General features: G+C 41.2%; 17 protein-coding genes, 4 long non-coding RNA genes and 1 pseudogene across 47 annotated transcripts; 11 read left to right on the top strand and 11 right to left on the bottom strand.

Moving 5' to 3' along the window:
• The first annotated feature begins 11964 nt into the window (after positions 1 to 11964).
• On the top strand, positions 11965 to 16387 carry LOC121889255. Its single transcript, XR_006093483.1, has 3 exons — positions 11965 to 12877; positions 13267 to 13393; positions 15523 to 16387. It is a non-coding gene; the product is annotated as an uncharacterized LOC121889255 (long non-coding RNA).
• A 2357-nt stretch (positions 16388 to 18744) lies between these two features.
• Positions 18745 to 27555, bottom strand: LOC121889253. Of its 10 annotated transcripts, XR_006093479.1 has the most exons (6): positions 23229 to 27555; positions 22949 to 23005; positions 22174 to 22715; positions 21514 to 21941; positions 21199 to 21348; positions 18745 to 21032 (listed from the first exon to the last, which is right to left on the bottom strand). It is a non-coding gene; the product is annotated as an uncharacterized LOC121889253 (long non-coding RNA). The 10 variants fall into 10 exon arrangements; XR_006093477.1 differs by having other exon boundaries at positions 22174 to 23328; positions 23462 to 27555; XR_006093474.1 differs by having other exon boundaries at positions 22174 to 23363; positions 23462 to 27555.
• A 211-nt stretch (positions 27556 to 27766) lies between these two features.
• On the top strand, positions 27767 to 32911 carry LOC121889254. Of its 2 annotated transcripts, none has more exons than XR_006093481.1 (4): positions 27767 to 28288; positions 28714 to 28775; positions 31876 to 31992; positions 32667 to 32911. It is a non-coding gene; the product is annotated as an uncharacterized LOC121889254 (long non-coding RNA). The 2 variants fall into 2 exon arrangements; XR_006093482.1 differs by having other exon boundaries at positions 31888 to 31992.
• Positions 32912 to 50055: 17144 nt separating this feature from the next.
• On the bottom strand, positions 50056 to 73321 carry tmem102 (transmembrane protein 102). Of its 4 annotated transcripts, none has more exons than XM_042401099.1 (6): positions 72951 to 73321; positions 70492 to 70703; positions 54897 to 55235; positions 52910 to 53103; positions 52421 to 52633; positions 50056 to 52198 (listed from the first exon to the last, which is right to left on the bottom strand). In XM_042401099.1, exons 2-6 carry the CDS (start codon positions 70691 to 70693, stop codon positions 51599 to 51601), a joined length of 1548 nt encoding a protein of 515 aa, XP_042257033.1. In that variant the 5' UTR covers positions 70694 to 70703; positions 72951 to 73321; the 3' UTR covers positions 50056 to 51598. The 4 variants fall into 4 exon arrangements, with proteins under 4 accessions (XP_042257033.1, XP_042257031.1, XP_042257032.1 ...); XM_042401097.1 differs by having other exon boundaries at positions 72911 to 73320; XM_042401098.1 differs by lacking the exon at positions 72951 to 73321 and adding an exon at positions 72556 to 72754.
• A 9644-nt stretch (positions 73322 to 82965) lies between these two features.
• Positions 82966 to 86653, bottom strand: tmem256 (transmembrane protein 256). The gene is made up of 4 exons (XM_042400731.1): positions 86505 to 86653; positions 85783 to 85820; positions 85197 to 85277; positions 82966 to 83652 (listed from the first exon to the last, which is right to left on the bottom strand). The coding sequence occupies exons 1-4, from the start codon at positions 86584 to 86586 to the stop codon at positions 83509 to 83511; spliced, it is 345 nt and encodes a 114-aa protein (XP_042256665.1). The 5' UTR covers positions 86587 to 86653; the 3' UTR covers positions 82966 to 83508.
• A 7159-nt stretch (positions 86654 to 93812) lies between these two features.
• On the top strand, positions 93813 to 283796 carry nlgn2a (neuroligin 2a). 4 transcript variants are annotated; one of them, XM_042400727.1, is made up of 13 exons: positions 93813 to 93995; positions 94081 to 94151; positions 94754 to 94888; positions 105521 to 107259; positions 107396 to 107507; positions 171541 to 172474; positions 199524 to 199577; positions 221660 to 221809; positions 272698 to 272883; positions 276287 to 276552; positions 278078 to 278231; positions 279252 to 279618; positions 279992 to 283796. In XM_042400727.1, exons 6-13 carry the CDS (start codon positions 171967 to 171969, stop codon positions 280827 to 280829), a joined length of 2523 nt encoding a protein of 840 aa, XP_042256661.1. In that variant the 5' UTR covers positions 93813 to 93995; positions 94081 to 94151; positions 94754 to 94888; positions 105521 to 107259; positions 107396 to 107507; positions 171541 to 171966; the 3' UTR covers positions 280830 to 283796. The 4 variants fall into 4 exon arrangements, with proteins under 4 accessions (XP_042256661.1, XP_042256662.1, XP_042256664.1 ...); XM_042400728.1 differs by having other exon boundaries at positions 107400 to 107507; XM_042400730.1 differs by lacking the exon at positions 199524 to 199577 and having other exon boundaries at positions 105521 to 107507.
• Positions 283797 to 283825: 29 nt separating this feature from the next.
• Positions 283826 to 299412, bottom strand: LOC121889039 (interferon-induced very large GTPase 1-like). The gene is made up of 6 exons (XM_042400732.1): positions 299266 to 299412; positions 297871 to 297931; positions 297667 to 297739; positions 297245 to 297496; positions 293791 to 294054; positions 283826 to 290959 (listed from the first exon to the last, which is right to left on the bottom strand). Exons 1-6 carry the CDS (start codon positions 299286 to 299288, stop codon positions 286266 to 286268), a joined length of 5367 nt encoding a protein of 1788 aa, XP_042256666.1. The 5' UTR covers positions 299289 to 299412; the 3' UTR covers positions 283826 to 286265.
• Positions 299413 to 302031: 2619 nt separating this feature from the next.
• LOC121889041 (up-regulator of cell proliferation-like) lies at positions 302032 to 311563 on the bottom strand. Its single transcript, XM_042400735.1, has 4 exons — positions 311187 to 311563; positions 308587 to 308648; positions 308356 to 308434; positions 302032 to 307992 (listed from the first exon to the last, which is right to left on the bottom strand). Exons 2-4 carry the CDS (start codon positions 308590 to 308592, stop codon positions 303308 to 303310), a joined length of 4770 nt encoding a protein of 1589 aa, XP_042256669.1. The 5' UTR covers positions 308593 to 308648; positions 311187 to 311563; the 3' UTR covers positions 302032 to 303307.
• Positions 311564 to 312472: 909 nt separating this feature from the next.
• On the top strand, positions 312473 to 314359 carry LOC121889042 (ribonuclease P protein subunit p20-like). The gene is given in 2 exon segments (XM_042400736.1): positions 312473 to 312579; positions 313408 to 314359. A coding segment is annotated over 1 exon segment (456 nt). The 5' UTR covers positions 312473 to 312579; positions 313408 to 313483; the 3' UTR covers positions 313940 to 314359.
• A 4153-nt stretch (positions 314360 to 318512) lies between these two features.
• On the bottom strand, positions 318513 to 329264 carry LOC121889040 (interferon-induced very large GTPase 1-like). Of its 2 annotated transcripts, none has more exons than XM_042400733.1 (6): positions 329095 to 329264; positions 325591 to 325651; positions 325386 to 325464; positions 324953 to 325213; positions 324354 to 324617; positions 318513 to 323255 (listed from the first exon to the last, which is right to left on the bottom strand). In XM_042400733.1, the coding sequence occupies exons 2-6, from the start codon at positions 325633 to 325635 to the stop codon at positions 318592 to 318594; spliced, it is 5313 nt and encodes a 1770-aa protein (XP_042256667.1). In that variant the 5' UTR covers positions 325636 to 325651; positions 329095 to 329264; the 3' UTR covers positions 318513 to 318591. The 2 variants fall into 2 exon arrangements, with proteins under 2 accessions (XP_042256667.1, XP_042256668.1); XM_042400734.1 differs by lacking the exon at positions 329095 to 329264 and adding an exon at positions 326394 to 326418.
• Positions 329265 to 332353: 3089 nt separating this feature from the next.
• On the top strand, positions 332354 to 335608 carry LOC121889226 (ribonuclease P protein subunit p20-like). The gene is made up of 2 exons (XM_042401031.1): positions 332354 to 332485; positions 334329 to 335608. The coding sequence occupies exon 2, from the start codon at positions 334378 to 334380 to the stop codon at positions 334831 to 334833; it is 456 nt and encodes a 151-aa protein (XP_042256965.1). The 5' UTR covers positions 332354 to 332485; positions 334329 to 334377; the 3' UTR covers positions 334834 to 335608.
• A 102-nt stretch (positions 335609 to 335710) lies between these two features.
• Positions 335711 to 346422, bottom strand: epoa (erythropoietin a). Of its 2 annotated transcripts, none has more exons than XM_042401030.1 (5): positions 345820 to 346422; positions 340854 to 340984; positions 340610 to 340693; positions 340116 to 340280; positions 335711 to 337332 (listed from the first exon to the last, which is right to left on the bottom strand). In XM_042401030.1, exons 1-5 carry the CDS (start codon positions 345896 to 345898, stop codon positions 337180 to 337182), a joined length of 612 nt encoding a protein of 203 aa, XP_042256964.1. In that variant the 5' UTR covers positions 345899 to 346422; the 3' UTR covers positions 335711 to 337179. The 2 variants fall into 2 exon arrangements, with proteins under 2 accessions (XP_042256964.1, XP_042256963.1); XM_042401029.1 differs by having other exon boundaries at positions 340610 to 340696.
• Positions 346423 to 350023: 3601 nt separating this feature from the next.
• LOC121889224 (zona pellucida sperm-binding protein 3-like) lies at positions 350024 to 360008 on the bottom strand. Of its 2 annotated transcripts, none has more exons than XM_042401027.1 (9): positions 359639 to 360007; positions 358960 to 359087; positions 358679 to 358782; positions 358382 to 358559; positions 358039 to 358156; positions 357725 to 357816; positions 357442 to 357572; positions 357165 to 357274; positions 350024 to 350252 (listed from the first exon to the last, which is right to left on the bottom strand). In XM_042401027.1, exons 1-8 carry the CDS (start codon positions 359951 to 359953, stop codon positions 357165 to 357167), a joined length of 1176 nt encoding a protein of 391 aa, XP_042256961.1. In that variant the 5' UTR covers positions 359954 to 360007; the 3' UTR covers positions 350024 to 350252. The 2 variants fall into 2 exon arrangements, with proteins under 2 accessions (XP_042256961.1, XP_042256962.1); XM_042401028.1 differs by lacking the exon at positions 350024 to 350252 and adding an exon at positions 353049 to 353434 and having other exon boundaries at positions 359639 to 360008.
• Positions 360009 to 360426: 418 nt separating this feature from the next.
• On the top strand, positions 360427 to 361671 carry ufsp1 (UFM1-specific peptidase 1 (non-functional)). The gene has a single exon (XM_042401175.1). The coding sequence runs from the start codon at positions 360598 to 360600 to the stop codon at positions 361342 to 361344; it is 747 nt and encodes a 248-aa protein (XP_042257109.1). The 5' UTR covers positions 360427 to 360597; the 3' UTR covers positions 361345 to 361671.
• A 575-nt stretch (positions 361672 to 362246) lies between these two features.
• Positions 362247 to 363722, bottom strand: si:dkey-85k7.10 (endonuclease domain-containing 1 protein). The gene is made up of 2 exons (XM_042402120.1): positions 363399 to 363722; positions 362247 to 362926 (listed from the first exon to the last, which is right to left on the bottom strand). The coding sequence occupies exons 1-2, from the start codon at positions 363720 to 363722 to the stop codon at positions 362345 to 362347; spliced, it is 906 nt and encodes a 301-aa protein (XP_042258054.1). The 3' UTR covers positions 362247 to 362344.
• A 970-nt stretch (positions 363723 to 364692) lies between these two features.
• Positions 364693 to 368489, bottom strand: LOC121889374 (endonuclease domain-containing 1 protein-like). Its single transcript, XM_042401278.1, has 2 exons — positions 365731 to 368489; positions 364693 to 365504 (listed from the first exon to the last, which is right to left on the bottom strand). The coding sequence occupies exons 1-2, from the start codon at positions 366022 to 366024 to the stop codon at positions 364917 to 364919; spliced, it is 882 nt and encodes a 293-aa protein (XP_042257212.1). The 5' UTR covers positions 366025 to 368489; the 3' UTR covers positions 364693 to 364916.
• Positions 368490 to 371965: 3476 nt separating this feature from the next.
• Positions 371966 to 373368, bottom strand: si:dkey-85k7.11 (endonuclease domain-containing 1 protein). The gene is made up of 2 exons (XM_042402121.1): positions 373075 to 373368; positions 371966 to 372625 (listed from the first exon to the last, which is right to left on the bottom strand). The coding sequence occupies exons 1-2, from the start codon at positions 373366 to 373368 to the stop codon at positions 371966 to 371968; spliced, it is 954 nt and encodes a 317-aa protein (XP_042258055.1).
• A 1975-nt stretch (positions 373369 to 375343) lies between these two features.
• On the top strand, positions 375344 to 377438 carry LOC121889897 (annotated as a pseudogene).
• A 3059-nt stretch (positions 377439 to 380497) lies between these two features.
• gigyf1a (GRB10 interacting GYF protein 1a) lies at positions 380498 to 402425 on the top strand. 6 transcript variants are annotated; one of them, XM_042401106.1, is made up of 25 exons: positions 380500 to 381055; positions 386063 to 386707; positions 386828 to 386891; positions 389525 to 389654; positions 389930 to 390025; positions 390219 to 390336; positions 391109 to 391217; positions 391641 to 391840; positions 393553 to 393782; positions 393937 to 394057; positions 394197 to 394382; positions 395350 to 395504; positions 395963 to 396131; positions 396257 to 396558; positions 397250 to 397350; positions 397466 to 397566; positions 397667 to 397740; positions 398039 to 398176; positions 398450 to 398668; positions 398804 to 399024; positions 399316 to 399473; positions 399634 to 399797; positions 400736 to 400780; positions 401191 to 401335; positions 402269 to 402425. In XM_042401106.1, the coding sequence occupies exons 3-25, from the start codon at positions 386857 to 386859 to the stop codon at positions 402334 to 402336; spliced, it is 3285 nt and encodes a 1094-aa protein (XP_042257040.1). In that variant the 5' UTR covers positions 380500 to 381055; positions 386063 to 386707; positions 386828 to 386856; the 3' UTR covers positions 402337 to 402425. The 6 variants fall into 6 exon arrangements, with proteins under 6 accessions (XP_042257042.1, XP_042257045.1, XP_042257040.1 ...); XM_042401107.1 differs by having other exon boundaries at positions 396257 to 396552; XM_042401109.1 differs by having other exon boundaries at positions 380501 to 381055; positions 396257 to 396480.
• Positions 402426 to 408232: 5807 nt separating this feature from the next.
• wrap53 (WD repeat containing, antisense to TP53) lies at positions 408233 to 424423 on the top strand. Of its 2 annotated transcripts, none has more exons than XM_042400853.1 (11): positions 408233 to 408450; positions 408818 to 409238; positions 409425 to 409611; positions 412385 to 412480; positions 412980 to 413088; positions 416269 to 416357; positions 418608 to 418831; positions 420137 to 420348; positions 421614 to 421717; positions 421936 to 422079; positions 422799 to 424423. In XM_042400853.1, exons 2-11 carry the CDS (start codon positions 408995 to 408997, stop codon positions 423022 to 423024), a joined length of 1635 nt encoding a protein of 544 aa, XP_042256787.1. In that variant the 5' UTR covers positions 408233 to 408450; positions 408818 to 408994; the 3' UTR covers positions 423025 to 424423. The 2 variants fall into 2 exon arrangements, with proteins under 2 accessions (XP_042256787.1, XP_042256788.1); XM_042400854.1 differs by having other exon boundaries at positions 408233 to 408403.
• An 11205-nt stretch (positions 424424 to 435628) lies between these two features.
• On the top strand, positions 435629 to 515065 carry efnb3b (ephrin-B3b). 2 transcript variants are annotated; one of them, XM_042401458.1, is made up of 5 exons: positions 435629 to 437205; positions 474921 to 475210; positions 504855 to 504947; positions 507677 to 507736; positions 510990 to 515065. In XM_042401458.1, exons 1-5 carry the CDS (start codon positions 437057 to 437059, stop codon positions 511424 to 511426), a joined length of 1029 nt encoding a protein of 342 aa, XP_042257392.1. In that variant the 5' UTR covers positions 435629 to 437056; the 3' UTR covers positions 511427 to 515065. The 2 variants fall into 2 exon arrangements, with proteins under 2 accessions (XP_042257392.1, XP_042257393.1); XM_042401459.1 differs by lacking the exon at positions 435629 to 437205 and adding an exon at positions 471089 to 471139.
• A 41298-nt stretch (positions 515066 to 556363) lies between these two features.
• On the top strand, positions 556364 to 558356 carry LOC121889087. Its single transcript, XR_006093425.1, has 3 exons — positions 556364 to 556758; positions 557461 to 557561; positions 557654 to 558356. It is a non-coding gene; the product is annotated as an uncharacterized LOC121889087 (long non-coding RNA).
• The last annotated feature ends 18360 nt before the right edge of the window (positions 558357 to 576716 follow it).

Genomic DNA, 576716 nt, shown 5'->3' on the forward strand with positions numbered 1-576716 from the left:
ACCCATTAATGCCCTACAAGCCAAAATTCAGTAACTACAGTATATATTGGTCAAAACTGAGTTAAGTTCAGAATCTGTCTTTTTGATATTTCAACCATATAAAAGAATTATACTATATACACAAAAATAACACAATTTGAATGAGAAAAATGTGCAAAATTGTAAAACTATGAAAGCAAGCTACAGCCAAACAGTGAGTCAACTCTAGCTGTGAAATGACTGTTTCATCCCACTTACTGCACTGTCTACCAGAGTCAGTCAAGCTAGGCAGCTACACCAAGAGAGACATATCAAGTTTAAGCTAGCTGTTAAGATATTCTATGTTCACGTAATGTGGGATTAGAACGATGGGAAAACTGCAATTGGACACTTAAGATGTTTGAAGTGAATGTAGCAATAGTTAAGGCTAGCCTTAGCTAAAGCTAAATGTACCTAGATTTGAAAATACTGTTCATGGTCGACATAGCACTAAAGCCATTAAATCTGTATTTAATTACCTTGAACACAGAATTTGGATGATGTGGGGCATCCATGTTTTGTTTGGTTATTCAGGCACTTGAAAACTATTTAGCGTAAAGACAGATATGCTGGAATGTTCTGAAATATTGCATGTTTTTCGGGGATATTGTCATATGACTTTGATTTTGATATGAACAGTATTTACAAATGCAACATCAGTTATTATGGCAAGTCCGACATAGCATGCAGAAATAGCTACGGCTAACCTTAGCAAATACCAAGTGTACCTACTTTACCTGTTTCCTGTCCTTGAAAACTCCATTGTAATCATTCAATGTCCTAATAAATCAGTTTTAAGATTATCCATAATGCCATTTTCTCAACATAGCTGGTCCCAGCTTTGTAGAAATACTCCAAACCGATTTCAAAGTGCAGCACTTTTTATCTTCACCTCCTCTATGGCTCTGCTCTCTTGTAAAAACACACACTTACAGTAAGAAGAAAGGGGGTTGAGATACCTAAAGAATCAAGCCAATTAAGGCGGTATCCTACCAGCTGCTGCTCCTTCAAACCTTTACAGAAAAATGAAAATGACTCAGTTCAGAAGGCTCTCTGGCAATCTCTGAAACAATACATGGATCAAGAAACAGCCCTTTCCTCTCATCTACAGTGCTGTCTGTGCACGTGTGTGTGCACTCCTGCTGCTGAGTATACTGTATGTCCAATAGTGTTGAGCTGAACAGCAGTTGCTCCATCCATGAAACTCTCTTGTACACACACACACAGTCATATGTACAATCTCTCACCGTCTTTATATGTCTCTTTTGCAGACATAACCATGAATATTGATGTGTGTACATCAACATACAGGCTAGAAGTCTACGCTTGTCAGCAGAGGTTAAAAACAGGAAGGGTTCATTTGAGTTTTAGTGATGAGACATGACAAGACAGGACATGACAGGACAACAAGAAAACAACATAGATTTGAAATAAATTTTAAAAAAGGGGGACAGAAAAGCAAGAAAACAAGAGCAGACGCTGACATTATGTCCAGAAATAGAAATATGCTGATGAAGAGAAGAAGACATGAGAGAAAAAGAAAGGAGGAGACAAAAAAAACCAGAAAGACGAGGAGGGGAAGCTGAAGAGGGACGCAGCATTAGACCCACCAAACCGGTAGAGCAGAGGAGACGAAAAAAAGGCGAGCAGCTCTAAATACTTAAAGAGCCACAGCGGAGGAGAGAACTCGCCCATTGTCTTGTGAAGATACAACACTCAGCCAAGCAAAGCGAACAATCTCTCTGCAGCACAGGACTCAGCTCTGTGGCCTCCACAAGCTCCACATCCTGTTCATTAGAAGTTTCTTTACTCCCTCTGAGAGTTGTGGAGGAAGCAGGACACACACTACACTACATACAGCTACTTTACAACTTTACTTTTTTTTTTCTCCACACCATTTTTAAGTGCACCGTTGCACGCCTCCGTCCTTGTAAATGAGCTTTATTTCTTCTTTTTTAATTAAAGCGTTTGATGACTTGTTACATAATGGCATTACCAGCAGTGTGTATCAATGCGTGGTTGGGTGAGGCTTTTTCTCCTGGGTGATTAGGAGGGTGATGCACAGTGCAGCGACGCCATCTATATCCAGAGTGTGTGGGGTGTTTTTAGAAACAGACAGCTGGGGAGATGGAAGCAGTACAGATTAAACACAGGGGGCAATGAGGACAACTTTTTGGGTCAAAGGCGAACTAAGTGTGTTAACTGGAGTTATTGGTAAAACTTCGATGAAAGGATCGTTCCGGTTATTCTGGTCTTATTCTAATAATTTTGGCCAACGCTTGTAACATTTGTAACAAACTAGCAAGAAATACACCTGAGAAGCTAGCTTACCGAGGTATGTCAAGTTCTAACCAAAGATGAAAACAGCACTTCTGGTGTCTCATAACCTCTTTACAGAAACTTGTTCACTGTCATATGTTAATTTCTTGAGTGTTTTGACTTAGTTCTTACTGTTTCTTAATTTTTCTGAAGCTCAACGCTGTTACATAGAGCAACTACCTTTAGCTCAATGTGGTCACTTGGAACAACTCTTTCCTGTATCTCCTACACTTTTCTTGCTCAGTAACTGCACTGCAAAACGTCCTGTCAATGTTGGTGAGGTGTAGGACACCAGAGTTTGACTGGTTTATCACAATCCTAGTATTTAATAAGAAAAATAAATGCATTAACTTAAAGCTAAGTCAGTATTTTATTTATTTATGACTTTATTTCTATTTTAACCTTGTCTTTTCATCTAGGTTACAATTATTAGGATAAGAAAGCAGAAAAAGACATTTTCCGCAACACAAAATTATGTGTACTTTCACTGGCATTTAAATCTTTACTTTTTCCTTGTGAATTGATTATTTTACATCCTCAGGCCCCTGAAAAGTATTGAGTATGTTGATTGAACTGACCACCACTCATAGACATGTGCAACCTGTGACGAGGGGTAGCGAGTAGAAAAAGCTTTCTTTTAAGAAGTTTTAGTTTATATACACCAAGAGTTTTAAGTAGAGAATACAGAGTAATATTGCGACTTAAATTCAAAGTTTTATAAATATTGAGCTTTAATCTCTTCCTTTCCAATGGTTCAGTGTAATTAACAGCCTGCTATGGTCAACAGTATTAAAAAGGTGCAATAAAGTAGAAAGAAATTAAGGTACACTCACCTGGGAAATCCATTGCCACAGTTTTACAGACTGTGCTCTCACTTCCAGAGCAACCACACACATACAGTAACATCTAATTAAAAAGGTTTAAGCAATTGTTCACAGAGGAGTTCCCATCAAGACCTGGTTCAGTGGTGATACATTAACTGGAGCGACTCAGAGTGAAAGTGCCGCTACAAACGGATGTGATTTTGAAAACGTAGTGATTTTAAATGCAACCTATCAAACCAAATCAAATTCTGACTGCGTCTTCATTAAAAACGCTTGATCACGTTCAGCATTTGAACATTTACATCCGTGCTAGAGACCTGTTTGAAAGCCTAAATGTCTGCTTGTTCGCTTAATTGCTCTCAATGTCATTAGGAAGTGGAGCGTGACACCGCAGTGTAAGATGCACTTGAAAGAAGACAAAATGTGTAGAAAATGACAAAAGACTCTGGAGGAGGACAGGGACATAACAAGCAGCACAATGGCTGGGACACACTGCAGAGCGTTTGGATGCGGCCGATGGAAAACCCCACTAAACCGTGGAGCGCGTTAGGAGCCAGAGCTGCGAGCCGATGCCGGTTGGCAGACAGCAAGAACTGGCGCTGGGGCAGGCGAGCCCAAGTCTGGCACCATTGCAGCTATAGAGCTGTTGTGTGATATCACAGTGAAACAGATTGAGATTAGCCTGCCATGATCCACTGAGGAGAAAGGACGGATGGAAGAGGAAGCGAGGGATGGAGAGGGAAAGTGAGATAGAGCTGTAGAGGTAGCTGTCATAAAATGAGAGGAGGATCCTCTAAAGTAGGGAGAGAAAGATATTTTCCTTTATTTCTTTTATTTACATTCTCTACTCACACAATTATACTTTGGTTGCACCCCAGTATTGCCATCATTACACTGATTGGACAATATCCACTATATCAGTGCAACACACACATATTCATAATTCTATCTTTTTCCAACATATCCTGCCCTTTGTCTTCTTCTCTGGTTTTGCCTCCGGGTCCGCATCTATGTAATCTCACCCCTGCACAACCTTGGCAAGGCAGATGCACGTCCCAGTTGACCCTTTGGATAAATTAGCCTCTTATTAGAAAAATGGAAGTATCTCTCTGCTGTTTAGTCTGTCTTCATTTTATAATCCCAACAAATATGACATCTCCTGGTGTGAAACATCCTCTTCTTCTCCCTTTCCCTTCGCTTCCTGCTCCCAGTTCCTATAGGAGGTGGTTCAGTATGTTCCAGCCTGCCTGGCACATGAAGAGAGACAGCCAAGTGGCTTTTGATGGTATTAGTGCGTGCATGTCAGTTGGTTTTCATGGGTGATGAAACACCACGCGGCATGATATCCTATGTGTATTCTATATTTATGCTCTATACTGTATAATGCACTGTATAGTTGAGTTTCTGACAGCAGGGATTTTCTAAATTGGATTAGCCATTATCACCGAGGATTACAAATCTGATGGCAGTAGCCAGGGGACAATCCTCTATATAGCATGATTGACAGCTGATCAGCTCTGTCATAGGCGGCCCACGCACTGGGTGTGCGATGCCCTGAAGCAAACAGTGGCTCTGAAAAGTAGGAAGTATAGTTGCTGATTGGCTGGCTGGTGAGAGCAAAAGTGCGGCAATCAGATCAGTTAGTGAGCATGTTGTGAACCTAGATTCAAAGCTTTATTTTCCCCTGCATGTTGGATTTATTTGTTTACTTCTTTGATGTTAGAATGGATTTTAATAAGAAGTTTATTTAAATCAGAAAAGTTCAAGAATATTTTTAAGATTAATTACCCAGGAGTAGATGCACTGAACGATGATGATGATGAACACCGGGGGTATATTAGACAAGTAGGTTATAATTGGTTGGGGAGTTCCGCAGGGAAAAGGAAACAGATTTGGCTAAACAATTTGGGAAAAGAGATGTAAATGTGTTGATGGGTTAGGAAGTAAACCAACTGAATAAAAGGCTAAGGAGCAATATTAGTCATGTGTGAGTGGTGCTGGGGTGATGTGGGTTTCTTACAGATTCCTAAAATGTGTCAAAAGTCCCTGTCATCACTGGTTATGGAAGTCCACGGCTGCCGATATTAAAATTAAACCATTTAACCAAATTGATACTGCATTTTCCATTTGTGTGCACATTACATATGACAAAACAAAAAATTTAATTTTCATGTTGGAAATGTCATAATTGCTGCCAAAGTGAAAATTAAAATAATACATTTTTTTATGTACTCCAAAGACACCACCACAATAATAACTTGAATGTGAAAGGGGGTTTTCATTTAATTTTGAGACAATATGCAACTAAAACCCAAAAGTAAAACTGCTAACTGGACTTGGATTTAATTTTAATTATATGCTACATCTTATATAATAAACATCATACAGAAGGGATTCTCCTTTTTTCAAGAAATCTGTCAAAGCTCAAAACTACTGAGAAGGAATAACACCCACCAATCAGAGAACACTAGTCTGGTTATAATTTATTCATTTTGGCAGTAATGCCATTTTTTAAAACATGAAAATAAACTTTTTTTTCTTAATCTTAATTTTGTCATCCATTATGTGCACACAAATTGAAAACTGAAATTTGTATGCCCTGGACTTCATAACTGCTGACCCCTTTGTAAGCCTGTGAAGGGTGGACTTTCTGCCCCAAAGTAACAAACTGCTTCATGGAGTAGTTTCCTGAAGAGACCATAATATTGCAAATGTTCATGCTATGGTTATCAGATCCCCCACCAGACCAGAATGACTCCTCATATGATGAGAAAACAAGTGTGTTTTCATCAAGGAAAAAAACAAATGAACTTATGTCCCAGGATGAAGTGAGCCCTTCAGGTCTAATGTAATATAATGAAAATAAAAGGAATAAGCAGGTGTTGTTAAATAAAGCTGTTACATCATGCAGCTGTGGTGAATCACAGCGTGTCACCCGGGCTGGTGGGACGGTAAAGAGAGTGGGGGGAGGGGCTGGGAGCTGCACGGTGGTTAGAGGGGTAATAAAGAGTAGTAGATGCAGTGCGGCTGTGACCCCTGTCAATCTGCTGCTTGTTAGAGACAGACGATGACTGGCAGGGTCACGCCGTCGCCCTCAGTTGACTTTAGAGAGCCCTGAGTTATTTATTCTTGTGCGAGTGTGTGTGATTGGATCTATAAAAAATTCATGTGTTTTTATCATGCTGTAAGGGTCTGTATATAATTCTATGTGTGTGTGAGCGCATGAGCAATTGTGGGGATGTAAGAGAAGAGATGACCAGAGTCTTAAATCATACAGCCCTCGGTTGTCATGGTACAGTGTGTGTGTGTGTGTGTATTTGAGTGTGAGTATGCGCTTGCTCTCTTGGCCAGTAGAATAAATAGCACTGATCTTTTCGAGTGCATGTCACCTTCATCTGCGCAGTCAGCACTCTCAACTTTGTGGCTCAGACACACACACACACAAATATAAAAACACATGTACACAAAGTCTAACCTTTATTGAGAACTTTAACAGCAGGTAGATGAAAAGACTGAGTCATTCTAATAAATCATACTCATCAAAGTCTGTTAAAAGTCAACAGAGATAAAAAAAAATAAAAATAAAAAAAATCACAAGAAACTCTGCAGAAATACATGTCCAACTCTGCTGTCTCTGCTGGTTAATGAAAATAGAAATACTCATTTTTGTGACAATGTGCATGTCAAGGTAAAGAGTAAAAACTTTACTAAGTTACATTTCTGTCGAATGTGCACTGCTGGACAAAGTTTCTTAGTGGATATTTAAAATTACTTAAATTAAAATGCATCTTCAGCTTCGGACATTTAAAGAATCCTCTAATATTTGTCATAAACAACGCAACATATTTCCAGCTATGCTATGCAAAATCCTATCAAGTGCCAAAATGATTTATTCAATTTAGTCTCATTGAATGAGTTTTTGTTGGTGAATGGCAGTAATGATCATTTGCTTAAAAGGACTAAAACTTTGCTGATGACTGAGTTTCTGATGAGCAGCCCCTTGCACAGGTTATAATGAGAACACAAGAGTAAAATACAGTGACTGAGTTTGATATAGTGGAAAAAAAGTGATGCTTATTAGTAGAAGCTTTTTTAACGGCAAAAACCAGATCAAAAAGCTCAAGTGCTCTTAAAAAAAACCTCTGAACTGGTTCTACCAGGCTCTGGCTCTCGAGACAGCTTTTCTTCTGTTCCCATTACTTACTTTGATTAAAAAGTACATAGATATAATTCAAAGATGTCTAAAAACACAATGATCATTACCAACCTTAAACTGGCTTAAGTGGTTATAGACATGACAGAGTACAGCTTTTGGACAGAAAAGGCTGTGAAAAGCTATTGAAGGTAAGAAACAAAGGTGGGATTAGTGAGCACCAGAGCTGTGTGTGATAGCTGCTGACATCTCTCAATAGAGTTGCAAAGTGGGAGGAGATATTTTCAGGTACCCCAAGTTCCAGATGTAAAAATCCCATTAGGCAACATAATGTGACTCACAGTTTGAGCTCTTCTACGGCTCAGATCCGTATGAAACTCTCCCAGTTAAATCATTACTGTGTTAGAAAATATATGGTTCTTTGATTAAAGTTCGAAGGTACAAGACTGTGTACATAAAAATATCAGGGTAGTAGATTAAAGATTACCATGTTGAGAAAACTGATTTTACAATCTGCAGCGTAAATCAGTTTAGTTTTAATTTCTGGGTCACTTTTGAGTGAATTCAGCAACTATAGCGACGCAATTTGTTTACAACCTCAACGACAAAGCATTATGAATTCACTACTGCTCTGATTCATGCCTCTGACTGGCTTCTTCTCCACTGCAATGGCAACCACATACATCCACAATACTTGTAAATAGGATCAATTCATTGTTGGTTTGACTGTGCACATGACATTTGTTGACAATAGGAAAAATATAGAAAATTGGCAGCCTTACTCTTTAACAAAGATGTTTTGTTTTTTTTAAATCCCAAACCGCAAACTGTGATCTTTCCCTATATAAATACAAGTTTGGAGACACCTTCCCATTCACTTGAATGAGAAAGTGGGTAAAAAATTTGACTGGTACTGAATAGATAACTCTAACCATGTTTCCCGTCTCTAAACCCAAACACACCTTAATCATAGCGGTGTCAGATCAAAAAACAGTTTCATTTTTGTAACAGTGATTTGCAACAGTTATGGGAAAGGCAGCGACAAATGCTTTCCCTCTAATAGGGGCATCATATCAGAAAATGTATCTTTCCGGAGAGCAAATTTGGAGGACTTGGTGGTAGGAGATGCAAAATGTAGTCTCTGTTTTGTGACAGTGTAAAACTATCTCACTATTTCCACAGTTCCTTCAGAAAAAGGAACTTGTTTGGGTACCTCTCAAGCATGTCTGAATGAAATTAGATACAAAAATTACCTTTAAAACACAGTGATATGATTACAGCATGAAGGCTTTTGAGGAGGCTCTGATGACATAATACTATGTCAATAGACACTCTCATCTATCAACCAGACATACTTATGGCTTCAAACATACTATATTTCACTCCTTGAACATCCTTCAGCTCTCCAAAAATAATCAATTTATAAACAGTGTTCAGGGAAAGAAAAGGTCAAATGTGTGTTCCTTGAGGTTTTAGCCCTCATAAATTATTGATTGGCTTTTTTCATCTGGTATTTCCCCGTACTCACCCCCAGCTGTCTTCAGAGAGAGGAGGAAAGAAACCTCACCTAAGACGCGGAGAGATGTGTGGTACAGTGCCACCCCAAAACACGCACACATCACACACACACTCTGACCAGCTGTTATATCTTCTGTACTCTTGACGAAAATAAAATAGATGCAAAAACGTGTGGCTGATGAGCACACAGAATCCAACGGTGAATACACATACAATTCAATGAAATATTATGGATATTATGCTCACAGGCATGCACACACACCAAAATAAACAGGCTGTATAGGCAGATGCCCCACAGCGAGAGACCAGCGACATAAATATTCATACATTCCCATGACTGCAGAAATGTAAATAAGTCAACAGTCGTGAAATTGCCAGCATCTGGTCACTCTGGGGGAAGAGGATGAGAGAGAAGTGAAGAAGAGAGGAGAGACGGGTGAAGAAGGCAGGCAAAAGGTGGAGGATGGAGTGGAGGAGGATGAAAGAGGAAGGTGAAAAAGGGGTTGGTGATGAGAGAGAAGAAAGACGAAGGCTGAAGAGGGGGGAGTCAAATCACCCAGATTATTTTCCACTTTCAGCATAATGACTCTCGCTTGGATTCACGTGCAATTACTTAATGATAAATATCCTGGAGAGCCTATCCATTTTGTATACCTCGGATGGAGAGCAGCAGCTGTAGTGAGCGCTGAGGAATGAGGAACATCTGTTTTACATGGAGAGAGCTAATGTCTCTCTGAGCGTCCACGTATCACAGGTTAGGACTTGGTATCAAACAGCAGTTTGAAGTCAGTGACAGTGTGCAGTTTTACCTCACATGGAATACAGTATTCTCCCGAAAACTCAAATCTAGGTCTTCATTATGAAATAAGCTAACATTTAAAGCCGCACTTACCCATATTTTTATATCAACAATGGACCAGATGACTATGTGAAAGGGGTAGCTAGTAGTGACAAACCATAGAATTAACAATTCTGTGTTTTTTGTCGTTCAGCTTTTTGTTTTGTTTTTCAGGCTGGCAAACTACTCTCATGAACCTCTTTTCTAGCAACAGTAGATAACAATTTTAAGTGAAAAACTTCTGATGAACTCTGTGTTAACTACTTGGCTAACACCAACAGGCAGACAAAGTTAGAAACTAGCTAAAAACCAAAGTAAAGCTAAAACGAGAGTGAATATTAGACTTACACTCACATAGTACCAAGAAACATGACTCAAAATAAATGCAAATGTTACTCCATGTCTGTTGGATGTGTAAATACTGTTTGCTAACACATTAGCCACAACAAATGGTGATAATATGTAAGACGTTGTGTTTTCAGCAGTGGTTCAAAAAGTGCTCAGATCATTTACTGAAGTCAAAGCATAGACTGTAAAAAAAAATATGGACATAGTCACCGTAACGTCACCCATTGGTTTGTGGACTGCAGTTTTGAAGCCTCGAGTTTAGCAATTTGACTATCCCCATCTTGGATTTGACTGTCGCCATGTTTGATTTTTGGAGCCAGTAGTGACCACATTCAGACGAGAGGGCGGAGCTGACCATAGTGCTAGCTGCTAGCTTGGTTGACACAGTGCATTTACGATCTATGGTTCACAGTGATAATGCTAATGCTAATTTCCGCTGGTGAAAAACAGCCATTAAAACAAAATGTACTCACCGGAGAAACTGAACATCCAACTCCTCCTTAGAGAGTCTTTTATCACAACATCGGTGCAATTTTCCAAATAGCCTACATGTTATTTGGATAAACTGACCACATATATTGTGAGTCTACATAGTTACTTTCTCACCTGAAAAAATATTAAAACTTGATGTGACATATTAACAGTCTTGCAGTGTAAATTTCAACAGCATTCAGCCTGGCTCCGCCATTGCTGCTGGTGCTACTGCGACTGGACACTACAGTGATTCACTATCGCCCCTGCATACTGGCTGCAGCTAGCTGGTAAGCATGCTAACTTCAGTTGATATCTCTGCAACACAATACATAGGTCTTTCACATAATGTAAATACTGTTATTTCTTCACGTTCTGTTGATAATTGTTGTTAATTTGGGAATGTTTTACTTAAAATTCTGGCCAATTCTTACACATTATACCTTTAAATTGAACAATATGATAACAGAGTCTGAAAAGTAGTAAGGCCGGCAGTAACTGAACTCCAACTCCAGAGTGTGTATTTTCGGAGCAATGGGCCTTCGAAGCAGTGGGCTTTTGTTTTTCCAGATAACGGATCATCGGACTATGGGCTTTCAGTCCAATGGGACATCTTTTGGACTGTTGGGGTTTTGGAATAATGGCCTTCGGACCAATGGGCAGTCTCCTGTTAACATCCGCTCCCATGATAGCTGTGTGTAAGAACGGAAACTGAAAAATTGTGATACAAGAAATAGGGCTGCAGTCAACCAAAGAAAATCTTGGTCGACCAAAATCGTACATAATCTTCAACTAATCGATTAGTCGCGCGGGGGGGGGGGGGGGGGGGGGGGGGGGGGGCTCTAGCAGAAAGAAATCCCTGGTTCAGGACTTATATGTTGGGAAGAAGAAGTGTTTTGTTTCTTCTGTGGTGTTTGGAGGACAATGTCATACTGCCTTTGTGGTTCCACTGAAGACTGAATAACAGAAATGTCTCAATAAAAACATTCCTAAAAGCATTAAATAAGTGAAATTCCTTTTAAAATCATTAAAGGTCACCTACTAAGCAAAATTGACTTTTTTATTACTATGACATATAAATATGTGTCCCCAGTGGGTGTACAAACCCACAAAGTATGAGACCCAACTCTCCCTTTTTCTCTTTTCTGTGCCAGGAAGTAGGTTTTTCAAAGAGCTATTCAGATTTGCAGCTCCATGTGACAGTCCACGGGACTCTGATTAGACCTTACCTAGTGAATCTACCTCGCTGGCAGCCATCACTACTGCCGTCTCCGGTAACACACAAGGTGTCGAAGATTAGAGCAGAGCACACTTGAAAGAGGTTCCTCAGAAAACTGGTCCTGCAGCTTGGTCTTCCACTGCTGGATATCCTGGAGGTTTATTTAGTAGATGAACAGTTGTTCTGTTGTTGGCTGCAAGGACCAACATAAAAATCCTCACATGCTCCCAGCATCTGAATATAGAAGGTAGAGGGATTAAAATGCAATTTTTTGCACAACACTTCCCACAACACTTTGGCAAAAACTTTTTCTTCATGTTGGACTGCTTCACCCAGAAGGGTGAAGTAAAAGGCAGGATTCCCTTAAAAAGTCAAGCTCAAGGAAAGATGGATTTCTACTGAGCAAAGTCTAGACTTTAGACCAGTAAATTTTTCCATTTACTATGCAATCTGCTGTTAATTTTGCAGGTTCTTGTGTTAAAGTTAGCATGTTGCTCTGCTAACTTGGCTAGCTTAACGTTAGTTAGCATGATCACACACCAGAACAGTTTGCATTATTGTGGGGCAGTCAGTAACTTAGACAAGAGAAACTGTGTAATCACAAAGCCTCATGTGAAGACGACAAACTGCCGGGATTAGCTAGGTGAATGTGAATAACTATTTTATGCTTACCTTTGTGCTAGGGAATTTTAGCTAACGTTATTTTCACAATGCAACAGAAATTTGGTGGCTGGATGTCCTTCTAGACTCGCTTCCCCTAAAATGTATATTATCTCCACATTTAGCTACGCTGATAGTCACTGCAGTTGTGTGTGTGCCACAGTGACATGTTAAGTTACTTAGATATAGATATGATAGATAGATATGCTTTGACAGTGAATGTGTAAAAGATGAATTGATTGCTGAAGCACTGTGCATGTTAACAACAGCTCCAGGATCACAGTTGCTACTTCGGGTTGCGGTTACACACGTATAATGCGCGTGACACGTAAGCCAGTACATGCGCTGTGTCAACAGCATTGATTAGCATAGAAGCATACTGTTCAGACGCACGTGACACATACGACTGAAAAACATTACTGAGATGCTTTCAGTGTAGAGACAGTGTTAGTCTGTCTGTGTGAGTTGGGAAAGTGGCTAACTTACTGCTGTTTCACTGAAATAAGCTGGTGTGTTCTGGTGTGCTGCTGCTGATATGTTTTGTTAAAATACTTCCAACTGTTATTTTACTTGTTCACCTTAACTGCATGTACTGACTCTCACTGCCATAACATTATATATCTGAAACAAGATTGGTGTGAGCCAGTTTTTCTCGGTGCACCTGAATACTTATATTAACTAGATAGTAAACAATTAAACTTGAGCTTTGATAAAAATCACGTGCAAGTGAAAAGCTGTATTTGACTCACTCATGCTCACAGTGCAGCCCGCTGCTCTGGTGCACTGTGATTGACTGCATATGTGTTTGTGTGTACTTAGAAAAATGCTTTTTGTAACATTTAGACACTTTTGTTGTGGTCATAAGTTGTTTTGTTTTCCCTCTTACAATACATCACAGACAGGACCCCAGTGTCAGCAGTACAGCATGTTACCAGCATGTACAATATGGTGTCAGACAGACCCTTCATCAACAGCATCTGTGGGTACACTGCTGACCACAGAAACACGGAAAGAACATGACAGAGGTTTGTCAATAATACAGCTATTGTCTGTCAGTGGTTTTAATGTCACTTTACTGGTTAATTTATGGAATTACATTTTTAGTCACTCTGGTGTCTTTTTGTCAATGTGACATTAGTGAAATATTATAGTATTGTGATCCCTGTTATCTGCAGTTCTACTTGGTTAGCCCTAATAAAACATGAGACTTTTTAAAATGCACAAGTTACACCAAATGTGCCATATTTTCCAATTCTCTGAGTGACCCAATGAAGCTCGTATTTGACGGACTTCGGACTTTTATTTCACTAGCACAATTACGGTAAGTATCAACACAACTGCTGTACGTTAGCTCGAGTATCACGTTACAACAAATGCTGTCCTCTTCAGAGACCTCTAGCACATCCTCCACAAATTTACCTTAATTTTTTTTTCTTTTTTTGGCATTCCTCGCGATACATTTTGCATTCTCTCGCAATACTTTTCTTCTTCCATTCCTTCTGAGCCGTATGTCTATTTCAGCTCAGCTGCTCCCAGCGCAATGCCTCAGTATGGATCAGCTCATTGAATTTTACTTTGAACTGTAAGTTCAAAGTAAGTTAAGTGTGCTGATATAGTATTACTGCTCAATAGGCATGGTTATGCAATTAGTGAAAGTAAACTTGAACTCTTATATCAAGAGGTCTCTTCAGAAGAAAACGTACCAGGAGGCACTGGAAATGTTTTTCAAGAAACCCAGGAAAATCCATTGTAGCAACAAAAGTTTTACACTCTGTATGGGTAAATGAGAACTTGCAGTGGTGCACTATTTTGTAGTATTCATGGTTGGAAAGGTACTGGGAAAAGAACTCAAAACAGTCTGTTCTAAGCCAAAGAGGTGAAATTTTGAATGTACATGACTTTGTAAGAAAAAAAAAAGTAATATTGTTTAAAGGAAAATATGGGAAGACTTGTAAAATATGACTCCTTTAATTGTTTGTTTATTCAGGTCCAAATGCAAATGTTATTCAAATAGGCAACAGCGTCTTAAAATGTATAATATACAACAATTCCTAAAGCCTCAATATACACAATGCATAAGTTGGGTTGGGCATGAGGAGAACGCTTGAGGTAGCATTGTAATGAAATACAAAAAATACACAACTTTCAAAAAAATATTCTACTACTCAGTGAACATTTAAGTTCCTTGCTTATACTGTATAAGCAACTGAATTTCAGCTGACTGTACTGGACAGTAGATGTATTCATGTTTAATATTTTCATCATTTCAATACATTTTGGCTCAGTATTTTAGTCAGCACTTCTTTAGTTCAAACAGCCTGCATTGCCATGAGGTTTGGAATCATAAGACTGTACACTGTGTGTGTGTGTGTGTGTGTGTGTGTGTGTGTGTGTGTGTGTGTGTTAGAGTGGGGGATTTTAATATTTGGAGAAAAAAATTAAAATATAAATTACTGTAAGAGTGTTTGCTGTTATCACTCGAAGATGGCTTTTGCTTCTGCTAAGATGAGCCAAACTCATCTGTGCAGCCCTGACCAGGCTATGCATGCATAAGTAACCATATTGCTGATACTGTGCTGCAAGGCACAAAGAGAACTCATACAATCTAGGCCAGAGCACTTACCATCTGTTTGGTTTGCTCTTCTAGTTACTATGTGAAGTTTTGAACCAGTGCCTACAGAAAGGTTTTGCCCCATACAGTACTGCACATCATTTCTTTACCTTATGATTTATTCCGTTCAAAATTTTGTTTAAATTTTTGTGAAAGTCATTTGGTCATGTTGGTTATACTGAATAAAAACACTTTCATTTTACAGTGGACTGCCAGTTGTGTTCAGTGCCTATAGTAACCTTTCTTACAAATCAGAACAATTATCGATGCAAAATATGAGTTAAAATGTGAGATTGAAAGAAGTGTGATGAGAGTGGCATCAATCTTCTCATCTATCTCTTGGAAAGACACCAAATAAGCACAATCTGGAGCTGTTCCTATAAAAACAGCTGATATGATTTGTGCAGCCCCCTTAATAACAGTCCTCAATGGCTACGGTATTTTCCAGTAAATGTGTCCACTAAATGATCTCAATTGTAGATACAGCACACTGTACACTTAAAGGAAAATGATCCCACTTGTGCTTGTTACTATGTTCCATAGGGTGCAAAGGGGTTGAAGAGGTTGGTGTGACTGATGAGGACATCAAAAACAACCTTGATCTCTGTAGAAGATATATTCTTTCTACCAACAACAAGCCAAAACTAACACATGAATTACCTGTCTTACCTTGCATAGTTATAACACCTTCAGTGATATTGAATACCTATTGTACATGCCCATTTGAAAAAGTAGGAGTTTATGGATATGCCGCATGATAAAAGAACACTATTTACCCATGAAAGGGGTGGTCACATCATAGACCTATAGTATTAAAGCGCAGATGTGTGTTGGTGTGTCCAAGGTCTGTAGTGATTGATGTTCCTTCAGAGGCCTCAGGGCTTTGGGGACCACAAATATGACCTCTGCAGAGGTGAGTGGATCAGCAACTCCGCTATGACTGACTGCCTACCTGGAGGAACACTCTAGATGCCTCCTGTGACCTTCTCCTGCATGGAAAACACATGGGACACTTTGTACGTGGAGGTGAACTGTGTGTGTGATTGTGCGCACAATCACACACGTGTCCTAATGTACTGGCAGTTACACACCGGTACACACACATCCCTAAACATCCAGTGGATGTTCCTTATCTTCCTAGAAGGGTAATGGACTGATAACCAAAATGCGCTGCACCCCCTCCTCTGAATATAAGCCTCTGAAACTGACCAATCACAGCAGAGTGGTTCCCTTGTGATGTAATTCTAACCCAATCATTCTGATACATCTCGGGCTCTACCCTTGAGACACACAGAGAGACACTCACAAATGAATAAAGCATTTGGAGATTGTCAATATTACACACAGACATGCGCAAAGGAGTAGTCAAACACACGAACACACACACACACACACACACACACACACACACACACACTCACACACATACATGCAAGCAAATAAACCATTTAATCACTAATTTAAACAGTCTCCCGGTTTCATTCATATGCATGTTGACACACACACACACACCACAATCATGTGTGTGTAGTGTAAGAGGTTGAGAGATAGCCTGCACACATGACAGCATCCCCAAGGTCAGTCAGTGTGTAAGACAGTGTGTGTGTGTGTGTGTGTGTGTGTGTGTGTGTGTGTGTGTGATGTTAGATAACTATAAGTAGTAAGTGTGACATCTGCCTTTCCCCCTGTGAGCATCTATTACACTGGTGATAGGGAGATAGAAGAAGACAGACTCAGTAAAGTAAGTGTTAAAAACTAGCAAAAGGACACACACGGTGAAAAAGAAACACACAATCACACACACCTGGGGGTTGTGGTCCTAAATCTTCATCAGCAGTGCCAGCTCGCCTGAGGCCTCAGAGCAGAAAAACCCACTGATGAATGGCTCTATATTAGAGTGTGGAGAAGAGGCAGAGGAGTGTGTGTGCATGTGTATCCATCTGTATAAGGATGTATGTTAGTGCTAAAGTTCCCGCAGGGATTAGCCTCAAACCAATCAGGACAGCACAGTGTGATTAACCCCAGTGTGATTAAACAAACCAGGGACATGCACATATACAAAGTATGCATCCTCCTCAGATGATGCTCACACACCTTGGGTCAGTCAGTTACACAATACATTATTCCTCAAGGTATTGTATGGCTGCTCACAGTTTAAAGTATTTACCTTTGAAGCACCATAGCCAATTCTCAAAATACACCATACCTGCAAGATTTGTCCAACCTGAAACAGCAATGACTGAATTTCAGCTGAATCTTTTAAAAATTGAACACCTCCAACTTTAAAGCTGCACCAATCAATATTCTCACATTGACAATGGGTCAATTGACTATGTGTAATGTCAAAGTGGTCACTGGTCATGCATAGTGATAAACCCGTAGATAATTATCACCAGACTCTGCAGCTCTCCTCAGCTCTACAGAGCTTCTGTCTTTCAGCTCACTGTTTTCGTTTAACCGCCCGCAACTTTGTGTTGTTTGGTAGGCAGAACAGGTGGCAGAAAACAAGTGATCAAAGAGATCAGAACAGAGATAAAAGGAGACTGAATGTGAGATTTTACCAGGTGACCATAAACAAGACTCCAACTGAATATTAATGTTGTTCAGAGTCTGTTGGATGTGTGAAAAGGCTCACACTTTTCACAGTTCATAATATCACGTTTTTGTGTTCACTGATTTAAAACTAAATTCAAGTTGTGGTAACTTAATGAAATGGGCTTGACAACTTAATTTCTCTCCACCTTGAGTGCAGGATTTCAAGTCCCCTCCCCTTCCCCACCCACTTAACATGCTTGGAGAAATTCAGACAGTTTAGATTGAGATATAGAGTATAATAGTTGTGATATAACCAATGATGGACTCGTGTACAGAGGTTAGGCTACACCTGCTAACACACAACATCAAAAAAGCATTATTTTTTTCCTATTGGCTAGAACTCGTTGCCTGGCAGACATCTTGCGATTGGATGCTATGTGTGCAGGGCAAATGCACAATCCTGAGGTTAACTGCTACGCTCGCCTGCCGTGCGTTAACACACGTTACATGAGAGCTGCACAGTAGATAACCTCATCAGTGATAAGACTAGCCTACGAAAATAATTTTTTATTAATGTCTTCATTAAAGTGGCTTTAAACCACACACACAGGTCGCTGATGGTGTCTTCCTAACATACTTGCTTACTGTAAGTTAGGGCACGAAAAATTGACCAGATATACCATGAGCCACGTCGCAGAGCTGAGTCTGAGTGTGTGAGATGTTTATAAAAACGTGAAAACGCAACTTGTTAGTACCCAGTCATCATAAATACTTATAGCAGAACTGCAGGTCAGGACAGATAGAGCGGTCTGCTGAGGTGCAGGTGTAGTCAAGGTCAATGTTGGGGTGAAGCAAGGCTGTGTCCTGTCACTGGTTTGCCTGGAACCCTGGGAGACAGAGATGGAGTTCACCTGGTACCAGGTGAACTCCAGCATCTCCAAAGATGGAGTTCACCTGGTACCAGGTGAACTCCATCTTTGGAGATGCTGGAGATTGATGGAAGTTTATCAACATCTGATGACTCCATGCCCATACAAAGACCTGCCATATTTGTAAGCTGCAATACGCAGATGACTGCACTGTCTTGGCACACAGCCCAAAGTCCATGCAGCATGTCCTAAACCTAATTTCTGTCCTGTCCTCCTGGGAACCAAGGGAAAAAAGTGTCTTCCCATTTCTATTCTTTTGTGATTTCCTAACTATTTAGGGTTTAAAAAAAAAATCTTACAATTTAGACTTTAATATTTATTTTTATTTCTAATTTTATTGCATGTCCACTGTAGTGGACCACAGGACCATTTTAGTGTGAAAAGACAAACTTAAAAGATAAAAAATTGAACAGATTATGGCTGTGGAGTGATATTAAACCAAGAATACATTCAACTTTATTAAAAAACAAAATTATTTATCATTCTTTAGTCCTTTAAGTGTGTTTAATTGAACAGTGAACAATAGAACTAAAGTAGAACAGATATATTTATTTTTATTGTGATTTAGTTATTTGTCAAACCTATTCAATCTTGTGTTGTTCTTCATTCTTCATTTCTTCTTTTGCATGTTTTATTTTTAGCAGTGATAATCCTGGAAGCATTTTCTCTTTTTGGTAATGCAGAGAAACATCTTGCATTTGGTAAACCTCATGTATGTCTTACTTTTGCAGCCCTTATTTCTACATCTTTCTGCATGCTTGATATCCACCATCTCTGGCATATGCATGGCTCCTAGTCTGCGCACAGATGGCTCTGGTTGTGGGATCCACATTTTGGTTGGTGGCTCATACTCTTCTTCACTGTCTTCACTGCTGTCATCATGTTCTGGACTATCCGACAGCTCTTCAGCCAGGTGCAATTTGAAGTCCAGGTACTGTTCGGTGTTCTTTGCTGGTCTGTTAAGTGCTTTGCTGTCAGACTTGTATTGGATCCAGGAGTTTGTGATGGCAACATCAAAGAAGTGAGTAATCACACGCGATTTCCATTTCTTGGTCCTGTTTGACAAGCGATAAAAGCTCAGCATGCGGTCACATAGGTCCACGCCACCCATGTTGTCATTGTACTGTCTGATCACTGTTGGTCTCCTTACTTGGACATGGCTTTTTCTTTGTTGGACCATCTGATGCAGATATCTTCAGGATCTTTCCCATGCACAGTGGAAGCCATCAGCACTGGTTTGTTGTTAGACCATTTTGTGATTGCCAGCTCAGGACTCTTTCTGACTGCCAACACTGATGCTCCTCTCCCCTCTTTTTGCAACTGCTTGTCTCCTGGCAGCTGACACTGCTTTGGGACTCGGTTCTTCATTATGGTTCCAGTTGCTGGAAGGCCCTTTGCGAGCAAAGTATCCATGAGATCGATTGTTGTGAAGAATCAGTCAAAGAATAGGTGACTTCCTGTGGGAACAGATTCAACCATGCGTAGGACTGCTGCTGCTCCAACGCCCAATCTTTGGCCCCTGAATGTATTCTTCTTCTGTATTCTTCTACTTGGTACACTTCGAAATCCACCATCAGACCATTTGGAGATGCAAGGACAAAGGCCTTTAGGCCAGTAGGGTTTGGCTTGCCTGGAGCATATTGCCTGGCTGGACAGCGGCCTGTGAAAGGGATGATTTGCTCATCAGTGCAGACCTTCTTAGACTTTGGAAGGCTGAGACAACCTTGTCTGATGCGGTCAAGTAATGGCCTGACTCTCCAAAGAATGTCTGCCTTCTTTGTTTCCTCTGTTACATCCAGATCATCAGCAATCTTGAGGGAGCTTCTCAGCTTGAAGAACCTATCCCTTGACATTTTTCTCTCTTTGATTTGTGAATGCTGCCAAATTTTCAAATACTTTGTTGTCAATGTACTGGGAAAAGTACTGAATTGGACTCTAGTCTGCACGGGTTGTAGAGTTATCTTGACACTCAGGAAGCCCAGATAGCACAAGTGTAAGTAGGAATAATAATTAAATCTTACACAACTCTTTTTGGATTAAATACAGTCATGTAATAGTGCATCACTGGGATAATTCCAGTGTTATGGATGTGATATGGTCCCCTATTGACCATACTCATAAGCACAAACATTGCATTCTTGAGGAAATGCGTATAAATTTCATGACACCACTTTGGAAATCTTCAAACATCAAGGATCACTGATAAATATAACCGACACATAGCAATATGTCTGCATCATGGGGATTACATTACATTTAATCAACCATTTACTGTAAAACTGTAATTTATAGTATTTTGTTACCATGATTATCGATAGTGGCTAATTACTGGAACTGAATATATTACCCTGGAACTAAATAAAACCTACATGCTACTCCTGCTCCACAGTTGACGACGTCTTTCCTGCTCGTCCCTGTCTGTCTCTGTGTCTGTATCTGTCTGCTCACCTGAGCCTCCTGAATCTTCTTCCTCTTCTTCTTCACCATCTTCTTCAAACTCATCCTCATCTATCTCATCATCTGACAGCACCAAATCTGAATTTACCTCAGCTATCCAGTAAAGAATCCTCTCTGCTTCAGTTCTGTCTCCTACAACAATGTTAAGTCATTAAGTACATTACGATGGTCTTAGTGTTAAGTACAAATAATTTAACCGCTTTCAGAACTAAATATATCATTCCTGACATGTTAACAAACAAGAACATATATGATTAACATAGTAAAAAAAACAATAGATAAACAATATTTGACTTACCACTCCTATTTCCATAAAATGCGCTTGCTGCTATGCTGTCCATTTTGAATGAAAAGAAAGTGGAATTTCCCAGCATACCACTCACACATGACATATCACTAGAAAGCCCAGGATGTCCTCTTTGCAGTACAGCAGGGATTGACAGAGTAGCTCAAAAGAGTAAAAGCAGATGCATGTTAATGAAATGTCCACTACAGAGGACACAAGTCAATGGGCTGGGTCTCAGGAGGTTCTTTGGTCTCCCAGTCAACAACTACATTCTACTTGAATGTAGTTGTTGACTGGGGACCAGTTCTTGTGGACCAGTTTACCTACCTTGGTTCCACACTTTTCCCAGACTGTTCCCTTGACATTGAAATAAACAGCTGCATCAGCAAAGCCTCATCAGCCTTTGGGCGCCTCTGCAGAAGGGTTTTCGAAAACAAAAGCCTGAAGGTCAGCACCAAGGTTTCTGTGGTACAATGCAGTATGTGCCTCCACTCTGCTCTATGGGGCAGAAACATGGACCCTATACAGACGGCATATCACAAACTTGGAGGTCTTCCACTTCCGATGCCTTCAAAAGATCCTTGGTCTGTCTTGGGAAGATTGAATTCCCCATACTAAGATTCTTTCCATGACCAACTCCATCTGTGTGGAAGCAGCAGTGCCAAAAAACATCTTCGTTGGATGGGGCATACTATCATGCCTGACAACCACCACGTGAACCCAAATGATCGTCATCCACGGCTTCATCCATCAGTCTGAAAACAAACAAATTGTGCAATAGCTTATTATATTTTGTTGGAAATATGAAATTAAAAGAGTCAAATATGATCTCTGGGTCTGGAGTCATGAGTAGCCATCATACTTCTGGAAACTATGGATACAGAGTTATAAAGAGTCATAAATAACCTTTCATCTGAACATATTGAAAGTCGCTGGAAATTAAGTCAATACCCAGGAATGATGCCAACTATATAAAAGACAACCTACTTTGAAGATGATCTTCTGTCCTTTAGTGGGCCTGGTGTAGGCCACTCTCCATGTAACTGCCATGGACTTCAGCCACACCGGGTCCTCCTCCTTTGGTTGAAGGGACATCCACACTATGGCCTCAAAACTGATATGGTCACTGCAGGATTGGCTCACAGCTTTGTACCTACATACATGGTACTGATAATCCTTTGGTAAGAAGTACTTCAACACAAAGGCAACAAGATGTTATTTTAAAAGACCAAATGAAATATGTCCTCTTGGTTGAATACTAACATTGAAGAGTTTGTATAGGCATATCACAGTACCCACTATGGATAATGGGACAATATGTTGTTGTGTTGTCAGATGAGCCTCAGTTTAAAGCTAGGAAAAAAGCTTGGAAGCTTAAAAGAATTTGAAGGAAGACATTGATGTATATGGGGTTTATCAGAAGACAACCCATAGCTCTTACCATCAATTCATGGTTGGTCCTATTTATGGATGGGGCAGTGCAGGGAAACCACTCAGCATTGCTGAGGCACGTTTTCAGATTTCTTGATCTGTTTGAAATTAAGGTTAACGTTAGCTAGTTCGCTTGTATTCAGCTCTACATTTGGGCATTAGGTCAGGCTAAACGTTTAATTTGAGGCCACTTTAATGAAAAGACTAATAAAAAGATGTAAGGTTAGCAATTACCTTTCTGTCTCCTTATCAGCAATAACATTAAGTTATCTATTAGGCTAATCACTAATGTTAAGGTCATTAGGGCGGGCTAAACGTGGAATTTGCCTACAGTTTTTCCTGGTCAGAACTGTAAACTTTCCGATTCCTTTTTTTACACACTTCCTTCCTGTGAGAAAATTAGAATACACAATGCATTATTTCAGACAACCTTCTTCCAGTGTTTTGCCATAATTGTTATATTTGTAATTTCCCAATTAATAATAGAATTGCTGCAATTTAAAAACAATTAAAACCTTTTGTTTTGCAGCTGTGTCTCAGCAACATGTTTGACATTCACAACTTAACAGTCCAATTGGAAAATACCACATGTGAACCACAAATCTTCTTACAACTCAAGAAAAGCTCCTTGCAGTCAGCTTCCAGCAGTGGATCTTCTTACCAAATCAAGAGATTGGTGTTGTGGATCATCTGTCACCAGAGCGGCTGCATCTACAGAAGTGAAGGCTGTGATGAGCAGGAAAAGCCTGCAGACACAACAGAACCAGCAGCACACTACTGTCCATGGCTGATGAACTGAAGAGTATGATACAGCTGTGAAACACACAGGTTGTTATATACTCACTGCCAACCAACCACTTCCATGTGGGCAGCTTCCTCTTTGTCCATATGTGCTCACATCAGAAAGACGCCAGAAACATTCACAAAGATTTCACATTATTTGAGGTTTGTCTCTATTACAAATTCAGTGTATACAACATATATATATACTCAATGTAAATATGGGGAAGATTAGAGCTGAAAGCTGTGAAGGCGAAGAACAGCCACAGTACATTTATCAAGAAAATTAAATTACAAACTACTATCCAGGCTTTAATGTCAAGCTCTGAAACTAAGAACACCTTCAATCATAAACATTGAGAGCATATTAGAATATTATGCACATTTTGATTTTGAAAACTATTTATATATTCAAATGCAAGTAAAAATAGTAATATATATTCATGTAGAACAAATGAGGGTGCAAATCACAAATTACAGTAGAACACATGAATGATAATGAATAAAACAAAATGAAACATTATAAATTTAAATATTAAAAACTGTACAGCAATGAGGAAAAATGGCCGAAAAGACATCCGAAATGGGCTGTTTACTTAGGCACTATGGAACTGAATTAATAAATGTCAAAATGATTATGCTGTTTTCGAAAATAACTGTGCATTTAGTAAAGTTATGCAGTTGTTGGATGGCTGTTGAAGGGATAATAGCTGTTGTAACAGTGGACTTGCATGATGATGATTCGGGTAACTGATTCGTCTGCACTTGTTCAGTGATCTGACCACATTTTAGGGTGATGGAATCAAAGTAATTGCATCTCCAAGAATTTCCAAAGAATAATAATGAGGAAGCCTCACAAAACAGACAAAAATCACGAAGTAGTAAATAAGACACACCAAAACATTCTTCTCCTTTGTCTGTTATCTACAGTCCCTCCCACCATCCATAATGTAACATTTCACACAGAAAACTTCTTCTTTTGTTTAAACATACATTTAACATTTTTTGTAACATGTAGTGCTAAAAAATTTCCTGGTATTTTTTCTTTCAGGTTACTTTTTAACCATAAAATGTCTTGCTCAGTACTTATCTTGTTTACTACTCTTTAATAGCCAACGTAAGGGATTCTTCATCTGGGAAAATGAGCAGTTTAAAAAGGTTTGTTAAACTTTGTTGTCATTGAACAAACATAAATTAATTAATTTCATCAGTGTCAGAAAAACAGGAGCTTCCTCTCAGTGAATCTTCCCTGATTAAATAAAGGTTAAAAAACAAAGACAACATCTTTTAGAACAAACAATGCAATTAGTGTGTGGTGTGGCAATCACAGGAAGAAGAGTGTGCTTTTATAAATATAGCTATAAAGATATATAGCCATAAAGAAGAATATAAAGAAAACTCTAGAAGAAAAGGACCTAGTTCTGCATAAAGTTTGGCTCTTTTTTATAATGTATTAAAGGACAAAGGCTATACTTGTGTGGCCCCTGTCTGAACCCTATAATTATTTCATATGTAAAAACAGTGTATAGGTCTCTCCTAAACACAATGTGTTATCTCTCTATTCCATTTAAGTCATCCTTTCACCTACTGGTAGGTAGTAAGTATTTCATGGTATACTTGGAATACAACTAGTTTCATGATATGATGTTGGAATCAGATGTGGTGCTACTGTTACGAGGCCCACTATTGTGCTGTTAGCCTTGCATACTGGTACGATATAACCAGACTCAATAAGGAAAATGTTTTGTCAATGAAAATAAGCCTGGAAACGAATTCCCCTCCTGCGTTCCATAAACAAACCAACAGTAGCTTTGGACGGGACCACACACAATGCATTCTGGTTGTTGTAGGATGTCCCCCTTTAAAGCGATAGAGGAATCTATTGCCTTTTTCTCAGTTTTCTAAAGTCATATGGCACCAATTTTGAAGATAATTGCACATTTCTACTACATAGATGACCTAAGTTTAAGAAATCATATTAACAGAAGTTAAATTCCTCCCTAAGTTCTTAGGGATAGCTCAGATCCAGAACATACATTATGCTCATCAGCAAAGCATAGCACTGTAGGATATCCCTTCCCCCAGTATTATTATTCCCTCGACCAAAATGGTTTCTGTCTTGTGGCTTCCTGTTTCAACTTTGACCAACCATATTTATTGTTGTTATACAGTCAAATATCGAAGACATTTTGAGTTCAGTCACTTTTAGAGTATCTTAAAATAAAGGGCTAATCTGACTAAACTCTTGGTTTGTTTACAAGCTTCCTGAGCGTCTGATGTGTTTTTTGCCAGTGGCCACATGACCTGAAGGGTCCAGAAGGGTACATTAGGTCAGGGGGCCCATATTAAGTCAGAGCCTCACACAAAAACAGAAGAATAGTTAACAGAAAACACTGAGTGAACAGATTGTGAAGAAACCGCAATCTCCACCTCTGCAGCCCTGTGTGCCAACTTCAAAGGAGTCAGATCCATAGATCTCAGTCCAAATTGTTGACCCAACCACTGGCTCAGCAATAGATTTCAATTCCATTTATTGATCTTTTCTACATTGCCCTATAAGACTGCATGTCTTTTTGTCTTTGTCCACCTCAAAAGGTGCTACCATTGGCATTTTTATATTGACAACTTTGCTTTGATTTATTTGTATGCACAATAGCACCAGCATATTCTTCTGACTTTCCTTTGCTCTTTTACCCTAACTTATGTTGTTGTTTGGCAGCGTCCCTCTTGGCACTGGATGAAGGTGGTGAGCTGTAACAAATGACTTTACAAATGATTGGTTAAAATAATTGATTGATGGGTTGATTGATCCAATCATTGAGCTCTAATTAAAACTGGTGAACACCCAGAGGCTAAAAGCCTTGAGATCAGTAAAATACACCAGCAGATCATTTCATTGGAATCCATTGAAGACCTGAACACACTAGTCACTGCAACCTCATGCATACTGCAGGAGTATCTTATGCAACTCCTGTATGTCTTTAAAAAGCCTTTCTTCCTCACACCTCTTTCTTATCTGCTTGATTTGTTCTTTGAATTCCCTGCTAAAACTCAATGCAAAGTCATCGAAATAGCAGAAACAATGGAACTAAGGGACTGAAGGAGGTAATGCAAGGCCATTTTGTGCACAACACATGAGGGAATCTGTTTCTGTATTAGTGTTACACACAAATGCCTGGGGATTGGGTTGGGATAACAATTAACTGTGGAAGGTGACACCAAAGGTAAAACTTAAGTATAAGTAAATGTGGAGTTTAGGTAGAATTTCATTTACCTTCATTATATAGGCTACATAGTCTTTGAGCTTGATAGGCTGTTTTTTTCCCCCTCAGCCACAAATTGTGGTCTTTTCCTCATGGATTTTGGGTCCAGCATTCATAGTTTACCCTTTGGATATCCACCATCAGTTAGCCAATGAGGGCTAGAAGCAAATTTAAGAGAACTTTTGGGATGTTTTAGGAAAAACGGATGTGTCTGGTTTTATCACAAGTAGTTTGATATGGTTTTTCTGTAGTTAAATGATCACCACTTTCGCTACTTGTGAGAACAAACCTTTTCATCTGTGCTGCAGACTTGTGGGTCAAGAATTTTCTCTCAGAAAACCTCTTGGACCAGCAGCAATATTTCAGTACATTTAACATGATGAAACACATGGCTGAGCCTGACATTAAAGACAACATCATAGGTTTGTTATTGGACTAAACAGTAGTTTCAGTAACAGTAGAAACAGGCTCTAAACACAGCATTGACATATCATCACCTGATTAAGTTGATATGGTGAGCATTTTAGCTAGTAGTAGCTTACTTAGCATTCAGCAGATACAGTGCAACATTACAATTCATTTAGAGTCGTGTTTCTAGCCACCTGGTGAATAAAAGTCTAAATTCACTCTTCTTTTAGCTTTGGATTAGTCTCTACCAACTCCTGAGAAAAATATGTTCAGCAGCTAAATGCTCCACTAGCTTTACCAGCTAGTCGCCAACTGTGTCTGTGTGTTCAGTGCTAGGTAGGTAGTGTACAGTGGGTTGATTAGAGCTTTTTTCCTGAATACAGCTTCCCGAAAACGATGAGCTAAAAGACGATAAAGCGCTATATAGAAATGAGGGCAACTGCAGAGTTGGAGATAATTCTTAGTGGGTTTTCCACTTCAAGTGACACTTTTCACATTATACATTTTCATTTTATCCATTATTAATTCATTTTAAAATAATTATTAAAACAGCTTTAAGTGTTAATGAAATGTGTTAAGTAAAGTCTGTTTACATTGTTGGAGGTATTTTCATTTTTGCTTATTTTTACCGTTTTTCACAAATATTTCAGCATAACTATGATATTTTGTAATCGCCACCCACCCTCACCCACCCCAACATCAATTCTGCTACTGTGCATTACTGCATCATCACATAAATCACTCCAATAACCAATCCATGCAGTTTCTTATCATACACTCTGTTCCCTCCTTCCCGTCTGTGACTGGCACTCTTCCCCCCCTCCCACTTTCATTGACAGAATCTGAGGTAGACATCATGTGGTTCGTTTATTGTGTGTGTGTGTGTGTGTTTTCCTCTCAGTGAGTGTGTAATGCTTTCTCGCACTCTCTTACACACTCTACAGCCCCTCTCTGCAGGTGTCCCTCCCCGTTCTGTTTCATTCACAGCGCAGTGCCGAGCAAGATGACTCATCCTACGGTGTGAAAGACGCGAATTGCTCTCTGTGTTCATCCCAGCCCTTGGTTCTCTTCCAGTCTCCCTCGCTCTCACTGTCCTTCCCCGGCTATCCTTCACTCCTTCACACCCTCCCTCCTCTCTCCACTCCTCCCTCTCTCTACATCTATGAGGCACCGATCCATAGCTCTGCTCCGTCACATGCAGACATTGATGGACAGGAGGAGTAAGTAGCTGCGACAAAGGAGCACATGTTATATATGCAGATAAAGCTGTCTGACAGTCACCTCATGTCACCTCACAGCAACTGACTACTACTGTACACATCACTAGATGCCTCAGTAGCAGAGCCTGGACACAGAGTCACAGTCCTGTTACTTTCACAGTTCACTTGGGTTCATTGCTGGTATGATAGAAAACTTAGAAAAATGTAATGTTAAGGAGGACAGAATTATGATCTAACATTTCATTTCAACTTTGTGTCAAGTTGAACCATTAATACATATTACTATTTTGTGAAATTGTTTCTAAACATAATTAATAGATGTATGTGACTCAGTGTTTTCAGTTTTTATTGATTTTTACTAACAAATATCCACATTTTTATTCCCCTAACCCCAAATCAAATTTCAATGCTGCTAATCACTGTAGATTATAGCAAACAAGGTCCTCTTGTGACAAGGACAAGTGAGAAGAAACGAGGAGAATCACAAGTGAGTCCCATATTAGTAACAGAAACTACAGCAATGCTAGCAGCTGTAAAGTCCACACTGCATTTTTTTTGTCTACTACAGCATACATATCTGCTCTGTAAATCACTTGTCGTGTGTTCTTTGAGAAAAAATCTTGCTGAGGCTGATGTCATTAATTTTGCAAGTATTGGACAGTAATTTTGACCTGATTATGGCACTATAGAGGAAGTCAGGGAATCACCAAATTCTGTTGGCATCATCCTCTGGGAAACCATAAATTCCTTTTCAAAATTTCATGAGTTCAGTCTGGACCATCATCACCATACCTAGAAACATAAAAACTATGTGATTCAAGTGATCTTTTAAGAATATAATTTTCTCCCAGATTTTAGATGTTTTGAAATGCTATTCTCACCATTTTTCATATTCTAAAACCAAGCTCAATATTGAAACATGCAATAATGTTGATACGTCCACATTTGGTTAACTGAGCTGCATAATGCATCATGCTTCACTACGTGAGCACTGGCTCCTGTAGAAAGACCTATTCCTGAATTTAAAGTCACACAATAGATTGATTAAAGGAGGAAGACTGCCTTCATTTTAAAAATCTAAACTGCAAAAATAAAAACGTCATCAATTCCTCATGCGTTTCAAAAGTGGTGAATTATTATTGGGGAAAGGGTAAAAACTGAATATTGGGAGCAACAAGGAGGAAACGATCTGCAGTGTTTTCATCTGTACACTTACATACTGTTCATGTAGCCGCAAACGTGTCTGTCACATTATTGTCAGTGTCTAATCCCAAGAACATACAATACAAAGCAGAGAATGTGAACAGCAGTTATGGAATCAAATAATGGTCATTAATATATTGGGCTTGTGAAATGATTTGTGAATGTGTAATTATTTTGTAGCTGTAGAAATATTTGTGTATGTGTAATTAAAATTGTGCAAGAATATTTTCAACAGTGAGGTCTCACAAAGTTTCTGAGAAAATTTCCTACTTTTGTGTGCGACAGTGAAGTTACAAACTACAAGCTACAAGCTAACCCAAACTACAAGATACGAGTATGAATTTTGACCCTGGTTTTACAGCAAAATCTGATTGGTCAATTTGTCCAATCACGGTGCAGGTGTAAGGACCAGATCGGTTCGGGGTCCTAGCTGTGTGTTTTGCAGAGTAATGATGACACGTTGACTGTATATAAATATGGACGTCATGACAGCTCCCCAAAAGTGAAGCCAAAATGTCTCGATCGTCCCCTGGTGGCTGGCTGCAGTATAGGTCATTAATCCTGCCCCCTCCATGTTAGCAGATGAGACATGAGCCAAAATAAAAAATCAAAGAACACATCAAACATATTTTTCCCAAAGATGGTTTCTGTCATTTTACATAGTTCTTGTCATGCTGATGTTTGTCCAAGTGCTCATTTTTCTTATAAGTTTGTTTTTTGTTTGTTATTTGATGATATAAAAAGCTATGTTAGCTAACGTTAACTGGCTAACTAATCTCACTTAAGAATATTGGCCTTTACAAAATGCTATGAGTTAGGTTTGTTTTTTTGGAGTTAGTGTCTTGCTGTGGAGCAAGATTATATTATTATATTATTATATTTCTACAGCTGCAAAACTTTATTACACATTCACAAACCATTTTACAAGCTCAAAATATTAATAACTCTTATTTGAAACCATAAGCATTCTGCACTTAAGATTCCTGAGCTCCACTGTACTTTAATTGTGTGTGTGTGTGTGTGTGTGTGTGTGTGTGTGTGTGTGTGAGACAAAGAGAATTTTTAATATTGTGTCGTGGATCTTAGTGGACTGTAATTCCTGTGTACGTTTGTTCTGTGGAAATGCATTGTATTGTAAGAACTAAAATGATGGATTGCCCACAAACAAAAACACACATGGAGATATGTACGCACACACACGCACATGCACTATCTCTCCTCCGCCTCCTGTTTTAATAACATAAGTTCACACCAGTGCCCTTACATAAAAAGTAATATTAGATTCAGAGTATTAAACCATTCCATACCACCATATTCTTTTCTTCTTCTCCGCTCCCTTCATCTGTTTCCATTATCTCTTCCTGGATTATTCTACTACTCCTCCAATCAGACTGTTTTCACCTCCTTTCCTCCTTCACTCCGCCCTCCGCACCCATCCTCTCCCCCCAACACAGCCCAAAAAAAACCTGCATGCAAAAATGAATTACCTAGCTTTTTAAATTATTTCTGAAACATATTTCTTTGAGCCCAAATAGAAGCTCTGCAGGAGAAGCTTATATTCGAAAAGTGTGTGTGTGTGTGTGTGTGTGTGTGTGTGTGTGTGTGTGAGCGAGTGCGTGTTTAGTGTCTGCAAATATATGTACATGGACGCTCACATGTACATTTTTTTGAACACACGCAAAAACAAACACTAATGAATGCACACACATGCACACACACACACACACACACACGTGAGCTTCCTGCTCCATTCACTCCTCTCTCCTTTTGTCCCTCTCTTAGCTCAATGTCAATAAAAGATGGGACAGCACACACACTAACACACACTCACGCACACACACGCACGCACACACACATTGCCTTAAAGTGGAAGGACTGGGCATCCCATTAGAAATCAATTTTACCTCACCACGTGTCTTATTTCATTCACATTCTGCAGTGTGTGTGTGTGGATCTTTAACACAGTGGGTGCAAAGTGTGTGTGTTTACTTGAGGTACACGTGTTTGAGTGCAAATATATAATTGATTTGTGTGTGTGTGTGTGTGTGTGTGTGTGTGTATCTAACTCTATCTACATCCATTTTACATGTGCAAGTATGCCTTCTTTGTTTCGTAGTGTGTGTGATGGTTATAAAGGTTGTGTGGTACATTTCTATTCATGTCAGTGAGCTCCTGTGTATGTAGAGAGGTGGATTGATAAATGAGAGAGGGATAGATGGAGGAGATTTCACAATCTTCTCCTAAATGTACAACACACGCATGCGCACAGACACACACGCACACACACACAGGTATTATTCAGCGGGTCCTATTAAACTAAGTGCAATAATAAATACAGTTCTGTTGTAGAATTATTCATGTCTTCTGTCTTCTCCTGGCCTGAGTGGTCCATGTAGGAGGAGAAAAGGGCAAAGAGAGGAAGGGAGGCTAATCACTGAATGAAGAAAGGATGATGGCAGCAGGTTAGCCTGCGGGCAAAGAGGATGACTGACAGCTGAAAGGTTATTAGTTCAGTCTGGTGATGTGGTACCGCTATGAGGGGGAGAATGGCGTGTGTCCATGAAACTGGGGACCTTGTGACAGACGTACAGTATTTTAAAAAGAACAGTTAAAATTGAAGCGTCAGAAGCTGAGATATCCTGACTTTAGCTCCCTGGTATGGGTCAAGCTCACAAAATCATGGGTGTCTACATTTCCCATAATGCAACCAATAGCATCTTTTCATCATACACTATGCCTGGTAAACACCCATGTCTTTCAAACTACAGTTTATCAGCTTACAGTGCAGGCTTTAAATTTGTAGTCGCCAAGGCTAAATTGAGATATCCATGATGACATCTTTAGGTCTTATCTTCTTTGACTTGACAAAGCCCCTTCAGAGCCACAGAAGACATTATATAGTACAACTGTTCTCAAAAGAGACCCCCTCTAAGATGTGAGAGAAAAATACACAATGCTATTGATTACATGCATGTGTTTTCTATAACTTTGTTTAATCAATTTCACATGTTTAAGCAAGCAACGTACATGAGACTTGTATATGATTTATATGTAGTCATTTTAGTTAGTTCATGTAGAAGATGTGATAATATCTGTGGAAGGTCAAATATGAAATATGTGTGTCTGTGAGGCCCCACATGTGGGCAGCTGTAATAACAAACCTGCTCATGTTTAGGACAATGAATCTTTTGAGATTCAACGGCTGGAACATCTTATCTCTGCGGAACAAGTAGGAAGGAGCCGGTGACATCCAGGCACCTCTAGATAAAGGACAGACATTGATGCAACTCCCAGCCAAAAGCTGGGGGAACTGAGAGCATATCCTGTTGTGTAGAGTTGTGCTTTTCAGTTTCAATAAACGACTTCTTTTTCTGTGGCACAGAAATCCTGGTTGAAGTGTCTTTATTCTTCCACGACAGAGAGACCTAATATTTATATTGGAGACAAGGAAAATTAAATTGACTTAATGGGATTTTTAAGCTTTAAATAGATGACACAGGAGCCTCTAACCATCTGATGTATTGTTTTTCTATTATTTCAGTTCTAATAGGAAACCTTGCTAAAAACTTTTACTCAAACATTTTAAACAAGTGATGCGGTTTGTAACACATTACAATATATATATATATATATATATATATATATATATATTTTCAGTAATAGTAATGTAAGGGATTACAATTTGAAATTTTGTAATTATGTTACACATCACATTATCACATGTGTGTTCTTAGCTGGCTTGCTAATGTTAGCCACAGCTATCCCTACCTGATGCTAGTTGAGTTCAGAATTGGAGGATGTGTGAATCTGTGTGCTGTGTGCAGTCACTGTACTGACCAAACATTTTAAATCCTTCCAAACTATATCCTGCCTGCTTGTTAAACCACAAATGTCTCCTTTACTATTCCTATATGTGTTGAATACGAAAGATGCAACGTGTGGCTGTGGAGGACTTTGAGATGTTTAAAGGCAACTTCGACGGAGCTCACAGCAGAGTAATGAAAGTAAAGTAATGAGTTATGTAACGCATTACTTTTGATGCTGAGTAATGAATAATGTAATGTTATTACTTTCACAATGAGTAATGTGTAATCAGTAATTAATTGCAATTTTCAAGTAACTTGCCCAACACTGTATGGGAGTACCTGCTAAAATAAATTAGCGTATTTTAACAATAGGGTTGTGATAATCTTAAGAAAGCCAGACCAGCTGCATCATAGAGCACAACAAGTGAGTTCATTTTAAAAATATATATATTTCTTTACATACTTTACACAAGTAAGTAATTTTGAGTTAATAAATTACCAAGAAGCCTTTTTTTCCCCATCTACAAATCCCTATTTAAATTTGCACTAATTTACTTTCTTGGCCAATTGAGGGCAGCACAACAAGCTGTAAACACAATACTGACATTTTAATGACCCTATGAAGTAGGGTAAGTTAAGGTGAAGGTTTTCACAAACAGTTGCTTATTTACATATCCAGCAGACACAATATTAGCATTAATTTGGAGTCATCAGAAGCAAGTCTAATCACTCTTGTTTTCACTCTGTTTTGGTCTCTACCAACTCCTGAGGGAAATATCTGGCTCGTTAGCAGCTAACCATGAAATTCCTTACATGGTCTGCAGTCATTGTCCAAACAAAAACAACCAAAGCAATGAGCTGAAAGAAGCTAAAACGCTCCATAGAGAGTGGGTTTGTTACTATGAGCGACCCCTTTCACATTACACAGTAATTTCATCTATTGTTGAGATAAAAACATGTGACTATTCCCAAATGTCCCATAGTTTAACTCACCATAAACCACTGACAGTCAAACTCAGTCGTGGCTTCACATAAATGCCTTCCAGTCCCTGTAGCAGCTGATGAATAATTACAAGCTGTTTTCATAAATAAACTATAAAAGCTTCTAAGGGGAAACATTTGCTGTAAGGTCATGAAATGAGGACAAGCAGCCTTGATAATGCTGCTACAAAACCAGATCATCACACAGTCTTTATTGATCCCTGTGGGGGAAGAAATCGGCTCTTCTTTCGCCCCTCCCAGCCTCAGTTTTATCCCCTCGAGTGTCTTCACAGTGAGGTCAGGTTCAACAGGTGTTAGCCCAGGTAGCTCAGCTGAAAATCTGGCATTTTTTGACTTTAAGATTTTAAGCCCCCACCTTCACAGCACGCTGTTAAAGTGCAGCGGCTTTTTATTCCCGTAGTAAACTTTGCTCAAGTAATTTCACTTCAAAGATACTGAGGCCATGACCAATTTTCCTTGCTCGCCTCAGATTCACTTCTCGACGATAGTAATTACACACAGATTTAATTAATGTGGGAACAAGAAGGGAGGAGCAGGGGGGTCTTTGAACTGTATGTTTGGAGTAGACACAGAAAAAGATGGAGGAAAAAAAAAAGAGAGTCAGAGATTAGTGAGCGAAGGCAGAATGAGTTATTTTAGATCGCAAATGTGTGCCAGAGCTGAGGCCAATAATCTCTGGTGGATCCGTAATGTGTCAGTCTTTCTTCTGTCGGCTTCTTTATCCATCTGTCCCTTCTGTCTAATCTTTTTTTTCTTGTTGGAAGTTTAATGTATCCCTCTTTGCTGCTCTGTCTGTCCCCGCTCGCTTCTCCATCACGTTGCCTTTGTTAGTCCCTCTGGGATGACTGTTTCCCTCCTTCTCCTCCTGCTCCTTCCTCCCTCGTTTCCTTTTCTCCTGGGCTGCGGAAGCTATGGGGAGGGGAGAAGGAGGGGAAGAAAAAAAAAGCAGACGGCACAAGTCGACTCCTCAGCACTGCGTCAGCACCGACCGCCCCTGGAGAATAATAAAACGGCGGGATAATTCAGCACTGACGAAGGGCTAATGAGGGATGGAGGGGAATGAGAGAGAGAGAGGGAGGTTGGAAGGAGAGGTGGGTGGGGGGGGGTTGCAGGTGGTCTGCTGTTCAGGTAAGACCACACCATAGACTGTTGAAGCAGCCTTGAGTCCATAATTTGCATTAGTTCTTCAAGGGAAAGTTTCTTATTTCTGTCTTTACTTCGTATTCTTGTTTATTGAGACTCAATAGTCATCATTTTTAAAAGTTTACTTTGCCACATTGTCTTGTTCGCTCTGTATTTGTTGCAAAATGTGTTTGATTCCAGCCTACAGCATTGATAAGTTGTTTATTTTAACCTGCATGATTACACCTTTAATTTTAATTAAAATCCTCTACCACTGCAATAATGGAAACACAGTCTAATTAATATGTATGAATACTGGAGGTGCTTTCACTATAGCCTACAACTCTGTGATTATTATTGCTGTAAATCTATAGTGTGTTTAAGTTATTATTCCAACAGGATGTGTATTATTGTACAGTGGTATGATAGCATGGATATGATGCACGCTGTTGTCCTGTTGTTTACGGTACTCAACTATATACAGCTTAACAACATGACTGATATTGTAACAGTGACTATACAAATATTTTGATCTTTACATTTGCAACAAATATAAAACACATTTATGCAACTTTTGGAACATTTGTTTCCTTGACTGACAATATTTGCAAATTCATGCAAATGATAAAAATTTAATTAAACTGACTGAACTTACTGAGAACTTGTGTACCTAACAAATGCTGACAAAGCATTGCAAAGCATTTATCCATTCACACACACACATACCCTCACATTCTGATGACATTGACAGCAATTCTGCAGTCAACATGAAGTATTGTGAGGTGAGTATATTGTGTTTTTGTTGAAAGGGAAAGCCCTCAGCAAATCTTCCATCTTGGCTGTGTCAAAGGTACAAAAGTCACTCTAATGTTACACAATTATGTTTGGCTGAAGTGTAAAATAAGCGATGAGCTCTATCCAGTTCTCCACTAAACAAATCCCCTCTTATGGGACATGGATAAAACTTCCAATGCTTTTGTTTGTGGCAAATTAGTACTTGCCATCTGTTAGCAGCATATTTGTTAGTAATGCGAGTGCAAGTACAAGAGGAGAGCAATCATATCTCTAATGCGTAAGCCCTTTCAAACACACAGTAGGTTACATCAAAGCTGGCGTGTGGCTAAAGATGCTGGTGCCAATTTGTTCATGTGTTACCAGGCATGAATTACCAGCTGTTTATTAAATAAATTAAAGTATCATACTCATATAATAAAATGAAATGTAAATAAAATAAAACATTTCCTGTAGCCTCATGCAACATTTTTAAACAAGTGATGTCAAATTTAAGGATTTTCTTTTCATTGAAAGATGTTTTCTCTCAGCAGGAAAACTATATGTACACAGTGTTGACATTTTGTCAAGTTTTGTATCCAAAAGATGATGACATTAAGTGAAATGTATTTGAATTACTTTTTAATACTGTTTTTTTCCAAAATGTCCTCTTGAAAGTGCAGTGTGTAGAATTAGGCATCTAGCAGAACAGACTTGACAGAAATGGAATATAATATTCATAAATGTATTTTAATTAGTGTATAATCACCTGAAAATAAGAATCATAGTGTTTTTGTTACCTTACAATGAGCCCTTTATATCTACAGAGGGAGAGGGTCCTGTTCCATGGAGGCCACCATGTTGCACTGCCATATTTCTACAGTAGCCCAGAATGGATAAACCAAACACTGGCTCTAGAGATGGAATTTCATATTTTTGGTGAGTTTTGCAGCCACCATTGGTTCTCCTACATGCTTGGAAGTGGAGGGGAGGGGCATTCAGTTTGTTTCAATCTGCAGCCTCACCATTAGATGCCACTAAGTCCTACACACTGGTCCTTTAAAGGCATCTCAAACTATCTCAACTTTTACATTAAAAGGTATATCTGTAGGGATATATTCAGGAACACAACAAAAGCAGGAAAAAGTAGATTTTGAATTAGAAATCAATACCAGTATTGGCAGTGTAACAACGCGTTATGCTCTATTAGACAACCATGATTTCATGTTGTATTCATATCCTCTCTCTCTCTCTCTATCTCTCTGCTCTCCTTACATACAAACAACTTGCAGATATTTACAGGGAGCATGCTCGGGACGTGCCACATGGTGAAGGCTTTACTCAAAGAGGGCGGCTTTGGTTTCATCACCAAATGCTGCAACATTGACACTGACGGAACAGTGGCCATTTAAGTGCATAAAAACCAGCCTGAAATTGTGCACCAGGCAAGAGAGAGAAAGTGCCATGGATCCAGACACATGCAACATCATCAGGTGGAATGGCCTTAAAACCGTATTTGCCTAAATTTTTTGAACCTCTGGAGAAGCCTCTAGGCTCACATGGAAGACAGACATCACCAGGGTCTTTCCATCAGAGAGCTGAGTCCAGTTGTGCATCATTTGGCCATATCCCCGTCTCACCTGAGATTGATGGGAATTGTGCATGTGGACGGTAAATCAGACAATGTAATGGCTGTAGACCACCAATTGCCTTGCCCGTCATGTGTCTGCTGCTGAGTCTGGTGTCTGTGCACCAGAGATAATGCTGCACATTCCTTTCAAGTCTCTGGATGATCTTGAGCAGATCATGGCTATGAACAAGGGACACCAGCATCTGTTCATAGACCTGGTCAAGAGGATACTGCAGCTGGATGCAGACCTGCATATTAAACCCCTGGAGGTTCTGTTATCTTCATGCTTGTTCATTTTGTGACTGCCCCACTGCTTGCTGGTCTTGTTTCTGCTCTGTGTTTTCCTGTCTGCAGGTGCTGCACCTGACAGCAGCACAGTCAGTGGCATGGGTCACAACTGGACCCAGTGTGCACAGCCAGTCCAGATGAAACCTCCTCTCCCATAGACAACCGTGCTGTGGCTTCTGCTCTCCCTGCAAACTACTGATATTACAGACTCCGTATTTGTTTTGTTTTTTTGCTCATTTGTTGTAAATTGCTTAATTCTACTAATTTGCTATGAGTACAGTCATTTTTTACCAATTTGTTTTAATACATTTACTTTAGTATTCAATATCCTTGCGTGTCTCCTATTTTTGTTACAGTCTAAGAGCTAGAACATGACAATTGGGAGGGATCCAATGTAGTTTCAAAAAATATTTAATGACATATCATTTTTACAGATTTATATTTAATAAAAAATATTATAAAAATATACGTTTTCTTGTAAAAACCAGAGTTGATTGCCTGAACTAATTCGCAGGCTTTGACCCATAAATGGAACTGGTCAGTCAATCAATTTCTGATATTACTTACTGTACTTTAACTGAAGTACAGTGAGGGTTTGAGAGTGTACTGTTATATTGTTGCTTAAGTACAGGATCTGAATACTTCCTCCACTATTGCAGTTGACTGAATAATAATTTGCTGTGTTAACAGAATTTTCTGTTAAACCTATTCATGTTGAAATTCAATAAGAACTTTGTCTGTTAATAATTGTACAAACAAGTCGGCAAACAATAGAGAGTCACTCTCCACAAAATGTCACAACCACTAGAAGCATAATCAAATCAATCCACATATTCCAGTTTTAGTCATATAATTGGAAGTTATTATTTGCAGCCTTGCAAAATGTGCACAAATTACATTTTATGGCAGAAACATGACAGAAAGATGGGGTTTGAGATTGATCTCTGATGTTTATCCAACTCCAATATTTTTGTACAAACAATGGAAAAAAAGTTAGTGTAAAGTGAAAAGTGTTGCTTGTAGTGACAAACCCACAGAGAATCATCACTTGAATGCAGTTTCCCTCTACGGAGCGTCTTTCATCTCATTCTTTCGGTTCAGCCCGTCCTCTCAAGAAAAACAACAGTGAAGGTCGAAAATTCAGGCCAGCAAGAGCACCCTGGTTATGTTTACACCAGCTAGCGGATGTAGTAATTATGACCTGGAGAAATGACGCAGTTCATATGACGTCAATATAAGATGATTTGATAAGATGATTTTGCCTTATTAGGAGGAGGCGGGTTGGGTGGATGGCTGGATAGTTAGATGGTAAAATGTGGACTTTGCTGCAGGAGACCACTGTTCACTTCCTGTTTCCAACTGCAAGTCAGGACATTGTGGTGTTTACTGTTGCCATGACAGCGTTGCCATAACCCTAACCCTTACCCTAACCCTTTCCCTAACCAAGTGGTTTTTGTGCCTAACCCTAACCAGACCTTAACCACAGCGTTGTCACACCATAAAACATTATTATCTTATAACAGTCATTTGTAATGGTTTTGGAAAATGGCATATCTCAGTCCTGTGGGTCGTTCTAGAGTGCATTACTACAGCTACTAGATGGCATAATATTTAACTATAGGTTGTTTTTTGACGGCTGAATTTTAGACCGATACACTGTTGTTTAATTATGAGGATGTATTGTTTGGTTTTCTAGCCTACAACGTTACTGCTTTTGGTTCAGTCACTCTGATAGCAACGTTTTCAGCCACAGCAAGCGTCTGTTTTCAGCAAAAAGCTATCATAAACCTACTGTGTACCCACACATTTGCTATATCAACTTTAAAGGTGATAATATGTCAGTATTGTGTTTTTAGCTTGTTGCGCTGCCCCCACATGGCTAAAAATCAATTTATGCATCTTTAAAGACAAACTCAATGCAAGTCTCCTAAAAAGAATGTAGGCTGTAAACAAATTAATGGGTGAACACACTAAATGCACTCAATGACTGTTTTAACTGGACAGTAGGTGATTTTGTATACACACACACGAACGCTGCATCTGACGCCAACGGCGACATCTGCAAAGTTGAAAGGAGAGCGAAGGAGAAGAGAGGGATAGGGATGTTGATCAATAAAAGTAATTGTGTCCAATGACAGACATGACTGCCAGCATTACAATCGACAGTGACGTCATCAAGCAGCCATCTGCAAACACATATATGCAAGCATACAGAAAGAGAGGCAGAGACAAAGAGAGGAAGACACTTGTACAATATAATGAAGGAACAGAGACAAAGATTAATTATACAAACACTCATTCCCACCAAACAGACTCTCTCTCACACACACACACACACACACACACACACACAGATGCAGCAGATCCTCCGATCGCAGCAAACTTGATGACAGGCTCAAACTAATGACAACCCCAACAGAAAAAGTGCTTATGTCTCAAGTACAGCAAGGGAAACACTCAGCGTGAGGAGGACATACTTAGCCAAAGACTGTTTTTTTCTTTTCTCCTGAGTCTGGAGATGAAAAAACTTGAGGCTGGAGGGTTTACACTTTCTGGCCAAGCCACAAAGTCAACGGTATTGACTACAGTGTCAACAATCAATGACAAAAAAAAATCATTTTGGCATCTCTGCTTCAGGTTAGAGCCAAACATATGGGTCCTCATTTGTATAAGGTATTCATACCATACACAACGAAGGAGATTAGTTTTAGCTTAACACACATGATTGGTGAAAATATGACTTGCTGATATTTCACACCACTAAATCAGAGCTGCGGCTCAGATGTGTCACAACATTGGCTGAGGCCCCAGGTGTCCGAAGAATTTAAAGCAGAGCTGACCTTTGCTACAGCCCGGGGCTGTGTAGCTTTCTGGCCATGATTACAGTCCAAATGTTGATGATCATCTGTATCAGCTGCTGCCTACATCCAGAGCGCTGTATGAAGGTGACAGAAAGTCTTTTTTTTCACAGTAGCCTAACTGTACATTCACATGATGAATCAGGTCTCAAAATCACACTTTAAGCACATGGATAAATCCAAGGACGCCATTATTCCACACTCACAGTCAGATATTGAACCGTTACAGTGTGGCTCTGTCTATTTCTTGAAAATACTAACTTAAGCTATAGAGTCTAAGCTAAGCCAAGCTAACCAACTGCTGGCTTCAGCTTCATATTAACATTCGGCTCTCAGTATCGACCTTCTCATCTAACTCTGCAAGAAAGTGAATAAGAGTATTTCCTGTAATGTTACTGTTCCTTTAGGAGCAGCCTAGTTACACAATTTAACCTAATGTCTGCTAAATGTCTGCTTAAGAAAGCATAGGTTAGCACTTGTTAGAGTAAGTAGTGGTGTGAGTGGTGATTTTGATTTGCTGATTAATATTTAAACTGTACAGGTAGGTGTTCTTCCTGCTAGGCTCACCTCCACCGCTGCCCACTTTGTTAGCTGCAGGGTCATCAGCTGGGGACCACAGCTCTCCCCTTATCCTGGAACATCTCCTGGTGGCGGGGCAGTAAACAGGGATGTCTCCCTGACACCCCCAGCTAACCTTCCTCAGGAGTTGTTTGCTCCCCATGCCTAGTCCCATCTTCTCAGCCAGAGCCAAAAGCTTGCCTTCTCTGCCTCCTCCGATAACCCCCTGGTCGCCTTGTGTAGTCTGGCTCCCTCCTAGCCCCAGGTCATCGTTAGACTTTGGCCACTTGATCATGTTCCTTCATCCTGGGCTCCTCAGGCCTCTGGCCCTTTGACTTGACTCCACTCTTGGGTCACTGGGGGGTGCTACTGGGTTCACACCTTGGGGGTCATCGGCACCCCTTTCTACCTCCTCCCTCCTTTCTTCCCGCCCTGCCTCCGCAACATTGGATCAACCCAGCCTTGGATCCCATCTGTCTGACCTGCCCTTTCCTGAGCAGTGCAAGGTTGCTTACAGCTACCACCACTGCACTTCATCTTACCCATACGGATGCAAAGTCCCCTGAGTGTCGCTGTTTTTTTCCTTCCACACCCGTACTTCTGAAGAATCCTCATCTCGTTTGTTGTCCTTGCGTTTGTTACCTTTTGATCCATCCTCGTAGGCCCTTCTTCCATCTCGCCTCTCGGAGGGCCTTTGGGCTGTTTCCTTTGTCTCATTTTCGTAGTGTGGTTTGGGTGTCTACCCAGCAAGCCCCCTTCTCCTAGTGCAGTCTATCCTGCTGCCTCCAGTCTTTCCTGGTTGTCCCCTAGACTCCCTGGACTCCCTAGACTTCACATTAGTCACTGTCTCCAGAGATGCACTTAAACTGCACAGGTAGGTGTTCTTCCTGCTAGGCCCTAGGCCTGCCTGGTTAGCGGTCAAATGATTGTCTTAATCAGAAATTTTACAACAGCTCAATGTTGCTCATCCAATCAGAACTGAGAGCTATCGCCTTCATGATGTGAGATTTACAATTAGCTGCGATGGGTGTGTTTTTGCAGCTCAGCCAGAATGGACCAGCTGAAAGTGTACAAGGGTAAAGGTGGGGAGACACCCTCCATGTGTGATCTGCATGAAAACAATGCAGCAATAGATGCAGGGCTCTCTTCTGGTTGTCCTCCTGTTCTCTCTCCCCGCAAACTCTTAATACACGTGATCCGGTAATGGAGATTAATGCACACTGGCACGGGAACAAGTTCAACACACACACACACGCAGACAGGATGTGATGGAGAGGAAAGCAGAGTGTGAATATAAAGCAATAGAGTGTGTGTTGAGGAGTGTCCTGGGCAGAAAGAAACGAGGGCAGAGATGAAAGATAGATTGGATTCAGAAACAGGAAAGTGCCGCCGCACAAACCCAATGAGCAACAAATAGGGGTTACACAACTGTGAGAGTCTCTCACACACACATGCACACACACCTAAAGATTGTGTGAACTCCATCAGGTAAGTGAGGCAGTAAAGAGGTTGCAACATCCAGTTTGACTACCTAAACGCTTCTAGGTCAAGGTTATGGATTTATGATAGCTCCACTGAGCGTTGTCGGATTTTTTTTCCTGACTCTGGGACACTGACACACACATACGCACAACAGCAGATGGACACCAACAAACACAAAACCTCTTCATTTATGCAGGATGTAACTAGGATGACAGGATGAGTTTACAATGACCCACAAGCACTGACTACGGTTACTTGTGTGTGTGTGTGTGTGTGTGTGTGTCAGGTGAACACATGTCACCGTTCAGCCCCAGTTTCTCAGTGAAAGACAGCCGAGTGCTATGGAGTTACAGCTTGGCCTTGTTCACACCAACACACACAATTTCATACCCATAAACACACACACACAAACAACCTGCCTGAGGGGTGAGGTTACAGTGGCCTATTTACAAAGCAGATTAGGTCACAATTGGGTGGTTAGGACACACTAAACATGCAGGACAGGGACACATGAATACAATGAGTACTATATTGATTTATATATAATACATTTGTTTGGGTATTTTAGGTCAGGTTTTCGACCACACCACAGCACTGAGACTGCTCTTGTTAAGGTCTTCAACGACATCCACTTAAACACAGACAGTGGCAAAATTTCAGCCTCAGTATTACTGGATCTCAGTGCTGCATTTGATACAGGTGACCACGACATATTACTAGACTGACTGGAAACTGGGTGGGACTTTCTGGCACAGTAAACTGTGTTTACAAACTGGTTTGAATCATACTTAAAGGACAGGGACTACTTTGTGTTTATAGGTAATGACACATCTGAGTGGAGAAAAATGACATGCGGAGTACCCCAAGGCTCCGTTCTGGAGCCTCATCTGTTCAACATCTACATGCTCCCACCAGCTCAGATTATGGAAAACAACAAAATATGTTACCATAATTATGCAAACGATACATTTACATAACCATATCACCAGGGAACTATGATCCAATACAAGCACTGGGTAAGTGCATTGAACAAATCGATGATTGGATGTGCCAGAATTTTCTTCAATTAGACAAAGATAAAAGTAAAGTAATTGTTTTTGGAGCCAAGGAAGAACGATTAAAAGTCAGCGCTAAGCTTCGATCGTTAATGTAAAAAACCACAAACTGAGCCAGAAATCTTGGTGTAGTCATGGACTCAGACCAGAATTTCACATTAAGACAATTATATATCAAGTATTGGAGGACTTATGTCTAAGCAGGATTTGGATAAACTTGTCCATACATTTACGTATATTACTCTAAAAAATCAATCTGCAGCTGATTCAGAACGCTGCTGCTTGAGCCCTCACTAAGACTGAAAAAGTGGATCACATCACTTCAGTTCTGAGGTCTTTACACTGGCTTTCTGTCTGTCAAAGAATCGATTTTAAAATACTGCTGTTGGTTTATAAAGCAATTGAATGGTTTAGGGCCAAAATACATTTCTGATCTGCTGCTACGTTATGAACCATCCAGACCTCTCAGATCATCTGGGACAGGTCTGCTTTCTGTCCCCAGAGTAAAAACTAAACATGGAGAAGCAGCGTTCAGTTTTTATGCTCCACATATCTGGAACAAACTCCCAGAAAACTGCAGGTCTGCTGCAACTCTCAGTTCTTTTAAATCAAGGCTGAAGACTTTTCTGTTTGCCGCTGCCTTTGATTAAGTCAAATTTGAGGCTTTTGATCAATATTTTACACTGCACTTTTACTCTTCTGTTTTATCTCTTATTCTATTTTAGCTTATCTTTATTTTCTATTTTTATATTGTCTTATGTTGCTTTTACATTTTGTCTTGATGCCTTTTATGTTTTATGTAAAGCACTTTGAATTGCCTTGTTGTTGAAATGTGCTATACAAATAAACTTGTCTTGCCTCACTACATATATGTGAAAAAGTTTTATAAAGCCTTTTGTGGCTTCAGAGGGGGAAAAATCTGATGAATTGCCTCAAGTAATGTCACTTGACTCTGCGACAAATTTGAAAATGTAAAAATTAGCCGCTACAGTATAACCCAGCTGGCTGTACTGTTGGAGGTCGAATAGCATTCTGGGTGATGTAGGCACCAGGTTTTGACAAGGAAGAAGAATGTGTGGAATAAAAAAAACAATATCTCTGGTTCTGCTGCAACAATTTTGACATTTTGGTTACTACGCTCATTTGCTCTCTCACTGAAACTGTTGGAAACAGCTAGACTGGCTCTGTCTGAAGGTCACAAAATACACTTACTAGTGCCTCTAAAACTCACCATATGTTATGTCTGGTTTGTTTAATCTGTACAAAGCTTAAGTGTAAACTAGTTGTGGTTTAATGGGAGTTATGTGCCACTTTATTCTTGGTCATGTGCTTCAAGTTTTTATGCTAGGCTAAGCTAACCGGGTTCCTCCTGTAAACTCATTTCTTGGAGAGATTTTGGGGTGGCATTGTATTTCCCAGAATGGTACTTAGTCATTCATGAGGTCAGAGCGTCACATCTGTAAATCACACAATCCAGAAAATTCCTCGCTTCATAATCTGCTTAATAGGTCAACAGATTGCTGCTGTCAGTGTGGGCATGTGGTTCTGGGTATTAATGGAAAAATGATAGGATGTGTGTTTGTACCAAAAACATCTGTGCCATCATCACATAACTAATGAAAGATAATAGCCAAATATTTCTAAAGTCAGAGATCGCCTGGGGACACAAACACATTATTCATAGTTACTCCTTCTTACCAGTCTCATTTAGAGTACGTATCCTCTGCACAGGGAGCACTTAATTACTTAATGACAGCTTGTTCAAGGGCTTCTCAATGGTAGCAATGTGCAGATTCCTTCAAGGTGCTTCAAAGTACTTTTAGAATGTTAAATTATGGGTTTTATATATGACTCCATTTATTTGTCTCTCATTCTAAACTTTCTGAAATTGTGCATGAAGTTGTGTCAACGAATGTGTCCACTGTCGTCTTTTGAGTTTAGAGTAATTAATTTATGGATCATCAGAGATGAAACTCTTCAAATAATGAGCACAGTGTTTCATCTCTCATCATTATGCAAAAAGCATAACTATTCTAAAAAAAACATTAAAAAAGCAGCGTAAATCAGAGGAAAAGTTCAACTGTCTATGTAGTTCCCAAATCCATAAATACCAAACAACGCTCCAAAATATCACCATGTGACAGGTCATGAAAGGTCAGGTAAGAAAAATAATTGTAGTTTACTTTAGGAATGTTAACATTGTTATTTAAAGAGACATTCCAGAAAAAATACAGCAGCATATTGTGGACAATTTATAGCAGAAAGTCTCAACAATCCCCAATGCCACAATGTCCAAATAAAGCATTTTCAATTGATAAAGTAAACCTCTGCATCTTTAAAGTGAAAGTGTTAGCTACCAAAAATAACACTATAATAATGTATAGTGTCCTGCAAGGTGCTGTTTTTGTATTTGGGAGTGACTGTTGCAGCAGCATTGATGTTTAGAGACACCCGAGAGGAGAGACAGACAACATGCGCAATATATCAGTGAAGTGTTCATCTGGCCTGTCAGCAAGAATCTGTACTGCCTGTTTCAATTCTGACTTTGATGTCTGACCTTTTAGAAAAGAGAAGTCCCTGACAAAGTAGACCAATAAAGAATCACATTATGACTCTATATAACTGGTGTTTTCATCATGCTGTAGAGTGACCCTGTGACATGGAGAAATAACATCTAAGTGTAGAGACATGCTACATGCATGAATAAACCATTTCTTGCATAATCTTGAATTCTAGTTGCCTTTCTTTTAGTCTTACTTTAGCAAAAGCAGGTCTTGCCCTGACACTCACAAAGTCAGTATGTCCGTATTGACTGCATGTGTGCAACCTGGAGAGCCCTCTTACTCTCCAGTGTGACAGTGCAGATCACAGGTGAAGCATTCTCAGCACAGTCTTGGGGCGCCCTCTGTTGGACAAAACATGTGTTACAATTCATTTTAAATCCTACCCATCTTCTGCTGAGTCTGTAAACTAGATTTACAGAGAAAGGAAAGGGAGCTTTCCTTCGTTGTAATCATCCTTACATTTCCTAACATCCTACCACAATAATGATCTAATGACGATGAAAAAAGACAGCATGCATAATGAAAGGATTTCCACACAATGTGATTTGAAATGTAGTGATTTATTTCATGCTAAAGCTTAAAGACTGATCAATATATAAACCCCGCAAAAAAAGAGTAATAAATACAGCAAATCAGTTATGATACAGAGAAAATAATTTGCACTTTAAAAAAAGGAAGAAGTCAAGTAATAAAAGAGATATGAAAATCAATTTTTCAAACTGTGGAGTTCTTCAGTACAGATTTTTACCTCAGCACTTTTTACGGCGGGAAGTTAGATTAGACTTTTTTTTTTTTTTTAGATAAGGATACATTCATTGTATTTAGTTAGTTATTTATCCGCAGCAGTTGAACCAATCTTACATAAAAATCATCAGAAGTTCAAGCACAAAAAAAAGTAGTGATTATAGATTAAGTAGCGCAGAGCGACGACTGATGTTTGGGAGTGTCATCTGTGTTTCATGCAATCCCTGGACAGCAGATAAATTATTCCCCCGTTAACCACTAAATCTACACTGAAGTACAATTAGAGTCGGCGTTGTAAACGACAGGCCTTTCCATAGGGGGCTCGATTGCATATCTAGAAACTGACAATATCGTAAAATACAGGATTTGATATTCTCCACAAAGATTTCATGTGTACAATTCAGGGAAAACATTGATTGTTTCCAGTGTTTAGTAATCTCTAACTAGGCCCATTAAGGTACAAAGTGAGACACACGCCTGACACATTTTACACTTCAAACACTCTGTCAGACATGAAGGGGGCAATGAGAAAGTACCTTCACATGAACTATATTTTCCAATAAATAAATGCTGTGATTTTTCTTTATGACTTCTCAAAAAACTTGGGTAACAACCATCTTGAAAAAAAGTGCTGAAAACACACAAGATCCTCTGACACCTGGCAGCTGAATCCACACCCTGCTTCCTCTGTGCGGGAGGAGGAGTCCACATTCTGTACCACCTCCTAAAACAAAACACTTTGGTTTTTCCTCAGGTTCAGTTCATACGCACAGTCACTCACACACACACACACACCTGCAGTACAGACAGACACTATAAAAAACTCATTCAGTAGTGTGCACATGAAATCTGCAGATTTTGAGAGTCGATATAACACGAGACTTTGCAGTGTTCAGAAGAAAAATACCCTATAAAGACATTCCACCAGCAGCTTTAAAATCACCAGTATTAACAACCTCCACTTTAGTTTTTTGTTCGTCAGCTTGTAAACTTTAATCAATCATGTGCTTGTAGCATTCTGTACCCTGCCTACACACAACCAGTGGAAGCAGCATTATAGTGCCTGGTAAACCCCATCTAACTCAAGTTTTCCAATTCATTAAGGTAAAACAAGTGGGTCACTAAACTAGTGGAAGTGAAAAGGAGAAAATGAAAGCTTCTCTGGTTAGACTTGTTGTTGCCGCTACACCATTTACTGGCGGAACAGCTCCTAATCAAATCAGCTGGGTGGCTTTGCAGCAGTGTGGTTGCTAACAGTGTAAACATAGGATTGGAGGAATACCAAGATTCAGGAGACTTGTTTGGCTCTGGACAGAAGACAGAGAGATGCACACCCTCTGAGGAGAAAGCCCCCTCCCTGCCTAGTTGGTAAGAAGGAGGAAAAAGAAATCAAGTGAATGTTAGAACCATGAGAGTAAAAAAAAAAAAAAGAGAGAGAGAGAGAGTGAGAGAAAGCAGCAGAGACAAAAAGAAATAGTCAGAGAGAGAGAGACAGAACAAGCCCCGGAGAGAGGAAGCTGTCCAGGCCCCGCGAGGCCCATCTTCCTACTTCAAATCTCTTCAAAGGAGCAGAGGAGGGCCTGTCTACCCTCCACCCATCCCTCCATCCCCCTGTGGATAACTCACATCTGGTGAGAAACGATAGGGCCCAGCGACTAACACACACCCACTGAGGGGATAATTCAATGGGCAGCATCTGGGTGTCTGTCTGCATCCTGCTGCGTGGTTCATCTCTCTCTCACATACACACACACACACACATACACACACAAAGCTCATTAAAAAAGACCAACCAAGCAGAGGAGACAGGGGACAATTATCAGAATCAGTCAAGTCAGAACCACTCTCCAAAAAAAAAAAAAAAAAAAAAAAAAATCGAATGAGAGACACACTGAACTGTAAGTTTCTCCAACTGAAAGTTAACGGACACACTCACACAATGTGCAACAAGATGTTTGACATACTGGGCCCTTTGAGGACATTTTGACAGTGAAGTACCTTGGCATAGTCCTGACTACTGTAGATAAATAACCCAAATTCTGACTCTACAGCTATTCTGTGCCTATCTTTCTGTTTAAATCGTATACTTGACAATACAACGCTGCTAATTCTCTAAATCCCTTATAAAGGGCCTACGATAATACTCCAAAATGCTTGCTCAAGTTGGACAACAAAACTCAAAACACATGGAAAAACTTTCCAAGGATTTCATAAATCTTACCTCATTGTGCAGTACCAGTAAACCATTGTATTATTGTATAATTTACCAGTTTAATTTATGTAACATTCTCATCCTTTTTTTAATCTTAACCTTTTCCCAGCTGTAAGGCCTGGTCACAGCGCTACGTGGCTCAGAGAAACTTATCTTCATGTCTACGTGAAATACGTGGTTCTAGAAGCTTAGTTGATTAATCTGCCAATTATCATTTTATTAATCATCTTCTCTGTAAAATGTCAGAAAATGATGACAAATGCCCCTTATTATAATGTCCTAGAGCCCAAGGTGACATCTTCAAATTGCTTGTTTTATCCACTTGACAGCCTAAACCCAAAAGATATTAAATTTACTATCCTGTACGACAAAGAAAACCATCAACTTGTCACAATTTGAGAAGGTGGAATCAGAATATTTTAGATATTTTTCCTTAAAAAAAAGGTTTGAAACGATTAACTGATTATCAACATAGATGCTGGTTCATTTTTTATTGATCAAATAATCAATTTGTTGCCTCATTGTTGCCTAACTGTTGCAGTTGTGGTAGTGATAACTGGCAGGGCTCGTCGGTTAGCTAACCTGCAACATGCGAGCCAGCCAGGATATGCTAGTGCTAATCAGTCACATTAACTCACAGAGCTTCTTTCTGTGTTCTCTGAATTGTGCTGTTTACTCCCTCTGGCATTTTGTTCTTAGGACTGTACATCATTTCATTCAATAAAAAGTTATGTTGAAGAGGGGAGGAAAAACAAGCTTGCTAACAATAAATTAGCAAACTCATTAAATCGGCACTAAGAGGACAATATGTTCACAGTTTTTTCAAGAACCACAAACTTCTTTGGGTCAGGCTCACCAAACTTTACCTCGACATGAAAAATTTACACAGATTTCTTCACCAACACAAGCAGCAAACTTATTTTGTAGATTCCATTGGAATTAAATTGATTTCACCGCACAATTTTGCCATTTTACATGCTGTGTGACCTTCAGAGGATAAAAGGCAAAGTATCATACTGAACATGACTTCAGGTAAATCTCATCAAGTCGGATCAAGATTAGATGTTTCGGGATATGTAAGATATATGTTTCTCTTTTCAACACCGCTCAAACAGCTCTTTGGTACATTCCATTACCCAATGAAATGTAAGCGGCTTTGAAATGTGGTAAAAGACCTTCAAAGGGAATTGTTCACATAAAAAAAAAAAAAAAAAAAGGATAAGTATCGTGAATACCTGAGAAAGATTAAAAAAAGTGAAAAAGATGCCATCATGTGAGGCGTGGGGGTCAAAAAAAAAAAAAAAAGGAAAAAAAGAGCTAAAATGCAGTTGAAAGAGAAAAGAGACTCATCGTTCAAGGACTCTACAGTTCTCACAACATTACATTCAGTTACATCAGCCACACCTTGTTTTTCCTTTTTACAGTAGTTCAGCCATCGCCCACTCTGATCAGGGCCAAAAAGTAAAAAGGGGAGAAATGCAGCAATCAAGGAGCTTTTCTCCCTCTTTCTTTACAAGTGTAAGTAATATGTGAAAAGCCTTAGGCGTACATATACACACATACACACACGCTCTTTGTGTTTATCTTCAACGCGACTTGTTTTACATGACTAAAGCCGGCCCTCGTCTTTGTAGCGCCAGTTGATAAGTCTCGTTAAGGCCAGCTCGTTAGGAATGGGCCATCTCCGTGGCAAACAGCTTGATGACATCTTTGTCTGTTGTGCTGTCAACTTGGACGTCATGTCGTGTGTCAGTAGTAGGACATGAGTGTTTTTGGTTTAGAGAGTCGGTTAAGCAGCAAGGCTTCGTTGCATTTATCGTTCAGCTTCAGGATGGTGAGCGGGAGTGTGTTTGGTTTCAGGCCTGCAGTGTTTTGAAGAAAAAACACCTGCCTGGTTTTCAGTCTCCGTCCCCTCTGATGTGACGTCTTCGGTCACATCAGACGGCGTTTTCAGAGTGTGTGTTTGTATGCTAAAACACACCGTTCCCACACTTCTTCTCCGCAGCGTGTCTGCATCAGTAGAACTTGTCGTCGATGCGGAAGTGCGGCCTGGTGACATCATCGGGGTTGAGGAAGACGGATATGGATTTCCCGGGGTTCTCGGTGACCAGCTGCTGTAGTCGCTGCGCCAGCTTGTCCTCTGAAGGCGAGATGATGCCGTTGGCTGGGTGATGCCCGGGGGATCCGTGGCCATTGGTGCTTGTTGCTAGCTCCTTCTTCAGCTGGCCCGCCTGCTGGGCTTGGTCCAGAGCCGCCCGCAGGTGCTCGCTGGGATCCGAGCGCACGTGGGCGAGTTTCCTGGCAACGAGCAGCGCCTGGCTGTCGGTTAGGTGCTCCAACATGTTGCATTGGGGCAGGAAGTAGTTTGGGCAGTTTTTACCCAAGATGCAGTGGGCCAGGTCATCCAGGAGACCCAGAAGGAGGCGGCCGGGGGTGTCGGCGTCTGTGCAGGACAGGTAGGCGGCAGGAAGTCGGTCACAGGCCCAGAAGAGCAGAGTACGCAGGTGGTAGAGGCTGAGCCCCGCACGAGGACGGGCCAGGATACGAGCCAGCACGGCCTTGGCTGCTTGGAAAGCCTGGGCCATGGGGAAGGGGATGCACTTTTTCAACTGAACCTGGTAATAAGAGAGGACCAATTAATTAAATAGGAACAGGACTAGAGACATAGTAGTAAACTTAAAGGAATAATAGAGAGAGAGAAAGGGAATGGGGGGAAAAAAAGGGACAAAAATGACAAAGAAACAAAAAAAGAAAACCAGATGGTAACATAATGATGCTTGGTAGTGGCACCAAACATGACATTAAGAAAGAATGAGTAACATTAAGAATCTCCTCACCTCGCTGCGTGAGAAGGCCAGCCTCCACTCCCTGTCGGGCCGACCACCCAGCGGGGAGCAGCAGGGCAGCAGATAGAAGCCAGATATTGCCTCCTCCTCTGTGATTTTACCATCCCAGAAGTGGTTGGCAGTCAGCCAGCCTTGGGCCACAGCAGGCCAGCCCCGAAACGACACCACAGGTAGCAGGTCGTACAGCACCCGGCTAGAGCCTGCCTGCAGGGAGGAGGGTGGTGGAATATTACAAGATCGCTAAGTCCTGAATTTTTATTCCTCTATAAAACATTGTTGGAAGGTGATTTCTTGAAAATCGTTTTAACATTTGACTACAATCTGCTCCGATATCGATTTCACTCCACAAAAATGTCTGTTTAAACCAGCAAGTTAAGTAGCCTGACCTTACTAATCAAATCAGACATAATGAGTCAAACTATCTTGGTTTTATCATCATTTCAGCATAGGAGCAACTTGTGGCTACTGCATAATCTGTACCTGGAGGATGATGGTAGTAAGGGGCCCGTTCCTCTCTAGGCGGTCAGGGGTAGGAATGCCTCTCTGGGGGCTTCGCCTCAGCTCCTCCACGGCCTCGCTCACCACCCCCCAGAACCAGTCTGTCACCAGGCTGGGAGAGAAGTAGCATCCATCCAGAGACTGAGGAGAGCCCAACGAGGGGATGGAGCCTTTACCTGAGCAGGGAGAGGAGAGAGGAGGAGGGCTGAGCGCTGGGTCTCTCCACACAGACTCATTTGTTGTCCCAGAAATCTTACATTCAGGCCAACATCCAGCCGGTGTTTAGGGAGCAAAGTTCTTCCATTCTGTACTTTTTACACATACATTTGCTAGAGCTGTGTGTTGCCTGGTACAGTCGTAAGTATTAGTAGTAAATCTATCACACCAAAGTTTCAGCACCCCCAAATGAAACAAATTCACCACAAAGTACCACAGGTCTTTAAAGTCCTATGATAAAAAATATTACTTTGATTATTTACTCTGTTTTTAGGGTACATCTCTCTGTTCAGGTTGTTCAGTGGATACAGCAGATAATGAGCAATTACAATTAAACTGTGGTGTTGCTGTTTTAAAACTTTCTATAATAGTGAAATAGTAGGGAGCTGATTATTCATCATATGATAACTGCAGGTATGTTAGTAATGCATTATTCAGCTGCTCTTGGCGTGTATGTGTTAAGCAAATGCATTTATTTTCGCCAATCCTACTGTCAGAACTCTGAGTCACGGGCACCGGGTGCATCCAAATACTTTTTCACACCGGCACGCTAATTTTCACACATACTGCACAAGAGTGTAGACGGTAAAGAAAGAATCAACATTTGACTGGGTTTATTTTGCCAAAAAACTTTGCCCACATTGGCTCAGGACATATCTGTTAATTTCAAAGTTGAATGCCTGAAAATTAAAAACTATTTCATTAATGATCACTTAAATCATTTATCAAGCAAAAATGGGGTTACTGGTTCCAGCTTTTCTTTGTTTTATATCATTGTAAAATTAATATCTTTGAATTTTGGAATGTTAACTTTGGACAAAACAAGCAATCTGATGATGATTTTTCACTGTTTTCTGATATTTTGTAGACCAAACAATTAATCAATTAATTGAAAAATAATCCACAGATTAATCAGTAATGAAAATAATGGTTGTTGCAGCCCTAGAGTTGACCTTTGAGTAGCTGTAGTATGGAGTCAAAGGCAAAAAGATGTGACGATGCAACACATTAAAAAGAAAGAATAAAAACCTGATTTGAACTTATGACACTTACGCCCTTTTTTTAACCTTTCAGCAGCATTTTGGCGTGATGCGTGTGAAAGCTGTCGACTAGACCCGACTAAATCACCCCTTCCTGCCACCGCAAACACATTAACGTAAGATCCTTGTGGGAAAATGTTATGATATGACAACAAAATATGTGGAATGTATTTTCCAAATTGCAAAAAATTAAAGAGATTCATATGAATGAATGTCATTACTTTTTCTCATCTAGGAAGTTTCACAGCCGCGAGAGTGTGGCAGAATGATGTCGCGGTGTAATCTGGAAAGCCGCCGTGTAATCTTGAACTTTCAATTGTTAAGTTATACTCATAAATGTTTCAGTGCTTATTTACTCGGGGAAGCGTTTCTCGGTTCACCTATCTGAGGAGGTTATAGGAAACGGGCCTCTGCTGCAGCTCGCTGGGCAAAATTGCATCATAACATCATGCATCAAATTATCTCAGTGAAACATGGACAAAATTTTATCAGCTTCCATTACTTCCACTCTGCACTGCAGCTGAACCTTCATCCTTGTCTATTCCACTCTCTCTTCATCTTTCTATTTCACATTCTTCCCCACCCTTCGCCTTTCTTACTCTTTCACCTGTTTTCTTACTTTCTATAGTTCCTCCGCTGTCCTTGCAATGATCATCCTACTTTCTCCTTGTCACTCGCTTTCTCCTCATCATCCCCCGTCTCTTGCTACTTACCCATTTCTCCCGCCTCCTCCTCGTCTTCCTCGGGGGGAAGTCCGTTCTCCTCCTGGCAGCAGATGTTCCAGCGGGACAGGATGTTGGAGTCGCAGAGGCGGAGGCTGAGCCATGAGTGGCAGGGCGGGGAGTGCCTCATGTCTAGGGTGACAGGCTGGTTGCGGTCATGGAGCTTCAGGGCGGGCACCAGCAGGGTGAAATCCAGGTCAAAGTCAGCCCCTTTGGCGTAGTCGCCCAGGTCTTCGGGGTTGAGGTCCAAGACGCCTTCACGGGCGCCGCCTGACAGCAGCAGGTACTCGTTGGCCACCGGGAGGCGCTGGTCCACCTTCTGGACTAAGCCTGGAAGAGTTGGGGGGTGGAGGAAATCGATCACACTCAGCAATATCATATTCAGAGTCATTTGTATGTACAGAGATGCGTTTCCAGCAGCAGAACTGATGCAAGGGGCATTGACCGGAAAGGTTCAACAACAACAACAACAACAACGGCTCCCTCTTTCTCTCACACACACACACACACACACACACACTAAAATGTATTTCATATTCAGATGCACGGGCACACCGGCTCTCTGAGACATAAAACAGCAGGGCTGCAAGTGAGTGAGCCGGGGAAATTTCAGGAAGCATAGCTTAGTTTGTTTTGAAAGGTGTTGCATATATTTATGAGACTGAGCTGCAGTAATATTGACACATGAACTTGTGTGAAATTAACAACCCCCTCAGTGACCGCTGGGCTAGACAAATCATTTCAGTGGCTCTCCTATACGTGTGATCCGTGAAGCCCTCGATTCAGCCTCCATACACTCTGTGCTCTCTACAAACACAATGCAACTATACTGTGACTGGCAGAGGGATTGTTCCATTAACAGTATATATCAACAGGGCACGAGAGAGAGAGAGAAGTGGTGGGCGAGAGAGCTAGAGAGTGAATGAAGAGAAGGAGAACAAAGGAGTGAATCTGAGAAATAAAACATTATTTTCTCTTTGTTTCATGGTGGTTATGTTCTAAAGCACAAATAAACAAGCCCACACCTCTGCACAACCCTGCAGGAAGGTGCACTGCCAGATTTGGTGTGAATGCAGCCTCACATGTCTGAACACTACTAAAACAAAGTCTACTTTGTTTCACTATTGTCATATTACAATTATTAATCTTACATAGCCACAAATAGATACATTACTTCATTGCTGCGTCCTGCAAACAGCTGTGTTTAAAAAGGAAAAACAGAATTAAAAATAAGTAGCGTCTTTCTTTCACTCGCCTCCAAAACAAATGCATACGCTAGTCGAGATTTTACGACACGAGACAGTGGTGCTCATGGGAAATGCAGTCTTCATTCCAGGAAAACGCTACTGCTTTTTTTCCACAGGGGCTGCTAAAATCAATACAAAATGAAAGTTCCTTGTAGTAATTTCCTGATCTGGGAATACAGTGATATTGTTAAAGTAGGTCTAATAGGACAAGAAATACGAGCTGTTAGTCAATCATATTATTATATTCTTATTATATTTCAGACCAGGCTGCACCGTAATTTTCCAGAGTGCTAAAAAGCATTCCTCACTCTCGTCTCAACAGTTCATATGAGAGAACCCTGAGACTCCAAATCCCTTTATGGATACTTAGCTGTGTTGTAAACTACCCAGGCTCTGGACCCGTGGGATCCACAGTACTGGAGTCAAGTAAATTATGTTTTGCCAGCTTAAAAGAGCAACTGAGAAAAGGCTCGATCCTTCAGCCAAACCTGTGCTGGTCTGGAGGTAACTGCTAGCTACCGCAGGTCAAAGGTAAAGCATGGAGCACTTTAAAACCTTTGACGCTCTCGCAGGTGGAAGATTGTATGAGCTTGAGCTTGAGTGTTTATCCCTCCAGGGCAGTTAAGTGGCTGCGGAAAGCTGAAACGGGGGCATCAGACCAAGCTGGCAGGCCAAGGCTGGGGGCACAAAGCTCCTAACATGATTCCTCTCATCCAATTACATGGGCACACAACCTTGGTGGCAAGATGCCATGTGACAGTTTCATGTAGGGGTTTGTGTGTGTACTTCAGTGTGTGTTTGGATGTGAAAAATGAGTCAAAAGAAAAACGCTGTCAGTGCTTCAACTTTTGGAGGTTTAAATTAATAATTATAGAATTTAAGGTGGTTGACTCTGATCCTTATGATAACTCACCAGTGCTTTAAGTACAGTATTTATGTCAAGTAAATAATAGGAGAATCCCAACACACATCACTGAGAAAACCACACAATCTTTACACAAGCTACTTTACATCAGAATGATAGATTAGTTTGATGGAATATAGAAAAAAAAAAGCTGGAAAATAGGAGGGAAAACATCCTGAGACCCAAAACGTCAAGCGAGACTGACTAAAGTGGAAGTCAAAGTCAAATGTGCTGAAGCGGATCTCTCTGGTGCTTTGCTTTGAAGGGGAGCGAAATGAAAAGTGCCTCATTTGATGCCTCCGCTGGGGGAGCAGTCGAGAAAGAAGAAGAGAAAGAGGAAGTATGTGACAGTGAGTCTTTGTATCTTTTTTATTCCTGGGCAGAATCAGCTCATCTCTCCTTTACAAGCTCCATTCATCCGCTGACTAGACTCCTGGAGCTCAGTCTTCAGCTAGGAGCTCCCGTTGCACTTTATCCAGAGCTCCGCGGTTTCTCGAGATCCTCAGCTTCTCCGAACCCTCCCATGGTTCAGGTAGTTCAAGATAGGATCGACATCAAGTCTGCAAGAGATGTTTAACTTTCTGAAACTTTCTTTAAGTTCATACGTCTGATATGAACTGAGATTTATTGGAAGAAATGCTTAGTCCTGACTGACCTCTGTAAAAGTCAAATAAGTAACAAGACATTGTAGTACAGAAATACCAAAGATATCATTTAGAAACAAGTAGAGACACTGTTGAGTTGGGTGATAGGACAAATATGTCATGCCATCAGAAAAATACAGAATCCATGGCTTTTTTGGTCAATTTAAATCTCTATATTTCTGCTTCACCAGCATTCATTCACTCATGTCTCCTCTATCAGAGGTGAGTGTTTGTGCATGCAACTTGCGAAACAAATTGTGACCAATCGATTAGCAGAACTTGAAATTTCAACCCGGGGGAGAAGGAGAAATAGGGGAGAAATGGCAGATGGGCAGATCGAAGAGAAGAAGAGAATGGAAAAGACAGGAGGAACGGATCAGACGTCAGCCAAAGGGCAGCGAATACGAAGCTGTGACTCCTCTGATTCATTTGGTTTTATCTGCCACTGATAAATTGGGTCAAATAGGCGAGGAGGAGGAAAACAGTGATGAAAAAAAATGAATAAAAGAGCATCTTATCTCTCCAGCAGGGGCTTCAGTTGGAGAGAGGAGAGCGGAGGCAAAACTGTATCAATTAGCGAGGCTTCTCCGATCTCCACGCTGGCTGCAGGAAGTTTGAGGTTGTTCCAAGGAACACAATCTACTTTTTAATCCAAACTCTCAAATCGACAGTCACACGCTGTTTTACTGGGCATCTGCCAGTGAGCACTCACATGCACGCACACATGAACACACCCTGACACATACGCCTGTAGACACACACAGTCTGAGAATAGAGCTGGAATGGAGACAGTCTAGGCTGGTTTCACAGCCACAGATTAAACCTAATCCTATCAGAAATGTCTTTGAATGTAGATTTCCATTAGAGGGAAGTTTTTCCGTTGAGAACTATTTTCAGACTGGACCCAATTCCATGTCTGTGAGAGGACTATTTGATGGTTATTGGTTACTCCATCAGTCACAGTGTGTGGTAACAGAAAAAGCCAACCCACCTACCTGCATGATACACGGAGGCAGATCCAGTGTTTCCAAAAAAAACAGATACATGTTGCAGATGTGGGGTTGTTTTCTTTCTTCATTCACCATTTGGTAGGGCTGTCACTTTTTATTCAAAATTCAAATATTCGTTCGAATGTGGGAAAAAATGTAATATTTGAACTGTTATAACCTGTTTGAATTCAAAATTTACCTTCTATAAGCGCAACAGACTGTTTGAAGTAGTTTGCCTTGTGATCCAGCAGAGGGTGCTGTATAAATTCACTGTCAGCTTGACCTACTGACCTAACAGTAGTTAAGCTAGCAACGTCATGTTGTTTGCTATGATGACAAGGTAAGATGGCGGATACTAGCGAGCAAAGCCGTCCTGAGTGGACAATCACAAAACCAAAACATCTGAGAAGCAGTGTTTGGAAGCATTTTGGGTTCTACACCCTAATTTGTCGACTTCGTGAAAAGCAGATGTCTTACTCTACAATGACAACAAATCTGCGGATTCACCTGCTAGCTTGCCGCTCAAGTGAGGCAGTGGAGGCACCACAAACGAGTGGAGCAATGTCAAGTGTACAACCTCGCCTGACTGCCTACTATTCGGCGCACTCAGCTTCAGGAGGCCCGTTGCCAGAAGCTCGTAGAAATGCCATCACTGATAGGATAGCAAGATTTACATGCAAGGATATCCAGCCCATTGGTATTGTTTTGGGAGAGGGGTTTCAGGATCTCACAATGGAACTGGAGTCACGATATAAAATCTGAAGTCACACCGCAATCTCGACACACATAGTACAACTGTGTGACACCACATGGGAAAACATAAAGACTATGTTACAGGGTAAGACTCTCTCTTACTATAGACGGATGGACATCGTTGGCCTTGCATGCTAATGTGACGGTCATAGCTCACTGTATTTGAGACTCATGGGAACTTGACAGTTATGTTCTCTGTACTGAGGAGCTGAGAGGAAGCCACACAGCGGTCGCAGAAAGCATCAGCAGCTGGAACGCTGGATGAATTTGACATCTCCTGTGAAGCTGTCGCCAACAGACAACGCTCTGAACTATGTGAACGCCATATGCAATTTAGAGGCTTATTAATGTACTCTGTTTGGCCCACATGCTAAACCTAGTAGTGTGTGAGGGGCTTGAGGTTAACGCCGCTGATATGGCCCTTTCCAGACTAAAGCAAACTGCAGCTCATGTTGGAGGGTCTCCTTTAGACAGCTGCCTGCCTAAAAAAAAACAAAAACAAAAGACTCATAAATGACTACTTCACCAGATGCAGTAGCACCTATGACATATGTTGTGCATCTAAGCAACAAGCAGCAGTGGCAGTTGTCATTTTTGAAAAGATGTCCCATTTGGAACTCAGCACTTCTGAGTGGTCTATGGTTGAACAACTAAAAGACACATTGAAACCTTTCAAAGCGGCAACTCAGGCCCTCTCCACTGATGTCTACCCCACAGCAGCAGCTGTCCTTCCTCTGCAGCATGTCATCATATCTCAGCCCAGCACTCCTGGTGCACTGTATAAATCAGCCATCAAAGAAGTGAGAGGAATTTGACTCTTCTTTTACTTTTTCTTTTTTTATTAAATATTAACAAGATTGGAAAGATCAATATTAGCAATTTTAAAAAGCCAAATGCTAAGCCAAACAGCATGTGATGATACACTTCAGTAAAGAGAGCAGCAAATGTACGCTTCTCAATAAAGTGGCCTTCCTGGACCCCCGGTTATCTTGCTTAGTCCATGACTGTACATAAGCTCTAGAGGAAGAAAAGACAGCTGCCCTGGGCGCGATGGGAAGCCTGTTTGGGGACTTGTACAAATCAAGTGACTTTTGCAAATGCAACAGGGACGCCATTCAGGAGATGCTTACATGAAGGAGACTCTTCTCTCTGCAGACAGTAACCCACTGCTTTAGTAGAGAGATACAGGGTGCAATAGATACCCACAACTCTGAAACCTGGCTCGTTAATACCTGTGTGTACCGGGAACCTCTGTACGCTCTGTACATGTGTTCTTGTTGGCAGCTAATACTGTAAGTAAAAAGAGAGCCACACTGACACATGACATGACATGGCTTAATTTGTATTGTAGTTTACACTATAATATTTTCTGGCAGGTGGGTTTAGCACAAATACCCCACATTTATGCATCATGATAATTAAGAAAAGGTTTTATACCTGCATATCTACTTATACTGAAATCATGAACCAAGCCTTAGAGGTTTAAAATCAAATGTGCTCAAGGAGCAATCATGATGCTGCTAGAGTCTTTGAACTGAGATGCTCCAGGAGATGAGGCTGAGGAAAGAAAAAAAAAAATCAATATTTGATTTTAACATCAATAAATCATCACAACATTAATCAAAACATACACAGCCATCACCAGGAAGATCTGCAGCTACTGCTGACCTCTACACTGCACTTGACTTGAAGAAATTATCAAGGTTACTTTAAAAAAAAAAAGGAGGTATTTCTTTTGCTACATAAATAATATAGAATTTTATTTCAGCCTTAATATTTTAGCTTCTCGGTTTGAACTCATGCTCTCCTCATCCACATACAAAATTTGTATATTCACAGAAATGCTACTGTACAAGTTCTTTTTGAGATTTTAAGCAAAAAAGGAGCATCAACGCTCTTTTTTTTAACAAAGATGAATGAGGTTTGTGGGAAATGTGGTCCAAGATTTGAGAAACAATAAATTTACTGTATATATAGCAGTGCTTCCCCTTCAATATATTTATATTATATAATGAAAATGTCATTATTTAAAAACGAATTTACTATGATTCTAAAATCAATAGAAAATAAATTTGCGAGAGAGCCTCATTTTGTCATCTGTCTTGGGAGTTTGTTAACAGTTCAATGCATCAGTGATATTACACACTGATGAATTGAACTGCCTCAATGCAGCATGGTCTCACATATTAAACAAAGCTTCTGACTACAAGGTCCCTGGGGCCCTTTTTTAAAGGACATTCTGGAGTCCAGTGATAAACTCTGCATTGTTCATTCAATTTTATCATTACCCTAAATCACAGGTTTTAAAACTGTGAGGTACAGAGTTAAAAGGGGGCACAGAGGGAGAGACGTGAGGTATGAGCTGCAATTAGTGCCAAAACCCTTCTTTAAGTCTGTCAAATGTGAACACACAGACACGATACACATATTTTCAGATTCAGTGCAACTTACGCTTCAGGAGGATATCATCATTTTCCAAAAATGTAAACAAATATAGGCTAAAAAACAAGGCTCAAGTTGTAATCCACTGCTAACTCACTGAATTAGCTAATGGGAACGTTACGCTTCCTGTTTACGTCCCCCATGCCATTATGGGAACTGTAGTTCTAAAACCGAGCATGCTTATCACCCAAATTGAAGTAAGACAAGGAACAAAAGAATAATAGTGACATTTTTATGACATTACTAACACTCAGAATCACAATCTCCTCCACCCCTGCCCTACATTAAGGTTTTACATGGTTTACAATATGTATAGTTACACTTTTCTGAAAATGAAGCAATTCCACTTATATTAATACACACACCTACACTGAATACACATAATCTATACTAAATATTCATGGGTGCATTCAGACACGCATGCTTAAAAATGAGGCTACAAAGTGACACTGCTGTGAAATCCCCTAAAGCAGAGCAGCAGCATCATGGGAAAGACGTCCTTTCTCATCACAGCCAGAGCAAAGTGAGAATATTCTGCCACACACCTCTAGACTGATAGACTCTAAAAATAGCTCTGTAAATCCCTCTGGAAAATGGGATTCCTCTAAATAAGCTGATGACTTCTATGTGTTGTTGCTGGAAAGGCCTGCTGAGAGAGAAAGTCTGAATCTGAGACTGTGCCAAAAACTAGGCTGCCCTAACAACTGAGATGTAGGAAAAAGCTGGTCATCACACACGTCTTACATGTGTTTTTAACATGAGTACAGTCTACACTTGACTTAATGTGCATGAGCCCACACATGAGCTGACCATCCTCTGTGCATTATTGCATCTTGTGGCTTTATCCACTTCCACAAGTCTTAAAACACCAGCCCTGTTGAAAAATTCAGCCATCTACAACAGAGGAAAGGTAAAAGTCCTTGATAACGGCTGACATTTAATCTTTTCCCACCCACTGTTCCACCAACACATTTCCACCGCTAGCACTTTCACAAGTTACATGAATATGAACATTCCAAAAACTTACAATCCATTGATTCACTTCTCATGTGAAATAGTAAAATTTGTTCAAAAATGTTTGTGCTTTGGTGGATTGTCCTTACCATCATGTCCATTATTTGACAACTTCTTGTTTACTGCAGGGGACAAGATGGTAACAACAGCTGGGGCAGGTGGTAAAGAATGAGAACATGGTGCCCTTTCATGAGTTCAAAAGGTACAATATGGGCTGAAAGATTCAGTGGCAACTACCACAGCTTGAGGTTGAATCCAATGCGGAAGTATCTTAAAGCGCAATGCCACCAACTGCCATTAGATCTGGCTCCAACTGACTCCCATTCAAGCATCAACTTCTCTCTAAAAATACTACGTAAAGTCATTATGGTCTCAATCGCTAAATTCAGGCCTTCTAATAAGTGTGCCGGTGGTCATTTTGGAATGTATTGCTCCATTAATAAGATCTTAAAACTTATAGTAACTTTGAGGTCTGCTGTCTGGGCGCTGATTGACAGCTGTGATTGACAGTTGGCTCACCTGCTGCTCTCCCAAGCTCCAGGACTCGCACTGAGTAGGACTACTGTCACAATACTTCAGTAAGTTTAATGTTACTTGATTATGATACCTGCCCTGTTAGCACCATTTAGCTAACGTTAACCCAGGTTTGCACCACTCAGTGTTCAAAGTAAGCTAGCGTTAGCTTAGGTCTGAGGTAAGTGAGGCGTGAGGGGCCAACACCCCGCAACCCATATTTGGAAGGTCCTGGCTTCAAATGGGAAATATTGCGCCAACTATAAACGGCAACTCTGGGCTTCACACCACCTCCAATGCAAACTAATGACTGATGTCACACTTCGCTACGTCCACCTTTATTACTGATTTTGTCCACTGCTTAGGGATCACTGTATTGGTCACCATATCCTTACTGTATTCTGAATCAGGGCACCTTGGTACAGTAATTATTGAGGAAAGGGCTGTTGTCTGTGTCACAAAATCTAATTCCCAGCAAATTGTTGCTGCAATATCCCATATCTCTGTGTGCCCTTTTTGTTATTCTAGACAAGAAAACTCAAATACAGCAGCAAAGCGTGCCGTAACAATAATATTAAAAACAGCCTCATTCCAAAAAGGAGCAATTCAATCTGTTACAAATGACTCTTGACTAATATAGACTCAACCGGATGTTATCAGTACTATTCAACCAGCTCTTCTGGCAGCCTCACCTCGCTCTCTAATAGCAGGATTAATCCCAGACAACCCCGCTGCCGAAAGGTGAGCCATTCCGCCTCCTCGCCGTTTATGAATTCATATCGAGGCGGGAGATTAGCTCAGAAATAGAATAAACAAGAGGAATGGAGAAGTTCCAATTTAATCTGATTGGCGGAGAGAGGATGCAGGAAGCCGTGAGTGTCTTCGAGCTCCTCACTGCTGCTTTGATGCCAGCCGCACTGTGATACCATGTCCCGCTAAATGACGGGCAATTATCATTGAAAGAGAAAAATGACATGGCAGTTTAACATTTTTGGGCAACAGGGTGGCCTAGTCTTTCAAGAAACCATGTACCACTGATCCTGACCTTTGATATACCTATTAAGCAGAGGAAAGATAAGTGAAAAATCCTCTATAGAGATCAATTAGGTGTCATATTAACTAATTATGAAGTAATTAACTTATGACCTTATATTTCCCCTGGTTGCCAATATGGAGTGTTATAGGCAAGCAGGAAGAAGAGCAGCTAGAAAGCTTGAAGATCACAATGTGAGCATAAAAGACTGGGTCAAACCCTAGTATATGGCTGGATCGTTTATGGTCAATATGCAAAATTATGGCCAATATGTTACAGGGATAGTCAGTGATAGTGTCTTTAATGTGAATTCCTGGATATTAAATGTTCATCTGCAATCTTTTGTAGCAGTCCTTGTAATATTTGTTGTTAAAGTAGCATCACATGGCATGGTTATATGATATGTCGCAATAGGTATAGTAAGTTTAAAAGGCAGATGGTGATTATGAAAAATAATTAAAAGGACTACTAAAATGTGTTAATCTGTGAGTGACAAGGTGTCTGGCAAACAAACAAAAAAAAAAAAAACAAAGATTTTTTTTTTCCCCAGCAGCTCAGACAGCCACAGCCCGCACATGTGATACTGTTATCAGTTGACAGCTTCTACCCAAATGATTCTTCCATCTTCGCCTCAGGAATGTTTAAAGTGTGATTATGAAGGAGCAAAAATCAAAACGTCAGCCTGGGTTATTAAAATGAGCAGGATGACAGATAACATGTCATGCAATGTCAAAACACTTCTTACTGAACACCCCAAATTCTGAAAGTCATGTTAAATTAGATACTATGAAAGTAGTCATCAAGTAAATGAATGATGTGATGTGAAGTCTGTCTGTGGCCGTGTGTGTATGTGTGTGTGTGTGTGAAGCCGTTCAGTCACAGGACACTGTACTGTCACACACCCACATCTGTTGGTTAATTTGTTGTACAGCCTCCTCTAACAGAGGTTCTAAACTCAGGTAAATTAACATCAAGCAAATTATGTTTCACAGTCATTTTGGCTGATGTGCCGGCTTTCAAACAATTAAGATTTAATGCTGCTAAGTGCCAAAAAAAGTTGACAGCGAACAACAATGACCATCAATTTATGGCAAGCAAGACGCTGCTCATCTGTGCTGCTTGGCACTGCTGTGTCTATGCTGATGAAAACTGAACACAAACAAAGCCTGAATGATCAAATACAAAAATTTCACTCATGTTGCAATGCCATGGACCTCCCCTGGCTGCCAGATGAAGACAGGCTCTCAAATCCAAAATGGCATTAACAGAATTACTCAGCCAGAGCAGCCGTGTGAGCCCCCAAAAGCTAGGCCTGCGTCGGAAACTGCAACTCAACTGTAGAAAACAGCATCCAGCTGCGAGTCATTCACACATCAGACCACCAGCGTTAATGAGCTGCAGAAAGAGAGAGAGAGAGAGAGACTGGCCAGCCGCTGAATCAATCCAGCAGGCCAGCCGCTAGCCTGGCGAGTGAGCTGCTTTCCCAGAGGGGATAAAGTTGCCATTCTGATGGTTAAAATTTAACCGAGAGGGATTTTTTTTTTCCCTGCCCAAATAAAATATGCATCGCATCACATTAAAGTTTGTGCAGCCTTAGAAACATTATAAAGTCTGGGAGGAGAAATTTAGTAGCAGATAAATGCACACAATATTCAAGTCTGATGTAGTGCAGAGAGAAAACTCTGGATGTTCAACTCTGTCTGACTCGTGGATCCTTTGATGCAGTCGCATGACTTTAAAAAAAAAAAAAAAGGACAATGCAACACAAAAAAGAAATCAGTCTCTGCAGCAATGTTGTCTAATCCTGGGGATATTACAGTGAAAAATGGTTAAATCATAAGAATGTTTAATTTTGGGAATCACTGCATGAGCTTTACCTACTATGGTTGGACAATACGACCACATACTGTATAAACAAGACAAAAGAAATTTGTCAACCATCTGACATTTTTTTTCATATTTTTTATACCAATGTGGCTTTAACGTAACCCTCCTGCTGTCTTCCCATCGACCGTGCAACTTTTGTCCTCTCGGGTCAATTTTGACTGGGGAGGACAAAAGTCCACAGATGCTATTAATTTTAATAAAACACCCAATGAAGTAGTGATCATTACTTTTACATGCAAAGTGTGTGGTATGGAACCATCCATGTGATTTTCAGGCAATTAGATGAAAGAAATCCATATTTCTGATGTAAAAACATTTGAAAACGGGTCAAATTTGACCCGAGGACAACAGGAGGGTTAATATCTCTGGTTTAGCCTTACTAGAACTATAATGATGAATTATTCCAATGTTTCCCCACTGACTTGTCATTTCAAATATGACTGTAACATGTTGTGAAATAACAAACAAAAAAGTTTGCAGACTGTATCTCCTTTTTTTTTGTGTTGCAGAAAAACAACTGAATTCAGAGCTGCGATGATCACAGAAGCTTTGAGACTCAGGAGGGACTAGTAAATATTCAAGCCTACATGCAACAACACTCATACACAAACACAAACACAGACAGGATTTCCTTGTGAACTTTTGACTCATGCCTCCTCTGACTTGGAAGAACTCGGGTGCTGATCCATCTCTGTCTAACCCCTTCCACTTGTCGCTGTTCACGACCAAATGTGAGTACAGTAAAGTGGCTTTAGTGTGAAGAATAGCAGGAAAACAAAAGGAGCTGATGTAATAATCTCCGTAGAAAGGAAATAAGTGGAGGTCACTGTGGGACAAAGTGAATGCCTGGTGTACTGCATGAGGTAAACATGCTAAGCAGTGGAACATAAATGAGTATTTCTCCATTTTAATTGATGCATGAGTGAAATACTTCACTCTGCAGAATTTGAACATGCAACAGGTTATTTTTTCTTGTTTTACTGATAAAAATCTGAGCAAGACAGACCAGCACTCATGACTTTTTCTTTTTATTGGATCAAAAGTGTCCATTTCTACTAACATCAGGGAGACAATGAACTCTGAACTAGACTCTCAAGCTGGCAAACAAACTTTAAGATGTGAAAAATTGGGTTGGGGCTATATCTTAGACTGCCACCTGATCTTTTGCTTCACCGGCATCTATTTCTGCCTTCATCAGACTTTTGTTTTTCAAATATATATATATATATATATATATATATATACAGTAGCCCCCACCAGGCTTGCCTTAAGGCAAACCAGTGTTTACTCAAACGCAGGGTAAATAAGAGCCTCTTCTTGGATCTGTCGGGCTGTGAAGAAATTCACCGTGTGCACTTGTGTGTTTGTGTGCGTGAGTTTAATCTCTTTTCTCTTTCCTTTTCTCTGACAGTGTGCAAAGCCCAGTGGGGATCCCAGTGCAGCTCAAACTTTATAAAAGCCACAACCACCCAGCATCCAGTGTTCAGCATCCACGCACACATGCACACACAGACACACACACACACACCTATGTAGTGATGATGCGCCTCCTCCAGCAGGCCCGGCATGCTATAACAAGGCCCCTCCATCAAGGGGATGATATTTGCTTTTCAGAGCTGCCTTTCATCCTCAGCAAGGCCTAGAGAGGCGTAGAGTTGTTAATGCAGCTACCACAATGTACTTTACTTTATATTCTTAGAATCCAACACAAACTGTCTTTCTCAGTTAAAAGTGCCAAACTTTTTTTTTTTTTTTTTTTTTCTGTTCCTTCTTTTCACACAGTCAGAGCCGTCACAGCAGGCGGTGAGGCACAGGGTATGAAAATACCAGCAAAACCATTGGTGATTATGCCGAGGAAAGCAGCCTCAAAAACTGAAAAAGTTACCGGGAGATTCTCAACCAAGCACACTAAGAGGGAAGCAGGAGGCTTTGCACGGGAATCATAAAAAAATGAAACCGAAACAAAAGAAAAGCTGAACTTAAAAGTATATAAAGGAAGTGTCTGAATGTGGCGATACAATAAAAATGAGAAAATCAGGTCGGGATACCATTTAGATTTTTGTGTAATTCCTCCCTGGGTGAGGCAGCCTGAAAAAAAAGCATTGAAATCTGCAGGAGCTGTCTGTCAGCTAATCCAATAGAAGGAATTTGACAGGAATAGTAAAAACAGTGTCTTATGATATTCTGAGGCACACGAGGTGCTGAGCCAAAAAAAAAACAAAAAAAAACGCAAGCCTCTCTCTGTGACTGTTCTTACTGGCGTGACACGGGAAGACAGAGGAGAGAGGACTCGCACAAATATAGAACTGGGAAATAAAGACACAGCGGGGGGCTGAAACAAAAGCTGAAAAAGAAATGGACAGAGCTTTCCGGACGCTGGCCAAACACGCTTTGTTTTCCAGTGCAGACAGTGACAAGAGAGAACCAGGATGACAGCAGGGAGGGGGGAGAGTGCCACCTATTGGACAAACAAACACACTTCACTTTTCTACTCACAACTGTCAAGAAAAAAAGTACATTTGAGACAGCTGTATGTATCACTTCCCCGTCCCTCACTAGCTGAGGGTTATGCAAGACAGTGACAGACAGAAAGAATACTGAATGTGCTTGAATTCCGATGCGTCTTTAGACTCTAATTTCCATTTAAAAGACTCCAAATGTGCAAGTTTCCAATCGTTACATTCACATCGCCACAAATTATAAACCTCTAATTTTGCATATAAGACTTGAAAAAAATAACAAGCGTGTGATAATGTGTCTATCAGAGGATTAAATTGGAGATATTGTAACTGATCCAACATTTCAGCGCAGACTGAGTCTAGTGTTAATCGTGTTTGTCACACATGCCGTGTCATGACCTGAGTCATAAAATGCGTCTGCGAAAGAAAACCATGTCCCATCCCGTTTAAATGATATCTTGCAGCTTTTTTTTGCGTGAATGAAATTCAGTCCAGGAGTGAGTAAGAGAGTGAGAGAGAGGGGGGAGAGAGAGAAAGAGGAAGAGAGAAATCCAAAACATCCTCTCAGATGCCGCAGAATGAAGTCTAAGAGTGGAATAAAGCCTCAGAAATGAACAAACGCATCTTCTGTAGTTGATTTTGATTTTCAATGTTTATAGCTGAAAGAAACTCTAACATCACTTCAAGAGTGAAATACAAAGCAGCATGTGAGGGCGCTTTTTATAAAAAGCAAAACTCATCAACGTTTGACCTTCCGCCTCTATTTTCTTCTCTTTGGCACCAATTTGCATAAAGCATCATTATTTAATTATTCTTAGTATACCGTATTGTACAAGAGTAGTATACCCAGTATAAATGGCACATCAGTAGAGATATGCATGTTAACAATGGATAACAATTGTCACGAAAAATGCACTGTGAGTGCCAGAACAGCATGTTAGGGCAGGCTCAGTAGCCGACAGATCAGACTGTACTGGGAAGCTTCCAGGTGAGACTGGTTGTGAGTGTGCAGGGCGTTCCTTGAAAAGACTGCTTATTGTTCTCAGTGACTCTACCCTGGGTAAATAAAGGTGAGCTTACGCGTTCCCCCCCAATACAAAAAAATACTGGTGAGAAACACTACTTTATCAATAGTCAGAACATGGTTTATTTCATCTATGTTAAGACACAATGGGGAAGTAAAAATAAAAGAAAACTTCTAAGTTATACAGCAGCTGTACTAAGAAAGAGGATCACTCACACACACACACACACGCAGTTACACAGAGGGCATCAAAGGTGCACTGTGATAGGCTTGTAACTTCAACCATGAAACTCTGCCTTCACAACCACTGTAAAGTATATTAATAGTTAATTGACAGTAACTTTAACTCGAGGCAATAAATAATTCCTAGGATGAGCCTTGTAGTGCATTAAAATCACATTCCATTAAAATTATGATGATGACTGAACAACTGGTTCAGTGTGAGAGTAAAGAGGACAATTCTTTTTATTTTCCACTGTCTTTCCAGCGTTAACACCCAATTTTCATTATCATAGGCACTTCTCGTTTAAAGCTTTTAACGACAGCTGTAACAGCTGGGGTTCTGAATAACAAACTCTCCAATCCAAATAGAAGTTCATGGTCTCATTTATACCAGTGTAGGGGACTGAAGACATGAAAATGTTCAGTAAAAACAATGTTTTTGTTTGCAGACATACCCAGCATGTTGAAGATAAAGTCCTTGGCGGTGTGGACCTCTAAGGCGGTCTGGTCTCCAAACTCCCCCTGCTCCAGTAGTACCAGCTCTGACACCTGGGCTGACAGCTGCTCCAGGGTGGCTCCGGACCGGAAGTCCACCTCGGACAGCTTCTTGGCAGGGGCCGGGGAGCGCGGCGCCACCGCACTCATCAGCGAGTCCATCTCTACAACCCTGTGGGGTGAGGACGAGGAATGAGAAATCGTTTTAGCTTTGTTCGCCAACACGTTCAGGGTTTTAACATCACAACAGCCCTGTTTCCAAGACTAACACAATCGAAATGGTCCCCCTGAGGGATGAATTATGCTGTCGCAGTGCCAATAATCTCTCTACTGGTTTTGAGGGTTTTATTGTTGCGCCCTGGAACAAAACACAGGGCTATATTTGAACCTGTTTTCAGGATGCATCTTACAGCCTGTGTTTAGTGTGATTTAGTGTTGTTGAGGTTTGTGAGTTGTCTTTGTTGTATAATGCTTGCCTTGTTTTCAAAATCCTCGTGTGAATCATGAGACTTTGAGGGGCACTTCTAGAGGAACATTTGACATCAGGGAGCAACTAACATTACATTTCAGTAGCAGGAAATGTGACATGATAACCTGATCCCAAGTATTTCAGATAAGACTAACACAAGCACAAAAAATGCAACATGATTAACTACTAACAGCATGTACTATAACTCTATACTTTGTTACTAAGTTTAATTTCATGTTAAACATAGAACAATATGAAGAAAAGGGTAAACTGAAATATTAATAACCTAATCTAATATAAATTACCAAAAGTGTGCTGTACATCGCTTAAAGGAAGACAGTCCCAGGTTGTGTCTCTCATTTAATCTGTGTTTTTACATGAGACTTTTGCATTGATGCTTATATTTGAACTCCTGCTGTCATTCTCCAAAATATATCTGACACCATGCAGATTGTTTAAACCTCATCCTACCAACACATTTAACATACAAGGACTACCAACTGGGGTCCCTGGGTACCCTAAGAATAAACTACTGTAAGAAACAACCATCAGAGCAAAATGTTAACTTATTTCTTCTCAAGACATTATTAATGTTATTAATGTCATCTGATAAAGATGATTATTATTGTTTTTTTCAGAAAGTTGCAGTTAATTTGCATATTGTGTAAAACAAAAATATATACTTTTCTTTAAAACAAATAGCAGCTTTTATCCCAAGTACAATCTTTCCACAAAGCATCCAAAATGACTGACGGAGTGCCCCTACCCCCCTGATAGTGTGTGACACTTTAAATTAGGACCCACTGCAAACATGAACTCAATAATTAGTTCCACCTATTAAAACTGCACAGGTGGAATTGGGTGCTTTTGACTGGGTACTGACCCAGTACATTGGTATTTTTAAATTAAACGAATTAAAATAGAAACAGAACACAATGACACGAAGTCATTAGGAACAAATTGATTGTCAAAGTCGTGAAAAATTGGAATGATAGAATAGACCACCTGTACGTTATGACAAAACTGGGGTCTGCAGGTACCCCAGTCAGTAGGATTAAGATGAACAAAACTTAGATTACTGCTGTTATAAGAGTATTTCTGAAACTCTTATACATATTATATTCTGTCCTTTCCGTTGGTTGGTTGAGTTGAGCCTTATGAAACGGGTTAAAACAGACTTTACTCGCCAGAGAGGAATATTTTGCATAACATACATAACGTTACCAGCAAGAGTTTAGAGGATTTACAGGGAAGAGCAGTGACAGGGTTACTAACACAGCGTAAATGGAGTAGCCATCTGTTTACACGTTTAAATAATTGTATAAAATGTTGTAACATGCAAAAAAAGTTGCAATGTAAACAAAGCTCAGTCGAGTGTTATGACAACACGGCCTCTGCCCCACCAATCTAGGTCAATTAGCTGCTAAGCTAATAGCCGACCAAATTAGCCAGCCTGCTGTCTGACAGTTACCATGGGCTAATAAGATAATTAGTTAAAAAAGACAACAAATGAGCCTGGGCTGTGTTACATTGGTTTGTTTGACCGCTCTACTACCGTATTTGCAGACCACTTGACTTGTAGTGATAAGCTCGGTGTGCGGTGCCTCGCCCACAGCCAGCTAATTTCTTTTATTAGCCAATATTAGCCAGCTAGCTTCATCAAATTAGCATTCTCGCTAACGTGACAGGTTGGGGGACAGTGCAGACAAGTGCAGCGGCACACGCAAGCACACTAAAAGCGACAAATACACGCACACGCACACACACATACACATACATATACATTCATATATACACACACACACACCTCATGCACTCAGCTCGGGTCTATTTAGCTTTGCGAGTCAAATCTTTAGCTATAAGGCTAAACCGGTCAAATACCGCAAACAAACACACAGACACACACACACCCTTTACACGGTGAGTTTCTTCGCTATCTTCTATGTTTACTGTTATTTTGATTCCTGTGCTTCAATCCGCCTTCTTCAGCTGTCATTTCCAACAGGTCCCCGGCGCCACCTTCCCCCTGGCAACACCGTCCCAGAAATCACGGTCCTACTCACTGAGGATGCAGGGATTAGTAGTCACGCCTCCACATGACAAAACTACAAACGGATTTGTGAGGTCAGGTTTATGATTGAAATTATGCCTGCGTGTCCTGCTGAGGTTTAGCAGTGGCGGGGCAGGGCGGCTTCACGGCTGCACGGCCAATGTTTTGATGCATGGAAGCAGCCCTCCTGTAAGTGCAGCACTGTAGCGGTGTCCCTGCAGCAGAGGGGCAGGCTGCTGCATGTGGGAGTGGGTAGTAGCTCTCCCCTGGTCCTCCTTATGTTAATAATGTCTGCTGAAAGAGGTGGGTACTTATGATGCAATTTACCATATGAAAAAAGAATGATAATTAGACACATTGGACCACAGTTAGAACCTCATGAGATTGAATGATGATTTGTAAGAAATACATGTGTAGGCTATTTGTTATAGTGTGTGTTTTTGTTGAGAATATACATTTTTAGGTAGATGCAGACCAGTGTGAGCTTCAATACAATTCTTTACTTAATAATGAAGTATGTTTTCCTCTCTAACTGTCTTTGCTTTCCTTCATCAGGGGGGTATACATCCATCAATTAGCCTGTAGTCATGTCATGTGACAAATAAGTAAGGGATAATGCCCCAGGAGGTGTCTATTATCAGGAATTAATGGACCACCTGCAGCCAATCAGAATCGAGTATTCACCCAGACCATGATATAAATTACAATAAATACAAAAGCTGCAAGACACCATCTCTTTCTCATCAAGACACCACCATCTTTTTTCAGAAAACATTTTTAAACAAAATACAGTATTTAATCTTAACCCATCGCTGTGTATTTTATAGTATATTTTTTCAGTACAAAAGCAAATTCCATATTCTTTCAAACTAATTTTCCAAAATGTAAATCTCCTACTTAAATCTCTTTCATCTCTTAACACTTACAGAAAGCCCTAACTTATTTCTATGTAAATCTGAAGCAGATCTTTATCTGAAAGTCACACACTCAAAAAAATCATTAGAAATGTAATCCACTAAACTCACACTGTTTTAATCCAGTTCCTCATTTAACCCTCTCACACTAGTTCCCAATTTAGAAACACAAAATGTCTCACTTTTAAAGGAGAAGTGCAGCATTGTAGATTTATACCCCCAGAAAGCAATCCTGGCTTCAATTCCCTAGTATGACTCAAACAATACTGGATCCTACACTTCTCATGATGCAACCCAATAGGATCTTTCAACCGACCCTCCTTGACTGGTAAATGCCTGCATCTTTAAAACTCTCTCTCTCTAGTTTGTAATGCTTTTTGTTGAAAAAATCTGATGTCTCAAGCTCAATATGAGATGACCCAGATGACATGAAGTAGGAACTTTTTTTTTGCAACTGTTTTTACAGGCTGAGAAATAGCCATCATGACAAGTAATCTGATTTTAATGTGTAAACTTGTCTTAAATTGGTCTCCCCCCTTTTCGATAGATATACTTTCTCTATTCCTATATATTTAAAGGAAGAGACTGACTTTTTATTTTCACTGAGGTGTGACATGACTTAGTCTTTTTTTATCAAATAGTATTTGATGGGGAAAAAAAGTCCAAAAAGTAACACTGTAGGTGGAGTTTAACCTTTAAAAAATATTGTTCTTGTACATTTTCTCATCATGCTAACACTGAATGGAGTATAGGTGAAATATTCTCTGATGTAGTGAATCCGTTTGTTATTCTCCTGGTATCCCTTGCAGTGATATGGGAACCACTTCCAGTTTAATATACATGTGTAAACTTCATTGATTACACTTCAAGTTATTAATTTTCTGCATCACTGCTAAACTCCTCCGCATTGATAGTGTCTGGAATAACCTGTCAAAACTCTCTCTTAGCCTGTCGATGGATCATTGCCACCTAACAGACTGCAATCACACTGGCTGTGAGAAGAACTGTCTGTATAGTGCCATACAGTGTCTGATTCATCAGCCTATTCTGTGGCATAAGTGGTACATTTATCAGGATAATGGTGCACCAAACAGCACTTAATGAGCAAGTTGAGGGAGTGAGAGACAATCTTGGTCTTCAGCAGACAAAGTGAGACACTTGAGTATAATGTCTCTGAAACTCTCTGCTTTTAGCTCTTCTTCACTTTCTTTGCCCTCTTTTTACCCATGAATTGATGAAATGGAAATCATTACCATGTCTCTTGACAATCCTCCATATATCAGCCCTGTCTACAATGGTGCAACCATAAAAATGTTCCCTTTTGCAAGTCAGATCAGGCTGAAATTGCAGGCATGTGGTGGCAATGTTTCAGGTAAAGTGATGGTGTGATATCCAAGATTCAATCTTTGGTACCAAGTCACTGGTTGCTCAGCAAAATTAGTGAAGAAAAAGCGATAAAATAATGAAAGAGATAGAACGATGGTGACTTAATGCGGGTAAAATGAAAAAAAGAAAGGGAGGATGGAAGAGCTGAAGGACAGAAATACATTTGAAATATATATATTTTTTGCAATATGCATACAACTGAAGCAAGATATGAATCTCATGATGTAAATCTTGTTAATCAAAATTAAATATGGTTTTACAAAATACAATATTCCCTCATTATTAGAAGATTTACAAGAAAATACAAGATGCAACATTACAATCCAACCTTTCATATTTTATACAAAATACAATATTACATATCAACCCAACAGGTTGGACCTTCATATTTCTTTAAACACATACAAAATAGCAAATACTCCTTGTACCTAATTTCAAAACACCATATACTCAAATCTCTTCCATATTTTAACACATCCAACAAATCCTTTTTTGAAAAAATGAAATTCATATTACTCTCAAAAAGAAAAAATAAATCAATCCTGTTTTTGTGAACAACTTTAATCTTAACTCTACAGAATCAAATTTAAACCCTCATTTAAAGTCCCAACTTCTTTCAAAAACACCCTCAGATACCACTCTGACTTCAGCCAGTTGGACAACATCAAAAGCTGTAACAATTAGTCAGTGAACTGAATAGTTAATCAATAGAAAATCTGGCAACTATTTTGACAATCGATTCATCAAATGTAATAAGATCTTTTATTTATTTATTTATTTATTTTTACCAAAAATGCTAAACATTACCAACAGAAACTCCATCTTCTCAGCTGTGATAAGCATTTGCTGCTTTTGTGATAGTAATTTGAATATCTTTGGCTTATAGACAAAGAAGTAATATGAGTTCTGGTAGCCTGTATCACTTCCATCTCAAAGAAATAGTTTGACATTTTGAGAAATGTGCTCATTCTCTTTCTTGCCAGGACTTAGATGAGAAGGCTGATACCACTCTCATGCCTGTTCACCTAATATGAAGCTAAAATCAAGAGCTAGCTTAGCATAAAGCTTAGCATAAAGACTGGAAACAGGAGGAAACAGCTAGCCAGACTTCATCCAAAAGTTCCAGATAATAGCACCTCCAAAGCTCTCTGATTAACAAGTTACATCTTGTTTGTTTAATCAGTGGAAAAGCTGAAGTTTGAAAATGGCAGTAAGTGGTTTTACAGGTATGCTGGACTGTTTCTTGACCAGGTGCAGTGACATCCTGGAGTCTTGTCAGTTTTTGTACAGATTAAACAGACGAGACGTAACATTCTAATTAGTTAGTTTTAGAAGTGCTGGTGGATTTTTTTAAAACTTTTGACAGAACCAGGCTTGCTGTTTTCCCCTGCTTTCAGTCCTTATGCTAGGCTAAGCTAACAATCCCATGGCTCCAGCTTTTAAGGGGCGGGCCTACGAGCATGATATGTGACATCACAACTAGTTTAGAAGCTGATCTTGGTCCAATATTCAACTAACACAGGTGTGATGTGGAAACTTTGTGCACATGGAAAGCCTCCAGTGCCTCCAGAGTATTTTCATATGTCTTAATACATGTCTGGAGCGGTTATGAATTACTTTTCACTTTTGTCCTTAGTTGTAAACCTTCACAGTTCCGTTAAAGACAGTTTGTGTAATATTATTTAGATCATGCAGCATAACCCCAGCCATTACCACCAACTACCATCTCCCAGCTGGCTAATAACAACTCCCAGACATTAAATTTCTCCCTTAGAAAGATGCTGCTGATAGTGGTTATGGTGATATGGCAACAATGGCAGCTCCCCCTGGTGTCATCCCCTCAGCTCCTCTGATGCATGGCCGTCATCACTGTGCTGCAGATTGAAGTGAAATGATTGGGTATAAAGCCTTGAAAAGGGGGCTGCATTGATGGGTCCTCAGTGTCCATTGAAGTGAAGGAATAATCTATCTCAGGACGTGATAGTGCTGACCATTATTTAAGTGGCTTGAAAAGGTCAGCGGGGCGACCGGGATGTGGGAGTGATCTGGGCGGCCATTACAATCATTCCGCTTCAATGTGCGAGTCGCCGCAGCCTGATTGATGCTTCTGAGAGAGGATTTGGCACTGCTGTGGTGTGTATTATACAGCATGCACTTTAATATATTGCCTGTGTGTATCTGTGGGTTGGTATTTGTGTGTCCCCTGGTCCATGGGAATGAAAGGGAGGAAGCTCTGGGTAATCATGTACGATGGCCTGGGCAAAGAGTTTCATCCCAGGTCTTCAGGAGAGGATCTGGAGAAGATACAGTCAACCCATCAGCTCCTATAAGCTCTCCATCACCTTACTCACTCATGACTGATGACTCTCAAACAGTCACTCTCTTCATCTTTGACCAAAACAGACTCAGACCAAAGAAATCAATGGAACACGGAGCCATTCCCTAAGAAGCTGATGTAATTAAATCTGTCTGCAGGGTAAGAAAAGAAAAGGGCAGGAGAGGGAAAAGGGGGGGAAACTTTTGACTAAATAATATGTTCTCGAGTGGAGAAAGAAAGAAGAGGAAAGCTTGTGAAGTGCAGGGGAAGTCCCGGGAGGTATAATTAACAATATCCAACATTAGTATCTGTGCTTCTTCTTTCTCTGACGCTCACAACAGTACAGACTGAGGCAAAACCCAGACAGACGTGATGCCAAGGGGTTTGTTTCTGTGTAGACCCTCCTGCTTTATAGTCTGTGGATTAAACAGCAGCATTCAGTGCATTCAAAGTATTCAGTTTGTCTTAAAAAATGGAATGAAATAGGATTAATGTAGTTTAAAGTATTTGCCTATACACCTAAATCATCGCTGGTGCTTTTTTCACCGAAGATATTTTGCATGTCACAGTAGGAAAAACACAGGTGTGAATAATAAAATGAATGATTGCTTGAGTTTCATTTAGCTGCTTCAGTTTCAGGGTCCTGGGCCCTTATTTATAGGTCTAACTGTTGTGTACACACAAAACAGGGCTTGAAAGATACTTACGTCACTTCCCACAAAAAAGTTAGGATCTATAAAAACTAACTTGACGGGTGAATGCGCACACCTGTACAGAAACTCTGATCCATGTGTATGAACATTTTGGAGACAGGGGAAATCGGTGGCACAGATGGTGAGGTAGTGATTTGAAGCCAGATTGTATAATGAGTCCTCTCACACATTTAATTTCACTTCATATCAAATGTTAATTATAGATCCACTTTATCATAAACATTCAAGCCAGCAGTGTTACTTCTGCTTGTGCTTGTAGTGAGTCATAACTTTTCAATAAGCACCTTTCAATTTTATAAGATACTGTATAAGCCAATTCAAATCTTAACCAATTACATCTGTAATTTATTATTGAACTATTATTGAAATATTGAGCTCAATGCGCTGTCTCACCATCACATTACCGACCCCCAGAGCGCAGAGGAGAGGGCCGGGCCGTATGGTACTCACACTTGTGGTCAGTTGTGCAGCAGCTCAGTGCTGCTGAAATGCCAGGATGTGGCAGGTGGCAGGACTCTGTAAAGTTTGGCTTGCCTTTCCTCAATATTAAGCATGAATATACTGATTCCTTTTCACCTCAATCACGTTAACTAACTTATGAAACTATCATCATCGCTTGTAGAAATCCTAGATTAAATCAAATAACTTTAAAGAATTGCAGAAGAGTGCTGACATATTTTTAACAATATTTTCTAAGACTGTGCATAAATCAGCAAGTACAATTTTAGCTTTCACATAGTTTTTGTGTGTAAAGTTGTTCTGATTATTTTTTAGCGCATTTTTGGTTTTTGTTCGCACATACACTTTTGGTATGGATCCCTATGCACTATTTTATATATGAGGACCCTGGTATTGTGCATGCTGTCACACTGTCACATTATCATGGCTTACTGGGACACCTGAATCAAACGCAGCCATTGTCAATGTTATTAGAAACACCTGTGATTTTCCTACTGTGACAAGTTCAAATATCTGCTGTGAAAAAGACATTCTGGTTTTACAAGTCACATCATTTGTTAAATGGAGATCACCTGTGTGTAATCAAGGGGTTTGATTGTAGTAGACCTGTATCTGTAAGGTCCAATCTTTGGCCAGTAAAACCTTCACCATGAAGACAAAGGAACACTGCAAGAAACTCTGTGAAAAGGTTACTGAAAAGCACAAGTTGGAATGGATAAAAGAAAATGTCCGAACATCACTTCGAGAACAGTTAAATCAATCATACCTGGTCAAGAAATAGTGTGGCACATAATCCACTTTAAAACAGCAAATTGTTGTTTTGACTGCTGTTTTTGTGTGAATTAAACAACCCAGATACAACATGTTGATTACTGAGCTTTAGAGGTGTTGGTAGGCAAATGTTGTTACCTTCAGACAGAATCAGGCTAGCTGCCTCAGCACTAGCTAACAGGCTGCAAGCTGTAGCCTTATATTTAAGTGATAAATATGACAGTGTTATTGATCTTCTCATTTAATTCTCCGCCAGAAAGCGATTAAGTATATTCCCCAAAATGTCAAACTATTACTTTAGGAAATGTGAAAAAGTAAAAAGCTCCAGGCTAGTTTTTTCCAGAGGTTTCAACCATATCACACTGTCTTCAACGAAGTCTGTTCCGTTGACATGAATTGAAATTCTATTGAAATGCAAACACAGTAGTTATTATGATTTCTCAACATGTTATTTCATAGATTGTGCTGATTAAAAAAAAAGATATGGCTGAAAGCACAGGAAAGGCTAGTAAGAGGACTATGAGTTGGGATTGTTTTGTGAAACTATATCAAGGTCAAGAATGACCTTTCATGCAAATCTAAAATATTTTAGTTTATATTGTATATTATATATTGTAACATACATAACATATATGCTACATATTGCTAAATTAGTTTGGGGTGTGGGGTAGTGGCGCCCCATAATAGGCTAATGTGGCTGTGTTTGGGAGGGTAGAGGGTAAAATGAATGCAGCAAAATACAGAGAAATCCTGGAGGCAAACCTGATGCAGTCTGCAAAAAACCTGCAACTTGGGAGATTAGTTTTCCAGGAAGACACTGATCCTGAGCATGAAGCCAAAGCAACACATGAATGGCTTAAAACCAACACTGTTAATGTCCTGGAGTGCTCGAGTCAGAATCCAGATCAAAATCCAACTGAGAATTTGTGTCTGGACTTTAAAAAGGCTTTTCACTCACAATCCCCATGAAATGTCCAGATGTGCAAAGCTGAAAAAGAGCTATCCACACAGATTGATGGCTGTAATTGCTTCCAAAGGTGCATCTACTAAATACTGACTTAAGGGGCTTGAATATGCAAATGCAAATATGTATTTTGTATTTAGATAAATTCAGATCACTTTGCAGAGATACGTTTTCATCTTCTGTTGATCAGTGTTAAAAAAGCCAGTTGCTGTAGAAAACTGATGTAAAGTAAAGACAAACACAGTGAATAGCTTTGTTTGAATTACCTGGGAGGTTATGGTAAAAGATATTAGGGCCCAGACACAATTGTCGCTTTCCATTTCTCCCTCTCTCATGTGCTCACACATTAAATGTATCCTGCCAGAGCAGAACACATTGATCCAGTTAATGGATTTTAACACAGAGGTGCTGTGCTGGCAGCAACAGGATCCACACATTTGAATGTCAGCTACAGAGGAGAGAAATAAATGGCCCTAAAATAAGACTGCTGTGTGAAACTGGACGAAATTTATAGCTTGCATCTTGTCAGAGAATCAGATGATTCAAGTATTTAACACATAGCTGAAAATTTGACGATGGCACTTCAGATATGTACCCAACGGTGCGGAACACCCTGTAACTTTCAGTCAGGTGTCTCCCATCAACTATAAAGTTATAAGTCAGAGATGTGTGACAGGGTGTCGGAGCCTTCTGTGCTGTGTGATTGCTTGGTCCTGGAATAGCAGAATGCTTCCCCTTAGCTACTTAATTCTAATGAGGGTTTTATGAGTCGTGATCAAGAGCTCATTGGCAACGTGTTCAGTCAATAGCGCCTTCTCTTCTGAGCAGAGCCTCGGCTTATGTGCCGACCCCAGCAAATTGACCCAAAGATTTATACAGCTATTTTCTAAAGGTCCCCATTCGTGGGCCTACAGTCAGGAAGGCGAATTAGTGTGTCAATGGATTTCACTTTCAATTTGAATGCCGAGCAGTTGGAACACCGCCCCGGCTAAGGGGAGGCCATGGGTAATGAACTCCTTTGTGTTCTGCCATTTAAAGGATCAAATGTTGGAGGCTGCGAAGACATCCTGCGCTGCAAGAGAGGCGATTTGTTACGGTTGCCATAGGTGGTGAATCGTATGGGTTTATCCACCTGTTACTGAAAACACACACATGCAGCACCCCTGTTCACCCGGCATTGGCATTGATCTGTGGTAAAGAGTTTGCATTTTGGGATTGACAGCTGTAAATTCACCCAGGATGCATTGATCCAGATACCACACAAACCAACGCTGGATGATCTGCAAAGTACTACATGGGTAAGACGGTCTTCTGTTCAAATATAGTCACTACATGAATAAAAAACAGTAATATAGCGGTGGAGGAGATACTTTTCATTTAAGAAAAGGTGGTAATACCACAATGTAGACGTACTTTAACAAGTCCAAGTCCTACATTCAGAATTTTACTACACCAGCAAAGTGTACTTTAAGTATCATAAGTACTCATTATGCAGAATGGCCCCTTTCACAGTGATATTATTATATGTATTATATTAGTGGATTACTATTATTGATGTATTAAAATGTAATTAGATTTTTAATGTAGTAGCTGGTTAAGGTGAAGCTAATTTTAGCTGCTTTATACAGTGTTGGGCAGTTTAATCTACAAGAATGAATCATATTTTATGAGCTGATCATGTTTGATTTGAAAATATTCAAATCTAAATTAACTAGTAACTGTCATACATTCAGTGACGTAAAAGGTATAACATTTTTCTTTGAAAGTAGGGGGTAAAGTACAAGTACAGTATTTTTATAAATGTATTTTTCACCACAGCCAATATCTATACATAGAATTATCAGTATGCAGATAACTAAATATGAATGAAAACAGATTATTAACACATGATACCAAATTTTAAACGATCAACTGTCACCATAAGACTGAATGGATCATTGGCTTAGCATGTGCTTTTCCTTCGATGATATTCATTGTTGAGATCTGCTCCTGCTGACAAACAGACTGATGTACTGAAGGAGTTGATCACACCCTTGGCGACCACTTCACTTGCAATAATTAGGCAACGCATCAAAGTGTAAGAAAAAAAGTATTTATTTCCCTGAAATCCTTCATATTCCTTTCTTTATTTTTACTCTATTAGCCACAGAGCTGCAACGATTAGTCATTTCTTAAGCAAAAACACCAACATTTGCTCGTTCTAGTTCTTCCAGTGTGAGGATCTTCTTCTGTTTTCTGTTTTACATGATTATAAACAGACTGTCTTTGGGTTTTGTACTGTTGGTCTGACAAAAGGAGGCACCTGAAGGCATCATCTTCGGCTCCGGGAAATTTCAGCCAGCTTTCATTATTTTATCCAAACAATAGATCGATTAATCAAGAAAATAATCGGCAAATTCATCAATAATGAATATAATTGTTAGTTGCAGCCTGATTAGCTGTGCCCATGATGTATAATATACAGAGATGTATTACTGCACTACGGGAAGATATAGTAAAAATAAAGAAGTACAACATATAGTACTGTATTGTTTACTATCAAAAACTGCATTGGGAAGTTCTGTTAGCCATTTCCGTTCCCAGCACAAAATTGACATGCCATTGAATATGTTAGCTCACCAAATCTACAATATATATTTTTTTTAAATGTGACAAAATGCATGACATAATCACATGCTTCTCCAACCAAACTCAAACAAAATACTCAAAGGGTACCAGTCAGAAAACACACAGCAATGGCAAAAGAGTGATAACCCTGTTGCGACTTTATCTCCTGCTGACACCCACAACCCAGGGCAGGGAGCGGTTAGATGGGTGACATAACTCAGCACTTTTAACCTCTCAAATCTTACAAGCTCTCCAGTTCGTCCATTAGCAGTTTGACAGTTTAGTGTCACACAGTGGCCCTGTGGAGGAGACCTGAGCTGTTACAGTTCAGAGTATCATGGCGAGCCAGCCAACGATCATAGCTAAGCCTCCCATGGGAGCCACCTTGCGAAGACCAGGGTCCCCCGTCATGGCCTGGTGGTACAGAGAGCCACAGAACATCCCCATGCCCGCTACCAGGAGGGTACCAGCCTGTATACAAGGGGAGAGAGGAGAAACATGAGCATCATTTCAAACTCAGTATTTTTATCTGTCAGGTTACCAACAAATTGCAGATGTAAGGTTTTCATTATATTAAAAACTAAATCAAGGTTAGTGTGTTAAAGGGTGGTGTCAATTACCAACAGTTTAAAGCAGTATAAGGTGTGTTTTTTTGATGGCACCAACACTGCATGGAAATTCTTTTCAGATACAAGTTAAAGTGTGAGAACACAACTTGCAACTTCCTCAAAACAAGATGTAAACATAATTCTATGGATGTAAACTGAAAACATGCAGTCTGCAACCAGTCACTTAACATTGTTGATGAGTTGCATATGACAACGGCCAAATATACTGTTTATTTTTAGTTCCTAACCCCATTTTACCTGTGAAAACACACATTTGATTTTTTTTGCTCAAGTACCTCTTCATCAATACCAAGTGTTGTCTTTTCCTGGTTTTAAAGGCTGCATTATAGTAAAGTGATGTCATTTTCTGAACTTACCAGACTGTCCTACTTGATCTATTATTTGTCTTTACCCATTAAGTCATTATAGCCACATTACTGATGGTTATATATCAAAAATCTCATTGTGTAAATATTTTGTGAAAGCACCAATAGTCATCCCTACAATACTGTTGCAATATCAATATCCAGGTATTTGCTCAAAAATATTGTGATATTTGATTATGTCCATATCGCTCAGCCCTAGTTCCAAATGGGTTTTAATTGAATTTGTTTCAAACTGTATGTTATTTAACAATGTTAATTATATAAAATTGATATTATTACAATAATTGGTCACTTGCTTTCTTTTTTCAGTGAGTTTGATCAATTTTGCATTCATACTGCCACCACTCTGATGGCTGAAACTGGATTTTACAATCATTTATCAGCATTTTTGCCTTCTCCATTTCTGTCTTTTTAACTATCAATTTCAACTTCTCTGCTCACTTGCCACCTAGTTTTCACTCCGTCCCAAAAATCAATATATAATATATGTGTAATCCTACCTGTGCGTCACTTTTCTTCCTAAACAAACAAATGTGAATATACTTTATATTTAATTGATTTACCAAATCAATTTTTATTTCATCAAAGTAGTTATCAGGTCTCCCCTGGCAACTGCAATTTGTTGACTTATAAGATTGTTTTAGTTAATGCATCTTTGCATAACCTTTACACTCCAAATACTTTGCACTGCAAGGTTTAGATATAATCCATCTGAAAATCAACATTGAGGCAAGTAATTGAATAAATCTACTGACTTTTGAAGTTTTATTATACATAACTGGATAAAACCAACATGGAGGTTTTGCATGCACTCACAAAATATTAAACTATAATTCCCCTGTAGTGCTAAGTGCTAAGGCACAGATTTGTTCAAAACTGCATCTTATGTAATAACGGTCTAAAGGAATACTGATGTTCTCGGTGAGGGCGGACAGGAAATGGCAGAATGAGAGTCAGTTCGATTTTAAGTACGCTGAAGTGCATCCAGCCCTGAGAACTGATATTAGGCTCCCATACTCACCACAGCAGGTTTGCCAGAGTGGGCAGCACCCAGCAGGGCCAGGCTGTGGTAGAAATGGTACTTGTTGGCAGTTTCAAATAACTGGAGAGGCAGAGACACAGAAGAAGAGCTTTCAGAAAAATTTCTGGCCTCTCCAATCAAGTCTTCATTATAGTGAATCAAAGATTTCCTGGATAAAAAGGGCTATTACTGTAGAGTGTAAATGGATCACAAGAGGATATTTAATGAGTCACTCGTTGGTTACTTTGCTGCATCTATTACATACATCATTTTCATCAATCAGAATCAGGCTAAGCTCTCCAATCACACAGACTGAAAAATGTATCCACTCTTAATGGAGTATCTCAGAGCTTTTACATGCCTGTGTTTTAACATTACAGTGCAGGTCAACATGTTTGAAAAAAAAAAAAAAAACAGGCAACAGGCAATTGTTTTTTTTTTTTTTTTTTACCATACTGTGTGTAATAAATTTGTGCAAGGTAATTCAAAATTGAGCACTTGACTAAAACCAACCTCAAAACTACACCTTTTCAAATATCTTTACAACAAAATCATGTATTTCCTATTAACAGTACTATTTACATACCACTCTCTGGTAATCATCAGGGTCGCTGTTTTTGAAACCTAAAGAGACATGAAATAGAAAAAATACATAATGCAGTATATGACATGACATGTTACACTCTTTTATAATCTGGGTTTGACACACATGTCATGAAGTTGTGTCTTGGTTCACACTTGTGTCAATGCTAATGAACGCTGGCACAGTTTTTGCATTCTCTCTTATTGTCTGACATGATGCTGTATAAATATTAATATCTCAGGATACAAAGCGTGTTCAGTGCAGCCCTTATATGAGCCAGCCTACTGTCTCATATACCCATATTTAAATGTTATACCGCCAAACAGCAATGGTGCCATAACAGTCCGTGCAAACAGCTTTAATATTTAACTAACTTACATCCACTAAACACCAACATTAACGACCCTCTATGTCTTCTACCATGACACACTGTAGAGGCGGGTCACCTTGATTATGAAACTGTCTATTTAAACAGCCCGGGCTGCTTGCCCGTTATGACTGTTTTAGATGCCAAATTAACACTAGTCTATTACACATTAGCAGAAGCTGTTATTTCTTCTTTTAGAGTTATGCTGTTGTTACCATACACAAGCAAACCCTAAATTAGCATGTTTTTGGACGGAGGCTGGCGTAGACATGCCAGTCCTTCCTGACATTGTTTACTATCCAGCCCAATGGAAACTCTCGTGCATGAGTATGGAGTATCAGCTGATGTAAATCCGTACCGTGAGCCCCGTATGCCCCAGCGGCCACCGCTGAAGCCCCGGACAGAGCTGCTAACCTCCGGACTACGGCAGAAGCGGTCATTTTAGCTGCGTGTGGTTGTGGTTTAGTTCAGTCAAGAGCCGGAAGACTACCGGGGATGCTGCCTTCACTGTCTTTTTATAAGCTCCGCTTTCTGAAACGCGCGCTTGAGGACTATTAAAACTACAAAATGCTGTAGCATACATTGTAACGCACTGTAACAAAATATATAACAATGTAATTTAAAAATAACAAAAAATAGACAGGAGAAGAACGAAAAAGCACCTCAGATGTGGGAAAATATTATCATCCCATAAACGTGTACATGTATAGTCAATGTGTTTATTAAAATAACTGTGTTAAAATAACTATAACTTCAATTTAACAAATAGGAGAAACGTGGGGTAGAATAATTTGGTTACTGAGTACATATAGGTCAAAAGGGACATGAAATAATTAGCCTACTATGATTTACACCCGCGGTCAGCAATTAGGTTTTGCCCTGGGCTAATTTGTTTTTTAAGGATGTTCATTGGACCGGTAACTGATGCAGTGTTTATTTCTTTTAATTCATTTAAGAATATAATTGATTTATTAACACTGTGAAGAACTGTATCTGAACTGGAAAAATGTTATCAACACACTATTTCTGTTCGAATGCCAACCGTGTTTGTGAAGAACAAATCTGTTATGGTCACTTAGGCTAAAGTCATGGAATTAAAAAGTGTTAGAATTAAAACATTTAAGTTTAATTTCTGGTATGTTTATGCATGTGTGTAGGCTTAACTAGTAAAAAAAATAGTATGGCGCAACCATGTTTTTAGTGCCTCTCCTTGTGTGAGGGCAGCATTAGATAAAACAAGGTTATATTACAGGTTATTATGAGTTATAGGAGCCTTGTGCTTTTTTTTTTTTTTATCTAACACAGATTTGTAAAAAAAAATCCGCTATTTGCCTTGAACTGATAGACACACTGATATCATGCTTTCCACTTCGGTTTTCGCATGTCAACTGTCCTAATTATTTACGACATTCCGCTGAGTCCTTGAAAGCAGCAACACCAAAGGGCCCCGGGCCGTGTAGGCTTGAACCAAAATGGCGACTGCCGTGCTACTATTTCAACCCACAGGGCAGATTTCAAACTCTACCCAAAGAGATCTGACACTGACGTGACACTTCAGCAGTCACTGTAATATCTCTAGGCTACGTGTTTAAGCTACGTATATATGGGTATAAGCATTATCCTGTGGCTGGTCAGTTCTAGTTGTGCTTCAAAGCTCCCATGCAGTGCATAGACACAGTGCACCCAGAGTAAAAGTAAGAAAGCACTTGAATTCACTCTATTATTTTCATCTATTTTTGTGAGAAACCTGGAGCCAGCACTACTAAGCTGGGCAGACAGAAAAAGGCCCCAATTCACTTTTACTAACTGACCTCCATTTCACAAATGGAAAAGAAAATCAAACACATTTTTATTTTTTACCTCTGCTTTGTTTAAGACCTCACATGTGAAATGCATTATTCATGACAGCGCTGAATTATAGACCCACTATTGTGCTGCTTTTGTATGAATAATTAATTTTCTCCACAGAGGGGTTGCTTTAGAAAGGGGTTTATGCTGCCCTTTTTTCCCAGCATCACTGTAAGCTATGCACCAAATTGCCGCAAAACACTGAATGATGGGCTCAGTGGTGCAGAGGGTGCATTAGTGCGTAGCAATTTGCAATTTGTCCATCACTGCAATTTGGGAAGAACTGGTGAATTTCTCTGCTTTAGTGAATTACTCTTAATATTTGATGTGTTTTCCTGCCAGGAGAGGTGTTGAGGACTAGTGTTGGTGTTACCCTCTGATAAAAATACACTAATCCCTGCTGAGAGCCCACCAAAAGGGGGTGCTGTATTGCTTTCTCATCTGCCAAAGTTTGTCCAGAGAGGGAGTGTGTTTGTGTGTGTGTGTGTGTGTGTCTGTCTGTGTGGAGGGGGCAGGGGGACTTCTTCCAATTATCATATTGAAATTACACAGGGTCACGCTGCATTACTGGAGAGTCGCTAAACCACAGTTTCCGCCGAGCCTCGTCCTTAGCTGACTTTGACACAGCATTAACACAATGCATACAATTAACACATTTTAATGACCATGTAACTAATTAAAAATAAGCCTTATGAGTCACAAGCCTTCACCGTCAACTGTGAGCTGAACCTGTAGCAAGTGCGGGTCTGTTTGTGTCGGGGTTTGTGTGAGACTGTCTTCGTTGGGCGTGTGTGTACTTGCAGATGTGCGGACATGTCTTTGGCATGATTTGCAGGGTGAATGTGTTGTATGCAGAGGGATGCTTGCTTACTCTCTACAGAATCCACTCACAAACAGACACACACACATACACACACAGGTCATTTTCATTCTGGCCCGTGGCAGATGGGACAGCAAGGACAACAATAAAGTATGGCTTTACATCTTGTTTTCACAGACAAGCAGCAAATTATCTCTAAGTCCCAGCAGCCGTGTGCTATGAGGTTCCTCCAAGAGCCAACATCCATCTCACTTCAGCCAGCTCGTCTGCCTGTCCTCTCCTCAAACCTCAACATGTTTGTGCGGACGTGAGGGCATGTATGCGTCTGATCGCCTCAGATTGTTTGCCAGCTGCTCGCTGTCTTGTTGCAATCGAGCTCCCGTCCGAAGAATCATTTGGCTCTCGTGAAAACAGTCAAGCAAAACGCCAGTAGCTTTAAACGAAGAAACCGTGTAAGCACTTCCTACAAATGGAAACTGGTAGCTTGTCTTGCAACTTATACATTTACATGACACTTGCTGTTGCCTAACACTTCCCTTCAGCTTGGTGCAACCTCTTTGCTAGGAGGATGACAGTGACAAAGGTAGATGCTTTCATCCAGAAAAAAACAAGGGTTGCTGCTGCTTTGGTATCCATTTTCACATTAAAAACAAGTGTACGCACCTCTGGAATATCTCCCTTTTCTTTCAGCTTAATGTACTGCTGTGGGTTGTTTTGAAAATCCAATTTCCCATCCTTCTTAGCTTTATTATAAAGGTATATCTGGTGGCGTTGCATCTTTGTTCTCCAAAGAATTTTAATTCAAGGCACATAAAGTGGAAACAGCTTGTCTTGTCAACATAAAAATAAAGATTCTGCTTTGTTTTTCTTTTGCAGGTAACAAGACAGAAACACCAGCAAGACCTCAAAGTCATCTGGAAGTGTCATCCATCTCTTCCGCTGTCACACTCTGTGTTTCTCGCGTCTGAGAGTGAAAATACAGCGGGAAAACAGCAAAATCGAAGACAGGACGGCTTCACCCTGCATGCAATGAAATATCTTTTGTGTGCCGAAAGCTTCGCCTGCTGTGCTCCCTCCCCGATAACAAAATTTAAAAAGAACCCCACATTTCTGAAATTCTCCATTAACCTTGATGTGTTTTGACGGTTGCAGCCCTTCAATGTCTTTGGCTCGCTTTGAGATGCCGCAACCACAGCCAATTATCTATCTGTTAAGGCGCTTTCATGTCTCTGAGATGTTTAGTCACAAATGTACGTATTGTGCCCCGGTGTCACAGCTCTTCATGCTCCAGCTCTGTCACTCGTCCATGTCATTACATCCCTTTCAGCAAAGAGGAAAGAACTGGGGGAAGAAAGGAAAGGAGGCTGAGAGAGATAGAAGAGACAGGCCTGTCGAGTGACATTTTGTCTGGGTGTCCAGGCTATTTTGTGCTAGGGGAGACAACACCAGTCATCGCCATTACACTGGCTGGCAGAGCGGCGAACACACACATACACTGGACCAAAACAGCCTCAGGTATACACACACAAACACACAATAGCATTTGTCTCCATACTCATGTCAACACCGAAAAAATATTGTTCTGTGGTTGTTTTCAGCAAAATAGTTCAATTTTCTTTCTATTGTTGATTGCATGGCAGGGTTGTTTGTGATACTCATAACTGAACTGATTATATATCCTGCTCCAAACAACCAAACAATGCAATCAAGAGACATTCACACTTATTATTAATCCACTGAATGACATTAAAATAGAGTCACACTCTTGTTAATGTCAGGTTGTTTGTACCCGACATTGATGCACATAAAAAAAAAAAAAAAAACACTCTCAGGCATGCACAAGCATAAAATCCCAAATATGCATACACGCACACACTCAAACACACAAAGTTGCGGTTACAGCAGGCTCCCCACGCCGAACGAGCATAATTAGCACACTCGTTAAGCTCATCTGCATCTCTCTTCAAAGGAGATCGATGCAAATGGATAGGATTTAGCCACTGGCAGCAATTAGGCCAAAAAAATATCCTAGCAGGAGAAACTTGGTTACAGCGAGGCAAAGTCGGTTTCATCGCGGGGAAGGAATGTATTTTCTGCCCCTGCACTGAACGCATAATACAATCCTAAATGAATGCTTTCATTTACTCTCATGTCAAATCAAGTTATGTTTAATCACATTCTATACCGACCCTCGTGGTTATCACATAATCCTGAGCTTTAAGGGAGAATGAAGTTTCATTAAGAAAATATGACACCATTACCAATTTATCCTAAGTACTGCCTGCATACCCAAAGCCTGATAGCGCTTCTTCGACTGTGCCATAGAACGCTGTTGTTGTCCAAAAACTGTTAAAAACACATCACTGAGCCAAAACGCTTCACTGGGTGACATGTTACTTCATTTACATGAACATGGGCAGTGTAGTTTATTTTGAGATAATCCCACATACACTGTCCTGCTGCTGTAAATACTCACTATCACAAACATGTATCAATCCACAGCTGAAAATAGTCCCCAATTGATGCACCATTTACTCCTGTTTGAGTACCATTTGTTAAAAACTACAGTGCTCAGGTGTTTAAGGAAATGACTGAGCCTTTGAAAGAATGAATAGTCTTCACATAGATGTCATCAAAGTGGTTGTGAAGAACTGAAGAACATAGTTATTGATTATTACAAGAACAGCCAGGTGTGCAGGTAGGAACTTAACCAAACAAATGATCCAACAAGACTCAACTGAAAACTGGACCTTAAATACAAACAAATCTAATCAGACAACGAAGAACAGGTGACAAGACACAGGAGCAGGCTGGGAGCTGATAGACTGGGAAGACACCGAGAGCAGGGCAGGGATGATGAGACTGATAAAGGGCAGGTGTAAAGGTGACAGCAGACTGGGGAAGAACACTGAGACAAGGGCAGGGCTAACGAGGAAGAATGCAGGGCAGGTGTAAGGAGGAGTACATGAACACAGGGGGAAAAACACAGGGCAAACAGAAAACCAAAAACACAGTGAGCACAGTCCAACCAATAAAGGCATCCCAAATGACATAAAGCCAGAAGTCTTAAAGTCCCTCAAAAAGTCCAACTCAAAACAAGCCCTCTCCCACGCAGTCCAATCTTCACAAAACAGAAAAGTCAGAGGGCATCCAGTGGACAATGGCAACCAAGGAATACAGAGTCATACTGACAGAAAACTTAACAGGCTCAATAACCATAAAGAAGAACTGGAATTAAAACACACAGAGTGAACACAGGAACCCAAAAGAACAAAAACACAAGGAGTCCAAACACAACAGAAAGTCTTGGCAGGATGTGACACATCCAGCGAGACCTCAGGAGAAGCCTCCCTCTCCTCCAGAAGTCCCTCAGTAAGTTATTACAGAGACATTGATGTGATTCAGTGTTCAGAGGAATAACGAAAGCAGCATGACATTGTCTTCCAGATGCCACGGAAGAAGGCACACACTCTCTTCTTCTTCTTCCTTTTAACATTAAAGTCCTCAGCCTCCACATCCTCCTGCAGTACTTCCAGCTCCGGCTCCATGTACACGACCACATTGATCTCCAGTTTTAACATGGATGTTGTCACAGTGGTTGTCCCCTCATCCAGCGAGACCTCTGGAGAAGCCTCCCTCTCCTCTAGAAGTCTCTCTTGTAGTCCCTCTGAGGTGATGAGCTGTAGGTGGGCCTGACTGGATGTGGCAGTCTGCACTTCATGGTCCATGTCCTGGATTGCGGAGATGACGCCCTCTCTGGCAGACAAAGAGCTTTCATCATAATCCATCAGGTTAAAGGTCTTGGAGCGATGGTCAAACTTCTTGAAGATGGCTCTGACCATGTCGACCAACTACAGTGCAGACCCCAAGCAGAAGAGGTGTAGAGACAGGTCCATACTGAGAGAGACAGGGAGCTGCTGAGTCAGTCAGCAGTCTTCCAACCTCAGTGCTGGCAGCTTCAGTTTGTCTTCAGTCTCTGGTTCCTCCAGGAGGAACTTCAGAGTCGTGTTCACCGCCTCTGGGACCACTGGCACAGTGCTCTGCTCAAGCTCCAAGAGCTCTGCTGGCTTTGCATCCCCTGCAGAGACTGGACGAAGCCGAGCGCCACCAAAATTCCACAGCAGTTTGCTGTGCAGTGATGGAATGAATATTTGTGCAGACTCCTCTGCTTTTATGTGGATGTTTGACACAAACATCTGAAGACGCTCCAGTGTGACCTTCCTGCCCAGCAGCTGTGAGAGCCGCTTTTCATTGTCCAGCTCTTCTCAGACCTCTTACTCCATTTGGACGAGACAGAGTCTCCTGGCTCTGGTCCAGGCCCATCAACAACTCTCAGTAAGTCTCAACAGTAAGATGATAAAGGTGATAGTAGACTAGTGTTACATGCAGTTTTACATATCTCACTAGAGTCTGAAGATTCACTTTACTTTACTCACCAGTTCAGCCATGAGGAGATGCCTCTAGTCTCCCAATCATTTCCTGAAACTTGTAAAAAATAAAAAAAGATTGTGTTATCTTCTACAACTTTTAAATGTTTGTAAAAAAAAAAAAAAGCTGTAATATAATATGTCACTTTTCAGTGAGTCAAATAAATGATCAGTTTGACTCACTCCTCCATAAAGTTTCTTCCTGTCAGCAGCCAGGTCTCCATGTGTCTGACAGATAAATAAGCAGAGACTTGATCCTGCTGCTTCATGAGCATAAACTGCCTCAGCATCATTTTCTGCAAGACAGATTCAGTGCACAATCAGCTCACAGAAACATCATATTATAGTCAAATGTAACATTAAATTGAACAGTTCACCTTTGCATTTACAGTGACTTACGTCTGCTTGGTAGCAGTGTTGCTCTTTTTCATACAAAGAGGATGGTCTCATTTGTTGGACTCGTTTAAAGACAAAGTCAGAGTCCATTTTTAAGAGACATCAGTTTTCCACAGAGAGAAAAACAATAATCAATCAATAACAGTAACAATCAGTAAACAGGTTTATTGAACGCAGTGAATGAATACGTTGGTTCAGAAAGTGTGGATTGTTGATATAACCCGGGTCACAAAGAGTTAACAGCACAGAAGTGCCTCAGCCAATCAGAGCGCAGGCCCGCAGCACCGTAGGTAGGCTACACAGCATACGCTAGTCAGACGCTTGGTGACACTATTGAGAGAGGACCTGCCGCTGAACGGTAAAAACATAACTCAGATAAAACAGTAAAAACACCATATAATGTTGTCAAAACAGAACGGTAACCGCCTGTACTTTGTTTTAAGCTCGTAGAGGTGTGTTTGTGAGAGGCTGCTCACTGAAACCTGCCGAGTGACACAGAGGAACTCCCGAATTGGTGAGTAGTAGTAAAAGTAAATAATTAGGCTAAATGCTGCGCCACAGGATGCTAGGCTAAGCTGGCTAGCTCAAGTGAATGAGCCTAGAGCTAACAAAAATTAGCATTTCGTGCTGAACAGTGCAATTAGCTGACTGTTGTAGAGCTCAAATAAACTAAAACTAAAACAACTCAACTGGAAAAAATATAAAGATGTGACATGTGGAGTATTTAATTGCTCAATGTTTTATTTGGTAAAGCTACTGAACTGTTTAATACAGAAGCAACATACTAAGTTATGTTTTGTCGGGTATTATATTTCATTGGTACAGTGAATCTGATTTAAAAAGAACAGAGAACATAAGAATATAGAGTGTTAAGTTCACACTGTTGGTCTGTAATTCATGTAATATTGTTTTAATTTAAAAATACCAGGTTAAGATAAACAATAGTAATTTAGTTCATTTTACTCAGAAATTCATTTACTGTAAAGGTTATTTAAAATGTGTTGATTGTTTACATTATATGTATATGTTTTGTTGAGATTTAAGGAATTAATCATTCCTGACAAATCAGAATGGCAATTGATTAATGATCATTTCTGGCTATGTCAATGACTGCAGGTCAGGTTTTTTGAGTTGATTTGAAGTTGATGGCGAGCCAAACCAGACGAGACCATTAGATCCCTAGATTGAAGATCCCTGAACCAAGAGCCCAGAGCCGAGAACTGTCAACCTTACCTCTCTCCTGCCACAGCGGTAGGGTAAACATCTTAACTGCACAAGGCCAGCACTGCCTCCTGTCCAAATCTGGTATCCTCTGATTCTGGTCCAAAATGATTAAACTCCTTACTAAATAGTAGTGTTAGGAGCCGAGTGCTACGCTGAGCAATCAGATACCAAATGAATGAGGATCTGCTAGTGTACCTCAAGTTAAGAGCATATGGAATGTAGAAATGTTTGACATCATAATGGTGAAGGTTCTGTCAGAGAACAAAACACATCAATGCATGGAACTGATATTCAAATGAGGGAACCAAACCCTCAAATTAATGCATGTATTACTAACACGTAGGTAAGTACTAGGTAAGGTAAGTACTAACTAGGTAAGCATCAACAAGTAGGCTATTGTGTGTGTATCCAATGCCTGTATATCCTCTATGCCACATACCTTCACTGTTGTCCAAAAACTGTTAAAATCACATTAATAAGGCACTAAATTGTAGTTTATTTTGAGTCAGTCTCCCATACACCATCCTGCTGCTGTAAATACTCACTAGCACAATATACTTTAATCTTGCAGCTGAAAATAGCAGCTGATATGCATGTGGACGTCTTTGTGGTTGAATAACATTGTTGAAAACTTAAGCTTTATCTTTTAAATATTTGCCTGGGAAAACACTATAATTCATATCTAGCCCCATATTTTTATGGTCTACAGAACCACAGCAGTGGTTTTGCATATTTTAGTCCTTTTACTGCAAATCAAGTTTACTTTGAATGTAGCTTTTCTATTGTTCCATTTGGTTTTCATTCATTTTCTGCATCATATGAAAATCAATTAGCAGACTTGAAACTTGCTTATTGTGTAATCCCTCATAGTGAACATCAAGTCCGCATTATTTTTTCTGAAAGTCACATTATTGTTAAGAGATAATGTAGAGTTTCAAAACTGCATTACCACACAAGGACAAAAATTAACACTGACCTGATGTTTTTTTCATTATTGTCCATCACTTTGATCCAGACTAGAATATCACTTCAGATTTTGTACAAAACTCATGACTTTATGTTCAGTTCTTATTAGCGAATGTCATTATGCTAACACACTAATGTCAGCATGTTAGTGTTGTTGCTGTGAGCATGATAGCATGCCGACATTAGCATGTAGCACAAAGCACGGCTACACTAGTGTGCCTGTCAATACATTCTAAAAAAATTTTTTTTTTTTTTTTTTTTTACCTTTTGCATTATAGAATTAGATGGGTATTGCATGTGAGCTGTGGAGCTGCTGGAATTGTGTTGGTGGCTGCCCGTCCGTGAGCAGGCTCATGAACAAACATCATATTCTGTTGTTGAATGTTTCCTCTCCCTCTGTCCTCTTGTGTTTTCCACCATCTCTCCATCTACCTGGTTTATATTTGTATGTCAGAGTCAGAAAGTGAAAGACAGAGAGACAGAGAGGCAGTAGATTAGCCTGCGAGCATCTTAATCAAAGCTGTCATGCAACATGTATACCAGTCACATCGTGGCATCATCCTCGGGGCTTCTGCAGCTCAGGTCATCCATCTCATTCACTTTACCTTGCTTATTCCTTCTGTCTTCCAGCTCCATCGGCCTGTTTTCACACCCCTAATGAGTCCCCTTCTGAATGCTTGTTTTTCAACAACAGCACTTGAATATCCACAGCACTGCACTGATGGATGTGTGGACGTCGGAAGCTAAATTCAAAGCTGGGACTAAGGGAGGAAGGGATGGATGTTTATGTCCATAAGTTCAACATAATGAGACTTTTAATATTCTAATCAGGCAATTGTTGGTTAAAGAAGTGATCAGAAGATCCCTCTCAGCCCTGAGTCCATCAGGAGGAGTGTCGCCTGGCTAGGATATTTGGAGATATCTGATATGGAAGGAGGAGTGCAATTTATTGGAGATCAAGCCTTGCTGTCTAGCATCCTTGTGGACAAGCAGAAATTGCGAAGAGGAATGTAGATGGCAGTGTCAAGGCTTCTACAATCAGCTATTCTTTGGAGGAAAAAAGAGCAAAGAGGAACAGAAAAAAACCACTGCAACAACTGTACAGCTTTATTTATATATATATATATATATATATATATATATATATATATATATATATATATATATATATATATATATATATATATATATATATATATATATATACATACATACACACATATATATATTTCTGGGCTCATTACTCATGTTTCTGGTGAGAAGTTGAAGATGGCAGGAAGCAGGAAGTCGAACCGAAGAGGAGATATTTGATATTTTATTTTTACTTTCTTAAAAGGTAATACTGGGACTTTTATGAGAAATGTCTTCACACATCAGTGAATTAGCTCCATCGGTGACTGGCAGGTCCCTCATTTAATGCTGCTCTGCTCAACCACTGTAATAGAGACTAAGATTAAGCACTTTTTTTTACATTTCTACACCTCCATCCATCCATCTAGTTCATTTTAATGTATGATCATATTTCTCTCTGGCACAATATTTTGTATTTTTGTCTTTGTTTTCATTTTCTAAACACTCACCATAAAATGAGTACACCCACAGTCTGCCTTAACTATAAACTTAATCTCTATGCAGCTTTCATAGTAAGGATATTCTTTACTGCTATTATCTAGAACTGCAAAAAAAGGACTTAATTGCCTTTTGCTAAGTTTGGCACAGGAAACAAAGATTTTGCAAGTAATATTTTCAGAGATGCACTTATTTTTGAGGAAACTGAATTTTGAGAATGATTTATTAAAAGAGAAGAAAAGAGGTAATTATATGTTACTACAAATACCTGGGGAGGCATGCATTAACAATTTCAAGTTGTTGAGCAATCAAAGAAATTCTTAGATTTGTATCCAGTTTCACTGATATGCACTTTATGAAGTAGCTTGATGTTGAACCACTATGTTTGGTAAAACAATTGAAAACTGCCTACATGCATTTAGATCTGGACCAATAGTTCTCAAGTGTCTCCTGTCACATCCCTTTCAGAAGTAGAAGACATGCAACCCCATTCTCCATGTAAACCATTTGAAAGGGTTAGTTAAACCAATTTACAAAAGGCATATTTTGCTACTTAGCTCCAGTGGTATCTAACCATGCAGATAGTTTTGGTTTCATTTCTCCAAAACTTTAGGTTAATGTATGTAGAAATTATCCCTGAATGTCCAAAGCCCAGGCTTTAAACTGCTCAGCAATTCGTTTGTGATGTTTTTTCTACCTTGACATCGTGTATGCCAATAAATGGCCATCCGTTCCGTGGTCTTGGTTGCTAAGGTTACTTGCTAAGGTTTTTCCATTTGCTGTTTACATCGTCTACTCTCATATTTCGGATAACATTTTGGCTCGAACATGCACGGTTGTATCTGAGAAGGTGACATTTCAAGTAAAGAACAAGAAAAAGTAGTTAAACCTTACTGCTACTGTTTGTTTCATGGCTTGTCAACGTAGCTTCTTGAGCCAGTGGAAGACTCCTGAGGGGCAGCTTCCAAGAGTGAAGTAAAGTGAAGTTTTTTCACTAAAATCAGCTTCCTGCTGCTGGTGGTAATAGGGTTAATGAGATCAGAGTTCTGGGCTTGAAAACCAAAACAATGAGCTAAAAAATGTGAAATCCCTGTATAGCTAATGCGGAACTGCAGAGTTGGGTAATAACTCTCGGTGGATCTGTAACTCTGAGCGAAACCTTTAACATTACACAGTCATTTAGCTATTGTTCAGATAAAAATAGTGATAAGTGCAGCTTTAAACTTCACTTCCACTCTGCATCTTTTATTTTCATACCTGCTCCCCCTGCAATACCTCTAGCACCCACAGGGGGAGCCTGCCTCACAGTTTGAGAACCACAGGTCTAGATAAGTTCTGTACATATTTCCTTACACCTACACACCTTTTAATGTGAAGAAGCTACTGCTTGATCCATGCTTGTCCCTTGAATCCACTAAGTAATCTGTCAGAAAAGATACTTCATCTCTAATCTGCTTTAGTATCCGCATTTTGCTCTCTTGTACAAACCACATGTAGTATTATGTTTAGTAGTCTCCATTTGTTTAATCCTTATCTAGATCCCATTTTCTGCTGCTGCAAGAAGCCCAGTTTCCCCATGGGGACCATTAAGGTTTCATCTAATCATCTAGTCTAATAATGCTGAAAAATTAAAGTGTTCTGCACATCGCGAGCAAACTATTGCTTTAAAGTGAATGTCATCCATCTGGAACAATGATGTTGCTTGTGATAGAGTTGTTGAGATGTCTGTCATTTGGATACTCTTCCCAGAGGAGCTGCTTTCATTATGTTGATTTAGCTCTACTCCTTATGCTGTCTCTCCTTTTACAAACGCTTTGCTCACAAGGCAGCAAGCTGCAATGACAGCAAAAGAAATGTGAACAGTGGATGAATTAAATATATCAGAAACAATTACTGTCAGCAAAATGTCAGACTAGGATAAGCCTGCCTAATAAACTGTAAAATTATGTCTCATCCTGTTTATTGTTCCTGATGGAGTGTGCACGTGGACATAGAAACACACACAGACCCTTAAGCATGTTGGACAGCCGAACTCACACACACTTCAGTGTTTGTGCTGATGCTTGTGTGTGTGTGAGACAATGATAGAGCATAATGCAATTTGTTGGCTTTACAAATGGTTCAGGTCTATTACAACTTGGGTTTAATTGTTACAGTCATTGTATCAGCAGTGGCTTAATCCATCATTACCTATTACTCATTGAGAATTACTTATTCATTATTCAACAGCAAAAGTATTTTTTTGTATTTAGTAATTTTACTCATTACATTACTTGAGTTAGTCAGCCCAGCTCCATCAAAGGTACCTTTTAAATAACATGGAAGAGAAAACAAAGGTCAAAATTAAAATTATAGCACAAACTTTCCATTGTGAATATCCATTACAGGATACAGACAGACTTCCTGGTTCAGCTTTGACCTGTACTTGCCGTGGATGTCCATACATAGTTTTCCTGCGAAACTCTGGCTCAACCATCGGCTTGTTTACAACCTGTGTGGATGTCCTTCAACTTGTATTTCTTGTCCCATTGCACTTCAGCGTAGCAATGTTACTGTTTTGTCAGATTTTATTACCGAGTACAATGTTATCATAGCCAATAAAAAGTTGTTACAACCCTAAGTTGTAATAAACTGGAACGATCAACTGTAATTTTGGAAGCTTATCCTTTTAATAGTCAGTGCGTGATATTTTTGCAAAAATCAAATGTCTTCATTAGAATAGAAGCTAACAAGGAAGCAAATGAGTTTGATTTCCTCAAGAGGAAAATTGCTGTTGTTAAATTTAAAGCTTTAGAGTGAGAGTCAGGTCAGAGTCCAGTTAAGGCAATAAAATGGAAAGATCAGCTTTATCTATACATGAATTGCTAGATGGGATGTGTGTGCGTGCGTGTGTGTGTATGTGTGAGCCTGATATTTGACATCACCCATCACCACTAAAACAAGTAGAGGGCTCCATACTTATATCAAATAGGTAAATTTTCCCTTTATGTGAGTTTACTATCTCCTTACCATAAATAATACATCAGTCTTTCGCTCCTCTCTCAGCAGGCTTCCACATACACACACACAAAAACTCGCACGCACACGCCACACAGGCAAAGGCGCAAGTACAGACACGGCATACGAACCTATTAATGTTAATCACGACTACATGTGCATATATGATCACAAGGCCATAAACTCAAAGTTTCCAGGGCATAGGAAGTCATAAAAAATGCAAAGTCACACTGTGCAGGTCTCTTTCTCTCTTTCATACCTCAGTGTGGCAGCCTGCATCAATGGGACATGTGGTGCCGCAATTAGCACTGGCTGATTCTTGGATGTGGAGACTACGCCAGTGCTCAGATGGGTACAATTAAAAGCAGATGCCACTCCAGCTAATGGGGTGTGTATGTGTATGTGTGTGTGTGGCGGCGTGATCCTGAGTTATATAGACAGAGAGAGGGGGTGGCATATGATGGGAACCAATGCGAGTGGAGCTACTTTAGCACTAATCTAGAAGGCACCCTGCTGCTACAGATCAGAGAAAAGGGATACAATCCCCGACCCCAAGGGACCAGAGGCTTGCTGAGGAGCAGAGGTATAGGAAAACGGGGGGGGGGGGGGGGGGGGGGGGGGGGGGGGGCAGAGGAGTGTAGACTAACATAGTTAACCATGCGAAGCAGAGAAGCTGTGAGCCTGGGAAATGGAAGGCAGGTGAGGGCAGGTAAAGAAACCTCCACCAGGTCATCGACTTGCTGAGGTGAGAGTGAAGAAGAAGGGGGAGAGGAATGGGGTGGAAGAACAGGCTTATTGCAACAAGGGAGCAGATGTAAAATAGGAAGCGAACATGGAGAAGTCGATGGGAACTACTGTGAGTCCACTGGGAGAGATTTGTTGAGAGATGAGCTGGAGGGGGGGGGGGGGGATGGGGGGGAGCAGTTGTGGTCTATAAGCCCTGATGTCTATGAGGAGATGTTATTGGTCTGAACAATCAATCACTGCTTCTTTTTTGGCCGTGTAATTTTGTACATTGGTTTGATGCATACTGCAGATTAGTTTTCCTTTAGCTCTCACTTAACCTTGAATTGATAAATTAGCATCGTCAGTCCACAAAACATTAAGGCTTACATCCCTCCCACTGTGTCCACACCACAGCAAAAATGAGAAAAAGCACCTTTTTAATTAATCACTTTTAAATCACCTAAAACATTGCATTGTATTTTTAACCATTAAGTATCCTCTGTGCCTGTTGTCCCTTGTAATGTGGATGAGGAAAACACACATACATTTTTTGCAACTTGTAGGCAGTGTGATATAATATGGCAATAATAATATATAATAATATGGCAAATGTGCTTTCAGACAAGTGACAGTGTGACATCCAGCAGATACAGAGCAGCATTAGCATTCGTTTCGAGTCGTGTTGTGTCCACCTGATGAATGTTGAGTCCAATATTCACTCCCTGTTAAGCTCTGATTTGCTGTCCAATAACTCCCAAAGGGACAAATTGGTCTCTTTAGCTGCCAAATATGCTCCACTATGTTACCAGGTCATTGCTAACTTTATCTATGTGATGCTGGGCAAGAAGTGTACTTTGGGTTCATCTAGCTTTTTTGCCAAAGTGGGGTTGATTATAGCTGTGACACTGAACCAAAACAGAACAGTTGTGACCAAAACATGAGCAGAAAGACTCTTAAAGACCACATAGAGCTGAGGGGAACTACAGAGTAGCATGATATTTCTATGTGGGATCATTCCTACTAGCGACACCTTTCACATTACACATAGTCATTTGACCTATTGTTTATATAAAAATATTGATTAGTGCAGTTTTGAAGTGGATGAATTTGAAAATGCCAGTCTTGCCCCTTAGAGTGAATAGAGTGAAGGGATCCTCCAACTTCCTTTTTGGTGTACTATAACAACTGAGGAAATAATGCTAGCCTTGGTTAGCAAGTAGCATTAAAGACCCTTAATCTCAGTCGTCAGACACAGAAGGATATCAATGACACTGTATGTATATTATATATTGTATATAGTGCATGATCAGTTAAATGGTACAAAGTGGCAACTACCATAGCTAAAGGCAGAAGCCAACAGTGAAGTACCTTAAAGTGCAATGCCACCAACAGCTGCTAGATTGCCTTTAATCGACTCCCATTCAAAAAGCATCAACTTCTCTCTAGAAATACTAAGTCAATTCATTTTTTTTCAACAAGTCATCATAGTCGCAATGGCTAAATTCAGGCCCTCTATTGAGTGTGTTGGTCGTCATTCTGGAAATTATTGCTCCGCTAATAATATTTGAAGACTTATAGTAGCTTTGATGTCTATCAGGTGGGTGCTGACTGACCCTGAGTGATGTCACACCTTGCTACATCCATCTTTATGTACAATCTATGAACTGAGCACATAACAAGAAACTGCAGATTGAGCCAGAAGTATGCTTTCCCCTGCTGATAGCAAGAGGACCATTCTGTTGTTTGCCATTCAATCAAAAGATTTGATTCTGACTGTTGTTTTATCTTTTCTCTTCATCAGTGTGAAACAAATTCCAAGGTCACAGTATGGCTAGGGTCACACCTTGCAGTGTCAAACTGAAAAACATGTTTACCACTGCGTGCCATTAGCGCTCCATTGAACAACATAATGTGTAAGCTATCATTCTGTCTGTCTGACTCATACAGCACGCTGTTTGTAGCTGCTTGTGAATTCACCCCACAAAAACAAACAATGTTCCAATAAATAACACTGTGCCTGAACATAAATCCAACCTTACAGTGATAAGTGTGTGTGTGAGAAACGATGCCAGGAGGTAAAGAGTCAGATGGGAGGAGGGCATAAGGTTGGAGAAGCACTAGCTACTGACCTGGAGGGCAGATCCCTTGTGGCGGGCAGAGAGGTAGAAAGAGAGATGAGAGAAAGAGAAGGGAGAACAAATCTGAAGCTACATGGAAGTCAAGAAAGATTACTAGTGATAGAGTTAGAAGTGAAGCAGGGGAAATCAGTGTAAGGAAATCAGACAGGGTGTGATGTGTAAGAGGTTTAAAGGTGCAAGGATGAGAACTTAGAGGACAAGGTAAGGGCACGGAGGAGGGTAAGACAGACTGAGAGAGGTGAGATTTTCAGGTTCCAGTGTCATACGAGAGGGAGCAGCTCAAGGATAATCATTGCTGCAGGAACAGGAGGCCAATGAGCACATTTCACTGAAAGTGTGTTTGTGCTATGTGGTTCTTCTTCCTCTCCTGGCACGCTAACGTCCAACTGTGCTAAAGCCCAGTCTCTTTTCCCCTGAAACAGCTTTGTGAATTAAAAGCTCCTGGCATTCGCTAGCTGGAGTTTGTTTTCGGCTATTTGGAATGACATTTGTGCAGGCCTTTTCTCCCACTTAGGAATAATAGTCTGTAATTATGCGTATTATGCGTGCACAGGTGAGTGTGTGTAAGATCAATGCAAGCCGTTTTTTTCCCCTTAAACTGCACCAAAGACCCGCATTCCAATACTACAGTCTTTTGAATGAGTCATAAATGAACAAATAATTGTCTCTCTTTGATAGGCTATTTTAATCTCCGTGACAGTCCAGGCTCTCACATTCTGCAAACACAGAGGGGATTTGTGGGCATGCTCAATAGGTCAGGTTGCAGGAAGGTAAATTAGGCAGAGAGAAAATGGGCTTTCTGCATGCTCTGGGTGCCTTAGACAGAAAGGTTAATGGCTTTATGAGATTGCAATGACATATAATTGCAAACACCTCAGAGCAAACAAATTATTTGATTGTAATATGGCTGAATGTAGCAGTTGTTGCAGCCGGTTGTTAATGGAATATTAAATCCACACGCATGTATATGTGATAGTGGCTTACAGCTGTGTGGACGTGAGTTTTGTAAGTGCTTGTATGTTTGCATTTATGTGACAGTGTACTCATTTGTGTCTGTACATATGTCTCAACACATTACTTTCCCTTGCGGCTGTTCTGTTGCAACTCTTTTACAGCTGTTTTTCTTAGGAAGAGAGAGACAGAAAAAGAGCCTGAGGCAGGTATCTGTAGGGGCCTTGGACCCCGGGGCCACATCAAAGGGCCTGTTGAGTGGTCACTTGTGCGTATATGACTGCGCTAATCTAGCACAACCCCCTATGGGCTGGAGGAATAAGAGCATATACATTGCGGAGGAATTCTCCACAGACCAGTGGCTCTCCCTGAGGCTCCATAGTGGCAAACTGACCTCTAACATAACATACATCACGGCTGGGAGCGTGTGTGTGTGTGTGTGTGTGTGTGTGTGTGTGTGTGTGTGTGTGTGTAGGGAGGGATAGTGTGTTTTTGTCTGTGTTAAAGGAGAGCAAAGGGGACTGTGTGTGTCTTGTCTTGATACATGTGTTTGCTACCGTGTATTGATGTAGTCCATCAGTGGCACACCACAAGGAGTTGTGTGAAACAACAGCATTGTGGTGTGTGTGTGTGTGTGTGTGTGCACGTGTGAATGTGTGTATCTCAGAGTGGGCTCAGCTGTCAAGTCTCCCTGTTGGGCCATTACCTCTGATGCTTGGCTAGGGTCTATCAAGTGTAGGACATCTACGTCACCCCTGCACGTACAGACACACACACATACACACACACAGGCCGTCTACTTCCTCACCTTGGTCTGATGGGATATCACTGAGGGAATGTACATCCACCACCAAAGACAATTTGTCTTGATAGCCAAGATCGTAGCCCCATAGCAGTCTCTCCCTTGCTCTTTCTCTGCCTCCTCTTTGTCCCTGGGGTAGCTGGAGTTATCTGACGGTAAAAAGCAGGACGGGCTGACATGATGTTTGGGCTGATCGACGACAGCCTGGCTCTCCACATGAGTGGAGAAGCGGCCTGTTTCCCTGCCTGGGGTTTATATGAGGAAGTGAATGAACACTGGCACATAGATGTTAAAGCAGTAAATCTTCTCTAAAATGAGATCTGGATGCTGCCTGGGAGCACATGGACATCATTTGGATATTGCTGGGGGTGGCACTCATTATACTTCAGCTTAAGTGACTGCAGATAGTGGCACAAAAGCAAGAAAAGATGGAGCAAAATTCTAAGTCTTTTTTTTTTTTTTTTCTTTTTCCGAGGGGCTTTTATCCTGTGATCTGGGTATTCCTGGCAGGTGTCAGCCCACCAACTGTGGATACATGGCTCTGCAGTCAGGACAGTGACTGAGGCAGATGTTTCGCTGTGTTATGACCCCGGTAATAAAACAGACATGCGGCTGTGCTGCATCCAGAGGAGCAGGTGCTGCCACCACACAGCCATTACCATCTGCATTGATGAGATCAGGGACTGAGCCATGCTGGATGTTAGATGGTTATTATCCCTTAAAGTAAAACATAAAATAAATAAATGTGCAAGCTTGTAATGTCAGCAACTCACCCCCCAAAAAGCAGTATTATATTCCAAAAGGGACTTGTAGTGCTGATTAGTTAGCTCATATCCTAAACTTATTGTATATTATATCATTTTTATCATCTGTGGTATCACTATGAAATTCCTTTAATGCCCCATTTGGCACTCAAAATACTGCTGTTATATTTACCCCTCAATGATTAACATGGTTAGCCTACTATGGGGATTAATTGGGCAGAGATAGTACATATACCCTGTGCTGCACTTGGATAAACCATGATGGAGGGAAGAGAGTGAGGTTAGGATGGATGGAGGGATTCTTAAGTTGGTTGGGTGAACGGGAGGTGGAGGGAAAGCTGCAAGGTGGAGGGATGGATGAGGGGAGTTTGGACTTATGATCTTACTGCACTTTATACTAGATCACTGAACTCCATGCACTTTATCAATGTTTGCACTTTATCACTGTTTGCACTTTATTGCTTATTTCTGTTTATACCAAATATATTTCCTGATGTTGTAAATTTTTGATTGTGAAATCCAATAAAAAGAAAAAAAAGAAAAGAAAAAAATGGGCTAGTATCCCTTTAACGTCCTCTGACGTCATGCTGATGCAGATCTGCCCGGCTGGATGCGAGCGGAGGAGAGGAGAGGGATGCCGAAAAAAAAAATGAAACTCCTCAGCACTAATTTTTCACATCCCTCTGAGAGCATAGAGGGCAACTTTATAATAATTAACGCATATTTTCACCGCTGAATGAACGTGAGAATGCTGTCAACGCGACATATTTTGTAAAAGAAAAACGAGCATATTGAGGTCAGAGGAAAGCGTTGCCGGGGCGACCAGCTTGCTGGGGAGGACACTGCGGCGCGCGTCACACGACGAGGACGAGCGTGCGTGCGTGCCTGCGCGGACGCGCACGCTGAGGCGGTCACGGCATCCACACAGCAGCAGCAGCAGCAGCGGCAGCAGCATCCTCTCACAAGGCTACCGGAGGACCGCGCAGTGCATGTCCGTCGTTACCGAGACGAGCCGAGGCTTGCACCGTGACTTGAACCGGTGCTCGGCGGTGTCGGAGCTCTCCTTCCGGGGATTTATTGAGGATTTATCGACGACCACACAGAAAAACGCTTAAAAACTGAGTAGCCGCGACCATTGGTCAACACAGGTGACACTTGTCGGCTGTCAAATCCGCCGAGTCCCCGCAGACACGTCCGGGTTATTTGGGGGTTATTTAGTCGTTTCGAGGCCTCGATAAAAACAGACACGCTTCCTGAGGCAAAGCGAACTGTCAGCCGAGAAATTAATTAATTTATTGCCGTGCTGGAGAAGACTGAGCCGAGCCGAGTCGAGCCGAGCCTGGCTGCTCGGATGGGGAATCATACTATATCCTGCTGTATGCGGTGTGTAATGCAGTAGAGCAGCTTTATTTGTGGTGTTCAGCCTCCACTGTGATTGTCTCCAGTCATGAAGTCCTACCTGCCGGCCCGGTTGGATTGAACGAGGTAGTGCTGTCGGGGGGGATTTTTGAAGGTGTAATTTTTTTTAAATTATTGTTTTTTTTTTTTATTCAGCTCATGTTTTCTTTTTAGAAAAAAAAACAAACACTTTTTGCTTGCTTGACATTTACCACTGCTCCAGGAAGGTTTTGGGAAGAGGACGAGGAGGAGGAGGAGGAGGACAAAACCTCGGGAAAAAAAACATCAGTGGGAATCTGGCAGCCCACCAGCACCCGTGGATCACAAATTAACAGGTAGGCTGAGGTTTACATGGTCAGTGCTAATTTCTACTGAGATGATTCTCACTAACAAAATCCTAGTTAGACATGCCAAATTAGAGTAAAATTATATATATTTATATATATAAAAATTATATATATTTATATATATAATTTCATCCTAATTTTCATTAAATTTCCATTTTCAATTGTATGTGTGGGTTCAAGGGGTTTTGATACCTACATTAGAAAAAAAGAGGATCAAAATCAGCAAATTGGGACTAAATGTGTTTTTTCTGTATAAATATTTCATAATTTCAATTATCTGTTGCCTACATGTAGTCTCTAAAATACACATTTAAAAAATCATACAGATGAATGTTGTCAACAGCACAGTGATGAAAGCATTCCCAGTTTTCCAAAACATGTCTTGAATGAATATTCATCTTGCACAATTTCTGTCCGTTCAGTAGTGATTTTGCAGCATATTTCTGTATGTTGTACGTGTGTGTATTTGCTGTGTGGTTGTGTCAAACCTGTTGTGGATGATTCGTGCCTCATGCAGGTGAAGTGCTCTTTCTTAACAGTGGGGATGCATCCTCCTCTGTACCATTAATGAGGACCTGGACTCAGAGCTCCTCTGCTGGAATGAGAGAAACAGAGGCAGCTATTCAGGCAGGCTGAGCTCATTTCTCTGTCTTGTCCTCGTACATGCAGGATTTGTATCTTGTTAATCAAAGTGCTTTGCTGAGATCGAATCAATGCTAGTTCAGTCGCTGCACATATGGCCGTCGTCGTGCATATGTCTTTCATTGTGTATTGTGAGGAACACGAGAGAAATGAGAGGAAGGGGAAATTTTGCTCGTAAACTAGTTTGTCTTGCAGACCGATGATTGAAATGATGCACACACACATATACACAAATGTCCTCCTTCAAGAGTGAAACCATCCCTCAACTTAATATGAGCTTCTTGTCAGTGGGTCTTTATACTCAAAAGACCCAGGAAACGCCATGGCCATGAGAACATATTCCCCTAAATGCTCTTCTCCACACACACACACACACAAATAGATGCACATACACAGCACGAAGAATGGGGCGCATTTATATGCTGTGGCTGGTGTTGTGGGGCATTCGGATCAGCAGGGCCCTGCTAGATGATAGAATTCAGCAGGGACAAGAAGACCTCTGTTCTTATCTGCACGACGACGAGAAGGGGAAGGCAGCTCCGCTCAGCTCAGCTCTCTCCTTGGTTTAGGCAGCTAGCCTGCCCTATATAGCAGAGAGGGACGTCTACTCTGTGGGGAGAAAGCATTTTAATGGAGGCGAGGGGAAAAAATGTGCGACTATCCTCGCGCTAAATAGATGTTGTCACAGAGGAGTTGTTATTTATCCGGATGGCGGCTGGCTGGAAACTTTGAAGACCTGTGGAGATGTTAAAGGGGGATAAAGTGCCACCTTTATCCCCCTGCTAATGCAGTGTGAAGAGTGATTGCAGGCATTTGTGTGTGTGAGAGAGAAATATGTGCACAGTGAAAGGGAGAAAAAAAAAATGAAAGAGAGAGGGGGAGAGAGACTGTATAGTATTTCTGCAGCAGTGCTACACAGCGCTGCTATTCTGTCTGTTCATCCGCTGTCAGTTACTGATTACAAAAACGCTAAAGACAGGCGGCCTTGACGAAGATGCCCGCGCACGTCTCCTCATGTGTGCGAGCATCTTGAACGTGTCCTAACCAAATGCACGCAGGGCCCCAGAAAACATCGCTCAATGCCATCCATCCCGGGCAAGGTGCAGCAAAGCTGGAGGCAGATGGGGCTGAAACGTTCAAAGCGTGCCGCCTGATAGATTGATGGTTCCTAGCGCGGGTCGCTAAGCAGTCAACAGATGCAGGCTTGTGTTTTGACAGGGTAGGTTGGAATGGTCATCACACACACAAATTATTCTCCTTTGCAAAATCCTTTAGAAGGCTGTTAACTGCTGCTAATTTTATACCTCCCTATCTTTTACTGTTGATAAATCAGTGACAGTGGGCCCCCTGAGTGGGTTAGGATGTTTGCTTAGTGTGGAAATGACAGCAGTTGCTACTAATTTTAGGTGAGAGATGTCATCTGTCTAGTTTAAAAAAAAAAACTTCAGGATTATGGCAACTGACAGGTTGACTGGAGAACAGGAGAATCTCCTGATGAACGCTGGTGAAATGAAATGTTTGTTAAGCAAAGACGAAATGAATTAGTAAAGCCAAGGCTGGCTGAACACACAAGTCCTCAGGGAGGCGCTGTTGTTTATGTCTCCCTTCTGTTAAAGAAAGGAACTATTTGTTTCAGCCAACTTTGAAGATGCACAAATGTTTTTTTTTTTTTTCTTCTCACGGCTGCTGGCAGATTTTGATGTCCCCAACGGCAGGAATTTGTCACTTACATTTCAGCTAACTTCCTGCTAGGGTTTCCAATGTGACAGATTCTACAGTTCTACACCTGACTTCATAACTGACAAATTGTGGAAACGATTTGTTAAGGTGCGAGCGTGGTAGACGGATACATAATTCAGTGAAAGTAACAGAGACATGTGTCTCACTGGAAATACTGGACAATGTGAGTTGAAGTGTGTCTTGTTGTTGTGACTTTATCTTGGTCCACTGCTACACTACTGGACTGGAGAGACTGTTGAAGGTTGTTGACACTACTACTGATGAAAAAATAAATCTGATTCAGTGGAAAAGCTCTACAATTAATGCTTTTTTTCCCCTTAAGCTCCAGTCTCTCCATGTAAGTGTCCTCTTCATGTGTTTGGTGTCATGTGTAGGCTATCACCCTCTACCCAAATGAAACTAAATCAACTTTTAGACTACTTCCCTCCTCTACTAAGACAGTATGCTTTTGTAAGACTGTATACACTCAGCATGGCTTCTTTATCGCCTTTATTCCTCATTCATGTATTCATTTGTTTCTCCTCTCCATCCGTTCGTGGCCGACCCATTCATTTGATTCAAAGGGAGCCTGGCTGTTTTTTTTTTTGCGAGGAGTGTGTGTCGTTGCTATGGCAGCATCTTTTTGGAAGGATAAGCCCTGCGAAGATCAGCGTTTTAAACCTGAAGCTTGTGTTTTGTTTCGGGCCTGTTCGTATGTGTGCTCCAGCATTTTCTCTGTGTATATTAAGGATGCAAAATTAATCAAAAAAAACCACTGGCATCACCATATTGACTGCTGCGATGTCCAAATTGCTGGGGGGTGCATTTTTTTTCTTTGTGATAAAGCCCAATAAACAATGTTCTCTGGTGCTTTGCAGAATCCAGACATGAAATCGTTATGACCAAATATTTTATTATATTTAAAATGAGCAAAGCTAAGCATTAGCATGTCTTAATTACTTCAGTTTTTGCAGCTGGGAATGACGATGCCTTGCATATGTTGCAGGTTTATTGTTTCATTTAGTGATATGGAGTCCAAGAGTGTGCAGATGCATGCTATTGATCAGACAGTTATCTTTCAGTTATTGAAAAAGTAAAGATTATAGTATTTCTTGATATTCTTCCAAGACAAGTTGCTCCGTCTTCTTCTCCACTCAGCATGTCAGTGTGTCTGTTTTGTTGCAGTGCTCTTGTGCTGGTCTTCCACAGACCCCCCTCTCCCCCACCCACAGTGGCCCATCTCTCTCCTTTCTCTGAGCCTGTTGAATCAGATCTCTAGGGTGCAGGATGGAGTCGAGGGGTTACAGCCATCGCTTGTCTCAGCTCCATCCTTCCCCTCTCTTTTCTCTCTGCTTCCGCTTTTTCTGTATCTTGCGATATTTTTGCTATTTTGTTTGTCCCTTCTCATTATTTCTTGCTCCCTGTCTTTCCCTCACACATTCTCTCCAAACATCTCTCCTTCCTTCCCCACCCTTAGTCTTCAAACCCTGATGTCGTCCGTCTACCTGCGGCGAACAGCTCCCGTCGTGTCCCCGGTGGGCTCATTAAGGTTAGATCAAGGTTGAACACTCTCTGACACATTTTGATCGACAAAACCTGATGTTGGCTTCCCGAGCGTCCAGCCAACAGCAGCAGCAGCAACCTTCACATCACCACCCCTCCCACCCTCCGCCAGAACCAGCCTGACCACCAGCCAAGATCAATGAACATTTACTCCTCTTTTCTTAAAAGAGATAAAAGCCAAAGGAAGACAAAGAGATAGAGAGAAACCACCCAGAACATCCATCAGCCAGCTCTGAACTGCTAGCTCCCCTCTAAAGTTTGACAGAGCAGGAGGTTGGATATAGGCACACATCCCCTCTTACAATAGAAAACCTGCAAAGAGTAAAACCACTATTGAGTGTTTTTTCAACAAGTAATTTCTTTCATAATAGAGGTGCAAGGCTACAATGGGATTTCATGCCTCTGTGTTGCAGAGTCGAGCCCTGAATAGAAAGCGTGATACAGATTTGATGGAATCAACAGAACTGGAGTCAGCAACAGCTGGGATTAAATACATCCTGCTTTCCGGCCAATCAGATTGACTGACAGTTGGAATCCATGTCGCTCTAAGCAGTGCAGCTCATCCCTCTGGTGAACTGGGTGACTCCCTGTATTTCTCTGGTGCATCCATGGGAATTCTACCTGTGTGCTTCTTTTTTTTTTTTGCCCTTAATACCCCTTTGCAATCCTTTTCATAGTCCAGGGATTTCATACACAAATCTCACAACAACATAACTTTGGAGATTAATGTGTTTATGAAAAAAATTTTTTTTTTTGGTCCCCCCCTGTATTATTCATTTCAGTCTCGTACGTCTCTCACACACACCGTACACCCCATCGATGAGGACATGGAGATATCGAGTGAGTTATGGTATCGACAGCGTCTCAAGGTCAAGAGTAGCCACATCCTTGCAGACATCCCGTAGCAAACCCTCAGCATTGCAAACAAGCTCTGGGTCAACGAGACTGGAAACAGGCAGGTATGCGCGCTGATATAGCTGCCCTCTTACCCCCAGACACATACAGAGAGAGAGGAGGAGAGAATGCTCTCTGCAAGTCAAGTGACCACGGATGTCACAAGGAATCGGAAAAAGAGAGGAGGAAGCGAGCCGAAGAGCAAACTGGAGGGTGTTTTTGGAAAAGGAGTATACAGTACAACAGGGAGAGAGAGAGAGGAGAGGAGAGGAATGCCACATTACAACACCACCGTCTCTATTTTGCACTCCTAACATCTGCTATATGCTACCTCTTCCCTGCTGTTAGTATGGGCTGACACACCACCACACATATTAGTATGAGCTGTCAGCTGAAGCCCTAACAACTAGCTAGAGAAAGACCAGTTGAATGGTAATGCTGGAAAAAAAAAAAGAAAGCAGCAGCAGTAGCGGCTGTGTTGGCCAACATGCTGAAGTGTTATCACTGTGGCAGCACTGTATAATGATGAGGGTTGTTATGAAACACACATTTTTTCTCTCTCTCTTGCTTTGGCACACACACACACACACACACTGAGCACCAGTCTCTAGTCAGTCGACCGTAATGAGTCTCCGTGGCGGCATAGCCAGCGACTGTCCCGTGAAAAAAGGCTAGGCCATTATCCGTTTGATGTTCATCTGTTGACTTAAGTGACGACGGGTCACAGTGGTTGGGTTTTAGGCACGGCCAGAGCTGCCGGCTAATGGCAACACTCGAGGATGCAGAGATACCGCCGGCTACTGTCGATCTCCCAGAGGTTGCTGCCGCTGTTCAGAGTTCTGCCTCGAGGAGCACTGGATGAGCTGTTTTCAGCAATATACTCACTCGCCTTCTCTACTGTCAAGACATCTTATATATAAGGTGTGGATGCATGCCGCGCGCAGTTTCACGTCACCTCCTCAACCTTACCTTAAAAGCGGGCCTCAACCTCCTTTCCCCCCCCGAACAAACGAAGCATTTCAAGTACTTCCGTATGCCGTCTAGCTCCGGTTGATGCATTGTTAGGCTGCTGGGCTGTAGCTGTCGTGATGGCGGCCGCTAATGAAAAGAATAAGCCTGTTCTTACATAGTAAATTAGGATGTCTCTTTCTTGCGTGTGTGTGTGTGTGTGTGTGTGTGTGCGTATGCTGGTTAGGGACGAAAGCAGAGGCCCGACAGTGATGAATGAGCACCAGAATGGTAGTGTTACACTTTCACGCTCGATGATGCCAAGCAGGCAATGATCGTTGTTGTTATTGTCACAATCAGCAAAGAAAACACTAATCCTCAGGATGAACAGGAACACACACACACACACACACACACACATATGAACAGACACACAACGGTGGAAAGGTTCTGCCTCTGTGCACACACTAAAGAGCAAACGCCTCTAAACCTTTGGCACGCCTTTCTCCTTTGATTTGTTTTAACTAAAGGCGCTCTCTTGTTGTTTTCTTTCAATATTTAAGGATGTGGCCCGTGTATCCTCTATTCCTCATAGAAAACAATTTGTGTTGGTTGAATCATTCATCTGCGGCTCTTCACACTGTCTCTCAAGGCTGAAGCAATTCCTCCGCTGACAAATGGCAGCAGAGGAAGAGGCGCTAAATTCCAATCTGTGTGGATCACTCCTGGGCCAAACACCGCAGCATGAGCAGATTTCCGTGGACTATAGCCGCACAGGTAGCAGCTCACAGCACCAGGAACATAAATGTCAGTGTTCTGACTCGTACTGAACTTTATTGAGTGTGCACTTATCTGCTACCCTTAGGCTACAGTATCTTGGTGAAAATGACTCATCTTCCCTGTGCAGTGCCCTTCATAAGTCCCCTCTGACTCGCTCGAATGTACCTGGTGTTAGAAAAGGTGTAAGAAAGACGGGAAAAAAAAGTGTAAAGAACAGGGGTGCAGATTTTATGGTTTCGGATTCAAGGATTTAAGGAGCAAGAAGGTTCAAATTATGGATGTAAAAGATTAGAAATGCAAGTATAGGGAGCATGGACTATAAGGGTAAAAGGGACAGGAATGTAGGTGGTATGCAAAGAGGGGAACAGTTCACCATTAGCGGAAGAAAGATAGGGTCTTGTCAACTTAATTAGCCAGGGTAAGGGAGTGTAACCTTGATCACACGCTAGTGGCTAACGGCTAATGAGTGGTGAGATTGCTTCGCTGGGATATCTGTTGGCGTGTATCGTTTTTAGACGGCGGGAATGAGGTGGGATCAGGTACGGGGGTGTTGCTGCAAAGACGAAGACACGGGAAGAAAGCAAGCGGAGCTCCCCTGGTGCCCACATGAAACGAGCTCTTTCCATTTGGGTTTAAACTCCAGGGGCTTGGAAATAAGAAGGGGGAATAGGAGAAGGGGGCGGCGATAGAGAAGGCTGCAAGTCAGCAGGATTTCACTGGCCCTGTTTCTTTCTGCCTGTTTCTCTCTCTCCTTTTGTGTGGAATAAACACATTTCAAAGGATGAGCTCTATCCCTCTCACTGGAGAACGTGCTTCACATTCTGGAATACAGAACAGCCGCAAGGGTTGTGTGTGTGTGTGTGTGTTGTGTAAGTACAGTTGATGGGTATGTGTGTGCATGACGCTCGTATTCCTCCTATCGAGATTTTGTTGACAAGTAAATATCTGAAGTGATTTTCCAAAGGTCTCTGAAAGGCTGCTCCATAGATTGCGCTCTTGACATCTTATTTTGCTCGACTTTGACAAATCTGAAGAGGTGGAGTTGTATTGATTCTGTAGGTGAGCCAATAGTTCAAAATCATCAGCGGCGTGAAGAAATTCCCATCAGAGAAGTATTGGATGGATCCAGTCAATTAAGTAAAGCAAACAAGAGGATTTAACTCCCTGAGTAGACTCCATGTCCTCCAGATCTTAAGTAGTCAAAATCTGTCTACTTCTTCTGTTGTCACCCTCCTAACCTCCATCCATCTGCCCTTCCATCCCGCCCCCCTATCTCCATTGCCACTGGCGACTCATTCCAGCCCCTGCCCTCTCCATTTTCTCCTCTCTCCACTTAATTAACCCATTGATCAGGACGCACATAAATTAGCCCTCTGGAGAGGCCCTCATAGAGCACTCTCCCCCCTTGTCTCACACCCCTCACCCAAAGCCGTTCTTTCATTCGCCACAATGTTACAAACAAGGTCCCCGGGCCACCTTAAGCTGCAGTTGTGTCATCGTCTGAAGCCAAATGGATTTTTCAAAATTTAAGTCGATTCAGCTGCTCATAGATTTACAACAGGGTCGCGAAAGCTGGAGAGAGTTGAAAGTGGAATTAAGGAGAAGGGAGTTGGTCAGGGAGGGGGGGTCCAATGAGCACTTGCACAACCCCTCAATTCATTAGACTCACATAGCTCAACCTTTTCATGGTACCCCTCTTGTGTCTGCAAATGTTTCCCCCTTCCTTCCTCTCTCTCTCTCTCTCTGTTGCTCTCCGCCTGACCTGAGCAGGGTGCCGGGTGCCTGCTCAGAGATTTGCCCAATTAGGAGGATCTCAGAGATCATTATTGAGGAAGGCCTCTGTAACACCCCCTCCCTCAACATCCTCTCGCCTATTTATTCCATTTCCGTCCTGCCTCTTCACTCTTTCTCCTGTTTACATCGCTTGTACCCTCTTAACAAGTTCCGCCCTCTCATCATTCTCCGCCACAACATCTTTCATTGTTTGTCTTTTCCATTTAGCCCACTCACTTCTATCATTATAACATACCTTCCTTCTTACACGTTTCTCCCTTTACAGTATGTACTCCTACTTTATCTTGACTGTCATCCTCACGCTAACCCTTGCTACTCTCCCTCCGCATCCTCACCCTTCCTTAGGTTGGTAATGTTTCATCTGTGCCTTGCCCCATGGTGCGTCACACCCTTTGCCCTCTTGTCTAGTTTTCACTCCGGCCTAACAGAGTGTTTAGTGCTAAATGGATCTGAACCAGGAACATGTGTTAGTTATAGTCCTGCTCAGGGTGGGTGGATGGTTTGATTTAAAGACCTTTTCTCACCGGTACATGATTCATTAATATATCTAGAGGTCTCCTGCCAGGGCCACAGCCAGGGATGGAAATTTTCACTGAGCCAGAAGCTATGTGTGCAGAATGCTTTGGCAAACTGCAGAGGGGGATATATACAGCATATATAGTACTATGAAGCTCACACAGGGTAGAGCCTGTGTGGCATAGAGGAAATATATGGCTCTGCTGGGTGCTTCATCAACACTCAGCAGTGGTGCCAATTGCTGGGGGGAAGCCAGTGAGGGATCATGTCTTTGTTGCTGCACTGGTGGGTCCTACACATTGATCACAGTGCCCGTGTGGAATGGAATGGGACCTTATAGTGTAAACCTTTGGCTAACATCAAACCCTACCAGTGGATCGTGTCACTTGCTTGTAAAAAAAAAAAAGACTAAAAGATGTATGGGAAGAGGTCGTACCTGCTCACGACCCACAGAGCTCAACAGCGACAAGGCCTACAGTATGTCGACCATTACAATGTGTAGAGAAAGTCCAAAAAAAAAAAAGAAACTCTCATGACATTTTTTGATTCACTCTTACTGCACAACCATTTTGGATGTTTGTTATGTCGATATTCCTTGCACCAAGTGCTACCACTGCTCTTATTAAAAGAATAGCTCTTACAATAGTGCCTACAGGGTTGAGAAGAGCTGAGCATGCCCAAGAGTGGTGGATGGATACTTTCCTGCTCATGTGGTGGCCTACTGTTGCCAAGGCTTGAGGGAAAAGATACTGCCATGTGTGACTTCAGAAATCCAACTCATGGGGTCTTCAGTGGGGTTTTATATATATATATATATATATATATATATATATATATATATTTCTGTGTAATGGGAAAACGGGAGCAAAATGTCAAAATGTGTGTGCACATGTGTTTTTTTGAGCATATTATGAAAATTAAGCACAGCAGTGGCTTCTATTACCTGCTGTTAATATCTGGGGGAGTGTGAGACTTAAGTTCTGTTGAAGAAAGTTGTCCTCTTTGTTGTCTGACCACATCTTGTTGTACTTTGCAGAACTGCTTACTCCTGCATGCCTAAGTGGCTCTCATAGCTCAGCCTGTCACGCACATGCACACACACAAGGACACACACATGAAGGTTTACTTGCCTCTAGCATATTTCACTATAGCTGTCACTACAGCATAAGAGTAAATATGTTTTAGGGAATAATCTGATCTGCCAAGTGCCCTCAGTACCTCACGAGTCTTTTCTGTACAACAGTTATAATGCTATTACATTTACTCTTGTCAAAGCCAGACTTCAAGGTCAGTCACGACAGACAGGGATTTAGAGCCACTGAGCAGAGAACAAGTTAAACATTGTGGTTTTACGCATTAGAGTAAAATGGTTCCCAAGGGTTCTACGAGTCAAGGTCAGTGATAACGCTATCATACAGAGACGTGGGGGTCGGTGTAATATTAAACATCACTACAACTTTATCCCTGGAGTAACAGAGTCTATAGAGATTAGCTTACCTGTCACCCCTTCAGTCAGCATGTTTATGCATAATGTTATACTGTATAAAGAATCTTATTTACAATTGTTATTTACTCGGATATTGTCAATAAGCTTAAGCCTGTTTACATCCGGTGTTTTCATCACTTGTGTAATGTCAGTTTCCATGGAAATGCAGTATTCTACACATTCACCAATGCACAGCTGTGTAGACGCCAGGGCTGTGATGATACATGTACTGTACTCCTCCTAAACCGTTCAGTACAGTACCTTTAGTTTGATATGTGACTTATTTCAAGTTGATCGCCCATATGAAGCGAATAAGTATAGTGTTATTGGCCTAATGCAGCTTAATCGCATTTTATATTGTGGCACAAACATAAATAGCAGTAATAGTGTGAGACCCATCCGGAAAGCATAACTGTGTGTTTTCTTTTAATTGACCGCTTTTAGTCAGCATGTACAGCTCACAGTAGAGTGATCACCAATGAATTTGAAGATGCTCACACATTATTTACATCCCATGTTTTGGAGTATTATGGTTTCGGGAGTAAATTACAACAAAACTGGATAAATAGTAGTGGATCAGATGGAAATTGTGTTGAATAGGGATGCCACTGGTTAATCACCAAAAATCAATATGAGTGAGAAGAAATGTAATGTGTAATGAAAACATACTGAACCATAAGCTGTAAACCACCATACGTATTCAAGTTCGAAGCTATTGAATAGTTACACTATAAGGAGATACATCTTTTTAGAGCTTATCTCTAAAAAGACCTTATTTCAGATGTTAGCCATGAATTACCCCGTGTGAACAGGCTTCATGACACATGATTCTTTAGAAACCCTCCCCTTCCACCTACTGTACCTTAATCCCCACCATTATCCTCAACCTGGAAGCAGTGAAGTGGTGGTAAATTATGACTTGTAGTCAGTCATCATCATAAAGCTCTGTTCAGCTGACACCAGCCTTCCAACCCCAGCTGCAAGTACTCAGCACAAGACCAGGGGGAAGGGCTCTTTTCATTCCGGTTTCATCCCTCTGGAGTTCCCTGAGAATATCCATCCTCAAAATGTTTTAATCCACCCGGTTACAGTAGAATTTGGTACTTATTTTGCCCTTTTTCTTTAGTTCCAAATCACCTCATACAAGTTTAGAGTTTAATTTACTGTATGTCAGCCTAAATGGTAGTTAGGAGTTAGGGTTATTCGGCCTCTACCACATCCCTGCTGCCAGTGCTCCTTGTTGAACAGTGACACACCAAATCGGAACCAACATCCAGTCTACCATGTTATCTCGAACTGATGCATGATGGGTACAGACTCTGGCGTAAAGCAGGGATCATCATTCACTTGGCCGTCTGTGTGTCTGTGATGGAATAGCTGCCATGGCGTGGGATTATTGTCAGCTCTTTGTGCCATTATGGACGACAAACGAAGCCCTCATCCGCATATAAAAAGGTGTTCTGCATTGACTGAGAAATAACTGAAAGCAAGAAAAAAAAAGATACTTATATAGAGAGAAAGTCAGGGTGGTAAAGTTTGAGCTCTGAGCGTTGAAATTGCACAGGTAGAAACATTTGTGTGCATGTTTGCGTTCTCACCCTCTCTAAATTCCGTACCACACGCACACAGAGCAAACACTCTAACTACAAATGTCATGGGCTAAAACTGCAACAGACACTGCTTGGTGCATAAATGCGCACACACATTTGAATACCAATAGCCTACTTCCATTGCTTGTGCTTGAATGCCCGGCGTTCCTCACTAAGCCTCGTTTTATTTTGAATACACACACATGTGCACATAACATATACACACAAAATTACACTCACTGTAATACATACACTCGCAGTAACGAAGCCAACCACATTCTGTACACACACACACACCTGCACAGAAACAATGTGCATACCACACAGATATCACATACCACATAACCTCCTCTCAAGGGTGAAGGAATGATACAGTTATGTGTTGCATCTGTTCGTCGCATTTGTGGCATAAATGTCACATCAATGGCTGGCTTTGCCAAAAATTCACCAGCCGGCCTAATGCAGGTCTTCATCAAACATCTCACTGTGGCTGTTTCTGCTTGTGCTGTTCCCCTCTGCAGCATCTCTAACCGATCCACTGAACAAAGAGCTCCAAATATCTCCAGATCTTGTTGTGTCGACTTGTTTTTATAGAAGAATAGCACCACTAATAAAGCTCCACTAACTCAGCGATTAACACATCTAAATTCCTATAAGTTCTTTACAATAAAAGCCTTCCGTTAGTTTGTCAGCAGAAAGCTTTTAATATGAAGCAGCAACAGAAGGAAATGTTCTCATCAGCGGTAACTTAACACTGCTCCGATATGGCTGAAAGCTTATAAGGAATCTTATCAGTGTTTATTTGAATTCACAACACAACCCACTCTCAGGTTACCAAAATTTGGCACTGATTGATCTAATGAATAGGTACTCGTTAATACCAACGTAATTTCGAGTTCGGTACCCAACCCTACATATAAGCTTTTGACATCACTGGATGCAGTCCTAGCCTCCCTTTCCACCCAGTTCTTGCACACAGACTCATACACACACACAGGCACAGGCTCCTCATGACTTTCCCATCCATTTCTCCTCTTCTTCCTCCATGCTAGCTGCTCATTTCTGTGTGGTCTTCACTTATGTAAGGCCCAAAGCAGGTGTTGCCAAAAGATTGTGTTTTTCAAGCAATTTCTGGGCACAGGTGGACATAGACAGTCAAAGCAACACATCAACGCTCCCCAGACGATCCTGCCGTTTGGGGGCCCAGATGTTTCTGCTCTGGCAGGAACGGACCTGAGTGTGTGTGTGTGTGTGTGTGTGTGTATATGCGCATACTAGGGTGTATTTGTGTTATAAGCACTTCACACTGACATTGCAGGAAAATCACAGATGCAAGGCAGCAAAATAATACGATTGTATCTGCACACAAGCTGTCATAAATACATTTATCATGCACTTAAAGACTATTGTGACACTACTTTAATAGCCTCAGGCAGGATATCTGCCTCTTGCAGTATACATTTTTCTCCATCATGCCACACAACATACATGCCGCATTTCATAAATGCTGTGCGGATGAAGATAAACATCTTATAGGCTACATGTTTATCTGCAGGTCAATGCAGTGCTGGAACATTGTCTGTGATAGCGGCACTCAGCCGATAAGAAACAAAATGGGATCTGGAGCGTGGCTGGGCCTTGGCGATGAGACATTTGGTCAGTATACACATACGTGCGTGTGTGTTTTGGCGCATGAATGGTGTATGATGTGGAGATTAGAACCCTATTTCAATGATAACGATGGCTTTTAGAGAGTGACGTGTAGCCTGATGGATGCTGCCGCTCTGATGTAAAGGATTATCCCATTACTGAGACCTGGGCATTAGCACTCAGCCACTCACCTCAGGGAATGACAGACGGAGAGAAAGGGAGGGAAGGGGAGAAAATGGAGGGACATAGTGCGATAGGGAAGGGGGTTGGAAGAATGAGGAAGAAAGTGAAAGTGATGGAAAAGGGAATGAGAGGGAGATAGAGGCAGGGAGATGATGAAGGAGCATAAAGGGAAGGGTTGAAAGAGCAGGGATGAAGTGAGAGACTGAGCTTTGCTGCATGGATAGAAATAGAAAGGGGCAAGAAGCAGCAGCAGAAAGAGAAACCAAGACAAGACATTAAAAGGGGGGAGAAGGGGAAAGCTGGAACACTAGATAAAAGCCGATGATGAAGATTTGATAGTGTGGCTGTGAAAGAGATAGAGAGTGCATTAGGGAACAAAACCATGAATGATGCATCAAAGAAAGGACTGTTTGAGTTATTGGGGCTGGAGCGGGGTGGGGGGGGTGGGGATGGGGTGGTGGGTCGCTTGAAAAGAGAATTTTATAAAAAGGGGGAAAAGAAAAGGCGATTGGCAACAAAAGAGAAATGGAGGATTACTGAGGACGGCAGCAAGATGAAGAAAAGATGGAATGAAGGGGAAATATGTGAGATTAGAGGCAACAGAGAGGAGTTATTCCTGGACCAGTGTGACAGGAAGAGAGGACAAGATGAATAAGGCAGAGATGAGCGAAGAAGGTGATGTGTGCACGAGCAGAAAAAAGGAGAGCTAGAGGGAGAAACGCAAGAAAGCAGAGCATATGGCCGCAGCGAGAGAAAGAGAGAAAGGCTGATGAAAACAGACGACAGGTCATTATTCTGTCAACCTCTTTCTCTTGTGGATTGATCCAATGATCCGGCTCGCCTACACACTCATGCACACACACACACACACTCACACCGGGGCAATAGACTTTGAACCTGCATTGATTTGATTGGGGTCCTGTCTGGTCCTATGTTTACTTGTTGTTTACGAGTTCTGTGTACAGCACGTCAGCACACACACACCCACACATGTACATACAACACTGTGGTTTACAGCCTGACTCCAGCATTGCCCTTGAATGTGTCCACATTGCAAACACAAGCTTCTATCATCCATACCGGATCCATAAATTCAGGGCTCTTAGTTTGTTAAAACTGACAAATAGGGGACTATAAACCGACTGTCAACAACAAACCAACAAACATAAGATTATCAATATGTTTCATGGGGGTCACTTGTAGTAGGGTCATTCCTATAAAAGACTATGTTTACTGTACGCAGGAGCTGTTTCATTAAAATCAGGCATAAAATTATTTTTACAGGTGGTGCAGGTGGTGCTCAATGGTTATGTGCTGTCACTACAATAATAATCAGCCAGAACAACCATTAAGAATATCCAGTAGCCCAGTGATATTAAATATGACACAATGGTTGGCTTCGTTTTTGGCTTTCTTTGCAGATTTGTAGGGTATCTGTCCTTGTACACGCTGTTTGGCAGTTGGCTTTAAATGTTAGAAACGCACACTGTAGCACAGTTTGTTGTTTTGACTTTGGATTCGAGTGGGTTGTATCTCTGTTAGATATAGCCAGCAGGTAAGCTGTACAGCATGCTGTTGCTTTTTTAGCATAGCTGAGTGCAGTAGCTCAAGCTGAGAAGGGATGAAATAATATCTGTTTCTTTGATGATATCTTTAGAAGTTACGCTAGTGGAAGTTGCCGCCCAAACCTGAGTGGGAGTTAGGTGAGTCGGGGAGCACACTGACAGTTCGAGTCAAATACGAAATGGCTGCGAGTGATTATATTGTATGTAAGGAGAAGGCAATAAACATCAAAGATGCAGTGATTAAATATAATTGCAGTCAGATTGATTTTATAACTTTTATCACTGTGACTTTGATCATTATGCGTTCTCTGAAGTGTTTAATGTCTAAAGAGGAGCTAAAGCTATGCACTTTAAAATATAGCTTTGCAGCACCTTAAGCCTTAAAGTAGAATATTGCATTCAGGTTTGGCTAAGAGTGACTTTGTTAAGGACATCTTAGTCAAAACTTTGCAAAAACAAGGTCAAACAACCAGATGTGTCAACAGATACATTAGTATAACTGGACAAGAATTAGAATGTAAATACATACAAGGTAATATTATATAAGTCTGTACAGAACATCACAGTACTCCCAGTTTTCCATTTAGTAATCTAATGTTCAATGTACAGAACAGTCAGCTGTAGCATGCAGATGTGCTGTGCCAGTACATGATATATGCCGTCTGGTCAAAGGGCGCTCATGACAGAGAGACACAGAGAACATGTGCCAGATGTCAGGCTTGTGATAATACTGCATGTTGAACCCTGCTGCACACACATGTACATGTGTAAGAGTGATATCATCTCCAACATGGAAACATTCACCTGTCATCTGTGGGATGCTGTTTTCTGCCTCCATCCACCTCTCTTGATTTTTCTGGAAGAGTGACAGGGCTTAATTTGTCTCTAAATGATCGCAGCCAGAGCCCGTCAGCCAGCTGAAAATTTGTCATTTTTTTGTCCACAAAGACAGCGAGAGGGAAGGACTGAGCCAGCCGATAGGGAGCGGACGATGCTGGGAAGCCATCGGCCAATGGAGTCCATGCAATTAGTCTCTTTACTTGTGCCAATCAGAGGATCAATTAGGCCATTGTTTCTCAGCTGGGGGTCCGTTGACCCCTAGTGGTCTGTGGTGTAATTGCAAGGGGTCTAAGAAAGAATGAAATATGAATTTCAAAAAGATCCTATGGCCTTTACAGACATACCGTATTACCTCAAATAGTGAGCAGGGCCTTTATTTACCTTAACTGCAGAAGGTAACAGGCTTTTATTTGAAGCAGGCTTGTTTTAGAGGCAGGCCTTTACTCCTAATTCTCTCTGTTTAATAGTATAATTGGTTATATTTCAGTAGGAACCCTCATTTGGGGAGGTGGGGGGGTGATCACTCAAAATATGCACGGGGTCCAGTACCCAAAAAAAGTTGAGAACCACTGAATTAGGCCATATGTGGTAAAGGCCCACATAGTAGTCTGTCTCCAGGGGCCTGCTGGGTATAAAACAATCAGATTGTGAGAGATTGACTGGAGAGTGATAAGAGGGAGGAAGTGAAAGGGAGGTGTGTGAAGGAGAGATGAGTGTCACACACAGTCTTAACACGAAGCACCGTCCCTGCTGGCAGCGATTGTTTTATGAAACGGCAATTTCAGCACCCTGTACTCAACACAAATCTGCCCAGTTTTGTAACAGAGTAGTTTTGTGTCACTTCTACTATCTCACCTGTGACAAAATATTAGTTTTTTTTTTAGCCTACTAATTTCCAAGAAGACAATTTAACCTCCAAACATTTAAAGAGAGGAGAAAGGAGGAAAATGGAAGAGAAATTGCTATATAGGGTATTGAAATTGCTTTTGGAATAGCTTCTGTTTTAACATAAAGTGCATCATTATATTTAATGGAGAGACAAACTATAGTGAGATTGTGGTGCAACAGCAAATGTTACAAAGTGAGTAGGTAATGTAAATCTTATCAAAAACTAAATAGAGACATCAAGTGAAGTGCATGTACAGAATGTGAATGGACACATTGAATGCATTAAGGGAGAGCTTCCCTTTATGCTTAAGTGGAAAACCTTGAACGCGGAACACATTTCTAACATGGAGCGTGTCAATGTAGTGAAACATACTGTAGCTTTTGAACATCAGAAACACTAAAATCAAGAGTATAGCTGTTATTTCAACGGTCTGATACATCTTTGCATCACAGGTTGATTGTCATGCACTGCGAGCTTGAAAATTACACGCTGTATGGTGCTGTCATGTAAATAAGAAAAAGGAATAAGCAATCATGACTTTGTGCATCCCTCATCTTAAAAACTGCCTGAACTATACTCAGAATTGGCACACACACATACACAAAAGAAATAGGTACATTATGTTCCATCTCATCAGGTGGGCCTGCTTCTTCATTACACTTTTATTATCACCGATATTAATTGTCCCGTCTTTACGAGTTGCAAAGCTCTTTGTGGCTCGGCTCTATTAAAGTAATTGGACAGCATTCTTTGTTTATGAGTTGTGGACGAGCCGACTCGGTCGGGTCATTGCCACTGTGGCGCCTGTGAGACCGAAAGCTGGTCGCTCCAGGAATAACCTCACGATCGATCACAGAGCTCGGAGATAGAGACAACTCTGAAGAATGTAAGGAGTCACGCACTCCCAATATGAACCGAGGATACAAAGAAGAGCAATATTTTCTTGGCGTCTTCTGGCGAGCGTACATTTGTCCATGTTTGACTTTGAAACATTTTTGGTGTCTGATTAAAAATGGGCTGATAAAACAGATGTCTCCAAATTGCAGTGTGGTTACTAGAGTACTCCCACAGCACTAGTACTGTTGGAACTAGTGCTGCCAGTCTCTTCATTAACTGAAGCAGAGCTCAGCCCTGGCAACAGACACACACACACTTAGGAAGACACTGGGGGGGCCCTGGAGGGTGAGGGATCACACACACACACACACACACATACACAGCAGCACACACATATGCAGGCATGTGTACAACTGGACACATGAGAGCGTACAAATCCTAATGTGCACGGTGGAAGGGACACTCATATTAACACAGAGATCACTCATTGTAAGCCTCACCTGCACAAATACAACACCTCCAAAAACACACACACACACACACACACACACACACACTCTTACCTCTTACCCTGCTCTTCACACCAAACCTGTCAAGTGGTTGAGAAAAGAGTTAGAGAGGCTTGGAGTCAAGATGGCCCCGGTTGATTAGGAAGTAGCAGTCGTTTACCTCCTTGTGTAAAGACGATAATGACAACTCTAACAGCCCCTCGGCCACAGTGGACCGGTGCTGAGGACCTGTGGAGAGGAGCTGGAGTGGCTGGTGGGTGGAGGTTTGGCTCTTCAGGTTGAAGGGCGCTCAGCGATACCAGTGGTGAACTTATTGTTAAACAAGCTCTGGGTCGTCCAGTGCCGTCCTGGGAATAGTGAAGGATTCAGAGGGAGTGGAGGAGACGACAATGGAAGGATGATGAAAATCTGATGAGGACGATTAAAATGTAGTGGGTTTTTTTTACAACGAGTGCATGGTGGCCTACTGTACTCAACATGTTATATCATGTCAGTGAAAGCTTGTACACAACCATAACAAGTAGTTTAAAGACGGCACTCCTGGGGAAAAGCTGTGTTACATGTTGAAAGATGAGCACATATAATAGGCAGGATGTAATGAAAGAGTTGCATTATGGACATTTAAGGGTATTTAGTTTGGCGGGAGCTTTATTTTTTTAACCAATCAGTAGCGATTGTCCCGTCGTGTCATTTTCAGTCGACACAAGTTGTGGTAGCAGTTGCTCGGAGAAGATAACTTAACATTTGTCATTTCGATCAAGCTGTTTTTTGCCATCCCACTCCTCCATGTCTCTCCTCTCTCATGACAGGCAGCGTTTTCCTCCTCCTTTCTGGGACGACTCTCTTTATATTGCCAGCCCTCTTTCTCCCGCATGGCTCCCATTTCTCCTGACTAGGCATCTCCTGGCCAGATATTACCAATAGTCCCCCGTGTCAGAGTGCAGTGTGGGAGGGAGATAAGCAGATATTAGCCAGCCTTGCCATCAGCAGAACGGACCCAGGGGGGATGGGCCGGTGCGAGGCTTGGCTGAGCATCAGTAGGCACTGAAGGGCAGACACTGGCGAGGACAGTCGAGACCTGCTTCTGCCAACAAAGGTTGGGGAGGAAATTGATTACATGTCATAGTGGGGCTACAGTAATCTGATTTCAGGAAAACCAATATCTGTAATCACACGTATGCAACAGTAATTAGACTAGAAATATGAATCTTAACTCAAGCAAGTGCAGCTTTTGTGCTGCACAGCCTTTTCTTAAGACTCATAGTTGATTTACCATTATAATTGGGTTACAGTAAGTTTCCAAACACAGTGTACAATTGCAAAATATGCCATATTCAAGTCAAAGTACAGCCACATGGTACACATTAACCACAACATTAAAATACATTTTATACAAAATTTCAGTCTCGGTTATGATACAATTCTGAAAACTGTCAAGCTGAAACGATTTGTTGCTTAACTGATTAGTCAATCAATCATCATCATTGTCAGAATAATTGAATAGCTGTATGTTTGGCTTGTTTTAGCTGGACAAAACTAGCTCAGACTGTAGGAAACTGATTTGACACAATTTTTAGACTTTTGTAGACTAAATGATTGATCAATTCATCAAAAAAGTAATTATTACATGAATCAGTTGTCAAAATAGTCATTAGTTGCAGCACTAACACTGTTTAAAATGTTTGTTCTGCAATTTCTCATTATTTAATGTCTGACATATACACTGACAATATGTGATAAGCTAATATTAGATGGTAATATTGGCTTTGCCTTTTCAATGTATTAGACAGGCTCTAACAGACCCTTTTCACTGAATACATTTTGACATGTTATAGAAGAAAAAGCACATGTAAACAGTAAAATTAATGATGGTTAAATTCCATTTAGCTGCTCCAGTCTGATGGTCTTGTACTGGTATTGTACATGCTGGCGTACTGGGACACAACAGAACGGAGAATGAAGCCATCATTAATGTTATTAGTAACACCTGGGCCTTTCCTGCCATGATAGGTGAAAATGCCCACTTTAAACAAGACCCATCTAAAATCCTGTTTATTTACTGTCATGGAATATTGATTGATGGGACGTTTGATAGTTAGATTTGCTGCCCAAACAAACAGTTTATCCAAAATACAAACTTAATCAGAATAAGAACTGCTTGCCGGACTACGGTGTCCATGTAAACACACTCATTACTCTTTTTGAAGTCGCTGCTGGTGGATGAAATAGACTGAGAGCTGTGGTCAGCTGGCAGAGAGCCACTCTGAGTGGCACCGTGTTGCTCTGCGGTTCCTTTATCACTCTATCCCTCCATCTCTGCCTGTCCTCAGTCACCTCTCTCCCTCACCCACAGCGCACTCCCTCCCTCCCCCTCCTCCTCCTCCCCACTCCGTGTTTTGAAAATTGTACGTTCAAACCAAAAATTCTCAAACGGAGAAGCTGATTATTCCAATAAGAGTATTGACTCATCAGCGGACACACACACTCACAAACACACAGCAAAGATAAATAGACAGACTGACTCACTGATGTGCACACATCAAATAGACATGAACACACACACACACACACACGCTGAATTACAAACAGACAGAAATACACCGTCGTAACAGACACACACTACGGTGACACAAACACATAGAGAACGATGCATAGAGACGGCTGTCACACACATACAAACAGAGCCAGACACACACACGTTTAATTTAAATCACCACTGCACCCGTGTACGTCCCAACACTCCACTTTTAATAGACCTCTGCCTCTTTATGGCTTTCCGCCTCCTAAACCCATCAATCCTCTCCTCTCTCTCTCTCTCTCTGTCTCTCTGTCTCTCTGTCATATCTGATTGGAGCTGTGACGCAACCTCCCTCTCCCATTGAGCCTCTGTCTTAGCTTGTTTTATCTCACTCTTTTTTCTGACCAACTGCAATCATTTTGTCTTTTTTCCCCCTTCCTTTTACCCCCAGTTCTGCTTTTTTTTTTTTTTTTTTTTTTTTTCCCTTTCCACTCTCCCCACCACTTACTATCCACTTGCTCTCCCTCTGTTTTCCCTTTAGCTGCTAAGAAGGCTGGAGCCAATGCAGCAGTGCATGTGGAGAGGGATTAGATAAAAAAAAAAGAGAGAGAGAAGAGGAGAGAGATGAGTGGAAAGTGAGTCAGAGAAAGGACAAGGACAGTAAACAGAAGGAGACAGATTGACTCAGAGGCTGTAAATGAGTGCTGGGGACGGACGGATGGATGGATGGATGGACAGATGTTGCACAGTCTCATGGTGCAATCATGTATCACTTTATTTGACTGTGATCTCAGCTGACGTGGGTAAAATTACTACCAAGATATGAAAATTTGTTTAAAACGAGATAATTAACTTTTCCATATTAATTACGTAATAAGAAAATAATGAGCATATTTACAAATGTTCAAATGACCTGATTTAACCAGAACCCTTCGCTACTGGGCTGAAATGTCTCACCTCGGTGGAAAGAGATGTACGGAGCCCTCGCTGGGATCAGCTGAGGAAAAAAAAAAGGTCCATGTGTAAATCTGTACTCTCGGTTTAGAAATTTCTGGACCCATTTCTAAACCGAGAGTACAGAATTACACGTTTTTTGTTTTTTTCTTTCCCAGCTGACCCCAGAGGGGCTCCGTTGAGACAAAATTAGCTGTGAGCAAATAAAACCGGGTAAAATGGAGAGAGGGAGAGAGGGAAATGGGATGATGTGGTTATGCTGCAGAGAGCCAGTGTCGGCTGGCTCAGGTGGCATGGATGGCAGGGGTCCGGGGTTAGGAATCAGCAGGGCCTGACCAATACATCAGCACCCTGCCTCCCACGTCCCACATCCTCACTACTCCGAACAGCTCCCAAACCAGTAATCACACTCCCTTGCCCGGCTCCTCCATAACAATTACTCTTCACTTCAGCCCTCCCTTTCCTTGTAAAGACTTTTTATGTTATTCTGTGCTGCTCTGAGACGTTTGCCCTAACACGTATTGAACTTGCTCTCTTCATAGGTTACATTTTGGATCATTCCAAGCGAGCAAATAAATCAGTTTCATGAATATTTAACTTGAATTAATCCACCACTCCCACCGGTGATGTCATACACTTGTGTCCCCAGCAGGGCTGAGTGAAGTTTAATATGTTTGATGATTAAATCATTAATCGACCATGTGTCACAGACATTTTTGATGTATGAGGCGAGGTTGAATATGAGAGCAGATTTTTCTTTCTTTTTTTTTTTTTAACCAAATTAATCATAACCGCCATCCTGCTCTGCCCCCGGTATAATCCTACTCACTGAATACTGTCCTGTTTAGAGCGTAGTATACTGAGCTGGAAAAGAAAGTGGGTCTCGCGGGATTCCACTCGTACTATAAACACTGTGTTAGGCAGCTTGGTACGAGACATTGGGCTCAGTTTCAGAAAAACAAGCTTTGGGAGTGGACAGGAGTCAGGAGGAATCATGTGACCGTCATTTCATATGCCACAGATGTTCGCTTGTTTTCAAAAGCAGAGTCACATCAGTAGAAGCATCCCTTCTTATGTTTAAACCTCCTCAAATTTTAATTCTAATTGTTGTGAGAAATAATTTCTTGAGATGACATACAATGAACAAAAACAAAAGTCACAGGACCAAGTCAAATGTTGAGGAAATAAAATGGGCCAAGGAGAAGATGGGAAGTTTGTTTTTAGCCATGCTGATCACGTAACTCAAGGGATGGCCAACTCTGTCTGTCTGTTGGTTGGTTGGTCCACCACTTTGGTCCAGACTGAAATATCTCAACAACTGTTGGATGGATTGCCATGAAATTTGGTACAAACACCCATGGTCCCCAGGAGATGAATCCTACTGACTTTGGTGATCAACGTTATTTAGTGCCATCATCAGGTTAAGGTTTCAGTTTGTGCAAAACTTTGATTCATGACCAAATACTTAATGGCATAAAACTAATGACATTCCCATCAGCCTCTGCTGTACTTTGTGTTTAGTATCCTACTATGTAGCAAGCGTTAGTTTGCCACCAGAATACTAAAGAAGATGGTGAACATGGTAAACTTAATACCTGCTAAACATCAACATGTTCCGATTGTCATTGCGAGCATGTTAGCAAAAAGCTGAAAGCACCGCTATAAGCACACTGTCACTGAGCTGTTAACATGGCTGCAGACTGTTTGCTAATGCTTTAATGCTATGCAGCAGTATTACTCAAAGGCATTTCTAAAGGATACGTTTTTGCTGGTGGACTTGTTGACCGTTTTAGTGAATGAACTCGTGCACTCAGCTATTGCCTCCATTAGACCAAGAGCAGCAGTGAATAAGTGGCTCGGGCATGTTAGTGTGAAGGGAATATAATTTGAAGTACTGTATTACAAAACCTGTCTGTCAAACTAAATCACTCCATCTCTCTCTTGCTCTCTGTCGCAGAGACACACACAGACCCACATTCACACACAAGAGGGGTTGAGGTGAACTGTGGCACCTCAGTAATACCTGTGTGCACAGGGGTGTTTCAGCGGTGAGAGGAGCCCTCCTCGGAATAATAAAGGGATGGACAGAGGTGAAGAGGAGAGGAAGAGGAGGCCAGGAGATGGAGGAGGAGGAGGAGGAGGAGGGAGTAGGGGGAGGTAGAATATAAAAATAGCTCAGAATTGCCAGCCTTTCTCAAAACAGGCTTTTGCAAAGTCACATTTGCCCCAAGCAAAAGATTTGAAGTCTCCTGGAATAATAGATTCACCATGCGCTCCTTTCTTTCTCAACATGGCTTTCTCCCTCACTACAAAGAACTGCAGTAAAGGGAAGGGAAAAGAAAAACACATTGGTTTGTCCATGTTGACATAAATGTTTCTCCTCCGAGTTTAACTGAAACCTTGAGATCTTAGAATATTTTTTGTCACATTGACAACACAATTTTGACAGTAATGAATATAAAAGCCCTGTGAGCATTTTCAGGGAAGATTTGGAGTATCTGTTTCTCAGTTGTCATGAATTATCTAAAAACCTTAAATTACAATATACAGCCACAGACTATTTTTAGCTGACTATTATTCTGCTCAATATGGTTCCACTATTGGATTTAACCAGGCTAGCGCAGTACAGCTCAAGAAACCAGGAGTTGCATGACCTACACAACACACCTAACTTTGTAACATTTGAGCCATTTTATAATGTAAAGATATTTAATGCTCAGATATTTATTGCCCAAACATAAAAAACAACTAATTGAGTTCATAGAGGTGAGCTTTGAAAGGTGACACTCCCTCTGGAGGGCAATTGAAACTTTTAAAGGGTAAAAATGACTTCCTGACATGTTCAGATATGAGGTCATTCTTATAGCGAAATGAAATATCCACCATTTAATAAATAGAAAAGTCTTCAAAAAATAACATGTTGGTTCTGTATTGATCCCTGTAGGGAAATTGTCTTGGGGCCTCACTCTGTCCACAGTGAGGACAGAGGTCAGGGATCAACTGCAGAAAAGCACCCTGGAGCTAGAAGGGATATAGTGTATTGCTCAAGGACAATCCAGCAGATGCTTACTGATATGGGTCTTGAAAGGTTAAGGAACATCCTGCTGGCTAAATAATTGATAGCAGAAATTTAAAATGAGGATTTGAAAGCAAAGGAGGTTATTTTAGCCCTTGGACGACAACAGTCCTTACAGTGTGGTATTTCACCATTAGCCTACTGAATGAAAAATATCGTGTTGTGTTCTTCCGAAGAGGGGAACAGCAAAGAAACAATTATAATGGGATATTTTGTCTTGAGAGTGTCTGTGCCTATCATGGGTTAATACTGCGGCTTATATAACAGATATAGATACACAAAATGAGTCTGGATACATATCTAACTGGATAAATTTGCCACCAGTCTTGTAAAGCCTGCTAACACGTCACCATTAGGCTTAAGATCTCATACTAACTTGCTGTTCAGTAGCTGCATGAAGAGTAGTTATATTAGTGTACTTATGTGGTCTTAATTTGTCATTCCTGTGAAATGTGGTTGCCATGTGAAACGGTCTCACTGGATCTGGATCCTGTCCTTGGATCTCTACTGGGAGAATCCAGGAATGCCTGTTAGCAATGCAAAGTTATCTGCTTTTTACCATTTTACAATTTGTTGACAGCAGAGACAGAATAATTTATTAGAGTAAGTGTTGCCACCCTCATAGCAGACCAGTAGGAGTGGGCAATATTAATAAAATCAGTCATTTTATATTGCAGGATTGATATCATGATATAGTACATTTTCTGGGAAATCAATTTAAAAAACATAATACATACTTCATCACACTGAAGTAAAAACCATATACAAATCCAAAATGACCATAAAACAATCCTATTCGCTGATTTGCAACACTGCCCATAATGATCTAAAAGAAGCAGAGATGTTAAAGGGGTAGATACAGCAATATACACAGTATGACAAAAGCTCTGATGGCTGTCAAATTAATATCATCTCATATTATATATATCATAATGTTGCCCAACCCTACAAACCAATAAAAATACCAAATAAATATCAATCAAAAGGTACACATCAAGTGGCACACAAAGACATACATGTGTATTAAGTGTCCATCCATTCATGTAGGATATATTGTTACATCAACATTTTTTTATCTAGGCCATTAGTATTAAAATCTCTCCTCACAGGGAGACCTTTTGGAACCACAGAGGCACAGATATAGAATGAAATGCTCTGGCTGGTCCAAAGGTCACCACTGCTGATACCAAATAGACAAAACCAACGTGGCAGATGTGGGCGAGTGTGCAATCCAGACGTTCACAGGCAAAAAATACGAGGGCATTTTGTGTATTCATTAATTTCCTATGTGTACTGCAAAGTTGGGCAATAGCGTTACTCATATTATAACTTTCCCTAATAACAAGTAGTTTAAATGATTACAATTTCCAAAGTATTAATTATATTACAGTTACTAATCCAAGTAACACTGTGTTACTGCGCTGCCAGAACATGAAACTGGATTTCACAACAGGACACAGTGGTGAAGAGAGGTTAAGTGGACAAGATCTGAATAAGCTCATCGCTGGGTATATCATAGAGGAGATGTAACCTATTTCCACAGTTGACTCACCCTCATTTCGACGCATTATAGCGAAAATACCCACAAAGAGCAATGGCAAGCTGCCACAGAGAAAGACGTTTGCTGGCTACCTCGAGAGAGACGATGTGGTGATTGAATCTAATTTGAAGACCACACTCGGAGAGGTAGACTTTGTTTCCACCACAGCTGGCATTTGGACAGCTAACAACAAAAGCTTTCTGGATGTAACAGTCCACTTGATCAGCAGTTCAACTTTGGAGTACAACAAGGGCCGCCATAGCATGTTAAAGAATCAGAGGCAGGCAAACATTTGATGCTATTGGCGCAGAGATAGAACAAATTCATTCATCATGTGGACTGCTTGGCAAGGTTGTGGCCACTGTGACAGACAATGCATCAAATTTTGCCAAGGCATTTAAAATCTATCAGTCTGTGAATTCAAAGTCTGATTTTGAGACAGTGATGAGGATGTCACTTTTACAGATCTCACAAAAGCCTTCTCCACTGAGACAAATGGTCAGTTTACTCTTCCCCCACATTACAGGTGTGCATCATGTACAATTAACCTAATTTCCACCGGTGATGGTGAGAAATACTTAACTTCCAGAGCAGACACCAAGGCTGTGTATAGGAGTAGTATTGTGAAATGCACAGCTCTTTGGATCAAGGCGAGTTGATATACAGTTGTGTCAGAACATGTGGAGGAAGTAAGCCGCAGAAATTTACTGGTGCTGTCATCCACAATGTGGAATTCCTTCTACGAGGCCGTTTTCAGAATCACCAAAATTCCTATGAACGAGCTGAATAGCCTGTGCTTCAAACTGGGAATTAACGTTCAGTGCCTCAACAACAGGGAGTACCAATTCCTGTGAGAGTACTGCACCCTCATGAAGCCGCTTACAGCAACATTGGGCATCTTACAAGGGGATAACTGTTGTTATGGGACTTTATTACCAACCCTCAAAGTCTTGATGTCAAGGACACCTGCCTTGAAAGACACTCTCTCAAGAATGACAACTGACTTTCCAGATGTCATGATAAAGGTATGCCTGTATTCCCAAACATCTTATCTTTTTGCAAATTTATTTGGGCAGAATTGTTGCATTGCAATGGAGGAAACAGATCTTACTGCAATATTTGTTTTTAAAGCAGTCAGTACAATTATCAGAACAATAGTAGTCAAAATAATGATATTCATCATCACAGCAACAGAGGATTAAAACATATAAAGGGGTCAATAAATAGTCTAATACAAAATGAAATCTATGATATTGATCCCACACAGGAGGACACAACTATACAACTATAATAGATAGATCAAATTGTGTTTTTCAGGCCATCCAGACTCATTTTTCTGGTGTACTGGACAACAAAGATGCACTTTTTGCAGCTGCCAGTCATCGAAGTTCAAAGCCCGATGGCTGAGAGATGAGGGTAGGAGAGAGTTTGTGATGGAGCTCCTGCAGAGGACCCTGCCTCTGTGTCTACGACGTCAGCCAGCCATGATGAAATCAATCTTTTTGCATTTGAGACAGAGCCCGAGGACAGCTACATGTCAGAAAAAGAAGTAACGGACTGTTTGAGGTCAGGGGGGTATGAGGTTGAGACTCTGAACCAGTTCTCTCACGTCAAAAACATTTACATCAAGTACAACGCTCCGACCCCATCTAGCGCACCTGTGGAGCGGCTTTTTAGTTTAGGGAGGTTTGGTGCTTACCCCCTGGAAGGAACAGACTGTCTGATAAGAGGTTTGAGAAGCTTTAGCTAATGAGATACAATCATTGTTTCACTTCCGAAGATAAAGACCTTGCTTAATATGTCAGGGCAGAGATAACAAAATAATAAGCTGGACATCAGCCTAAATGTGGTGTTATACAACGTTTTATGTTTTTTAAAACCATTAAATACTCCTTGCTGCTCTTAGGACGTAATATGCAGAAAGACAGTTAAAAGGTCGGGAGAGGCTGTTGCTTTATTTTATTTATTTGTTATATATGTTATACTGTATCCCATCAGGTTTAAGAGGCTGCAATGTAAAGTGGATTCAGTTCTGAAAGGAGCTGGTTGAACAGGTTGTACATCACTTTTTCGGAGGGGGGAGGGGTAGCGAAAGTCACTTTTGATACCAAGTAATAAGTGAAGTAACATTATCACTTTTTAAAGGAGTAATAAGTAAAAAGTAACTTATTACACTTCCTGAGTAACTTGCTCAACACTGTCGTTACTGTAACCTTAATTAAACCCTAATAGAGAAGCATTTGAACTATTTACTTGTTTACTGAATGCACCTCAAGTCACATTGGGTTCACTATGTCTAAAATGAGCCCAAAGTTTCCCACAGAACGGGACCTACGAGAAACACCTAAACATGCACATACACACACCTGCACACCTGCATACATCAGCATAATTACCTGCTTAACTCGTGTCCACTAAACAAACACACACGCACACACAAGCACAAACTCTTTCTGTCCCTTGACTCCAATCCCCCTCTATTCCCAAGGCAGCCAGCGAGTTCGTGCTTGGGTAACAAAAGCAAAATCAAAGTGCTGTGTGAAATATGGCTGGGATTCGTTATTAGGTGAAAGCTTTGTTTTCTCTGGCACGCAGGCAGACTGGGGGATTTAGGCCTCCCTATTGGAAAGCATACAGATTAGCCAGGAGGGAAGCAACCGCAGCCGCACGCTGCTTTTCAAGTTTGTAGCACGGTTGACTCTGAGCTGGCCATGTGTGAGAGGAATGGATAAATATTTGATAGTGCTCTCCTGGTGAGTGGAGAAACAGTGAGAGAGGAAAAAAAACGTAGAAAAGCAGAAGGCAGTGTTTGACCACTGCCTGTGCTCTGCTGCAAAAACTTTCTTTTTGGGAGTCCAGGTGAATCAGAATAAGGACAATTTCAGAAAGAAACATTGTAATTCTATTCAATTCGCTGTCATGTCTGTGGCTTTTAATTTAAACAAGCAGAGAGGAAAATAATAAACTCCCCCATTATCCGTCATTATCCTCACCCAGTTGGCTGCATTTGATTGGTCAGCTAGAGATGAAAGGGAATTACTCAGGTGTGCAAATGTGGATGAAAGATGCTTTTTGAGACTCACGCCTCTATTTTTATACACTGTATATCTGTGCATATATGGGAGAGCAAAGAGGAACTCCTAGCTCAAGGGCATACAACCAGGGACATGTTTGAACACGCACTTACACATGCTAAGTGCTAGCATGCTAACACATGTGCATAAACACACACACATATATACACAAATGCACTCAGAATGGCTTTTGTCCTGTCATATTTTATTCAGGCCAGCTCTATATGTCTATTTTCAGCTCTGCATCATTCAATAAAGATGAGCTGCTCTCGAGCAACGAGTTTTGGGAGAATGGGATCATTTCAGCTAAATGTTCCCCTTCACTGCCCCTTTTGCTCTCGCAAAAACACACACACACACACACACATAGACACATTTTGTTTAAATTACACATCATAGTAGCTACTCTGCATATTCATAGAGGTGATTTGTGCCAAAGCTGTGGCAGCATTCCACATCTAACAGCAGGATGACAGTCAATTTAAATACTGCTCTCCCCATACTGCACTATACTCTGCTTTCTGCTTACACCAATTTACTATATATAGACATGCAATGTGCATTTAATGTCATTTGGAGGCAGACAGACTTAACGAGTCAGAGAAGGAAGCGCAAAGGGAAATCGGAGGAGGTTTCCTGCCAGAACGAGAGAGAGAGCACAAGGTCACAAGTGGCAACTACCCAACGCAGCAGATACGGAGGGACGAGGGATGGAGTGAAGGAGGAGCAGGAGTTAAACAAAGGTGAGGAGGTTTCGTGGAAGGAGCCACAGCCCCCTCGGTGGCCTCGATGACTCAGCGGTGGAAGCCTGTATAATTAGAGCCATGCTCTGGGTCTCCGCCATCATTAGATTGGTGCACATATTAAATATTCAATGAGACATTTTGGGCAGACGTGTTCGGGAGCAGGCGAAAGGGCAACTCTGCTGGGGTACGTGCCATGTGCCGTCAAAGATATGTAAACGTGCACGAGCGGGCGTGTGTGTGTGTGTATGCGTGCTTGGAAGGCTGTTTTCTAGTATGAATGTGTTTGCATCTGTTTTTGTATATTAGCATGCACATATATGTGTTTTTTTTCCCTTTTTTCTTTTGAGAGGCTTATGCTAACATAGCTGCAGGGATGAGTTTTACTCTGAGAGTCAAGGGCATAAGGGTACTTACAGGGATTGTTAAGCCTGTATAGTTGCCAATAAAACTTTCAGTTACATCTATGGTAACTAAATTTATTAAGGCAAACTAACAAGATTACTTGGTCAAAATGTATGAAATCAACAGAAGCGTACAGTGTAACAGCTTCATGAAGGTGGAAGAGGTTGTTTTCATGTGTACTGTATGTATGGAGGACTTATTCAGCAGTGTGTACCAAGGTGATAGTGTGTAGGTGTGTCTGCGTGAGGCCATCATTTGTACTAGCATCAGTTCTTTTGGCTCACCATGCTAAAAAAGAACAGAACTACACAGATGCAGGCGCAGAGGGGCACCTGTCCAGTTGTCCTGTTTAGGAGATCCCGCTCATTAGCCTACATAAACAACAATATGGCCGTGTTCCTAGGTCATGCCATCTTTTTTTGCAAACAGAGCCATACAGCCTGTTTCAAGCCAGATGCTGAATGGATCCAGATCACCGGTTGAGCGGAGCCACTTAAGTTCTGAGACTATAGTAAATTATAGATTGCAGACAGGCCAGCAGATGTGAGGCTTTCCTTTCTGCCTTGCTTTTTTTTTTTTTTTACCAGCAGATCATATGAATTCATTGGTAAATTGAGTGAACTACAGTGTCAAAGGTTTGGACACACTTTATCATTCAAGGGAATAGGAAAGTGTGTCCAAACTTTTGACAGGTACTGTATATAAATACATATATATATATATATATATTGCATCATATTATCTCAGCAGCTCTTAATTAGCTCACTAACTGCATTAGTACAGTCAGTATGTTTAAAAGCAGTTAAAGATTGGTTAGTGTGAAACCAAATAAAGGAAACATGTGAAATTCAGTTCAACATATTTACAGATTAACAAGTCCTTTAGTTGTGTACAAATTCAATTTTTTTTTTTATCCTGAAAACAAAATGTTTTCATCTAGCTTTCAGTAGTACTGCAGCTGTTGTGAAATATTGTTGTAATAAGCGTGTGCTGACAACTAACTGTAACTGTAGGCAAATAATATGATTTATCCTCTTTTTAAATCTCTTTCAGGAACTAATGAAAACAAGTCTCAAACGGTGAGACTCAGTACAAGTCTAAATGCCTTAAGATGATTATTGTTTTAAGATATAAATAGTCTTTTTAGGTAATAATAGCTATTACCTGATTTCCCTGTCAAGTCTGCTTTTATAAGGCGCCTTGATTTCTGTTTTAGTTTTGCAATTGTAGTGTCAGGATGTGAGAAATCTACCAGTATATTAGTGATGGTTTGTCAGTTTTGTTTATGTTACCTTCTGTTAGACAGTAGCAGTGACTTAAAAAATTAGATAAATAGAAAAAGGACATCGGAAGGAGACGCCATGGTTTTCACTTTACATCACCTGCTGCCTATTTAAAAACCTGTGCACACGCATCGCAATTTTTGTAAAGGTTAGACCCTCCTCTTTCTTCTCCTATTTACTTCACTGACAAGGTGTTTGTGATTCCACTCCTCTCTTTAAGTCTTCCATAGTGAACCACCAGCCACAGTAGCTGGTGTAAGTCCAGCCTGTTCGGAAGCCTCACTCAATCTGACTCAGACATGTTGGCGCACCGCTGCGTAGAATAAGCATAGTAATGAAGGGAGGACAAATTCCACGCTATTTTCTCCATCAATCCTCTTCGGAACAACATGCCTGCTGCTTGTGGCTGATGTATTGTTACTGTACATTGTGCGGCGGAGCTCCATTTGTCTCAATCACCAGATTCTTCTATTATCATTCCAGCTCAGTTACTTTTGGGAATGTTATCAAGCATAACAAATGAATAATACACCACATATTCATTACACAAATAAAATGTGAGACGTGCGCGTGCCAAAAGCCTCTTTTTATAAATGGCCCTTTGGCTGTGTTTAAAGAGACCAATGGTGCATTTAGCTGAGGGATAATCACAAGCATCAATACTGGCATTGAGACTAATGGCCAATGGACATCCGTAAACAAATGTAGCACTGCACTAATTGGGTAGCTATACTATTGAAAACTGTCTGCTGCTTCAAAGCAGAATACTTAAGCTGAGCGGTTAAGTTAAAGGAGGTGTATAACAGACAATACAGTATACTAACAATAAGATGTCTTACTTTTCCCAGACTGGATTCAAATCTTCTTATAACAGCAGCATTGCACTGCAACCTACCTGAGGAGCCCAAGATACTTAAAGGCCCTCAATTTCTCCCCCATCAGCCGCTCTCCACTATCTCTCCTTCCCCGCACTCAATAGTCCCAAACTGGATTGACGGCTCTTTATTGCATGCTTCTTTATGGCCCAAGGCGTGAGTGAGTGAGTTTGCCGCTCCGCGGGGAGAGAGAAAACAGTACAAGATTACACGCCAGTGTTCCACTCCTGGGCCAGACTCTGTCACAGCTAGCCTCAATCTAATAAACACATGTCTTTATTGATCTAGTCCGCACTCCTGCATGTTTTTTTTTCTCTTTTTTTTTTTTTCCTGCACTTCCCCCCTCTCCTGTTGTCTGTAAACGCAGCGTTCCCTCGGTACCGTATTTGATCTCCACGCTATCAAGAAAAAGAAAACGTTGGTTTGTTGTTTGATATGTGTATGTGTGTGTGTGTGTGATATGAATGTCGAGGAGCGTGATTGAATGTCTGCGTGTGCATGTAATGTAATTAGAGCTTATGATGAAGGCATGGCTCAAGTGGCTTTCCATACATATCTAGATGATGTGCTGGAGGTTTGAGGTTGGTAATTGATAAGAGCCATTTGTACGGATGAGTTAGTCTTTGTTTTAATGGGATATACAGTATGTTGAGTTTCATTAAACTGACTGCAGTGTCAACCAAAAAGGTCTGTAAGGAAGCAAAAACAGTGAGTGGTATTATTGATCAGTAACGTGGCATGAATATAAAATGAAGATAATACTGAAGAACAGAGGTGGATCTATGGGTGGGCCTGGATGTGCAGCTTGCCCCACCCTATCAGATTCATGCAAACTCAGTCACTCAGTGATGTAAGAGGAACAAAAACTTCCTCTCTTACATGACTGACTACATGGCGCACACGCTGTCAGAAGGTGGTTTCATGTAGGTAGCAGCTAGAAAGTCCTAAACTATGTCTAAACAGCTATCTTTGAGCTGTTTAAAATGTCTAGAGGATGAAGCATGTTTGAACCAGGCCCTGACTAAAGAGAAGTCGCAGCAGGATGGTTGTGAGAGACTTTTCTGCTCAACAAACCGGATCCAGACACACCTGAGATCATCCGAGTTAACCGGACGCCTGAACAACTTGACGCTTTTGTCTTTCGATAAAGAACTAATTGATACTTCAGATTACGACGACATAATCAACCTTTTCAACACAAAGCCCAGAAGAGTCCGCTTTGTGTCAGCACAGTAGCCGCAGGTAACCATTCACCTGACTCGCTCATTGATATGCTTGTGGTATTCTGACATCAGTACCAGGCATACTAAAATTCACTACCGGCCCACCAGTTTTTTTTCCACCAAATCATTTTTATACTTATCTAAGCTTAAAAAAAAACTCAGGCACATCCTGCTTTTTCCAGGCCCAGTCATTAGCCACGGTCTGTATCCATCCTCCTGTGTATTTATCAAGATGGTTGCCATGGCTGCAACAGCGCAAGACCGTCAAGTTCGGTCCCCGCGAGGTAGAGAATCAGGGTTGAAGTATGTGTGTCTTGAGTGCGCGGCGTCACCCCGACCGGGTCCGGTCGAAACGATTGCGGTCAGTGGTTTGGCGTGTCAGGCTTCATGTGTCCGCTGAACCACAGTGACGGGGAAATAGAAGAGGACGAGAGGGGATGGAGGCAGAAGGGGGGGGGGGACAGAGGAGTAGAGGATGATGAAAGCGGTCACAGAGAGATTTAAGGCGGCAGCTGACTCCAAGGTGGACTACAGGGAGGGTAGAAGGACACAAAGTGGCAAGGAATTAGAGGGGATGAGACACAGAGAGGAGACAGATACAGTAAGAGCTACATCAGAGGAACTTGTAGCTGCAGTCTTGAGAGATTGCAGTCGTATCGCAACACACCGGAGCGAGTGGAATTATGCCATTTAAATTCTCGATGAACTCAGATTTCCACAAACATCATATCCCTCTCACATGACTACACACACACTCTTAATAATACATCTTTCCACCTTGTGTCACAACATTCACTACAAGATTGTTGTAAGACAGTTAGCCCCCCCCCTATAATTTAACATTTTCTCTCTCTTTATCTGTTTGTGTGTAACTGCTGACTCAGCAGGCCCTGTTATCCAGTCAGACATTGTGGGGGTGGGATTGTTGGATCGCGGCATCTGTCTACACCACACTCACTACTGTCACACACGAGCATCGCAGACATGTGTTTTTATTTGTCACACACTGTAAATACATGCCCATTCAAGTGTACATGATAACATGGATATTTTGCAGTGGAAGCAGGCAAAAAAAGACACGTTAGCACATCTTGAAACATACATGTACCATTAGTTCTCAGAGGACTCGGTCACAGCCGCTCACTTTAAATTCAGGTTTAGCTCTTTTTAGCTCATAAATGGTCCAGCAGTGACATTTGCTCCAATTAGCTTCCGCCTATCAGGTGGCTTTAAGATCAGTGCTTAGAGATAAGAGGTGCGGCGCCGTTGCCAAACGCCCGCGTCTCCCGCAGATGAGCCATATTCTCCTGAGCCGTGACCGCAGCAGTCATTTTAAACAGCCCCAGTCACTGCAGCCATTACACACCTCGTTGGATTAAAAGTAAGCAGGAAATCATGCGGCGGCCAATGGTGTGATAAAAGACCGGGGGGGGGGGGGGATCTATGTGTGAGCATGTATGTGTATGTCAGCCCATGTCTGTAAGGAGCTGAGTGCATCAAAGTGTTTTATAGATGTGCACAGTTAAACCGCACAAACTGTGTGTTGGCTCACTAAGACCATGAAATGAAAGTCACTGAATACTGAAGTCTTTTTCAAAATGTTTTCTCTTCAAAAGAAATGAAATGATCTAGGGCTAGAGAGAGATGATTGCATTTTTTTTTTCTGTTGCAAACAGAATCAAGTGATGTCTTATCACTGGTGGATCATTCAAAGATATGAAAATTAGGGCCCGAAAATTGGGGCCGATGCTGATGCAGATATTAGGGAGCACAAAAAAATTCAATATCTAGGCTTTATATGGGCTGATAATCTTATATATACAGAATATATACTTGAATGCACATTTTTTGCTGTGATCCTTCAAATGTGGTTATCAAACACTCATGACAAAGATATATAATGGAGGCGTGATATTTTACAGTTTAACAATAAACTTTATTGTCTAAAATGACATCACTTCACTCACTTCAACTATAAATTAAAAAAACACTGAACACAAAAAACATATGCATGTGTATATATTAAACCTGAATTAAGAAAAAGGATCAAATATACATAAAATTCTGTCTATATAACTTAAAAAAAATATATTGGCGCATATCGGACAACATATACACTGATATTGATATATCTGTGACAGGCTAATATCGGCCATTGATATCAGCTGACTGATACATCGGTCGAGCTCTAATGAAAATACATCCACATTCTTTATGATGATGTGAGGATTATATCGACAGAATTAATGACTCACAGCATTATTACAACATTAACACAAACTAACAATATCTTCTAAACTCTCATCACTGTCCTGTGAGAACCATGTATCTCTAAATCTGGCTGGAATGTAAGCAATAATCTTTATGGGCTGAGAAAATTCTACTCCGAAAAAGTATCGTCAATGGTTTTCAAAATCACAGTTGAGTTTTTCATCATTCCCACTGGAAATAGAAATGTTTTAAGGTATTTCAGGGCTCATGCTAGATTTTGGTGAAACAACTCATCATTAATTTAGAACGTGACAACTCTAACAGCTTCATGTTGCAATAGATTGAACAAAGAGACGATAAACCATAACAACGAACGATTATTAACCGCTAACTAAATATGTTTCCGAAGACAGAAATATCGCAGTAAAGCATTTCTCGCTCTTCTCTGCCTCTTTTCCTGCGTACTTTCTAGTAAAGGCAGAAATGCCACATGAATAATGAAGAGGAGCATGTAATCTGTGTGTTGGTGCATGTGAGGGAGCGAGAGAGAGCCTTGCAGCGTTAGAACAGGTAGCAGCCTAGTTGTTGATGCTGATGTGGTCTCAGTATGCATTTCGAAGAGGTTATATAACACATCACGCTGCGTAGCTGGCGAGCGGTGTTGCTGCTATTTATAGAAACGCTTTGATGGAACAAACTCTGTGACACACAGACACAAAAACATCAACCTGGATGTCTATAAACTGTATATATATATGTATATGTGTGTGTGTGTGTGTGTGTGTGCACAAACAAGCACTTAAAATAGCTTTTCCTTTACATTTCTTCCTCTGTTTCATAGACACACATGCACACAAACAATAAAAGATTGATATCCAGTAAACATTATAATTGCTAACTATCAGAGGGATGACGAGGTTGATAATTATTGATGTCCATAGAGTCCCCCCCCCCCACCCTTGTCAGTCTTTCAGCTTAGGTGCAGCTCTCTCCATCTCTCTTCACCACACATGTACATGAATGTGTCTGCACACACCTACACACACATACATAGACAGAATACACACAGCCTCAGTCTGGCGCAGCATCCCTTTTGTTCATTTAAATACCAAGGAGTCAGTCCAGACAAAAAACCATTACAGGGCGCAATGTGGCGTGACGGTTTTTTGATCAGCTAGAGAGAGAAATAAGGAGAGAAATGTTAGGGGCATTACCGCTCATTTTCTCGAGGTGCTCTGATAACGTTAACCAGCTGATTGCTTTGTTTAGAGCCCTGCACGCCACCACCGCAGCCCGGAAACATAAAGCCCAGCGAGACTCCGCTTAAAGTTTAAAGAACTCCTGCTGAATTTAAATTTCATGTTTGATATGCAGCAGTTAAACTTAACATACATGGACACGGCTATGCTCCGTATAACTGTCATATGCATAAATTACTTTCACTATTCATTTATGTGCAACTGGGAGCTGCAATACTGAGATTTTTAGATAATGCAGTCTTTCAGATTCAGTGTTGCACTGCTAGCAGCCATGCCGGGTAAAGACATGCATGATCCCCAGAGGATGAATCCTAATGAGTTTGGTGATTGACAGACTTTTTTCTCTTGCACCACCAGCAGATCAAGTCGTCTTATTCAGTGAAATGATGAATTGACACAAAATTTTGTACAGACATTCGTTTATGGGTTGATATTTTTTGGCTCAAAGAGAAATATCTCAACAGCAACTTGATGGATTGTCATGAATTATAATATTTGTGATATTTCAAATTTCTAATGTCACCAATTACCTGCAAAATTAATGACAATCCCTTCAGCTTCAGCTCTACTTTGTGTTTGGTGCTTATTAGCAAATGTTAGCATGCCAACACACTAACCTAAGATGATGAACGTGTTTAATATTATGCTGCTAGTGCGGCTGTATTTATTTATTACCTTAATGACCAAAATATATCTGTAGGGTAGTATTTTCCTAAAGCTGTCAATCCAAACCACACACACACAAAGGCTTCCTCTATATTCCAACGGCACTCACAGTTATTCACCGAATGACTGCAGCAGAGAGCCACTAATCCAAGCTTCTGTGAGCTTCTGTTACTCTTTCATGTTATGTGAGCCACATCTCATGTTCATTTCCCTCCATGTCCACCATATGCTACATTAGCTCCCTGCTGTTTGAGATCTACGTGGTAACATTAGCATGCTATGAACTTAACGGCGCCCCCAGAAGCCGGAGCACCGGCGACAACCCCGCAGCATCCATCCTCTGTATGCCACAAAATTAAGCGACCCATATAGAAAACGATGAAAAAGCTAATATAGAAATTGCCTTTTATGAGAGACTATAACTGTTCAACCTCCCTGCCAGCCAGTTAACTGTCAAAAATCTCCTGATACTGCATAAACAAAAGCCTCAGATATACCAATCTTGATAAGGTCGTATCGCAACAGCTGGTCATGTTATGGAGGACTAGATAACGTGAGGCAGCTTTGGGGGAAGAACATCAGAAATGTAAAAAGATTTGCTTTGCTAGATTTATGTCTCCACTTTCACTTGATTCAAACACTAATTTTATAGTTTGAAAATTAATTACCAGATGCATCACTTTTAGACGCTGTTGTATTTTCCAAACACGCTTTAAACTGAATTGTTAACGCTGTAAAATTACAATAATCTTCAGTATCAGATTCCCGCCACCCTTGTTTTGATTTGAACGATTAAAAGGGTGAGAGAGATAGAAATAGATGGCAGGAGAGAGAGGAAGGAGCCGACATTGACAGTTGCCTTTCAAGATATCAGAGCAACTGCAGCACCAACCAAAAAAGATAAGACTCCAGCCAAGATATCAAACAGCATTAGCAATAAGCAACCGCTGCAAACAAACAATTTTACAGTACCAACCAATGCCAAACAGCCCTGGGCCACCTTAGGAGGTTTGGCAGTAATGGGGGGGGGGTGGGTTGGGGTGTGGGGGGGTGTGTGGAGAAGTTGTTAAAGAATTGGAAATGCCAACATTAAAGCACAGAGTTTGATTTCAAAATGTTTGATGTGCGGAGGAGGTGGTACAGTGTTCAGGTGTGTCAGGGGGACGCCGAGGGGGGAAATCGTCATTGCAACATTATTTTACTGCCTTCAAAATAAAACACCGGAGGGCTGTTAGACATTACAACTTGTCAGTCAACGTATGCCATCAGATAGCTGAAGCACAAAACTGTCATAGAAAAATTCTCAAGATAGGTAACCCTAATATACATGTTCATTTCAAGAATTCTGCCAGAAAATTAAAATTAAAACATATTTACACTTAAGTCATCAATTAAATTGTTAAGTTAAATTTGAGGGAACACTTCTACAAATCAACCAGCTATTAAATAATGACACAATAAAGGCTTTATTGTTTTCAATCAAGGCTAATTCTTGCTTCTTTCATTCTAGAAATCTATCATCTTTATTACCCTCCTCCCCTTTGAATATCATTCCAGTCCAAACGGGACTAAATTCGCTAACTTTTGTTATTTATTTCAGTTTAAGACAGACTGTAATAGCTTTGAAATTGGCCTGTTTTTTTTGTTTTTTTTTTTTACATCAGAAGTATGGTTTCAACAGTGTGCTATCATTTGTGTGATGCACTGTACAGCTTGTTTTGGATGTTGGGAATACTCTTGAGCTGAGGACAATACATAGCTGACGGCAGTAGATTCATCATTCTCTTCATAATGCCGGATATGACTCATGCTCTCTGTGTTGTCCCCCCACCGAAGGAATTAGTTAAGAGTGGTGAGGCTGTCCTCTTCCTCATCTGTTTCCTCTGTCTCATTTATCTCTGTCTTCCTCAGGTTGTTTTTTGTTAACGCTGAAATTTATCGTCATCAGCGGCGAGGTGCAATGAACGTCTTACTTTACAAACAAAACTAAAATACATGAAGAGGAAGAATCTCCTGAGCCTGTTATGAGAGGACAATAAGATCATCATTAAAACTGCATTCATGATCCCGAAATGAGATATCTGCAACCAGTTCACGTTGTAGGCGAATTCTCCAAGAAATATTGTATCCCACCTTAAATGAAGCTGCATGCCACATCTCCGTGCAACACACAAATGGAGTCTCACCTTGAGGGATTGATTTATTTTCCAGGACTTTTTTTTACTTCGGCGAAGATTACCGTCGCGTGGCAACCGAAAGCTCATAGCGCCGAGTGTATAACACATGTTCCCCGTGCCTGATGAACGATCTCGGTCACCGGCAAAATCTGCACCCTGCATTTGAGCAAAGTCCCATTAATAAGAGGATGAATCTTTAGGAATTTCTTGATTCAATTCAATTTTGACTGCAATGCACGCTGTCAAAATGAGTTTCAGAATTGGTTCTCAACTCAGACTATTCATTAGTGTTTTTTAGTCCATTGAATTACGATATGAAACATAATTGGCAGTTAAGCTAATTGGTCAAACAAAAAGCAGAGAGAAGTCCTCTGCTTGTATGAGAATAATGAAATGAAAGTGTAATTTACTGCCTACTGCTGCTGGATAAATGTCTTTGGTAGAAACAGAAGTTTGTGTAGATGCTCAGGTGCATCCCCACCAGATAAGAACATTCTATACTGCAGGTAAACCTATTGTTATCAACTGTAATGTGCTGCTGCAGGTCTTCTGAAATTAAACAGACTATGGGTTTAGTTATTTATTCCCCCCGATTGAAGATGGCTGGAAGTTTTGTCAAGCAGCGTGAGGTGGTTTGTTAGAGTTCGGTGCTCCATATGCTGCCGGCTGCTTTAAACAATGCATACGATTTATTACCTTATGTTATGTTGTTATGCTGTTCAGATAAAGATTGTTGACTAAAACTAGCCTGAGGTATTACATTCATACCGGATGATTCTGCAACTCAAGATTGACATGCGGTCCCAATGCAGAGGAAGAATGTGTATAGCGAAGCGGGAAAGAGTGGGTGAGGAGGTCGGGGTGGTAGAGGTAGAGGGGCGTGTAATGCATACAGCTTTAACACAGGAGACTGGAGTTTGCATTTATTTGCCATAACCATGATCTTACCCTATAATAACACCATAGTTACCAGGCACAGATACTGTAGAAAGAATTTGGAAGGAAATAAAATGGAAATCTTTCAAAAAAAACCCCTTTGGTACAGTATTTACCTTGCTTCTCTGCCCAAAGGACATTTTGTTCTCATGAAAAGTCGAGGGTTTCCTGTACCTCACTCTGTGAACTCCTATCATGAGTTTTATATCAGCTCAATAAAGGTGAGCAAACTCTCTTTCATGACTAAACAGCACAGTAAACAGAGTTGAGATGGAGTCACTCTCCCTGCTGCTCTCACCCCTCAAATCTCTCCTCTTCTTTATCAATCTACCTTTCTCTCCAGCGCTTCCTCTCGTCACTCTCTCTACTTCCTTTCATCAAACTGTATCTGTCTCTCTGACATCTTTCCTCCTCCTCCTCCTCCTCTTTCCCTGTCCTTCATTTGCCCCTGCCCTCCATCCTTCTCTCTCCCACCATCAGCCCTCCCCTTCCCCTCCTCCTCCTCCTCCTCCTCTTCCTCTCTGCTCACTCCCTGCCTCCAGCTCCTCCATCTTAGCTCGTCATTGCGGAAGCAGGGTTTTTTTTTTTGCATGCCAGTGATGTCACAGGTGTAATGTGTGTGTGTGTGTGTGTGTCGCAGAATGATATCGCTCTCCTTCGGACCGTGTGAATGAGATGATCCACCTTCTCGCAGCCTCCCTGCCTCTATCTTCTCACCCCTACCCCCCCTCCCCCCGCCCACCCCGCCGCACACTTCCACTCGCATAAAGGAGTCAATTTGTCAGAGATGTCAGGGGTGCTACCGAACAGCCAGCTTCTTGCCATATGCCTGCGTGTGTGTGTGTGTGTGTGTGTGTGCGTGTGAGCACGTCCCTACTGTTGTTGCAGCACGGTGTGAAGAGTGTGTGCAGAGTGTACTAAGCAGACAAGTACACGTGTATATATATAGCCGCTGTGGTGGAGTGCTATGGAGACTGTATTACAGGTGTGACATGATGTGTGTGTGTGTTTATTCAGCATATAGAGGAGGTAAACGTGTTAATTAATACATGACAGCTCTGTGTAACTGTATGTGTCTTGGCCTGCCTGTCTCTATATGTGTGTGTGTGTGTGTGTGTGTGTGTGTGTGTATGAAAGCTCTTCTTCATCCGGTGCCGCCTGAGGAGTGTGATGACCAGTCTATTTGACAGGCGGTCCAGTCACAGCGGTCGCCCCATCACTACAGTGACTGGGTCACCGGAGTTAATTATTCTCAGCGCTGGTCCATCATGCTCCATGCCGTGCGTACACACACACACACACACACACACACATATATATATACATACACAGTCACAGCCAGACATGTGAAGTAGAAACACACGTTCTTCCAGCTTTGACCTGTTAAACATGACGCTTTTAAACGACTTGTGTTCTGGTGACCCAGCGGTTTAAGGCGGATCCTGTGAGGTATCTTCTTCGGTTTATGTCACACTGAAACACCCACGCACGCAGACCTTACACTTAATGTATAGATTTCTACAGTTGAGTATGAATGACAGTGACTAATGTGAGGCAGTCTTCTCGCTAATTAAAGTCTCGTCATACATTAATTACCATGAGCTGCAGTATTTAAAGTCTTAACTGAGCGAAGGATGATTTTCCGTTTAACCTTTGCTTAACCGGGATTTCCTTTTGGATTATTTTATCTTCAGAATGAAATCATTTCCTGTTTTGATTCCTGTCGTCTGTTTTTAATACAGAGCCAGTGTAGTAAACTTCACAGAGGGCTTCGGTTATTCTTAATTTTAATGGAAACACTTTCTATCCTGCAGTTATCATTTGCGTCCAGCCTCGCTCCAAAGCTTCTTTAATCATTTCACTGAATATCACGCTAATCCATGTTATCTCTGGTAATGTTCTACTAGACGGGCCATTCACCTGTGTGAAAGACGTATTGTTTCCCAGGAGAATAGGGAAGAACGTGGCGGTATCCCGTTTCAGCATTAGACATCACCTATGACGTTGCCTAGAAATTACAAAACCTAGAAGGTCTGTGAGCAGATGAAATGAACGAGCAGTTTGTCCTGCAATCAGCAAACCGAACCACAAGTTTCCTTTTGAGGAAATGTTATCACAGCATCACTCTTTGATGCAGACCAACATATCAATAATTCAAGATGTCTTAAAACGCACTTTTCTCCCAAAATCACACTTCCACCCCTTGAAACAAAGTAACAGTAGTAGTTAACTCCATTTGTACAGGACACAAAAGTACATAAATGAAAGCAATAGGACATCTGGAGAGGAATATGTTAAGAAAATAACCCTTTAAATGCGTGATGAATGGAACTACACGCTTTACGATATAAGATGGATTAATGGCTGCATCCTGGCTGAACTATTTGGAGCAGAAGGTAGCCATATGTGAGTGGGCGGGGTGATTGCAAAATGCTCATTCAGATATACATACACACACAGCGTTTGTTAGGAAGGCCATGCTGTTCAGGCACTATCTGAATTACATTATTGCGCAATGCTGTTCACAAAGCGAACCAAATGTTCCAAATGTCTCCGGGTCTGCCTCTCTCTCTCTCTCTCTCTCTCTCTCAGCAGGATCACAGCTAAAAGGAAGGGGGGGGAAAAAAAAAATCCCACAGCTAAAAACCAAATCCAAATAGCTAAAAAAGAGCTCCTAATTTGGCAAAACAAATGAGCACCCTCGCGATTGCGAAACACATCAGGCGAGTGATATGCAAATGAGCAGCTCCGCGAGCCTTCGAGCAAGCTTGCCAGATGCCGGTGAGCCCAGCCCGACGGGTGGGTCGTGAGGGAGATCTCACAGAGAGAGGCAGGAAAAAGAGGGGGAGGAGTGGAGGAGGCGGTTTAAATGCGGCGTGATTAGCGCTGAATATTTTGGCGATCGCTTCGGTTTGGCATGAAGTGTGAAAGGTACATTTATAGAAGAGCGCTAAGCCAGCTAGTCATTCCTAATGTAACACAAGCAATGCTAAAAAGTTTCTTTGGACCCCGTAGATGTAAGCACCTACAAATCACATGTGGGATTTCCCTGTGAGGGAGCTGGCACGGCGGCTGACACGTCTCACTGACGTAGATTCAATGAAACACAACCTTTAACTCAGCTGACTACCTCCTTAGATACAAAGCAGAGGCTGCTAAGACAGAGCAAATAAAGGATAGATGTCAATTTTTCAAGTCTATCATAAAACAGTGCTGGCATGCCATATGCCTTTTGAAATATGATCTGTGCAATATTGATCGCTGTAGTCATTCCTCCTCATGTGAGAATTGCATCAAGACATACTTGAAAGAACTCTTAACCTGATCGAACAGTAGAGAGAAAGATATACTGTATATAAGAACACAAAAAATATAGATTGATGACTAGTTTATCTTTGTTTCACATGCCTAATTTAAAAAAAAATCCATCAGAAGTTGCTGTGTACTTTTCCATGTGGCATTATTAATGCAATATCTGCCTAAAAAGTGCCATGCATTATTTTAATCAGTATTCTGATTGATGATTGCCTGGCTCCAGAGTTTTAAAAAAATACCAATTATAATCAGCCTCTGACGAAATGATTGGGACAGCACTACCAACAACCGGGCATACTGAAATGAATGCAGCAAATAAAAGAATGCATAAAAACTACAGCCTGGGTGTGACAGCTTTACAGGTTACAAGCAAATACCAGCTCTTCACTTAATTAGCCGTGCAGATGGAACGATAAGAATGAATAGAAGTGTGTGCAGATGTGCGAATTGCAAAGTAAGCTAGCACTTCATCAGATGGAGATGATAAATGCGGAAATAAATACATTTTAGTGTCTTATGAGCCTATGTATGCAGAAATATATGCAGTAGATTTGGATATAGACATATAGACAATGGAATGTGTGCAGTCCATGTGCATAAAAACAGCTAAAAATGTTGTTGTTTTTAGTAATGTGCATATGTAGCATCATACTGTTGTTTATGTTGGTAATTGTTCCCTCTATGAACAGAGTGCAGGATTAAAGATGCGTCAGCTGGCTGTGTTCTAGGAACACTTTCACAGTGTTTCTATGGCCTCATACTCTGCCCCTACAGTACATACACATCTCTGTAAGTACCTAATGTGCCTGCATGAGCAGCTTGAATGCTCATATTAAATGCATTGTTTGTGCTCATTGTGTATGTGTGTGTAGTTCTCCAGTCACACACTTCCCCGGGTCTACATCTGAACGTGCAAATTGAGATCACTTTGTACCAGACTGCATCAACAATCAACTGTTGGTATCTGAACATACTGTTTGCTATTGTGCACTTGTTTGCTATTTTATGGCCCTTGTGTATGCAGTGTTTATTCACACACCTGTTCACTCAACACGTGTGTACGAGGGCGTGCCTGTGTTTCAGTCACAAAGCCATCCAGCTACAGTGAAATAAAGCAGATGAATCACAGCTCCTCAGCTCAGTAAACCCAAGAGGCTAGTGGCTGACGCTAGCGTATTGTTGTGAATCAACCACCCTGTCAGAGCACACTGTGCTCCTCTTCCCTCCCTTTCCTAACAGCCCGTGTCACCCGGCTCCCTTGCCAACACCCACACGCATACGCACGCACACACACACACACACACACACACTGAAAGCTGTTAGCTGCCGCAGTTCGAGAGCAGGTGCTAGCGTGGCATGGCAGCGCCCACAGGGCTCAGAGGCCGTAGACAGACACCAGATCAACCGCCAGTTTTCCTCATTCTGCCGGCGACCACTTGCTGGTACCCAGCCCTAATTATTATTGGCCGCTGTAATTAATTACAGAGCCTCAGAGCGGCTGGCAGCCATAATCCAGGCTCACTTCCTGACTTGAGTGGTGTTATTTGGTGTTTTGGTCTGTGCCGGTGTGGCGGCTGTTCCTGTTGGACTGCGAAGCCGGAGCAGCAGCGGCGGAGACTGGATCATCCTGATTTGCCAGCTTGTCCACAAAGCACTTGTTGTAGTTTTATACCAAGAAAATATTTTGTGATTAAGCACCTGGTAGGGATGATGATCAAGGCACTTTTTTAACTGATCGGTATTGGCGATATTAAGCAAGAATCAAAGCCCGATCCTTTGTTTTAGGTCAGCTGTCACACAAGTGTGGTAAACAGACATACTCTGGCATACCTGCGGCTAAAACGTCTTGCAGTGTGGAAATATTTAAAAATGGAAAATGAAAGCAGTCCAACATCCACTTGTGCCTGCAACGCAAGCATTTTGCGAGGCGGTAGTAACAGAGCTGAAATCACTACTACAAATTTGATACAGCACCTAAAAAATAAACACTCAACAGAATACATTAAGTTCACTCACGTAACTCAGGCAAAGTCTGCACCGGAGCAACAAACAGTGGAGGGTACTTTTAACAGGAGAGGAAAAAGCGACAAGGCCAAAAAGATTACAGAGAGGGTAATTGAATTCATCGCTTTGGATGACCAGCCCATCGCTGTGGTAGAGAACGCAGGTTTTCCGACTTCTGGAGCTTTTTGGTACGCCCCACCCTCTCAACACTACAGTTCAGACACTGCCCTACTTGAGCTTCACCACAAAAAACAAAAAAAACATTAAGGAACAGCTTGGATGCAGGCAATTTTTTTCTTGATACATTGCAAAGCTATTCAATTGTCAAGCATATACATTGGATTTATTTTAATAACTTGAATAAACTTGAAGTGTGCACTGTGCAGCTGTATTATTTAGGGAAATACAAGTATACAAGGAAGTACGGGACTCGGTATCAGCAGATACTTGATATTAAATGAGTTGGATTGGGATCATGGGCAAAAAAACTTGATCGTCCCTAACACTTGGTGCTGTTAAATCTTGATTTGGCATTTGTCTGCAGACTGGCATATGGTCCTGGGTTAGATTCATCAGGTTGTCAATTTAAACTCTGCATTCAACTATGGGAATCACACTTTATAGTCAGCGAGAGCGCCTACTGTAGGCCTGAAAGGGCAATTATTCTTGTTCAGAGCTATAAAGATTATGGGTTTATGAGCAGGGGATTTGTCCTCTTGTGGTCAGAGGGCTGTTGCTGCCTGCCCACACACTAAAAGGGACTCACACTACACACACGAGAGCCAAGATTTAGCAGAACAGTAGATGAGTATTGAGCGACGAATATATCTCGCTGAAAATTGCACTCAGGGGAGAGGAGAAAAGAAGGAGCGAGGGCTAAAGAGAAGACAAAACAAAAAGGGAGCGGGACGGTTATGGGAGGAAAGCGGAGGGAGACAGAGAGTTATGTTGAGACTTGATGGCTGCAGTCTCAGCATCCGGATTTGCATCATCTTTTAAAAAAAAACTGGGCTTACGGTCGTACTCGTCCCACCCCCGTTGCTTGCCCATCTCAAATTATGGCACGGGCTGCGTGAGAGGATCAAACAAGCTGCACTGTCTTATTCATTTTTCATGCTGCTGTACTGAGGAAGCGAAAGGGAAAGGAGGGAGTGAGAGGAAACAAAACTGAGAGGCTGGGGGAATGAAAGAAAAAAAAATATACCAGAGTAACCTACTTTTTTCACACTGCGTCTCTGGGTGCATATGTAGAAGCTTAACAAGCTACATTCACACACACACACAAAAACACTTTGCTTGTAAATTGCTCCAGTTGGTGCACAGGAACACTGCAACGTGGATCCCAGAGGTGGGAGCGACACGTTGCCTGAGAATCAAAGAAAAAGAAATGGGGACGTGTGTGTCATTTCGCCAACATTTACACACACACACACACACACACCCTCACCCCTGGCGTCTTAACAGCAACATGCCTCCAAGGATCGAGTTCGACCCGTCACCCCCCACAACACCAAGTGGAACAAGTTTCCCAGGCCTCTTCCTCCATCTCAAGCCTCACTCTTCAGCCGGTCTTCAGTCGCCGTTCAGTGTTGGAGGCGCCGCTCTCCTCCGGCACCTCATTATTTCCTCTAGAGCCGAGGGGCAAAAGGCATTCCGATTCCTTAGATGCAGAGATAGAGAGAGAAAAGAGTGACGAATAGAGAGAGAGGCAGCGGCGTTCAATATCCCACTGTGCTGCACCACACTGCTGTGACAACTCAAACATGCCTCAGACTCACGTATGCGCACACGCACACATATGCGTTCACACACAGATTGAAGTACAGTAGCGGCAGAGGGGGAAAGGGAGGGAACAGATTATAGCTGCTGTACCGTGGCAGAAAGGCAGAGATGGCGAGGAGGGAAAAGACAAACTGTCTGAGATGGAATTGGAGAGGGAGAAAGCGTTGACTGGAAAGAGAGCAAGAGCGGAGGAAAAGTGTGGAAAGAAAAGACTGAGAGGTGGGAACAGAGTGAAACTTTTTTTTGCAGGCGCACAATTTGCCAGCAAAGCCTGCAGTAGCTGAAGAGATGCAGGAGTCCGTCTGTCTGCTACTGCCAATCCAAACCAGCAGACCTCATTCAGTCACTCAGACCTACAGACATTCGGTTCCAGACTTCCATCACCGGTTACAAATATACACAAGTGCAGAGATTCACAAATCACTACTAGAGCTGAAAATATTAGCTAATTAATCAATCGACTGTTTGCTCAACCTGTCCTCCAAGCATGGATTGTCCAATCATAGCTTAGACACGGTAACTAGGCACAATAGGCCTGTCAAGATTTCTCCACATGTCGAAGCGGTGTGCATGAGACTGTAGCAAGACCAATAAGAGAGTTTGGTGATTGGAAACCAAAAACACAAGAGCAAATATGTGTTTATGTACTTTAACGTAAGCTGCAAATGTTAGTATGTCCACCTGAGTAACTCACAGCTTCCCAGTGTTACTTCCAAGGCTAAGAGTTAGCATATCACTAGCTAATTACATTATTTACTGGTTACATTAAAAAAAATCCATGTTCTCAACTAGCACATTCAGTGTGTGGGAGCCGTGTCAGTGCTGTTTCCTTATTTTCATGTGACTTTTTTGCCTGGGACATGTAGTTTTTAGCCACAGTCTTTTAGCTTGATATAATAAATGTAACCATGAAATGCATATTTTAACTTCTTTTACAGGGTTTTCTAAAATGATTCAGCGGCAATTTCAAACATGTCATGGAGCTAATGCTCGCTTAATTAGCTAGCTAGCTACAGCTGATAAAATATGCAAGTGACTGCCGACTAGGTATGAGTATCTGCAAAACATTAGTATCTGCTACTAATCTGCAAAACAAATGAGCACCCTCGCGAGATCTGCAACCGCTATCACTGTAAACTGCATATATGCAAGAATGAGAAGCTTGACAGACTTTGCAACAGTAACTAAGAGGGATGGTAATTTAGCAAAATGTCAATTGGTCATTATAGTCCAGCTTCTCAAACGTGAGGAGTTGCTGCTTTTCTCTATTCTGTAGCATTGTAGATTGAATATCTTTGGGATTTGGAGTGTTAATCAGACAAAACAAGCAATTTTAAGACATCTCATTTGTAATTTTTGGTCTCATTTTTCACATGGGCATTCAACAAACAATAAGTTAACTAAAGAATAATTATATTTGCAGCTCTCAGTACACAACGGCACCATATAGAACATAATTACGGTACATGCAGCGTGCCAACATCATCATGCATGTCAGATCCAGCGGAAAAAAACACTCAGTATATTATCGTGCTGATCATGTACAGTATATTTATGAGCACATCTTCCTCCTCCAGCTCTCCCCCAGTTGTAAAACAAACACAGTTTTTCTAGATGAGCTCAGCTATAGATTAAAGCACTGGATGAATATTCATCGCTCATGTTAATAGCCATTGGAGAGGAGAGGGAAGGGAGAAAAAAAGAGACAGATAAAGAGGTAGAAAGATCTGGGGGAGAGAGGAAGAGTTGCTACTGAAACTTGTTATTAATAATGTCTGAGGATTATTCTTACCGTGCCCTTTCTTTTGATATTTTATCCCTCAGCCTTTCCTTGGATTTAGAGGGATACAGCACAAACTCCTGCTCCATGTTGAATTAAATCAATTGAAAGATTGGAATAGACTGGGTGTAGAGAGGAGAACAACAACAGGTAGAGATAGAAACAGCAAATGTTGACGTGCCCTCTTGTGTGGGAAGCAGACAATCATACACATCAGCTGCTCATGTGTCTCGCTGGCCATCTGTTAGGGAAAACTAGATCAGGATGGCAGCTCTCCAAACCCTCGCTCTTCCCTCTCTCTCGCTCATTCTGTATGGCATTCATCTTTATGTATATCTGTCTCGCTCAAGGTTCATAGCTGATCATTACTAGTCAAATGACAGCGACATTATTTCTCAGTGTCACGTCCTCAGCTATACTTTACTATACAATACTATCTTTTTATTATAACTGTATCACAGAAACTAATCCAAAAGATAAGTATAACTAACTTCACACTGTAACTGTGAGAATTGGTAACTCTATCTTAAGTATAATAGCAGTAAAACAACAAACTATATCTGCCGCTTAGGCTATACCCATAAACATATCAGTAGCTACACCTACCTATCTTGGATGTTTACTGTATATTGAAACCTCAAATATTAAGTTAACCCCTTAAATTGCCCCCTTTATGTCCACCGAAGTAGCCTTAGGTTTGTTAAAGTCATCTTATTCCACTCAGTTGGACAGGAGCCTATGTTTTGTATCAACTTGTTCCAGCTCTTTATTGAATCTGTGATCTGTTACCACATAGTGAATTTTCATGGCTGCACCATTCAGTCAAATGGAAATATTGTAGATGTCTTGTGTATATTTCCTCAAAATTCAGCTTGACTTATATTAATATCTTTGGAAACTTTTAGCAATGTTTAGCTGCATAGCATGAGTATGTAACGACTGGTCCAAAGGGTTAGGTAAGAGCTGACAGATAAATGGAAAACAGTTATATTAATATTCAACAAGTCTCGGCTTGCTGATTCCAATCTTCCCAAAACATCACTGACAACATATATATCATATATATATGTTTGTAGCGAAGAAGGGCTCCCACTCCAGGTCTTGAACCCCGGTCTCCCAGACCACAGATGACTGCGCTAACCACTCAGCCAAAGGGTCAACCCACTAGCCAAGGGCCAGTGCATCTTGTCATCCGTGGTCATTACTCCCTAGATGGCACAGAACTGCACCGTGACATTACCCCCTCCTTTAGGAAGTGCGCCCCCATTCTTCAGCCTTCGAGCTCCCTCAGGCCTCTGGGCGCATGCGCTTCCGATGGCCTCGCAGTCGTACCATCCCACTTCTGACACCAAATGTAGCAAAGGGGGGCTCACACTCTGGGTCTCAAACCCCAGTCTCCCAGACCACCGACAACTGTGCTAATTACTCAGCCAAAGGGTCAACCCGCTAGCCAAGGGCCAGTACGTCTAGTCATCCGTGGTCATTACTCTCTAGATGGCATGGGCCTGCACTGTGACAGTGTTGTATAACAATTTAAAAAATATTGCAATAGCAGTAGATTACAGGACCAACCAACAATAAACTCTGATAAAGTACACCAGTGGCAGCTCGCCATTTCAGTGTCTTTTCAGCATTTAGCCGTGGAAACTGGATGTTTCCATTCAGTCCCGCAGGAGGACAGAGTGTGTCACCTGCATGATTTGGATGAGATTGAGAATTGAATGCATTTTATATCCTACAGTCCAGCTTTTCTTGAAATTGTCTGTGAAATGAACAGTACATGTTTACATACAACCCATGTGGGCTGGGCACAATTGGATGTATGAAACTTCGATAAACATATACAAGTTCAATTTAATAACCAAGTTTCAGTAACAACTTGTTGCCATTTGTTGTATCTTTCAATAACTAATGGAGCAACAAAAATTACCTGCGAAGGGGGACAGCAGTATAAGCAAGTGTGACCGCAATTGCATTCTCCATATATATTGTATCATCCAAATTTGAATTAAACATTCAGTTAAACTGTTGATGTCTTAATATCTCTTTTCTCTAGAGTCTTGAGGACATCTCAGTTGGAAAATTACAGATTTCTGTTACTTTACACAAGTTTTTCTACCACCCTAATCCTCTACGTCAATATTTTACCGGAAAGCTTTTATTCGTCCCTGGTTGCAGGTCCCTGTTTGGCTGTTAACATAGTCCAAGTGCCTTTCTGCCTGTCAAGTGAGCAGCTATGAGCTATGGCTGACATTCATCAGCTTTACTTTGCCCTGGTGTGGGGAGCACCATTTTGCCTTCCCCCCCATTTGTCCTTTTGTGCACTGTTGCTCTCCATGTGTCAGTTTCCCTTCGGCATCGTTCATTTGCTAAATTAGACCCCATTTACCCCGTCTCACAAACACAGTTGAGCCATTTTCGGAATCTGTGCCCCATGTTGCTTCAGGCTAAATCCTTTCCATTGGTTCATCGGAGTGTCCCACTCACCCAGTTTAAAAAATGACTCTCCATTTATCCCCATTTGAGGTATTGCACTACATTTACATTATAGGCATTTAGCAGATGCCTTAATCAGAGTTAATGCCCGGTAAAACTGGAAAGTGGGACAGGAAAAATTAATTTGCACATCTTCATGAAATGGTTGTCGTCTGACTACTCGTTGGGCTAGCTAGTGAACTACTGGACTAACACTAGTCAGTCACTATAGCTCTCCCAAGCCTCTTTATATTTTGTCTATACTGGGCCATTTACTCCCCCTGGCATTTTGCTCTCTGGATTGTACAATACATGTATTTATTCAATAAACAGTTACTCAAAGGGGGGAGAAACAGCTCTTATCGCTGGCTTTGCTACTGTAACTGTCAGTTAGCAGGCTTTTTAGTTGCCTGTCTCCCAACTATTATTCATTTGTTAAGCATTTTAAACTTGCACAGTAAAACTGGTGCAGCACAGCCAATAAGCTACGATAGCTCCCTCCATTTTAAAATGTGCAGCTCTCTGTTCCCAAATTTGCGTGTCAAGGTTCACCAAAATTGAGCTCAATGCAAAAACTTGGCACTGATTAATTCTGCCGAGAGCTGATCCACTGATGAGTCCATTAGAATTCATTGATTATGCTGTGAAATTTGTCTCTTCAAATGCCGGTGTGAGTGGACCTTTACTGTAGCCTTTACTTCTAAAAAAGTAGCCATAAGGTTATAGAGAAGAGGGCCTCTAATCCATTAAATCTTTATTGTGACTGTCACTGCAGCCAGTTTAAAGGTCCTGGAAGTTAACAAAACAATGTAAACATTATTGTATTTATTAAAACCTGCTCAGTATACATTAGACATTTCATGAAAGGTGTACTGTGAAACCAAGTGTTTGATGGTGAGTAGTGGAGTGTAGTGTCCCTCCCTATTAAAAACTAAAGATAAAGTAGGTTTTTGATCATGTAAACAAGACCTTGAAAAGACCCATTTCAGCCCAATTTAATTACCACTGTAAGAAACTCTTAGAAGTTTTAAAACTGTTCGTGCCTCTCCCGTACTGTGGTATAACCTACAGTACTGATCCAAGGTCAAAACCACTTAGAAGACGGTAAAATATTTATGATATATAGAACATGTTTAATGGCGGTGCTGTCAGCCAACTACTATAACCGCCCCCCCCCCCCCCCCCCCCCCCCCCTTCTTAATTTTCACTGAACTGTGGCGGCGTCCTCCAGCCTACAGAGGAGCTCTTCCCCCCCGGGGCAGAACCGCGCCGTCCTCTGCCTCTCCTGGACGCTCCCACCGGAGGGGGGGTTAGCAGCTCAGAAGCTGTTCTAAGTGAGGAGAGATAGGGGGTGGATTTAGAACGGGTGATTTATAGAGGTGAAGAGAGGGAGAGGGAGCAGCAGGTAATCAGAACACAACGGCAGGGAAGTGTATCCGTGTGTGCTTGAGCAAAATACCAGAAAAATAAGAGAGAATAAGGCACGCTCATCAAAGCTGGATACGCACATCCTCTTTGGGTGAAAAGAAAACGTCTAGAGTATTTTGCCAGATGAGCCAGTGACTAAGTGATGGGGCTGCGTATAGCTTGTGAATGTGTTTGTGTGTGGCTGCGAGGCTGTGCTGTCAGCCTGTGATTAATCTACCACTGTCTGTCTAATTACCGCCCGTGCCCCTCCGTGTTCCTCAGCTCTGCCGTAGACGCACTGACCCACACCGGAAACTCAGTGCTCCCGATGCAAATTAAAGCCCTGTAAATATTTGCTTTTAACTCTTGCCGACACATTGTTTCCAATTTTGCGCTCCGGTGGTCTGCAGCCCCAACACCCCCCTCCTCCACACACACACACACACATAAACACGAACACATGCGCACACACTTTATGCTCATACCACCACTACCTACCACTGAATTGTTCGTGTGTGTGTGTGTGTATACAGCACTGTGTTGTCAACAAGTTTACTGACAGCCTCTACACTGCCTCCTCCTCCGTCTAGCCCTCCCTCCCTCTGTCTCCACATCCTCCCATTGTGTCTGTATTGTAGCTGGCAGTCTGTCAGCCCATTCTCCTCCACTGTCAACCCAGTCTAGTCTCCATAAGGAGTGAATCGGGTCTGGGGAGGGAGGGAAGACAATGTACAATGTATAAAGATGGAAAGGCTGAATAGAATGAAATTTCAATATGGTTTCTTCAATATTGAAGAAAAGTTTCATGTTTGCGTGAGGCAAAGTTTGTCCTTCACAAAGGAACTACGTTAAATATATGATGTCGCATTTATACTAATGCAGGTTGTATGATGGCTAGATGAGCTGCCATTACTGTAAACTCACCCTTATTACTTTGTACATCTTTTTGCCCAGAAATATGTCCAAGAGATCCTGTGGAAGCTGCTTCAAGTTGAAGTACAGTATATGTCCTTAAATGAAATTGGTATATTGCATACCAATTCAGATCCCTCAGCTCAGGGTATCTGCTGATACAAGTACAGAACTCATTGGAACAGATGGATTGCTGCGGCTTGCTGTATGACTGAACGAATGTAACTGGTAGTGGAAACTTGAATTGAATATGGATCAGTTCTGAATGGCAACACTAGAGCAAAATCTACAAGCACCTGCTCCATGAAGTCATTTTAATTTCAGTCTGTCTCCATGCAGTCAACACCCTCTTTTACAATACTGGCGGGGTTATGTTTCCTGTCTGCAAAGAGATTTTCACTTTTTCATAGGTTTATATTCAATTATTATTTGATTTAATTACAATATAACACAGAAGAGCACAACACATAAATCAGTAGCGTAGTAATAATTAGTTTTTTTCGGTAAAGCCTAAGGACAGGACTTGGGGGTGTACAAGCTTGAATCTCTATGCTTAAAAATGATAAATGTTGCTTTAAATGTAGCTTTCAGTTGAATATACTGTATGCACATGTGTCTAATGAGACATTTATTGTAAATCAGATGATACAGTAGCACACATGCTGACTGATAAACTAATACTTGGGGAACTTGTAAACTAGATGATGAATCATGCATTATATCATGAAGTGATGGTGGGCAGCCTGAATCTAAGACTGCGTGATATTCTTGCCCTAGTGGCAAGAAAACAGAAAGTATGGTGTTTAACTGCAGTCAGGAAGTGAAGCTCTTTATCTAAAGTCAAATCATCTCCATGACCTAAAAGTATTTATCTCTTTTCTTCTGGTTTGCTGTTTATAATTTTCCTACAGAGCTAAACAGTGGTCCTGCTCTTTTTACATTTCTCTGCCTCTCGTTATCTCTCCATCATCTTAACATACCTCCCCCTTCAGCTATCTGTTGAACCCTGGCCTGACTTTGATTCCTTCTTTCCCACATGGAGGGAGAGAGAGATGGAGGGATGAAAAAATAATGAAAATAGAGGATTGACAGGAGCCTGAGCGCACACTGACCTGCCCGTCGGCTCTTTTTTATTCAGAGCCCACACAGAGGCTGTCAGCAGGATGGCAAATATACAAACACACACACACACACACGCTTACAATCGTACACTGAAGTCCACCCCATCTACTGGCATCAATGTGGCATCTGCAGAGATGAAACGGCCCCTTTCTGTTCAACCACTCAGCACCCACTCTACCATGCCCTCAAAATCACTTTGCGATCAACACATCAAACTCCTGTCACACCGATAAAAACACACCGCAGATACACTGAGAAACTCCACACATACACATATACATATATATATACATACACATATAGCATAGTTGCAGATAAATACGTGTGCAGGGACTCACACACACAAACACACAGTCACAGGGACTCAATGACCTTTAATGTCCAATTTTCTTGTCTGAGCCTTGATGTATTAATTAGCAAATGTGAAAACAAATGTGCTGTGCTGATTCAAAGACTGTCAGACTTTGAAAGCTTTGAGGTGATAATGAGCACAATATATTAGTGTGAGTGGGAGCATGTGTGTGTACATGTTTGGCTGTGCGCTGAAATGGTGAATGCACCATACTGTGCATTTACCTCCGTAGATTCAAGCAGGCACTTTATTCGTACGACTACTTTGATTCGTCTCCGTCTGTCTGGTCCTCTGTCTTTCTCCCTCCTGACCTCAACATAATTTTAAGGCTGCAACTGTTGTTGACCTCTTCCATCCAGCACCTTCGCACACTGAATTCCAGCTATTAGCCTGTACCTCTGTCCTGGCAAAAGCAGGTTATTATCTATCATTAAGTTGAACCCACTGTACTGGCAGGCAACACAACACAGAGAGAGAGGTGTCAAGCAATTACATGAAAGGTCGTGGTGGGTGATTCCACGGCTGTATTGGAGTAGAATTGGGTGGAATTGGTTTTAGTGGGATTTAGATTGTACTTGGTAAGCTATTTGGCAGAATAGTGATGGATTCGATTCTGAGACTGAGATCTTTAGATTGATTTGATCACCGTAGGAAAACTGGAAAACTTTCCTCTTGTAGGCATTCTGCGTTAGGTTAAGGGTATGCTTGAAACTAGCTCGTATGACTTGTCGTCCGACCACATCAGAAGGAAAAAGTGTTTATAGCTGTTCCAAATGGCCACACTCGAACACACATTGGCAAAAAAGGAAAAAAGCCTGCTATTTTTAGAGGGTTGCGAGACGTGATAATTGCTCTAATATGGGGATAACAGGGCATGTTTTCGGACTGTCTCTCCTAGAAAGAATGTTGAACTTGATTGCACTTGTGAAAAGTGACAGAAGTAGTTGTGTTGAGAATGAAAAAAAAATAGTTCAAACTCTACTTACTTTTTCACCTTGTCTATTTAGGAAAGTTAGAGAAACTGACTGATGCAACTCCCCCAAATCTGAGGTTGATCAGGTGGAGTTTCAGATGCTGTTCGACTTTCTGACAAGCCAAGGTTAAGCAGACTGATGGCCTTAGGATTACGGTCGGGAAGAGTACAGCATGATATATTTTTACCTTACTGACCAAAATGTGTCCATAGCATTGAGTGATGAAAACTGTTTAGTAGCAAAAGCTGGCATTTTGAGCTTCTGGCACCAGTCCTCTTGGTGCCAAATAACAGAAACCCAACCTGGGATCCAAGTCAAACAAGATTTTAAAAAAGGTTCAGGTAGGGCCTCGTTGTATTGTATGAACATCACATATCAAATTGGGTTTGACGAAGTTGTAAGACAACAAACAAACTGTGATTGTCTTTCATGTAATTTAAGTGACTGCAAATGGAAGTAAATGGACGTGGTAATGATGGAGAGTGTGTGAAACCATAGACCTTCAGTTGTGTGGTTGTTGGTACGGCCATCACATATTTTTTGTACTTTTTGAATTGGTGGTGCGTCATGTTTCTGCCAGTCTCTCTATCTGGGCTTATTCTGGTCAACCATATTTTAGATTGGGTCTCATTGTCCTCAGGTCTTCTTTAGACTTGGTCTAACTTTCCTCAAGTCCCTTTCAGATCTAGTATCATTTTTTGGAAAATGTATTTTGCCCCCTGGGTTCACGTCTGTTTTGGATCTTGTCCAAAATTTTGAAATCGTGAAGAACTTATATTTGGTCAGCCTAATATACCCCTTATTAACTGATGAGATAGTTCCAGGTTTAACTGTAAATTTTTCCATTTTTTGACTGTTTTATTGAAGCAAGGTTATTGTACAGGTGCTTGTGTTTCAGGCAACATTTAACATTTTGCTGTTTGTTAAATGAAAAAGTGGTTTTGTAGAAAACCATGTAATTATTTCTCAAAGTAAGCCATTTTAAAAAGTGTCTTTTTGGTATCAGTACCAAAACTCAGGCTGTGTCAGCACTATTACTCAATACCTAGCCCTAGATTTAAAATTTATCTTCCAGTCCAAAAGCATGACAGCTGTCATATAATCACCAACTCTGTTAATCAGTCAAGAGAAAGATTTAAATGAGATATATAGGAGCACAGTGGAAGATGAAAAGGCTCAAGTATCAAACCGTGTTTCTCAAATCTCCATTTCCCCCTACATGCATTGATCAAACAGCCTCATCTAATTCAGCTCAACATCCAGCCATCAAACACAAAGAATAATGCTTTTTCCCCCCCAAATGAGGGGCAAGAACGATCAAACTTACTGATCAGACTTCAGTCACCATGACCATGACCTTCATGTGCTAGATTAACAGCAGGTTAATTGGAGGAAGCCTCTGTCACAGCAATTAAAGATAACAAAGTAGGCTTGCTGTTGAAAACATGAAATCATAAGCACTGTATGTAATTCTCATCTTAATGTGAGCAGGGAAACTGCTTCCCCACATATGGCAACAACATCAAAAGTCTGGTGTCAGTTTTGAAGTAGAGAGCCGTAGAATAAAGGACAAGTAATAATATGTGGAATCTGGTGAGACTTGCTGTAATTAATGAGGGAGAAAATTGTTCACATAAATACAAGAGAAGGACTCAATAATAACACCTGTACAGTGTCGTGCAATGTTAATTATCCCCACAGTCAACTAAAAAGCTGACAATAGCAACATTTTTTGCAGAGACTGTCAACTCAATGATAAATTCTCAGGTCATAGCTTGTGGTCTTTTTTTATTACACTGCAAAATCTTGAAGTTATTTAAACTTCAATCATAGGAGTCCAGTTAAGGATGTCATCAGCTACCTACCAAATTCAATTTTAGCCAGTGTTTGTAAGATTGACATAAGTATTTCAAACATGTCTGCTGTGTTTCTAGATAAATGATGCTGTGAAGAAAAATTGCCTTCCTCTCATTCAGGTTTTGTTTGTTTGACTTTGTCTTGTAATCTCACCAGTGGGTTACATTCCTTTATAAGGTGACCCAGCTGTTGTGAAACTTTAGTCCACAGTGAATTCACTTTCTACAAGCTGGCAGACACTGTGTCAAATACATCTAACCCTGCATAATTGCCTCATGGCAATGTCTGTTATTACAAAGGGATAGTTAATTGACTATCAACTTGAACCGTGTCTTTCATGTATCTATACTTACAGAAATAGTTTGACATTTTTCAAAAAATACACTTTCTTGCTGAAATTTCGATGAGAAGATTGATAGCACCCTCACATCTGTCTGTTAAATATGAAGTTACATCAAGCAGCCAGTTAGCTTAGCTTAGCATAAAGACAGGAAATGGATGGAAACAGCAAGCCTGGCTCGCTACAAAAACCACAATGTGAAAAAACAACATGGGGAGCAAAGTGCTTAAGTATTTCTTGGCAGGAAGCAGTGACTTTCTAGAGTCTCTTCTGGTTGCTTGGCAACCTCACAGATACAACAAAACTCCAAGGAAACTATAAAAGAAGGAAGGGTCACTCCATCATAATACCAGTAATGCTCTGCTTGGTGCCAGTTCTATTGAAACCTACACTAAAACCCAACATATCTACGTCATATGACCTTTGATGAAGAAATACCTCTACCAAATGAAAGAACACACTTCAGAGAATACTGACTTGATTTTTCCAAATGTGCGCATTCGTTTATTTTCTGTTGGTCTCTAAATAGTATCCAAAGACAATTATAGGCGTACTTGACAGGGGCTCATGATGAGTCAAATTAAAACGCTCACCATGGCATATTTAAAAAAAAGTTGCAAGTGAAGCATCCCTTGAAAATGTTGATGTTTAGGATAAATAGCTGGTTGGACATTATGCTGCTTTGTTTTACCTTTAAGACAGTTCTTCTAGTGTAGTTCCTGGAAAAATAGTGACTGATGTTGCACTCTTTAAGAGACTGCTGACAGATCAGTCATTCTGCTTTCTTCTTCACCTTGTAGAGACGTATTCCGCTGTCCGTTTTGTGCTACATGCTCAGCATTCACTGTCGACTTTCCTCTTTTTCACTGCACTAATTTTTTGTTGTGGCAGACGGAGATATTGACTGTACTGAGCAACGGTGACATTGTTATAGCCTACCTAGGGGCCTTCTAAGAACATTTCTGCACCATCTATTCGAATTTGTTAACAGTCAGGAGACATCTTAGGTCAACAAATTGAGCAACAAAATTTTATCACTTACAGATTTGTAGGTCAGATTAAAGCGTTTGACAGGCAACGTCTGGCCGGCAGCCTGTGGTTGTAGTTTGACCATGCTCTAAATAAACAGGCAACCCTTTATGGATTAGACAGAAAGTGAGAGATGGCAGGTTTGAATCCTCAGTGTCAGGATTCAGATACATGACGCTGAACACCTCTCTGCTTGCAGATTGTAGATTGCTGTGGATAAAAATGTCCCCTAAAGGGTACGGTTTGTACCCAATTTGAATAACGTTAACGTCAGGGAAAACATTTTTACCATTGTTGTGCATCTTTTTGTGCTTATCCTCAATGATACAGAGTCACACAGTCCCGCAGCAATACAGCCCGTAGTAACCGGGGTGGTCAAGAATTGAAAATAGAATTTCTTTGTGCTACATTTTCCTCCGGAGGTTTTTTCGGCGGCTCATATCTTGATGAGAAATACCACGTGAGAGAGACGGAGATGAGGGAGGTTTATACTGATGATCTGCCATTGAGCACCCTGTGTGGTCCCCCCTCCCTCTCTGCCTCCTGAGGGTTGATGGAAAACAGTCTCCTGATGACATGAATCATTGTGTATGCGTGTGATAGCGCTGTGTGCATGAACTTGTGTAGTAGTCACAGAGTATTTCTGGAAAACCTGTTCCTTCAAATCTGTGTCTGTGAGCGTAACAGTGTGTGCTACCTGTATGCCAAATGGAAACTACACACACACACACACACACATACACGTGGATATCTCCTATATGGCTCCATGCTCAACTCTCCTCCCACCAGCCCCCCCGTCGTCTCTCCCTCTCTGCTTCATCAATCACTTAAGCTCTCCCACTGCTCACAGCAAAGCTGGACCAATTAAGCCCTCTAATTGAGCCAATTAGCAATTAAACACTCAGATGCACCCCAAAATTCCGGAGGTCCCTCCGGACACGCTCACGCTTGCCAGGGCCTTGGATTTTTAGCTGGCATGTGTAGGCCTCTCTTGCCCCCTGCGTCTGCCCAGGCTTGAGGTGCAGGTCCGGGGGCAATAGGGGTCTAGTTGAGCATCTTCCTGTGCTTGTGGATGTGGATCTATTAGCTGTCCACCACTCAGAGAGATTCGAGGACTCTGAAGGGTCTCCTCTGACCAGAGATCCGCATTTTATTAACACCAGGACCTGTTTCCTCTCCATATACATTCTCACTTATCTCTCGTTTGTCTCTCACTTTCCCAGCTCCTTTATCCCCCGCTCTCTCTCTCCGTATCTGCCTCTTTATCTCCCATGCTCTTTTATGTGTTTTGCAAGATGAAAGTTTAATGGTAAATGTCAGTGTGTGTGTGTGTGTGTGCGTGTGTGTTCATACGTGCGTGCGTGGGCGAAGGGCTCGTCCCTGGCGCTCGGTGCAAAGCAGGCCGGCCTCTAGACTCTCCACGGTTTAATTAGAGCACACATTGTGCTGCCTGCTTCTCCACGAGAGGATACACACCCAGACGCACACATGGGGCGCGTGGGCAGAACAACAAAGTCCACACTGAGTCGAACAAAGGCGGGAGCGGAGATATTTAGGCTGAACGCACTGTACCAAAAAGAAGACAATGAATGATTGCAGTCGCCACGCGGTAAAGTGAATTTAACGCTCACTCGCAATCACCGCTGTCTAAAAGAACACACTTTTTTCCTACAAGCTGGCGTACATCCTCCCCTCAAATAGCTTGTTGTACATAAGAAACTTTATTATTACATGAACGAGCCTCCTTATTTGTATGTCTTACATCAGTGTGAGTGAGACCGCTCGTCTGCTCATCAGCCTATAGACTCTAATTATCTGCCGTCTTGCCTCGGGACACTTCACTCCCATACTTTCAAATTCAAACGGCTTTATTTGCAGCGAGCGAGCGAGAGAGAGAGAGAGAGAGAGAGGGGAATACAGACAACAAAAACATAGAGTTGCTTCAGTGGGTCCCGGCGATGCAATAATACGGTTAATGATGACTTTAAATGGGACAATAATGGCGTGGTGATGAAGCAAGAGAGAGCATGAAAGGGAGAGAGCGGTAATGGTGAATTTAAAAAATCAGATAAGAATGAAGATGTGTGTGTGTGTGTGTCTGTGTGTGTGTATGAATATTAAAAGACATTTCTGTCTTGTTCCTGTACTCATTACTGCTAGGGTGTGTGTGTCCCGTACCATTACATAACACCACCCACCAATGTTATGACAGTATAATCTCATGCATTTCTGACTCAGGGTCTGTTACATGAGGATTTGCACATTTGCGCAGTAGATTACATGAATGAGCGTACAGTGTGTGGGCATTCATTCATGTGTGGGTCAGTTAAGGCTTACTGTGTGTGTGTGTGTGTGTGTGTGTGTGTGTGTGTGTGTGTGTGTGTGTGTGTGTGTGTGTGTGTGTGTCTTTGAGCTCGTGTCACTCTGCATGTAGCCCGAAAGTGTCCCGGGCTGTTATAAGCTGCTTAAAGGCGCACATTATTGACCTTTAACCTTACTGGGCAGTGAAAGGCTCACCCTAATCTCTAGCCTCTACTCTTCATCCACGCTGTCTACTGTACTGTGATCTTCAGAACCGGTACTGAAGCCTGTAGGAAATTAATAAGCCTAAATATTGAGGCATCAGTAGCGGCGTTTGTTAGATGAAGACTTATGCAGGAGCGTGACTGCATCAGCTGTGCTACATTAGCTCATGCATGCTAGGAGTGAGCTTGGCAGGTTAAATACAGTTCACCGGGAGGGATTTGGTGTCTGTCCTCATGCGGGTCAGACCAGGACAGCGAACAGGTTTGTCATGCATAATAGAGAGGGAGAGTTTTGTCGAAATGTGTACACAACATGGAGTATACATGAGATTTCCCCGGGTCAGATTGTGTCGCTAAAACCAGAGGAACTGAAGTGTGATCATGAGCGTTTGTTTTGATGCTGTTGTTGTTTTCAACTCACCTGCTCCAGAACGGTGTTTTTCAGCATTTAATGTAACGACATGAAACGATATGCGTTGCTCATCTCATAAAATGTCCCCAAAATGAAGCTTGTTGACTTGATCTCAACAATACCGTCTCTAGATTTAGTGTGTCTTCTCATTTTCACTGCTTTCATTCCAGGAAATATTTTTTTGCTTGGCAACAGTTGAAGGGAAAAATGTTGCTTTTGCAACATTTAATGGAATGTATTTCTGTTTTAGATAAGCTATAATCTCTCTTATCTTTCTCCTTCCCACACCCCCCTTTTCCTCCTTCACTCTCTTTCTGTTTTTCTCTCTATATATCACTATCATTTAAATCTCTTCCCTCTGCTTCCTCCCCCTCTGTCTCTCTTCCTGCAGAGTTAAAGACATCAATCAAATGATCTGGATAAGACGAGACCAATAGGGATGGAACGCAACAGAACCATGGCTGGGGATGCGTTTCGGTCCGCCTTCGCACAGAATCAGCACTGACCTGGCACCCACACCGAGGTCCAACCTCCCTCTCCGGTATCCCAGGGACCCTGCTTTACCCCAGCACGCCGTTTTACCCTCCATCTCACCTTCACTCAGCGCTCCCTGTCTTGATCAAACCTCCAGAAAAGCTCCTTTTTGTCTTTTAGAGGCTGCTTGCTTTTGTTGTGTTAATCCCTCTTTTATACTTTACCTTCCAGACTGTTGGTTACAATCCACATTCCCTCTTAAAAAAGACAGAGCTACGTCCGGTTGTACTTCCTTTTTATTTCATAGGGTCCAAAACAGACTAAGAGCAGGTGGCTTAACAGTATGAAACCAGTCATGTACCCCCTTTCACTTGCTACGAGTAAACAAAGTCGGCGGGGTCTGTCGACCAGAAGGAGCCCCCATAGTCTCATGACAGACTGGTGCCTGATGGGTGCGCTGGGCCTTGCTCTTCTCTTCAGCCTGGCCTCAAGCCAGAAGATGGACCCTTCCAAGCACCCCATAGTCACCACCAACTACGGCAAGCTCAGAGGCATCAAGAAGGACTTAAACAACGAGATCCTGGGCCCAGTGGAGCAGTACCTTGGCGTGCCATACGCCACCGCACCAATCGGCGACCGCCGCTTTCAGCCGCCAGAAGCTCCGGGATCCTGGCAGGAGATCCGCAACGCCACCCAGTTTGCCCCCGTGTGCCCTCAGAACGTCCACGGTGTGCTGCCGGAGATTATGCTGCCCGTGTGGTTCACTGACAACCTGGACGTGGCGGCCGGTTACATCCAGAACCAGAGCGAGGACTGCCTCTACCTCAACGTCTACGTGCCCACTGAGGATGGTGAGTGGACAGTGTTAAATGAAGGGCTTGGTGAGGGAATAGATAAATGACTGTTTGCTAAGCTTCACCCCCTCAGTTACTGTTGTCAAGTTTTCAGTTCTTGCTCAGTAACTGTCACTGTCACAGCAAATTCTCAGTAATTTTCAAAACAAAGACAAGACAAAATAATGTATTAATGCAGACATGGGGAGATACTACATAGTGATTGTGCTAGTCATGAAGGTTTTTTTTATGTAACCTCACAAAATAATGTATGAAATGGGTTTACAACTGTAGGTAGTAAGCTAGTTAGGCAGACAAGCTAACATTTGCAGCTTCTATTAGAGCAGATCAACACAGTGTTTAAGTGATTCTTTACCTTTTGGTTCTTGTATTTTTGTTTTTTTGCCCATCACAATTGCTAATCTATGATTGGACAATTGCTCTTCAGGGGATGGGTTTAGCAAACGGTCTCATAAAAGAGAGAAGCCTATGTTGACATGTTCACCTAATGTGGAAAAATTCCTGGAAAAGTCCTGTTTTTCTTTTCCTGGTTTCTGTAAACACCATAAATATTGCATATGCATCTTATACATAGTGACTATGAGTTTTAAAGACAGGGTGTGAAGGGGGGCTTATATAAAAAAGAGACATTAAGCACAATATCCTGCGGAGGGTCAAAGGATTTTTCAATTACCCTTCTCTGGTTTTACACTACATCCCATTCAAGGTGTCATAAAGCAAGAGAAAAAAGGCCAGAACTGAAGCAGAATCCAGGTGTTTTATGAAAAAAAGGATTAGGTGACATTTGACTTTTCTTACTTTTTTACCATCAAGAACCCTCTTCTCTCAACTAAGATCTTACCGCGGACGTTTTTGTCTGCCTGGGCACTATTAGGTGTGTGAGCAATAAAAGAGAAATATTTCCATTTTGTCGGGAGGTTTGATATGAGGAGTAGAGACTTCCATCGGCCCTCTCTCTCTCTCCTTGCCTATGATATTATTAGAAGTTTTTCAATTTAAAATTTTTATATCTCTTAATACAAGCTGCACAAAGCCGGCACCTAAGAATCATGTCGGCGGGTTTCACGTGCAGGAACAGTTTTTTTTATTTTGCTAACACAAATTATCTCTTATAGAATTTTTTAACGTACCTGAGAATGAAAATAAAAGCGTAAAAAATTCAACCAGGAAGGAAAACCACATCATCTGCTTTGACTATATCAATATCAGCACATGTACCTAATATGTTCGTATTCATCCATGTTTTTCTTACTGTTTCAATGTGCACATTTGTATGCATGTAGTACAGTGACGAGGCGCTGAACATTTCTTCAATCTAACACATTGCAGTCTCACTTTCAGCACTTGACTGTTTTTTTTTTTTTTTTTTTTTTTTTTTTTTTTTTTTTTTAGCCCCTCACAGCTCAACACCTTTCCTGCTGCCTCTCCAGTCCAACACTGCAGCCTCAGCCCTCAGCACCCTGTCATTGCTACTTATAGCTCCTCGGGTACATATAGAACACTATACATCAGGTTATGAGTCATTTCACACTGTCACACTGCTTGTTTTTTTTTTTTTTTTTCCCTGTTTCCTGAGATATATGACTTGGTGGAAATGCAAGTGCCATAAGAGAGATATACAGACCTACTCGCTAACATACTCTCTGGAAATGTCACACAGGTGTAAAATATTTTCTGTTATTGAGTGTGCGGAGCTGACATCAGTGTCTATAGGACCCTGAGACTTTGACCTTCATTCATCAACATGAAACATTAGCAGTACACCCTACATCTTCACCGTAGTACACAATCACACTGTTAGTGAGGTGTGTGCAGGTGTGTAATGAATTAAAACCATACTGCCAACATTGCAAATACATATAATTAGTCAAGGGCGTAGGCTTGATTTTAACTTTAACGGCTAAAATAATTGTGTACTTGCTCTCTCTTTCACATGTGCACACACATGCATACACACATAAAGAGCCTGACTCTGCAAAATGTTTACTGTATATACATTTGCTGACTCGCCTGAAACCGGCCTTGTATCATGATTTTTTCTCAGATTTTTACACTTTATTTTATTGATAGACAACTTAACTTTAAAGCTGAGATCAAAAATTACATTACAATAAAATAAACGTATAGAAAATGATGCTCAAACCTACCTTTAAATCATCACAAAAACTTCTATTTGGATTATTTTTCATTGGCGAGATCTTTCACTATGACATCAGATCTCATCTGAGAGGCTGAGGCTCATGTGTCTGTGTGTCTCCGTGCCGCTCAGGCTGCCGCTGATGGCGTTTTCATAATGAAATGATGCCTGACAGTCACAAACACATCAATTTGACAAGCTGTGGCTAATTTAGCTTATAAATAATGTTCATGTCTTACTGACACATATGCAATAATCACTCTGCTCTTGATCCATTCTAGGAAAAGCAGACAGATGGCATTAAATAGTAAATATTTTTCTCACTAATTTCAAAGATTAATGTTCTGATTGATTGCAGAACGTTATTATTAACTAAGCTCAACTGTTACTGATACTTTCGTTCTTCTGTAAAAAGAACCAGGTGTCTTAATTTGGTTTTGGGAGGAATTTTCACCGACAGTAATAAAGTTATTTAATTAGACGGCATGTCTGAGCAACAATCACAAATGAGCTAACAACACCCAACACCTGAAATTACTGTAAATATATCACATGATCTTAGTTTTGTCCAACTATAAATACTCACTACTTCAGATTCTCCACCTCACCGACTCCACTACTGCTGCTGCTGCTGCTGAGGGTCAGATCATCAGGTCAAGTATCCTACATATCGTGCTCTTTCAGTCTTTATTATAATAGTGCACTTTTTTTGCAGAAAAAACACAAACCCTGCTACTCTGCAGAGATCTTACTGTTATCATTACGTGGAGTTAAAGCAGCTAGATTGTTTGAGATCAGTAAAAATATTGGTAGGAAGAATCCAGCAACACCTTGGCATTGGTAGGAACATGTCCCTACTGTCCATACCTAAATCTATATCCGTGTAATTAGCATATACAGGATGTCTTTTTTTATTCTTATAAACAAGCTGTGGAAATGTTTCATCATTCGCTCATCATCAATTCTGGTATATTTATGGTGGTCAAGTCAGGCATGACATTGCTAGCCTCAGCACTCTCTCACAGCCACAGGGTTGTCTTTTTTTTTTTTCTTCCCCCCCTCCTCCTCCTTTCCTCTGCCTCTCCTCCCTCATTGATTTTAAGTCATTTTGTACTTGTGCAGCTGGGGAGGAGAGGAGAGAGGAAACTAGGAGAGGACAAATGAAGAGGGGAGGAGTTGAAACAAGAATGGGGAGAGGAGAGGAAACGAAGAGAGGACATTTTGGGCAGGAGATCAAAAAAAATAAGTCCATGGGAACTATCGGCTCAGCTCATTGTCACACAAACACGACACACACACACCCTCTCTCGCTTTTTCTCTTGCCGTACCGTTGAGTCCACTTCTATTCTTTGTACTTTTAAAACCTGAACGCTACATCTCTCTGAGGCCTGTTACTTGTATCTGGTTTTTTTAAGGGCACCCTTAAGACAGAATTCTTAAAAGCCTCCTCTAATTTTAAGTTGATTAAGCCAGCAGAATTACTCCTTAATGCTGCCATCAGTGCAAATGGAAGAAAGTAGGACGCTGACATGAACTTGTGTGTTTGTTCATCGATAAACAAACATGCTAACATTTGCTGGTTACTTATGGCTCCTTAATTAATATTTAAGTGCTTAGTCTAGCCATGTGTTGTCACTTTTTCATTAATTCCACCGCACCCATGAATTAATATGTTTCATTTGTAATACTCGAGGAAGAAATCATGAAGTGAAACACAACTAATCATCTTGCAGTAATAATACAAAATTACACTTGTTACTATCTGATTAACAGCAGTTTAATATAAAATACAAACGAGGACTTTAGTGCTTTTACATTTTATTGTTTCCATTACATCAATATTTTACATAAAGGGATCATATTTATCGGTTCTTTTTCCTTCAGTCTTAATCTTTAACACTGTTCTCAACATTCCAACAGGTTTCAGATGCTGTCAGACAATCTGACAAGCTTCATTTAAAGTACACTGAGGCTGTTTGCTCTGTGCCCATCAAGATATGATAATGTAAAGTCCTCTCTATAAACCCAACTTGTATCGTTATCCCTGTGGTAGTACTGAATACCAGGCCCTAGGACCCAGGGGAACCGGTTATGCCCTCGGGCAGGTCGCTCCCTCACCAAATGCAGGGAGGGAGGGGCTCCGCCGGTTCCCCTGTAGATGACATCCCATAAATCATAGCGAGAGGTTTTCATCTGGCTCCTGCAGAGTCACGGTGGATCGATGGACGAAGGGGAAGGGAGGGAAGGACCGGTGGCCGCCGCTGCTGCTGCTGCTGCTGCTGCTGCTGCCTCAGGCCCACAGACAAACCGCATGCTTCTCTCAGCAGTCAGCAGCCATTAACACAGAGCAAGACGTCACGGTGAATAAGTCAGAGTAGCTGGACTCAGCAGCGCCCAAATTGGAACTCGCTGTAAATGTTAACCAACACGTTCACATAGCTGTGCTTTGTGCAGTTAGGCAGAGGGCGTCTAGGTGATGGAGAAACTGTTGCTTTGATGTTAACAGGAGCAGCTTTACCCACAACACCCGCTGAAGCCTGAACAGACAGAATCAACTAGAGCTCAGTCATCCAGCTGATGTCCAGATAAAGTACTTCTCTATTTCAGGTGTCTACACAGAACCGCTCGTTATTTGACTTTACCCTCAGCTCTTCACATTTATAACTCTTGATTTTTCTCCCCTTTCACATGTAAAAATTCAATGTAAAACCTCTTCAACCATTTTACTTCTATAACACAAGTGTTTCACCCCAAAATGTCAATTTTCCATCGTCATCCCAGAAAATGTTTTCCATATTTCCCCATTGTTAAGGGTAGAAAACTGGAGATGGATCCAGGAGGAAAGTGTTTTGTATTGTACTGTAGAAACTTTTCTCCTTAAAACCACTCTCCCTCAATCCCTGTGACAGTTTCTGATTGGCTGAGAGGCCTCTAGACAGTCCATCTGAAAGCTAAACTTGTCAAAAACAGGCATTGCTGACATCAGGCTGGGTCACATGTGTTGCTCATGTAATCTTCCCTGTGTATTGTTTAGACACCATTATAAGATAAGTAACCCCTTAAAAGAACAAAAAAAGCAAGCAATCAAACAAGGATGGATCTTGTACAAACTAAGACAAACTACACCAGTCTTTAACCCTCATAAGATGTTAGAAAATGCCTTTTATAGCTGCTAGTTCTAATCAGTTAGTCCTGTTGGAGGAGGGTATACATCGCTTTTGCCAGATAATCCTCTGGGATTTGAACCGCTAACCTCAGCGCATTCAGCTCTGCGCTTCTTAGGTTGAGCTGCAGGGTGCGAGCTGGGGGCCTGATAAATTATTCCATCAGATACTTCATCTATCTCCATGCATCAAACTCAAACTCCCACATCTCCCCTTTCTGCAATATTTCAATTTTCTTAGAAGATTCATCAAGAAGGGTTCAATACTAACACAATAATGCGCACGGAGGCCGAGAGCCCGCGATGCAACATCAGCATAGCAGAAGGGCTAGGGATGAATAAACAAATAAAAGAGATGAAAACAAACAGATAAATAATGGAAAAAGAGAGAGAGAGAGAGGTGCCAGCATGCTGGAGTGGAAATATGATATATATTGCTTGTGATCCCAGAAAAAACCTTGATTATTCTGCTCCATCTCTTTCTTTATGTCACCTCTTTGTGTTGCCGACTCCAGTTGATACCCTCTAAAAAACAAAAATGGGAGAAAAAGGGGAAAATACATCATCATCTCTCTGGAGGCAGAATATACTTCCCCTAGAATGAACAATCGCTGTTACATACAGTGTAGGTGCCTGTAGCTCGCAGGGGACTCATGAAATATCCACTGTCTTTCTCTCTCCCTCGCACATACTCAAATTCACATGCCTGGAAGTTTTCTTTGATGTTAGCGGACTAAGCAAAGCTGACGGAGACAAAACAGAGCTTTTAATAAAAAAGACAAGGCCACAGTGAGAAGCAGAGAGTCAGATTTAATGTCAGTAATCTCTAGGTACAGTATAGTTGTCATTTTATGGAAGATGGAGGTCAGAACAGAAGGGCCCGTGGTCCAACCCATACAAACCAAATCTGACAGAGTCCATCTTTTCTTTTTGCTCTCGTGTCTCACCTCCTCCCTCTCCCTCTCCTCTGTTCAATCTGGTCCTCTTTTGCTCTCCGCTCTATCCTGAGGCACACTGGAGCAGACAGCAAGTGGCCCGCTCGGTCAAAGGCTTTGTCTTACTCCGGGAGGTGGTGCGGGTGAAGAAAAAATCAAATCAGCCAGGGTCGGTCACTCGCTTTGAACTTTTCCATTCATCCATATAGGATGTTCTTATACAGTACATACCCTGAAAGGCCACCAGCAGCCAGAGCACACAGGGTGTCTGCTGGTTGTTGAAAAGTTTGACAAGGACTAAAATGAAAGTTTCAGGCTTTGAAAGATTATTTGTTCTGGTTTTTTTTAGCACTGGGTCTGGATTTTTAATCAAAGGACAAATTATTTTCTTCCTTTTTAACAAAGATGTGGACCAGAAGTGTTTTTTAAACAATACTCCATATGATTTCCTTCTCATAACAGAAATACAGTGTAGGATACAAGTTAAAAATTGAAATATGGGGCACAAAAGTTAGCTTATTCGCTTTTTTCAAACAGTTAGATGAGAAGAGCAATACCACTGTCTATCTATACGTTTAATAGTCCAGCTATTTCATTGATTGGTCCAGTAACATCCTGGAGTCTCTTCTGGTTTCCTGGCAACCACGAAATAGTCAGTAAAACCACAAGGTGTTATTTTTACACTTTGGTTTTAGTACGGATTAAACAAAAAAGACATAAAGTGTTAATTAGTGAGCTTTACGGGTTCTGCTGGCATACTTTGTTGCCTTTTTGGACAGAGCCAGGCTAGCTGTTTTCCTTTACTGCCAGTCTTTGTGCTAAGGTAAGGCAACAAAGCTTCATATTTATCATGCAGACATGAGAGTGGTGTCAATTTTCTCCTCTTGCTCAAGGTTGTCAAGAGAGTGAATGCAATTCAAGGAAGCATTAAAAGGTCTTATATAGCATTACATTGAGCTCTCAGAAATGTGTAGATTGTTCATTATGGAGCCACATTGTGTGGCTTTATTGTGTTTATTTCTCCAGATGTGGTCTGCATGATGATATAAATCTATGTGTCTGTAACTGATTGTTATCCATGTGAAGAGCAGACAGGTTTATGTTTAGAGCATTAAATCATGTTTTTTTCAATGAGGAATCATGTCCAGAAATGAAGAAAATGCATATTTGTAATGGAATGGGTGAGTTAAAGCAGAGAAGGGGAGCTTTTTTTTGGTGGGTTGAGCAGTAATGTATGACATGTAACTGACTTGATGTTAAGCCAGGATAATCAGATTATATGCCCCCCCAGGAACTGATGAAGCAACTTGGATGAGTAGCAAAATATCTTCAAGACTAAAACAGCAAATCCAGTTGCCTTTGATGTAGTACCTCTAGGTTTGTTTGATTTCTGAGAGACACGCGAAAAGCAAAACGATTGTTGAGTTTTCTTTAAAATGGACATTTACATGACAGAAAGCATTCAACATGTCAGTAAGGGTGAGGTTCCTCAGGGATAACAAAACCATCTCTGTTTGATATTTGTAAGAATCTTGAAGAGTAACATCGCTCTTTTCATCACAGACCTACAATATCCAAGATGAGACATGAGCTGAGAGGAGGAGGAGGAGGAGGAGGAGGAGCAGCAGATTTTTTAAAAAATGTTGACTGCTAAGGTGGTGTAGCCTGTGGGTTTGATGGACTGTTGAAATGGAGGAAATGTTATTAGAAATGAGTCCAGCACTACTGAAGCTAACATGTCTTACAAATCATAGCTGCACTGACAAAGAGAGGAGTTGGGAAGGAGCCAGATCAGGTGTGTGAAAGAGAATCAGTGTGTGTCTGTGGATGTGAAAGAGGAAGACAATCCTACACATTTAACTGCGGTGAACTGACCTGTGTAATTCTTGAGGGTATAGTTCTCAAATAACAGATTCAAGCTCGGTGCTGGGAGAGAATACGTTTTATAGGGGTCTCGGCCTTGATTCTTACTTGACCCAAATTTTGGACTAATGTTTCAACGTGATTGTACCTTTTGTTAAACTCCCTCTTACGTTAGGAACATTTGAATGGTTAAAATAATCTCTGCACATATCGGTAACGTTTGGAGAAATTATTTGCATATCTCACTCACTGTCTTTACTCATTGTAGATGCGAGCAAATGCAGCGGTTTCATAATGTGACTGTATGACTGAGACCGAGTACACTGCCAGATTATCATATCGATCACATGTTGAGACGTTCGGTTAGCCTCTGATGTAGGCTGAGAAGCAACAGTGTAGTTAGTGAGAGACACTGAAATGAAGAGAAGATGAGAACTAGCGAAGAAGGGGGGTGTGTGGGGGAGGTTGAAGGAGTGCAGATTTTAGATTGAAGACACAAGAAAGGGGGAAGTGGGGCGGAGGGGTTGTCCTGGCAACCATACACCGCTTCCTGTATCTTCCTGTCATGGCGCGCATCAAAGACCGCATGCATTTTGCCTTTCCACTAGACTCTGAATGAAGGAATTAGCAAGGGCTCAGTTCCAGCTATTTATAGCCTGTAAGCCAGATAGATGGAGAGAGAGAGAGAGAGAGAGAGAGAGAGAGGGAATTTGAGGAGGGAGTATGTGTGTGGATGCATGCGTGGGTGGGTTTTAGTATTCAGTGGGTGTGTGTGTGTGTGTATGCATGTGCATGCACGTCACATGATCCTAATAATCTCCGCGGTGTGTTTTTAACGCATCTTGTCGCATTCATGTAGGTCATCTTTTTGATCGACTCTCCTCTCCTCACCCCATCTCTCTCTTTTTCACTCATTCAGCTCATATTATCTTTCTTCTTCATGCATCACCACCGTTTTCATCCAGCCTCTCTTCCCCTTTACAATTCCCACCATTTTGCCTCTCTGCCCTCCTCCCTCCTCCCTGCCTTCCTTCTTTTCTCTTTAAGCGCATCCCCCACCTCCCGGCTGAAATTCTCACAGCTTCCCAGTCATCACCATATGCTTTGGATGAGCAATGAAGGCAGAAATAGGATTTAGCTGTAGACAGTCCATTTAAATGATCTTTTTAGCCTCAGGAGAGTGAATTGACTTTACAACAGTACTTAAATAATAAGCTCTCAGCTTTGACTATCCATGTTCTTTTGGCTTTGCTTCTGATGCGCGTTCCAGCACAATCTGGGATATCATCTGTTTTAACTCGAGGGGATTGATGAAGTACATCTAATGGGATTTGATGAGGTCTGATGTACCCTCTCCTATCAATTAAATATTCCATTAAAAATAAGCACCCGCCCACAGGTGGGGCTTCAGAGAACCATTCAGCTCTATGGAGCGTTTTAGTGTCTTTCAGCTTCTTGTTTTGGTTTTCCGGCCCACAACTTCACTGTTTTGGTTCAGTCTCACCGCTCTCATGATTTCCAGCAGCAGTAGGCAGCTGTTTTCAGCAAGAAACCTCTAAAAGGCCCACGGTATGTTACCTTCCCAGCACCAAATGGCAGACAGATAAAGTTAGCGACTTGCTGGTGAACATGGTGGAGCTTTTATCACTTCATACCAGCAACAATGAGCTAAAGTTATTCCCACAAAAGTGACATTAGGTGCCCCAAAATATTTGTTGCGTGCACAAAGTAATGGAATGCAGCTTTAGATATGAAACAAAATGCTATTTACTTGCTATAATATTTTCTTCGTAACATAACTGTATTATCTTCTTTTTGATAGCTGTATGTTTACCTGTATTTTGGTTGGATAGTGTGATGGTTTATTGGAACACAGCCTTGTTGCTTGTAGTATTTTTACACGTATATCAGTTTTGACAGTATGTTTGTGGTTTAGTGGTGCTTGTCTATCACAACCTCAACCAACTGTGACACTGCCTTGCCCTTTGACAAATAACAGACAGTATTCAGGCTTGTCATGTAATGTATTGCAGCAGTGGACAGTCATAAATTGTCCTCAGCTTTCAGTGTAGTTGCCTTTTTTAATTAATCCTCTAGTTTATTGATACAGTTGACATTCTCAGCTGCTGAGTCAGACATTTGAAGCCAGAGTGGTCAGCTATCCTGTTACCAAGATGTTGACGGGACCAGCAACATTTGAATATTACTGAGCATTGCTGTGAACGAGAGATAAGCCTGAGCATAGAAACAAGGTAGTGCAGTGTTGGAAGATTTTTATTGTTGATTTAGGAGTGCATTGTAATATTGAATTGAGTGGAATTTAGAGTAGTTATTCATTATTTTATTTTCAAATAGGAGTAATATTGTCTCTGTTACACTAATGTTAAATCATTGGAGTGGAAGAACTACTTGCAAATGGGGGAAAAAAAACATGTAAGACTGCTTGTTTTTAATGGCTTACAGCACAGCCTCTGTTCCCTTTGTCCATGGAAATTGGAAACAGATCGTGTTCTCAGACTGCAAGTGTTATTAAAGTGATATTAAAGTAACCTTGAGAAAAGAAGATACAAGAAGATCAAAGAGGCTGCAACCTGTGAGGTGCACAGCAAAAAAAAAGCAGAATTCAGCTGTCTGGAGATTAATAATGGCTCTGGTTTGCCTCAAGGATAAATTACTGAAGATGTACATGTATGCAAACACACACACACACATAGGCACCCACAGTTGTTGGTACATATACACACTAAGTCACACACAAAGACAGATATAAACACACTTGTTGGTACAGGGACACAAGCACATATACATTCACCGCGTTATAAGGTTTGTTGCTTTTCTCACTCTTTACCTCCCATCTGCCTCTCTCTTCTCTCTCTCTCCCTCTTTTGGCCACACACAAACATACACACGCACACACACACACACACAAACACATACACTCCATCTCTTTCAATGCAGCTCAAAGAACCATCTCTTCAGGGCTTCTGAAGCTGAGGTGGCCAGTGGCAGTGAATGCAAATTAGCTTTTCCCCTTCTGGACACACACACACATACACACACACACGCACACACACACACACACACACACAGCTCCCTCTGCCAGATCCTGCTGCTCACAGTGCCTCCCACAACACTGAATTGTAAGGGCAGAGAGAACGAGAGAGAAAAGGAGAGATTAAAAGGAAGGAGGGATGGAGGAATAGATAGAAAGAGCAGGAGGTTATCCAGAGGTAAGGGCCCCCCTCCTCTGGTGGAACAAGTCAGCTGATACATTCATGTAGGAGAAAAGTCAATGCATCAGTGCAACACAATTCATCACCAGTAGGCAAGAGTAGCTGCTGGGTTCAAGTCTAGTATTAATGACTAGAAGTTCAGTTTCATCCATGGAGTTGTGATTTCATCATCTGTGCAGCTCCAACACCTGTGTACACACACTTAATTTAGCACACAGATGCTGATATGCTGATATACACACACTCCATATGCATAACAGCCTAAACACAATAAACTACTACAAAAATGACATGCTATTAAACATAGACAGTAATCACTGCCTACAGGGCTATTATACAGACGCAAATCCCTGTTTTGTTATCAGTGAAAGCTTCTTGTACAGCATAGCCAAGTACATAACAAATGCAATGCAAACAGTGTACTGTATATAAATTGCACAGGAATTGTTATCAGTATTTTTTGATTGATTGCTCAATTGGTCTGCAAGTTAAAATAAATAATGATGAAAACTGAAAACAAATATGTACCCATCTGTTTACACAGCCACAAAATAATGAATCAATGTCAAAAACGCAAAAAACTAGAAAATTGATCAACAAGAGACACATGTACAGTGTATACTGCACACATATAGAATTATACACATACTGTCTGCACACTGGTGATACAGAATAACAGAACAACAAACTACACTGATTCTGTCACATTAAACACTCTTTTCATGCATCCCTTTTACTGAAATGCACCTGTTGTTTGAATTAGCCCTCATATTATTCTGCAGTGTATGAAAAAAGTAGCGTACAATCAACGGTCACTAACCAAGAACTTACTCATGCATTATGCAATCAGGCAAGTAATGGAGGAGTCATTTGGCCTGTGCTGCATTTTTACATGAGGTAAAAAAAAAAGCCACCAACAACAGCAGAATGCACTGCACACTCATGTCAGCTCAAATTTCAGCACCATGGACAGCGTCATAGAGCACAGTCCTGACACATGCATAGTCAGCCAAATTTGAAGGCATATTCTCCTCTTTCACTGTTCACTATTCACTATTTAATAAATTCTGTGGATTAAAAAAACAGTTTTGGAAACTTCTCTGATTATTCTTTCATTCGGCAGTTGCTTATATTTAACTTGCATGATAGTTTGCTGTCAGTGAGTGACTGTACGGAACCCATGAACAAAACATTAAAGTAAAAATATAATCAAAGTTGTTTCCATGCACTCAAACATAGATATGTTGTGTATGACCATCTACTTATCCATAATGCAGCTTTGGTTAGTTAATAAACACTAAAAAACAAACACCTAAACACTAAAAAAAGTGTCCACCAAAGTTTGTAAATCTAAAGAATTGTGGTGCTAGGTCTATGAAACTTTTTATGATTAATCAACATGTTTTTAATGAAAAATTCTAATCAAAAACTGTCCACACTATGTACGTCTGTCTCTACTTGATCATAACTTGATTTGCAGCTCCTGGTTTAGTCTCTAGGTGACACAACAGATTACACAGTTAGCGTTTTGGTATGATGTAGCTTGGGGGATATGAGGTTGCTTGAGAGAGAGATGGCAATTGAACTGTCCAAAAGCATTAAAATAACATGCATTCTGTTATATCACTGTTGTCAGCACTGCCTTATTTCCCAGTAGTCTCCTTTATTTTTGCGTTCAAATTTAACAGGATTTCGATGCCCTTTTAAATGACGTTCGTGGGACAAATTACTTTAAATGGAAAAATCTCCCATGGTGTCATAACTCAACGTTAGCAGGCATATTTAAGAGCGGCCTTTTCCTTAAATGGAATATGCACAGCTGGCATCTATACAGTTTAAGATAAGGATAGATGAAGAGCCAAAGGAAGACACAAAGAAAGTTAGAAACACTGCAGACACATGGTTAGTCACATGGGCATGCGTCTACATCTTGGTGTCCCTCCTGGGCCTTTGACCTAAATTACTCCCCATGCTCCATCTTGGCACTCCCTCAGTGTTCCACTCTGTCAGCATTAGGAGCTCTGCCTCATCCGCTCACTGGTTAGTAATGTCCCAGTGCCGCAGCCTGCGGTGGAATAAGCTCTTACGAGGCTGGGCTGAGAAGAGGAGATGGATTTAGATGGAGGCAAGGAGGGAAGGATGGTAAAGGGTCAGGCCTAAACAAGCTTTGTGCTTCACTTCTTTGTGTTCACACTCCTAGTCTGTTTTTTAAAGACATACTGATACTGCTGTTTCCACTGATAATGCCCAATTTGAGTGTTAAAGTATTTTTGAAAGATAAGATATCATGTAGCATGTCTCATCATTTTACATTCTACGTTTTAGACATTTAACTAGTGAGTAGTGAGTTCCTGGAACCCACAGGTGGTCATTTGAGTGGGTCCCTAATAACATTTATGTTCTTTGACAAATTGTAGTGTTAAATTCGTGTTTGATGTTATATGGTTATAATTATGGCTATATTCATGTAAAAACAAACAAAAAAACAAATCATTAAATACACTGCAGACACACAGCGGCTGACAGAAGGAGGAGGTCATATTATACAGAGAAATATGAGCTTTTTCTGGGTGAATATATGTTAATGTGACTTATAAAAAGCGAAGCGAAAGGGCAATGAGAATGCTGAGCTTTCAAGTTTCATCAGGAGTCATTAATAACACCATCAAGCACATCATGTTAAATTAGGAAAGTAGTTTAAAAAACACGCTCACAAAGGGCGACCATTTACTGCATACTGTCGTTAGGAACTGAGTACAATTAACTGTTGATTAGCCTGATCGGCCACTGTCAGTAATCAATACAAACACACATTATTAGACTGTAAACCATTAATCAAACCAATAACAGCAGTCAATGTCAGACAACCATATCATACTCCAGCAGTTACCTTGTGTTTCTGTAGTGGTGACAAAACGTTAAAAAATATACATATTAGCAGTGTGAATTAAACTGAAGCTCCCTGTGCTCTCCAGAGAAAATATTACGCCAAAGTCCCTTTAAGAAACATTTCCATTAAAACACATAACTCTAGGAAAAAGGCATATATCATTTATCATATGTTGACAGTCTTCTTGTCAATTCGGCTTCAAAAAAATCCATAAAGATAAACTGCATTTCTGTACAAACTTTACAATTTGGATTTTGTTGCCTCAACTTTGCTACCTTAGCCTCCGTTGGTTAGCTGCACTATTTAAGTGGAAATGAAGGCGAACCATTTCAAAAATTAAGATTTCTCACTAAAATATGAATGAAAATGAAAATATAACACTGTTAATTCACCATCTATCATGTGTGTATATAAAGGTATTTGAGGAGTTTTTTCAGGCATTACCTTAGTAGCTACCTGGTTTGCTGCTTCCTGTTTGGTGCTGGTGAGATATATGCTCAGATGGTAAGACAAGGTTTTTTTGACAGCAAGGTCTCTTGTCTATTTTTATGATTTCAACACAGACTTACTCACAATGTAGCATTATCAGGGAAAAAATAGGTTGCACCCCCTTGATGCTTCGATAGTGAGTTTACTGAATCCTTTTGGATTTTGAGGTATCAGAGACGCATAACACATATCTAGCAACATCACTGGCGGCTAATGATTGTTAATGTTTGCTAACTTAAGATTGATAATGCTAATAGTGACTGACATTATGGAGACAATTTTAGGAGTAAGACTGTTCTTGTGCTGCTGTTATTCCTCGTTTCAACATATCACAGATTAACAATGTTATAGTTTTACCATCATTTATCACCAACTAAAAAGAATCTATCTCTAGCGTACCTCACTAAGAGACATTTGTAACGTTTCCTACTTGTGGTCCCATTTCACTTGCTCTCAGCCTAATGATGATGTCTTAAAAGTAACTGACTAAGAATATTAAAAAGTTACTTTAAAAAAAAGTGTCTTGCCTTAATATAATGAGATGACTTAAAACACAGACACTCTTGGCCTGGTTTAGTATTTGATACCATTACCGTTAGTGTAAATTTGAAATGAGAAAAGCAGAGAATAAGAGAGGAGAGGATGCCGCTGTGTGTGTTAAAGCAGCGAGAAGAGTTGAAAGCCCACATGGATAAATAAACATCGACAGTGATCTTGGATCATTCTACAAGGTTACCGCACAGATCATCAACAAGCCTTTGGTTAGGGCAGCAATAGCCCACGGGTCGAATGACTGTTCAAACACACAAAAACAGATTGGTTCCTTTGTTTTTAATGGACAAAGGCAAGAAAAGACAATACACCGCAGAGATTAACTCACAGATGAAATACTACATGAAATGGCAACAGTGCAGCTGAGCCTGTAGGCATTTTGATAGCTCAACAGAACAACCTCTCTCCATATTTTTCTTGTTTCCCTTTACCTTTTTCACCTTCCCCATATGTCAGATAACATAAAGAGTCTTCGCTCTTCAAAGGTTAGCACAATAAAGAGAACACACAGCTCTGCTGACAAAACTGGAAATGTCAAAATGGTTAAAAAGTGGGCTTTTCTAAAATTACGTCTTATCTTTTACATGGGGAGACAAACAGTGGTTGTTCGACAGACCCAGGGTATCATGGGACATGGAGTGAGAGTCTCTCCAGTAATCTGTCACCTCTGGAGCAGGGAGAATCACGCTATTGAGACTGGGAATTGACTGGCTCAGCACACACACAGGCACAAACACACATCTTCTCACTAGGGCCGAAACAGTTGAGGGAAATATCTCAGTGCAATTTTTGTGAACAATATTGCTATTTTAAATTGCAGTTATTCTCTATAAAGTAAACTCCAGGCCTGCATTTGTGGTCTACACTGTATTAAAATAGATACTTTGGTAAGGATAATCACAAATAAATCTTTCTGCATAGTGAATTCTATGAATAGAATTTCATAAAACAATGCAGTAGCTTGTTGTTGACCCAGAGAAAACTTTTACCTACTTTTCAAAGTTGAACAATTTACCTATATTGTATTTACCTCTTATGGTACTGATGACAAACACCAGATAAGCCAAGTCTAATAGTGTTTCTGACTCACAGCCCCTAATGATTAAGCTAACGTTAGTGTCAGCTTCACAGCTGCTTCACATCCCCAAATCCTGGAGGTCCCAATTCTGAACTTTTTACCCAGTTTAGGTCAATATAGCGCCAACAACAACTAAGTTAGTGTTGCCCAGAAAACCACTCAAGACAAGGGGTTGTTTTGACCCAATTTTAGTGTAATTTTTTATTTTACTGCTGGGTTATTTACCCAAACTACAGTAAAGCTTGTTATAATCTGCTCTACTCTTTTTAACCTGTTAACTGACACAGTCCCACCTGTGGGACACTTTAGGCTTGGTGGCATAATTTTCAGGCTCACTTACACTCATTCTGACTTTTTGGTTGTAAAATTTAAAAATTCACCTTTTAAATGAGACCAGGGCTATGACTGTAATCAAAATGAATAAAAGTAACCTTCCCCACTCAATTTTGAAACCATCATTGGATAAATATAAATAGTACAGACATCAACTCACAGAATGAGCACTAATTCAATAAGTGGTTGCCAACTTAAACATGTTACAGCCGGTTAAAACACTGATCATTATGTAAGTTATAATTAAGACGGCAGCTTTTGCAATTTTTAAAATTGCACTCTGTCAAATCACAATTATGATATGAAAACGCTTAATTGTTTAGCCCTCCATCTCATAGTCAAAAACATTCTCTCACACTTTAAACCATGTGTATAGTGTGAGATATAATAAACAGGCATTTCCCTGATGCTGTTACGGCTCATGACTCTTGGAGACCAGACACACACATCACTGCTAAACCATAGATTTATACCAGACCAGTGTAAATCTAAGTCCAGAATATGGGGTGTTTTTTCATTAAAAGTTGTCATTGCAGTATTTACACTGGGGATTCAACAAGACATATGAAGCTGTGTAACTATTGGATTCCTTCCTCTTTATTTGGTCACCTTATGAAAAGTTAATGTAGCAGCTCACATACTGCAATTATGTTCAATATCCTTGGTTGAGAGGTGCAGAATTTATAGTTGACAGCGTGAAAGGTTGCTGCTAGGCCTGTAATAATTCTTCAATGACTGTGTGGTAATAAAATCCTCTAATAATTCTATAGTAAGTGTATTGTTATCCAGATTCAGTCTCAAATTTAAACTCTAAAGCACACATTTGTCTATGTAATGGATGCATGAGTGCATGAACAGATAAGCCTACAAGTATGTGTGTGTTAGGGTGTTTGTGGGTGTGTGTGTCTGGCTACATGGGTAGAAAATGGCTTTAACCTTCATGCCTACTCGATCATCACCACTCCGTAAATGTCACTCCATCTGCCTCCCCGCCACTCACCACATCTCTGTTTACCTCTCCTTCTGTCTGCTTTACTTAATCTCTCTATCTCTTTTCTTGCTGTCATCTCTTCATCTTTACGTTTTTTTCCCCTCTCCACTGCAACACCTTAATCCTCCTAATGCCCCTCTCTGCTTTGTAACTTCCTCCTCTCTCCCCCTCGTCTCTTTCCTTTCCTCCCCTCTTTTTTTTACGTTTCCCCTCATTCACTTCCACTTTTTCCTTTCATTTTCCTCCCTTACACCTGAACAAAAAGCAAATAACTTCATCTTATTTTTCCTTTCAAAAGCACACACTCGACTTCTCCCTTTCTCTCCCTCCCTCATACACACATTATTTTGAAAACCCCATGTCAGCACCCCATTCTCTCTTGTCCTCTCCATCCTTCTCTCTCTCTCCCCTTTTCCCTTTTTTTTTTCTGTCTACTTGATTCTCCCCCTTCAGCCAGGTTGGATCGATATTTCTCAGGCTCTCAGTCGGGAGGCTTGAGAATGAGGCACCAGGAGACTGAAAAGCGAGAGAGGGAGTGACAGGGAGAGAGAAAAATGGTGTACTAAAAATGGGAGAGGTGGAACAGTGGTGGAGAAATAGAGGTGACCATTGTGGCAGTAACATGCGAGCACGTCATGTGGTACTTTGTACCACAGTTATTTCTGACTTCGTAATTGGCTGTCAGACATTCCAGTCGTTTCTAATATCTCTATTATAGCACACCTACTGCATATTAGCATTACTCTGCTTTATTCATCCTACCTAGCAACAAGCTATCAATGGCCACATGTAGCAGCAGCATCATTAGGTCTCTGTAGTCAAAAGTGATGATTCTGTCAGATCTATAGGCGCATCTGAACGAGCCTTAAATCAGCTGATGTTGGTGTTTTATGAAAGACACAGTTTACATCATTAATATGAGGCAGCACCAGTCAAGAGTTAACCAGCTGTCAAATACTGTATGTTGCATTCGGGGGGAAAAAAAAGCCAGCACATCCAATGTGTACATTACCCACAGCTGTTACTGTAGAGTCTTTCTGATGCTGCAGTAAAGAAATCATGACTGTAGGTGAAAACAGATGAGAAAAGTAACTTACTTTTTTACAAGATTGTACCAATAACACATGGAGTAAAATCTAATGTGGCATTTAATGAATTTCTCTAGAACAATTTAGAACAATTTTATTTTTATGAGATCTGAATAAACTTCCTCATTAAGCCGTTTTTTTTTTTTTTTTCTATTGGCCAATTATTTTTATTATCTGATTTTCAGTATTGGCCTCCAAAATCCTGTATGGTTTGAGGTATAAACAAAACTGTGGTTTAATTAGAAAACTGGACACTTAGGACACTAATACATTCATTTCCTTTTTCATTTCTGATTGTATTGGATGACCAAAATATGAAAATCCAATGGTAAATTGGTAAAAACCTTAAATATATGCCACAACACAACTCCTTTAAGCCTCACCATCTTCATCTATAGATAGAAATGTCGATGCCTCCTCATTGTTTTTTTTATTTTTGTCACTCTGAAACACTTCCAAAGTACAGTTATCGCAGCTGGCAACAGTCACAAGATGTTTTTCTCTGTTATTTATTCCAGTATCTGATGCCTCAAAAAAGAAGCCTAGTGGAGCACAGATATAAATATCTCTAATATATTGCAGAATCTTCCGCACATATATAATTCATCTTTTTTTATTTGCATATACTCGCCAGAGAAGCATGCAGAATGAGATTAAAGCATGCCAAAACCTGCTCAAGCACACCAGCCCAAAACAAGGATGGAAAGGAAGCTATAAATAATCTTGGCACTTAAAATTAGGAGATAGGCAGCATAATCCTAAAGTAATCAAACACTTATACAATATGCAGATACAGTCAACTTTTTAATATGTGCTGCTGAACTTCTATTGCGGTCCTTCCCTACTCATGAGAGGAGTCATTTTTCTTTTTAAACCTCCAGAAGACGCAGAAACAGTGTGGCAACCAGTCAGATAGAGCCGAAACTCTTAATTTCAGCCAGGCAGCTTTAGACAAGAGCCTACAGTAAGTGATAAATCAAAACTATTAGCCACAGCTCCTCTCATGCCTTTGTTGTCCTTCGGTAAGCCTGCCAGGCTGGTAAAACTTGAGTGTGCTGTGGTCACTTTCCAGCTGATGGCGTAGAACTGGCTGGGACAGCATTGTGACAGTCTGTCACAGTCTGACAATCTGTCTTTGTCCTTGACTTTAATATCCCCAAAAAGCCTATTATTCACCTAATGCTGCTTCAGGCAAGGTTAATGTTGAGTGAGATGGACAGGAGAAGAAAGCCTTGTGACTCAACAGGAACAGAAATGAAGCCAGAGCATGAGCCTGTTTGACTGAAAAGCACACATACTGTACTATATGTGTATTCAAGCTGTAAATATGTGTTTTTTTTCAGTTCTGTGACATGAATAAAGATAAAGTTGATCATGCCAGTTTATATTTCACTCCGGCTGGAATGTAAAAGCTCTTCTTTTCCACTTTTAGGGCTTCACATTTTGTATTCCCGCCTCGACAGCGTTGTCTGACAAACAGTCATGCAAATCACGTAATTTAATCGAGAGAAATGAATTGAGACTTAATGATATGAGAGCAGCAGAAAACTAATTGTGACAGGGTGACTAATGACGACTATATAAATCCATCTAGAATATTTCTGAAGGGTGAATGTTGAACGTCACCTGAAAGGACAGAACCTCCGCCGGCTCACTAAGGATCCTATTTTAACTGCCATTCATCTGAAAATGGACTTCGCAGTTGTTTGTACTGTAGTCGCAGCTCATCTTAGCTACTCGTCTGTGACTGGCCCACACACACACACACACACACACTCACATGCACATTGTAGTGACTGAGAGAGCAGTGGTGTGTGATAATGAAGCAGAGGATTGGCAGTAGAAGTCGGTCTGCTTGCCTGCCTGCCTGCCTGCCTGATTGTCTGCACATCTAACAACTGTATCTCTCTCTTATACACACATACACACACACTCACCAGAACGTCTACTTACAATGTGTGAAATAGAGAATGTGTGTGTGGGTGACCGACTCTTAGAGGGGCGGTCACGTCTCACTCATCCCAGTTACTCATCTACAACCTGCTCTCCCATAAACACGCACACTCGTGCACAAATCTTATTGAGTTATTCGCTACATTTCTGCTGCAATATTTTAGCTCTAGGACAATGACAACGTCGCCATCTCTTCTGCTCTCTGTCTCTCTCTCTTACACACACACACACACACTGTCCTTTGCGCGGCTTCTGAACAAGCGTCCATCATTCATGGTCGACGCTCACTCACAAGCTGTCAGGCACAGTTCCATTTACTCGTAGATCATGCCGGACTGGCACACATTGCCTAAATGAGCTACTCAACACCTACTTACTCTTGTGCCTGCACAGAAACATTTGTTACACACATACATACACTCACTCATATCATAAAAACAAAGAAATGAGCATCTTTTCAATATAGACTACCGTCTGTATCGATCCAGAAGAAGGTATCAAATGGTACAGATAGAAATTTAATGTTGATATAAATATGAAAGATATAAGATATACATACAATATACAGCATGGTGCATTGCTATGTAATCTCACCCTATATATATACTGTAGGTCTGGGGTATATGGTTAAACTCATTGTCACTGGAAATGTTATATATGAAAAATCACACGTACAACAAAGTTTATATGTTCATTTCTGCTCAAAGCAATGAATTGTGTTTTAACATTAGTCTATTGCACAATATATGAAAAAGAAAACCTCTAAAAATGAATATTATTAGTTTTTAATTACAGCTTGCTAAGCAGATAATTACGTTTTTGGAACTAATTGTTTATTGGTTTAAAGACAATTAGCGTTGTACAATTGAGACCAATGTACAAATAGTCAAACAATTACAGTATACACTGTCTACAAATGACAAAGATGAGAGAAAAGAACAAAAAGGAGGAGTGGAGGGGATGGGAGGAAGGAGCAGGAATCGAAGGGGGGGGGCTAATAACATGACTGACATAGCAGGGCTCAATCTTCTCAAGAATTTCTTCCTCTGAAGCCTCAAGTTATGTTACAGAGTAGCCACAAGCACTCTACCTATGACTGGAATGTTGGGACAGTGGGTTTTAACCAGTTTACAGTGATTCCTTTAATGGTTGCCACTAGGAGAATCCAAAGAAGATATGAATGGCTTCAGTAGATAACAATTCTGACAACTGTTTTTGTACACCATAAAGTGTAGTTGACAGGCGTGTAGGTTCAAAAACTCTTGACTGTGAATAAACCAAAGAATTCTGCACTCTCAGTCACTTTATTAATGAAGTTTCAATCATCAGACCTTATCAGGAAAAATTCATATGATCAAACACTGGCACCATATACTGTATATATACTCACCAAGTGCTTTATTAGGAACACTCCAATACAACGGCTCTGCCATAAATTCTACTAAGCTTATACATATTTTATTCACTCTATTAACACACATGAGGGGGGCAAAATATTTGGAGTTCTTTTCAGTATAATACACTCCAGTACACCACCACTCACTACAACCTCAATAATAAACTATAAACTAATAATTATCATCTTTCTGACAATGTCAACTAAAACCGAAAATGTATAAGCTTCTTGAAAGTAGAATGAATGACAGAGCTGTTGTATTGGATTGCATTAGATTGCACAGGTGTTCCTAATAAAGTGCCCTGTGAATGTAAATCTGACCCAAGAAAAACTAATCAGAGGCTGCCACCAGCACCTCCCATCATTTATATAAATTATAAGCTGTCAATAAGCTGATCCAGTTATGAAAGTGTAAAATTAGTACATATAATCCATTATAAAAACCATATATCCAAGAATAAACCAATAAGTATATATCATAGACAGAAAAAACTCTATAGCCTATACAAAACAATTAGTACAAAATTAGTAATATTATGCAAAAAGGTTAGTTATTAGGTTATTAAACAACAGATGATCACACAAAAAAGGCAATATTAACAACAATCAAAGCTCATAATAATCACAATAATCAGATCACAAGGTCACAATATCAAAATGTTGATCAAAAAGAAAGATTCCATCATGTGTTGCACAATATCATGTTTTGTGCAGGTCAGATTTTGATATAGCCTATGTAATGCCAGTGCTTTCTGACAATATGATTTTTACCTTATGAAGGTCTGAGGATCAACACTACATGCGATTATTTGGTTTCTTCACACTCACAGCTTGCTCAGAATCATCATTTTGGAGATAAGAGTTTGCACAGTGATAATATAATAAGATAATTTCATCATTCTGCTTAACATTCATAAAATTTCATTCTTTTCCCTGCACCCTGTGTATAAATGTATGTGCGTCTCCAAAAACCGCTTGCCTGCCGGTGTATCGTGTCTGTCCGTTTTGCATGCATGTGCACTGTGCGAGGATGTGTAAGTGCGATGTGTGTGCGCACGTGAGTATGTGGCCATCGGGAGAAGTGGAGCTGAAGTGAAGACTTACATAACCAGCTTCAAAGGAAGCTGCAGTCGGCCGGCCCGCCTCCCCCTCCTGCCTCCCCGCCCCCCCTCCCGCAATACAGACACAGCAAAACGCAAGGAGAGAGACGAGAAAACAGTTTCACACAGAGGAGGATAAAAGAAAGAGATGATATAGAGGAGAGAGGCTGTCAACAACTTTAGGTCTAAAATATTCTTTAGCAAGTACTGTATAATTCATGACATCAAAATAAAACATACAGACATCATGTAGCTGCTCAACAACTGATTGTTTTAATTAAAATATGTAATACTGTGTACTCTGAGTGTTTCACAATTGTAAATCATGGTATTTTTGTCATCTACAGACTGGTATGTGTGGTTGATGGGTTTATGGTGCTCCATCAAACTGCACATGCTACCGTCACCTGGGCTCCTTTGATTGGGAAAAGAGTCTTACAATGTCAGGAAAACCAGGTTTTTTTCCCCCTCTGGGCTTGATTCACACTGCCAGGCTCCTCACCCACTCATTGCAAAAAGATGTCAATCAAGCTCCTTTGTTACACTTTTTCTCAGCGTGTTGCTGGGCCAGTAATGGTTGCTTGATTGTTGCTTTGCTTTTCCCCATTTTGTCAAAGTTACCTGGGTTTCTTTGATGGGCAGGTTACTATTAAAAGTTTTTCATCACTTGGCTAAACTTTTTAGTACATAGTTTTGACATGCATCAATCAGCAACATTCCTCTTTAGTTGTTTTCAGCTTTGTGTTGCACAATCAATTAGCTAATGAGGTGCTGCAGATGTTTTTACTCCCATGTGTTTCAGCCTAAAACTAATTACGCTCATATTCATAGTCAAAAAGACAGTAGCTGAATGATTCCTAGTGGAAAACACCATTTAACTGTTTTTTCAAGTAGTAAATATTACTGAAAAACACCATAAACCTCAGTCATCAGGTTGTAAATACCATAGAAAGTATTAAAAACATCAGCTCTCAGGTTGTAATGACTAAAACTATCGTAAATTTCAGCTTTTAGGCCATAAATATTACTTGTCAAAGTGAAAGTTTTCATTCCGTTAGCCATTATAAGTCATTTTCTTATGATGAATTTTTGCTTGGAGCCAGCTGTCAAGTCATTTCTAATAATTATTTCAATATCTGAAAACAGTGTTTATCTCTAGATATAAATATCTGGAAGGAGAGTCTATTGGAAGCAAGTCCGTGTCCAAGTTCAACAAAGAGACAGTGTTTCTACTACCTCACCAGTCAACTAGGAGCTCAAGGACCAAATGTTAGAAAATAACTCGGCAACACCAACTAACACGTCATCAGGGTGTTCGACTTTGCAATTTTTAAGATACCTATTTGTCTTGAATTCTGTTTTAATGTATTTTTTTTTAACTGTGTGGTCATTTTTAGCCACTAATGTGTTGGTCGGTCCACTACTTTGGTCCACACTGAAATATCTCAACAAATATTTGATGATGACATATATACACACATGTGTTTGATGAATTGGAACAAAAGTTGGTACAAACATTAATGGTTTCCAGATGATGAATCCGCAGGGTGACACCCTGCTAGCAGGTTTTCGATTATGAGTTAAATGTCTCCACCACTGTTGGGTGGATTGCCATGAAATGTGTGCCAGACATTGATATTCAACACAGGATGAACTGTAATAACCTTTTCTCTAGCACCATCTTCAAGTCAAAAATTCAGTTTGCTTTGGTTTACCACCAAATACCTGCAAAACTATTGCAATTCCCATTAGCCTCAGCTGTACTATGCATTTAGCACTAATTAGCAACTGTTAACATGCTAACACGTCATACCAAGATGGTGAACATGATGAACATTATCAACTACAAACATGGCTGTAAACTTGCAGTCTTGTTACTGTTTATGTAACATTTTCTTATGTACTTTTCATATTTCCTTGTCAGAGATGCACTATCCTGTAGAGACTGGCCATGTATGTATGTGTCTACTTCTCTTTGGATAACTGACAAACATTTAGCCATCTTGTAGTGTGTACTCTACGTAGGCTGTAGCTTTCACCTATTCTGTACAGCACTCAGATGAAGAGCAGACTCCTCCAGTAAGTCAGTTAGTGTTGCAGTTATCTTTTCACAAATTCACCTGAAAGAAATCCAGTGTTTTTCTTTGCCAAACCTCATGTTCCCAAAGTGGATTTATCAGATGAAAGCTAAGGTGAAGAGTATTTTCAAGTAGTACTTACCTTCTGAAAGCTGAAGTGAACAGTATACGGATGAAATACTTTGGTCAGGGTGCAAAATTATTTTTTGGTCCACCAGCCAAATGGTTAGTTGAATGCTCAAATTTTACCAGCCACACAACAGATTACCATTGTTTTTTTTGGCTGATGAGTGAAACAAATCTACCAGCTACCTGCATATTTTACCAGCATTTGGCTGGTGGCTGCTGTTAATTTTGTGCCCTGATTTTGGTCGTATTTATGTTACCTAAAAGATGATTTGAAGGGTGTTTTCTGCTCATAGCTGATTTTGTGACATTTTCCTTAATTGCCTCACTTCACCATTGTGACTCTATTAGTGACAGACTACAGATTGAAGGGTTGACGGCACAGAAATCATTTGGTCACAGTCAGGTTCCTTAAATGAGACATTAGCACTTCATCAACAAATGAACAAAAACCTTCAGAGATGATGATGGAGGGAGGGAAAGAGGAGGTTATTTTCCTGTCAACGTCTTCTCCTGCTCTCTCTCTCTCACTCTCTCTCTGTCTTCTTCTCTTCCTTTCTCTCCGTCTTCTCCTTTAATTTACCAAAAACAGCCAGTGGGCAGATGGGGATCAAATTACATTCACCTTTTACCTGCACTCCTCTGCGCAATTAGCGTCACACTTACTTGTCATTTCAAATTAACACACTGCTGTTGTGCTATGTAATTATTTACCCGCCTGGGGAATAGCTCTCTGGTTTAACCACTAAATAATGACAAACACACACACACACACATGCTCAGTCACACTCCAAAACTCAAAAGCACCTGTGCCCTATTTTACCTGCAACATGTTTAACATGCTTTTTTTTTTTTTTTTTTACCATTACAGGTTCATTGTCTATCTGCTGTCTAATTAAAGGTGTCTTTGTGTTCAGTGTGTCTATCTAAAAAAAAGGTCTAATTAACTAATGTTGTGCAAAAGCCCTTTAAAATCTTCTGTGTGTTTTCACTGCTGAGATGTCGGCTTAAAATATGGGGGTTTGAGCATCAGGACCCAAAGCTGCCATTCTTCCTATATAGGTGTCCTCTTCTTTGCCAGTTCTTTGTCTTTTTTCTGATCATATGGTGGGAGGAAAAGGGCTGGGTCCTGTTCTTCAAACCACAGAGGCCTTATTGCTCCACATTCCCCCTTTTCCCCCTCCTCTTCATCACCCCCACCCAGCACCCCCAAAAAACAGTCATACCCAGGAAATAAACAGGGTTTAATGGAGAGAGAGAGAGAGAGAGTGAGAGAGAGAGAGAGAGAGGAAGAGGGACTATAAACAATGGCAGCCGTTTTCTTCTGCAGGGGGAGAGGAGGAAATCACATCCAAAAACAGCTTTCTTTGATCTTGTGTCTTTTCTTGTGATAAATCTGTGTCTGTGATGCCTTTTGTTTTTGTTTTTGTACTCTTTTTAAAGGAAAAAAAAAAAAAAACGAAAAATACAAAAAGAAAGAAAGAAAAAAAAAACAATAAGCAAACATGAACTCTTGCTGATTTGTCCTTTTTGCTCTTGCTTCTTTTCTTTTTTTGATATTCTTTTTTTTTCCGTTTTTGCCAGTAATCTTTTTTGAATTTTCTCTTTTCTCTTTTTCCCCCCTTTTTTTCTTAACCCTAGGTCCGCTCACAAAAAAACATGATGAATCTTCAATGAACAAGCCTCGAGACGAAGGTATTTTTGTTGCATGTTTTTCCTTTTTTCTTGTTTTGAAGTCTTTTTGGGGGATGTGTACACATAGAGTGGAAAACACACACACAAGTCAAACATCTCTTAGGTGGGACTTTGGATATGAGATGCATACCGATGTGTTGGTGTAAGTGTATGTGCTGACCGTTTCAATTAAAAAGCTGTCTTTCCTATGCAAATCATTAGCCTGATGTAACCTTGGATGATCATAACTCCTGGCTAATGGAACCCAGATACCCTTCATTATAAAGCCATCTACAGCACAGGCAGTTGTGTGTGTTTTCCAGAGGTCCTTATCTGGCTCCCGACTGACAGAGAGAGGGGCTCGGACATCATCATCACCGCCGTGCCCTTGAAAATACATTGGCCAACTAACAGCATTGTCCCCGAAACCAAATTGTTGTCAGGATTTTGAGCAACAAAGCACCTATTGAGACCAGCTTACACAATGAGGTGCATTATTATTACGCCTCAATCCCCCACTCAAGGATGAAATTGCTATTGAGTCAGGACCTACACAAATATCGAGCTAGCCTTATTCCAAGTCAATGATGATAACATCAAATCAAGAAAGGAGAAAAAAAAAAAAAAAAAAAAATTGGGGACATCCAAGGACACTTGTGCCCCCGCTTTGGAAGATGTGGGTTTGATCGGCTGCTAGAATGAGGACGCAGAACTCACAGCCTGCTGTTAATTTATCTCCTACCTGCAGCACGTACTCTGTGGAGGTGATTTTATCTGCACTTTCATCTCTCCCCCCCCTCCTTGCCCCCCCTCCCCCCTCTTATTCTCTTGGACTTGTTTCTTGGAGGAAAAAGATGACTGATGATATTTTGATACATATTTCTCTTTATGCTATTTTGAGGGTTGTGCGGGTGAATCTTTTTCTTGCTCCGTGATGCTCTTTGATTTGGGGTATTTTTTGAAGTCGGGAGTCGGAGGAAGTTTGACACAAGAGGATTTTCTTGGTGATCAAACGCACTGGCACAGGCACAACTTTTTGAGCTGCCACAGTCAGCAAGCAGTCAAGCCCAGTCAGGACGCCAACCCCCCACCCCCCTCCCTCCTCCTCCCAACCCCTCTCCTCTATACACGTCTTTCATCCTTCATCACAACGTGCAATTAACCTTGTTTGATTGGGAACTGCTAATCCCAGTGCACTAACTCAGAAACTCACAATCCCAACCTGGAATTCATCTCAGGTTAAAAACTGGAGTCAGTTATAGAAAAAAACCAAAGGGACACATTGACAGATATATGAAAAAGTTACTCAAACGTAGAGATAGACTTAATGTCCTTGCATATGACTACAAATACAGAAAGCTTGCATAGAAAACAAATAAAAATGTGCACTGTATAACAATGCAGATGCAGATAATCTCCTTTGCATAAGACTACAGATACACAAAGGTAAGCTGATCCCAGTGGAAATGAGCTTCTGTACAGTCTCATTAGTTACACTGGTAACCAGGTTTCATTTTATTCATCTAACTGTGCACTTACATTTTCTTATACTCTCTCCTTACATGATGGTCTAAATGCTGTCTCAAAGCCTTCTCCACACTCCCACGATATAATTCTGGTAGAGAAACTTTATATTTCAATTTATTTTATTATGTGCTGCCTAAAATAGTCATTTAAAGTCTCTATGTGCGCAGTTTGACACTAGAGGGCTGTTTTCATATTCATGTGCTGATAGGAGAAAGTTTGTCTGTGCTCACCTTAAGGCATGTACTGTACATACAAACATGATTTGTTACATCACAACTAGTTTGGAGTCAATCGTGGTCCAGTACGCAAAGTGTGATGTGGAAACTTGAAACATCCAGAGACAGATATGTTCTGGGTATTATGATGAGGCTGAAGGAGTAGATGTAATTTTTCACAATTTTTAACCAGGTAGTTGGAATTTTGTGGGAAAACCACCATGTCTGGAGGGATATTTAAATATATTTAGTCTAAAAATGATCAGAATCAGCCTTCAAAACTTGCCATGTGTAATTGTAGAATGTAAACTGCTCCTCAAATTGTTAAAATCCCTCATAATTCCTAGAAATAATACTGAAGACATGAACTCCTGGGTGTCCTGAATGGCACAGTTGCTCTTGTTTGGTAACCATTGTAAAAATGCTACTTGGTTAATTTGTTCTGCATCTGACATGTGGTTTTATGTTGCATTGTTATACACAACATATGTCAATAAGTAGTCACCAGAAAAAATCTCCAAACTCCTAACATCTGAAAAGAGACAGAAAGCATTGTTTTAAAAAACAACTGTGGATCATTAGTGTAAAAACAATATAGTGAGCAAGTTGGACTGCTACAGTGGCCTCATTGTGTAAAAAAACAATACAGTAATAAAATACAAGGACCAGTAAGTCCTTTTGGTTACATCATGCTGGATGGAAAAGATTCATACACACACCCAAAGCTGTGATACTGCCAATCTGATTCCAGTTCCCAAGCTGCTCTTGAGCTTATTCTGTGCAAACCTACACTTTAAAACAACTCACTCATCTCTTCAATCGTCTAAACATTTGCACAAATAAAGATTTCAGTACAAGAAGCCAGATTCAGTGTGTGGGGACTGTTACAATTTTACATTAACCTGGCACAAACTCTCCACAGTCGATTCCTTGATTTATTTTCTAACAAACAACATGCTGGACAACATTAAATGAAAGAACCTAGAAAATATGGCTGGCTTTTATCTGATAACAGCAATCAGTTCATCCATTTTGTCCACCATTTTGTCCTCATTCTTTCAGCTGCATATCAACAGCCTTTTTATATTGGTGCACCTTGAAGCAGTATATTCAAGGCCATGTAGACATCTATTCATAAGCTATTCAAGTGAAAAGTACACACTGTACATTCAAGAAGAGCAACAAGGAATTAAAGCAGCATCCTCCACCTATCTAGATGACTTCATTCAACAGCAGCAGCATGCTCTCTGGCTTTATATCAGTGTAAGAGAGCAAAGGCTATTGGGCTGCAGTGCTGCTCAGTATTGAGGCGATGTTCAAAAAGATTGATAGAGCTCACGGCAGAGCTTTGTGCATAGGTGCATGTGTGTGTGTGTGTGGTGGAGAGGAGGGGATTACAAACCACAGCGAGATTGAGCTAAATCAAATAAGAGACGGAGTGAGTGTGTTACTCTGCTGTCCTGTGTGTCAGCTCTGATCAGAGACAAACCAGAGCCACCTGAGCCCCAAACCTGGAACATATTTCTGCCAGGAACAATGTCACCTCTCGCTGATGTGCTCGCTCAGACGAACGCACGCGCACACACACACACACACACACACACAATCACCCACAATCACACACTGCGTTATAAACAGGACCACACAATACAAACATTGATAAACCCATAAAAGGAAATGTTCCATCAAAACCAAATTATCAGACACAGATGAAGTGCAGTTGATCTACATCATGTTGCATTAAGTGATCTAATCCTGGATTGGACCACCAAAACTCAGCTTATCTACCATTTTATATACAGACTATATGTGAAGTTTTAGGGCAACATACATGTTTTATATAATAATAATTATCATATGTGAGAATATAAGAAAACAATACAATATTTTTTTATTAAAGGGGAACTTTCATGGTCATTTCCAGCTCTATATTTTTATTCTGGGACTCCACTAGAGTAGCTTTGCATAATTCACTGTTCAAAAAATTCCTTATTTAACTTATACTGGCCCTTTATGCAGCCCCTCAGTCGAGCCTCTGTCTCTAACAGGCAGTCTTAGCTCCTGTCTCTTTAAGGCCCCCAGCCCCGATGAGCACACTCTTTTGACCAGCTTACTGGAAGCCTGCCAAGGGGCAGCTGTATCGGAGTCGTGTTAAGCTACTGCCGATTCAAACCCAACACTTCCTGCTTCACTGCTTCATATTAAAAGCTTATAAATGACTAAATAACAGGAGACTTTTATTGTGAAGAATTTACAGGAAATGAAATGTGTTCCTCACCGAATTAGTGGGAAAACACCATAATGTTTGTGGAGTGGAGCAGTGAACTTGCACGCTGTACGTGGAGCAGATGACCATATAAAGAAATCTGTCACGAGCCGACGTCAGCTCGAGCTGAAAATAGAAAAGGGAACCGAGTGTTCAGAGCAGTCTGAAGCCGGTGCTTTTTGCTCACAGGAATTACTTCTGCATGCGCTTACCTCATTATTTAACACTTTTGCCACATTTAATATGAACATCTGAAATTGTAACATGATATATATATGACTGAAAATAAGGAAAAGCATAATAGGCCCCCTTTAAAGTGATTATTAAGTAAGCTATATTAAACATTTTCTTTTTATATTCCGTTAATGAATTGAAGTTATCTTTTATTGCTAGCATAGTTGAAAAATGACATCAACAATGTGAAACCACTTTTAACCACAAAACAATAAAAACAATAAAATAATAGCAAAAATGAAATAAATGTCCTGGTCTCTAAACTTGGAAATAAATAAGAAAAAAAAAAACGAGAGAGAAACAGAAAGGTTAAGTTACTGTATTTATTACTGCTGTTGCTTTTAATCTCGTAGGAAATCTTTTATTTCATTACCTGATTATCTTCCTTTCAAGAGTAAAATGTTACTTTCGCTTTTTTCAAGCATTAAAGGCCCCATGAAACGGAAGTTACAGCGTCTTTAGCTTCTATACTGTGACCTATTTCCCAGTGAAATGGAATATTTGAGCCTTGTACAGTTATGAAAAGGATTTAAATGAAATCCTTCGCATTTGATTGCATCGGTAAAAAGCGGGCGGGGCTTAGAGTTGAGTGTGATATGGAGCTGCAGAGAGAAACGGAGCTGCAGAGGACTGTTGGCTCCACACACACCTCCTCACCTGTTGTTAAATCAGCAGGAGGACAAGGGAGAGATGAATTATACCTCAGCCACATTGTGTTGGAAATGAAAATGTTTTTTGCCCAAACAGACATCTCCTCCTGTCTCTCTTCATATTACTCTGTTAGCTACTATGATCCACAAAAGGTGAAGTGCAGTTTTATATGACCGGTGTACTCACCCAAAGTCACATTTGATTGGATGAACTTTTGTAAACACCCCTGAGTGCAGGATGAGTCATCAAACATTTGAAACAGTTTTACAGGAAGAGAAAAGACAGGGATGTTGATGAAAAAATACTCTTATAATGATTTTTTGACATATATTTGGCATATAACAAGAGATAAATGAACAATCAACACAGAGACACAGGATAAAAACTGTGAAAATGTATTTTTCATATCATGGGGCCTTTAAGCATCTATATTATATCATGGATCGATGAAGGCCTTGGGTTTTTTCCAATAATGCAGTCAATTTTCTTCATGGCTAGTGATGATAAGAATATGAACCATCCATCTGGGTATTTAATTACAATGTAATATTAGGTATCATTAATCAAACAAAGCGGTGAAAGGTTTTGATTTACCTTCAGTGATTCTGTTAGCCAATACTTCATTTTCTGTTAATAAGCTACTATAATGCTGTTACTTTCCCAGACTGCAGGGATGATAGAATCATTCCATTTTATATTTTTATTTCACAGCGCTCAGTGCTTGCTGCTAACATATAAACTGAAACAGAAGGCTAAAAAGCATCAATGATACATCAAGTGTAGCCTCTTTTTTTTTCTTTATGAGAAATATCACTGGATGTATAATCTAAATAAAGGAGAGAATGCTATTTCCTATTGTCAAGGAAATTACATTTGCTAAGCAGTAACACTAGACCTAATGTTTATTTGGGAATTATTGTTGTGGGGCGTGCAGTCAGGTAAAAGTGATTTGTTTACTTTTACTGTACATTTAGCTATTATAAAGATCAGTAAGTTTTGAGCCTATATACACAGATAACCAACTGCAGCTAATTACTGTTAAATGGAGCCTTTTCTGTTTGTTAAAGGCACGGTCTATAATTTAAATGTAAACACCACCAAATAAAGATTTAAAATTGGACCCTGCTAGCACTCACAAGTTGAATGATGGATAGATGACAGTTGATAACTACAAAATCCAAGCAATTAATGTTGATGATGCTGTTAAAGCTGCATTTATTGATTCTTTTTATCCGCTGGGGGAGGCAGAACAAGCTGTAAACACAACACTGACATCATCTTATAAAGTTGTTGTGGTAAATGTGTTAGCAAACAAATGCTCTCACATCCAGTGGACAAAGACCAACATGAACATTTACTTGGAGTCATATCCGTGTCCAGTATTCACTGTCCTTTTAGCTCTGTTTTGGTCTCCACCAGCTCTTGAGGGAAAATATCTGTCTCTTTAGCTGCTAAATGCTTCACTGTAGTTGCTAATTTTGTCTATCAGCTGTGTAATGATGGGCGGGTCGAGTACAAAGTTTCTTCAGTGAAACACATCTTCCTGCTGCTGGTGGAAGTTAACTTGAGAGTGGAGTCACAGGCTGGAAAACCAAAACAATGAGCTAAAAGAGGCTAAAACACTAAATAGAGCTGAGGGAGACTCCAGGGTTGGATTCTGACCCCTTTCACATTACAAATTTAATCCATTGTTCATATAAAAATATTGATTAGTGCAGCTTTAAAGGTTTGTTTGCCTGCTGTGTTAATCCTTCAAAACACAACTGGCCTATATTTACAATTATGATCCACTGAAAAACAAACAAAAATCTAGAGTATTCATTTTTAAATCGCACTCTTCAATTATGGATGAGAATATACCTCAAATTCATGTTGTGCTGAAGATGAAGATATTAATTCTAGTTGCACCAATTTCTAAACTTAATGTCAAATTTGTGAGGTAAACATATGCTACAGATAAACATTGTTTACTGACCTCCAACTAGGTCATCGCAGACCCATATAATATTGTTTATGGAATGAATATTGATTGTGTCAAAGTGTTAGACACTGCATATTTCTGTAACTTTTCCAGTTTTAACGAACTACTTCAAGAATAAATTGCTACAGTAGTACTTATCATTTTGCATTAATATTTATAATGGTGAATTGATTTTGATGTGCATACAATAGTTTAAACATAATATACTATATCAGGGCAAGTTAGTTCAGTTCAGCACAATATAGTCTGTCTAACTAAAGTATTAATAGAATAAGAATATGTCTGTGGCATCAGCAGCAAAAGCCCACAGTATTAATGTTACACAACTCTGCAATATGTGCAAGAAAAATCACATCAATGTAAAACAACAATGACCAGGATATGGTGTTAACAACTCAGTAGAGCAACATCAGCATTCACACTGACGTTTTTATAATACTTAGGAAATGATTTATCTTATCCAGGATATTGTGAACAGCATGTGTCCCAGATTTTAAACAGAATACTTAACTACACAGCATGCAGGCTCTGGAATTAATACAGACCAAGCGCCAAACGCTTGTAAAACTTTATCTTTAAAATTTGCTGTCCCTGCTGACCGCCGTGTACTCAAAAGCAAAGCAGTGGCTCTGTATCAAACAGGCTTTTGATTAACTGTTTGTAACACTGGCTGTGCAAAAAGTGGCAGCGTTTCTGTACCGCTTGGATGAATGAGCGCTGTTTACTGACTCAGTTGTTAATGAATGTCTTTTAATGACATATGTCACCCAATAGCTGTAACAGGCTTTGGATGTCAGACAGTTTTCCTAAATGAAATGTATACTTTTGGCTGCAAGAGGTCGAAGTCTGTATGTTATAGGAGGGCAAGGAAAATGGAAAGCCAGAGAGTGAAAGACAAAGCAAAATGGATAAAAAAAAAGATGTAGACGGGTATTAGTCAGAGTGATGGCAGCACCAGGAGGAAGTTTCGATGCTTTGTGTTTGTTGATGGCGAGCTAGGTGAAAGACGCCAGAGAGCCGTCCGGAGCGGCTTTATCACAGAGACACTTCAGCGAGAAACGCAAGACAATAGAAGACATTACGGCGCTCCCTCCTGGATGGCAAGATGGTAGATGGTGCGAAGCAATAATAAGAGTTTGTTTTCGTCTGTGCTAGACAAGCTTTTGTTTCCACTCTGTTTTTGTCTGCATCAACGTATTTTTCTCAATTTCCTCTTCTTTTTTTTTTCGCCCGTTACTCTCTTCCCTCCTCCTCTCTCTGTCTCTCTGTATTGTGTGGTGTTTCCACTCTGGTTAAAACTCTGCTAACAGACGTTGGCCTGTGGGCAAAGCTGCATCTCTTTGTATCGGCTTCTCTGTTCGTGCTCTCAGACGTACACACAGTCGCTCTAAAACACCCCCCCCCCTCCTATTACGCTCACAATCCCTTGTTTTTTGGAATACAGCACCATGCGAGGACGGAGACTTGGCACATTTCATCTTTTTCATATAATTAGGAGCATCCAGGGAGATGCTCTCCTGCTAAATCTCTCCATTTCCTGTAGGCTTTTCGACGTGGACACAGTGTAATATTCAATGTACTGTACAATACACATTTTAACAGACAAATCTCTAAATTGTGGAATACAAAAGGACAAGAAAACCGCAAGTAATCAGCAGTGAGAAATGTGCAGGCTGTCATCCATTCTATTATTTATTTCACCATTTTTACATCCTTATGTGCTGAGTACAAATTACTTTATAAGAGGATTTTGAATGGAATGAGATGGCACAGGGACACGGTTGAGTAGAATATTGAAACATGATGAAAGGAGAATGGGAAGACAAAGCAGTAAAAAGCAACAGAAGAGAATTGAGGGAGGGGGGCAAGACCAAATTTAACAGCTCACTGTGGGAAATGCAACATATAAAACACAGGAAATATCAGAACATAACAAAACAGGACATCCTGGTGCAAAAAACAAACAACAGTACAGCATGGCACAGTACAAAAGAGCCTAGAACAGAATTTTCTGCAGGAAAGGATGTACACTACTGTCAAACCAGCTTTATTTTAACATTACTACAGAGACTCAATCTCTTGTCTCTTTCTATCACTCTCTCAGTGGGCCTGTCGGTTATTTGCTGCTGAAACTCCCTGCCTCCCCATCACCTCGACGTTCGGCCCACGTCGTGTCAAGGTTGTGTCAATATCGTGTCGAATACACCTACTCCATCGCAACACTGACAGTTACTATTTTATTGAGCTTGAAACCCTTTGACAAGACAAAGAAAGTGAAGAGGAGGGAAGGGAAAGACGGAGATGAAAAGGATCGGAAGGTACCGGGAGATAGAGCAGGACAGCGGATGAGAAAGAAAGAGACGGGGGAAAGAGAGAGCTACTTGGCGCCGTGTCATCTGTCAGCTAGCTTAGCGCTTGGGAAAAAGCTCAACACAGTTTTTTGTTTTGCTCTTGGCTGGGCTTATTGCCGTGTGTAATGGCTATAAGGGACTGAGGGAAGCAACAGTGAAGGCTGGCTCAGCTCCTCTTCCACTCCTGGACCTTAGTGAATAGCCCAATGCTGGCTTTGAGCTAGCCAAGAGCTATTGTGGGTCTATTTAATCCAAATCAATAAACTTTAAAGTGCTCACTGAAACAAATGAAGTTTGGAATTGTCAAATTGTATTGCAGAGAAGACCTCCCAGCTGGCACTAATGAGATCAGCAATATTAGTGAAGGATTTCAGAATTACACACTAGGTTAATGATTGCACGTTTTAAGAGCTGAAATGTGCATTCAAGCGTACTGCATATGATAGAAGCAAGGGAGCATTTAAATATGTAACTCTCAAGTGTTCGCACTGTGAAATCGGGAACACCACCAAAAATCCAGTGCAGTGCTATACTTAGCAGCAAGAAAAGATGCTGCACAAGTTGTGGGATAGATGTTAATCCATGACAGCTGACCTCCTCGACGGCTACAAGAGTTGTTTCTGTGCTATTTATCTCTACATCTGTACCCATTCCCATGATGCCGTGTTTGAAATATGGTTGCAAACCCTGCGGAGAGAATATTTGCTCTATTAGGGTTGATTGATGTAGAGGAGATTTGTGATGGAGGAGGCTTTAGAGCAAGACTCAGCTATGGACACATGCCCAGCTTCTTTTAGTCACTTTTTAATAATCATCATCTTTCACTCCACGCTGCCACCGCATGACTTAAATTTGGGGGCTGGAAATTTCAAAAGATACTTGATAATAACAGTATGTGGCGTAAATTTTTTACTCTGAATGAAAGAACTACAGAACAGGAATTAAAATGGGAATTTAAACACTTTTAAGCTCTGCACAGGGTCCGATTAATCTTTGGTTTTTGTGTCAAACGTTGTACACTGCAATGCTGGCTGCAAGCTTTTGAAACAGATACAGTGTTTGAGCTACTTTGCTGATCATCCTCATGCGACATTGCTTTAGTATTGTTGGTTTAACTAAGATTTAATGTTCATGTTTGTGAAGGTTAGTTCTTCCAGCAGAATCTTGTTATCGTGTTCTGTGAAAGTTTCCCTCAAAGATTTGTGCTTTTCTGCCAAATCTAACTGGATAATAATTTACTTTAAATGGTCAATTCCTTGACATAAGCTTCTGTAATTATGTATATACCTATTATCGAACTTGCAGAGTGGCAAAAGTTATCAAATTTAAACAATTGTACTAAAATGCTGGATTTAAAAACAGCAGTAGCATCGAAAATTGTGGTTCTCTGCTGCCTGCAGGTTTAATTAAACCCACACTTCAAACATCTGATAAATAGCATTGGAAACAGGCAGTGTAACCTGTTTTAAAGGTGTATATAAATATTTGAGCCAATAAAAATATTCTTGGCAGGCGCTTTTATTTACGAGTTAGTGGAACGTGTGCCAAGGTGTTAATTTTGGATTCTGCATCAACACAAGAGACAGATGTGATCGACTAGGACCACAGGTGGAAAAATTCCATCAGTCATATTTCAAGATAATTATGTTTTTTTTTTTTTTTTTGGTTGAGTTGCATAGATACAAGGAAGTGTGGGTGTTGTAAAAACCAGTCACAGTGATGTCAGCTTTGAAGCAGCAGCGTTACGCCATCAGATTAACTGTCAGCACAGACAAGACGAGATAAGTGGCTGCTGATAATCCATATCCCTCCTGGGGTGACATGGAGCACAGGAAAAGGAAGATCTCTATACATGGAGAAATGTTTGATTACAGATGAACGGCTACACACACACACACACACACACACACTGGGGTGAAAAGGCAAGCTCATAGCAATGGCGGCTGTATGGCGGAGATCACAAGCTCGAACCGTACGCCTCCTGAGGAAATACAAAACACACACATATGGAGCTAGCATAGACAGCAGGAAAGATGAATCATTTCTCTCACACACGTCAGCTCAGCCGTTACATGTTGAGCAACTTTGTTAAGTTGCAAAAGTCCCACTCACTTTGACTAGCCGCTGCCGCTGCCGCTTTTTTTTTTTTTCCCCCCCAGGTTGTGTTGTCTCTTTCTCACTTTGTACTTACTGCGTTTGTGTGTTTCCACCTGGATTGGATTGTAACTGTTGGAGTAGCATTCCAATTAAGGAGATATTGTTATGTATGAGATGGAGAGTGGTGGGTAGAAGCAGAGCTGACAGCATTACTTAATGGGAACGCTGGTGTCTGAATGGAGACGACAGCGGAGACTCTCTACACCCAATTTATTGTTTCTCTGCTCCTACTGCTGGAACTCATACACTCACACATACAAGAAGAATACAGGGCACCCACATGGTTATATACTTTACAGTTTATTATGTATATTTTAAGCAGTAACTTAACATGAACAATTAATAAAGACAACATCGGTAAAAAAAACATTCACTCTGAAATGCCCAAGGTAAAACAAACAGATACAGATTGGCACCAATCACCTCCCGCTCCTCTGCAAATATATGATTCAGTGCTCACAGCTCTGATTACTGGTGCTTTAGGTTCTCAGTAAATGAATTAGAGCTATTGAGTTCTGTGATGTTTACTGGCATGGAATTCCACTCTTGTTTGGTTTGAATAGAAAACAGAGAGTGACTGAAAGAGCTTTTTTCGCAGTGTGATGATACACTCTTTTCTTAATGCCGCGCTTTGTCGAGATAGCAGTCATGCATGTATAATTTTGAATGCAAGAAATACATCCGCAAGTGTGATAAAACTCCTGAAGAGTTTATGATCACTCAAAGGTGAGTGAACATAGATTTATCATAGATTAAAAAAAAGTCGCACATGTTCTCACGCGTGTGTATAATGCTGTACTTTTGAGCAAGTCTGTGTCTGAGTGTGTGTTTGTATGTAAGGACTCTCTCAGGGTACATCTCTATAAGGGAGGGGGGGATGGATAAGCCAGCCTCTGGATCCAAGCCTGTGTCAATGAGGACTCACCGCAACACACACTCACACTCATTCAGTCCCAATTAGACCCCAGACACCCCGTGAAACCAGGGCTGAAACGGCAGCCCCAGTAATGGCCAGATCGTTATAGGAGGGAGGGAAAGGAGCAAGGGTGGAGAGGCCAAGAGAAAGAGAGAGAGAAGGGGAGGGAGGGAGGGAAGAAGAGAGGGGATAATGAGAGGTTGCATGGGGACGGATGAGGAGGAGCATAGCTGAGTACATAGACACACATAAATGATGTGCAAACACAAAGGAAAGAAATGTATGTGTATTTACAGTAGGTGCACGCATGATTGCCTTCCATTGACATTCATTCCTTACACTTGTTCCTTAAAGTAATAACCTGCAACGTCTGCAGTATATAAAAATCTATATTGCTAGTGGTGATAGAAGTAATTCAACTCGGTGATGTTAAACCTAGAGCCAGTTCATAAACGCTTCTTGTACTGTACCAAAGATAGAGAGAGAGAACAGCTTAACTCCCAGCTCTCACCATACATCTCACTCTAACCAAATCCTAACTCTCATTTTAAATTGAACCTTAGAGGGTGCCGCATGGAGCTTTTCTGTAAACAAGCAAAGTTATGTTTTCCATTCTCATAAAACATTTGCAAATCCAATTGTTTAAAACATTTTGAAAGCAGTTGTTCTTCCCTGCGTTTGTTGATGAATTGCTTCACTACCACCTGTAGATAAGTGAATAGGGCTGCATTATTACGATTATTGTCATTATTCATTAATCTGCTGATTGTTTTCTCCATTAATCAATTAATCATTTGGTCTGTAAAACGTAAAATGCCCCTTAAAATGTTCTAGAGTCAAAGGTAACATCTTCCTGGTTTGTTTGACCCACAGTGCAAAACCCAAAGATTCAGTTTCCTATCATGTATGACAAAGACAACTAATCAAAATAGTTGCCGATGAATCATCTGTCGGTCGGCTGATGGATTAATCACCTTATTGTTGCAGCTCTAAAGCGGAATAATGTGAATGTGTGCTGGGAATGTGCGTAGCACCACCAGCATACATGTGCGTGAGATAAGCAAAATAAAAACACTGCTCCATAGTGCTGCAAGCGGTCGAAAACCCCTCAGGGTATCTTTAACTCAAGCCCTAACTTGTTTTTGTAGATGTGAGAGCTAGTAAATTGTCTGCATGTAAGGGTATTTTTTTAGTTTATATTCTTGTAGAGGAAAATAGTTCATATACACAAGAAAAGGACAGATATACAAGAGTTAGGACAGTTTTTAAGCAATAAGGAATTCGGAGTGTCCATGTTTTACAGTAACAATTGCACCATTTTGTGTCAAGAGAACCATAGTTTCACTATCAGTTGTGATTTTTTTATTATATTGATATTTTTATGAGTAATTGTGCACCTGAGTGTGCCTTTAGGTTTCCACAGTCCTTCAAAAGAAAAACTCAGTATTTATTAAGACTATCTTAAAACCTACAAACACAGACTGTCACATTAAAATGTTGGTATTTTGTTACCAGTCAAGCATAAAGAATGTTGGGATAAAGAAAAGGAAAGGAAAGGAGAGGAGGAGGAGGAGGAGGAAGAGGGGTCAACTGAAGTCCAAAAGGCTTAAGGCTGAAAGAAAGGGATGTGGAAAATGGAAGAGAAGAGGACTGTTAAGAGAGGAGAAGAGAGAGGCAGCGGTGGGAAAACAAGGACAATGCCTGTGTTTGTGTTGTCTTTGTCACTGTGGCATTTTGGAGGACAGAGGGGCTGTGTGCCCGGATGTGTGTGTGTGTGTGTGTGTGTGTGTGTGTGTGTGTATTCGCTTCCCCATCCACTCAATTTGTGGAATTGATCTGCTCCCTAATAGTGAGCAAAACAAAAAGTCAGCCTAATCCAACCACTATTTATAACACAGATGGGAGAGAGAGGAAGGGGTGAGGGATATAATTTAACAGTAGAAGTGCTACTAAAGCCTGTGATGGAGAGATGAGAAAAAGACAAATAAATAGAGAGATGCAGAAAGAAAGAAAGAAAGAAAGAAAGAGGAATTGGAATAAAAACAAGTAGCTTGAACATGTCAGGCTTCTAGCTGAGGTATGAGAGAGGTTACAAATAAACTCTCACAGCAAGAGGTTAGCCGGTGGTAGATTAAGACAGAGGGAGAAAGAGCAAAAGATTAAAAAAAAAAAAAAAGAAAGGTGGGGGATATCACAGAGAAAAATGGAGATCAGAAAACAAACAAGTGGAGAAGATGAGAGAGGTCAGGGTGGCGGCTGCCGGAGGACGAGAGCAGAGAGCGAAAGATAAAGAACGTGAGATAGATTGAGAGCAACAGGAAGGGAGGGAGAGAGAGAGGAGAGAGAGAGAGAGAGAGCACTCGCTGGTGGCGAGAGCGAAAGCCAAAGGTAGTGTGAGTGGAGAGAGGAAGGAAAGAGGAATGGGAGACAGATGGATGGACAGCAGTAGAAAATTAGAGAGGAGCACTTGTGCTTTTGGAGATGCTATTGAGTATAAAAAGAGCATGTTGTAAGACAGGCCAGTCAGGGCGGCTATTCTTTTTCCCAGTGGTCTTACTCCTCCTTTTTTTTTTTTTTTTTCTCTGCCTCGCTCTGCTCCTTTTTTACCTCGCCCACTCTTAATGTGCTGAGGGAGAGAAGAAGCGTTGCTGTCTGATTTAAAGAAGGGAAAGTAGACGCAGGAGGTGAAATATTGAAGTGCTGCACAATGAAGGGTTTTGTCTCTTTTTTTTGTCTTATCTTTCCATGTCATTAAACCTCACCACAAAATCAGTTTGAGCTGTGTTAGTGTATGATAGTGATAAAACAGTACTAGATAACTGTCATACCTTTGAGCAGAAGCTGTTTACCCATATTTGTCGGGGTCGAAGGGGGTTCGTTGCTCTGGTCTTTGCCGGCATATTGAGCTGTGAGGTGGGTGTTTGCTCGATGTGGCAGGAAGTGAAGTTGCTGTAGACAGAGTACAAACAGCACAGCAGCCAGGATCATCCTAACTCCATCCTGGTCCCCACAGCCTCAGTGTTATAAGCTCAGGCAGACAGTGAGAATAGAGACAACAGGAGCAGCACTTGGTGTGTGCTCAGTGTGTGTGTGTGTGTGTTTCCATAGTGGTGGAGCTTTTGGGTTCTTCGTGTTTTTTTTTTTTAAATTGATGGCCGTCATTAAATTGGAATTGAGCCTTTAAACTTTAAAGAAGCTTAATACACAATAAGTAATGTAGTGTAAAATCCTGTGTCAAACTATCTTTTTGTAAGGTTTTGATAGTTACAACATGCCTGTCTGATCCAACATGTAGTCATCTTTTACAATGCAATATAATAGTTAATTATCTTCAGGGTGTTTAGGGGCTTGGTACACTGGGACTGATACCTGAGAGTCAGCTGCCAAACAGCAACCTGTGAATGCAAGAAAATATCACTTTTTTTTTTATTTTTACAAGGTTCTTGTTTGCTTTTTTCATTTGTGCAGTTTGTTAGCTTTGATTTTCTGGCAGAATATCATGTAAATGCAAAGCTATGTTGGAACTAACTCTCCTGCATTGAATGTCAGAGCTTCTTAGTAGCACTTGAATGCACCAACAGCATTTTCTGACATCAGCTGCATTTCAATGAGACAATTATGTAAGTATGGCAAAAGAATACATAATGATGTAATAAAATAATATATGTGAATGTACTGTATGTGTTGTTAATGAGCTGAAACATGCAAAAACACATGTTTGCCATGAATATAAAATGATTCAAATCAAACACCAAGACAAATAAAGAATATCTTTTTTTTTTAAAGGTGTGGACTAGCTGGAATACTCCTGTTTCTCACACGTATTGTAGAACCAGCGTATGGACACACACATACACACACACACACACACACGTCCCAGATGCAATCAGTATGGCCTTTGCCTTGATCCATTGTGCTCTAACGATTAAGCTTTAGCCCGGCTCAGTGGCCTATAGGCCAGTTCTGCTGCTGTGCATCTCATCACATCCCATTCATCACTGTGCATCTGTCTCCACCTCCAGCCCTCTATCACATCAGCCTGCCATTGACCTCCTATTGACCCCCCCCCCCCCCCCCCCGCACACACAGGCACACTCGTCTTATTTGAGACAGGACGGACAAACACTAGTACAGTTAAGTGTTTTTACTTTGGATGCAGTTCATTTCAGATGGCACATAACCAGCTTGAAATATATTGACTAAACACCTTCAAACAGACATTTTGTAATAGCTATCAATAATATCTGACAGATCATGTAAGTATGAAGTTCTGCTTTATTTTCATGTTGAAAATTGCAGTTCTGGAGCATCAAAGAAGTGAAAAACATTTTTTTTTATGTACAAATGAAATTCTTCTTTTCCTCTGAATATGCAGCAGATAACATTTACATGGACAGTTATGGTTTGGTTCAAGAGAAATATTTCCCCATCCGCTTTTCAATAGATGTTTTCTTAATGAGGGGAATGTGTTGCATATTTAGACCGAAGCCCCGATTCCAGAATATATTTAACCACATAAATGTACAGTGTGTCCACGTCCTTCTTAAACAGCTTGACTTGCACATAGAAGATAAGCTTTTTGTAATAATTCCGATCCATCATAACTCAAATTACAGGTCTCAGAAATATGCTCAAATGTATTCCCTCCATTACACTGTTACAATATTTTCACCACTCTGTAACCTTTCCTGTTAATTGGACCACTAGTACAAAGACCCTCTGTGTATTTGCACACAGATGACAGTTCATCATTTGCTGTGAGCAATTTCCCTATTATTACAGCTTGAAACCTCAGCGTAAAAGGTCAATATTTATCTCTACCTCACACCCACATGTGCTTGTGCACACACACTCGTCAGCCTATCCATACTAATGAAAATGAAAATAGAAATGGTGAAAAAAAAATACACCAAGTCGTGCCTATATGAGAGAAATGAAAATGCTAATTTGGAGATGGTATAAAGTTCTGTATGCTGCATTATTCCCCCTTGAGTTGTCGTTTCACCCCAACGTGATTCAATATCTTTTTAATTATGGCTCTCTGTAAGGAAAAGGGCCCGCCGCACCCATCTCTCCATGCTCACTTTAACATATGGGAAGATGATATCTCAGCAGGCGTCTGCGCTCTCTGTTCTGTTAAGAAGTAATATATGCTTTTTAAATGCCGTGTCCTCCACACATTTCTCTGCTGTTGTAGCTCTCAGGAAAGCCTAGTGAGATAGATTGTGGTTGAGGTTAATCATAGGGTGAGCCTCTGCTGTTATTTAAGAAAATAAACAAGAAAATATTAACGTAGATATTACAATCTAAGGCATTTCATTTCACTTATCCTTCATGTTACACACTCAAGTTCAGCCACTACTTTAGTGCATATCAATCTTTCCTCTCCCTCTCTGCTGGATTCGTCAGTGTTTACTGATAGCAAACATCAATCCCCATAAAATCAACACCTGGCAGTGACATAGACCATCTCCATGGCTAATCAGTTAGTCGGAAATGCAGTGGAGATGATGGCCCGCGTCCCATCAGGAGACCAGAGGGTGGCATCTCTGAGGGCAACGGTGGGCGGTGTGTAAAACTGGAACACTCAACACAAGTTTAGGCCTAATCGTCTCATTGTCTCCGTTCTGCTTGAAAGGATCAGCAGCCGTGCTAAGCTCCTCAGGGTACCAGCCCTCAGCTGCTCTGCCATCTTGCTTTGTCTTTGTTGTTGTTGTTTGTGTTTGCTGAGCAGAGCCATTTTTTTAGCCACTTTGTTAGACTATTTGATTTCATTCACCTTTCAATTTGGGTTTTGAGTTAATTATTGATTCTTCTTTGTTTTCAGTGGTTTGTGTCATTATAGTTGGGGTACTTTTAATATTTTTAGTTAGTTTTGGAAAAGCTGGAGTGTCAGTGAAAGAAACAGAACAAGGTTTTAATTAGTAGTAATTCACATCTATATTTTTTCAGACTAGCCCTAATCTTGGAAAGAGTATTCTGATCCTTCACTATAGTAAAACTTGTATTACCACAATGAAAAAATACATTAAATACTTTAAAAGCAAAACTCCTGTGAATTGAAGCAGCAGCAGCAGCAGCATGAAATGTTTGGTTTGCATTAGCAGTAACTTAACACAAAAATACAGCTGTAGGAGGGCAGTCAGTAAACAAGGAAGCCTCTGTCAATTAAATGAAATACAAACAGTAAGCCTGGAAATTATGCATTGTTTAGTTTGTGAGTGTGAAGGTAATTTCAATTCTCAGGCAACTAAAGAATGTAGATATAGTACATTGAGTGGTATTGCTTAATAAATGCAGACCAGAAATTACATTAAATTCAGGATTGGATACACTTAAAATAAAATATTATAACTTAAAAAGTAAAAGAAGCAGGTTTTTGAACTTTCTTTGAAGTTATGGAGACACCATATTTTTAAGGTTTCAGTTGTATAATGTCTTATACACTTGGTATCTGTTTTTGATCATTTAAATGACTGTGAAAAGTAAAATAAGTGTAGATGTAAAAGATACAGATCAAAGGGAGAGAGCGAACCTCTAAGCCATGTTGACCTGTTGCTACAGTTCTGCTCATGCTTTAGTTAAACATGCAAACAGGAGTATAACACAAATCACTGGAGTACCACGTGTCAATATGAGTATAGGCCTCTTCTTTTCCCTAGCGACACATTTCCGACATCTCTGTGAATGCAGCATTAGCTCATGTCTGTGTGGAAGTGTTGACCATCTGCCGAAAATCTAGGGTAGGATGTCGAGGATTTGTTGAGGCTTTCTAACCATATCCCATGCTGCTTGCATGGTACATGGTATACAGGACATTATGTTGCCATGCAGCATCTGTTGTGTTTGCCTGTAGACATGTTGTGAACAAAACAACTCCTGAAAAACAAATGATATGAATAGTATACATACACCACAGGTTCTCCCAGGAGAGCTGATGATCTGATTACTTTTCCAAGCACCTTGCTGCATCTAATTTGCATGTTTTTAAGAGATTAATGATGGAGCCTTAGCTGGGTTTGTGTTTTTTGTTAGCTCTGGGAGGAGTTTATCCCACTTGGGGTTAAAATGTGGATCTAGAGGCTGGGGACCTAACCATCCACCCATTTCCGGGTGTTGCATGCTAAACTTTAGTTGTTGTAGAAACACAGCAAAGCCAGAGGCAGAGAGAGACAGACAGCAAGAGAGAGAGAGAGAGAGAGAGAGAGAGCGAGAGAGAGAGAGCAAGAGAGCTTGTAGCCCCTGAGGGCCTCAGTCCTATCTGTCACTGTGCCAGAACGATTCGCCCTGTAACTGATCCATGGACACAGAGTCTACAGGTCAACTGTGACAGCCTGCTTGGTGTGCGTGCATGTGTGTGTTTGTGTCTTATGTGGGTGCGGGTGGGTACATCAGCGCATCTGCATTCTGTCTCCCATGATGCCAGTGGCTGTCAGTCTTCATCTCCTGATGTAGAATACAGAGATGTGTGTGTGTGTGTGTGTGTGTGTGTGTATAGGAAGTGTGTATCTGGTCATTTGCCACTAATGAAATGAGATTCAGGTGGAGACGCGGCGAAGGGCACCGCGGGGGTTAGAGATGCACGAATGCAATATGTTGCCACAGCAACAGTCAATGAGACTTTGTCCACGTGAGAGTGGCTCATGTAGGGAGAGTGAGAGATTTAGAGAGAGAAAGAGAGGGAGAGGAGAGGCGGAAACAAGTCAAAGTGAAGCAGTTGCCATAGCGACTCTCCATTGCAGCTGCCTGTAAATTTCTCTCTCCCCAGTGTGAGTATGTCTGCCTGACTGATGCACTGGATTTAGTGTTATAGCTGTGTATATGTACGACTGTGTGTGTGTTCCGTGTGAAACATTTGATGCACGTTTCAGCAGGTATTCCACATACATATATATACAGTATAAGCAGGTTTCAAACGGAGCCATACACCCTCCATCTCTCTTCCCTTCTAACAGATGCTGTAGTGGTTATTTATGTGGTTGTTCTGCACTACTGCTCTCGCATGTCCTCAGGCCTACACACATACACACATGGAAGCCAAAAGGGGCTGTCACTGTGCCACAGTTCTATGTCTTGCGTGCCATATGCTACCGTAGGCTCCTGGCAGGCAGGAGTATCGTTGCTCTCTGTCAGCTGGGAGACTGGTTCAAAGGCCAACGAGGGCCCATCAGGGACCCTGCTGCATGCACACTGTGCTGCATGAGCAGACATATGCTGAAGCCTCTCATGACGTTGACTGGATGCACTCTTAAATGATCTGCATGCATTTTTTAAGGAATGATGGAAGAATGTATCATCATTTTTTTTAGGCAAGCAGACAATATAGTTCAGCTAAACAACCTCAGCTCCCCAAAAATATGCTTATCAGTAGGTTATTTCATTGCATTTATTTAAGGAGGTTAACATTTATTGAAGTGGACTCCACTTTCAGACATTTTCAAAAAAAGAAATATATCAAAAAAAGCACAGAAATGCAGACTAACTCTATTAATATGACAGCTACTGTGGGTTAAATCTCTCAGCAAGTTTAAGTGAAATCACTCTGCTGTACAATTACATTTTAAGACTCCATATTGGATTTAAAGACTCACAGAATGACAGTCAATATCTCTCAAGAACCAACCCCAAACTCCAACTTTATGACATGTTTTCTGATGTCATTTTCATATGAAACTTTTTCCTTTTTACTTTCCATTTTTTTCACCTTAAGGCAGGATCCGCTAACAATTTGTGCCAGTGCAAAATGATAGCATCCAAGAAAACGGTGTTTTCTAGGGATTCCCCACAGGGAGAATGACCTAGAAATAGGTTCATACAGCAGTCCCTGCTGCTGAGGGCGAGTCGCAATTTGCATTTAAGGGAGTTCCAAGTTCCAAGGTGCAAAATAAAACGAGGAAATTATGGAAATTCATAGCAGACGTGATATATATATAGTGCCAGTGGCCTTTTATTATCTGTTGATTGCACACAGAATGTTCTTCTTCAGAGGGTAGTACAGACATCAACTTTACTCTTTGCAAACCTGGCTGTAATGTGTCTCCACGTGTCGTGCTGGTGCGTTTTTAACTTCTGTAGATTGCGTTTGTGGTGCCCACGTGCTTTCACAGTGCTATGTCGTCCCAGAGTGCCTTTTCACACGGTGTTAAAATGCTTCTTTGTAGCAGAGAGCTCTTCGGTGCGAGCTTTGACACCATCACGTTGAGTTCTCGCAGCAAATGGGCCGCTGTGCGCGTTGTTCGGTCCTCACATTCATACTAACTAGTTTCAACTAATTACCTGCGTCTGCTCTCATTTCTGTGCTTTTATTTATTAAATAACCTTGAACAGGTGGGATCAGTGGCACATGCCGTCGCTTGTGCGCTGTGCGTGAGATTGCATCAGTGTTTGGCCTCAGTGTGAGATAAAGATTGTCAGAGGCGGTGAGACACAGGTTAGCTCTAATATGCAACACTACCCTGTGATTTTCTTGAGCATTATTGCTTTAATCACCAGGAAACATTTGATTAGATTCTTGTAGTGGTGTCTCTCTTTATTGCCTGTAGCTGGAATCATTGCCTGAAATCTAAATTACCTCAAGCTCATTTTTAAGAGCTGACATCCAGCTGCAGGGAACATTGCAGTTGTTAGACTCTGATACAGTGCTTTTCATCCAGCCGAGCAATTTGCTGTTTGTTCAGCATATTATCTAACACAATGTGTGATCAAAGAGAATATGAGAGGTGTAAATACAGTTATTGACTTTTTTTTTTTTTTTTTGCTCTCTATTCCCTGTTTCTTCTCTTTGTGTGTGTGTGTGTGTGTGTAGATATTCGTGACCGCAGGAAGAAGCCGGTGATGCTGTTTATTCACGGAGGCTCCTACATGGAAGGCACCGGAAACATGTTTGACGCCAGCGTCCTGGCCGCTTATGGCAACGTGATTGTGGTGACCATGAACTACCGGCTGGGTGTGCTCGGTGAGTGACCCGGATACCTTCTAACACACACACACACACACACACACACACACACACACACGCACAATAACAAATGTAAAAACACAAAATCACACAATCTAAGATGTCATTTTCTTTACCTGCTCGCCACCGTCCCCACCGCAACACAGAACAGTCATTTGTGCACACACGTCGATTTCTCTCGGCGGACTCGTCTTTTTCTTTTCTGAATCGATTACGTCGGTGATGGATGACATCAATGGAATTCATCAATCTAATGACAACCAGTGCAGGCGTTGATCATGGGAGCTCACTTTCTCATTGATTTCCTTTGTTGATTATTCCAGCCTAAACACTCAAATTGTGTAATTGTTTCACTGTCTGTGAATGCCAAGGTTTCTCCTGTACTCAACACGCACATAATGACAGAAAATCTTCAATTCTGTTGAAAAAGAGTATTTAAATCTTACTTTTTACTGTCTACAACTACTGCCTTGACCTGTTTGCCATATGACTGTCACACTATTATATATTTGGCTAGTGAATCCTGCATATGGTCTCCAGTTATAGTTTGCTACCAACTCTAACAGAGGGCCCTTTATGGGAGAGAATGCAGAGACTGCAGGGAACAAGCATGCAAATCAGATACAGATCTGGCATTTTTACTGACACAGAAATGCACCGCACAATTCTTCATTTTAACTGCATGTCCTCTCCCCGCCGCCTCCAACCTCAAGGTGTCTATTTCTTAGCTGTATAATTCATTCCACAAAGGCTTATAAAAAGCAAAAAAAAAAAAAAAAAAGAAGAAACGCCTTTACGGGGTGTTTTGGTTGGAGGTGGCACGGTTACGATGCACTTTGGAGCCGTTACTAACAGACACGACACAGAGAAGAAGCGAGGGATTTGGAAAGCAGTTAGGGTGGCTTATAGGACGAGTGCGGTACACTAACCTGTCTGCTCAGGTCGCCGTGTGATCTGCCATAGTCAGGGATGAGAAACGGGTATCATCTGTCACCTCAGCTCTCCAGCACGAGCTCTTCATCCTTTTCCTGAAAATACACTTGACTACTCCTCTTTGTTACTCAACGCGCTCTGTCTCGCTCCATTGAGACCAAGTAATTTAGCTTGGAGAAGAGGAACATGCCTCTAAGGAGGCAGGTGCTAACTAAAGGAAACTAAGTGCATTAGATATTTCATTAGCCGAGGAGAGAGTGGCGCGCTGGAAGCTGTTTCAAAATAGGCTGCCTGGCTTTGATTTGCTTTGTTTCTTTATATTTTTAAAGAACGTTAACGTGTTGTTTTTCAGAACACTTACACAGCCTTTACAGTGGTGACAGATTTTCATTTGCATGTAATTACCCGAAAGTGTTTGCTTTTCAGTACATCTCATCAGCATTTTTGCTACAAGTGGATAATTTAATGCAATCTAAAATGTGACTATTACTGGAGTTCCAGTGTGTGAAAACAGTGGTCTCCTTTGCTTTTATGTTCCCGTGCTCACGACGAGCAGAGGTAAGGAGTTCAAAGATCTTTTTTTTTTTTTGAAAAGATCATTTGACTTGTTTTTTTGTTGTTGTCCATCATTCCTGTTCGTAATAATAAAATTGCTCTCACCAAGTAAATTGCTGAATTCTTGGAACGTGGTGAAACCCTAAGAAGATGTCAGACGGGGCAATCAGCCAATCAGATTTAAGACAAACTCCCTTGTTAGCCGAATTTGTGGAAGACCAAAAATAAACCCAATTGATCCTTCAGATGTAAAAAAAAACAAACAAACTGCATTACATATATGAATTTGTTCTGTTTATCATCAGAACTTTTGATAATCTAATCCATTTTTGACAGTTGTTAATTGGAGCAAAACAGGCTTAATAATAAAACAAAGTATTATGGCACAACTCTGCTGTACAGTAAGCCATGTTTGTCTTTGTAGTGGAGTCTTTTTATCCCGGCTTGAGCCTGGTATGTAGAGTTTTAGATGGATAAAAGATAATCCCCTTCAGAATGAATTCAAATAAGTGGATTACTAATAGAAGTTTAGTTTTCAAAGGCAATAAAACGAATCAGAAGTATCAGCAGCTACTCCACGATGTTTATCCAATCTGTATCAACAAAGAAAAAAAGATAATGGTAAAGTATTCAACTACCAGATTAGGCCTTCGTCACTGCTATCTGGAGCTACTTTCACTGGATGTGCATTAAGAGACTGTATCTTCTTACCTCCTGGTGTGAATCTTTACATCTCTCTCTCTCAGTCAGGTGGCATCTCTCGCCTTTTTCTTCTTTCAGCGACCTATCCGTGCCACTCTCATCACATTCTTCAAGTCAAGGAGAAAGCAAATTGAGAAGGAGACTTGTCATTTGTATGCAAAGAGGAAGCCGCCGCTATCTTCTAAATATGAGAGCCATCCAGTGCAATTTGGCCATGATAGGGAGAAATGTGAGTAATCTTTCACCCCATGCATCCTATATGATGGATGGTATTTTACTTAGACAGAGAGAGACACACACGAGAGAAGCCGGTACTGGGGGTTAGAAATGCACGTTCGTGTGTTCAGAGGTGGTGTGAGTCAAGCGCGCCGTACTGTTAGCCGCGTGCATTCATGCATATCAATGTCTGTGCTGTGGATAACACTGCGAAGCCTCCCGCCGCGTTTGTGTTCTTGCTTCAGCAATCTGACACGCTGATTTGGAAGGGGCGAAGCAGGAATTATTGATACAGCGACTAGATGTGGTCATGTGAAATGTAAACTCAGCACCGAGTCCCCTGCCCGCGTTTGTGTGCGAACAGAAGCGGTTATCTTTGCGAGAGATTATCTTCAATCTCTCAAGTGTCACACCCCTCCTCCTGCACGTACTGGATGTTATAGCTGTGTGTGTGTGTGTGTGTGTGTGTGTGTGTGTATGTGTGTGTGTCAGCTGACTGATACGGTCCTGCTGCCTCAGTCAGAAGTGCCAAAGTGAAATTCTGCAGTCTTGATTTACAAACCAAATCACTGTGTGGGTGTGCTAAGTTTTGCTTAGCTGTATATTTTCATTTTTAGTATTTATTAACCCTGATCGTATAAATCACGCTTGAGTTGAGTTCATTTGAATAAACTGCTGCTAATTAAATCTTAAAGCTGTCCTTACAAGACATGTTTTGCCCGCACTGTATCTGGAAAGCAGCAGATTGCAATAGCTTAAGTCTCCTGCTTCTGAACTTGAAATACTGGTTGTCGAAACCAAAAAAACATATTTCAAAACCGTTATCACATACGCCACCCACAAGAAGGGAGGCTATGTGTGTGTGTGGAAATATTACAGCAGCTAAACTAGAGAGGGAGAAAATATTTGATTTAAACTGGTCTTACTCTCCACCTCCTATCCTTGTTTCTGGCACACAATACAACTAAGTCAGCTGCTCCACCATTACTTCATTACAGACTTCAGCTCTACTCCACTTTTTCTCCTTAGTGCTTTGTTACTTTTCCTTTCCTCCTGTGGCGACTTGGCTAACAATCCATCAATTCTAAAGCCTTCACCGCATCCCGTTTGTTGAGTTACAATTCCAGCCAGGACAAATTAGGAATAAAAAGCTCGTTGTAGATATATTTAGTCACCGTAGATGCATCAAGACAAATAAATTCCATCTCTTTGACTCTTTCTGCTAACCTCCTCCTCCTCCTTTAGGCGTTATCTGTATGTGTTTGTGTCTGTGTATACATGAATCGTCTGCATATGAGACCATTTAAGAAAAATAGCACATAGAGGCAGGGATGACAGTAATAGAGGCCAGAGGGAAAAGAAATCAATCCTTTCAATCTTTTTTTTTTTTTTTTTTTTTTCCATCTGGCTGATTGAGAGACGTGATCTTTTCTCTCCGTCTGACACCGTTATTTAAACAGCCGCCTCTCCAGCCCTGCTGCCAGCCGCAAATGCTAACCACCAAGGAATCATTCACACAGCGGAACACGCCCGCCTCTGTCCGTATGCTAATATGGAAATTTACCTGTCTGCACCCAGACAGGCGCAGACATGGCTGAAGAGGCGGTGTAAAAGAGGGAGAAACAGCAGGCAGTCTCCAGCTGGGTCTGCGAGGAATTCTGCAGAGTTAAATGTGTAATGAAAAGCTTTGTCGGGCCACTGAGCACTTGACCTTGCCTCGGCTGCCTTAGCGACAGACATGCTTTAGAGTACATACGTCACCTCCACCTCAATGAGCTTTTTATATCCCTCCACCGCCGATGCGAGAGACGGTGGAGGGGCAGAACAAGAGCGGGGAGAGATGAAAGTGAGACTATGCATTCATTCAGACATTAACAATGATGATGAGAGCAGAGAGGTGGAACAGCGCGGTACAAAGCTTAGAGCGGTTTTTTCGGCGGTGCGAGAGCGCGCGCGACACTTATGTCGACATACTGTACGCGGCGGGAGCGCACCGCGTGTGTGTGCGCACACCGCGGCCAAGACACACGCGCAGAACCGGGCGAGAGATTTTGAGAGATGAGAGAAGTGACAGTGGGAGAGAGATGAGAGAGAGGGCAGAGAGCAGGAGGAGTGGGGGGGGGGGGGGGTAGAGAGAGAGAGAGAGAAGAGGGGCTGCATTTGCCTGTGATGCTAAAAATAAAACCTGCAGAGCCGCTTTTGTGTGCGCACTAGAGCAGGCATTCATCTAGAGCACAATTATATATGCTCTGTCCTGCTGTCTGTGCTCATGCACACGGCAGATACGGCATCTTCTGCATTATAGTGAGACATCCCCTCTGTGCATTCAGTGCATCGACTGAACACACACACACACACACAAGACGGCTAGAATGTTTTGTGCTCGGGATGAATCCTCCTTAAAATGGTTCTGCCTCACACACACTCACACACTTTGTAAAACTAGTGAATTGGTATTCAGGGAGTGTGGAGTGAAAAATGCAGGCTCAACGCTTCAGCGGGGGGTCCTTATAGTGTGTGTGTGTGTGTGTGTGCGTGCGGTCCCACAACCAGACAGCAGTGTGAAACGCGACCTGACAGGACCAGAGAAGATATTAAGACACACAGGCTGAACACCTTTCCCAAACACACGCATATGTGCTCACACACACACACACACACACACACACATACACACTATTCTCAGTCTCCATAGCAACCCCCGGCAGAATTGATGAGCAAAGTCCTCTTGACTCTATGTGAGGGGAGAGAAAGAGGGACTGTGGTGTCTTAAGTGTGTGCGCGTGTGTGCGTGCTGGGTGGTATAGAGAGTGACTTTGAGAAAGAGGACAGGCTGGTCCACTATTTTTCTGAGAGGGGATTAGCACCTCAGGTGGCCTGCATCACACACACACACACACACACTGACACACATTCCTATGGGCAGGTGAGACGCCCTCCTCCACTGACACACACATTAACACAGTCACAGACATGTATTCAGACAGCTCTCACAGCCTCCTCTCTCATCATTCCCCAGACAGCGTTTCTCCTCTGTTTGTCCGTGGCCTTGATACTCTCTCACCTGACATGCCTCCTACTTTCTCGCCTGCCTCTATTATCTCTTCTTTTTTTCTTCAGTCATCCACAGCTTCACATCTCTCCTCTTATAGATTCACACCCTCAGGAAACTTGTGGAGCTCCATATGCGATCAGTAATGGCCTCATTCCTATGAGAAAATTACACAAAAGGAGTTTCCACTATTTATGGGTCTCCTGGAATGTCATGGAATCGTGAGTGTATTTTAAGGGAAATGAGGATGGGGGTTTTAAGCTCTTACCAACCAGCTGTCACAGACTGCTTGTGCTATGAAAAGTTACTTGAATAGGAACATGTAAAATGGTAAATCCTGATAGCGGGACAGGAAAAGGTTGACTAAAAATGATAAAAAGTAGCAAGGACATTTGACACAGGAGACGAAATTAAAATAATAGCTGACAAAATGAACACTAGAGCTAACTGTGTTTTCTTACTTTTCATGGACAGTCTGGAGCTGTAGAACAAAGTCACTTTTGTCACCCGCAGTCAGCGCTCTTTATACATCTTGAAGTATCACAAACCATCTCACATACCGTTTCCAGGATGTTTCTACGGTTATTAAAAGTTAACATAGCTAACATGATGACAGACAGACAAAATATGTAGAAAGTAGATGCTTCAGTCTGCGTCTATGTTGTTTTTTCCTTGTTTTCCTTTCACCTACCTGTCTTCCTCTTACAACTGCCACCTCCTCTCCCTTTGCTCCCCTTTATCTCCTCTCCACTCCCTCCTTATGTTTGTCCCTTCTCATCTTCTCTTTCATTTAATCTTCACTTCACCCCCCCCACACCCCCTCCACGATTCGCTGTGGGCACTCCTTAAAAACTGAGTTATGGGGCAGATTATGCTGATGTATGTTTCACATGTCAAACAATCAGTTTTGTAAGTGAGGAACCATGGGCTGGTAATAGCCAGGGATGGATCATCATTACGGAGGGATGACAGCTGTTTGAATCATCGCACGGCGCTACGGGGCTAACTGGGAGACTTAGTTCTCCCACAGGGGGATGGAAGCTGCTGTGACGTGTTGTGATATCTCTGAACTAAAACTAACACGGTCTTGGAGCTCTCTTTGCATGCAGCAACCAAACACACACATAATAAACAACATATGGCACCAGGATGCTACAGCGCTGTGTTTTTTTTTTAATATTCCACTGCACCGTAGGCCTTGTTTGTGTTTTTGTTGCTCCTGATGTTCACTCATACAGATGTGTGCGACTTGTTTGTTGCGTATCTTTTAATGCAAACACAGCTCGCACACATATGTTCAAGTGTAAAAGAAGAATCCGTCAGACGACGCAAACGCTGCTGTACGTACTCTGCCTTTCTAAAAACCTTCCTGGTTCTTCTTCTACCTCACCTTTTTTTTTGACTGATTCCCCCAAAGCATTCTTAATAATCACGAGATAACAAGTGTGAAGTTGTTTTTGTCACTTTTGTTGGTTGTGTGAAGAAACGCTAAATTGAGAAATTTCCACACTTCTCCCTCTAAAATTACCACGTTGTGTGGCTTTGTTACATTCTAGTCCACTGAGGCTGCTGTCTAGTGTGATCTCTAGCTCCCCAAAATACTAACTGCTAGTTAGTTGATCAGATAGCTACATATTGAACTGCTCATTGATCATGTTTGTGATTGATCTTGATCACAGAAGTGTTCACATTTCTAATTTTGTGAATTTAATACCGCACCAATCAATAATTTTGAATTTCCAATGGACAAACGACTCTTTTTCAGTGACAAACCCACAGAGGAATATCATCCTATTCTTCAGTTCCCCTTCAGTTCTACAAAGCATTTTAGTGTCTTGGTTCACAGCAGGCAGTTATTTTCTGCTTGGATAAACTCACTGTACATTACCTGCTCAGTGCCAAACAGTAGACAGACAAAGTAAGTGACTTGCTGGTGTGCACAGTAGAACACTGAGCAAGCAAAGAAAATAGATGTTTCCCTCAAGAGTTGGTTCAGACCAAAACAGGACAAACAGAGAGTGAATGTTGGACTTAAATGTGCCAGATGACCAGGAAGACAGTGTCATATGAATGCTGAAGTTGTTTCTGCCTAATGTGCAATATTTGTTACCTTTTTAGCCTCAGAAATTTAAAAAGTGATAATAGTGTCACTGTCCCTCTCTGCCCAAGTGGCCAAAAGAACAAAAAAGTCAATGAATGCAGCTTTGAATTCATAGTAGTAAAGTGTTGAGGGTGTATTTATTCTTTAATGGCTAGAAGTGTCCTGCTCAGCCCATTACTCCAGCCTGCGCCTCTCCATGCCAAGCTGCCCTCTTGACACGTCCCTCTGACACGTTCCAGAAACACCAGATCGTCCGGGAGCTCCAGCTGTTGGACCTTGGTCAGTCTCCCTCGGAGGAGGCTTTGCTCTGGGGCACAGCTGGGCACCATGGCCCCTCTTCCCTCTTCTCCCCTGGATCTTCCATATATCCACCCTGCCATCACCACAGCATTAACCCATCAAGCCTGGTTAACTCAGCACCTGAGGCCAGGAGTGTGTGTGTGTGTGTGTGTGGATATGACTTAAGTCACTTTCAGGGACACAAACTTAAGACCAGTTAATTTGGGATAAAAGCCGTGTCCCCCATTGGTAATACCCCAAAAGTGACTTAGGTAAACCTCTGTGTGTGTGTGTGTGTGTGTGTGTGTGTGTGTGTGTGTGTGTGTGTACGTGTGTTTGTGTGTGTGCTCCATTACCCATGTCAGATGTTCACTTCTTTACCTACCTTAAACACGCAGGGAAGCAACATGTGCACAGAGACAATATGAATAGTAATACAAGTCATTTGCATTATAGAGAGGGTGAGGTCAAGGACGGGGCTGCCTGGCGTCGACCACATGGTCAGCCAGGGCATCCATGATTGACAGGAGGAAAACCATGATGGCAGGGGCGATACGACACCTGACATGAGCACACACGCGCAGTCACATGTACACACACATAATAAAATGAGACAGCAAAGGACTGAGGGAGAGGGAGTTGGATAAAGGGAAAAGCGAGGAGAGTAGTGAGAGAAATAGAGTTCACTCATCCGTGCAGTTCACTCTTCTCCACACACACACACACACACACACACACACACACACACACCAAATACAGGCCGGCCGTTGTAACTCGCTGGCCCAGTAACAGATGCTGCGAGCAGTGTGAGAGCCAGGCTACACCTGCTCTCCTCTGCTGCTCCACCTCCTCCCTGGTCCACACAGCCCCACATCCAGACCCAGAGAGCCACAGTTCCTGCCTCCCCCCCCCCCCACCCTTCCCCAGCCAGGCCACCTCTCGGCCTGGCTACTTTCCGAGCCATGCCCCCAACCCCCTTTCTTCTTCTCCACCTGGTTTCCTTGACATAGAGGCCAAGCTATAAAGTCATTAGCCTCAAACACACACAGAGACAGCTCAAGACTGCCTAATGTAGTTCATAGATTTTTAATTTTTTTTATTTTATTTGACCTTTGTTTAACCAGGAGAGTCCCAATGAGATGAAGAATCTCTTTTTCAAGGGTGACCTGGCAAAGACAGCCAGCAGCATAAATAAAAACACAGACGGAGAACAGAAAAGGAGACAAAATTAAAGAGAACTAAAAAAAAAACAAGCATTAGGAGCTTACATTTCAAAAGATACATTTCCAGGAGTCAGTTTCTTAACGAGGTAAATTAAAAAACATTAACATCTTAAAGAATCTGCCTCTGTCTCATTTTGGATTGGATTTTGGATGATATTTATTTCTTTTTCACATACTCAGATGTGTGCTAGTATGCAAATTAGGTCCAGTTGATTTCCTTAAAGCCAGGCTGTGAAGTTAAGAGCTTAAACTAGAAGTTCAATTTGGAAAGTACTAACTGACTGATTTGAATCGTTCATTTCCGACCTGTTACAACACCTGGCCTGTTGCTAAAAACCTTGCAAGGTACCTGATGTGTGTGTGTGTGTGTGAGTGGGTGGGTGGAAGTGTATTTGCACATGCAAATTTCAACTCATCATATTAAAGAATTTATGCATACATGTTAGTTTATGTGATGATGATGGAATGGGCTATGAATATGTACAAGGTGTGTGTGTGTGTGTGTGTTATCCACCTGTGCTATACTCCATCTCTCCTCTGATCAAGGATGAAGCAGTGTAGGCATCTCATTAGAAAGCTGCTGGAGCTAATTAACTAATTAACCAGCCTATCCCGGCGAACCAACCTTTTGCCAATCAGTGGGCCTAAATGAGCTACGTTCACTAACCTAAAGGGAAACCTGCATCTGGCTGTGTATCTTTCTTCCACTCTGCACGTTTGCATCCTGCAACCTTGACATGCCTGCTCACACTCGGCCGGACCAAAACAAAGAAGAGCTGATGATAATGAACCTTTATCTGTTCTTCAGACGGCGCTATCTCACGGACGGATGCGTGTGGGCACACACAGACACTTTGAAAGTAGTCTCTGTTTTCATATGGAAAGCTCTGTAATCTGTTGAGCTTTGAATGCAGCAGATGGTACCTCTAAAGTGGTGCCACAACAAGCTTGAGCTCCTGTGTCAAAACGTGCCTTTTTTCTCTGTGTGAGGCTATTTCCTGAACACTTTTTCGACATAAAAACATTTCAAAGCTACCAAATGAATGACTGCTTGAAATCGTTGCACAAAACCTTGTGGCCACACAATAAGCACGATCTGTGGAGCATGAATGAAAAGGAAAAGGTATTACAAGCTTTCATTTTAATAAAGTAAATGTAATATTGTTGAATATAACCCTGTCCACACCCACACTCAACACCCCTCTGCAGAATAAAACTGAATCGAGAGAATGTGTGTGTTGTTATTTGTGCGCATGCATATGTGCATGTTTGCATGCATATCCCTCGACAGCATCTTATGCCCTCTCTTGTGCCCTCTGCTAGCCCTTTGTCAATGTTTGTACATACAACAACTGAATTAGTAATGAACACAGTTATGAAGCCTCTCTGTCCTGGGTGTGTGTGTGTGTGTGTGTGTGTGTGTGTGTCTGCTTCTCGACTGTGTGTGTTTGTGCACAAAACTTGACTTGGACTCCCAAAACATAATAGACACAAACTCTGTGAGAGCCAGTCGTCTGGAGGCGTGACAGAAAAAGTGTCTCTCAGGGCCAAAAGGCTGCAATAAAGAGGTGCTTCTGTGACTTAAATTAAATTTGTGTTAAGCTGTGAACGCTGTGAAGTCGCTGCGCCTTATAGGTGGCTTAAAAATTCAAACCATGCTTGAGTGGATACATGCATGTGTCCCTGCTTCCGTACATGTCTTGTGATTCACAGCCGTCCACTGAGACACAGTGGAAAGCTGCAATGTATTCTAGCCCGCGGCTATGAGACCATCCATATACATCGCTGTCTGAAGCATTAGTGCCGCGGCACCCCGGGGTCCAACCCACAAGGAGACCGTGTGATGTGTGATCCAGCGAGTCCCACACCATGCAGCTAAGAAGCAGCACCAACTCTCCTCTCTGTGGGAAAGTCACTGATTAAAGGACTAGTTTGTCAAATATTTGGCCTCAGAGCAGCACCCAAAAGTGGGAAGAGATTCATTTACTCTGTGGTCTTTTATTATGTCAAGTATGTTTTTAAAGTACATCAGCGCAGTGTGATACATGTTCTTAACCGTGTTCAGTCTCTGATCTTTCGTCTACAAGCGCTCGGTTGGCTCTCCTGCGCCCTTTTTGAGAAGCCTCCTCTCTCTCATTAAAATGCAGGAGAATACATTGCTATCAATGGTTTGGGGTGAGACTATAATTATGTTTGCAAAATACATATTGGCCCCCAAAATCCCTTAATTGTTCTTGCTCACTAACCGTGTCTTCTCCTCACATCGTCTCCTCAAAGCTTTTCAGCTACTCTACTCCGGCTGACCTCCCTCGCCACCTCGCACGTTTCCCTGCTTCCTTGTGCTGGTTTTTAATTAGAAAGAAACAAATGTGCTCATTAATTGGCCGACTATAAAGAAAAGAATACAGGAAGGGCAAAAAATTAAAAAAAAAAAACAACATTCAGTTCTACTGATGAGAGAAACTAGATGAATAAAATATTTTGTCTTCAGCACATGTAAGGAGGACAAGATCCAAAAGGAAAGATCCTTACATATGAACAAAGTATTGAAACTATTTGTATTCTTCAGAAAATAGAATATTATCAAACGGCGGGTGTTGCCTTACACATGTAAACACGAGATGTCTGGGTGACTTTGCGGAAATAAGCTGGCTCCGAATGAGCTCCGAGCAGATGTGAGTGGTGGAAAAAGCAAATTGGAATTGGCGCCTGATCTGACAACTTGGCACTGTTCTTACCTCCCGTCCTCAATATGAGTGCGGTAAATTGAGTGCAGCCCAATATGGGAATAAGATGAGGAAATTTGTTTATTTATTCTTTTTTTTTTTTTTTTTTTTTGGCTTACTTTGTAGATTTGTAGATGTCAGCAGATCTTCAAAAATTCTGCTACCTTTGGAGTTGAATAAGTGTGTTTTTGACAGCTAATTGGAAACAAGACATTTTACTAACTGCCTTAATTTTTAAAACTTAGAGAGATGCTCCAGTATGTGCTCAAAAACACACACACACACACAACACATTCAAAACTAACATGACATAAACCATTTAGGTGTCATGTGCAGTACATTTTGCTTCCTTACACTTGCAGCCTACTACTCACTGTTCCATTATGCATTAGATATAACATGGATAATGCATGACATGAATATAGCTGATGTAAAATACTCCGAGGAGCCCCTACACCTCCAACATTATTCATATACCGTGTGGGTCCGGTGTGTGCGCCTATGTGTGTGTTCACAGTCATGCTATGAGAACATCTTGATTCCCAAACCGATTTCCTAGCAGGGGGTTCTCGATCGTCCCGTCCCCCCCCCCCCCCCCCCCCCCCCCCCCCACACCTCAGCTCTTTGCTCTACATCTCCCAAGGAAGACAGATACAGCTGTTGGGGGGTGGGTGGGGTGGTAGCTAAGGCTGTGATTATGTACCTCTCCATAAGTATTCATGAGTCAAAAGTCTATTCACACACTTACACAATATTGCCTTGTGGCAGATCTCTTGGCAGCAGAATTGATGTCGTTGTGTGTGTGTATATGTGTGTGTGTGTGAAGGAGAAGAGAGGAGGAGAGTCTCGTCCTTCTCCTCTGTTGTTAGGAAAACTGCAGAGAGCTCCACTGGGGATTCCTTCAATTCCAAGCCTCAGTCAGCTCCTCCCCACCTTTTCATCCCGCAGCAGCCTCCCCCCCCCCTCCACTCTCCCTCCTCCTCCTGTTTTTTTCCACGCTGCAACTTCACACACCTCGTATCTCTCCCCATCTCTTCTTGTACTGTACCTGCTTCCACATCCGTGCTGTATCTGCTCCTCTGTAACCAAGAAACTCACTCCCATTATCTCCCCCCCCCCTCCCTCCCTCCCTCCCTCCATTTCCCCCTCATCTCTCTCTGCAGTGTGAAATAAATAAAATTAATTCTCCAGATAAGTGGTTTGTCTGAAAGAGGAAAATTAAATTAGTCGTTTTTGTCATGTGTTTCTAATTTACTGCTTCAGTCATTAGTTATAATAATAATAAAAAAAAACTATATTAATTTGTTACTGTCGGTTCCACACCCTTTAAATACCAGATTGAAGATGAAATTTCCAACAAGCATATCCCGCCATCATCCTCCAGTTTCATTTTCCTTAAAATAATGACTCATTGTTCTCTTGACTGATGCAGCGCTGAGCTGTGTCAGTGCAAAAAAATGTTTCAAAAGTTAACTAATTTCAAGACTTTTGGGTACTGGATTGATTTTATCAAGTGACAGCATGGCAGCAACATAGCTGTTACTTTCAAATTAATTGCAGATTTAAAAAAAAAAAAAAAATCTGTCTAAAGTGATTAAAACAATGTCAAAACTCCTGAAGCAGCTGCTTTTACACCATAAATGAGATTTTAGAGTTCTTGGAGGATAAGAGAGGGTACTGTCAGCAAATTTAGACATTTAATGCCACTGTTTTATAACAAATAGTAGCTCTTAATAATAATTAGGAATAATTAGCAATTTTTCTGAGTAGAGCCTGACCTGGCATGGCAGATAGGCTATTATCAGCTGATTTAACTCATGCCTTAAATTGGCAATAAAATAGAAATGATTAATAAAATGAGGTCATTGTTTATTTCTAACTCATTAGGGCTCAAATAACCCAATTTAATCATGTTCTTTTTCAAAACATGACTATATGGGGTGTAAATTTAAAAGACTGAATGAAATTGAGCAGTGTTTGCAACAGTTTTAAATAGTGTAAAATCGTTCTTAAAACATAAAAAATGGTGTAAAACCTTCTAAACAAACACTCATAAACACTCATTTTCCAGTTGAAAACAATTCTAACTTAATGTTTGTGTGAGCATTAGTAGGAAACACTTAAAGCTAAGCCAACATCTCACTGGCAGTGGAAGGTGAGGAAAACAGTTTTGAGCATTTAGTTAATTGACGATGGCAAGCTTCAGTTTTCATTTACATGTATTTGCACATGATGGAGGTTTGTCTAGTGACGCCCATCCTGCAGCTTCTCTCTGATTTGCACACAGATATTATGCATACAGTTCTGCTAAGTACTTCAGATCATTTATACTCTAAATAATCATTTGGATTGTGTGTAACAAAATAATCAAGCTCAAAGCTCACTTACTAGTTTTGCAACGCTTTCAACTGCATCTCATAGTCTTGCAGTTGACATATCTGAAAAGCTAGAAAGTTGACCTTTGAACCAAGATTACTGCTCCTAAAGGTCAAGAATTAACTTTCAATTAATATTTACTGCTCAGAATAAAGTTAAATCATAAGTAAGACATAATTCACTTTAGCTTCTGTTGATTGTCTGGATGAAAATACTCAAAATAAAACTGAGAATCCTTTATTTTTCATACTCCCAATCTGGCATTATATCCTTAGGGATACAGACATTTCAAGTCATACTGCCAGAACTACTACTAAAACTTTTTTTTTTTTTTTTTACATCAACATAAAATAAAATCTCTTCAAAAACATTCTAAACCTAAAATATTGACACTTACTTCAGGATGACTACAGGACATTTTCACAGCCAGCAGAAATATAAAAACTATGTTTACAGTTGATCTCAGTGTGGGCGCCAAGTCACATGAACACAGTACCTGAGCCAACTCTCAATCAATGTGCAGTATTTCATATTCCTGTATCTTCCAGGATACAAAAACTATTGCATATTATGATAAATCCATATTTGCGTATATGTCGACCGATAAGAGAAATGTCAGTGCTGACTTGCTAAAGATATGCCTGAGATAACTTAGGAACAGAGCCAACTATAGAGCACAGAGATTATTTTTCTTCTTTCAAATTTTCCACTCTGTTCATATAATAATAATCATATTTAAAGTACCATCATCATATACTTTTATCGATATAGCTCTCAAAAATTCAATAATGAATTTTTTTTTTAAGTAAATATCACAATAGGAGATCTCACTCCATTTCCATTTTCCTGTTTGGAACTTGTTTGCAAACACCAAGCAAACCTGTTCTGTTTCTGTAGGTGTGAATGTTACACTTGACGTACTCTGAAGTGTGAATCTGGCAACAGTCAGACCAGACAGACCGCCTACCATTTCCCAGCATCTCTCCAACCCTCCTCTTTTTTTCCCACCATCGCATCCCTCCATCTCCCTCTCTGCCACAAAGTAAGTAGATCGGTTCAGACAAATCCACCTCACTTCTTCACCTCCACCCCACCCTCCATCGTTCTCTCTACTGTATCTCCGTGGTAGCCTGAAGCAGGCGGGTCAGGCTGGGTCAGAGTGAAGCCTCCTCCTCTCTCTCACAGTTTGCCTTCCTTCCTCCATCCCCAACTGTGTTTCCTCTCCATCTTCATCTCCTCTTCCCCAACTCCATGCCCTCCTTTCATTTCACCGACCCCCTGCGTCTCTCTGCGTCTTCAGCGGTGCGGGTCAGCTAAGTTCAGAGCGTCAGGGTGAGCAGTCTGCTCGTTATGACAGCCTGTCCAAGTGAATACACCTTCCTCTCCTTTCCTGCTCCTCCTCCTCCAACCTTTTCTCCTGTCTCTCTAAGAGGCAGCTCCTCTCAACTCTCAGTCCTTCCTTATCCAACCTTGCTCTCTCACTCCGATCAGACTCCTGTGCCCTTCACCATCCTCTTCTTCTTCTATCTTGTGCTCCCGTCCAGCCGTTGTCATCTTCTTTCCTCCCCTGTAACCCCACGTTGGCCCTCCCATCCATCACCAGCTCTTCCTGTCTTCTCTCGTTGCCATGCATATGTCTCAAAGCCTAATAGCTGTCCCTCTGTCTCCATCTCTATCAGTTCATCTGTCTCCTCCTCTCTACTCTTGCGCCTCACCACACACACATACACACACACACACCGCCGCCATCACCCTTCCTCTGTCCCTCATCTGTCACTAGCTTCATCTTTTCTTTTTTTTTTCTCCATTTCTCTCCTGTTTTTGTACTTTTTCCTAATGAAAAGATCCGTTACGTTCTGAACCTGGGGATCGTTCATCTTCATTTTCTTGCGTTACAAGCGGTCCGTCTGTTCATTAATCTTTAGCACTCTCCCTGTCTTTCCCTCTCTTTTCTATCATCTATCTGTCTCTCTCCTGGAGACTTCAAACCACTCTTCCTCAGATTAAACTCATGCCCATCTGAAATACATTCCCAATCGATTTACCTGTACACGTTTATTTGCATGTACCAAGCGCTAATGCTCTTTACAAGTGCTTAGCAGTTAGCAATTAATGTTAGGAGAGGATAAAACCTCATAAAAAATCAGCTTCAGCCCACACATAATTACATCAAATAAAGAGATTGCCGTTACATGGAATGGAATCACTGTGGAGCTTAATTCAATACACTCTGCAATACAACCTCACAACATATTCCCTGTGGATATGTTCCACTGTTCACACTGAGCTTTTAATGCAACTAAGTGGAGAACACAACAACTATAACCTATTATTCTCACTGATTATTATTACCTTTAACAAAGACAGTGAAATTATTTTCACCTCATAATTACTTCATTTTTTCCATTAGTAAAAAAAAAAGGGCCTCATGCAAGAACCATGACCAGATTCATACTTCAGCTGCATACATGAGTGAAGAGAAAGAACTTGAAGTGAAGAGAAGAGAATTTGTGGTATTCACTCATTTTTATGTTTAGTCTTTTTTCTTTGGTTCAAGCAAAATTCATGGGTGGTCCAGGCCAGTTGTACGAGTCATGCACTGATAGTCTGCCTTTCTCCACAGGGGGGAAACACTTCCTTAGAAGAATTACAATGCATATGTCAAATAAACAAACTGCAATTGTGTTCTGGTGACTTATTTTGGCATGACAACTATTGCAGTTCAGCAGTAGCTAGGAAAATTCTGGGGGGGTGGGGAGGGACACCTTAAAGGTCAGTCCACCTTACCCTAACCCTAACCCTAACCCTGAGCTTGGTCAGGTTAGGCTAACCCATTGTTGCTAACTTTGGGGCGAATCCCCTTCACTTTAATCAGCAATCAGCTTTAATCACTTCAAACACTTGCCATCTAAGTCATGGACTGCTTTGCTCTAGCAAGACGTTTTTTTCAGTATCTAGCTTCAACCATTTCTTCTTAATTTCTTTCAGGGTGCAGCTCTGCTTCAATTTCACACTGTTGGCAGATGTTTTCATGTTTTCTACAGTAATTGTTTCGTGTCACCTAATGCAGCTACTGACACTGCTAAATATGTTTTGTTTGCTGATTGCCCACAGAAGGACTTGAAGCTCCTCAGAAATTCTTTTCTTTCTTGGGAAACATTTTTGTGAAGGAAACTTCACAAACAACAGGTACAGATAGCCTTATATAGCAATTTATGGGCATTAATTATGCTAGTTACGATAAAATATAAAAATGCTCTTGCATGAGGCTCATTGTTTGTAATGGAGTTGCAAAGTTGGCACGTTGGAAGTATTTTTTCTCATTGTAAATTCCCATCTCTATCAATGATATCCTCAATGTTCCTCATCCTAGAAACACAGAACCATTTAATGGTATGATAGGTTCATTTTTTAGTGTAGTTTGCTGTAGCAAATGACTATAAATACTACAATATCCAAGCCCTTCAGCCGCTATTGCTATGAAAAGGAAGCCAGTCAGACTCTGAATAAGGGCTGTAACACATTCAAAATGCACCATTGTTGCAATTTAGAACAAAATGAATCTGGAAGTTTATAGATTTGAATTTTATCAGGTAAAAATCTTTCGCCTCCACTTGCTGTTAGTGGTGCACACAATATAAATTTAGGCTCTATGATTGGATGTTTCACACCAAAATTCACCTTGGGAGGAACAGTTAACATTTCTTCTTTTTTAATCTATGCATTTATCTTTTTTATGAAAGAACCAGTTATTTTCTTGCATAGTTTCTAATCTATTGTACTGATAATTCAACTGTGAGAGTTTTATGTTCATCCAAGCCTTGGAAGTGCTTCAGCTGCCAGGCATGTAGCATTGTCTATGCAAAAATGAAAGGGACTTTTACTTCCTGAAACCTGCACGCCTGAAATAACAACCTTGTCATCGATATACAAAGGATAGATAGGACGTCTTTCCTTTTCCTTCAATATCTAGCTTTATAAATTGCCTTTGAGAAAAATGCAGAGCTTGCACTGTTGTTTAACTGACCATGACATGCCCTGACCTCTGACCTCCTGTTGGAGGGGAAAGGAGTTAAGGAGAGTCTTCTCAGAGGAATCAATAACACATCACATTATGATTGTTATCACACCAATTAGTGTCAGCAGCAGCCATTATTAAGGCCAGTGCTACTGTTATCTTTCCAGTGTCGTAAGTTTGCACGCTCACATTAGCAAATGTCACATTTTCACTCCTTTAAATTAGTGGTTAACATAAGTAGTTAACACAAGCCCTGACAGTGTTAATTTTTCCATCTGTACTGGTCTGTTTTTATCATTGCCAGTGTTTTGCCTCTTCATTACTTTGAGTTAGCAGTTAGCATCAGTCGAGACAGTACTAGGTTTCTCCCTCTTCATTGGTTTGCATTAGTGGTTAGTGAGGACAGAGCTAAGGTTTCCCTAGTCATCTCCTATTAGCAGCCGTTTAGCCCCAGCTTTCCCTTCTTATTACTGTGACTGACAGAGCAGCCGGGTGGAGGAGAGCCAAGCACTCAGAGGATGACAGACCAGTGCACATTTCACTCTGCTTATGCATCCAACACACACACTCACACACATACATCAAGCAGAATGCCCACAGTTGCAGATGACACACAAATGCACATAAGCCACTACTGCAGTAATGCAAAACTGAGGAGCTTGCATCAACACATATTTACGTGATACTGAAGTGTGTAACGCTTGCATCACTTCATAACAACCAATACTAGATTGTTTATCTCATAACGCATTGACTTTCTGACCATTGTGAGAATTAAAACGGCACATTAGCCCTCAAAACCTCTGAATGGTTGCCCACCTCTGACATCATTTTGAGTAAATCAAAGGTCTGGCTTTGCTGGAGTCGTGACAAAAGTCTCATGGTGTTCTTGACAACTACTACAAGCAAACAGACACATACGCACTCACACACTGACACACACACAGGATCAATAGCCACCAATGGAGCTTGGGTGTGAGCCCACAGGAGGCAGAGTGTATCTTTTATCCAGTGTTCCTGGGTCATGTCTCTGTTGTTCATGTCTTGATGCAGTTGCTGCTGGTTTGAGTGCCATTGTGACTGCGCTTCATTGCAATCATGTCTAAAGGATTCTGATTGTAATATTTGTGTTTTGTGGGGCTTCTGTTATACTGCAGCTTTTATACCCATTTAAAATACAGCGTAAAATTAAATTGAAACCATGCTATGTCTTAACCGTTACCCTTGAAAACTCAAATTATCTCATTGCAAATGTTTTTCTATTTTCACGACTATGTTTCACCTACAATAAGGTGTTAGATGATTAATTTTATCTGTTAATCGAGCAGTTAGACACTAAACAAAGACCAATTTGAAATCTGGTTTACAGTTCCAGTTTGGTGCATTTTTTTAAGCTAAATTTACAATTGTGTGGGATTTTTGTTCTTTCTCTCTGTAGTTGGAAAGTGGAGAGTAGTTTACTTATTTCAGTTTCATGCGTGCATATGTGCAAACAACAGAAACTCAGTCAAACACATACATTGCCAAAAAGTCATGTTTGTCCTGGAAAAATTGTGTTAACCAGGTTTCTTGTAATCCCTGGATTTCTCATTAATGCGTGGTATTAAAGAAATCTGGTTACTGTAGAAACCTTAAAATAACATAAGCCAGGTTGCTGATACATGTAAACACACTAACTGAGGATGTTGCTGAACAGCAGTACCTCAAAGAAGCTCTCTGCTTTGTTGAGTCAATGTTGCTTAATGGTCCTTGAGCATTGTGAGACAACAAGACGTGAGTGACCACACAGTAATGGGATAAAGAAATTCAGGGTGGAGAGAAATACAGAGAGACGAGAGCATTTGAGTAAGTTATCAGGGTGATTGCAAAGGGAAAGAGAGAAGAGGGGTTCGTTGATTAGGGATGGCAGAGAGGGTAGAAGAGTTAGATGGCAAGAAAAAGCGAGAGTGTATGTGAAGTATAGGAGTTGATGAGAATGGAAAGGACGGATCAGGCAAGCGAAAGGGACACCAATCAACACCTCCTGATTGCCTCAGGTGTCCCAGGGGAAAGATCGATCTGTGGGGAAGGGGAGAGAAGAAGGGGTGGAAGACGGAAAGATAACCGCCCCAGACACTCGTCAAAGAATACAAAGGAGTGTCATATCCTCCGCTGTCTCTCCATCTCTCTGCAGGCCACTCAGGGGAATGAGCCGAGATGGTGCAGGGGTTTGATGTTCGGCTCGGTTCAGTTGTTGTTGACAGTAAATGAATGCTCTGACACTCCTTTCCCAAATGCATGTACCAGCCAATCTGTCCATGCATCAATCACTCAACCTTGGTGTATGTAACTCATTACTTAAACCAAACACAATTCAAAGCAGCAAAGAGAGTGAATGGGAGAATGATCACAGACTGCCAGCATGACAAGGACTTGAAGGGAAATTGACTAACAGTTTTGTCAAGTCTTCGTCCAAAGGTAGCTTTACTAAAACACTCATTTAGTCAGTACCACAGGGTTCTTTGAATACAAGCATTGTATCCATTTGTTCCAGACTTGTCCTCTCCATCTTCTACCCACTAATCCTCTCATGTCATGTCTTACCAATAAAACCAGAATTGGTTCCAACAAGTCCTCCAAATTAAATAGCCTCCAGAACGACACGTATAAACATTTTCTGATCTGACTTTACCATGGTTAAGGTTTGTTTAGGTCTAGGTGCAAAAATACCTTGGGTTTTAGTAATAACCTTCATTGTCAAGGTTTAAATAATAACTTGGTTAAGCTTGGAAAACAATCAGGGTCATGCTTAAAAGAAGTTGACTGTGGGAAATAGGAAACAAACTGTGGTCTCAACTGTTTGACATTTTGTTAACACAACCAGCTACTTAATCTTCCTCACTGTGCAGACTCTGTGGCTCTAGAACAACGTCCAATTTTATTCCAGATGGACTCAATTCCTACGGCCGCTTTGTTACTTTCTGAAATAAGTGATACTGTTGCTTTTCTTGGTGGGACAATCTCCATGGTCTATACTGTAAGTTCTTCTGGTGTAGGAATCGATTGATATTTCATGGGATTTCACCTACTGATAACACCATTATAACACTAGATGGATTTGTCATACATTAACTGGCCATATTGTTCTTTACTATATATCCATGCAAGGATAATGGGAATGTTTTCCTTCCGTCCTAACCTTTAATAACAGACATCAGTGAACAGACTGTCGCAGTTCTTGTGGTCTCTATGTGACATCCGTAGAAGTAAAATTTTTGAGGAGGTCAATGCTATGCTATAACCCTTTAACATGCAAGTAGAAATACGGCTCATGGCTGTGAAATCTAAAAGGATCTAATAACTTGTCAAGAGTTTGACTATGCCTTCTTTATTCAAAGGACAGAGACATGCCTCCAAGAGCTTCTTAATCAAAGTTCAGTCATCCATACTAAGAGTGGGTGCAATAAAGAGGAAAGATTGACCCAATTATGTGCACCTGCTGATTACCTTGTCTTGGAATCATGGAGAAGCACTCAATCTACGTCACTGCACAGAGCACTCAAACAGATTCTCCTGCACACATCCAGTGTACATCCCTACCTCTGGCTCCTTGTTCCGCTTGTGACTTCTAATCACACAGACAAGGCTGTGATATGAAGTAAACCAGCCATGGCTGAGTCACGTTCGTGTTCAGCTAACCCTAACATGACGAAATCAATGTCCTCTAGCCCCTCTTCACTTCACCCTCATGCTCTCACTCTGTCTTCCTTTCTCTCTTTCCTCCCATCACCTCCATCTCCCCTTCTCAAGGTTGTTAATGAATTATGAATCCCTCTAATTCATATCCTCAGCAAAGTCCTACATCTCTCCAGCTTCAATAGCTCACAGTGGCTCGCCTTGCTTTCATTGAGAGCGAAGGCGGCTTAAGTCAAGGAAAACGAAGGTTACTTTATTGTTGCGTTTCCTCCCTGCTGGCATTCAGTAAATACAGATGGAGATAATAGACTGAGTCACTGGCAAATCTGAATGGAGTGGGTTGGCCTCAGAAAGGAGAACTGTGGTTGAAGAGCTGTGTTTTTTGACTTTACTCAGGGTTCCAGTGTGCAGTCGCTGACATTTACGGGCATTATTAAATAAGATTAAACAGGAGGTTCACAGTTTCACAATGCCTTCTCAAGTGGTGATAATTAACAGGATAATTGTTCAATTCTTAACATGTTTTCACAGCAGTGAATTTCACTTTTTGAAATTATAGTGATATTATTGTAGGGGTTTTTAGTGTTTGTGGTTTCAGCATGCTGTGCTTGTCAGATCTTTTAACAACATCTGAAAACCCTCCATCCCAAATCCTTCCAGCTATGGAATTAAGAGTCTGCATCTGGCAATTTTTGTTACTTTCTCCAACAGTCATGCCCACTTCATGCAGCAATTGGCCAGTACACAAGTGTGAAAATAAGCAGGATCTGAACCTCTCTCTCAAACTTTTTGTCTTCATTCTTCCCATTACTACTTTTGTCACCTCTCATGTGGTTAACCGAGTGCAACGCAATGAATGCCTTTAAGGAGAGACTGTCCAAAAGCGTAGGCTGCCTTCCACGTTTGTACAATTCATCGTGTCTTTTCACTCTCTATGACTGCAGGCTTTTCACCCTGCCATTGAGTGTAGCCACTCAGAATGTGTATAAAGATTTTTTGTCATTAGACATGGTCGGATGTCGTACGACCATGTACGGCACATTTTAGTATGGATACACCAATCGGATTCAACAGATCTGATTAAGCGGAATGATTAAATACAGTTTCTTTGTCAGTGTCATTATAAAATTCACTGTTTCCACCACTAGTTTCATTAATTTAGTCACATCAAACTGCCAAGTTTTTAGCGCCACAGTTATCTCTGGAGTCCTGTCACCTTATATAAAAATGATTCCCATGAGGTACACAGAAGAGATCATTGGCAGATATTCTGAGTTGAGATATCAGAATAAGAATAGGGAGAGCCCTAATATTTAGCACAACTAGTATAAGTTGATAGGGAATGCAATTTTTCCAAATCATATTATTTTAGGGCGATAATACCAAACAGTGTTTACAGATGACAACATGACATTGAACTAAGATCCAGTGTTATCACCTCTATCTCTGGGTTTAGGCCATTGTTCTCAGACCAGTCATCGTTGGATATATTAAGAATACTTATTTTTATGACCTTTTTTTCCCCTGTGGACCCAAGGAAGAATGGCTGTTACCATGGTAACAACTAATGGATCGTAATAAACTCAATAAACCCTTTCAGTCTTAGTCACTCTGTATGGATTAGAGATCCACTTATGGCTTTAAAAGAACAGCTGCAGTTCAACCAGGTTTATTTCACATCTTGTAGATTCGCATTTCAACGTCATGATATGCTTGGAAAATATTTATGGATTTGTTTTACATAATTTGCTTATAAGTAATAATATCCCTCTCACAAACGGTTAGTCTCGGAGGAGAAAAATCCTCATAAATCCTTCCCTATCAAGAATTCATTCAACTTATTAAAGGAGACCTATTATGTTAATTTCCAGCTCTACATTTTTATTCTGGGACTCCACTAGAGAAGCTTTGCATGATTCACACTTCAAAAAATTCCTTATTTATCTTATACTGGCTGTTTATGCAGCCCCTCAGTTCAGCCTCTGTGTCTAACAGGCAGTCTTTGCTCCTGTCTCTTTAAGGCCCCCCTCCTAATAAGCCCACTCTGTTCTGATTGGCTAGCTTTCCAGAAGCCTGCTGAGGGGCAGCTGTATCAGAGTCGTGTTACTGCCGATGAAAACTCAACATTTCCTGCTTTTGCTGCTTCATATTAAAAGCTTTTAAATGACTGAATAGACTTTTATTGTGAAGAATTCATCACCAAATTAGCAGAGCTTCGTTAGAGGTGCTAAAAACACATGGACACAACAACATATTGAAATATTTGGAGCTCTTTGTTCAGCAGATCAGTTAGAAATAATGCAGGGAGGAATAGTACAGGCAGAAACAGCCACAGTGATGATGATGTTTGATGAAGATGACTAGCACACCTCCAACTGGTAAACAACTTATTTTACTTTACAGTGCTGTGTAATGGAGTCATGGCTTGGCACGATTACCCCCAAAACAATGGAAAAACAGCATAACGTTATCAGAGCGGAGCAGTGAACTTGTACGCTGTGTGTGGTGCAGATGACCATTTAAAGAAACCCGTCACAAGCCAATGTTGGCGAGGGCTGAAAAAACTGCTGAGAGAGTGATGGAGGATTACATCTACATACGTTTACTTCATTATTTGACACTTTGGCCACATTTAATATGAACATCCAACACTGTAACATTATATATATGACTGATAATAAGGAAAAGCATAATAGGTCCCCTTTAAACCCAAGACAGTGAAATGAGTTTTGTGTTTGAACGTCAGATTGAGAACAAAGTTTAAACTTCGCCCTTGGTGGCTGATATCCTTCCTCATTGTATAAGAGACCTTCAAACGGAGGAGCAGAGGACAGTGATTTCATTAGCCATCCAGTGGCCAGTGTGTGTGCATGTTTATGCGCGTGTGTAAATGTTAATGATATATGAAATGGAAGGACGGCTGAGTGAAAGCCATGTAAAATGTCAATTGCGCAAATGTATGTGTGTGTGCGTGTGTTTTTCAATTTTCATTATTGCTACCATCTCTCCCTCTTTCTCTAATACTCCCTCTCTCTCTCTCTCTCTCGCTGTCTGTCTCTCGTGCTCTCGCTCTGCAATTATAACCTCCATTAATTATGAATCAGGCCCCGGATGAACAGGGCAAAGCCGCTGCTACTGTCGATCCAGCCAGGCGGCAGAGAGACCTGGCAAACTCCTGAGCTGTTGACGTCGCCTACGGAAGCACTGCGTTTTAATTTTCCATTTATTAATTCAGGTCGCTACCGGTATGAGCAGGGAGTGGATGGGTGGAGGAAAAGAGGGGGGGGAGGCGCTGGAGGGACGGAGAAGGGGGAGAGAGTGGTATATAGCTATAATTATCCCACATTATTAGTAATGATAATAATATTGCTGAGAGAGTGGAATTTGTTTGCCCCTCAGCCTTGCCCACTGCTTCATTTCAGTACGTGGAGTGATGAATTAATAAAAAACTTTCCACTGACTGGCTGGTTGAGTGGCATATAGCGCACATTTTCTCTCTCTCTCTCTCTCTCTTTCTCCAGGTGACTGGCTCACTCTTTCGCTGGCAAAATAGCATCACAGAGATTTTCAGTGGAGTGAATATAGGAAAGAGGTGTAATCATCAAAATTGAGGCAAAGCGCTGTACTTTGTCCACTTCAATTCATCAATGAGGAGCAGTGTGCATTCTGACATTTTGCTCGAGTGTGTGTGTGTGTTTCTGTTCTTGTACAAGGTGACTGCCTCATAATCAGGGCAGAGAGTGCAGACAGGTCGGGTTGGAAAACGCCCTGCACTATCTGTCAAAATTTCATCACTATACTCTACAACCAGACACTTAATCACCTCAAGTCACCCTAAGCAGTGCCGCATGACTTGATAAATAGAGAAAGAGTCTTTTAGAGATGTTTATTACGGAGAAGTTGATGTCTATCGTGAAAATACCACCTAGAGACAAGTTTCTAAAAGTCCCTCTCAGGCCGGGGAGGATGTTTTTTTTTTTTGAAAAGTGACAATGCTCAAGAACAAACTGCAGCAAGCTAGGCATTAAAGTCTCTCAGAGTTGATGACAGAAAGAGTCTTTTCATGTCAAAATGTTTTCATAATTAAGTCCCAATGCAGTATGATACCCTGTTAGATTCTAAAAGGGTGATTTGAGAAATGAGCTCAATTTCTTTCCTCTGATGTACCGCGTCTGAAACCCTTTGTTTTGCCGACCAAACTCTCTAATCCCGAGTGAGTAGAAAGTCGACAGTGTTCAATCTTGTTTTCTGAACTTTGTGAACCTGAAAAGGCTTCTCTTAATGAGACACCACCATGTTTCTGCCTCCAAACACTTAAACTCTGAAAGCCCTCGTCATGGCAGGCCCCCTCATTAACCGTCATGTTCCCCTTCTTTCACTTTGCTTGTTCGTTGCTCTCATATCCTGATTGTCTCTCACTGTCTCTGTCTGCCTCCTGAGGCCGACCATGTTGTTGTCATTTATAAAACGACACCTAAGAACCCTTGTACTCCTCGTTGGCCTGCTCTGACAGATCGGATGCTAGGAACGAGAAGACACGTCGAGTCAACGAAAGCAATTAGCGCGTCGAAGGGCCCTGTGTTGTTGCATGTCACTATGGTTATCTAGTTAGAGCTTCATATTGCCAAAACTAAGGGATTATTTGTCTTTCAAAGGGATAACCGTGTGTGTGTGTTTGTGTCAGCTCTAAGGGCTTTGTTTTTCTTATTTTTCATCAGCTGTAGCCATGATCCTCTTGACTTGTAGGGTTTACAGCAGTAGTTAAAGAAGTACTCAAACCTTTTACTTAAGTAAACCCTTTAATTAAGTAAAAATTACAACAATGTAAAGATACAAGTTACAAGTAAAAGGCCTGCATTCAAACTGCTACTGAAATAAAAGTACAGGAGGAAAAATATTATCAAAAATAATCAAAGTTGTTCTGGATTACATTATTGGATTGTGAATACCAGTACATCAATGTGCATTTCACTGTTGTAGCTGGTTGAAGTGGAGATAGTTTTAACTATTTATAGACAGTTCATTATTCAATCCACTGATGCCAATCTAGAGGTCGTCAGTCTTTGAACTAATACCTGGCCATTTACAGAGCTGGGGCTGTGTATGAACACTGGATTTTTTTTCAGTGCACACACAGAACGGACAGCTAGCAGATCATGAGGAGATCGTTGCTGAATCGCTGACTTTACCTTTAAAGTCCCCCTCTTAATGTATGTGCAGAGTTTGACACTAGAAAACAATTTTCACATTCATCCACTAAAAGTGAAAGTATCTCTGTGCTTATCTTAAATCTGAGTTTAAGGTGTGTATGCACAAGCATGACTCGTGACATCACGGCGAGTTTGGAGCCCGTCATGGTCCAGTGTGCAACTTATACAAGTGTGAAATTTGAAGCCTCCTGTGCACATACACTGAGGATGAACTTTTCAGTGTTGTAGGAGACATCTTGTGTCCAGCTGTTAAACTTCTGTAATGAGAAATATTTGCATATTCATAGATCATGGATTTTTCCACTTCTGCTCCGTAGAAGGGAGAAGTGGTGGATGTCATTTTAAGGATTTCTATGGAGGTATTTGAACTTTCTTGTGGAAAATAAAAACATATCAGACACAAATTATTAGTCATAGCAGAGTATGTTTGTATGTCTTCAAATATATTTGGAGTGGATCTTTAAACAAACTACATAAGTCCAGTACTAGAACAAATGTGCTTTCCACCACTTGTTGACAGACACCCTCATAAATCCCCTTGGCTTGAGCTGCAACGACCACACATTCACCACAAAGACACATTCACATTGTCCAGTATGTGATCTATATGCAGTTCTGCTGTGGAATAACTCAGCCCTGGATACAATAACAATTAGCAAGTCTAATGGCACATCGACTACCTTTGCCCCCCTTTTGTCAGCTCAGCACCCTCCTCCCTCCTTCTGTTCAACATCACAGGACGTCCTGTTGAAGCAATCCATACAGTGAGATCATCACTCTTCGCTACAGTGTCAGGCCACAACACGGGAAGTGTTTTATCCTAACCTGTTGCGGATTAAGGACGCTCATCTGGCGGTGCGCGAGATTAACGAGCGTTGTCACAGGCCATTGCGGACAGATGGCTAGGCTATCATTAGCATCTTAATCATCGCGGTTATATGCTGCTGATAGCCATCGCAGCACGGGCCAATTTCAACAGCCTTGCGCTGAATAGTCATCTGATATTTTTCGCCGAGGGGTCACGCTGAACATAACTGTTCCAGTACCGGATATCACTTTGTTGGAAGGGAAGAAAAATATATATCAGCTATCACACCTTGGCATCATTTTGGCATGCTGTTAGTAATTGAAGCCAACTTACTGTGTATTTTTATAAAATGTGAAACTGAAAACACTATAATGCAGGGGCAAGACAGCAGCAGCGGTTATCTTAATAAGGTCGATGCTAGCACACAGCGTAATCCTATGAAACATGCCAGTCAAGTCATTTTATCAGCACTGACATACCATCCACACAGCACCTAATCCTGCTTATGTGCTAATAGAAATGTGGATGTACACTGTATCGCTACATACTCCCAAAAGAAAACAACAATATTAAGATGGCTTAACGCCCTCATCCTTCTGTCTTCCATACAGGAGCACGCACACAGACATACACACACATACCACCTCCAGTTCCGGTCGAAGAGGGATATTATTTAATGGAATCATGCTTTTTTTGCTCTTATCGGCCTTTCCGCAGACACCCTGTTTGCCCTGCCAGGAAAACAATGAGAGCACAAAGCCTTTTGTTAGGACGAGTACCAAGCATTTCCACCTCCGCTTGCCCACCCATACCCAAAAAAACAACCCACACTGTATTCACACCTCCCCAATTTTTATCTCAATGTTGTCTCACTTGCATCGGCGCCCCCCCCCCCCTTTCACTCCTTCCCATCTGCCCACCCTGCTTTTGGCAGCACGTCCAATGCAGCAGGTTTTTTTTCTTGTTTTTCAATGCGGTCAAGATGTGCTCAAGATTCGCTTATCGTAAGATTGATGGAGGGGGGGTGGAGGGGGTGTATGGAGCGGGAGAATGAGGCTGGAAGTAGGGGGACGGGTGTGTAATCTGCCCGTCATTATCAGCCGCTGTTAACATGGTGACTTCAGCACTATGACGAGAGGGAGATCAATGTGAAGATTGTGCATATTGTCTCCACTGTGTTAGCTGAAACAAGGAACGGCCTCATAATGACATCATGCTTATTTTGAACGATTCAGGACTGAAAACCAAATTACATACATGTCTGATGCAACTCTCACTCTCTCTCTCTCTCTAACACACACACACGTACGCCAGCCTCCTTTTCCATTAACATCACCCTCGCCACCAGCCCCACTTTCGTCAATTCCTACCATCCAACTACGCCTTACCTAACGCCGTCATTAAAACATGATTAATTTCCTCCGAGCGGCTATTACAAACCTTAATCTTCCTCATTGTAGAAACTCTTAATATCATTCCAGCCACACGTACATGCAGACACGCACACGTTTACACTGTGAATTATAGAAATTAGAGGTAGCAGACTCTTATTACTATATGGGAAACCTACTGTATGCCTTTAGGGAGAAAGGTGTGTGTGTGTGTGTGTGGTTATGGATGTTATTCAGCTGCAGAAATATTAGCCTCAGACCATCAGATAAAAACAGGTTGTGTGTGTCTCTGCATCTCTTTTGTGTGTGTGTACGAGTACATGTTGCCCCCCCCCCCCCTCCTCATGAATATGGTAAATGTGTAAACCCTGCCAATGGCCAGGATAAAGGGGCCGTGTATGAATAAACTTTCTATAATTACAAGCTGCGATTAAATCACCACAACCAATCTGCTACCATTCAGTCCCAAGGCATGCGCGCACACACTCTCACACACACACATATATGTACTCTGTGTTGTCTCTTGGATGAACATGTCTACAATGAGCACGTTATTAATGATGATCGGTGAGTATTTTTCTAGATGATGCTTGATTATTTCTGTTTCTTCTGCCGTGTTCTTTCACTAAATACATACTCTGGTTAGGAGATCAATGATTTAACTCCATGTTAAATGTTTTCTCTCAGTTCTTCCTCTCTGTCCACTCTAACTTTTATTAATTGTCATCAAACATCCCCTTCTCTGTCACTTCTTCTTTTTTCTCTCTCTCTTTTTCCATCTCTCTTTTCCTCCCCTCCACTTCTCTCACTCTTTCTCGCCCCCGGTCTCGTTGCGGACCAATCAATCCCATATTCTATCTTTAATGTGGTCTATCATAATTTTCTCATTATAATCAGAGAGTGATTGGATTCTGGGGGTAAATGAGGGATTCTGAGAGGTAATTAGCAGACTAATAACTCCAAGTTCTGACACGCTGAAATAAGAGACGGATGGAGGGACTTTGAATCTCTCATCTGTGCCGATGAGAGGAGGAGGAGGAGGAGGAGGAGGAGGAGGAGGAGGGAAATCAGCCTCTTCTGAAAGCTCTCTGCACAGATACATCAGTAGCAAGCCCAATATTATTCTGTGATAGTGGGAGGAAGGGATAAGTGTGTAAGTGTGAGTGGGTATATTTGTAGAACAGCATGCACGTTTGGAGTGTTTGCATTAATTCTCCTTCCTCTGGAGTTTCTGCTGCAAGCGAAGCTGGCAACAGACCTGCGACACACGGTAGTACAATGACTGTTTCCACCAAAATGCACCGATGTTTCTTAATCTTGACAGACAGATAGGAGCACATATTGACAGACAGGATGATGATGTTGTATGGATTATGTTCACTGGCAACATTTTGTTCCAGTGAAGCAAGGCCAAGGTTCACATCCTGCCCGTGGTTGTGTTTAAGCAACAAAAGCACTTAAGTTAAGGTTAGGATAATAAAAAAAATGTGGTTTCGGTTAAATAGTAATAAAGTAAACACGCCGTGTTTTCACTTTTCAATGTTTAAGCAAGACCACAACTTTTCCAAAACTTTCACCAAGTACTTTGAGTTCCTAAATTTAAAGAAACACAACTTTTCTTGCAATGCACTGATATTGAATTACAAGAGTGCATATTGTAGGGAAAACAAATAAAAGACTGAGCATATTGCAGATATATTCAGTATGAGCAGTTTGATCTTGGCAGGTATGTTGATTAAAAATATTTCTTCACTTTATAGATAAATAGCAGAATTTGTTAGGTGGTATTAGATTTCTTTTTAAACCTATTTGCTTTTGCAATTTAGCAGTATATTTGGGCAGGTAGATTACAGTTGCTGTAGGGAGGCCCTAAAAAATCTTGTGAGAACACGCTGATATTAGCATAGAGAAGGTTAAGATATGGAGCAAAAATGCTAAATTTGGAATTGGGAATGGTAGGAGCAGAGAAGGGGGCAACAGAAACTCTGCAGAGGAGTTCAGACAGAGTTGTTGGAATGAGATCATAGAGGAGGCTATGACGGCGGGCTTTTATCGAGTGTGGGCATTTGAAATATCCTTTAGACATAGATGGACAACATTGATCTTGTTCCGCACGCTTGTTTCCGGTGTAATGAACACCTTAGACTCCTTCACTGCATGATTTTATCTCTGAATTGTCAATTGGTTTGATCAGACATGACACACAAATGTAATTAATATCAGATGAAGGGTAATAATGTTTCCCTGCTTTAGGAGACACCACATGTGAAAATGTTTGATCATTTTCTGCAAAAATGCATACACACGGTTTCCAGTGTGCATACAGTACATACTGTGGTTCATGGCAGTGCACATATTAGCATGGCCTGCATACATGATTTCATTATTGTCTGAACACATGAGTGCATATAACACCAATGAACATTAACACTATAGGCTCCATTTAGTGGTGTAACGGAACGTAGTTGATCATTGATCTGTACGGATCACCCCCCCCATGGTTCGGCACACATTTGAACTGCAGATTACTTGCAAAATTTAATGTCTCATTGGAGACAAAGTAAACAAACTGCTGTAGCTACAAGTCATGGACAAACAGCATGTTGCTAACGGGGATTTTTGAAGAGCGACAACCAAACCAGCATCTAACAGGTCCTAAGTGACATTTCCATGTATGTTTACACGCTGTTTAATGTGCTGCAGCTGAACAGCTAATTAGCTATCTAGCTGCTAACTGACATTAGCGGTGCACTTTTCCCTGGTGAATGTGTGTTTGATGGCTCATTCACCGAGCTAAACTGCAGGACAAGACGCGTTTGTGTTTGTAAGTTATCATCAAGTTTTGATGATGTGAACACAAACTATTGTTTCATTCTCCACCATGTTTAAAGGAGGAAGGTATCATGCCTCATAATGCACTTAAATTTAACAATTGAGTATTTTATATTTTTTAAGATTTTATTTAAACATTGGACATCATGAATGTGTTTTTACATTTAGGACCATGGGCAAAAATTCCTTGCTTTAAGTGTTTTACAGAATAAATGGAAGGAAAAAAATTATATTTGTCTCCTTGTTTTTTGCTAATCCGAAAAACGATCCGACTGAAAACCGTGATACAATCCGAACCATGAGTTTTGTGATCCGTTGCACCCCTAGTTCCGTTTATAATGGTACAAACTTATCCTCAGGGTCGTATATATTACCTGTTATAGTTGCATGTGTCCATTGGCCTCAGGTGCGTATGTCCCGGCCAGCAGAGCGTGTGATTAGCCAGCACTGCCAGCCATCCATCTTGGTTGGTGGAGAGGACAGGGGGGTTCAGTTGACAACAGACCTGGCTGGCCTGGCCCCCAGGATACAACTATGTCTCTATCCACCCACCCACCCACTGACCACACACACACACACACACACACACACACACACACACACATAGCACCAAGCCTGCAGGTTAATGGCTTTGACTCCTGCCCACTCCATCTCTCTCTCCTTCTCCCACTCTCTCTCTCTCTCTCTCCCTGTCATTTCTTTGTCCTAGTCAAATGTTTGCTTTCTCTGTCTTAATCTCTCTCTGCTCTGTCTTCTTCACCCCCACATATCCCCCACACCACCCTCTTCTTCTGTGCCTTCCATTTCTCCATTCGTTTCCTCCATTACCTTTCCATCTCCTCATTACCTCACTTCAGTTTTCTTTCTCTCTCCCATTTTCTCTCTCTCTCTCTCTCTCTCTCGCTCTCTCTGTCTTACCTGGAGTGTGTGTTGCATATGTATGAGGGACGTGACAAAGTGCTGCCCTCAGCGCAAACACAGCCCAGCATCCAAAGAGCGAAGTACTGTACGATGTGGAGAGAAAGATGGAGAGAAGAACGAAGAGAGATCGGGGTGGGGGGGAAGAGAGGGAGAGTAGAAGGAACAAGGAAATAGGAAGGGTGGGAAGGAAAGAAGGAAGTGAAACTAAGAAATACAGGTGGAAAATGTGATGCTACTTCACATTATCTTCTAAGATGAGGACAATATTTCCACTTTTTTGCTTGTTTTAATGCACAATTATATTATGAATGGGCTGTCCCATTGTTTGGTTTATTATAAGGTGGACACCTTTTGCATTTTGATCCTTTTTCATCTTTTTTTATCATCTTAAATTATCTACAACACGTCAAATTTTCAGTGTAACAAAATATTAGTTACACGTCACTACAGAAAACGTTTAACAGATTTTCAGGATATCCTTCTAATTTTTGATCTAGAATATTTTTCTCATTTTTTTCCTAAGTTTCTATTCCTCTTTGCTGTGAAAAATGGTTTTATCTTTATATATAGGATTGGCAGTGGGTGTGATGTTCCCGTCATGACATATACTGGAAAAATATGCCTCAACCATGAAAACTATTTTGCTACAGTAAAGCGATATTTTCAAAATTTGCCATTTCTATTTGAATTCCTTTAACACCCCATTCTTCAATGCAAATGCAGTTTTGTTTTTGTATGAAGCAGACCTGTCACAAGAGTATCTGGGTTTTGGAAGGAGAGGGGGGAAAAGGAAGTAGAGCGTGAAACAGTTTGGAGAGGATTGCGCTTGTGTTTGAAGAAGAATGAGAGAAAAGCAAAAAATGATGAATGACAAAGAGAAGGAGGAAACGAGTAGGGATGATAAGAGAGCGGTAAACAAGTGGTTGAAAGGATGTCTACTTTCACAGCAGCGGTGTCAGAATTTTCACCTGGATAGGACATCATCCTGACACACTGGGTCAGGCTCACATTGTAGTTTATATTACATATGCATGAAAATAACAGTAGTCATTTATAAAAGTTAAAAAACTGTATTAAAGTTTTCAAAGTCATACGAAGGTTTTGTTGGTTAAAACATTCTTTGAGCACTATTACTTGTGAGAGTCAATCTCTGACAGGTCTTCAGGTATCTGAATCTTTTATTTCATTTTATCTAGTACACAAAAGGTCTTAAAAAATTGTTAAGTTAATTTGGTGAAAGTTGCAGACACTTTTTGACACTTGACAAATCCTTTGTTGTTTCTGAGTAACTCTGCAACAAATTATTTTTATGTAAAGTGAAGTAAACAGTGACAGAGAAAGAGAGATGATACAAAAAGATTAAATTTTTATCTAACGCAGTGAAAAGCAGATTAAAGACAAAACAGGCTTTCTGACAGTGAAATAGAAACAGTAGAAAGACGGGAAAGAATGAGAGGAGAGAGAGAGAGAGGAAGAGTAGTGAGGAGACAGACGGACAGACGGAGAGGTCATCGTCCATCCGATCATCTCTAGCTATTTGCTGCCTTTGGCCAGTTGCCAGGCAACCGTGTGCTTGACAACAGCTGAGGATGAGTTGATGTGGCTCTGCTGTCACAGCAAGGAATTGTGGTTAGCCAGTGTCAACCAACCTTTCCCCCCCGACACACACACAAGGTCAATAAGAGGGCACTCATCTTTTACCAAGGGGAGGACAGTGAACACAGCGTGGCAAGACTGTGTGTCTGTTGGAATACTAACACACACACACATCAAAAGAAAGAAATATATTATGCACACACACTCCATGTGGTCAGGCCCACGAATGTAGGCGTTAATGTCAGCGAGTTTTCAGTGTTTTGCAGTCGTGTGTTTGTGTGCATGTTTGTACTCCTCCCCGCTGCACCCTGCTGCGTCCATGAATACGTGAGTTTCTGCGCGTCCCACCGCGTGCGAGCCCACCTGCCCGTGTTTTGCTGCCTTTGCTCCCTTCTTAGTCCCCAAGCAAACACCTTGATAGAGACCCACCACTGTTTACACCTGTAGCTTATGGTAATACTACCATTGATACACACACATGGAAATACACACACACTGAACACCCGCAGTGGGAATGGAGAAAAAAGACCTCCAGCAGCTGCAGATGAGAGTAGAAATGGAAAGAAACATTGGAAGGCATCTGAAAGTACTGAAACGTCTTAAAATGTAGTTTCATATTTCAAATATAGGCAGTGAACATTTTATTTAATGTGATTTAATAACAATAATTAATTTCATGCAATAATTAAACCATCAAATATGTCTGTAAATGAACTCATATGATGACTGTGTGGGCCATACTTGGTTGTGCACCAAATGTTTATTATTCCAAGGCTTAAAATAGTCAATTACAAATGCTCTATATGCTCTTGTTCCAATCATGTGCGCTAAAATCTAAAAAATGAAATTATGGATGTGTAATCTGTTTTAATGTATAGCTTCAGTACAGGCTTGGGGAGTTCCACTGACAGGGTAGGGAAACTGGAAATACATACTAATCCATGTTGTTGGCAGGAGGAAACAAGCCACTGTTACTTCAGCTGCATCTCACTTCTACTGTAAATCCATGCAGTAACGCTGTAATGTGTGAAAAGGATGTTTCTTCTCTTTTTTTTGATCAGCTTCTAAGAAATATGTCAACAAGATCCAGTAGAACCTGTTAGTCATCGCAATGCCGTTGATATAATGGTAATAATTTTTTAAAAATTCAAGAAAATTCAGTCAGTTTTTAATAAAGAGTTTAGCAGTTTTTCACATGAAAATCCACAGAATTTACTTGGCTGTTCTGTTATCAGCTGCTCCAACATTAAAGTGAAATTAATTTCACTCGCCTACACAGAGCCAATGCCGGGCTGTAAAGCCAGTGTAGCTATGAAGGCTGAGATCTCATGCATATTTTATTGTGTTTCAGAGCTTCATTAGATTACCTATTTCACCTGATTACAGTGCAAAAAATCATCGATTGCAAGTTTGTTGACTTGTAATAATAAGCCATCACAGAACAAATACATTAATGTTATTTTGTCCCACAGCCTGTGTCATAACTGATTTAAAAGTAGTGTTTTGAACAACTTCCACATTGACACTCTCCACACTGACATTATCTGTTGTGACTGGCAACCTTGATAAACCCAACCATCAGTGCTTTTACCAAAACTGTAAATTTGTTGTGTTCGACTCAGGAGTAATGGCAGCCTCGCTAGAGAGCACAACACATAAATCAACCAGCTGAGAGACGGACTAATGCATTTTTTGGTTTTTGGTCTTTCCATGGGATTTATTGACAATAACAAAAATATAAAATAATGCCAGACTTTTCAACATTTCCTGTCTAAAAATATATTCTCAGCATATAATATAGATACTGTATATCACTCTGTATCTACTTACTGCTTACTGAGATGTTTTGGAATTGATGAAATATCTATAATATAAGTTTAAAAAAGAGAAGAGATAAGAGAATTATATATTGAGAGTTCAAAATATGTTTGGACCCTTTTTACCTAATTCCTGCATTCTTATCTTTACTTGCTCATTCACAGACATGAAACATTACAGCATATAGATAGAGCTGTGATAACAGCATGAATGAAACTCAAAAGGAAAATGAACAAGGCAACAGGGATCCTGTCATCTCCGGAATTAATGCTCTGCTTCTCTGCAGTCGCCAGTCATTTACCAATATGTCAAATATTTCTGAATGCTGGGACGCGGTGCTCAAATGCATCATTTCTCCCCCAAATTCCATTCATTCTGTGCCGTCTGAGTTTTCACATGTGACAGATGAAAGATAAACCCACAGACAAATGAACAGACAAACCAATGTCATCAAAGGAGAGAAAAACAAGTGCAAAAAAAACAACAAACCAGAAACTAAATATATTTTACAGCTTGTTTTTCACTTGTATCCTTCTGTGTTGTGTCTGCTGCTATATGTTATACTTCACATGTGCCTGCTCAGCCCCTCCTCTATCATGTTGATGTTAAATAATGGTAGCAGAACCAGGAAGTACTCTGTTATGCCTGGCTGCCTGCTCTGCTTAAGAGAAATGGCGCGTTCACAATAATGCGATAATACTGCTCTGATGAGCTGTCACTCAAACTCCTCGCCGCTGAAAGAGACGACAGGGAAGAGACACTTTTATTGGTGTGTGTGTGTGTCTGTAAATATTTGGGTGGGTAGGAGGGAGGGATGGGACGTGTCAATGTATGTGTGTGTCTCATGTTTATGCTAATTTACAACTCAGTCTGTCTGCTCTGTTATCAGCAGACCTGTATTGTGTTGCATTATTGCTCTGTGTTGCGAGTGTGTGTGTGTGTTTGTGTGTGTGTGCTTTTATGTGAGAACATGTGTGGGTGTATGAGAGAGAAAAAGAGTACAAGAGAGAGGAGTAGCAGTGTGTGTGTGCTTGTGTAGTTAAACACATCTTGTATGTGTGTGTTTGTGTGGCATTAATTTAGCTGAGCGCTGGAAGCATCCAGGCAGGCCAGTCTGTTAGCGTAGCCGCTCTGCCACTACTTATTAATCAACCTGGCAGACAGACAGTGGTGGCACTGCCCCTCTGCCTGCCAAATAGGGAGCTGGCCTCACTCTGATAACTTTCAACACACTACACCCACTGCTCTGAGGCTGCCAAATTAGGAGCAACTCTGGCTAAGATAAGTCTAATAGTCCCATGCTGTGGGAGGGTGATAGACTGTGGCTTGCCTGTAAGACTGATGGTTTTGGTTGGAGCTGTGAGGTGGGGGTTAAGAAGAAGAAAGCAAAGGTTGTGAGTTAGGGAGCAGGAAAAAAAAGAATTGTGAGTTTCTCTTTCTAGTTTATCCAGGGAGAGTGCACCCAGCACACATGCTGTATTTTGAACAAAACTTGGCCCGATGCAGGAAGTATCCGCACGCTTAAGAAACAGCAGGTTGGCCAAATGTCAGTGTACATCCAAAGTGGGGCGATGCTCAGTTTCTCTGCTGACGGAAAAGACGACGCTTATTTACAATCTTCATTCATGTGGTAATCCAGCAGAAGCAATGTCACTGCCAATCTTTGTTGGCAAAACTTTCACTAGACACAAAAAAGCAAATTGATCAGCCAAACTGTGACTTTGGACGGGTCAGAAGATTTAATCCCCCCGCTCTGTGCTGAAGTGTAAATAATTGTCAAAACTTCAAGTGCAGCAGAGTGGAATCTTTAAGTGCATTTCTGTTAATTTGATTCTTTTATGGTCTGGTAAACTTAAAGACTTCATAGCTTGGTTTTGTGGTGATTTAAAATCATCTGAATAATGGACCTTTCTAGTGTACAAAACCATAAAATGTGTTGTTTAGAAAAAAAAGCCCAGTGAAGGGTTTCCAGGTTGCCTTGTATCTATTTATGTTGCTTTATGAATTATTCATCAAGGCCTTGGACATCTTTCATAACAGTCAGTCTGTAGATTCACGGTACACACACATAACATTCACTTTGACTTCTCTCTCCCACCCTCTTTCTCTCTCTATTTCGCTGTTTCACCACAGCACTTTGACTACACACTACTCTACACACACTACTTTGACTCAACATCTTATTTCTGATATTTCTTCACTCTGTTAGCTCTCTCCCTCCTTCTTCTGAACCCCCGAGTAGAAGCGCAGTGTCTTATACAGAGTAAGTCCTTCTTCACATATACATCAACTGCGGGATCTCTTTGCACCAACTGAAATCATTGTTTTCCTATGATGAGAGTGAACAGCGTGGTGAACAGTGAGCCTCATAGTTGCGCTACGTTAAGAACTGCACACCCATCAGAATTTAAATCTTGTCACTGTGATCAGAGTTCAAAGTACCTGAACCCTATTTGCTCCTGACCTTTCAAGCATAGCCAACCAGATTACAGCTGACTGACAAGCATAAACATGGATCTCAGATATGATCAAACCCCAATAACACAAACTACACTGTGATTTTGTCATCACGCCCACAGTCAAAATTGAAGGTCATGTGACATGACAAGACTTTTTACCTTTTACCATTACATAACAAACATCTGCAAAACAATGTCAAAGACTACTTATGGTCACGCACATTCAATAATTACCCTGTTAGTTATTATAAAATTGAGCCATAATGTCCAATAAGAATTCATATTTAATCCACTGTTACCATGATCAGCTTCGATGTAGATATAAGGCCGGGTCATGCCACTGAGTATCTGCTCTTTGCTTGGGTGAAGAAAGGATACAAGGAACACTAAGTCAGAGAAAGTTTCTTATACAATTAGTAACTATTTGTAACACTAGTAGAACTAGAAAAGTAGGGACAGCAGGACTACTGAGCGGGCCATGGTTTAAAAATGATACTGCCTATCAAGCCAGTGGAGCCAGCCATAGCAGTTTAGCCTGAGCAGATACAAAGTAGATCTAAGGGTCAAGCTGCATCTTTGCTTGGGTGATAGTAGGATTTAAAGGCAGCTTAAAGAGAAGCTAGGTCAGGGCTAGAGTATGGTGTCACCTGTCACCTCTAGATTTATTACACTGTGGGTCCTAGTGATAGGTCAAAACATTGTCGTTTTTACTGAAATGGTTTTTTCCACAGCTTGCATTTCATGTCCTTTACACTGAACATAGCAGATAACGTATAGGGTGACGTACTTGTGTTGAACTGAGCGCCCGGCACTGACACCTAACATGTATGGGCAGAGGGTAACTAACAGTGGACAGTGAGCTGGAGAGAGAAGAGAGGAGACAAAATGTTCTTCATAGTCCTCTTAGTTGTGATGTCAGCGGCTCATGGGGACAGTCTCTGAAATACCACCATACTGTACACAGTGCTGGAACACACGGACACTTAAAGTTTCATTAACACATGGGGCATGTCAAGGCACAGCTGGCTGAATTGGTGAGAAGAAAGGCAGCGAGGGACAGACAGACTAGATAAGAGAGAGAGAGAAAGTGGTGGAAACTGCAGGAATAGATACACATTGTACAACTGTGTGACAGGTGCTCCCTCTTGGTGCCTGTTGTTAACGTCTTTCCATTGAATTTTGTTGGCAGTAAGAACATGAGGACATTTTATAATAACTTTGTCTTTGAATTTTTAAATATATGTTCTTCTTCTTTTACATTCTCATGCACTTCCAACGTTATTAACAAGGTTAATGTGTAGTCACATGAAAATGTTTTAGTACACAGGCCGTGTTCTTACATTGCAGTTTATGGTCAATAATGATGAATATTAATAAGGAAAAGCCTGTGCAGAAAGAGAAATTGCTGTTTGTTCTCTGTATAACTTCTAAATTGTCTTAGTAAAAGTGGCTTGGTTCTTCTTCTACACAGTGATTTATTGATAAATCAGGGCCTCGCTAAAGATTTCATGAACTTGATTTACCTCACATGACAGGCCAGTCCTGTGAGTCGAGCCCTGTTTGGCCTTCTTCTCCCTTAGAGCGTTTTCATTCGGGGCATTACCTTCATGCGTTGAAGACAATGAGTGATACGACAAAGGCGCAGACACAAATCATAAGGTTGACAAACTGTTATCTGGCTTCGCACATGGGAGCAATGTTTTCCACCTCCTCTGACAAAAGCCTTCAGCACAGTTATTTGTTTATGTTTTATTGCATTCTGAAATAGCAGATGATTGTCTGGTTCATAGCCAACTCTGGTGGACTCTACCATTCTGTGTCACCACGCTTGTGTCATCCTGTCAGTGTGATGAGACCTGTTTTATTCTTGTGCTTTTAGGAAGAAGGCCAGACATAAAATATCTGATCAACCAAGTGAGACTCATCTGGCTTTCATGTCTGTGCTGAATCTAATTTGTTTCCAAGAAAGTTAAAGGTGCAGAATTTAGTGGCATAGTGGAACGGACTTGGCAGAAATGGAATCAAATATTCATAAATGTGTTTTTAACTAGTGTATAATCATCTGAAAATAAGAATAGTTGTGTTTTCGTTAGCTTAGAATCAGCCTTTTATTTCTACATAGGGAGCAGGTCCTCTTCCATGAAGCCCGCCATGCTGCACCACCATGTTTCTACTGTAGCCCAGAACAGACAAACTAAACACTGGTTCTAGAGAAGGCCTTTCACGAGTTTCACAGCCACTGTAGGTTCTCCTGTATGCTTGGAAGGGGAGAGTGAGGGTGAGGGGTATTCACTTGGTTGCAACCTGCAACCTCGCTGCTAGATGCCACTAAATCCTACATACTGGTCCTTTAAATATGATCAAGTTTAAATTTTTAAAGACCGATAAGATAAGATCAAACAATATTAGTAATATTATAATGAAAGCCATAGCGGTTATTAAGATTTCAAATTAACATGAGACGTTAACAAAACAAGTACAGATTTCATATGTTTTGAGTTATGTCAACAGCATGTAGTTAATTATTGATAGGACTGTGGGAGCTGGTAAAGAAATCGTGGCAGAGTGTGGAGATTTATAGTCAAAGTAAAAATTTCATAAATGTTCATTCTTTATTAATAAATAATATTTTCTCCAACCATGAATGAATTATAATTCTGAGTGAAGAACTGTCATGACTGCTACAGTTAGACATGAAGATTTCTACAGCAATATAAAAGCACTTTATAATTGCTCATATGGTAGATAGAATGTTTGAATGTTCAGGGGCATGTACACATAAGTAGTGTGTACTCTCTCTCTCTCTCTGCCAGTGTGTTTTCCTTATAGCCCTGCCTGTCCATGTATGTTTTATTGATTAGCTACAACTTGAACCTGTCAGCATCTGCTTTATGTAAGCATTGAAACTTTGACTTGGACAACAAGACAAACACACACTCAAATACACACAAAATGTGTGTGTGCGCCATTTTTCAGAGCATTGTTTATCCAAATTGTTGACCCAATATACAGTACATGCAAGTGGAAGGTCGAAATAATGTTACGCTCTGCTGAGTATATATGTTTGTACTCGTGTGTGTGTGTGTGTGTGTGTGTGTGTGAAGAGACACAGAGAAAGGATGAGCAAGAGAGAGGAATATGAGAAACACACAATCATGTCATCCAAACTTTTGATGTGAAGCGGCCTTATCTGACAATAACCTTCCAATATTCAAGGCATTCGGCATAACTGCCATTGTCGTCAACAGAATGAAATGCATTTTATCATATCATTTGCATATTTTAATTACACTGCCATGGAAGAGTTCGGAAAACGGCAGACATCTCGATGAATGTCTGTTATGTTCTTTTACTTTTGATGGACAGGATTATCATGTAAATGCATGTGTGTACAGGTGTGTGTGTGTGTGTGTTTGGGAGAAAGAGTGAGAAACTGAGTGATGCAGTGTTGAGGTTTGGTTTGAATTGTGCAGCGGCGAAAGAAGCATCCCAGCTCCGACACTCCCCCGGTACGAGGCCGAACCCTGTGAGTTGAAATGGAGGTTAACAGCTGCATAATGACTCCTAACACAGCAAACTCTTTTCAAATGGAGCAGATATAAAGCAGCCTCTTTCATTGAACATGTTTTGATGTGAAAGTTGTAAGGCTGAGACTTTCTGTTTACTTGGAGTCCAGTTCATCCAGGGGTATCGCTATGAGACGAAGGCAAAACATACTTATAATAATATGAAAAATTAAAAAACTGAGTCATTAAGGAACCATGATAGTTTGGGTAACCAAAACAAAGCTACACATAACCATCACAAGTTGCAAACTGAGGAAGGTATTAAGATTTTTTTTTGTAATAAAAGAATAAAATATTTCCAAACAGGCATTGAGAATGCCAACTGAACAAAACCCAGGCTCAGCTAAACTGCACCATGCTGGTTATATTCACTGCCATGCAAACTGAGTGCTGTGCGAGGAGGCGTTACAGTAACTAGGCCAACCCAGCGTGGGCTCTGTTTGAAGTATTGCAGCATTTTGCCAGCGCGTAGTGGAATAGCAGAGGTCTAATTTTAGCTCCAGAGATGCACAGACACAACAGCCATTCACTCCGCTAGCAGCCGTGGATGAACAAAAACATGAAGAGGAGACGATGGCGCACGCATACATTCAAAGATAGACACACAAACATATGTACGTAAGCATATAAATAAAAGACCCGTATGCAGACAAGCACACTCAGATGCTCAGAGACACACATACACCCACATTCATACACCCCTGCAGACCCACAATGAGTGTTTATCCATTTATTTTTGCTGTTTGTTTGTTTTGCTCGGTAAATCCTAAGCACAGCGCAGCTGCTCCTGCTGCTGCTGCTGCTGGAGCAGGCACGGACGGCAGTTTGGGGATTCATTAGCTCTTGTTTTCCTCCCTCTGTCTCCCTCCTCTCCATCTCCTCTTTTTTCCCACTGTCCCTCCATCCCTGCTCAGGAGCATTGTATAAACGGTTTATAGGTGGGTTAGACCAAGATACTGGTGTGCTCATATATGCAGCTACGTTTGCCTCTGTTGTAAAAACTTTTTTTTTTTATTTTGCCACCCATTTTACACGTCAATATATTTGTGACAGTAAGCACTACTCAGCCTTACAAGCAGTTGTATAGTGTCTTCTGTGACTCTGGAGGAGCTTTGTTGACTCATCTTGGGCTTTGACTACAAACTTTTAACAGGAAGCCTGCATTGCAAACAGGGGATACTGAGTTTGAAAAACAGGGGTAATTATCAGGCAGATAGAGTCTATCAAAAGACGCTATGGAGCTGCATTATGGGAAGTGTAGGATCCAGTGATTCTGGAGCTTGACCCATATTGCCACAGACTCAAAAAGTCAGGACATATTATCCTCTGCTGCTTCAATTTCAACCATTCTTTTAAGAATCTGTCGCTCACAAGTTCCCCAATTGTTTTGGAAGCAAAGTATTAAGCGGCTGGAGTACCCCTTTAAAAGTCAGATATTGGCCAGCTTTAGCTACTGGACATGTTTTTTTATAATTATTATTATTATTATTTTAAATTCTGATGTGAGCAGTCTGGTGTCTAGTATCAGACACTAGCATCTAGTGGCAGAGTCCTGAATCAGATCCAACCCAACCTGTTAATGGAACACTGACTGACTGTGTAGGCAGTATACTGTCTGTCAGTTTTAGGGGTGCCAGGGTTCTTTAGTAGCACAGCTCAGAGAAATAAATAAATGATAAGAATTAATGTAAAAACTTACTATGATATGTCCAGATTGTGGACACAAAATCGTCATCCACGATCATGTTGACTTGTGTTTGCTCCTGCTCAGACAGACTCATTGACAGAGGCGCTCACTCCTCTCTTCAAATCCTACATATTTGATGCACTTTCATTATTTCAGTCTTCTGGTATCTAGCTACTGACCTGGTACAGGGACTAGATTGTGGACTAAAATGATGGTATTACATGGTCAACACCTCTCACTTATGACACGATGAGTCTCATAGGTAAGATACAGCATTAATGACTCCGTTATCTCATAAAGGCATCATAGGAGTCTTTTCGGTTGGTGGCAAATACAGTAATGACTAAAAACAATTACTGTAGCAATGTACAACTCCTACCCACACAATTGTACACATTATACCTTACATCGTTTCCGATCTGCCTCATGGCATCCCTATTTCACCCACCATTACCCTCTGACTGGATAGAAACCCCCAGGGACAGCGACACCCAGGGGATCCAAATGATGGATAAACAGGAGTCAAAGGAAGGAAGCAGGGTGAAAAGGAAGTGTGGAAACACAAAAAAAAAAAACAGGAGACAGTGAAGGTGACGGCTTTTCAATTTCTGAGCACACACATACATGAAAAGGCTCATGATGGGAGTGTGTGATCAGGCTGGTGAGCTATTGTTCCTTAGGGCTGTAAAAGTGTTCACAGGGCAACAAAACCTGATCGATAGACACACACCGTCACTCTATAAAGACTCTAGTTAAAGGAGGAGAGTGAAATAGATACCAGTCCTTCTTTTTGTCCCTGTGGACATACACACACACTTACACACACACACACACACACCTGACAATCTATCATCGCACTTCCTCTCACTGTGTTTGTCCCTTTGTGACTCATTCTGTCTCTGTCAGCCGCTCTCATCATCCTCCCTCTGTGCGTGTGTGTATGTGTGTGTGTGTGTGTGTGTGTGTGTGTGCGCGTATGTATTCATTCCTCTCTGTCCCTCTGACACACTTGGACTGGCCGGTGACAAAAACAAGAGCAATCACACTCTTCCATGCTTAACACACACACACGCACAAACATGCATGTGCAGATTGAAGCTCATAGAAACAGAGTCATGCTCTGCAGGGAGCTGGCCTGGTTTCTCTTTCACCAGCGTCCACACACACACACACACACACACACACACACAGAGCATACAGAATGACAACACACGCAGCTTGAGACAACATCAAAACATACTGGAAACACATTGATGCAGGCATACACACACACATACACACACACACACACAGTTGGTCCTATGACTTCATTAAAGGGGTAGCGAGAGAGTGACAAGGCTTGAAAGAGAGTCCACTGACAGTGCACAAGCTAACCTCCAAACACGTACACAGACATACACACACATACACACACACACACAAACACACTTCAGAGACTAGCAGCCTCAGCCCCAGACTAAACCCTGAAAGATGGAGGGATTGAACCACAGGGGACCAGGGAGATAAAAGAATGATTGAGGGAAGAGGGAATGAAGGAGCATCCATGAAAAAGAAAACCAGTGAAAGAGACAGTGGAAACAGAAGACAGATAGTTAAACTATATTTGATGATAAACATGTAATGTATAACGACACAAACTGTCTTCCGTGTCTGTGTCACGTTTGGGTTCCATCGCGTCTGCTGGAGACAATCTGCCGGCGTTAATCGAGCAAGCGCGCCCGTGTCCTCTAGTCACGAGATCGACGCGTCTCGCTTCCACATGGCTCTTTTCTCCGCTTGTGCAAATTTACTTGTGAAAGCATATAAAAGCCTAATTTTAGGCAGTTAATATGAATTTATTATTTAATGATTCCAGAGCAGCAGAAAGAATGCTATGGTTTTCCTTCTGCCACACTAATATACCGTTCACTGTTCAGGTAATACAGATAGAAAATAAAAACAAGACGGTGTCCTGCATACAATTATAATGAGTTAAGTACAACCACAAAGTATCTGTAACCACATTGGTCCTAAACGAACTGCAAACATGTATTCAATAAGCTGATACAGAAAGAGAGAGAGAGAGAGTACTTTGTAAATCCCAGTGGGAAATACAGTGTTACAGCAGCCAAATCACATTAAAGGATAGGTTCACAAATTTCCAAGTCAGTCTTAAAACAGTAGTCAGGTGCACACATGAACATTGAAACAGGTTTTGCTTGTTGTAATCATTCCTACTGTTCATATTGGGCGTTTAAAGATCACATTCTAATGTGCTTACAATATAAGTGGTATGGAGACAAAATCTACAGTCCTTGTTTTGTGCAAAACTGTATTCTAAAGTTTATCTGAAGCTTATATGAGGCTTCAGTAGTCTCAGTTAGTCAGATCAAGTGGATATCTTTCAAAGTTAGTCTTTTTAGTGCCTCTTTGTTGTAAACATGAGGAATAATTACAGCTAGCGAATCCTGTTTCAATGCTCTTATGGGCACCTTTGGGGCGGTTGTGGCACAGGAGGTAGAGCAGGTTTTCCACTAATCGGAAGATTGGCAGTTCGATGCCCGGCTCCTCCAGTCCACATGTTGAAGTGTCCTTGGGCAAGATACTGAACCTCAAATTGCTACTGATGGCTGCGCCATTGGTGTGTGAGTGTGTGTGAATGCGTTAGACTCCCCTCCTGATGAGCAGGTTGGCATCTTGCATGGCGGCCCCTGCCATCTGTGTATGAATGTATGTGTGGATGGGTGAATGTCGGCATGTAGTGTAAAGCGCTATATAAGTGCAGTCCATTTACCTGACAATTGTTTTTTTGTTTTTTAAGACTTGAAAATATTTGAACCTATCCTTTAAACACAAAAACCAAGAGAACTATAAGAACAACATACAAGCAGAGACTACCCCCTAAAAGCAGAACCATAATCTATAACTCTAATATATACTGAATATACTGAACATTGTCCACCTAATAAAATACTGTACATTACTACTGCAAATCAGTGGACTGCTCCAAAAATCTGACCCAATCAGACGACAAAAGGAAAACACAGAAAGAAAAAGGGAAATGCAAAGGAGAAAGAGATTAGGGAGAGGTGGTGACTGCTACTGACACAGAGCAAGGCTCTGCTTCGTTCAGCCGATTGTTCACATCTCAGAACACCATTGTTTTTTCTGCTCAGAGACACACACACACACACTCACACACTGAGTGGGGTCCTGCCCAGTGTAAGGGCATAAAATCTGAATAATTTCACAGATAATTTGGTTGTCGCAGCCAGGCAATAGTAATAACAACTTTAGAGAGAGAAAGAGCACAAAGAGAAAGAGGGAGAAGAGCGGAGCGAATCACCCAAGGCCAATTGCTGTGTCTAAGCCAGAGTGGTGTTTGTGGAAAAAAAGCATCTTTAAAAAAGCCTTTTTAAGCTCGCTAAAAAAAAAAGGGAATGTTTCTCATTTCCCCTTTTCTCCCACTTCCAAATCCCTCTTCCCCTCCCGTCCGGCTGTGCAGACGGTGGCATAAGCAGCGAGGCACGCTGCTGTAATTGTAATTACATATTTAGACGGCGGTAGGTGAACATGCAGCCTATCTAACAGGCAAGTGGCTTTCATCACCTTTGAAAGTACTTGGCACAATCGGAGATGTGTGTGTGTGTGTGTGTGTGTGTAAATGTGTGTGTCCTATACATTATTCACAAGCTTCGAGCCGCCCACATCTGTTCATTTCTCTGGACGATATGCACACTCCTCTGATGGACAATAATTACTATGCTGCCAAGGACACACACACACACACACACACACACACACACACAGAGAGAGTTCTGGCACCCATGTCAACCTCCAACAATGAATTCACATGGGATATAATGTGTTAGATGCATAGTTTGTCATCCAGCAGCCGAACTGCTCACACACACATCATAATCACATGTACAGATGCACTCAAAGTCACAGATGCGTGCGCCTCCGCATACCCCCACACACACAAAACATAATGACAAGTACACACACACACACACACACAACAAACCTGTACAAGCATGTTGGTTCTATAAGCATAATCTCATGGCTCTCTGACAGCATATAAAAGGCTCATTTCTGCTTCGTTGCGACTGCAGGATGGATACACAAAAGTGTTTGTGTGTTTGCTCAAAATACACAGAAAAACAGGCATGCAACAGATCATTTGTGGGCGCTAGAATGTTTGATTGTTGGGCTTTGTGTGTGCCCTGTATACATGTGCAAAGGGAGGAAAGAAGAGAGTATATATTTTCATTATTTCTCTGTCTTTGTGTGCTCGCATGTATACGTGTTTTGTGCGTCTGTTTCTGTTTGTGCGGAAGAGAGAGGGAGATGGAGAGAAAAGGAGGCAGTCTTCTCTGTAGTGTCAGCCTTTGATCAGTGTCCCTGTGTATGTGTGTTGTGTGTGCGTGAGAGCCAACCCCTGGTGTCTTGGAGGCAGATGAAACACTGTGCCTCTATCCGGGACTCACAGAACACCCACTATCCTTCTCTCCTTCTCCTTTGCTCTTTCTCTCTCTCTCTCTCTCTCTCTCCGCCTCTCTTTCTCTCTCTCTCCTTTGCCCCCTCTAACCACCATTCCTTACCACAGCCATTTTAAAGGCTATTCATGCAGAGCTGTGCTTTCATCTTGCATTGCGGCGTTTTAACCAGCTTTTTCAAGCATTTTATCAGAATATAGAGGAAGGGGAGGATGGGTGAAGTGGCCTGCTGTTATACACTAACTCTGTCAGATGGACACAGCATGAAGGTGCAGGGAAGACAACAGCTTTGGCAGTAACAAGATAATGTTAGGATCCTTAGTGTCTGCTGGCTTTGTGTAGCCCAATTTAGTCGCTTAGGTATTTTAATGTGTCACCAGTGCAGTGCATGTTTTTGAAAGGATGTTAACTAAAGAGCAAAAGAGGAATAGATGATCTAGCTTCCCTAAAATTGCACAGTAATGAAGGAAAGCTGCTTTTCAAATTCTCCATGTTTGAAGATCTGGACTTAATATTAATACTAGAAACAATGTCTACATAGATGTACGTATTTGCTCTGTATTGCATTAATTAGCTTAATTAATGACCTCATTAGCATAATCGGTTATGTTTAATATAACATGGTGATTACAGTAGGGCATTAGGCAGCTTATTTGCCTCTTGTTTGTGCTCGGTTTAATTAATGCAGCCAAACATGCAGCTTATTTGTGTGTTTGTGGTGTTTAAGGAGCAGCACAAAAGCCAGCAAATGCATGACATGCTTATTGGTATATGCTTCGATTGGTTTTGTTTGATGGATCATCAGAGATGATAAAAACCGATTGATTGCAGTAGCACTTGCAAGATGAAGAGAGCAATTACTGGGTGACGTTGTGCACTACGGTTGGTGTAAGCCATTAAAGGGGACATATTCTGCATGTTTACAGGTCTCTATTTTTAATCTGGGGCTATACTGGAATATCTTTGCATGATTTATAGTTCAAAAAACTCATTGTTTAACTCATACTAGCCCTTTACGCATCCCCTCAGTCCAGCCTCTGTCTGAAACAGGTCGTTTTAGTTCCTGTCTCTTTAAGGCCCAGTATAAATTCAGTATAAATACCATGAAATAAGCTGATTGAACAAATTGATTCAATAGCAAATTGAGAAATTATTGTCGCTTCATTTTGGGTCTAATTAGAAATGGCCAAGAGCTTGATAGCACTGTTGAGGTATCCGTAACAGACAATATACTATATGTTTCTGTTATAATGGATCCTAGCTGCTAGCTGTATGTTTAACCTCCACTGTATAGACTTAATGGATGACCTTTCCAGTGCACCTGCCTTTAATAAAGCTCTAATTAGAAGTCCCATTAGGATCTGAGAGGCGGCTAGTTAATAGGTACTTAAATAGAAAAGATTTAGGTCTTTGGTGGAGCAATCAAAGATACTCAGCAATAATCATGAGAAGCAAATGTCAGCTAACAATACGGAAGGCGAGCTTCATCATTCCACAAGGCAAATTTGATTTGCAGACAGCATTTAATGTCACCTATAAACACACAAAACAATAATCACAAAACATTTCCTAAATTGAATTCAGACAAAGTATTGAAAATGTAAACAAAGTGCTTGTAGTGCTGTATGTGTCTGGATTTTAACACTGTATAGCTTATAGCTCACAAACAATGTAGGAACTTGGAAGAACTCACTCAATCCTAAATTCCAGGCACGGTGTGTCATCACTTGTAATCCAGTTATATGTGTGATTCAGATTAGGGTCACCTATCTTTCTCAGGCTGCAGTCTGCTGTATTGTAAGTGGCTTTGTGTTAAAGTCCCTGCTCAATGGCATTAGAAAGAGTAAACGTCATTAAGTGAGGTGCTGCAAAAGCAATTTCTCCTCTCACTCCCTTTGCTTTCGCTGTGTACCACCTGTTACTCCTTGATGAATGTCAGTGTTGCACACGCGCACACGCACACACACACACCAAACACACACGCACTTGTTCTCTGCAACCATGTAATTCCCTCTCAGACAGAAGCTGATTTACAGGCCAAACTAGGGAACATTCGCCAGACAGGTACTAAATACTAAAGGTACTGATACTGACATCATACTATCTCTCTTCTCTCTATATCTCCTCCCCTCTCTATGTCCTTTCTTCCTCTATATCCTCCTTTTCCTTCATTATCTCCCCACTTGTCTGTACCTCTCTCTTACTGCAAATAATCTTCCTTCACCTTCTTCCTACATTCATCTGTGTTTCCACCGATACCCAGGCTTCCTCAGTACCGGCGATCAGTCCGCTAAGGGGAACTACGGCCTGCTGGACCAGATTCAGGCGCTGCGTTGGCTCAACGAGAACATCGGCCACTTCGGTGGAGACCCAGAGAGGATCACCATCTTCGGCTCCGGAGCTGGGGCGTCCTGCGTCAACCTCCTCATCCTCTCGCACCACTCGGAGGGTAAAGAAAAGACTCTAATTGGCTCTTTTTTGCTGTTTCATTGTTTTGTTTGTTTTTTTTTTCTTGGTACAGCATCCGTTTTTCTTTATCTGTCATCTCACCATCCACTTGCATTTACTGTTTCTGTATTTACTGGTCATGGGATTCATGGAATATCATGGAATTTTTCTGATACCTTACTAATAGCCTGGATCCAGCTCTGTGAATCGCTCATTAGCCACACATTTCTTGACTAATGGGTTGTGGCTGCTTACATGAATTCTACCAGTTTAGATCATTCCTCACTAATCCCTAAATAGCAATATTCATATTTACACACCATCTATGTGTATTTGTTCCATATATTTATTAGAAAAAGATGGTGACACACGTATACATGTGCTTCAACCTTTAAAAGTCAACAAAAAAACGTATGTTCAAAATGTAATCGCAGTAGCAAGGTCCTGCTATACCCATGTGGATTGATGGAAACTCAGCTTGCAGCATCCAGCACAGAAATAGGTAAATCCTATGATGTTCACTTGACACCTCTATCCTCAAAGGAAAGCCCTGCTTGTCCTTTGAACTGAAGAATTTAAGCAGCCATTTGGTTAACGAGTTATCTGGTTTGATTCAGGTTATGTTCCTCCATGTCTATGGAAGTTAAATGACAGGGGAGCTCCAACATTACTCCACATTACCTGGCTTGGTGAGCGCTCCAGGCTCTGTTAACAGTCCACCGCTCTGCTGCAGAGAGGCTTTACCTCCGTCAAAAACCTACATCCATCTGACCTCATGCTCCCCATTACCAACAACACACCCCGAGGGCTAAGTGTTAACATTGCACCACCAAAAGAGAGAGGCCAACAGTCCAATCGACTTTGATCTGAATTGAGATCAGTGTGGCTGACGACCCGCAGCCAAATGGTCACGCACTCGCCGCCTTTGATCATGCTGTTCTTGAAGCTGTCCTCCTCCGATCGTAACTTCTCTGTTCTCTACGCTGCTCGAGGACTCTCCCTCAATATCTCTCTCATCTCCTCATTTTCACACACAAACTGCAAAGGACAGAAACAGGGAGGAAATGGTGGGTGAAAAGAAAGAGAGAGATTAGAGGGAGCATGTTCAGACAACCACACATCTGTTTCAATCACCGCTGTGTGTGTGTGTGTGTATGTGTGTGTTTGTGTGTGTGTGTGTGTGTGTCTGAAGCATCAAGCAGGCGTCTGACACATCTCTAATTTTGACTCGTTCTGTCTGCGTAGATGTGCCTGGAAAACAAATGTCGTCAAAGCTTGAGTGAGCATGTGTGCACCGCTGCTGTTTCACTGTATCCATTTAACACAGCCTCTATAATTACTTCTGATGTCTGTTAACCCTTCATATTAACCCAGTGACACCCAGCTCTTTTCACTTATTGGCAGGTGACTCACTTAGCAGTTAAAAACCTCCCAAAGACCCCAATAGTTATATATTTAAATCATGATAACTGTGGTCACAAAGTGCTGGTGTAGTGTCTATATAACAGTACTGTTATATATTAGTACTGTTGAAACCTGTTGTATAAGAGTAACTCCCCACTAGATCTTGCTTGAAGGAAAAGCTTTTTTTTAAAGAATTATTTTAACACTTTGGGAATTAGATGATAAGATTGATACCACCCTCATGTCTGATAGTGGTGTCAATCTTCCCATCTAACTCTTGCTAAGGAGGCAAAGAAGAGTAGTCCATTAAATGTTGAACTATTCATTTAAGTAATTTAATTCCTCAGATGAGCAGATGTTATGTACACTGGCTTTAAGAAGAATGCTAATGCTCATTTGTTTATTTATTTAAATGGAAACCTAAAATTATGACAGTCATTGTAGTTTATTCATTAATTTTTCAAGGAGCCCCACTTTAGCTGAAGGGGGTGCTAACAGTTGGGAAAGCCTGTATTAACCCCTTGTCTCCTGTTGCTGACTACCCCTACCCCCCTCCTCCACTCCCCCTCCCCCTCACCCACTGCCACCTGTCCATTCATGCCTCTGCTTTGTCATCACCCCATCGTCATCATCGTCCTCGTCTCCATCAGCATCGATAACATCAGTCCTCTAGACGCCGTCTGTCTGTCATGCCCCCCTCTACCCCGGCCAGGGATGCCAGGTAAGGAGTCTGTCATCCCCACCCTTAAAGGACACCAATCATGTCAACAACACAGCGTCACAAATCAAGCCCGACAGCAGAGGAGTGCAGGATGGATGGCAGGATGGAAGTGGCAGACTGGATGGAGGGTGGGGTTGTAAGGGATGTCGATATGATGAAGGGTGGGGGATATAGAGGAGGGGACAGAATCCATGGTATCCAGTGTAAGACAGGCTTTTAGGGGAAAAGGAGGAGAGGTGGGGGGATCATTGGTGGGGATGTGCTCAGGTAATAATGTTGTTGAGGGAGGAAAAAGAAGAAGAGAAAGAGGAAAGAAAATGCTCTGACATTGCAAATCAGAACAGAGTAGTAGAAAATAGAAGAAGGTACTGAGCAGCAAAGGCAAGAGGCACTTAGGGAGTGACAAAGAAACTGATTTTGAAGACGAATAAAATAACACCCATCTCCCACCTCTCCCTCTGTCTGTGTTTCTCCCTCTGTCTCAGTGCAGATATGTAGGTGTAGCTGTTTCCAAGCTACTTCATACTATAATTGATTTCCCAGGGAAAGGGGGCTCTGCGGCTCTGCTTAATAATTAACTGACCAATCTTCAGCCCAGGAGAGGGAAGAGAAGAAAAGGGAGTGCGAGAGGAAACGAGTGAGGCAGGCGGCCCCTTAACGAGCCACTTGAGTGGTTCAAACAGCACAGGACAGGCAGAACTAAGGAGACAGAGAGAGACAAAGAGGAGAAGAGGGAGGCAGTAACACAGCCAGAGATAGGCTGAGAGAAGAAACAGCCAGCACAAGAAAGTGGAAAAAAGGCTCTTTTGACATCTCAGATGAGCTTATTCCCAGTCCTGTCTCTGTTTTTTTTTTAGCAACTGTACCATAGCATGCTATATCTGTGATGCTTTTGGTCTGCAGCCCCAACCTGTATCTTCCAGTTTTGCTCCAGAAGCAAAGATAAGATGAAAAATATCACAGGTGGTAGTTGTTTAGTGATTCTAAGACTGGAAAAAAGGGGAAATTTATATGTGAACAAAGTTATACATGATTTACACATCAAGTAGTGTCTGCATCCTGTCCCATCCCAAAACTGACCTTTCAGCAAGAGTCAGACTTCAACAAAACCGATCTGATCTTCATCATGCTTGTAAAAATACTACAAATTGAGGGGGAATTGTACATGACATTTTAGTGAGATCACTAAAATTTTCACATCATTTTAGGATGTGTTGAGCCAAATTCCTCCCTTCATAACGTCTTTTAAATCCAGCTTCTCTATCATCTGTCCTTTTAGGTCTGTTCCACAGGGCCATAGCCCAGAGTGGAACAGCAATCTCCAGCTGGTCTGTCAACTACCAGCCCCTCAAGTACACCAAGATTTTGGCCAGGAAGGTGGGCTGCACCTACACAGAGACAGCCGACCTGGTTGACTGTCTGAGGCGCAAGAACTTCAGGGAGCTAGTGGACCAGGACATCCAGCCAGCCCGCTACCACATTGCCTTTGGCCCCGTGGTGGATGGAGACGTGGTGCCAGACGATCCCGAGATCCTCATGCAGCAGGTGAGGGTCTGCACCAGCATGAGGCGTGATACAGCAGTCTACACTGGATTTTCATTGTGAAAATAGAGTGACTTGAGCTGTGATCAAACACCAGACAGAAGAGAACATGAAGAACTTGTTGCAGTAGGTGTGAGTGTGACATTTCCACAGGGCAGGGGTATGGTGGTGACATCCACCAGCTGGTGTGAACTTACACCTTAAAATACTGTAACAGTGAAAGACAGTGTTGGTGATGTACATTACCACGGATTCCTATTTGTTGGTATATATTTATGTCATTGGTTCTCAACCTTTTTTGCCTGGGATCAAAAATTATTGTGTACTTGCAAACCCCTTGTAAAAGACTGCATGTCTGAGAAGTAAGTAATACAATCAATTGAAAATTTTCTTCTCAGTTTCATTGGAGTAATGTTTAGAGGCCTGAAGAGGTCAAACTATGCTTTATTTCACAAGAATAAATAATTTTGTGTAGCTTAATTTTATTTTTTCTTGTTTCCAACCACAATAATCACCTTGCAACCCCTTAGGTTCATCTTACAATTGCCAGTTTTGGGGTTTCTATGACTCAGACCTGGAAGCAGTATGTTTAGGTTGAAAGTAACGTAGGGAATGAATGAAATCCCACACAGAGGTAAAAGAAAATGAAAAAAAAACTGTGGGTAGGCACACCAAAAAAGAAAAGAAAAATGTTTTATCACTGAATAACAACTAATAACTAATAACAACTTCAATTCCTTAAACCCTTTCAAGTGTATTAGACATAGTGAGGAATGCAAGAAGTGTGACTGCTGCTACTTTGTTAATAGGCTAATAGACTCTTCTATTTGATCCTCAAAATGATTCATAATCTGTAAGGAATAATTAGAGGTGAGCATTAAAAAGGTTTCTGGCTCATTTGAGGGGAAAAATTAGCCACATCCCAAAAGTTTAATTGGGCTCTTGTGTGGTAATTGATACTGTAGGCTTGCAAAAAAAAAAACACATGCCCAGTGCTTACAAGGTCTGTAGAGCTGAAGCCATAATCTGCAGCAATTGTCTTTGCAGAATTTACCTTTGAGGTGTTAACTATCTTATGATGGAATAAATCTTCTGTATTTGATGCTTACACATGTCAGTATTAAAAGAGAAAAAGAGATTTGTTGCTCCTGTCTCTAACTGAGCTTGTAGTGGTGGTTCCACTACACAAGCTACACCTTAATCTAAAAACCTTGCAGATATACAGTATCAGTCAGAAATTTGGACACACTTTCTCATTCAAGTGAATGGGAAGGTGTGTCCAAACTTTTGATTTGTACTATATATGTCTTAAATAAATGTCACATTCTAAATATGAATAAAACTAATTGTAACCTATTGCAAATCCCCTACCTCACAGATAAAAACACATAACAAAATTGTGTTCAGCAGCACGTGTAACTGTTTGGATTTTAGATTTGTACTGTGTGTTAGACTTGAACAGAGATTGAAAACTGGCCTTGAATGCAGTATCAGCACTCAACATGTTCTTCCCTCCCTGCACCACCAGGGGGAGTTCCTCAACTATGATATCCTAATAGGAGTGAACCAAGGAGAGGGGCTGAAGTTTGTGGATGACAGTGAGGACAATGACGGCATCTCAGCCGCAGCATTTGATTACACCATCTCCAACTTTGTCGACAACCTCTACGGATACCCTGAGGGTGAGACATTATCCTCATTGGGTTTCATATTTGTGTTGTGATGTCCTCTGCCTCCTTTCAGATGGCAGATTTTTGCAGCGTTATTGTACTTTTTATTTATAAGGAGCCCCATCAGATGAAATCTTCCTGGGCCTGGGGTCCACATACACATACTGAAATTGAAGGATTTATTGTCAAAATAAAAACAACAAAAACATATACAGTGTTTTTTCACATATACAGTCCAAAAGTATGAGACCACTTTCCCGTGAATGGGAAAGTGGTCTCATACTTTTGGACCCCACTCTAGTTATAATAGTGAAGATCCTTATCAAGGTACAGTACTCACATTCCCTGAGACCTGAGCCACTTTTCGGAAAAAGAGGTGCTTCAGTATCATCAACAATAACCTGTCCAAACCTACAGCTTGAAGTTTAAATTCAAGACTTTAAAACATCACGTGGGAAAATAAAGAGAAAAGATAAAATAAAATGTGAGCCCAACGAAGTGTATCAACTAAGACAGGCATTCTAAAGAGATTGCTTATCATCGAGATTATCTTTCACCGTGGTGGGCCTGTGCTTTGGCCTTTGAGGCTCTGTGGGCACTAATGCTGTCTCTCATCATCCCCCAGGCAGCCAGCTCCCAATCACAGTGCTGTTGTTCCTAACAGACAAGCCTGCAAACCCCTCACAGCGAGCCACAGCGAAAATACAGGCACATTTGGCTAATACAGTCACGCTCCCTCTCAAGTGCCTTTCATTCATTTTGATCTCTGAGAGGCAAATTCTCTTTTTTGCCCTTTGTGTGCTTTCAGTTTCTCTGTCCACTATATCTGTCTACCTCTCACACATACAAACACACATTCCAGTTCATCTTAGCAACATGTATTTCTATCTTCTTCTACCCTGTTCTACAACTCTTGACCACTCTCCTCCCTGTCACAACTTTCCTCTTAACTTATCACAATTTCTCTTTTTTCTCCTTTACCTTTTTTCTTTACTCCCTGTCCCTTTTCCCCTACCACGTCTTATCCTCCAGGTAAAGACATCCTGAGGGAGACCATTAAGTTCATGTACACAGACTGGGCGGACAGGGACAACGGTGACATGCGGAGGAAGACCCTGCTAGCCCTGTTTACAGACCATCAGTGGGTGGCGCCAGCAGTGGCCACTGCAAAACTCCATGCCGAGTTCCAGTCCCCGGTTTACTTTTACACATTCTACCACCACTGCCAGACCGAGACGCGACCCGAATGGGCCGACGCCGCCCATGGAGATGAGATACCGTATGTGTTTGGTGTGCCCATGATTGGTGCCACAGACTTGTTCCCATGCAACTTCTCTAAGAATGATGTGATGCTGAGTGCCGTAGTGATGACCTACTGGACCAACTTTGCCAAGACTGGGTAGGCCTTGCTAATTTTATTTTGTTTCAATGTATTTCAAGTTCTCTTTTCACCCTGTGGTGGGACTGCAGGATGAACCAGCTAGTGTGATGTCTCTTCAGTAGTAGTTCTTCCGAAGGCTTTGCTTCCCTTTGAATAAGGTGTCTCTGTGAATAGGGCCCAATCCCACTAACCAGATGTTAATAGAATTGATAAAAGTTTAGAACCCTGTCTCACTTTGCTGTAAGTGTATGAATAAAAACTTAGATTTTAAAGTTGTCTTAAGTGTTTTAATGTACTCATTGCAGAAATCGATGAACCAGATTGATTAAAACCTTGTATTTGACTCCACTTGAAATCCTGTAACTGAGGTGCCCCCTCTGTCCTCCACTAGGGACCCCAACCTGCCAGTCCCTCAGGACACCAAATTCATTCACACCAAGCCCAACCGCTTTGAAGAAGTCATCTGGACCAAGTTCAACTCGAAGGATAAGCAGTACCTCCACATTGGCTTGAAACCTCGTGTCAGAGACAACTACAGAGCCAACAAGGTGGCCTTCTGGCTGGAATTAGTCCCCCATCTCCATAGTTTACATGAGGAGCTCTTCCCAACCACCACCCGCTTGCCACCAGGTCCTGGCCCTGGCACCATCAGACCCCCCTGGCCCAGAACACCAGGGCCTCGCACTACTCGACATCCCTACCCTACTTTCCCCCCTGACCCGGAGCCCGAGGGTTCAGAGCGTCCACACCAGGACCTCTTCCCTGGAGACACCCGGGACTACTCCACTGAGCTGAGCGTGACGGTCGCTGTGGGGGCGTCACTCCTCTTCCTCAACATCCTGGCCTTTGCTGCCCTTTACTACAAGCGTGACAAGCGGCACGAGATGCGACGCCACCGGCTGTCTCCTCAGCGAGGCGGCCCTGCCAATGACCTGGCTCATAGCCAGGAGGAGGAGATTATGTCCTTGCAAATGAAGCACTCGGAGCATGATGCTCACCATGACATGGAGCCCCTTCGGCCTCATGACATCCTAAGGCCCGCCTGCCCACCTGACTACACACTGGCACTGCGCCGTGCCCCAGACGACGTGCCGCTGATGACACCTAACACCATTACCATGATCCCCAGTACCATCACCAGCATGCAGCCTCTCCATGCCTTCAACACCTTCCCCTCCACTGGCCACAACAACACCCTGCCCCACCCCCACTCCACCACCAGGGTATAGTAGGGACTGACCCAACACAGCGCCACCTAAGGACCAGGAAGACTGGCTCTGCTAACGATCTAGAAGGGAGGCCTCTGGATGTGGGCCTTTGTTCTGTTTTCTTATTCTCTTGTTTCTCCAAAAACAACTCCATCTCCTCCATCATGTGCTGTCAAATTTAGCAGCTCTCTCCACTGGTGGCGTGTGGAGAAGCAACTGACTGCAAGGCAGCAGATGACCAGTTTGGGGGAGATTTAGATCTTTCAAAGATACTGTTTTCAAAGAAAGTCTGATGTTTCCAGACTATAGCCCCCTGACATTTGTCGAAGGGACGAATGCCTCTCGCCTTTCGCTGTTTTCCCTTTTTTACTTTGGTGTCATCTCTTTTTTTCTCTCCCTAGTGTTTTGTGTGCATATATCATTCTCTTTTCTACATATGCGTGTTATACCTGCTTTGTTTTCCCCATTCGACATGTGATTCTCTCCCTCTCCCCAGCGCTCTTTTGCTCCAAGGATTCATAAACTACTGAGCTGTAGGTGGGGACATAGAGTACATACAGTAAGCATATAGCTATGAAAACATGAATATCTGATACTTTCATTCTACCAGCATTCTTGGTGCCAAGTATGTACTACTGTGTTTGCGTTCTCATCAAGGGAGAAAAAACTAAAGAAAATTCTAGAGTATTCCTATTTACTGTCAACTAACAGATGCTGTGTGTTCTCATGACAAAGTGCCAAACTGGCCCTCGATTGTGTTTTTCTTTCTTTCATCTTCTGTTTCTTTCTTTTTATCAAGCATTTGTTTAATTGTTGTTTTTTGTGGAAAGATTTTTCGCTTAAAATATAGATATAGAGAAAAGATATTATATATAGTTATATATAAATGTGTACAAAGGAGAAAGTATATAAATGGGTTTTCTCAGTGGGGATCTATGCATGAATTATTTTTAAAGATGATGACGGGGGAAAGGACACTGTATCTGTCAATGCACGTTTCCCAAATCTAATCAAATCATATCGGTCCGCTTCTGATATTTTGGTCTTTGTTTTACCTCAAGAACATCACAGAAAATCCTGAAGTAACCCAACAAATCCTCTTCACCTCCCAAGGCTCATTTAGAAAAAAAGTCATTGCCACAAGATGTAAAAAATCTTACGGTGAAATCAACATCTGTGAATTTACTCCTCCATTCTTTCTCTCCTTCATGATGGTATTTAGAGGTATTTCTCCAACCTGGTGATGCAGCACGCCAACAGCAACCCCATAATCCTACAGTAGCTACTTTTTCTTTCCATTTTTATGGAAATTATGGTTTTTTAGGGTACGTGAGGTACCAAATCTGTTGTTGTAGCTTGCCTGTACAGAATTATTTTTGTATTTCAGATAGGGTGAGAAACAAAGCAGAGAAAGACAAGCCTCTGCTCTTTTACGTACACCTTCCTACTCCTGTCTGCACCCCTATTTCCAGCACATGCATATTCTGTTTGATGTGTGCTTGTTAGAAAGAGAGTGTGTGTTTGTGTGAGTGTGTGATATCAGTACTGCTTCACATGGGCATCGGTAGGCCCTAATTAGACAGCAAAGAGATAGAGGGGCAGACAGGCAGGATCACCCCCATGGTAAAAACTCAGACTCTAAAATGAGCTCCTTCCTGCTGCATACCCCCTCTCCTTATCATCACCATTTACTCCCTTCCTTCTCCTCTCTCTGTCAGTAGACTAGTTTTGTATTCAAGACTGACGCCCATACCGCGATGATCACCCATAACTCCCCTGCTGTGACCACAAAACTCCAAACCACCTGACTTCACTGTGTCAGCACCGTTCTACACAATTTCTGACCTCAGTTCAGCTCTGCTATTATCCTCACATTCAAGGGTTAGTTCACTAAGCTAGTGACTTTTTCTGAGCTTGTCGGTTGTATATTAAACTCTAAGCACACTGAGGGTAACCGGCGGGCCTTTATGGTCTGCGTACACAGAGCTGCAAGGTGAGAAGGGGACTTAGATCCCCTAAACAGGGTAATAGAAACACAGCTGTTTCCTATTCTTCGCTTTTCATTCCTGGTGAGAATGTGCAGGCTTAAAGCTCAGCAACGCCCCCTTCTGATTCTCTGCTTAGGATCTCAAACATGGGTCATGGGTAATACTCTGGTTAATACACTATGTTAACTGAACCAACGTGTTGTTGTTTGAGCCCACAGGAACACATGGTAGCCTACATCCAGTATGGGAGAAGTTAGTCACCGGTGCTGTCTTTGCTTGTGCTCTAGCTTTAGCCTGTTTGTTTTCTATTTTATTACTACCCAAAAGGGGTGGTGGGGGAGGGCTGGTAGGGGAGAGATAAACTTGGCTGCTCCTGTCAGAGATTTTGTAAGCCCATTGAAAGGGATATGTGCACAATGTAAAACACAAAACAACTGACTTGGGTGCGCTGCAGGTGGACAAATGCTGTGGAACAGATGATGGACAGTAGCTCAAGAAAAGGTGCACGCTGTGGAAAAGAAACTTTGGGAGGATATTGGGAAAAGACTCACAGCCTTAAATGTAGAAATCAGATCAAGTGAGGGGATGAACTGATCATGAGCAAACAAGGACATTCAAAGGCATGGCCATCTTTCTATCCACAATGTTCGCCAGGATTATACCTTGTTAATCTGTCCTACGGAGGATCTGATATGTCTGATCAGATCTGTGTGAACTCTTTTGTACCCCTGTGGATAAGAAGGCAGTGAGGGGCTGTGGGGTAAACTTTACCACGACACAGCTACGATGACACCACTGGAGGTAAAAACAGCAACAAGGTATTATTTAGTTTGGTCTGTTCTTTTTCCTTGTCTATTTTATAAGCTAACACTGGAGGGCGCCATCGTGTCAGGTTCACTGCAGTCTGCCCACTTTGAGGAAACTGGATGTGAGAAGAAAAATACCAAACTGGGTGGCAGGACATACACAGACACACAACACCTGGAAGAGGATCAAAACTGTACATTTTTAAGTGTAAGAATCAAACAGACAAAATATTTGTAAATATTAAGTTTCTTGTTTGTTTTTCTTTTTTCTTTTTTTTTTGAGTGAATGAATGAAATGCTTATTTTGTGACAACAAAAGACAACAGGTGCAGTTTGCAATGAAATGACCACTAGCTTGAGGTTTCACTGCTGAGTAAAAAAATGCTTACAGATGATCACTTTTCATGACATTAGACCTTTTTTTTTTCTCTTTACCTTGTCTTGTCATCATGTTGCCCATTATCATGTGGGCATCCTGTAGCATCACAGTTCCTAACCAGGAAAGTCACTGTAGCAGAAATTCATCATGTGGTTGGCATCTGTTAGTTTCTGATAAATATTACATTTTAAAATTTGAAAAATACATTTTAAGTCAATGGTTTCATTGCTCTTTGTTATGGGATTGTGGTAGCTAGATCTTTTCTCCCCTTTTTTGTTAAAGCCTTTAACAAACTTTCATTTTAAAATATATCTTGTGATTTAAGCATACTCCTGGTGAATCTGTGCTGTGTGATCTGTGTGATTACCAGGTATTTATGGAAACATCTTAGAGGCTAAGAGCACTGATAGATGCCAGCTTTGCCTTTTTGCCAGCTAACTAATGTAACGGTGGTGTAGGGAACTGGCCAGTGATTCATGGTCAGGACTTCTAAACTGAGACACTAAACACAAATGCAGTCAATTAAATGTTATCTCACTCCACATGTAGCAGTGTTTACATGTAGCCACTTAATCACACGTGGGACAGACATGAGGGCTTTGATACCGTAAGATGCCTCACATACAGTCATGGGATCACGCAGGTGGTCCAATGTTTTCCTTCCACACACTGTGTTGCATTGTGGTTATGGAGGTGGTGTTGACCGTACAGTGATGTGATGTAGCAGAAAGGAGTTTTGTGTGTTAAACAGTTGAGAAATGGGTGAAATGTTGAGGAATCTGAAAAGTCCAGTGCACTTGCAGACTCTGAGTACGTGTGTTAAACAGTGGACCAGACTAGACGGATGTGGACACACACTCAGCACTGTTTACTGTATAAAGTGACCTGTGGTTCACACAGTTGGGGCTACAATTTGGATAGTTTGTATTTCAACACCTGTAAACTGCAGTAAGCCAATCAAAGCAAGATGACTTTGTTTCATGCACTCCATCACTCTGAGATCTTGTGTCAGGTCGATGGTGAATGGAAGCACATGATTTACGCCCCACAATGGCAAACATACACACAGACAGTGACACACGCACACTGACTCACACACGAAAACCTGCGGCTCGGTCTCCATTGCGAAGTTGCACCTGTTGTCTTGTTTTTACATTCTTTGTTGAATTCAGAAACCCGAGACTTGAGATGAAGAAAAATGTTAAATAATGGAGTTTTAAAAAAGATGATTATTAAAAAAAGTAAAGTAAAACTATATAAATAAATGAGGTGATGATATTTCTGTTTACTTTAGAAGTTATTATACACTGTATGCTGTGATTCTGATCTGGGAAACATTAAAGACATTCATAGCCAGTTTGCTGATTTTGTGTCTTTATTCAATCAGTTAACAGAAGTAAGAAAAGCATACATGTTGACAATAAAATACCACATATAGACTGAATAATATTTTGATTAATATGAAATTGTAAATGTTTGGTACTACATACTTCACAGAAACAAAAACAATTCTGAGTTTTAAAAAAGACATATACTTAATTTGATTTTTAAAAATTCCCTGACATTGCATTTAATCTTGCTCATCTGGCAATAAAAGATTTCAAGACTGAACACACTGACTCCTCAGATTCTTCAGCTAGTTTTATGTTACTCCTTTCTCCCTCTAGAGCAACTTGGGGCCGTAACACCTTTCTTTATACATGTGGACAATACCACATATAGACTGAATGATCTTTTAATTCATCAAAGAAAGGTAAATATTTGGCATCGGACAATTCACTGAAAAAAAAACAAAAAAACATTGCATATCATATTACATTTGAATTAAAAAACACTTTTTTCTGTCACCTGGTTGCTTTGACAAATTGTGTACATCACTGTACAAAAATATAATGAAATTCATCAGTTACACAAAATCATAAAATGCAAACTCAGATATAATCAAACTAACGTGCTCTGAACATGCACATTGACTCATTATCAAAAAGTATTTAAAAGTGTCTTTATCAACATACAGTTCAAGCAGATTATTTTTATTAAACATGTTAAAGTCAGTCTCAGGTAGAGGTGAGCACTACATGTAGTGATTTTCTCTTATGTCTCTGCGGTACTGGCAAAATATCTGTATTGTCAACCTTGTCATCATATATACAGTATGTTACTACTTGTGTCTGTTTTCTACATTATATAAAACAAACAAACAAAGTATCCATGAAAAGAGGATAAATGAATGAATGTCATGAGAAGAGTGTGTATCTCTGTAACACACAGAGCATGTAGTCTCTCACTTGACGTTAAATGACTCTTTCAGGCTTGATTCTGCCTGCTTACATGTGATATGTTTCCATGATGTGGGAATATCAGCAGGCTTTGCATCATATGTTTTGGAAAACTTCTTATTAAATCTTGCAAATACATATTTCCAGTAGTCTGATGCCTCAAGGCTTACATCTGGAGCAATTTTCCAGTCAGGGTAAATTTCTCTGTAACACTTGTAAGGGTGCCATTGAAGTCCTGTAGCAAAAGAGCGAAAACGCACGTCACTGATCACAGAAGAAGAGCATATGTCAGTGACAAGTTTTTCTGTGTTGTTCCACCTGTATCTACCAAGACCTTCTGGCCGATGCAGTGAAGTCCAGTGCTCAGTATGTTCTTTTCCTCCTGCCTCACAAGGCGCTTTGCAGAATGGACACTGTTTACCACATCCAATCACCTTAGTGAAAAGCTCATTCTGAGGCTGCACATGGAGATTTATTAGTTTTACTTGGATGTTGTCTTCTTTTAACTTTTCGATAAGAGCTTGTCCCATTTCCTTCACACATTCTGTGAGCCAGCGAGCAAACTGTTCCTTGTCAGCATTGTTCAGGATCATGAACGCACCAAGAGCATCCTGGGAAATGACCAGTTTATCACCAAGTTCCTTGCAGATATCTTCCACAAATGTCTTCAAGTTGCCACTCTTTCCTGTTTTGGCCTTGTTGATGGCATTGTTTATGCTGTTGATACTAAACTGAAGATGTCGGTTCTCAAACTGAAACGTTGTAGATGGGTCATAGAAGTGTTCCATTATTTGGCTGAGTGTCCATTTCTTTACATAATCCTCATATGAGCAAATGTAGCTCAAATAGTTTTCAAAATCATCCTCGGAGAGCAAATCCAGTAAAATTGCATACTGGAAGAACATTCGGGTGCTGAACTGATGGCATGTCAGCATTTCACCAATGATGTCAGGACCCAAGGAGCGGTTGACAAAGTCTTCAACTGCAGGCTTCAAGCATCTGTCAGTGAATTCTTCTGCCTTCTTCTGGCACTGGTCTCGTTCATGGAACACATCCATAAAATCAGTCTGAAATTTTTCTTTGTTTTGATTCAAACATCTGTAAGGATCATTCACATGTATGAAATCTTCATGCATTTTCTGAAATGTTCTGGCTGCTAAACCACAGATGTGCTGTTTTAGAGAAACCTCAAACTCAATGTCCGTTGTAACATCCTGATTGTTTTGCAGCCTTTCATCAATCATGTGTAGGATCTCCTGGATGTAAGTTTCATGGTAATTGGTTTTTCGTACCATTTTTTGTGACAGAAAGTCTTCACAAGCAGCTATGATGCTGTCAGCCATTTGTTGTATAGCCACTACTTGATCTTTGTTAAACCACTTTTTCACAGTGTGTTTAAATTGGTTGAAGGCTCCTTCAACTGTAGGCTTATATTTGAAAGGCACTTGTCCACAATTTTTCAGGTCTTTTTTATTCAGTATTTCATTTGCATGACTCCCCTTATGTGAGAGATTTACTCTCAGGTTGTGAGATACATTGGCGAAGACATCTGTTACCCTTTGTTCACAAAAAGATAGTTCCTTCAAAGTTTTATCCCACATCTCATTAAATTCACTGTCTAGCTCTGTGTCTGTCATGTCGAGTTTTTTATCCCGACATTCTTCAATTAATGCACACACCCTCCCCTCTAATTCTTTTGTGTGGTTCTCCTTAATACTATCCAGCTTTACCATACCCTGTCTGATGTCAGCTGCGGCTTCAAGCTGGTTAAACACAGACCTCTCCATTTCTCGTCGAAGGCTTTTTGCACTGTTTGAGAATTCCTCTTTGTATCCTTCAACTAGGTAGACATGACCCTCTGTTTGCTTGAAGTACTTAATCAGATTCTCAAGAAGCTTTGTCTCCCATTTAGACAGCAGTGTGCAAGCTTCACTTTTCAAACTTGTGAGAAGTTCTCTCATATCATGTTTCTCAGATTTCACAGCAACTGTACCGAAATTGGAAATTTTTGTTTCAGCATTTGTGACCCAGGTGTACATGTCTTTTTTGAATTCCCATTCCCATTTGTTGAATTCTGTGCAAAGCCTCATGTAGGCATCAGCCACTAGGCTGTTTCTGAAGCTGAAGATGAAGTTTTCATGCTTTACTGCATTCCACAGGCTTGACATCCACTCTGTAAACTCAGAGATATCATTAGCAGATGAGTCACAATTTCCCAACATTTGGATGATGTTCTTCTTGAGCTCATATACAGCTTCACTGTACCCTGCATTGACTGGTGCCATTGGTGGGTTTCCATTCCAGAGTCCAGGAATGTACCAGTTCCCAGTGTCTGGACTGTACTCCATCACATCAGTGAAGCTCTTGTTCTCCTCTTTCTTTTCCATTTTGGCTGCTGCCTGGGTCATCTCATTTAACTGTTGCAAGAGCAGTTTCCTGTCTCGTAAGTTCTTCTCATGGGCTGAAACATCTGACACATTCTGGTGAACAAACTGACATTTGGGCTTTTTGCCTACCTCTTTCATCCTTAGAAAAGCATGCACAACTATTTGTAGGATGTCTTTCATTTCTGTTGAATTTTCCATTGCAATATTGATAATGGTGATATCACTCAGCCCCACAACGAGGGTTGCAAGCTCATTGTCATGCTCATGGCTATCATCCAGTTGTGCAAGCTCTGGTGACTTTAAGCCCTCAGTGTCAATGATCACCATGAAGTCACAGTTGAGTAGTTTTTTGACATCTTCATTGACTCTGATGAGCAACATGAAGGCACCTCGAGTGCATCGACCACTGCTGACGGCAAACTGCACTCCAAACATTGTGTTAAGGAGAGTGGACTTTCCTGTGCTCTGAACTCCAAGAACTGTGACTACCAATATCTTGCTCCTAGGAGACACCAAGTCATTGAGCCGAGAGAGAACATCACTCACCCATCTTAGAGGTATGTTGGATGCATCTCCGTCAACAAGCTCAAGAGGAAAGCCATCAAGTAACAATCCTGCACAGAGTTCTGGAAGATGCTGTAATTGTTGACGTGATGGGTGTGTTTCTGGAAGGGAAACTGAAGCTTCATAGATTTGACCCATTTCACGGAAGAAGTGCTCAGTCCCCAGTGAGCTGTTGGAAAGTTTTCTGTCGATGTCTTTAATCTCCTCTTTGTTCTCAGAACTCATGCATTTCTTTTTGTACTGCTCCCTGAGACCAGACAGTTTTTCTCGAGACAGATTATCGAGGTTAACTCGCATCCATTTCAGGAAATAACACCTCTCTATCCCTGGGCTTGATATTGCGTCGATGAAGCATGTCATAGCATTTGACATGTCATAAGAGTTCTGTTTTTCCCGAAGTTTTGTTTTCTGTTCCTGAAGATCACTTTTGTACATTTCTATGTTTTCAGACCCAGCTTTTCGAAGCCGAAATTCCTCCTTCTCTAAGCAAGTCAAATCTTTCCATATTTGGCCTTGCAAGGGAAGCTGAGCTTCTTTGTATTCAAGGGTGTCTTGAATTTCTGCAGTGATGGCATCTGCATTTTTCTTGGCAGTCTGGCACTCTGGAGAGTGTTCATCAACCAAGATTCCCAGTTCATGGGCAATGTCAGCCATCTGCTCTATTGCCATCTTCATCTCTGATTTCTCAACTACATCCCTGACTGTTTTCCGCATATTTTTGACGAAGTCTGCATCATTCATGTGTTTAGTCTTCAAAATAATGTTGCTGTTAGTCAAGCCCAACTCGGTTGCTACTTTTTCTAAAGCATCTAGACTGAAGCTCTCCCTCTGATGGTTACATACCAAGAAGATCTGTGCCTTGTAGTGTTGGTTGGTCAGTAGCCTGCACTCAGAGTCCAAATGGTCAAAGAACACAAAAACTGCAGCAGATGTCTGACACAAAAAAGAGTATTGTGTTTCAAATGATGCAATGTCCCCACGAAGGTTAGCTACAGCAACCGGCTCACTGAAAATATCCATGTTTTTGTTTCCACAAGGGAGGTACCAAGTAATTTCAACCAATCCATTGGATATTTTCCTCGGACTGTCACCACACTCCATATCGTGGTGAACAAAGGTGTCATGGTACTGCTGAGAATTGCTCAGAAGCTTATTGAGAATCTCTGACTTGGACAAGGAGCACTCACCCAGTCTAACAAAAGATATCATCGGAAGATCTGAGAGAACAACTCTGTCTTCAATGAAGCCCTTGGATTCAGAAAGGGACTGAGGTCTGTACTTTTTAACAATGTCTCTCATGGCCCACAGCATGAGTGTGCACTGTTCTGTTTCACAATTGGGAAGCAGTAGAGGCACAGAAAACTGACACATAGACATTTTGAGTGCCATTTCCTGCTGTACAAAACCATCAGAACACAGAAAGAGAGCAGTGATTATGTCGAGGGGGTTTGGCATGTCACCTGAATTTGGACTGTTGACCAGATTCTTAAGATCTAACCTTGTATTCCCTGACATAGCATCAAGGTTCTCATGTGCTGACTCACATACTGATGTATATTTCACATTCCTAGCTGTCACATTAACCATCATCAGTTTCTTCAGAAAATACCACGGAAGATCTGAATTACACTTAACAAGTTCATCAGTAATGGTCCTCTCATCAATTTGAAGTATTGTCCTCAGGGATAGCTTCTCTTTGTAGTGCTGCTCCAAGCCCAGATCCCCCAATAATGTCTCCAGCTGATTCTCTGTGGACATGAATGACAATAATTATTAAAATTGTGTTTGGTTGTTTTAATGTATGAAAGCATACATCCAAACATAATTTGGTACGTAAAATAAGTGCACTTGTAATGTTGATTGATGTAACCTGAAACCCCTGGTAAATCGTCACAGTGCACAATTTTGTGTGGTGCCTTCCAACCTTACTAAAATATAAAGCACCCATAAAAGCAACACACGTCTTGACACACATCATCGTACGTTGACCTGCTTCAGCTAATCAGGATACACCACCGTCCTAATTCAACCTTTCAAAAAATCAGTAATTTTATTAGATTTGCTCCCATGATTGGCATATGTAGACCAGTTAATAGAGGGCACAGTCCCAGGCATGCAATACACACCAATAGGGATTTTCCATAGTGGTGGGGGTTGTCAAACGGAGTCATGCCTTGAACAGCCATGAGCATTCAAGTCACGCTGGCAGTGGTGCAAGTGTTTTTCCACTGGCAAGGTGAAATAAGTTGTTTACCTTGGTTAAGTGTGGGAGGTGTGGTGGTTTGTAGAAAATGTAGTAAGAGCCTGTCATCTGCAGCTCTTCATCTAAGATCTCACTGTGGCTGTTTTTGCTTGTGCTACTCCTCCCTGCAATATTCAAAACTGAGACATTGAGTCAACTGTTAGATTCTGGTGTTCTCTTTGGTATTCTTTGGCATACGGGCAGCAGTTCAGCATGTATGGGAAGTAAGTATATATGAGAGCATACCTGGCAACATTTAGGTTTCAAAAATCGGGAGGTTTTTTTGGGGGGGTTGAAGTGAAAGATAACGTTTTACTTGAGTTGATGATACGCTTGTTAGGCTCCTGTAAGTGCAACAAAACCTTCACAAGTAGAAAGCCAGTAAGTACTTTATCAAACCACGTGCTGAACAAGTATGAAATATGTAGAAAAACAATATTTTCAACTGCTTTGCCCGCAGTGTCCCATCCACCGCCGGTATGTTTTACACAACCACAGTGCACCACAACGAAAGCTGTCTGTATTTAGCCTAACTGTTTATGTGAGTTTGGCACATATCTTAACATTTGGCAAATTCTTGTAAATTTTACTTCTGGCTGAGACAAACCAGTACCTCCTCTCTCCACCAGCAGTGCCTGCAGGCAATCAATCACATCAGCAGCAGAGGACAGGGGACAAGATGAAAGACTGCCTGTGCAGAGAGCAGCTGCGCACACACGCTGTACAGTGCCAGAAACATGTTGTGATAACGAAAAAGAAAAACTATGAAATCGGGAGAATAACAGGAGTAATTACCAATTGGGAGCACAGTGGGAGAAAGGGTTAAAAATAGGGAGACCCCTGCAAAAATCCGGAGTGTTGGCTGGAGAGAGAGCAGCAGTTGACTCATCAGGTTGAATTGAGTATACGGGTTTGTACTAGTACTGAATAATCTCAGTAGCAAGCACAATTTGGACAAATTGGATTGGAAGATGGAAAAGGGATCACAAATGGATTGCTCAAGGAGCAGAGTCACTTGTGCTGATTAACAATGTTTATCATCACCAGGCACGGACATGTTACTCTACCCAAAACATCTCCTGTAAATGCGTGGTAGAGAGCAGATTTTACATTTGTTTTCTGTAACAATTTAGTTGGTTAATATTGACAGGGAAAAGAGTAATTGATGATCAGCTTTTCAACCTAGCTGACAGTTAGTTTGATGAAATATACAAGCAGAGTAGGCAGTCAGTGTCTGACTTTAGAGTGTGAGCATATGGCTATTTCCTGGGGGCAGTAGGTATCAGTGTAAACTCAGTACAAACCAAACTCGAAAAAGAATTGTTCATTAATTTTTTGCCGGCACCAGTTCAAACTAATTCTGTTCAAGCATAACCAAACCCTAACGACCACACAAACATCTAAATTGACCAAAACGACAGTTGCAGGTTCGTTTTTAAGGTGTCTAGTGTGCTGCAGCTGACAAGCTTATTGGCTATGGAGCCTGCAAACTGACATTAGCAGTGCAATTTTACCTAGTGGATGTTTTTTTTGCTGCTGATTCAGAAAGCAAAGCATAAGAGTCTACAGCCATGCTATCGACTCTGTAAGGTTTTATAGGCACAGTGAGGTCAGCATGTTCACAATGACAATGCTAACATGCTGATGTTTAGCAGGTATAATGTTCTATTCTCACAATCCTAGTTTAGCATGTCAGTATGTCAGCCACAACAGGCTGGTGGGAATGTCATTAGTTTCTTAGATACTTAGGTCATAAACCAGAGATTTGGATAAATTTTGACCTGATGATGGCGCTAGATGCAAAGTCAAAGGGTCACCAAAGTCAGTAAGATTCTTCCTTTCAAAATTTCATGGCAATCTATTTAATAGTAGTTGAGATGTTTCAGTCTAGGCCAAAGTGGTGGACAGACAGACCAACAGATTGACATTACCATCCACAGAGCCATACCACTAACAATGAGGAGGTGAACAATAAAATAAACTGTGAAAGGTAAATAGAAGAGTAAAATAAATAAAGTATTACTTTTTTTACTTAATATCAACTGATTGGAGGAAAGCTCTAAAGCTTTATGCTTGTTTTTATGTTCCATTTTCATTACCACTATTATTTATTAATGCAATGTGTATATTTTTGACTTGTCTGATCTTCTCCAGGTGCTTTAATATAAATATAATATAAAATATAAATATAAAATATAATATAAAATATAAAACTAATATCCCAGAGGAGCTTTAAACATATTTCTGCAGACAAGCTGGTATTTGCCTTTATTTGTTTTATTTCTCTTTATTTTATTGCTTCATAATTCTTTTTCGTAATGTTTTTCTTTTACTTACTTGTGTGTACAGATGTTACGACTGGCTTGCTTCTTCTTCCATTTTTCAGTTGTGAAGAAACGTGGAGAGAGTAACAAACCCCCGGCTTCAAGCTGCTGAAAGTCAGGCTGTTTGTGTCTGTTGTCAGCTCTTGCACACAGCTCTCTTCTTCACTGCAACAAGTCACAATGTAGTTCTCCACTTCACCAGCAGGAGTGTCCCAACGCAGAGAAAGTGACTCATTGTTGACCTGATAGACTGTAATCTGTGCAGGAGGGCTGGGCTCTGTGGGAACAACATAATGGTTTCAGTTATAATTGAAAAGTTTCCTCTATATTTGTACTGTTTTCTGCCAAGCATAAGCATGGCATCAGATTTATATCATTTGTCGCGAGCATGGTAAAACATGCTCACGAGCAAATTATATTATTTCACGTGCAGATATTATCTGCCAGTCACACGGTATAAGTCCTCATGAACAAATTCAACAACCAAGAGTGGTACAGGCAGCTGCGAACGAGAAACAAAACATAAGGAGAAGCAAACAATGGCACCTGCGTGTTTAGAACTAAGCAGCAAGCGCACAAAGCAGCCACCACGCACGATAGAGTTTCTGCATGGTAAGCGCTGGAGGGCACACATGCTCCCACAGGTTCACTCTGCTCTCGAAGCTGAGTTCTGCTCGCACGAACAGATCTGACTTTTGACAAGATCAAACTGCAAACTTGTCTACATTTCTCTGAAGGTCTATGCTAAGGATGACATTTATTTGTTTTATTTTCGCCAAGGATTATAAACTTGAATCATTATGAATGCCCATTTTCATCAACAACTTGAGGGCAGTGATACATGGAAAACTCTCAAAACAGAAATGGATCAGTGTTGATGGTATTTGAACGAGGGACAGAATGCCAGTCATCAGTAAGTAGCTGATGCAAGAGCCTCATAATGTTGTTAATGTTGTCTGTGTACCATAGTTATGACTTTCTGGTTTTATGAAGGCCTATTTATTTATTACAGTATATAGACTGTATGTCAGCAGAATTAATTACAAGATGATTTATTAATGATGAGTTTTCTTTTTTTCTGTATTTCTTGTTATTTCACCTAAAAGGTAACTAGTTATTACTTGAATCACAATAGATTTTTATGTTTTTAAAACATGTTACATTTCAAATTTTGCTTGAAATAAGCAACATGATGAACAAGGATTTGTCCAGACAAGTTGTGCGTTAAGTTTCCACCACAATGAAGTTAGTAATATCACCAAACAATGTCAAACATAAAAATCTTTCTATAAAGATGAAATTTTCCCCTGTCGCCTTTCACTCCAGACTAAAGTTAACACTAAAGGTGTGTGAAAGCTCGTCAGATTATGATGAATCTATGTCGGACTGTTGGGGACTTCTTTTTTTAAAAGTCTAGCTAGATTTTGAGTCCTAAATAATGTATTATAGGTTTTTAACCATTTTTGTGTTATTATTGTACTTCTATGTAAAAGAATAAAGTGAAATATTATTGGGTTATATTTGTGGGAAGATTATTTTGGTGTGGGTTTCAATCTGTTTAGATGCAACTATACATTCATTTTTCTGGATAGACCTAATCCTAATCTAGATCACATTTATTATTTCACCTACAACACTTCTACATTCGCTGTAACACTGTTTTTCTGATAACTGCCTCATAAGTAACCCTGTGTGTACACGCAGCAGCCTGGGCTGTCAGTAGTTGGTGCTGTCTACTGCTGTCTGTTATGTCTGTTCTCCTTGCATATTTTACCTTTGTTTTTATTTATTTTGATTTGATTGTATTTGATTTTATTTCTTTGACTACGAAGCACTTTGTAACTGATGTCTATGTTGTTATATATATATAAACTTTGCTTGCTTGCTTGCTGTTGCTTCATGCTCTGAGCAGCTAGGCTCAGTATTCACAGCTCACTGCAGGTTGGTGAGTTTTATGTACATTAAATCCATCATATAAAAATAAAACATCATGGTAATGATATGAGTAATGTGTACTCAGCTGTTGGGAATATATCTAAACACAAATGCCCTGATTTGATGCTGTCCTTTTTAGTTACATGGCCAAACAGTCTGCCTGTTCAGTTAGTGACAGCTGTCAGTCACGGTGAAAGGAGGTCCATGTGGGTGTGATCGTGTTGCAAGTGACCAATCATAAGAGGGCCAGTGCCTTCCTTGGTTTCTGCCCCCAAATTGTCACAAGTCAGGTCTATTCCTATACAGTCTATGGCATGGATATCTTTATAAGGAGAACATCTTTATAAATCCATGGTCTATGGTCTATTCACACGAGCAGAACTCAACTAAGAGCAGCTTGTGAGAGCGTGTGTGCGCTCGCTAAGCAGAAACTCTCTGGCCTGCGGTGGCTGCTTTGTGTGCCTGTTGCTTCATTCTAAACAGGGCCGCTGCTAACCATTTGGAGGCACTAAGCATGATTGGTCATGGGGGCCCAGTTTTCTCTTCTTCATTTTTCATCTTTTTTTCAGAGATTCATGTTCTCTCTTACTTGCCATTATGCCTCATTCAGGGGCAGAGCTAGACTCTCAGCACAGAGGGGGCAAAGCATTCTCAAGGGGCCTTTCTAAAATGGTCATTTAAAAAAAAAGAAAACAGGTTGCCAGCCGCGTTCAAATGTTTCAGCGCTGAGGACAGCATGCGGTGCTCTACAGACTTTTTATATATTAGGTAAAAACATCTTATTTGCCTGAATTGAGTGATAGGGTACATACAATGAAAAAACTAATGGTCGGCCTGTCCATTACTAATTTATATATTTTTTCAATTTGTGTTCAAATTTAATAATGTGATAATTATCATGACATTTTATCAACCTTAATTTTGGGGGCCCCCGTCTGGTACTTGAGGCCCCACGTGCTCTGTGTACTCTGCGTATGCGGAGCAGCGGCACTGGTTCTAAACACGCAGGTACTTCTCTTTTATTCTCCCATTTGTTTTGTTTTTTGCTCGTAGGTGCCTGCATTACTGTTGGTTGTTGAATTTGTGTGTTAGGGTCTATGTTGTGTACCAAACGCGAAGCAAATTTTCGGCCTTGTCCACGCCGCAGGATCAATTGTGTTTATTCGCCCCAAACAGCCAGCGAGCAACAGTCCCCACCGGAACAATAGGACGCGGCATGGCGATGTTACTGAAGCTCAGCCTACCTGCCATCATGACGGCTAACAACAGTCATACCGACACTTATCATTAAACACAGAGATACATTAGCAACTCTTCTCTGTTCGTTTTGCTGTGATAAACTGCATTAAGCCATCACACAAAACTCCCCCTAAAAACTGTATCATGAACTGACAGTGTAAGAAGTACATTCATGTATGTTAAAGTTCTCAGGAAACATTTGTTGAGCTCAACAACCAGTCAGCCAAAGCTTTACTGTATTGATAAAAAATTTCATTTTAATTCCAGCAACATTTTTTTAATTTCAGATTTACCTGTGAAGACAGATAAAGAAGCTGTTTCACTTTGATTTCCATTTTCTGCTCTCCTTGTGATTCTGAAAGTATACTCAGTCCCAGGATGCAGTCCATCAACATCTACAGTGCTGGATTCTTCCACAGTCACACTTCCTTCATGTGTGTCACTGGAGTAATCTATATGTAGTTTATACCTAACAGGTGTCAAGCCAAGAGAAACAGTCTCAGTGCCAGCATGGAGAACTGTTACTTCTCCTGGTGGAGGAACATCTGTCATGAGAATAGAAGAAAAATACCTCTTAGGAACTCCACATTACAACATGTTTTAAGTAGTAAAAATGTGTACAATTTATTGGCTTGAATAGTATTTATTTCTTCCTCTCTGCTGGACAATAGATTGCTTAAGGCCAACCTTCTACACCTGCATCACTCACACTTACAGTCAGACTGGGGTGTTTCAGGAGAGTCTCCTTCCTCACAGTCAAGGAAGGTATCGGGTGCATCACAGAACTCCTTGATAATTGAGAAAAATATGCGTTTTTGGTGTAATGAACAATCAATAATCAATAACTGATAGCACAATATGTATTTACCATGTAATTTCATTATTTTAACTATTGTCAATTATCCATTATTTTCTTTACCTCCTCTTCTTCAGTGTTATCCATTGTGGGTGCACTCTCAGTCATCCCACACTGCTTCTCACTAAAGGTAAAAGGAAAGAGGCCTGTAAGTTTGCAGCCAACAACACTAACAATAACACAAACAATATGGACCAAAAGCAAGAATCACAACTGTAATCTGTTGTTAAGGTGTGAAAGTAAATTGAATAGTAGGTTATCATTTTATAAATCTTTTGTATATATGTTACAAATGTTTTCAAACTAAAGAGTCAATGTTTGTTATCAAGTGAATGTGATGTAATGTCATTGTCATTTTAGGGATACATGTTGGTGAAGAAATCCTACTCCTAGGCTAGTTGAACTCTTGAACCTGTTTCTATCTGAGGATTGCTTGCTGACCTCTGGCGTTAGCTAGAGATATCTTTGTCTTAAGCCGACTGTTTTAGAGACTGTGTGGAGGTACCTAGACAAGCTAAAGTTGAAGGATTGCCATGTTTGAAGTTACTGATTGACCATGAGGTCTGTTAGACCTGTGTTAATGGAAGTGTCCATTTAGGGACCAGACTGTTTTTAGCTTTGCTTCTGGAGAGGTATAAAGCTGTCTAGTTTGGGTTCAAAATCTTTAGGGAAAGGGCCAGCTGAACATAATGCTTTCACTCCAAAAATACAAGATGATTGTATTTTTGTTTGTGTTTGGACATTTGTATAATTGTTACTGATGATGTGATGGATTGTACAGTGTCTACAACTGCTTCAACAAGTAACAATGTTTAATGCTTTCTTTGTGTCTCCATGTGCCTCTTTCTCAAGAAAATTTCGACAACAAAGGCCAGGTAAAAACAAAGAAAAATGAAAAGAATTTGCTGATTCATGCATATCTTTCAGGCTATGGAATAACTATTCCAATTCATTTTAATTGATTACCCTACAGGTGGAAGCCCTGAAAGGTGATAAAAGACCACTTATATGTAAAAATACTCCATTACAAGTAAAAGTGCTGCATTCATGATACTACCGCTTTATATATCTATTCTAAAGTGACAGAACAGAAGTATGATGAGCAAAAACAGTAAAGGTATCTGTTACACAGACAACAGTCCTGGTGATTAAGTTAGTATTACTGTTAGGTAGTTTAATCTAAAACAGTGCATCATGTTTTATGAGCTACTCATTTGTTTTGAATGTAAAATCAGTGTAATCAGTTAAGTAGTAACCATAGCTGTCAAATGTAATGGAGAAAAAGGTATAGTACAGCTACTTATATTAAGTGGGCTACAGGATAAGTACATGTACTTAGTTACATTCCATTACTGTATTTTTCCATGTTTTCTTTTGCTTTTTTCACTTTGCTTTTCATGTCATCCACATGAGAAAGACAGAAAAAAACACAGAGGAAGCAATAACATGGTGACCTACCTTTGTAAGACTGATTTGTCCATGTCACGATGACATCCTTCTTTTATCCAGGAGTTTATATCTACTCTATATGCAATATTTTATAATAGGTCAAGAGTTTGGCCTGAAATGAAAGCACTGCACCCTCCTGCAAATGCCAAAGCACCACCTCAGGCTTCTCCTTTTATACTGCAGTTGGGTGCAGTCGCTTTGTGTTTCATTTCCTAGGAACAGCGGGCAGTTATGTAAGTTAAAAGAAAAGGAAACTTAACTCTCTGTTTGCATGTTCAAACCACATTGGAACACATGACTAAACCTGTCTGCCCCCATTAAATGTTTGTTTTTTTAAAAAAATATTGTTGAAAGCTCCACTGTAAGTGGCTTGAGTCTATTCAAGCCTACTTCTAACTCATTTAAACTAAATTTTAACCTCAAATGTGAAAAAGAAAAATGTTCCACAGGGTGTGGTGTAATTAACAGTTAAACCAAAGGTCGCTATTCTGTGTAATGTCAGATAACATCAACACGTAACTGATGGATGTCCTAGAGATAAAAAACCATATATGGACATAAGAATGTCAAGAAGAGGAAGTTGTATGGTTATAAACAAAACAAAACAAAACAACGGCACTCACTAATCCATCTTCTTTTATATTTTGATGTGGACAGAAAACAAATGCATTTGTTTAGTTTTGATCGCAACTATGCACCCAACATCATCTTGAGATTTGGAGTTGTGCGCACCGTTTCTAAGTACCAGTTCTCTTTAAAAAATGCCAAGAGAGACTCAGGGTTCCTTTTTTCTTTTTGGGACCTTTTTCCTTAGAGGCTTTTTGAGGAGTTTTTGAAGATCTCTTTTTGAGACTCGCTGTTTGGTCCTTTTGCTTTTTGCTGTTTTAACTTTTTACTCAAGTTTTACTCAGGTTTTTGTATTTTACTTGTCTTATATTACTTATTTTGTAAAAACCAAATAAAACTGGTTTGTATTTGTATACACTCCTACCAAAGTTCCTGACTTGTGCTCATCTCTGAGGTCTTCTGGTGTCTCCATAAGGTAAGGAGGACGCCCCTTTGGGATAGGCTGACATTAGTTTCAAATTTATTTAGATCACAAATTATAATGAACTTTGCTAAGGATAAACTTGCAATGTTTATTGAATAACAGAATTTAAAGGTTCAGATTTAATGACTGAGGTCAGCTTACAGCTGTGCATGTGATAGAGGTATGATTTCAGTGCAGAATTAGGTTGAAAGGTTTCAAAAGTTAAGTTCCAAAGAAGTTGGACTCACCACAACTTAACCGACTTCCTCACCTATGTGTTATACATAGGGATATAAGGATTGTCCTAAAATGTACGTCTTTTGGCAAAAACTACATACAAAAGTGTTGGGAAGGCCACAGTTACCCAATTATTCTATGACATCTATGGACTGTAACAATTTCAAAGTCTTAGGTGTAATATTAACTCGAGTAATTATCAGTAATACGTAACTTGGTGGTTCTCATGTAGCTTTTTCATAAAATAGTTCATAACAAATATACAGATGTTTTTCAAGAGAGGTACACATTTTTTGTACATGTAAGGTAATATTCAATCCAGATCTGCATGACAGATGAGTTTAAAAACAAGCCACAATATAAACATCACAAGTAAACTATAAGAATTTTTTAAACTGATCAATACATTTACCTTAGATCTTGATATGACCTGGTATCAGCAGGAATAAAATAAGGAGCACAAATGTGACATAAGATGACTTTATTAAATATTTAGGCAAACTAATTAATTGCAGTATTAGGTGAATGAATGTGGTATCCTACATTAGCATAAATAAAACTGTTATATCAGATGTTATTGTTATTAACACCAGGTACCAGGTGGTCAGATCGGGATGGTGGTGAATTCCCCTCCACCCTGAGACTGGTCCCCAGTGTCTCCACTGTCATCTCTTTATGCAGCTGTTAAAATAAAATGAAGATAAGATCAAACGTCATTGATATCAGGAGGGAAACTTATTATTACAGCAGCACTAGAAGAAACCTGAGAGGTAGATAGGAACATGATACAAATAGGAGAAAAAGTAATAATAATAGAGAGAGAGAGAAAAAAAACACAACAAAACAAAACAACAAAAAAGATTACATTTAGAATGATGTGTACAGTATGTAAGCCTAACTGATGGGCATGAATATATGTGTAAAATCAATATTGCAATTATCTTAAATCCAGATCAGGTTTGACAGCAGATAGTAGTAGATACAGTATGTTTGGAATTAATGTTAATAGGATCTCATAGAGACTTTTGGAGAGAGAATTTATACACTGTTTAGTATTTATGCATAATGAATGAAGTCTAATGTGAAGAGAAACTATATATATATATATATATATATATATATATATATATATATATATATATATATATATATGTATATATATGTATGTATATATATGTATGTATATATATGTATGTATATATATATATATATATATATATATATATATATATATATATATATATATATATATATATATATATATTGAGATTACAGAATAGAATAAAACAGTACAGTAGCATAGTGTAAAAATGATATGACATAATATAAAGAAGGACAGTATATTATGTTATTTTACAGTAACATTATAGAGTTGTTCAGTCGTTCTGTGGTATTTATTTATTTGGGAGCCTGTTGCACACACTGAAGAATCACGGTTTCCTCAGGAACAACAGCCTGCTCTGACCCTTCCTGAAGAGGGTGTTGATGTTATGAGACCAGTTCATTGTTGAGTTGCACCCCAAGTACCTTGTAAGAGTCCCCCATCTGTACTCCCTCTCCCTGAATGATAACATTGTGTGTTACCTATAATCCAAACTCATGCCATCAATGCAAAGTACCTCATATTTGTCTGATGTGTTACGATGATGAAAACTGGCTAAAAGTAATTGAAAAATTTGATAATAACTGCAGTTCAGTGACTCACATCAGTGCTGTGGTTCACACAGCTGGGGCTGGATTTTGGTTTATACTTATTTCAACACACATGAAACACATTTACATGACTCACATCTCACAATGAAAAACACACACACAAACACACACACAACTTAAGCTGTGTTTCTACAGCAAATGTGTGCTTTGTCTTGTATCAACATTCATTTTCAAATTTAAAAACCCAAGACAAATGAAACATTAAAGACATTCATAACTGATTTTGTTTCTTTATTTAATCAGTTAACAGAAGTATGTAATGTAATCATTTAATACACAGTCTATGGTACATTATGACAACACCACATACATGCTGTATGATATTTTAATTCATTTAAAAATGTAAATACATGGCACTAGTAATGTCACAGAAATAAAAACAAAGCTATTGTGAGTTTGAAAAAACACATACCTTACTTGATTCGATTTTAAAAACTTTATGTATACATGTTGACATATGGACTAAATTATCTTTTAATTCACTAAGAAAAAAGTAAGTATTTGACACCAAAAACTTCACAAACACATAAACAAACAATTCTATATTCTAAGTAAAAATCACAAAAAAAACCTTTCTATCCTGCATACATGTTGACAATACCACATATATTCGATCTTTCATTTAAAACTGTATATATTTCATATATCAGGTACTTCACTGTCAGTTTGATACTTTGAATAACTGCGTACATCTTTCCAATTGCAATATGATGAAAGTAATCAGTTGCACAAAATCATGAAATGCAAGCTCAGATTTAATGATTGCAATGTTGTAACATGTGCTCCTAACATATGTTGACTCAAAGAATAAAGTAGTCTAAAGAATAAAAACATTTTTTATTAAACACGTTACATGAAATCGTAGGTAGAAGTGAGCACTACATGTAGTGATTTTTTCTTTTGTTGTAGTTAAATATCCTTGTCATCTTATATACAGTATGTTACTATTTCTGATTCTCTTCTATGTAAAATTTTTTTAAAAAGCACGGACAATATGAAAGGAGGATAAATGAACATAAGTAGAAGGATGTGCACATGTGTAAATCACGAGGAGGAAATGTTAGTCGTTTCTCATTTGATGTTGAATGACTCTTTCAGGCTTACTTTTGCCTGCTTAAGTGTGATATTCTTCCAAGTTGGAGGAATATCAGCAGGCCTTGCTTTATATGCATTAGCAAATTCATGGTTGAACTTTGCCATTACATATTTCCAGTAGTCTGAGGCCTCAAGGCTTACATCTGGAGCAATTTTCCAGTCTGGGAAAATTTCTTTGTAACGCTTGTAAGGGTGCCATTCATCCTTAGTAGCATCGCAGCGGAAACATGTGTCACTGATCACAGCAGAAGAACATATGTCAGTGACAAGTTTTTCTGTGGCATTCCACCTGTATCTACCAAAACCCTCTGGCCGATGTAGTGAAGTCCAATGCTCAGTATGTGCTTTTCCTCCTGCCTCACAAGGCGCTTTGCAGAATGGACACTGTTTACCACATCCAATCAGTCTGCTGAAAAGCTCATTCTGAGGATTCACATGGAGATTTATTAGTTTCATTTCAATGTTTGTCTTTTTAAACTTCTCTCTAAGAGCTTGGGCCATCTCCTTCACGCACTGTGTGAGCCAGTGAGCAAACTGTTCCTTGTCAGCATTGTTCAGGATCATGAACGCTCCAAGAGCATCCTGGGAAATTACCAGTTTATCACCAAGTGCTTTGCAGATGTCTTCAACAAATGTCTTCAAGTTGCCACTCCTTCCTGTTTTGGCCTTGTTGATGACATTGTTTATGCTATTGATACTTGACTGAACGTGTCGATCCTCAAACTCAAACGCTTTAGACGGGTTAGAGAAGTGTTCTTTTATTTGGTTGAGTGTCCATTCCTTTACATAACCCTCATATGAGCAAATGTAGCGCCGATAGTTTTCAAAGTCATCCTTGGAGAGCAAATCCTGTAAAACTGAATACTGGAAGAATATCCGGGTGCTGAACTGATGGCATGTCAGCATTTCACCAATGATGTCAGGACCCAAGGAGCGGTTGACAAAGTCCTCGACTGCAGGCTTCAAGCATCTGTCAGTGAATTCTTCTGCCTTCTTCTGGCACTGATTTCGTTCATTGAACACATCTTTGAAATCTGCACGGAACTTTTCTTTGTTTTGTTTGAGGCATGTTTTGGGATCATTCACATGTATGAAATCTTCATGCATTTTCTGAAATGTTCTAGCTGCAAATCCACAAATGTACTGTTTCAGAGAAACTTCAAACTCAATGTCTGCCTTCAGATTTTGGTTGTTTTGCAGCCTCTCATCAATCATGCGTAGGATCTCCAGGATGTAAGTTTCATGGTAATTGGTTTTTCGTTCCATTTTCTGTGTCAAAATGTCTTCACAAGCAGCTATGATGCTGTCAGCCATTTGTTGCATAGCCACTACTTGATCTTTGTTAAACCACTTTTTCACAGTGTGTTTAACTTGGTTGAAGGCTCCTTCAACTGTAGGCTTATATTTGAAAGGCATTTGTCCACAATTTTTCAGGTCTTTTTTATTCAGTATTTCATTTGCATGACTGCCCTTATGTAAGAGATTTGCTCTCAAGTTGTGAGATACACTGGTGAAGACATCTGTTACCTTTTGTTCACAAAAAGATAGTTCCTTCAAAGTTTTATCCCACATCTCATCAAATTCTTTGTCTAGCTCTGTGTCTGTCATCTTGACTTTTTTCTTCCGACAGTCCTCAATTAATGCACACACTCTCTCCTCTAATTGTTTTGTGTGATTCTTCTTGACTCTATCAAGTTCTGCCATTCCCTGTTTGATTTCTGCTGCTGCTGTGAGCTGATTGAGTACAGAGCTCTGAATTTCTCGTCGAAGGCTTTTTGCACTGTTTGAGAATTCCTCTTTGTATCCTTCAACTAGGTAGACATGACCCTCTGTTTGCTTGAAGTACTTTGTCAGGTTTTCAAGAATCTTTGTCTCCCATTTAGACAGCACTGTGCAAGCTTCATTTTTTAAACTTGTGAGAAGTTCTCTCATGTCATGTTTCCCAGATTTCAAAGCAAATTTACCAAAATTGGAAATTCTTGTTTCAGCATTTGTGACCCAGGTGTACATGTCTTTTTTGAATTCCCATTCCCATTTGTTGAACTCTGTGCAAAGCCTCATGTAGGCATCAGCCACCAGGCTGTTTCTGAAGCTGAAGATGAAGTTTTCATGCTTTACTGCATTCCAGAGGCTTGACATCCACTCTGTAAACTCAGAGATTTTGTTAGCAGATGAGTTACAACTTCCCAACATTTGGATGATGTTCTTCTTGAGCTCATATACAGCTTCACTGTACCCTGCATTGACTGGTGCCATTGGTGGGTTTCCATTCCAAAGTCCAGGAATGTACCAGTTCCCAGTGTCTGGACTGTACTCCATCACATCAGTGAAGCTCTTGTTCTCCTCTTTCTTTTCCATTTTGGCTGCTGCCTGGGTCATCTCATTTAACTGTTGCAAGAGCAGTTTCCTGTCTCGTAAGTTCTTCTCATGGGCTGAAACATCTGACACATTCTGGTGAACAAACTGACATTTGGGCTTTTTGCCTACCTCCTTCATCCTGAGAAAAGCATGCACAACTATTTGTAGGATGTCTTTCATTTCTGTTGAATTCTCCATTGCAATATTGATAATGGTGATATCACTCAGCCCCACAACAAGTGTTGCAAGCTCATTGTCATGCTCATGGCTATCATCCAGTTGTGCAAGCTCTGGTGACTTTAAGCCCTCAGTGTCAATGATCACCATGAAGTCACAGTTGAGTACTTTTTTGACATCTTCATTGACTCTGATGAGCAACATGAAAGCACCTCGAGTGCATCGGCCACTGCTGACGGCAAACTGCACTCCAAACATCGTGTTAAGGAGAGTGGACTTTCCTGTGCTCTGAACTCCAAGAACTGTGACCACCAATATCTTGCTCTTAGGAGACACCAAGGCATTGAGCTGAGAGAGAACATCACTCACCCATCTGAGAGGTATGTTGGATGCATCTCCATCAACAAGCTCAAGAGGAAAGCCATCAAGTAACAATCTTGCACAGAGTCTTGGAAGATGCTGTAATTGTTGACGTGATGGGTGTGTTTCTGGAAGGGAAACTGAAGCTTCATAGATTTGACCCATTTCACGGAAGAAGTGTTCAGTCCCCAGTGAGCTGTTGGAAAGTTGTCTGTCAATGTCTTTAATCTCTTCTTTGTTGTCAGAACTTTTGCATTTCTTTTTGTACTGCTCCCTGAGACCAGACAGTTTTTCTCGAGATAGGTTATCAAGGTTTATGCGCATCCATTTCAGGAAATAGCACCTCTCTATTCCTGGGCTTGATACTGCGTTGATGAAGCAAGTCATAGCAGTTGATATGTCATAAGAGTTCTGTTTTCCCCGAAGTTTTGTTTTCTGTACCTTAAGATTACCTTTGTACATTTCTATGTTTTCAGATCCAACTTTTTGAAGACGAAATTCTTCCTTTTCTAAGCAAGTCAAATCTTTCCATATTTTCCCTTGCCTGGGAAGCTGAGCTTCTTTGTATTTAAGGGTGTCATGAATTTCTGCAGTGATGGCATCTGCATTTTTCTTGGCAGTCTGGCACTCTGGAGAGTCTTCATCAACCAAGATTCCCAGTTCATAGGCAATGTCAGTCATTTGCTCTATTCGCATTTTCTTCTTGGAGCTCTCAACTGCATCCCTGACTGTTTTCCGCAGATTTGACACAAAGTCTGCATCATTCATGCGCTTAGTCTTCAAAATAATGTTGCTGTTAGTCAAGCCCAACTTGGTTGCTACCTTTTTCAGAGCATCTAAACTGAACTGCTTGCTTTGATGGTTGCCCACCAAGTAGATCTGTGCCTTGTGGTGTTGGTTGGTCAGTAGCCTGCACTCAGAGTCCAAATTGTCAAAGAACACAAAAACTGCTGTAGATGTCTGACACAAAAAAGAGTATTGTGTTTCAAATGAAGTAATGTCCCCACGAAGGTTAGCTACAGCAACTGGCTCACTGAAAAGATCCATGTTTTTGTTTCCACAAGGGAGGTACCAAGAAACTTCAACCAATCCATTGGATATTCTCCTTGGGCTGTCGCCACACTCCATATTGCAGTGAACAAAGGTGTCATGGTACTGCTGAGAATTGCTCAAAAGCTTATTGAGAATCTCCGACTTGGACAAGGAGCATTCACCCAGCCTCACAAAAGATATCATTGGAAGATTCGAGAGAACAACTCTGTCTTCAATGAAGCCCTTGGATTCAGAAAGGGACTGAGGTCTGTACTTTTTAACAATGTCTCTCATTGCCCACAGCATGAGTGTGCACTGTTCTGTTGCACAATTGGGAAGCAGTAGAGGCACAGAAAACTGACACATAGACATTTTGAGTGCCATTTCCTGCTGTACAAAACCATCAGAACACAGAAAGAGAGCAGTGATTATGTCGAGGGGGTTTAGCATATCACCTGAATTTGGACTGTTGAGCAGATTATCAAGATCTAACCCTGTATTCCCTGATGCAGCATCACAGTTTGAGTCACATACTGATGTACATTTCACATTCCTAGCTGTCACATTAACCATCATCAGTTTCTTCAGAAAATACCATGGAAGATCTGAATTACGCTTGACAGGTTCATCAGTAATGGTCTTCTCATTAATCTGAAGTATTGTGCTCAGGGATAGCTTCTCTTTGGAGTGCTGCTCCAAGCCCAGATCCTCCAATAAGCTTTCCATTTGTGTCTCTGTGAATATATAGACAATGATTATCAAAATCAGGATTATCAAAATCAGGATTGCATTTATAATTTATTAATTAAACGCACAATATGTAATTTCAGCCACTAGGGGTCTCTCAATCAAAACAAACAATAACAATCAAAACGGACTGTTACCTTGATTAAAATTAAGGATAGTGTAAGTACACAACTTAACAAAATATATAACATAGGTCTAGTTGTTTTTAGACATTTTAATGCGGAATAGTTACATATTATAGCTTTAATGTCAAACTTGCTGCCAATTCTTTAACAGTATAGGCTGGCTGCTTGCTAATCCACACCAGTTTGTCTTCTGTTTACCACTTGCATCAATCTGTTGACACTCACCCTTGCAGCCAGTCTGTGGTGTTGGTGGAGTGTCCTCTGCACTGTACAGATCAACAAATGAATCTTCATCACTGACGTCCTTGACAAATAAGAATAAGAATATGCATGTTCAGGTGTGTTAAATCAACTCATCCAGTCATTAGGTGATAGCTTCTCACTGAAAATAATAAGAGACAATTTTGCAATTTTATTTTAATTTCTTCTTCTGAAGATGTACAAGGAGCAATTTACCTCCATTGTGGAAACACTCAGTCATCCCACGCTTCCAGTGCAGATATTCAAGCTGCTTCTCACTGAAAGTAATAAGAGACAAATCTGTAAGGCTTTATTACCAAAGAAGTTTAAAATACCATGCAGCCTGCTTTACTATGGACCCAAACCAGAAAATCCTTGCACAAACCTCAGCCAGAACCACTGCTTGCATGGGCATATATGGACCATTTCTAATACTGGTGGACTCAGGGGGGAGCAGGGGAGGCAACCGCCACCCTGGTGCCCCTGAGGACAACAAAATACTGTGAAAGTGCCCTCTAAGGTGCCCCCACAGTAGAGCAAACATTATAAAATTTCCCCCAAGGTGCCCGCACAAAGGAGAAAACACACCAAAGGGTAAATCAGGATGCAGTGCCCTATAGAGTGCCTCTCTATATATGACAATCTGGAATGAAGTGCCCTCATAGATGCCCTTTCAGTGGAAGAACATGTGATAGTGTCCCATAAAGAACCCCCACAAGATGTAATGCAATGCCCTATGAGTTGTTGTTGTAATGGGGTAAGCTGGAGGTTCTGTATGGTTTCCTCTGGGATGCCACGAGTTGTGAGAAAACATGATGTCATGATGAAATTTAATGAACAAAAAACATGGTGAATGTGCTTTGTAGGGTGCCCTATATGTGAGAAAAACATTGTGCCCTCCCGCTGAAGAACATGAGATACTTTGCCCTATAAGATGCCCTAACGATGGAACAAACTGACCATTATGGTAGAGATTAATGTATTCTTTATGTTTGGCTGACCATTAGGTAATTAAAGCACCTTAAAAACAGTTTGTAGTTGTTGTAGCTGACATTATTCCATTCAATTGATTTTGGTACAGTATTACTCACTAGTTTTCTCAGCCACACCCATTTAGATTGTTCTGTTGTCTTTGGGTCAGCACAGCCTATTTTAACAGTAAAAACTGCATCAGTCGACAATCATTCTCAAACTGAAGCTGCTCGAGACCCAGTTTGGAAAAAGATGTGGAGAAGGAAGGCTCTCAGATCTTCTGCTGTTGTCCATTGAGAGGGACAACGCAACTGACCATAACAAGGTCATTAACATTTACAAACTCATGGCAAAAAGAATTCTCCTTTGATTTCACTAATCTTGCTTCATGTTTCCCTGACAAGACTGCTCAAAACAGCTAATTCTCAAAACGTTAATAGTTCCATGTTTTTACCACAGATGTGTTTGAGAAAAAAACATTTAAAACATTGCCCATTCCCTGTGTTTTATTGCAGAGATATTAGTAAAATAAATGTTTAAAGAGTAAATACTTTTTAATACAACGGTATTGTTTTCTTTATATTCTGAGTCACCCTATAAAATTTTATTCTTAATTGGGAATGAAGCCTTTTTACCAAACATGCATCGTTGCTCTCTGCTGAAGGGGGCCCATTAAATGTATCCCCTCAGATAGTCTGAGTCCCCCACTGATTTCTACACTCTCTAATCCTGTGCAGTGTCATGGTGGGCTGGAGCCTATCTACCATGCAGTAAGAGGAAGGAAGTAGAATACACCCTGCATCATAAACAGGAAGCAGGTTACAACAACATGCACAAATATCCACACTGACACTCATATTAACACTTGCAGGCTGTAGTAAATTCACTGACATGTTGGGCTGTGGGAGAAATCTGGAATAGTTGTACATTATTTTCCAGTTCACAACGATCATTTATCCCAGTCAGCCTTTAAATATTAAGGGTTTGAAAATATGTGATTGATTATCTGTGTCCTTGCAAATACAAAATACCCACAATTTTTTAAAGGCATAAATACCGATTTGTCGTGCGCAGACATTATTGTTTGGGTGAAAAAAGTGGCATTAAATTACTAAACCGCCCAGAGCCCCTCTCAACCTATAAATAGGATCGCAATCTCCCTTTATGATTGAAATTTGCCTGGTGAGTATCCCGCAGTGAATACTTCAATTGTTCTAAATTCAACAAATATAGCTGAGAATCTGGTCTAAAAATGCGGGCTGTCTTTTTCTGCTGAACTTGTGAAACCAGACATTGTTATGATTTTTAAGGCCACCGGTTCCGCAGAGACTTTCCAACAATGCCTTCGCGGTCCGCAGTATACTCATGTACTATCATCGGTATATAGAGGCCGGATGAATACACATGAATCATTAAAATCACTGCATTAACGATGATAATGTTTTCTTTAGTATCTCTGAGAAGACTCGTGGGTAACATTTTCAGTTGCCCCGCCTGGTATAGAGACTGAGACTGTGAATAAGAGCAGTTAAACAAATCGATATTTGATCATCTGAGAAAGATTATAGTCAACCAGACATAAAAGAATCAGGTTTGTCAATAAAAAATATTGAAAACATTTAGAAGTAAAAAAAAAAAAGAAAAAAAAAAGTGTGCATGATTCAGCAGCACGTGCGAGGCTGAAGTTGTCACAACAAGGTTGAACGGACAAGTTTACTGAGTATCAGATTACATTCATAATCTGTTGTGCGAACACTTAGACATTGTTCGGCTTGTTTTTCAGGTCCTCCCATCATCACATAACGGACAAATCACATCAGTGACGAAGCAAAATTATAACTCACCTTTAAAGAGAAGATTTCCCCATAGTAAAAATACGTTCTTCTATCCAGGAGCTGGTTTCAACTAAACTGCAGTACTTGTTCAAGCGTCTATTTGTCCTGAAGATAAAGCGTCGAACATCACTGCATGCTGTATGCCGAGACGGTCCTCCAGAAGGTGCATGACTCTTTTATTCCGCTGGGTGAAGCCACTTTCACTTTTGGTCTCCAGAGAAATTTTCAGGATCACCTGGTTTCCCGGAAAACGAAACTTAATTTTACAGTAAATCACATGATAAAACTTAAAGCCACCACAGATGGCTTAATTCATGCACAGAGTTGTTTTCCCTGCTGTGCTGCAGAATTCAGTAAAAATATGTGGAGACCACGAGAATCACACAATGCTGATTTCATGTCACAGTTTCTCCATAAAATAAAGGAATATACATGTAAACACAAAGTCTTCCACATGATTATTGTCTGACATACACAAACACATTTTGGTGCAGTAATAGTAATAGCAACTAAGTAAGCGATATAAAAATGATGTACAGTACAACTGTATTTTAATAAGCAAATGAGAGGAAATTCCACCTGGATTTATTCTAAATTTTAAAAAGCACAGTTTTGTCATGAATGACTTTTTAAGGAATTAAATCAAAATTCAATTAACTAATTAATATAAACCACTTTTTTTTTTTTTAAACTTCTGATTCATGTTCATACTAAACCTACATGGGTCTGATCATTAACTGGTTCACCTGCTATAATTGAAATTTTAATGCAGAGGGAGATCTGCATTTCAATCACCCTTAAAAATGAAAGTAGACATGGTGATAAAATGATCCAAGTGGAGAATATGTATCTTCACTTTTTGTGTAGACTAAACTAATGATTGTAGTTTTTTATACAGTTACAATAAATAGTCTCAATGGTCAGAACAGTACATTAAACATCATGAATAAACATGCTGTGAACAGTATGTGGAGCATTTATTTTTATACTGTCCTAGATATCAACAAGAGAGACAGACACTTAAAATTACACTCCAAAGGAATCACATGACACTTGGTATTAGAGAAATGTTGCAGAGGAGTTCAGGTGATGTAGGGTACAGGGATATTTTCAGATTTTTAGAAAACACAGGAATTAATAGAAGAATTGAATGTAATAGTATAGCAACTTTTGTGGTCTATACTCCAATCCAGTAGGTGGCGGTAATGCGCCTAAAAGGTGTTTGTCAACCGCCATTAAACAACAGAAGAAGAAGAAACAGTCTGTTCTGTTGGTACCATTGATGTATAAAGAGAGTTCTCTTCATACATCAATGCGTGGTGCTAGATAGCCGCTGTTGAAGAAAACAGTGAACCGGAAACATCATTAGCATCGACAAAGTGTTCACTTGTTGCTGTCGTCTGTAAGCGTTTTAATTGTTTGATTTAAGCTAAACGTTGGTTTTTGGACAAGATGAGATGTTGTTATGAAGCAAGAAACACGTTTATTTCCATTCACTCACACGTGGGACATAATTAAAACAAACACATCCTGCCAGTAAAAATGTCTCATTTGCATTCAGCATCTTTCACTATTTTATCACACTTTATAGACAAAAATAATGAATCAAGATAATGATAAGCAGAAAAAGAGGTAATGATAATAATCAATCAGTGGCAGCCCTACTATGGTGTGTGTGTGTGTGTGTGTGTGTGTGTGTGTTTTGTTTGTTTGCACTTGACTGGGTCACAACTGGGGACTTTCATCAGCACACACACCAGTTGATTGGGGACACCTTTCCTTTGGGGATCAAAACCACTTTCCCCAATTAGATTTAATTTTTATTGAATTCAACATGCTCCAAATTGTATTTTGGTCTTAAAATCTCAATTGTCCCGAAAAGTGACTTTTTTCATATTTTTTATGTGTGTGTGTGTCCCCCACCCACCCATCTGTGAAGAAGCAAGTCAAGACCTCCCTGAAGTCTAAACATGCGATGATGCTGTATTTATATTGTAAATTTATACTGTTCATTTATACTATTCTTGCATTTTACACATTTATAGATCCCATTTTTCAGAATCATTATTTACACTATTATATATTTTTGTAATATGCACTTTTTTTTTTTACATCTCTTACTTTCTATTTTTCTGTATATATTGTAGTATAATGTTCTCTTTTTTAAATCATATTTCTTATTTTCTACTTTCTTATCATTTCTCTATACATAAGTATATTTCTATTCTAGAATGGGAGCAACTGTTACATGACCCACAGAGTGTGTGTGGATATGAGCACACATATTCACACACACTCTGAGGGACATGACAGAGCCGCGCAACCCAGGGATGTCCTCCATCCCTCAGACAGCCCCTGTACACACTGACTCCACCTCCCCGGCTGTAGAGATGGATCCAGTAGAGTACACCCTTCGGAAACGGCTCCCCCGGAAACTCCCCAAGAGACAGAACGATGTCTACGTCAACATGAAGACTGATTAACGGGCCCAGCTGGCACGTTGTCAGAAGCTGCTGGAAGGTGGGGGTCACAGGGAGATCTGTGTCCATGGCCTGGGCCTGGCCATCAACAGAGCTATCAACATTGCCCTTCAGCTGCAGGCCAGCAGCCAGGGGGCGCTACAGCTGGCAGCCAACACCTCCACAGTAGAGCTTGTGGATGACCTGGAACCTGAAGATCCTGATGAGGCTGGGGAGCCCATGACACGTACACACAACAACTCGGCCATTCATATTGAGGTTTTCTACCCTGACCCACAGTGACTTGGATAGAGGTTTCCCTGATGTGTGTCAAGCAGAGGTTCTCTATTAGTCCTCTTTGTTCCCTCATTAATCAGTAGACACATATTACAGAGTTATCTGATGGGGCTGAGTGTGTGGAGACCTATGATGGCAGCAGCAGAATGGAGCGACATACAGTGTGTTGGCTGTACATGTATCAGTAAACTGTGTAGGAATACTCCAGTTGGACTGAATATATTATGCTCTTTTGTCACGCGTTTTGTGTCTTGTCAAAAATTGTTAGTGTCATCACTTTTTATGTTTGCATGTCTTGAAGCAACAGTGATGTTTGCCGGATGAAACCTCAGTGTAATTTAATACTTGTAGACATGGCTGTGCCAAATGTAAATGTACAAGTGTCTTTAATTTTAAGGCCTAAGAGCTGCACAAGTGTTCACAGTTTCATGTCTGTTTTTAAATGTGGAAATATTTAGGAAAAACTGAGAAATCCTAAGTTTACAATTCAGGCAGGTGTTGTTGTAGTGAATGTCCACTAGATGTCAGTAGTTTACTACACATACACATGCCAGGATGTTATCATTCAGCAATCTTGCTTCCATGGCACCATGTGGCAACAACTTACTCTCAAATAATGTTTATGGCATGTGTACACATGTGTTCAGTGTTACACATGAGAACATGAGCCCAACTAAAATCCTAAAGATCTGACACACACAAAAAAGACTGGAGCTTAAAAGTAGAAAATCTGTTTGAATAGCAATTACACCAATCAATCAATCAATCAATTAATTTTTATTTATATAGCGCCAAATCACAACAAAAGTCATCTCAAGGCACTTTTCACATAGAGCAGGTCAAGACCGTACTCTTTACTGTTTTTGTGAGGCATGGTTGAACAATGTTAAACTCATGTGGGTCAGGCTTCATTCATTTTTGCAGTGATATTGGAAATAGATGCCCTGTCGCAACCTAACAGGCCTCCAACTTCTAGGTGCAATCAATATTTTCTAGGTGTTCCACTCCATAGTTCACTCTAAAGATATAAGTGTAGGGGTCAGACTCACTGGAAACAGACACATACACACTACGTACAGATTTAAACTTGCAGTCTTAACTCACACACACAAGTACATCCGCACACAAAGTGCAAGAGCAGTGCTTCCCAAAGGCCTCATTTTGGTCATGGTGTGCTTCACCATTTCCATGTTTAACATCTACATTTCAAGGTGCAATCATTTCAGAGTGTGTGTGGGTCTATGTGCTGAAGCCCAAATAATAGCTGAGAAATAAGTTGAGGAACTGTGGTCATAAGAATAAACCTGAGAAGTAGATAGAAACATGATGTAAAGAAAGAAAAAGGTAAAAATAATGGAAAGAGGGAGACAGAGACAACAAAAAAGATTAAAATTAGAATGATGTATACAGCATATATCTCTAACTGATGGGCATGAATATATGTGCCAAACCAATAGTGCAATTATCTTAAATCCAGATAAGGTTGGACAGTAGATCGTGGTAGATACAGTATGTTTGGAATTAATATTAATAGTCTGTTTTATAGATTAGAATTTATACACCCTTTATGCATAATGAAGTATAATGTTAAGTGAAACTTTTTACAGTACACACAAAAATACACGTACATATGTACTGTACATTGTGATGTGTCTATACAACATATTAATATGAATATGCATTACATATAATAAATATGGGATAACAGAATAAAACAGTACAGAAGCATAGTGTAAAAATGATATGACAATATAAAAAAGGACAGTATATTATGCTATTTTACAGTAACATTGTGGAGTTCAGTCATTCTGTGGTATGGAGTAAGACATTTAGTAGTTGCAGTAGTAATTTCAATATACATAGTGGACAAAAAGTGCATTGCAATAACTGTTAGCACAGTAACTACTGGGTTCAGTATATGTACTGTATATGGGGAGGGTATGTGAGCCAGTGTATGGTTGAAAAGAGGAGTGGAGGGAGGTCAGACCTGGCTCGATCTGGGGTCACAGTTGCTATTGTGCAGTCTGATAGCAGTGGACATCAACGAGCACCTGAAGCGTTCTGTCTTACACTTCAGTTGAATGAGTCTGTTGCAGAAGGAGCTCCCCATCTGCCATCAGCCCAGTTACAACCTGACCACAGAGCCGGTCCTCTTTACCAGCTTATTTAGTCTGCTGGCATCTCCAGCCTTTTGTCAAGATGCACCCCAAGGCCCTTGTAGGAGTCCCCCATCTCAACTACCTCTCCCTGAATGATAACATTGTGTGTTACCTACAATCCAAACTCTTGCCATCAATGCAAAGTACCTCGTAATTGAAAATTTTTCTCTGTGTAATTGAAGTATTTAGGTAATTGAAAAAGTAATTGAAAAAATATTGAAAGTAATTTTTAAAATTTTTTATCATAACTGCAGTTTAATGACTCACTGCAGTCCTGTGGCTCACACAGCTGGGGCTGGATTTTGGTTTATTCTTATTTCAACATGCATTAAACATGTTTACATGATACTCATCTCACAATGGCAAACACACACACAACTTAAGCTGTGTTACTACAGCAAATGTGTGTTTTGTCTTGTTTCAACATTCTTTTTCAAATGAAAAAACCCAAGACTTCATATAAAACATTTAAGACATTCATAACTGATTTTGTCTCTTTACTTAAGTTAACAGAAGTAAGTAATGTATTCATTTAATACACAGTCTCTGGTACGTTATGACAATACCACATATATGCTGATATTTTAATTCATTTAAAAATGTACATACATGGCACCAGTAACAGTATGTAACCAGTATGTATACATGTTGACATATGGACTAAATTATCTTTTGATTCATTAAGAAAAAGTAAATATTTGACACTAAAAACTTCATAAACACATAAACAAACTATTCTATATTCTAAGAAAAGTAAAAATCACATATCAATCATAATTTGATCAAAAAACAAACTTTCTATCCTTCATACATGTTGATAATACCACATATAGATTGAACAGTCTTTCATTTAAAACTGTACATATTTGGCATCACATACTTCACTGTCACTTTGATGCTTTGATTAATTGCATACATCTTTTCAATTACATTATAATGAAAATCAACAGTCACAAAATTATACAATGCAAGCTCAGATTTAATGATTTTAATGTTTGCAACATGTGCTCCTAATATTTACATTGATTTAAAGTATTTAAACATGTCTTCATCAACATCAATATACAGTTAAAGCAGATTGTTTTTATTTAACATTAAATGCAATCTCAGTTAGAGATGAGCGCTCAAAAACAATACTATTTGTGTCCCCTCTCTTTCATATAAAACAAACCAAGATCAAAATATTCATTGGATGATGATAGATGAGCATAAAGAGGAGGATGTGCACCTCTGTAACATCAAATCACATGAGGAGGAAATGTTAGTACTATCTCACTTAATGTTAAATGACTCTTTCAGGCTAGCTTCTGCTTCCTTATGTGTGATATTTTTCCAGGTTGCAGGAATATCAGCAGGCTGTGCATTGTATTCTTTAGCAAACTCATTGTTGAACTTTGTCATTACATATTTCCAGTAGTCTGATGCCTGAAGGCTTATATCCGGTGGAATTTTCCAGTCTGGGAAGATTTCTTGATAACACTTGTAAGGGTGAGATCCATGATTTGTCGCTTCACATAGAAAATTCTTGTCACTGGTCACAAGAGAAGAACATATGTCAGTGACAAGTTGCTGTGAGAAAAAAGACCTGTATTTCCCCAGACCCTGTGACCGATGTAGTGAAGCCCAGTGCTCAGTATGTGCTTTTCCTCCTGCGTCACAAGGCGCTTTGCAGAATGGACACTGTTTACCACATCCCATCACTTTGGTGAAAAGTTCATTCTGAGGCTTCATGTGGAGATTTTTTAGTTTCATTTCAATGTTCGTTTTTTTTAAATGTCTCTCTAAGAGCTTGGGCCATCTCCTTCATGCACTGTGTGAGCCAGTGAGCAAACTCTTCCTGGTTGGCATTGTTAAGGATCATGAAAGCACCAAGAGCATCCTGGGAAATGACCAGTTTATCACCAAGTTCCTTGCAGATATCTTCAACAAATGTCTTCAAGTTGCCACTCTTTCCTTTTTTGGCATTTTCCATGACATTGTTTATGCTTTTGATACTTGACTGAAGTCGTTGATCTTCAAACTTAGACACCATTAATAGGTCAGAGAAGTGTTTCATTATTCGGTCAAATGTCCACTCCTTTACATAATCCTCATATGAGCAAATGTAGCTCAGATACTTTTCAAAGTTATCCTTGGTGAGCAAATCCAGTAAAACTGCATACTGGAAGAAATACCGGGTGCTGAACTGATGGCATGTCAGCATTTCACCAACGATGTCAGGACCCAAGGAGCGGTTGACAAAGTCTTCGACTGCAGGCTTCAAGCATCGGTCAGTGAATTCTTCTGCCTTCTTCTGGCACTGGTCTTGTTCATTGAACACATCTTCTTCACGAAACTTTTCTTTGTTTTTATGCAGACATCTGTAAGGATCATTCACATGTATGAAATCTTCATGCATTTTCCGAAATGTTCTGGCTGCTAATCCACAGATGTGCTGTTTTAAAGAAACTTCTACCTCTGTAACATCAAATCACATGAGGAGGAAATGTTAGTAGTCTCCTATTTGTTGTTAAATGACTCACTCAGGCTTGCTTCTGCTTGCTCAGGTTTGATATCCTTCCAAGCTGAAGGAATATCAGCAGGATTTGCATTGTATTCTTTAGCAAACTCATCGTTGAACTTTGCCATTACATATTTCCAGTAGTCTGAAGCCTCAAGGCTTACATCTGGAGCAATTTTCCAGTCTGGGAAAATTTCTTTGTAACGCTTGTAAGGGTGCCATTCACCCTTAGTAGCATTGCAGCAAAAATTCACATCACTGATCACAGCAGAAGAGCATATGTCAATGGCAAGTTTTTTTGTGGCTTTCCACCTGTATTTACCAAGACCCTCCGGCCGATGTAGTGAAGCAAAGTGCTCAGTATGTGCTTTTCCTCCTGCCTCACAAGGCGCTTTGCAGAATGGACACTGTTTACCACATCCAATCAACTTGGCGAAAAGCTCATTCTGAGGCTTCACGTGGAGATTTATTAGTTTCATTTCGATGTTTGATTTTTTAAACTCCTCTCTAAGAGCTTGAGCCATGTCCTTCACGCACTCCGTGAGCCAGTGAGCAAACTGTTCCTGGTCAGCATTATTCAGGATCATGAATGCACCAAGAGCATCCTGGGAAATGACCAATTTATCAAGTTTCGTGCAGATATCTTCAACAAATGTCTTCAAGTTGCCACTCTCTCCTGTTTTGGCCTTTTTCATGGCATTGTTTATGCTACTGATACTTGACTGAAGATGTCGATTTTCAAACTCAAACACAGTAGACGGGTTGGAGAAATGTTCCATTATTTGGTTGAGTATCCATTTCTTTACATAATCCTCATATGAGCAAATGTAGCTCAGATACTTTTCAAAGTCATCCTTGGAGAGCAAATCCAGTAAAACTGCATACTGGAAGAACATCCGGGTGCTGAACTGTTTGCATGTCTGCATTTCATCAATGATGTCAGGACCCAAGGAGCGGTTGACAAAGTCTTTGACTGCAGGCTTCAAGCATCGGTCGGTGAATTCTTCTGCCTTCTTCTGGCACTGGTCTCGTTTATTGAACACATCTTTGAAATCTGCACGAAACTTTTCTTTGTTTTGAGTCAAACATCTGTAGGGATCATTCACATGTAAGAAATCCTCATGCATTTTCTGAAACTCCCTGGTTGCAATTCCACAGATGTGCTGTTTTAAAGAAACTTCAAAGTCAATGTCTGTCTTCAGATCTTTGTTGGTTTGCAGCCTCTCATCAATCATGTGTAGGATCTCCTGGGTGTAAGTGTTATGGTAATTAGCTTTTCTTTTCATTTTTTCACTTACAAACTGTGTGCAAGCAGCTATGATGCTGTCAGCCATTTTTTGTGCAGCGATTGTGTGACCTTGAATGTTGAATAACTCTTTACATCGGTTAAAGAATCCTTCAGCTGTATATTTAAAAGCCTCAAGTCCACAATCTTGCAGACTTTTTTGGCTTAATAATTGACATGCACGACTCCCCTTATGTGAGAGATTTGTTCTCAGGTAGTGAGACACACTAGTGCAGACATCTGAAGCCTTTTGTTTAGAAAAGGATAGTTCCTCAACCATTTTAGTCCACATCTTATCAAATTCTTTGTCTAGCTCTTTGTCTGTCATCTTGACTTTTTTCTTCTGACATTCTTCAATTAATGCACACACTCTCTTCTCTAATTGTTTTGTGTGATTCTCCTTGATACTATCCAGCTTTACCATTCCCTGTCTGATGTCAGCTGCTGCTTCGAGCTGATTAACCACAGACCTTTCCATTTCTCCTCGAAGGCTTTTTGCACTGTTTGAGAATTCCTCTTTGTATCCTTCAACCAGGTAGACATGACCCTCTGTTTGCTTGAAGTACTGTGTCAGATTCTCAAGAAGCTCTGTCTCCCATTTAGACAGCACTGTGCAAGCTTCATTTTTCAAACTTGTGAGAAGTTCTCTCATGTCATGTTTCCCAGATTTCGAAGCAAATTTACCAAAATTGGAAATTTTTGTTTCAGCATCTGTGACCCAGGTGTACATGCCTTTTTTGAATTCCCATTCCCATTTGTTGAATTTTGTGCAAAGCCTCATGTAGGCATCAGCCACTAGGCTGTTTCTGAAGCTGAAGATAAAGTTTTCATGCTTTACTGCAGTCCACAGGCTTGACATCCACTCTGTAAACTCAGAGATTTTGTTAGCAGATGAGTTACAATTTCCCAACATTTGGATGATGTTCTTCTTGAGCTCATATACAGCTTCACTGTACCCTGCATTGACTGGTGCCATTGGTGGGTTTCCATTCCAGAGTCCAGGAATGTACCAGTTCCCAGTGTCTGGACTGTACTCCATCACATCAGTGAAGCTCTTGTTCTCCTCTTTCTTTTCCATTTTGGCTGCTGCCTGGGTCATCTCATTTAACTGTTGCAAGAGCAGTTTCCTGTCTCGTAAGTTCTTCTCATGGGCTGAAACATCTGACACATTCTGGTGAACAAACTGACATTTGGGCTTTTTGCCTACCTCTTTCATCCTGAGAAAAGCATGCACAACTATTTGTAGGATATCCTTCATTTCTGTTGAGTTCTCCATTGCAATATTGACAATGGTGATATCACTCAGCCCCACAACGAGGGTTGCGAGCTCATTGTCATGCTCATGGCTATTATCCAGTTGTGCAAGCTCTGGTGACTTTAAGCCCTCGGTGTCAATGATCACCATGAAGTCACAGTTGAGTACTTTTTTGACATCTTCATTTACTCTGATGAGCAACATAAAGGCACCTCGAGTGCATCGACCACTGCTGACTGCAAACTGTACTCCAAACATTGTGTTAAGAAGAGTGGACTTTCCTGTGCTCTGAACTCCAAGAACTGTGACCACCAATATCTTGCTCTTAGGAGACACCAAGGCATTGAGCTGAGAGAGAACATCACTCACCCATCTGAGAGGTATGTTGGATGCATCTCCATCAACAAGCTCAAGAGGAAAGCCATCAAGTAACAATCCTGCACAGAGTTTTGGAAGATGCTGTAATTGTTGACGTGATGGGTCTGTTTCTGGAAGAGAAACTGAAGCTTCATAGATTTGACCCATCTCACGGAAGAAGTGTTCAGTCCCCAGTGAGCTGTTGGAAAGTTTTCTGTCAATGTCTTTAATCTCCTCTTTGTTTTCAGAATTTTGGCATTTCTTTTTGTACTGCTCCCTGAGATCAGACAGTTTTTCTCGAGACAGGTTATCAAGGTTAATTCGCATCCATTTCAGGAAATAGGACCTCTCTATCCTTGGGCTTGATATTGCATCAATGAAGCATGTCATAGCGTTTGACATGTCATAAGAGTTCTGTTTTTTCCGAAGTTTTCTTTTCTCTACCTGAAGATCACTTTTGTACTTTTCTATGTTTTCAGATCCAACTTTTCGAAGCCGAAATTCTTCTTTCTCTAAGCGAGTCAGTTCCTTCCATGTGTGACCTTGCAAGGGAAGTTGAACTTCTTTGTATTCAAGGGTATCTTGAATTTCTGCAGTGATGGCATCTGCATTTTTCTTGGCAGTCTGGCACTCTGGAGATTCTTCATCAACCAAGATTCCCAGTTCATGGGCAATGTCAGCCATCTGCTCTATTGGAATCTTTATCTCTGATTTCTCAACTACATCCCTGACTATTTTCCGCATATTTTTGATAAAATCTGCATCGTTCATCTGTTTAGTCTTCAATATGACATTTTTAGTCAATCCCAACTTGGTTGCTACATTTTTCAGAGCATCTAGTCTGAACCGCTTGCTTTGATGGTTGCCCACCAAGAAGATCTGTGCCTTGTGGTGTTGGTTGGTCAGTAGCCTGCACTCAGAATCCAAATCGTCAAAGAATACAAAAACTGCAGCAGATGTTTGACACAAAAAGGAGTATTGTGTTTCAAATGAAGCAATGTCCCCACGGAGATTAGCTACAGTGACTGGCTCACTGAAAAGATCCATGTTTTTGTTTCCACAAGGGAGGTACCAAGTAATTTCAACCAATCCATTGGATATTCTTCTTGGACTGTCGCCACACTCCATATTGTGGTGAACAAAGGTGTCATGGTACTGCTGAGAATTGCTCAAAAGCTTATTGAGAATCTCTGACTTAGACAAGGAGCATTCACCCAGTCTCACAAAAGATATCATTGGAAGATTCGAGAGAACAACTCTGTCTTCAATGAAGCCCTTGGATTCAGAAAGGGACTGAGGTCTGTACTTTTTAACAATGTCTCTCATTGCCCACAGCATGAGTGTGCACTGTTTTGTGTCACAATTAGGAAGCAGCAGAGGCACAGAAAACTGACACATAGACATTTTGAGTGCAATTTCCTGCTGTACAAAACCATCAGAACACAGAAAGAGAGCATTGATTATGTCGAGGGGGTTTACAATGTCACCTGAATATGGACTGTTGACCAGATTGTCAAGATCAAACTCTGTATTCCCTGACATAGCATCACAGGTTGAATCATATGCTGATGTATATTTTACATTTCTAGCTGTCACATTAACCATCATCAGTTTCTTCAGAAAATACCATGGAAGGTCAGTATAACACTTAACAAGTTCTTCACTCATGGTCTTTTCATCAATCTGAAGTATTGTGCTCAGGGATAACTTCTCACTGTAGTGCTGCTCCAAGTCCAGATCCTTCAATAAGCTCTCCAGGTGTGTCTCTGTGGATATGAATGATAGTGATCATTAAAATCATGGTTGGTTATTTTAATGTACTAAGCATGGATCCAAACTGAATTGGTGCATAGAAGAAATACATTTGCAATGTTGATTACCCCTGGTAATTTGTCACAATGCACAATTTTGCATCTTTACTGATATCCTTCGATAAGTATAAAGCAATCATAAGGGTGTCAGTTGCAACGAGGCTTTAGTTAATCGGCATACTTCACTGTCCTATTTCCCAGCTTTGATGCATGTCAACTTTTCAAAAAAGCAACAATTTTATCACCTTTGCTCCCAAGATTGGCTCAAGGGAGATATTTACTAAGCCTGTAACATATTACCTTCCATGGCGCAAACTTTTGCGTTGCCACAATTTTTTAATTTAGCAGGGTACTGAGACTGAAAAGGACTGGAGCACAAAACAAAGTGTATTCTGCTGTTGAACATGGTATACTGGTTGAAGAGCAGAGACGTTCGATCCGCAAGTGCATAGTCATCCCGCAAAAGAAACACTACATGTCAGGAAATATGAGTTAAATATCCTGATGTTGCCAGCTCAGCAAAAAGATCAGTGATTGAATGAGTTATGAAAAATCAGTGGGAGAGTTTTGGTAAAACTTGTAAAGTCCTTTCTCAAGATTGTTTTTGTAAACAGATAATATAACAGTTAATAACTAAAACTGCCTCAGTCATGATGCGCTGGATTGGGGCAGCTGTGAAACATTAAGTCAGGGAAAACATGCAATCTGCAAACACAGAAATCTGTGAACATCTCTCAAGTTGTATGTCTTGAATTTCTGCAGTGATAACCCTCATATTTTTCTTGCCATTCTGGTACTCTGAACAATCTTCATCAAGCAAGATTGCCAATTCAGGGGCAATGCCAGCCATCTGCTCTAATCACATCTTCCACCGTGAAAAGGAAAAAGGATCCATCGCGTCTCTTTGTATCCGCAAATCCGTTTTATTCTACTTTATTTTTATAATCCTTTGCAGAGTCAGGCTATTTCCCTTAACTCAATTAACTTTGTGACTTTATTTTGAGTATTTCTTTATAATTTGTTTTTTCATTGTAATGTTTAACTTTTACTTACTAGTGCGGGAAGATGTTACAGTTGGCTTGCTTCTTCTTCCATTCTTCAGCTGTGCAGAAACTTGGAGGGAGTAACACACCCCTGGATTCAGGCTGCTGAAAGTCAGACTGTTTGTGTTCGTCGTCAGTTCTTGCACACAGCTCTCTTCTTCACTGCAACAAGTCACAATGTAGCTCTCCACTTCACCAGCAGGAGTGTCCCAACTCAGAGAAAGTGACTCACTGTTGACCTGATAGACTGTTATCTGCACAGGAGGGCTGGGCTCTGTGGGAACAATATAATGGTTTCAAGTATAATTGAAAAGTTTCCTCTATATTTGTGCTGTTTGCCTGCCAAGCATAAGAGGTGTGATAGACAGAAAAGCAATATACAATCACCTCACACAATTTATACACATACACATTTTGCAACCTCTTTAGTCTGACACAAACCTTTATAACAAAAACTGACAGAATATCTCAGTTGTAAGAAGTACATTCATGTATGTTAAAGTTATGAGGACATATTTGATGAGCTCAACAACCAGACAGCCAAAGCTTTACTGTATTGATAAACAATTTCATTTTAATTTCAGCAACATTTTTTAATTTCAGATTTACCTGTGAGGACAGATACAGAAGCTGTTTCACTTTGATTTCCATTTTCTGCTCTCCTTGTGATTCTGAAAGTATACTCAGTCCCAGGATGCAGTCCATCAACATTTACAGTGCTGGATTCTTCCACAATCACACTTCCTCCATGTGTGTCACAGGAGTAAACTATATGTAGTTTATACCTAACAGATGAATCAGTGGGTGTCAAGCCAAGAGAAACAGTCTCAGTGCCAGCATGGAGAACTGTTACTTCTGGTGGAGGAACATCTGTCATAAGAGAAAAGAAGAAAAATACCTCTTAGGAACTCCACATTACGCCATGTTTTAAGTAATAAAAATGTGTACAATTTATTGACTTGAATAGTATTTATTTATTTCTCTCTGCTGGACAATAGATTGCTTAAGGCTGACATTCTACACTTGCATCACTCACACTTACAGTCAGACTGGGGTGTTGCAGGAGAGTCTCCTTCCTCACAGTAACGCTCAAGGAAGACATCTTGTGCATCATAGAACTCCTTGATAATTGAGAAAAATATCCATTTTTGATGTAATGAATCAATCAATAACTGATAGGACAGTATGTATTTGCCATGTCATTTCATAATTTTTATTTTTTTTCAATAATCCATTATTTTGTTTACCTCCTCTTCCTCAGAGTTATCCATTGTGGATACACTTTCAGTCATCTCACACTGCTTCTCACTAAAGGTAAAAAAGAAAGAAGCCTGTAAGTTTGCAGCCAACTACAACACTACAATATAGACCAAAACCAAAAACCACAACTGTAATCTGCTGTTAAGGCCAGGTGAAAACAAAAAAATAAAAAGAATTTGCTGATTCATGCATATCTGTCAGGCTATGAAATGATTACTGCAATTCATTTTAATTGAATACCTTACAGGTGGAAGCGCTGAAAGGTGATAAAAGACCGCTTTTTTGCTGCAAGTAATATTTTTCCAGTGGCACAAGTATTCACATCTTTTACTTAAGTAGCAATATGTAAAATACTCCGTAACAAGTAAGGGCTGCATTCATGAATCTACCACTTTACAAATCTATTCTTACATGACAGAACAGAAATGATCAGCAAAAACAGTAAAGGTATTTATTATGCAGACAAACAGTCCTCTTGATTAAGTTAATGTTACTGTTAGGTAGTTTAATCTATAACAATGCATCATGTTTTATGAGCCAATCATTTGTTTTGAATGTAAAATCAGTGTAATCACTTAAGTAGTAACTATAGCTGTCAAACGTAGTGGAGTAAAAGGTATAATATAGCTATTTACATTGAGTGAGCTACAGGATAAGTACATGTACTTAGTTACATTCCATTACTGTATTTTTTCATGTTTTCTTTTGCTTTTTTCAGTTTGCCTTACAGGTCACCCACATGTGTAAGCAAAGAAAAAAACACAGAAGAAGCAATAACATGGTGACCTACCTTTGTAAGACTGAGTTTATATCTACTCTATATGCAATATGTTGTAATAGGTCAAGAGTTTGGCCTCAAATTAAAGCACTGCGCCCTCCTGCGAATGCCAAAGCAACACCTCAGGCTTCTACTTTTATACTGCAGTTGGGTGTAGTCGCTTTCTGTTTCATGTCCTAAGAACAGTTGGCAGTTATGTGAGTTACAAGAAAATGAAGCTTAACTCTCTATTTGCATGTCCAAACCACATACTAAACTTCTCTGTCCCCATTAAATGTTTTTTAAAAGAAATATCATACTGTAAAGGGATTGAACTTAAACATTTACTAAATAAAGGGTTAAGTTGATATGTTTCATTAATAAGGACAAGCTACTTTTCATTTTATCAAAATAATGTAAGAAACAACAAAAATATGACTTTTCTGTGTAAATTTCACTGAAGTTAATGGTCTGCTCATAGAACTTTGGATTTAATTCATGTGTAAGTATTAAACACTATATGACTTTATGTTACATATTAACCGTTCATCTTTCATAACCCACCTTTTCCTGCCCACAACTTCTTATTACACACCCTGCTGTGGGGGAGGGGTGAGTTTCCTCCATCCTGTTTGTTTGTTTTGCATTTTCTTTTCCTAATAGAAGAAAATGCACAAACCCTAACATGTGTAGCAGCTCTGATTTCAGTTTTTCAGCCTGACGTCTCCCTTTTTCCAATTTGTTGGAATTGATTTGAGGCATAACTTGACTGAAGCTCTAATTTCTGATTGAAGTAATTATAACAAGATTTTCAAACAGTTCCAAAGAAGTTGGACTTATCACAACTTTACCAACTTCTTCACTTATGCATGATAGATAGGGATATTAGGACTGTCAGTTTAATCTGCAACGTTTTATGAGCCAATCATTTGTTTTGAATGTAAAATAAGTATAATTAGTTAAGTAGTAACTATAGCTGTCAAATGTTGTAGAGGTAAGGTACAATATTTCCCTCTGAAATGTAGTGGAGTAACATAAAAAGTCAAATATAATAGAAATACTCAAGGAAAGTATAAATAATTCACATTCTACTTAGATTAAGTGGGCTACAGGATAAGTACATGTACTTAGTTACATTCCACCAATGTATTTTTCCATGTTTTCTTTTGCTTTTTTCACTTTGCGTTTCAGGTCATCCACATGAGTAAGACAGAAAAAAACACAGAAGAAGCAATAACATGGTGACCTACCTTTGTAAGACTGATTTGTCCATGTCACAATGACATCCTTATTTTATCCAGGAGTTTATATCTACTCTATATGCAATATTTTGTAATAGGTCAAGAGTTTGGCCTCAAATTAAAGCACTGCGCCCTCCTGCAAATGCCAAAGCAACACCTCAGGCTTCTCCTTTTACTCTGCAGTCAGGTGCAGTTGCTTTCTGTGTCATTTCCTAAGAACAGTATGTGGTTATCCATGTTATAAGAAAAGGAAACTTGACTGCAGGTCCAAAGAATATTTGAATGCATGACCAAAACTGTGTGCCTCCATTATTTTTTTTAACACACTGTAAAGGGGTTGAACTTAAACATATACTAAATAAAGGGTCGTGTTGACATGTTTCATTGCTTGTTTTCATAGACAGAGACACAGATTTTATCAAAACATGTAAGAAACAAAAAAATATGGACCTTTCTGGATGTATTTCACTGAACTTAATGGTCTGCTCATAGAACTTTGGATTTAACTCATATGTAAGTATTAAACACTATATGGCTTTATGTTACATATTAACCGTTCATCTTTTATAACTCGCCTTTTCCTGCCCACAGCTTCTTATTACACACCCTACTGTCGGGGAGGGGTAAGTTTCCTCCATCTTCTTTGTTTGTTTTTGCATTTTCTTTTACTAATAGCAGAATATGCACACGTGTGGCAGCACTGATTCCAGTTGTTCTGACAGAAATTTACTGAACCTAAATAGTTTTCATGTCGGCTCCACGTGAAGAAATCAACAGTGTTTATATTTATTGATTCACTGACTTTATTTAGCGAGTGAATATGCCTGTAGTGAAACAGGCGAGCTCACAGACAGACTGGGAGTCTTGATCGGAGAAGAAATATTTAAGATTCTGCACTATTTCTGGGTCAGCAAATTTGTGGCATCGACCAACTTAACTCGCTTGTACAAAAGGTCAGATTGAGTTGTTGAGTTGTAATCCCTCCATAGAAGCGTTCAGATGACACTCAAGTGGATTTGATCTACTCATCAGAGGCTCGTTCAAGTGACTCAACTTGCAGCCAGTGTTCACCTTCTATAACTATGGCTTTAAAATATAAATATAAATAAATATGGTTTCTTCTAAATTTTTTCTTTGTCAACTTCATTTGTATGTCATATTCAATTATTTTCATTTATTGAAGAGTCACATTTAAGGAAGGCTGTGTTAAACTGAGTTAAATTGCCATTTCTGTGTTGTTTTGACATAAGCTTACATTTGGGCCAACAAAAATGTAAAATATTGAAAACAGTTAAACGTAAAAAAGTGTCCTCTGTGCATGATTCAGCACGTGCGAGGCTGAGGTTGTGACGACAAGGTTGAACAAAGTTTACAGTGGAAGCCCAGAGTATCAATCTGTTGTGTAAATAGCAATGCGTTATTCGACTTGTTTTTCAGGTCCTCCCATCAACACGTGACGGACAAATCAATGACGAAGCAACATTATAACTCACCTTTAAAGGGGAGATTTCCCAACGCTAAAATGCATTCTTCTATCCAGGAGCTGGTTTCAACTATACAGTACTGCAGCAGTTGTTCAGGCGTCTATTTGTCCCGTAGATAAAGCGCCACACTTCACTGCATGATGTATGCTGAGGTGGTACTGCAGATGTAGATGCACTGCAAACCCTTTTATTCTGTTGGTTGAAGCCACTTTCACTTTTGGTTTCCAGATGAATTGTCAGGATCACCTGGTTTCCCAGAAAACGAAACTTAATTTTACAGTAAATCACATGATAAAATATAAAATCACCACAGATGGCTTAATTAATGCACAGAGTTGTTTTCCCTGCTGTGCTGCAGAATTAAGACAATTCAGTAAAAATATGTGGAGACCACGAGAATCACACAATGCTGATTTCATGTCACAGTTTCTCCACAAAATAAAGGAATATAAATGTAAACACAAATTCTTCCACATAATCATTGTCTGACATACACAAACACATTTTAGTGCAGTAATAGTAATAGCAACTAAGTAAGCGATATAAAAATGATGTACAGGACAACTGTACATGAGTTGATGTTTCACAAACCTACAACAGCAAATGAGAGAAAACACGTCTGGATATTTGGGTTTTGTTTTTTGTTTTTTTGTAACTTTTCTTTTTTTCAAGATAGTTTGCTACTGTTTTGCTTATGTTCTTGCCTTTTTGTTTCCTTTTTGTTGTTGTTGTTGTTGTTTCTTTTGCTTAGTTCTATTTAGTGTTATTTTTGTCTCATCTGGTTCAGTATATTTGAACTGCGCCCGCATGATCCTGTCGACTGTACTTAATGCTGTCTCTGCGCTCCTTATACTTATCGGGGCTGTAGCCTACTGTTGGGGGCTCTGGTCATCTGGATTGCTGTGCACCGGCATGCAGATGAGTATTGTAGACACCTAGGGGTGTTAGCTTACGGTGTGTGTGTTCGCGCGGTGGTGGTAGTGCTGTGGATACATGGTTAAATAGAATTGGATAAAGCCTATCCTGCACCAGTCAGCCTGGCTTGTTAATTATATCTTTTTTTCTTTTGTAAGAGTGAAAATAATTTAAATCTACAGCATGGCATGTGAGGATCTGCGTTTGGTGTTTTAAAATCTTAATACCTGCTTTGGCAGTTATTAATTTGCTTTTATATTAATAAAGTTGTCTCTAGTTGTAATGCAACATTGCTACTCTTTAAATTTATCTTTTTAAATAAATTTTGATACAATTTGCACTTGAAGCCATGTCTCTGTTTAATTTTCTTTACACATCTGAGATCTGCATTTCAGTCACCTTAAAAATGAAAGTAGGCTAGACAGTGGTGATAAAATGATCCAAGTGGAGAACATGTATTTTCACCTTTTGTGTAGACTAGACTAATGATTGTAGTTTTTTAACCTCTTAACACCGCTTAAGCCAGTTGTAAGCGGTAGCATCACGCAGTAATGAGTAAAAGCAATTAGCACAATTTGGCCAATTGGAGATGATTGGAGAGGTTCGGGGACACCAGTGACACCACAAAGGTGAGGTCTGGAATTTTACACAGGTTGAAAAGACGTAGAAGTCATGTGGTGTTCTGCATAGTTGTGGCATAAAGCATGTCCTAATTATTGTTATTCAAATATGACTCATTATAGATGAGGACCAAAAACACTTTTTTGAGCCTTTTTTGAACTGATGTAGTTTTGTTTGTGTTTTGACCACATGCTAAACAAACACATTTCCAGAAACTAGAAGATGTCACTTGTCAAATGAAGCATGTACACGTATCATGGCCTTACAGTTCTTCTGTTATAAGCTTTTCCATTTCAATGTTCCAAATAGGCGAAAATTCTATAAAAAGGGTGGATGTTAAAGGGTTAAACAGTTACAGTAAATAGTTGCCATTAATGATATAAGTCGTAGGTCTGTTCAAAAGAAAATCCTACAGACAGTGGTTGACAGTAACTAATTTCATTTACTGAAGTACTGTACTGAAGTACAATTTTGAGGTACTTGCACTTGAGTATTTCCATGTGATGCTACTTTATACTTCCACTCCACTACATTTCAGAGGGAAATATTGTACTTTCTACTCCACTACATTTATTTAACAGCTTTAGTTACTCTTGAGATGAAGATTTGATGCAATGGATAATATAACAAGCTTTTTAGATACAACACATTGTTAAAGATGAAACCAGTAGTTTCCAACCTTTTTGGCTTTTGACGTCTTACAAAAAGCAATGTGTAGTCAGGGTCACATTTCAGAGATGCTGCTGCTGCTTCTGCATTACTGCCAACTACTACAATGGAGTGTGGACCAGCGTTTCTACCCCCTTTTACACCATAGATGTATTAAACAAAACAAACATGAAAATAGTGGAATAGACTCCCTAATCCAGTGATAAATACATTTTCTAGACTCAGTGACTGTCAGAAGATACTATTTCTTGTGCACAGAAAATAAACAGCTTGTTAAAGTATTTACTGCAAAGTATATGATGCATCTAAAACATTGGACAACAGAGAAAGGATAAAGTTTATTATTCCAGAATTAAATATAATGTCAAATGAAACGGTTAGTGATGACTTAGCAGTATATACAGAGGAACTGTTAGCTACTCTACTCACTCTAAGCTGGATAGAAGAAGTCAAACCAATCAAAGTTTTGATAGGTTGATTCCAGTAGAACACTACCATGTTTTAAATAAATGCAGTCAGATACAAAGCATGACATAGTACTTGACATAGCTCAAATAATAATCATAATTAAGAGGGCAGGAATAGAAATTAAATTCATGTGGATTTCTGAACATATTGGTGTGGATGAAAATGAGCTGGCAGATAAATATGCAAAAGAAGCAACCAGAAAAAGAGAAATAAGTACGGTTGTAAAATATAGCAATGCTGAGGTTAAAAGTATAATCAAACCAGAAATGAGAAAGACATGGCAGGAAGAGTAGGATATAGGAAATAAGGGCCAAATAGAAATATAAAGGAGGAGACATATCAAAGATGAGGTTTGGTCTCAACAGTCTGAACAGTACATTAAACATCACAGACAAACACTCCAAAAAAATCACATGACACTTGGTATTACAGAAATGTTGCAGAGGGGTTCAGGTGATGTAGGGTACAGGGATATTTTCAGATTTTTAGAAAACACAGGAATTAATACAAGAACTGAATGTAATAGTATAGTAACAGTTGTGATCTAAACTCAAATCCAGTAGGTGGCGGTAATGCGCCTAAAAGCTGTTTGTCGACCGCCATTAAATAACTATAGAAGAAGAAACAGCCCGTTCTTCTGGTGCTAGAAAGCTGCTGTTGTAGAAAACAGTGAACCCGAGACATTAGTAGCGTTGAGAAAGTGTTCATTTGTTACTGTCGTCTGTAGGTAAGTGTTCATCTGAATGAACTATTAACGTATTTACGCTTCACCACGAATAACTCTGCTAATATCTGCTGCTGAGCTCATAGTGTTAGCTAATTTATCTGATGTTCGACTAACCGTCCCAGGTTCAAATAGCGTTTTTATTGTTGGATTTAAGCTAAACATCGGTTTTAGGAGAAGAGGAGATGTCGGTACGAAGCAAGAAACACATATTTATTTCCATTCACTCACACGTGAGACACAAATAAAACAAACACATCCTGCCAGTAGAAATGTCTCATGTGCATTCAGTGTCTGAGCACTGAGGTTAATTAACATGCTCATCTGTAACGTTACACACTATAAATGCAGAAATACAGGTTTTTATTCAAGTGCAGATGTTTGTTAAACAGTTAAAGGGGAAACATACAGAGTGAAGACACTACTGTTAACTGTGTGCCCTTGTTATATGTGGACAGTGAATATATGTGCAAATAACTCCACAAACTAATACTAGTAGTTTTCTTTTTGTGTTAATTTTCTACAGATGTACCTTAACATTACCACAGGGATATAAATCTGTGTATAATTAGTGGTGTTTGGTTTAGAAGTGCATTTTTATGGTGATTTGCTTTTATATTTGCGTAGTATTCTCAGTCAACTTATTTCAGGATCTCAAAGATATAGAGCTGAAACATTTAGTCGATTGATAGATTGAGGGAAAGTTAGAAAGAAGGGCTACTACTTTAAGAGTAGAATCATTTAAGTCTGTTTTCGAGCAAAAATATCAAATGTTAACTACTTCCAGCTCCTCGGTTGTTTGGATTAGTCTGATATTCTTCTTATGTTGTAGTAAAATACATTTCTTTAGATTTCAGCAAGCAATTTTAAGATTAAACTTTGGGTTTAAGGAAATTGTGAAGGGCATCTTTCACTATTTTATCACATTTTATAAGCAAAAATGATGAATCAAGGAAATGATAAGTAGAAAAAGAGGTAATAAGAATAATCAGTCAGTGGCAGCCCTAATATGGTGTGTGTGTGTGTATGTTTGCACTTGACTGGGTCAAAATTGGGGACTTTCATCAGCACACACACACCAAATCCCCAATTAGACTTAATTTTTTATTGAATTCGACATGCTCCAAAATGTATTTTGGTCTTAAAATCTCAATTGTCCCTAAAAGTGACTTTTTTCATAAAAATTGTGCAAAACTCTGCATTGCCCCCTAGTAGAAGTGTGTGGAATTGCCTAGGACCCACAGGTAACCCCCATTATGCCTGATTATAAAGCCATGTAGCAGCAATTCAAGAACTCCCTTTAGTCTAAACATGCAATGACACTGTATTTATACTGTAAACTTATACTGTACATTTAAACTAATATTTTTTATTATTCTTGCATTTAACACATTTATACATCCCATTTCTCAGAATTATTATTTACACTGTTATATATTGATGTAAGATGCACATATTTTTTTTTACATATCTCTTATTTTCTTATTTTTCTAATTTCTATTTTTTCTGTATATAATGTTATATAATGTTATTTTTATTTATTTATTTTTTAACATATTTCTTATTCTCTACGTTCTTATTAGTTCTCTATATGTATATATATTTCTATTCTTGAATGGGAGCAACTGTAACGTGACTTTTTTTCCCTCTGGGATCGATAAAGTATGACTGATTCTGATTCTGATGATAGCTTAGCAAAATACAGCTTGGCTCTGAAATGAACATTCCTACAGCAGAACGTTAGCAATATTTATATGTGAGTGTGTGTGTTCAGGCTGGGGGTATCATGTTCTTATACAATCTGACCACAGTTCCTCAACTTATGTCTACTACTCTGTTTCCTCAGCTTCATTATCTGGGCTTCAGCACACATATCCACACACACTCTGAGGGAAATGACGGAGCCACGCAACCCAGGGATGTCCTCCATCCCTCAGACAGCCCCTGTACACACTGACTCCACCTCCCCGGCCGTAGAGATGGACCCAGTAGAGTACACCCTTCGGAAACGGCTCCCCCGAAAACTCCCCAAAAGACGGAATGATGTCTACGTCAACATGAAGACTGATTTCCGGGCCCAGCTGGCACGTTGTCAGAAACTGCTGGAAGGTGGGGGTCACAGGGAGATCTGTGTCCATGGCCTGGGCCTGGCCATCAACAGAGCTATCAACATTGCCCTTCAGCTGCAGGCCAGCAGCCAGGGGGCGCTACAGCTGGCAGCCAACACCTCCACAGTAGAGCTTGTGGATGACCTGGAACCTGAGGACCCTGATGAGGCTGGGGAGCCCATGACACGTACACGCAACAACTCGGCCATTCATATTAAGGTTTTCTACCCTGACCCACAGTGACTTGGATAGAGGTTTCCCTGATGTGTGTCAGGCAGAGGTTCTCTATTAGTCCTCTTTGTTGCCTCATTAATCAGTAGACACATATTACAGAGTTATCTGATGGGGCTGAGTGTGTGGAGACCTATGATGGCAGCAGCAGAATGGAGCGACATACAGTGTGTTGGTTGTACATGTATCAGTAAACTGTGTAGGAATACTCCAGTTGAACTGAATATATTATGATCTTTTGTCACGAGTTTTGTGTCTTGTCAAAAATTGTTAGTGTCATCACTTTTTATGTTTGCATGTCTTGAAGCAACAGTGATGTTTGCCAGATGAAACCTCAGTGTAATTTAATACTTGTAGACATGGCTGTGCCAAATGTAAATGTACAAGTGTCTTTAATTTTAAGGCCTAAGAGCTGCACAAGTGTTCACAGTTTCATGTCTGTTTTTAAATGTGGAAATATTTAGGAAAAACTGAGAAATCCTAAGTTTACAATTCAGGCAGGTGTTGTTGTAGTGAACGTCCACTAGATGTCAGTAGTTTGCTACACATACACATGCCAGGATGTTATCTTTCAGCAACCTTGCTTCCATGGCACCATGTGGCAACAACTTACTCTCAAATAATGTTTATAGCATGAGTTCAGCTGAGGGTTAGAGAGACTGTCAAAGTCTATTTAATTTGGTTTCAGATATTTAACTGCAGGTGGTGTTAATGTGTTAATGGGCAGCTTTCATGAAAACTATGTGTTTGATTTGTGGACAAAAATAAAATTAGCTGGAATGTCTAATTCTTAAGCATTTATTTAACTATCATCTAGATTTGGTGATAGTTACTGCTGAATGACACTAACCTGCTGAATGACACTAACCTAAAACCAATGAAGACTGTTATAGCATCTTGTATTTAAGCATCTGAACTGCAGTAACTTGTCTATTAACATAACTGACTGGAGCAAGACACAGATAATGAATGAAAGGACAGACTTCCCCTTGTTGTGTTTCCATCTATCCTTTCTTTATCCAACAATAATATTTTGTATTTAAATAGCAAATTATACAGTGATGGGACAAAACAATGCAAAAAAACAGGAAAGAAAACATGTACAAACATCCTTAAAAACATCTTGCACTTGCACAACACGGTATAAAAATACGGAAAACAACAAGGAAGAACACTTAACTAGTTTGAAATGGTTGAGCATCCACTTTACAGAAAGCCGCAGGTTCCCAGGACTAACTGATTGCCTTTCTGCCGGCTGATGACGAACAATAGAGAGGGGGCAGAGACAGTGTTAGCGTCAGATTCTGGAAAACTATTTGCACTTACAGGATGTGAACTGTAATGGCAAAACATGGCTGGCTATCAGTGTAGACTCTGGTTGAGTGTTGGTTAGACAGATAATAACAAAGCAGCTTCACAGTTCTCATGTAACCCTCCACCCTCCTCCTCACTGACCTTTTGCTCCCTCGTTCACTGTAACTGAACCACTGCATTAACTTTATAGTCCTTCTTTCTGTTATTTGGAAGAAATACTCAGTGTGAAACAAACAGCTAGTTGGGTACATACAATCTTAATAAAAAAAAAGGAAGACAGCAGCGTTGCACATGTTGCACATCATTGCAAATGATGTCAACAAACACCTTTGCGCAAGTGTTCAGTGTTACACATGAGAACATGAGCCCAACTAAAATCCTAAAGATCCAACACAAAAAATACAAAGACTGGAGCTTAAAAGTAGAAAATCTGTATAAATAGCAATTATACAACTTATAAAATATATTAACATTATATTAACAAATCTAATAAAAGAGACTGTTTCTGTGAGGCATGGTTGAACAATGTTAAACTCATGTGGGTCAGGCTTCATTCATTTTTGCAGTGATATTGGAAATAGATGCCCTGTCGCAACCTAACAGGCCTCCAACTTCTAGGTGCAATCAATATTTTCTAGGTGTTCCACTCCACAGTTCACTCTAAAGATATGAGTGTAGGGGTCAGACTCACTGGAAACAGACACATACACACTACGTACAGATTTAAACTTGCAGTCTTAACTCACACACACAAGTACATCCACACACAAAGTGCAAGAGCAGTGCTTCCCAAAGGCCTCATTTTGGTCATTGTGTGCTTCACCATGTCAATGTCTGACATCTACATTTCAAGGTGCAGTCATCTCCTGTCCATCCAAAGCCCAGCTGGGACTGTCCTTTCCTTTCAGCTTGCTCCAGTTACACAAGGATGGCTGTGTCTTTCTTACTGCTTCCAGCAACCAGCAAGCAGGTCAAAAGTGTCAAGTCCCTCCTCTTCCCTCAGAAACACAAATCAGCTTTGCCTGGAGTAGGGAGATGAGCTGATCAGCTGACATCTTGCTGACAAGCCTGTGCAGCCGAAAGAAGGAGATGCACTTTGCCTCGCAGGAAGTTGACATGAACTTGAAGCAAATCTGTTGCTGAGGACACCCTCCATGTCCCCTCAAGTCCTGCTGCACTTGCTGGTGGGGTATATTCCTGAAAGAGAATACAAACAAAAATGTTGCTCTTATCTTTATTTGGAAAGTTAATCTTTTTTTTAGTGTTTCCTCCACTTTCAATTGGCATCTCAAAAACCTGTGCTACAATATGCTACATTTTCCCCAGCAGGGGGAAAATGTAGCATTCCCCTTTTATAGTATAGTTAAACCTTCAGATATCCACACAATTCCACTATATCATCAGTGTCAATTTGATCTTGTCTCTGATGTTGACTGAATCATGGTATTGAAAAGATCAATTTTCTTTCTTCTCAATTGTTTCTTTTCATTCAAAATCTGTCCTGGTTTTCCATGAGTGTAAGAACCCTGTTAACTGTTCCCAGTTTAAAATGATGAAACATGTATTTCAGTGACCCTTGAGCCTGAACACAGGCTGCTCTTCAGCTTTAGTTTGTCTTTCTGCAAGGCCTGAGTTTTGACCTGAATGATTCATTTCAAAGGCTGTGTAAGAACAAGCCTGTACAGCAGCATTAGTGCCCACAGCCTTATCATGAAAAACTTCCAGAGAATGTCCCATGACATCCCTCCGTTTCTCTATTACCAGAGAAACCATTATTATTTACTTACAGGAAACTCAGGTTGAGCTCAAGTGTGAGGATGTCAAATAGGCAAAGAAGCACTGGCTGTAATAACCTGGGGCCAATTAATATAATCAATCAGAGAGATTATTCTCATTACATTGTTTACTTTATCACTGCACACAATTATCAGTTACAGCACACCACATCTTAGAGAATCCAGCAAAAATGTGGACCTATGTCAAGTACTTGGTTTACTGTGGAGCATTTGTATACTGATACAACAGAGTTTGTCAGAATATCCTGCTTTTGGACTCACTGAACAGAAATCAAACCTTTTGCTTATCACCCCAAAACTACTAAATGCAACCTTTTGTAAGCAGAGAACGATGAACCACTTAGAAAAGTGGTCAAGAACAGGTGTAAAAGACAAACAACAGAAGAGAGAGAGAGAGAGAGAGAGAGATCTTTTCAGGAGAACATCTTTGACTCATCTCAAGTGGGGTGGTGAAAAGAGTTATGCAGTAAAATGTGCCAAAAGTTGGGTGAGCATTCCTATGGAAGCCCAATATACACGTGGATTGATGTTCTGCACATCATTAGGCCCTGCATCTACGTTGTATCTGCTTAGGCTAACATGCATTGTCTGGCCCCATTGACTTGATAGGCAGTATCATCTGAAAGCCACTGACTTGACCAACCACCATCACTGTTTATCTAGTTCCACTTGTCTTACCAATAGACACTAGTTAGTAACCCCTCTGGTCTCTACTCTCATCAGGAGGGCACTCTCTCAATAACTGGTGTTTTGTTGAGTTGAGCCCATGAAACTGAGATCATTGTGTGTGTTCCAGTGTCCCAAAACAACTCCCCTCTTTACCTTCACCCACAGACTCAACACAGCCCTCTGAAGTGAAGCAAGTGATACTCACTGGACTTTGGCTGACGTGAAGTGTCTATGTTTGCTTGGTTTTTACAGGCACTTCCGTATTATTGAATGTGGAGCCTTGAGAAAAATCAGTTTCCCAGTCGTAATTACAACTTGGATGTTGATATAAACATTATTTACAAGTCGGAAACTCGTAATTAAGATAACTCTGAGCCACCAAATAAACCAATCTTCTTGAGCAACCCACCTTAACATTCAACAAAGCATTCACCTGTCTATGATATCACCGGCTAAATCCAACAGTTAACATCATGCTTGCTATGGTTAAGCCAATACAGCATGTTAAGCTAACAACTAGCAGCATGCTGGTGGTGATGTCAGCAAGCTGCTCAAACAAACTAACAAAACATCTTTAGCTACATCATCCTAGCAAGCAACACAACATACACTTCTGTTTGTAACATCACCTGTTCACATGGTAAGATTCTGCACTTACATATCTTTTGTTCCAGTCACTAACCTTTCTTCTTACCCTTATTAATATCTCAACTAGATAATAGTCATGTACGGACAGGTGACAAATTAAAGGAAAAACCAACATAAAGTTTCTTAGGTGGTGGGCCACCAAGTGCCACCAGAACAGCTTCAATGCATCTTGGCATTGATTCTACAAGTCTCTGAACTCTTCTGGAGGGATGAACACCATTCTTCCAAAAGATATTCCCTCATTTGGTGTTTTGATGATGGTGGTGGAGAGTGCTGTCTAAAACTGTCGAAAATCTCCCATAGGTGTTCAATTGGGTTGAAACCTGGTGACTGTGAAGGCCATAGCATATGATTCACATCATTTTCATACTTATCAAACCATTCAGTGACCCCTCGTGCCCTGTGCATTGGGGCAGTGTCATCCTGGAAGAGACCACTCCCATAAGGATAGAAATGTTTCATCATAGGATAAAGGTGATCATTCAGAACAACTTTGTATTGATTTGCAGTGACCCTTCCCTTTAAGGGGACAAGTGGACCCAAACCATGGCAGTAAAATGCCCCCCAAAGCATAACAGAGCCACCGGATCCCATCACTGTAGGGGCCTTAACCTAACATTCAGGCCTGTATGGATTTTTCCTTTAATTTGTCACCTGTCTGTATATGATCTTTCAGGATTTTAAAAGGTCTAAATGAATCCTTCAATGTGAATTACATTTATTTTGGAATGTGCCAATTTATTTAGATTAAGGTTTTTCATTCATTTTGTTCTAATTAGGCTTTTCTCTTACTAGGTGGTAAAAAAATGCAAGTAATGGAGCTGCAGTTGTTTTGAACCTTGTACCTTTGAACCTGCTGTAACTCACCTGGATGTTGAGGCTACGCAGCACAGCATTGATGCTAAGCAGATTTCTGATGGAGTTGTCTATGTGGCTGTGCAGTGCTGTGTTGGTGACTGAGGTTCGTAGCAAACTGAGGGCCTGTTGTAAAAGCCATAAGCCACACTGCACCTCCTGGGCTTGCTCCAATGCCTTGCCAAAAAATTAAGAGAAGGCGAGAGTTTAAGAGTCTCATCATGTAAGCGATATGGAACAAATACAGCAGGTGATCAGCACTCTCCTAAAGTTACAGGAGGTCCCTCAAATAAACCTGTGGTGAAAATTATATCTAGGATTGTCCAAAAAGTATGATTCTAAGTAGACATTTGTGGTTAAAAGATTATACACTAAAAGGCAGCACATTTCTATGAGGTAGCACACATACACTTTATAGACATTACAAATCATTACATGTATGCATACATAGGAACCTAAATCTGTTGTCAGCTCTTAACACTCAAATGTTTTCAGTGGTTACTTACATTTTTCTTCTCCCAGACATCAAAGTCTACTGTGGTTTGGGGAACAGTGACAGACTCTGACAGGCTACATCCTTCTCTACATGACTTCTAAGGAAACAAGAGAGTAATAATGTTACAGTGTTTAGGGTACTTTTATCTAATGGTACATAAAACATTTTGTATGGGTGATTCCAGGACCATAGTATCTCAGCAGCAACCTTCACCTGCTCCTAGATCTGAATGCATGCATGCATTTTCCTCTCACCATAGCGACTTCTGCGTCTCGGGCTTCCTTAATGAAATGGTTCAGGACCCTCAGGTCACAGATCGGCTTCAGTGGGGATGGTAGGCCTGGCCGGGTCCACTCCAACACTATCAACAGCAAGGCAAGCAGTCCTGCCATCACAGATACAGCAGAGACAAAAATACAGTCACTCAAAGGCTGCTGATAACTGAGCATCAAAACAGGAAGCTCAGTTGATCAGCGCTAGCAAGTAAGCAGCAGCTGGAGACAAAATTTGGGACCCCTTTGACCTGTACGTAATTACATGAACTAACTTTTGCAGACTGACATGATCAGATTTGAGGGAGCAAGACCGTTCACAAGCTTTCTGCACTATGCCTCATGGTTGGGGTACTAATTTATCACTTCATGACCTTTACAGAACAATCACTCTACGAGAAAGTAGTGGTGAAGCTGATTTTCTTCCATTTGTTTCACTTATATGCATGATTGTGGAGTGATGGGATGTTTGAAGATGGCTCATGATCTTAAACAGCTGTTCTTCAGAGACTTCCTCATGCATTCAACAGTTAAACAAACTATTTGAAGGAGTGCAGTGTCAATACAGACACTCTATTCTGTGTGGATTTTACTGGGCAGGGTGTGTGTGTGTGTGTGTGTGTGTGTGTGTGTGTGTGTAAATCTGGGTAATTTCTAACAGTATCAAACAGTGTTCACCCAACTGTAGTTTTGTGATGTTGTGGGTGGGTGTGTACCAAAACAAAAAGTTCATGGTAAATCAGATGGTATATGTAGAGAAATGTGGGAAATTAACCAAGAATCAGAGCAATGGCAAATCAGTCTAAGGAAAGGTTTACTGTTGATGCATTCTCACTTTCATCAATACACTATGTTCAGATTCATATAGCCGTTATTATAGACTGGCCGTTATTATAGGTTTGGCTACAAGGCTTAACCTGGTCATGACCAGATCACCCTACAATACCATAATAAAAATATGATTTGTTTAAATCCCACCGATTAATGAAAACTCTTTTAGTATATTCTCTTTCAGTACAGTTTTTTTTTTAAAAAAAAGAAAAGCTAGGCTAAAAGCAATCCACTTATCAATTAACTTTTTTCACATTTTAAATGTATGGGGACCCCAAATCCTTAATAACAACTGTGTCTCTACCCACCACCCTCATCTAGTGACATCAGTTGAGGTCTTTCTATGTCTATTTCTTTCTAAATCTGGTGACTCTTCCATGCATACCTTCAGGGCTACCGATGTATGATTTTTATTTTTGAATTCAATTATCAACAAACACTTAGAGTACCAGTTACAAGTTTGGGCACACTTTCTCATTCAAGGGAATGGAAAGGTGTGTCCAAACTCGTGACTGGCACTGTAGTTGTCCTATATGTTGTCCTCTTCAATAGTTTATCAGATAACATACAGAATTAATGAAAAATGAGAAAAATATTAATGTTGCAGATTATTCATCCCCCGAACAAAATTACATTTTCTGTTCACCCACAGCAAGGACAGATGTTAATACCTTATACCAAACAATATCCTTTGATTTGCTGTGGATACTGCTTGCATTTATTTCTGTCATCTGGATAAATTAGCTGCTCAAGGATCAGTCTTTCATACACATTATTACATATAAGAAATTTCTGAATATAGGTGTCAAAGTTTTGCCAATATACAGTAAACATACACTTTGCATAGCAGTTGAGGACCGTTAGTGCTGTACTGTATATCATGTAGAATTGGCATGAGTCAGCATGATAAAGCAGTATTTTATTCATTTAGTTTCATTCTTGCATATGACACAAACAAAACCACATGATATCCGGGATTATGAACAGAAACCTGCAGATATAATGACAGTGCAGAAATGCCTGTAGCCTCGTTTAACCCTAATTATATATGGTGGTTCTATAATTGGGCCATTAGTCGGCTTTATTCAGAAATGCAGACATTACTTCCAACATCCAATGAATGCACAGCACACTCTGAACTCTAAGGATATACTTGGAAATGAATGGAAATGTTCTACTGTTGTGGGTCATGTGGGCATCCAGCCTCGTTCCTCTTTACCACATACTGAATGCACTCTTTCACAGCAGTCTAGATGCATGACGCACAAGGATGACAGAAAATACAGATGATCTTCCAAAGCAGACAGGTCAGATAAAGGCTAGATTAAGTTCTCAGACTCCCACTTAACTAGCACAAATTGAGCTGAACTGGAAAAACTACAACTGAGGGATAATAACAAATAATGTCAAGAATTATAATACCATTACTAGTACTACATTAGTAGTGGTCCTTAAAGAGGTCACTACTGTAATCAGCTTAACTTCCATGCAATATTTTCTCAAAAGACAGCGTCACTGAGGGGGGACTCTTAATGACACTTAGGATCTGTAGTCTGTTTATCAAACTGCACATCTCACTCATATCACCCCTATGTCTCACATAAACCTTCTGTAAACTCTGTTTGTACATAGTGCTGGTGGTGTCCCACAACAAGCTAATAATTGCTCCATATACATTAGTAACCTTTTTTAGGCTCAGTGTTCCCCTGAGCAAGCACTTATAATCCTAGTAGATGCACATAAATAGTGTCATTGGGTGGACATGCATTTTGGTCATTCATAGTCTCATTGGAAATTATTACTTACTCATAATGAATACAAGCCATAACTATGGCAGGAAATTAAGACAGAATGGGACTTATTAGGAAGTATTTCACAGAAAATGAATCCTACTACACTGAGTCTGTTTTCATCCTGTTGACTACTAAGTGGCTGCTCTAGTAAATTTATTGGGGGACTTTTATAGAATTTGTCCACTTCAGTGGACAAATCACAAACTTTTAAATCTTTTTCAGACCCCCTGTGATACTTGACATTTATACAAGCCCTGGAGGTCTTTCCACGTTATTATTCAAGAGCAAAACATTAGATCAACAATGTGGTCCCAAGTATACTAATGTAGGATGCACACTTAAATAATTTTTAACATATACTATTTATGTACTAGTTGGAGAAGCAAAGCGATATCTGCATAGACAAACTAATGGCCTCCTTTCCATACATTCTTACATTTTTCATTTCCCAAAATGCGATCACTTTGTTAAAGAAGTGTGTGTGACTCAGCTTGAGGATTAACTGTGACCTTTTCACCTCCACCACTGCCTACGTGAGAATGCATCAATCTAAACTGTGTAAACACACACATACACTCTCTGCATTCTCACCATGGTGGTGGAATTTGCAGTCCAGGACTGTGGCCAAACTAAAAGATAACAGCTTTGTCTGCCAACATCGGCTGCCAAAACCATGTTGCTATTTTAAATTGGAAGCAGCAGTCCACAAGTGGTGGTACTTTGGATAATGGCAAGCGTTACACCAGGTATGTGACAGATGCTTTGGAAAGGTGGCGGGATGCTCATATGAGGTGATGCCTTTGATATGCTATTTTAACCAACTCGTGTCAAACAGGTGCACAGACAGCACTCAGCAATTTAAACCAACTAGTTGGGGTAGTCGTAATGACTAAATGACACAGTGGGCCGATGAGGAGATGCTATTTAAAGCACATCTCAGTGGTGGGAGGATTGCTTTTGAATCCTTTCAATCCCCCTCTCCTCATTTGAACATGTCTTCCCCATGACAAAGTGCAGACTTGTAAGTAACTAGATATCAAATGACACAGGTGTGACATAATTTCCTGTTTGACTTCACTGGAATCCCTTATAGCTGTCAGCCTTTGATAAACTCTTGCTCTTTTCTGCTGACACACGTATGTGACGACTGTGCCAAGAACTGCAGATTCAGCTTTCGCATTCAGTAATCTTAACTTTCCAGTCTGCTGAGTCATGCTAGATCCTCTGGAGATGATTTTGTAGCTTACAGTAACAGGAAATAATACATCTTTAGAATGAGTGGGAAAAACTCCCACACAGATTAAGCGCTGTGCTCAGCTCACTAATGTTCAGGACCAACATGATGCCTTGAATCAGTTTCATCATCTGCTTCAAAAAGATGTCTGAATAGTGTCTACTCTCCCAGTTGCCTGATTAGGTTTCTTCAGTGTCTATCACCTGACAGTAATTTTGTTTCATTTAGAAGTGACATTTCAATAGCTTAAATGATTAATTGTTATTGAGAGGCTTGTAGTTTGGCAGTATAGCTTGATGTACAGCAGCATTCTAGGAGGTGGCATTAAACAATCTATTTCCATGAACTGTGGTGAATAAATACAATCCTGTACCATGCAGAAATAAGTCTTAGAATATGTGGGATGTGGAGTTTGGCACAAATCAGAGAACAGGCATAACTGTTCAAAAAACCCAAACCTCCAGAAATGCCTTAAATAATCTCAATATTCACCTCAATATTCAATATTCACCTATACATCTAGAGCCTATATAATCAATGTGATGAACGTGTTTTAAAATACTGAGCACAGAGACAGTTTGCAGCACACAGATCATTCACACAAAGTTACCTGACTAGGTAATATTACAAGGGCGCTTACCTCTACCCGTTTTCTGCAACATTCGCAAACAGGTGCCGCATCTTTTAAAATCATTGTGAAAAATTAAATATTTGCCCAAGCGTGACGGCTCAAAATAAAGGCACCAGTGAAATCCAACAAGTCCAGCATACACCCAAGTGCTCTGCTGCCAGCGCTAGTCCGACCCGCATGTAGGTCTGTGTCAAAAAGATCTGCGCTGCGGGTGAGAGCAGTCACCTACCAGACTTTGCATCACTGCTGTGCTTTGGCTAAACCTTTTATTTGCCTCCCCTAAGGATATAGCGATAACGTGATAGCCCGCAAGGACGAGGACGCGCCTTTTTACGCACCACGGTGAGCGATTAAACATCAACCCATGCATGCAGTCCCCCTTTGCGTAAAGCGTGAAAATAGACTAACTACTAAAGCTAGTGTACAGAGAAAAAACATGAAGGCATGTCCATAACTCACTGGGAATCTCCATAGCGGTATCCGCATAGCCCCTCATAGGGTCCTCGCGGTTTGGCCCATAGGTCCGTCTATTGCCCATTAATTGGAAACGAAGCTCTTTTGTGGATCTCCTGCACTTATCCGGTAGGTGTTTCTAAAAACTGATCCTGTTTGATTTTTTATTGATGACTTTGAAAATAAAGTTGCATTGTTTCTATGATGACAATCAAAACTACCTCCTCCCTTAAGGCAAATTGTTTTCTTTCATTGTTATCCAAATAATAGGCAATCTCTGTTTATAAAACACTGGTCCTAAAAAGTAAATAATGTCTCAAAAACGACGTGCGGAGACTTCCCATCCATTGTTCTGATGATTTTCAGAAACGGTCATTAGAGTAGTATAGGTTAAAAAAAACTGAAAGATTTATTGTCGATAAATATCAAATGAAAAATTTAGTTCTGATTGTCAAAATGATAAGGTTTTTAATATAGGACTATCACTGCTATCTGTCATATGCCACGGTGCACTATTGACCACAGAGGGTAAATAGTGACAGAAATCAAACTTTGCCATAAATGGACGTTTTTCATGAATTTTTCCATCATCTGAAATATGGCTTTGAGATGAAATATGTATACTGATTAAGCATGTACAATATTTGTTAGTTATAGCATATCAATGAACACTGTAACTGCTGAGATGCCACACTGCCAGTCCAGTCGGTAAATACATGACGCACAGGTGTAACTTTAAACACCCAGCTCCTCTTTCCCACTGTGAGATCCTCAAATGTTTACTGCTTGTGATCATCCAAAACTTTCACCTTAATGTCGTCACCGAGACGGTCGTGCCTCAAGGTCGTTGAAATTTTTTTTTTCAAGGCAGGATACATTAGATTACAGCACGTACCTTTAACAGTATGTTGCTATTAAAAGAAACGCACGATAAACTACACAAATGTGTTGAAAATAAGGGTGGGGGATAGCCAGAGGGTTAACACTGACACTTTCATTTCCAGTCTTAACTACTTAATCAACTAGTCGTATCACACAAAGGCGCTACAAATAAATAAATAAAAAGGTCTGTTGATGTGCAGCTCCAAAAGATAAATTACAGGTGGTTGAGGGCAGCGGTTTATTTTGTTATGATTCTTTTTTCTTTGAATTTCTGTTAATTTTCTATTATTATTATTATTATTATTATTATTATTATTATTATTATTATTATTATTTGTGTTGTGAACTGTAAAAGAGGAGCAGGTTAAACTTGAACTTATAAGTTATGTATGGTCAGTGATACGTTGGCTCTACATACAAGCAGGTGACATGTTAGACAGTGTTTTCCACCACCACCATCAAAACACCAAATGAGGGAAGATCTTTAGAAGAATTATGTTCATCCCTCCACCCAGTGGGGCCCAACACCTTTCGGAGAAATGTGCTTCCTCTGAACTTGCTGGGGCCTCCTTGGTGTATTTTCTCTGTACCTGTACAGAGTACATATTCACTTATTTCACTGTATTCCAGTTGTCATTATTTCCTGCTGTGTGATGAACACCAGCTTTGCAAATTTCAATTGAAAAATGTTTATGACATACATCATCTTGTGATGCACCTGGACACGTCATCAGCGATGTTACCCGGGGTCACTGGGTGTCTCAAGTCTTTCAGATACCAGATACCAGATACCCTCACCCAGGCGACCCAGCAGGGGTTGATCAAGCCCCAGCTTGTGTCCAGGTAGCACTACCCTACCCACGGCTCTCGTCTCCTGATCCACAGCCACCTTGATGCAACTTCTGCTGCCTTGGTGGCCAACTTGATGGCCCTTTGCCTACTGGCCCCTGTGATGCCCAGCATGCTGTAAGCCCTGCAGAGGGACTGGCCTGTGAACCCTCTGCATCCCAGCTCAATGGGCTCTCACTTGCCACGTGTTGCTTTGGCATTCTTCCACTAGCTCAGTGTACTTTGCCCTTTTCCTCTCTTTGGCCTCCTCAATGCAGTCTTTCCAGGGAATGGTGAGCTCCAGGAGAATGAGCTGCTTGGAGGCTTCCGAGATCAGCACCATGTCTGGCCTTAGCGTTGTTGTGGCAACAGTTTCTAGGAACTTCAGTTGCTTCCCCAGGTCAACTTTCAGCTCCCAGTCTTGTGCCATTGCTAGCAGACCAGAGGAGGTGGTCCTGGTAGCTGATGTTAGCCTCTTCCCAGCCCCGACAAAAGGGATGGTCTTCTTTATGGGACAGAGATGCTTTCAGTGGACAATCCCACTACAGATTGTGTCCGCTATGGCCTTCGGGACTTGGTCATGGTGCCAGTGGTAGCGCCCCTCACTCAGGGCCTTCAAACAGCAGCTGAGTATGTGCTCCAGGGTTCCTCTCTTCAGGCACAGAGGGCAATCTGGTGACTCCAATTTCCCCAGCAAAACAAGTTAGATGGACTTGGTAGAACGTCATAGACCGCCTGGATTAAGAATTTTATTTGATGGGGCTCAGCTTTCCATAGCTCAGCCCATGAGACTTTGCACTCCACTGCTCCCATCTTGTCCAGACTCCCTGCTGCATTCCAATCATCCTGCTGTCTCGCTCCTCCTCAACTGAAACTTACACCTTGTCCTGAATTGGCGACCTCTTGTCCTTGCCCTGTGCCTTGTTGTAGCAAGGTATTAAACTGCTACCTGGGCCAGCCCTTCCACGAGATACTGTGCCCAACAGCACTCTGTGCCTTAGCCGCAACTCAGAGATTGAAAAATGTCAATAAAGGCAAACACTTTAACAAAGTTTTCTTATCAAACCTACACAGTGTGTACAAAGTCAACATCGTGACAGAACAAATAGTCAGGAATTTAAAGCCCACTTGAAAAATCATTTCACACCTAACCACTCTGGACAATAGTTGTACAGATTTTGAAAATGCTAGTTTTGCAAAGTAAAATGTCTCAGAAGCACTTTTCTGGTTCAACTGGTTCACTGGAAAGAAACTTGGTACTTGCAGTATTGGTTATAACGTACTGTAGGCCTAAAAGCAAGTTGTTTGGTTTTTCCCACCACTGTTTTTGTAAAACACACCACTTTGCATCTAGTTCAGTATGCCTCCTTTGTGGTTTGTGCAGAATTATAGAGTTGTACCACTACTACATTTGAGAGTTCAAATTTGTAACACAGAATTCACAAATTGGCTGGTGATTGTGCAGTACAGTAATCAAAGTAATTAAAAAAAAAAACAATAAATGGCTGAACTACAGTATTTATACTGAAAAGTGTGTGCTCTCAAATTTGATCACCCAGATTTTTGTATAATGGATATTTTTTTAAATCTGATTTTCATTTTTCACATTCGGCAGATCAACAAGGTCATTAGAAGACTCATCACTCTTCTGCTGTGAGCACTTCCCTCCCATGACCTGATCTAGGACATAAAAATTGTTACTAATATCCCTGATACACAGTATATTGGTCAAATGAACAAAACTGTCCCTAAAGCCAATGTTAAGAAGGAAATTAAGCCAGAATAATGTGAGATGTCAACATCTAGGAGATGCCTGGCCTGATGGCCAATAGACACTGGCTCCAAGAAAACTACAACTGTATTGAAGTGACTGGGAAAATCCCAGACTTCTGCCATGAAATAAAAGGTGAGACAGTTCTACAATATGTTAGGCTGTGAATATATAACTTTCAACTTATGACAGTACTGATCTTGAACAATATTGTTTCATCAAGAAGTTATCAATGCCCTTTGGAGAAATATGTCTGGGAAATGCAGTCTAGTCTGAAAGAAACTTGTACTTCCAAGGTAACAAATGTTACACATTAATGCTATAGGCAGACTTTTATCCAAGAAAACTTCTTTAAAATTTGTGACCAGGATTAGTTATAAGGATACAATGCAATTTACACATAATGTGATAATAATAACAGTTATTTTTGCAATATTCAAATACTGTAAATCCCCACCCCCTCTTGTGAAACCCTACCTCCGGTAAAAAAGAAATTTCAATGAACTTGATGACAGAATGACATTGGCCCCAACCGAGGTATGCGGAGTAGCAATGAGTTATCTGTGCCATCATCAAAACAAAGTTTCTGCTCAAGGAAGATGCAAGCTATTTCAAGAAATCTGTCAATATCAACTATTCTTAGAATAGTTGAGTCTTGATATGGCTTCCTTGTGATACAATGAAACAAATAGGCCCAAGACAAACACGAGGGAGCCAGGATGGCATTACTTACTTAGTGTACAATATTGTATTTTTATTAGCTTTGTGGATGCAGTTAGTTATCATTCATAAAAATAGACATGTATGTTAACACATTGTGAATATCCAATGAAGAAAATTGATCAGCTGAGTGTAGGATATGTTAACAGATGTCATACATCAATGATATTTTCTGCACTTGTAATTCTTCACACAGGCGTGTTTATGGCCCATGTCTTCACCCCGACCCTTGACAGCCCTGTGGAGCCAGAGTAAAGGAAATACATTGAAATTTCCTGGAAGTCCCCTTTATGTGTCATCAAGGACGGGGTGTCTCCGAGGACCTACAGGAGGCTTTTCCATCAGACAGGAAGTAAAAGTATGTTTGCACATGCACTATCAGGAGCCAACATGCAATGTCAATTGACACACATAGCTTCACTCACTAAAATACTTGGAAACACTGATAAAACTTACACATTTGTATGCTTACCATTTCACAAGCCTATGTAACGTGCATTACAGCACACATACATACACAAGTGTGCGCACACAACATGGTGAGAGGGTAAAATATGTAAAACTACTGAAAATATTTCAATTGTAAAAAGAATATATTAGAATATAAATATTAGATTATGTCTAATATAAGATGTCAATATGAGCTACTAGGGAATTCATTGATCAGTGCTATAATATCCATTAATAAATTACCTTGTACCCAAGAGCCATGACAAATTCTCTAACATTTCTAGATTTTTCCATTGTTTCTCTTCTCAGAATTGTGATACAAAAATGCCAAAAACTAAATGTCATAAGTGGAGGACTAATATGATTTTAATGTACATTAAGCCCCCTCCTCTTTAATAAATTTACATATCTATACACCTTCTGATATGAGTCATCTTTATATTGGTCACTGCAGTGCTAAGCTCAAGACAATGTTGACAGATTGTTGCACTGTTTGCTCAAAGGACTGTTTGCTTACGTCTGAGCCAACATGAGAGAGAGGAGAGGGAGACAAGGTACGTGCTGTGAGCCATGCTTTGTGACAAGGGCAGGGGATTGGGGTGGGATGTGAGGGATGTGTGGGGAGTGCGGGGGCAGGGGAGTCCAGTCACAGTGACTCCTTGGTTGGAATGGTACACAGTTATTGAGTTTAGCATGATTTAAAAGAGCTAGGGAAATATAAAGTGGGGATGAAACCACATGCTCTTTTCCTGTGCCTCACTTACACTCACACTAGTTAATAAACAAAGTTGGTCAGGGGTGATGCCAACAACCTAATGAGGGAGAGGCATACTATAAAGAGAGCAGTGAAAGTGCACAGATGTTATGCTAGTGTGCGTGTGTGTGTGTGTGTGTGTTTTGCATTCTGATCCCGGTTTTTGGCTCACAGCCAGCTAGGTCTACTCCTCTGGCGCGACACAAGACAGGAAGCTGACATAAAAGAATGGGGGGGGCCGACTGTGAGGGACACAGGAGCCAAGACAGGAGCCACTGACGAGGTCGGAAGTTATTGTTTCAGCTTACAGACATCCACAGTGACAAGAATCTTATCACTCTGTTGAACTTATTGTGATCCCACGGTGATGGCCACAAGTGTGGAGAGCATTCCAGGACAGGAACCTCATCACTGGAGTTTCTCCCTGGCTAAATTTCTGTCTACTACATGTCTGTCATTTGGCCAATAAGTAAAGCACTTAACCTTGCAAATACTCCAGTGAAACTCCTTGCTCGCCAACAATACAACACGGTGGTTGCCAAAAAAAAAAAAAGACAGTGTGTAACTGTATAGACGACTCCTCTTGCAACTATTCCTGCACAATGTAAAGAGAATTGTTTCATGTTTCATTGTTTAAGAATGGATTAAATACAAAATCAGTCATTCTTTGTCTAGTCATTCTCAACTACTACTAAAACAGTAAGTAGAGCCAAATATTTCATTAGATTGATCTGGAATTTTAGTCAGACAGAATGTAATCAACCAAGTACAAAACGTTCAACCGCTCATTAACTTTTCAGAATACTTAATTACTTACTTAATTTACAAATAATTGCTATTTGAAAAGGACTGAATCATAACTGGCCTTAATACCACCGAACCTACACTACCTGAAGCCAATGTGGAAGTACCATAAAGTGCAATACCACAGATGGCCACTAGATGCTAGCCCCAGTTGATTCCAATTCAAAAAGCATCAACTTCTCTCCAGAAATACTAAGTCAATCACTTTTTTCAGTACATCAGTATGGTCACAATCGGTACTTTTGGGCACACTAATAAGTATGCTGGTGGTCATTTTGTAAATTATTGCTCCGCTAGTAAGATGTGAAGACTTGTAGTAGCTTTGATGTCTGCCGTGTGAGCATCGATTGACAGCTGTGACTGACAGTTGGCTCACCTGCTGCTCTCCCTGGCTCTGGGACTCGCACTGAGTCAGACTATTGTCCATAATGTTACTTAATTATGATACCTGCCCTGTTTGATAAGTATCAAGACATTAGCTAAAGTAGCTGACATTAACCCCAGTGTGCAGTGCTCGGTGTTCCCAGTAAACTAGCGTTAGCTTCAGTCTTATCTTATACAGTCTATGACTGCCACCAACAACACCCCATCCTCCCTCTGATCTTTCTCCCTTCTTTTCATCTCTGCTGACCACAAATCAGTCCTCAGATATGTCCCTGTTTATCAGCTGACCTGTGAGCAATTCATTGGTTGTATTATCTTTTTTTTCATGTGCCTGGTATTCTTCCTGTTGCCAAGTTGCCTTGTGTGGTATTTCTTTCTACCGAGTTGCCTGAGCCTCACACCTTCTGTTATCCAATGGGCCTCTCATCACTTGTGATTTCCACTTCACACTCTTCTCCCCTCTTTTGGCTGTCCTGTCTGGTATTTCCCTGACTTGACAGTCCTGGCTGTAAACCCTGTACTGCTTGAGACTGCAGGTTTAACTTTTCAACTCAACCTTTAACCTGTATTCTGTACTGTGTGGATATGAACACACATTTTATAATGATGTGCACACATTGTTCTTTACTTTCTTTTAGTTTGTCTTTGGTTTGGTTGATTTATTTACAAATTCATGTCCAACAACTGGCCACATAATCATGATACACAATAAAACAATTGTCTAACATAAAGTGATAATCTGATTACTCCAGTGACTGTGTGCTTTAGAAATTTACAGCCATGGGAAGTGAGAGTAAAAACACTTGAGCATTCTTTGAGGCTCAACATCTCCCCTTTGCCTTCCTCTTATTTACCTTTTTTATTTCTCCATTTACACCAAAAGAAAGCCTTAAAAAGTATTCTGATCCAACCTTGCTGTTCTGACTGAAACCCACGTATTGTTTTGCATCCAACTAAGCCTTTCGCTTTTGCACCTTGTTTTTTCTCCAGTTGCATCTTAGTCAGCTCCACACAACAGCCTGCTGGTACTGTGAAGAAACACTCTCATTAGTTATGCTAGCTTTCACCCTGATAATCTCTGTAAATGCATTTCATTCTGTTCTCAAAAAACTCACAGTCATGGTTTCATATTGTGGTCATGTGATCAATGCTATGTATATCACTATGTGTGTGTTTTTTTTAATTAAGAGGACATGTCAGTGAAACTGTGTTGATCATGTCACAATTATATTTTTATTTTTGTTCAATTTATTACATAAAACATAGCTATGCCTTAATGTTTGCAGAAAATATTGTGTTTTTTTCCCCAAACAACACCAAAATATATTATTTATCAAGGGGTGCCAAAACTTTTGCATACGCCTGTATGCAGGAGGCAGGTGCAATGACTGAGAGGTAAAGGAAAGAATAGGGAGGGCCCTTTCATTGTGGACCTGGGCAGCAGACTGGCTTATAGAATGTGAATGCAACACAAGGAGATAGGGGGAATTTGAGTTGTTGCAGTACATTGGGAGGTACTGCCAACATATGTTAAGCACGTGTGAACACCCATGCAAGTCCAAGGCAGTGAGTGGGGTGCTAGATAAGACCACCTAATGACTTAAGTCCTGAAAGGAGACTTAAACCCTCACACTGGCAATGATTTGGACAACTAGAGTGGCATGTCTGAGGAATGGCATCCTTGTTCTGAACCTAAACAATGTTCAAAATGACCATAAACATTTACACTAAATTCCAGGATCACTCTGGAGTACTGTGCTACTCTTCTGAGCCATTTGGCTTTTAGTGAGTAAATTAATCTTGTTCACCGTGGGCACTGGAGTCAAATGCTCCTAGAGTCTTTTTGAAATTACAGTAGATCTTATCAAAATCTGGATAGTATCCAGCTCGGTGATTTAAGACACATCTTTGCCAATTTCATCTTTGTAGCATTATTAGGACAAGTTCTCTTTTGCACTCTAGATCAGTTTGCAGGAGAGTGCAATGCAGCTGAGGCCATGAAGCTTAATACTTCTGCATTAAGGGGATACAGTGTACATATAGCGGTGTAGCTGATGTGCTCCTCCTCAAAACACAACCACACAGTAAGGCTACAGCCACTACAGAGTTACTGTGATTGGTCTGCTTAGGCTCATTGTATTTGCTTCTACAAGTTTCTGATGCTGGTGGAGACTGTTGAGAAACAGCAGGAAGCAAACTGAATCAAAACTCAATTATATTCTTCTTTTTAGAAACACACATTTAGTTAAAGACGTCTTCACTGCAAACCTTCTGCTCCTCATGACACCTGCCCTCGATCACAGTGAATGAAACAACAAATATGTCGTCTGCACTGAGCAGTAGATAGAATTTAAATTAAATTCAGCAATGAAACTACGTAAACTTTCCCACAGTTGCTCATATTCCAAAAGAAATGAAAGATTGTGAACACATTCACTGTGAGATCACAATCAACTTACTTGCAAGGGTGAGAAGAATTATCTGACTAACTGATAATTACGTACACTGGCTGCAAAAAAACATGGTTTAGACCAAGTTGTGGTGAGTAGAGAGCTGATGCATAAACAAAGCACTAGGTTTACCAGTAGATCTTTGTTTTAACCCTCAAGAGCTAGTGTGAGCTAATGTAAATCACAAAAGACCAAAAAAGTCTTCTGCTTGAAGTTGGTGACTCACTTTTTGTGATATAATAAAGAATGGACTTCAACAACCCTTAGTGTCCGAACATTTCCCTGTCTGTGCTGAAGGCGCCAACTGAGGAGGACATCAAACAACAAACAAAACATTATCTGATGGGCCATGCCAAGACCAACACTTGCATCATACACTCCAGTGGTACATTAAAGTCAGCACATTGCATATAACAGCACAGTAAAGTACTTGCCTCATAACATAAATGATACAAGGGGTGAAGAAAGGCTTAAATATGATAACTATTACATTAGAAATAAATAAAACTTTTGTAAATAAATATTTTTCAAGGAAGGCACAACTGACAGAATACTATACAACTGAAAATGGATGGCCAGAAACTTAATTGCTACACCTGGTCTACATTAGAAACTCTGTGAAAGGTATGTCATATAATGAGCCATTACTGTAAGTGGATTCTAGGATCCAAGGATGCATACTACCCTTTACTGTACACAGTTACAAAAAAAGCCACTGACTATGAGAAGCACACTGTCAATTCTCCTGCTAGATCAAAACATTTCAACTAACCCTAAAAACAACAATATTAAAAAAAAACAGAATCAAGCTGTCCTAAACAGAGCCAACACAGATCTTATTTTTTTCTGTTTCTAAACTCACACACATCAAAAGTCACACCGCTGTTCAAACCACAACTTACAACATTACACAACAAAGCTTAATAGTATAGACTGTTATCTTGCTCATTTCAACTATTTCATTCAATAATGTTCTGCTCTACATGAGAATAACATGGGTCTTTGCTGATCTCAGTCACTTTGTGGAGCCATTTACAGAATTTGGATAACACAAAGGCCAGCATATCCTAAGCCCAGAAAAGATCCTCTTCAAAATGTCATAATTGGTTTAATTATGTTAATTATTTTTGGTCTCGCAGAAATACAGAGCAAGAAGCACTGTCATCCTGATGTCATGGACCAGATACTGCGCCATGAAACCTAACAGGTTTCCCATTTGGTCTGTCACATTTCCTCTCACGGGGCTAGATGAGTGTTACTACTGCAGACAGGGAACATAAAGCACATACAGTACATGGCTGCATGGCTGTCCTATTCTTACCCCAATGTCTGTTTATTCTAGTATGCTTGTTGCCTCTGAGATATTTTAGGTTCCATTGTAGTTCTTCAACCTCTTTGTGGAAATTCTTCATGAGTTTGTTTTCATGGCTATCAATTTTCGTAGCTCAAAGAAAAACTACCCATTCCTCAGTCATCATGTAACATAATTGGTCTAACCGACTCCAATGAGACACACATTTATAAATGGAATTTTTCTCCTCATCTCAAAGATTAAATTAAAACTACAACAACAAAAAACTACAAAAATAAAGTAAAGCCCCTACATGAAGAATGTTAACTTTAATGTATTCTCAAATTAATGTTCATAACAGTGTAGAAAGACTAAATCATCACCATGAAAATATGTTGTTAAGTCTGTTTCTCCTGTGGTCAGATCCAACTTCCACAGAATATGTAAGACTGACTGACCTGTTTTGGTTTAAGAGCTTCCTCAGTCAAAACAGGAACAGCAGTGTCTCACTGCCCTGGCATACAGCATGGAAGTATTATACTCCATACAAACACAGAGTTCAGATGGTTTGCAGCATGATATTGTAGTTGAAATGACAAAAATTAAGAGAAACAAAACAAGCTACACTAGTACCATTTAACTGACATGCAGTCTGAGGTGATGAACACTTTTGCCAGAGAAGAAAATAACTCTTCCTTACATTAGTTTATTACACCGTCCACTAAAGTCCACTACTTAGTTTACATAAGGGCAGTTTCATCTGTTCTGCTAACATTTTCTCTCTGTAATCAGCCGTGGTGTATGGGGGAGCTTTTGTGATGGCTATGGCAAAATACTGCTGCAGGGTTCCAGGGTTCAAAGTAATCAAGGAATAAATCCCACATGTAGGCACTTAAAATGTTGCTATTATAATTCTTATTTCAACTTCGATGATAAAAAGGAAAACAATATGTGCAAGATGTTTTCTTTTTATCAGTGTGTTCCTGTGGTTTCTGTCTCAATAGGCCCTCTACCTACCTAGGGTAAAGCTGGAAAAGACTCTTTAGTGATTGACAGACGGCCTGTCCAATGGTAGTGTGGCAGGGTGTAAAGTGGCCCAATTGTTGTGTCCTCCTCATGCTTCTTTTCTGTCAAATAAACATACACAACTGGCTTAATGTAACTGCACAGATTATGCATACATCATATACACAAGTTGCTACTACGGTCATGCTATTCTTTGCATTCCACACAACTGGTAAACATAACCTCAAAGATTATATGGGATGCATTTATTTGTCAAGGGCTGAGAAACCTGTTTCTGGGTGAGTTGTCCAGTCCTGCTGGTGTCCAGTGTGACCACTGTTCTCCTCGCCAGTCTGCCCAAAGCAGTCATTAGCATCACAACATTCACACAGAGCATTGTCTCCCTCTGTGGAACGCCAACTGAATGACAGAGAAACATCCTAATAACACACCTCATCTGTGATGCACCAGCTCATAAAATATGCGTTACATCTGTGGATGTTAGAATCTAAAACTGAAAATTTCATATACAACCAAATCATGATAAACTGACTTACAACTGGAAGCCTAACCTGAATGTGGGCCTGTGAAAGAAGCAGGCTTTGTCAAAGTGGGTACGTGAGTTTTGTTTCAGAGTGGCCCTAAGGTGGCAACTGATGAAAATCTGGAAGAGAAAAGACAAATGAACAGAGTACATCTGATCCAGGATTCATTTCCATAAATATATTTAGGCTTTGATCGATTAGAAATGCTATAACACACAAGATGCAATGGGAAAAGTAAATAATCACAATAAAAAACACAAATAGCACCCTTTGTGCCACAATGAGGATCATTATCATTCTGAAAGTAATAAACTGGCTACTGTCCAATGAGGTGTTGTGACCTGTTCCCAAGACTCCTGCTTGAAGTGGAAGGCTTGGACACTAAAGCAGAGTCTGTTATCTTGCTTCCGACGAAGGAATTTAGATGAAGACCCAGGCAATACACTGTCTATGAGACATCTGTAATGGAAGAGCACACAAGCTGACATGATACCATGAAGTGCATCAAATTTAGACATGATGTTTCCAACCTAGCCTCCCTCCCAAACTAGTCAGATTAGTGTTGAAAGACGACCAAATTTAGCTGTGAGGATCCATCCAATAGATTTGAATTCTTGGATTGAGCACTAACAACAAGTAAGTGTTGTTCTGATTAATTATTCTTAGCCAGAAGAAAAGGCCAACCCGTGCTTAGTGATAAACTTGTAACTTGGCAAGGAGAGAGGGTCAGGCCTCAGCGTAGCGACACAGTAGTCAACATATACAGTGAGAAGAGGGTGCAGCGGGGCCTCCACACTGGCTTCCAGAAACACTGCTTCTCCCTGCTGGTAAACTGAGGAACTACGCAGCGAGGTACAGTCATCTGCATGAGAACAAAGAAACATTTTCTTTCTGTTCTAATTTAATGTGGATTTCAGATAGATTTAATATTGCCATATTACAGATCTTCCATTGATACAGTCTAGATACAATCAGATCCACCTGTCATGGTTCGAAGGGAGAAGTGCAGAAGGCCAAAGACACTGATAGTGGAGATCATGGGTAGCCAGGTTGGGGTTAATGGTTCTCCATTCACTGTCTGCTTCCTGTGCTGACACAAAGATAAAGGTGTAGGTCACATTCAATAAGGTTGGATGACAGCTAAGTGCAACTCTTGAGTTCTTACAAAATTTGATGCAGCATAAGAAACATGATTCATGGAAAATGTTAACTATTTTGTTGGTGCATAAGAGTTTTTATCAATAATATGGTATATGCCTTACCTCTTATAATGGCACTCCACAGGTATGACAGAAGCTGCCCCTTTAACTATCACACTGCCTGTAGAGATGGGAACCACAGCGGGAAACAGCATCAGCTGGTTGGAGTACACAAGCCACTCACCATAAACCTGGACAGAAGCAATTACTAGGAAATAAGTGATGACAGAAAAATACAAAAAAAAAAAAAAAACCCAAAACAAAACAAAGCCTTCACAAAGTCATGACAACCATAATTAATGGCAACTACTGCAGCCATTTTGGTGGTATATCACCATAACCCTAATTTAGGTAGCGCCAAGACGTATGTAGGGAATGCTGTGTAACATATTATATGAATTTAAGTAGTCAGTGTTAGTAGCAGTTTGTCTATATAAGTCTATGGCTAATGGGTATCACACTGTAAAGGTAGGTTAAATGTCCTATGCACTAATAATAGTGTAGTAATTTGGGGTGTTGCACAGTATTGCAGTACACTAATAGGATACGACAGGTATATGAATGTAATAATGACTAAACTATGAGAAAAATGTCGCTTTTGTATCTCTCAGCCAATTTGCGCTTCAGTATGACAGATTTTTGAATGGAGTGTGTCACTCTCTGTCTAGACAAAGGAAACGTTATTATCTGAATTGTCTGGCTTTTTCACTGCTAACTTCTCATTTCACCACACTGGCCTTACACTGGACTTGGTCCCACATTCCTGGAGCCCTACACTGATGACCATTTCAGACTCAGACGTCGGCTGTTTTGGCCCACAGGCGTCCTGCTGTGTTGAATTTGTTCCCAGTCGAAGATACTCAGGTTTGAACGGAATACGTCTCTCGTCGAAAAGCAGACGCTTAATGGTTAGTGTCACTTTGACTTCTCCGCATTTTATTGTAAGTCCAACGTTTTGCTGAGTTTCTACAGCATTTTCCCGAGCTAAAGAAACACCGCACACACACAGCAAAACAACCAAAACTGAGGCATATGTATATTTTCCCGGGGTCGCCATTTTTTTAAAGTAAAACAACAAGCTGGAAATAAATTAATTAGCGTTAATACATTAGAGCCAGGTGTGTTAAGAAGTGTTGCGTTCGCGTGCCCTGCGTTTAATGCTGCTTTCAAAGTAGACACGTCACAAATCAGACATCCTGTATGGACAGCCAGAAGAGCCTGTAGCATTGCACTAGGCTGGCGCTTGAAAATAGGAGAATTTTAATAAGAACAATCTCAAAACCATTTTTTCATTATGAATATAATTTGCCGGTGCGTTTTTTCTGTTCTTTATCCTACTGCTGTAGCTTTACTCCACTACAAATTACACATAGCTAATATTATATTAGAATTTGCATTTAAAGATGGAATTCTTCCAGTGATATCCCAAGATTAAATAACTTGTCGCCCCTTCAAACTACTAAAAAAAACCACACACGACACACTCACACACAAAAAACAAGACGTGGTGTAATGTCAGGAGATGACGAGGAACTCCTGAATGCATCATCGTCAGTAGGAACAAAGCTATGGCGGAAGTCAAGTACCACGGAGGGACAGTTATTGCAGTTACACCAGAATCCCGTCGATAACATAAGAGCAGCTAGAAACCTTTTTAACTCACATACATGAGGCGAAATGCGTTAGAGACAATTAGTAAAAATGGACAAAAACGATCTAACTTCAGGGTCTGAGGAGGGGATTGACTGGGGAGGAAGTGCAGCTCAAGAAGGGAAGATTATGAAGAAGATGAAAACCTTACCAAAGAATGTGCACACTGGTCTCCCTACCCCACTTGCAGACCCTGTGAAATTCTCTCTGGTTAAAGGAGACTACCTCTACTTCTACTATGGCTGTGATGGGCAAGATGACAGAGGATGGGGATGTGGCTACCGCACTATTCAGACAATGGCCTCCTGGCTGTGTTATAACTTGTCTCCACCTAAGGGCCAACACAGACCCCCACCGAGTCTCCCAGAAACCCAGCAAGCCTTGGTCTCCATGGGGGACAAGCCAGGCTCATTCTCAGGCTCCAGGGAGTGGATCGGGACATTTGAAGCTTCCCTGGTCCTTGACTATTTCTATGATGTTCCCTGCAAGTTGGTACACATCAGAGGTGGAGGGGTAGAGCTGGAACAGGTTGCAGTGGAAGAGCTCCATCAGCACTTTCAGAAGCATGGATGTCCAGTCATGATGGGAGGGGACAGGGACAACTCTTCGAAGGGAATAGTAGGCGTATGCACTGACGACAAGGGGAGCCACTTGTTAATTGTTGACCCTCACTATTATGGAGGTCAGCTGGAGAAGGAGGAGTTGCAGAGGCGAGGGTGGGTGGCGTGGAAAAGAGTGTCATCCCTGGATCAGTCTTCATTTTATAATCTATGCATGCCTCAGACTGCCAAAAAATGATCATGAAATAAGTAACAGAACTATCTGTTACAGACCTGCAAACTATTTCATTATTTGTGTGGATGAACTCAGGAAAATGTCAGACTTCCTAATAGATACAATTCAGTATCAGTGTCAACAAGTGTCTTATTAGGAGAAACTGTACAGTACTGTTTGCATTTGTGTTTTACAGGGAGCTGTAGTGCCATCATGTGGATGAAATCAATAATGACAAAGTATAGTAGTAAAGTGAAATTTAAATGATTAACATGCCTTCTTTATGGCTCAATAAAAAGCCTGTTGAATCTCAGATCTCCTGAGATACATTAAATATTCTCCTCAATAGTTTATTGGTCTAAGTTTTGTCTTTATTCATTTATTGTATATAACACCCCTACTGTGAGATGAATATGCAAATGAGGCCCCAAGATCAAAAATGTTGAAGTAGGACTTAAGAATGACACAACTGTTTTACTGGGGGATATGTGAGAAATATTAACATTGAATATTTATTCAACTAAGGGGTTGCAAGTGTGGAAATTGCCTTCTTTTCCAACAATATGTTTGATCAATTGATTGCATTTTGTGAGCTGACATTAGATTAATTGTTCAACAGTAAATTAATAAAATGCCCTAAATTCTCTGGCTCCAGCTGCTAAAATGTGATAAGACTCGCTTTTCTTTGTCTTATGTGATGGTAAACTGGATATCTTTGAATTGGTTTCCAGCCTTTGGTTTCCAGGTTATTGTGATGGGCACTTTCTTGACCTTTAATAGATGAAACAATTAATTGAGGAAAATAATCTGCAGATTAACCAATGATGAAAATAATTGTTGCAGTCCTGTTGGACTAAATTAGACAGACTCCATTCAGTTACTCATTTTATTGCTACATACAATATAATTTTGCATCATATCTCAGTTTCTTTTTGAGCTACAAGAACCCCAAACATTTCTACAGTCAGGTGCTAAAGATATTTTCTAACACATAACTCATAACAGAGATCACATCCACTTTGTCTCAGTTATCTTGCACACAGTCATTGTAGAAAATCTGGAAGTTCTTGTCCACATCCATCCTCCCCTTGAGGAATTTCTCCAGGTTCTTGAGGGGAACCTCTACCATGTGGTTGTTGATACGATCATTCATCCCATAAGCTCCAAAAACGGGGAACTTGTAGCGTACGAAATATGGTGCATTTTGGTCGAATGCAGTGCAGCAGTAAGCAGACCACATGTACTCTGGTACAGCCACTCGGTCCAGATTGTTGCGACGGATTGTGTGTCCAGTGGTGGTGACCCCAGTGACCACGAAGGCCTTGCCACGGCAATAGTTGTTGAGGCGTTTGCGGATGAGGTCCTGGTGTTCCGCCCAGGGACCCATGTTGAACTCCCTGATCTGAGGCACCACATTTGTCAAGCTGTAGGTGGAGGCTTTGTCCATAGGGTCAGCCTGATGCTCGTCAGGATTTAGTTGGCCACGTTCGTACTGAACTACATCAGCATAGTCTTCCAAGACTGCCTGGCTGTCCTCAAAGTTCATATGCATGCTTGTAGATTGGGGGAAGGGTTCCATGTTACTGGTGCTTTTTTCTGAGGCCAACTATAGAAGGAGAGAGAGAAGAAACCAGCACAATAATGCCGTAAATTCATTTGACAGTTTCATTACTTGTGAAAAGTTTCAGCAGAATATAATTATTTGCTCATCCTTTGATAAGAGAATTTACTACATTCACAAAAAAACATTTGCAAGTGAAATAATTTGCCTAACTAATGTAATAGAGCATAAAACAAGACTATCTGATTGAATAACATTTCATATCCAGTAAAGTAACTTAACTCAAGCTTACTTTGTTCATAGCTACAGTAATATAGTTTTCCCAGTTGTCTAAATTCCTGGGTAGGTGTGAGTATATAAGATATGTTTTCGTGTTTGCAGACTATATGGATTCCTTTCATAATGATGCAGATAGATGTACATTAGTTTTGTATGTTATACTGTATAACATACTGTAGTTACATCCACAGAGATGGCACACCTACCTACAATGAATTTGGATTAAAAGAACACTTACCTGGGGTTCAAACATCCAAGGGAAGTCCACCTTCTTCTCCCCATCTGACTTCTTGAATGTATAGGCAGAATAGATGGGGATGTGTTTGTTGGGGTCATACAGAGTGACATAGCGGGGTTTATCCTCGTAGCGCTGGCAGATCTTCTTAAAGGACCTGCTGAGGTAGCCTCGAGGTGGAGTACCCATGTACAGAGAGTCCTTACAGCGCTCTGCATGGTTGAAGTCCCCCACCACTCCCGCCTGGGCCCCTTGTAGCAACACACAGGTCAGCACCATCACGACGGCTGCCAGGGGCAAGGCATACTTCTCAGATGTAGGTATCATCCTGACAGCTCTGTTTCCCACTATATCTAATCTTCTGTATACCTTTAGACCTCTCTACTCCTGCTCGTATGTCTCTTTCTCAACTGTAACACACCTCTGCAAATCCACTATTGTCTAACAAGTACAGCCTCTGTCCCAGCTCTATCAAGACTCAACATTATTTCCCTTCCTGCCTCATCTGTAGTTTAAGCAGACTGGTGCCCCATTGTAAAGTCTTTTCCATATATTCAAAGTGCCACAAGTGTCGTAGGAGTAATTCAAAAGAAGTGAATGTTATCATTCTTTGAAAGCATTTTATAGCTGTGGAATACAGAGAACAAAAATGACACTGAGTTCATTATGAATATGGAAGAAGTATAATTTCCCCTTTCTTTAAAGTTCTACACAAATACTTTGAGTAACGATGTTTTGCATTAAGCCTTGTTTTTGTGTGTTGAGACAGAGGGTTATAGTTTAGGAGTGAGAATGAAAGTAAAAAATGCAGGTCAGGGAGAAACTGAATTTTTAGTGATGGCAATCCTTGGATCCTCTAAATCCACACCTCTCTTTTTATTACATGGATACAAAGTAATAAGAGTATAAGTATAGACATCCACACTCTACATCCGGTATACATACCAATGAGCTGTTCTTGAGTATGTTATATGTAAGGACCACAGCAGTTTTAACCTATAGTATGAAAGTCTTGGCGATTTTAATTAGATTCTGTTCACTGCTAGTTACACAGTATGTTGTTTCATTCTGAAAGAAGCTTAGATCTAAATATAAAATGAGAAGTATGAGATCAAGACCCAAAAAAGGCCTTAAAGTCTTCATATTGTTTCCTGTTTTTATAGTAAGCAAATGCAGTTTTCATAATTTGTTACTTTTGTGAAAGATGTATAATATCACAGAAATGCTCTTGATGCTCATGTTAAAATAAAACTTCAAAGACAGTTCAGTCACAGGTTGGAAATGTTTATTACTGCAGATTTGACAAGGCAGGTACATTACTGTTACATTTTCAGTCTGACTAATGACAAGTTATTCAACTGTTCAAGTAGGAGCACTGGTAACACATTTAGTCTCATAGAGTGTATCATAACAAACAATTATGAACTTTTCTGGGGAAGACACAATAAAATGTAATGTGATGTGATTCTAAGATACTCGAGGCAAAATGCAAAATAGCTGCCCTATAGCAAAAATATTTTTCTATTCAGTTTGACTGAGGGCTGGGATACAGTCACCCACAAAAATCTGAAAGCTCTGGTCTACATAGGTTGTCTTCCTGAGGAACTCCTTAAGCTTCTGGACAGGGATTTCAACCATCTCGTTATTCTTCTCATTGAGGCCATAGTAAGCAAAAGATGGGAACTTATAGCGTTCGTCATAAGGTGCATTGTGGTCGTAGTCCTCACAGCAATAAGCTGACCACAAGTAGGTGGGAACTGCAATGCGGTTGATGTTGTGCCGGCGGATCATCTTCCCCGAGGTGGTGATGCCTGTGACAATGTAGGCTGTTCCCCGGCAATAGTTGTTGAGTCGTTTGCGGATAATGTGCTCCTGTTTGTTCCAGACTCCGTTGTTGAATTCGGGTACTACAGGTACGACGTTGGTCAGGGTGTAGGTGGAGGCCTTGTCATCAAGCTCATCATGATGCTCGTCTGGGTTGAGGGTACCACGTTCGTAGAGGATGGCGTTTGTGTAATCATCCAGAACAGCTTGGGCATCCTCAAAATTCATGTGAATGTAACCATGTGGGAAAGGCTGCATCTCATCTGTATCAGAGGATGTGGATAGCTGCGTAGACAAGCAGACAGACCCAGGACAAATGAAAGGATGCAGGTAAAGAGATATGATACATATTATATATGACATCTGTATGAACTGAAGCATTTGCACCAGAATATTAACAAGATTTAAATACAGAAAAAGGTTGCTTAGAATGTTTAACCCTCTATTTTTATTATTATTTTTTATTATTATTTTATTTTATTTATTTTATTTTTTATTATTTTTTCTTTACCTGAGGTTCATACATCCAAGGCACATCCACGCATCTCTCTCCATCTGTGCGTTTGAAGATGTAGGCAGAGTAGACAGGTATATGGTCCATGGTGTTGTACAGAGTCACGTAGCGTGGCTTCTTGTTATAACGCTGACAAATGAATTGGAGGGAGTGGTGCTGTAGCCCTGTTGGCGGTGTTCCCATGTAGAGGAATTCTCTGCACTCTGGAGACAACACTTTCTCCACTCTCCCTCTGACAGCTGATGTCATTATGTTGACTAGCAAGAAAGCTATCTGTGCCCAAAATGCCATAGTCAGTATGGCTTTGATGCAGTCGGATCCTGGATGCGTGCTAGAAGGGTATTTCTGAAGAAGGAAAAATCAAGAGCAACACTGTTCCTGATGTTCATGAATCTCTCCTCTTTAAAAGTATATCCCTGTGAGCTGCTACAAATGTCCCTATACCTGGCCATGGAGCTCAAACAGCTTCTACAGGTTTCACGCTCTGTTCTCTGTGATCAGGACTCAGTATGCAAAACAATGCACATCTTGCCACCCAACTGCTACAGTGTATGGCCATTGGCCAATGGCAAAGACATGTGTGTTCTCTCATTGGTGGAGAGGGAGGTAGGATCCCACAGACCCTTTGGTAAGTCAAACGTCTCCTCTCGTGATAACAGTCAAGCAAAACACCAGTTGCTTTAAACAAGGAAACCAAGTGAGCACTTCCCGCAAATGGAAACTGGTAGCTTGTCTTTCACACATTTACATGACAGTTGCTGTTGCCTAACACTTATCTTCAGCCTGGTGCACACTCTTTGCTAGGAGTATGACAGTGACAAAGGTAGATGCTTTCATCTAGAAAAAACAAGGGTTGCTGCTGCTTTGGTATCCATTTTCACATTACAAACAAGTGTACGCACACCTGGAATATCTCCCTTTCGGCTTAATGTACTGCTGTGGGTTGTTTGGAAAATCCAATTTCCCATCCTTCTTAGCTATATTATTTGGTATATCTGGTGGTGTTGCATCTTTGCTCTGCAAAGAACTTAAATGCAAGGCACATAAAGTGGAAACAGCTTGTCTTGTCAACATAAAAATAAAGATTCTGCTTTGTTTTTCTTTTTCAGGTAACAAGACAGAAACACCAGCAAGACCTCAAAGTCATCTGGAAGTGTCTTCTGCTGCTGTCACACTCTGAGTTTCTAGTGTCTGAGAGTGAAAATACAGCGGGAAAACAGCAAAATCGAAGACAGGACGGCTTCACCCTGCATGCAATGAAATATCTTTTGTGTGCTGAAAGCTTCACCTGTTGTGCTCCCTCCCTGATACCAAATTTTTAAAGAACCCCCCATGTCTGAAATTCTCCATTAACCTTGATGTGTGAAAGAATTAGGGGAAGAGAAGAAAGGGGGCTGAGAGAAGTAGAGGAGACAGGCCTGTTGAGTGACATTTTGTCTGGGTGTCCAGGCTATTTTGTGCTAGGGGAGGCAACACCAGTCATTGATATTACACTAGCTGGCAGAGCGGCACACACACATAGTCTGGAGAGGCCTCCTTCTCCTCTATGAGTCCCTCTTGTAGCCCCCTTGAGGTGCTGAGCTGAAGTTGAACCTGGCTGGATGCAGCAGTCTGCACTTCACGGTCCATGTCCGGGATTGCAGAGATGACGCCTTCTCTGGCAGAGAAAAGCTTTCATCGTAATCCATCAGGTGAAAAGTCTTGGAGCGATGGTCAAACTTCTTGAAGATGGCTCTGACCATATATCAACCCACTACAGTGCAGACCTCAGGCAGAAGAGGTGTAGGTCCATACTGAGAGAGACAGGGAGCTGCTGAGTCAGTCAGCAGTCTTCCAACCTGAAGCAGCTTCAGTTTTGTCTTCAGAACCGTGTTCACCACCGCTGGGACCACTGGCGCAGTGCTCTGCTCAAGTTCCAAGAGCTCTGCTGGCTTTGTATCCCCTGCAGAGACTGGACGAAGCTGAGTGCCACCAAAATGCCACAGCAGTTTGCTGTGCAGTGATGGAATAAATGTTTGTACAGACTCCTCCGCTTTTATGCGGATGTTTGACACAAACATCTGAAGGTGCTCCAGTGTTACCTTCCTGAACAGCAGCTGTGAAAGCCGCTTTTCATTTTCCAGCTCTTCTTGGACCTCTTGCTCCATTTGGGCGAGACAGAGTCTCCTCGCTCTGGTCCAGGCCTGTCAGCAACACAGTGATAGCAAAAGTCTGCCTCCAGTGAGTCTAAACAGTGAGATGATAAAAGTGATGGCAGACTAATGTTATGATATGACAGACATGCAGGTTTAAATATCACACTACAGTCTGAAGATTCAATATATTTTACTCACCAGTTCACCTATGAGGAGATGTTTTATCTCTAATCTCCCAATCATTTCCTGAAACCTGTAAAAATAAAAAAGATTGTGTTATCTTCTACAACTTTTCATGTTTGTAAAAAATCTCAGAGAACAAAACACATCAAAGCACGGAACTGATATTTAAATGAAGGAACCAAACACAGAAATGAATGCATGTATGCATTAAATTATTATATTTTTTTCATAAAACTTGCCCTCAGCAGAGAATTTACAGAATCTACATCTTTCAAACCATACTTGGCCAACTTTCCCCTAACAGACAAAATAATTACAAATATAATACTATATACCATTCATAAATGTTAGTAGTTGTAAATATATAGGTTTGAGTTTAAAAAAAAGAAGGTGGGTGATTTTTGTCTTTTTGTCAACAAATACCATGAAGAGGTCAAAACTGACAAGTTCATCCTACTAACAAGTAGGCTATTGTGTGTGTATCCAAAGCCGGCATATCCTCTGTGCCACAGACCTTCACTGTTGTCCAAAAACTATTAAAATCACATTAATAAGCCACTAAATTGTAGTTTATTTTGAGTCAGTCTCCCATACACCATCCTGCTGCTGTAAATACTCACTAGCACAATATAGTTTAATCTTGCAGCTGAAAATAGCAGCTGTTCTGCATGGTTTGTTTGTGGTTGAGTGACATTTATTAAAAACTCAAGCCTTATCTTTTAAATGTTTGACTGAGAAAACACTACAGTTGATAACAGTAAGGTCCACGCTGTAAAGGTATGAAAGAACCACACCAGTGGTTTTGCATATTTTAGTCCTTTTACTGCAAATGAAGTTTACTTTGAATGTAGCTTTTCTATTGTTCCATTTGGTTTTCATTCATTTTCTGCATCATATGAAAATCAATTAGCAGACTTGAAACTTGCTTATTGTGTAATCCCTTATAGTGAACATCAAGTCTTCATTATTTTTTCTGAAAGTCACATTATTGTTAAGAGATAATGCAAAGTTTCAAAACTGCATTACCACATAAGGACAAAAATTAACACTGACCTGATGTTTTTTTTCATTATTGTCCATCACTTTGATCCAGACTAGAATATCACTTTGGTTTTTATCCAAAACTCATGACTTTGTGTTCAGTGCTTATAAGTAAATGACAGAATGCTAACACGCTAAGCTAACATGGCAAAAATGGTAAACATTACCTGCTAAACATCAGCATGTTCATGTCATGGTGAGCATGATAGCATGCTGTCATTAGCATATAGCACTATACACGGCTATGCTATGATAGTGTGCCTGTACACTCATTATTTAATTTTTTAAATTCATTTTTTACATTTTGCATTATAGAATTAGATGGGTATTGCATGTGAGCTGTGGAGCTGGAATTTTGTTGGTGGCTGCCCATCCGTGAGCAGGCTCATGAACAAACATGATCCTATTGTTGAATGTTTCCTCTCCCTCTGTCCTCTGTGTTTTCCACCATCTCTCCATCTACCTGGTTTATATTTATATGTCAGAGTCAGAAAGTGAAAGACAGAGAGACAGAGAAGCAGTAGATTACCCTGCGAGCATCTGTCACACAATATGTGCAAATGTGCATTTTCGAGGAAAAAAAAAAAAAACAGAAATTCACACATTTCCTTTTTTTTATGTTTCTCAGATTACAGAAAAGAAAGTTCTGACAATGAGTAAAAAATAAAAGCTTGATCAAAAATGAATCCCTTTTTTCAGGAATAATTTATTGGATATGAGTAAGTGGAGACTGACAGGAACCACAGGGAGAGAGAATGACATGCAGCAAAGGTCACTGGCTAGATTCAAACCAGAATGCCCGTAAAAACTTAATTAGTGAACATCTGTTTATACTCAGCCACTTGGACTCTCATTTACTGTTGTCACTCTAAATACCTCTACATGGTTTCCATCAAATATGTGAAGGCTCGGCTCCCTCTGTTGATAGCAACTATGTTGTCCATTAAAGCAATAAAGTACATAATGATGACAACTAAATAGTGTCAAAGATGGGACATAGGCCAACTAAAAAGTAAAATATGACACATTATATTTATTCTAGTGATTAATAACAGTTTTGCAAACACTTGGTAGCTTAGTGTATGCCAAACTGTATTATAAAGGAGTATAGTAGTCAGAGTGTATGAGTGTGTCCTGTGACTGGTAGATCAAAGAAGACAGTAAACATTGTTGATATAGCATTTGACTAAACTGCAACAGTGTATCTTAATCAAACAGTGGAGCCACTATGTATGTACCTGTTAAATTACACTCCTAACAAGTCACTAAAGTGTCCAGAGAGTTTCATCCCCTTTCCTGCTGAACAACTTCTGGATAAATCATTTGAAATGAAAGTCTCCCCCAAAAACTGCAATCAAAAAACACTGGAGAAAATTTGTAATATGAATGCAAGGATATTATGGAAAAAGGCAACAAAACAGCTTGTTTTTTGTTTTGTTTTTTTCTTTTATTCATAAAAAAAAGCATCTATCATGCAGCATCTAGTCAAGATTTCAACTCGTTTGACATTGATATAATTAAAAAGTCATATGACAGGTCTATCAACTGTTGTCAGTAATCAGTGATAACACTTTGTAAAGATTAAATTCATTGATTCATAATCAATTTACAAACAAACATCCAATATTCTTAATATGTTGAAACCAGTACTTACACTTTCAATTGTGGTGTGTAAAGAAGCAGAGTATAGTGGCAGTAATGTGGCCCAGCGAGGACTGTTTCTGATGTGATATTATACACTGCAAGATCATCCTGTGAAATGCAAAAGAATGATGGCCAGAGGGAACCACAGAATGTCAGAGGTACTCGTTGTTAAACTCTGTTGTTAAAGCCACTATGAGCTAAGTTCCCCATGAAAAATATTCTCACCCTCTTCTTGCCTGTTGTACTGCATGCTATTGCAAGTTTCACCAGCTTTTGGTTCAAACACACCATAGACTGTATACTTTATTAGTGTTAGAGATAGTATGTATTTATAATATTTTCTTTTAAAAAGTCAGTTTGCTAAATAATTATGCATTAATTTGTTCAGCACTGTGCAAGTTTACAGAGCACAAATGAGGTAGAGTATTTCCAGGGCTTCATAAACATTGTTATTAAATTTGATTTGAACATCTGAACCATGAAATCCAGATAGTATTATTTGACTTACATATGGACTTTGTTCTCATTTAAATATACATGAATGTGTGAATTAGAATAACACAAACCGAGTCAATGACACACAATACACGAAACAAATGATTTGAAAATTACCAATCAGGTCATTTTGGCTTGGATTGATATGCTGGATTAAAGAGGCAATAACCCTGATGATGTCATCAGAGTTATTTTGGGTCGGGCCACACTTTTTTATCAGGAAGCCTGCGTAACAAACTGGAGATAAGAGACATAAGCATTTATCAGGCAGGGAGGCTCAAATGAAAGACGCTATTGAGTTGCATGATGGGAAATGTAGGAAACTGTTTTTAGAATTTGGTATATACTTAAAACTAAAAGTCAGGATATCCCAGGTTCTGCTGCTTTGATTTTGACAATTCCTCTCTTAATATCTCTCTTGTGAGTCTCTCCAACTTTATGGAAGTGTGGTACTAAATCACTGGAGTACCGCTTTAATGTGCAATTACATCTTCTTTCCTTTGGAGGTGCAAGTTAGTATACTCTGATATGGCCCATTTTCCCTTACTGCCACAGGGGGAGACCATAAAATCTGAATCTGAACCTCCCCCATTAGTCAACAAATGTCTCTATACTTTTTTGATATAATCCCTATTTAATTTATTAAAAACATGTGAAGCCAGGACTACTTAACACTGTCACTATTAAAGTTAATTGGGTGCTAGTCCAGTTTATAGGTGCATTTCAGTATAAAGTTAGGATTCTTCATCATGGCTGTGCATCCAGTTCTCCCCTCTTACTGAAACACTAGTCAGGTCTCTCTTCTTCTTGAAGGGGTTTTCTGACACACAGCCCTTATAGAAAATAGTCAGGTCACTGTCTATGTCTTTCTGGCTCTTTAGGAAACTCTCCAGAGTCTTAAGAGGGACTTCCACCACACTGTGACCCGTCTGTTCATTCAGTGCATAGCCCCCATAACTGGGAAACATGAACCTCACCTCGTACGGTGAGTTACGATCAAACCGTGGGCAGCAGTATGCCAGCCATAAGTGTTTGGGGATTGCCAAGCGGTCCCTTTTATCTCTCTGGATGGTTGCCCCAGAGATGGTTGCCCCCGTCACCATAAAAGATTTGCCAAGGCAGAAGTTGTTGAGGCGACGGCGAATGATGTCCAAGTAAGGGTTCCAGGAAGTGTCCAGGAAGTCTGTGATTAATGGGACCACATTGGTCAGGGTGTACGTGGAGGATTTGTCATCTGGTTCTGCTTGGTGCAGGTCAGGATTAAGTGGACCACGTTTATATTCTACAGCATCTGTGTAGTCCTCCAATACAGCCTGGCTGTCCTCAATCAGAGGGGGGGTGTCATCAGTGAGGGGAAGTGCTTTCATGTTACCACTCTCATCTTCGGAAACCAACTGTAGGAAAAAAAAGTGTCTTTTTTAAATGACTACAGCCCAAACGTCATGATTGCACACTGAAGCCAGTACAGACAAGCCTTAAGTTGTAGTATCTCTAATGAAATCTTAATTAAACCACCTTTTTCTCAAAAAAAGTTATCTTGATAGCAAAAGTCTGTCTCCAGTAACTGCCAAAATAGCTGCAAGCACTAAACCCAATCTTCAAAATATCCTTTAATAAACAAATGGGTGATTTCATCAGTGCTACTTCTGTTTTTCTTTATGTGTAAGCTGTAGGGTCTTCAATAACAGATAGTTATTACTTCAAAAGTCAGTAGAGTAAAATAGAAACACATATTGTATGACAGTTCATCTTGTTATCACCTGACAAGTCATAACTACATTACTGCCCAGACAACTAATCAGCTTCTCTCAATCTTAACAGTAAGCAGTGTTGCTGTCTGTACCTGAGGCTCATACATCCAGGGTGTGTCCATCCTCCTCTTCCCATCAGACTTCTTAAAGACGTAAGCTGAGTAGAGGGGGAGGCGGCGACTGCTGTCATACAACGTGGAGTAGCGCAGTTTGTCTGCATACCTCTGGCAGATCTTCCTCAGGCTTGCTCCTCTGATCCCGACAGGTGGTATCTGCATGTAGAAAAAGTGTCCACAGTCTTTGAAACTGTTTGACACGCTGGCACTCACCGGGGGTGATGCCAGCAGGAGGTAGAAGGACAGAAAGCAGGTGCAAAACAAGTGCATATTCATACAACTGGAGTAGATGGGTGTAAAAAAAAAAGGAATCCGGGTTATTTCCTCATCAGGGGGTTTGACATGTCATGTCACAAATCAATATGAATGAATTAATTCCATGCGGTCGTGTACAATATGTCATCCTGTATTGGAGTTGCCCTTGTAATCTAGTAAAGTAATGGCTGTTGGACAGAGAGTCAGTATGCAAAGAAGCAGTAGCTCAGAGTGGCTCTATTGGCTGGATAGCTGACTTATCTGCCCCTGCAATGTCTGCGCAGCCATGCATTTCTGCACAGACAGGCTGCGTTCATGTTCTTAAATGCTTCTAAATGATTTCATAAATTTACTCTGTTCACTGCATTTACCTAATTTAAGATAATAAACTAATGCAATGGGGGACCCACATCTCTGCATCTCTACATACATTTGACATAAACTGCTTTCTATTGTTTATCTTCGCCTTTGCACTATGGGATCATGCAGTATGTGTCAGTAAAAACTGTATAAAGACAGCAAACAACAAAAAAACTCTTTGCAAGTAGTGCCATGGATGAATAAATGGGTTTTTATGATTGTATTCTGTTAACCATAGACTGTTAAGGAATGCATGAAACTATCAAAATGAGCAGTTATGTTGAATCAGAAAGATTCCCACAACTTTGTTTCCAACAACTTCTGCAAAACTAAATAAGTCTGTTGTTTCCATAAGCCTGCAGAGATGCACATCTACATGTGCATGCAAATGTTGCATAACACATCTGAGCTGATCACACCTTTTGTAAGGGCACTTGTTTATAGTAGTATGCACATCTGACAAGATAGTTCCTCCACCAAAAACACCCATAGGTTGATAGATCTGTCCAGATACAGAGATGGCTCCTCTTGAAGTAACGTTGTGGTGTTTGCATAACTGGAACATAGAAATTTAAAACAGAGGAGTAACAAATTACTTGTAAAGGTGCAAGTGATACATGCGCAATAAGCAACTATATATATTCAGCCAGAGAGCATTTTCAATATCATACCACCCCATAATCTTGCTATAAGAGCACAGGCTGATATGTTAGGTAAGTCAATATAACACTAAACGAATGTTTGGTAAATAAAATGCTTTTTGTATTGGGAATCATTTTGTGATCTACATCCAGTTACTCTTTTGGGTTAGAATAAAGTTGTTTTGTGTTCAGTTAAAGATTTTCTTGTCAGTCGTCTCAATTAAGTCAGGTTTTGTCCTTTATTTTCCTCTCTAAAAAAGCATCTGTATGGTTAATTGGAAGCTTGTTGTTTTATTATGCTTAATTTGGCTCTATAGTAAAACAGAATTTCGTTTTGTTTTTGGAAACACAACCAAAAGTACACTAGAATGGAACAATGAAGATATCCTTCAAATGCCTGTGCTGTTTATAAAAATTAGCTCAGACTATCCCACAATTTAACAAGCAAGAGTTTTTCAGTGATTAATGGTAATGAGACAGCAGTTATTTTGAATGAGTGATGGTAAGACAACATATAGACTCAGCTGTTCTATAACTTACAAATCCGGCATTTTCTTATACAAATTCATATAAATAGTCTCACGAAAAAAAACCAACTTGAAAATAATTGCTGTGAAATTTTAGCACTTTAGCAATGCACAATTACCAAGTTCAGGTAGCCATATAGAATCTCATCACTGAGCTGAAAATTCATTTATGTAGTATGTTGTTTGTGTGGTGGTATATAAACTCATGTCTAGTTTGTTTTCTTAGCAATCACAAATTTTGTATGAACACATATTTCATAGATTTTTGCACATATTTACATGTGTAACTCTCACTATTGTAACTCATTACTTACTTAAGTATCAGTGATGAAAAAAAAGTTAAGTCTTTAGTTAGTTAGTTAGTTAAACTTTTATAGTGTCATGGTGTTCTATATTTTCATTCCAATAGATACAATTTGACATTGTGATTTGACCTATTAGCTCACTAAGGTATGAGCTGATATGGTGAGAGGTAAAACTGTAAATATCAAATTGAAAGTAATCTAACTTTCAGCAATCATCGTCTTTTGTTCACAGCATTCCAGACAGTGCTAGGTGCATTGTGGCTGCTGCTGGCTGTATGCCACTCGGGCCAGCTCTCCTGCACCACAGGCCAAGCAGAACAGTGTAAAGCTGCGTGGACGGCACCTGGGACCAAACTAGCCGGACAGGGATTTGACGTGGTCACCGTGAAGCGTACACAGGCCTACGTGATCGATGTGAACACCTAGTGACAGAGGAACAACTCCTGCACCCTTTGCAAAAACAACTGCGTGGGGGGGAAGCTTCAGAGGCTGCCTGTGGCTGTGCAGCACTAGAGGCTCCTGAAACCCAACTTGACGTTATCCTCCACTCTGTATGAATCCAGTGAAGTTTTTGTCATGGAGTGCAATACAGATGTTGAGCCCGGCTGGACATTAGGTCCGAACTTGAAGTTGTGTAGTTTGGGGTATGCAGTCTGAGGCTGCCAGGACTGTCATGCGTCAGTCCAAACAGGACAAGTTCAGCTTTATTAACCAAGAAGTGTAATGCATTTACTATAAGTGAAAAATCATACATATTTAAAGAGCAATTTCAGATTAAATTCATGTGAAAAATTTTAAAGTAATGTTTTACAAATAACAGTATTTGATTAGATTTGTGTTATCTATGAGGACATCCTTACAGTTCCTCTTTATACCTAACAATTATTATGATGAGTTAGCTGTATCATGCAGAAAGGATGCTAATTAAAATCACAATATAAATTTCTTCTGTCTGTAATATGTGTATTGTTTTCTCTAAAAGTCTGTTTTCTTTCCGCTTCAATTACAGTCTGAAAAAACCCCCACCCCTCCACCCCATGTTTGTTCAGTCTATTATGAACCTACCACAGCAGTACAACAACCAGACCAAGCCAGATTACATTAAATTCCTGGCCACCTTTGGCACACATTACACGCACAAAGTCGATCTGGGTGGCAGAGTGAAGAGCGTCACTTCTGTGCAAATGTGCAAGGCGGCGTTGGATGGCTACACTGAGATGGAGGTGAGAATTTGCCTGAACGCTGAGGCAGCTGCAAGGGCAAGTGTCAAGAGTGCTGAAATTAAAGCTCAGGCAGAGTACTGCAGGAATGCCTTGAAAAGATATCAAAACATGAGGAGTTTTAGCCGTACATTCAAGCAGAGGTTCACCCAGGTGGTTGGGGGCTATTCAGGTAATATAACCAATCTCCACTTCTCTGCCAAGGTCAAACCCAATACCTTTCGTAAAAGCCTGAGAATCAAACCAGAAATGATCAGCTATGGCTTGCACCCGCTCTACCAGCTAGTTAAAGATCCTGTGAAGAAAAAGGCAGTGAAGAAGGCCACTGAAGACTACATTCTGCAACATGCTCTAATCAAATACTGCTCCAACAAGTGCACTCAGGGTTCCACTCCCAGCTCCCATGACCCATGTACTTGTCGACCCACCAGATGCATCACTGACAACTGCTGCCCTCAGCGGCGAGGCGTGGCCCACTTCACTGTAACCGTCAAACATGCCAGCGGCCTGTGGGGTGATGTATTCTCCCAAACTGATGGCTTTGTGAGGGTCTTGGGCAACCAGACCTTCGAGACCAAGGTCATCCACAACAACAATAACCCGCAGTGGAATGAAGATTTCTACCTGGGCACGGTTTAGCTGCCCCTGAAGACAGAGCTGAAGCTTGAGGTGTGGGATGAAGATAATCACTGGTATGACCAAGCCAATGACCTCTTGGGGTCTTGCACCAAATCAGTCAGAGCTGGGTCCTTCACCTCCATGTGTCCCATGAAACATGGCAACTTGTACTTCTCCTACAAGGCAGAGTGCGCCCCGGGGCTGAGAGGTGCCACTTGTTCAGAGTATAGCCCGTTCAGGATGAAAGTTGATCTCCTTGACCTGTACTCATCCCGCAATAGCCTGAATGTCAACCAGGACTTGCTGGTTCATCTGAAAGGGGGCCACACTGTGGATGACCCCCTGACCTTTGTCATGAGGGGAAACAAGGAGATGGATGTTCAAGCTCATCTGCCTCTTCTCAGTGAGTTGTGACTGGAATCCACTGATGGAGGAAAGTCAGTCTTTTTAGATTAAACATTTTCAAAATCACTCTGCAACCAGACACAAAAAAATGAATGTAATCAGCTTAAATAGGCTAACTTGCAACTACTGTAATAATATGTAACATTTACATTTACATTAATTCTACAATAGTTTTGTCAGATTTCTTTAAAACTGGATGCACTAGAGTAGCAGTAAGTGCAGTCTGTCATGGTTTGACAGACCTGTGACTGTCATGTTGAAAAATGAAACATTTTTTATGAGATCTGAGGATATGACTGCCCAATTGCATGAAAATAAAATCAAGAATAATAAGGATTTGAAAAGTTTTCAAATGTGGCAAGCTACAAAACACCTCAAGTTCTGTTCTGGTCCACTGTTGTGAGCTTTCTTTCTTCTTTTTCACTCTTAGATAATGAGTAGTTACTCTTTATTGTAAGTAACACACATAATGAATATGAGTCAGTCAATGACTTTACATTGTTGATATATCATTCCCTGTTTTGGTTGTTTATGTTCTTCCATACATTTAGAAGCAATTTCAACCCTTTTGTGGAATACAAATGCTTTGATGACGTTTTACAACACAATAAAATTGGTTTAAGCTGGTTTGTTGCCCTCTGGTGGTAAGTACAACGACAGACTACAACTCCACAGCCATTGATGAATACACATGTGTTAATGATTATCAAACTATTATTGAAGGTATTAATACTGCTATTAATGGTCATGTTATTTCTGCTGTCTATTAGATCTGTATTCATAACATGCAATCAATCTAAAAAATATTAGGAATATTTGTACCTTTTTACACAATCCAATACAGCTACCCTGCAACAAATGCTACGTTTGAGAATGTTTTATTCACCACGTTTACATACAAGTGGGTGGACATAATATCAGAAACACATACAGTACCAGTCAGAAGTTTGGACACACTTTATTTTCTTATTTATGTATTTATTGGGACCATGTACAGTGTTAAACATAAATGTTACCGTTTGATGGGTTAGCTAATCGCTAATTTTTATCTGCAGTCCCTTAGGCAGGTCGCAATTAAAACATATAACAGCACAATAACAAACAGTACAAAGGAAAAAACACACAGGACACATAATACAAAATACAAAGCTACACACAATAGCACATCACATACACCCACAATGTCAACTAGAAATTAATAATGTAAGCTTGTGAAATTAAAAGCATTTATCATTCAAATGAATGGGAAGGTGTGTCCAAACCTTTTACTGGTACTGTATGTGGTTAGATTAATCTGCTGATGACTAAGAGGAAATAATGAAGTGCTGAGCCCATGTTGACCCTCAGTTCCTCTCTCTGTACATTGTATGGGCTTTAAGTCAATTACTCCGTATTAATTTAAATAAAAAGCAATTAATTTAGGATAATACATCTTCTAATCTATGAACAATATAAACTAACATACCAAAGGTCTTAAAACTACATTTTGACTCAGGACCCCTCTGCAAAAATAGGATGTCAAGATTAGATAATAATGCAGTACCTGCCTTGAGGCTGTTAGCACTTCAGTTGATGTTGAATTAATAAAATTACCACAAACCAACTGACACACGGAGAATCTTGGGTTGGTAATACAGCATACTGTAGCTTATTAAGTGGTTATTATTTATGCTCTGATGCTCCTATACTCACTTTAATTATATACTGTTTTTTAATTAAATTTGACCAGACATGTCATTCCTTTTCTGCTCATTGTAATTGGAAATGTCTATTTTAAATGTCAGTCTAAATATCATGCAACAGTTGAATTAGTTCACTCTGTTCCTCCTTCTATGTCCATCATGTCTGCGTTGTTAATTTTCTTAAGTTTGCCTTTGTGTGTTCAGTTAGTGTTGTGTAGTATTTGCTGATGCGCGCGCACACACATTCAGACATGTCAATGTACTTCTTAAACATACAAAAACAAACAAAAAAACTCTAATTGATATTATTACCAAAAGTTATCTCAGCCACACAGTTTCTATGTTGAAAATGTGCCAGACTGAATTATGATTATCCAGATGATACACACCTGCAACAACAAAAGTAGTTTTTCAATATTTGCACATTTCCTCAGTATTTTCATTGACTTAAGTCCTCCTTCAGAGTCAGAATCATCTGTATTAGCTAAGTATGTTTACACATACAAGGAATTTGGCTCTGGTTCAGTGGCTCTCAGTATACTTACAGAGAATAACAACACAACAGTCTTCAGAAATATACACAAGGAATGACTATGTACAAGTGTTTCTGTGAACTGTAAACAAGATAGAAATAGTGCAAAAAAGTGACAAGTGCAAGGAGTGCTGAGTTTAATATTAAATAGTATTATTAAAAAAAGGCATTACTTTCTATACATACAGTAGATGGTTATGTACAGTACATACAGCCTGTTCAGATATACAGTAGTGAGTGAAATGTATTGCACATTTTATATTACAGACTTAAATAAATATATACAATTTGTAGGTACAGTGGGTATTATAGTCTTTTTAGGGTTATTGCACAGTGCCACAGTGAGTTAACTGTTTATAAGTGTGACCGTGAAGGAGGAGAAACTGTTCCTACTTCTGGTGGTTTGTTCCTTGCTTATCTTCCTGGGGTTTCTTCCTTTTTTCCCCCCTTAAAGGTTTTTTTAGAGAGTTTTTCCTTATTCAAATCAAGGGTCTAAGGACAGAGGATGTTGTATCACTGTACAGACTGTAAAGCCCCCTGAGGCAAATTTTTGATTTGGGATATCGGGCTATACAAATACTTGACTTGTGGTTCTTTCAAAAGAGCATTACATACATTCTTTTTCTCAATACTAACGTAGTCTTCATGGATGTTTATGTAAAGAAAGGCCCCATTTCAAAAAAATGGCCCAGTGCACAAAGTCCAAAATCATTGTATTCCCCCAGCACCTCTGTTATCCAGCAGCGCCCTCTGCTGGCTAAATCTTACTACTGCCTAACTGAATCGTCATTCCTCACTCAACATGCTTTTCCAGTCATTCAGTTCACTTTCAAGGGTACTGGGAGCTAATTGCTCAAAATTCCTGCTTTATGCATTTCGAGCATTTTGTCGCTGACTGCAAAGTTCATGAAACAACTTTGAAGGGAGGCTATTCATTATTCTGTGACGGCACTTTGCTGTTTTCGATGTGCGCCTTGTTAAATCAACTTGACGTTGAACTCCGCACTTTAGATTACTGGTTAATTAAGCCCATTCACCTACGACCCTCTCTTCTTATGAAAATGCAAAGTGTGGTACACAGCAGTGTCCAGGCGGGTAAATAGGGGTGTGTTTGCTCTGCTACAACATTGGTTAGCCGCTTGTCAATGTTCAGTCACGTGGTGTCACACGGACGGCCATGTTTCCGAAACACAAACAACAAGAAGAGCAGCGACCAGCAGCCAGCAGACACATACTGATACGCAGCAGCGACCGTTGGAGGAGAGGGGCAAAAAAATAATACATAAAACACAGAGCACGACTTTCTGAAAGTACGATTCTGTCGAGTGAATACGTTTACAGTGTTTAAAGAGACCAATGCATACAATATATTGGCTGTAGACACGCCGGTCTGGTAGCTACAAACAGTGAAGGTAAGCCGTGGTTTCCTCTTTGCAGCTTGTCTTTTAGCTAACGGTAGCTAACAAGCTAACATCTTGCAGCTTGGATGAGTTGGGATTTAACAGTCGCGAGGAAAAAAAGCATTGTTACTGAGTTGTTTTATAGTTAAAACCCTGTTGTTGTTGCTGGCGTTATTTTTGTTCGGTTGTTTTCATTGTAGCAGCCCGAGCTAAACGCCGACAGCAGAGTGGAGGTGGTCGTCCGCACATTGGCGGAGCAGGCCGGGGAGTCTCTCTCCGCCCCCTCCGCCATCATATCTGGTGTCATTTGAACCTCCAAGCCAAGGCCTTAACGATCAACGCATACCTTGTGCTAGGTTAGGTAGCAGGCTAGCTAACCCATCTCTGTTATGCAATAGAAATATGATATTGTGGGTCAAAAAACTGGTGTAACCGTCGGTTTATGTTTCTTATCTCACCAATCGACCTGCTGTAATTAGTTTTGAAAGACGAACAATGTAACACGCAGATGCATCTCGCAACCATTAACGGTAGCTAATGTCAACTTGAGCTATTTTGTGCATGTTAGCATTCTTTTCGAGCAAACAATTTAGCATTTTCCGATTTAAAGTTACAAATCGGTACAGTTTTAATGTTAGCAATTAGCATTGTTTTACATTCTGCATTCCCGCTGCTTGAATCGGTATCCCGCCACGTTTTTGAAGAGCATAACATTTGCAGATATTCAAATGCATTAGAAAATTAATATTCTGGTAATAATATTATTCCTGCATGACCTTGCTTCAGTTTCCTCGGTGCAAACTTGGCACTACACATTAAAGATGTCATTTCTTTGCCCGTAGTGGCCTGGAGTCTGGAGTTAAGTAATGTAATACTCCGCGATCTTTACAGATGTTAAGGATAAAGTTACATTTTCTGAAATGTTGCATGGCTGTGAATTTATTTTCTTAAGATATTGGATTTCTGTTAGGTCTTGACTAGTTCTTCTCACTGTAATCGGTGTGATTTCCAATCAAGACTGCCATAAATGAATGAATGAATCATAAAGCTTTAAAAGCACATGTTTAAATCCAATGCTCACTAAATTATAAAACATTATTCATTATGACTAGCAATATCAAATAATACCTAGACATTCATGAGGATTGTTCTAATGAGTAGTTTAAAGGAGCTCATCAAACAATTGTGGCAACCAGAGCTTTGAAGAAAATGGTACAAACTTCTTTTCTACCTGGACCTTATTTTCCCAATTTACCACCATGACGTTTGTGTTTTGTCATTGATGTTAGTATAGAGGTTGATATAACTTCAGTGCACATGTACACACACACACACACACACCAAATGAACCCCCCCACCCCCTTAACATAACATTTTTAAGTGTTTCATATTTCAACATAGTAATATTTTTAACATAGATGTAAACTGGAACAGTTGACATCCAGTTGTCCAGCTGTCTGTTGTTGTAAACATACAGATATTGCAGTATTATTGGTCATGTCATTTAATGTCATTTGAACTACTTGGAGGGTAGACTGTTAAAGTACTCTGCTACAATCATGTCATACTGGATTTTCTGTAATTATTACATAGCCTAGTGTTAATCGATTGCAATGAGGCATAATGAGTTGCAGAAGTTTCAACAGTAGCAGTAAACGGCACAAGATCCACTGATCTTGTTATTTAAAGATTTCCAAAGCCAAGACTGCCATCTATATTCATGACAAATGTCAAAAATCAAAAAGCATCTTTTGTTGGTTATATTTGACTTTAAAATTGTTTAATGGAAATAAATGTTGAACCTACCAAATGCTGATACAACATAATGCCAGTAAACGTCCCAAGTTGTATCAGAAGCTCCTTTTTCCACTTCTTACAACATAATCTTCCAATTAAGTTTAAAAAAAAAAGCAGTGTTACCGTTAATATTTTACAATAACTGTTGATTTGCATCATAAGAGACCACTAACTAGTGTGAGTGGTATTATGTTGTAGGGGTGGGTGATATGGGCATAAAATGGCGCAACATTTTCTAGCATTTTGACATTGATGACATTTGATGCTATATTTAAGCATGCACAACTGTGTTATATGTGGGGGTCATTCAGAATTAAATATTTATTCCGGTCGCTTCTTTAGCTTGCTCAATTTTGGCAGACACATGAGTTGAATTGTTTTATAGTGATTGCCTTTAATATGGTTGTGAATTTTAGCTTGGCATTGCATTTCCATAAAAATTACCCAAATCTACAGAGTTTGGAAAATGTATCATATTAAAAAATGGTATTCAGCTGGCATCGAAGTGTTAAAGGGCTTTTACTAAGCTGCAGGGAGTGGACAGTAACTTGTACGGTTGAGACATTATGTAAGCCTTAAAAATAGACATATCAGGAAAAAATATATAGTTATTTCTGTATTTTTAAGTACCGAAATGGCATGCACCAATAACTGAGCTAAACAGGTTAGACCTGAAAGCACCCTTAAGGCCCCTTCACTGTGTGATTTAGTGCTGTCTGAGACCAAAGTTTACATTGGTGAGAGAAATGTGGTAAAACCTTTGGTCAGTCCAAAACAGTGGCCCTTGATTGCACTGTGAGACACGTCCACCAACCACCATTTTGGATCCTTGGTGACCAAAGACGGCCTGAGGAAGACCAAATTAGACCAAATTCTTTCAATGTGACTGCTGTTGTGACCGACGTCAACAAATAAACCAATCAGAATATGACATGAAAAGACAACGTGCGCTGGTCAGTCGTGTGACTTTGCATAAGTACAGTGTTTTTTTTTTTGAATAAAGTTTAGGGGAAGTAAACACATGTTCTCCTTCATGTATCCACTTCACACAATAACCAAAAGACGGAGGTGAAACGAAATGGAGGTTCGTGTGACTTTGCTGCATTTTAAAACAGAGCAGCGCAGATGGATGATGCAAGCTGACGATGCCTTTGCTTTCATATACTTTTTTCTATTTACGTCGTAGTGCTATGATTCATCAAAAATTCAGCATCCAATCTGACAGCCTCAAATCAATGTTGTGCAGCCTGACAGATTGTGACCAAGATTTTATTGGTGTCTAGAACAATGTGACATCCCATAAACTTAGACGATCGCTGTTGTGCTAAAGTCGCCTTAAGTTACCCTCTGTTCCAGTAGAAGTTCAAAGAGGTTCATTTCTTTCTGAAAAACTGAAACCGGTTTCTTGGGTTTTCTGTCTATATTTTCAAAAAAAAATTGGATAGTAAAATGTTATTTTTGCAAAGCTAAAGCAATAATTATTTCATTAGCGTTGAGTAACTCCTGCACCAAAGAGGCTTTGACAGTGTGCCAGTGGCTAAGACTCATAGTAGGGATGGGTGATGGATAAAATCTACTATCACTGTATATGTAATTTTCTATCATTATGTTGATATGTATCATGAAATAGTAGATTTTCTCACAATTCAGTCAAGACACTGTTTATAGATAAAATAACCAGATGTGAGGGTCTGTTTTTGGCTAATCCTCTGAAATCCTTTTGAATTAAATTACTCCATCACATTGATCACATTGACATTTTATTCTCTATAAAAGAGTCCTGCTCATTTTCAGCATTACACGCAATGATCTGATATAGTACAGTCCGAGATATTTACAGAGAAAGATACCTCCATATAACTGGTAGACAAAACATCTGGCTGAAGACAGTTATCTATCGTCGCAAGTTATATATCATGTCAACCGATCTGAACTCATCGGATATGTTATCAACTCACAGAGCAACTGTAATTGGCTACAGCTGATAAAAATTTGCTAGTGATGAGCTATTTAAGCCTCTAAAATTGAGCCCTGATACCCTTTTAAAATCATATTTAATGCTGAGAAACACTAATCCTGAGGACAAAAACACAAAGTTCATGTAATGAGAAACTGGCTTGGTAACTTGTGGTTTACACTATCTTCTGTTGAATTTACAGTGTCTGATTGTTGTGCAGAAAGTTATTTGATGTGCAGAAAAGCCCCACTAACTTGCTTGACAAAAGGTCTTAATTTAAAATATGTTTTTTTAAATATTTTATTTGTTCTTGCATCAGACCTACCACGCACTGAAAAGTAGCAGATTGTAAAATAAATATTAAACAGAAAAGCAAACCAGTTAAATCACATCTTGAATTCAACAAGTGGATACCATGCTGGATATTGTGTGTTACAGAGCAGTACTGCTTGCAAATGGAATGGGAAAACTAACACAATCTTCATGATGGTAAAAGGAAGGAAAATAAGGTCTAGGTTTAAAATAACCCTAATTATCCAGCCAAGACATTGGTATAACGTGGTGGATAATGTTAGCTGGCAGGCCAGCAGGTTTCTTTCTGCCAGCCTCTCAGTTGTATATCTGTCAGTACTAACTGTACTTGAAGTGATGTTTTCTGTGTCATAACAATAATGGGGAAAAATGTTCAAAATGTATAAATGTAAGGATGCAATACTCATATCACATGTATGCATGTATGAGCATTAACTGATGAAACTTAGTTGTCAGGATATTGTTTTGGTTGCCATGACATCTTCAGGAATTATCCCTGACCAGCTGCGTTGCTTTAAGAAAGACCTGGTTCACAGCATCACTGAAATAGAGTCTTAAAATTTCTGTATGGAAAAATCTTCTGTGAGAAGCAGAAACATTGGGCCACGATTGAGCACTAGACTAGAAATAGTTTGCCATTACATTTATTCAGTGAAGGAATACCACAGTGTTGTTCGCTCAGCTTAGTGTGCTATAACAGATTGATCAAACTGGGCCGCTGCCTTTCAGTGAGTCCAAGGCACGCTGCCTTGAAAATAGTATGTCAATCCTGCACAAAGGAAAATCAAATTACAGTTCCTTTCCTATCACGATATAGGCAGACTGCCAAGCTGTGAAAATGCATCTCACGGGCAGTTAATTTATTAAGTGTATGGTTCAGACCTTATTTTTCCATCTTTCTTTTAATTGTTTCATTTCTCTAATCCCCTCTCTCAAACTCTGTTTTTTTCCAGTGGTGCAAAGGGAGGAGGACAGGAAATAAAGGAGTTACCTGGAGGGTCTCCGTCAATCCACATTTCAGTTGGAGCGCGAGAAAAAGGCACAGAGGGAGAGAGAGAAAGGAGAAAGAGGAGTGCGAGTCGCGTCTGCTCTTGGCAGCTGTTCCAGCAGCCTGTTTCATTGTTTCGGCTGTTATTTCGTTCCTGCGTTACCTTTTTGATGAATCAGTTCATATTTTTAACTTTAATGTGAGATATAACTGCTGTATATATATATATAAAACAAAAAAAAAACAGAAAAAAAAGAGAGAGAGAAAACATTATTACTAGCAAGAGTGTTTTATTTTGTTCCATCGTTAATTTCCAAGGTTCTTTTCGTTTCTTTTTTATGTTTAACAACCTTTTTCGGCTGTGAGTAGCAGGAGCTTCCATTCTCCAAACTATTGTCGAACCCCCTTCCTTACCTAGTTAGGACCTGATAACCTGGTATTCCTCAAGCACCTGAAACTGGCAGCTATTCTCTTTGTGTCTGTGTGTTTGGGGAGCTCTGTGACCACAGCTTAAGCACCACTCAGCCTTCTAGTCACCTAAGCCTAACTAAATCCAGCCAGCTCTAGCCTGGTCCAGCCCAGTCCAGCCTGCTCCGATCATCTGGACAGGGTAAGGCAGTTGAGTGGTGGGTGGATGGCACATTCGTCATTTTTGTTGTTTGGAACACATTTATTTCTCTGCTCATACATGTATTACAACTTAAAATAGAGAATTGTTTTTCCTCCTCAGATACTCAGTTCTGTGTGGACGTGAGGAATATGACTGCTGAGACTCTTAACTTCGGCCCAGAATGGTAATTGATCAGATTTCTTTACATTTCCATAAACACATAGCGAAGAAAAACCCAGGAGAAAATGCATGTGATAGCCATCATGTCGACTGGCTGGATTTTTGTCAACATTTGAAGACTCATTGAGTTACATGTATTTTATAACTTCTTGATGATAAATGGCCTTCTTGAATGTGCTTATTAAATTTCAAGGCAATGTAGTACTTGTGTTATGAGATATCTTGTGTGTAGATTCATCATTACTGCCTGATAGTGGCAGTAAAGGACAAGTCAGGGCATTAAGAAGACTGGGATTCATCTTTCGGAGACTACAGATATTCACAGCAAATGTCATGGAAATCAGGCCTTGATTTATTTATTTATTTATTTATTTTTTTAATCATAGATCAAAGTGTCAAAGAGAAATTCCGACTAGTTGTTGTCAAAATCAGTAGGAATCATATGTAAGGTTATTCTGTTACATATAGAGTTGAGTTTCCTCTGAAAACTAGGACTTTCAATAACAAATGTTATGGAAAAATGGCCCGTATTTATGGAGATAACAGCTAGATGATTAATTGATTTGTCAGTGAACATAACTGATTAATTGGTTGAGTCATTTTCAATTAAAATGCCAAATAGCTTGTCAAATGGACAAAGCAATTAAAATTTGCTGCTTTCACCCTGCACTGTAGGAAACTGGAATTTTCCACTTTTTCTTATATTTTATAAACATAACCATTAACTAAGAAAAGAATGGGTTTAATTGATAATGAAAGTTATCGTCGCTCCCAGCCCTATTAAACATATTTTGCGTCGGACCAAGAGACCAACCAACACTCAGTCCTTTGCTATGCCATCATGGGGGATGAAATGCATACCAGCAAATCACAACAAGTAACCACATGGAAATAACAATAATATTCTAGTGTTTAATGGCTTGATATATGCATTTTTCTGCTTTCAGTCATAGCTTTGAAAGACTGTTTTCTCTTGTAATTACTAACAGCGGCGATAATGTTTTTACCTGAAGTCAAAATGTAGGTACGGTCACAGCAGTTTCCTGTCCATCTCTGTCTCTTTCCCTGCTATTTCTCCTCCTCCTCAGCGAATGTTTGTGTAGCGATTAATGGGAGGGGTAGTCTCCAGTTTGGTAGCATGCCATCTCTAACGGCCTGTGACTGCTGTATGCATTCTTGGTGCAGAGCCAGCCTCGCAGAATATTTCTCTCTTTACACATCTGCAGCTGCTTTCCTCTCAGTGGCCCTTCTAGCACACATTTATCCCTGTACCCTTTTTTTTTAATGCAGCTATAGAGCGGCCAGTTCATGTGCTGACCACATTCAGCTGTCTGGCCAGAGTGTTTACAAGTCTTTTAATGCCTATTAGGGTTCCAAAATTATTTTAACCATTCGAGATTTCGCTGGCAGTTGAGCCGGTAAGTATGTTAGTCATCGAGGTAGAATTCAAAGTAAAAACGGTCTGCCAGGAATTTAAATTTATGTAACATAGATGAGGGCAAACTTTGCTATATAAGACTCTCATGAATGATCATGAAAGAAATATAGATTTAAGTGTATGGAAGATTTTTTTTTTTTTTTCCTGGTTTCAGCTGGTTTTCAATCTGAGCTATGGCTCAGGTGGGTGATCAGTAGATCCCATGCTTTGTACTGCTAGCGAGGGAAGCTAAATTTGGTTAAAGTAAACACAAGTGAAGTGGGTACTAATATGCAAAAATATTTCTTAGTATCCCACCCACTGGCATGTTGCCTCATCTCTCCTCTTATTATGCATATTAGTCCCTGTTCTACTTATTTTTACCCTCTTTGATTTGCCACATGCTACCAACTAGTCTTTCATGATGCTTTCTTTCCCTCATCAGTATTACCTCTACGTCTTACACCCCACACCCACCTACACATCTCCGAGGTACATATGGTTTTGATGTGGGGCTGTGAGTCAATGACACACTTTGTAGAGGCATGTGAATGGAGCCATTGTTAAACAGCAGGCCTTGGACGCTGGCCTGCTAGTAATAGCTTTTTAAAATGAAATCTTGAGATTGGAAAGCTAATATATCATCTGTGTCGAGCCAAGTGTATTCCGGGGGACCTGCGTAGGAGGATGGTTGATTTGTTACAGAACATTTAGTAAATTCTTTTTTTCCCTGGTGCAAGATGGATGCTATTAGATATTTTTTCCAGTTCACATTAAAAGGAATTCTATTGCGGTTACACAATAGCCTTCGTTTTTTTTTTGTACTCTGTGCCAGCAGGGGATTTCACACCAAAAGCTATTGAAAGTGATTTTTTTTTTCTGCATTATACGTTAGCTCAAGTCAGTAGCCAGGAAAAATACTGCAAACATGCAGCTTTAAAGGTTCAGTCTGTAATCTTAGAATAGTACCTTCCTGTTTAAACACCTGACTAATAGCTTTGATTATTGGTTTAGTCGATTCGTCTTGTATTTTGATACTATTGAATATTTTCTACTTATTTGCATTTTTCTGCAGTTAAGTTCGGAAAAAAAACATTCTGAGCAAAGTCATGCCTTTCATAACACAAAGCTAAGACGTCAGACGGTGTGAGATTCATACAAGAAATATTCATGTTGAAAACACGTTTTACTAACGTTCACTGATACCTGTCTTCACCCAGGCTCCGTGCACTGTCCAGTGGGGGGAGTGTGACGTCCCCCCCTCCTTCCCCCGCCATGCCAAAGTACAAGCTGGCCGAGTATCGCTACGGCCGAGAGGAGATGTTAGCACTTTATATCAAAGACAACAAGGTCAGTGGGAAAACTCTCTCACAGAACCACAGAATAAGATGATTTTGTTGAACTTAAGCAACGTTGAGGAAGTCATTTGTGCTAAAAGTGATCAAGCATTTTCTGAACCGCAGCAGCTTACAGTGATGTATATTGCTTTTAACTGTTGACTTCCACTTGCATTACAAACAGACCCATCCTCAGATGAGAACTTGTTTGTCGGTCAGTGTTGTTTTTCCGCAGTCATTGCCAAAGTTTTAAGTTTGTTCTCTTAAATGCCTGTTGTTGTTGTTTAGGTCCCAGAGGACATGCAGGATAAGGAGTTTGCTGCTATTCTGCAAGATGAGCCCATGCAGCCACTGGCACTAGTGCCTCTCACTGAGGAGGAGCAGGTCAGCCACAAACACACACTCTCACAGATACACCGATACCTGCAAAAGTTGAACCATTTCAACCGGTCATGTGGTATCTCACCGTGATACAACCTCAGCTCCGAAGCGAGCTGTTCAATTGGTTGACAAATGTGGCTGTGAGCTGACATTCCTCACATTCCTCCCTTTTGCTCTTTCCATTCTCTCTCTGCAGAGGAACTTCTCCATGTCTGTGAACAGTGTGGCGGTGCTGAGGCTCATGGGAAAAGGGGTGGGTGGGGCTGCCCCGGCTGGAGTGGTGCGAGGACGAGGGGCCACACGAGGCGGTCGAGGTAAGACTAAAGAGAAAAAGAAAAAAAAAAAAGTCACCCAGACACCCATTAGAAAAGAAAAAAGAACAGGAACAAATAAAGCACGGCATTGATTCAGCCTAAGTGCAGTTATGATAAATCCACAACCACTTGCACTAAAGCTAACACAAGTCCAACAGTAACAGAAATGCTGCCCAAAGCCTTTGGCTGAAACTACAATAGCTATATGGCTGTCATCCAGACAAAGTAAAACAGTTTATTCAAGCCAGCCACTGAAGTGTTTATTTCCCCTTTTTCTTCTACCATCTTGATGCAGCACACTTCCTCTTGGCCTGTCTAAATAGTCCTCCTTTTGTCTAGCCACACCTGCCTAAAACCACTGGGCTTATGAACTCACCTTGTGCACACACAGCACTCTACTCATATGAACGGCCAATGTAAACACCAGCCGTCCGGTTCAGGACAGCCAAGGACGCAACTGAGAAAAATGGTACTGTGTGGGTTTTGTAATTTGTGTGCATGTTGGTGTCTGCGACTATGAGCAGCTTGAAGGGGATTTAAGGTAATTAAATAGTTGTGTGTTTTTAAAAAATGTAAGTTATAAAAGCGTTTTGTAAGGCTGATTTGTCTTGAGAGAGAGAGAGGGAGAGAGCCAAATGAGGAGCTAGAGAGAGAAACAATATACACACTCACACACACACCATAGTCTTCTCAAACGGCTTACCTCAAGTTGTCTCACTCAGACGTTGATTATATTAAACATCAACACCTACTTGTGTGTTTGTCTAATCAGGCCGAGGCCGTGGTGAAGGTGGATTCTACCAAAGAAGTATTGAAGATGCGGAGGTGGGTTTTGGCCGCAGCGTCCGAGAGATACATCGCAGCCAGAGCTGGGATGACCGGTAAGGAAAACAGCACACGCTCCTGCAGGAGTGTTTGTTAGGTTAAACAAGTCATGGCTCCAAGCACTCCTTTGCATAGTAAAAGCCTATATCCTCACTGCTGAGAGGAGCTGTCATCCAAATTAATGACCTGAATAATCCTCTCTGGTATTTTTGTAGCTTTTTGTTCTCACTGTTTAATTTATCTCACTTTTGCAGGCATCTTCTCTTATCTGTTTAGAGTATCTGTTTATTGTATTTCCTAAACAGTTTTTCTCCACGAGCCTGTTTCAAATGTATAAATATGGGATATGTGATGATGAGATGCATGTTCTTGGTGGTCAGATTTGTCTAGGACACAAATTAGTTAATGTTTTGGGCTTGTTTTTCTCTGTTTATCACTTCGCCGATATAGATTTTTCTTCATTTCCCTCTTTTCCTCAGGGGTGAGCGTCGATTTGAGAAGCCGCTGCGGCGGGAGGTGGGGCGTCCTGGCTTTGAGGAGACAGGAGGTCCCGGGGGCCCAGGGAGGAAGGAGTTTACAAGGGCTGACAGCGATAATTGGCGCACCCTCCGGGAGGAGCAGGAGGAGGACGAGGGGGAGCCAGGCAGCAACTGGAGACTTGCTGGACCCCGCAGGGATGGTACGATAAATACAAACATTTGTCTATCTATTGTAGTACTGCCTCAAACTGTGTGTTGAAAATGAAAGCTATACACGAGAAAAAAACAAAGGCTTTGTGTTTTGTTTTCCTTTTTTTTTTTTTTTTAAATGCAGGATGTGCAGGCTACACACCTTTGTGATATGATTTTATTCACCAGTGCGGAGGGACGGTTGTTGTTGTTAGCTTAGTTTAGCTGCAATTTAGAGTGTGTTTGTTAAACTGGTTGTTTTAATGGTTTAACAGCTTGTTTGCTGCTCATTTCATTGGGATTGCTCCGTCGAAACAAGTGCAACTATAGCTTAACTGGAAGTTCCCTAAATAACTGACCAACACAGATCATTCAGTGAATACTGAAGGCTACACAGTAATATTCCATGCTGTAATTTTCTTTCTTTTTATTTCACAGCTTTACCATTATACTGTATGAAATGTATAAACTTGATATGAGCCAGAATAGCCTTAAATCTATCTATGACTCATTAGGAATCTCTTCAACTCTTTTTTTTTTTTTTATTTATTTTTTTTTAAAGGTAATTTTATTCAGGTATTTTCTAATAAATGAAGGTAAATTATTTCCGTGAATAGCTGCCGTGTACAAAACCATTTTCTTTCAAAGCATTATTTGTGGATTGTGGAAGAGCTACTATATCCATTGTTCCTTGTTTAGTTTTGTCACAGTGCTTATTCATAGTGAAGGTCATTCTTTAGAAATGTGGCTTGTTTTTTTTTTTTCTTAGAGTCAGGTTAAACGACTACATTTCCTCAACCTCTTTTTCTGAACACTTCATGACCAGATGTGCTGCTTGATTCTGAACTATCTGAAGCTTCTGCAGATCATTTTTTGTTTCACAGGACTTTTTTTTAAACAGCCCATTTAGGTATCATCTAGTATAACCTGCTCTATATAATTACACTGAATGTGAGCCAGTTTTTTTCATATGTTCATGTTTTGAACTAGAACTAATAAATTTGGACTTTGACATGTTTAATACTAATTGGTTCTGAACGATCCAATCTTAATCAGATTTTCTCCCAAGGCTTCTGTTTAAATCAATAAAAATGATTTGATGCCCAGTGTAAGGCCAAATCATCCTCAAATAAGACCCATACTACTGTTCAATGTTCTAACCCACCTGACCACAGATGGTTTACAGCCATGCGCAAAAGGCTTATTTAGAGTAGCTCATAGACGGTTACATCAAATGCAGTGCTGAAATCAAATAAATGTATGAAATGCACAGGAGTTCTAATAGTTAGCTGTAGTGACATCTAGTGGTAGTGAAGTGATCTCTACAAGGAACAGCAGCTTGAGAGTTTTCAGCTAAAAAAAAGTGTTTCTTTAAGCTTCCATAGTTACTGAGGAAACACTGATCAGTTTTAAGAAACCACATGACCTTCTGTAAACACCACGTTCAAACTTAAACTCCTTAAGTTTCAATCCAAACTGCAGCTTGGTTAATGATAGAGCAAAAGGCCCAGGAGGTAAGATGCAGCACATCCCAAGACTTTACCACATGACTATCTGGGCAAGAGAGGGACCTTGGTTCTGTCTTTCTCTTATGAAACCTTGTTTCTATTTCTTTTCTGCGTAGGAGGAAACCTCTCAGCTTCTTTGATATTTTAGTGACCCTTGTGATTATTGCTCTGACTGTGTCTTAACTTGACCATGATCCATTTCTTCTCTCTGTCAGATGGTGGTCCTCGCTCAGCAGGCTGGCGGGACCATGGTGGTCCAGGTGAGAGTCGTCGAAGGAAGTTTGATTTCGACTTCCGGGACTCTGACGGTCACGGTGGTGGCCGCCGGCGTGCAGGCAGTGAGGGACTAGAGGACGACAGGGACGGCCTGCCCGAGTGGTGTACAGATGAGGAAGACGGGGAGATGGGCACTTTTGACTCGTCTGGAGCTTTCATGCCTATGAAGGTGTGTAGTTGGAAAACTGGAGATTATATTATTTTCAATCCCACTCTTTGAATGGAGTAGGATAGGTCATCCTGTTTCTGTCTGCCCTCATGAAAGTCCATGAAAATTTGTCCCATTCTAATTTACTCTATTTCTCCTGGTCTTCCTCTTTCAGAAGGGTGGCAAGGAGACAATCCTGGAGGAGGAGTTAGAGTTTAAGGGGATAGAGGAGGAGGAAGAGGAGGAGAGCCTCGCTGACATCGAGAGGAACAGCGCTGAAGGAGACAAAGATAAAGGTGAGGAAGGACCGAATCTTTCTTTATTCGATCATTTAGAATGTGTTTGCACCTTGTTCCATACAGTTACCCTTAGATGATTACCAGCCCAGAGAGTCACAAGTTGTTGTTTTTTTTCCTCCACTCTTCACCTCCACAGAGAGTAAAGAAGCCGGCTCTGCTGTGGTTGATGGGGAGACAAAGCCAGCATCACCCTCAACCTCTCCTCCAACCCACTGTACCCCTCCATCTCTGGAGCTCCTACCCAGCAACACTGGCCCAGTGGTGGACAATACCCAGCTGAGCAACAGCCACCCTGTTAAGGCCGGCAGCACGCCTAGTGAAGGTACACCTAACTCTATCTGTGTTTTAGGCATATTTATTGTACATGTACCTATCAGTTTAACCTTGTTCTAAAGTGAAATAGGACTGCGTGATACATTTGTTTGATATTACAACTATAATATGAAATGTGATGCAAATTTAAGTGTGTTGGTACAGTCTAACTGGTGTATGTGCTAAAAGTATTGGGCCTGATGATTAGTTTGCTGGAAAATGAACTTAAAATGATGTCAGAAAACATATTCTACGTATCGAATATCCATTTAATAATATCCTGTTGTCACTGGAATTAAGATTTCGACCAGCAAGTTTGAATTCAGTGGCTAACTGAAGTCTTCATTGTTTGTCACATGCTTGCATTTGCTTTACAGTAAAAGCCTTACAGGAATGTCACCATTATTCCTAACCTGGTTCTCAGCAGCGTTAAAGTTTCAACTGCGAAGCAATCTCTTTGACAAAAGCTACATGTTGAGTTAGCCTCTGAAAAGTAATTAATTGCTTGGCAAAATTTTTTCCAACTATAATCTTAACCTAGAAGTGCTTTTTGGTAGTGCTGAAGCAACCTCTTGTTTATATTAATGTTGCAATGAGTTGATTCCCAAACACTTATCACCATCCAAACACTTGTGTTTGTATATTTACTCTATTCTGAAAAGACAGATCCCGAAGTCCTAGCTCTGTTACTGTGGAGCTTGTGACCCGGTACATTCAGCCAAGCTCGTTTAGTCTCCGAGCAGTGAGTGTGAGAGGAAATTCAGCCACGTTGATATTTTGGTTTGATATACAATATGTTTAGCCCCAGTCATTTAATATCTTGTTTACTGAACCTGGTGTTCTTGCTGTATCAGATATAGAGCCAGTAGGTGGCTCTGCCCCTCACATCCAACATCATTATCCCCTAAATAGAAATACCAAAAATAGGTCCCATTGTTTTACCAATGTTTGTTCTTGTTTTTTTTTTTTTGTGTCAGACGTGGCTCCGGTAGGGGGCTCCAAGGCCCAGCTGAGCCCCAGCGCCTCCACCTCCTCCACTCTGCCTCCCCCACCCCCTTCCTCTGCTGCTCCTCTCCTCCCACCGTCTGGAGGAGACACCGAGGACGATGAGGGCATGAAACACCTGCAGCAGGTAGGGGAAAAAACAGGAGGCACATTCCCAGCATCTGTCTAATAATATTATTAACTCCACTGAGCAATGTCTTTTCCTGAGGGGTCGGCTGCAGCCAGTTATTACTGCGCTACAGAACAATCTAGACTCATTACATTGAATAAATCTGTATGTGCCGATGTGTCTCAGACATTTGGTAACAAAATAATAAAATGCTTAAATTAGAAAGGAAGAAACACTTTTGTAACACTATTGCCAGCATCTGCACTTTGATTATGAATGCTGGAGCACCTCTAGCACCACCAAGAGGCCAAGATACCAGCACTGCACAATATACTGTATCTCCTAATCTAATGGGCATTTAGCTATGAGGATAAATTAAAATTAAAGATTCAAGTTGCTAAATGTCTTAAATGTTCAGTCTAAACTTGCCTGCTAAATTGATGTGGTGTCATGGCAACCTATGTGTGTTTGTATAGGAGGCAGAGAAGATGGTGGCATCACTTCAGGACACTTCTCTGGAGGAGGAGTGTTTCACCCAGGCTCTGCAGCAGCAGCAGGAGAGCAGGAACACAGCAGCCGCTCTGCCGCTATCTCATGAGGCCGCCATGAAGTGGTTCTACAAGGACCCGCAGGGAGAGATCCAGGGTACACATTCAGACTGTGGCATTTGCAGTCCCTTGCACACTCACACATGCACACACAACACATTGATTCATAGTCATGGCTTCGCAAACTCATCCCCGTCTCTCTATATCCCGCCTACTTACCAGGTCCGTTCACCACTGTGGAGATGTGCGAGTGGTTCCAGGCTGGCTACTTCACCATGACCCTGCTGGTGAAGCGGGGCTGTGACGAGGGCTTCCAACCCCTGGGGGACGTCATCAAGATGTGGGGCCGCGTGCCCTTCGCCCCAGGGCCCTCCCCGCCGCCCCTGCTGGTGAGACCGCCACCACCAACGCAGCGCCCGCAGCCCACCCGGGGGCCCGCCGGGACTGTGAGTCAGAGCTCAGCCAACATAGAGGATGGGAAGGGGAGGATGCAGAGGAGAGGGAAGATTGATAGACAGGTCACGGTAATAGACTTGTTAAGTCAATCTAAGTTCAGTTTGTATAGAAAGATAACATGTTATAGAAAAAGACCAACATTCTCTGTTACACAACATTTGTACAAGATTCTGAAATTGTTCCCACTTGATGTTATGACACAAAACTTGCTTTTGTAATGTTTATTGTGATAATTTATTAATTCTTCTCCTGACGTCTGTGAGTAGGAAAAGTCCAGAGGAAGTGGGGAGAGTTATCAATACTCAAACTACAGTCATGAATTGGATTTTCAGTGGCCTCCAGTAAAAGTCACTAGATATCTGTAAGCTTCAAATTGGTAAAGCAGAACAAGGCAGGTTCCATACCAACAGTCAGTGCAACACTGTAACACTACAGATATGGTACTATGTCCCTGACTGCCTCTAAATGTGGCACAGGTATTAAGATGTTTGTGCATCTATGACAGCCTGTTACTTTCTATATAAGTGTGGGGAAACACACAATTCCTAGAAGCTGAAATTATAACATATCTCTGTATGGAGAAGACACAAAACAAAAACTGTTTAGAAAAGACTGGACAATCTGTTAAAAATGCCACTGTGAAAACTTAACACTTTCAATTCTTTGTTAGATGCAGACCACTATGAAAGGATAACTGGTATCTTGTGTTTTGGAAATGCATGATATTGACTGGCAACTATCTCTTTTCTTCTTTTTCAGGGAAACCTGGACCAGGAGCGCCTGAAAAAGCAACAGGAGCTGGCAGCGGCAGCTCTTTATCAGCAGCTCCAACAGCAGCAGCTATTCCAGCTCATTAACAGGTGAAAGAATGTAGATAAATCAGAAGAGATTTTGACTTGTACATAAAACTTCAGATTTCTTTTCTTTTCAGATGATTTTTAGTTTACCCGTTGAGCATTGCTTCTTATGTTCCAGGTGCAGTGAGCAGGGTATGATGCCTTCGATGAACAGGTCGATGTCAGTGCCAGATACAGGGTCCATGTGGGACATGCATACCTCAGCTTCACAGCCGTCAGGTACGATCTAGTACTTTAATTTGTTGTGCATGCACGTAAGCAGTGAAAACACACGAACAGTTATGATGCTAAAAATGACTCCAATTTTATTTCCATGTAGGCGGTGAAGCCAGTCTTTGGGACATAACAATGAATCCTTCTACTCAGGGTCCAACTCTCGAACAGCTTCAAAAGGTGAGTTCAGCCATGAGATTTTCATCCTTAGGACACAAATTCAGCATCTGCCTTTGCTTTGCTAAGATTTACTGCCACTACCTAAACTGTATGGTGTACATATGTATCATTTTACACAGTTGGTCGTGTAATTTTTACTGGATTTTTAATCCAATAGTGGAACATTTTAAACTAAATTAGTTAAACCATTTTTTTAGTTGTTACCAGACAAATCTAGAAGTTATCAGCACTGCTAGCAGCAATAACTGCACTCAAAACGGAATCTCATTTCTGTGCTTTGATGATGTATTCCCTTCAGCTCCAGCAGGAGAGGCGAGACGCTGAACTCAGGGCGAAGCGTGAGGAGGAGGAGCAGCGAAAGAGGAGGGAGGAGAAGAGGAGGCAACAGGAGGAGCAGAAGAGGAGGGAGGAGGAGGAGCTCTTCAGACGCAAGCAGGTGAGATAAGGATTGTTTGTTTTAGATTTTTATCAGAAGAACCAAGAATGCCCTCAAGTCCCTAAAAATGCTGTGTTTGGAAAAGTGAAAAGCTGAAACATGCTAGATGCTGTTTTGTTTTACTTTTTGTGTTTATATCATTAATTCAGAGATTACAATTGGTAATCTCTATATTACTATATTAAATATAGCTTCATTATTATAGGAACACAGATTACTGGTGAGTAATAAATCAGGATTACAGTTATTGAGTGTTGTCATATCTTCCTGTAGTGTCGTCAGCAGCAGGAGCTGATCATGAAGTTGCTGCAGCAGGCCCCCCAGCAGCAGGGGCCTGGGGCAGGCGGCTCAAGCTGGAGCGGGGCTTCCTCCTCTGGGCTCGCCAAGTCAGGAAAGCCCCCGGCTCTTGCTCTGCTGGAAATGCAGCAGGAGGCCGAGAGGCTTCTGAAGCAACAGCAGCAACAACAGAGAGCCCAGCAGCAAAGAGATCGCGTGAGTTTCAGCAACTTAAATTATACGTTTTCGAGTGTTCACGCAGAAATAATGATAGGGAACGTATATCGTAGGCAACGTGAATAGAAATGCTGTTTGTCATAATGATCAGCCTGATTTCTCTCTTGTTTCTAGCACCCCGGCATGTCGATGGGAAGTTCTTCCATTGGAGGGCAGTGGGTGGAGGGTGTTGGCATGTGGGGCGGGCCTGGAAGTATGGAGAGCAAGAGCAGCAGTGGAGTCTCTTCAGGCACCATGGGCATGTGGGACGAGGCTGTGAAGAACCAGGCCGGCCTGCGTGGCAACAGCAACAACAACATGGGCTTGAAGAACAGCCGCAGCAGCCCATCACTCAGGTACATGAGATGAAATTAAATGAAGTGAAGTGCATGTTTATGTACGCCCAAGCAATATTGAGTGGCCCGTTGTAAATGCTGTAGCTTCTCTTCTGAGTTTGCACCCATGGCTTGATGTTGTAACCAATATCTTTGTGTCAGTGTAAAGTTACATAATTATCCAAATTCTGGCACCTTTTCATCAAGATTGAACACCTACTGTGGCAAATAACATTATAATATTTTATGTGTATAGTTTTCAATTGAAGGAAAGATAATAAATATGGACTCAACCCTGTGCCTCCTCTGCAGTGATCAGTACATGATGCGTCGTAAGCGGACAGAAGAGGAGGAGAAGCTGCTGAAGCTGTTGCAGGGCATGAAGCCTCAGGACGGCTTCACCACCTGGTGTGAACAGATGCTGCACGCTCTCAACACCTCTGCCAACAACTCCTCTTCCTCTCTGGATGGTAAGCAACTCAGCTTTTATGTATTTAGCAACGTCAAGGGTGCGGAGAGTTCATAGATTGTTAAATGCAACACATTAATAGTGTTAATATTTACACAAGCTCTCTCCTCGGTGGAATTTAAAAGTGTTAACGAGTTGTTAATGCATGTCTTTTTATTTAGTTGCCACAATTGTGGCATACCTGAAGGAGGTGGAGTCTCCCTATGCAGTGCTGGACTTCATCCGGTCCTACCTAGGGGACACAGTGGAAGCCAAAGAGTTCGCCAAACAGTTTCTGGAGCGACGTGCCAAACAGAAAGCCAACCAACAGAGACAGCAGCAGCAGGTAGGCTTGTGCTCAAAAGGTTTTTTGTTTTTTTTTTAAGTGTGGAACAGCATATGTCAGAAACATAACCTGTTGGATACACCCCCTCAGTTCAGGATCCCAAACTAAACAAATAAGGGAAAAGAGCCAGTTTACTGGCTGAAAGCTCTGGCACAGACTTCCTTCTCACTGTGCAGTATGTGTAGTTATCATGTCCGCTGATGGCTGCTATCATTGCAGACTGACTAGAGATCAGACCTTTCCTTAAGAATCAAAAGTCACTCCATTTACTAAGCACACCGTGTCAAATGTGACTTTTCATCTCAAAGAAATATGCTTTTAAGTAATGAATGTCACTTTAAGGCTACTACAGACTTTTTTTTCTTATAAGTGAAGAATTATAGTGGCAAAAGTTTAGATACTAGTTTTCACCTGTCTACTGGAAAATCAGTGAGGGTTTTCTCAGCAATGAATGCAGTGAGCAAGGTTGCTGTTCATATTCTTGTCTGTACCTGTTATCTGCTGAAACATCACATATTTGTAAGTTAATTGGAGGTTACAGTTCTGATTCATGACCCAAACATGTGAGGTGTGTACATAGTTCATTTGAGAAGTAGTATATTCTTCAGTTCTGTTTATACATGAAAAAGGAGGCTGCCTTGCAGTAACATGTAATTAAAACATCCAAAATGACAACAAACGGTGACAATGAAGTGATGTGTGCCTTGTACGTTTGATTTAATAAGAAAATGGGTGCTATTATATTTTTTGTTAATGAAGAGAACATATTTGTGAATGCAGTTTTGACATGAGGGTCAGTCTCTTAACTTTCAACTATAATGAAATATGTTTTAAAATACTATTAATAGCTTTAAAATTCCAAAAATAGAAAACCTTTTAAGTGTGTTGGACAGGGTTATTCATATAAATTCCTCCTCTCCTCTTCTTTATAATCCCAGTTATCAAAGGAAGTGGCTGGATTGAACATGAACTTCCCTCTGCAGGTAAACCCAAACATATACTGTACACACAAACACTGAGCTGTCAGTGAGGCAGAGAGAGTGATTGTCACTGTGTGTGTGTTCGTCACTGCTGTTAACTACAGCTGTGCCTTTTTTTTTTTTTTTTTTTTTTTTTTTTGCTAACAGTAACATGAGCTAACACAAAGGCTCCTACAGAAGGGAAAGAAAGTTTGGCAATGGAAGAGTGTCTTTTTAAAAAAAAAAAAAAACTCATTCAAGCCAAGAAAGCAAAGTTAGTCACCTGGTAACTGAAAGGCAATCGCAGTCTCCTTCCACCAGTTGTCTTTTGCAATGTGATGTTAAAATGTTGGACTCTTGTTTAAACCTCCATAATTCCATCTTGACTAAATTCCCTTGGTCTCCTCTCTTTTTTTCTTTTTTTTTTTTTTAAGGACTCAATGCGAGGTATGAATCCAAGCACCCTGCAATCCATGTTCCAAGCCAACCACATGGGCAAGGCTGGTCTCTATGACAACCAGGGGGGAAAGATGAAGAAGAAACAGCCCATGATGCTGCATTCTGACCCCAGCATCTTAGGTATGTGACCTTGCCATTTCCATGCATCTGTAAACGGTCTGAATCTACAGACACTAACCTCATTAGAGTAGGATGTTTAATTGATAAGACCGCAGATTAGCAACAATCTGACACAAATAAAACACACTTTTACACCAAAGTAACACTTACTACACCAAACAAGCCCAAATGGAAAATGTAATAATCACCTGGAATCAAAAAGAGTAATAAAAGGGATGAAACAAGGAGTGCAGCATTGTGAAGCAGCTGTGTTGCACCTTCTTGAAGACTTGTTTGCACCCATTCCAGGTGGTGAGTAGGCTGTGCTTATAGAGCAGGCTTATGTCTGAAGTTTATTCAAGTACTCCCGGGATGTTTTGAAGCGTAAGAATGGGATATGACTCGTGCTTGAAGTAGATGTAAACAGGTGGCGAAACAAATGTGATATAGGTAGATGTTGGATATTGGATTAGTGGTATAAATACAGCCATATTATTCAAATATACAACAAAACTGTGGGGAAAAGAGGTCGTCCACACACTGAATTTTACAACCTCTCTTAAAAGTCTGAAGATTGTGCCGGTTGAAACATTAAATCTGTACTAAAATTCAGTGTGCACTCTTGTTTTCCACTGCATAATACTGATTTTTGTCCAGCACATGTTCCCTACTTGGCTTAGATGTGACCTTTTCTACCTTTTTTTTGATATTTAAAATCATACATAAACAAATGGATCCTTAATGATGACACTCTGTCGTCTCAGATAGCGTCTTCTCACATTCACTCAGTCAAACAGAACTCTTCAAATATTTTCTTGATTGCATCTTTATCCCTTGCCTTCAGTGTTTTTAAGTCAGCCCTCTTAACTCCCCTGTGTCCCATCCTCCTCTGATCTCACTCCGCTCTCTCTCTCCGTCTCTTCTCTCCGCCCTCCCCTCCCCTCCTCCCTGCAGGGTACTCATTCCACAACGCGGGCGACTGTCTGAGCCTGAATGAGATGGAGATGGTGGAGGATTACTGATGTGACGCAGCGCAGCAGCAATAGCTACCTGAGGCCTTCTGTCTTTTAATCAGACAAACCTGATGACGAATGTGCACTGCTGGGGGAAACGGGGGAGGGAGGGGGTGGGGGTAGGAAGGGAGCGAGCATGACGGGGAGGTGCAGGGTGGAGGCGCCTGGATCTGCGCCTCCCACCCTTTCCTCTTCTGGAAAGAAACAAAAAAAAAAAGGGCTCCCTGCTGCACCAGTTGATCACTTGAGCAGGGGAGAGGGGGGTGAGGTTAAAAGGAAGATGGGTATCCTCTGGCACTCAAAAGATTAAGCACCTTATACTGAACTAATGCACTTTATTGAGATGGGATTTGAATAGTTTTTTTTTTCTTTTTTTTTTTTCATGTGTGTATGTATGCGTGTGTTCAGAATCAATGCGCATATGGTATGTGTACATACACATCATCTGTGCGCATGTGCATCGGAACTGGAAGGGGGCGGTGAAACAGTCGGTGGGGTGAATGGTCGGGCTGTTAGGTTTTCAAAGTCAGGGGGACCTTTAGTTGAAACCTTATCAGAGAGCAAATCCTTTCTCGAAAGACAAACACTGTTGATATTTCTCTTGTTTAGCATTTTTTTTACGTTTTATATAAAAAGTAAAGCTATTGAAAAATGGATTATAAAAAAACTTGAAGATTTGCACTTGCCTAAAAAAGAAATAACAAAAACAACAAAAAAAATCAAACAAATGGGGTTAGTTATAGAAGTGAATATTTTTGTGAATGTGTATGAATGACTGAGTGACTGATGTGATGGTTGGTTTGTGTCAGTAATATACCAGTCTGCACAATGTTTGTTTTGGTTTTTTTTTTTTTTTCTTTCTTTAGTTGCTTACCACGATGTATGAAACATAAGAGGCCATTTTTGTCTTTTTTGTTCAAATGTTAATTTTGTATTCTCATGTTTAGAGTGTGTGTATGTGTGTGTTTGTGTCCCTTCTCCAAACAGGGACTTGATCTGTTTGTTGTAAGAATGAGTGAATGAGAGAGAGAGAGAGAGAGAGAGAGGGGGCAATTGCACAACACATCCTTTCTCTCACCAGCTCTTCATCCCCAGATTAGACGAAAATAGAAATGCATACATTTGTATATGTTAGCTTTGCGCTCATCACATGATGACCACCACTAGTTTATTTCCCTTTGCTTCTCCCTCCGGGGAGCTGTCTCTGGACCTGTGAGGGCTAGAAGACAGGGCGAATCATGAGGGACATTACTGTGTGTGCATCAGATCGAGACTTTGTACGAGTGTTTGTGTTTGTGTGTGTGTGTGTGTGTATGTGTGTGTTTTCAGTGTGCATGTTCATTTACTGTTCATAGAAATGAGTTAAGACTACAGGTACTCATTTTGAATACATGTGCTTTTTTGTATGTGTATGAATGCACATTTGTGCCTAAGAACTTGGATAGGGTGCGTGGCCATTGAGACATTAACTCTTTTTTGAGAGCGAGTGTGGCGTGTGTCAGTGCTCAGCACAGTGTATGTAATGTATGTAAGTTTATATCGTAAATATTTGTAGTTCAGTCTAGGGGTGATCCATCGGAAGGTTAGTCCAGTCTGTTTTCCTGGGGTGTGATCACGTTGCCTTTTGTCAGCTCTCGAACTTGTGAATGAAAGGTGTCGAGTTTCTGACTCTGAAAAAAAAAAAAATACAGCATCTTAATGTGCAAGTGCACAGAACGGTGCATGAAATGTTAGCATATTGTGTTACTTATTCGTTGTTGCAATTTGATAATGACGAGTTTTCTTTTTTTAATGAAAAATATATATGAATATATACATTATATACAAAGTTTAAAAAGTATTTGGACTAAGATAATGAGCACTTGGGGCTGCTATTTTTGTTGTGTGTTTTTAATTTTTTTTTTTTTTCCTTAATTTGTTTTTCATTTTTGTTTCATTATCGCCATGTGAAGTGTGTGTATTATTTCTTTCTTAAGAAAAATATTGAATGTATTCCAAAAAAATGACAAGAAACCCGTGCTGATACCAGATTTTTTTTTTTTTCCTCAGAAGATTTCAAAAATGGAAACAAAATACAAAAAAGCTTCAAAGAGTTTAGCGAGGTCTTTTTTTATTTACACAGCGGAGAAGATAAAAAAAAAAAAACTCGGGATGGATACAGTTGAACACACTGCCTCTACAATCCTGGTCGTACAAATAGTGACTAAGAATTAAAAGAAAGGACTCTTTCTATTCCATACTGGAGCTTTGGTTGTTTACAAACCACATGGATATCTGTGGGTGCAGTTTTTTGTTTGTTTTAATTTTTTTTTTTCTTTATTTTTTCCGTTCCCACATAAGACGGGTGGGGTTTGCAAGTGCGCTTCTGCCATATGGACATTGAGTGGTGTTGGTTTTTTTTGAGGAAGAGTGGCAGGCATCACAACAACATGGACAAGATCCTCTAACTGGACCTTTTTGTGTGGTCGTGGATCCTGAGACTTGATGATCAACCATGGAGCGAAGGCGGGAAAATCAAGGATTGGCTCTGTTTTGTGTAGAATGGAGTGCAGGGCTACATAACCCTAGAGGGAACTGAGAGGACGATATGAGTACACCTGGTTAGTGCGCTTGTCCTCACCTCAACCCTCATAAGCACTCACACCCTGCCCTCACCAACTCACCTATGCACTTTTGTTCATTCAAGCTGTGAGGTACCATTTTGGGGATGGGAGCACAATTACAACAGGAGGATTGCTACGACTTTGACAAAGTCACTGAAAAGATATTCCCAAACTGAAATAAGAGACTCGAGAAGCTCGTCTTCTCCAACCTCCTGTATATAACCATATTTTTGTATTACCTTTCTGAGTAGAAAGAAAATGGATGAAGGAAAATTCATGAGACATTGATTATATGGAGTGAATGTTCTTCAAGAAAACCAATCTTTTTGAATATAGTTTAAGATAGACTCGCGGTGCATTTCCCTTAGTTTGCCAGTAACCCTGAAACAATCGGGGATGGAAGGGAAAACCACATGGACTGAGGTGTTGGACATGCTACAGTGGCTCCAAGACTGAGTGATAGCTACTTATCAAAATGGATGTTGCAGTGGCTACAATTGTCCCCGCCAAGAGTGTTTGATCAACAAAGTAAAAAAAAAAAAGGCAGTAATGGGTTCGAAGAGCTGTTGGCAAGGACACTTCGTCTCCCAACCTGCTGCCTGCCTTGAGAGCTGTAGAGTCTTTGGCATTGGTAAGATATGCTTGCTGAAGTGCAATTTGGTCTGTTGTCAGCACACATGAGTGACTTTATTTGATCAATTTACTCCTGTTTAACCTTGTTTCAGTGCGGTGATCTTGTGCTTTTCTGTCTTTCTCGCAGGAGTTTGGCTGTGCTTCATTTGCTGCCCTCTGCAAGGAGGATCTAATCTACAGCCAACCCATGAACCAGTTAACCCTAAACCTATCTTTTGAACTAAAACCCTAAGAAACTTTTCTGTCTTGACCTTGGACTGGGCAGGCCATTGGCATTATCAGTTGGACAGTTACCAGATGAAGTTACAGGTTCACCGACCATGGATCACATCTGCGTTTGGAAGTGTTAGGTTCGGGATTTGATCACGCACTCTCCGGCAAAGAAGAGGACGAGAGGCACGATCTGCTCAGATGTCGTCATCCACCTCAGCTTGAAACTCTCGGGTGGTCGCGTGGAGGTCTTCTAACCAGCAGGACAGAAGACCTGCCCCTCCTGCCCAGATGTCAGAGACAGAGAGCTGGTTTGGGTTTTGATGGACATGGCTGGATTAGATCTAAGCCACCACAAATCCCTGCAGCTGTGGAACTGGATGAACTGAAGACTTGTACAAAAAAAAAAAAAAAAAAAAGACTTTTGAGACATGACAGAACACGTACACTTAGCTACACGTCACATAGATTCAAGAGTCCAAAGGAGTTGCAGACACACTACATGCACACCTACAGCAAAAGCAACATACACTCATTTAAATTGGCTCTCCTCTGGAACCACGTCTGCACACATAACAGGGCTACATCGATATCACATCTCACAATACAGTTACACACACACAAGCATCAATGCTCATCACTATAAACGCTGAGCTGTGTAAATAATGTAAAAGTTTGTGTTTTTGATTTTTCTCATAGTGGGTTTTGCTTTATTTCTCTGTTCAACATGCCTTAAATTGTATAGTTCAGTCCTGAACAGCTAACTGAAAATGTTCTTGAAACAATGATGAATTTAAGTTGGAAACAAGCGCGTTAAATATCTAAAATGAAAGAAAGAAAGGAGCTTTCTACAAGACTGTTTTCTGTTGACTAACAGAACTGTCTGTTCTGTAATAACCTGCTACATGTACATCTGATCACCGTGAAAGTTACTAGTTAGCTCCAGAATAGAGCAACAAGCTGTTCTCGATTATTATAATTTTGCTGGTGGTTTTTTGCCCTTTTGGTTTCATTTAAATGACGAGTGGATTTGTTCAGATTTCCTGTTTAGAATATTGCTGAAGGTGCAGGCTTAATAAAGGGCTGAAGTCTGTACTATCTGGAGCTGAGCTGAAGGGGTGCAATGAATAAGAATTAGCTTGAAGCACAGACTTGTTGCTGTGTGACAAAAGAGCGCAGTAATATTGTTGGATATAGCAACAGATACCCTGATTTAGGCTAAACTGTAGTAAGGTCTTCATCCTCAAATTGAGATATAAGCTGGGGCTTTTTTCATATATTTACACTCCGGGAGTTATATGTTATGACATCTACTAGGTACTTAAACAGTTTTGAGATATGACTTGGGCCTGGATTAGAAGCATGATTGTTAGCGCAAGCTTGCATGACTTGTAATTTTTGTGGGTTTTGACACTAACTTGGCCTTTGTTCTGTTTGTGCACCGGGTAGTGCTGCCGATCATCTCTGATGGCACTGAGTAGATAAGGAATGGACCAGTCAGTTGTGTGTAAGCTGAAGGGAGATTCCATTTCACGAAAATTTGGAAAGTGTCTTGTGTATCTAATGGGATTTGAGAGATTAATGCTTTTAGTCAACCATTCATTTTTTGTGCTACACAAATCATCAATCAACCAATATGGAGTTTTTAATCCAAATAGCCTCTGATATTCATCGACTACCATCAGATTAGAATTGTAATAAACTTTGTGTGTTTTCATCAGCTGAGGTTGTGATGGATAGTTACCTGCCATAGCTAACTGTATTAACCAGAGTAGCCACATCCTCTAGTGTGTCATAACAGTTGAATTGATACTGAATTAATACTAAATGGTTACCAAGTTTAATGTTATCAGTTGCCAAAACAGTAATATACTTTAACCAATGAGTATGCTATGAAGTCTCTTATTTGTGAATGACTATGAAAATACCTATGTTTGACATTTTTAAAAGCTGATATTGGGTGGTATTAGCTGTTGGTCAGTCAATCTGTCTTAAAGGAGTAACAGTTTGCAGTTTATTTTACTGCACTAAAAAGGGTTTTATGATTAGATAAACTGCAATATTGTGTTGTCAAAAAGCCCTGGGTGTTTGGTTGCAGCCTATGAAAAGATCCTGTGGTCTGTCTCTGAAAGTATGTAGTTGGTATTCTGATTCATAGTAGTTCCAACAATATTGGCCTACAAAATGAAAATGATACCCCAATCAGCTCAGCTCATTTGCTTAATAAGTCTTTGAATGTTGTTAAAAATAACAGCATACATGTAACGAAACCCTTATGGAGAAGAACAATTGAAAGATATGTAAATAGTTTTGCTTTGTTTGTTTGAAGAACAAAATAAATACTAAATAAATAGCATTTAGCAGTGACTGACTCAGTATTTCTCTGACTTAAATAATTCATGAAGTGTGTTTGCATGTGTGCACATGAGCCATCTGTGAGTGCATCTAAACCAAACCCTTGAGACGTCATCGGCGCAGATCTCGCGATAGTTGGGAAACACATGGCCGCCCTCGGTGTTTACAACTTCTCGTGATGAGCTGGTGAATTGAAACACGAAAGTGTCGGAAGCGAAAGGAACGTGGAGTATTCTTGTGTATTATTCATGCTCTCCGACTTTGCCACAACCGAGGTGAATAGTGTGTAAAGCCAAATTACGCACAGAACCTTTAAAGCCAGGTAGGTAGCATCAGCCTGCTAACATGAGCTAACGCAAGGCTGCTGCTGCTGCCGCTGTAGTGGTCGGACGGTTGAAGGAAACTAAAGCTTTCAAATTATATAAAATGGCAGCAGAGGCATGCATGCAATAAAATGTGTAAGGTTCTGTGATATGTACCTCTCAAGCTTTAACTTAGCAAAATTAGTGGTCGGCACGTCAACGACTAGCCACAGGTGTCTGTGGGGTGTTTGCACGACCAGTATATGTATACCTCTAAACAGCATTATATTGCATTGTTTTCATGCTGCAGCTGTGTTTTCCCCCATCTGATATTATTGGTTTATCTCACCTGCTCTGTCTCTTTGTGTTCATCTTTGCCCGCCCCAGGCTAGTTGGTGCTGTGATGTCCTCGTCCCCCAGCAGACTCAAACACCCACACTGCAGGAAGAAGCACTATCCTAGTAGCACCTACCTCACCCACGTCTGACAGCAAACCCACAGAAACACACAAGGCACCTGGACGCCAGGTAGAGGACTTGACAGGACAGCTTGAGAAACAAAGATATGTCTGATTCGGCTGGAAATGGTGAAAGTGGAGGTGTGGCAGGCGCAGGGCAGGACTCAGAAGCAGACAATGAGCCCCCTCAACAGGCGCCACCTTTACCTGGAGGCGACAGCTTAGAGGAAAGGGACACTTTGGAGGAAGAAGCCCCAAAGTCTGCGAAGCGGCCCAGGCTGAGCGAGGAGGACCAGGGGCTGGAGCAAGTTGCTAAGCTCGTGGAGATGCATGGAGGAACACCAGCACAAAGTAAAGTTTCTGTTCTCATAATGCTGCACATATTCTATAAAATAGCCTACAAAAAAAAGGGGAAAATGTGTTAAACTAAAGAGCGTGTATGTCTGTCAGAGATTATAATTCAGGATTTGCTTGAAGACTAATTTATTTTTTTCTGTCCCTTACCTGCACAAATTTCCACTTTGTTCCTGGGGAAAGGAGCACCCCTACAATCTGAAGAGGGTGGTCGAGGGGCGCAGGAGGTGACTGCGAGCGAGGAAGGTGAGGAGGAATGCCGTCAGAACGGAGACGGAGGTCATGATGCCTCTTTAGGGGAAGGAGAGACGAAACCAGAGGAGGAGCACAACGGTAACGGATCTGCAGACAGCCCCAGTGAAGAACAGCAGTAAGTGGAGGAAGGAGTCCGGTTTATTTTTAACTAGTGTTCACGTTACTAGGGGCAAATCTAGTATCCAGTAGACGGACCATCAAGTGAGCTATTTCAAGCAGGGTTTTGCGGGGTGTGGTGGTGTTATGTAAGGATCGGGAAGATGTGTCAAACACATGTTTTTGAAATAGAGAGAAAAAGAAGTTTTTGTGCAGGCACTGCAGAACAAGAGGTGCTGGCAACTGCAGGATGCCTGTATAGTCTGAAACGCAGCGCTAATGCCAGTGTTCCTCCATCGTAAAAACTTTGTGATTTATTTTTGTGACTTTAAATTGAATGTGTGCTACTGGTGAATCATCTGAAAAGAACATTCCTGCTATTTATAGCAGTTTGTTCTTATGTGTACCACTAAAGTGACAGCTTCTATTCACCAGCACTACCAAAGAACTTAAATTGATAAGAAGCTGATTGGTCGTTTCATTGCAACATCAGCACACAGCAGCAGAGCTACGCCTCCGCCATTTTGGACTGAAGGCGACTACTGAAGGCGACTGCTGTATTATCAAAGACCTTAATGACGCCTGCAAAGTGCTGTACCAAAATGTTGAACAATGAAAAAACATTATAATATGCATACTATTATAACTATTTACAGACTTACTTATTTATTTATTAAATTTATGAAAGAATCAAATTCATTCATTCAGAATTTCATTTATGAAATAAAAAAAAAACTTTCAAATCATGGGGTCAGATTTGCAAATTCTGAGAGAAAGAAAGACATGACATAATATAACAAAATAAAACTTTTTGCCCTGCTTCCCAGAGGAGCAAAAAGTGAGCAATGGATAAAAATCGAAGCTAGAAAAATTCAGCACTCTTGGGATTTTGAGAAACCAGACAATCTCAAACTTTTTCATGTCAAGGACCTCCGAAATAGATGCACAATAGACCACAAACCCATGTTTGAGAGGATTTCGTTTGAAAGAATCTCCTAACAAGATCCGTTCCCTGGAAGTTAGTGTAATAAAAGTGAAATGAATCTGTTTGTGCTTTTGCTGGGAACCCCCTGCAGCCCTCTTAAAGACCTCTGGTAGTCTTTGGATCCCAGTTTGGGAACTTCTAAACAACTCGATAACCACATTACCAAGTGGATAAAATTAGGGATGTCACAAGAATCAGTACATAGATACCAAATCAATACCAGCATTTTTAGATATCAGAAGTATCAAAGCCTCACTCTTTGACTATATTAGAATAATAACACTGAGTTAGAGTGTTTGTTTAAATGCTGAAACACTTAAAGTTTCAGTCAAACTTACAAGATGAGAGCACATAATCACACAGCTGTATTAGTTGTTACAGCGTCATATTTCACTTCCTCTGATTTGAAATGACTATTTTTTAGGCTGCTTTGCTTTCTACTTGAAGGCTGCAGGTCAATATTTCATTAGTAACTCTTATTCTAATGCAGCCTATATGCTTAAATCATCAAACACACAAAGTTTCTGTTCAATTGTTGATGTTAAAAGTAGTGTAAAAAAGGTTTTAAATAAAGGAATGTGTCCTGAATGGGATTTCTGGTTTTGCCACTGTATCAAGTCAGGTTACTTTAGTGGTAATTTTAGTATGATGACATCACTACTTATCACTACTTTATTTTGAGAAATTTTCTATTGTGCTTCTGATTGGGCTGTCACCAATTCTGGGTGCTTGAAGATGTGATGAATTTGAATGAACGTGATGACATTTTCAGTCCAAAATGGCGGCAGCACTACCGCAGCACCATCTAGCGGCGGTTGTCAAAAAAGCACCAGAGTTTCATCTCCTGTGCTTCTGTACTCTTTGCTCTCCAGTACACACTCAAGTGACCAAAGCAAGCAATGATTGTTGAATACAATGACGCCCATCAAACTTGCATATACTACAGTTCTAGATTATTTTTTATTTAACATTAAAATGTTCTGTAAGTGTCTCCCACCTGGCATTACAAATTGCAGACAGTAAACTTAGCAGACTATCTACCGATACTGCTGTTATGGTTATTATTATTATTATTATTATTATTATTGGTTATATTAACATTAATGTGTTATAAATGAGAATATGTTGGAAAGGATGATTTTTGATCTGTTGTGCTCCTTCAAACAAGTAAAACAGCCTGTTTCCTCTTCATACTGCAGCCAAATATCAGCAGGAAATGTGAGGAAGGGTGTGATCAAGTTAAATAAGTTTCAGTCATAATTCAAATGTTGTGATAACTGTGCAGTCACAGCAATTTGAGCCTGTGTAATTGCCCCGTGAGTGTTATTGTTTGGCTCCGAGCGTTACATGTCGCTCTGCTTCCTCCGCGCGTTTTTTTTTTTTTACGACAGCACTCATGTTGAAGTGGGGCAGCGAAAATCAGCGCAGCATCAACTGATTAAACATTTAACACTGTCAATAAATGTAATGGAAAAAATGCGGACAAGATGACACAGGATGAAGAACAATGGAATTAACCTGCGGATGTGTGAAATGTGATTAAAAATCCACTCAGTGAAACAGAGTTTTAACTGAGCAGCTCAGCACGCAGCGAAATGTTCAGATTCACCATAAATTTCCTGTTGAGCTTTGTGCAAGGTGACACCGTGGTTCATATACAGGAAGAGTTGTGTCTGAGGTCAGGAAACTCACCTTAATGAAACATCATTGGTACGATGGGTTATTCTGTCCTTTAATTTAATGTATGTTTGTCCATTCTGTCATTTTAACTCATTAACTGAAGACTTCTCTATATCTTGTCCTCCAGCCTTGGCTTAGATTTCACCCAGAACCCCCAGATGCTGACTGGTTCATGGACTGAATACTCCAACTTCCCAGAGAATTACCTCAAAGGCTGCAAATGGTAATTTCCTATAAAAATAACATGACACAATAAACTATGCGGATGAGGTTTTAAAGGTGCTAAGTATAAAACTTTCACACAGTTATCGAGTTTGTGAGTCATTAGTACCATAAAGAAACAAGACTATTACATTTGCACATGTGCCCAGGGGCAGATATCAAGGACGGATATCAATGTTCTGCATTACAGGGAGAAAATTATATTCTGTCAGCGCAAATGAAGCCAAAGGAAAATTACCTCCACTGTGTGTGTCTCCCTCAGGCCATAGTGGGAACACTAGTGCTGACAGTACATTTGCTATAAGAGAGGATACTAGTAACAATCTTAATCTCATTGTCAAGATAAATCAATATGTCAGGCCATTACAGTAATTATATGAATAGCAAACTTTCCATGTACTAAAGATGCTTACATAAAACTAACCTGACTGCATGTTTTTCTCAGTTCACTGCTGTTTATTCACCATTTTCCTCCCATCTTCCCTTCTTCGCTGACCTAGGGCCCCCGATGGTTCCTGTATCCTGACTAACAGTGCAGATAACGTGCTTCGTGTGTACAACCTCCCTCCTGAGATTTACAGCTACAACTGGGATTCGATTCCTGAGATGGTGAGTATGAAATAGACTCCCAAAATCTTGATAGTAGTGGATGAAGACGTAGCTGGCTAAGAGGCTGCTGGAAACTTACAGAAAAAACCTTAAATCTCAAAGCAAGATAGCTGAGATTACAGTAGATGTCAGTCTTGAGTCTTGCTTTGTAGTTAGAGAAATCCTCAATATATTTGTATGCAAGGTACAAGTAGGAGTTTCTCTAGTGCCCCCATCAGGCCAAAATCCAGGTCACTTATTCACCATCATGTTCTGTAAGACGAGTCCAGCAAAGGAAGTCTGTTCTGTTTAATTCTATAAAACACCATCACAGACTCATCTGTTGCTGCTGCTGCAAAGCGGATCCAGTCTTAACTAGATGTGAAATAGAACATAAATAGATATTCAATTAATACTACTACTACTAATAATAATAATAAACACATTACAAAAACTTAGATATTTAGAGTTAAGGAATAACATTTAGGTTTTATAGGGATGAAGTATAAAGAGTAAGAAGTCATCCAGTTTTTGACTGCTGAGGAGACAAACTTTTAGGTTTTCACTCTGTGTGCAATCATTAGCCTGTTGTGAAGTTGTCGTTGTCTGCATGTCAGTGAAAGTGGGTTTCCATAGCAATGTACAATTTCACCAAGAGACTATATTACAAATTCATTTAATGCTTGAATATTTTATTCAATAATGTAATGATGAATATGCAAATAGTTTTTTATTTCAAAAGTTGTTGGATACAAGCTGTTCTACTTCACTGAAAAGTCTGTTCTTGTGTATGTGCACCGGATTTTTTGAAGTTTCCACATTACACTTGTGTAAGTTGCACATTGGCTCCAGATTTAAGGTGAGCACAGAAACTTTCTGCCTTCAGCAGATGAATCTGAAAACAGTCTCATAGTGTCACTTTGTAACTCTGCACATCATTTGGCACAGTGAAGCTCAAACATCCAAGTGAAGTAACTATGAGTAAAACTCATTTTTGAGTGCAGGAGGGACTTAAAATTTTGAAATAAAAGAAGATATATTTTTTAAGATTCACCAGCGTTAAGTCCTCCATCACTCTCCCTCCTCCTTGAAAAGCCTCCAGTCTCAGTTTGTGGTGCAGGTTGCAGGCTATCATGAGCTAGCACTACTTTATAAATTACACACTCTAGCCGACAGACTGTGAGTCACTTGAGTCCGTCCAAGTGAACCCAGCGAGAGGCACTGGTCATCTCATTTCCAACATTTTGGTTTGGATCCTGTCGTTTCAGGCTGTGACACTGTTGGTATCAAAAATAGCTTGATTCTGCTACTTCAAGAAGCTTAATTATCACCATGAGCTTTGTGTTACAGCCACTACTGCTGCTACTGCAGTGGCCGACCATGTCGATAAGCAAACCAGCAGGCTGAACTACAATAATTAACTTCCTGTTGTTTTCACAACACTTGCATGCACCTGTCCCTTTCACCCCATGCAGTATCTTTGCTTCATGTCTCTCCTCCTGAGGAAGCATGCCTCACATTTTAAAAACCTCCGCTTTAATGATGCAGCAAATCCTGTGCTCTCCATTACTGCTGACATTCCTACTCCATAACTTTGATTAGTCCTACCTTATTTTATGTCAAAGTTGATGGGTTTCAGTGCTTAAATCATGTACATGAGATATTATCTATTATTAAAGATCCTCTCCAGACATTAAGACGTATAAAGATCCTCTGCTGGGAACAACAATGTGTGTCTGATATGGTTTTTATGCAAAAAAAATAATTAGCACTTTAAAATCCTTATAATGACATCTACTCCTTCTCCCTCATTAAAAGTTCCAGAATCTATGAATATGCAAATACATTCATGGTGGCAGGCAGCAGTGCAGCAGCTTCTCTGGCTCCTTTTTATGGTGTACAGAGTGTTAGGGACTCTTCTCTTAACGTGAGTAAATGTGCAGATAACGTGGCTAGTTCAGCTAGGCCAAGAAGGTACAGCCCAACTGAACTTCTGATCATTATTATCAACTCGCCCGCCTCACTCCTGCCAAAGTTTAGAGCGGCGCTCAGCAGACTGCATCTCCTGAGGAAAACCATGCCCTGCAGCAGCGGGCTGGCATAGCAGACTACAACAGCTCAGAGGCACGGAAGCAGAAGAGGGGTTAGCGGGCCAGTCTGTTACCCAAGCTAAAAGCAACACGACCAGGCCAGCCATTCCATCACTCTGTCTGGCCGGCGTTCACTCACTAGAGAACAAAATAGATCTGATCCAACCGAGACCGAGCGTTCATCGAGAGATGAGGAACTATTGTTTTTTCTCCTGATGGAAACTTGGCTGAACAACGATACGCCAGACTCGACTTTTCAACTTGACGGGTTGTTACTCGTCCGTGTAGACCAAAATCAGCAGTCAGGGAAAACCCGAGGAGGTCGCTTCTGCATATAATTATCTTTTAATTATAAATGATTGGTTCCTTAGATTTGTGACGTGGGAAATCCTGAGACTGTCCAGTTTCAAAGCGGAAATGCTCAGCCATGGCATTAACTGCTTATATGCTCCTAATATGTCTCGTAGCATATGAAAAATACCACATGGACATATTAAAAAGGTTTAAAACTTGAGGGAGTCTTTCAAACAAATACTCTATCAGTTGAGAGTTACTTTAGATTATATTAAGGTTATATTAAAGACATTGTTACTATAAAATGTAAACATTTTTGATAAGACTCATGCTATGTCGTTGAGCTTGAATTCTGCATGTATTTTGTGTAACTGAGACGCGTATTTTAATCAATTTAAGACAACTGCTCAAGTCAATGTATGACTGCAGATTCAGCTGATAAAATGAAATAAAACGGGCATTCTGTCATCAGGTTTGGGAAAATATCAAGTGGCGAGCTAAATCTTTTAATTGTATTACATGCTGGTAGATTGGGATCACTGAGCAAAAATAATTGAAATATAATCCATTTTCCTCCATAACAGAGATCTCACAGTCTTTGTGAAAAAGGTAGAAAATTAAGCCGTGATTGCTCTATTCCTCTCATGGTGCCAAAGGCTTCTGATATTGAATTTTACTATGAGGGAAAGCCATGCGATATTGTCATTTATCCATCTAGTAGTCCAGTATTCTGCACCAGTCAACCCCTAAAACATTTTACTTTCTTCAGTCTTTGCATGCCTCACTCTGTCCTTTCCCCTCTTTTCCTCTAATGCAGAGTCCAGCGCTGAGGATGGCAGAGGGAGACACCATCTACGACTACTGCTGGTACCCCAAGATGAACTCTCTGGACCCGGACACATGCTTGTGAGTTGAAACTAATCTTTGCCAGACTGTTTCATGAGCCTCCGCTCTTAGCAGCTGGATAGAGGAGACATTTAAAGTTCACTCTGAAGGTCAACCTGCCAGATGGCGAAAGATGTATGCACAAAAAAAGGTACTATTTTGTTTACTGAGGCTGGTGTCAGCCAGTGATTGGTGTTTTTAATCTAGATCTCAAATGGTCAGAGTGGGATACTGTGTTTATGTGACTTAAGATCTGTGTGCTTGGGTATGTGTAATAGACTATCCGAATATAGAAGATGTTGTTGTATGCTTCTGACTCATTCTTTGATCCCAGTGGTATTTGCACTCGTTGTGGGAGCCGGCTGCCAGCGTGGAGAGAAGCTGTAAAAGCTTTCTGATGTCTCTCATTATGAGTGAAGAGTTGGCCTTCGTCCTGTCTGCCTCTGCCTCCGTCGCAATGCGCTCGGCTGTTTGAGGCCCACGGTGCTTTTCAGCACGATTCAGCCCACTAACAGCACTCCCGAATCCAGACAACACCTTAAGGGCCTCGTGATTCCCTGACTTGGGGCTTGTCTTTTCATCTCTTTCTCCTGTTTTTGCTGTGTATGTGTGTGTGTGTGTGTGTGTGTGCGTGCAGGTGCGCGCTCTCGCAGGCTTTTATATCGCGGCGATTATGACATCACTGTGTGTTTATGCGTGTGCTCTGAAGCAGAGCCAACATCAGTAACTCCCCGCTGTCACTATGGAGAACGCCAATCATCTGTGGCAAGAGAGGTAGGGCAGTGCTAACGAGCTTAGGCCAAGTTGCCAACAGTGTGCGCTGTGTATTCCCCCCCCCCTCCACACACACACACACTCGCGCAACTCCCATCATCCTCCAGTTACAGCCTCCACCCTCCGACAGATCCCTCTGATCAAGGCCCAGCGTTGGCACCGCTCCACCCCGACACCACACAGCCTTCACTAACAGGAGGGGGTGTGGGGGTCAGGGGCTCGACGTCCAGAGATGAGAGTTGTGTAGTTGTGTAAACAGCGCGACGTTTAACAAACGGCTCATGTGGACAATGAACCACTCGAGAGTCCTGTGTGTATCTGCCAAAGCCGCGCAAAGACCTGTCCGTCATGAGGATGAGGATGCCAGTAGGAGCCGACAGCAGACGCTCTTCATCTTCTTCAGATCACTGCCACATATCAGAGAGGAGCTCCTGCGGGGGCACAGCGAGGTGGTTGGACAAGCTCTCAGTACAACGTTAAGGGCTGAGACAGCAGATAAAAGGTTATGGTTGTGATTATTGAACGCAGCTACATTAAACCTGTTTTTCTAGTGCCTTCCCTGCCTCCCTCCTCTCTCTTTCTCTCGATCTTTTCACATCTCCCATTTTGTTTCTCATTCCTCCCCCTGCGCTCCTTGAACTCTCCGTCTGCCAAAAGCTGTGTGTTGTTGATGCCCCTCCTGTAGAGAGGGAATAAGGGCCCCTGTTATGGCTTGGTTAAGTTGCACTGAGTTCTAGGCATTGCTCCAAGCTAGCAGCAGTCTAGCATTATAATTGGGCATTTCCCTGCTCTGGAATAAAGCTGCGGCTCAGAGGGGCCATAACAGAACACGGCAGCAGCGGTAGGGGCTAATTTCCTTTGTCTAATTGAGCTGCAGTGATGTTTCGGCATTTGTTCAGCGCCCAATAATTAGAGTTAAAAAGGCATGGCTCAGTCTTTGGCCCTGATTTGAATCAATAAGAATGCGCTGTGGTCTTGTCTCCATAATGAGGCATAGCACAATGCAGTCTATTTGTTTTGATGCATTGATACATTCAGGTGGATGTGGTGCAGTAGAGGTTAGCAACAAGAAAATGAATCAAACACGAAGGTCATACATAATGTATTTTTTTTTTAGGAGAGTCTCAGCAGCATATCAGGGGATCTGTTTTGTTCCCCTCTGAGATGCAGATAGAGCTCTGCTTTATTCCACTAGTTCTTTTGTTTTACTTTATGGACAAATACAGATTGGCACGTTATGTTCCTTTACCGCACACCAAATATGTTCTCGTGTTGAAGCTCTAAAATGAGTAATTTGTTAATTGCTAGCTGGAAAGAATTATCCCACAGGGACAAAAATGATTGACTCCATCAAATATTCTAATTTGCACCGTTCACTCTCTAATCCCTGTTGTCTCTTAGTCTTTTTCCCATGAGTGTTAATAACTCACTCTCTTCCCCTCTTCGCCGTTCTCTTTTTTTTTTTTTTTTTTTTTTTTTTTCTGGCCTCTTCCGCAGTCTGGCCAGCAGTAGCCGTGACAACCCAGTCCACGTGTGGGATGCATTTTACGGGGAGGTGCGAGCCAGTTTCCGGCCCTACAATCACCTGGACGAGCTGACCACAGCCCACTCCCTCTGCTTCTCCCCCGACGGCACGCAGCTCTACTGCGGCTTCGACAAAACTGTCAGGGTCTTTTACACTGAGCGTCCCGGAAGAGACTGTGAGGAGCGACCCACCGTAGGTCAGCCATCAGCTGCTGTCTGAAAGAGTTTCAGATTAAGACTAATGGAGGTTTTCCATGTTTTACATCATTATCTATAAACCATGTATAATTTAAGGGTGTAAGTTTCAAGCTGTGTTGATCATGTCTAAAAATCTAAGCAAACACATTTTTATGTTCTCAAATTATTGCAGTTGATTGATATTTTAAAATCCTGATAATTACTATATAATCATTATTTGTCATAAGTAGTATTACTGGTTCCAATGAGTGATGTAATATGTGTAACTTGGAGCGGTGAGTATTCAGAAAAGTCTTCTTGTTTTTCAAGGACATTCCAAACTCAGAGAGTGATTCACAAAAAAAAGAAAAAAAAAAAAAAGCCATTGCATTCACAAGCTATGTTCTCAGAAAATCAAATCCACAAGACAGGGACATTGTGAAAAGGATAATGAAGTTAAAGTCGGTTGTCCCTTGTATTCAGAAAGTTGCGGTTTGACAGCTGGCTGTCACGGGCTGAAGTCTCCTTGAACAAACCAACAAGGAGAGCTTTTATTTCGTACTTCTGACAAAAAAAACAAAAGGCGATTAAATGTTTACTGTGATGAATTCCCTATCTCTGTCATACCAAACAACTTCCAGTCCGCTGGCAGTTGATTCCTTTTTCACTCAACTCAAAAACAGGACTAGTGTCTCCTCTAGTTAAAGCACCGATGTATTCTAAACTATCAAAATCGTCCTTAATGATGCCAACAAATAGATTTTTATTTTTCAACTTTTTGATTTCCTTTTACACTTTTTAAACTATTCATAAAGTAGCAAAGTAGCCAGATGAGCAGGACGGGTGGCAACAAATGAACAAACTTGGTTACAACAGCAAAATTAGTGACTCAGTTTTGGGGTTTTTTTTAAGATAACTAGTAAGCTTCAGCCGTGCTGCACTGTCAACACAGCATCCTGCTCTGGCATATCAGTGCTGTCTATGAAATGTATACTCAATCACAAAAACAGGTTATGTGATACATGTGAGGACTGTGCCAAACCCTTGCTTCTACCGTTGTGCCAAAAACATGCTAAAAGCCTCTTTTTCAAGAGTGAGAAAGAGCATGATCCGGAAAGGGATAAACGCTAAAAAGGAAACAGATGATCCAATTGTGAGTTTGTATGTGGATTGTTGAAAAATATGTTCCTTTTAGAGATGTAATCAGGAACGCAGCAGCTGCCAAAAAGTTAACTTTGAGTAGAAATGATTAGGAGTTGTGTATTGTGAACCTTTTTAAAAGGCTGTTAGCCCTGCCAAATGCCACTCTCTCGTCTTTGCTGCAGTGAAGAAGCAGGGCCAAAGTGGCATCATCTCCTGCTTTGGCTTCAGCCCTTGCCAGTCTGTTTACGCCTGTGGCTCTTACTCCCGCTGCGCTGGCCTCTACTCCTGCCAAGACGGCACCCTGCTGGCTCTGCTGCCGACCCTCCACCACGGAGGCCTCACCCATCTGCTCTTCTCCCCTGACGGCAACTACCTGTACACCGGCGGGCGCAAGGTGAACGCATGAACACACAAACACGCACACACACTCGTATACAGCAGAGTGCATGCAGAGAGGAGACCTGAGGGTAACAATGCTTCATTTGAATGATCACACAAATCATCATTGGCTTTGTGTGTTAAGCAAGTATCGGATGACTTTGCTCTTCTTGTATTGCAAAATCGGGTCACACAAGCATTATCAAAGCTTTCGGGTGAGAGCTTAATACGCTCCTAAGAGCTTAATAAGTTCCTGTCTTGATGGTATGAGTCAGCATGTAATGAATCTGATTAGGCATAAAGGCGAAACTCCTCAAATTGAGTAAAGGCAAAAGTGAAATTCCAAGGATTCACTGTTTCACAAGCATGCTGCAGAGCTTTGAGGTCACAGGGGTTGAACATGCACATATTCTTGTTTTCAGAAGTATTAAATGGATTATCAGTTTACTGATAGTCATTGACTGATACTAATATATGGTAATATATATGCTGATAAGGAGAGGGGAGGCAGCACAATAATTCCAGTGTGAATGACCCTCAGTGTCTGGAAGTCTTCCCCTACTTTCATGTCACAAATTGTCCAGCATGTTCTTTTGACAAATCGCAGCACAGCGATCCCAAAACCATCCACCCCTTGTGTTATTCAATGTCCTCCATTCATCCCCGTTACCTTCTGTCACCCTGTTCAGATTAAATATACACTCTGGTCTCTATAAAGTCACTGTGTAGCATGCACGTCACACTGCCAGTTAATGAATCTACAGTTTAGCAACAAGGTCAAGAGTACAGACGGACTGCACGCTGCTGGTCTACGTTAACACAAGTCAACATGAGAAAAACAAGTGGTGGATCTGAGTGTAAATTTTAGATGGTGTTGGAAATAATCATCAATAAAAATGCTTGTATGAGTGCACCCTCACTTTCCAAGGGGTTTGGTTGTTTTACCTCACTTTTTAGCATTTTATAGATTTTCAGTCTTGCTTAATGTATTATTTAGTTTAGTTTTAGAAAATTTTGAGGGTGGTATTTATCAAGAGGTTGAGAATGTGTGTTTTATGTTTGCAAAAACTCGCCACGAATTCACCAAAACATTTGTTTCCTGCATGTATACAAGTTATCTTTTATGCTTATGTATGTTAAGTTTAATTACTAATTCTTGCACACAAGTTATCAGGTCAAATAAATGAATTACTCATTTGTTTTCACAAATAACAAATAGAAAAAATCTCTGATACCTGCTCAACTCTGAAGCTTCTTTGAATTGTGTGTGTGTGTGTGTAGGATCCGGAGATCCTGTGCTGGGACCTAAGGGAGCCCAGCAAGGTTGTGTTTTCACTCAAGAGGAACGTTGCAACTAACCAGCGCATCTACTTTGACCTAGACTTGTAAGTTTAACTCAACCATCCAGAACTCTACTCAGTGATGTGTGTGTGAGCTGTGATACTGCCCTCAAGGCCACACAGTGTTCAGTGGGAGCATGTGAGTGTCACTCATTCAGTTTTTTTTTTGTTTGTTTATTTGGGGTCATCATGGGTTTCCTCATGCCTCCATTGTTGGCACTTGCATTTTAATTTATTGTCCACTGATGTTTGTTTGTTTGCAGGTCAGGCAGGTACCTGCTGAGCGGGGACACAGAGGGAGTGGTGTCAGTATGGGACACCCAGACTGCTCCTCCAGACGGTAACGAGGAGCTACTGCAACCTCAGCTCAGGTTCCAGGCCCATTGGGACTGCACCAACGGCATCAGGTATTCAAAAATCTAAGCTAACACATTAGTGTTGGCTAAGGTCACATCAATGAGCAATGTAGCAGATTTTCAGTTTTTGCGTTAATTAGTAAGACAGATCAAATATCAGATCCACAAAATGTATCTAATAAAATTTACAAATGGTGATGAAGCGTTGATGATGGAGAAAGATCAAATATGACATGTGTACAAACAAATCACATCCAGCAGCAACTGTAGATGGGGAGAAAATCATCAAATTTACGAGCTTCCTGTTCACTGACCGTGTTGCTGTTTTCCTGCCTGGTCGTCCTGCTGTGATGTGCTGTTTTGGTTCTCCCAAACCATAGGACATACAAACAAATCATCCAACATTTTCTAGATAAAAGAAGCTTCCAATTTCAGAGTTGTAATATAGCAAAACATATCACTGCTTTGTGAGAAGAGAGAACAATAACTGAACACCTCAGCATGCAGTTATGAAAAATCCAGCAGACGGCTGTTGCTAAGTAGCCGTTCATGTAATCTAATGTCAATGTGACTGGGCTGTCAAATGAATCATGTATATTATATTATTATTATTATGAAATGCACTTTAAGAGTAACTTAGCAGTGCGAAATACTGCGAAATACAGAAATTTCAGTCAACCTAGAATCTTTACAAAAACACATATTTAATCTTTTGCCTTTATCACATCATTGTTTTTTTTTTCCTGTTCCTCCATCCATCTCTCCTCCAGTATTCACCCCTTCATGCCATTGTTGGCGACGTCCAGCGGGCAGCGCCAGTTCCCGTGGCCCAGCGATAGCGACGGTGACTCCGCCTCCGACGGCGAAGGAGGTGAAGCCGTGATGTCGCAGCAGGGGAGCCGACAAGACAACACCATGAGGCTGTGGTGGGCCGGACCGCTGGGCCCTGCCTCAGAGGGGAACCAGGAGGAGAATACGGCTGCGGCAGAGGCCTGAAGCCCTGCTGACAAAATGAATTAAATTGAGTTACACCTTCCATGTGACATTTATTTTAGGAATGTTTGGTGTGGAGAAATCTGATTATGGGTCAGTTAGATTCAGTTTAACATCAGCAACATGAAGTCTTGAGGTGGAGAAGCATTTCTGGATCATTTTTAAACAGCAACGCATATGCAGTCCAAATAAATTTGAGTTTAAACACCATATATCACCTGTAAGTATTTACAAAACAGGCCTTCAGGGCTCTGCACATGACAAGTCATGTCAATTTGGTATATAACAATTGTATCTATCTATATGCCAAAACTGTTGTCATTGCTAAAAGCAGGGAGTCCCACCTCACTCAGGTTGAGACAAGAAGTAAGTTGCATAAGGAGTGGATTGGGGCCCAACCTTTCTCAATTCTGTTAATTTGTTTTGGGAGGAAATTATTTTTTTTATGTAATCCAGTCAAGATCAAATATAATTAATCTTTTAAGGAAATTTTGTTTTAATTTAATTTAGCGGAAGATCTACAAAATCTAAAGCCTTGACTGCGGTGTGAGGCAAGATCCATTGTCCTGACTGCACCTCCGATCTGAGTCGTATCTGTTGGAGTGTTTGTTTACGTGTGTGTGTGGCTGTAATGCTGCCCCGGAGATCCCTAACTGCTATAGTTACAGTAAGTGCCATTTGTTCTTGAGCTTTGCTTTTGTAAACTGATGGGATCTCCTGTTTTTACCTTCTTTTTTAAACTATTGGAAGCACCAAGTCATTGTGTCGCTCTGTGCATACCCACAAAATGTATATTTTTGTAAAGCCATGATGATCATTCTAATTTTCGAATGTATTCTCTATAAGCAGCTAGTTTAATTACTGTAACCTCATAACAATGTGAAAGTTTAATTAGTGGATGCACCTGGGAAACGAGTGATCTTTCTCTTATTTTTTCTACAACTGACGGTCAGATGACATTTGTATCTTGTGTGAGTGGTGATGTGGCTGCACAAAACGCATTGTATTTGTATAATTGCATTAATAATGTATTGCAGTGATTTGCTCAATGCTTATGTTGCCATTAGTGGGGTGTGCTTTGCTGTAGGGTTTCTTTGCAGGTTCAGGATCTGATCAGAACACGCTCCAACCAAAGCCTTGTATCTTTAGACACTGAGGAGTCTGTCAATTTAAGAAGCCTCTGCTAATTCAGGTGTCACAAATTTGTTGCCAAGCAATAGTAGCTATGCTTTTGTAGCTATTATTACACCGTACTACACAACTTTATGCTCTACCAGGAAGCATTAGGAACCATGTAGGCCTTGATGATGTCACACAAGTCTCTAGATAGTGTCTACAACAGGTGGTTTTGTGGTGGTTTTATTCAAGCTGGAGTGAATTAAAAGCATATCTCTTCACAAGATTCACGGCCTCATTTTTGTCCTTTCTGTTCAAGGCAGTTCAGAGACGAATGCCCTGTAATAAATCCTCAATGAATGCAAGATGTTACACTCGAGTCAAGAGGCAGCTCTTAAAAGCTAAAGGGACTATTGGCTTTCGCTTATGAGATGGAAACTATTCATAGCTTTCACCTTTCCCACACATTCTGTATGAATGCACACACACTCATGTATTTGATTGTCTGAAACCACAGGGGCACACTGAGCAGAGAGCCAAGTTGGAGAGCTGCACTGTTGTGTTGTGCGCGTTGCTTAGCGACCGTCTCCGCCTTGGGAGAGGGGAGTAGGTAGAAAGACGACAAGAAGGAAAATTGGGGGCAGAGAGAGAGAGAGAGAAAATGCCAAGCAAGTGTAATAAATAATCCAGAGGTGTAGTGATTGCCACTTGTTTGTGTGATGGTCTTATCTGAGCTCTACCAGAGAGTGATCTGTGGGTCCTTTTCACCCCTGGGTGTCTGCTGTTGGCCATTAGGGATGGAAAGTGGTTATGATAAGAGGATGTGTCAATGGATTCGTCTATGGACTTAGGCTTAAAAATATGAATTATAAACTGTGAGAACTACAGATGGGTTCATGCCAATCACAATCAACAGAATATGCTACTGACCAAAGGAATCATGTCCATTCATCTGATTCAGGAGTGTCAGAGCAAAGGGTCTGAATACATATAAAACTACAGTAGATCTTGCTGTATTTAAATTTTAAAGCTGCTCTAATCAATATTTTTGTATTAACGATGGATGAAATGACAGTGTACTCATAGTAATGAATTATCACCTGACTCTGCCGTTCCCGTCAGTTCTACGGGCATTTTAGCGTCTTTCAGCTCATTGTTTTGGTTCAATCTCAATGCTCTCGTTTTTAACAGCCTGGTTAACTACTAGCTGCACTAGCTGAACATGATGTAGCATTTATCTCCTAAAGAGCGAGATATTTGGTGTTGTTGGAGACCAAAACAGTGCTAAAAGAGGACTTGAAGTAAAAGCTAATGATTCTTTGCTGCAGCTTTGAATAGGCAAATCGGCAACTTTTTTCTAACACATTCACTACACATTCAACTTTATAAGGTGATAACATGTCAATATTGCTGCTTGTTACACTGCCCACATATAGCCAAAATATAAATTAATGCAGGTTTGAAAGTTGAACAAGCAAAATTTCATTTATTTGTATACTTTAAGGGGCTGTACAAAATATTAGGGAGGAAGGTTATGTATTTTGTCTTACTCCTGAGGGGAGGGGAGTCTAGTTTTTGGGGGAGAGTTAGAGATGCTTATTTCTTGAGCAAGCACATAATTTATTACTATCCTATAGCAGCTCCTAACTTCACTTTATTCTGCATCTTAACATAAAGCACAACTATATTAAGAAAAATGTGTTGAAATTGGAAATGTGACATGTAAAGTGATAGTGACTGCTCTTGGTCCAAAAATAAAGTGGAGTATTTGGTAAAAAGCAAAAATTCCACTTTATCCATTTTAATCATTCTGAAAACTGCATTGAGATTCATTGAACTAGTCCTGCCCAGCTTTGATATGATGGTGATGTTTTGTTGATTACCTATTGTGTTTATTGAGACCTTTTATTTTTGTATCAGAGTCCTTGCCTCAAGGCCAAGTCTTTACACATTCAGATTTTGTTTTCCAATTATCGTTTGTCCACTAAAAACCACTACATTTAGTCTGCTAATTTGCTTTTGTTTTCCGCACAAAATTGGTTGAATCTCATGACAAATTCATGACAAACCATGTCAGGCAAAGCAATATCAGGCCAACTTTGCCAAAGCATTTACTTTATACCTCTGAAATCTAAAACTTTTCCTAGATGTGAAATTAAGCTTACAATCTTATTGTAAAAATGTTTTCCCTTAAGGCTGAAACCATTAATTGCATATAAAAGATATTGATTTCAATGTTTAACGTAGTAGTACTGTGTTTAAGCCCCATTTTCTAATGATTCATCAGAGGTTTATCCACCCTGCCAACAATGAAATTGCAGAGGAAACACTGAACAATTATCACCTTTAATTCTGTCTAATTGCCACATGTATAGTGAATAGTATCTGTGCTGCTTTCATAAAGGCATGTCGGCCAAACCTTTGTGCTTTCACACAGATGACAGCGAGGCCATTATCTTCATCCCAAGGTGGCTGCAGTGTAGTCTTTCCACTTGTGCAGTTAATGAGCCAATCCACATCAAGTGTTCTGTGTTTCTGTGTTCTGTGCTTCCATTTACGTCGCATCCTGAGTGAGTCTCCATGGCCTTGCATAAGTGCCTTCCATTAGACGGGCACACACACACACACACACACACGCACACACACAAACTTAACAGTCCCACTGCTCATTGCCAGGGAGTGTGCGGAATAGTAAGTAATGGGATCTTGATATTAAGAAAGACATTTGAAAACAATTATTCAAATGGCTGTCTGCCTGTTGAATCTCCTAATCCCACAGTGAAGCACTCAAGCAAACACTCAGTGGTGTGACCCCAGCTGAATTAGCATGGAGGAAAAGAGGAGCACACAGCTCTGAAGCTTGAGATGCTAAAATGTCTAGACTGCTCTCTGGTTTTTCACTCTCATGCTGCCTTTGAAAGGAAAAGGCTTTTTAGAACATGAGGCAGAGGGAACAGATTTCCTGTAGCTTTTAGAGGTTGTCATACATGGCATTTCTCAAAATGTCAAAGGGACAGGTCCTTTATCTCTGAGAGACTTTGAATGTGTTTGGCAGGCGCTTAGCACAGGGCTTCACTCTGACCTGGCTCTGACACACCAGTGAAGCAGAGTTGTTACATTCAGTCTTCTTCAGAGTTAATAGATTATGTACTGCATATACACAGCTGCCACATTATTTGGTAGACCTCTCAGTTTACAGCTCAGGCTTTTAGGAAATATGTCATTTAAATTAAGCGTAAAATGTACAGACAGATCTCAGCCTGGTTGTTGGGCTGAACCCTGATGGTTCCAGATATTTTAAAAGTGAATCGAAAGTGATAAGTATAACAATGTTAACAAAAATGTGTATTATCAACATTTGAATCATTTCCATTTGTTAAATGTAGCTAAGGTATTATTAAGTTGTTAAGCATTTGCATTTTGGTGTATTTGGATTAGGGGTGGGAACGTTTACACTTTTTTTGTAAACAATTACATGTCCAGTTTTCTCCAATATGAGTATTTTTTTAGTTCAGATTGGAGGACCATATCTGCAATTGCTTAGCAACAATTATTGTTTTTCTTTATCCGTTCCTGTTGTTCATACGTTCATGGGTTGTCTATTCAAAAAAACTAGTATCATATGCAGTATTTTTCTAAACGATTATAAATTTACCAGCGAGTACACGTGTACTTGTGTACGTTCCCATTAACCTTCTGACAGGTTTAGTGTGAGGTAACGTTAACTTTTTGACAGGGTTAGTGTGAGGTAATGGTAATGTAGTGTTAGTAGCTGAGCTGAGCTGAGCTAATGCTAACCTAATACTACACACACTGGCTATAGCTCACTACACTATACCACAACTTGTCTAACGCTGTTTAGCCTACTCAAATTTAAATTTCATGACACAACAAAAATGATGCAAATTACTGTAAAGCTGAAGTTGTGCTTTAGATGTTTTTTCTCCAAATAGCCTGATGACAGTTTCGAGTGAATGGAAATAACGTTTAAGTTCTTATCTAATGTCATACCCCCCAACCCCAGTACTGGCTAGCTTATGTTAGCTAACTAGCAAGATTACATGATGCTAGCGCAATTGGTCCATTTGCTTAAATTGACAAAATGCAAAGTTAATAATCAAAATAGCATTCTCCTTGGCACGTTTGTCATCTTCTTTCTTCTTTTTGTACTACCTCTGATGGCTTTTGCCTTTTCATTTTCTCTAACTCTAATGCCCTCCACTCCACCATGATGCTCTAGAACGTTCTGACTGTGATGATCAATCACTGATGAACACAGTGAGTTTTCTGGGCACAATTTTGGCACCCTGGGTGACCACCAATGTTGCCTATAGGAAGCACCCCCTGCACAGGTGACACCAATTCCATTTGACATCACCATCCCTAGAACTACACTGCTAGCATGACTAAAACGAATGGTCTACAATTGATGCAGCATAGGCCAAAACATCCTTCCTTTTGGTCCCCTAATATGGGCCAAGCTCTGAAAACCCTGGGTCCTACACCTCCCATAGTGTGTCTTCATGGGATCATACCTTCTACCTTGTTCAAACCCAGCACTTCGAATCTGTGGCAACTTGTATCTCTCAATAAAACAACTGTCCCCTAGTCCTTCGAAGGATTGCTGTCCTTGAGCCCAGACCAAGATTACTTAATCACACGGGTATGTCAGACTTGATGAATCTCCTACAGGGAGCAGTCTGTACTATCCATGACCAGTAAATTGACTTTGACATATTAAAAAAGTGCCCGTTTAACTTGGATGGAGGATTTTCCCAAGTGGGCAGAAAAAGTGAGGGGGTGGGCTCTGAAACAGATGAATCTACTGGTGTCATTGCTCCAGACTTTATCTTACAAAGCTTATTCTATTTGTTAGCTGTGTATTGTTGCATTTCCTACCTGCAAATGATCAATGACTTCTACTGGTAGGATAGGAGCTACGTTCCAAAAATAGCCAATGTTTTTATATGCATATATCAAAAATGAAACTCCTTATTGTTCACAGCCAGTAGTAGAAAGTCATTTTCACATTGCCATATTTTCTGCTCATTATAGACAGACCAGTCTGAGGTTCAGATGACTTGAGGTTTTTTCTTCACAAAGCCCGAATCTTCAGGGATATTATATATAAGTCCCAACCAACCCATTTCATCAGCCGCCAAAATAGCCGCGTTCCTATGAATACATCCCATTTCCATTGCAAAAGGCTGCAGCGGTGATTGACGCGTCCTTGTTCTCTGGTTTACATTAGATGTGAAAATAATTGGCACCTGTATTCCTCTGCATGCTCTAAAACCAGAGAAAAGCATAGCACCAGAGGTTTCATTTCACTCTGGAGTCTGATCCCCTTCTATTCACTCCAGATGTGGAGGGGCACACACACACACACACACACACACACACACACACACACCAAGGATTTCTATCAGAAATAGCTGAGAAGATTAATATAGAGTAAAGATGTGTCATATCATCATATTCCACACGTTCCACTGTTGCTGACACATAGAGATGAATAGCTCTGCATTGATATTTCTCTCACGGATATATAAGCCCTCATGCATATAGAATATCAACTTAAGTTATGTACTTGCATGTGTGCTTCTACCATCCCTCTACCCTTCACCTCATCCTCTTCTCATCCTCTCATCCTCTCTCAATCTCCTCGTCCTGCTCGCCACACATTCCCTCTGGCGATATCCGTAGCTAGTTATCATGAGAGCAAGCCTATTGAAGTACATTAAGCATCCAGTATCCCAGCCAGCCCTGACAGATTGGATGTGATCTTGGCGGTTTAGTGGGGTGTACGATGCCCAGGGAGAGTAATTGCTTGCGTAATTGCACTCTGGGGATCGGTAGAGCAGTAGGGCCTAAATTCATCCTTCTACCTGCCCTCAGGCAGCATGGACAACTCATGTCCCAACATCTGTCCATTCTTTACACCTTTCCATGAACCACCCTCCTTCACTCATTCCCTTCACCACAGTGGCTGGAGGGGAGGTTTATCGTGGAGTCAGCGGGCTGAGTGGTGTCAGGGGGAGCAGGTGGAGCATGAGCCAGGTCAGAGGAGCTCTGCATGGGTCTGAGGAGACAGATGGAGGAGGAGATTAGGAGGAGCATGGAGTTGCCCTGTTGATAAAATGAAAAGAGAGGCAGAGGAGACGAGAGGAAGACACACAGAGGATATGAAAGCCAGAGTCCAAGTGAGGGAAGATGTGTGTGCACCAGATATTCTCATAAGGAGCAAAAGATGAGGAAAATCCTCTCAAGTGGAGACAGTGTGGGTGTTCTGCAACTCATAAGGGGCTACTTTAGGTTTAGGACTTAGGAGTTAAAGTTAGCATGAAGTCTTTTAGTGCTTGCTTTCATTCCGAGTGTGATTTACTGCAGGGGCGCAAGATGAATACAGTTGACTGCAATTGTCTGGCAGGACTGAAAACCAAAGCTGTGTCCAAGCATGAACTGCTTACAACTCACAGATACATTCAACCTGTAATAACTGGTTGTAAGCAGACACTTCCTATTAAGGGGTCAGCTATCAAAAAGGCTAGGAATCACTGGTGTATAGTATGCACCTAAAAGTAAAAACTGACTTTGAAACTTCACTGCCAATCAGTCTGCACAAAAGGAAGAAAAACGTTTTTCCAAAGATTTCAACTTTTTTTGTAGCTTTCTGAGGTGTTCTTAGAGCTTTTTTCCCCATCATCCATAATATGTTTTAATTTTTTTCCAGCTGTGAGCAACCCCTCAATTTCTGGGCATTGCACTGTGGGGAAATATTGTCCAACAGCTCCTTTAAGAATCAAGTCAATTTTGCATGGACATTAATGTCTTACCTAATTTTGTCACTTCTCTAGTATGAATGCACTACATAATCAAATCCTTTTAGAATTAGTATGTAGTATGGAATTCAGACACTGCTCTGCTGTCAGATCAGACCTGAGGACTGTGAATAAAAACTACTGGATTATAGTAACAGTTAAAGGATAATACTGGCAATATCATATGTCTTTCTTAGTGTCCAAAACAATGTTCATTCATTAGCATGGACATGGGCGTTGTAGTTTATTTTTTAGTTGATCCAACATACACCGTCCTGCTGCTGTAAATCACACTAGAGCATGTGGAAGTGTATTAATCCACGGCTGAAAGTAGTCCCCAACAAATGTACTATTTACTCCTGTTTGAGTAAAATTTACAACAAAAAAAACAACAACAAAAACTTCAGTTCCTAGCTGTGGCAGGAAAATAAGAAATTATACTCTTCAGTAGCAACCAATGTGCTTGGGGCTAGAGCCACAGGGTATGGAAGTCAGAAAATATTGAGATACAGACTAATACACTGTCTGCTTTTCCTTTGGATTTGTTGACAATAAGGAAAATCTGAAATAAAAACAGACTTATCATTTAATTTCAAGTGGCTTGAGCAAGGTTGAGGTGAAGAGTTGATGTCACTTCTTGTATGCACAGAAGATTACTAGTCAATAACTAAAGAAACACTTTTAATGCACCTGCAAAAAAAATGCAGAGTCTAGGATGTTCTCCTGGATATTACTGCTTAAGCTTAAGGTTATTTTCAGGTTAAGATTTGAGTTTAGTGTTCAAATTAGAACTAGATTTAACTGGCATTAAAGGTTGGAGACAGTTCCCTATAAGTATAGCTAAAGAAGCACAAACATACAGACTGCTTAAGTATGCAAATGTAGCTAAGTAGGTGTGTATGAGAGATCAGCTGTCAGGTACAAACTGTTTACTGATGCAGAATCAATGTGTCACTCTGTACGATGCATATGTGTGATCTGCACATGTTGCACAGCCCCTCACCACTCCTTATTTAATCCCCCCCCCCCCCCCCCCCCATCTCTCTCTGTCACCGGAAGATACAAGGAGTTGTGTGTGTGTGTGCTGGCAGCTTAAGAGTGTTTACTGCAGCAGTGTGTGTGTGTCTGTCTGTATGTGTGTGTGTGTGTGTGTGTGAGAGAGAGAGAGAGAGAGAGAGAAAGAGAGAGAGAGAAAGGAGGAAGCTCACAGGGACAGACAGATGCTGAAGGATAAAGACGCGCAGCTGAGATCTATCAACTGCAAGGCGGGCGAGGGTGCCATGCTCTGACACTGACTCACATCCTCATGCACACACACCACACACACACACACACACATTTCTCTACCACCCTCGGTGTGAATTTCATTCCCATCAGGGTGCATGTTTTCCTGTCTGAGCTCTTTGTATTGCCACCACCATGGGTGTCTGTGTGGGTTTGTGTGTTTGTATATGTGCACACCTTCACCTTAACCCTTACCGCTACATGCACAATGTTAACCATACTGTAATTGCTTATTATATGCATGTTTGCAGCTGCACATGCTGTGTGATGGTGACGCTTGATTTTGTGCAAATGCGTGTGTGCAAGTTTGTGTTACATTGTTTGTGTGTGTGTTTGTGGTGAAGTCTGGCAGCAGGAGCAGAGTGTAGTCAGAGTCACCAGGGAGAAGATGCAGTTACTGAGGAGAGTTGAAGGTCGGTGCACCAAATGAGGTCAGCATTAATAAATGAGCACTAATAAACAAACTAAATAAACATAAAGTATTTATTAGTTAATGGAACTAATCATAGGACAATAATAAAACTAATAAACCACATGAGTGTGTACAAATACATCTTGCACACACAGACTCATTCCTTCCGCTCACATTATCACTCCAGAGAGTACATCCAGTTATTCAGCAGTAGCAGATCTGATGTAGGTGGTATCTTATAGTTCTGCAGTTTTTAAAACTGACTCATCTTTGACACAACAGACACTCAAACGTAGCGAGAGAGCACCACAAACCAGCCCGTTTTCCCACACAGATAGATTCCCAGACAGAGCAGAGGGTTTGTTTTTCATGCCAGCTCCACCTCTGAACTGCTGTTGTCTCTAAACCAGTCTGTCCTCCTCCACTACATTTAGCTCTGTCATCTGCCCTGCCAAGGTTTCTGGAGGTCATTGCAACAGAAACAGCTCCATCTCTGCTCTCTTTTAATTTTCTTTTTTTTTTTTCTTTCTCCCCTCTCTTTCTTTTCCATTTTTTTCTTCTTCTGAGCAGCTCTATAAAATCTCCCCACAGTATTTGTTTCTTGTTTGGATCTCATAACCTGCAATTACAATTCTTGTTGAAGGCATGCTGTAATTTCGCATCGCAGAGGAAATGTCTGCACTTTTGTCTTACTTACAGATCCTTCAGCTAAAGCAGACGCCGGTTTAAGCTTCTGTAAGATCGTTCATCCGCTCTGCTGAAGTGCCCTTGAGCAAGACTGTGAATTCCTGCCAGCAGCAGGTCTGCTGTTCTTGTAGATGTGACTTTCCTATCATTTTTGTTCCTCTCCCCCCCACACACACACTCTCTCCTCCATCTCGGTCTCACTATGATTTCCTTTCTCTCCCTGGCTGTGCAAGAACAGCGGGAGGTGTTCATGGTGCATCAAGTTTTTCCTCCCTCTGTCGTTTTTAAGGGAAATATTTTCAATGAAAAATATTAAAGGTCTCTGCCTCCCTTTCTCTCCCCCTCTGTCTCTCGGTTGTGTTTATGAAAGTGTGTTGCACTGCAGCCACAGCTTGGGGAACAGACAGATCTCTGTACTGAAGCATTGCAGGCAGAGCTGGAAGTCATGTAAGGACGAAGGCCTCTGCGCACGATAAATTCCCTTGATGGAAATGTCATGTAAGCACTATTTACATTTGGGCAGTGAGCTCATAAAGTTTGAGAAAAACTCAGAGAAAGATGTTTTTCTGCCATGTTGAGAAAAACCTCAACATGGCAGAGAAATGATGTTTTGTGTCAGTTTATGTGGGTAAAAACTCACACAAACATGCACTTTTATAACATCTTGTAGCTAACTGAGCTTTTTTTTTTTTTTTTTTTTTTTTTAAGAATTCAGTTCAGGAGCAGCCAGATACTTTTCATAATTTTTAAAGGGGCATTGCTGCAATTTCACATCGCACCGCCTTAAATTTTAGGGATTGACAAGAAACAGATTTTTAAAAAAGAATGGAAATCGGCACAGCAGAAGCCAAGATACCCTGATGTTTTCTAATTTGGGTCAAGCTTTAGAAATGCTGGATCCTACATTTCCCATAATGCTGGATCTTTTATTAGACACTCCCTGCCTCCTAAATGCCCACTTCTTTCAAACCCCACTCCTCCAGTTTGTAACACTTGGCTTTCCGTTGTAAACTTCGAGTCTGACAGGCCAAGCTGAGATAACCCTGATGACATCATCGGGGCTATTTTTTAAACCTTGGAAAGCTCCCACCAGATCCATAGACGATATTATACAACTGTATTCACAGGCTGAGTCGTACTCATGAGGATTAACTGAGCTCCATGTGTGAAATCGGTGGAGTGCCCCTTTAAGGACATCTAAACGTGTGTCTCAGTCCTCTTGCAGGATAGATTCTCTACAGAACAATGTACGGAAGAGTGTAGGATGAATAGAAAAGTATGTGAAACTCTAATATTCTCGGATGTTACAGTTCATTTGGTTGAAGAGTGGTGACTCAACAGGCTCCACTATCACTCCAACACACAGTGCAGTCTGGTTCATGCACTGCATCGACCACATGGGGGCAGTACAGCCACAGTTTTGACGGTCCTCCCATTATCCGGCTCATGCATGTCTCTGTGCGTGTGTGAAAGTGTATAAATGAATCAGTGTCAGTGTTCCTGGCGACCGGGGGCCTCAGTGTAAACAGTGGTGTGTGTGGCCCTCAGCGGGGCCTGTCACCCGGCTCGTCCTGTACCTCGTCAAGCTGAACGGCCCACTTTGAAGCGTTGGTGCTCTTCCTCTGATCTGTCAAGGCAGAGGCGGGCTGGGGGGGGGATCTGGACGGGAGGACAGAAAGAGGACCGCATCCTCCCCACACAGAGAGAGGGGGTGAGGAGGGGGGGATTCTTTTTGTTTAGACTGGACTGCAGACTAATGAGGTGAATCCAGTCTAATGATCATATGTGACATTATTCATGTAAAAACAGTATTTTCCTTATTGATAGGTTATCTGTATTTTCCTAAAATATGCAAGTTACTCAAAGTATGACTGTGTAGTGCTACTTTATCTTTTAAAATATTGCCGTGATATTCCTTTAAAACATCTACAATGACTTACATTGTGATCTCATACTGTACCTTGAGGCATATTTCATCTTAATATAACTATAATAAACCATACTCCTATAGGGATCTAGCTAGCTATAGCTTCACCGTGACATTTGTGTAATATCCCCTCTAATATTCCTGCTGGATTTTTTTTTTCAGCTCAAACCTTGTCCAGTGCCAGATGTGATTCACATTAAATGCATTGAGGGCGCTCTTGCTCTTCCATCTCAGCGTTGAACAGAGGAAGGCGCACGTTGGTGAGCGTCTAGAGAGGTGGTGGTGGTGGTGGTGTGTATGTGTGTGTGTGTGCGTGCGTGTGTGTGTGTGTGTGTGTGGTGGGGGGGGGGAGTTCTTCTTCAGCGTTTGAAAGGAGGCAGAATAGAGCGCCAGGGAGTCCAGAGGTCCGAGTCGGGGGGCCCCTGAAACTCAGAGAGGAGGTGGAGAGAGGAGGTGCTGAAAGGGACTCGATACCGCCTCCTCCGAAAAAGCCTGGAAGAATTGCGCTCCGTCAGTGCGCCCTGCCTGCCAGTCGGAGGATGGGGATTTTTTTTTCCATTCATCCACGTCCCCTTTTTCCCTCCTCCTTCTCTCAAACAAGCCAGTCGGTCTGTCAATGTGCTGCGAGCATTAGGGCAAGTCAAACCAGTGGGATTTTGAGGCAGAGAGACGGATGAGATAACGAATGAACCGCTTTCTACTGGCCGAGAAGCGACGCGTCCAGCTCTCCAAATGATGCGCTACATCAGATATGCGTCAATTTCCAACAGGGACTGATGCTCACAACTCGCATCTTATTTTTTTTTATCACTTCGCAAGTTTCACGTTGGCTTTGTGCGACATTATTAGAGTGGAGATGCTTTTCTAGCTCTTCGGTTTGTTTCTGTCTCAGTTTACTTGTGTTGTAGCTTGAATAGATTCTTGGATTTACCATCGATTTGGATTTTTTGATTTCTTTTCTTTCTTTTCTTTTTTTTTTAAAAAATTTTCAACGAATCCGTTGCTAAAGGATTTGCGGATTTACAACCCGTGTTCAACCTGTGTGTTTTTCAAAGAGGAGAATAAGGATTGTAATGCGCACTGACTAAGCCCACCGAGCATCAACATGTCTTTATGAGGATGGAGCTGTGGACACGAGTGACATCTTTTCCATTTTAAACGCTTTACCTTCACAGTTTTGGCCTGAGCTCGACTGTTTCCTTCTAACAGACTGACAATAATTCTTTTTTCAGTCCAGTCTGATATGTTGGAAGGTAGATCTTCTTGCGACAAAACAAGGTAGCCTAATGGGAGAGAAATCACATAGAGTCGGCACAGAGAACAAGGGAACATTGTTCGGAAAAAAGACAATTAGGGCGCACCGAAAGGCAACAGAAATAGCTCTTGGGTGGCGATAAATTTGAGAAAATTCGATTCGGTGGAGTTATATTTGAGCTGAGGAGCAGTGCTTTGGAGAAAAAAAGGAGGACTGATGACAAATTAATGGGAAAGTCATGGGATTGGCACTGAAATAGTACGGCCGTGGACGCGCAGAAAAACCGTCGATTTTGGAGACCCAGACGCACGGATTGAACAAGTTTCTCCTGCACATTTCCGAGTGTGTTTTTTGGTTTGATCCAGTGCAATTTGATGAATTTTGGATCCATGAGGTTATATACAACAGGCTTTCGCTTCACACTTTGACTGTCTCTACCTATAGCCTGCTCGGCTGTAGTCGCTCATCCTTTGTTTTTAGAGTCTCCTTGCAACAACATTGAAAACACAGAAAATATTTCCCATTTCTTCTAAATGGGGCTACATATGCTGGGTGTCAGGGTTGAGATGGCGTGTCGTGGAAGTGGGAATGGATTGGGGATCCTGCTGGTATTCTTACTGGATTTACTGGGGACGACGGCCAGCAATATGGAGCCCATCTACTGGAATTCCCTGAACGAAAGGTAAGAGGTTCTCAACTGCAAGACCTTAAATTTTTATTGTCTGCCTAATTGCAGGTTTGAACTTGAAGTTCCCTGCCCTCGCCTGATTCAATAATTAGTGTAATTTCAAGTTGGAAGTTGGAAATGCGACCAAAGCTCAAAAGATGGTTTAATGCAACATTTAATAAAACTCCCAGTACACTGTAAGTGTATGGTAGTAATGCAACATGACATACAAGACACTATAAAGTTAGATAAGAGGATAAATTCCCTACAGAGCAGAGGCCTACCGCAGACACACTCCCTATAGAGTATTAATGATTTTTTATTAAGGTCTCTCTTTGGCCAATTCGTCACACCTTCCTCCCAAAATAACATCATTCCATCATTAGTGTTTGCAGTATAACAGGAGTTCAGTATAAACAGTGTAATTTGATAAATGTATACCCATTGAGTTGAAACAAGCTGCTCTGTTTCACAGCTGTTCTGAATTTGTCACACTCACATTGATTATTGTGGATAATCCAGCTGTAGTTCTTCTTATTGGTAAAGTCCCTGTAAGCTGCAGGCGAATAGACACAGGCTTTGTGGTGTGTGTGTAGGAAAATAAAGACTTGTGTGATGCTCTAATTGCTGTTGCTGGATGACCTTGATTAAAGTCTAGGCCCCGGCCCGCAGGCCTCTTTCTGAAACACCCAGTCTGCCCACTCCGCCACGCTCATTTGCATTTTTTCTTTCCTCTGGAGAAGGTGTCAGGCATTAGCTGAGGAAATGTCATTTTAAACACCTCTCTGCCGCCCGGCCTTAACGACCGACACCACTTTTCTCACACCTCTGCCAATTTCCCTGTGTCTGAATAGACGCCCGGTGGGGGCAAGGAGGGGCTGGAGAATAACAGGGCGGCTTGTATGGAGGTGAAGGGGGGCTTTTAGTAACACCAGAATGACTGACTACTTTTCTGGGGACAAACTGGAATGACAAGGTTGATAAATAATTATATGTAGGCCACCAAACTATATTGGAGGGAACAGTAGCCTTAAATGCTCCTTTTTAATTATTTCTCATATTTTACAATTCATTCTCCAATTTATTGCCTATTTTAACCACATTCATAATGCTAAAAAATACAAAATTAAATTTAGATTTATGTCAGCCAACAAAACCTTGCCATCTCCAGCTCACACCCATGCCAGAGGCTTTTTCAGAGACAGGTTTTTACTGCATCCGTGTGCTGTAGGCTATGCAGCCTGCCCAGTTTCTCCCCTTTCCACAGATGTGACTGCGTGGGCCCCGCTGTGGAGCCAGGCATGAAGCCCTTAATGAGGGCTTTTTGTCAGCAGTGGGTGGATTCACCCAACAGGGAGCAGAGTTGGACACGGGAGGGTAATTTTCACTGAGAAGCTAACAGCCTGGGCTTTTGAGGCCTTACAGGTGATTCCACGCCATTGTTTCCTAATGGAGTTTAGTGTTAGGTGGGTGTCGGGGCTTAGTGAATGAATGGGCCTGGCTGGTAATTAGAAGGGTGGTGGCTTTGACACCAGACTCCATAGTCATCTCCACAGATTTGCTCACTCATATATTCAAAATACAAAGCCTGGACTATGAAGCTTATTCGCAAAGCTTACAATTCATAGTTAATCAGCTTAGTCATTTTTCCAGTTTATTTTCCTGGCCCTTTTACACCCTTGCATGTACTTGTTACTTCTCGGTCTCTACATGACAAGAGCAATACTTTAGTTTCCGCTGCCTCAGGGCAAAATAGGCTTTGGCCCTGGGCTGAAATATGTTAAGAGCCCATGCTTGTCCAAATAGTGCGCATCTTCCAAGGACAAAGTCCTGAGCCCACACACATCTGGTTTGTACTTCTGAAATGAGGCGAAAAGTAAGCAGAAGCAGTCTGTATCAATCAGGTGCAGGAGTGCATGTATGGTTCACATCTTGTCTGTGTAGCAAATGGACTGTCACGTTGTTAACCTCTAAACCTCTGCTGGATGTACTGCTTTGAAGTTTAGACCATCCACCTGCAGCTTCCCTCCACCTCTCCTCCCATCTTTCTTTCCGCCTCTGTGAGCAATCTCCGACTCCTTCTCTTCCTTGGCCCCTTCTCCCCTCTGTCTTTCACAGCTTTCGCCCCCTTCTTTCCTCATATTTTTTCTTCCTCTCGTGCCGCCCTTACCTACGTGCCCTCTGCTTCCTCCTCCATCCCTCTCACCCTCCTTTTCCCTCCTGTCACTTTCCGTCTGTCTCTATCTCTACCTCGCTCCGTCACCCCCCACCCCACCCCGCCCCTCCGGTGCAGTGACCAGACGTAGCAAATTGGAAACATGTGTCACATCCAGCCACTAATTATAGAGCTACAGCAGCCACTGACACGCCCAAAGATGTGTTAGTAGTGATGGGGTGAGAAGGAAGAAGGAGGCACCCATCGGTGTAGTGAAGGATACCTGAATTTTAGCTCCCCTTTTATTTACTAAATTAATTCCTGGAGTGCACAATAAATTCCTAAAAAATCAAGCTGACATTACAGCAAAATATAGTATGAAATGTTTACATCCACCCTTTTATTGACTGCTCCATCAGTTGAAATTGCTGCTGCCCACCAGAAAAAAAAAGAGACAGAGCTGTGCAGAGAGGAATATAAACAGAGACAGGTGCTGGGAGGTGAAAGAGAAACAGAAGGAGCGGTAGAGAGAGCAGAGATGGGAGGGAGAGACAGTCCTAACCTAAGTAAATCAATACCAGTTAAGTCTCAAGTGCCAATACAGGTTCTGCTTGAGGAAGAGGGAACTGAACCAGAACGATCACCTTGGGAAGAGCTTCCCCCACTAGACATACATTATCCTTATCTCAGCATCTCCTATTATCGGCCTTACACGGCCGCCCTAATGAAAGATCGAATCTTACATTACTGCTCAGGAGTTTGGGGGGGTGGGGGGGTGGGGGTTAGGGGGTGCTGAGTGCAAGTGACCCACACACACACAAACACACATACACAGGAGATCAAAGAGTGTAGGTCACATTGATGGACACACAAACGCACAGAGAGAGAGAATTAATTCAATTAGAGAGAATGTTGGCTGCGGTCACTCCTCTGATCACAGCATATGGAGTTTCGTAGATTTTGGCCCCTATTGAAAGTTTGATTTCAATGTCTGTTCTTAAGGCCAAAGCCTCTCATTCACCCCTCCCTCTCCTTGCAGGCTCTTTCTCCTTTTTCCTCTTTTTCCCATACTTTAGTAAACGGCTGTAGATTATTGTAAACGGCTGCTGAGGGTGGGTGTCTCCTCGCTCTGCGCTCACGGTGACTTGTAATACAACTATTCCCCCTAAGATCCACATTAAAATTTAATCCCCCCTTCCCGTTTCTCAATAATTCATTAATCGCCGGCTAATTGGCGCCGGATAAAAGACTAGCTAACTAGGCTAAGTGTTTCAACTACAAAAAACCAGAGAAAAGACTCCAAAGGAAAAAAAAAAAAAAATTACTGGAAATCTTTTTGGTGAGGGCACTCTGGGATTGAGCGCAGAGAATGGAATAAGTGTTAGTAGGTCAAACGGGGTGTCCTATCAATAGAGAAGCATTCTAACACCAGTCTATTGATTGTCTGTATGTTCCAAACTCCACACCCGGTTTCACCCCTGTGAAATCAACCCATAGGTTCCCCCCATCGTGAATAATGCATGCATGCACTGAGGCCTTTCTGGGCTGTGTGGATAAGTAAGCAGGAGCCTGGTAAGCCTACACGCATCCTTAGGCTAAATGATTAGAGAATATCCACTGGGTAGCTTTTTTATTTTAAGAGGGAGTGTAAAAACAAGAGAAGGAATGTTGTGGAGAGAAGAAGAGAAGGAAAGAATATGAACCATATTACTCAAGCTGCCTTTTAAAGGAAGCAGGCAGCGGCTCTCCCTTTCTCCTTCGCTCCCCCCCCCCTTCCCACCTCCCTCTCTCTCGGTAAGAAAAGAGGAGTGTGTGTAAGTTTACGAGCTGAGAGCAACAGGAGCTGTGAAAAGAGGTTTCAGCTGAGGTGGCAGAACGGAAAGGCAAGGGGAAGGAGAAGGAGAAGGAAGCCAATCCGGCCACAGGCTGGAATCTCTTTCTTCTCTTTCTTCAGGGTTGCAGGCAGGCAGATGGACACACAGGTGAAAATACAGACATGTGAACAGACAGATCCATTGCAACCACACAGTCTCAACAGATGCCCGCACACACACACATAAATGAGCCTCAGGGGGCGCGACCTCCCCTCCCATCTCTGTCGGACATGTGTGTAAAGAGTGTGAGGTCCTAATGTATCTCTTTTGTTGCATGTGCTAGTGAGCATTAAACACACACCGCTACCCACAGACGGTAAACACAGGAGGGAAGACACACACACACACACACACACACACAGGGGAGGAGAGGAACTTGGTAGGCGTCACGGACTGTTGTTCCACACGGAATTCATTCATTATTTTATCACTCGATTATAAGTTTATTTGGCAGGGGCAGTGCGCATTCATCAACATCATAACAGCTATAAAGCACCGTTGTAAATATGCTGGTGTTAGCTAAAGAACTAATTTACTTCCCCAGTCCCCTGGGCTTTAGAAGTGACTTTGGGATTTTGGTAATTGTTAAAAGTGCTGATGATTAGGATGAAGGAGATTAAAAGCGTGTGGCTGGTTGAGCTGGTTCAGAATGTTGGAACACATGCAGAAACAAGAAACTTTCTTTCCTGGATATATATGCATGCACACACACACACACACACACACACACAGATATACACTGTGGTAGTAGTGGTAACAGTAATCCAGGCCGCAGGTCTGAAGGGGTCACATGTGTCCCAGCATCACTGGGCAGATTGCCCTGGGTGACTGAACTCAGAGCCCCATAGCAAAGCCAGCCAACACACACATACAGACACACACACACACAGTCACACACACACACCCTGGCCTCTCATTAGCTTGCTTCACAGCACACCCTGCCTAAGCAGGATCATCCAATCCTCCTGGCAGCATTTGGACTGGGCCAGGTCAATCCTCCTCCCTCGGGTGACAGAGAGAGGTGGACTGGTGGGAAGCCAGTCCGAAGGTGTGTGTGTGTGTGTGTGTGTGTGTACGCACGTGTATGCGGACTTCACAGGCCAGAGGGGTGTGCAATGTTGAAACAACTTTTCCCTCCAGTTTCTTAGCGCTTTCTCTCCTTCTCCTCCGGCATCCCTCCATCCTCCCCTCCTCGCTGTTGAGTTTTGTTGAGGCTCTGTATCAGAAGACTCCCAGCTCTGCTGCTCTGCAGATCCCCACACCACTGGGTTGGGCTCACATTGCAGCAGCGACTGTGGCTTCGGCATCATTCCAGATAAATGGGATAGCAGCAGGAGGGAGTTGATGCTGTTGTCATTTTCGTGTGTGTGTGTGTGTGTGTGCCTGGATGCTGGTTTGTGAGAGAGGATGTGCTGGTATGTTCGTGTTTGTGCCTTGAATACTAAATAGTGTGGAAAGATCTCCAACATCTAATCCAAACTGCGTATGCAATATGCACTTTGTACCGCAAAAAATCTTCCTCTAATCAAGTAATTTTTGTTGTTTTTGACTACTTACTTATTTTCTTAAAAGAACTGAAACATTAGTGCAATTATTTTAACCCTTTCCCCACAAAAAAGAAACTAATTAAGTATTTGCTCAAATTGATTTTTCTTTTTTGATGATTTTGTGTCAAGAAAAAAAAGTTGAAATGTTCTCAGAGTTTTGGCAGATTGCTTCATTTTTGTGAAGAAAATAAGGATTTTAAAACAAGTGTAAGACAGAAATTGCTTGATAAAATGGAGATTTTTTTTTTCTCTGTGTGTGTTATTGTTTGTTTGGTCTTTTCACACCTGCTCTCCCCTCAAGCAACATCAAGGTGGAGTCCTCTTTTGCATAGCCCCACACACGGTTATGCAGAACTTGTAAAATGCAAAACAAAAGACAAATGTTTTTCCTTCTCATCTCTCAGTCACGCCCTCAGAAGCCAGAATTCATTCCAGTTTTAGCCTTTGTGTTCCGTCACTTTCATCAACACTGAAACTACATCACTCTCTTCTCACCGTCTGCCAGTGGTCGTCGGTGCGACGCTCTGATTGGACACTGGCGACAAAATGGTTTTGTAACTAAATGTTAAAGAGGCTGTGTGTGTGTGTGTGTGTGTCTACACAAGAGAGACAAATGAGTGGGTTTGCTGCTGGACAGCTGTGCCTTGTCACAGCTGAAGCTTTGGCAAACATTTTCGACCGATATGAGCATGGGGGCAGAAATAGAAGGAGCTGGTGTTGTTAGAGTGAGATGAGGGAAAGATAGAAGAGAGAGGAGGAGAGCAGGGAGCTGACAGGGTCATAGAAAGAAACAAAAAGCACGGGAGACAGTGAGGGAAGGAGAGTTAAGAGAGAGATGGATGGTTTGGGAGTGCGGCATGGTTCGACAGTGGTAGTGGCTGATGTGACGCGAGGCAGACAGGGAGAGTGACTGATGATCTATAGGTCACCGGCATGACTAGCTGCTTCCTGCTCACATACAACTGAGCCGGCCTCTCATTCCTCATTACTGACACGTCCCATAATATTTATCCCTGTGAAGTCCAGCATGAAACCTGGTAAGCTTTAAAGGAATTCATTGACTTCTTGAGCAGAATGAGCTCTCTGATTAACTTAGCATGGCGCGCTTAGACGACTGGCAGCTGTTTCCCCTCTCTGTGTTCGGTATTTACTGAAGTTCTTATGTTAAGATGAGATGTTGCAGCACACACTGTGTTTAAACTCAATACACAGTATGCACAGGTCACAGTGTTAGAAATGATGCCAAATGCCTTGTTGCAGAACAGTGTGTTGATAGACCTAAGTTGCCAAAAGCTAAATCAATTCCATTAAAGGAAAACTCTACTGTTCCACTGTATAATCAATATTAGAAGTTCATTATGTTCCAAGATGAAGTGTTGTAATTTACATTTATTGGTGAACTCACCTTGTCTGAAACTGCCAGTTTCTGAGTTTCTACATTTGACAAAAGAGAATGTGTTGAGCTGTGTGTTGGTAGAAATTTAAGTTATTAATACAGGAAATGCAAGACACCAAGTTTTTTTTCTGTGACATTTTTAAGAGTTGTGCTGTTTATTCAAAAGTCAGCTTGCATTCTGGTCTATTGAGGCTACAGTCAATTGGTGTTTCTGGCTTGTCGTTGATAGATTTCATCCTGTGCGATTGTTGTTGAGTCTAGGAGCCAACAGTCTTTGATTCTGCGAAATACACTCCAAAACCTGACGTTCGGCAGGCAAGCTTTTCTTTTATTGTACTCCATTGTAGCTGAGATGGAACACAATCTCTCAAAGTCATGTCGGGAATAACAAAAATACACCGTCAAACAACAAAATGGACCTAGAAATGCAAGGCGCGCAGCCGGTAGCTGCATGCTTTTGTAAGTGATGAAGTGGTTACAGGTGGAGTTTTTTTTTTTTAAATATCTCATTTTACATTTATATTTTTGGCATAAGAAGCTGTTATCCAGAGATTTGCAGAGACACACAGAGCTGCAAAAGTAAGCATACATGAATCACCCTGCCTGCAAGGAGCCTGGTAACAAAGCAGAGCAACTGTTCACTGCTAAACTACAAAATGATACATGGCTTTTATTTGTGTGTGTGTGTGTGTGTGTGTGTATGGTGGTGGTGGGGACTGGAGGGGGTGGATCCCCTGGCTGTTGCACTAGATGTTTGGTCTCCTGTGTGGGAGATATGGAGACCTGTTACACCAAAGCATCTTAGCTTTAAGATAATCTTTACCCATTGACTTACAATGGGTAAGAGATGATCCTCATGCTAAGAGGCTTTGGAGGGGAACCCTGTCCTGCTCTGCCCCGCTGCACTAACAACCAGTCATCTTGAAACTTGGCTAAATAATAAGCGAACATATTTATTACCCCATATGAGCACAGGCCTACTTCACTACCTCAGATCATTTGTAATATTCTCCATCCTTAACTCCCAGCACCTTGATTATATTTCCAGTCTTCACGCTTTCTGTGCAGATGCTTGTGTGAGTGTGAATGCACGCACGCACGTATGCATCGTTCTAATTAGGAGTTAAAAGACCGTACAGTGAGCGTAGTCCATCTGGCTTTGGCATTAGCCCATCGTTGTTACAGTCTATGGGGAAACTGACCTTGGCTAGCTGCTCAGGGAAAAATCACACTCCATTTCCTGGGTTGTGCATTAAATATAATTTAAGTAGGATTGACGTTAAAAATGCGAGATTAATTCTTCAGTTTTGGATGCAGGTTCGGGCCTCATGCCTCATGAACGTCGTCAGTGTATCTCACTTTGTAGAGATCATATACTGAGTGGAAGTATAGCATATGCCACATGTTTCAGTTTAAATTACTTTTTGTGATTTAAAAACGTCTCGCATGTGGTTGAGCAGAGGAAACTTTTGTCTCAAGGTCTTTTCCTGCTTGCATATTTCATTGATGCTGAGAAGTGAACAAAAACAGCGTTAACGATTCATATTAATTTCAGTCTGAGCTCACAATATTATTCTCTTGAAGGAATAGTTCAACATTTTGGGAAATATCCTCATTTACGTTCTTGCTCAAAGTGAGATGAGAAGATTGATATCACTTTAATCAAAAAGAGTGTTATAGGTCTTCCCATCTGTCTCTCATGGCGCTTTGAGACCAAATGCGATTTTGAGTTGCACTCGCTGCTGGGTTCAGTGCACATCTGACTAGGTGTTCGGTGAGGTCATGAAGGAAAGAGCAAAGTAGCTGGAGTTTTCAAAACTTCTAGCAGGAGTGTAGAACTATTGAGAGGGAACACTTTGTAAACCATATAACAAACCTAAGCTATGTTTGTCATATAGGCAACACATATTGCCTACCTACAAGCTAGCTGACTGATATGCCTACTTGGTTGGAAACGTATTTCCAAGATAGGGTTTTCCTCCAGAGTTCTCAATACAAGGGTAAAATTGTGTTGTACAATTCAGGGAGTTCAGACACACACATAATTAGCTTTTCCTCCATTTTGCCTCCCGTGCCTGGCCGGCTGCCTCGTTTCTATTGGCCATGCGGGTATTCGTCACAGCGTGCACTGCCCAAAGTTCTGGGCTTGAGCTCACTGAGCGGCACGCTGTGCCCGCATTTTGCTCAACGCAGTGAAAAGCCATCGTGGTGCGGTGCCAGCCATTGGAAATAATGGGTTTCAGAGTGCAGTGGTGCCATTGTGTGAGAAAGGGCCTTCAGTGAGAAAGTGAATAAGCATATTTCCCCCAATGTCAAACTTTAAAACAAGTGCTTGCAGGATTTTGCTTTAATGTAAATAACTATGCTTACAGATACTTCTTTTGCCAAGTTGTGTTGATGTTAGCTATGTTTAGTCTAAGCTTAAGAGGGAATATTTTGAGGAGCTAAAACAGCACCTGGAGCAGGAGCAAGAGTGGCAAAGTGAAGCCAAGAAGAAGGAGGAGGAGGATGACTTCAGCTGCCAGAGAGCTGAGGGACAGACAGAAGCAGTTGCTGTGGCCACAACTGTCAAATTAAAGGATAATGGGATAAGTTGTATATAGAGTTATACATTTGAAAGTTAGCATCAGAAAGTCAGCAAACTTACTCACACAACAGTCTCTATCTAAAGTTGAAAACATAAGCTAACATTAGCCACCATAAGCTAACAGTCATATCAGACCATAGAAATAGAACTTCTGAGTGTGTTAAACTCAGTAAGGCTGGGTTTTGTTGCTAATGAATGTAACTTTTCCTTTTCGAGAAGAAGAATGTGCTATTTCTTCTGTCAAAAGTTATATAGTTTTATTTTAGCACCAGTTGCAGGGTTACATTGTTCTTTTTGGACAGAGAATATAAATCAGCCTACGTTTATGAACCCTTTTCAAAGCTGAATGGGATGAGCTCGGAAATGCATGGTTGTCACACTAAAACAAGGCTTTTTTTCCTACTTCCTGGAAAGTGGACATTTTGCCGATAAAACTGCTTTAACCTGAAGCGATGATTTAAGGCTGAGCACAAAAGTAAACTAGCTGACTGCCTCCAAATGGTCTTTTTTTTTGTTGCAGCATATGGGGCTCAGCACAGTGCTTTGTTGTCTAGGACAAGTAACTCTAACAAGATCCATCTTGTATAGAAAGAGCAGTGAAGTGGATTGTTGTTGCCCCGTCCACATGCCATCATCTGATACCCCAGCACTGGCTATAATGCACGACTCTATGTGCGCGCTTGAAGCGACAGAACGGCTTTCTAGCGGTTTTACCCTCCTCTGCTCAGTCTCTCTCTTGTCTTTGTCCTCATGTCTTGCAGTCAGTGTTCCACACACACCAACAGTCATATACACTGGCATACACACATCCAGGCATGCATGCACACAGTGGAGAGCTTGTATATACACACACATACTCATGCATGCACAGATGAAAAATGTTATTGCTCCCAGTGCTGGAAGAAGTCCAAGTGGAAGGGTTGAGTTTCTTCAGAGGTAACCCCCCCCCCCTCCCTTCCTCTGTCAGTAGCATATCCCTCACTCCTTCCTTCCACTCCTTCTCTACTCCCTCACTCTCCCTCCTTCACTTCATCCTCCTCCCTCTGCTCCCCATGAACAAAAGAGCTGCCCTCCCAGCGCTTCCACTGAAAGCCCTCACACACACTCGGCACTCAGGCTTTCGCACTCTCCCACACGCACTCTTACTCCTCTCGTCGTCTGCAAAACCAGTCCACTTCTCCACACTAATCCCCCCCTTCATTTCTTTTGTCTTCTCTTTCACTTTTTCTCTCTCGTTGCCTGGCTCTCCACCAGTGTAAATTTCCTTCTCTACGTACCCAAGCCGTTATCATGTTACAGCGAGTTGGCAGACTGTAAAGTTTATTCCCCTCTTTTAAAAAAAAATTGCTCTCATCTTTTTCTCCTTTTGTTTCTCTTCTTCTTTGGTGTTTTTTGATCTGTAGGCTCTCTTTCTCCTCATTCGCTCATCACTGTCCAACAGTAAATAGGTCATCTGTAGTGAAGACAGGATGAATAATCATGATTGCCTATCACTGTGGTGTCAGAGTAATTTGGGAGTCACTGTGAACCAGAGCTTGGCCTGCACACACGCACGCACACACACACACATGCACACACACACACACACGTATATGCATGAGCAGATGTACCACTCCCTCAAAATTCTCTGGAAATCAGGAAGCCATTCGCTCATTAGCAATCTCGTCTTCTAACCTCCCTTCCAAAAATCTTTCTCTCTTATTCTTTATCAGTCTTGCTCTCCATTGGAGTGCAGCTGTATTGCAGGTCCCCAGCCACAGGAGGGGGAAAAAAACAGATGGAGCGCCCTCCTTTCTTCCTTTCTTTCATCCTTCCTTTCTTTCTTCCCTCCTTCCCCACAAAGAAAATCAAGCCAGAAGAATGCCATTGCACAGGAGGGGGAAAGGGGGAGATGGGACAAAAGCCTTCCTTTTCGACAGTCTCTCTCCCTTGTGCTCTTTGGTTTTCACTTGATGGATGGGTGGCACTAGTGTGGGTCACTGTGCAGCCCTGTACCTTGTTGATATGTGCGCTTGTATATTTATGCGTGATGCTTATTTCCGTAATGTGGCACTGATAACTGACCGGCTGTGTGGTCTAAGGTTTTTGGAGAGAGTGTGCCTGTTGTTGCTCACACACACACACACACACACACAGCTGCTGTGGTGTTTGTGTTTGGTTCCTCATTTTGTGTGTTTCACTAAAGCCACTGGTCCCAGTTAGGCCTAGCCCATCTGGAGCCTAAGTCCTGGGTGGCCGTTATATATGTGTGTGGCGTGTGTGTACACAGCTGAGCATTGCAACACGTCCAGTTGCTAATGTGTGTTTTCTGGCACTTGGTAAATCATACACTTTATCTGATGTCTGAAAGCCTTAACATAGCTGCTGCAGAGCGGCCAAATAATGCCGCTATTGTGTATAAGTGCTGTAATTCGACTGTATTTTTTATGTTATCTCTTTAATCGAAACCTTTGCTTTCTTCTTATGTTTCCTCTTAAATTCAATCACTCTTGTGACGGACGAGCTAACTCTATTATGGTGGTACTTAGCTAGAACAAAAGAATTCACTCAAGGTCTTGTTTAAATGCTTCTGTACCCTCATGATGCTCTTGCATGCTGAATAGAGTGAGTTTTATATGTGTGTGTGCGCGCCTGCTTGTGCGCAAGTGTGATTGTGTGGATGTCAGGCATGCGTCATGCGTGGGTGCGTGCGCCTGTGTACATGGCCTGCGTGGGTTTGTGTACACGCCCCCCCCCCCCCCCCCCCCCCCTTCTGCTGCCTACCACCACCCCCCCACCCTCCATTGCCGCATTAAGCATTATTTGCAAAACAACACAATCATGAGAGACAAAGCAAGTTTTCTGGGCGAGCATGAAAAGAGAGCGTGAAAACAACAGAAACTGGCCTGTACCACTTGACCCTATCGAAGTAGGGGGGGCGATGAGGTGGTGATGAGGTGGTGTGGAGGGGGTTGTTAAGCCAAGGGAGAGATAATCCCTCCAGTCATGGCGGCCCCCCTGTGCTAAGGCTCTAACGTAGCGCGCTGGGCTGTCAATCACTCAACAAAGCTGTCTGTAAGGGGATTATGAACCAATGGACCCTCCCTCCTCTCCCTCACCCCTCTTTTTTTTTCTCTTCCAATTGCCTTTTCCCCTCTCATACCTCCTCCTCTTCATTTTCTTCCTCTTTCTCTCATGCCATCTTTTGCATCTCAGCCCCTGTTTTCAACCTGCAAAATTGCCCGTCACTCCCCTTGTCCACCGTCCTCACACAACAAAGTGCGTCTTTCTCCCAACACACATTTTGCTTTGCTGACTGAAGCTTAGTTTATCTCCAGCTTTCCATCCGTCCTCCCTCTGTCCTCCGTAAGCCCCATTTCTCTCTCTCTAAAGCCCTTCTCGCTCTTTCTCTATCTCTTCGTCCCACCCGTACCTTATTTCTTACCTAGACAAGAGACAGGTGTTTGTGTGTGTATGTGTGTATCTGTGTGTTCTTTTTGTGTGTGTTGCTACGGGGTGACAGGTGTCCTACACACACTCACAAAACAGAAATAAACATAAACAAGTGCAAATAGTCTGCAGGTTCTCTTAATTTATGTCTAAATGTATTATCTCTTCTGGTTATTCTTAACATATGGAGCATAATGTATACAATTCTGCTTGTTTACATGGGAACAAATCTGCTGTACAATCAATCAATCAATCAATGGGAGAAGTAAAAAACCAAAGATGCATCTGTGAATGCAAAATTATGCGCAAACACCTACATATTTGCATGCAAGCCTTGATCCACACCTTTTTTTTTTTTTTTTTTCTTTTGGCTTGTGCACCCTCAAAACACACATGCACCAAGCTGTCGTCTGGCTAAATGTCACCTCTCCTATAAATGTGACGAATAGCTCGCAGTCCTATCTTATCTCTCCGTACTTAACCATGCTGTTTTAAACCCCGCCACAACTTCCATCAGCTCCTGCAGGTGGTGACAGAAGCCCCTCCTCCCGCAGTCACCCTCCATTAATTCCACCATTCTCCCTGGCCGACTATCTCTCCATCTATCTGCCTGTTAAATGTCTGTTTAGTTTAAACGTCTGTCAGGGCTCAGACTAGCTTTCACTCTTCACCTCCTTTAACCGGTTCGCCCACCTGTGTTCCTGTTTTTTATCCCTCGATGTCTCCTTTTTGTTTTTAAAGTCACTCGTTTGCATACACTATCTCTCTTTCCCTGCTCAGAGATCATCTGACCAGTTCGGCCAGTAGGTCATGGTTTTTTGCAGGATGTTAACTGGTTAATCTGCTCCAATCCTGTGAGTAATCTTACTGCTTTAATCCAACATCCAGCAGTCAACCCTGCAAGGCAGAAATGTAGATTTGTCCTCTGGTTACCAATGGAAAAGAAATGGAAAGGTCAAAGCTTTTACAGTTTCACAGCAACTTTTAATTAAAGGTCTGTTTAATTTCAAATTGGCATTACCTTGATCTTTTATTAAAGTTCAGTTTTAGCCTCTCTTAATGTAAGTTTTAGTATTTTAAAGGTATTCAGGCACGTAAAAACTACCCAATAACTTTACTCGTTTTCTTTTGGATCAGTTATTTAAGGGTTCTTTGGCTAAATAATAGCATTTTTATTATTTTATTTCATTTTGTCACAGGCCAAAAGTCTTCAGATTTGATTTACTTTTTTGTTCCATAATTTTAAATCTCATTTCAGTTTATCCAAAAGTGTTTTTCATGGCTAAATTTAGACTTCTTGTTAACTATAATAACCCTGAAGGAGACTATGATGCAAACAGACTTCAATTTGGAAAAAAAAAACCAGATGGAGAGATGCTGAGATTTAACAACCATTCATTTTACCATTAAGAGAGCGAGATTAGACAACGGCGAAGAGTGAAAGTGAGGGAGAAAGGGGAAAGAGAGAGAGAGAGACTTAATGTGGGTGACAGGATTGTTATCTAGCAGGCAGCTGATGGTTTTAACAGCTGTATTATCTCGTGTATCTCATATTGGATTAAGCTTCATTCTCTTTCGCACGTCGAACTCTGATTGACGCTGCGATTAAAGACATCCACTGGCAGGAGAGAGATGCGGAGGGAGAGAGGAAAGAAATGAGAAAGAAGGGTGAGGAGCTGTGCTTGAACCACTACTCATGTAGTACCATTTTGTTAGATTTTTGTCCAAGTGAGTGCTGTTACTGTATTGTACTGCCACTTTTACATGAATAAAGGGGCTTGTGGTGTAGTTATTGTAATTGTTGGGCAAAAATAGTCCTGTTTCCTGCTCAAACAGGCCACAAGAGAGGTGAGAGAAGGTGTGAAGTACTGTATTGCTGTGTTTTGATAGGGTGAGGACCCTCGCGCCAAGCTAAGCTGTGGGAAACCGCCACCATCCAAGCTATTACCATTAAAAGGTAAAAGAAGTTTATCGTAGTAGGAACGCACGGCTTGGCAAGGCTATCCCCTATAAAGCAGTGTAACCTGCGCCCATGGAAAAACGGTAGTGTCGGCCAAAAAAGTCCTGTTTCCTGCTCAAACAAGCCGCGAGAGGTGAAAGGCGAGAGGTGAGAGGAGGTGTGAGGTACAATATGTCGGTCAAAAAGCTGCTGGATGGAGCTTAGATTTCAGTTAGCACCTCCAGAATTTTCTGTCCATAAATGGTCTGCGCAGAAGGTAGCAGGTCATTTGTGCACATGAAGGACTATTAATATTTTCTATTACAAATGATTCATTTGTACCCTAAATTTAATAATTCTTGCGCATGATCCCTGCCCACAAACACCTCATGTGAATGAAATGCAAGGGAGGAGGAAAGACAGAGCAGAGATGAAGAAAGAAAGGAGGAAAAAAGAGGGAGGGAATGAAAAAAGAAAAGGTAAAAGACGAGAACGTGTCATACCTTTTTCTAAGAAAGTGTGACTCTGATCCATTTGGTCTCATCACACCTCCGTCTTTGTACGTCACTTTCTCTCTCTCTCGCTTCTCTCCTTACCCCCACTCTCCCCTTACCTCTCTCTCCCACCCTCTCCCTCTCACCCATTGCTTTCCCTTTGTCACACTTGTATCTATCTCTTGCTACTTCTCGCTCGTTCTCTCTTTCATACCCTGCAGTCTCTCACCAGCAAAAAAAAAAAAAAAAAAACTTCTCATGCTCAGTTTGGTGTGCACCCTGTCAAGCTTGCTTTGAATGCACACACACACACCAGCATATACTCCTATAACTCAAGCATACAGCCAAGGGAATAATAGAATCAAGGAATACTCTGAGATAAAGCAGAGGGGAGGGGGGGCAGGGGGGGCGCATAAAAGGATAAAGCAGACTGAGAGGGATAGAGAGCTTCATATTATTAATTTAGCCGGAGAAAGAGAAAGAGAGGGAATTTCTTTCAATCCCCCCCTCCACTGCTGCTTCCATAGAGCTCTATAGTGGCGCACAATGGAGAGATTGGAGCAGGAGGGGGGAGAAACAGAGAGGTAGATAATCCATCCTGCTGTATAAACCATGGAGTTAACTGTTTCATACCGACAGCTTGGCCTGCTTTTATTCCTCCGTCATCAAGCCCCTCGCTCTAATTTCTGTCTATCTTTGCCTCACTTTCTTTCATTTATTTTATCTTTTTTTTCCTTCCCTTCTCCTCCTCCCTCCTTCTCTCTTCATCTCCATCCTTCCGTCCCTCCTGTAGCTTCTCCATCAACCTCTCTGTGGGCTCTCTCTCTAATCCCCCAAACATTTCTTCCAGACCTATAGACTAGAATAAACCTGCCCACACCCAGCCAAGAGAATGTGTGTGCGTGTGTGTGTTTTTCTGCGCACACACACACACGTCTCTTTGTGTCCTATATGCATGCATCACATGCCAGTGTATGATTTCGGTGTGTGGTTGAGAGTGTATGTTCGCAGTTGGCAGCCCACTTGCCCGTTGAGTTTGGCAGAATATCTCCTCATCTGGCACAGGAAGAAGGGAGGGCGTCCCATAGCGAGGGATTACACAGACTTACACACACATACACACACACACACAAACATCCATACACACATGTATTGGCACATATTTCCACATTAAGAAATGCAAAGCCACATGCTTTCAGCCACACACAGGCATATTTGGGGTGGTTCGCTCATTCAGACACTAAGATATCAGTTTCCATAAATGTATTAGGAAGTATTATGAGCCAAAAAAGTTTTAGTTCCTCAAAAAGAAAATACACTTGCAAAAGAGATACTGTACATCACTCCTTGAGGCTTAGTATGTTGGAGAAAGAGTAAATATTTTTATCCGCACAGAGAGAAAAGTCGACACTTCTTTATGTTGCTATAAACCGAACTATCCCGGCAGGATGTGTCTGGTGCTGTGAAGCAGCACTCTAGCCGTCCTGCCCAACGAGAAGTGAAATGCCAATGAAATGCATTTCTGTAATGGGCCTGCTGACAGTGCAGCAGCTACAAGCACTGGGAGGAAATAGTCTCCAGAAGCCTGTTACTGTAAAGTGTTTCTTTGTCTCCGAAGAAAGATGGAGGGAGCAGCACGGCAGGGAGGGAGTAGGGGGGTGAACCAGACCCAGACCTTTTGTATGAACCTGATTGATAGGTGTGTCTGACCTTTAGCACCTCTTGAGAAATCCAACAAGTCATTCTCTCACCTTATATTTAGTCCCCTCTGTATCTGCCTCACCCACACGCACACTTTCAGACAGGCCCCTGGATGGAAACCTAATTCTGTCTTTTCTTTCTCTTCTTTTCAAAAACCTCCCAATTACTGCCACTCCATTTTCCACCTCCCTTCCTCTCTCCTTCTCCCCCTCCCTCCCTTTCTTAACGAGCAATCTCGTTAATGTCAGAGCGCCTCTTTCTCGCTCCCTCTCTCTCATTCTTTCTCTCATTCAGGCTTTTGGCCTATACAGAGAGAGAGAAAGAGAGAGATATGAAGAAGTGGAGATAGAGAAATCAGAGCTCAGCTGAAAGAACAAGTGCTGGATGAGAGAGGTGGAGGGAAGGGAGGATGTGGGCAGAGAAAAGCCAGAGCCTCCATAATAATGGCCAGACAAGTGTGTGAGATTACTGCCCTGGTTTCAGGGGGGACATAATTATATGCTGCACAGCCTGTCAGGAAGAATGAGATGAGGGGGGCTGTATTTAGTGATGCACCCGTGAGAGATTGGTGAGGCGAGGGCGATGACTAAATCTGCACCACAGCCTGAGCGGCTCCAGACCTGTGTGTGTGTGTGTGTATACATGTGTCTGTGTATACATGTGTGTGTGTGTGTGTGTGTGTGTGTGTGTGTGTGTGTATGCATATTCGCAGGATGAGGAATGTTAAGCCATTGAATGCTGTAAATTATTCAGAGGCTTCATGCATGGAAACATTATAATTCCATGTCTGAGTGTGAATTACCCTCCGTTTTACCCCCAGGCACATTTCCTACTCTACCCCAAGGCCTCATGGGAGATTAAAGGGAGTAAATACTATGGAAGCTGGACCAGCATATAAACCACATGGAGAGGCCAGATATCCCAGCAGGATGTGGCTCAACTGTACTCTGTATGGCGTCTGTTGGAATTCATCTCACTGCTCGTTCCCATGTGTCTTATATTCTCTAACCATGAATGACTTATCACTAATGACCAAATTCGAATGAGTGATTTATAGAGATTTGTGTGAGGTGGTTAAACATTGCACTTCCCACAAAGTAAAGGCTGCAGAGATTCCAATCCAGTTCAATTACTGTAGTGTCCCTCTCCTCGCATCTTCCTTGTTTGGAATTCTTCAGCAAGTGACAAATGTAATGTCTCATTGGTGGGATTCACATGTGGTAATATCAGAAATCACAAATATTTGAATTAGAATGAATAGGCCTGACGTTATTAGGATACAAGAACAACAGGGCCTCATGTACACTGCAAAGATGCACATGGGATGCATGTCAAGTGACAGAACATTGCACAACAACCTGTAAGATAACTGATAAATCATCATTTCTCAAGCAGAATGCATACATTTACTGATTCCAGCTTCTAAAATGTGACAATTTGCTTTTTTTTCCTGTTTTTATAAGATTTTTTTTTATATCTTTGGGTTTTGAACTGTTAGTTTGATTTAAAAAAAAGAAAAAAGAAGAAAGAAATTTGAAGACACCACCTTGCACTCTGGGAAATTGTAATAGGCATTGATTTTGTTACATTTTATAGACTAAAAGATTAATAAAAATAATTAACAGATTAATCGGTAGTGAAAATAATCTTAAATAGCCGTCCTAATATGAATTTGTATGTGCTGTGCTGCTTTAAGCCCTGGCCATACTAGAAATTGGCGCGGTCAAGTTCCTCTGGCAAAATAGATGGGAGGATAACTGTTACCCTGCTAGCCGGCCAGGAAAATTCAAGGCACATATTGCATGCGTAGAATAAACAAGAAATAAACTTCTGTCTCATAACTGTGTGCACTATGTCTCTGTTGTGAAGCAGTTTTATACTCTGGCAGAACAAGGTTATATAAAAGTAGATGACGCAGCGCAGCTAATAAGCTATGATAGCTTACTTCTGTTTTGGCCTGTTCAGGCTCTTTGTTCCTTAAAGGGTTGGCACTGTCAAGACAGTTTTGTAAAGGTCAAGGTGCAAACTTGTGCCTCACAAAAGTTGAAGTCAGGTTTTACTTTGTCCTCACAAATGAATATTTTAATTGCTGGTATTATTGGGCCTTTATGCGTTCTCATAGCAGCTCACTATGCTAAAGTCAGTTGTAAGAGGGGAAACAGGGTTGCTAGTGGATTTCTAAGTTTTTGTCCCGACTTTTAATTCATACTCATGCTATGCTTTTGCTAATGCTAGCACTGTTGCGTTCCCCACCTGCACATAGTGACAACTCCAGTTTTATAGCCATTCATTAGCGGCTGTCGAAATACATGCTGAGAAATGGACTATAGGAAACTACTAACTTAAGCTGACACAAGAAGAAGGGTAAATATGGGTTAACCAAAGACACAAATTACAACACAAGACATTAAACATCACAGACTGATAGCAGAATTTCCCTTTAATCTGCCGCTATTGGTGCGTCCTCCAACCACATTGTCACATTAAAGCTTTTTTTCTAGCTAGTCTGTTTTCTCTTTGCAGCTGACAGGATCTGAAGTTTGGGTGAAACAGGGTTGGAGTTGGTTTGTAGGGTGTGTGTGTGTGTGTGTGTGTGTGTGTGGGTTGGGGAGTGTTGGGTGTGAGTGGGAGGTGAACTAGCATGCAGCATTAGTTCTGCTTGAGCTGATGTGTTAATTAGCCAGCCGGGTGCATAGATAATTAATGAGAATCATGATTAATGACTGTACAGTATGCACGGCTAAGGCGGAACGCAACTCACTGATAAGGTGGAAAGAGGAGGAGGATCACTGGCTATTCACCCTCCGCTGCGTGCCTGTCGGGTGTGCGTGTGTGTGTGTCTGTGCAACATGTTTGCCTCTAAGTGTTTGCACATGTGAGTTTGTGTATCTGACCGGTGTGTGTGTGTGTGTGTGTGTGCTGCAAGGCGTGGGCGCTGATGCCAGTATGAGTTAGCAGGCCTGGCATTCGGTAGGTCTAATAACAGACTGCATCAGGTCAGGGGGGCATTTAACACTTCTAAACACACTGGCAGGACTGCCCACTGATGCCAGATCAGAAGGAGGACCTCACACAGCTCAACAGTGAAGGGAGGGACATCAAAACTGATCTGTTGTTGTTCTACATTCTGTCTTGAGTAGAATGTTTTTTACACTTTTACGGTGCAAAAAAACGTACTTATCATGTCATTTTTGCCTGTTGAGCCCTGAAAGTCTTGTTTTCTTAAACACACAAATAAATATACCAGTATTATATATACTATATGTAACTGTTTCCAATAAAAAGCAACTTGATTCAGGAATTTCCTTAAATCAACATTAATTTTTTTTATAATTGTATAGTGCAGTGAACTTCTTTTTGTTACAAGATACAGACATTCATGTCTGCAGAAATGTTTTTAAAAAGTTGACTTTTACTGGAAACAGTAACCTCCTTAATGGGTCATTGTGGAATAAGTCAAAGCAAACGTCAAAGGGAAAAAATTCACAGGCCGATTTTTCTCCCTTTTTTGTAAGACAATAAGGTGTTCGTGATTCAGTTTTGACAGAAATGACTTGATCAGATGGAGATTGCAGGGTATTTCAAGACATACAAAACTGCACATTATGACAAAAAGAAAAAAAGAAAAAGATGAGGAGGAAGAAAAAGACTTTGCAGCTTTGAAGTGAATTATTGGGTTAGGTTTAGGCCCTGCCAACCCAACTAGCATTCCAATTTAAAATCTAATATGACTCTGAAACATTTAGCAGATTAATTAATTAGTCAGAAAATTAATCTGCAAATCATTTCAGTCATTTATCAAGTCCAATGGCTCAGCTTCTGAAAAGTGAGTGTGTTCTACTTTTGTCAATTTTATATCATTCACAATGGAGTATTTTGGGAATTTGGACTGTTGGTTGGACAAAAAGAGCAATTTGAAGCTTTTCAGTGTTCTGACATTTTACAGCATAAACATTTCATTGTTAAATCAGAACATATAATTGAAAGATTGACTGATAATAACAATAATAATAATAATAATAGATAGTTGCAGCCCTACTATTATAGCATTTTAATGTTAGAACACGTTTGCATTCTTGTAGTCAGAAAGTCTATCCTTGAAGCAAAGGTTCCAGGTGGAAAAGGGAAGACCATATCTCACTGAGGAGGTATAAAATATGACATTATTTAAGCCGATAACACAAACTGAGTTTGCATATTAAGCAATTTTTTAATCTCATCTTTAAATTCTCTGCCAGTACGGGGTCAGACGAGATGACTAAATGAAATTAATTTAGAGTTAAACTCTGCCCTGATAACATTCTTCTGATTCTCATTGAGTTTAGAGACTTAACTGAGTTGATCTTATAGATCAGTGAGCGGAGCATGGCACCAGCACTGTCAGGATCGGCGAGTCATTTCCCAGCTGTGCTACATTTAAGTGTGGTCTGAAAGAGAAAAGTGCGTTTGGTGAATTGACAGATTCACTAAACGGCAAACATGATGGTTTGAGATGCAGAAGAATGCACGGAACAAAACAAGAATCAAGCCACAAATGACGCACAGTGTTTATCTGCAATTTGTTCGCTATGAATACTAACTCTGCAGTGTCATCAGCGCCCGTGGCAAGAGGTGGTTTGACCGCTGACCGCATGCACAATTGAGGCCTTGACCTCTCATTGGTGCAGCTTGCAACATATGATACTATCTCGCCCAATGAGATGGAGGCTTGGGAACAAGCTGCGAGGGGGTTTAGAGGGGTGACATACCATTGCTCACCCTGCATGTGTGTGTGTGTGTTAATCTGCTTTGTCTGCCTGGATGCACCATCAGCACTCAAGCGTGACCCTTGACCTCTAACCTCAAATAGTAGGGATAGGGTGGGGAGGTCCCTCCTCTGCCCCAGACTCCCAGTAACAGAGATTTAGAGCTATTTATAGAGAGACTGCGTTTAAGGGTATTTGTGCATCTGCGGGATGGACAGAGGGAGATAATGGGGGAGGGCGGGTGGAAAATCGACATTGAAGAGGACGGAGATGAGAAGCGAGTGAGGAGGAAGAGACATGAAGAACAGTGTGTTCTGTACTTTCTCCTCTCTCCTCTTTCTGATGAGGAGACAAATAGCTATTGTCATCTAAGAGATGCTGGAAAAAGCAGCTCTCCCTTTCGCTTGCGCTCACGCTCCCTTTGTCTTCCGGCTCTGTGTTTGAGAGGGGATGACAAAGGCCATTTTCATGCTCTGCGTCTGTCTCTGTCACCTCCTCCTCCGCCTCTTTCTCCGCTTTTTTTTTTTTTTTCTCCTCTCACTTTTAAACCTCTGTCCTCCGGGCTGCCCTCCTCTCCTTTCTTCCTTCTTTCTCTCACGCTGAGCATGCCACCTCTTTAGTCATGCCTTAGCCTTTCCTTTTCTTTTTTCCCCCCTTTTCCCTGCTATGTCACGGCGTCCTTGCCTTCAACCCGTCCCTTCTTCATCTCTCTAACATCCATCCATCTTTCTCCTCGCTTTTCCCCCCATTCGTCCTTTCACCTGCCAGACTCCTCTGCCGGGGGTCGGCCTAATTATTCCTCACTGATCTTTTTTTTTTTTCTTTCTCTCCCTCCGTTTTCTCTCCTACGACTCCCTGACACACGCACCTGTACCTCAGCATGACATCTCGCAGTCTTTTATCCACCCTTCTGTCTCTTCATCACTCTCTTCTCCCTGTTCTGCATTTCAGTTTCCCTTTTATTTTTCTCTCCTTTTTCAGCCTATTTTTCACTCTTGCACAAACTTACGTAAGTACTGAAAGCTCCGTGTTTTTCTGTAATTCCATGTTTGCTCTCTTTTCCTGCTCTTGTTCTGTTTCTCTTCTCTGTATCTGATGTCGCACCTGTTTATGCGCCGGCTGCATCTCCTCTCACCATCCTCCTCTCACTTTCAGCTGTCAATCAACAAGTCACCGAGGTTTTTTTTTTTTTTTTTTTCTGCCAAGAACATAAACATGCACCCAATTTGAACCAGTTGCACTCAATCCAATTTCTCTCTTTGAAGAAAGGGAGAGTATTGCAATCCAGAGATTTGGGTGGCTGTAGAGGGAGATGTTCACGGAAAAGCCGATAGGAGGAAAACCTATTTCTCTTTCCTTCTCTTCCTCCATCTCACTCTGTCTCTCTCTCATTGTCAGCCAGTGGTCTCTCCGGAGTTCCCCCGAAACAAAGGGAGGAATAAACCAGTATTTTTAGACCCTTTCATTTTTCATTACCATAATGATTTAGGCTTTGTAGAATCTTTTCATGTATATTTGACTGTCTGTGTGTTTGTGTTTGTGTGTGTTCAACAGGGTGTGCAGGGTGTTTCTTTTGCTGCACTGCCGCTCTCCCCACTCGGGAGCCCAGAGGTTGAAAATGAGAGCACACACACACAAATACACACACACGAACACACACACACACACACACACTGCAAATCAGTCATACTCATCCCCAGCCGTGCCTCCTGTCTATTTATTCCTCGATTCATCCGATTCTTTATTTATTTTACACGCTGCTTCCTAATGCAAATAGGTTTGTCTGCTCCCTGCCGAACTGTGGAGCAGCATGGGACCCGGAGTGTGTGTTTCTGTGTGTGTGCGTGTCTGCGCATGTAAGTAAATGAATCCATGTGCGTGTGGGTGGATGGGTGAGAGTTTATATGTGTGTGTGTGTGTGTCTGTGGGACCCAGTGAGTAATAGAGCCAAAGTCCTTATCTGTCACCAGAGAGCTGCCTGGCTCTCTCTCAGCTGTCAATCATCCAGCCCTAGAGACAAACACTCTGCTTCAAACACTATGAGAGGCAGAGAGAAAGAGAGAGAGAGAGAGAGGATGAGGGATGGATGAGGTAAAAAAGAGAGTAGGAGGGAGGTGGGGGAGTGAAGGAGCAGGGAAGGGAACGAGGGATAAGAAAAAGACGGGAAGAAAGAGAGGGAGTGCAGCGAGAGGAGGCAGGTGTGGAGGGACAGGAGGAAAGTGAAGGATGATTGTGATAAAAGTGGAGTGAGGGAGAAGGGGAGGAGGGGAGGAGGTGTTATTTCAACACCTCTGTTGTGTGTTCTTCAGGCCCCGCAGGTAAACCGGGGAATGGAACTTTAAAACACTTCACCTGCATGAATTAGACAGGCCCCTTGAAAATACCCAGGCGACTTTTGAAAAAGCCACTCTTTAGAAAATAAAGTGGGAGAGAAGTGGCGAGGTACGCACACGGACGTGCTCAAGCACACACCCACACACCGCCATGCACTTTCACACTCACACACACACACATTCTGGCAAAGCTATCAGCACTGAAATATTGGCATGACACACTTCAATATCCTGACGGGAGTGAATAGGATTTTTGATGACCTGGAGGCTTTCACTTTCAGCATGTTTGTGTGCGGGCATGTGTGTGTGTGTGTGTGTGTGTGTGATTGCACTTATGTGTGTCTGTTTGCAATTGAGGCAGCCGTCAGCTATAGCCCTAGACCCTGTCTGTCCTACTTTCACGGACTCTTCCTTCCATCCCTGACTTTTCGGACTCTGCTCTTGCAGCAGGCTAACTGTTGATTTTACCGCGGGGGCTCCACAACCCCTGGGTCGAGCCGGGACTGCCACTCCAGCGCTTTCTCCTAAGCCCTTAAAGCTTCCTTCAGCCGAGAACGGGAGGAGGCATTTGGGTGGACTGGAGGTTTGGAGAGCCAAAGAGAAGGGAGAGAAAAAAAAAAAAAAGAGAGGGAGCAGCGGAGGGTTTGAGCCTCAAATCGCTTCAAGATGCGTTCCACTGGAGTCAAAGTAGCTGAGAGTCTGGGAGTCGGGTAGCGCTGCACGGAGCCTGTGGGTGAATGGAAGCCAGGTTCCCATTTCAAATGGTGGATTAAGCACTGCTGCAGATACACAAGGACCCTGTTGGGATACACACCACAAACACATACATATCCTTGGACCTATATCCTTATGAAGACAGTCTTTGAGTGTATTGATTGCCTTAAGATAAACTAACCTCATCTTCAACCTAAACATCTTGCTATTTCTTGTTTTATTCCTTGACTTTTGCTCAAACTTTTAAAACAGCGACCCTAGAATGACATAACTTTTAATAAAATTTTATCACTTTGAAAGAACAACAATGGTGATATTCTCTATTTTTCCTATTGTCAGCAGAATCCCATGAAAAGACCAAAACCAACAATGAATTGGTGCTCTAACCAGTAACTATAAATCTAATATCTTATTCATCTTTGCCAAAGAGCTCCACTGATGTCCAAAAACTATTACAAACACATCAGTAAACCACACTGTTGCACTGGTTCAAATGTTCCCTCATTACTATAAACATGGGCACTGTAGTCTTTTTTAATCAATCCCACATACACTTTAAATACACACTAAGGCACTAAATGTGTGTTCATCCACAGCTGAATATAGTTCCCAACAAAAGCACTATTATCTCCAGTTTGAGTAACGTTTGCTAAAAAGTATGGTGTCCAGCTCTTTTAGGAAATTTCTGAAGAAACTATATATTTGTGACCCATTTTTAAGGATTTACATCTTCAGTAGGAACAAATGAACTTGGGGATGAGTAAAGGCTAGGACTAACGCATTGTTCAATTCATATTTTTAAGGGATTTGTTAGAAAAATATATTGCCAGCCTTATCCTTGAAAGTCCAAAGTTGTAGATAGATGTTCACACACAAGTAAACATGGACGCACTACTTGTTTGCTTTTTCACTCACACGTTCAGCAGCTTGGTAAAAAAAAAAAAAACTTCCCAAGAGCCCTGCATGCTTGGTGGCCCCTAGGGGCCCCCTATGGATTACACTGCTCTCCTGACACCGTGGCCTGACTGGGCTTAAGTTGAGTCGCCTTTGGCTAAAGTTTCAGACTCTCTGCACCCTGTGCCCTCACCGGAGCACAGTTGAGCCTCCACACACACATAGAACTGCCCCTCACAGGTCACAAATGGGGAGAGGGGACCCAAGGGAGAACGCCTACATGCATGAACGCATGTGGATACACTCAAACACACATACACACACATAGAGGGAGCTTTGGAAATGTAGGTGACCCACACTGTGGCAGGTCAGCGTCTCACCTCACTTCTTCACTCCCAGAGGGACGACTATTGGATGGTTCTCTTTCTTTGTGTGTGTGTGTGTGTGTGTGTGTGTGTGTGTGTGTGTGTGTGTGTGTGTGTGTGTGTGTGTGTGTGTGTGGCATTAAGAATGGGAATGAGAAGCCACTGCATGCATTATAACCTTCATTCCTCCAGAGCCCTGGGTGACCTAATTAAATTAGTGAGGTGGTTGGAGTGAATGAGTCGAAGCTCAAAAAGTTTTCCTACACCAGGCATAAACACCAGTTGCTACTATCAATATATGTGTGTCTATATGTCATCATAAGCTATATACTTAAGCACTAAAGACCTCACTGGGAGTTTTAGGGGGTCTGTAGCATGTGTGTGTGTGTCTCAAGGGTCTCCTTCAGCCTGTTTGGAGGGGTATGCATGCGTAGGTGTATCCATTTGTGGACCGGGGAGTCCTCTCAATCTCTCCCTCTCTTTCTAACACACACACACATATATATATATACACACATACACACATGCAGAGAGAGCTGTCAGAACCTGCAGTGCTCTATCACCACACACCTCCACTAGACCACCTTAATGGGACCAATCCAGACTGCCGCAAATCATCCAGAGTACATGCTGAAAACGGGGAGAAAAGGGAGGTGGCGGGAGGGAGGGCCGGTGAGAGGAAAAGAGATACAGAAGCAGGAAGAAATGGTGGTTTGAAAGGGTTTAGGAGTGAGGACAGAAAAAGAAAGAAATTGGGTATATTGTAGCGATGAGGGAGGAAGTATCATTTTAGGTTTGCATGACCATCCAGAGGATTGGTTTGGTTTCATTGTGGAACAATAGCAAATGGCTTTGGACACTAAATCTGCTGTGGCTTTGTGGCTGCTGGTTTTTGCATGTCGTCATATTCGGAAGCACGAAACGCTACCAAAATTAGCTGACATTTTTGAAAATTACAAAATATTGATGTAGGAAAACTGTCATGATTTAGCCCGCAACAGTTTCCAACAGGAGGAACAGACAGCAGTTTTCATAACTGATTATTCTTTTACGTCATTTGTCAAGATGAAAATGGCCAACATTTGCTGGTTCCAGCTTCTGAAATGTGAAAATTTGCAGCTTGTAGATCTTGGGATTTTGACTTGAAAATCAGACATTTTAAGATGTTAAGATGTGACATTGGGCTCTAGGAAATTTTGTTGAGCATGTGTCACTATATACCACCATTATATTGATTAAAATAAACTAATCGGTAGTGAAAATATTATATATTATTTGTTTCAGGCATGGAAATGCATTAATATAATACTAAATTAGTTAAAATAAGTACATTTGAAAATGTTCCTTAAATGCCCCAAGGGAAGCATACTTTGGATTTTATGCATTGTAAATGAACATGTAATTATGTCTGCTTGTTTTTGCATTAGGCCCTATTCCATTTCTGCACTGCTAAAAAGTTTTTCAGCAAATTGAAATCAAAGAAGAGCTGTGAACAACTGTGGTGCCATATGGTCAGCTGGAGAGAGAAGAGAGATGGGAAGGAGGAAAGGTATACAGAGGTGGGGAAGTGAGAAACGAGAGCAAGGGGGAGGCTCGGTGAGAGACACGAGACGGAATTTAGAGCAGTGTCTTGAGCTCACTTCTGGCGAATGTTTGGAGGAGTCAAAAGAAGCCGTGAACAAAAGTTCTGAGCTGGAGATGGAGGAGCAGAAACATGAAAAAAAAAAACAGGAACAAGGATGCAAATGAGAACGAGATGACGACAAAGAAAGAGGGAGATGTTTGCTTGAGAAAAGTTTCTGTGACCTGAATATGGCTGCGCTGTTCAGCTTTGTTCAAAGAGGAGAAGAAGTCTTTCTCAATAGTTGGTTAGTTAGTTCTAGTTTCTCTTTATGTTGAAGCTACAAGTTTCAACTTAATGTGATACGCTCATCTGCTGCATTGTACCGTATGGAATGTATTGAACGCAGCAGGAGCACAGCAGCAAGGGAGATGAAGGGTGTGTGTGTGTGTGTTTACCAGAGCGACAAACTCAGTGTGTGTCTGTCTGTGTGTGTACGTGCTCTTTGCAAATGCCAAGGCATCCAGTGTGCCTCCATCCCGTGTCTCCGTGGTTACGCTGGGTGTGATAAGTACTGGATGTGACACAGACGCTGCAGCATTCTGGACCGCCTCCGGACAGGAGGAAGAGTGTGAGTGTGTGTGTGTGTGTGTTATGACAAGGACGCAGTTACCTTCAGAGTCCCACGATGCCAACTAACTATTCAAACAAGGCTCTGCATCCCTACCCGCTGACTGCCACCTCCCATCTCTTTCTCTTTCTCTCCCTCCTTAGCCTCATCAACGTCTCCCTTCACACCTCTTTTCCTCTCATCCCCCTCTCTCTTTCTCCTTCCCTCCCTCCCTGCCTCCCTCACCATATGGAAACTATTACCGCCGTTGTCGTTTCTCACCACCAACATTCCTGAGGGCTTTCCAGTGCTCGCTGACTTTACATCAACCTTGTGCTCCTCTCTCCTTGTTAACACTGCTCTTCATAGTTGGCTTATCTCTCTCTTTATTTTCTGTTTAACCCCTCAACACCCAGTTCTTCACTTTTTATATCCGTTTGGGTAGCTTTAAACACACAATATGTCATTTCTGCCGCTAGGGGTCTCTCTCAATCAAAACAATAACAGAAGACAAGAGTTTGAGGACGTTGCGAAGTAGCGTGGGATCATGGGAGTAGTTGTCTACATTGTTAAACAACCAGCTTCTCCTGGTTAGGATTCCTTCAGTGTTGATCTTTCAGGAGGTTTTTACCGGGAGCTGAGAGGTCTCCTCCTTTTCAAAACAAACGTACACAGGGATTAAAGCACGTTAAAAATCTGTGTTTCTCCAATGCTGTTCAGCGGACATAGGATGTCCAGGAGGGGCTGCTAGCCTAGTCGCTGCTAACGTTAGCTCAGCTTGTTTCTCTGACACCTTAAGATCCAGATGTTCGACGACTAAAATCCTTCATCTTGTTAAAAGCTACAGTTAAAAACAACCAAGATCTAAAAATGTGGCTTAAGACTGAATAAAAGTCAATTTATGAGTGTTTCTGGTGGACAACCACAACACCAGCATATCAACTTGTATACTCTTGGTAGAGGGGTATGATGCCATTGACAGGCAACCAAATGAAATGGACCATTACTTTGATTAAAATTACGGATTTCTCTGGGTTTGAAAATTGTTAGAAACATTTGGGATAATACAAGTACACAACTGAACAAAATATATAACATAGGTCTAGTTGTTTTTGGACATTTTAATGCAGAAAAGTTACATATTATTGCTTTAAGGTTGGATAATGCAATCCATTCTGTCTGACAGTAACATAGAAGCTTTTTATTGGAGACTCCTGTTGTTTTTGGCTGCGTTTCTCCATCCAAATGGAAATATTCAGGATGTTTTGTGCATCATTTTATACACATTTATTTGGTATCTTTGCCAACTTTGAGATCTCCACCAGAATATAAATTAAGGTTCTGTGAGTTGGTTGAATTTTGTGTTTTACTGACCCACCAGTTGGACAGAGGGGTTGAAGAGGATAAGCTTGTTGAAATATATTTTTTTTTTTTTAAAAAAGCCAATCAAAATTTGATCTTTTTGTCCTATTTTTCCATCAACACAGATGATGATTTACAAAACAAAAGTTCTTGGATGGAAACTTTCTTGCTCTCTCTTCCTCTCCTCGTCGAGCTCACATCCATTTCACCATTCCATCCATAATAGAAATGTTCGGAGGTATCTGGGCCATGCCTTCTAGAGAGACTCAAACTCATCAATTTACATTATAGCTCTCTCTTTCCCCTTCTCTGTCTCCTTCTATCTCGTACAAATGTGTCTCTATCTAGCTCTATACACACAGTCAAAGACCACTTCTGCAGCTCTTCTCCAGGGTATATGGTTCTTTAATGAAGACAGTAATAATGATTATGGATATTTTAAAACCGTCTGTCTGCCCTGCGCGCTGATGGAGGCAGAGCTGCAGCGTCTGCATGCTAAAGGTCCTGTCAGATGATGCTGGATTTCAAATAACTAAATTATGATCATTGATTATTAATTCCTAGAACAGTTTAGGATGACAAATATGTATCAGAAAATGAGATAATTTCCTTTAACTTGACTGTTACAGATGTAAGAGAAACTAGCAGGAATCCAAGGTGCTTTATGGGTTTTTAATGCACAATTGCATGCTCTCAGCCTAATATATGACTGTATAAGTATGTAAAAACATGAACCTCAGATGATAATAGCATTTTTTGATGTGTGGCCTCACAAGTTCAACATGCAAATGAGGCTTTTACAAGCACTGGAAAAAAAAAAAATCCTTTTCGATTACGGAACCGATCAAAGATGAGGTCAAGATGAAAGCACCCGACACAAGTAAAATTTAAAAGCTCCTGAATGTTTTATTTTAAAGCCATCAGATGAAGCAGCAGGGGGATAATGTAGGTGAGACAAGCAGAGCGAACAGGTCATTTTGATAGAGCTGCTGTTCCTGCAAATATTGTGTCAAAGACAGATTGTGCATTAGATGAATTGGTGTTCATGTGTTTTATGTACTCCTGACCATGTGTTTTAGATTATATATATATATATATATATATATATATAGCTGGTGATCTTGGCTGCACAGTATATAGGGGTAGTGATTGCTACAGCAGAACAGTGGAAAATGATAGCTGCTGCAGTCCCCTAGCTGTGTGGGTGCTCTGAGAAAAATCTCCATCATAGCAAGTGATTTAATCCAGTGCTGAGGCTTGAAATAATATTTTTCTTGAAGTAGGTAAAACAGTCTGTCAGTAGAGTGAGATAATTTTCCATATCCAAATCTCTTGAATCATTTTCTTTATGCTAGAACTAAGACTTTTATACTTGTTTGTTCAGAAATTCATTAAAGAAAATGAAAGCGCGTTGGAATAAAGTTAATTATGTTTCTAAATTGGTGGAAATTTTCATTTGTTTCATCAGAAGTGAGCTTTAAAGATTATATACGGGCTTAAATGACATGTTCAAAATGGACGTTTTCCGCTCTGTGTGTGTGTGAGTGTGTGAGTGTGTTTGCTCATTGTGGCATTCTTTGGAAAGCACCACTCCTGCAAATGAGACCCAGCGGATTTACTTTAGACAGCTACTAGATGGCCTGCAGGTGTTGCAGCTCAGCGAGTGTGTGTGCATGCATGCTTGTCCTATAGAGTATGTATTTCTCCCGTAGCCGATCGGTTTGCTACTCTTTAGTGCGCGTGTTCCCCTGCCGTGCGTCTGACAGCGTGTGTACATTAAAAGAAGGGGCGGGGGGGGAGCACTCAGGGCCCCTGTGTGTGTGATTACACTGTGTATACCATGAGATTAGTGCGGACAGCTTTATGCGCAGGGCCCGCCATAAATCTGCCCCGCCACAGAACCGAATACTGCCGTCGTTTATTATTCCCTAATAGATTGGTCCTTTGCTGTCTCTCCTTGGCTTCCCGCTCACACCAGGTTGTGGTTAGTTCAAGGACACAACCCCCATAGCGGATGAGGGAAGGTCAAAGTTGATGTGGAGTTTCGAGTAAATCCTCCACACTGATTTCATTTTAGTTTATTTTGTGCTCTCTGCCAACTTCAGTGTCCTTCCCTCTCCCTATTCTTCTCACTCCCTCTGTTTTTTTATTCTTTTTTTTGTGCAAGACTTTATTTTTCCACAGTTTGCGCTCTTGCAATCTGTCCAACTTCTTGCTCTCCCTTTGTCCTTATGTGTTTGTTTTCATGCTCTATCACTGTGAATCTCACCTCTCTCTTTTGTCTCTCGCCTCATTCTCTCCATCTCAGTATCCTCATTTTCGGGTTTCTCGCTCATGGACTCTGCGCTCACACTCGTCTGCCCTCCCTCACCCCCGCCTCAACTTCATATTCTCATGTTCGCACAGACGTACGCACACACACACACACACACACACACACCCTCCCTTGTCTCCCCTGCTGGCTGCACCTGTGTGCCCGGCTTTGGTCCGGACGCGGCTCGAGTTGCCGCTGTGGAATCTTGGAAATGTTCGAACTGTCCAATACGCCGCCTAAAGCAGGTACAACAGCAGACAACATGCAGATGGACAAGAGAAAGAGAGGCACTCACACACACACATATAGAGCTCACACATAAGCAGTGTTATCAGATACCATTGCAGGCTTTTCACATAACTACATCATCTCAAATTTCGGAGTTTTTACATTTTTATTAGAAATTGGATATTGATAACAAATTGTGTCTTAGAGGTGTAAATCTTTAAAAGTGATATGTTGTACACATTTATGCCAACTGCATGGGTAAAAGTGGAGGGGCAGGTTGAGGAGGAGTGGAGGGTGAGGGGAGGTCAGGGAGACTGACACATGAGTCTTCTCAGCTCAGCTCGGGGGTCGCGGCGGGGCGACGCTTGGTTTGAGAAAATGATGTTTCTGCCCTCATAAAAGAGCTCCGGAGAAGAAAAGAGAGGAAAGCCTCCTCCCACTCCCTCCATCTCTTCTCCCCCCTCGTTGTCACCTCTGGCCCCCTCCAACCCCCCACGCCATGTTTCAAAGTGTGGCCACATGAATGGTTCTATTGTTAACGGCTGAGAAAAAGGGAAGGAGAGAGAGAGGGGCGAGTGGACAGCAAAAGAGGTGAGGGAAAGTGAGGGGAGGATAGAGAAGAAAAAAAAGGAAACTACAGACACTCAGAGACAGAGAGAGTGTCTCTCTCAGAGTGAGATGTGGCCAAAAAGAAAAGGGAAAATGTAAAGTTGCTCAGGGCTGTCTGAATGGGAGGATTTATTTAGATGTGGTCACAGATAGGTTCTATAAAATTGTTTATAAGTTCACCTCACTTCACTTTTTCCTCTTGCTCTTCAGCTCTCCCTCCTGTCTTCTGCATTTCAACCTCAAGAGTTTTACAACCTCACAGACTGTGCCATTCACAAGGCTCACATCCTGTCCTGCACTTTTAGACTAGACTTGAAGGTGGATTTAATACCTCCAGGTACAGAGAAAAAAAAAAAGGTGTGTGAGTGATCGTATATCAGCATACTGGCTGTTTGAATGCAGTTCAGGTTTGCTGACACGTAGGGTGTCACACAGAGGAGAGGGAAAAGTGTGAATTCTGAGATAAATACATACCATTTTTCCTGCTTTACCACATGATTAGATTGGGACAAGGTCTCCCTACCTCATCTTGTCTACGGTACATACACACACTAGGTTAACCTGGGTTAACTCTGCAAATCTGACACCCTGAACATGGAGCCTATCAGAAAATTGAGTTCTGTCACAGGAATGTGCCAGAATTCATTGTCAGTTTCTATCTTTCTGTCTGTATTTTCCCTTCTCCCATTTGTCTTTGTCTGTCTGTCCCTCCTCCTCTTCCATGTTATATTTGCAGGTCTTTTCCTTCTGTGCAGTGTTTTCCCTCTGTCTCTGTTTCCTTTCTGCTTGTTCACCACATTTCTTTGTTGTTGCTACATAGCTTGCCTGACATGTTCGGTATTTTTTTATTATTTTTTTTTTACCATTTTCCACTCCCCTCCCTCTCCGGCTTCACTGCTTTCCGCGTCTTTCTTTCTTTCTTTCTTTTTCGAGCACTGCACCTGCCCAGTGGCATTTTACCTCAACACTCACACCATCCTCCGTGTGTGTGTATGCGTGTGTGTTTGCTCTGCCATTCTGCAATGCAGCTCGACTGTGACTCAGGGTACCATCAGATACCACTCACAGAATGCGTCATGCAGGAAGCAAAAGGTGCTTGTTTTTATAAGAGTAAATGTTAGTATGTGTGTGTGTGTCGGTGGGTTTTAGTGTTCATGTTTAGGGAAAACTAAACCTGAGTGTTTGGATGTGGGTGGATATGTTTGGGCAAACCTTTTGTGTTTAGCAGGAGGGTCTTTGTATGGGCGTGTGTGTGTGTGTGTGTGTATGTATGTATATGTGTGTGTTTGAATGGATTTTTTTCTGTTTAGGCTTTGCTGCAGAAGCCTCAGGAACTACCGCCATGTTTACAGTTTGTCTGAGGCCAACAGGAAGGTGAACTATGTGTGTACGTGTTGAGTGAAGCTGAGTGCCTACCTCTCGAGTCTAAAGTATTACCTGATAACCCTGAGTGACCTCGGTAATGAGAAGTGGAACAGTGGCTTCCCAACAGGCCTCTGGGCCCGCCTCAGCTAAAGCTCCTCCGCTGCTCAGTCTGCATTCTCAAGTTGCCCTCCGGTGTGCACCGCCAGCCGAACAACCACCAGATAAAGCTTACATCTCAATTTACGGCAGTTGTAAGGCTGTTAGCTTGCAATGCTAAGAGGTAGATTTAGCCTGCATGAAAGGCAATGATGTGGTCAGAAGGATGCAGGTACAACATGAGGAGGTGCATAAAATCCCTTTGTCTCCTATAAGCTTTCATGATTTGTCATGTGAAGCCACATTATTGTCCCGTCACATAGTGTTGCTTTTAGAGAACAGGTGCGGTGTTTTCATGCAGCTAAAATAAAAATACTGTCAAATATCAGCTACCAAAATGAATGTCTAAAATGTCTGTTTTTAGCCACGCTAACAGTGTGGGTCTGTGGATGACAATGTTGGTCTGTATCCAATCCTTTTTATGACTATTTATGTCCAAATAACTGCAAAACTCATGACCTTCCTATTAGCCTCAACTTTACTTTGTGTTTAGAATGAATTAGCTGATGTTACCAAGCTAACGTGCTAAACTCAGCTGGCGAACACGGCAAACATTATACCTGGTGTTAGCATGCTGGTGTTAGCATTGTGCCCAAGTACAGCCTCACGGAGCTGTTGCTATAGAGATTTATTTAGGCCAGTGGTTCTCAAACTGTGGGGTGGGCCCCTGTGGGGAGGCGTGGAGGAGGGGACACGCATGACCAGAAGGAAAATGTAGAGTCGAATGAATCTGACTCATGTGGGGGAACAAAAACAAGTGTGCTCTGATAATAGCAAGACTATCAAGATTCAGCTTTGCAAGATTTCTTCACACAGCAAAATGAAGCCTGTTTTGCTCTCAGCTTTATAGCAGGAGAGTTTTGCATCTTTTGTGTCTAAAACCTCTCATGGACAAAGTTTATCTTGTATTTTTAAAAAGACACTTCAATGATTTTACACATTTTGAGTTTACTTGTCATGGTTAGCCCTACACAGCCTGTGAAAACATAATGTCTTCTGTGGCTCTGAAGAGAGATTTCTAGTCTTAGAAAATGACCATGATGAGAAAATGACCATGATGATGTTATAGTGGTGTCATCAGGGTTATTTCAGCTTGGAGATGGAAAGTCTGTGGTACAAACTAGGCAGGTGGAGTTTAAAATATATGGGTACATACCAAATAAATTGTTGGAATACCCCTCCAGTTTGGACAACTGAAGCTTATGAGAAACCTGCATGAAAATATATTTTATGTTTTTGGAGATTTGACTTATCTGTTACACTGATTAACACTCTTAATTGGCATAAATTTCTGTTGGTTTCCAAGTTGGATTGTGGAAGAAATGACTGATTTAGGCTATTTGTGGTAGACAGGTGGACAGAAATTACGGTAATTGGACAAATAAAACTGTCACTTGTTGTTAATGTGACATTAGGATTTATTTTGTCTTTTTTTGACAGTACAGTTATACAACATAATAGCTTGGTGTGTTCCTGCTTTGGGGTAATGTATTGTTTATTTTTTAATGGTCAAACAGTTGTCTGACAGCAGAACAGAGAGAATAATTAAGCAGGTTTGAGTGCTGTGTCTCCCTTGTGTTCCCATTTGTTGGAAACAGAAAACGAGTCTGAGGTAACAGAAAAGTGGGCTTCTTAACACTACAAGCATTTACTTCCTCCCACTTCCACATCAAAGTGTCACTTAACATTCAGCGGGAATGCTAACAGTACAGAAAATCCAGCAAATCTCCCTCTTCATTTTAGCTTTTACCTCTATAAACACTTCGCCTCATTCTGTCAGTAGTGACATTTATTTTAACCTGAGATAAAGTCACGATGGGTGTGCACGGACTACTTTCTGTCTTCCCACTGTTAGCCAAGCAAGCTAGCATGGAGTGTTAAAGTCATCACAGGCCTCAGGAGCTAAGTTGATAACTCATAGTGTTTGGCCTTATCAGCAAGAGATGGCCCTGTGCTGTGAGGGGAATGACAGAATCTGAGTCATTTGTTGAGTTTATGCCCCTCCGACTGCTGTGTTTCATGTTCTCTGCTCTGGAAAGACCTCAGAAAGCTGTGCAGCCACAGCGAGCCCACCAGCCCTCCATACTGAAAAAAAAACACTTCGTGAAGGCTTCTAACTGGGTTTTGTTCAATTTGGGTTTATGCTGATGCAAAATTCATTTCAGTGTGACACTTTTCATGTCAACTATTTCATCAAAAACCTCCTCAGGAAAGCAATTTAACAACTTCAAGACCATGCAACATTAAAGCTCTTTACTGATGGCAAAAGTAATGACGATAACGTTGAAAATAAACCATATTCAAGCATACTTTTGTGGAATGTAATCATACTGTTGCTTTAGAATGACTTCAGGCTGTGGTTTTCCCATAGATGACAGGTGTCAAATTGTCAGTTAGGCTATAAACAAACAAACTGCATCCGTCTGATATGAGGGAGGCATATCAAAAGCGGATGACGCTGACTGACATCAAGACAACTAATTAGCAAACTAATTAACTGTACATACCTGAGACCTGGCGTTGGCAGCGTCGTTCTGATGATCTGTTATGACAGTTGTTTCTGCTCAGCTCTCAATGCTAAAAATAAAGAAATGAGTTCTGTAAGAAAATTAGCATAAAATAAAACATTTCTTTTTGCCCTTTACAATATTTCACTTTCATTTACATACGTTCATGTGTGTGTAATGTAATGTGTGTCTGTTTAATTCATTACTTCACATTTATTTTGTTTTGAATTCTCTTTGGCCTCAAGTAATGTACATGAGGATGAAGAAATTTATTTCAGAATTTTTTGATAAAGACCAATATAGGTCAAAATCAATCATTTCTTAAATTGTGTCATGAATAAGTCTAGTGAAAGGCTTTTATTATAACCTTGGTGTCGTTTCTGTTCCAACACTTTTGCTCACTCGAAATGTATCTGAACTGAAGGTCACTTCTGAGGGGTGGTTCACAGGAAAAAAGCTAACATTAATGCTTTTCTAATTGCCGAATCCTTTTCGGCTTTATTTTCCCTATGTGGATCATCAACTGCTGGTTATATTTTCCCCTCTTTCCTCCTCAACTACTTCATGGGGTCAACAGGGGAATGTGTGAGCTTGTGTGGTAAAAACGTGTGCAGCTGAATGCAAAGCAGTTCCTCAGTAAAGGCACCTGTTGCCTGTGAAGGAGAGAAAATAAGTAAGAAGTAGGATGAATAAGAGAGGTAAAGGAGCCATCTGTTGCTCATTCAGCAGCAAGGACAGGTGGCTCTGAACTGGTTTATATCGCTGTAGCAGGAAGAAAAAGACTTTAATTAATGATTCTCTCTCCCCTGACTCTCTCCTTTTTTTTTTTTTCTTGCTTCTTCCAGGTTCAGGGATGATAAGGGCTACGTTCTGTACCCTCAGATCGGGGACCGGCTGGACCTGATCTGCCCTCCGCTGGACACCGTCAGGTCCACGCCAGAGTACGAGTTCTACAAGCTCTACCTTGTGTCGTCAAGGGAGCAGGCGGACCGCTGCGAGGTAACAGGCCCTCCGAACATCGTGCTGACCTGCGATGAGCCCACCCGCGAACGTCGCTTCACCATCAAGTTCCAGGAGTTCTCGCCAAACCTCTGGGGCCACGAGTTCAAGAGCCTGCACGACTACTACATTATCGGTGAGTTCGAGGAAGCAGAGCGAACATTGGAGATTAGGGGGATGGAGAGTCTGTGTGTGTGTGTGTGTGTGTTGAGGTTTAATGCAGTGTGTGCGGGGGTGATGGGGGGGTTGTTATGATTGCATGGCTGATTTCTGATTGTGGCTGAGTGTGTTTGTTTATTTCAGTGATGATGGTGATGATTGGGCGGGTGTGTTTAGAGTAATTAGGTTTGAGAATTGTGTGTGATCCGGTCCATGGGCGGATACAGTAGAGGACGTACACTGCAAAAAATGACCAGCTGGGTGTGTAGTTTTCAGGATAATTTTTTTAAAAAATCAAATCTTGATGTGCCTGAAGATTATTTGACTAACGTTAATTAATTTCATCTTTGTGAAATTGAACACTTCATCTCCTTTTTTTCTAAGCAAAAGGAGAAACTTGCCAGTCTTTTCATTTGTTGCAGTGTGTCACAGGATTTGCCCTTCTTTGCCACTTAAGTAGGATTTTGTGTTTAGTGAAGTATGGTTACATTTATGCTTTGGCATCATTCTAAGAGTGTATGTATGTGTATGTATGTGTGTGTGTGTCTGTCATTGCTATGTCTTTGTCCTGCTCTGCTGCTGTGCTGGCCTGGGGCCTGTTTATTGTTTCTGCTAGACTTGCAGTGACCGCGAATGGCCAAGCACAGTTTGTTTTGGTTTATTCGGAAGGTTTGTTTGGAGTTAGGCTGTGAAGACCTGATGAGGTCATCAAGGCGAGCCAGGCCAAGCGTTTGTATCGGACAGAACAATCTGCGAGTAAAGGTCGCGTCAGCCGAAACCTGTGGGTTGTTTTTAAATACAGCCGGGGGAGCCGAGAGCATTCAGCATTCACAATTGGAGCGATGAATGCAACACACACTCATGCGCATGCACACATACACATTCTCTCTCACGCCCGCAAGTTTCCAGTACAAACACGAACACTGTAAAAAAAAACCCTCAGGAGTGAGAGAGTGAGCAGGATAGACAAAGCAAGAGAGAGAGAGAGGGAGAGAGAGAGACCCTGTTTGATTCCCATAGCTCTCCTCCCACGCACCTGCGAGCTCTGTTCACTCAGGTGTGCAAATGCTCTTTTCACTTCTTTTTATCTGCGGGTAGAAAAAACCCTAAAAACTATGGAACGAGTAGAGCCAGGAGGAGGAGGAGGAGGAGGAGGAGGAAGCTGGGACAGAGATGGAGAGACAGAGAGAGAGAGAGAGAGAGAGAGAGAGACAAAGAGAATATAAGATCTCTCGAAGTCTGTGAAGTCCCTCATGCCTCTTTGTATTCTATATTTGTTCGCCGGTTTCTGGTGATCTCGGTTTTTGCTATCAGTCCTCATACCCGGCGTGTTTGTGAAGAGAGGTGAGGCACTGGGCATATTTCTTCTGCACCCTGCATCATTATCAGCATACAAGTATTTCCCTCAGATTAGATATGAGTAGGTGAGATAGCATGCAGCAGTGCAGTAAGCCACCGTATGTATGTGTGTGTATGTATGTGTGTATAGGTGCACTGTACTGCACCCAAGGACCCTATGATATAGGAATTTGGGCCTGATAAGTAGGGAGGAAAATTAATGCAATCTGATACCTGCTGATACCTGATTCGATGACTGACAGATGCTGAACAGCAACATCAAATACTGCAAGAAACTGACACGACAAAACAGACTCCCTGATAGTTACATTAAACTATCTCCTGATTTAACATCTGTTTATGAGCATGTACATATGTTTGTATGTCTTTATATCAATATTGTGAAATTATGCGAGTGGGCTAATGCTTGCTTCATATATTCTATTCTATGTAATATTAAATGCTAATACTTATAAATGTATAGTATATTTATCACTTGGAAACTTTAGCATGCATCTATTTCTACAGTACATTTAATTACATTGGTGTACCATTATGTTCTTTTCCAGTCCAATATCCACTCAGTGTACACAATTTCTTCCTTTTATTGAACTGCTGTTGTACAGTCCACATCTCATACATATTGTCTGTACAGATGCACTTCAGTTGTAAATATCAGGGGTTGTCAGATTTTGTTGTTGTCCAAATTCAGAATTCACAAAACATGTACAGAAACCCATTACTGGGCCTCCATAATTTAGAAATACAGTATAACACAACAGGTTTGACTCCAGTTTGCCTTCCAGAGCTTGTGTTAGTATTATCATCTGTTGAAATCTGGTACAAAATATCTTTTCACTTGCGTGTCAAGCCATCAGGTATTCAGCAGCATACCGATTATGCACCATCACCATGAGATCTGTTGTTTTAGGGACTGTCCCAGTTAGTTTTTCTTATCTTTGGTGTTCAAAATGACCACGAGGTTAAATTCCTCATCTCCCATGTTTGCACAGATAGCGATAGTAGTCTGCTTATCGTCGGAAACTTCCATCAATGTAAAAAAAAATCTCTCTTAAACTAGAATTTGGTTACATTGCAGTGAAGTAAATACCCTCATGGAACACTTTGACGGACCAAAAACATGTACTCAAAGGGCCGAATGTGGCCCTCTGTCTCTATTTTTGACCACCTCTCCTCTGTAGTTCCACCTGGCAACTGGAGTGTCCAGAGATAGAAACACCTTTATCTCCACATACAGGCCAGACTGATCGATTGACAGCTCCAGCCCGATCAATGACGGCTGCGACACTAGGTCACACACACAACCACACACATTACACATGCACTCACACATTTGGAGAGGGAGAAACTTGGAGAGGTGAGGAGACAGGTGAGAAGCTGATAGTAGAGAGCATTTGGTACTGATAACATCATCAGATAGCCTGTGTATAGTGACCAGCGTGTCTTTGATTGCATGTCTTCTAATGAAGAATTGTTCTTATAGTCTCTCACCAGAGCTTCTGTGTACTTAATGAGGCTGTGAGATAATTAATAGCTATTAATCTTACTGTTCATTTGGAGACACATATCTGCAGTAGTGTGGCCCTATAGGGAGAATATTGTGCATATTGAACACACTGTGGACTGATTTGTTCCTGAATGTAGTAACTGTAAATGTATGTTTGTGCATGTGTATGAGGGCACTGATGTATGCACAAGCCTCAGGGAAATCTTGTTTTAATTAATCTATAGCATAGCATGATTCAGTTTGTGCACTGCGGGCCAAGCACACATGGAAAGTGTATGTGTGGCAATGTGGAGGGAGGAGACAAGGCAGCGGAGGTTAATTAAGTTAAACTCATTACAGATTACGAGTAACTTGCAATCTGTTTCCTTTGAAGTTTGCCACTACAGTGCATAATAAATGATACTAAAAACTCTTTATGATTTAATTTCCATGTCATAATTTGTGTTGTCATCATCCACAAGTAGGATCACTAATCAAAAAATAATGTTTGTGTCTTCCATTCTAATCATGTCTTGAGAAAATCTAGCAAGTAATCTGAAAAAATCCAAAATTTCCTGTCTGATTGCTTTGTTTTTGCAAGTCACTAATGCATTACAGATGCCACTGTTTTGTAATTAGATTACTCGAATCCCATTAAATGTAATTCTTTATTTCCGAGTCCTGGGGAGAGGAGAGATAGAGTGGGAAAATCGATTAGTTATACTCATTGATTGATGTTTTCATTCATAACACGAGGTCAGAGTTTATGTAAACCCATTTCTCGTTCACACTCTCCCTCTCTCTCCGTCTATGTCTCTCCCTCAGTCTCTCCACCCTTTAGTTTCTCCCCTCTCCTCATCTCTTTCACTATTCAAATCCCGCTCCCCACACACACACACACACACACACACACACATACACCCACACACACAGACATGCTCAGTACATCAACCCAAACCGCAGATCAAGCCTTTCACTGCTTTTAATGAATCCTTTGAAAGCAGGCGCCAGGGCCTTGTGTAACACACACTTGTTGCATGCATGCATGAGCACATACACATGCACACACACATTCACAATCAGTGCGGTCTTGATGACGTGTGTCTTATTTAATGAGAACTGCAAGAGGAGACCATCTCCATACAGCTGACCTGGTTTAAAACATAACATACACATGAGGAGAACAGACGAGTTGTTGTGAAAACTGGTCCAGCTGATTTTAGACATCCAGTTCACCCAAATTATGAAAAAAAAATGCTTTCTCACTTATCTAATGTAGTATCCAGGTATTTCAAATTTATGTGCCCAAGTTTTGAGATATTTGTCTCTGGGATTTCTGCCTCTGGCCCAGTATGACTGAGGTGACAGGAATGTCACTCATGGTGCCCATTAGAAAATGACATTTAAAGAATTCAACTGCAAAATCTATTTTTAGCAACAATTTCCTGGTTACTCTGGATCATCCACAGACCTGTCTGTGAATAATTTTATCTGTACTGCTTTTTAAAAAAAAACCTGAATTAGTTCTTATAAAACCTGTTTACAACATGTTCTGTGGATTGACCTAAAAAAAAAAAAAAAAACAGGGACATTTTTTTTGTAATTTCTGCAAACTGACTGTTATTCAAGCGGCCTCTCAGAAACTGAGAGATGGAAGTGAAGGCAGGAAAGATGCAGAGAGGGCAGAGGGAGCGGGGGAGACGAGTGGGAAGAAAAAGAAAAAGGTAAAAGAGGGATGAACAGGGAGTAAAGAGAGAGGAAGGGAAGAGAAAGAAAGAGATGGAAAGAAGAAGATGACAACAGACAGGTCAGTTTGTTGTCGTGTGTGTGTGGCTGATGTGAATGGGATGTGAGCTTCAGTTGACACACAGACATGGTATCTCATCTGCAGGTTGACACTGAAACAACGCGGTCACTTTCAATCACCGCTGCCCCTGTCAGGCGAATGGGACACACACACACACAAGTAAATGCACACACACAAGAGCGCACACATACATGTTGGAACACACACTAACAGCAGTGAATGATTGCAGGCTCACAGTCAACATACATATGACCTCATATCAGAGTGATCTCTCTCTTTCTCTCTCTCTCTCACACGCACACACACACACACACACACACACACACACACACACACACACACACACACACACACACACACACACACACACACACACATGCACATCACTAATTAATCAATCGATCAAGTATATTTGTCACATGTAATCATATAAGACGCAATCAAAGTGAAATGTAATCCCACCAGTTCCTTCAATTTGTGCATTAAAAAGAGTTTAAATAGAATAGGAATAGCAATAAATATATGTATATTTGATGTTGGGGGGGGCAGGCTTAGGCAGTAACCTCATTTAGGATCCTAGTGGCCTGAGGGTGGAAGCTCTTCCTGTGCCTCTCAGTGCTGGCCTGGTGTATCCGGTGCCTTGTTCCTAACCGCAGAAGGGAGAAAAGGCCATTATCCGGGTGGTTGGGATCCTTAATGATTCTCCTAGCCTTAATCTTGCAGCGCCTGATGTAAATATCCCTTAGGCAGAGTAGAGCACTCGTTCAGCCAAACAGACCACTCTTTACAGGGCCATGCGGTCCTGTTCAGTGCTGTTTCCTTACCTGGCTCTCAATGGTGCAGGAGTAGAAATTCCTCAGTATTTTTGGAGATACCCGGAATTTCCCCAAGGGTCTGAGGTGAAACAGTCTCTGCCTTGCTTGCTGATATCAAGTGGGGAGTAGTTCCTGCCCTGCTTCTTCCCAAAGTCAACTATCAGCTCCTTAGTTTTGCTGACATTCAGGTGTAAGTTGTTGTGTAGCGTGTACTACTCCACTCTACTACTCTACTTCCTTCAGGTAGGACTTTTCATTGTTATCTGTGATCGGTAACTCCAGATCAGGTGAGCAGAAATGGGATAGCATTTTAATATTCCTGCTGTCACACCAATCTTTTTTCACCATAAAACACACGCCGCCTCCTTTTTTCTCACCAGAGTCCTCTGTTCTGTCAGATCAGTTTACAGAAAAAGAGTCAAATAGTGCTGTCCGGTATCCCAAGATTTTGCCAAGTTTCAGTGAAACAAAGTATATTACAGTTCTTGATACTTGGAAAGTGATGTGGCCACAGAGGTCCTCCAGTTTATTATCCAACACCTGTACATTAGCTAGCAGGGTGCTTGGCAAAGAAGATCCATGCGGCCGGGATCGCAGCTGGTGTTTAATCCCTCCATGTTTACCACGGTGTTTCCTCCAATGTTGAGATGGACGCAGAGATAGTCTTGCTTGTGTATGTGGTTAGGATCGTAGCTGGTGTTTATCCCCTCCACCTTTTCCTTGATGTTTACTCCAATATTTACATTTGAAAACCTCGACCGGCCGGATAGCAGAATCGGCAGGAAGAGAGTTTACATAATGGTAAATTGACCATTTCCCTATCCTGATGACTGACTCATAGTCATGTTATCATTGTCCATTATTATTCACAAAAATACAACTTATATTGTAAAAATAAACGTTAAGAGCATGATTTTGCATAAGTTTAGCAGAGCTAACGGAGAGGCGACTGGGTAGGTCCGCGCCTTCCAGAACAGCCTTCCTTGGTGCTCACACTAACATATGCATGGTCACATCGGCATACACAAGGGCATTCATAAATATATGCACTCACACACACACATCGGCATACAAGCAGCCTTGTGGTTGCAAACACACTCAAAATAGCTCACACACACACACACACACACAACCCCAAAAAGACACACACACACATAAAGTTTTGGTGAGATCTGCTGTGGTGAATGGGTCAGTCACTGTGGGACTGAAGTGTTGTTGTTGTTGTTGTTGTTGCATACCAAGACAGATGGCGGAATGTGTGTGTATATGTGTGTGCGCACGCGCAGATACAGGTATGTAATTGCGTTTTGTGTGTGACTATGTGACTGTACATATATGTATGGATATGCTGGGTGGACATGAATGTATTTTCTGTGTTTGCCATGTGTGCATGAATGACTCCCAGTGGTGTGTTTAGGGAGCAGGGCCCCCGGGGCTTTGCGGAGAGCCTGGCGCTTGCCGTCGCACAATGGCAGAGATAAACAACCCCCTATAATATGAATAATAGAATAGCTGACTGGAGCCTGCGCACCTAGAAAAATAACTCTGTGTGTTTGTGCATGTTTGCATGTGTGTGTCTTTGGGTAGGTTTATGAGTGTTTGGAGAAAGTTAATGGTGTGTTGGTGCGTGTTTGTGTCTGTATGGTAGTCATTTGCATACCACGGTTTCTCACTCTCTTTTCTGCAAACTTTATTTTCTCTCTGACTGGGTATTGTTTTCCTCTTCTCTGCCTCTGTTTGTCTTTCTTGTCTGTCTCTTTTTTGTGTGTTTGTGTGCGTTCTTGAATCTGTGAGTCACCCTTCAACTCTTTAATGACAAATTTTGTTTTTGTGTGTAACAATTTGGGACAGGGTGCGGCTAATGTGTGTGTGTGTGTGTGTGTGTGTGGTCTAATTGTTGGACAGCGCAGGACCAGCACAGTGCGTTCATACTCACACAGCAATGTCAAAGTGTTCAATAATGCAGAGGTACTCACTGGTTTATTTATCAGGGTTAAGCTGAAATAAATGACACAGACTCCAGATGGGATGGGAGGGAGGGAGGACAGAAAGAGAGGGGGGGGGGGGACGGAGAAAAAGGAGTGAGCGACAGATGAAGAGAGAGAAAGATGGGGAAACGACAGCAAAACTGAGAGTGAAGAGAAAGAGAAGACAATGGAGGAGAGAAAGCGGAGAGAAACACTGCACTGCAGCCTCAATGAGCCGCACCTCTTCACCACTCTGCGTTAGTTTATGATTCCCCATGTGCATACGTGCGTGGCTGCGAGTGTATGTGTGTGCGTGTGTGTGCGCGTGTGTGTGTGTGAGGCACTCGTGTTTGTTTGTGACTGCGGTGAGGAGAGCAAAAGTGAGAGATTCAAGTAAAGGATGCGTAGAGGGAGGGAAAGATGGAAAGCAGCTGTGTGGAAGAGGTGGGGAATCCAGGGACTCTGAGAAATCTATATCTGCTGAATATTTGATCAAGTTTAAGCCCTCTGATTTGAGCCTCCTGCCAGGCTCTAAAGCAACCACAGACACAGGGGAGAGGAGAGGAAGAACTGCAGGAAGGAGAGAGAGGAGAGTAAAGGAGGGAGAAATAAGATGACCACAGTAAGGGGTTTCTGGTAAGGGTATTGGCTGCTTTTTTACACAGAAATCCCACTGAAATGGAAATCCTTGTGTAGCTCTATATATACCATCTTTACGCCTGTCATAGATAAAGCAATAAAAACTTGAATACCTGTTACCTCTAGTGTAAACATGGAGGATATTAAACATCTCTTGCTATTTTAATTTTGTTTAGAGCCAAAACCACTAAACAAACACCCTCTTTTTTGACTATAAGCTAGAAAATGATCATTCAAATTTATACAGATTGTGCAAAGATTCTGTTCGGTTTTTCATTGCCTTCTTAAATAATTCACAGTTTTGTTTTGTATGCACTTCTGTTACAAGATAAGACATTGTTGTTATAGTGATATTGTGATGTTACAATGGTTTATACAAATATGATTTCAATTTTTTGTGCTTTTAAGCGACGGAAGGTTTTTCAAGGTTGACTGAGGACTCAACTTTATGTCGTCCCAAATATGGTAACCAGCCCCCCTCCTGGCCTGTATTTGAGCAGCTGCTTGTTAAGGGTGTAATCATTTGTTTTTTTTATATTTTCCTAGTTGAAGGAGATCCAGGAATCCTGCACACTGTCAGTCACTTTTACTCACTTTCTTTAGTTATGAAGCTTCTGTTGGTAGATCCTCTTCAGATAAGACTCATCATGGATCTACCAAATGAATCTTAGGTGATGAAGGGCTGTGTGCAGGACTTTTGATTCCTGCCTGGAGTTTTAGGTGCTACACACACCTACGTATTTCCTAGGATTTAATGGAGTGCAAAAACATGTTTTACCTGTTTGCTTCTTTAATGACAAATGACAAATCGGGCCACAGACCAGAGCCTCCCCTTCCCGACCACCATGAATCTTACTGTACGTAGTGACACATAAGTAAAATTGTGTGACACATTTTTCCACTTCAAATGTGTTTAGGCTTTCACATCTGCTATGGCCCTCGGGAGACATCCCCAGAGTTCACTCGAAGCCAACCCCTGACAACTGTTTTGAGGTGGACCTGAGACTGCTTTTCTAGCTTGCAACACATTTTTCACACTCCACCAAACACATCGAATTCTAGGGGCGAGCAGCGTCAGTTAAACTCTCATGTGTGAAAATAGCCTCAAATAAAGCGCAAAAGTGGAAAATGGAATAGAATAGGCCAGCAGGGGTTTGGTGCAACGGATCCAACTAATTTCCCCTCTAGAGATGAAGTATATCTGCATCTCTCGATGCGTAAGAGGAAGTGGAGAGTATTTAAAAGAATGATAGTCAACTGAAGGGTCTAGTGATCTAAGTGATTAATCCAGAGATGAGATTCATGTGTGTGTCTTTATCATATTCATTACAGTATGTACAAATACAGTATGCACGTCACTGCAAAGCCACTGTAAACACGCAACATACTGTACGTCACACCTATATTGTGGGATACAAATGAGGCCAAGGCATTTCTGGTAAAGATAATCGGAGAGAGGGGAGGGACAGGAATGAGCTGATGTAAAGTGACACTGGGAGAGAGCGAGGGATATTTGGGCAAGAGAAAAAGAAGAGAGAGGGAGAAGAGAAAGGGGAGGAAAAAGATGAAAAAAAAGATGTGTGCTGAGTGTGAGTAAGAGAAAGTGACAGATCGCCTGGCCGATTTAGGTCAGCAATCAGAGCCGCGCTACTGTCTGTGAGATTGGCTGTGTGTGTGTGTGTGTGTGTGTGTGTGTGTGATGTTGGCTGAGCTCTTGTGTGTGAGGGCAGAGGGTGCATTTGTGGATGTTGGTGTGTGGTTGCATGAGAGTCCTGTTTGTGTGTCTGTCTGTTTGTATGGAGAGCTGACAGTGTATTAGAGAGTTTGTGTGTATGTGTGTGTGTGTATGTGTGTGTGTGTGTAGTTGTGTTGGTGAGGTGGGGGTTGATTGCGTGAGTAAGTGTGAATACGTCTCTCCTGTTAAAGGTCAGACAAGAAGAATCCCTCCTTAATTGGATTGGGCCTGGTTAACATTGTATGATTCATTTAACCTTCCTACACTGTCTGTCTGTCTGTCTCTTACATACACATACACAAACTTTTCTCGTCCCCCATCACAGCTTGACAGACAAAGGCGTCATTGTGCTGGTGCCTTCTGTTGAGGAACCTTTTGCAGAAGGATGTGTTTCCCGGCAATCAAACATGGGCGAGTTTAAAACAAGCGCACCTCTCGGCTGACCCCTGCCATCAGTAGAATGCATTAGCCTGCTAATATAGCTTTGATTTAGTGTCCAAGTTCAGGCAAACATGACCCCTGATCAACATAATGAACACATTCACACAGACAGATGTGTAGCTCAGCACGTAGACATGCAAACATGATGTGTGTGTGTGTGTGTGTGTGTGTTTGCATGCACGTACACACACACTGAAAAACTTTGTGTTTAAACTTTACTTGAAGAACCATCTGTCCTCCCCTTTTTTATTGTAAATAATTATTTAACAGTTTGGGAAATACACTTACTTTCTTTCTGAGCGTGGGATAAGAAACAGCTGGAGTAAGGGCATGGTTAGCCTAGCTTAGCATAAAGACTGGAAACAGGGGGAAACTGATAGCCTGCGAAAAAATGCAATGTTATCTGTCTTATTTACACAATGTATCAGCGCATGTTTTCTTTCTGAGAGTGAGATGAGAAGATAGCATCAGTCTGTGTTTAGCCTAGCTTAACATTAAGAAGCAGGGGCAGGAAGCTAACTCTGTCTGAACTGAAAAAATACACCTACCAACAACTCTAAAGTTAGCTTATTTACACAATGTGTCCAGTTTGTTTAACCCATACAGAACAGAAATGTAAACAACAATTTTTGATTTTTTTTTTTTTTTTTTTTCTGAGTTTGCTTGATAGAGTTGATGGTTTTGGTCTTGGACACACAATGGAAGAGGTCAGAGATGGTGTTATGTGTTTGTTTGAACTAAGTTTGGACAAAGCCAGGCTGGCTGTTTCCCTTTGCTTACAGTCTTTACGCTAAGCTTAGCTAACCACATCCTGACTCTAGCTCTGTGTTTAACGCACAGACATGACATTGGTATCAATCTTCTCATCTAACTTTCAGAAAGAAAACAAATTGTTGTATTCCCCAAAAATGTTGAACTATTCCTCCAACAGAGAGCAAGCGAACATGCATACTGCTGCTGTTGTTTTGATGAAAAACAGTTTGCCTATAAGTAACAGGCGTGATCTCAGCCATGGGAGAGGGAGATTATGGTTTTCTCCGAGAAGGATTGGAGCCGCAGCTGTTCAGTAGAAGACGGAGAGGAAGAGGAGGAGCAGGAGGAGGAAAAGTGAAAGAAAGTAAATTACAGGGAAACAAGACAAGCTAGAATCACTTAAGCATGCCAAAGAAGAGACAGAGGGAAAAAAGGGGAAGCAGAGGAAGGGTTGGCTGTGGACGGGCTGATGAAAGAAGGATTTTTATGTGCTGTGAGGAGACAGTAGAAGAAGACAGTGTTGACACTCAGTGGAGCAAGAGGGCCCACGGCTCAAAGACACAAGGACAAACAATCAGCCGCAAATCCTTTTTAACCACCATTTAAGCAGCCCTAATTACCCCAAAAAACTCCACAAAGAACATCATTATCACTGGGTGCCTGTGCACGTGCGCAATGTGTGTGTGCGTGCACGTGTACTCCACTTGTTTATTGAGGAGAGATTCATTAGCGGACTGGCTGTTTACTTGTTCTCGACTAATCGTCATTGTTGTGAGATACTTTGGGTACATTTCACAAATACAACAAGGCATTTTTCGACAATTTTTTACCCCCGCCTCTCGCCATCAAAGCCCAAAACCTTCCCCTCCCACACACTCCACCTTTATTGGCTGGAGGATCTCTATCTCTCTCTGCTTCAGCCTGCCTTTTGTTTTTTTTTTATTGTAGGGTCAAGTCAAGCCAAAAAAGCTTAATTTGATGCATGTTGTCCGCTCTGCAGAGCCAAGGGTTTGATAATCGCTTAGAATGTGCAAAACATGCGAGCCAAAAAAGCTGGGAAGTGGAACAAGCGGTGGAACTAATGGTCCTGATGTTGTCATGGTCTGTGTAAGTCTGTGTGTCGTGCTGCGGGGCCAGACGGGGCGAGGCTCGGTGGTCGCAAATCAGCGGCAGGGTTCGGCGTCTCGAATGTCACATGGAGTGGAGCCGTGAGTAAATGATATAGTAAAGAGTTTCAGATGAAGACGGCTTCAAGTAGTCCCTGTAGTTCTAATATTAATCCTCTCTGTTCCCTCTGGGGGGGCTTATCATCCATATTAGTGCCACACATCTGCTGCTGCTGTATGCGCTGATTATATATTGATGGTGGGGGTGGGGGGGGTTTGGTAATTGAATACCCTCATCACAGAGGGGAGCGCTTGGTCTTGTTTCTCCACTTCAGACTACCTCAAGTGGGTGGGGGAAGGTAGATCTGGTTTGCCACTTCTGTGTATGTGTGTGTGTGTGTGTGTGTGAATGTGTGTGTTTGTGTGTAAAACCCTTTTGTCCGCCTGTACCCACCCCCGGCTCCAGCTTTAGATCCAGACCCTAACCACGGCTCCAGCCCTGCTAACCACTGGTTTAATATATGCAATTAAGAAGCTAATTAGAGTAATTAATTCAGTCAGGGCCAAGGCCCAGCCTGGCCCCTATTCACAGCTTTGGAACTGCCATAATCCTCCTCCCTTCACATACACACACACACACACACACACACACATTAACCACACAAAGAATAACACACACAGACACTGCTATGCCCTCATTATGAGCGGGGTCTTTGTTGGCTGTGTGTGTGTGGTGCCAGAGAAGTCGGGAGATGAAGAAAAGGGTGTAAATAAAGACAGAGAAAAAGTGAGGCAGTCAGTTCGGTATAATGAGTGAAAACAGTGAACTAATTCATTGGCACCTCTAGTCTCGCTCGGTTGCTCTCTTGGTGGCGCTGCAAGAGAAGAGGGCCCTGTTTTGGCGAATAGCGTCTTACCTCATCTGCAGCAACAGTTCTGCTGTCATTGCCTCTGGAAGCCAGCCGGCTGGGAGGAAAGACAAGGTTTAATGGAGAATGCCCAGCCTGTTTTATTGGTTCAACCTTTATTTATCCAGGTTTGTCCCTTTTGAAGATTTAAGAACTGTTTTTATAAGCCCGACCTTGCCAAGAAAGCACTATTACATTATTGCAGGTCCATTTCAAATTATTTGAAGCTTTAATTAAGAGTAAAGTCCTGTTTTTTCTTTTATTTTACAATATAACAAGGTGAACGGGGTAGCTTGTTAGTCTTTAGTGATTCATACACACGCCATAAACCTTTGATAGCTTGCATTTGGCTCAGCTCTTGCTGTACAGAAAGAAAAGGAGTAAGTAATTCCAGGTTTGTTATTTTTGGAGTGTGATTAGGAAATGTGTGATGAATTGAAGATTAGAGCAGCGAGACAGATTTACAACACATGGAGCACACTGCTTTAAATGGATTACTGATAAAGTAATCGAAGAAGTTTTAGCGGCAGCGCTGAGGAAGAAAAAGGTCGCTTAACCCACAAATATGACACTGAGTGACAAATTAGTCATAGTTTATTTAGGGCTGACGCATTATATGAGATGCTAACATGATTCTGCCTATTTTCTGGGATTTGTGCTACCTTTTTTTATCACCGAGCCCTCCTGTGGAACTGATATTTTTAGCTAAGCACCCCTCATAGAAGACATTGACGTTGAAGTGTTCTCTTTTTGCCCCCTGAGTGTGGAGAGTACGTCACACTTATATCAATACTTACACCGCCAAATCAGTTATTTGAGGTTTTGTCAGTCAGTTTGTGAGTGGAAAATATCTCCCATCTGCCATGTTTTGGCATGCTGTGGATTTTTTTTTTTTTTTTTTTTTCATACCCAGGCCTTTAAAAGAGCTGCTAGCAGTCCTTGGAGGTAAGAGTAGTGGGCTTGTGATCCTACGGGAGCTGTGTGTGCTGTTCAGTGCCGCGTGTGTGAATGGCACATTTAAAATATGAATTCGCCTGAGCTGTTTTTACATCAGAACCTCACACTTGACCCTGTTAAAAGTTTCACTCAGGAGGGAAAACTCTCTTTCTCTCCTCCGTGTCTCGTATGTCGTGTTCTCTGTTTCTGTCATTCTGCATGTCCATCACTCTGTCTGCAGTTCTCTTTCTTCACTGCACACTTATTACTCTTTTAGATGCTCTCTCCCCTCTCTCAGTTCCCCGCTGTAGGTCGAAAGGCAGCACGAAGAAGTGAGCGGCGGAGAGATACATGCATTACTCTTGCTATCAGATATAACAGAACAAATAGTTTCCACTTGCAAATTTCAGTAGGAGTAGTCTTTTCAGAGTCAAAAGATGGAATCAGAAAATGAAAATGTATGCTATCGGTTTCCAGATCAAGACAAGATTAACGTTTTCATGCTGGAAAAATAAACTTAAAAGAGGAAATGTTTAAATGACTTACAATACTGTAAAATACATGATTAAAAGAATTATATCCATATATTGTATCCTCCCTACTGAAGTGCCTTTGAGCAAGACAGTGAGTCATTACCAGTGAAGGTGGTGGATGAGTAGGTATGGTTCAGTATCTTCCTTAAGGACACTTTGATTGGCCACATGGATCAAACCTGTGACCTTTTGTTTTAAGGCTCAGTCACTCCATGAATTGGATGTGTTGCTTAATGTCAAGTGAGAGTCAGAGTTCCACAGTATTATGATTTTATGACTGTTTTAAAACAAGCACGTACCTGTAAAACATGTCTGACAGATAGTAACGCTGTCCTGAAGTTTAATAGGATTTACAGTGAGTATTGTTGCGCAGGTTTGTTTCACACGTTTGTTTTTTAACTGCCTTGACAGACTTTGGTGTTGCGTGCTTCACTTTGGCAGTGTGAGACTGATCTTATCTGTTAATAAAGCTTGCTGTTGAACTTGAAAACGAAGGTGACGGAGAGAGAGAGACAGACAGATATCTTTCAGGTGTCATATGACATTAACTTAAATCAAACAGACGAGAATGCAAACAAATTTCAGGACAGCTCAGAGAGAAACCTTCTACTAATGAGCACACACACACGAGCGCGCGCACGCACACACAGGTTTTTCCAGTCCCGCATGCACCAGACATCCGTGGATGATTTCACTTAAGCAAACGAGACCAGGAGATTAGACGCTAAAACACACATTTAGGGAGGAGATGAAGACAGACTGCAACACACACTCACACACGCTCACATGCATCAACCCCAAGACATGATGTGCAAGAAAGGATTTAAGAGACACGCATAAACACACTTCAAAACTGAAGACAGACTGATGCGTACAGAGAGCAAATACACCTGAAAAAAGCAGAGGCAAGCGCGAGCATGTGCACGCACACGCACACACACACACACACACACACACACAAAAAACCCGACAGATTCCCATACAGCTAAGCACACAGCTTCTTGCAGGCTGCTTTAATCACGGAGAAGCTAAACAAATACAACTGTCATCAGTCTTTTTCTCTCACTGTTGTTCACATATAGACATATATAAGATCACGCACACATACACGTATGCACACACACACACACACACACACACACACACACAACAACAGTATATAATTGCCCTATGCTTTCTGCTGTCCCTCATCTTTCCCTTCATATCTCACCCTTCTTCTTTCCACTTTCTCTCTCTCCAATCTCTCCCTCGAGCAGTATGCAGGCACAGATGTCAAGATGTATTATTTCGGCTGGCTGGCTCCCATGTTCTGTATATGTGTGTGTGTGTGCTTGTGTGTGTGCGTGTGTGTGTGTGTGTGTGTTTCTCCTGCTTTCCTCTTTTGGAAACAAGAATAATGGTGGGGGGTGGTGAGGAAGATCTTTTTAAAAAACGAAAGAGGAAATGGGCTGTACTGTTAAGGATTAGTAAAACATTTTTTGAATTCTGATGTATATGCCCATATAGGCTTAAGCATACAACACAAAGAACACACACATGCACAGATGCACGGCTCAGTATTTAAGTATCACATTCATGGTTCATGGACATTTAAGGCAAGCGTACACACACACACACTCGCGCATTGTACTGAATCCGTGTTGATCCATTAGAAGGACCTCCATGCTCGTCAGGATTGTGTTCTAGCTGAGTCTTGGCTGGTGCATTTAAACAGTAAAACCGAGCCAGGTTTAAAGTGTGTATGTGTGTGTGTGTATGCACAGTGTCTACTTTATGTGACATAGCCGCTGATTGAAAGACTGGCATGCGATGAGAGAAGGAAACTTGAGGGGAGAGAGAAAAGAGAGACTGTTTTCTATGTCTCCAGTGTTTCTTGATCTATGAGTTGGGGCCCTGAGACAGATGGTGGAGAACTTTGGCCCCTGACATGGAAAGAAATAATAATGGTATTAGCAAAAATAAGAATAATACAGTAGGAATACTGTAGTGATAGTTAAGGTGTGCTTGTAACAAATCTGCTTTATATGAAGAAAAGAATGATTTAACTGAGGAATAAAGAGCTGAAACTGTAGCTCCTGAAGCTACAAGCTATTCTTGATTAGAAGTAGTTAAGCTACAGCAACACTATACTTTTATTGAAGGTGCTATGCTATTCCACACCAAGAAACATCTCCTGTTATAAAAAGATAATATTTTGTACTAAAGCACATTAAATTGAGAACTCATTAAAGAAATAGAGCTTGACCTCTGCTCTGTACCACCCAAGCATCCCACTTGTTTGAAGCAGATGATGGGGAGTTGCAGGTGTTACTCATGGTGGAGCATCAGACTGTGCAATAATTTCTCTATTGTGGTGTAGTGTGTGGTCGTGCTACCCTGCTACTTGGTAGAACAATGAAAATAAGTCACCACTGGAAATGTTACATAATTCTGAAAATAGCTACCACCACCCCAAAGCAGCTGGAAAATGAAGATAAACTAGTTGCTTTGTTCCATACAGTGTAGCGTCACCACTGCTCAACACTGCTATTAGTAAATTATTGTTAGTAATACTATTGTTAGTGCACTGCAGTTACCGCAGCCAGTATTTTCCACAGGGACTAATACCACTGCTACAATGATTACAACTTCTAATAATAACAATGCACACATGACTAGATTTATACAGCACATAGACATTTCGCTCCAGTTTTACTGCCTAACCAGAATCAGTTCACCCAAAAAAAGAACTGTTGTTGCTGTTGAATTTTTAAAATCCATTTATCTGTGATACTATAAGCATCACAAACAGAATTCCATTCACTTACATTGTTTTTGGAGTAACAGTAGAGACATATCTCAAAACTCTAACTAAATCCTGCATGGCTAGATTCTAGCTAAGTGGGGAAATTTGTAATTTGGTTGAACTGACCCTTTATAAAAACTACACAATGGACCGTGTGCTCTTGTGCCATCATTATATTTGATTAAGCTCGCCCACCCAAAATCAAACCTTGATTTGATGTCAAACCTTGTTTGAGATTGGTTATTGCTCTGTATCTGCTGCTAGATCAAGACCCAACATTTTTCCAGCCTTTGACTGCAATCTATTTTCCTATACCTGGCCAGCGAACAGCAGAGTGCAGCCAAGAGTTTTAGCAACCCAGCTTAATGATGTATAATGTAGATTAGCCCTCTGTTGTGAAGTATTCTGGCTAAATCTTAAATAAAGTTTTCCTTAATGGCAAATCCAATTGTTTCAAAGGTCTTTCCTATTCTATAGGTCCAGTCACGCCTCTGCAGTGGGCAGGATGTTAGCACTTAATCACCATAGAGAGCCGGACAGGAATAATGAGTTGTGTGTATGTGTGTGTGTGTTGCAGTGGGAGATGAGAGACCCTTACAGGTATGCATTAGATGGTGGACCTCAAAGCAGCACTTAAGCTCATTAAAATGTTTTATTGTGTCGGTGTTTATGTGCGCGTTCTTCCTTGAGCGCATCATTTATCACACGTACACGCAAACAAACAAGCGCGCGCAAACACAGTTCCAGTGGCTGGCAGTTTTTGTCCTTTCTCATGGAGTTCATTAAAAGCCTTAATTAGACTGACAGTTATGTGTAATTACAGTCTTTAAGATGTACAGCTCCTCTGCCGTTGTGCAAGGCCCACTCCTTCACTGCCTCCGTTCAAAAGTCATTGTCTGAGGGGAAAAAACTGTGTGTTTGAGAGCGTTCATACATGTGTTTGTCTGTGTTTAAGAGACCTAACCTCCTGTAAGTTCTGAGTCTTTGACATTTGCCATTAATATCACCCAGAAAGGAGTGACATTTATGAGGCCCTTTTCTCTAACGGCTCCTGCCTCCCATGGATTTCTGCCTTTTCCCGTCTTTCTCTCACATTTTCACCCTCATTCTTCCTCCTCCTCCTCCTTCACACCCTTCTCCTTCCCTTCTTCTTAATTTAGAAACCCCTCCCCTCTCCCCGCCGCCATCTTCCCTCTCGCTTTCACTTTCTTTCTCTCCTGCTACATGTCACAGATCGCTGTCACGTTCCTCCCTTCAGACCGTTGACCCACTTCCCTCTTTTTTTCTTTGCATCGTTCTCAGCTTCCTGTTTTACCAGACGTTTGTCCTTCAGCTGCGCAACTTCTGCCCTTCCTGTTCCCCTGTTCTCCCAATTTCTATTTTACCAAAAGGTGTTTAACCTACATATCAAACCCAAAAGCGAGAAATAGGCCTGCAATATTTGACCGCTTGTCCTTCAGAGAGGTTTTATATTGTCTAGAAAATTACCTCATGTTTAAACATGATGCTGTTCTTTTTTTCTTTATATGTTAGTGTGATTGATGGTAATAAAAATGGATAATAAGCAGTGTTGTCCCCCAGCATGACGGACAGAATGTAGTTCAAAATGTTTGTTTCAAACATTTTTTTCCACTCTGTCAGGTATAGAATTTCAAGAGAACGCTGAATGCTGGGACTTGTTTTGATGTCAAAAGAAATAAAAAGGTACAGAATAGTATCACAATATACCAGCCAATAAATGAGCAAAAATAGTCGTCTGAGCCTTTAATAACTATAAGGGTCAAACTGTATTCTCAACGCTCCCTAAACAGTATCACACCATATCTCTATTGTCTAAAAGTCATCATCAGCTACAAAGTTGACTCAAAGTCACTTACATTAAGAAAATCTGACAGCTCACAGCCCCAGAGGGAAGTTTTGGCTTCAGATACATACGCTGTTTCATCAGTTGTTTTTCTGTGGAAGGGTTTGTAACCCGTGGCAGAGCAGAACGCATGCAGCGAGGGTCGCCTCCTCCACGTCTTCGGCATGTTCGTGGCTCGACGCCAACGTTGTAATCCTGCAATGACAGACAATGTCACAGTTAGGTTCTGCCTGAGAGGAAGCCCCTACAAAGAGGGGGACGGCAGGAAGGCTGGAAACATAAAGGCAATAATTGAAAGGAGAGGGAAATGTTGGAGAGGAAAGGAAAGCAAGAGCGACTGGAAGACAGAGTGATTGCTGCAACAGACGGCTTTTTTTTTTTTTTTTTCCCTCCCTCACGTGTGATGAAAGTATGACAAAGTGACAGGAGACGTGAAACTGCGAGTTAGGTGTAGTTGTCTCCTGTTTTCCTCTTCACTGCACAGAATTCATGCTTAAATTGAGGCAGTAAATCAGGATAATGTGAGACTGTGGGCTTTTCTTTAGAGATTCTGTGCTCACACAGGTGTGTAAATGTGCATTCCTCTGTGTATGTGAGTGTGAGTACACAGGTTTTCGCGAGCGGGTTGTGTAGCCTCTATGGGATGTCATGAATAAAAAGTGAAGGGAAGGGTTTTAGGGGCGACTTACTGGCCCAAAAAAGACAACAGGATGAATGATGGAGGCATTAATGTAAGAGAAGGAGTGGGAGACATCTCCCCGGTCCTATTAGTCATGACTATGGTGTCCTGTTACCTGTGTTGTGTCTCGCTCAGCTCACCCCCTCCGACTGGTTTTGTGACAGATGTGTGTGTGTGTGAGTGAGGCCACCCTGACGGTCACCATGAGCCAGCCTCTGAGCTAGATAGAGCCACACAGGGAAGTATGACTGACATTTACAGACATGTATGTGTTAATATTTGACCTTCCTATTTGTTAATTAAGACACAGAGGTCTGCTGACTTTCAGTTTACTCCACAAATGTGTCTTATTTCCTCCTCACAACCTCCATATTACAACGCTGTATGTGTCTTTCTTCTTGACCGAGATTATTAAAATACACAAATGGAGACTTCTCAGACTTTCTTTATGCAACAGAAAGAAAAGAGGAAGAGAAAGGAAGGAGGGGAAAGAGGGAGTGAGTGATCTGGTTTAACCCAGATCCAGGCAGCCGCAGGAGGAGTGGACAACCGGAGGTGTTTCGTTTTTATTCTGGGAGCGACTTGGGAATAAGAGAGGCTGGGAAAAAAAAAAACATGAGCAAAGAGCAGAAGAGACAGTGAGAAGGAACGACAAGGCTGGCTCTGACCCATTTCTCCAGGCCTCCAATCTAGTGGGTGATATAATGGAGAATGGCTACCCACATGCACACCTTAAGACGGACACACGCCACCAGACACCAGCAGACAAGGACACATACATACATACACACACACATGCATGCAGAGCACGGCGGCCTGCAGACAAACCATATTCCCCCTCTGTGGCTTCAAGTGTTACTTTTCAATCAGCGCGACTGCGGCAGTTCCGGCGTCACCTCAGCCGGCACTGAAAAATATCACATTCAGACGTTAAAACGGGACTATGAACTCACTGGCCCGGCGCGCAGGCTCAGCCTCCTCTCTGCTGCCCCGCCGGCGTTCGAGTGAGTTACATACTGAGCCGCATCTAAAAAGGCTTCACATGCCTTTTAAAAGCCTTTAAAAAAAAATCAGTGCTGCAGAAGTCACTCAGGGATTCACTGATAAGTATTCATTAAGTATTGATAAGTAGTCATTGAAGTATTCATTCAATATGCATGAAGGTCCACTCAGAGGTGTACTTGACAGGGATTGCAGGGATAGCAGTTTCTAGCAGGTTTGTGGAAGTTAACTGATAGATACTGGCTACACACATACACACACAGAATGCCCTCGCTGCCCCAGGATGGGAACATTGACCCAGTTGTAAGGAACATTGGTTGTGACTGTCCTACATGGCTAGCACTTTACTGACGTTACACAAGGCTCATCCACCCAGTCACTAGGCCTCTTTTTAATGGCCCTGCTCCCTCTTTTCTTTTGCTTAGCTTTTTTTTTTTTCTTTCTTTCTCCCTCGCTTTGTGCCTGCCTGTCTTTCTTTTGGTCCATTATGCATGTCTATGCTCTGGCGGTCACATTTATTTGGCGTGGATTATTTTCCGGATTGGGCTGTCAGACTTATTACGTTTGCTCAGCCACGATTTGTTTCTCGTCTTTTAATTAACGTGAGAATGAACGGGATGGAATCGGCCTCTGTGTTTATGTCTACTGATGACCTTATTTATGCCCCCTACCCCCCTTCTCTCTCTGACAGTGATGACGAACCCCCCCCACCCCCACCCCCTTCAGCCCTATATACCTCCTATAGAGGCTTGTAAGCAGCTTTATGTCATGACCTTTGCACACATGCATGAAACATTTAGATGTAGGAGAATGCATAAATATCGCCGCATACACACATATATAACATGACAATACCCCACTGGATTATCAGTATGGCACAAGCAGCGCTGTCTAATAAATCATGATATGGATTTAACAACAATGTGACAGAAAACAGCTGCATTTTTCAGGCCTCTGACAATGTTTTTTTTACTCTCCGCCTCAGAACTAAACCATAAAATGGCAGCGGATGTGTCACAAGCAATCAGACTCTCCCTCTCAGCGTGCATGTGTGTGTTTGTGTGTCTGTCAGATGTAGAGATCAGGTGCGTTCCTCACTCTAGTCCTCCTTTTTGGAACTCTGACGGGCGGTAGGAGGGAGGGAGAGAGGGAGGGAGGGAGGAGGGGGGGGAGGCTGCTGTGCAGTGGCCTAGTTTGTTGTGTGTGTTTTGGTGCTGGAGGTTAATGCGATGTGATTCTGAGTCGCCCACCCTCCAAGCACACGGGACATCGAAAGACAGAGAGACAGAGGGAGGGAGGGGTAGAGGAGAGAGAGAGAGAGAGAGGCGAATAAAGAGGCGGGAGGGTTGATTGTAATAGAACAGGAAGGATGGAAAACGAATAACTGCTGAGAATTAAAATGTCATCGAGATCAACCGCACGCAAGCAAAGACACTGAGATTATTTTCTCCTGGTGTATTGTGTGTGTGCGTGCGTGTGTGTGTGTGTGTGCATGTGTGAGCTGATGGCTAGGTTTTGAGGTAATGGTGTCTACTCTGTGGAAGCATGTGTGAAATTGGGGGCTTGTGTGAGATTCTTGAATTTATATATATGTGTGTGTGTGTGTGTGTGTGTGTGTGTGTGTGTGTGTGTGTGTGTATTTTTGGTCAGCATGTGACACATCATGTGAGTTCAACCTGTGACCATGACTTGGCTCCCAGCGTTGGCCTGTCCAGGTCCCGTTGCCTCTGGCTCTCTCTCTCTCTCACACAAATTCATGCGCTGGAAATCGCAAGAAACAGGTTGGAATGACAGCGATTGCATTAGTAGTTTTACTTTTATTCCAGCATGTTTTGACCTAAATGTCATACTTGTCTGCATTTTAAATCACATTAATACAGAATACAAATTATGGAGAATTCCCATCAGAAATCATCCAATTTTGTTTCAAGCAGAAATGAGAAATACAGCTTTAATTTGTTCCTGCACTTTAGGTACTGGAGTAATTTGATTTATCTACCCTTTCAGCATTGCAAGGTTAGATTAAATGTTCTTTTTCTGTAAAAACAACAAAAAAGTTGATTTTTAAATAGCAATTAGTAACCATAGTAACCACAGTATCCTTAAATGTCATATTTTAGTCACTCAAAGCACAATGCTCAGCGGCATGTATCACTAGAAGTCAGGAATTTCGGGCAGGAACTTTCTATATTTAACAAGCCAGCATTTCAACAAGCGTAAAAGTCTTCATCAGCACATATCTCGTCACACTATCGCATTATCTCATGTGACCAACACATATCATACTTGTCCTGTCTCTAAACTGCATGCTTGCCATCATGTCACCGTGCAAGAGAGGCGCCAAACACGCAGACATCTTTGTCTTTTCTCTGTTTGTAGCTGGTCCCATTTGTGGATCAAGTGCTACCACAACACAGTCAACAGAAGGCCTTTGTCTGCAACAATAGAACAGAAAACCTGCACCCTTTGCAGAAAAACAAGTTTGGAAAAAACCTCATGCTATGTTGGAAGTAATGGTGTGTTGTGTGTTTGGAGGAGGAATGCGAGTGAAAATAATACTCGGCTGGTGTTTTTTTTTTTTTTTTTTTCGAGGGGGAGCTAAAATAATGCCCGTTCTGTTTCAGTACACAACTTAATGCCTTTTCCCCGCCTTGCCGCCGCGACGAGGTAATGGCTTGTGATAGCTTCGTTAATGCGTCATAGCCAGGTTATAAAAGCGCCATAGGAGATTTATGAAGACGTTTTTAGTTACAGGAAATTTTGATGGCGACATTCAGGATTTTTGGAAAGGAGCTGGGATGTGGGGAGAGAGAATGAATCCTTCAGCTTCGCCTCAAGGGAGAGGGGATCAGGTTATATGCTCTTCATCATCTAGATGACACACATGGAGCTCGTAGGCCCTCTGGAGAGTGAGGACTACAAATTTAAACAGGAAGGCAACGGTAAATTCCACCCCCAAGTCCTTTCTGCACCCACACGGACACACACACACACACACTTCCCCGTCCATCCTAGTGACAAACTTAGTTTCTTGCTTGTTTTTGGAGAGTGTGGTCCAAAAGCCAAACAAGTGGAACTAAAAGGAGGATTTTAAAGGCAAAGCTGCTGTGAAGCAACACATTGGTTTTAGGTTGATTTGCACAGATGGGAACACTTTGCACACACACACACTGACACAAACACACACACACATGCAGACTTACACACTTAAACCACTACAGCCTTTGCATGCACACCAGTGTGCCCAGAGCAAAGCCAAACACCCACTTGCATTTGTGTCTTTCACGTTGCATTTGCATTCGTGATTATTGCGTTCGTTAGACTGACACAGTCATGACGCGGCTAACACGCCACCACACACTAGAGGCTAGCGGGGGCGCCGCTGTGTGTGTGTGTGTGTGTGTGCACGCGTGTGTGTGTGTGTGGAACGTGAGACAGCACAGCGCGAGCGAGCTTTGTTCCTCCCTGGCCCTCGCTTGCTTGTTTATTTATTCGGTTTGTCTTTTAATCTGCTCTTTTACTGCGTGCCACGTACACGTTCCCATTTTTGCTCCCTTTAATCTAGCTGTCATCGGGAAAGATGTTACCACTTCACGCTCAAGGCCTGTGTGTGTAATTTAAGTGTATGTGTGTGTGTGTGTGTGTGTGTTACAGTAGCTAGCTTGGACTGTTGCAGTAGCTTGGCCACACATACAGTATTTATGCACAACAACAGCACTTAGACAGCTTCACCTCAATCTCTCCTATCATAAAAAACCTGCAACTTGAGTGACATTAATCTGCTTGGAGGCCCTGGGGGAAAATTGAGCTGTGGGCTCCTGTTGAGCCTCCTTCCTGCCTGTGCATTATGTATCCTGTCATCTACAAGTAAAACACATTAAACAAACATTTATTTAGTAATATGCATCATCTAAAACTAGATTTAGCACAGGGCTCAACAAAGCAGGGCTTCACAATTAGGCAATAATCCAACAGTGATTTTTTTCTTTGATGCCTAACAAATTTTTAATTATTCAAATGATCACAAATTCACCCTGAAAATGTCCTAAAACAATATTCCACCATCCCATTTAAATATATATTGAAATTGGGCAATAAAACAGCACTTCTCGTGATTTTTGAGCAGAGAAAAATGTGAGTTGTGTCCCAAACTAGACAGCGGGACGTGACAGAAATAACAACATCAGCATGTCCACATATTCACATCGCTCACATAGGAGCAAGTGTTTTGCTGCGGGAGGCCGGCTGTCACTCAGCATGTGCAGAATATATAACCACGGCTGCAAAAATCCACCACAGGACGGGGAAGGAATAGAGTAGGAGGGCAAACATTGAGGTTCGGGCTGCATCTTGATGCAAATGAAGTAGCTTTGCATAGTCCACTGCAGCGGGCGACAGTCAATATAGAGCTGAACGCATGTCAGACATGGAGTTTAAGTCCCTGAATGAATGAGCAAAGTGTGATATGACTCCAGTGAAGTCGGAGTCCGCTTTTACGTAACTGTGGGCAAACTTGAGATGCGATAATGGAGCCAGAGAAGAGGTTTGGCCCAGCGCTGACCTTGGTAATAACAAGAGAGACACAGAGAAAAACTCTCATCCACTCTGTGATGTTTTCTATGGACTAGATACACACTGCTCCCTCGGCCCGCCTGGCTGCCTGCCTCCGTGTGTGCCGAGCCCCGGTGCTGTGCAGTCTGATTGAGGTTGACTGCAGTATTATTTCATTAATTAAGTTTTTCCACTTCCTCCGCCTCTCCCTCCTGTCTTCCTGTCGAACGAGGGTGGCGGAGCGACGCCCTTCCTCTCCTCTGTCCTCTGGCGCTTCACATCCCCCCATCACTGCTGATCATTGTCTCAATTACTCATCCCTCCTCTCCCTCCCCTGTCTCCCACTCTTTCTCTCGTTGTTCTTCCTCCTTTCTGCTCTTATCTCATCCCAAATTGCTCTATATACTCCTCCCCAATCCTTTTTTTTTCTCTCTCTCTCTCTCTCTCTGTCCTCCCTAAAGTGAGGTGGGAAAGATTTCAGGAACGCCAATCCTACATCTCTCCATCTTTCCTCCCTTTGCCTCTTATCTCCGTCTCTCATCAGGATTTCACAGATGCTCTGTGATTATTTCCACCTTGATTTGGTGATATTGTTTCCCCCCCTGAAGTGCGAGGAAATTTGCAGCACTTAGTTTAGCAACCAAGATTGGGAGGGAATATTTTCGATCTAAGGACAAAGCAGCTATGATCTCTTTTGTTCGTTTTGCTCCTGTGAAATTGTGATTCATGGAAATAGTAGCACCTGTAACATGTCTAATGGATTGAAGAGGATTTGCCGTGATACAGTTCACTGTTTTAACAAAAATTGGTGATATTTGTGACCTGTTGATTATGATGTTAAAAAAATAGCTTGCATTTGCAAAATTGCATTTGTGGAGGCTCTCCTGGTTCAATATGGCTCTCAGTCTGTCCCTCTTTGACTCTCCCTCTTCTTTGTATCCATTACCGCTCCACTCTTCCATAATGGAGACATTAGAGTCTTTTACCTCTCTGCTATCTATCATGTCATTTAAACTCTTTCCTTACTTTCTGTTTTTAACTTCTCCACTCTTTCTCTGTTCTATCACTCTCCGCTCCCTCGTTCTATGAATCTCATCTTCCTCCTCCCTCCTCTTCCCTCTGTCCACTGGGCTCTGGGTCATCGCTATCGTCTCACATAGTCTCCTGTCCCCATCATATCACCAACAGCTTGTCACAGGCAATCAGTCTCCCTGCCCGGCTTCCCCGCGCGACCTCCTCCTCCTCCTCCTTTCCTCACCCTCATCGTCCTCACCTCCCTCGTCTCCCGTCACCTTCTTGTCCTCCTTCGCATGTCAGGAGTTATTACTCTCAGAAATCATAGTCCTCCGCTCTTCTCTCTAAGACCAGTTGAGGGTATTTACTCCATCCTCTGTTCCTTCAATCAGTGCTGCTACATTCAGTTCCAGCCCTGCAGCCCATTACATTCCTGTTATATATCTCTCCAACTCTGTCCTGGTTTGAAGTGAAGGGTGAACGCGTGTAATCTCTCTTATGTCACCTTCTTAAGTTAAGATTTAAGGTTTCTCATAGATGCATAGCAATGTTTCCAAGAAAATAGCGTAAGAATTAATGTTATTCTGTATATTAAATATTTCATTTTTGATGATGGTAATTGAGACAATAAGTCTTTTTTTTCATATTTTTTCATATACTATGCCTCAGGATAAGAATATGTAATTAATGATGTTAAAAAATCTATGTAATTTAGTGCAGTTTCATTCAGTTAATTTGCTAAATTATTAAATCTGTGTACAGAATTGAATACAAAATTATATTTTGACAGACCGCTCAAACTGCTAGTTCCTGACATTTTTAACTATTTATAAGGGAGACAGTTGCACATAGAAATAGAAAATACATTTCTATATTTGATTCATCCATTGTCAAAATGTACATGGTTCATGGTACACTGTAAAAACAAATGCAAACATACTGAAAATAAATATATTTTCTCTGTGTCATAAAGAAAATATGAATACATTTCCCCCTTTGCCACATTCGACTGGATAAACAGGTAGTTTTTGTATGAAGCGTACATAATGTTCTCTATAACAATAAAGTTAGAAATGTCACTTGTTCTGAATAAATTCATATTCTCAGAGATCAGGTGAAGTGAATGGGAGGTGGACAGTAGTCTATCCACTTCTTTTATTTTTACATGCTACTTTTGTCATTTTTCATTAAACAAATTTAATTTCAGAATCAGCATGAAGCCTTCACCCTAAACTGACGATCCTTTGAGTATCTCTGAATAATGATCAAAACATGTAAAAAATTTCAATGACACAGTTAAGCCTCAATAAAATTAGAGCTGTACTTAATTTGGTACAATTTCCATTTATTATGAACTTCATTAAAATAAATTGGATTTTCCTCCTACGTTATTGTAACAGAAAATATTGCACAAGCAGGTCTCATGGACAAAAAAAAAAAAATACTCCAAAACTATTTTGTGAAACGAATAGTAGAAAACTTGAGGAATGGACAAACTTTGCGCAGCGCTTTATTTAAACATTCTTTATATATCCCATAATCCATCCCTGTCTCCTGGCTTTCCCACCATACTGCTGTTCGCCTTGACCTCCGCCTGCTTCTCTCCTCCTCCTCCTCCTGCTTTCACACTCAGCATCCTGCAGGGATGGAAGGAGAGAGAGAGAGGGAGGTGTTAAAAGTAAAGCTGCCTCTTTTTCACACCTCCCTTTCTCTCTCCCTCTCCCTCTCTCTCTCTCTCTCTCTCTCTCTCTCTCTCATCGAGCCATCCGCCATCCCTCCCTCATTGCTTCACTTCAGACGGGCTAATCTATAGCCTGCGGGGATGTGGCGGGGGGAATTATTTTATATATATATATATATATATAGGTTGTTTTTTTTAGAAGATGAGGTGAGGGTTGGCCCCAGGGGCTATCATGGGAAAAATAAGGATCGACGGGTGGTATGTGCAGGGGTGTTCGGGTGGGTTGGTGGAAAGAGGAAGAATATGTTTACTGTCTCTTTTGCTAGCCACTGTGGCTAAAACATCCGTCCCCTTTACAGACAGGTTGTGAGTGATGAGTGAGCACTTGTGTACAAACGATTGAGAGTGACTGCAGCTGCAGAGGTGTGATTCTCACTTTGTAGGCCTCTCTCATCTCCTTGACCTCTTCCTTCTCTCATTCTTACCTTTGTCTCCCCTCTCGCACGGTCTCTTTATCTCCATATTTCTATCCCTCCACTTTTACTGTTTAATCCCTCCATCCTGAGTCTCTCTGTGTGTTCCTTCCTCCTCCTTTACCCTCTGCGACCTGCAGACCAGTGATCTTTAATGCATTCACTGACATGCTTTATATAAGAAGAAGTGTTAGAGTGTAACAGGAATTCATGCACATACACACACCCTATTGCCAATGCATTCAGTCAGCACTGCTTGACCTCCTTTGGCCTCCCTCCAAGATTCACGAGGAACACACTTGTTTGATTCCTGCATGGCTTTTGATGCTCGTTTCATTGAAATTCTCTCAATCTGACAGTGTATATTTACTGTTTTTATTCAATTGAAGCATTTTCTAGTGTAATAAAAGCTTTAACAGCTTACAAATGCATATTAAATCCCTCATAGCCCACATTAATACATCAGCTCCAGCTTTCAAATCAAAGATTTCTCTTAAATTTGCTTAATTAAAAGACAAGCAAAGCTAGTAATGCTGTATTTGGAGCTTTAACTCATTCAACACAGTCTGTATTCTAACCAATCAGGTCCAGTTTCTCTTTACACAAAGTATTATGTGTCTCAGGGGCTCCATTTTATTTCATATGCACCCTTGATTGGATTACCATCCCTTTTTTCCATCAGCCAGTCTATGCCTCTCTAGATTACCCCCCTCTCCTGCTATTTCTCTGAGGCCAAGCATCAATTGCAGTTGACTGAAAGCGGTTGAGTCCATGCGGCACGGCGGGGGTGTTAATGAATTCCGGCGGACTGCTAAATGAGGACTTATTAAAGTGCTGCCGCCTCGTAGTTTGACATTTCAGAGCTTCTGGTGGAGTTTTAAATCGCTGCCTCTGCAAATGTCACTCGCTGACTCTCTGGAATGGTTGACTATATGAATAGAAACTATTGTTGGCATCGGCTATAGATTGAGAGAGTTTGTGTGGTTTTAATGGATGGGTTTTCACTGTATGTGGGTGTGTGTGTGTGCATGTATATACCACCCTGCTACTTTGCTAATTGTGTAATTTTGTGTTTCCATCCCTCCAGCTACGTCAGATGGGACGCGCCAAGGCCTGGATAGCATGAGAGGCGGAGTGTGTGCCACGCAAGGCATGAAGGTGGTCCTGAAAGTGGGGCAGAGTAAGTCCTCTCACCTCTCTCTCTCTCTCTCTCTCTCTTCCTACTTTCTTGTCTCTCAGGCACCCACACGTGAGCTCGCCCATCTGTACAACTGCTGGAGTCTACCACCACACATGGACTCGTCTTCACACACTCACTCATAAACACACACATTGCTATTCATGCAGCACACACTATCACTCACTTAACACACACTATGACTAACATACATTGGCTCCAGTCCACCACGTCTCACATCATCTGCCATCTGTACAGCACACAGTGGCACATGCATTCATTACTGCACCTTATCTGACATGCGGCCTCTTCCACTTTTAAACCATCTCTCTTATCTTCCTCTGTATTACACACACATGCTATACATACACACACACACACACACGTACCTTGCTTCTTTGTGCGTGTGTATTCTCACTGAGCATATTAGGGCTTGTTAAGTGGTGAGAACAGCGAAGAAGTGTGGGATCAGTCAGCTCTAATGAGCCCTGTTGACTCCCCTCTCACTCTGTCTTTTAACTGCTACCTACTCATGCTGGACACACACATTCAAACACCCACACATTGAAACACACAAATCCCTGTGCGATATATACATTACAGGCATAAACATTAGCTCACACAGGCAAGCACACACACACACACACACACACACACACACACGTACATGGGCAAAGACATGCAAACTCAAGGCATATGGACACTCACGAACACACCAGAACACACACATTTAGCCACACAGCAAAAGCTGCCAGCTAAAGCACGATAACAAAATGACTCCACTCGGTGTTAAAGCACACAGTCAGTGATTTTTAATGACTCGTAGCCGCACACATGTCTAATTTGTTTGGAAAATATTCACAGGTAATGACCCTCACGTGCAGGCTTTTCAAAAAAAGCAGCAGGAAAAGGGCCCATTTAAAGCATTTTCACTGACCTGTGCATTCCTACACATAATAGGCACCTGTCCTTCACACGACCCCCCCAACCCTCCCCAACACACACACACAAACTCACTTATTTCTGTTTCTTTAGCCTATGCGGTGTTATCAGGGCTTGTGTATTGTAGGTACTCTTCAGAAAAGATCTAAGTGGCGCTGCTGTGGCTCTATCAGCCCACAGCATCAGCATAGTCAGCTCAGCTCAATAGAAATGCCACCACACACACACACACACTTTCTTTCCCCTTGCTCTTTCACCACATGGGCAAAGAAAAACATCCTTCCTCTGCACCTCCCTCCACAGGCAAACCCTCTGACACTTTTACACAACTCTACACACATCTTTCTAATATGTCATCTTTTCTTTCCTGTTTGCTCTCTCCTGGTTTCACCCAGTGTCGTTCCTCCTTCTCTTTTCTCCTCTGCCCTTCCATCTGCGTTCGCCTTTTTTTCTTTTTCGACCCCTTTTCATTCAAGCAACATTGCCCGCTTCCTTTTCAAATTCACTTTTTTCCCCCCTTCGTCCTCATCACCTCCCTTTCACTTTGCATGCTGGCCATCTCTCCTTACAGCTCCCTCTCAGTCCCCCTCTATGTTATTTTCTCTCTGCCTCTGTCTTTCTGTCTTATCTGCTATGTGGCTGAAAGGTCACGTCTGTGTTGTTTGTCGTCTAAATAAGCAGCGTGCCGCCTCATGGTGATCTCTGATGAGATATGGCGCTCTGCTCCGCTCCGAGGAACACACACACACACACACACACTTGCAAAATGCACACTTCTACTCTCGCCCCACACACATACATTGACCTGTCTTCTCTTATTTTATTCTTTATCTATCTTGCTTGCTCTCTCTTTGTCACACACACACACAGGCACGCGCACACACAGCCTGAACCTCCATCCACTAGCCCCTGCTGACCACACAGCAGTTCCTATTGATCCAGACAGCACCGCCCCTAACTTCTGTTTGGTTGACTGTCATCTGGGAGCCACCAGCCAATAGCTTTACACTTTTCTAAATGTCAGTATCTATAGGTTGATGGCTGTGCACACACACACACACACACACACCAGTATATATGTGTACAAGGGTGTGATGAAGTATGTGTTTGTGTGTGGTTTACTATAGAGTTTCATCCATAGGCACCCCATGGTTTTATCTATTATGCTCTCTCATGCTGCAGCAATGACCAATAGCAGACTTTCTTTTTAAAATGTTGCATAAACTGCAGAGCTGAAGAGTCATATCCCAACATAAAACTCTATTCTTACAGCCTGTGCTGTCGGCCAGATGGCTCAGAAGCAAACAAAATTAGTATTTTCTGAACCATCTCTTTCAGTGATGAGGAGTGGCACTTCCACAATGGTTGCATCTGTGTGTGTGCGTGTGTGTTTGCATGTGTCGCATAAACGCACTTTAATGCCATCACCATTACTGAGGGCTTGCTAGACAGATGGCCTGATTTAGTGACTACAGATTACAAACCGTTATGGCCTTGTGTAAATTCACTCTGGCCAAAACAACAAACGGCCTCTCTTTAGTTTCCCATTCAAACAAATGGAGAAGTGCTCATATGCTGCACATTGATGCCCAATCAATATGTGCTCTCCTATTATGGGAATGGAAGGGAGGGAAGCTTTTATTAAAGCTCTTCTGTCTCTATTTCTCCTTCTGGCTGGCCCTGTCTTTGCTAATGTCACTATTTGAGAGCCTTGGCTGCTGTAGAAGATTGAAACTGTCTCTGTATTTCTGCCACTCTGCTCATCTTCCACTCTTATTTTCCCTCCACAGGCCCATATGGGCTGCCTCCAAAGAAGGAGTCAGCAGGACGCTCCACCACCGGAAACTCAGGTAAGCAGGAGACCAAATAGAAGTAATCCATAACATATCCATCCTCAAAACGGATGGAGGGAATAAGTAAAGACTGGTAGATGAAAAGAAAAGCAATGGGGAAAGGGAGGGAGGAGGCGACAGATGGAGAATGTGCAGCGGTGACATCTGTGGATCTCTATTTAATTCCATATCTTTCTCTCTCTCTCTCCTGATCTCTATCCTTACCCTCCTCGTCTCTGCTCCCAGCCCTCCGAGCTAAGTGCTGCAGACGGGGAATGGATGGCTAATAGCTACCTTGGGAGAAGGACAAGAAAAAGAGAGGGAGGAAGAAAGAAACAGGGGGAGAGAGAGGGAGCGAGAGAGAGGCTAGGAGAGCAAGAGAGAGAGGGCTAGACCGGCGGCGACATTTCAGAGAGTTATTATTTTCATTAGTTCGGGCGGCCTGGATTCTGTAGTTCCGTTGAGAAAGAATGAAAGAAATGAGAATTACAGAAAGATGAGGGGAGAGAGAAGAAGAAGAGACATAGGGGAGTGATGGAGCAGAGTGGGTAGAAGTGGGAGGCACATAAGGAGGAGAAAGAAAAGAATAATTGAAAAGCAAAGAGGAGAGGGGAATAGAACAAGGAGATGGAGACGGAAAGAGGCTAGATTCATGCTCTATCTCAAAGCCATTCAGTGGAGAAAGAACATTCATTCTCAATTGTGTTCATTCTTCTTTTTTTTTTGGTGGTGGTTAGTTTGTGTACTATACCAAATGTGTGAATAGGGGCATTCACACATTGTCCAATCACTTGTCCATACTTCACATAGGTGAGAACAGTATGTGTGAAATAACAAAAGTATGCATTGTTTTTACTCGTATTAGACAAATAACACCACGAGACTGATTTGCATCACACATATAATGAGGGATTTTACACATTTTTGTTCCTCTGACAAAAACATTAACACACACTTAACAACATATCTGAAATGATTGTTCTGACTCCTGCCAGCGATTATGTCAGAACTTCTAATCCTCATGTGAATACACTCAAAATCATAGAGTCAACTTAAAACCGGACTGTTGATGGCAGATTTTGTAATGAATCTGATGCCAATGATTTCATCTCTGATGATCAGAGTTGTTATGTGTCCATCCGCCTGTTTTTTTATGAGTATTTTCAATTTGCATAAAGTAGCTGTGGTGGGAGAAAAAAAATGACATATCGTAAAAGAAAACTGATAAAGTCTGATGAAAGGCTGTCTCTTCTAATGTAGATAAAGCATTTGACACCTTTTTATACCGACGCTCCACCAGAGATCCCTGAAAATAAAGGATAAAACAGAGGTGTACGGTATATAATCACAGTGTTCCCAGTTCAAGTCCAGATGGAGATCTTTGTTGCACCACCTTCTCTATCACCAGAGCAGCTGATAAAAACACCACAAGGTACACATGAATGAGAAGAGACAAATAAAGACAATGGGAAGAGTATATCAGAGTTACACCAATGGTGCTCCATTAATTATGTACCCGTGTCATATCCTCTTGAATACATTTGTGTTAAGGTTGTTGATGGATACATTCTCTGATTCATGCTTTATTTTGAAATAGTTCGGAAATTTGCATGAAACTATTGGAAAAAATACATCAAAAATGTGTTCAAGACTAACTGCTTCTTCCTTAAATGAGAGTTGCACTCAAGGCAAAAAAAGAAGATAGAAGACAAGGATAAGATTATGTTTTCACCTTGACCTCTGCTTTAATTTCTGACCTGTTAGTTGCCTCTTTCCAAGGTGAAATCCACTAATAATAATAATGAAAAGGAGGACGGAAGTAAGGGCAAAACAAGGGCTCAAAGTCTGAACTTGTATGGTAAAAAAGGGAACACGGAAAAGGAGTGAGAGGTGGAAAATAGGGAGAGTGAGAAGGTGAAGGAAGAGGATATAATAAAGAGAGCCGGTGAAAAGCGGCAGTCATAATGGAGATGGAGAGTGAGGGATGTTGGGTTAATGGCAGGAGGAAGAAAGCAGGGGGAGGAGAAGGGAGTGTAATCGACGTCCGGCATTAGCGCTTTGCTCCCAGTCAGTCCAGCGCGACAGGGGGCCTAGCGGCAGGGGGATGATGTGTGCTTTCTTGCATGGTTGTGTATGTCCATATCTTAGTGTGCGTGTATCCGCATGTGTGTTTTGTGTTGCTAGGCACTGAGCTCAGAGCAAGGTAGGTCATTACTGCTACAATAACTCGAAGATAGAGAGAACCACGGAGCTAGGGAGGGCGAGGAACCGGAGGAGACGCAGGAGAAAGACAGACAGGGAGAAAAGAAAGAGATGTGTGCCAAGAATAATGATAGACCAATCCAAAAGCTCTATATAGAAGGGACTCACATTACTGGCCTTAACCAGTTCGCCACACACATTCACACGGTCCGGCGCCGGAGCCTCACCCCCCCCCCCCCCCCCCCCCCCCCCACGCTATAAACATACACACACACACAAATGCATACACATACACACCTTCAGACCTTCATCCACCTGCTGAGTTCTGACCCGACCTCCTGCAGGGAAAACTGTGAGCTTGGAGGCTGTGAAGATCTTAGGTTTCAGGCAGACACACAACAGACAGAGGGAGCAACCGCCTGACAAACAGAAAGGTAGAGTGACAGACAGTCTGATAAACAGACAGACAGATAAAAAGACAGACAGGCAGGCAGGAAGGCCAGCAGGCAGGCGGAGTGTGTGGTCTGGTGGTCGAAGCAGAGCGGGGAGGTTCTCTTCATGTGGCTGGCTGTAATGCTAAGTAAATACAGTTGTTAAGGTTAGGGAAATAGAGTGTGTTACCTTGATACACACTGCGGCTTAGCCAGGCTATCCACAAGAGTATATGCTATACAGTACGCTCACACTCGCACACGGAGTCTACGGACATTCCTCTCCATTTTATATGCACTGCTGTCCACTTCATCACATCAACAAAGAGACCACTTATAAGCTTCTGTGAGATTTGCTGCATACTTATTGCATTCCACTGGGTTAAGTCTCTGCAGCAGTCACTAGCAGGGCTAAACCATCACCATTACTCATGTTATTGTGGTACACAGCTATATGGATTGGTATGTTTATTTAAAAGCTCATGAAAACACATATTGAGAAAGCAAGCTGTGTTATTGCTCTGGTATATCAGTGATGATTAATATGCATATATAAATCAAAGGGAAGCACTGAAAGCAGCTTGTGATACTGTAGATGTTGGAGCAGGATTGTGAAAGCGTTCTGTGATTTCTTTCAGGCGGTTCAAGGAACTCCACCCAGTCTCGAGGACCCAACACGTTCGGGGGAAACGAGGGCGGCGGTGAGAACGGGCCTCTCCAACCCTCCAACATCGCCCTCATCGCCGGCGCCGCAGGAGGCTCCGCCTTCCTCCTGCTAGTCACCGCTGTAATCTGCGTGGTGTGCTACAGGCGGCGGCACGCCAAGCACTCAGACACCCACCACCCTCCGCTGTCGCTGTCCTCACTCACCAGCCCCAAGCGGGGAGGCGGCGGGGGCATCACGAGCTCCAACAACAACGGATCTGAGCCAAGCGACATCATCATCCCGCTGAGGACGTCGGACTCGGCCTACTGCCCACACTACGAGAAGGTGAGCGGGGACTACGGACACCCCGTCTACATCGTCCAGGAGATGCCGCCTCAGAGCCCGGCCAACATCTACTACAAAGTATGAGACGGCCGCTGCTCTGGCCGACTGGACACACCCACCTCCCTCTACCCATTACCAACCAAACCCCCGCTCCAAATGAAGCCACAGCAAAGCTCGCCATCACAGCTCCGACCCTGAACCCCTCAATACTACCAGTATTGTCCCTCGGACACCCTCCCACCGCCCCGTGAGCCCACACCCCCGGCCACAGTTGTGTTTCTAGCTGAATAAACCACCCCACCCCATTCTCACACAACTGGGCCACTAAGTGCGTGTAAAGGGCGATGTCGCAACCATACACAGCCCTTCTCAACAAGGCCCTCACGAATGGGCAAGATCCTCTGAGTGCCCCCTTCTTGTTAACTCAGAGCGAAAAAAGCCCCACCCGTGCTGAATAGAAGAGTCGTCCCCAAAACGCCAGTGTGTGTGTGTGCGGCAACACACTCTTTTTCTAGGAGTATGGATGTGGCGTTGGGACTTGTGATGTTTTAAAAAAGAAAAAATTAAGAAAGAAAAGGACTACAGCTTAAAAAAAAAACAAAAAAACAAAAAAAAACTACACCCCTGAACCCACTTAGCGCCGATGAACTCTGATTCTCAGAGGCCATACCTGCCTAACCCACCGCCCCACCCCTCAGAGCTCCTTCAGCCAACCAGAGACTGGCCCCTGCCACTAACTCACCAATAGGATTCTAGTTTGTTTGTGTTTGTTTCTCCTGAGAAAACAGGGGCCTCGGACTCACCCAATCAACTAGCCGGGGGTGGCGGTCACATGACCGGGCCCAGGCCTGAGGAGGTCCGATCAATCGAGTCACGGTGACACTCAGAATCTTGTATATTTTAATAATGTGCGTGTGTGACTGTGAGAGTGTGCATACGACTTGGATAATAATTATGGCGCTGCTGCTCCACATTAGACATGTGTGTGCAGTTAGTGTGCTTCAGTACAGCAAGTTTGCATATGAGTTTGCATATGCGTGCGTGGGGTTTAGTTTATGTGTGTGTGTACGCTTTGTGTGTGAGTGATTGTGCGTACGCGTGCGTTCTTTAGACTTGTCTTAAATACCAAAACACAAAATAGTGAGCGAATATCAAAAAAGTGAGATTTTTTATCGCTATCAACACTTATAGATTATATATATGAATATCCAGTAAATAATTTCTAGATGTTTTTTTCTGTTTTCTATTGTTTCATTATTTTTACCCACTCTGTTAAACTACACTTCTGTTGCTAGACATTTTTTATCTGCTGTTTTTGTTTTTCACGACTTAGAGCGACCTTATTTCCTTCCTTTTCCCTTTGCGTTGTATATTAATTTAATCCCTGTTTTAATTTTCCCGGCGAATAGAGGTTGTTTCTCTCTTCCTCTCTTCCCTCTCTCATTCACTCCCTCCTACCCTCCCTCCCCCCCTCCCTCCTCCCTCCCCTCTAGGGTCTCTGAACTCTGTGTATATTTTTATAGCTCCTTGTACTATGCTGTAGTTTTGAAGTTTAGACCTCGTTTGTGGAAGTGTTGAGGTAGAACCATCTATGAAAGTTTTTTTTTTTTTTTCAAACGCTTTTTTTGAAACGCAGAAGTGAAAAGAAGTGAGGGACAGGAGGGGGAGGCGGTGATGGTGAGGGGAGGGGGGGATGAAATGACAAAGAAGAATAAAGGAAAAAGAACAGGGCAGGAGAGAGAGTACTGTCTGGGGAGGAGGAATAAAGCGGCGTCTGAATGCAGAACTTTACAAAAAAAAAAAAAGAGAGAGAAAGAGAGGAAGGGAGGGAGGGAGGATGAGGAAAGAAAAGACTGTGAAGGAATTGCACACTAAAGAAAAAGAAGCTGAGGGGAGGGGTGGATGGGAGCGGCAGGAGTGAGAGATGAAGGATCCCAAGGAAGGAAGGATGGAAAGAGTGGCTGGTGAAAGGAGAGAAACCTTTTCTTTGAACGGAGGGTCTGAGCCGCCTGAACGGAGGCAATGGACCGACAGCCAAAACGGATTTCGAAGGAGTTGAACTCTAACCATGGAAAGGAGAGATCTCATCACACACACGTGCACGCACACACATTTACTGTGACTCGGTCACACTTTACGTTAACGTGAGGTGGCACATTTCAGATTTGCTCCTGTTTTCCGCCAAAATTTGTGTTAAAGTGCATCTCTGTGTATCACAAACACACACACACACACAAACACACACGCACGCTCTCTCATTTACTATAAAAGGCACACACAGTGCACTGCTAGCTGCGGACACACAAAAAGTGAAATCCCCCAGGCAGTCGGTACACTCTGTTTCTCTATGTTTGACACACAGACACACACATCCCCTCCCACACATCCCAACACGAATTTCACACCTTTTAATGACTGCCACAAATGCCTACTGATTGCATTGAATGACATACATTCTCTCTGGTGCCCGCTTGCTCTCTCAAACATACACACACACACACACACACACACACACACACACAAACTTTCACCCACACCCGACAAAAATGCTGATTGCTTTCATATGACTCTGTATTTCTGTGATTAAGACTAACCCGATGGACATGGGAGGGATGAAAAGAGCGTTTGTGCGCGGTGTGTTTTTCTCCTCTCTCTCACACACCCTCACGCCCTCACACAGACGCCCACACACACACATACACTAGTGCCCAGCACCTCGACCATGGAGGGCAATAACATAACGCTGTGTTCAGAGGTGCAATAAGTTCACATGTGCATACTAATAAAGCTGTTTTGTGTTGCTCAAACATGTTTATGGCTTATGTGTAAACTGGGTGGCAGTGGAGAGCTTAAGCTTTTATTTTTCACACACACACACAAACACAAACACACACACACACACATACACACACTCACACTCATAAGGCCTCCAGTGATGTAGCCATGATGTTTTCTGTGTGAAGCCAGTGTTAAATCTGGACCTTACAGCATTTCTCAACTGTGTTTTGTATCAGTATCTAACATCATATAATAGATATGTTTCATAATTAAGTGTCACATTCGTCCGTAATGACTTTGTTCAACACATGATGATGTTCAGATATGTTTTTATATCATGGTTGAGTTTGGATTGTATTTGACTGTATCAAAATTGATTTCAAAGATGAAATGAGGGGGAAAACACCTCAGATACTTCTTTTTTGTACAACTACCGACTTGTGTTTTTTATGTATGCTATGTCTATTTAAACATACTCAGAGTACCTAAAATATCCTCCAAGCCAAATGAAGTGTCTGTTACTCTCTCTTCAACAACTTCTGCAACTCTTTGGAGCGCTCCAATCCAAAATGACAGTATTTTGTTCAAAAATGGCTGCTGCCGCGAGGGGGAAAACAAAACTTCTCGGACTTTACGGCATCGACTCCGACGAAGAAGCCACTGCCCTGTTTTCAGTCCACTTGGCCCCCTGTCCCCTCTCCTTTTCAGCAGAATGTCAAGTATCTCTTGGACTCAAAAGTTTTTCTTTTAATGTTTGATTTTCATGTCGATGTTCTTTCAAAGTTGTGTCTCTGACTCTCCGTGTTTGTGTTTGACCGGTCGACTCAACGTGTTGGCTTTTCTAAAAACCACGGACACAGCCACTGGTTGTCATTTTGAAAAGAGAAAGAAGAAAGTGTTGTTTCTATGGAACGGGAGAGAGAGAGAGAGAGAGAGAGAGAGAGAGAGAGAAAAAAAAGCAGCTACCGCCTAGCTCCCTCACCTCTCCGTTGGTGAAAGTGTGTGTATGTGTGTGTGTAAATGTGCGTGTGTGTGTGTGTGTTTCTTTGTGCCAATAGCCAGCGAGCGGAGGCCGCGGAGCGAGGTGGCTCTCGTATGTGACGTGTTGAGACTTTGTATTTGGGACACCTCTGTGTGAGAAGGGTTTTTTTGTGTCCTCTCCTCCTCTTCCTCTCTCCTCCTTACCCCCTTGTCTACTCATCACGGCGACCCCTTTATCCCCCCTCCTCCCCCGTGTCCCCTTCCCCTCCCCCAACACACCTCTAAAGAGAGGAAAAAACTAGTACATTCCTGGTTTGGAAAAAAAAGGTTGAATAAAAAAAACAAACAAAAATGTTTAAGCACCACTCTTTTGGTCCTGTTGTGTGATTCATTATTGTGTGAGGGTCTGCAGAGGTCTTTTGTTCTGAATGTGTGTGCATGCGTGTGTGTGTTCCAGAGGCCCACTAGTAACCCTGCCTTTAATCGAAGGTCTCTCCCCTTATCTCTGCTTTGGGCTTGTCTCAGCAGGGGCTCTTTCACTGCCTCTGCTAATAACACTGCTATTTCAGACACACTCTCACACACACACACACACATATACACACACGCTGGCTCTCCCACTGGTGTTATCAACAAGTTATCAAACCTGGCTTCGTTAGTGTTGAGTGTTGCTTGGCAACGTATTGACAGAGCTGATTTCATTCTCTGTCTCCCTCTCTACACCCCTCTCGCCCTCTAGCTTTGTGACATGTTTTTATGGTAACTGGTAGCGTCTTTCGCTCCTTTCCAAATTTTTGTTTCATCCAGTTGTATATGTGTGTGAGGCCCTTCCAGAGCATGTAGCCTTTTTCCATTGGCACTTCTGGCTATGCCAAGTCAAACCCTGTTGTGTTAATTTGCTTTTCCATTACCAGTTAAATGTGCCAAGTCATTCCCAAGATGGACCATCTCTGAAGTCGGGTCATTGCACACCCGACCTGCCTCCAAGCAGGTTACGGTGGTTTCAGATGGGCTTCGTCATCATTCAGGGACGAGCCGGCTAACTTCCAGTTTATCCCACTAACTGGAATGGGATAAAACAATTCAGTGGTCTGGCTCTTCTAGATTTTCCAAATGTTATTGGACTGAATGGATCAAATTCTGGTAGTGAAACCAGTCATTTCACAGGGGTTTTTTATCCGCTGTTTTGCAGAAACCCCTTTGACCACCAGTCACAGTCCGGCGAACTTCCTGGGGGATTGATTAAACGGCATTAAAGAGGGTGCTGCTTTTAAACATCATCGACTCAAGATCAGCGTGTCATCAGTTTAAAGACACACCTTCAAGCGGGAAGCACCGTTGTAATCGAGATGCAAATCCCAACCTCGCTGGGCTGACGCACCAAGTCAAACCGAGTCTAGCCAAGCCAGCACATGTGTATGGAAAACCCCTAACGGCGCACCACCAGGGTGGCCTTGGGTGAGATGACCAGGAAGCTGCCTTTGCCCTTTGATCTGTGATGTGTGAGAGTAGATTACATGCTGTCTCACACACACACACACACATATACACACACACATTCACTGACCCCAACTACACAAACACCACCACATGTCCATACACAAATGCAATCGTATGCACTGCCACACACACAAACACATACCGGCACTGATCCTGGTAGACACTTGTCACTGCCTCTGCCATGACAACCCGTCACTGTAACAGAGGCCAAGCACAAAGAAGGTTACATCCATTCAGCGACAACCTGCTAAGGCTGCTAATCTACCTTCAGTCAGTTTCGCTGTTTCCCTCTGTGGCCATTTTGCCATTTTCCTTTCCGTCTTTCTCTTTTAAGAGGTTTTCAATCATAATCTCATAAACCATAATCATAACCTGCTTGTAAACAAAACTGCTTATTTACTGTGACTGGTGTGGACTGGAATTGGGAACTGCTTTCTAATTAGACGGAGTCCAAATTTAAATCAGTTCCTGTCATTTCCCGTAGTGTATATTTATTTCTGACACTAACAGTTCCTGTTATCATAGACCTGTTTCACACCAGACATTTAAACTTGTCATAGAAGGAAAAGCACAGGTGTTAATAACGTTAATGATGGCTCCTTTTTATTCAAGCGTTTCAATAAGCCGTGACAGTGTGACTGTGAGCCAGCATGCACAATACCAGGACCCTGAAGCTGAAGCCACTAAATTTAATTCGGCCATCATTAATTTTTCTGTTGACTCCTGTATTTTTCCTGCTGTTACATGTCAAAATATCGTCTGTGAGGAGGGTCAATTGCATTGCCCCTACACACCTATTGTATTCCCACACAGGTGTTTTCACTTATGTTGCCTGAATAGACCTCTTCTCTGGTGCTTGATTGGCACACCACACACACTCTGTAGTTAGGTGTGATCTACCTTGTTAGGGTGGACAACTTTCACATTTATCATTGTATGCATAGAGTTTGGTGACACCACCTAAAACCATGCATGGCTCCAGCTGACTTCAGCCTGAGCAGAAAGTGAAAACACTTGTGTGAGTGACCAAAGCCTTTAACACAATTGGGGTTTACTAGTTTCCACAAATAAAGCATTATGTACTTGCTGAAATCAATTAAGAAGCAGAATTGACAAAAGAAGTGGAATTTCTAACGTTTCCATTTTCTGTTCCTGTTTATCAGCATGCAAAATGGTACAACATGTGTGAAACCCACCCAAGACAGCGAAAAAAACCATGTTTCTTTAGTAACCTGTGAAGAGGGTATGGTATTACTCCAAAAAAAACTATACCCAAAAATAGCTATTTTACAGGGACACACACTGTTTGCACACACGTTTGTAGCTTATACTACATATACAATGAGAAGTAATTTGATTTGGCTCATTTTTGTATTATAATATTGCCACGGCATGCCAGTGAGTAGTGTTGGGAAGGTTACTTTTGAAATGTAATAGGTTACAGATTACTAGTTACCCTGTTAAAATGTAATAAGTAATGTAACTATTTTAATTACTTCATCAAAGTAAAGCTGAAAAGAGCTAAAAATATAAATCTAAACCAGACTACACTAATTACTGTCAAATAGTTCTTCAATATAACTCGAGTCAAGATTGAAATGTTTTGATTTTAAAGCAAAACCACCAAATCAAATCACAAGTATAAAGAGCACAAACAACAAACTCTGCAGTAAAGGAAAAAATGTAACCATAACCTCAAACCAAGTCCACATTCAGGTCAACCCCATTCTGAGTAGCAGTGCAAATTCAAACAAGGGAACCAATCAAAAACAATACTCAAACTTTGAGCTCATACTGCCAAATGAATGGATCCTGTCTGGATGTAGAGAAAGCTCCATGTAAGCCATCCTACCCTTGATGGTTGCACTCACATTTGTCCCAACAGATTTACTGACCCGCATTATCTGGAAATCTGCCAAAAGAAGACATTCCTGCAGGGCAAAAAGATGCAAAGCATCAGAATGAATGTTACATTCTGCACACAAGCTTTTTACCAAAAAGAATATATTCAGATGTAACCCCTTTGTAAACACCAACATTTTGATTAGTAACTGTAATGTAATTACATATTTTTTCTCAGTAACGTATTACAATTACATTTAATTTGTAATTTAATTACATAACGCCATTACATATAACTAGTTACTCCCCAACACTCCCCATGGGTTAGCAGTTGATTAGTTCCTCCTGCAGAGCACCTGGATGGTTGGTAGGTATTTCTAATCTACAGAAACCCGCCATCACTGGGTAGAAATCAGAAATGGCTAACAAAAAAGAAGTGATTACCAACAAATCGTTAACTTTAATACCAAACCAGTAGTGATAATGTTCCTTGAATGGCTCACCACTGTTGCTAATCCATGGAAACCAACAGCAATATTCCCTTCAAAGAGGAACTAATGCTAATCTAATGGCTGTTAAGCCGTAATGAGTTTGCTTGCTTCTTTCCAGTCGGGTTTAAAGGAAGCCTGTTTAGACTATCGGGACTGCTGTGGTTCCCTTATCATTACATGCTCATCATTACTCCTGCTAATCTGTTCTGCTCAATGCACACACAGATGAATATTAATGCCATGGAGGATGATAGCCGTGTGTGTGTGCCGCATGAACACACACAGACAGATGCAGATAGGCGCCAAAAGTTGGAACGGCACACAAAGACGAACACGCACACTCTTGCATGCTCTCTGTGCGTTGCCAAGTGAGACGGCTGAGCCTCCTCTTCAACTCCGGAGAGGAAGGAAAACGCTTGATACGTCGCACACACAGAAACACACACACACACACACACACACACACCACTTCCTTGCCTGATACTTTATCACAGTAGCAGAAGGATGGAAAGAGAAAAGAATCAGTTTTAAGTGAAATCAATAGAGAGATAATCCTCTAAATTAGATTTTGAAAAGCTTCGCCGCTGATGCGCAACTTAAAACCCAAGGATTGGCCCACTTGACTTACCAACGAAACAATCCTCGAGTAAGACGCAGTTACCATGGGAATGAGCGAAGGTCAAGGATAAGAGTAGAGTGAGGGAAAAGTGGAGAGAGAGGGAGACGACGCTCTACATCAAAGAAATATACCCAGCAATGTGCATATGAATCAGGGTAAAACTGCTGTGATTACAATGTCATGGCGATTAACGTAGTGTAGTGTCGTAACACGTTGAGGAGGAGAGACTCACGGGGTTCAGGGATGTCTCGCACCTGGCAGACCTGAAATGTCATGTCATGATTGGAGGGAGAGATGAGGGGTTAAAAGGTCAAGCTGACTGATTGGGTGCTAAGGCACTTCTGTATGTGTCCAGACCTGGAGGCGGACAGATAGCTCTGGCAGAGAGTAAACCTCAGCAGAGGAGGAATTATCAGTAGAAAATCCATGATTTTACAGTACTGACGCTGGCAGCTATTTCTCTGTGCCTCAACATTGCTCTGATTGCCCCCCTCCACCCCCCCCCCACCATTCTCTGCTCTCTGTCTCTCTCTTCTCTCACCACCTGACTCTCACTCGTCTTTTGTCTCTTCTACTCCTGCTCTCTCTCCCCCTACTCTGCCTCCCTGAATCTTTCACTTTCTCTACCTTTCCCTCCATCTCAGAGTGAGAAATATGTTGCAGTTAATAACAGGCCTGATGACAAGTGCAGCTGCGATCTGCAAATGTGAAGCTGATGGAGAGTGAGAGAGAGAGAGGGAGTTAGAAAATAGCTTAGTTGCACAGCAGGAGGGGGGGGATTGTGTACATTCTGTGTTTGGCTGGAGGATATAAGAACGTTAATTTCAGATGATTAACTTGTTAATATTCCTGAGTGGATAGCGCCACTGTTGAAGACAAGCAAAAGTTCTGTAATGCCTCTGCTTGTCACACAAACAGCTCCCCTGATGTCCCCCACCCCCTTCACCACACACACACACACACACACACACACACACACACACACCATTATGCATACACACAACTGATGCTGCAGGAAATAAACAAAGTAGGTTGTGTTCAATTAAAGAGCTTTGCCTCTAAATTTGATCCTCAGCTGCTGTAGAAGTATCTCATTATTCCTGACTGCTTTTAGTCTCCTCGCAAATAAATTTAAAGAATAAGACCTGCATAATTTTCTGTTACAGAGTAATAACATCAAATTGACCGTTCACTAAATCCTCCCAGCCAAGCTAGTTACCCGAAATAGTGTTGCGTTTGCCAAACACATTTATTAGTTCTCATCAAAGTCTCTTTTCTCATAAAAAAGGAAACTCTGAACAATGAAGTATAAATCTAACCTTTGTCTTGCTTATACAAGTATTTTTTTATATAGCAAGATATAGATCTTTCATTTTCTTTACAGCACTGTCATGCTTGAGCTAACTCTACACTGCAATACAAGAACAACCCCGCTCCTTTATTTCCATGTATTCCACATGGATCATTAACTGGCGAGGATGAAGACTTTTTACCTGGGACATGTAATTTTAGCCTCAGTATTATAGCATGATATCAAGTGTGTATTCAGTAATTGTGTGTTTAAGACCATTCGCATGGTTCTCATGTTGATGCTCACAAAGTTACCGTTAATTAGTAAGCTACCTATGGGTGGTAAAATATGCAAGCAACAGATGCAATTTCAGAAAAATACATTTTTGACCCACTGTTTCAAAAATTGAAATTAAATTTCAAAAGTTTTGATTGGTTTTTGGTTTTAAATTTGTCCTTTCTATCATTGCAAACTGCAAATGCTTTTTTTTGCTTGTACAAGATAACACTTCACAGTGTAGTCTATATAGTGGGGTTAATAAATTTTAGTTTTCCATGTGGATAATTCCAGCACTAACTGAAAGTAATCTGGTTACAATAACTAAAATCTCTGTGATTACATTTTTATCCAGTGTAACAGATTACACAGTGGAAGTACTTTTCCAGGCGTCACTTTCTCCTATACACACATACCCTTGCACACAAGAACAATACACCACTCCAGCACAACAAGATATTGTACACAAATACATTCCACACTCACACACAGACACCCAGAGCAGATAAACAAACCCAAGCAGACTTTCCATAAACCGCATTCTCAGAGACATTCCAATCTAACCCAGCAAAACAAACCTCGGCGTTCTGTTGTGCGGGTGTGTCGTGATTGAAGTTGATTTCCAAAAACGCCCTTCTATTGTTTCATCTGCCAGTTTAGCAGGAACCTCATTTGGAAGAAAAAGTCGACTTGGATTTCAAGTTCATTGTGAAACTGAAGGAATGCCCCCACTTTCTGACAAAGAAGCCGTGTTACTGGTGTCAGGGTGGTCTTGTGGTTAAAGAGAGCTGAAGGATTGTGAGTTCTTTATTCAAAAACATTTACCCTGCCGAAGTGTCCATGGCAGTATATGAAACAGGGAAAATGGACAAAATGACCAAATCAGAAAGTATGAAAGTATTTGCATCCATTGTGAAGACTGGTTTCTTTCCCAGTGTTACATAACTATTGCACAAACCTGTGAGAAGTATTCTAGTTTGTCGCTCAACTAACTGCTCCATACACTGCTGCTGCTGTACTCTTTAAAAAGACGAAATTTCTGTGAAGAGACACAAAGCCCAAGGCGCTGCCAGTCAAGTAATGATGAAACAATCGCTGCATATTGAGCACAGTTGAAGATTTCATGTACAAAAATAAACATTTGTATTACTAACTGCACATTAACATAATGTTAACTGCTATTAGAAAATATTTTTCTTTGAAGCTGACATATTTCTGTCTGTCAAACTGCCTACACTCTATCCATGCTTATTATTGTATACGTTTGTTTTACTTACTAAAATCTTATTCTGTTAGGTAACTACAGCTCTTAGAAAAACGTTTTTCAGCAACCAAAAAGTACAATATTTTCCTCCACAATGTAGCTGAATAAATAACAAAAGTCTCACAATATAGAAACAAAGAAGGAAAATACAAGTGCCTCAAATTATTTGATTTAAAATAATGTGTGATATATGTGCTTGATGACTTTGCAACACCAGCTTCACCACGTTTATAATTTTTGAAAGGTTTCACTAGACTTAAACTGCATGTTGACCACTGTTATCCTTGTGATTCTACATCAGTGATATCCAGCAAGTCAAGGGAGAGCAATGGAAATAGGTTCCCATCTTAGATTCGCAAATCAGATCAGAAAAAGCTCCAGTTATGCAGGATCTTTAGGGTGTACGGGTGCCAGACTTGTTGGATTAGTCTTAACAGCTGAAGCACGCAATTTGCTCTTGTGATTGGTGATGAAGGGGGCTTTTTGGATGAGCGGCGCTCTTCTTCTAGGGCTTGTTTGTGCCACAACTTGATTTGCATAAATTTCTTAGACTGAGATGAAAAATCTACACTTATAGTTCAAGCAACTGAAGCGCAAAAAATATGCAGATAGCACTCGCAACACATTCTTGGTGATTTTGGACGTGATCCCTTATCAGCTGGGTTCACACTTCTGTAGCAGAAGCTGACTTCTGATCTGCCAGCAGAGGGGCAAGTAAAGACACGTTTCCTTTCCAGAACCACCTGCTCTATCTGTAATTGTTGCTGTATTTTATTGAGCCTGTCCTCCCAAGAACAACGACAACATAGGTCGTAAATTCAACCGCTAAAAATTACCCGTAGTTAGTGACAGGCACCATCTAGCGGCCACAGTAATTAGCAGAATGGGACGCAGTTCCGATGACATCAATATAAGGTGACTTCCCTCTTAGGAGGAGGCAGGTTGGGTGGATGGCCCACTGTTCGCTTCCTGTTTCAACCGGTGTTTGTTTCCTGTTTCCAACCGTGAGTGTCATGTTTTCACCTTCGAGTCCGGAAATTTTTTAAAAAACCATAATGTGGTGTTTACTGTTGCCATGAGACAAAAATTGTGAAACTTGAACGAAGTAGAAGATATTTTTCAAGTGGTCATTGTAACCCAAACAATTTTAACCGAAATTATCTTTCCTTAACCCTGGCCAAGTGATTTTTGTGCCTAAACCTAACCAGACCATAACCACAGTGTTGTCACACCATAAAAAATAATTATTTTTTAACAGTGATTTGAAACGGTTTTGGAAAGCGGCGTATTATGCTCCAATGGGTCGTTCTGGAGTGCAGGTACAAACGATCTATGTGGTCGTTTAATTTGGAGGACTTGTTGATTTTATTTCAAGACGCTCAGGAATTTGATAGGAATGAGCGACAACTTTATATACTGTAAAGCCAAACTAATTAACAATGAAAGACCTGTTTTGCAAAGAAGTGTGCAACATGCAAGATACAGAAGGGTTTTCATCATACCAAGCGGTGCATGTCACACCTATTTCAAGTCTTTAATGCATCATCACCGCCGCAAGGATGTGTGTGCATAACAAGATGAGAGGTTGCATGAAGAGCTCGGAAGTTTTTCATGTTAAGTTCAAAGTTTAGGTCTAACCATGGGGAGGGGGATTTCTACCTGCACACATTTCCACGATCAAATTGTGTCATGAGACCTTTCTCTAAATGATGCCCAGGCAGAGTTCAAAGCAAATCCTGTTCAAAGGAAATCTGAATTTTCGCTCAGTCAAGTCTAAATGTGATCATGCCAAAGTCATTCTGGTTAGCACCACACCCTTTGAGATGCTCAAGAAGGCGAGCTTTTGGATCCCTAAAGACACTTTTCAATCCATCAAGAAGGATTTCACACCACTTGTGCTGTGGCAGCCTCCCATTAGCTCTTGCAGGTTGTAGCAGTCTGTGAGAGTCAAATTTTATTCAAAATGTTAGTCTCTCTCTTCACAGTTCTCTGGCTCATTCCCTGATTTTAAAACTTACAGTCCTTAGACAACAACTGTGATCCAGAGCCAGGTGTTTTAAAAGATGTCTCCTGATAGTTCCTGTCTTAAATCAAATATATTCTACCACAGTAACATCCCACTGTGTTTTCTGATATTAAAGATATCAATCATTGTGTGAGAGTGGCAGTTTTAAAAAGGTTAATGTGTCATTTTCGAGCAACTGCACACACACTATCTGTCCCTGCAGAAATATTACTGTGGCTTTTAGTCGGTGAAAAGGCCTCCAAAAGATTTCAGGACGGTCAGATTAGATCTCAACTGGCACAACCTGCACCTTAACACCACTGACAGAATACTAATATTTACTAATATTTATAATATCATGATAAGTATTTCAGTTTGGTAGAGTAGAGCTTGTGTAGGAAGAGATTTGAGGGTCAGAATTGATGTCACAGGTGGGGGGAGGGGTCTAATTTATAATCAGCCACTGATACGACACACCTGGGAGAGCACTAGTAGAGATGTTGAGTTGTATCACACCAAGAGGATCACACAAGGGAGAATTGTTTAATTTGGGTTGGGGTTTTTTTTTAGGGGCGGGGGGGGGGGGGGTTGGTGACTATCCACCCCTTTACCCATAAAACAAAATCTGAACTGCCTTCATCAAGAGAAAAGCAGGCTGTCCAAAGCAAGAAGATGCCTACCAGCCAAAACACAACAGCTTTGTAGGAGGATGTTGCATTGCATGGATGATACATGGGTCAGTCCAGTCCTGTGGTTATGGCTGAGTCAAAGTTTCAACCTCATGGCTATCCTCTCTGGTTGTGGACATAAGGTGGAAGGTAGGCCACGTTTTCCGCAGTGCAACAGTAACCTGTAAGTTTGGTTGTTTGGCCCCATAAGAACACACTAAGTTATGCTTGTTGGAGGCCAGTGTGAATCCTAGTATGTTCTTGAATATTGACAGTATTATCTTAAAATTGCACCAGTTTATGCTTAAAATTTACAAATATTGAAGTGTTGCCTACAGAATGTATTGCTTATCAAAGTTGACAACTCTATGAAATAGCATTTAGAATATCAGAAAATGTATTTCCTTTAAAAAAAAAAAATGGAGAGAACAAGTACAGGTTTCACTACTAACATCTATTCAATGGGATTCAACCATCATTCATTTTATTATTTACACTTGTATTTCTCCTACGGTGACATATTGAAATATCTTCCATGAAAAAGGTCTACGGCTAATTTATATCATGTGTCTCCATGAATCTCCCGACCTTGTCAGACTGGCTGCCCAAACGTCTATCAAAATCTTTGAGACAACCTGCTACTCTCTCCATGTTTAAAGCCACTGGAAAACCAAATCCACAATAGCCTTCTGACTATATAATTTAGGGTCTTATGTATATATAGTAATAGTAATAGTAAGCATCTAAAAAGTATTAGAAATTAGTTTCAATCCATATTTGAAATATTGTCATTTAAGTCTTTGTAAACTTTCCTGCTATTGGGTTTGAATTGGACGTGGTTATTCTTGGACATTTATTATGAAAATTGTGTGAGCCAATCATTAATGACGTGATGCTGCAGTAAACATATTGTCTCATTGCTGGAGTTTCTGTGTTATTGGTAGAGTTTCTGCATCTCAACCTGTTCAATTTTGCAATATTCTTCATTATTGCGGCTAACTACCCACTATACATTTAAGCATACACTAGTTCTGCTCAAGCACTCTTAGCTATCTCCTTCTTTTAGCAACTTTCTTGCTAATCACACAGTTGTTTACATGCTTTTTAGATCTGCTAGTTACTTTAGCTTAGCAGTTAGCAATGGCTTCCCTCTCTCCCTCTCACTCTCCTGCTCTCTCTTGCTCAGTGTGTCTTATGTTTAGCTATTCCTCTGCCCCCTTTAGTGATAATGGTACATGTAATAAATGTAGTATATTTACTGTGTTGGGGGCGAGGCTCCGCACCATGGAAACCCAGTCATTAACTCCTGTAGTTAGCCAGCCCCCAGTAAGGATGCGGGTGTCAATCAAAATGTTATCTGCAATGCCTACACAGTCTTGAGAAATGGTCTAAACAGAAAAATGAGCTGTTTTTTTGAACTAGGTTTTCTAATAGTTATGAACGTTCAATTTCACTCAGATTTTTGTGGATACTGAATGAGACATTAAACTTTGATATCATATATGCATTTTTACTATTTCAAGCCAAATTTCCAGAGGCTTTAATAGATCAAGATAGTCCTCTAACCATGATTTTATTGTTAATATAAAACTGCTGTGTTTAGGGAATTTAAGTAATGGAAGACATAGTTATTACAGGCTTTACAGATGACTCTCAGGCAACTGTAGTCACATCATATCATTGTTATGTGATGGATAACATGACTGGCTGCTACCTGATATTAAACAAAAAGGCCATTCTAAGCCACACTTATCAGCCTGTCTCTAAAACTACCCAGCAGTGGAGCATTTTGTCCATCAGCCAACAGCAGATCCAGCATGTTGGTCGTCATAAATACAAAGAAGACACAGCCAAGGATCCTTTCTGGTAAATAGCTGTAACCAACCATTTGTGTTTACATCTGCTGCAGCCAAAGAGAGTAAACAGAGTGTGAGAAAGAGGTACAACAACCGCTATTCCAAACGCTGCAAAACAAGCCAAAAAACGAGCCAACCCCCCCACCCCTTCCCCAATCCTCATATCCCACCAGCCCCCAAAATGCCCCCCAACCCCGGTGCTCTAACTCTCTTTCTGCCCACTGCAGAAAGAGAGTAAAGTGAATGAGTCACCCGCCTCCCTCTCCATCTCTCCCCCTTTCTCCCTCCCCCATCTCTTTATTGAGGCAGCTGCACCCTTTGACCTTTACGCTTGTGGAATGTGTGTGTGTGTGTGCGTGTGTGTGTGTGTGTGTGTGTGAACCAGTGGTAGTGAGGGCCGATGGTAAGGGGGAGTGGAGGGGGTGAAGGCAGGGAGGAGAGGAGAGGAGGGGTGGTGGAGTTGGTGAATTTGGGAGATGGGGACTAGGGAGGGAGAGGGGGAGATGGGGGGAGAGAGGTCGCTTTTTCTCCCTACTACAAAAGCTGTCAGGGGGAACAATGAGCATGGAGAATGGTGTGTGTCCAGGGAGGCACTGAGCCGTGTTAGTGTGTGAACCGGGCAGAGAGAGGGCATAAGAAATAAGGAGGAAGAGGAGGAAAAAAGAGAGAGACAAATGATGGAGACTGAAATTAGATGAGAAGATGATGGAGGAGAAAGGAAGATGAAGAGATAGAGAAAAACTTACAGAGACATAAAGAAGGAGGGTGGGAGCGGGTGAGAAAGAGACAATGATAGGAGAGAGGGAGAGAGAGACAGAGGAGTGCAGAAGGGTATTTGTTTTGTCTAGTAGCAGCGCTCTTAAATACTAAACTTCCGTTGCCAAAGGAAACAGAACACAAGGCCCAGCATCGGGACATGTGTGTGTGTGTGTGGCCAGCATACCAAAGGGGCCCTGCTCCTCACTGTACCAATGACATCAGTATGGTTAGCGCTTTACATTCAGCAAGTCCTCATTAAGTTTATCTGTGCAAATGTGTGTGTCGTCGTGTGTGCGTGCCTTGTGTTCAAACTATGCAGCATTTCAGACTACACACCGTGCAGCTGGCTGCGGACAAAGGTGTTCGTCGCGCTTTGTTTCAGAGATGCGGGTGCGAGGGTGCGTGAGTGTGTGTGAGTGTTTGAACAGTTGCAGGGGCGGAAGAGAGCGGGGGTGTTGGTAGGTAATTGAGTGGAGACTTTGAATGTGTGTGTGTTTGTTTGTGTGTGTATATGTGTGTGTGTGTGTGTGTGTGTGTGGAGGGGGGAGGGGTTCAATGATAGGGTATTTTGCTTTGAAAGCAAACTGAGGGGGTTGGTGGGCCCCCACCATCACCACACACACACACACACACACACACACACACACACACACAGAAAAAGTATTGATTTTCTAGCTGGTGTGTGAGGTGTGGTAAGTGGTTGGTAATAGCAGGAGAAGAGTGTTGTGAAGTGGTGCAGGTTAAGAAGTTTGGCTGCTGGGTAGACTTTTTATCTCTGCAATGGGGGCAGTGTTGATGGGATGAGATGGACGAGGGTCACAAAACACTCCAGTGTCTCTAAATGGGGAAGAGAGTTGTGAAAAACCACTAAAACCACTGAAATAAAGCATGTCCAAAGGCACAATTTATTATACGCACACACATATCTCCAAGAAAGGACATATGTGTAGAGCTGTTAGTGTACTGTGATTACACACATGAAGGATTACACAGTACTTACACAGAGGCAATGCATACATTCATACATATATCTCATTATGCACCAGTACAGACACATTATGCACACTTTTACACATACACCTCCACAAAGTACTTGTAAGTACTTAAACTATGAACACACAAAGAAAGTACACTTTCCATGGGTGTTGACAAATCCACATAAGTATGAACGCACATACATGTATGAATGTACACACATACTGCAGAATTGAACCAAGGCAATATTATGCTGTTGTGCCACCAAATAAATTATGCAAACACATGAACTCATTACACAGACACTTAAGTACAAAGTACTTACATAATTACATAGACACACCTGCAAATGTTGTTTATACACATACATTTCTGCTCCTACTAAACACATGGTGGTAAAGTGTGTGCATGTTCTTAAAAGCTACTCTGTCACCAGACACATTACGCACACACATTTCACACTCACACACACAGTTGCATACATGTCACACATCCATAATGCATTGTAGAGTGACACATACATATCCTCACACATAAAAAGTGCCAGTCCTGAAACATGTGAAAGTGTTTTATATGTGAAAAGGAGTTCAATCCACTGTAATATTTTTCAGATCTTATAGAAAACCCTGCCCTCCACATTAATGTATGAGAGAATTGGATACAGTGTTCTACAGTGGTGCCCTGTTCATGTCATTGAAGGTTGCACATTCAGGGCACACACAAGTGCTGCCATTTTGACCTTACAGCAGATCATAGTCCTTCTCTGGCTGAGCCAGCTGACTCTATGCGGACTCCCTGCACACAAGAAAGGCACAAAAATAATATATTGATACAGCTCTTTTAGACCTTTTCATTTTTATTATTATTTTTTTAATCTTTATTCATTTATTCAGACCTAATGGTTGAAATTGTGATAATGCAAAGTGCAAATCAGAGTGTGTGTTACAGCCATACATGCTAGGGCCTAAAAAGTATTTTTTGGACCTTAGCATGCAACATGACTGGCAATCAAAACAACTTAACCTCATAAACCTTCATTCAGATGCGTCTGACTATAATTACCTGTTGCTGTCTCAGCACAACAGAATGCACAATATGTTTTCTCATGTTCATATATTTTGTTTTTGGCATTAAATGAGCTTAAAGTGATTTGATCCTATATTCTATACTACAAGTAATAATATACTACATGTTAATGAAGGCTAAGTGAGTATTCAGACCCTGCATTAAAAAATAGCAAGGGGCCGCATTGGTAGGAGTGTGTTTTCAGGTATAATGAAAAAGTAACGCATACCAAAGGTTGTAGTGAGGTGCTGATCACTGGAAGTAGACTTGAGGGTAGGAAAAAAGTGTCTCACACCCTGGCTACATAAGCATTTCTTCTTTTATTTAGATGACGTTATGGCCCTCAGGCCTTCTTCTTCATCTTGGAGGAGGAGGCCTGAGGGCCAAAATGTCAACGAAATTAAAGAAGAAATGCATATAGAGCCAAAATGTGAGACACTTTTTTCCTACTCTTGAGTGCGTTTTCAGGTACCAACAAGATGATGAAATACAACTGTAACAATTGCCAGGTAAACAGTATAAATACAGTGTTCACGTTACAATGTGAATAAATTCGTTGTGAAAATACTACGAATTTGTGCTATTATGTATGTAATTGGCCAAAGCAGTGCCTTGCCAGATGACATTAGGTTTGGTTGTTGCAAAACTTGTGCCTGGTTAAATGTTTGTGTGGGGGAAACCGTCTCTTTTGCTGGAGGCTTTTGCATTTGCACTCCCGCTGCATGAACACAGTGTCCTCATTCACATAAATAAGGGGGCTGCATTACATTCACACAGGGCTAATGTCAGTCTAACCGCCTAATAGTAGTTCCTGGGTTGTTATATTGAGACCTTGTAATTGGCTTTATTGACATACAAAACAAGTGATCGTGGAGACAGTTGGAGGGGACAGGAACCGTTCTTAATGTGAATTCTACTCACAAATACCTCATTATGTCTGTGAGGGTTTACAGTCATACATCAATGTTTTCAAAAAGCTGTGTTTCCCTCTCCACTCTATAGTTTTTTGAATTTATCCAGTGCGGAAAGTGTTTTGGAAAAGCACCGTTTTAGGGTTTGGAAAATGCCAGCTGAGTGTGTATGGAAGGCCTCGTTCAACAGCAGTATTTAAATGCCGTCTGTAGCGTCTAAGCACATAGAGGAATAACATCCTTAAGACCTGTGAAATCCTCTGCTGCTTCTGTCCTTGTTTGCCGACATGCTCGATCTATGTTTTTTGTTTTTTTCCTCTGATGAAACAGGTGGTCTCTGTATAGATCCATCAGCCCACGCTTCTCTCCTACACACACACACACACACTCACACACACACACACTCTCCTCTATAATAGCTAAAGGATGCTTTTCCTCTCCAATGCTTTCACGGCATCCCCGTCTCCCCCGGTTTTCTCCTCTCCTCACTTTCGCCTGTCCTTCCTTCCCTCCCTCCCTCACTCCCTCCCTCCCTCCCTCCTTCCCTCCTCCCCACCATTACACACAACAGCTGCCAGTGTCCTTTGGAGGAAAAATGATGCGTATCCAAAACAACCGATCTCCCTCTCTCCTTTTCATTCTCCTTCTCCTCCTCCTTTACTCAGCCTCTTTCTGTGCCCTTACCTCCCCTCCTCTATTGACCAGTTAGTCCCTCCGCCACCGCCTCCACCTCCACCTCCACCTCCACCTCCACCCCTTCCTTCTTGCTCTATCTCCCTCTCTGTACAGTTGAGGCGTGTACCACATTACATTCAGGCAGGCAGGCAGAGAACAGTGGTGATGGGAGATTTCCTGTCTGCCAGGCGTGCACATGTGAAGGTCCCCGGTTGCCTTTATCATCTCGCCTGACAGATACACTGATAGCACCATGGTGCACGAAAGCACAGACTCTCTCTCGCTCTCTTGCTCACACACACACACACACGCACACACACACACAGCTAGACAGACATGACTAGGGCATTCACATGATGCTCATTCGAGAGCAGATTCTTCGACTGAATGACCGGGTCAAAGTGATGGGATTTTCTTTTTTCTTTTGCAGACAAATGTAGCCACAAAAGGTTGGATGTGCTCCTGATTCCACGTGTCTGCCTGGGTTATGAAAGAATCACACACACACACACACACACACACACACACACACACACACACACACACACACACACACACACACACACTCACACACACACACTACAATAGCTTTTCAGATACAGTTCTGGAGAGGAGAACAATTGCAAAGCAGAATGGCATTGTTGTTATTGTCACATCGAGCAAAACAAGTGTTGCGCAGAAGAGAAGGGACACACTCAAACACACACACAAGAAGAGAAATGGTACCTACAGTATAGCGACAAACTTCCAAAGCCACTTGCGAGGCTTAAGGTACAGTCGAAAGTCTGAAGGATAAGTGTGTGTGTATGTGTGTGTACTTTAGTTGTATTCACCTAGGTGTTTAAAGGGTTTGTTAAGGGTCTTGTTTTATTTTGTCCTCTGCGGCGGCGCGATAGAGGGAATTTCATTATGCAAATCTATGTCTCTCTGCTGATGAGCATGCCCTCAGGCTTCTGTCTCACACACAATGGCACTCACACACACACACACACAAACACTCTGTCTTTGTCACGCACACTCACGCATATAAATACTCTCATCCATGCAGTCTGTGCCTCCTTCACCCACACACACTCCGAGACACACACATGCTCAGACACTCATGAAAACATGCGTGACTGTGCCACACAGACACAGTCACGCATATCATGTCTGAGACTGGAGGCACGACAGGGGATTGTGCGTGTGTGTGCGCGTGTGTGTACGTGTGTGTGTGTGTGTGTGTGGTAAGGCTAAGGGGGGCTGCTTAAGGTTACAAACCATTTCCCCCAATTCCCTGGTACATGGCTGCTCCGGATACCCCTATATACACACACACACACACACACACACACACACACACACACACTCGGAGTTATGCACACTCATAGTAGCTGCCACAGATATAGTGACACACACTCACACACACACACAAATATATGAAACACACACATAAAAAAACCAACAGACATTAATATGAACAAAAAGTAGCACAAAAATCAGTGTACATGTACACACACACAAGAACATGTACCTTAACACACACACATACACTCATGAAAAATAACACACAAATACACGTGTGCATGCAAAAGGTCAAATTACACACACTCACACACATACACACACAAAAGGAGAGTCCTACCCCATGTGGATGTGACCCAATGACCCTGCTGTCACACACAGTGCCCATCTGCCACAGAGAGGCACAGAGGGAGGGGACAGGGGTGGGGGTGAGGGTGTATTGAGGGAGGAGGAGGTTAGATTTTGGGGGGGAGGTAAGTGAGTGCACTGGAGGGGGGTGGGGTGGGGCACCAGAGCAACTCAGGACGGAACAGAGCAAAGAAAGAATGTGTCTTCATGGTAAATTTGGAGTTCAGTTTTGCACAGATGTGCTGTTTGGTACTCTGAGAAGTTTTAGTGGTTTTAGACCCCCCTCTATTCTTGCTTGGTGCCCTCCCCCTCCTTACACTCACTCACTCACACACACACACACACACACACACACACATGCACTTAAGTAACAAAATGTATTCCTGTTAGCCCGGGGCTCATCTATCCAGAACCTCCTGTCCGCTGTCTCCTTTAAACTGGAGCCGTCTCTGACTTCCTATGGTAAATAAAGAAAATACTCAGGGAAGCAGGCTGACTACTGTCCTGAATGTAGAACAGATGAGGAACAGAGAGGGAACAAAGACGTCAGAGGCACTGGAGGGCTGATGGGGGGGAAGGAAGAACTTGCTGTTGCCATGTAAAAACTGTTCATCCCCACTTTTGGTGACTTTTTGGCTTCCTCTGGTGATGTTATATCAGCTTAATACTACAGGCTTATAAAATAGTTTCAGAAACCTGTTTACTAAATTAAAAAGAAATCATGGTTTTTAATCTAAAATCGTGCTTGTTTTCTTAGTTTTGGAGATATGAGGTTTTCCTTGATGTGGAAACTTGTAATATCAATAGAAAATCTCTTCCAGTCCACAGGAAATTTGGCTTCATGGAAGGTTCATGGAAACTTTTTGGGGTGCACAGACATAGCTTCTAAACAGAAACAAAGACATAGGGATGATGTGTCTGTTGTGCAAATCTGGTTATAGTTAAGCAGATATATGATCTGCAGTTACATCGGGCAGTTATTGCTTTTTTATGACATATCATATATTGGCATCCACTGCCAATATGATGGCAGTTCCTCTCTGACCACAGCTGCCCGAAAACAGCCTGTAAAACCTGCAATAAAGTTTTATTTTCTGTGCAGGCTATGTTTCATTATTTTATTGTTCAGTTATAATTTTTGTGAATTAATTCTTCATTTAATGCCGACTATAACCACACAAAATATTAGACATTGACATCTTCAGTCTCAAAATATCTTTGAAACTCGTAAAGGTGGAGGTATAGAGATGATGGAAGATATGGGCAGACAATAGAGGAGGAGGAGGAAGAAAGGGACAAGGAGGTGGGAAGTGGGAAGAAGGTGCCCGGGCTTCTTCCCCGGAAGACAGGAGGAGGAGGGAGGGCAGGTTGTGGAGCAGGAGAACAGGGGGTGCGAAGGATATCCAGAGGGGACCAATTGTAGTAGTGTCAGACGGGGGTGCTGCCAGCGCACATCCTGCCAACACACACCAGGAGCCAGACACACACACACACACACACACACACACACGCATGCACAGCCTCAGGCCTGGCCCTAAGTGTGTGAACAATCCTGCCAACTGTACCCCTACCACCACCCCATCCACCCGCACCCCCCCCACACACACACACACACAACCCCTGAAGACCCAATCTGGAATCAGTCTACAACGACAACTCTGGTGCCAAGCTCGCCCTGCTGCCGGCCCTGCTCGCGTTTACTTCACTGAGTTAGAAACGCAGGTTGAATGAGCTCTCGACATAAAGACTGATCGCATATGACAGTGCTAAGAGGTTGTGATGTATTTTGAAGCTGTGAATTGTTTGCGAATATTTGTATTCCTTTGAAACACTGGAGCAAAATCAATCTGGAGGTTGCATAACGCTGGGAGCAGTAAGTTGTGAAGTGATTGTTTTACATAGGCAAGCATTAGCCTTGGAGAACCTTTGTATACATATCCACAATTTATTTACTCCTTAGGGTGAAGTGGTGGTTCAGCAGACACATGTAGTACCATTTACAGCTGATGTTGTGGATTTAAATTCTGCTTACAACCTTTGTTGTATGTCATCGCTTCTCTTATTTTCCCCCTTCTGCATCAAATACATGCAATCTTTGGAGAAATGCTTCAAAAATCATTGTTGAAAATCCCATAATGCATTTTTAAACCTCTTCTCAGCCCATCCCCCCCCCCGCCTCTAAGCGACACTAACCCCTAACCCTCTTAATTCCCTAATCATGTTTATGCAAATTCTATTTGTATGTAATGTGTGTACATAATGGATGCAGCTATCACCTATGGGACAGACCAGCCTTATATATATGTATATGCGGGTTTCTCTATCACAGGAAGGCTGATAAAGATTATATATAGTCTGCAGATGGGAAAATTTTTTTTTTTTTTTAAATTTCAAACGAGCAAGGCTTCTAAATCTGATTATGTAAAGACTGCACTGTAACCTGGGGTGCTGTGTAGACTCGTAATCCAAGAAAGATAAGCAAAGAAATCATACTCCAAATGATTTGAGCAGACTATTGCAACCATCACTCACGACTAACTCGCTGTTACATTTTCACAAAGGTAGTCTCAAAAGAGCTGCGGGTGTTGAGGTTTTGCAGAGATAAACAACAGGTTACAATCAATAAAAGATAAACAAAATGAATCAAAACTTTAAAGCAATTAAGATGTTGTCAAGATCAGTCTAATATTAGAGCTAAACTGATAAGGCAGTTAATCAATACTTTATTTATTCATTAGATTATTCATAGGGGACAATGCAGATTAATCAACACTGACATTTTAGCAACGTCAATTTGCCGAGGTTAGCACAATAGCTTATTTGTGACAATTTTATTAATTGATTTGTTGTTTAAGTCATTTTTAGAGGAGAAATTACAAAAAAAAAAAAAAATCAGATGTTCAATGATCAAATATTTGCTTGTTTTCTTCGTCTTCAATGGTTGTCAGTATCTTTGGGTTTGAGGCTGCTGCTCAGACAAAACAAGCACTTTGAAGAAATCACACTGGGTTGTTAGAGATTGGCATTTTTACTGTTTTCTAACACTGTATAGACCAAACAATTCATTGATTAACTGAGAAAATTATCGGGAGATTCATTGTTAATGGAAAACAATTGTTAGTTGCAGCTCTATCTAATATCACCAAACTTATTATCAAAAACAGAATCTGTTGAATCTGCTGATAAATGTCCTACTAGCACCAACGCCTGTCATGATATTATTACAGTATATACATGCTCCACCACTTGGAATGCTTCTACATTGCTTGTGCTTGCAATTTCCATCTGTCAAAGGAGCTTCCATTTTGTTCCTTTGGCAGATTTTTTATATGTTAAAAACAGTTTGAGGCAAACAGGAAGCTGTGAACTTACCTAATAAGTTATAGCTTGTCTCATACTACTCTGTATCCACCAACCTCATGGCCAAATATACAGGGTATACAGTGTTGAATAACAATATATTGTACAGGAGTTTAGGAGTAATATTGAAAATATTGTTCTTCTGTAACCTTGAGATGTATACATTTAGATGTCTCAACAGAAAGATAAACAAAACTGTAATTGCTTTGACTCTGAAGCTAACTTCGGAGCAGGCATCCTACAATTTGCTAAACAAACTCCATCCCTTTTGCCTGTAAACAATTTCCTATTATAAACACATGTTGGAAATGAATCACTCCTTAGTTCAACTCTGAGAGAGGACATTTCAGACAAGTTCCCCCTCCTGTTTTCCATTTGGCTGTTTAATTGTCTCAGCGCTGTCAACAGACTATCAAGGTAATTAGCCATGACTGCACAACAACACAATCAGACAGACAGGAATGAACTGCAGCCTCTGAACATGATACTTAGAGGGGGAACGGGTGGGAACAACTTAATGTGGGCGCACGTATGCACACACACGGGTATGCACACATCCGGGCGCACATATACACTGACACACAGCCTCTCATGCACAGTCATTACCGTACCCTGAGTACATAGTTCCATGCCACACATTATATTTCCTCCGCCAACCATAACCCTCCACCCACCTCCTCCTTAATCCTTCTACCTCTTACAACTCTCTCTCCCTCTCTCTCTCTCTCTCTCTCTCTCTCTCTCACACACACACACACAGTTACAAAACCAAAACCTCATTTCCTCTGTGCCTCAAGCTATAGGAGCAGTGTTAATTGCGAGAAGGTGGGGAGTGAGTAAAGGGTGTGCTTTTGTGTGTGTGTTAGTTCACGGGAACATGAGCTTTTATAGGTGTGTGTAAGCCTTTGCAACTGTACATGTGTGCATTTCTGTATTTATGTGTGTGTGTGTGTGTATTCATTTCTTTTAAGTGTGTGTGGGCAGTCTCTCCTATGCCAGTCTGGGCATGGCTCCAGGGTTTCCTGCACCACCTGGGCATCTGTGAGTCCTAGTGCCTGTCACTGGGTACCATCCCAGCTGGAGTGTGTGTTTCTCTCCATGTGCATATGTGTGTGTTTGTGTGTGTCAGCTGAGGAGGGGCCGCCCATGATGAGCCTTGAGTGCCAGCAGCAAACACCATTGTCTTATCCTCTTTGAGCCACGGGGGCCCATACACAAACACACACACACATACACACACACACACACACACACAGTCAGGGTATGTACATCTGGTTCCCACCTCCGCCTTCTTCTCCACACAATGAGTGGATTCTTCCCTTTGAAAAACATTACCAATAAAAAAAGGACACAAGAAATTAGGAGGGGAGAGAAAGAATTCGATTAAACAGCCACCATTAAGTAGCCAATGAAGCTCTCTGTGCCTGCTTGCTTAGACTATACATACACCATTAGTTGTTCAGGCCATGGCGGACTTAAAAGTTCCCTGACTCAAAGGTCATCTACCTCCATTGAGCAGAGCTAATATTAGATTAGCTCTATAGCACTATGTGAGTTAAAAAAGAAAGGGCATTCTGGGTAGATTGGAAAGGAAGAGATTATATTGACTGTGGGGTGGCCATTGTCTCTGTTCTCTAGAAAGAACTGCATTTACAACAAATGATTTATGTTTTTAAGGGAACATTTGGTGGAAAAATATGACAGTACAGGTTGTGAGGAAGGGTAAACCCAGTAAAAACTCTTGCAGAAAAACATACATTTTGAGGCTGATATACAGCACATGTGTATAGTTTTAATTCATGATACACATCAGGCATCTAGATAATGTAAGAAAAGTATCATTAGTCGAAACTGTATGTTTTTGTCTCATGATGACCAAGTAAATGTGGTTCATTATCTGCATTTTTTATTTACCACTTCATTATTGGGTATAAGGTAATAAAGTTAATAGCTGATAGAGGTAATTGGTAGTGAAGCTAATGTTTAAAATAAGCGATAAGGTAAAAAAGTTGGAGACAAGAGCTAATGGAGTGCTAATATTGCTGTCAGCCGGCATGGGCATTAGTAACAGAGACAAAATTAATGACAACAACAACAAAGAGGGCAGAAGAGAAATGAAAGTGTAATAAAAGAACGTCCTTGGTCCTCTCTGTTGGTGAAATGGCCCTCAGAATGATGCATTCTCTCTGGATGATTATGGGAAAATGTGCCAAAGCTTTAGCGGTGAAAACAATTTTAAGAGCATTCAGGTAGGGGTCAACAGATCGCTGTGTACAGAAACACTTCAGGGTTGAAACAATACACCCAGCCCCGATACAATAACACCCTTGGCCTCGGGCACCACACACACACACAAACACATAAAGACACGCAAACACACACTCCTACGTTCTCTGCCCACTGTAGCCCCAAGGTTGAAACTCTAAACCTAATCACTCAGTACTCAGTGCAGGCAACACTCCTGCACTCAGCCAAACTAATCTCTCACACATTTTTTTCTTGTGTGTGTGTGTGTGTGTAGGTGCTTTGGTGTGCATGTTTGCATATAAGTAGATGTCTTGTACTTTTGCACATACAATAGAGAAGCATATGTGAGCTCGGTTCATTCTTTTATTTCTTTTCCTTCCTTCCACTCGCATGTAAAGATATTCATGCTGCAGTGTAGTGGAGCATTAAACTAAACTACTGGAGTGTGTGCTTAAATACTGCATGTGCTTTCCTATGGGTAAAACTTGTGGTATATTTATCTGCATATGGTCTTCATCTGTGAGTCTACATGTGAGTTGGGCCAGAGTTAAGCACAAGGTTACATGAGATGCAGCAATAGACCCAGTACAACCCTGAAATGTATCAAAAATGTATGAATAGAAAATCATTAATTCATTATTTATTCATTTAATTATTTAATAATTTGTTTAATTATTAAGGTCCATATGGTATATGTACAAACTGGATATAAGCCAACATGCATATGAAAATAACGTTTTTTAACATAATAAATAAAATAAAAAATGCATTTAAATATTGCATTATATGCATTTATGCATGTACCATATTTAACAATGTTTAAAATGCATTTTCAGGCCCTTCTTGCAATATTCAGATACTTTTTGACAAAAGTGTCCAAAGTTCTCAAAACAAAGACAAAATGCCCTTATTCTGAAATTGGATGGTGAAACTGGTGTTTTGATTTGTTAAATTTACGTCCGTCATAATCACTGTTTGTTGCTGATTGGTTGAGGTTTGTTGGCCAATTAAAGGGCAAAAGTCATGCAGGTGGGCCATCCTGTGACGTAGCCAACTCCTGTCAACAAGGCGGATAATAGAACATTTTATGACAATACCGAAAACACCAAAAAGAAAAAGGAATGAATGTCACAGCTAACGCGCCAAAAAACCGATGAGGTTTTTCGTCACACCGGTAGAAGATGCAGCTAAATACATCAGTCATGACGTTAAAAGTGGATTTTACTCACCTGTTGAGGTTTGCTGCTGAGAATATCTAGAATACAACGCGTCTCAAAGGTAAGGACTTCCTTGTGTAAATCACTGTATGATTTTTTATTTGGACTGTTGGAGTATTTTCTTGGCCATATTGTTAACTTGGCCAGTGATGCTGTGTGCTGTGCGGGCTATTAAAGAGTTGTGTGTTGGCTAAGTGTGTGTTGGACACCCGTTTACCTTGTGCGCCTGCACATGCATGCAATATCATCGACTTCAGACTGTCATATACTGTTGGTAGGTTTTGAGAGTGTATACTCTGCTGAGGGATCCTTTGGTCACATGTGTATTCTTGTGTTGCGCTGTGTTGCCTATTAAGTCCAATTTTGGGGTTGAATTTAGTATCTTTGTCTGTATTCATGCAGTCAGATGCTGTTCCCAGCTGTTTGTGTCTCTCCATCATTTCTAGCATCGCTCTGTCTTTCTCTGTCTCAGTCAGTGCTCAGTGACCTCCTGCTGTTTCTGTGTTGTAGTAACAGTTTAAGTATAGTCTACTCAGGATCTTTGACATAACAGACTTTCTGTGATCCTTTTGGCATGGCATTTCTCTGTATTATATCATTTCATGGTGTAGGTAGAGTCTGGATAATGACTCAAGCCCAGGGGCCCCAACCATCCCAAGCCCCCCCGCCCTCCCTTCTGTGGGTGTACAGTATATGTACTTTAGCCTTGGGAGGACAGTTCAAAATCACTTTGTGTATTAAAAAGCAATTTGTTTTTCAATGCATATACGCTGTAAGTGGCTCTATTCTCTGTCTATATGTGTGCACATGCGTCCTTGTACGCCTGAGAGCACGTATTTAAGTATATATTTGTCCGCGCTTCAATATGTGTGTATGTTGGATCGTACAGTGTAAGATATAAATATATATGTATGTGAGTGTGCGTGTGTAATGGGTTTGGGGAGTCAGCAGGGGTCCCGCGAGGCTGATTAGTGGACCCTACCAAATGTCATTAGGGGGTAATGAAAAAGCAGCCCTGGTACTAATGCATAATAAAGTGAATGGGCTGTTACATTACCACAGCATCCAGACTACGCCTGTTGGCACATCAGCACTTCATCGTCTGTACATGTGTGTGTGTGCGTAGCAGCTCTACATCGAATATCTGAAGAAAAGATGACGGAAACAGAGCTGGTTTGACAGAACGCCAAACATGAATGTATGTGTGTGAGAGAGAGAGAGAGAGAGAAAGGAAAGAATGAGTATGACCTCTCCACGCCCGCAATTGTGTGAGAAACTTTATATGCGTGCACGCATGTGTACATTGTAAATTTCTTTTAGGCAAATACATTGCATAAACTTCTCATGTTAATGGGTGCAAACTGTATCTTTTGCATATGTGTGTGCCTGACAATTAGAGTATGCACATACTCAAATGTTTTACACACAGAATATGTGTGAGTGTATTTTGTTTGAAAAGTTCTCGTACATCTAAGTTTGCCTCTGTTGTGGGTATATGAGTGCCCTTGAGCGTGTGTGTGTTCATACTGCATGTGTGTGTGTGTCTTTGTACTGGCTCTGTGACTCCATCTACATTTTCCAAGAGTAATATCAGTGACAGGGCCAAAGGAACAGCTTTCATTCTGTGGTTGATAGAGAGAGAAGGAGAAGTAATAACTGTCTACTACTGTGGCCTTGACTTCACTATTGACTGCATTAGAGGCGTCGCATTCAGCTTCGTTATGCACTTGTGTGTGTGTGTGTGTGTGTGTGTGTGTGTGTGATGGCCTTATGAGTAGTGCTGTGGAGTGCAGTGACTGGTTGCTCATTGTGCCAGCTGTTAAATGTAAGAAGTGTATAAAAAAGCCTTGTCGCTCTAAAACGTTAAACGGCTGTCCGTCTTCCTTTTTTTCCTCGACAGGGACCACAGTGAAGGGCGAACGAGGATGCGTTCGTAATCCATTCCCTCTCTCTCTCTCTCCCCCTCATGGCCTCTGTCACAGCACCATCTCTTTCTTTCTAAGTCCCCTCAGAATGATTGAATATTTACTCTCATTTAATGTAACTGTCCAAAAGACATCGGGCAACAGAGACACACACATATATACACAGACACACACATACACATGCACAGCCTAGTCTACCCATTTAATTAAGCACTCTATGAATAATTCAGTTTGAGCCTCTGGGCTGAAGATAATTATAACGATCAGGATAATAATGTTTATTTTGCTTTTTATTGTATTAAGACATCAATATCTCTGCAGTGCAGTGTGGACAGTTTGCAGCTACACTTCTAATGCCTGAAGCACCACCTCTAAGTGCTGGAGTGTCTGCTTGTGCATATGCATGTGTATGTTTGTCGCAGAGGGTGGCTGCTTGAATATAAGTGAGAGGAAAGTTAGAAAGGTATTAGAATTTGCCTTCCTCACGATGCCAGTGAGAAACTGGATACAGTTTTACTTTATATTTTATATCATGGATGTAACTATAAATTGATGACAATGAACCTGATAGTTGGTAGTTCTGTCCCGACGCTGTGATTTCCAGCTGTGACCTTGAAAACTGTGACTGTTCTCACTACCAGTAGAGATATCACAACCCATAATCCTCAGTTTAGCAGATCAATAATATATAATGTGATTACAGGCGGGCTCGCTGGACACAGCAGCTGTTCTCCACCCTATGCGGTTTCTATCAAGTTCTGATTAGTCAATGATTGTCTATTCTTTGCCGGGCATATGGAATCAGCAGTCTATTTGCTGTCACTGTATAGTCATTGATTAACCCCGGCAACAGATGTGGGAACAGTGATTGTGCTGTATTGTTGGTCTGCACCCCCGCATATTGCTACACTCTGGGTAGTCGTTTCTAAATGGCTGCAATTTGCTATTCTTTTTGAAGATTATTGTAAATCTTTTCTTCTTTATTCTGCAGGCGCGAGGTTGGAGAAATGGAATGATACGCAACTGAGTCATGAGCTAAATTTGATCCTGTGACGTATTTGTACTCAGGATACGCTGTAACCTATTCTTCTGTCAGCTGGTATTGTTCATTATTTCTTTCGTCGTCCTACTCGTGTGTCGCTTCCTTTAAAGTTGCAATCATCTTCATCTTCTTTTCTCATAGATTTGCTGTCAACATAATAGGCATCTATCCATCCCATCCTCCTTTCCATATCATATTCCCATCCATCATCAACCTTCCCCCATATGCACAAACACACACACATACACACACACACACACACATCAAGTCTATTCTATCAGGCCTGAGATCCTTAAAGTCTACCATTGATCCTTCTTTCTGTCACCCCCCAAAGCTCCAGGGCTTCTGTTCAGACACCCAGCCTCTCCAAGAGGCCTGGCCCAATGATGGCCTCTCCCTCTGGGCTTCAGCGGCAGGGAAAAGTCCATCTGTGGAGCTGGACCTGGTGGAGTTAACCCATCAGTCACTGGGGCTGACGGATGGCCTAGAAAGACAGCGAGGTTGTTTGGTCACATGCAGACACACATACACACACGGACACAAACTGAACAACAGATTGACTCTGTGTGTGTAAGTGGTAAATGGACTGCCTTTATATGGTGCCTTTCTAGTGTGTGTGTTTGTATGCGTGGGTGGTGTACAAGTCTAAGAAACTTGAGAAACTTTGAGCTGCCTCTTGTGTCCCCTCAGTGTCCGCCTCATTTGATTAGTGGCCTTAAGGGGCCCCGTGAATCAATAACTGACTTTGGTAGACCCCTTCAGCTCCACACTCAAGCCCAACAATAATGCACAGAGCTCTGCTGCAGTTCATTTAGGCCAAGCCGTCAATCATCAAGGTCCAGTCTGGCCCAGCCTATCTAGGACGCTGTAGGGGGCTTATGTTCGTGTGTGTGTGTTTATGCGGATGAGATATTATGTGTCTGCTTGGTCCATCTGTCTTGTGCAAGTGCGTGTGAGTTCCAATTAGTTCACGTTCCTTGTTGTCCCCGCCAATAACGGCACGCCAATATGAGCAGGTGGGTCGATGTCAGTAATCCTGAAGTCAGACAGATTTTTTTTCCTTTTAATCCTCCTTTTAACCAGGTAAGATCATTTAAGAAACACACTTATGACTTGCGGGTTAACTACTGGGAAAGCCGTGTACCACATACACACACAGGCTGGATGATGTCACTACCAGCATGACCATAATCTCCTACCACTGGATATTAGGTTAACTGCTGTGCTCAAGGGCACTTTGACATTAATTGTGGTGGGAGGTGGGAGCATTTTATCATCCAAATTTTCCCTTGTGGTCCAGTAATTGGAACGGTTGGAACAAAAGAACCATTAGACGACCACCTGCAGCTTTATAACGTGGATAAAAGACATTAAATAATTAAAACAGCAGCTTCATTCGTGTGGAATACTTGAGTAAACACAACAAAGGCTTGCGTTAAGTTATCCCACAAGTGATATGTCCATTTAAGAGGCAGTTTCAAAGTACAAAGTGTGGTATTTTAACATCAATAAATCATTTAAGACGTAAGTTAAAGGTGCAGTGTGTAGAATTTAGTGGCATCTAGCGGAACAGACTTGACAGAAGAAGACTTGACAGAAGTATGTTTCAATGAGTGTATAATCACCTGAAAATAAGAATTGTTTTCTTTTCGTTACCTTAGAATGAGCCCTTTATATCTACAGAGGGAGCCCGCCATGTTTCTACCGTAGCCCAGGATGGACAAACCAAACACTGACTCTAGAGAGGGCCTTTCACATTTTTTGTGAGTCTTGCAGCCATCGTAGGTTCTCCTACATGCTTGGAAGTGGAGGGGGAGGAGTATACAGTTGGCTGCAGTCTGCAACCTCGCTGCTAGATGCCACTAAATCCTACACATTGGTCCTTTTAATTTCTGTGACACCTAGTTAGATTTGCAAGATTGCTTGAAGGCTTGAACGAGGAAGCATTTTACCATAATTTCAAATAATACAAATCTTAATTCTAGTTTCTCTGTTATATCTGCATGTCATCAGCTCCACTGCAATTTAACTTGTCAGAATGTATATTCACGACTAAGGCTGCGGGGCTGTTATTGTCTCTCATCCTCTTTTAGTTCTTCAAATCAAAGGTTTAGTGACAACTAAGGCAAATTAATTGAAACACTCTGTTTTTGTGTCAAGAAGCATCAAGTCTTATAGTGAAAGTGGTGTTGATTTAAATGCTAAGTGCAGTTTAGTGTCTTGGAGGCTAAAATCAAATATGTCTTAACTAGATTAAACATTTAGCTAATTCATAGGTCTAAGATTTAAACATCTTAAGCTCAGTGAAAAATGATTTCATACTTTAGCCTGAAAATATGAGATCTTGCATTAAAAAAATGAACCCAGACTAGAACTCAAGGGGGGCTGGTTTGTGTGAAGTCCAAAAACTGTAATTATTTGGTAATATAATATTGCTGAGATCTTTTTTGACTAGTGAACCAAGACAACCTACGCTTTTGAGTTTACACAGGCTTCAAAACCAGACTTCTGACCTCAGGTTCCGGCATGTCACAGGGACATCAGCACTCAGTCCTCGTGGTCATTTCTGTGCCTTGTGTGGTCCGCTTGTCCAGGCTAAATGGAAACAGAGAGAGTTCGACAAACAGCCTGTCCACCCACGGACGATTTTCTTTGAGAACCTTGAAGACTCCACTGCAGCTGACCACAGTGCTACACACTCAATTTCACACAGACACACACACTTAAACGCACACTGTCACCTTCCCTGGGGTGCTGTCCGGCCAATCGAAACACAGCCCACCGCCCACGCCACTGTCACTCACTTGTAGGTCCGCCCGTCGGCTCTGCCTTCCCACACACACACACACACACATGCGTAAACACAGTCATTGGTCGCCCACACGTGCCAGTTAACCTTCTAATGAGGCGGCACGGGTCGTGTCGTGTTCCGCTGCCCCCATGGGGCTGGCCGACTTGTCTGCGTGTCGGTTTTATTCCCGCCCACGCTGACTGCCTGATGGACTGCCTTGCTTAATTGACTGACTGAATTACCGACTGACCGTTTGGATGACTGACTGGGTAAACATATAGCATGCTGGGATAGCGTGGGCGTGGGAATTTGAATCAAAGCATGGGGGTGTAGAGTGGAGCGCGGTCCTATGGCTGTAGAAGACTCAGCCAAAGAAAAGACTGCAATATTCTTTTAATATTCCTATATGGACTCAAAGTATGCTGTAATTATTGCTGAGTGGTGACCTTATGCTCCCTGCACACCAACTGTGGACTTTATGGTATATTTTATTCTCCCTGTAATGTTTCTCCAACATTCCTAGGGATTTATAGACATCAGACTCATGACACCATTTGAAAACACTTTGGCTAAACCCTGAAATTAATTCTGGGTAATCTGAAAACTATTTATTGTAGCTTCAGAAAATGTGGGAAATACTCAAAGAGCGACTTGTAGGATTGAACAAATTCTCTGAACGTTACAAATGTTTATCCCTGTGTTTTTATTCTATCTCATCACCCAGGAATTGTCAACAGAGCAATTTTTTTTTTTTTTTTTTTGCAACTCTGCTTTAAGTGTGATAGTGAATGCACATTGTCAGCAGAATGTAACAGATCTGTGTAGGAGAAACAGTCGATTCAATTAATTTTCCTCACATTAAACATGTTACACACTCATGCTGTCAGTATAACGGCTGGGACTGCTCACGCTCAGATGTAACAATTAAAACCATTTGGAACTTTGTCGACTTGTACACAGAATTGATGGACAGTTATTTTAGTAACTATTGATATGCAGCACCTGTCTTGCTTTCCCTCCGAGTGTACGTTGTCATGTGTTTCTGAATGCGCGAGTGTGTGTGTGTGTGTGCGTGTGTGACTCATGCCAGTCCCTCGGTGATGATCATCTATTGTGAGCGTGGCAGCAGCCCGAACACTTGACTGCACAACTGTTAATTTCTCTCTCAGTGCATAAATTAATAGTTCATAAATAAGCGAATAAATTAAAGAATGGATGGGAGGAGAGCGAGGGAGGAGAGGAATAGGGGCAGGAAAAACTTTCTCATCAGAAAAATTTAATTTCTCACTCCGACACCCACGAGAATGGGGGGAGGGAGGCTCGGGCGGCGGGTAATGGATGTGAGAGTGTGTGTGCGTGTGCGCACGTGTGTGTGTGTATGTGCAAAAAGGATTCATTTTCATCGTTTCTATCACAACCCTCTCAGCACTGACATGTTGGCTTTTTTTTTTTTTTTTCCTTTTCCCGAGATTCATATTTGACAAACATCTGTGCCTATTACTGAACACACACACACAACTAGAGGCCTGACAGAATTGGTAAACTCTTTTTTTCATTATGAAGCGCCATGATGTTGATGCTGCAGAACGGCGCTGGTGCCATTTTAACTCAGTTTACTGATGTGTCAATAATAATCAGTCAATATGACCTTAAACTCAGCGTAGCTACTCCTCTGTCTCAACCCTGACATCTGGAGAATGTCACAGCTGGTTACAAAAAGGGTGGAGACGAAAGGTGGAGCATGACACTGGTGCTCACCTGACTAATGTCCTAGTAGAAACAATGATTTAGATCCATGCATGTAGTTATAGACTAATCCCTTACAACCAAGTCTCCCTCTGAAGCTCATAAAGACAACATAAACATTACAAGACACCATTATTCAGTGATATTTTCAACAGCATGGTAGATAATGAAACATATCTTCAAATGTCTGGAATGTCAGAATTAAGTTATATGAATCAGGTTTCAGGGCAGCAGTGGCTCCTGACAGGTGAATACAGGTTAGCAGCAGCAGTATCTTAAAGTGAATAGTATGACTGAAGGCTCTGGAGGCGGATGGTGTGTTTCAGCTTTCAGTGCATAACAGCCACTGGCCAGAGTGTGTTTTGCAGCAAGAGAAATTTGCAGCAGCAATTGCTTAAAACGGCTTGAATGATATACAGTATGGTTTAAGGCTTGCATTTTTAGTAGCGTTTTCCAGCCTCTTGGGAGTGAAAGCAGTTAGAAGCTGAAATAGTATACACTGTACCAACATCAGTAGCAATTAGAGGTGGGTTTTTAAGTAGAGTAATCTCTTATGTGAATGTGTGTAGTTGTGTAGTTTTCTCGGGCCAGTGAGGTCAGCTGATGGTCAGCTGATGTGGGTGGCACTAATTATGACTTCACACTCCTAAACTAAGAGCTCAGTTTTGGCAGCGATTTTTAGATTGGATATAGCATCTGTTTTAAGTTTACACCAATTATGAGCCTTTTAACTTAAGCAAACTGTTCTTAAGTTAAATTAGCCATGAACACTTCATATTGTTTATTAGGCTAGACAGAGGATAGACCACCAAACATTTCTCTTTTCCAAGTAATACATCACAGGCTGTTGCCGAGCCCGGTGGTAAACATGGCATTACTTCCCAACTTTTCATCAGTTTATCATTAAAATTGCTGAACCCAACAAAGAAACTTGTTTGTAGCAAGAGAGAAAACACACTGCATTTACCATTTGAAGCATTGTGTGCTGGCTGCCTCTGGCTCTACATGGTCTTATACAACATTTACCGATCACAATTTCTTTAGACCTCAGCGAGCTTTAGGGCAGTTACAAGATCTTAAGAAGGCCTGATGGGCTCTCTAGGATAAAATATGGCTGACATTACTGTTCAAAATCGACCTTAAATTGACTTATATTTGTTACAGACCAAACAACTACTTCTGAATAGCCATCCCGTGCAAAAAATGCTTCCCCAACGTCTTGTTTCAATTGGAAGTATGTTGAATTTCTGAAGCAAGACAGCGCTAAAAGCTGTTTACTTGTGACTTTAAGGAGAATATGCCCTAATTGTTGATTAGCTGCATATCAAAAAATAATGTGCCAGCGTCCACAATGTGCGATAATGTGTGTGGTTCAGAATTTGTAATATGCAAAAGCTGATTTCCCTTGCTAGTCATTAGCGTTTCCAATAAACCGTGGATTGGCCCAGTGCAGATACTTGGCCAGCCATTTGGGCTTAAGGATGACTCCTTTGGGCTGGAACGTGGCCACGCTGGTGAACAGCTATGTTGGTTTGTTTGTTTTGATCCACTCCCCAGCACAGCATGCTGTTTGGAAGACTTTCCCGGGATTACATATACCATGAAAAGTAGATTACTACACTCAATGGATTCCGACCAAAGACTGCTGAGAGATGAGGTCTGCTGAGGTCTGCTAAGACTACTCCGATTCAATTATTTATTTTGGCGCCATGCTTTTGGATATAGGTCCTTGCAACTGAGTGAATTCCTCGGACACCTCTTTGACTTTTTATTGTCCTGAACCAAAAATGGTTGTATGCTCAGTGGAAAAGATCAGACCCTGGTATACACCTTGAATCTATTACAAAGAGAAAATAAGGAAGCTCTGCTGCCCAGTTAGCCAGATAGCTGTGGAGAAAAAAAAGACAGAAAAAATGGGGTTTTTTATGCATGTTTTGCCTAGTGATGACCTCTCTGTATAACACAGAGCTATCTTTGGGATTTTTTTTCTGTGCAATGTTTCCAAACTTTTTCTCTGTGTGATTGTCCTGAATGTGTCCTTGAACAGAGCAGCCGACAACAGACGCTGCAGAGATCCTCCCTGTAAAAGTGTTTTTAATTATTAATGCTGGCCCTCCATACTGGCAGAACTCCAGGGCTGCCCGTGGACGGCCACAACATTTCACTCACTCACTGCCATGAATTATTCTTACGCTACATGCTCACGCTCACATACACACAAATACACGCACGCACACAAACACACACAAGCGAGAACACACGCATGGAGGGACGAAACCCACAGTGGACACATGGAAGGAAGTATGCTCGACTAACTAATAAAATATGACCATTGTACATGTGCACATACACACACATGCTCACTAATGACACAGTGCTCATTCAATAAAACACAGGACATTTGCAGTATTTATCATGTCGGCAAACACACAGAGATACAGCTCTTATGCAAGAATGTACACACACAAACCTGTATAGAAGAAAGTGTGCACAACACCACACATCCATGTTCCAGCTGTATGTTATCTGACACATTACACACACACATATACACACTTCACCAGACACACAATAGATCCCCGAGCACACACAGGCCATTTGCAGTATTTCTTCTATTCAGTGTATTCCGTCCAGCTGTCAGCAGGCTGTCAGTGTGTTCAGTTGCCAGGCAAACAGCCCCGCCTCCTCCCAATAATAAAATATGCCTTTAAAATGTCACCCGCTCCCGAAAGAGCAAAAGCAGAGGCAACAAATCGATTCACATTAGTTGTTCAATTGACTTTGGCTTGAACTTACAGTAGCTCTCACTCTCCCTCTCTCACCCCATCTTCTCTCTGTCTTTGTCTTTCTTTCTTTCTGTCTTTCTGAAGAAAAACTTTTCTGTCTGTATGTCTTTACCCTCATGTCCCTTTCTAGCAGGTTCTCTGTCTTTCTCCCCTCCTCGTCACCTGCTTTTTTCCATTTGGCTTTTTTCCTTTTCATAGGTTCACCGATCTCTCCACCTCCTCTCCTCCCTCTCACTTCTTTCTCACCTCCTGTCTATTTTCTTTCCAGCTAATCTAAGCGAATGAATGCAGCGGTGGCGGTGGCTTCAGCACAACTCCTATTCTTTTCTCTCCCCGCCGACCATCGCCGTGGCAGCACTCATTTCAATTTTCACCTCGTTTTAGACTTATCACATTGACATCATTAAGGCTCCCTCTCAGCGGCGCACTCATTCGTTATCCTCTCCATTTTACACCTTTCTATCTCTCTCTCCCTCTGTTTGTGTGTGTCTCCCTTTCTCTCGCTCCTCTCTCTCTCCTTATCTGTCTCGCTCATTGTCAGAGGATTTAAAAGGCTCTCTATTTGAGAGCGGTGAGTGTCTGGGCTTTGGTTTTTCATCCTAGTGACAGAAACCTGTTGGAGTCTCCTTATTCAGAATGTAAGAGTTGGACATTTTTTGCCTTTTAAAGAGGGTAGCAGGTAGCGGCATTGGGCTTGTAAATTTGAAAAAGTAACACATGACTCTTCTGTTTGCTCATTTCAAAAGCATTAATATTGCTTTTCCCAATACAACTTTAGGGTTGGGCTAAAAATTGTCAAACCAGTTTGATATTAAGCCAAATACCGAATTTTACCACTAGGTGTCGCACATGACTCAGTTGCTCCCAAGTGGAACATAATGAGAGCCCATGAATGACAGTTTAGTGGCACCACAGTCAGGACAACCGAGAGACACATTGTGTTTTTATTTCTCACAACAATTTAACTTAACTTTTCTTCTTGTGCTAGGGTGCTGTATCTAGCTGTAGTGTTTTCGGTTTAACAGCCAGAAACACCACGACCACAATCCTATCCATGCTAACTAGCTACTAGCCGAAGTGCAGGCTGGTAAAATGATCCAATGAACACAAGCTGCTCTCAGACTGCTGGCGGCTGTAAGCGGCTTGGACAGGTTTATCCGGGTTATCGGTGAGATCTGTGCCGTTAGCCCAGGTCGGCCTACCTCCTCCAGCTCATATTTGGCATCCAGCTGCGTTGACAGCAGCAGCCGGCCCTGTCAGTGTCAGAGCCTCCGTGTGAGCCATTTAGATGTCTCATGATAACAAATGTCGGTTTAGTCGGTTCGTATAAAGTCAAACCGGTTTAAGCTTGAACACTGGACCAGACAAGCAAAACCGGAAACCGACCCAACCCTACCTCGGAGGAATGATTTTTATTTAGATTTTAACAGAACCCAGCAGACATGTTTGACAGTTAATTTTGAATATAATGATAATTCAGCTTCCATTTGATATCTGAAATTTTTTGCATTACTGTATTACTATACTATTGAATGAAATAACACATTACTAGTGCTGAACTATATAACTATTAGTTGATTGGAAAATCAGTTGATCAACAGAAAATGAATTGAGAACAGTTTATTAATCATTCAAGTCATTTATCAAACAAAAAGGGCAAACCTTTACTGATTCCAGCACCTCAGTTGGTAGATTTTTCTCTGCATTACATCATGGTTATTGAATATCTTTGGATTTATGACTGTTGGATGGACAAATCATGCAAATTGAAGACTTCACCTTGGGTTCTCTGAATTTGTGATGAGCGTGTGTCACTGTTAATCAGTTAATCTGGAAAACAATTGCCCTGTTGTTCACTTATAAAAAATAATAGTTGAAACAATGAATGAGAAGTTCTTGAAGTGTTAAAGTGTCTATAACAACTTGGTTCACATAATGAAGAAACATATCACGTAGTGCAATGATGTGTTTCATTGATGAACAACAACAGGACTCTGTGGCACAGAGGAATAAGCTATCAGGCTTTGGCTACACAGACAATACTTAGTAGGATCAGTTTATTGTTGGTTTTGGTCTTTTCGTGGGATTTGTTTGTTTATAACAAGAAATACATATAATATCACCAGCCTTCTCCAATAAATGTTGCAGACATAAAAGGAAACTAAAAGAGAAATGAAGAAATATGTCATCATCCCAGTTTGGTCAAATTCTGCTCCAAGTAAAACAGTAAACAGAAAATGTTGATTAATCCTTGTAATAAAGTCTATCTTGTCATGTGACTGGCCCAGAGCTCTTCCTGCAGCACTCTACTGTACTCCGAGTTTATGCATACAGGCTCGGAGCTATATGTTTGCCTGACTACTTGCACCAGCTTATCTTCCAGCCAGCAGCATCTTGTTATCTGTGACTTGGAAATAAACGCAGTCATAATGTGCGGTACTTTATTCCTCTTATCTCAGTGCAATGTTTTCTCAACATTGAATCGGTTTTGCCACTGTGTTGATACTTCACTTGGCTTATCTCATTGTGTTGTCCACATTAGAGGAGGGCTGCCGGGTCTCAGAGCCCTGCTGTAGTTTGCTACATCTGAATGTTGCCTTCTGTCCCGGCTCTCTCCTCCGCTTATCTGAACAGCCGTGTTTTCACAGACGGTGTTTGACACGGAGGACCCTACCGTTGGCAGGGTGGAGCTGACAGGTTAGAGGTCAAGTGAAGTGAAACTGGCAGAGGGAGAGGTCAGGAGAGAGGAAAGGAAAGAATACAGGGAAGGGAGATGGAGGTGGAGGAAGGTTAAGACCCCACTGAAAAGGAGCCCAAAGTTAATATCCCTCGTCATCCCCTGTGCCTTAACCCGGGGCTAAACTAATATGGCCTTTCCTAATGAACAACAGTGGCCCACATCTGCATTGTTAGTCAGGAATCCAGGCTGCCATCTTGGATCAATTTGAGGGCAAATAAAAGCTCAGTGCCAGGGCCATTTCTGTGTCTCCGGTGTCCCGCTTGCCACACCGCAGGCTTTCACAAGCTGGGAGTCACAATGTGAGACTGTGCCCCAGGAGTGGAAAGTGAAAGCATTTGCACACACACACACACACACACACACACACACACAGAGCTCACCTCCCATCTATAAACAGGAGCCCAGGGTAGGGTGCGGTCCTGCGGCCAGCATTGAGGTTGTGTGTGCAGGGGGAGAAGGTACAGGTTAGAGGCTGGTGGCGACAGTGGCAGCGCCGCGGTAAGCCTTACGAGCCTGGCGTCATGCACCCAGCGTGTCGCACCTCCCTGCCACCAGAGCCTGTAAAGACGTTTTAGAATCCTACAGCCCTTCTCAGCAGGAAACTGAGGTTTGCTGATGGATTTTTTTTTTTCTTTTTATAAACATCTAAACCAGTACGCCCTAATTAGCATCCACTCTTTGCGTATGCATATTCGAGAGTGTGTGCACGCGCGCATACGTGCTTGTGTGCATCTGTCAGCTCTGTGTGGCATGTGTGTATTCACACTTGCCCAGATGCACACTAAAGGGCGTGTGTTCATATAGTGTTTTTCTCTGGCAGAAAAACACTGGCATGAAGCGCTTGTATGGTGAGAGAAAAAACTTAACGCTATGTTAACAGAGGGTGAGGAGAGACTGTACAGCTAACAACAAGCTTACAATGCATAGGTTGATAAAAGCACAACATTCACCACAGCAACATTCAGTGTCTGGCAGTTCCCACAAATGTGCTTTTCGGTCTTTGTAATGATAGTTTCTGTCTGACATATCATAAATCTCAGGATAGACAGACACAGCCAGAACAAGCTTCCCCTCCATTTTATTTGTTACCAGGGTGACAAGTCCGCCCCATCTAATATATGATTGGTTGCCTGAAAAGGAGCGACTGTGACGACACCAGCACCTTTCTGAAAAGTTCATTTTCCACTAGAAGCGCTCAGAAGAAAAAAGACGCTGGGTGCAGCGCCTTTTCTGTAGGCAGCCGCATGATGCCGCATACACTCTCTCCTCATTGGGAACAAATGAAAAAAGCTGGCACTCAGAAAAAAACACTATATGGACACCAGCCCTAAGGCTGCTTTATTTTGATTGTAAGTGTGCGTGTGTGGGTGTGATGCTGTGATAAAAGTCAAAATAAGGCTGGCACATGGGATCGTTTATCTCGCGACAGACCACTTCTGTCTAATTAGCTTGAAACACAGTGGAGAAATATAGGCAACTGTAATTAAAGTAGGGGATCAAGATTTGTGTGTTGCACATATGGTGCATGTGAGTCAGTGTATGTCGGAGTCCCTGTGGTGTTTCAGGTGAAGCTATCACTGCTGTCAGAGTTAGCGTGCTGCATATGTTCAACAGTTTCATTTATACCTCACATGTCTTCTCTGTGTCATAATGGGAAGGTTAAAGATTTGCTGGTGGTGAGTAAGCCTAAACCTTCAATTTCAGATTGGGTAAATCAGTGGGATGTTCTAAGATGCATTTAAATCTAGTATGTTGGCAGCAGTTTATTTGAACTCTTGAACTCTTCAGTGTTTCATGCGTCTGGCGAGGTGAAAACGAAGCATTCGACTTTACAAAGACACCTAAAAATGCAGCTCTTTCTGTCCTCCTTCCAGACAACTGCAGCATGTTGTGGTAGGAGTGAGAACATAATCTGAACAGGAAATTGCTCCGGAACGCAAGGGTTTATGGGTATATGGAGACAGATTATAACGTCTTAAAGCCAAGTCAGTGATGCTTGGAAAGCATAACAGAAAAAAATAACCGAGGGCAGATTTCAGTCTGGGCTGATGCTCAGATTCTATTTTTGTGTGTATTTTTAACTGCTTTGCACTGCACAAAAGGTTAATTATAAGAGAACAAACCCATTATGCTAACCTGAAGTTTAAGGGACTCGGTTCAGATTTGTTTTGTGCACCCCCAGGGCCAAATTTACAACCTTGTGGGAAGTTACCAAAAATCTAATAAAGAGGATATTTTGTCTGGGTTGTTTTTAATTGTCTTTGAACCTTGGTTCACCTGTAATTAGGCAGTGTGTACAAAAATAAACTTAATAAAAACTGCAAATTCCAGCATGATTTCTACCAAAGGAAACAAAGCATCACATGATTGTAGACGTGCATATTTTTATATAAAATCCAGTCAAGAGCAGCTTTACGCAGGATGTGTATGAGGGTGCAGCGTAGCCTAAGAACATACCGTGATGTATTGGTCTTGCAGACATATACAATCAAGTCTGACTCCGCTACCTGTCGTTTTTTTTTTCCTCGTTGTGACATTTCTTCTTTACCTCATCTTTACCATTCTTGTTGTGTTGCACATCGAGGTTTCGGGAAAACAATTTGTCTCAGCATAGAATGTGATAAATGAAAGCCATATGTCTTTGCAAGAACAGATTGAGCCCTGTGTGTGCTGACAGTACATTTTGTCCCAGTGGGGCTTCCATCTAAGCCTTGACATTTTCAGACAATATTGCGGTGTTGAGCCACAGTTAGGATTTCATAAGTCAAGCTAACACTAGAGACGCAAGTGTGTGTATCTGCTAACATAACGATCATCTCTCTCCCTGTCTCAGTGTTTCAGTGTCTCTGTCATAACACTTATTACTTTCTGCAGCATGTATGTACATGTTTGTATGTGTGTTTGCGTGCATATGTCTCAGAACATACTCCCAGTCTCTGAATATGTGTTACTTTGAATTCTTCTCCCTGTCACTATATTTGTCCTTTGTTTCATAAACCTGTCTGCTTGTTGTCTGGGGTAAGATGAATTATTTTTCCCTATTTATCCCCACTTTTGTCTTTTATCTAGGTGTTTTTTTCTTGTTTTGCCCAGGTATCCATGCCAGTAGGTTGCATAGTCTCCAAGGCCTTGATGCTGATATCTGAACTATTGCTGCACTTTTGTACCATCCCCATGAGCAACTGCTTGGTAAAAACAGGCTTTCCTCTCTTTTCAGTTGTCAGAAGTCACAAGGAAAGGCCTGATAGGGGGCTGAGAGAAGCTTCAGTTTTATATTTCAATATAGTAATCGGCCTCTACTGCCTCTGCTATACAACAGTGAAGAAAGACTTGTCTGCAGTGCTAATGCATTATAGATGCAGAAGAAGTGCATTAGGGGGAATTTCTAAAGTAGTACTGTGAATATGACTTTTTCTTTCTATAGTCCTTTAGCTGTATGCCCTAGCATGTTATATATATCAGATCCTGACTGATACTGGAGGCTGCTACAGATGTCAAAATTCGAGAGTTAAAGACATAATATGTAACTTTTCCGCATTAAAATGTCTAAAACCAACAAGACCAATGTTATATATTTTGTTAAGTTGTGCAGATACATCTGTCAATGGCGTCATATCCCTTTTACTCCCTCTACTTGCTGTAACTTCTGGAGAAACATGGGAAAGACCAGATGATACATCAGAGTGAGGAAGGAACTCAAAGAACTAGCTAGCCATTCTATTATTTACTATTGTTTGTATTACTCACTCGTGATGGAGAAGGATTATTCATTGCCGTTTGCTGCGCATTCTGACGCCGAAGCTGTCCTCGTAAAGTGCAAATGTACGGGTGAATCAAATGACCCAAGAAGATTATGGGGCAAGAAGAGAGCTAAAACAAGGGTAAATATTGGTGTGGCATTTCCAAGATGGAGAGCTTCATGACAAGCAAGGACTACAAATAGACGCCGATCTTGCATGTGTTCTGTTAGACAGGTAAGCAACCATTTGGCTATAGTTATTGAAATAATAATAATAATAATAATAATAATAATAATAATAATAATAGCATGCTGTATATTATTATGATGATACTGATAGCAGTCTAGTGAGTTAACTAATGTTAGCTAGCTAGCTTCTATAACAATACTTTTATGATACTGATAGCAAACATTAGCTAAGTTAGCTCGATAGTGTAACAATATTATAGCCTATATGATAGCACAATGCAGTGACTCATATTGAAAGATTCTCTTCTTTTCATGAATTGGAACGTGTAACATATTTGAGTCTAGCCTCAGATTCAAGAGTTTCACTTTACTCCTCAATCCAGACACACATGCTGGGTGGTGATACAAATAGTGTAATGTTACAAAATACAATGGTTTCATATGGTAACTTATTCTGTCTTTGCAAATAGTTGGAATTAACCTTAGCTAGTTACTAAGCCAGTCTTGGATTGAGTTTGTTAGCTAGCTACAATGTTGAAAAAGTAATGGCCAGACTGTTTGTGTGTTTGGTGTGAGGAAATAGCCAGATCAGGCTCTCCTTGATTTCCCCAAGGCATGTTATGAACTGTTGGCTGTACGTTTGTTAGCATCCTGTGTCTTTGTGTGAGGCTTACTATCAATGTATTATCAGATTGTGGCACATGCAAGATTACACCTTTTTTTTCCAAATTGAACAATTACCAAAAAGGAGGACCATCCACACGTCAACTCCAAGCAAGAGACCTGGAATGGAATGCCTTTTCAGGCTCTCTCTACCGTATCACCATCCACTGACTCACCATCAGATAGGTAAGGAATGCTGAATTCTTAGAATGTCACTTCTCCAAGTTGCTGCATATGATAAGTACACAGGTCAAATGGTTGAAATGTGTTTTACAAAGACGACTGCTTTCGGGAGCCTGGAATTGAAGACCTTTCCATGGCAGTACAAGTGCCTCATGCCAGCCACCAAGCTAATGCATATGTAATGGTAAGTTAACGTTATGTAATAGAAATGGTTATAATGGTTTATAGTTAACGTCACTTGAGGCTATTTCATTAGAATGAAATGACATAACATGAATATAACTTTAATACATTACCTCATACGTGAACATGTTTTCGCCTCTCTTCTTTCCTTCTTCTGTCTGAGTCTCGTCAGATCGATTTCCATCGGCAATGGTGGTTGTTTAACAATGAAGACAAAAACTCCCATGATCCCACACTACTTTAAGATGTCATCAAACTCAAGCAACAGAAATTAGCCTAAATACCGTGTGTTTAGAAGATCTGATAAATATATATTGGCAGATGTTTTCTTTTTGTTTTTTTGTATATGTGAACACATAACATAAACAGCTTCTTTTGATAAGAATCCCGTAAATGTGTTTTTTTGGTTATCTTTAGTTATTGTCCCTATGATAGGTAGTAGACGGGATATTTTAGAATTAAACTAAACATTGTTTCTAAATGATCTCAGATATATAATTTGCCATTCCTGTACTAAGTTATACATGCTCATACAGATCTATACCATTGACCAAGGTCACATACTACTTGTAGCCTATGCTAGTTTGCTATTCCCTAGATTGGCACATATATATATATATATATATATATATATATATATATATATATATATATATATATACACACACACACACACACCTAAAGAAATGCATATGTCTGATCTCACTTCAAAGTTGTTTTCAAAAGTCTTAAATTTAAAAGTATCCCATTTATGGTCCATTTTTAATTTCGATGTATTGTTCAAATATTATTCAAAGAAAGGGCAGCAACTAATGATCATTTTCATCATCAGTGAATCTTGCCATCATTTTCTGTCATCGTTTGGTATGTAAAATGTCAGAAAACAGTGAAAAATGCCCATGGCAACATCTTCAAATTTCATTTATTTTTGTCAAATCAAGAGATATGTATTCAGTTTGAAAAAGAATCCAGAAAATATTTTAAATGGTGGAAAGAGTATGAGTAACATAATTTTCCTTAAAAATTAACTTATGATTGATTATCAAGATTGTTTTTGGTTTTCTGTGTATTGACTCATAGATTAATCATTTCAACTATAAATTTAATGAGATTATTAAAACGTCACGTTAAGTTTCTTGACAACATGGTAGATGGCACTAGTGAGATCTTACTGCCTTACTATGTAAATTTTTCAACTTATTCCACAGTTTATGTCATCTGAAGAGGCTTGATTTATTATAGCTCTTGTAGTTGCTGCTACATACAGTATATAGACACAGTTGCCAGTTTATCAGGCATACCTCAGTATACATAACACATTTATACCCTGCAATAAATTCAGCCCTCATGAAACTTATTATGTTGACTTTTTTTTTTTCACTGTTTTAGAGAGATGCGTTGATTCATCTTTATGGCATTTTTGAGCTTGTTTGTGGTGTGGCTGATTTGTCATTGATATGAATGGGGTGAACTACCGTAAATATTAGAAACGCCTCTCAGTATAACGCAATACATTTTAACAGTACCACAAATGCCGAGAGTAGGAATTTATATAGTATAGTACATAACATTACATAGTAGTATATAGGACATAACATTTGCCAAAAGCTTTCAGAGATGTGACAGTGTTTGTTCATTCTGGTGGAAACACAACAGAGAGAAAAAGGAAAGAGGCAATTCTGCACTTTATCCCCCTTTCAATACATAATGCTCACTCGGGGAATTCTTTGAGCCACAGCCACAATCATCGCCACCCTCTGCTCCCTCTCTCTCTCCCCTCCTCTCTTTGTTTCTCTCCCTCTACCCATCATGCTGCACTGCTTGCTTTCTTCCTCCTCTTACAGACTCCTGTGTGTGTCTGTGTGTGCGCTGCCACATCTACTATGTATCTGCACAGCATGTGTCTCCTGTGTGAGTGTGTTCCTCGGGTTTTATGCATATATATATATTTTAGATGTCTGATTTCTCCGCTTGTCTTGATAGCTTAGGTTTGTTTGCATGCGCATGCATGCGTGTGTGTGCTCCACTGTATCCGTTATGAATCTGAACTACATGTCTCGACATGTAAATCTCATGCATCTGTTGTTTATGCACATTATTCCTGTGGTAGTCGTTATAGCTTGCGTGTGTGTGTGTGTGTTTGTGCTCTTGCATGCAAAGGGATTTTTTATGAATATGGACATATCCGTTATAAATCCGATGCATGTCTTTTTATCTGTTCTGCATTTCTGATTTTTCCACTCACCTTTATAGCTTGTGTGTGTGAGTGTTGATTTATATTCTGCAGTATATCTCTATTGTAAATCTCTTGCATGACTTTCATGTAGAGTACAGTACGTCTGAGTTTTCTGCTTGTCTCGCTAGGTTTTGTCTTCTCAGTATGAGTGTGCATGTTTGCCGGCGTGTGTATCTGTGTGTGTGTGTGTGTGTGTGTGTGTGTGTTTGCCTGTCTGCTTGTGTATTAATATGCAAGAGAAACAGCTGGCGTGGCTAATGGCTGTCCCTCCCCACGTCCCTCCCAGATCTAGTCCTCTCCTCCACACTCTGCTCATTCAACTGAACACTGCCTTCTTCTTCTTCTGCTGCTGCTGCTGCTGCTGCTCTTCTCTCCTCCTCAAGGCTTCAAACAGAAGCAGGTGTGTGTGTGTGTGTTTGTTGGAGGGGATGATACTGAGGCATAAAGAAAAGGGGAGAAAATGCAAAAAAATTAGAGAAGGTTGAAAATAGGTGAATGTGGGATTAGCGTAGAGGAATTATTTACAGTAATGATGAAAGAACAGAGATTGCGTTAGTCTATGGAACAGTAATGTAATCACCATGCAAATTTAAATTAAAGCTAACAGCATGGTCTTGAAGTCCAGAGAGAATGAAAGAGAAGTGGAAGAGTAGGAGGAAGAGAGAGGTTCAGCATAAGCGAGTTCAATTAGCTGAATTTAGCCTATTAATTAGTGCTATTAGCAGCACCACGCTGGGGTGTTACTTAGTGAGCGTATGCGGGTGTGTGTGTGTGTGTGTATGTGTGTGTGTCCATTTGAGATTTGACATGAAAGTGACTTGTTAAGAGGTATAAACAAGAAGCTTTGAAATGCCAGAAACAAAAAATACACACACTCATAGACACACACACACGAATGCAGGTTATGGAGATGTGGTTTGAATTAGCATTTTTGAGTGCATTCCTGCCCCTAGTTGCACAAACATAGACTTCCACACATGCACTGAGCAGTTCGGAGTGTGTGCAGCAGTGCAGGCCGTTTTAACCCGGACTGTGTGTGTGTGTGTGTGTGTGTGTGTGTGCCAGGCTGTCGTGAAGTGGGCGCAGTTCGGCGTCCTGGCTTGCGTGTCTTTTCTTCATAAAAATGCCACTCAACTCCTCCGCCGAGGAATCAGGAGCAGCTGGCGGCATTTTCACTCTTTTTTTTTTTTTCCCCTTTATTTTCTCTCCTTTTCAGGCCACTCTAGTTCCCTCTTCTAGAGTCTCTTCCTCTATTTTTAGTTTCCTGCATTCATTTGTGCATTTCTCGGTTTATATCCTCACTGTCTGTTTGACTTGGGCTCTATCCCTGACTTTTCTTTCATTCTTCTTTTATTCTTCTCGGGGTTTTTTTGTCTGGTTCAAAAAACACTCACCGGCTTCTCTGAGCTCCAAGGCCGGGCGCTTTGCTTTTCACCAACCCGAAAACACATGAATCATTTTTATTCATGATCAGACAAGCCTCTGAATGATGCTGCTGGGGGCTCCAGGGGCCAACTGTGCGTTTGAGTTCTGTGCAATGATCGATGGTGAGAAAGAGGGTTGTGTGTGTGTGTGTGTGTGTGTTTCTTTTTCTTTTCTTTTTTTCTTTTTTTTGTAACGGACGATCTTGAACTATTTTCAAGTTCAGATGAAAATAATTTGCCATAGCGAGGTGCCGATGCACCGCCAACACGTGTACGAGCATATTTCTCTACAATCATACACATATTGTAGTTAAAGGAATGGAGAGAATGATGGAGAACAAACAAAGGAAACCTCAGACCACCCTCCTCTCTCCCTCCACTCAGGCTGTGAAGCTCATCAGCTCCCTCTGCTGGCAGGAAGAGTCACTTCAGCAGGCCACTTGTTGCCTCCCCTCCACTCAATTGGTTTAATTGTGTTCTTATTTATATATTTCACCATTGATTTCTCTGTTGAGGCTGACATGGCTCTAATCCACAGCGACTGGCTGTCATGGTGTGATGGATGGAACAAAGCCAGTAAGCAAACACAATGCAAGACGAGTGTGACACCCTCGTGTGTGTCTGTGCGAGTCGGAGTGCGTGTGTCTGTTTGTTTAGGTGTGTGTCTGTGTTTGTGTGTGTTTGCTCTTGCATCTCTATCAAAGTGTGTCTGCGAACAGATTTGTAACACCGTCGTCCCGCCGTGCATGTATTTGTGTGTGTGTGTGTGTGTGTGTGTGTGTGTGTGTGTACATGACGAGCATGTGGTAGCTGCCGAAGAAAAAAAAAAAAAAAAAAAAAAAAAAGAGGCAGGACAATGTGTCATAATTACGCTCTGGGTGTCACCGTGAGAACAGCGTTAAAGACAGATGAGGTGGTGTTTACCAATATGAACAGACAAATAGAACACCATATTGGTGTCAGCTATCCCCCTCTCTTTTTCTCTCTCACACACACACACAGACACACACACACACTCTCCCCATCCCTTGTGGCCGTGCTTCCCTTGTCTGTCACTTCCTGTGTGTATTTATGGGTGTGTGCCAGTACGGTAAATGTATGCAGTGTCTGCCCCATTTCTTCCACTTGCTTCAAATACGACAGAGGGGAGGAGGAGGAGGAGGAGGATGGGGGGGGGAGCAAATGAGAAAAAGTCTCGCAATAGATCCAGGCCTGGAAAGAAGGTCAGTGTATTGCTTATCAAAGAGGAAAGAGAGAGAGAGACATAAGAACCAGAAATGAAGCACAAAATAAAGGGGGAGGAGGAATGATGATATTGATATGACATAAACATTTATGACATCACCTCGATTTAAACATGTATATTTTTGGCATATCACAGGTATAGCAGCAGGGGTAGAAAGGTAGGGTTGAGGTTCGACAGTGTTTTATCCAAACTGGATCCACTATACTAATAGCTAAAACTCAAAGATTTGAGCGGTAATATAGGTGAAAGTTTAAGCAATGAGTCATCATTCTGTTCATGAACCGCAGAAACACTCACAATCATACAGCTCTGTTCTATAGCGGCACCATCCTGCAGAGAGCCAGTTGTTTACCTCAAGAAATGTCGATATTAGACGCTTTCATGTCTCACAATTAACATCCAGTGCCAAGGTCATTGTTAATGCAGGAAGTAATAGTAGTAGTAGTAGTCGTAGTAGGTGGAAAGTAAAGGTGTGAAAGACCTTCAATTCACATTCCCCTTTCTATTAATCGTATCCATGATCTTTCCGTAACCTTACACATACCAGAGATGCCGTGTGCAGTCGTCGTAGAAAGCAGGAATTTTAATTAACGATGACATTGGATATAAAAAAAAAAAACATTGTGGTAATAACAATCATCAAACAACAAAAATCAGACAAAACTAAATTAACAGTGACCTTTTGAAAATAAGAATTATAATGAAATGAATGACATTTTTCATCAACAAATAAAAACGAAATGATGTGAAAGACGGGCAAATAGACAAATGGACCGTGGTCTGTGGAATGGATTCATTAGCCCTCTAATTCATATGTCATATTCATCATCAACCTGCATGAATCTGCCCACCACACTGTAGCTCCTGACTTGTAAATCCTCCGCCACGCAAAAATATCTCTTGTTCAGACATTGATTTTGCTCCCAGAGTTGTTGCAATACCGTTAATAAGAAGCATCTTGCATTCAGTAATGTTATGTCTTTGTCAGTAACGTTATCTGATGTTGTTGAAAGAAACAGATTGATGAGCGAAATTCATCCACAATTCATTAGAGGATTAGAAAGGCGATGCCAACAACTACAACTACAAAAGTATGCAGGCCAGCTCGCTGTCATTCATATAAAGTAGCTGTAACTGATAATCTGCCACTTGGTTCGTCGTTCCAACCTGCGAAAGCGATAGTTGGCGCCAACTGAAGATGAGAAGCCTGCTACCTGAATGTTTTGTGCATTTCTCAAAAAAAAAAGTGATAAGAGATCAAATATACCATAAGAAATTTGTTAGCCTGGGAGCGTAGCAAATCTACATATAGAGACGCAGTAGTGAAGTCAAGATGAGAGTGAGAAAGTGAAAGAGAAATGGGGGGGAAAACCGAACAAAAAGGAAGATATAAGTCTCTAGGGATGGATAGAAGGCTGAGAAAGAAGATGAGAAGACAAACAGAGAAGCGATCAAATTTCAGACATTACAATCCAATCAACATTATTCCTCCCAAGGCAGCAGTAACTGCAGGAATGCATTAAAAACACATAAAAACATCACAAAAATTATATTATGCACTCCAAAAGGTCAGGATTGATTCAAGATAGTGCGCTACACAATGTATAAGTACATAAACGCTGAGAGAGGAGTGGACTGTTGATGAAAGGAAAAGACAAAAAGAGTGTGTGTGTGACAACTGTGAATGAGAGTTGGCAAAATGGGAAGATTGACGAAAGAGAGGCTGTGGAAAAAAGGCCGTACTTAGCGAAAGGAGACAGGAAAATGCTTGTTAAGAGGATGGAACGATAAAAAAAGCTGATAAAAGGAGAGAAATATGCTTTAGCTGGAGCCTGTACGAGCGAGAAATTATCTAAAATGATATAAAAGAGCTTTATACACACTCGCATAAAGCAAAGAACATGCTTAATGTGCGGTATGCACTTTCCTTCCCTAAATCTCCACGAAAAAAAAAACAACATTTCCTTAAACGTTCTCCTCTTTTGTCGTTTGCTTTCAAGCTCCAAATATCATAAAAAGGCGAGTGTGTGCGTGTTAAATGGATGTTATCATGTATCGGGCTACGTGTGTGTGCGAGAGTGCGTGTTTGAGTGTGTGCAGTAAGTGATGTTTGCTATAAGCACTCAGCCGTCCATGACAGTGAAGTGGTGTAATGTATTACAGTCCATCCAATATCCAATATCACCATAATTCCACTATTGAGCTACATGGCTGCCAGCTAGTACCAACTAATACCACACACACTCCCACTAAAACACACACACACATGCCAAAGGCCACAGTGAAAGCAAAGTTTTTAGTGTTTTTTTTCAACGTTCTTGTGGATGAACTGCTCGAATTCCACATGTTTCTGTTTAACCAAAGTAAACACACACATTTTAATTTACGAATAAAGACCGTCCTCACCCTTAACCTGCACACTCAGCCCTAAAAACAGACACTTTTCTAATAAAAAGCAGGATAAAGGACTCCCAGGAGACCCCTTTTTTTTAGGGTTATCTATTCCCACGGGGGCACTATTTGGCGTCTCAGGATAGTAAAAACCCAGTCCACTCACACTTACACAAACATACACCGACACGGCACAATAAAGCAAATTTATGATGGCTCAATTTATGCTGTAGTTCCATACACAGCCAGACACAGCTCCACGTAGGGTCGTATTTGTCTTATACTTCATCCCATAGCACACACTTCACAGGTTGCGGAGGAAGAGCGGCATAAAATTGAACCATAAAGTGAATCTCGATGTGATGTCATCATACACAATCATAAATTGATGGTAGGTTGTAGCTGCCCGGGCTGTATTCATCATAAAACACTAAATGTTGTTTGGATATTAGAGGGACTTTGAAGGGTAAGTCACCTTGTGGTGATGTCATGATAATCTCATGAGGTAATGCAATCTGAGATAATTATGTCATCTTCTATATCATAACTGACCAAAGCTTTTCTATGCTTGTGAGTCTTTCAAGAAGCCAAAGGATTGTGAATCACAGCAAGAGCTGCGGCCCGTTCACCTTCTCCTGTTTAATAACTGCAGGAGTACTTGTATCTTCAGATCAAACTGTTGCTGCGGTACAAAGCACAGCAGTAAAGCAATAATAGTTCCAAACACTTTATACAGGTCCATCTTCTTCAAAGGTTCGCCTGCAGTGAATGGCTGGAAACAACAACCGCACAAATGAGAAACATCTTTTTCTGATTACCTACTGTGGAGCAAGTAGGCAGAGACACCATATCTGATCAGTTTATGTAGCGCTCTTTTAAATATGTTTATAGGAATCATCAGCTGGAATGATTTCGCTCGGGAAGGGAAAAAAAAAAAATATTGGCTCAGGTAATTTGTGAGAAGCGTATCATATTGTTCTCAAAATATAAAAAAAAAAAAACAACAACATTAAAATTGGGTTTTTTTATGACATGATTCACGCTGTGATGTGGTTGAAAATGGAAAAGCCCAGGCATCGTGAGACTAACAACAACCGATGTAAACAAAATTCAATTTCCTCTTCTTCCCCCTTAAAACAGCCTATCTTCATATAACTTGCATTTTGTTTGATGATACTCGCTACGATGCGGACGACAAATTTATCTCATAAATATTTATGGCAGCCTCCAAAGGTGGGTGAACTCTATTCTGTAAATAAGAAGGTGTACACGGAGATAAGTTGGGTTTCATTTTGATGTGTACAACATGTATCAAAAGCTGAAATGGCTGCCACCCCGCCACTGCCACAGAAGAGGAAAACACCCTGTCGGCCTGTGTTTTAACATGGAAAAATGAAGTTTGATAAAAGGCACACCGAATACAACCAGACCTTTTCTTTCCGTGTGGTCTTTTCTCAGAGTGAATAGTGCCATTACTTGTAGTTTTAGACAGAGTGAAGCCGAGGGTGGCTCAAAAACACATATTGTATGAGTGGTAAAAAGGGCTGAGAGAGGGAGAGATAGATTTGCACACATCTCGCTTTGGCCTTTAAGAGGCGGAAGCTGTCTCTGGTTTGTCATTTAGTGATGAGCACGTGAACAGAATAGGGTTGTGACTTTAACAGAATACTGAGAGAAATGGAGTAAAGGAGGGGGAGAGAGAGGAGAGGAAGGAAATGATAGAGGGAAAGATAGAAGTGGAGATAGAGAGAGAAAGAGAGACTTAGATGTGGGAAAGATGTCGAGGGGAAAGGAAGGAGAGAGGATGGGGGAGGAGGATAAAAAGAAGGGAAAGGGCAGGACTGACTCATCTTGTGAGGGAGGAAAAGGAGGACAAGAGGAAGAATGGGTGGTAAACAAAAGGACGAATGGTGTTGATAGGAGGATGTTGAATGGTGCCTCTGGTCATTATATATCACCCCATGGATTCTGTCAGGACAAGCTGGAGCGTGTGTGTGTGTGTGTGTGTGTGTGTGTGTGTGTGTGTGTGTAGAGGTGGTGTCTGTGATTTAACCGATTGATCAACAGTATCATCAAGAGACAAATGTGAGTTCACACACTTATAATGAAACACTAACACATTGAATCTGTATGACACACATACATTTGATGAGCTCACTTGCTCATTCAGCCACATACTGTACTTAAAGCCTCACTCTGTCACACCGATCCCCCTCTCTCTCTCTCTCTCTCTCTTACACACACACATACACTCACACAATCAAATGAAAGAAGTCAGCGAGCGTCCCACAGCTGGGCACTGATGAGGGAGAGAGAGAGGGCGTTCGACCTGCTGCGTGAACAGGCAGTATTTCCATACAAATCAATGGAGCGTCAGGCTAAGCTCAGGGACACATCAGGGGACAAGCCTGGTCACACACGCGATGAAGCTGCACATACACACACATCACATCACGACATGCAGGCACAGGAAACTGCAATCACCTGCCCTTTACGGCACACACACACACACACACATATAACCAGCTGGCTGAAGATAGCACATCAAGAGGATGGGTGAGCAGGCAAGGTTACTTTCATAATAAAATCTGCTGCACTGATTACGCTCTGAAAACCTCAAATTTGTAAAAGAATCCATTTAATTACACCAAACTGATAAGATTACATAATTATTTTTGCTTTATACTATATGCCAAAAGTATGTGGAAAGTATGTCCCTATCTAACACCCCATATATTTGGGTACTTTAGTCTAGACCTTAGTTGCAGTGAAGGTACATCTTAATGCTACAGCATACAGTAATCTTTTAGACACTTATGTGCCTCCAGCATTGCGGCAACAGTTTGGGGAAAACCCTTTTCTGTTTCAGCCATAGACTGTATATAAAGATGGACGTAGCGAGGCGTGACGTCACCCATTGGTTTGCATTGGAGCCAGTTTGAAACCCAGAGTTGCTTCTTATGATTGGCAACTTGTCCGTTTGGAGCCAAGACCCTCTAAATGAGAAGTGTGGGGTGCTGCATTTCATGCTCTGGGAACATGCACCGCTACCTCGGACCGAAGCTAACGCTAGCTTACTGAGAACAACAACCAGTGCACACTTTGGTTATTGCTAGCTATTTAAATTGTGTTAACAGGGCAGGTATTGTAATCAAGTAACATTAAACTTAGTAAAATATTGTGACAGTAGTCCGACTCAGTGTGAGTCTGGAGCTGGGGAGAGTTGCAGATTAGCGAACTGTCTGTCATAGCTGTCAATCATCGCCCACATGACAGACATCAAAGCTACTGTAAGCCTTCAAATCTTATTAAAAGAGCAATAATGTACAAAATGACCACCAGTACACTTATTAGAGGGCCCGAATTTAGTGATTGAGAATTGGAGCCAGGGATTTTTTGGAACCAGCATCTAGCAGCTGACAGTAGCGTTACACTTTAAGGATATTAAAACAGCAACCTCCACATTGGATTGAGGCTTAAGCCAATGCAGAAGTTGTTATTTCTTTTCAACATAACAATACTCTGTACAGAGAGCCAGGTCCAGAGCCAGTTTGGTGTGGAAGAACTTGGCTTGCACAGAGCCCCAACCTCAATCTCATCCAACACATTCGAGACGAATGTGAACGCCAGACTTTATCGTCCAACATCAGTGTCCGACCTCACTAATGCTCTTGGCTGAATGGGAGCAAATCCCTGCAGCCAGGATCCTTCACAGATTTGAAGCTGTTGTAGCCAAATATTTATGTCCATGGTTTCGATTGAGATCTTCAACAATCACATTTGGATGTAATGTACAGAGGTCCACATATTTTTGTCCTTTAAGTGTACATTTGAATCCCTTATCCTCAAAAACTATGCAATATACTGTACAGATAACTGGCCCTCTCTTAGTGTTGCCTTATTAGCCCTACCATGAAAGCAAGTCTATGTATGCAATAAATATAGTTTATGTTTCAAGTGTTGCAGTATCTGCCCTCATTTCTCTGTCTGATACCCACTTGGGTTGAACAAGCACATCAGCTTTCTGAGAACCAATTCAGGCCTTTGATGAAAAATGAGATATGGCTCACACTTTAATTAGATTCCATGTGTGGATACATCTTCTTCACCACCACCATCTTTGCTTGGAGTAGAGGTTAGTGTCACATCATCTTCAAGCCACAAAAGAGCAAAAGAGCAAAACTGGATACTTTTATCATTTTTGGCCTGGAGACTGTCAAATGTAAAATGAATTCCAGCCCAAACACAGTCTAATGGAAATGGAAATGCCAAAAAAAATACTCATCAGTCTTTAAAGAAAAAAAAGCCCATAATGTTCAAACCCTACTGCACACCAATTTTATCTGCCATCATCTTTCTTTGTGATGGGGAACAGGAATTAAGTATCACATTAGAGTAAGCATATTAAAAGGATAAGAGCATCACTACAGGGCTGACAAAATTGTCCAGGGATGAGGAGAGAAAAGGACAGAGGGAGCAGAGAGGAGGAGAAGGTGAACATTGTAAAAAATGAAGAAGAGGGGGGCCAGAGACAGAAAGGAAAGAGGTGCGAGACTGAAGAAGGCTGATTTACCATTAGTGCCAACAAAGGCGAGAAGGAGAAAGACTAAGCAAAGGCTATTCATGGTCTGCTGTTTGGTAAAATTTTTAAAAAAAGAGTGAGATTAAGAATTGGGAGGGGTGATCAAACAGGAGGGCAGAGAGGAAAATGAGAAAGAAAGCAGAGACAATTCATTATTAACCTGGGCAGGCTGGACACTCAGACTTTAGATGGATAGAGGGAAAAGAAAAATAGAGGTGAGGGCAGAGAGAAAAAGTATGTGTGAAGGAGAAAGAGGGAAAGAGAGAGACATAGGAAATGAAAACAAGCAAGCCATCATCCATCCAATCCTTCTATTGTTGCTCAGTTCTCCTTAAAGGTCGCCTTGCTTTTCTTCTACCAGTGTCAACAGGAGGGAGGGAAGGACGACGACTGAGCGGAGAAAGGAGCGGAAAAAAAAAATGTTGAAGATTTATCTATCGAGGGGAGAAGGAGGAGAAGGAGGAGGAGGAGTGGCAGCAGTGGCGGCGGCGACACTTCAGAATTCTTGATCATCGCCACGGCGACCAGTCACCTGGCAACCGGGTACACAATGGCTGCGGTAGCCTTGGCAACAGCGTGGTCTCCGTCGGATACACGAGGAGGATGATGAGGCGGGCAGGCAGGGAGACAGGTAGACAGATGGAGTGATAGGGAGAGAAGTGTGAGGTGGAGGGCAGAAGGGTGAGATTGAGCGAGGGAGGGAGAAACAGGAGGAGGAGGAGAGGAGCAGGTGTAAACAGAGTCGGTATATCACACCTCAACAGGTGCAGAGGATCAGCCAAATGTGTGTAAAGACATAATGAGAAATGTAATGAGCTACTGACCAGGAGAATGGCCCGCCATATGTGATCCTGCATGTAGGAAGGATGTGTTTTTGTACCTTATATGTCTGTCTGTGTGGGCGTGCACTTGTTTGAATGAAAGGCAAGTGACAGCTCGCTTGTTTCTGAGCTTGTAGGTTCACACTCCTTGTTTCTTCACAGCAATTTCCTTTTTCATAGTACATGTGTGTGTGTTCCCCTTTGGCGTCTGCACCAGCCAGCCGCCAGCTCAAATCTCAGGTTTTAGAGTGACTACAGATGAAAGCCCCTGTAGCGAAGGAGGGTTTGCTACCGGGGTGGGTCTCGAACCCCGGTGTCCCAGACCACGGACGACTAGACATGCTGGCCCTTGGCTAGCAGGTTGACCCTTTGGCTGAGCAGTTAGTGCAGTCATCCCTGGTCTGGGAGACCGGGGTTTGAGACATGGTGTGGGAGCCCTTCTTCACTACATTTGGTATCAGAAATGGGATGGCCATCGGAAGAGCGTGCACCCATTGGCGTGAGGGACCCAGGAGGCTGAAGTGCAGAGACATGAGGGAGCTGGTAGGCTGAAGCATGGGGACGCGCTTCCCGATGAAGGAGGTAATGTCACGGTGCCGTGCCCTCTAGAGAGTAACAACCAGCCAGTGGGTTGACCCTTTGGCTGAGTGCTTAGCGCAGTCATCCATGATCTGGGAGACTGGGATTCAAGACCCAGTGTGGGAGCCCTCCTTCACTACAGCCCCATATCTTTTTTTTTTGGCTTGCACAAATGATTCAAGTTTGCTTTAGGAAGAATGCATGTAACCTGATGAGTCAAATGTCATACGTCAGACCCGAATTTATTTGGCTGGAAGAAGTTTATGGTGATTCACGTGTACATTAGATGAAAGCTTATATTGCATATTCATGTGAAACACCCACACGTGTGCGTGTGCACATGTCGTGACGCAACACCAATGCAAAACCATGATGAATAAACGTGTGGAAAATGTGTGGAAAATGTGGAACAACAGGAACAAAACTGCAAACCTATATATATATTCTGTACATATACACACACACACACACACACACAGAGAAATACATGCATTGCACCACCTAAAACGATTAGAAACATAGTGGAGTAATACATCACCAGCACACTCATACTCTAACTTAGTCAGTTTTTAATTTGATGGACATGAATTAATAGTTAACATTTCAGATAAGACTTATTGAGGCCTTAAGGCCCAAGATTGCAGAAATGGTGTAATTTTGTGTGTGTGTGTGTGTTTGGAAGAACTGAGGAGCAACAGAGATTGAGATTGTGTACAGTCTATAAGCCCATTAGCCCCAGGTTAAGTGATTTACAGCTTCAGCTTTAAGCCCCTCCTGCAATCTCATCCCCAACGCCCCTGTCTATCTGCTCACTCTATCTGCCTACCTTATCTGGGAGATTACACACACACACACACACACACACACACACACACACCTGTCAGTCCGCTTGTGTAGACACACTGCCAGACACAACTTTGAACAGGTACGAGCTTGCGGTGTACAGAAAACAAATTTAAGACATGTACTAATCACACACAATGCGCGTGCATACACACACACCTTGGTACACAGCTCCCCATTAGAAGGTGTTGTGCTTCTGGAGCCAAACACAAAGGAGGTGTTTCATCTGCTCTGTATTTTTGTTCTCATTGTGGATTCTCTTTGATACGGGCTTCCTCATCAATGCATCTAATAGCTCCATACACTCAGTCTCTCTCTGTAATGGTGAGTGCGTGTGTGTGTTTCAAAGTATGTATGTGTGCTTGAGACAGAGAGACAGAAAGGGAAAAGATGCTTGTGTATGAGAGAGAGAAAAGTGCGTCCATGTCCGAGTGTGTGTGTGTGTGTGCGTGCGTGCATGATCAACCCAATAAACTTCACAGCTGCTCTCTCACATGGCCACTTTTACGGGAGCGGCGAGCAGCCTCCAACCTCTGAGACAAAAGGAAATGTAGAAAGCAGCTCTAAGGACAGATAAAAGCAAGAGAGGGAAGTGCTAAATGATTGCTCCTGCATCAACCCCCCCTTCCCCCCTTCCAAACATACCTCCCTTACCTCCTCCTCTTCTTCTTCTCCTCCTCCTCCTCCTCCTTCTCTCCCCCGTCTGTCGGCCCCCGTTTTTTATTCTCTATTTCAAAGGGACAAAGAGAGGAAAAAGGGAGAAACCAACAGCAGCAAAGCAGCAACTCCACTTACAAACACGCAGGCATTATAAGCGGCCGCGACGTTGCCACGACAACACACGGGGAGGTGAGGGGAGGATGTTGGGGAGGTGGGGAGGGTACGGCGACACAGAGGAAAGAGATGGGAGAAGGAGGAGGTAGAGTAGGTGGCAATAAAGAAAGAAAGGGAGGGATGGAGGTTGTTATCTTGGCTGTATTTACCTGTAGCTCTCGTGGCTGTTCGGCAGAAATGTCTTTCTCTCTTGCCACTGATCTGCCGTGTCAGTCAGCGAGTCGATGTGTTTATCATGCTGCATTTTATCATACGGGAATGACGGCAGATAGAATACAAGCTCCCTGCTTGGAAGCGCTGCTCAAATCTGCATTCTAGTTGTATAAACACAACCCTAGATTTGGTTTCACCACATTTATGCTGATTTTTTTTAGTTAAAATGAAATGAGCATGTTATTGTGCATATTATTTTGCAATCCTAAGGACAGAACTACATGCTGGACTTTGCAGTGGTTTCTTTCAAATACTGTCATGCGGAATAGATGTTGAGATTTTGGCTGCTATCTGCTTCGTGCTGTGGAATTGTGGCCTAAATAACTTGCTGATATCAGTTTACAACAATTTTCAAAGTTTAAGGTTTCTAGTCAGCAATTGGAATGCTATAATGAGTCAGAAAATGTTTTTCTCCTTTATGAACATCAGATGTATTGTTCAATATGTGCATGTTTTTTTTAAGTGTGAAAAAGGTGAGCAGGGATGTTAAAAGTCTCCAGACAAGTTTGATCACGCTATTCGACAAGATCACAAATTTCGTGGTGCGTGGAGTTGTTCCCAGCTCGGTATCATGTTCAAACTGGACGATTCCGCAACACTTGATGTGCCAATGTAGGAAGTAGTGTGTCCCCGAGGAAGGCGGTGGATAAGGCTGACAGTGTGGAGTTCTTGGGAATTTGCATCCCATTACAGAGCAACAGTTAACATTTGCTTTTTTTGTTGTTGTTACCACAATCTTTCCCGAAAGTTAACCTCATCAATATCTCAACCGTTATTTATTTGCCACAACCAAGATCTTCTAATCATAACCATCCAGCAACTGACAGATGCACAGATACTGTAGAAATGAATCATTTTCAACTTTGAACTTTCTGTCTGGTGATGAACAAGACAGCAGCATTAAACTGCCTGCAATGTGCCATGACTAACTGTCAGACCGTGTCTGTCTCAGTACAAACCACAAGAAAACAGGATCCCTTCCAGATATTTTGGCTGAAGGTGAAAGCCAAGAGTATGTTGCAACCTCTTACCTTTGCTATTCAAAGCTGCGGTACTGTAGTTGCTGATGATGTCAATCAATAGTGTAATGTGGAGGCTGTTGTAGGTGGAGAGTCTGAGTCAATGGCGTCTCTCATTCTTCCTCTAGGTGCACAGCAGCAGACGGGCGAGTCAAGAGTGGGAAGGAATCCAGGGAATGTAATGCATGTAGATCATGTCTACTCCATTGTGTTAAATCACTGACATACATAGTGTAACTCTCAATTGTTACTTCTATCAGTATCCGTCCAATTAATGGAATATGTGTTCATTCACGTATGTTTCCTTATTCAATCAGTTTCACAATGACAGTGTAGCATCGTGATCACAGGTATATAACTATAAGATCATTATGCTTCATTAAAATTGACAAAACGGCCGCTATCTTTATTCATTTTAAAGATGTCTCCTCATGCAACTTAAGTGATTTTGATGCAACAGTAAGTACACTGAGCTTTGCTAGGTTTAGCCTCCATTACATCACAGGTCACAGATGTTGACACAAAGCAACGGCTCGATTCAAGTCTCCACTTTAGCAATCCGGCAAGTTAATTCACCAATAAGAGCCGCTGACAGATACAATCAAACCACCGCTTAAGCTTGTTCCTGTACAAATCTGAGTTTCCGACATAGAAAACAGGTCACGGCAGCTCATAGCTGTATGAAAAAGGATTTAGGTTCTTGCCAGTTTGAAGTATAGACGTCTTCCAGAGGGCGTCTAGGTGGATAGGCCACGCTGCATTGCCTATTGACAGTCTGCGCATGAATCAAAAAGCCTGGGCTGTGTTGACGGAGATGAACAGGAGATGAACACAATGTCTGAATGTCAAGTCAAGGCTGTCAGACGGTCAGAGGAGTCGGTGATGGAGCCACTGGAGGCAATGAAGGAAGGAGGAAGAGAGGAAGAGGACAGACAGGAAGGAGTCGGTAGTGTAAGGGAACGGAGAGGAGAAAACAGGCGATAGAGAACGAGCGCAGAGAGGCATAAACATACAGCGTGCATTCATGCTCATGCAGGATTGGAGAAATGATTCGGATGGGGAGTTAGAGAGTGAGACGAAGTAGAGTGCAGGAGCAGGCAGATGGAGCTGGTTAAATCCTTGTCCTGAGTATTGTACCAATTGTGGCAGAGAGGCAGACACAATAGCTGAGCGGTCTCCTGTCGCTTCCATAAACAAGATAAATTGATGGGGCTCCCCCCGCCCACTAACATCCACAGTTTGTTTTTATTGCCTTCCAAGAGAACAGAATGGAAACCTACTCTGGTAAAACAAAAAGAAACCCTCCGCTAAATATTCCTTTTCCACTCTCTAAGGCTTTCTCAATAGCATCATGGATGAGTGGCAGCATTTGATGCCATTGTCTCATATGAGTAGCTTTGGCTTGTATTAGGAAGAGGCTCTTTCAGTCTGGCTCCCATGTTGCTGAGAACAAACTAAAAGGGATGTAATTCAATCAGTGAGGTTTAAAAAGCCGCCTCTTTACAAAATGATTTGATTATATATTTTTTTAAACTTAAGATAGACAAAACATGATGGAGCATAACCGGTATTGATTTTGACTACATTTCCTCATCTTTGACAACCCCCAGGGATGTTTTTCCTGAATAATATTTTATTATGACGGACAGGAATGTTTTACACAGACATAGCAGGCATGGAGGAACACAAGCAAAATATCCAAAATGGGATTTGTCAGTCAGTAAGCAGAAAGATGATGATGAGTCCTAGCGCTTACAGAATGGGTTGTAATGGAAAAAAGAAGACAGGAGAAAAAAAAAGACATTAATCACATAATTTGATGAACTAAACTCATAAAATCATGCAGGCTTGACCTAAATTAAGTCAAATGAGGCAAAATAATGAGTAATTAGTTTATTTTAAGACAGTCATTTGATTCAAGTAGAACTCTTAAGAGAAGTAAAGACAAAAAAAAACCCCAAAGTGAAGCAATCTTATCCAAACATTAGATGACCTTTAGAAAGTGACATTTTTGTGGTGAGAAATCAAAAAGGAAAAAAAAAAACATGTTTATTAAAGTTGCTCTCTGTCTCCTCTGGTATTTATTCTGTGCTTGTCTACTTGTTGATGCAGTGTTGTTAGCGGTGATCTATGTAGCCTTCAGCGGAGTCCATGATTTACTATGAGCTCTGACTGTGACACGGGCCAGGAAGGGAAGAGGCCCCCCCACCCGCCACCCTAGTCCTGGGTCACGTTTAATGACTGTCTGACCACCATCCATCTTCCCACCCAATAAATGACACCATTTAGGCAGATTTTATCCAATAAAAGCAGGACTATGTGTCATGTTGGGATGTGAACCCATAACTGTGTGTCTGTTGCTTTTATCAGGTTGCTTCACACACTGTAAACTTGAAGCCAAAGACTTATCTCATATGTTTTATTTGGAAGAAAACTGAATTTCATTGAAACACTTCACACAGTAATATTGATGAGGAAGGATAAAACTCTTCTATACAGGATTTAGTAAAGGTTATGGTTAAGCTGATGATGGTGTATTGTTAGCAGATAGAGAATCAACATTCAACATGGATTACAGATAAGTAAAGCTGGCTTTTAATTTCAGAGCTCAGTCTTCTTTCTTTTTTTCTTCTTCTCTTCTTTTCCCTCCTTGTGGAAGACTTTCCCATCAGGCTGTTCTCTCCACTTCAGGGCGACTCCACTCACTCCTTGCTCCTTCAGTCTGTCCTGCAACTGGGAAACACAAATGGAAGCCATTTTGAAACATTCATCCCCTCTATTTTGTTG

The sequence above is a fragment of the Thunnus maccoyii genome, chromosome 22, assembly GCF_910596095.1.
Source record: "Thunnus maccoyii chromosome 22, fThuMac1.1, whole genome shotgun sequence".
Taxonomy (NCBI): Eukaryota; Metazoa; Chordata; class Actinopteri; order Scombriformes; family Scombridae; genus Thunnus; species Thunnus maccoyii.

What these genes read in the sequence shown, in the direction of transcription:
- tmem102 (XM_042401096.1), bottom strand. Translation starts at nt 71,036, where the DNA reads ATGATTCACACGAGGATTTTGAAAACAAG. An exon ending in ACGAGGATTTTGAAAACAAG is followed by an intron (nt 70,704 to 71,007) that starts GCAAGCATTATA and finishes CTCACCCCACAG; the next exon opens with GGTTGTAGAGATGGACTCGC. An exon ending in TTACTACCATCATCCTCCAG is followed by an intron (nt 52,634 to 52,909) that starts GTACAGATTATG and finishes TCCTCCCTGCAG; the next exon opens with GCAGGCTCTAGCCGGGTGCT.
- tmem256 (XM_042400731.1), bottom strand. Translation starts at nt 86,586, where the DNA reads ATGACCGCTTCTGCCGTAGTCCGGAGGTTAGCAGCTCTGTCCGGGGCT. An exon ending in TGGGGCATACGGGGCTCACG is followed by an intron (nt 85,821 to 86,504) that starts GTACGGATTTAC and finishes ATGTCTCTTTAG; the next exon opens with GTTTCAAAAACAGCGACCCT. An exon ending in CTGATGATTACCAGAGAGTG is followed by an intron (nt 85,278 to 85,782) that starts GTATGTAAATAG and finishes CTGCCTCTCCAG; the next exon opens with TTATTTGAAACTGCCAACAA.
- nlgn2a (XM_042400727.1), top strand. Translation starts at nt 171,967, where the DNA reads ATGAAACCAGTCATGTACCCCCTTTCACTTGCTACGAGTAAACAAAGT. An exon ending in CCGAGATCCTCATGCAGCAG is followed by an intron (nt 276,553 to 278,077) that starts GTGAGGGTCTGC and finishes CTGCACCACCAG; the next exon opens with GGGGAGTTCCTCAACTATGA. An exon ending in CCTCTACGGATACCCTGAGG is followed by an intron (nt 278,232 to 279,251) that starts GTGAGACATTAT and finishes CTTATCCTCCAG; the next exon opens with GTAAAGACATCCTGAGGGAG.
- LOC121889039 (XM_042400732.1), bottom strand. Translation starts at nt 299,288, where the DNA reads ATGGACAAATCAGTCTTACAAAG. An exon ending in GACAAATCAGTCTTACAAAG is followed by an intron (nt 297,932 to 299,265) that starts GTAGGTCACCAT and finishes TTTTACCTTTAG; the next exon opens with TGAGAAGCAGTGTGGGATGA. An exon ending in TGAAACACCCCAGTCTGACT is followed by an intron (nt 297,497 to 297,666) that starts GTAAGTGTGAGT and finishes TTCTCATGACAG; the next exon opens with ATGTTCCTCCACCAGGAGAA.
- LOC121889041 (XM_042400735.1), bottom strand. An exon ending in ACCACAGACTGGCTGCAAGG is followed by an intron (nt 307,993 to 308,355) that starts GTGAGTGTCAAC and finishes ATATATTCACAG; the next exon opens with AGACACAAATGGAAAGCTTA.
- LOC121889040 (XM_042400733.1), bottom strand. Translation starts at nt 325,635, where the DNA reads ATGACTGAAAGTGTATCCACAATGGATAACTCTGAGGAAGAGGAG. An exon ending in ATAACTCTGAGGAAGAGGAG is followed by an intron (nt 325,465 to 325,590) that starts GTAAACAAAATA and finishes TCAATTATCAAG; the next exon opens with GAGTTCTATGATGCACAAGA. An exon ending in TGCAACACCCCAGTCTGACT is followed by an intron (nt 325,214 to 325,385) that starts GTAAGTGTGAGT and finishes CTCTTATGACAG; the next exon opens with ATGTTCCTCCACCAGAAGTA.
- LOC121889226 (XM_042401031.1), top strand. Translation starts at nt 334,378, where the DNA reads ATGACGGAGCCACGCAACCCAGGGATGTCCTCCATCCCTCAGACAGCC.
- epoa (XM_042401029.1), bottom strand. Translation starts at nt 345,898, where the DNA reads ATGGGCAATAGACGGACCTATGGGCCAAACCGCGAGGACCCTATGAGG. An exon ending in TACCGCTATGGAGATTCCCA is followed by an intron (nt 340,985 to 345,819) that starts GTGAGTTATGGA and finishes CTGTGATGGCAG; the next exon opens with GACTGCTTGCCTTGCTGTTG. An exon ending in GAGACGCAGAAGTCGCTATG is followed by an intron (nt 340,697 to 340,853) that starts GTGAGAGGAAAA and finishes TTGTTTCCTTAG; the next exon opens with AAGTCATGTAGAGAAGGATG.
- LOC121889224 (XM_042401027.1), bottom strand. Translation starts at nt 359,953, where the DNA reads ATGGCGACCCCGGGAAAATATACATATGCCTCAGTTTTGGTTGTTTTG. An exon ending in TTTCACAGGCCCACATTCAG is followed by an intron (nt 357,573 to 357,724) that starts GTTAGGCTTCCA and finishes TCTGTCATTCAG; the next exon opens with TTGGCGTTCCACAGAGGGAG. An exon ending in GACAACTCACCCAGAAACAG is followed by an intron (nt 357,275 to 357,441) that starts GTTTCTCAGCCC and finishes TTTATTTGACAG; the next exon opens with AAAAGAAGCATGAGGAGGAC.
- ufsp1 (XM_042401175.1), top strand. Translation starts at nt 360,598, where the DNA reads ATGGACAAAAACGATCTAACTTCAGGGTCTGAGGAGGGGATTGACTGG.
- si:dkey-85k7.10 (XM_042402120.1), bottom strand. Translation starts at nt 363,722, where the DNA reads ATGATACCTACATCTGAGAAGTATGCCTTGCCCCTGGCAGCCGTCGTG. An exon ending in CTTGGATGTTTGAACCCCAG is followed by an intron (nt 362,927 to 363,398) that starts GTAAGTGTTCTT and finishes CTCCTTCTATAG; the next exon opens with TTGGCCTCAGAAAAAAGCAC.
- LOC121889374 (XM_042401278.1), bottom strand. Translation starts at nt 366,024, where the DNA reads ATGGCATTTTGGGCACAGATAGCTTTCTTGCTAGTCAACATAATGACA. An exon ending in CTTGGATGTATGAACCTCAG is followed by an intron (nt 365,505 to 365,730) that starts GTAAAGAAAAAA and finishes TTGTCTACGCAG; the next exon opens with CTATCCACATCCTCTGATAC.
- si:dkey-85k7.11 (XM_042402121.1), bottom strand. Translation starts at nt 373,368, where the DNA reads ATGCACTTGTTTTGCACCTGCTTTCTGTCCTTCTACCTCCTGCTGGCA. An exon ending in CCTGGATGTATGAGCCTCAG is followed by an intron (nt 372,626 to 373,074) that starts GTACAGACAGCA and finishes TTTTTCCTACAG; the next exon opens with TTGGTTTCCGAAGATGAGAG.
- gigyf1a (XM_042401106.1), top strand. Translation starts at nt 386,857, where the DNA reads ATGACTGCTGAGACTCTTAACTTCGGCCCAGAATG. An exon ending in CGGCAGCACGCCTAGTGAAG is followed by an intron (nt 394,383 to 395,349) that starts GTACACCTAACT and finishes TTTTTGTGTCAG; the next exon opens with ACGTGGCTCCGGTAGGGGGC. An exon ending in ACATGAACTTCCCTCTGCAG is followed by an intron (nt 400,781 to 401,190) that starts GTAAACCCAAAC and finishes TTTTTTTTTAAG; the next exon opens with GACTCAATGCGAGGTATGAA.
- wrap53 (XM_042400853.1), top strand. Translation starts at nt 408,995, where the DNA reads ATGTCTGATTCGGCTGGAAATGGTGAAAGTGGAGGTGTGGCAGGCGCA. An exon ending in TGGAGGAACACCAGCACAAA is followed by an intron (nt 409,239 to 409,424) that starts GTAAAGTTTCTG and finishes TCCTGGGGAAAG; the next exon opens with GAGCACCCCTACAATCTGAA. An exon ending in GACTGCACCAACGGCATCAG is followed by an intron (nt 422,080 to 422,798) that starts GTATTCAAAAAT and finishes TCTCTCCTCCAG; the next exon opens with TATTCACCCCTTCATGCCAT.
- efnb3b (XM_042401458.1), top strand. Translation starts at nt 437,057, where the DNA reads ATGGGGCTACATATGCTGGGTGTCAGGGTTGAGATGGCGTGTCGTGGA. An exon ending in GCACGACTACTACATTATCG is followed by an intron (nt 475,211 to 504,854) that starts GTGAGTTCGAGG and finishes CCATCCCTCCAG; the next exon opens with CTACGTCAGATGGGACGCGC. An exon ending in CTCCACCACCGGAAACTCAG is followed by an intron (nt 507,737 to 510,989) that starts GTAAGCAGGAGA and finishes GATTTCTTTCAG; the next exon opens with GCGGTTCAAGGAACTCCACC.